The sequence below is a fragment of the Acinonyx jubatus genome, chromosome D3, assembly GCF_027475565.1.
Source record: "Acinonyx jubatus isolate Ajub_Pintada_27869175 chromosome D3, VMU_Ajub_asm_v1.0, whole genome shotgun sequence".
Lineage (NCBI taxonomy): Eukaryota > Metazoa > Chordata > Mammalia > Carnivora > Felidae > Acinonyx > Acinonyx jubatus.
The window spans coordinates 63,265,723-63,842,438 of record NC_069392.1 but is presented as its reverse complement, the minus strand read 5'-3'; the positions used below and the strand labels follow the sequence as shown (position 1 = coordinate 63,842,438).

The following is a 576,716-nucleotide window of genomic DNA, read 5'->3' as shown; positions in this document are numbered from 1 at the left end:
CTGTTGGTAACTTCCTTAAATATTATCTTTTGTTAAGACATTTAGCATTTTCTAATTAATTTCACACATTCATTAACTGAAAATACTGAGTTAATTAGGACTGGTATTATTCCTATTTTGTAAATGAGTAAACTAAGTCCCAGAGAGGTAAATTATGTGTTTAAGCTCAAAACTGCTAAGCATCAGAAGATACTGTCTCCTGAAACTTAGTTCACAATTTAGATATGCTTATGGAAAACTATTGTGTGAAATGATTTCTGGAAAATAAAATCAGTTGGCCCAGGGGAAACTCGCTATTTAAAAGAGACCCATTGTGAGTCATTTTGTAAAGCAAATATTCTCTAATGCATCTATTTTACAAATCTGGATTTGTAAACAACATATACTTGCTGAAAGTGGGGTAGGTGTGAGCCTGAACATTTCAGGGTACTGAATCTTACTTGGAGTTTCTCCTGGCAAGAGGTAGTACACAGGCTGGCAGAGTCCATAATGTGAGTAAAAGGCAGCATCAGAAGGGGCAAATCCCCTACAGACACTTGAGCAAATCTAGCCCCTGAATTTGACCATTGGTTAGCTACTTCCCATTTTCTGTCTGGAAAACTGCTCTTACCAGGACTGAAGTATCGAACATCTAGGCCCAAGTCTGCACCTTGCTTTTGTCCATTACCTCTTTGCCTCAACCTGTCTCACCGTTCTCTGTCTCCTGACCTCCCGTGCCCCATGTTCAGCCCAAGTTGCAAATTTTGCTATTGATACAGCTCCTTGGTCATACCTTTGCCTCTGCTTTGTCTTACCCTTTCGCCCAACTTTCTTCCTCCTGGTCTTGCTACTTGAAAGGTCCTCAGCTCAGATAGATTAGGGATTCTGAGTCCTGGATGTATATGAGAATAACCTGGAGAACTTTAAAATTTCTTCTAATGCCTTGGCTCACCATCAAAATTCTTACTTAATTGGGCTGCTATAGGGGCTGAAGGTAGAGTGTGTGTGTGTGTGTGTGTGTGTGTGTGCGCGCGCGTGCGCGTGTGTGTGTGTGTGTATATGTTTTACATCACCTAAATGATGTAATAAAACAGAGAAACCCTTGATCTACTCCATGGCCTGATGTTAACCTGTGACCCCGGGTTACTGGATGGTCTTTGTTGTGGGCTTAATCATATCCCCCCAAATTCATATGCTGAGGTTTTAACTTCCAGTCCTTATTTAGAGATAAGGTCTTTACAGAGATAATCAAGTTAAAATGAGGTTATTAGAGTAGAACCTAACCAAATAGAATTGGTGTCCTTATAAAAAAAGGGGAAATTTGGAGATAAACACATATACAGGGAGGATACCATGTGAATGTGAGGATGGTCATCTATTAGCCAAGGAGAGAGGCCTGGAGCAGATGTGAAGGCCTAGCACCTTCAGAGGGAGAAAACACCTTGATTTCAGATTCCTAGCTGCCAGAACCGTGAAACAACAAATTTCTGTTGTTTAAGTCTCTCAGTTTGTGGTACTTCGTATGGGAGCCCCAGGAAACTAACATAGCCCTCAAGACGGCACTGCAATTGCCCTGATCCTGGAGCATAGCTAGAGTGACCAACGTGCTCCAATTTGCCCAGGATTTTCCCAGATTTACCACTGAAAATCAACATAATGGTTAAGTGCATAGGCTCCAGATCCAGAAAACCTAGGTTTAAAACCCATCTCTGCTTTTTCTTGGCTATGTTGCTTTGAACCTCAGCATCTTCAGCTGCAAAAAGACCTATCTCATAGTACTATTGTGTGGATGATGTGGGCTAAAATGGGTAAAAACATCTAGAACTTCTCCTGGTACAGTGAGTTCTCAATAAATATTAACTAAATCTATATTGTCATACACCATTAAAGTCAGAAAGTAGTCATGTACAAATACCTGCTTTCAAGACAATGAGATAGTTAAGGGGCTTGCTTCAAAAGATGAATGCAGTCAAAGTCCTTTGCCTGCCATTCATTCACTACAATCCTAGTTTTTCTTCCTACTGACTATGAAATGGCCTTGACACTTCTCAACATTTCTGCTATACAATGCACATTTACATCAATTGAAACAAAAATATACTGTTTTAAGCATTGTGTGTTTCTGTCCCATCTGCTTGCAAAACCATGAAGAAGGCAACCCCCAGGAAACAAGTAAAAATCAAGACATGGTTCAATGGTGAACCCTGTAACAAGTCATAACCAAAAGCGTTCATTCAAAAAGGCAGACAGACTTGTAAATGAGGAGGTGTAGTTCTCTGAAGACAGGTGAAGTGGGGAAAAGACTGCAAGAAGGACTGACACTGAAGTTGGGTCTTAAATGAGGCAAAGGCACTGGTGGGTTAGGATTAGTTCAAACAGAGGGGGGCACACCAGTAAAAGCAAGAAGATGTGAAACTGCCTGGCATGTTAGGAAACTAGAATCATTTGGTTATCTCCAGAGTGTAGGAGCATGTGGAGGTTTATTAAGAGAAGAATTCAACCCATCCTGATTTCTTCTGACTTTAGAATAATCAATATGAATGAGTTTTGCCTTTGAAGCCAGATTTTAAGTTCAATGACGAATTTAATTACAGTACAGTGGTTTTTACCTCTTGGTATCCTAGTAAATTCTGCCATAAAATTTTGCCAGCTAGTAAAATTTTGCCATAAGTTATTTACTAATAAAAGTAGCTAATTGTGCCAAGAGTACTTTGTAGGATGGATGGATGTTGTATACACATGTACATATATGCATTAATTCTTTTTTTTAATTAATTTATTTATTTTGAGAGAGACAGAGACAGCATGAGTGGGGGAGGGACAGACAGAAAGGGAGACAGAGAATCCCAAGCAGGCTCCGCACTGTCAGTCACTCTCACGAAACCCTGAGATCATGACCTGAGCTAAAACCGAGAGTCAGATGCTTAACCAACTGATCCACCCAGGTGCCCCTATACATGCATTAATTCTTAAATTTATTTTTTTGGAATCTATATGTCACCTTATAGAACTTATTCTGACAACCCCATCCTTTCACCCCTCCCACCCTTGGGCTTGCTTGGAATCAGAATCTGTCTAAATCTACTATCTAGCAACAACCTCAGTGAGCCCTGGTTCCACCAAATGTGGCATATAAACCAAGTTCATACCCATGTTCCCATTTACAGCCATTCATATCAGCCTCCTCATTATAGCTGCTCTTGTATTGCTTGATTTTGGATTTAGTTTTCTTTCCTGGTAACTTCTTTTCCTGGTAACTATGCCAACTTACTTTCCTGGTAACACCTTTGCTTTCTCTCTTCTGGACCCATTTGCTCTGCTCCAGTTTATGGATCCTCTGATCTGAAATCATGGCTCTCCTGGATGTGTAGTCATGCATAATCCTCTCTATGTAAAAGGTATGAGGGTTTCTCAAGCCTGGCTGTGCATGAGAATCACATGTAAATCACATGTGAAGTCAGGTGCATAGCCTCTGCCCTGGTTATTTTGATTTAGCAGAAATAGAAGGAGCGCAGTTTCCCGTATATGTATAGAGATTATCCTATAGATCATTCTCATGCACAGGCAGGGATAAGAAGCATTTAATTGGACATTAAGTCATGGTTTCCTTAGGCTTTCCCTTTCCCATTGCTGCATAAGTCCAAAATCCTATTTGCCCATTATAGTGTAGCAAAGACAAAAACAGAGGAAACTATATGTTCTCAGGTGCAAGTTAATGGGGCCACTGCAATGACGCTAGTCTTTGCAAGTTTAGTGACAAGGCAACATCCATAGGAAGAGAGGACACAGACATCTAATGTTTCCATCTAGCCCCACTGGTTATACTCTCGATAATCATTAGGAGATTTGGAGTAGGAGCCAAAACCCAACCCTAATAATAACTGGAAACCTGTTTGGAAATCCAGCTATAATATTCTCCTGTGAGCTGTTGTGCAGGTCATTGAACATGAACATTCTTTGAAGTCAGGGGCTTTCAATGAAATCTTGAGATACAAGTGTGTAGGCTTTTAGGAAGGAAAAACCAGAGGGTGTTATGGTTATCTTGGTGCCTGCAGTGGGGAACATGGTCCAACCACGGGAGACCATCCTGCTTCAACTGATGTCTCCAGGAAGCACAGCTAATCTCTTCTGCTGCCACATCCCTTTGGTGTTAGTCTTTAATCTCTGAAATGTGCTGACATTGTTCATTATCCCAGATACCAACAAGATTCAATTAGTTTCTACAGGGATGTCCATTTTACGAAGCTGAATGTGAATGAAAGACCTTGGTGTAAGTGGTGCACTTATCAAACCAAGATTTTACCATGTTATTCATTAGGCAAATAAATTAATGTCAGGCCTCCTTATCTACCAGGCCATCAAGGGACAGGCCAGCTCCTTGACAGAATTCTTTTATGAACAGTCATTTGTGTGAGAAAGGAAATCTTGGTGAAAGCCCTAATGGAAATGCCAATGAATAAGGGTATTTTCTGCAAAGCAGATGCAGCATGTTCAGGGAAGGGGAGCTATGGGACCTAAAATTTTGTTAAGACCTAAAATTTCATGTGCTGCCTTGGTATATTTGGGCCCCATGAAGCCAAAAAAGCCCAACTGTGAGTTCTTTTTCTCTCTCCAAATATACTCCCCCATCTGATAGCAAAGCGGCCACCCAGCTAGCTTCCCTATTAGCTGGACCAACTACACCATCTTCAGCCCTTAACCTAGTGGATTCACCTCCCTCACAGATTGAAGACTTATTCAAAGGAGCCAAGCATATCCTCCTTTGGGAATCAGAGGTCACCTCACCCTCTTGTTACAACAAGTCTTGCTTCCCTGTGCCTCTGCTTATTCACTCTATCCTAGGCACCACTCCCATGTGGCCCCACATTGTGTGCAATGTCCTCTCCCCTCTCTCCAATCCCAGATTGTGAGTGTATATTACAAACTAACTTCTATCAACCTCATTTGTCCAGTGTCAAAGTGTCAGGTGCTCAAACATCTTGTACTATTTAGGGAGGAGGATCCCCCCTCACCAGAGGTGGTCAGAACAGAGGCTCAGCCCTCTCCATCTATGGCAGAACTTTGGCCATGGTGATCACAGAATGGACAGTCAGGGCCCTAGATTCCAATCCTAGCATTTCCAATCAGACATGCTACTTAACCCCACTTAGACTCAGTTTCTCTATCTGGAAAATAGCTATAATAACATTGGTCTCCACCTGCTTCATAGGTTTTTATGACATCTAATAATAATGTTTTAGAATACTGAAGAAATTAAAAATCTGTGGGGTTGTGCTATAATTACTGAATCCTATTTTTAGAATAGTTTTTTTTTCACTTTGTCTAAGATAAATGGGGTCACTAGTGATAGCTAAACAGTTCCTTCTGAGTAACTTGGAAGAGTTCCCCTTCATCCTTTCTACTAGTTCCCCTGAGATGCTACCTAAAAGAAGAGGAGGAGGGAGAAGAAAAAGGAGAGAGACGACAATGGAATCATTTGATCACAGAAATGACAGAGTAGCAATTTTTCTTTGCAATATTCTAAGACAAATATGCCAAATTGTGCCACCACATTTCTTCATCTAAAGCCCTGTTTGGGCATGATGTGTGGGGACAGGGAGAGAGCAAGAGTCAAGAATTAGAAATACCTGAGCTCTGCCTATAAGGAATAATAATATAATGTAGATAACAGACACCTTTAAGTGCCTTATAAAATAATATACAAACACGTAAAAATTGATATATCTTTTTTTCTCCCTTTTTTCCAAACCCCCTTATCCTTCAAATCCCTACTTCTACATAAACAGTCTTCCCTGAAGCTTCATTCCTCAGTGATTGCATAGAATGATAGAATCTTGGGATTGGCACAGACTTAAAGGTCAGTTGCACCAGCCCCAATCTCTGCCTCCCCGTTCCCATGATGTGGAAATGCTACAATGAAGGTTTGTCTGGGTGAGAATAAAGCACTTACAACTGGGGGCATGGAAGTGGAGGGGAAGTTTACATGATGGGTATCTAGGAGGGATTTGCCATATTAAGAAAGGGGGAAACAGAGCTTTAGGTAGAGGGAAGATCACTCTCAAAGTAAAGGAAGAAGCAGAGAGCACAGAACATCTATCTAATGGCAAATAAGTCAGGAGGTCTAGAATGTTAAGTCCACATGAAAGTGAGTTTGGAGGTAAGGTAAAAGGATGGTTGATCCTGGGATAGCATATTCCCTATTTTATTTTTATTTTTTAATTTATTTACTTTTCAGAGAGAGAGACAGACAGACAGACAGACATAGCATGAGCAGGGGAGGGCAGAAAGAGACAGAGACACAGAATCTGAAGCAGGCTCCAGGCTCTGAGCTGTTAGAACAGAGCCTGATGTGGGCTTGAACTCACAAGCTGTGATATCGTGACCTGAGCCAAAGTTGACAATCAACTGACTGAGCCACCCAGGCACCCCACATATTCCCTATTTTGAAGAAACTTTAATTTTATATTGAAGGTAATGGAAAAGATTAAAGGAATAAATAGTGTGTTTATATGTATGCATGTGTATTATACACAGATCCATACTTCAAAAAGCTTCCAGTGGACATAAGTAGAATGAAGTTGCACAGGTAAATTGCAAGCTAGGAGGAACTAGTGTTAAGACTTCAGATGAGAAATGAGAAGGGGTCAATATATAGCTGTGACAGCGATTAAGGAGAAAAGTGGATTTGCTTTAAGCTCTCTCCATGGAAAAGTAAAATTCGGTGTATGGAGTGTAAAGAGCCAATGGGCTCTTACACCAACCCTTCTACTTTGTAGCTGGGTGACCTGAGGCAAGTCCCTCTCTCTATCTAGGACTCCTTTTTTTTTTTTTTTCTTCATCTGTGAAATGAGAGGGTTGAACTAGATGTGTTACTATCCCTTCCAGCTCTAACACTCTCTAATACTATGATTCTGGTCCAATTTGAATGGCATCCAAGGAAATTTGGTTAGTGAAATTCCCAAAAGACCTCATTATAAAGTGCTCCCATAGATTAGAGCCCCAGGACAGCTATGGCAAGACTTTAGAAGACTATTATTAAAGATAATAATAGTGTTTTGTTTTTACACAACACTTTCACACCTATAATCACCTATAATCTATGTTAATCTTCATCATAGCATTGTGAGGCAAAGAGATATAATGATCGTTATCCACATTTTAAAGATGAGGAATCAGTCCTTGAAAGCTCAAAAGACTTGCCTGAGGTCCCAAACAAGTCCTGGTGGAGTCTGGACTAGCATCCTTGTCTCTGAACTTACCCTGCAGAGTTCTTTACATTACCTTGGGCTGCTTCTGGTATGATCAGAACCTTTTAGATGCAAGCATAATTAGGACCTCACCCAGTCCACTCCAGTGCACTCTGAGATTAATGGCCACCAGGATCAACTTCCACTTGGCTTGTTAGATTGGCAGGAATGGACTTGAGTATTTGTGACCTACTCATACTAGAGAAGTATTACTGGGAAGAGGTTCCAAGTAGCTTGATTTTGACAGTAAGGGAACCCTCAGTTTGGTTTCATGCAAACAGAATCTGAGATTCCCTCATTTGCTATGTGAATTATAAGTCAAAAATGCAACTTTTAGGGTGTCTAGGCCTAGGAAATGAGATATTGTAGGAGAGCAATTATAGAAATATTTAAGATCAAAGATCTTTCCTTGCCCTATCTGCTGCTCCTCTACTGTATTGTAAGGAGGACCCATCAGGATTTGTGATGAAAGAAGATATTAAATTCCTCACAGAATTCTCACCCTGTAACAGATGGGCAAGATCATGGTAAATTGTTTTCTTGCCCTGCTGACTCTGGATCCAGCCAAATCTACTATTTATTCCACCTCCTCAATCCCCTGTCACATGTTCCATACTGGGTGGTTGGAGATTGAGTGATTTTTATGGAATGAAGAAAGGAAAGGAGAGAGGGATGAGGGAGGGAGGAGAGATGTTTATGTATTTATAATATTTAAAGAGTACCTGCTAGGTGCCAGGCACTTACTTTATATATATATTATCTTTCTTATCCTTATAATAATCCTATTAAATAAATTGCATATTACCATTTTTGAGATGAAATCAAGAAAGTAAAGTAGCTTATTTAAGATTACATGGGCAAATAAACCTAGAATTTGAATCCTGGAATGTATGACTCCAAATTATTTTCACCTCACTATGGTACTTTCCAATTCCATTGGTCAGTTTGCTGCTGACCTTGAAAGTTTATCCAAAAGGACAACCTCAATTTTGCACAGAATGGCTAAAATCTGGGAATCATAAAGGGTAGTAAGACAAGAAATGGGTGGGTGTTAAATAAGAATTTAACTAATAATTACATAGACTTTTACATGTTCTTCACATTATTTTATCTATATTTTCCATTTGTTATTTCTGATGAGAAAACTGAGGCCAGTAAAAGTTATATGCAACACAACCAGTTCATTTCAGAGCCAGGATTCAAACCCAGATTTCCTGGTCCATATTTCGGGGTCAGTTCCACTCCACACCATGCTCTCATATAGAACCCTTCATCCATGGTAAAGAGACAATGATGGCAAATGAAAGCTTCTTCAACATTTTAATGATTCTGGTGATACTGACATTCTTGTTTTGCTAAGATCTCTATAAATGCTGTCCTTAAAATTCCCCATGATAAAGGTAATGACGTCACAGACAAAGCTGGAGAAGTACATTCATTGGCACCTTTACCAGTTTCTTTCTTTTTCCAGAACTGTTCAGATATTATAAGATTAAGAAATGTGTTTTTAGGGTGATTTGGTCCAGAAAGTTCCAAAAGGAAATGACAAAAAATGATTTCCACACTTTAAAATTAAAAATACTCATCTTACTCACTTTAAAAGGAAGTGAGGAGGTGGCAAGAGAAGCTGTAACAGACTCTTCACAAAAAAGACTCAATCCCTTGTAATTAATGGGAAACTCTAAAATCAGAAGGCAAGGCCATTAATCATTCAGCCAACTCTCCATGAGGTTGGCATCACCCACTCACCCACACACCTTTAATGACTCAATTCACAACGGGCAAACTTGAACTGCAGGGATGGTCCTCAGAGCAGCATTTTAAAACTACTGCCAGTGAAATGTGAATGCTGTCACTAAATCAATGAGTTTGCTCTCTTTCTAGACCATATATGTGGCTTTTTTTTAAGACTAGGCTGGGAGGTGTTGAAATTGCTTCTAGGATTAGAATTGCTAGGCAGGAAGGTTTTTGTTTTTGTTTTTGTTTTTGTTTTTTCACTATATATTAGGAATTCTTAACAATTAGATCTGAGAAGAGGAAGATGCTTCTTGTTAGACAGCAAGCTTAATATGCTGACAATTGTCCAAGGGAGGCTGAAGGTGCAGGAGAAAGGATATTTCCACTGGGTGGGAGGTTGGCTCCCGTTTCCTTTTAATTCAAAAGTATTTGTGTTCTTTTCTCCGTTATTTCTTGGAGTGACGTAATTAGTCAAGAAGACATATAATGGAGCAAACTCTTCCAGGAAACTCCCAGATGGATTGTAAGAGCACAGGGACTCTCCCAAGACTGCCAGGAATAGTGGCCGTTTCCAACTAGATGATTCCCCAAGAATTGCGTGCAGGGATCACCACCAATCTTCTGGTGAAGAGAAAAATGTTTTCTATGTATTTCATCCAAATTCTCCTACGGTTTTGTTAAATCTTAATAAGCTAAAGTTCATCTAACTAGAATATTTAACTACTGGATCTCATGACATTGACTGAACACTTTAATTTTATCAGAAAGTGGAAGAAAAACATTATAGATGAAGAAATTTTTTTTAAGTATAGGTTGTCTGGAAGTCAACACAGACTCAGCCTCCTCTGCTTCCAACAGATATTTCTGGGCATGGGCAATGAAATGGGATTTGTGCCAGGCAGTTTCCACAGGCATTGCCTCAGAAAACAGCATCATAAAGAAGTTATGATATTTCTATTTTATAGTGGAGGACATGGGGATTCAAAGAAGTTCAATGACAATTCCAAGATGACTCTCTAACCTTCTCTATTATTTTAGAAGAAATATTTACTCCCAGACTCTGACGCCTCCTCATTAGTGGGGAAAAACAAGTACTGATACACAACAGACTTCAGTTATAAGGAAATAATGCGGTAAGACCACTGGGAATTTCTACTTGTCCTCCAAGTACACAAAGAATTAAATTTAACAGAACTCCTAGCCTCCTAGTATATGAGGAATTGACTATATTTTTTTTTCAATTCTATAGACGTTATCTGTTATGCGCTGCATTATGTTCCTTCAAAATTCATTTGTTGAAGCTCTGACCCCAGTACTGTATATAACTATATTTGGAGATGGGGCCATTAAATAGGTGCTTAAGTGAAAATGAAGCTGTTAGTGTGGCCCCTAATTCAATATGATTGGTGTCCTCATAAGAAGAGGCAATTTGGACATAGAGACAGCACGGATGTGCACACGTAGAGAAAAGACCAGGTGAAGAGGCCATCTGCAAGTCAAGGAGAGAGGCCTCAGAAGAAACCAACCCTGCCAGCACCTTAATCTTGGATTTCTAGCTCCAAGAACTGTGAGAAAATATATGTCTGTGATTTAAGCCACCCAGTCTGTTATTTTGTTCTGGAAGCCCTAGAACACTAACACATTATCTTTATGGAAGATGGAAGCAGTTTTATTATTCAGACAAAAATGGTTACAAGATGTAGTTGTTGTTTCTCCTGAAAGATGGAATATATAGGTCTTTTACATTACTGTGATCAATCCTGATTCCTTATCTATAAGGACAGGGAGGTACAAGCCATAGACAGCAATAGAGTTGGGACCACTCCAGTTGGAATTCTACCAGTGAGGAACTTACAGCCTATTCATATGGATAAGTTTTTAGCTAAAGGATCTAAATAAATATATTCAGTATATTAAAGAACTATATTCTTGGTGCTTTGCTAGTCATACTCAATATCATTCAGCAAAGAAACTCAACGTTATATGTGAAATCACACAACCACATAAATATAAATACATATATTTGTAAAGACAAATTCTGTTTATATCCCTGGAACCTCAATGATTTAAATCAATATGCTGTCTAAAAGAAATTTCTGTGATGATGAAAATGTTCTATATTTGTGCTGTACTATATGGTAACCACTATCCACATATGGCTACTGAGGACTTGAAATGTGGCTAGTGCTGAGAAACAGAATTTTTAGTTTTTTATTCATTTTAATTAAGTTAAATTTAAATAGCCACATGTACTTAGTGGCTATCATATTGGATGGTACAGTTCTAGATCATATGAAAAAATTAAACATGGCTTTAGTTTTGTTTGGAAATAAACAGAAGTAAAGTGAAAACACAAAGAAACAAAAATTCAGTGTCTTGTAATATTTTACTACAGATTCTGTTTTGCTTGGCAAACACTGACTTGACCTTTTTAAGAAATGAAAAACAAAGACTTAAAACCTATACAATGTTTTTCAATATACAATTATATACCAAAGGGAAGTTAAAGAATTATAGAATTTCAGACCTATAAGAGACCTGAGAAACAGGCAGTTCTGGATTTCTGATTTTAAGAAAGTGGACTGGGCACTTTATAAATATATATACTTCTTGTACCAAATCATCACATGTATAAAAATAAATAAATTACTGCAAAACCAAATTCAAGAACAAGAAACACATCTATAAAAGAGAAACACAGAATGACAGGAAAAGTCACTGCCATGGTGATAATGAGGACAGATACCTGCTACTTTGCCATCCCACAAAGAGAGTCTCATGGATAATGCAAATTTGTGTGGGATAGTCATGTGGAAAAATTTTCTTAATGATAAGCATTTAATCAACAGCCACCAATTATTAGAGGAAAGCTAACACTATAAAAGAAATCAGAGAAACAGAGTAATCTGAAAACCTCTTAAAATATTTAAATTTTTCTCAGGAAGATGATCATATTCCCCCAAAAAGCTATGAAACCAAAACAGGAGATTATGAAACAAGAGTAAGTGACTATGTCAAGGAACCGGATTTTTAAAATGAAAAATATAATGGCAAGAAAAAAAAAAGACAGATGAAGGTCTAACCAAACAGCTAATATAAAGTTGAATTCACACAGACAGATGGCAAGGAGATAGAAAAATGTAAGACAAATATTAAGTGATAGGAAAACTTGATCCAGAAATCCCAAATCCATCTGAGTTCCAGAAACTGCAATCAGAAAAAAAAAAAAAAAAGATGGGGAAAAGAGAATATTTACAGAAATAATGCAGAAAAATGTCCCCAAACTAAGAGGAAGGGGAGACGTGAGTCTTGGTTTGTACGGACCTGAAAACCTGGGGAAAACTGCCAACGACAACATACCTGGACACATAGCTGTAACATTTCGGAAACTCAAGGGAAGAATAATATCTAAAAGCTGCCAGAGAGGAAAGGCAGACTCCCTACAAGAGATGGGAATGGAGTGACATCAGTCATCTCATTAGGAAATCATGCAGCACGTTTGCACCGGAAGTGTCATTTCTTCTGGAGGAATAGACATTAGCCTCAGAACTTCAGGGGTCATTTGGACGTCTCGCTTCTCTGCAATGTGGAGACACGATGGTAACGCCCACCACCTGCACAATCTCTGTAGCGACAGTGACCCTCTCATAACTGGTTTTCATACCTAAATACGCCCGGAATACTCACGCCCTGTTCATGGCTCTCCTAACAAGAAGTTTCTACTCCAAGAAAGGGAACTTGCTCACTTGCTCTCTCACACAGGCTACACCTACCCTGGCCTTGAAGAAGCCCCGCCTGCCACGTGTTCTTTCAGTGTTGGTTGCAAACTGCATCCCCGCACTTGGAAGGAGGGCGAGGAGGGCTTAGAGAGAGGACGAGCCCGCAGCCAAGGAGCCTGTGGCGGGTTCTGGAGCCCGGAACTCACCCAGGAGACTCGCTCCTCCAGGCACCGCCGGACACGCACCTCCCCACCGCAAGGTCTAGGCGCTCACACGAGGCAGGACTGGGTAACTGCGCGCATGCGTCCAGAGGATCTGAGCACCACGCGCTCGCTCCCTGTGCGCTGGAAATGGCTCCGCGGAGGGCCGGCGGGCAGAACGTACATTCCGACCTCCGGGAGAGGGTGAGGAGGTGAGGAGCCTCTGCTTGCAAGGGTCCAGATCCCGGGTCAGCCAGTCGCGTCCCCTCCGGGACCTCCTCCAGCCCTCCAGCCCCCGTGACCCTCTCGTAGTCCAATCACGCCCCGCTCCTCATGCCCGGGGCTGAGCAAGATTCCCCTCGGATGGAGGTGGTTCCTTCTGCTGCTACACAGCTGCACCTGAGGCGTCCGCCAGGGCAGCAATCGAGGCTCACGCAGGAGAAAACGGGATCCAGAGAATGATTCCCAAAGTAAGTAACAGTTTTCTTCACCAAGAGCCTCATGATTAAAACCACTGACTCATTAAGCCTCCTGGGCTGGGGTCAGATCACTCAGGTGTTCACTCGAATCCCTATGGGATTTAATGAAGACGGCACATTAGCCAAATCCTAGGGTGTGAACACAGTGTCCTGCTGCCAGTGGCACAGGTGCCTCCTTGTGAGGCAGTGATAGAGTCCAAGGCCATCCCATTTTTGAGGACAGCTTTCTCTGTTAGAGACATCTCAGTATTTGGTGAAGACAGGTTTTGTCAGCTGTCACTGAAGGTTTGCTAGGTGAAATATGTCCTCCAGGCCCGTGGAGGGAAGGAAGACAGGGGCCAAAATGATTGATCAGTAGAAAACTGAATGTGCCCACCTGGCCTTGACAAGAGGGAGGTTGGCAGCTTTAGGAACCTGAGAAGGTTGTGCCCCCCATACCTGTTGGTGGGGTTCCACACTTAATGGCTACACTATGCCATCTTTTATTTAAAAGATGAACTAATGAGGCCTAGGAAAACCAGTGGTTTTTTTTGAAGTTGACAGAGCTAGTAGAACCTGAGCTGACATTTCAGACATTCCATTGCTTTTTCTGCCACCCTACTTGGGTTGCATTCCACTTAGATTTTATTATACACTATGCATCATTGTTCTCTGAATACTTCTTGTGTCTGTATCATATACCCACAGTAAACTGTGAACTGCTTCAGAGCAAGGACCATTTCTTCTAGTTATTCTTGTAACATATACCATATGCTCAGGCATACAGAAGATTCCAGCACATGTTTCTTACTTTGAATGGAATAAGTTGCCCCATGACCCTGCAAGTACCTCTACAATAGCACTTGGTTTTGAGAAAACACCCATCTGTACTCATCCTGCTGGGAGTAATATGCCAGTAGCATTCTGCCAAGGAGTAATTCTGTCCTACTTTGGGTCTTTACTGATATCACTGGCTTCTAAATAGAAGCAACCCTATTTTGAAGGCATTCTTGGGAAATTTCCTTTATCTCTTTTTTTTCCCCCATACCAATTCCCTTCTAAAGCAGTATAAAAAGATTTAAAGAATGACTGTGGAATCAGCCTCAGAGATTCCAAGAATAATAATTCACATATGTCTTGAAAGGTTTAGGTGTAAGATGAACAACATAAGCTCCAGGCATATTTATGGAGTCAAAAAAAAGCAATATTATTTTACATAAATATATATTTTATAAAAGAATAAATGGAGGCTCCTAACAAGTCTCATGCCTGAGGTGCCTTAGGTTATGCTTCTGATAAGTGAAGGATCAGAGAATGGATTCCTGGTCTTTCTAACTCTCAGTCTGGTGATCCTTCCTCTCATTACAGCTGCTGTACCCTGGAGGGTGAGGGGAAATGCCATCAAAGGTTACTGCTAGAACATTCCTTCAGACATATATGAAGGCTAAACCAGATGGACTCCAGGAAGTATGCAACAGGTAAGGCATCTTGGAGAGTTAAAAATAAATTCTCCTGATCATTCTTGAGAAAGTTAGAGGGAGAGATCATATCATAGCCAGGTGAAAGTTCAATAAAATCTTCCCACCAGCTAAGGAAGATGATCAAGAAATTCAGTTCTGACCCCGCTCACGGGCAATTGCAGGCATTCTCAAAAAGCTCCTGTCTTCCCAAAATAAATGTCTGTTCCACTTGAGTTAAAATTAGACACACATTAATTCTGGCTGTTGACATGAGGCCTCTGGCAAGCTGGGTGGAATCCAGAATCCTCTACAGAAATGACCAGGCTCTGTAGACATCTCCCAAGGCACCCAGCTAAAGGATTAAATTGTCTCACCATTTCTCCATCACCAGTGCCCTCTGTCCCTGCCTCACAACTAACCATGTTCCAGCAAATGCCAGGACATGAGCAAAAACTGCCTCTCTCTTTGTGGCTGAAGTTCCAAATGGAATGGCACAAATGTAGGTGGTTTTATTTTTTATAATGTCAATTCCTTGCCCTGACCTTATACTATTGAGTATATAATTTATCCATTCTTTGGACAAATATTTATTGATCATCTACATTGTGCTTAGTGTCAGGGCGTATGACTAGGTCCCTGCCCTCAGTGGCCCCATGACTAAGGTATAGAAATTATTATTGTTTTATGTTCTGCCTTTAATGAATAAGGAAATAGACACAGAAATGTTAAGTGACTTCCCAACACTAGTGTTGGAGTACGAAAAAGTCCAGTTTTTTCAGTGTCTCAGAGATGTGACTTCCCTTTTATCCTTATTTCCTTCAAAACAGACAAACCTCATAGCAGCTTTTAGTACTGCCTTATTAATGCTGTTTTTATAGTTTTCCCCAAAAGATATTAAAGATATGTGAATACATGTAAGAGCATTCATGTTTAGATTGGTGAAAGTAATTTTTTATGCGTGTATAAGGAAAGGAAGAAATATAGTTTAACCAAAACTTCCTCTCAAACTGTTTTTTATCTCCATGATCTATATGGATGTAAAGAATTACCTACTGAGACAACTGTTTTACTTTTGTGTTTGTTTACTATGATTCTGGCCCTCATTGTTTCAGGCCTGCATTCTTGCAATAAATATTCCTAGAAAAGTTTTCTATTTAACTCAGTTTTTCAAGGGACTTAATTGTTTTTTCTGTAGAACAAAGTCTTCCTGTGGGATGGAGTTAAAACTCCTTTGGACTATCCAGTGATCAGACCCAATATTCCTATTAATTCAATTCACTACTTTGAGTATTTAGACTTGGGATACAACAGTGTAAAATTCTGAGCCTTGTACCCAAGGAACTCCTCATCTGGCAATGGAGGCGACCAGTAAGCAAATAGTCACAATCTATGGGGAAATCCCTTGTAGGAGCCTATGGCAAGCAGAGAGACAGCTCCTTGGAGAAGTAACTGGCTCAGTTGGAAGATGTGTGGTCAAGAAAAGCCTCTTGGAAGAAGAGATGTGTGAAAGTTTCTGCAACAAAAGTCCTCCTTTTCAGCCAGGCCAGTCTCCTCACTGTTGTTTGTGCCAGCCATGTGCATTTCTGCCTCCTACCGTCTCTAATTCAATGACTCCTACTGGTCAAGCATTAACTATGTCCTAGATATACGTCACGGATACAAAATCTTACCACACTTGCTCTCAAGGAACTTAGAGTTATTGGGAGAACTTATTTCCTGTGTCTGCCATGCATTTGCTTGATACATTTAGAAGACTTCAAATATGTACAGGATATTGATTTCCAACATCATCATTTACTTTATCCAAATATCCATCTTCAAGAACATGTCTTCCATGAATTCATTCTATAATCTCCCAAGACTCAGAAATACTCCTACATGCCTGGGATTCCCATTATATACTTTTTGTTCCCTTATGGTATTACATATATAGATTGTACTTTCATATAGTGTCATCGGTCAATGCTGAAGGGATCCATGAGAAAAGTCTCCAAGGATTATGTACTGTGTCACCACCCATCACTTTTGAAAAAGTGCTGTTTATTTTTTTACCAAGAGTCTTCTTCATGGTGCTCCATGAGAGACATTCCTAGCTGGTGTTAGTATTAGGAGAGTTCTGGGTCTCCCTAACAGTCCATCTAATTTTACTTGATATGACACTATATAATTTGTGTAATTCATCAGATTTTCCTTTTTAAGGGAGACTAAATGTTTAATAACCAAATTGGTGGCCAACTCATAGGAAGCATCTGTGGGGTGTTTGGATCCATTTACTTCTTTCCTTCTCTCTTCTCACCTAATTTCTCTTTATTTCTCACCATTTTGCATAATTTGGTAAGCTACCTAAGTCTCTTCTAGACTGAACAACCCCTTCTGATTAAATAAGAATCATATTTACACTACTTTTTTATCATCTAAGCCTGTAGCCCAGGGTTAGCATGAGGCTAGGGTTACATTACAGCTTTCAGGGGTGAATTTCCTGAGAACTATTTGCCTGTTTTGCTGCTATACAAGTAGGCAGAGTCCCCTGAAGGAATACAAGAGAAAAATCTCTTCTTTTGTTTCATGATCTTAACAAATTGAAACAAAGCCAAGATGTGAATTTCAAAGACCAATACTGGAGTCTTCAAGTCTGAGCAACAAAAATATAATTTCAGGCCTTGAAGTTCTCATCTACTAGAAGGTAGGAAATGGGGAAAGCTGACCCTTATTTATGTTCCTGATTTGCCAAGCTGTAATGATATTCTTTTCCTTAAATTTTATCGATTTTGATAAACTCTGAACTCTGTCTTGCTTTAGGGAAAGCTATAGAGCTATAGATTTTTATGTCAAAAAAAATTTGTAAGATCAACATTTGTTCTTTGCTGAAGGCCTGTGGAGAATATGGAGAGTATGCTTAGTGAAAAAAAGGCTTCAGTAACCAGCATGCAGAAAAGCCCAGGAAACCACTGATTGGCTCCAGGAAGCTGGACTCAGGCCAAGTCTCAATGACCTTTTCTATAGAATGCATTCCAGCCAATTGAAACTCCCAGCCTAGTCCCCAAAGTGATAATGCTGTCCCTAGCCCAGGTTTCTACCCTCCATTTCTTAGACCACTTAGCAAGTTGTTGATCCAGCATCGAGCTGTCTTCTGTCTATAGCCTACATTGCAGGAATTGGTCTTCTGGGCCAGCTGTTACTTGTCTGTGTAAGAGAGATGGTTAATATCACAGACTGGAGGGTCCCTTGTAAGAGACCCTTTTTGTCTCCCAGTCTTCCACAGACTATTTCCTTTAATAATATGCAGTGAGGGTATGATATTTTATCATAAAAAATTTATTCTTTGGATACAAGTGTCTCATATTCCTGTGTCTTGATGTGTCAGTATGAATGAGACTTTCTGGAGTGTTTGATCCTGACAGCTTACCTTCCTAAAGCTGGGGGATAATTGCCTTGTTATCAAGGAGAACCAGAGAAAAGAGGGGAAATGAATGAGAGACAGAAAGGAGAGAGAATCAGTTCAATCCCAAGTCAATTTTAGTACTTAAAAAGTAGTAAAATAAATATGAACTTTTTCTGGAGGAAAATATCTTCATCCTACAAATAAATTTTCAAGGAAAATGACCAGCCCACAGTCAGTATAAACAAGAACACAAACAAACGAATATGTTTGCAAACTGGCAGAAACAACAGACAATAAAAATATAGTTACAAAGATGTCATGTTTTATAAATATTGCACAAATACTATCAAATAACTGTGTTTACTATATCTATATCTAAAAATATTAAAAGCTCTTGAAAATATCTTCAGGGAACAGACCATAAAAAGTAGGTTAGCAAACTAGACAACAATAAAAATAAATAGTTGGCATCTGTGTAGGATGTAGAAAGCTCAAAAAAAATCATTCTCACCTTTAGAACAAGAAAAGCTGAGTAAACTATGAAAATAAAATTTTTCTTGAAGCCATTAGAGAGCTAAGGTTTCAGGGCTAGCATAGCCTGAAACCCATGGAAAGGAGAAGTATCCAAGAAGAGCAGGGCACCAGCACTTATGCATCTGGGGCAGGTGCTGAGCATCATACAAACTGGTAGGAAGTACTCAGCTAACATCTGCAACTCTTGCAAAAGGCTAAGTATGGCATAGCATGAGAATATGGAAACACCAGAAGCCTCAGACACAAAGAAAATGAGTACTTGTTTTCAGGCTTTTTTTTTAATGCTTATTTAGTTTTGAGAGAAAGAGGGGGAGAGGGGCAGAGAGAGGGAGGGAGACACAGAATCTGAAACAGGCTCCAGGCTCTGAGCTGTCAGCACAAAGCCTGACACGGGGCTCAAACTTGGGAAGGGCGAAATCATGACCTAGGCCAAAGTCAGATGCTTAACTCACAAGAAAGATGGGAGAAAAAAAGATGGTAAGAGAGTAGAGGAAGCCCCCTTCCCCCCCCCCACATCCCCCCCCCCCCCCCCCACTGATGTGGTGCAGGCCTGGAAGGGAGAGCAGCACCAACTGCAGGAAAGGCAAAAAGTCCCACCTAGATTTGGCTCCTGTGTCTTTCCTACAGGACAAAAGGCTTAAGCTGCCAGGAGAATAGCGTAAGACCCTGTAACTCTCAAGGTACAAGTGAACATGCATCATGGCTAGGGGAAGAAAACAGAAAAAGAAAAACCCTCTATTTCTGGGGAAGAGAGGGGGGACAAGAAAACATGTTTCCAGAACACTAGAGATTCCACACCACTGAGAGAGAGGCAGAGTCGTGGAGAAAGCCCCACACATGAGACCCAGGGACAAAGCATCTGCCTAATACTGAGGCTGGTCCAGGACAACAGAGAATTCCTACCTGCTCCTCCTGCTTCCAACCAGGCTAGCAAGAACTGAGTAACAAATAACAGTAGTTTATGAGGAGGGGGCAGGATAAGAATATCCAGAATGACCCTCTCTCTGTGAGTCTCAGACACAAAGAGAAGACTCAGTGCTAATGGTGAATCAGACATGGAGAAAATAAGTCTGGCAAAACCAGTTCCTCTCCCATGCATAAGGTAATAAATGAATCTACAATTAAAGCTAGAGAGTTTAATACTTCTCTCTCCGTATCAACTAGAACAAGCAGGCCAAAAATCAGTAAGGATATAGAAGACATGAACGACATTATCAACCAACTTGATATAACTGAATTTTATAGAATACTTGACCCAATGATGACATATCTCTATCCATTAAAGAGATTGAATTTGTTGTTTAAAAACTGTCAGACAGTGGAAACTCCAGGCTCATCTCCCTTCACTGACAAAAACTTCGTAGGCTACACCAAAAAGATGATTTGCTGTATTTCAGGCCAGAAGAAAATTACCCCTGATGGAAGGGATGAAATGCAAGAAAAGACTGATGAATACAGAGGGGAACATATGGGCGTAAAGCTAAAAAAAAAACTATTAACTTTATAATATAATTAACATATCTACTTGGAGGGAAAACTGGCTAAAACTAAGATGCTGGACAACAATGAAACAATGGAATATTAGTTCAGGAAGGTTGATCATATTTAAAATATTCTGAGACCCTTGTATTATTTAGGAAGTGGGCAAACATTTTAGTCATCAGACTTCGTTACAAATGCATGTTCAAATAGTTACTGTAAGCACATGTGTACACTCATACACATGCATACACACCAGAAAAATAGTTTATAAATATAATGAAAAAATGACCTAATAAAGGGGAAAAGGGGAAAAAATCAACAGAAAGCAAGAAAGAAGGAAAAACTGAAGAAAAGGCAAGGCAAATAGAAGCCATGATCAGATGATATAAGTAAGCCCAGATTTATCAGTAATCACAGTAAATTTAGGTACACTAAATTCTCAAAAGGCAAGGATTGGGGTGCCTGAATGGCTCAGTTGGTTAAGCATCTGACTCTTGGTCTCAGCTCAGGTCTTGATCTCAGGGTCATGAGTTTAAGCCCTGGATTGGGCTTTGTGCTGTGCAGGAAGCCTACTTCAACAACAGCAAAAAAATGCAAGGACTGCCAGACAGCATTTTTTTTATAAACACTAAATCTAGTTATTGACTATTTTCAAAAGATACACCTTAATAAGGATATAGAAAGTTTGAAAGATGATATAAGGGGGAAAAGAGGGATGTGTCCAGAAGTTACTAACCAAAAGAAAGCTGATGTAGCAATATTGATACAATATTGAAGTCAACAGACTTCAAGACAAAGATTATTAGAAATAAAGTTGGTCACAATTCAATGATAAAAGATTCAAAAATATTTAATTCACCAGGAAGATATATAACAATTCTAAATTCACACATGTTCTCTAAAAGAGCCTAAAAAGATCTGAAGCAAAAATTTTATAATTCTCGAGAAATTGACAGATACATCATTAGAGGTGTGGGAAATTTCAATACATTTCTCTCAGAAATTATAAAATATTAGCAAAGATATTTATATTGCCATTATTTCCTTTGGTCTAATGGATACATATTGAGTATCAAACCCAAAGTGTGGAGGCTACACGTTTGTTGTACGTGTTCTGGGTTTATTTTCCAGGTTTGATTATGTTTTCTTATTCCAGCTTTATTGAGATACAGTTGACACATAACGTGTAAATATAACGTGTACTATGTGGTGATTAGATAGATAGATAATAGATATGATTGATAGATATCAAAATGTTTATCACAATAAGTGTAGTTACCACATCCCTCACCTTACATAATTGACATTTTGTTATTGTTGCCACTATGGTGAGAATATTAAGGCTCTACTGTCATAGAAACTTCCAAGTATATAATAAAATATTGATTATAGTCCCCATGCTGTACATTAGAACCTCCTGGAAATTATTCATCTTGTAACTGAAAATTTATACCCTTGACCAATGTGTCCCCAATTCCCCAACCCTTCAGCCCCTAGCAACAACCATTCTATTCTGTTTCTTCGAGTTCAGTGTTTTTAGATTCCACATACAAATGAAATCATACAGTATTTTCTTTCTTTGTCTTAATTCAATTAGCATAATGCCCTTAAGTTCCATCCATGTCTCATAAATGGAAAGGTTTCTGTATTTTTATAGCTGAATAATATTCCTTTGTGTATATATACCACATTTTCTTTATCCATTCACTCATCAATGGACACTTAGATTGCTTTCATGTCTTGACTATTGTAAATAATTCTTCAGTGAACATGGGAGTGCAGATTATCTTTTCGAGATAGCTATTTCATCACTAGATTAGAAAGAAAATATGGCACTAGACGGCAAATGGCAGCTTACTCTGGTGTTCTAGTATTAACATTTTTAGCTTGTCACACCTTAGCATGGCATTGGCACTTATACTCTTCTTTCTAGACCCCCACTTTCCTAGTGTCAGCTCTGAAGTCTAGCTTCGTATATAAAAAGCTCTAAAGCCTTCTAGGCACCTGCTTCTGCCTTTGCCCATTTAACCGTCTCTGTCTCTAAATGCTGAGGCTGATTATTCACTCTGCCTATTTTATCCTGTAACTCTTAGGGACCCCATTTCTGTTGTCCTGATGCTCACACATTACCTGATATCCTCTCTGGGAGCCAAGCCTTTCCCCACACACTCTCAACTTTGATTTCCTGCCTGCGCATCTTCCTCCATATTTTGCCAGCATTTTGAACATGACTTTTTTGGTCCTTTCTGGCTCATGTCACCATTATACTACAGTAACCCAGTCCTGACAGTTTGAATCCTAAACCACAAAATACTCTAAGGAGACCAACAAAGGGTTAGGGGAAGCACAGCATCCCAAAAACTTTTAATTATGATGAGATTATAGAAAAGTATAACATGGGCGGACAGTAATTTTGCCATTCAATTTTGCCAGGCCGCCTTTGCAGCAGTCAGTGAAGCATGTTTTATATTTATAATTGGTATGTGCTGCTGCTCAGGGGTGGGCGGTTGCATTCCCACAATACATCACAGTGTAAGTTGCTGACATGCCCTTCCCTCTGGCTTCTCTGGACTAGAAGAAACCCATTTATTATTATTATTATTATTATTATTATTATTATTATTATATTGATATTGTTTGTGTCTGCCTTTGCTTTTAAGTTTTTCATTGGCATTAATTAAAGGGTCCTTGGGCTTGCAAAGCAGGCAGACATCCCAGTCAAAAGGAGGGTTTTATGCAGGCCTTACTCCCTCTGACAGCACAAAAGCAGTTCAAATGAGGAAACATCAAACATCATCATTTTAATTTATAAGGACATGGGGTACTTTGTAATTGGATAGTTCCTGATGACAGGGAAGTCACTTGAAGACTAATCAGGACTGGTGGCAAAACAAGGCTCAGGCCAGATCAGGATGCTTGTCTGCCATGTCAAGGCAGCTGGCAATATAACTATCAGAGAAAGTAAGGTCTTCAAGCTCAGATGAGCAGAGACTAGAATGTGGGGAGATTCCTGTGTTTTAGAGAAATAAATGAGTGAGAATAAGACCCAGAGGAGAGGAAAGGTTTTAAAAAGGGTACACAGAGATTAAGAAATGAGACTAACTACTCAGAAAACAGGCCAGAATATATAATCAGTATTATCCTTCATAGGAGATACCTTAGGGTCTTGAAGAGGTAGAAAGAATATTTTTCTAGGGGTGAGTTCACCAGGGTTCTAATCCACACCACATGCCTATCTAATTGTGTGTCATGGAGCAATCCATTTCTTCCTGTCTTTGGGTTGCAGTTTCTTCATGTGTAAAATTAAGAGGTAGTACCACACAGTTTCTTAGCCCTCCCTACCCTCTCACATCCTACCATGCTAGTCGACTGACTGTCAAAACAGTTCTAGAATATCTCTCTTTCCATTGCCTTTAGAGCTGATTTGCATCCACAGCCACATGCATGGACACACATACATATACACATATACAAGCACACATGTGCACACAGACACATTCCACAGATGAGGCAATCATTTCAGCGATACCTCTTGTGAATTTATAACCCAAATGATGTATTTAAGTCTGACTATTTACCTTATTTCTATTTTGGCATCAATTGGCTTTTAATTTTCTTTAAAAATTAAATCACATATGGAATCAAAGAGCTTCTGTTGAAATACTTACTATATGCCAACATTTTGCCAGGAAGATTCATTTATGTCCTCTTTGATCATTCATATATTATCAAAGATATATAAAGCTAACAATATTATTCCCATTTAATAGTGGAGGAAAACAAGGCTCAATAATCTGCCAGAATTAGACAACTACAAAGGGTAAGCATATTTTAAATAATACTTTCTAGCTACAGTTTAAAGGATAAAGACTTGATCATTGGTATTTATCAAAATCTTAGCAATATTTTCATCCCCATCTGAAATTCTGTCTCCAGCATGATATTCTTCCTATCTATTCCAACCTCTCCCTCCTCAGAAATGATCATTCCACTCACTGGGAATTTCAGAGTCTTCTACTATCTCCTCATGAGGTGCATGATTCTTACTTAAACATGAGCTCTTTGACAGCAGAAACCATGTCTTATTTTGTCCTGGAGCCTTCAGTGGAAATCATTAGACTAAGAAAATAGTAAGTACCCAATAAAAGAAGAAATAAATAACAATAACTATTTGAGTGGCCTAGTTGAATTCTATTTTTCCCATGTGTTCCTAGCATCTTTCTGTTAAAGATGTAAAAGAAGATAGAAGTCCCAGTGTATTCATTGCAAATACTTGAGGGAAGGTATCAAAGGCAAAGATTCTGATTGCCTCTTTCTCTCCATTAATGGGGTGGTGAAGGACAGAGCACAACATACTGTACTTAATGCAGATTCTGCTCAGTGAAACAATGATTACAATCAATTTGACTACTAATGTGACTTATCTTGTAAATTGCTGGGTCATTAACTTCAACAACATCAATGTGCTGTCACTATCCAATTCCACCAAATTAGTGTCCGAGGTAATAGGAGAACGAATGTATTAGTGCGTTATTGGTGGCTAATAGAGACAGCAAGTCTTTAATGTGCTACAGAGAGCAGCTGAGGCACCAGAGACTGAGACAACAAGACCAGGGGAATTGGATGAAGAGTCAGGATCCACAACACGGTGGCGCATTAGGGCTGCTGCAGGCACTTGGTGCCTTTGAAGGTGAAAGAGCTGGGTACTAAGGAGATCTTAACCTGTGGCAGGGAAAAGTGTACATTCATTGACATTTGGGGCAAAAGTAACAAAAGTGTAGCATTTGGATTATCAAAGGATGAAGGGCCTATCTTAAGGTCAGGTGCTTAAAGCAGGGACTTTTGCTGCTAGCCCTGAATTCACAAATGCAAAGGAACATTTATTCCGCACAGAAATGAGGACAATCCTTATAACCTGAATCTAACATTGGATCAATCTCAAGACCTATCCTAGAAATTACTTAGCAAATTGCATTCATATTCAATTTAAAAATTCCTTTGATTTCTAGGGGGAAAAAACCTGAAATATTTATGTCCATGTTCTATAGATACCCTTTACACTCTCACTTCCCATCCTTTCTAGTTGAGAAGCTGCTACTCCCATAGCCCCATGGGAGCAGCATTCAAACCACATGACCCCGCCCTTTTCACCATTCATTGAAGAAGAGATGAATACCTGAATGAGGTGGGTCAGACATACTCAGATTCTCAGGAGAATGGAGATTGAACCAGTCAGAGATTGTTAGGCACCTAACTGTAACTCCTTTAAGTTGGAGTGGGTGCCAGAATGCCAAAGCCACATTCAAGCCCACATTATGGGGGAGCAGAATCTAAGAGCCTTGTGAAAGATGTTCTAATGCAGAAAGGAGAATGAAAGATTAAAGTGTAGAGAGAAGCTGTCTCAGAGAGATGGAGAAAGAATGGCTGCCTGTCTGCTTTCCAGGTCCTGGGCATAAAACCCACTGCATATCTGACAATTGGATTTTATGCATGTTTCCTGTATCTTTTTGCTAACCTGGATTTAGTAGATTTCTGTTTCATACACTCAAGAAACCTATAAGATACTCTAGTTTCTTCATGATTGTCAACAAACATTTATTGATCACTTGCTGTATGTAGCACACTAAATCCTGCCAGAGACACTCAAAACTGAAAGAAGGGGTTATTGCTTCTTAGGGAGTTATAACTTGAGTTGGAAAGATTTTTCTAAGTATTGGATAGAGTTGCATCCTTCTTTATTGAAAGCGGAACTTGTCGGAGCTCAGGGTCAGCAATCTGTATGGACCTTCAGGACTGGAAGCCAAGGTGGGAAACGTAAAGAGTACATGAGAGGCATCCTGTGTCAAGTTGGGATTTGACAATTCTACAGCCATCATTGCCACCACTACCATAGCCCGTCATTGACTGTAGGCCCCTATAAATGTGACTCTGGGCCTCCATACTTTTCATGGCTATACCATAAGGTAATTCTATGAATATGCCTTTTAAAGGAGGGAAACATGGCACAGCTAACAAGCAACAGAGCTTGAATTTAAACCCCAAGACTATTTCCAGATCCTGCTGGGAGCCATTTTTTCCATCTCCTTTCTGTGTCAGTCTTTCTTCAGAGGCCATGTTTCTGTTCTCTTTTCAGGTGATCGTTGACCTTCCGAATCAAACCTATAATTATTAAAGTGCCTTATACCAGTAACCTAAGTCTTAAGAGAAATTTAAGTCATCATTTATCCACCCCTACCCCTGGGTGGATGTGGGGGTGCTTGCAGAACATCTGATTCCTGCATCTGAAAGAAAAAGCATTGTGCCTTTTCTATGAAAGTTTAGGCATCTAGAGGAGCCGGGTGGTGTGGGGGAGCGTAGGTAAAAACATCTTTAGGACAACCCTGAAACCACACCTTATAAGCCTGCAAATGAAGATTGCTCTAATTTTACATATGGAATGAAACTCCAGGAGACTTCAGAATTTTCTTGAATTCATATATATTCATATGAAGTGATATCTTTTATCATGATATTGGTCAGAGAAGCATCTTTGTTGATACGAGGCTTCAGTTGGTTTATTTTAGAATGTGCTATATTATATTCCCTTCTCTAAAGAAAAGATGCATTAATATGTTGAGATTGGACATATGGTATATATCACTCAATATAATCAATGTGCATGCAAAAAAATGAACCTGGACCACTTTCTTACGCCATACACAGAAATAAACTCAAAATGGATGAAAGACCTCAATAGGAAGCCATCAAAGTCCTAGAGGAGAAAGCAGGCAAAAACCTCTTTGGCCTCAACCACAGCAGCTTCTTCCTCAACATGTCTCTGGAGGCAAGGGAAACAAAAGCAAAAATGAACTATTGGGACTTCATCAAGATAAAAAGCTTGTGCACAGTGAAGGAAACAGTCAGCAAAACTAAAAGTCAACCTACAGAATGGGAGAAGATATTTGCAAATGACATATCAGATAAAGGGTTAGTATCCAAAATCTATAAAGAACTTATCAAACTCAACACCCAAAACACAAATAATCTCACAAATGCTCAACATCACTCATCATCAGAGAAATACAAATTAAAACCACAATGAGACGCCACCTCACACCAGTCAGAGTAGCTAAAATTAACAACTCAGGCAACAACAGTTGTTGGTGAGGATGTGGAGAAAGAGGATCTCTTTTGCACTTCTGGTGGGAATGCAAACTGGTGCAGCCACTCTGGAAAACAGTATGGAGTTTCCTCAAAAAGTTAAAACTAGAACTACCCTACAACCCAGCAATTACACTACTAGTTATATATCCAAGGATACAGGTGTACTGTTTTGAAGGGGAACATGCACCACAATGTTTATAGCAGCACTATCAACAGTAGCCAAAGTATGGAAAGAGCCCCAAATGTCCATTGACGGATGAATGGATAAAGAATGGAGAATCACTCAGCAATCAAAAAAAATGAAATTTTACCATTTGCAACAATGTGGATGGCACTAGAGGGTATTATGCTAAGTGAAATAAGTCAATCAGAGAAAGACAAGTATCATATGACTTCACTCACATGTGGAACTTAAGATACAAAACAGATGAACATAAGGGAAGGGAAGCAAAAATAATATAAAAACAGGGAGGGGGACAAAACATAAGAGACTCTTAAATACAGAGAACAAACCGAGGGTTGCTGGAGAAGTTGTGGGGGGAGATGGGTAAGGAAGACTTGTTGGGATAAGCACTAGGTGTTATACATAGGAGATGAATCACTGGAATCTACTGAAATAATTATTGCACTATATGCTAACTTGGATGTGTGTGTGTGTGTGTGTGTGTGTGTGTGTACACACACACACACACACACATATGTATAAAATTTATTGTTAATATATACATTGATTATGTATATGTATTGATTATGTATTCATCATGTATGATTATATATATATAATCAATGTGCATTTCCCATGAACAATTCTATCTTGCCATGATCCATGCTATACAAGATATGCAGGGAATTGTGAAGCCAACCATCATAGAACCTGTCACTTTGTCAATGGTAACAGATGTACCCATGACATGTATTATGGCTTTGAACTATTGAATACTGAATAGATTTTCCACATCCTAGCAAAGAATTACCCACACAGAGCTACTACCAGGTGACAGAGATCATTGAGCATTGACACTTGGCACAATGGGTTGGACATATCAAAATTATAACACGTGCATAGAGTTTTAAGAAACTTTTTATTTTGAAATAACTATATTCACAGGAATCTGCAAGGAAATGTGCAGGGAAGTGTAGTGCACCATTCTGTCATGCTCCCTCAGTGTTAACATCTTACACAACTCTACTACGTAATTAAAACCAGGAATTTGACATTAGCATAATCCACTGAGTTTATTAAAATTGTACCAATTATAGATACAATAATTTATTTAGGTGTGTGTTTAAAGTTCTATGGAATATTATCACATTGTAGCCTTGCATAACTGTCACCACAATCAGTATACTCAGCTGTACCATTATGACCAAAGATTTCTCTGATGCTATCCCTTTAGAGCCATACTTTCCATGCCCTCCTCAATACCCCTAATCCCTGGAAACCACTAATCTGTTCTCCATCTCTGTAATTATGTTTTTGCATGAGTGTTACATAAATGGAATCATGTTATACTTCCTTTTGAGATTTTTTTAATTCAGAATAATTTTCTTGAGCTTCTTCTACATTTTGTATATACCAATAGTTTGTTCATTGTTATTGCTAAATAGTATTCTATGGTATGGATTACCACAGTTTATTTAACCATGCACCCATTAAAGGATACATGGGTAGTTTCCATGTTTCCAGTCAGGAAGTATCTCAAATATGCTCTAAACATTTGCATAACATTGTTGCATGAAGATAAGTCTTCCTTTCTCTGAAGTAAATACTCAAGACTGAAATTTCTGGGTTAGATGTTTAGTAGATTTTTTTAGTTTTGAAAGAAACCATTTTCTAACGTAGCTGTATCATTCTACATTCCCACCAGCAGTGATCCAGTTTCTCTGCATCCTCACCACCATTGTTCATTTTAGCCATTCTGATAGGAGTGTAGTGATATCTCACTGCATTTGAAATTTGCATTTCTCTAATAGCTGATGATGTTGAACATCTTTTCATGTGTTTATTTGCCATCTGTATATCCTCTTCATTGAAATGTCTGTGCATGTTTTTGCCCATTTTGTAGTTGGATTTTTTATTAATGTTGAGTTTTAAGACACACAAGACTTTTTCATGTAACAAGCATTACTTCAAGCCTTCTACTTGGAGGACAATTTCTACTTTATATATATACTTTATATATATCTATATCTATATCTATATATATATCTACTTTATATATATGCTTTATATATATATATAAAGTAGACAATTTCTTTATATATGTATATATATATATATAAAGTAGACAATTTCTACTATATATACTTTATATATATATAGTAGAAATTGTATATATGTGTGTGTGTGTATATATATATATAGTAGAAATTGTATATATGTGTGTGTGTGTATATATATATATACACATATACACATATGTGTGTGTGTGTATATATATATATACACACATACATATATATATATATATATATATATATATACACACTTTACATTCTAGGCAAGATTTACTCTTAACCGGGTTATTCTGCTAAAGTGATGCACAGTAGCAGGCACTTCACTGCTTTCCTTTGCATTCATTTAGTATATACCTAATAAGTACCCTGCTTACTTTTATAAATTAATGTCATGTTTTCTAAATATATTTCAAGCATCTAATTAGTATACTCCTATACAATCTACACCATCCTCCTTCTCCTTCATCTTTTACTATTCTGCCCATTGAATCCTATGCACTCAGCCCCAACTTCCAAATCCTCCTCAAATAGCCCATATTCTTCTTGACTCTCTGCCTTTGTACATGATGTTTCCTCAGACTAGAATATCCCTTGCCTCCTCCTTCATGTAGAAAACTCCTACTCGAGCCTCAAAATCCAGTTCTAATACCATCACCTCCATGAAGCTGTCTCTAACTTCCCCAGCCAGTTAGACATTTCTATGCCCTTATTTCATTGTGCTGGACTTTCAATTATAGTACCTACTATCCTAAGAATTCTCCCAGCTTTTCAAATAATTAATTTGTCACATTAACGTGTTTTCCTTCTCCTATACAACAACAGATAGGGTACATTGAATGTGCGAGGCTGGCACTGTACTACCTAGTGCATTCTCATACTTTAGTTCCTACCAGCCTTCAAATGGCACACTTCCCAAAAAACGACCATGTTCCTTTCCGAATTTGTTTATGACAATCAAACTTTTCATTGTAATTATGTAATTTAATCATATATTATTTAAACTGATGAGATATGAGTGTGAAATACAAGGAGATATTGTTTCTATGAAAATCAAGTTAATTGGTTTAGAAAGAATTGATAAAAGCAAGTCAAATTAGGGATGGGTGAAAAATTATGAGTAAGAGCAAAAACATAAAATTCCAGAGGTGCTCAAAATTCAGATAGTTTTGATGTATTTTTAACTTTTCCTTTCTTTAAAACAAAAGAAAAATAAAATTGGAAACTGTATATAATGCACTATGGATATGATTTGTGTAAGGAAGACCATATGAAACTCCAATTAGTGAACCCATAAAAAAAGTCCTTGGACTTACATTAAAACTAGTTAATTACATTTTAAGCAAAATGGATAGCATTTGTAGCATTAGTATTTTTTTATAGTTCTTCTCTTTAACTTTCCAAACATACAAAATACAGGTTTGAGTTGCATTAGCCAAGAAGGCTTTTATTATGTTTTCTATTGAACCTTATCATTCAAAAAACCTTTTTGTTTACATGCTTTCTGACTAGATTGAGAGCTTCTTAATGTCAGGAACCTGGCATTTTGCCTGACACATCATGAGTACTCAATAAATTATTGTGGAATGAATGAAAAGAAATCTGTAAAGCAAATTTATAAAAATCAAAAGGAAATTGTATCTTATGATCTTCATGCAATTATTTAATCCAATTCATTCAAAGAAGTTATCAGTCTTAAATATCAATAGTCAGTTTAGAGGAGTTCATTCTCTCTCCTTACACAACTACACATGCCCAACAGAATTTGAACCTTTTTAATGGTGTTGGTTAGTCTATAAATGTATGTATGTGTGTATATATATGTATATGTATATGTACATCTATGTCTATACATGTGTCTCTGCATGTATATAAAATATGGTCCTATAAATTTACCTAGATTTCATTGTAATAAAAAATCAGCCTTTCAGCATGGAGATGTTCTATCTGTCTTAACTATTATTATTTTCCTGCATAGTTTTTGTAATATGGTCATGATATAGTCTACCACAACCTAGATAGCTAAAATGGAACATTTAAAAGGGTAAGCCCAAGTTTAACCCCAGGAATTTCATCCAGAATACAGTATATTACTCATAAACCAAGTTTTTAATCTAGACATTTTCTCTGAGTAGCATCCATGTGAAATCTAACATGCAAGGTAAGGTGCTTTGCACCAGCTTTTGCCAAGTGTCTGAAAGACCTTAAAGGTCAGAGGGGTCCTCTTAGCATGATCCTTAGTCCACTTAACACAGAATGGACAACTGAGAGGGCTATTCATAGCTCTACTTCTGCAGTTAAGTGATTTGACTGGTCAGTTATTTTTAGGGCTTCATCAGCAATTATGAAAAGAATCAGTTTCTGTATTGCTGATTACCTTTGGCTTAGCTCTCGTCCTTCCTTTGTCACTTTGGAGAACAGGTGACACAATCCATCTTGGTGCAAGTGTCAACCGTCTTGTCTCTCAACTGGGAAGCTAGAAGTGACAGCTTGGTGTATTAAGAGGTCTCTGCCTGAATAAATTGATGTCAAGTTTTATTACACATAGACCAAGCAAGGAGGCACAAGACAACCACTCAACAACTATGCATTGAACAAACAAATGGTATACAGCAGTATTACCATTTCTTGAAATAAAGATAGAGGCAGGAAAAGTCTGTGTTCTTTAGAATGCTAAAGTCCACCAAAGAAGACATATGATACACACAAACCAAGATATTGGTAAGGTCCTTATGGTGCTGAATGAAAGCACTTCCCTGTCCTTCTAAGCTGGAGCTTGTCCCATGGCTGGAGCTGAGGTTCTCCAAACAAATGCTTCTTGGAAGCACCAAGACTTCTGAAAACTTAAAGAAACAGAGAACTGGAATGGAGTAAGTAGCCTCAGGGAAGTGGCTCACACTCATAACTTAGTTTAAAAGAGAGAGAAATGGGTTAGGGAAAGATTTTTAAGTAAAAACCATTCCCTAGAAGTAAAACAAAAAGATATAAATCAATACCACTAGCATTTTTAATACTTATGTGAGTAACTCTGTGCTAGATTTTGGAAGAGTACTTTTGAAGGTAAGAGTTGCAATCCAGTAGAGAATTGCAAGATCAGGATTTAAAAAAATATATGAATAGAATAGAATAGAATAGAATAGAATAGAATAGAATAGAATAGAATAGAATAGAATAGAAAATACGAGAATACCTCATATACTAAAGGTAGATATATATTTGTTTCAGTTATGGGTGTGTAGAATATTGAGTCACAGTGTAACAATGTATTGCTTACTATTCATAGCAGTATAAGACTAAAATATTGCTCTAGAAAGTTCTTTCCAAACTTGGCTAACAATCAAAACCATCTAGGAGCTGTAAAAACATACAAGTTTCCAGATCCTATCCTAAAAGGAGGAATTCAGGAGCCTGTGGAAGCTGCCTCCGAAAAAGCTATGGTCCATGAATCACTAACTCTATTTAAAATGAGCATATGAAAAACAGAAAATTAACAAAAGTGAGAGAGTATTGTACAACCTGAGCATTCGGACCCACAAGCAGACATAAGGAATGATGAATATAGAAGTTTATCTTAGAAGACTGTTAGGGAAGATACATGGAGCATCTATTCTGAGCAGGATATAAAGGTACCCAAGGCATTGCATTTTGAGGAGGAAGAGATAAAACCCTTACATACAAAAAGCTTGATGCCTCCAGGCCCTGTTTCTGACATAAGTACCAATAAGTGAGGAAAAATGATATCTGAGGATAGAGTCCACCAGTGAAAGACTCATGAATGAGGTGAGGCTTGCCTTGGCTGAGCCCTGGAGAATAATTCAACCAAAGACTTCTGGAAGGAAGAGTGTTTTACTTGTGTTGGGCACCAATTGCTAAGAACATGATAATTGTGAATGAGTAGACAAAGTTAGTGGAGGGAAAATAAAAAGATAAGCCAAAAAGGTAGGTCTGGATGGTATGTTGTCATGTAACATTAGCTCCTGCCCTATATATTGAGAAATGTAAGACAGGTAGAATCAGGGGGAAAAATAAACCCTGACAGGACAATTAAGTTTTCCCATCCCTTCTCTTAGTCTCTGCAGCAAAGTTATACAGAGATGTAAAAAGAAAGCATCCAAAGATACCCTCTAAAATACTTGGCCATGGGGCCCTGGGTGGCTCCGTCAGTTAAGGGTCCGACTTCAGCTCAGGTCATGATCTCACGGTCTGTGAGTTCGAGCCCCACGTCGGGCTCTGTGCTGACAGTTCAGACCCTGGAGCCTGCTTCAGATTCTGTGTCTCCCTCTCTCTCTGCCCTCCCCCACTCACACTCTGTCTCTGTCTCTCTCAAAAATAAATAAAACGTTAAAAAAAATTTTTTTTAATAATAAAATGAGATAAAATAAAATACTTGACCATGTTCTTCTGGCTATAAGAGGCTGGATGCTCAGGTTTAAAAAACAGATTTAGAAAAGCATTTTTGTTTTAAGACCATAAGGAAAAACACACAGTACTAATTTTAACTTCCTCCATTGCAGCTATGGTTCTTGACCCATTGCTGCACATTAGAATAATCTGGGAGATTTCAAAATTCTCAATGCTCGGGCTCCTCCCTCGGGAGATCAAAGCAGAGTTTCCAGGGGTGGATCCAGAGCATTTGTGCCTTTGAATAGTGCCCCAGGTAACAGGCCTGAGAACCATTGAAATGTGAATCCTAAAATCCAGACTGCTAAAGCAGAGCAGAGTTTACGCTCTCTTTTTTTGCTTTTCAACAAAAGAAATCAGACTGGTATCTATTTTTTTTCCAACCTTGCCTCAGGCTGTAGCTGCAATAGAACCATGGACAGCAAGGATTCTTTTTCTTAACTCAATAGGCAAAACCAAAGATGAGCTTTTAGGCTGAAGCTCCTGACAGCTGCTCCTGCTCAGTGTCAATTATACTAACCTAGACATCCTCTCCTTCCAGGCACATCTCCCCAGTGGCACACCATTGTTAGACTTTCATGTTTAAAAATTTTCAGTGGTCCTCATTTCTTTAATGTCAAAGCCCAAACTCTTCATCTAGGCATTCCTGGCCCTTCCCGATCTGGCTCTAAATACTTACTCAGGGTGGGGTCTCAGTATTCTGGCTGCACAGATTGCTACACTATTCTGTACTGAATGGAAATGCCACATTCTTGTTTCTACCCTTCTCTTTTACCACATCTGCAATGACAACAGTTCTGTTCTTACTCTCACTTTATCCATTTGTTGCTACTCAATGTCAAAGTCCAGTTTAAGTGTCTACTTGACTATCAATAATCTAACACCCTACAACTTCTATGAAGCTTCTTCCCAGTACTCCAACATTCAGAAATATGTCAGATTTAATGGCACAAAAACAATTTCAAGATGTTCAGTGAAGAAGTTTCATTGTATTTACATCATTATTCAGTTTAATGATTATGCCATCCAGCTGCCTGGGACTGAATCCTACTTTAACCAATTTATCATTTGATCTCTCTAAGCTTCGTTTTTTTCACATGTAAAATGGGGGAAATAATTCACAGATCAAATCAGATAATGCAATAAAATTCTTTAGCACAGGGCTTGGTCCCTAGTGAATATTCAATGAATTCTAGGTATTTTTGCTTGTTTGTCTGTTTGTTCATATATTCTTGTCTCTCCAGCAAAACTGCAAGATCATCTAAGGATCAGTTCTATTTCTTAACTTTACTGCCTGGAATATAATACTATACTAAAAACAATATGCAGTTTGAAATCAAAGCATCTTGTATGACTTTGGCATACAGTTTGACCTGTTTGAACTTCAGTTCTCTGGTGTCTAAAATGGGAATAATAATAATAATAGTATTTCTTGCACTATAGGGATTAAAGAAAATAATATACCAGCAAGTTCTTTGTAATCTTCCAGGTACTATTAAAAAAAGGGTAGTTGTAGTTATCATAGTGAACCTGTACATTTATTGAATGTGACATCTAAATTTGAGAACATCAATAAATATATTTACTTACTGAAAATATAGGTTCTTTGTGTATTTATTCATTTAAAATAAAAAAGTAGATGCAAAATCCATGTCTTAATTTCTTCATCTGTAATATAACATTAAACAAGGAGATCATTAATGTGTTGTCTGACTCTAAGTTCTAGATTTTTGACAAATGCCTATGCTTTTATATAAGCTTAAAAAATATAAGCAGGAGATTGTGTGTGTATGTATAAAGTACATATATATGTATATATGTGTATATGTATATATGTATATATGGACTTTTTAAATGCATTTACTGTACATAAGAAAGTAAATAGAAAAATACATAGGCATATGTTATTAGCGATTATCTCTAGAAGGTAGAATTATGGGTGATTTAAACATATTCTGCTATATATTTTTTGTGTGTGATTTCAGATTTTGTACAATGAAGTTGCAGCAACATTAGATTTAAAAAAATTATTGTTGGGGTGCCTGGGTGACTCAGTCAGTTAAGCACCTGACTTTTGATTTTGGCTCAGGTCATGATCTTGCAGTTCGTGAATTCGAGCCCCACATTGGGCTTTGTGCTGATAGCGTGGAACCTGTGTGGGATTCCTTTTCTCCTTCTCTCTCTGTCCCTCCCCTCTCTGTCCATCCCCTGCTCTCTCTCAAAAATAAATAAATAAGTAAACATTTTAAAGGAATTATATAAAGATAAATAAAAAAATTGTTTAAAAATAATAGTCCTTGAGACATAAAAGTCTGTTCCCAAAATGCACGTATATATGTGTGTGTGTGTATCTTTTGGGATGTGTGACTGGTGACATCCTATGACTGCTTCTTGCCAAACATACATTTTTGCTCATTGCTCATCATATTTAGGAAAATGAAAGGGCAGAATAAGTAGAGTGGAGGCATACCCCTGAAGCCTTATTTAAGCTTTAAAATAAAATTATTACAATCACATTAAAAAATTTGAAAACACAAAAAATACAAAATTTAAGAGATTTTCCCAGAGAAACCTAGCATGTTCCAGCAGCACTTACTGGCCTGATGTAGTACAGTAACCAAGTTCCCTCAGATATTACGAGAGGCTAGGTGACTTTATAACTGTGTGTCAAGGAGGCCCAAAGGAGATCAAGGACAAAGAGCTTAGGTTGCCTTTTGAAAGTACTGAAAAAATAGAAATTTATGTCGAAAGTAATTACTATGCTTTTATAGATAGAAAAATATTTAACATGTTTCCCTAAATAGGAACAGATCTCCCACTTTCAAATGCAAACTATAGAAAACAGGATTTTCTCCATAGATATGAACTGTATAGGCATAACTGTTGAAAGTGTATATCGGTTACAGGAAATAATCACTGTATATTGTTGTTCTGCTTTAATTTGGGGAACTTTGAAGTTCATTTTAACCCTTTCATGTGGGCTGTGAGTTACTGAAGGAGCAGCATACTCAGATGGACATAAGATAATATGAGTTAGAGATTCTCAAACACTGTATTAGACAGGCTCTAAGGGGTTATATCCTATAACTTAAGGTAAAAATTTTCCATAGAAAGAAACTACAGTTTCCATCCTTTTTCCAAGGAGTCTGTGACCCCAAAGGGTATCCAGGACAGTCCTGGCTTATGCCTGTTTCTCTGACATAATTTTTATTAGAATCCCCTTTCACTCTCAAAGTTGTCCCAACTCAGATGATGAATTATTTGGTCACTCTTTTTAAGGTCCACGGGTCAAGGCATTGCTTTTTCTCTTTTTGTGGAATGCCCCTTGTCAGGAGGAGCAGCTTTGAGAGAAGTTTCATGAAATTCTCTGAATATAAATAATACAGTTCTTGATTTAAACTCCCTCATTGTATATTCTGCTTAAATTTAGAAACACAGCAGCCGAATATCTGCCCAGTGGTTCACCCACCACTCCAAAATGTTTCTGTCCATCTTTTTCTTATTTGCATTACATCTGGGTAAACACTAGAAATGGCAGGTAAAGAAAACATTTGTTTTTTATTTTGTGCATTCATTCAAGTAGCATTAGTAAATACCCCATTTAATAATAGTTCTGTAGTACTGGAGAGGAAAAAAAAGTAACATATGGTCTAATTTGTCCCTTAGCTTATAATTTGTTGGAGGAAATAAGACTCACACTTATTAAAAAACAAGATAATAAAAAGATACTACCATATACCTACTAGAATAGCCAAAAGCAGGAACACTGATAACACCAAATGCTGGCAAGAATATGGAGCAACAGGAACTCTCATTTATTGCTGGTGGAAATGCAAAATGGAAGATAATTTGGTGGTTTTTTACAAAACTAAACATATCCATCAATTGTGTCCCTCAGTATTTACCCATAGGAATTGAAAACACATCCATACAAATATCAGCATACTGGTGTTTATAGCAGCTTGATTGATAATTACCAAGACTTAGAAGCAACCAAGATGTCTATCAGTAGGCAAATAAATAAACTGGTACATCCAGGGAATGGAGTAGTATTCACTGCTAAGAAAGAAATGAGCTACCAATACATGAAAGGACATGGAAGAAACATAAATGTATATTATTAAATGATGGAAGCCAATATGAAAAGGTTACATACTGTATAGTTCCAATTATATGACATTCTAAAACTATGGAGACAGTGAAAAGATCAGTGGTTGCTAGGGGTTGGGCGGGGGGAGGGATGAATAGGTTCTGCACAGAGTATTTTTAGGGCAGTGAAGATACTCTGTATGTTACTATAATGATGAATACTATCATTATACATTTGTCCAAACCAATAGAATATATAATACCAAGAGTGAGACATAATGTGAACTGTGGATTTTGGCTGATTATGACGTGTCAATGTAGGTTCATCAGTTGTAACAAATGTACCCTCAGGCAGGGGATGTTGATGATGGGGGAAGCTATGCATATTTGGGAGTAGGGGATATATGGAAAATCTGTGTACCTTCCTCCCAATTTTGCCATGAACCTAAAACTGCTCTAAAACAATAAAGTCTTAATAATTTTAAATTTTTTTTAATGTTTACTTTTTGAGAGAGAGAGAAACAGAGCTTGAGCAGGGGAGGGGCAGAGAGAGAGAGAGAAAGAGAGACAGAATCTGAAGCAGGCTCCAGGCTCTGCACTATCAGCACAGAGACTGACGTGAGGCTCAAACCCACAAACTGTGAGATCGTGACCTGAGCTGAAGTCGGACCCTTAACCGACTGAGCCACCCAGGCGCCCCAAGTCTTAATAATTTTTTAAAGACAACTAATGAATGCGAGGTAGATAATTAGTGGTCTAAGACTTTGTAGGGACAGCTCACTGTAAGTTAGAATAGTTAAAAGGACTGATTGTGATGAGTTTTTGAAAAACCTTGAATGCCAGCCAGGGCTATGGGGAGAGATTATCCTCTAAACAATGGAACGCCTTTGGACATTCTTAAACAAAAGCTAGAATGTAATAATGTAACTTGAGAAAAGACTCTAAGGCATGACTTCCTGAAAATAAATTAATTCCTTAGTTTTCCCAAAGACAGTCACAATAATTTTCAGGCATTATAGATCTTCCTAGCCCCATAGCACCTGTCTGATTGCTTAATCTTTCCATTTTGGCTTTCTGTAGGCAGTTATTTAAGTATATCTTGAATCCACATGGACTTGTTAGTGGTTCTGTTATCTTTCTAGAGAAACTCTTCAAGTCCAGGGACAATGTCTAATTCTATTGTGCTTCTCTGAATAATATTTCTGTTTCTCTGTCTCTCTCTCTCTCTCTTTCTCTCTCTCTCTCTCTCTCTCTCTCTCACACACACACACACACACACACACACACACACACACACACACACTTCATCTCAAATAGAAGCTAGTCCTGAGTCTTGATGCAAGTGGTGGATGAAGATTTGGTTTCATTTTAGTGGTCATTTTTCATATTCAAATTAGCAAGAAAGGCTATTGGTGGGAATCATAATTGTATGTGAGAGAGAAAAAGTCACCTGTGTCACAATGGAAACTCTAAGTAAAATCCCTCATCCTGTTGGATTTTCCAGCAGTATTTGACAGAGCTTATCATTCTCTTATCATCCTGATCTTTAAATATTACAGAACTCTAAGGCTCAGTTCTTGATTATCTTCTCTATTTTCTTTTACCTAGTGAACTCCTTCAGTCCCATGGCTTTAAATACCATTTACATTGATTATGCCCAAATTTATATCTTTACTTCTGACCTCTCTTTCTGATCCCCAAACACATGTCTTTAACTACCTACTTCTCATTCCTACTTGGATATTGATAGGCAACTCAAGCTTTACGTGTTTGAAATGAAACTCTTGATTCAGAGCCTTCCACCAAAGTCCTTATGCTCTCACTCTATTCCTTGTCTCACACATGGCAACTCCATTCTAACAGTTAGCTACTCAGACCAGAAAAACTTAGAGTCATCCTGGTTATGAGTCATCTTTGACATCTGTCTTTCTCTGGTGCCACAAATCCAATCCATCAGCAACTCCTGTAAGCTCAACCTTGGAAATATATTTAGATTCCAGACCACTTCTCTCCATTTCCATTACTGCTTCCCTATTCTAACAGTCATCCATTTCCTCCTGAATTATTTAAATTGCCTCGAACTGGTCTCCCTGCTTCCATCCTTGCGTTTGCACAGTCTGCTCAACACAAAACAGCAGAGTAATCCTTCTAAAATGTAAGTCAGATTACAACACTCCTCCACTCAAAGCCCTATAATGGCTCCCCTCTCAGAGTAAAAGGTCAAGACCTATCTTCCTATGATAAGACACTATTCTGTCTGGCCCCACTACTGCTTTGGCCTCATTTCCTACCACTCTCCTCAATGTTCTCTTGGCCCTAGCCACTAGTTGCTTAGTTGTTCCTTAAACATCCCAGGTACATTGAAAATAGCACCTTCCCCATTCCTGACTGTATATCCTTATCCCACTTTGTTACTTTCTCAGATTATTAACCCTGCCCCACATATTATGTATTTCTTTGTTTGTGTGTTATCCGCCACTACTAGAATATTGGACTATAACTTCATGGGGGGCAGGATTTCTTATTTATTTGTATACAGCTGTATCCCCAGTGCCTAAAAGATTGCCTAGAACATGTTAGATATTCAATAAATATTTGTTGAAGAAGTTAATATGTGAATGAATGAATGAATGAATGTACAGGCAAATAAACACATAAATAAACTTCCTGTCTTGCTCATCCACAGAGATGCTACCTTTGTTAGACTTCAAAAGTTGTTGTACCAGAAACCTAATTCTAACACATAAGTAACTACCCAGGTTTTTTGGTTTGTTTTCAAGAAAAATTGTAAGAGTTCGCATGCCTCCTTGACTGCTCCATACCCTCTTAGGACTATCTGTGATCTTTTCTACTGCAAATCGTCAAATAGTAGAACAATAAGGGTCACGAGACCATCTGGTCCAAATGAGCATTTCAGAAGAGCAGAAGCTGAGGCTCAGGCTCATGAAATAACTTCCTCAAGGTTACAGAGCTGGTTAAAAGCAGATAATTATAATCTTTATGCCCACTGCTTTTTTTCCTACCAGCACAAGGATAAGGAATCTCTCTATTCCGTTCTCTCATTGTCCTTGCTACCACTTTTCTGATGAAAATCCAAAAGCAGTAGTCTTTAAAGAGAGAGTTTCAAGTGCATTTGAGGCTCAGTGATGACTTTCTCAGAGAGCAAGAGGCTGTTGACAGGGTCCCTTTACTTTCATAGAACAGAAGAGGCAGAGATTCATCTGTGGGCATTGGCAGAGCTGATGCTTACTGACAAGGCCCCAGAATGGAAATATCCTGCTTGTCCTTTTAACAGGATTTCAGCCAGAGATTTCAGGGAAAAGTACTGCAGCCTAGTGGGCTGTGAATATGAGTGGAAATGTCAGAGCTATGAATCAGTTAACACATTTTTATTTAGCATCTTCCTGTGAAAGAGGATGAGAAGACATGGCTCCTGCACTCAGATTTCTTACCATTTCAGAGCGGAGTCAAGAACAGAACAAGAACCTGTTAGATCTTAGAGGTTCTAGCACTTTAGACTTGGAAAGCATGACCTGGGTATCAAGAATGGGGATAGTTTTCATGGAGGACAAAACGCTTAATTTTGTCATGAAGGGTAACTTGGATTTAAGTAGTTGAAGAGGATTGTGGTGCAATGCTTTCTTCTGTTCTCTTTGGATTTGAGAAGTACGTTCATATCCTTCAGCTCATGGGACCCTGAAACTCTTTTTCCCAGAGAAATTGAGACTCCAACCTGTGAAGTAACCCGCATTCTCAAATCAGGTTAGAGCCAGAGTCCCCACATCTCCCTCCCAGGACACTTTCTAATAGAATGCTCTACTGGAAGACTGCTCCTCTGATTCTTTTTCTGTATTCTCAAGATGCAGGTACTGACTTAGTCTTGGAAATTCTCAAGGAGATCAAACTTGGCGCCTGTCCTAAGTTCCAAGACATAATTAAAAAAAAGAAAGTTTAAGGCATCCCAAGGCGTCAGTTTCCTCTTTGCTGTTCATAACCCAAATGTTTTAATAGCCCTGAGGTGCCCTCCACCTATGGGGCCCTAACTCTTTGAGGCCTATCTATGGAGGGTGCACAGTTGACCTGGCCCTGCTGATGAGAAAAGCACAGATGTCTACCATCTGGTCAGGGGTCCTTGTGCAAGTGCCAATTTCCTGTCACTGACAGCCAGCCCTTGATTGATGGAATTTGGTACTCCACCTTTTTTTTTTTCCCTTAGTACAATATAACCTCATGAATTCAGATGGCACTTAGCCAAAATGAGAGAATTTGAACTTGGGCAGGGGTAAAGTTTACCATCAATGAAATGGGGGTCTGTTAAATAAATTACCAATGTAAACAGGATTGTAAAAAGGACAATTTAATCTACTTACAAGAATAAATTGTTTTCAAGCACTTAAATTGCATAAATTTACATACAGTGTGCTAATTACAAATGATTGATAGCCAGTCATTCAAACACATCTGGTTAGGAACCCTGTTCTGTAATACATTGCTAGACACTAGACTGCATTACTTAAAGTACTTGAAAATAGTACAAATATATTTTATATATGTATATAGGTATTCACACACACTCATATAAGACAGTCCTTGTTTTTCATCAAACCATATTCCTGGAAACCACACCAGAAAGGATTATCAAACACAGATCACTGAGAGCCAAATTATATTTTCAGATAGGAACAATGTTATGATTGGAACTGGTATGCCAGACCCAGAGATCACACTAAGTAAATCATGTATTCAATCAGCATTTGGTCATAACAACCTAAAGGCTACGGCATCCGCAACTAGAAAAGGCAACTCCTATTTATTGAGCAGCTGCTACATCTGAGTGCCTTACATGTATAATCTCAGTTATCAGTACATGACCATGATGGAGTTACTGCCTCCATTTTCTGGAAACAACACTGAAACTCTAAGAGAATAATTAAGTTACACGCAATCCCATAGTTGTAATCAGTACAGTTAGAAATTAAATCTAGGTCTGGGGCGCCTGGGTGGCTCAGTTGGTTAAGCTTCTGACTTCGGCTCAGGTCATGATCTCACGGTTTGTGGGTTTGAGCCACACGTCGGGCTGTGTGCTGACAGCTCAGAGCCTGGAGCCTGTTTCAGATTCTGTGTCTCCCTCTCTCTCTGCCCTTCCCTCGATCTCTCTCTCTCTCAAAAATAAACATTAAAAAAAAAAAGAAATTAAATCTAGGTCTGATTCCAAATCTCAGTGCGTCCTTTCAAAATGTAATATCTATACTCCATTAAATTGTTAAGTTGTATGTAGGTATGCAAAGTCTATATAACCTATAAAATGTCAATAAATATAATTGCTATTTTCTATGGCCTGGATGAAAGTCCAGTCCTCCAGAAAGATGCACTGTTAAACCAAATCTGCCTCCTTTTAGGCAAATATATTTGCCAAACTGTAAAACTTATTCAAATGTAAGATACTAATTTAAAGACATTTGTAGTATCTTCAACATGTGTTATTTTATACATTTTTTCAATTATTTGGTGTACATGTCTTGTTGTCCCTAAGAGATATTAAGCTCATTAAGAGTAGAAACTAATATCACTAATATCTTTGCACCTACCACCATTATTTATTTTACTCCCTAGAATAAGATTTTGGCCAGTAAGGGCTTAGATGTGTTCGTGGCATGAATTAGTAAATGAATTAATTCTTTTTATTATATGTTATAATATACCATAAATTTAAAATCAATATGTGGCTATAATAAATATTTGAGTGCAGTTTTTAAGTTTACTTTAAATATTAGAAAGTTATTGATGGTGGTAGGGGGGAGAGGGAGGACTAGGGAATGATTTGGATCTCTAAGGAATTTGGAAAACAGACTTCTCTTGAAAAAGATTTCCTGTAGCTAGCAAATCAATCAAAATTAATCCCTTGACTTCAAAAGTTATTATTATTTAAGTTACATAATAATAACAACAGTAGCTTTATTATAGTAAGACATACATAAAAGTGACTTTTTTAGCCATTTGTAAGTGTACAGTTCAGTGGCATTAAAAACATTCACAATGATGTGCAACTATCACCATCTATCTCCAGAACATTTTCATCTCAAACAGGAAAAATAATTCCCCATTCCCTCTCCCCTAGCCCCTGCAACCTCTATTATATTTTGTGTTTTGAAGAATTTGCCTGTCCTCACGTAAATGGAATCATGCAATATTTGTTTAATACAACATTTACTTCATCTAAATATTTGAAATCCTCATTATCAACTTCAAGATTGATAAATTAGAGGTCAGAGACATCTTGACCCTAGTCCTCTTATTTTTAATATTTGTTTTCTTCTCTCCTTGTATTTGGTAATATAAAAGGCAGGCTGACTGGTACGAATTCAGGAAAGGGAACCAGAACGAGGTCTAGATGTACAAACAGGAACAGTTGCCTTCATGCTTGAACAAGGGCAATGTTCATATTCATCAATTGATTGCATGTGCACGAGGATCCGTTTAATAGCCTCCTTTTTCCCTCTCCCACTCCCCACGCCCACCTCTTGTCTTTTCCTTCCCTTATTTAATTATCACTGAGAAGATTCAAGTAAGTAGATAAAATATCAAAATGGTGAGTATTCATTATGCCAGTGTTAAATAAAAAAAAAAAAGAAAACAGCAACAGTGGGTGTCAACATGCCAGGGAATCATCAACATTTTTACTTATTCTGACTATTCTTTTTACTAGTTCACTCAGACCAATTTAAAAGGTGCTGAATGAACCATTAAAATCACTCAGTGTACTATGAGCAGGTCACTAGCCACAGGAACTTAAAATGGAACTAGCCATCAGCTCTTGCTATCAAGTGCCATCTTGTTTTTAACTGCTAAATCAAGGAGTCTCCATTTTCAGTGGAGCCTTTGCATTACCTGTTCTCCCTACTGAAAAAATGCTCTCTTTGTTAATGTCATGCCATTACTCCTCATCACCTTTCCTTGTACTGGGTTGAATAATTCCTTTGCCTCCTTAGAAGTTAAACACTTCAAATATTTATAGGCTGTAACTTGAAAAGTTTTGGGCTAATGGATCATGTTTCTACCTGAGGGACTCCTTCATTTTCCAAAATTACTGTAGGCGCATAATCTTTAATCCTCCATTATTTCTGATTTCTCCAGGTTAAGCATCTGTGGGCGGCAGCGAATTTAACTGACACCTCCAAGCTGCCTTTTTAAGATAAAGACTTTTCTTCCCTACGTTTAGTATTTGAGCTTTCAAGAGAACAAATGGGCTCTGTAGTTTCTGGCATAGGAAATCAGGTTTGGCCAAACAAAACATTAAGACTGAGGAGATTCTTGCACTGGAATACAGGTAGATTTTATTACAAAATACTTCTAAAGTTTTATATTATTCAGTGAATAAGCAGCTGTGAATCATCAAATGAGAGATTATCCATGAAAGGGGTTTGAAAAATAAAAAAAAATATTGTCAAAATAAAAGTTGTATTAGCATTGATATGAATTGTGCCAGATTGTTTGGATATTTGAAGTTTTATTTACTTTATGCTAAAACTTAAAAAGAGTAATAGTGTTGGATATATTCATAAAATTTATTGCACAGAATTTATTCTTTTATTTATAACATAAGGCCATCACACTGAACATTATTACTATAATAAGGGTAGCTCACATTTATTGAAGGTTTATTCCATGTCAGTATATAGAGCTAAGTATTTTACAAAGATTATATCCATGCCTACTATATCTCTCTGAAGGAGACTTTATTTCCCAAATGTTCAAGTGAGAAATATGGAGCTTACAAGGTTGTTACCTCAGGTCATTCTACTGGACTTGAACCCTGTCAGTTCAATGGCAGTGCCTGGGTTCTTATCAGAGCTTTTTTCTTCTGTGATATTATGAAGCCCTGCAGGTGCTGAAATGCATCCACAACTTTTTGTTTACCTAAATGGGTGCAGCTTCCAAGTTTTGAGTTTCCACATGTGATCTAGGGAGTTTTGTCTTCCTCTTCTACTGTCAAACTATGAGATGTCCTGTCTTTCTCCTCTCTCTGTGACAGTCCCCTCCCTTCTCTTCTGATTTGATTCTGCAGGTCTCCTAAGGACTTAGAATCCATATGAACATGTGAAAATTGTGTAGTAAAAAAAAAGTCAATCTGCACTGAGTGAGGTACTAGGAAGACTGTCCTGAGTGAAATGAGCTACTGCATAAAGTTGTCTTATACACATGTAGCTTCAAGAATGCTGTAGGTGGTGTGGGAGCTGCATTAAGTAGAAATTGGACTAGAGGCTTTCTGTGGGCTTCTCAGTTTAGACATTTTATGAATCTATATGTGAAATTCTTATAAGCATACCAGAGTAAACTACTTGTTCATTGATTCATTAATTCCTTTTTCAGTACCTTATTGAACACCTGCTCTAAGCCAGTCACTATTCTGGAAGTCAAACATATAGTGCGTATATGGTGAGCAAAACAAAAATGGTCACTGTCCTCAAAAAGGACATTTTCATGGGACAGGAGGGCTCAGGCCACAAACACATAAATAAGCAAGATCATTGCTGAAGAAAAGTACAGCCCGGGAATGTAACAGAATGTGGTAGGTCTTGGAAGTGTCTCCCAGGAGGTGGCATTAGAAGTGAGTCTTGAATGACAAGAAGGAACAAATACATGAGGGAATATCTATTTAGGCACTGAAAACAAAAAGTAAAAAATTCCCAAGGCAGGAATAAGCTGCGCTTCTTTATGAAACAGAAGGTCAGTGTGGCTGGAACTTACAGAAGGAGAACGCAGAGGCCAGATCACAGAGGGACTGATAGCTCAGTCTCCACACAATAAGAAACACTAGAGGGTTTTAAGCTGCAAGAAGGCATGACATGATTTACATTTTTAAGATATAGTTTGACTGCTATATGGAGGATAGATTTTGTTGCCATGTACAGCTTCCTAGGATCTATAAACAGCTTTCTTTAAACTTTGATTAGGACACTCATCTTATCTGCTTGAAAAAAAAAAAAAAAACTCAAAAGAGTGAGTTTCATCTTATGTCACTTAACAAAGTCCTTCATCACCTCACTCTGGGTGTAGTAATATGCTCATCTCCAAGATACCTGGAGGCACTGAGGGCAGAAGCTTAGGATTTTAGCCATCTTGTATTCTTGGTCCCTCAGGCATCTAATTTAGGAGTACACAAGGACTTTTCTGCCTCACTCCCAAGTCCTGGCCCAATCCTTCCCACTTTACTCTCTGAGGCTGGAAACACTACCTTTTACTTCATTAATGTAAGATTAAGACTCCCTAGTTAAACACGTGTCTCTAAGGGGAGTAACTTGGAGCTTATCGTCTTTGGTCACTATCATCTCAACTAGAGAATTAGAAATTGAGGGCCAGAGAAGTCAATGGGATATACATTGAGGACCTCTGGATCTACAAAGATGGGGCAAGACCAGATGTAGATGAGAGGAGACATCAAAATGAAAAGCCCCTGAACAGACAAGTTGCCTACAACTGCCATTCACTTTTGCTTTGTTCTACCCTTTTCTTCTGTCTGAATGTTAGTTCTCTTTTTCTTCACCCTGCTTGAGTGAGCAACAGTCTCTTTTGTTTATGGAAAGAATTAAAAGAAAGATTTCTGAAACTCTGTGCCTAAAACCAAAACAGAAAGATAAAGTTGAGTCTCCAGAGAGCCACTCAAGAACCTCTCAATTAGTAGCCAATACTCAATGCAGCAAGAAATCATGTACCTAGTGGAATGAAGAATACCAGGAAAAGACTAATGCCTTTTAAAAATAGATAGTTTGATATAGTGGAAAGAGAACTGGGTGAAACACTGGAGACCTGATCAGGAATGCCAGGTCTAGCATTTACCCATGTGGGACTTTACCAGAAGGAGAGCTTATTTCAAGGAATTTACAGTAAATGAATCAGTGGCCAATGAATTAGCCCTCATAAAAATTCTCAATTTACCAAATAAATCTCCAGTAGACTATCTGGCAGTAAGAAGGCAAACCTGTCATCACCCAAAGCTAACTCCGATGCATAAATTAAACCTCATTCATGTATGTGTGTGTGTATGTATGCATAGTTATAGTCATATATGTGAATATGCACAAGCAAACTTATATGCATGTGACATATAGATATAAATATACACGTTCACATGTGTACATATCTACACACATAAGCAAGCCTATATGCATGTATGTATCTGTGTATGAACATTTGAGTGTGAGTATACAAGTAAACTCATATGTTATGAGTGTGTATATATGAGTTTGAACTTCTCTTTAGTAGGGAGACTCCAGCCATGATAGAGTAACTGGTACTTGACTCACCTGCCCACCAAATAACTATAAAACCAGAATAGATCATATAAAATAATTATTTGAATATTTTTAGGAACAATCAAATGAAATGTTATGCTCTTTAAGAGAATGAAGACGGAGAAAAGGATACCCACATTCACTCAGACTTTCTCCCTGAGGATGTTTTCTAGGCTCTAATGAAGGAAAGAGAAACCCAAATAATGAATAGTGATCTTTATAGGCAAAAGAAGAAAATTCAGAGTCTGGATCTACTACCATAACTGGAATTTTGGAGTAGGGTGTCAGAAAAAGGTAAACAATAGGAAGAGCATTTCAAAAATATATGTGGAAATAGGCCCCAGGTCCTGAGCCAATCTCCAGTCTTTGCAGATACAACCTGAGACTATAGGAAGGCTGGGTGATAGCAGATGCTGGGGAGTTGAGAGTTCATCAGAGATCACAGAGACCCCGCAGAAGAGTGGGGGTACTTTGGGAAAGACCTTGGACAATTAGAGATCCTAAAAAAACCCTACTATGTAAGGCCCATGCCTTGACAATAAGGGGGAAAAACTGAAAAAGATCTGCTTTAGCAGAGCTTTTACCAGGCTCTGAACAGAATCAAGGAGATTCAACCAATAATTTAATCACCTACCAGAATAAAATGCAACTCCCTTTAACAGAAGATAACATAATTCAAAACCTCTGTAAAACATTATTTAAAATGTCCAGCATATCATCAAAATTTACTAGACATAAAATGAAACAGAAAAAAGTGACTGACAATAGAGAGATGAGACAAGGAACAGAAGTTAATTCCAGATATTGGAATTAACAGACAAGGACATCAAAAAACTATGTTAAATTTAAAAACTAGAGTGGAAAATGGATGGAATGGATAAAAACAAAAAATATTTCCACAGAATCTATTTTTAAAAAATAATTACATCAACACTCAAGAAGTACAAAATACAGTATCTGAAATCGGATGGGTTTAACAGTAGCCTGGACACAATAGAAGATAGGATAATTGGAGAGGTTGTTAGAATATACCCAAACTGAAGCACAAGAAGAAAAAAAAAAACAGTAAGAAAGAGTGGAAAGAAATGTGTAAGATGAAATAAACTATCTGACATATATGTGATTGCGATCATAGGAGAAGAAAGGAGAAGGAATAAGAAAAAAATGATATTTGGAGAAAAATGGCCAAAAACGTTCTAATACTGATGAAAGATACCAACCCACAGGTTTAACAGCTCAGTGAGGCATAAGTGGGAAAATACAAAAACATCATATGTAAGTACCATATAGTTAAACTTTCAGAAACAAAATGAAAGAGAACATTTCAGTAGAGATAGACACTGGAGTAGAGAAGGGAGCTTAATTTCTTTAAATAACCTTTGTATGCCACATTGCTGAGAACCTTTGGCTAATTCTTTGACAATTCTTTAACTGTCTGTTCAGATAAAATAGGAGATTGGACTAAATGCTCCTTTGGAAGTTACTTAAGAGCTGCCTCAATTTTACTTCTTTCATAAAGTCTTAAACCTAACCATTTCAGCTCCCCTGATTACTGGAACAGAACCAGGAAGTATCTCTTTCTTCTTGTTCTCTCAGTGATCATGCTTCCTCATTCCACTGCTCAGGTCCTTAAGGATGCATGAACATTTCACATAGCTCCTTAGGAATTCTATATCTCCTTAAGGATGCACAAACATTTCATATAACTCCTTTAAAGCTTAGCAATACTAGAATAAATTATACTCTCTATGAAGTTTTGTTACATTGAATTAATTAAATGTATTAGTCCTCATAACAAAAAAAGAATGTTAAGTTTGCAGATATGTTTTCACTCATATAATCCACATATTCTTTCTATCAATATTTATTATGCTCCTTCTATATGTGAAGCACTTGTATCTAAAAAACAATGAACCATTGTTCCATAAATTTTCAAAATGTACATAAAATAGGCCAAATAAATGCCAAATTCAGTATCCTGTTAAACATTATTATCCATTTACAATATCTATTACCCTTTTAAAATTTCAATACCTAAGTCTTCTATAATCAATTGCAATTGCATGAATACACAATAACTTTTTTATTAAATCTGAGTTTAAATATTTGTTGTAGAGCCTTAATTTAAAATCTGACCCTCTTTCAAATGGAATGCCTTTATGAAATTTAATAAAACATGAAGGTCATAAAATGTATTAAACTGTTGTACTTTCCATTTTTAATTCTGAACAGGCAAGATTAAAGAGAGTAGCTTGCTTTCTTATAGCAAGGCAAGGCAAATTGGAAGAAAGGATAATTTCTCTTTTTCTGGGCCCTCACCCTCAGGAAGAGTCCTATCAACTAGTGTGGGAAAGACTGAGTACAAAAAGACAGGGGAACATACCAGATGACCTCCCCAGTATCTTCAAGCCTGAAGATTCCATAACACATTCTCTTATTGAGCAAAATGTGTCCAGAGAAATTTTAACAAATAGCAAGATCCCAGCTGCTTATAGTTAAAAGATCATCAAAAACCATATGAAAGGTCTGTAAGAAACAAATATTCCAACTAGAGCAAGACGACCTCCTCAGAGCAGGACTGACCTGTTTATGAGACACTGGATTTTTGGGAGGGGATTTGAGAAAAAAAATCATAAGAGGTGTTAGCCTTTAAACTATGTTTATTCATTCCTTAATGTCCTCTCTAGCTGATTGTTATGGTATAAGGGCACTTGATAGACAGTTAATAAGTACCTATTGAAGGAACAGATATGCAGACCTCCTTTGCCACATTTTTCTCGTGAATATGATTCAAATCTGAAATGCTTCTGACAACAATTTTGGTTGCTTGAAAAACAGTGGGTTTTGTTTTATTTTTTTCAACATCTTGTAAAGAAGTTCACTGAATAGCTTGGTTCTCAAACGTTGGTTATGACCCAAATTAAAGTTGCTGATGCTCTACAAAATGGCTTGGAAACCTCCCCAGAAAAAGAAACAGTCCACCCTCCCTGTTCCCAGCCTCCAGGGCAACTGCAAAAGAGCAAGGAACATGGAGTCTTTTATAAGAGGGAATCCTCTAGAATGTTCTCCACTCATACCACCTGAACTCTGATGAGGGGTGGGGAAAGACATAACACTTTTCTCTTATTAGATAATCACCAGCTGTCCCCAGTTGACTGGCAATGCCATTCTCACTTTTGGCCTGAGGTTTTGAGGATAGAAGGATGGAGAGGAAAGAAAGAAAAAAGTATTAATACATTTTTTATTGATCATTTATGATATGGCAGGCATTGTTCAGTGGAATATGAAGACAAGTAAGACACTGCTGTCATTGATTTGGAGGAGTTACCAATTCTCTAGCAGAGAACTGTGCTGGTTAGCTTTCATTTACCCATCCTGACTCACCACCCACCCTCTTCAGTGTCCCAGAAGACTGAGCAGTATGGACCATATCAAGTTCTCTTGCCCTCTGTCTTCTGATTGGTTCCGTTTATGCAGACGCAGTGGACTGGGAGTGAGAGAACTTGGGGAATATTTATTCCCCCAGCTCCCTCCTTGCTTGGTCACCTATGCTGGCTGCATTTCTCAACTTAAAGCCATAGCTCCTGTTAGCATTGCTCCCAACATTCTCTCTCCTTAGGCATCTTGTAACCACAACCTTTCCCCTTACTCCTTTAGGGCTGACAGGTGGTAGTACAGCCCCTATCACTAGACCAGGGTGTTGCACTATTCACTGTAGTTCACTGCACCTTGCCCACACCTTTGACAATAGTTGTTTTATTATACCATCCTCAAATGCCCAATTTTATTGTGCCATCTGTGACTGATACAAGGACTTTTGTTTATTTGCTCTGTGATTTTGGCCAAGTTATCTGCCCTGTCTGTATCTCATATTCTGGACATAATAACATATATGTTATATAACTATTTTGAGGATTTGAGAAGTATACAAAGCATCCAATACACAGTAACAACCAGCTGCTTTACTCAGGCATTGGAATTACTCAAATTCAAATATATGTGTTTAGCCAAAATAGTGAGGAAGGTAGAGGGAAGAAGAGAATGGGAGAGGGGAGAACAAGCTATAAAATTTGGTGATTCTGTACTCATTTCCCTTAATGAGTGTCTGCCTCAAGCTGGTCTTAGTTCTCACGTGACCCTTATTCTGTGAGAATCTTCCCATGTTGACTGGGATTTTGCTGTTTGAAGAGTTGTATTTCGTATTCCACATGACCCCTAAACAAAAGCCAACCACTTCTCTGGTGCCCAGCCAAGGAACAGTTCTCTGGTGGAAAAACTGGCTGATTTGAATACATTGAGAAGTTGTAAATTGCTGTTTTCTTTGGGATTTCAAGATAATTTTTATTTTGAATCATGTTTTTAGGCTTTAGAAACCACTCTTCAAATAGGATGGCTCTCCAACGTGTTCAGCCACAAGGAAGCTGTCACTCTATCTTTACTGTTTACATGTTGGACTCCACCACCAGATTCCTGTCCTTTGTCCTTGTAGATCTAATCCAAATAGATACTCCATACAAATTTACTGAACAATTGAATAAAAACATAAAAGAGTAGAGTCAGACCACAAAATGTTTTACAAAATCATCAATCCCTAGGAAATATTTATTTTCTTTTCTCCCCCTAATGGAGAACTGGAATGCATAGTGGATCCAGAGAAGTCAGTGGCTTACTTGGATGTTCACTTAAGGTCAAAATATGGGTGTTTCAGTTCATTACACCTCAAGGATGTGAGTTAGAGGTTTGGAGATTCACAGATGTGAATGAGGGGTTCTTCTGTGGCTGCTCTACTATATAAACTAATCATATTTCCTAAAACTAAACTTTTGGCCTCTCCAAGTCTTGATTTATTATTTTTAAATGGAATACATAATGCTTGCTTGCATATATCTTATTTCTTGCTTTATTGTTAGTTTCCTCTAAGAAGGTTGAGAGTGGATATTAAAGTGTTGGTACAACTAAGGTGATATGAAAGGCTAACAATGTAGCTCTTGGTCTGTCTGCATTTCCTCTATCTTCTTGACAGTAGACCTCTAGTTTCTTGAGGTGTTCACAGCTCTATGTCCACATGCCAGGGGTATTTTTCTTGGAATAGAGCAGTCTGAATACCAACTCCTACCCTGGAGCAAAGTACACATTTTCTCAATATCCCTTTTAATTCTTTCTGGGCCCCTGGTGTAATCTCCTAGTATGGCAAGAAGTTCTAAAGAGCCTGCAGTTTGTAAACAATGCTAACAAGAAAACCATGACAGAAGAAAATTTTAATTCACTTTCTTAACTTATTTATAGATTTCTCCTCCTACCTGCATTTGTAGCTAGCTGACTAATATATGTTAGCCAAGGAAGTCTGAATAAGCCATCAGTGTTAAGTGACAATGACAAAAGAGAATGTTCTACTCTGAAATTGGATAATTGGATCAATCCACTGGTCTCTCAGTGACCTCAAGACTTTGGGACATAAGTGTTTGAGTAAGTCAAACTTTTGGCCCTTAATAAATTTATGTAATCTTGATCTGTCTAGAAAATCAATTCACTTTATCTAGGAAATTAAACCTCATTTAATATTTAAATTACCTTTAGTTAAATTTCTGGCTGTCATGTGTCATTCATTTAATCATTCATGTATTCATTTATTCAACAAATATTAATTGAATTCTGCTGCATAGTACTGTTCTACATACTGGGGATACAGTCATGAATAAAACAAACACAAAAGCAAGTAGAAGTCCTTGCCCTCATAGAGTTTATATGCTAGGGGAACATATGAAAAATGGACAGCATACATAAATAACCATGTAGTATATTCAAAAATAGGAAGTTCTGTGGTGAACAATAAAGGGGGAGGGGGATAAGGATGGCTTGGGTAGAAGCTTCCGGTTAAAAAGGCAACATGGGCAAATTGCCCAAGGTGGAGTGTGCCTGGAGTTTTTGTTGTACCAGGAGGCCATTGTGCTATAAGGACCAAGGCAGAGAAAGCAGTTTTAGAGGTGATGTCTGAGAGGGGAGGGCTCAGATATGTAGGGCCTTGTGGATCTCTATGAAGTAATTTTGGCTTTTACCCTGAATAAAATGAGAAGGCACTGGAGGGTTTTGAGCAAATGAGTGACATGATTTGACTGATATTTTAACAGATGCATTCTGTGAAGGTTAGGATGAAGGGTCTAAGGTTAGAAGTTAGGGAAGTTTGGAGAGGCCTACTATGATCTGAGCAAAATATGAAGACATAATAGTGGTTTTGATCAGGAGGAAGAGGTACAGGTAGTAGGAAGTGGTCATTTGAGCCAACAATTTGATGATGGATAGGATTGGGGTGAGAGAAAGTGAGGGGTCAATGATGACACTGATGTGTTCTGCCTGCACAATCACCAGGATGTTCGTATCACTGTGAGGGAGACAAGTGCAGAGGAGTCAGTTTGGGGAGAAGGGTCAGAAGTTCAGGTTTTGACATATCAGGATCTTCCCAGTGGGTCCAGTGTTGGGCTGAGAAGGGAATATTGGGAGGACCACACCCAAGGAGTCCAAACCCTGAATGGGTAGTCATTCAATCCATCAACCAATATTTTTGAATGACTAGCATGTGCCAGGCAGGGTTCTAGTCTCTGGGTCTGCAGCAGTGACTAAGATAAATCTTCCTTTATTTCTTTTATTCTTTTTAAGTTTATTTATTTTGAGAGAGACAGAGAAAGTACAAATGGGGGAGGGGCAGAGAGAGAGAGACAGAGAATCCCAAACAGGCTCTGCACTGCCAGAGCAGAGCCTGACACGGGGCTCAAACTCACAAAACTGCTAGATCATGATCTGAGCCGAAACCAAGAGTTGGACGCTTAACCAACTGAGCCACCCAGGAATCCCTAAATCCTCTTTCTTTAAGGGCCTTCGTTATTTTGGGGGTATACAGAGGTGATGGATGGTTGGATGGATAGATGAATGGGCAGATGGACTGATTGATATATATGTGTGAAATAAATTCCGAAAAGTGATAAGTCCTTTGAATAAAAATAAAAGTGTTTAAAAAGAAATAGAGAGGTCCATTGCAGCATTGCAGAAACTTTTTTTAGCTAAAGTGACCAGAAGGAAATGCCTCTCTGAGAAAATGACACATATACTGAGTAGTTCTGAATGATGAGAAAGAGCCAGCCATAGCAAGACGTGGGAGAAGACATTCCAAGCAGAAAAGTCATTAAATGAAGATCCTGAGCTTATGGCAACCCTGAAGTGTTCAAGGGACAGGAGGAAGGCCAATGAGGCTGAAGGGTTGTGTGTATGGGATAGAATGGTGGAGGGAGTTGGGAAGAAAAGTGTGGGAAAGATAGGCAAGCCCCAGGTCAGGTAGGACCTTGCAGGCTACAGAAGTTTAGATTTCATTCCACATTTAAATACAAACACAGGAGGGTTCTGAACAGGAGTCTAAATCTGATTTGTGTTTTTAAATATCTCTCCAGCAGCTCTTCAAGTGACCTTATGGAGAGGTAAGAGAAGAAGCATGGGATCTGTTGGTAGCTATTAGAGTGGGTTGTAACATGAAGACAGCAAAGTGTTGGGATGTGGGAATATATTCTCAACCTACTCTATCCAATACAGTAGCTGATAGAGTGTCACATTTGACTATTTACATTTATGTTTAAATTCATTAAAATTAAATACAATGAAAAATTCAGTTCCTTAATCACACTAGCCATATTCCAAGTGCTCAACAGTCACATGTGGCTTGTGGCTTCCTTATTGTACAGCACAGCTATAGAACATTCCAATAATCACAGGAATTTCTGTTGGACAGTGCTGCTATAAAAATAAAGTCACAAGACTTGATACTGACAAGCTGATATAGCTATAGATGAAGGCAATACAATGATTTGATGCCAAATAGGTCCTCAGGGAAGCAGGAATGGACTAAATGCATTAGATTCAAATAGTCCAGGAAAAGTGGGGCAAAAACTGCAGTGAATGTGATAGTTTTCCCTGTTTTATTTGGAATATTGGATTTTCACAGACTAATGCATCCTGACCTCCACATACCATGTTCCTTCTATAAAATAGCCTTTTATCTCAACATATTCCTAATAAGGATCTAGACCTTTATTTTCCCTATATTAGTCAGTTATCCTTTCGTTACAAGTATTAGAAGTCCACACAAAGTAGTTTAAATTTTAGAAAGTGAGTTATAAAGGGGTAAATGTATAACTCAGAACTCAATAGCTACCATAATAGCATGGCGTCCTAGGACCTAGAGGGTTGTGAGGTAGAGTTTCTTATTGCTGCTCCATTTTTCTCTACCACAGATGAACTTCTCTATTCATGTATCCATCATGTAAACCAGAGCAGTCCCCAAATGGCCACAACCCCAAGGTTACATAGCCTTCTAGTTGAAGCATTGAGCACTGATTTTTTGATGTATTTAATCTGTGAGTTATTTTTTATATCCTGAGAGACACAACCTGTGGCCAGATTTATGGAACCACTGATACTGGGACTGAGTCTTAAAGAGGAGACTCTCTAGGAGATGGGCATGAATGAGGAGAAAATGACAGGTGGAGGAGTGACTGGCATTTCTGCTAGTGTCTCCTGTTACTACTCTGTACTCATGTTAATACCAGAAGATTATACCAGAGCTATAACAAGCCAGAGAGCCATCTATTAATTATACATTTATTTAGCAATAAGTGTGGCATTCTAGAAGACATGATTCCTATGCTGCAGGTGTTTACCAAATGCTAGGCATTACTGAAACAGAATCCGTGGCTTGAGAGACAGGATCAACAGGAATGAATCAGGTAAGCAGCCTCTGGCCAGTGTTATTTACATAAAAAGAGAGGGCCCAACAAAATTGTAACCTCACAAGAGTCGTGATGGAAATAGCTGTTCTTGTATCCATCATCAATCAGACCTCTGTCTCACTGATAATTCCTTGCACTGAGTTCGGGTGGCCTCCTGTCATTCCTGGAGAACCTGGGGTAGTTGCTCATTTCTTGATGTTTAAAGACAGAGACCATGATTTCTTCATCCTTCACTCTGTGGCACAATTTTTGGCATATAGTAGCTATTCCATACATGTTAAATGACTGAGTGGATGGGTGTATGGATGGGTGCATGAATGTATGGGAGGATGGATGGTTGATGATACAGGGCTCAGTTGAAAAGTTTAGCATCACTATGAGCTCTGCCTCGTCTCCTGGAGAGGCCGGATCCTCCTCTTACTGCATGAAAAATCCTCTTTTACCAGTCTCTTTCAAAAGCCAAGGACATGTACTGGTATTACATGAGACTTTGACATTTGTATTAAGTGGTATCAGCAAAAGGCAAACAAAGAGACCATGCCCACATTGGCCTGAGGAGCCAAACAATTCTCAGTATTTAAGGCTAAATAAAATGTCTTCTTCTGGAGGTATAAGTACACCTTTAATATCAAAAATATACCTTTCATGAAAGGTAGAGGAATTAAATTGTTTATAACAAAAGGCAGGGATTCCTGGTTTGGGTTTCTGTTCAGTAATGGCTATTACGTAGGTTTAGACCTGTGTTGGACTGTTGCTGAGCAGTAAGCATATCTTACCAAAGGCCAGGAAGCTGCTAACACATTTGCCATTCATTCAGCAAGTGTTGTTTAAGTGCTCCTTGTGAGCATGTGAGTATACTTGAGCTAAACAGCTCATAGCCTAGGTATAACAGTAGCTCCACAGAAAGCCAGTGTGCCACCACCCACACTCTGAGCAAATTTTCTAGGAAACAACTCTAAACTGGCCAAGTAGCTTTTAGTTACAGTGATTCCCTCCGACCCTAGTCCTTTTGGAGTTACCGACACTGAGCTTAAAACTTGTTCAGTTCATCCTGTGCAGTGCACCATGTGTACCTTCAGCAGCTAAGCTGACATTTGTTAACGTAACCTAAGACTGAAGCAAATAGGTGGGAAACACGCACTTCGGGTCATTGAATCCAAACCATGCTCTCACTTCAGCCTGTTTTCTGCACAGCAGGCCTTGGCTCTAATGACTCTGTTTCTCATTGAACTCCTAGAATAGCAGCAGTCTCCATTTCCTTTAGTGTGTTGCCCATCCCTCCTTGGGGGAAAATCAGCTCCTTGTGCTTTTCTCATTCTAATGAGCTTCTAGGAGTTGGGAACAAATGCTTCTTAGAGACATGAAGAGGACAGAATGCAGCTACCTACATGGGAGGAGGCACAAAAGTGTACAAGTGGTGCTTAATGTAATTAGATTCAGTTCCATGAGCATTTATGGAGTGCCTAGGCTTGGGACAAGGGAGAATTGGGGGTATTAAAATTCTTTGAGAGCTTACTATATCTCAGGCACCAGGACAGGAGCATTACATGAGCCAGATGATTTTATTCTCCCCACTCAGTGAGGATACATTACAGCCTGCATTTTAGAGACAAGAAAGGAGAAGTTAAGCAGCTTGCCCAAGTCACACAGCTAGAAATGGCCTCAAAGCCAAAATCTTCTGTCTACATCAAAGCCTAATCTCACTCCACTTTTCTGTCTCTTGGTGCTGACAAGGCAGAGGAAAGATGCAAAAAGATGCAAGTCAAACCTACAAGTAATGACAGCACTATGGAGTGTAACAGGAAATAAGGAGCAGAGAGCATCCCAGGGAACGGAAGGAGGCATGGGATAGAAGGGGCCTGGGTTCAAAGCCCAGTTCTGCCACTTTGTTGTCCTCTTACAAAGCCAGGCAAAGATGGTACTGAGCACTCTGCCGGCTGTCCCTCCACTCATGGTTCCCACCACACGAGGCCAACTCTTCGGTGCACTAAAGGTTTTGCAGACTATCTGCCCCTCTCCCCTCAGAAGCTCCACCAATTTTTGTATTTTTCACTGAATTCAGCAAGCATTTATTAAATGCCTACTATGTACATACTATGCATGCCTCCTGCTTAAAAAAATTTGCAGCTATTCAGTGTCAAGGATTTATTTGCATGTGTGAAATCAAATGTATATCTGATTATTCACTGCAGCATTATATGAATACCAAACTAGAAAAGTGGATAAATAAACTATAGTGCCTCCATACAGATGACTTTTCTGTAGCTGTCTTTAAAACTGAGGGAAAAACCCCTCCAAACTATATCGTTAAATAAAAGAGCAAGTGGCAGAATATTTGGCATGCTACCATTTGTGTGTCACACATGTACATGTATGTTTGTGAACTGTGCAAGGACACACAAGAGACCAATAACTTTGTTTCCTCCAGGAGGGAGCTGGATGGCTGAGGAATTGGAATAGGAGGAAGCCTTTACTATATAGCAGTGCTTTTCAAACTACCTGTGGCAGGAAGGGAGCCTCAATATTTTCCATCACATTCATCACAGCCCAGGAGGTAGTCTTGTTGTGCATGTTTGCATACAGCTTGCTCTGCATGTTGCTTACCACATGAATCTGATGACATCTAACTAGTCTCTGCCCTTTTCCTGGACTGGAGTCCATTGGTTTTGCACTTGGTTGACAATGTCACATTGCTATAAAAGTTTCTAACTCTCTAATTCTTACTCTGAATTTCTCTGATGCACCAGAAGCAAACAGTTCACAGACCAGCACTGCCATGTATCTTTCTAAACTTTGACTTTGGATATATTATCTATCCCAAGCAATCTGCTTTTTAAAAAAATGCTAATGACCTTCCATTAGCACAGCAACCTTGCAAGGAATGAGAAATAGATTTGGTGATCTTGGATTCCTTTGGATTCTCTCTTCCAGCATCAGCTCTCCGCAAAACTGTGAGGTTGATCTAGGGTATAGTTGGCTCTTTCAATACTCTCTGACAGGTGAGTTTGGTAGCCACTCCCCTTCCCCTTAAGGGAACTGCCGTAAAGTCCCTCCCTATCCCCTTCCTGACCCTTCCTGTGGCTATCAACTCACACTTACACAGATGTGCAGCCCTAATACAAACATAAAGATTTCCTTTCCCATGTAAACAGAGGAATTGAAAATACAGTTTTCCATACAAGGAAGAAAGGCATCCAGATTGGATGACAGATATCATTCTTGAGTATTTTTAGCTGGCCACCACTTGCCACTGGTCAGCCCCCAGGAAGAGTACACGAGTAGACAGAAAAAACCTAGGGAGCTGGGGAGCTGAGAGTGGGAAACAGGGGTTCTACAGACTGTTCATGGCACGAACAGTGTGTGACATGGAGCTGACAGGGAGGAGACTAAAATGGAAGATTAAGGGAAATGAGACTATCCATTGTAGATTCACATAATCAATAAATTGGTGATTAAAAGAACTAAACTGGGCAGAGTCATCTTAAAAAGCCAAATAGTCACCAGGTCAAAAGAAATCAAGCTGAATATTTTAACCTCTCTAAAGGGAGAATGCATCTATCAGAAGCATACCCTGGAGTCCTGAGGCAGATGTTAGCAGTGTCCATGCAGGCCGTAACCACAGGAGAGACAGCTAGACTCAAGAACATAAACTTCTAGGTCCTTCTGATGTCAGAAGTGTCCCTACTGCAGAGATGGTAGCCTCATCCTTGACCTACCACTTGCCACCAAAGAGCTCATCCCCCTTGAACTCATGACATATGGATAAGCAATCTGTCAATACAGTTTGCATTGCCATGTGTTTTTGCCCAGAGGGAGAGAATGTGTCACCTTTTCTGTTGTATGCCTCATTATAAATCAGTAAGCTGGCTCTGTGCTCTGTATTCCAGGCTCATAAACCCATATAATGTGAGTCTACTCTGGGGATGCAGATCCATGTTTGGTCAAGAGGAAGAGTCAAGAGTATGAGCTCATAAGGCTGAAGAAGTAGCCATGAACTGTGGTTTTATCAATGTGGTGTACACAGAGTAATTGTGGGAGCCAGAGAGCTAAAGGCTGAGGAATCAGGATCACAATGACTCTCAAATTTTTCAGGTTCTTTTGGTCAAAGCAGAAGCTGTGGACATAATCCTCATCAGGCTTCTGTACCAGTTTTGATTTGCCATGGCTCAATAATGGAATGGAGTGTATCTGACATGCAATTACACAGTTACAAAAGCTGTATATTTAAGGCCATGTTAAAATACCTCATGTTAAAACAGCCAAGATGAAAAGTCATATATTTGTTAAGACCTATTTTAAATTTAAAGAAATTTAAGGGCTAATCTATGTACATGTTTAAAATATTAAAATGTATTTTTAAATTACAGGCAGAAGTCTCCTACCCTTGCTATATTTGCCCAGTTTTCATTTCTCCCAAAAAGTAACTCCTGTGACTAATTTGCCATTCATTCTTATAAATATTTTGGCATGTGTAAGTCAATGAGCTATATATTTTTTTCCTTTCCTTTTTACACAAAGTAGCATACTCTAGGTTTTTTTTCTGTGTATCATTTTTTTAAGTAGGCTTCATACCCAGCATGGAACCCAATGTGGAACTTGAACTCACGACCGTGAGATGAAGACCTGATCTGAAATCAAGAATCAGACACTTAACTGACTGAGCCACCCAGGTGCCCCATTTTCTGTATATCTTATCTTTTTATCAGTATACCTTGCTGGTTTTTCCATATCAGTATAAAGTTTTCTCTTTCAGGAAGACACATTGTTCTCAGAGTAGATGAGATAGGAACACAGGATTTGGCATCAGATAGACCCAGCTTCATAACTTTCTATCCATGTGCCTTGGGTGGGTTTCTTAACTTTCATAAACTTTGAGTTTCTAAATCTATAAAATAAGGGCAAAAAATATTCAGTTTACAAAATTTTTATCAAGACCAAATATATGTGTGGACATCACATATCCTGATTTCAAACTATGTTATAAAGCTATCGTAATCAAAATACCATATTATTGGCATAAAAATGAATGCATAGATCAATGAAAGAGAACAAAGAGCCCCAAAAAAACCACAAACATGGTGAATTATGGCCAAGGAGCCAGGAATATACTCTAGTGAAAGGACAGTTTCTTCAACAAATAGTGCTGGGAAAACTGTACAGCTACATGTCAGAGAATGAAACTGGACCACTCTCTTATGTCACACATAGAAATCAATTCAAAGTGGATTAAAGACTTGAACATAAGACTTGAAACCATAAAACTCCTAGAAGAGAAAACAGGGGGTAAGCTTTGACATTGGTGTTGGCAATGATTTTTTGGATTGGAGATCAAAAGCAAAGGCAACAAAAGCAAAATAAACAAGAGGAATTCTATCAAGCTAAAAACCTTCTTCACAGCAAAGGAAGCCATGAACACAACAAAAAAGCAACCTGTGGAATGACAGAAAATATTTGCAAGCTGTATATCTGATAAGGGGTTAATATCCAAAATATATAAAGAACTCATACAACTCAATAGCAAACAAACAAGCAAATTATCTGCCTAAAAAATGGACAAAGGACTGAATACTCTTTTTTCCCAAAGAAGAAATACAAATGGTCAACAGGTATATGAAAAGGTGCTCAAAAAGAAAATGTAAATCGAAACTACAATGAGATACCACTCACATGTGGTAGAATGGCTATTATTGAAAAGATAAGAAATAACAAGTGTTGGCAAGAATATGAAGAAAAAGGAAATCCTCATATACTGTTAGTGGAATGTAAATTGGTGCAGCCACTGTGGGAAACAATATGGAAGTTCCTCAGAAAAGTAAAAATAAAACTAACATATGATCCTGCAATCCCACTTTTGGGTATATACCAGGAAGTGGAAATAGGGTATCAAAGAGATCTCTGCATTCTCATGTTCACTGCAGCATTATTCACAATAGCCAAGGTATGGAAATAACAGAAGTATCCATCAGTGGATGAATGAATAAAGAAAATGTGGTACACACACACACACACACACACACACACACACACACCCCTACATACACAATGGAATATTATTTAGCCATGAGAAAGAAGGAAACTCTACCATTTGCAACAGCATTGATATACCTTGAGGACATTATACTAAATGAAATGAGCCAGACAGAGAAAGACAAATACCACCATATATATGTGTGTGGTGGGAGTAAAACTTAAAGAAAGAGTAGAAAAGTGGTTGCAAAGGCTGGGGGTAGGGGGAAATAAGGATAGGTTAGTAAAGGGTACAAACTTTCAAAAATCAGATAGATGATAGGTAGGTAGGTAGGTATATAGGTAGGTAGGTAGATAGATACGATAGATAGAGTGGAGCCTTAATTACAACATTAGGGACATGAACATTGAGAGGGAAGAGAGAAAGGAAGAAAAAAAGTAGAAGGAAAGGGAGAGGATGAAGGAAAAATATCCCATATTAGCCTAATTTCCAGGTTCCTGCAATTTAGCCAACTGGGCACTAGACAGGTCAGTTCCCTCCAGTGGACTCCAGTTTTCTCATTAGTGGATGGTTTACAAAGTTTTGTTTGTACAATTAAGTTAGAATTTGGTACTATGAAAGAATTCATTAAACTTCCCAATTTTTAAATATTTATTTAACGTGTTTTATTGTGAGCCTACTTTGTACAAAGGGATTAGGAAAACAAACGTAAGACATGTTAGACATGTTTCTTTTCCTCAGAATAATCTACAGGCTAGATATGGACAGAGAAAATACAAAGAAGGGAGCCAAGAAGAGGAGAGAGAATGCAAGTTTTCCCTCAATTCTTTATCTGAAGGAAGCATACAGAAAGAAGGTTCCACTAGGAACAATGAGGTTGGCCATGAAACTTGTGCTAATGGTATGGCCAATGTCAGTTAATCACCATAGCTAGTATGTGCAGCTGGCAGTAAAGAAGGCCTAGTGAATGCGATTTTAATTTTTATCTTAGTGACATGTTGGGTAGGAGGGATCATCTTGGATCTAAAGCAGTGCAAATAGTAACACATACTCTGAGAAAATCTGGCTCAGTTCATCCTTGAACTAACAATTCAGTTCAATCCCATGGTTTCACATGCATGAGGCATTGGCACATACAAGCTGTGTAAAACTTGGTTAAGTTGCTTAGTTTCTTTTTTTTTAATGTTTATTTTCTTGAGAGAGAGACAGAGCGGGAGCAGCGGAGGAGCAGAGAGAGAGAAAGGGAGACACAGAATCCAAAGCAGGCTCCAGGCTCTGAGCTGTCAGCCCAGAGTCAGACACAGGGCTTGAACTCACTAACTGTGAAATCATGACCTGAGCCAGAGTTGGACACTTAACCAACTGAGCCACCCAGGTGCCACTAAGTTGCTTAGTTTCTTAATGCCTCAATTCCCTTATCTGCAAAATGGGAACACTAATAGAAGCCTACTTCCTAGGACTGTCCATAAGATTAAATTAGCTACTATGTGCAAAGTACTTAGAATAGCACCCAGCACATAGTAAGTCTTGTAAAAATACCTACCATCACCATAGCTATTGTTACTTAAAGCCAGAAACTGTGCTAATTGCTAGAGGTTATATGAAGATCTAGAAGGTAGCATCCTTGCTCTCAGAGAGAACGACCTATACAAAGGCTGAAGCCGCTGTCCTTTAGACTTAACATTTATTATGTAGGCCTGGGGTCCACTTATGTTCTCTTAGATAAAGTACTTTTGAATTTTTCCAGGCAACAAGTGCTCCCAGGTGATTTGGCTCTCTATATCCTTCCTGACTTTAGACTAACTTAAATCTTTTATATTGTATGTCAATCAGCTACTGTCCACGGGAGGTAGAGAAAGCTGATCAGCACTTTCTAAACTGACTGAAGAACCCCTAGACAAAATGATTAGATGTTCCTTGGTTTGATGCCAAAATGCTATTATTGCATCTTCACTTGGGAATCCAGGAAGATGAAACATTCAGTACATTCTTTCCAGGATGATACAATCCATACCAAGATGGGCACTGGCACACTTCTGTAGTTTTGAGTCATTTATAAATACCACCCCACAAAATTGAAAAGGGTAGTGACTATTCTCCTCAGGCAAACATTTTTTTAAGACTACTTTTTATGGCAATATTAGATTCACAGCAGAATTAAGAGGAAGGTATAGAGATTTCCCATATATTTCCACACATGCATAGCCTACCATGTGATCAACATCCCCCCCCCCCCAAATCCCATCAGAGTGGTACATTTGTTACAACTAATGAACTTAAATTGACAGATTATAATCACCCAAAGTCCATAGTTGATATTTGGGTCACTCTTGGTGTTAGACATTCTATGGGTTTGGACAAATGTATAATGACATGTATCCATTATTACACATGTATCTGTATATTCATGTACCTATTTTCACTGCCCTAAAAAGCCTCTTACTCTGTTGGGCAAATTCTTGATGGGTCCTTTCTTGTAGATGAAATAAAATCACTTTTTGACCAACTCTAAGACAAATTGCCAATATCCCAACTCATAAATTTTTGTTCCTTCCTTTCTTACTGTCTTCAGACATTTTTCCTAAAAATAAACAACAAGAAAAATGGACAGTTCTACATGTTATACATTCTAGAGCCCCTTTCAACTTCCACCTTCCCCCAAAACCATTAGAAACACAAAAATGATCAGGAGTCAACGAGAGGAAAACCAGCTGAAAGTGGTTGATTTGCAGTTGGGTTTTGGGGACCAATTGCTATGATAAATGTCCTTTTAAGTAGCCAGTTCTGCAAAGGATATAGACTGTTTACATATGATTAATTAAGAAATAATTATCTTTGACTGGGGGAATATGAGACAATAAATGGACCATAAAAACTAAATAAATACTCAGGCTGCTGCCTTTAGTTTCAATTGGTGCCAGGAATATTTATGACTTTTATAAAAGACATGATAAACTCTCCCCCCATCCACCCATCATTTCCAAAATCCAAAGGCATTGTGAAATCACTTTTGATAATTCTGTTTTTCCCATGTTCTCTGCCTGTGGATGTGTCACATCAAGAGAGTGTATTGTTGCACAATCATTATAATGCTTCCACTTTTTTTCTCTTGGTGAATGTTGTTGACTTAGGGGTCATCACCAATGATCTCCTCCACCTTATCTTTATCTCTTACTGGCATATAGAAATGGCCCAGTAAAGTTTCCTCAGTGCCTAGCTCTCCCCATTACAACCCTTCTTATACATTGCTGTCAGTTGAATCTGCCTTGGGCATGGCATTCTCATGCTCAAAAATAAGCAAATGCCCCCAGAAGTTCAGTCTTTTTCCTTTTTCTTTTTTCTCTAGGGAATAAGATCCAGACTGTTTAGTCTGGCCTTCAAATTGCTATCTTTCATGAATTCAAGCATTTATCATTGAATCCTCACATATGAGAAGCACTGTCTTAAGAATGTAAATACAAGTAATATGTGTTCCTTGGTCCATGGACCTTATTGTTCCAGTAGAGTGGGGAAGGACATGTAAATAAACAAATGAGTGCAGCAATGTTGGGTTCAACCAAAGAAATATGTACTGAGCATGGTGGATGCACACACACAAAAGAGCATGTAGCTGCATTGTTTTTGAAAGAATAGAAAAGTTTCCACCAGGAGGTTGAAACTTTCAATGAGAATGTTAAGCTGAAGCATATTGAATGGTGGTGGGTGATTCTCCAGAACACAAGGCAGGAAGGGGGACCCCAAGTGGAGGGTATAATGTGAAATAAGAAAATAACTTTGGGAGTGGCCCAAAGCTTAATGTGTGGAGTAGATGGGATAAGACAAGAAAATAAGTTGGAGACAAAAGCAGATCACAAAGGAGACTATCTAAAGAGGTGTGAATTACTCTAGCGTAGCAAAGGCAATCCAAAGACAAGTTTTAAGCCAGGAAGTAACATGATTGAATTTTCATTTTATATACATTCTCTGACTACAGGTGTGAGAGAGGGATTAGCAGAGGACAAGGAGGATTGTAGGAAGACTGGTTAGAGAAACTTTTCAAGGGGCACCTGGGTGGTTCAGTAGGTTGAGTGTCTGACTTTTGGTTTCAGGTCAGGTCATGATCCCAGGGTCGTGGGATCAAGCCTGACATCGGGTTCCATGCTGACGGTGTAGCCTGCTTGAGGTTCTCTGTTCCCCTCTGCCCTTCTCCCCAGTTCTCTCTCTCTAAAATATAAAAAGAAAAGAAAAGAAAAAAACTTTTCAAGAGTCCATATGAAGAATGCTAAGAGCTCAAACAGTAAATTGCAACAGTGCATTTGAAAGAATATTGATTTAGGGACTCGATGGACCTGAGATACTACTTAGAAACTATGTGACCCATGCCAAGTTATTTAGCCTAGTCATGCCTTAAGTATCCTCAGCTATAAAACAGAAATAAGGTTGTCTACCTCCTAAGATTTTGTGAAAATAAACTGAAATAATTTTCAAAAGATGTTTAATACAATGTCTCACATACAAAGGGACTGAATAAAACATAGCCATTATAAATGCATAGCAATGAGGATGAAAGGTGTAAGGATGTGTATAAGCACTAAAGAAGCAGAATCTACTGGATAGGTCTTGGTCCCTGATTTCATGTTGAGAGTTAAAGAAAGAGGAATCAAGAATTATATTTCTCTTTTTACAAAAATTGATAGGTAGATAACAAAGGGAAAGGGGAGATTTTGGGGAAAAGTGATTAATTCAAGTGGAAATATCCAAGAGGTGGCTTGATATAAGCCTATGGAATTCACTTTCAAAGCATGAATTTATAGTAAATATTTGACAACCCAGAGTATACTGATGGCAATGGAAATTTCAGAATTGGGTGAGATTGCCTAAGGAGACAATATAAAGTGAAGGGAGAAGATGACCTCAGAAGAAACTCTTAAGAACTCCAGCATTTAAAGAATTGAGTGGGCTAGAGAGCCCAAGAGTGGCTAGAGGGATGGGAGAAATCTGGAAATAGGGAGGACATCAAACTAGGAGATGAGAGCATTTGAGGAAGAAGGGCATCATGGATAACATCAAATGTAAAAAAAAAAAAAAAGAGAGAGAGAGATTACATAAGAAAATCATGGATTTGCATTCATTTGGGTCAGAAAGCTAGGAAGACATTAATGACACATGGTGGAGAAGTTTCCTTTGGCTGTTGTGGGCCAAAGTTTCCTTTGGCTGTTGTTATGGTGATTGAGATGTGAGCAGATGAAGGAATAATAGAGACAAGTACAGAATATTATTTGGAGGAGAATGTGAAAAAAGATAAAGAGATAAAGCATTGAGAAAGGATTTCAAAAGATGGGGGTAATAGAAAATTCATATAAGCTTAAGGAATGAACTATGAGGAAACAGCTTAAGAATACATGCTAAAGAGAAAATAACTGATGAATGAAGGCAGGAGAGGAAGAATCCAGATCACACACAGGTGAAGGGATGAGCGCTGAGCAGGTGGTGGAATAGTTCTTCATGTTGAAAAAAATATGCCTGTATGCATGCTAGCTGTGGCAGTCAGAATAATCTCCCCACAGAGGTCCAGGCCCTAATCTCCAGAACATGTATGTCATGGTACCTGGCAAAAGGGACTTTGCAGATGCAGTTAAGGTTACAGACCTTCAGATAGAGAGACTATCTTGATTATCCAGGTGAATACAATATAATCACATGAGCCCTTGAAAGCCGAGAACTTTCTCCGGCTGAAGTGAGAGATATGGAAGTAAAAGAAGTTGGGGAAATTTGAAGCATGAGAGAGGCAACACGGAAAGCATAAGAAGAAATGCAGGCAGCCTTTAGGAGGAAAGACCAGCTCGTGGATGACAACCAGCAGGAAACAGTGACCTCAGCCCCCAAGTCACAAGGAACTGAATTTGGCCAGGGTTTCAGGAAGGAACACAACCTTGCCAATACTTTAATTTCAGCCTAGTGAGACTACCCAGAGGACCCAAATAAGCCATGCTGTACCCAGGCTGTAACATACCGAACTAACTGCTGAGTTTGTGATAATTTGTTAAGGCAGCAATAGGAAACTAATACATCAGCTGATAGTCTACAAAGGAAAGAGGGAGGGCGGAGGTGGCAATGAATGCCCAAAGATAAACATTCCCTTGCACCTGCTTTTCAGTTATTCAACCAGTGAGACTTTTGACCTGCCCTGGTCATCTGGGTTCTTGTTGCAGATTTATACCACAAAGGTTCAGGCAGTCATTGCCCAAAGTTATGCTAACGTAGGGAGAGCAAGAGCAGAATATAACCTTTCCCTCCAATTTTATCCCTCACTGCCCTCTGTAGCTGAGCACCTCCCAATACATCAGTCTCCTGAGGATTCCTCACTTGTGATTGTTATTAGTTCCTAGAATTCATGTTAGCTTCTTGTTTCTACAGCTTTTCAAGAGTTGGTCAGTGGGAGGGAGCCAAGGACTGTCCTATTTCCCTATCCTTGCAGAATGGAATCCTTGGATCTGTTCTATGTGCCTGGATATTCTGATCTCATTTAATCAGATACAAACTTCACACGATAAGCGTTTTACTGCTGTTTAACACACAAGCAAACTAAATCATAATATGTAAGTAATTGCCCGAGGGCCAACAGCTAGTGCATAACACAGACAGTTGGTCCTGGGCTTTCCTGAATATGAAACCTGTTTTCTTAGAGTAGCATGCTGCCACAGAAATATTTGCATTTCAAGTCTTCTCATTTAATAAAGACAGAGATGTTGACCCCGGGTGAAGGTATTTCAAGTGTTGGAGATTCTCTGGAGGACTGACTGAGACGGTCCATCTTGTTAAACAGCTTCCTATTCTGCCAACTCATGGTGCTGGCCCAATGTGTGCAGAGGAAACACTGACAGTTATGTTAGGAAAGCCAAAGGTGACTACCTCTAGAACTTTCTCAAGCCCAGGGTAAAGAGTAATTCATTGTTGCCTGTAATAGTAACCCTGGATGACTATGGGTAAAAGTTCAAGACAGCTCTCTACTTAGGTTGAAGCCCCGGGTTTGAGCCTTTTGGCCACCACCTGTCAGCTGCATGATCATGACTAACTTGAATTTCTGTGCCTTAGTTTCCTCATCAGGAAATTGGGGATCATAATGATTCTTGGTTTTTGTTTTTGTTTTTTTGTGGGAGATGTCTAAAAAAGGTGATCCTTTGGGGTCCCTCTAGCCCTAAAATATGGAATTCTCTGAATCCCAGTTGATCTTTACCAAGGGTCTGGAACTGTGCCACAGAAGATCTTCCCAGCTGGAAATTAAGCTAACCTGCTTGCATTTTGCATTTGAGTAAATCTCATGTCTTAAACATTTCCCTTTACTTAATGCAGTTTGACAAGCAGCAGTGAACTCCCAAGTTACCTCCCTGTGAATAATGTTCTCTTGCCTATCTGTGTTGTTGTTGCATGTCGCAGAGGAACTCCATAAAGCTAACATATGACCCAGGTGTCAAAACACCATTTCAGGAAATAACTTGGAAATGAATTTTGATCACCAGGACACAGTCCATCCATTCAGCCCAGGGAGCCTTCGCGCTTCCTGTGGCTCACTCCAATCTGAAAATAGCATCCTAAAGCAAATGTGGAGGAAGTAATTAATTGTGTAAAATAACACAGAGATTTTACCCTGAACTGCAGAATCGCCTGTATTCCAACCCTGCCGGGACTTTCTTAAGAGCTATCTTTTCCCATAGTGAGGAAATCTAAGCCGGCCATGAAAATGACCACTGGCCAAACTGCTCCTGGCCTAGGGAAGTGGAGCAGGCAGGTCCTAATGAGACATTAAATATCATCTTTCTTTCTTCTTTTCTTCTCCCAGAGCTTCTAAGTCTAGGAAAATGTTCTCTTTTTCCTCTGTCTTGGCCTCTCTCTTTCCTTCCTTTTACTTTTTTTCTTCTCTAGGTTTAGGATCCTTGTTCTACTACTTTTACCATCAGGTTTTATTGACTGAGATCAGATCATTCCCTAAAAGCAGGTTTGGATGGGGGAGAATATGGAAGAGGATAGGAAGACATTAGTTTTACTTCAGTGAATGCCCTAGAGAAAACAGAATGGAAGAAGCATATAAAATAGTAATTATGATAATGAAGTTAATAGGTAATACAGTATTATATTTGGTGAGAAATTGGTCTTTTCTGACTCCAAGACTCTGGGATTCTATAAAGACCACTGCTGCTCAGGTCACTACTGCTGCTACTACCAATACAAATACTATTATTGCTACTAACAGTAATAATGAAAACCCATCTGAATTACTGTAACATTACATTTGTCACAGTGCCTTTCTATTTTTGTTTTATTTGACCCTCACAAGTATATAAGGCAGGTAGGGAAACTATGGAATTATTATCCCTCACTTTATTGACACTGGAAGCAGCTGGGCCTCAAAGAAGGCAAATGGTGCCACTCAAATGCACAATGGAAGACTCAGAACTGAACCCTAGCCTCTTAAATCACTGTTTGGGCTCATTGAATTATACATTACTCTAAGGCCTAATTAATGATAATAGGATCTTTCATGCAAACAAATTTTGAGGGCCCACAGGAGAGAGAACAATGGTTAAAGAGGTAGAGGAGGGAAAAGGCACACAGGGAAAATCTGTAACTGTATTGCAGTTGAACTTTCCCCACCAAAGGCTGCTTCTGCCGGGAGATACTTGTGGAGAGGTTTGGGGAAGACAACAGGCGAAACTTTGTAACCATTTCTCCTGGCTCAGCATTCCTTCTGTGTGCTGTCAGCAAAAAAGGAACAGACAGAGGTGATGTTTTCATTGAAAATCAATTTGCCCAATGTGCACAAGATCGCCACAACATGGCACCCAAATGGGCCAATTCTCTGTGATTTTCCGCAGAATTACCCTCCATTCGTCTTCACGGTCAACTAAGCTTATCTCTTGGAGAGAACAGAGTCCAGGGTGGCTGAGTTACACTCTGATGCCAACTCTAAAATTTCCTGTTGTCCTGACAGCTTGTGAGACATACAGGAAAATGCAGCATGTGCTGGTTATGCTAACAAGAGCGTCTGACATCAAAGCATCTGAAATCTAGTGCCAGGTAAAGAAAAGGATGTGTGTGCCAGGCCTGTATCAGGCCAACTATCAGTTTACCAGGAAAAAGTTAAAGACTTTGGGGAGAGAAATAAAACAAAACTGACCAAAAAACAAAATTCAGTTCTTCCTTAGAAAGAAATTGCACACTTTTTGGTTGGTGCTGGCTGCAAACCTAGATGTTCTCCTGTCAGAATTTAAAAAGTCCTGATGTCTGAATAGTGCTTAAAGTCTACATAGTACTTCCTCCTTGGGTTCTACAATATCCCTAGGAGCAAGTTATAAGACACTTTATCACTATCTTCTTTGTGAGTAAACTAAATCAGAGTCTAGAAGGTTTTTCCAAAGCCACAAATGAGTTGGTTATGGAGTTAGTCCTTGAACCAGGCCTCCTGACAGCTGTCCATTGGCTTCCTTTTCCTCCCATGCCCTGGATGTTTTGTGTCATGCAAGCTGGTTCTTTATGTGATCTCTGTAATGTATGTAGTTCAGTGACTTCTCAAAGGGCACTGGACTAGGCACTGGCAGGAAGTCACAATTCTTGGTTTTCAGGCATCCACTGCCAGACTACAGTGCAGGGAACATGGCACTGTTTTAAGAATGCATTCTGAAGGAAGTAAGGCCAGGGGCCATGAAGCATAAATCCTGACCATCCAGGGGCAACTCACTCTTATGTGTTCCAGGCCCATATTTACCAGTCCCAGGTCTATTCTCAGGGCTGCATGCCCTCCTCTGTTTTGGATGTGGGCATACTCTTGCATTCTTGAATCTTGAACTTGTACCCTTTATAGCACTGTTTTCTCTCCTCACAGTCTAGAACCTCTCGACCAGTTTGATTTTTCTAGCCTCCCTGTCACTACTTTTAATATTCTATGGTTACTTCTCTGACTTTTGATTATTTGACTGTCCAAATGCTTTCCCTGGACCATTATTTTTGGCTCTACCTTAGACCTACCACACAGTTTCTCTACCCCTGTTCTCTCTAGTTCTTAGTAAATGCCTGACTTTTAACTAGTTAGACCCAGGGACTCTAATTCATTCAACAAATCCTCATGGGACACCTACCAGGAATAGCTGCACAAGCCTGTGCTGTCTCAGCAATGTTTGTAGGGACTAGTGTCTTCTTGGTCTAGTGAAGAGAGAAGATACTGATGCATTTTATCTTAACATCTTGTCCCTATTTCAGCATTTCCAAGGCAGAATAAATGGAGCTGGATAGCATTCCCCACTTGGAAGGATGTTAGTATGACTGCTTAATAGATTTGGAAGGAGGGCTCTGTTGCAATTCTTCATTTCCTTTGTCTATTATTGCAGGTTTTCATTAACCTTTGAGGTTTCTTCATTTTGTGGTTTGCATTTTAAGCATTTTCTGGTTTTGAAACTGCCTAGCAAATAATTCCTTTTGATCCAACTGCTTCCCTCAATTACTATTATATTTAACTCTTTTGTAAAATAGCAAACTCCACACCCCCTGGATATCTCAAACTACCATCCCACCCATCTGTAGCCCTTATGGTTCAGGGTTTCATTTAAGAACTGAGCTTCATGCACTTGAGGAAATGGTCCACGAATGCTACATTCTGCTCCTCTCCCCAGCTGTTCAGTCCTCTTGCCTCTCTAATCCTGCCTGAAAAGAAGAAGAAGAAACAAGGAAGGAAGGAAGGAAGGAAGGAAGGAAGGAAGGAAGGGGGAGAGAGGGTGGGAAAGAGGATAGATGAATGAATAGATACTTTGGATATTTGCCATGTGGTTTCATAAACATGATGGCATACATCTCAGTGGTATACATCCTCCCCTCTACAAATCCTGCCTCACATGAGATTTCTGCATTTACTGTCCAATTCAGGATGATCTTTGATTCCCTCAGTCATTCAAATACTAGCACTTTATAAATTTTACTCAAAGACAACCCTGGACAAAAATATAAATGAGGCAATTTTGTATTGTAGTATTGGTAAAGTAATTACTAACATTGATGGAGTACTGTGTCTTAGCAATTACAAAAAATCACTCATTATCTCATTTAATTTTTACCACAAGAGTATGCGGTAAGCCTGTTATGTCCATCTTGCAGAAGAGGAAGCTGTGGTTTTGAGAGATGATGTAAGTTGCCTTCTCAAGGTGGCAGCATCAGGAAATGGCAGAATGAGACTGAATCCAGGAGTCTCTGATTCCAGGGTCTGTGGTTTCTCAGTACACTAATGAAAATGGTACTCAACTCCTGTGAGCTACTTCCTTAACTTTGTAAATACTTCAGGAGCCCTAAGTAACCCCTGACAATCAGACAAAAGGACTGGATAAGGACCCTCTGTTGATCTGTACATTGCTACTATCTAAAGATTAATTTTCCTGTTTTTTAGAGAAATATATTCATGGAAGTTATAGTATTTCCTTCCCAGGGTCCTGGTCCTTTAAAGACCATGGTCTCAGCAACAGGGAGCCACTGAAGGTTAATCAACGAGTGGCAGGCTGTGAAGAAGGAGACTGTCATGGAGGTTTCATTCACAGGAGGGATAAGAGGGTTTATAGTGGGGAGGGCAGAAGGCTGTTGCAGCTGTTTAGATAAGATGTGGAGAGTCAGAGGTGATATGGAGGGAGAAGGAGATGGCCAGATGAGATTTTTGGAGGGTGAAATTTAGAACTGCTGGCTGCTTGAATGCAGGCAGTACTGTGTACTCCTGTCAGGAATATTTGCATTTTAAGAGAGGCTGCCTGGGGGAATTGCAGGCTACCTCCAGGGCAAGAGGAGATGTGTTTTAGGCAGGGGAGAGTTACATCATCCTGTCTGCTGTCACCCCTGCCTGGGTGCAAGAACCTTGCTGCTCACCTTGCAGAAGCTCCAAGAGGTCTTGGAAGCTTATAAGTCCAGCTCCCAGGATAGCCAGATCCTGAAATTCACTGGGAAAGTACAGCCAATTCTCAGCCAAGGAATGCTGCTCAGTTAGGGAAAGGATTCACAGGGATTTAGAGGCTCCTTCCATGACCATTCTCTACTTCCAGAGCTAGGCTGAAGGGAGAATCTACATGCAAGTCAAAAACAGATTGATTGTCCCCTTCTGTCCTCTTAATTGCACACCTGTGAAATCATAGTATTCTAGAAGACTCAGAATGATGGAAGCAATAAGAAATGACAGCCATGGCATAGCATCCAACCTCTACCCAATGCTCTGCTCTAATCTAATCTAATCTAATCTAGTCTAGTCTAATCTAAGAGAGCACCTAAAGCACTGCCTGCCCTTCAGTGGGCCATCCAGAGAGATTGTTGCATAAGTAACGGTCTTTCCATAGAGATGTTCATTTCTTTGCACCTCAACATTTCCAAAGACAATGCCTTCACCATGTCCCAAGGTGGTATTTTGCATTGTTTGACAATTATATTAAGAGTAAATTCTTCTTGTCCTTTAATAAAATATTTCTCCTCGTAATTCTCCATTGTCTTGAGTTTTCACTGGAGGCACTCAGAACAAGGTTACCTCCCTTTCTACATGGCAAAGCTTCAGATCCTTGAAGACAGTTATTTTCCCACTGAGATTCCTGTTTGTGCCAACTCCAGCTGGTTTATTCAACTGTTCCTCTCAGGTATGATGTGGTTTCCAGATTCTTTACCCTTGTTATCCAGCCCTTCGATGAAAATCACTGGTAGTATTAGCAAGACAAGAAGTCATTGTGGTAGCAAGTTTAACAGTAGCAGCTTACATAATATTGCCAGGCATACTAATAATGTTTTCCACTTGTATTGTGGTTAATGAAAGATTTTCACAGCTATTGTCTTATTTTACTCTCATGGTAACACTGAGAGATCGATACTACAGTCTCTCATTTTACAGAAGAGGGAACTGACTATATTGCTTGCCCAAGTTCTCATATCTAGCACTCTGCCTTCAAGCCAGTATATAATACTCTGTCTGCTACATGTCTTTTTTAATGTGTAGCCAAACATTAAATGCTCCAGATGTGGCCAGGAACACCACAAATCTTGATGGCAAAAGAAGCAGAAGAGAAGGCAGAACCAAAACCAAAGAGCTGCCTGGTGTCGGGCGTGGGTAGTGTGTGAAGGAGTGTTGAGCAAGACTGATGCTGATGGCTGATGGTGTGTGCACATGTGTATGCATGTGTGTGCGTGTGTGTGAATGAGACAGATGGCGGGGGTGGGGGAGGAGAACAAGAACCCCAGGGAGTTTTCACTTAACTCCTCCCTTCACCCTCCCTCCACCTCCAGGCTGTGCACCAGACTTTCTTCCCCTTGGCAGCCAGGGGAGAGCCCTCAAAGCAGCCAGCTGGAGAGGTGCTCACCTAGGGCCCACTACAGATTCTTCAGGTTTGACCTGGGCCCTCCCTGGGCACTCGGTCTTCCCCACTTGCTCTCTTGAGTCACCAGTTTATGTTAGCCCCTGGGAAACACTTTCCTGGGTTTTCTCCCGGAAAATTTAACTTAATAAATTCATAATACATACTTCAGTTCACCAAACATACCACTGAACAGTGTTGGGCCATTGAATTTTTCTGCAGATTTCCAAAAGGCCAGAGCTTAGGAAGCATAAAGCACATATGACTTAACCGGCCGGCCCAGCCTACCTGCACTGGGGGAAATCAGCCCACAGTGGGCCTGGATGTGCAGAAACACAATGTTCCCTTTTGATGGGGGTTTCAAAGTGTTTGTTTCCTGGAATGGGGGCCAGCGGCCCAAGTGCTGTGGCTGGAAAAGGCCCTCAGGATTTATGAGCCTGCAGAAACTCTGTGTGCTGCTCATGTAATAAGAGGGAGACAGAACGTTCTGTCACCACGTCAGGTTCTCATGCACCAGGCCTTCTGGAAATGTTTCCCCAGTCTGAGAATTGAAGGCAGATGGAGGCGAGTGAGTTCTTTGGTTCACGTGCACCATCTTCTCTCCTTCTCAAATGCTATTCAAATCCAGCAAACCCAGAACTCCTCCAAGGAGAAAAAGCACAAAACAAACATCGCCCAAAGTAAAGTGTTCATACAAAGGCTTTTCTGATCCCTCTGTTACCCCAGGCTGACACCTCAATGGCTCAACTGCTCAGTCAATCGGTCAGTTAGTCAATCAACAAATACATATTGATCATCTCCAAAGGGGCTGTGACTAGCATTTGATAGAAGGGATAGAACAAAATCCTCAACAGAGGCTGTTGCTTCTAAGGAGGTGTTTACCTTAGGCATGAGTACTTACCACAAGAGTGGAAATAATAAGAGACAGTTAATTATTAATCAGAACTAGATTACCTGGCTTTAGTGCCTAAAGGCTCCACAAGGGCAGAGAGGTGCCTGCTATCATCTGGTAGAACACAGGAAGGAATTCCGGAGGCCAGGAGGCTTTAACTGGACTGGAAACCTAGACACAATGGAAGTATCAAAGGGCCAGTAAGAACTCTCCAAATATAGTTATCTCTTGCTTTTCAAAAGTTTGTGTTATACCACTTCACTTTTATGAAAGACCTACATTAGTGCCTGTTTTTGCTAGCCAAAAGAAATTCGAAGAGGATATTTGCTTTTCTTAAAAAAAAAAAAAAAAGGAGAAATGCAAACAAGCATTCACTGTTTGTTCTGCAGCCAGCAGTTATGGTTCCAGAGGCAGCGCAAACCCTGAGCAGTGCAAGCCACCCCAGGAACCACAGTCAGCATCTTGGCATCAACCTCCAGAGCTTCACACTGTGCCCAAATGTTTTATCTCAATGGATTTTTGTGCATCCATTAGCAAGATGTGTCCTAAGGTATCAGAAAACCCTAAGAGAGGTTATTTTTGGGGTCTGGGAATGCTCAAACATTTTTCCATATAAATTAATGGTAGCAACTTCTTCACTTTATGCCATTTTGGCTTATGAAAGGTTTGAAAGGAACGTGCTGCTTTCAGATAGTGGGAAACCTGTACATACAGCCTAATCTAGGAACTAGAAGCCCCAGTGATTGAGGGCCCCTGAAGCATGGGATGAAAGTGACTGGGGTAGGAAGTTATAAAAATGAGATGAGATTATTGTTCCCTCTCTGGAGCTGAGTAAAATGCTACGAGGCAACGTTCCTAATGAGCTGAATCACGTGCAGACAATCTGTTTTAACTTCCTGGTGACCAATTGTTAGGTTAGCATGCCAGAGGCCAGCACGCGTTTTCTTATAGGGTCAGGCAGTAAACATCGGAGGCTTTGTGGGCTGTATATTCTGTGTTGTAACTACTCAGCTCTGTGGTAGTGGGAATGCAGCCACAGACAATATGTTAATGAATGAGTGGAGCTCAGTTTAAATAAAACTTTATAGATAGACACTAAAATTTAAATTCCATGTAATTTTCATGGGACATGGGATATTATTCTTCTTTTGAATTTTTTTCCCAACATTTGAAAATGTAAAAACCATTCTTAGCTTGTAGGTCATACAAAAACAGGCAGCAGGCAGGATTTGGCCATGGGCTGTAGTTTGCCACCTCCTGGTCTAGGAGAAGCAGCATTGTACTTGTGGTAGAAAAGGAAGGAAGGAAAGGAAGATGGAGAAAAATAGCACTTTTTAAGTACTGACATCTACCTCTATGTGAGTTTAAAGTCATTTGCTCCTTGCTTTCTTCACATAAGTAAGTCCTTGAAAATGATGTTCTTGAAAAGAACATCTCTTAAAAATATTAAAAAGGAGAGTATTGTTTTATTTTGTTTTGTTTTAATTGAGGGATGGTAATTCATAGCCACACTGGTTTGTGAATAGTTTATCTCAATTATGTTAGCCATCATTGGATATACTTTCCTTGAGGGCCAGCACCTGTGTTATGGCCACTGTATTTATATTGGCTCCCACAGACTTTTTTATGGAGTGGGCCTATGGTAATTTATTATTGTGTTGAATCAGCAAATTTGAGAGTATTCTATGTGCATAGTACTAAGCATTAAAGGGAGCACATAATGAAAATATAAGACTTGGACCATAAACCATAAACCAATCTCTCTGGCATTTTGAATCCTGGTTTATTGTTTTTAAAATGTATCATAAATGCTCAGCAATTTCAGCCCCAATTTTCTTTCTTTTTAACATTATGATGCTTTCCTATTTATTCACTTCTATTCCCCACTGATCCTTTCTTCCTTTTCTGTGATGCCTTCCCCCACCATCCAGTTTGATCTCTCTGTTCTATGATCATAGCATATACATAACCTGCAGCATGTTTGCTTATATTTTCTTCCTCCTGTTTATGACACATGCCAGGGGATGCCTCTTTGCCCTTTCCAGAAGCCTACATCCTCACTTTAGGGTCAGGCTGGGGTCTTCTTTTCACTGAGATACATTCTTTTTCTCTTTTTAACTCCTCAAATACTGGTATCCTAGACCAATCATTTTCTTTCATTTTGCATATCAGATCCATAGACAAAGGTGGAGACTACCTTAACTTGTGAGCACAGATGGCCTGTAGGCCCCTTAAATTCTAGCCAGTAGTTAGCATGTGGCCACCGAGAATACACTTGTAAATATACTCATGCCAAATCCTTGTGTCATTTAAAATGACATTAGAGGGGTGCCTGGCTGGCTCAGTTGGTAGAGCATGCAACTTTTGATCTTGGGGTTGTAAGTTTGAGCCCCACCTTGGGTATAGAGATTACTTTAAAAAAATTTTACAATACATATGCAATACAATATATGCAGGTGTTATATGTAAGTGATGAATTACTGGGCTCTACTCCTGAAGCTAAGACAATACTCTATGTTAGCTAAGTTGAGGAAAAAAAGAGAGAGAGAGAAAACATGTATAAATAAAAAATAAAACGACACTAGAGAAGATAGGGATAATAAAGAGGATGGAGAAAGAAGGTTCAGAGAAGAGTGGGTGAGGGAAATGGGCAGAATATCGTAGAACATGAACCAACACTATTAACATGATAGGGAAACAGAAGATAGAGTGATATGGAATTAGAAAAACTGTCCTCACCCTCCTCTCTTTCTCTTTCTAAAAGTTTAGGAAAACTAATTTGAAATAAAAATTAGAAACAGAAAAGTATCAACTTTTAAATCCTTTAAAATCTGTTAAAGTAAAAAGAGAATTAAGAGGTAGAATAAAATATACTTCAGCCTACCATTTCAAAATAAACTAAAAGATATGAAGTAAATGTTAAAACACACAAAAGAAGAATAGCATGAATTAGAAAATCTCAGAAATGAAGTGACAGGGACAGATTTGAAATCAATGAAAATATGTCACAAGTGAAAATGAAAGCAAAAGGAATACCAGAGTGAATAAACACAAAACAAAAATACTTGCAGAGAAATTGAAGGTTAAGTGGAGGAAACAAATTTTAGATAAAAAAGAAGTAAAATCAAGAGAGAAAAAGGGTATGTGATATTGTGACTAAAATTGGAGCTACACAAAGAAAATCCTGGAAGGTAACAGGAGTCCCTGAAGAAGAAAAACAAAGAAACAGAATAAATACTAAAAAATATGATTCAGAAAAATTTTAAAAATTTAAGTCACATAAAAAAAAATTTGTCACATATTTAAAGAAAATATTGACAAACACCAAAACATATTCTAGAAAAACGATTGGATTTTAAGGACAAAGAAAAAGCAAGTGACTTACAAGGAAAGAACATTAGATCATAATTTTCAAAAACAGCATTTCATTCCAGAGGAGATCCATTTCAAAGACAGAAAGAAGATTTGAGACAAGGATTTTGTAAACAACCAAGGGACTTGCAAGTGTAAAGGGCATCGATCCATTTACCTGCAAGAACTGAGGAAATTATACTCCCAAAAACCTTTTCTTAGGAATTTACTTGATTTTGAGCTTCAGACACCAAAATGACTAGAGATATTGACTGAGTTCTGGTGGTAAGTACTAAATAGTCAGCTACTTTTTAGAACTAAGATTAAATGTATGTCAAAAGGGAGCAAGTATATGTGCTCCTTATGTTCTAATAATGTGGACATAGAACAGCTATAAAGATGAGAGGAGGAAAGCTCATGTTATTTTTCCCCCACCTTTTAGAAATCATATTGATGATGGTTTTAGGTTATTCCACTGACCTTGTTGTATACATGATGTGGAGTAGAAAAAAATGAATAATTACGGTTATTCTATTTCATTTGCCTTTAATGTCCTTAAGATTCTTGATATGAAGGAAAAACATGGACATAAGTTTTAATAAAATCTCTTCCACTTCACATTTAGGAATTTGAAATGAATTTGATTTAGAAGCATCAGTATGAACATACACCACACACACACACACACACACACACACACACACACCACATGCCAAGACCAAGTTCATACTGATATTTTCAGTTCAAATTTATTTCAGATTATCTATCTATCCCTAGCACTCAGATTTTGGTCTTGAAATACCGTTTCCCACTTAAAAATGAAACCAGACAAAACAAGAGATCCTAGAGAAATGGCCCATTTAAGGCCTGAACAGAAAAAATTACAAGATAAGCTTAGAACATCTTGTCACATCAGATAGCCAAGAAGCTATCAAAGCCTACTAGGTTATATGAAACTGCTGGGGTTATACAAAAAAGGATTCAGGAGCCAACTTGAAGAGACTCCAACTGGCCACAGATGGGCTAATTTGAGCTTTAATAATGATAATAATTGGAATGGAATGAAACCCTTCAAATAAGTTTAAGTCCCTGAGTTCAAAATAATATTAAAAAAAGATTAGTTGGTCACTTTTGGAGGGTGGTAGAGAACTAATTCATTTTCCTTAAAATAAAAGGAAGAATCAAATATTTATTTTTTATTTTCTTGTATAAACTGTACCATGAGGTAACGGAAAAGGAGACAAGGGAAAGCACCTCTTTATAAAACCATGCCAACTAATCAGTGAAAAGTAATGACAGTATTAAAATGTCACCACTCTTCAATCCCTAAAATTTAAACTCCAGGCATCAAGCATCAGTAGCTGTTAACATTACAGAGAGATAACCAGACAGTATGTGCCTCTTGATAAATGGATACATTTCCACCTACAATCTGTCCTAAGGGATCAGACCTGAATCCACCTATTTCTGGAATCAGCTCTGGGATCTAGTTGCCAATTTGCAGGGGACTCTGAAGACAGAGGAACATGTTGAAGTACACCTGGAGTGTGCAGCATCCACACCATGGGCATCTCTGCAGGACAAATAGCCAAAATTCTTCAACATGAACATGTAAAGAAGAGTAGGGGATGAAGGGGAGACATGTGGATTCCAAGAGACCTAAAAGACATACCAAATTAAAAAAAAATGGGTAAGACTAACTGTTCGTGTCCAGGGATATACACTTGGATGATAAACCATAAAGAAGTGCACTGAAGTGATTTCTGTAAAAGTCCGGAGAATTTTGGAGGAAGAATTGGCTGAGTTGGGATGAGGAACATGGAAGCACTTCTGGGGTAACCTAATAGTTTCTATTTTTTGACCTGGGTGGTGCTTATAGAGGATTTATCTTACAATGATTCAAGAAACCATATTTTGTGTGGTTTCTGTATTGGTGTTGTATTTTACAATACAAAGTTTTTTAAAAAATGAAATGTCTCCAGGGACCCAGAGTGTTTAGAAAGCCTTTGGGGTTTTCATGGTTATTTCAAATCATGTACATTTCCTTGGTCACCAAGATCACAATGTGTAACTGACACTCTCCTAAGCCAAAGGCTCTAACTCTGGCAGAAAGAGAAACAGAGCCTCTTTCCTAGCTATTTGGGTCATCACTACTCCACCCCAGCCTACATTAAGATGTGTGTGTGTGCCTACAGGGTGCCTGGGTGGCTCAGTTGGTTAAGCATCCAACTTTGGCTCAGGTCATGATCTCGTGGTTTGTGAGTTCGAGCTCTATGTCGGGCTCTGTGATGACAGCTCAGAGCCTGGAGCCTGCTCTGGATTCTCTGTCCCCCTCTCTCTCTGTCCCTGGCCTGCTCACATTCTGTCTCTGTTGCTCTCTCAAAAGTAAATAAACATTAACAAAATCTTTTTAAAAAGATGGGTGTGAGAGGGTAGAGGGTGGTGATAGAGCAACAGAATGTATATACATAAACTGCTGCACTGAGGAAAATTTACTTATTTAAGAAAAATATATTTTAGTATTTTGAATCAAGAGAACAATAAACTATTAGGCACAAACAGCCTCTTTTAAGATTGTCACAGATATTGCAGGGAAATAAATATCTATTTGGGGATGCAGTGATAACATTCACAGGCCCCATCAGTCCCCTTGCATTCTCATAGGTGAAGCTTCCAAGGCTTCCCATGTGCCCACATCACTGCCTTTGGTGCCATTCATTTTCTAGGACACTTCTCCACTTTCCCTCACCCATCCCAGGTGAAGAGCTCCTTTCTGAGCTCTCAGGTCATTTGTTTTCCCTCCCCCTAAGCTCTTAAGATGTGAACATAACAATGGAGAGACTTGAGGAGTACCAAGGGAAGGTATGGTAGGACAGGGAAAAGATCAGACTGGGAGTCCAAGTCCTGGGCTCTAGGCTGGGTTCCATTATTAATTAGTAAACATGTGACTACATCTGATTCATTTCATCTCCCTGTGCTCAGTTTTATCATTTGTAAATGGCAGGACTTGAGCTATAATCTTTCTCAGGTTTCTTTCAAAGTAACAGTCTATTATTAATTGAAAGAGTCTTTGGCATGAAGAAAGGGAAACACATTACCAAGTGTGACATCACCAAGATTATGGTCTATTATAGAAAAGTACTTGGCTAAGAGTTAGCATGTACAAGTTCTAATCCCAGCTATGCCCTTAATAACTCTGTATTTAAAAAACAAGTCCTTTGTCTTGTTGAGCCTGTTTCCTCATGCTAAAATGTGAATAGCACTCATGTTTTAAGACTTTAAATATAAGTGAAAAGACAAATTACAGACTAGGAAAAAAATATTTGCAAGTCACATACTCAATAAAGCCTTATATTTAGAATATATAAAACATTCCCAAAACTCAGCATTAAAACAAATCTAATTAGAAAAGGGGAAAAATTTGTGCATAGACATTTCACTAAAGAGGATATACAGATGGCAAACACATGAAAAGACATTCAGCATTTTTCGCCATTATAGAAATTCAATTTAAACCACAGTGAGTTATTACCATGTACCTGTCAGAATGGCTAAAATGGAAGGTAGTGATAACAAGCATCGAATGCCTATGAGGATGCAGAGAAACTGGGTCATTCATACATGCTGGTGGGAATGTAAAATGGTATAACCACTCTAGAAAACAATGTATCTGTTCCATTCAAAACTAAAAATGGAGGGTACCTGGGTGGCTCAGTCAGTTAAGCATCCGACTTGATTTTTTGGCCCAGGTCATAATCCCATGGTTCCTGAGTTCTAGTCCTGCATCAGCATAGAGTCTGCCTGGGATTCTCTCTCATTCTTTCTCTGCCCCTCAGCTGCTTGCATGTATTTTTTTTTCCTCTCTCTCTCTCCAATAAATAAATAAAGTTAAAAATTAAAAAAAAACCCTAAAAATGGATTTACCACATATCCAGCAATTGATGCTTGGGGCAATTTTCCCAGATAAATTAAAGTGTATTTTCACCTAGTTATTTATATATCAATGTTCATAGCAAATTTATTTATAATAGATACAAATTAGAAACTACCCAAACACCCTTCAATGGGTGAATAGTTGAAAAACCCGGTATATCCATGCAATAGAATACTACTCAGCAATGAGATGAAACCCACTACTGAAACACACAACTTGGACAAATCTCAAAAAAATTATGCTATGTGAAAGACAAAAAGCCAATTTTAAAGGATAGGTGTAAGTCAACCACTTTGATACTGGTGTCCTGGAGTTAAACAGAAGAGTAAATGAATGGCACATAACATGAACCAGGTTTTTCACTGTTGGAGTAGAAGGGTAGAGATGAACAAGGGAAGAAAACTAGAATGCTCCTGCGGTGACATATTAGACTTAGAGACACCACTTAGAGACACCGGTTTAGACTCATGTTTTGCTTAATGCAGATGGTTGCATATAAAAATATTTATACATAGTCTACATATACTGGTTGGTATACACATATAGATTTCTTTGTTTTGCCAGATAAGAGGCCCAAGAAGTTATGACACACCAATAGCAATATGCAAACCTAGTGCCGATATCTTGGCTTCTAATACCATTCTTTAATAAAAGGAGCTTAGATCCTTAGAGAAAAGATTAATTCTAGGACTGGCATAGGAAATACACAAGATGAGCCTGGAGCATCTTATAATGCCAGAAGATAAAATAGTGCTGCCAACCCCCACCAAAAAAAAAAAAAAAATTGTGCACACGTAATGATGGGGATAATTCAAAGGAATATAGGAGCCAATTGAAAGAACTCCCAATGGTTATGATTCTAATAATGTAAGCAACAACAACAACAACAAAAAGGTGGTATTAGAATATAACCCAGAATGTAAAGTCAATATCCATGAGTCCATATCAATAGAAATAAATCATTGAGTAAATGAATAAATGGGTATAAAAATTGCTAATAATGTAAGCAACAACAACAACAAAAAGGTGGTATTAGAATATAACCCAGAATGTAAAGTCAATATCCATGAGTCCATATCAGCAGAAATAAATCATTGAGTAAATGAATAAATGGGTATAAAAGACAAATTCGGTATGGTTCCACCTATAAGAGATATCTAGAGTAGTCAGACGCAGAGAAACAGAAGGTAGAAGGGTGGTTGTCACGGGCTGGGGGGTAGGGAGAATGGAGAATTGTTGTTTAATGGGTACAGAGTTTCATTTTTGCAAGATGAAAAAAGTTTTGGAGATTATTTGCACAACAGTGTGAATATATGTAACACTACTGAAGTGTGCAGTGAAAAATGGTTGAGGGGCACCTGGGTAGCTCAATCTGTTAAGTGTCCGACTTCAGCTCAGGTCACGATCTCCTGGTTTGTGAGCTCAAGCCCCGTGTCCCGAGTCGGGCTCTGTGCTAACAGCTCAGAGCCTGGAGACTGCTTCAGATTATGTGTCTCCCTCTCTCTCTGCTGCTGCTGCTCTCTCTCTCTCTCTCAAAAATAAATAAACATTAAAAAATTATTTTAAAAAATGGTTAAGATGATAAATGTTATGTGTATTTTACCACAATTAAAATTTTTTAAAAGATTTTAAAGGACATTTTTGGAAAAACTGATGAAATCTCAAGTCTATTTCAGCTAATAATACTATTTAAAAGTTAATTTCTTAATTTTGATAATTATACTATGGCTATGTAAGATATTAACATTAGGAGAAGCTGGGTGGAGGCATTAAATAGAATCCTGTACTGTTTTAGCAACTTTTCTGTAAGCCTGAATTATTTCTTTTTATTTTTTATTTTGTTAATGTTTATTCATTTTTGAAAGAGAGAGGCAGAGTGCGAGAGGGGTAGGGGCAGAGAGAGAGGGAGACATAGAATCCAAGGCAGGCTCCAGGCTTTGAGTTGTCAGCACAGAGCCCGACATGGGGCTCGAACCCACAAACTGAGAGATCATGACCTGAGCAGAAGTTGGACACTCAACCAACCGAGCCACCTGTGTGCCCAGGACTAAAATTATTTCAGAATAAAAAGTATAAAAAACTCACTCCTCTGTGCATAAGAATTTCAAATAATATATGTAGATACCCAGCCCTGAAGGAGAGAAGCATAATTCTTCATTTCTTTTTTTTTTTCATCCTTTTTAAAGTAGGCTCCACACCCAATGTAGGGCTTCAACTCATTACCCTGAGATCAGGAGTCACATGTTCTACCAACTAAACCAGCCAAAAGCCCCCATAACTCTCTGTATCTTAAATGTGGGTTCTGTGTAGTGAATTCCTTCCAAAGAACAAAGTGAAAAAGGGTGGGGGGTGGAAACAACTTAATAGTGGGGAAACTGGACCAACACTTCCTCAGCCAGGTGGTCAAGGTTAAACTCAGCAGGGATAAGTCTTGATAGTATGTACACTTTATGTCTGTGATCATCTTGTCAAAAACTTATGATCCCAGTCTAATGAGAAATTACATCAGACAAACCCAACTGAGGGACATACATGGCCAATACTCCTGAAAATGGTCAAGGTTATTAAAAACAAGGAAAGTCTGAGAAACTGTCCCAGCTAAGAGGAGCCTAAAGAGACATGACTAAATGTGATGTGGTATTCTGGAAGGGATTCCAGAACATAAAAATGGACATTAGCTAAAATCTAAAGACATCTGAATAATACATAGTCAATAATAGTGTAATAATTTGTTTTATTAACTGTGACATAGATGCCATACCATAATGTAAGATATTAATAATAAGGAAATTGGCCTTGTTACAGGGTTTATGGGAACTCTCTGTACTATCTTCACAACTTTTTGTAAATCTAAAGCTGTTCTAAAAATAGATTTTATTTTAAAAAGGCCACATATTGCACGATTCCATTTATGTAACATTCTTGAAAGAAGAAAATTATCAAGATGGAGCACACATTAGTGGTTGCCAGGGATTAGGATGGTGAGGGAGGGAGTGGTTAGCAGAGGGAAATCTTTGTGGTGATGGTGCTACTGACTGAATGTGGGGGTGGTTACGCAGGGCTGTACATGTGATAACACTGCAGAGATCTGTGCGTGCACACAAGCACACACGAGTTCGTGCATAATTGGTGACATCTGAATGAGCTCTGCTAATTGTGCCAATGTTAGTTTCTTGGCTTTGTTATTGAACTGGGGCTACATGGCATGTTCATGTGGGGTGGGGGGTGGGTTGCACCGGACGTATTTCTGAGCATCCTCCCCTGAATCTAAAATTCTTTCCAAATAAAAGTTCCAAAAGTCTTTGGCATGTTAGAAACCTTCTGAGACATCAGACGTCTACTAGTTTAGCAAATTATATTCATGGGGATATGACTCGGAAACCACCTGACATGTTTGCACAAAGCTGTTGTCTGGTATATTAGTCAGGGTTCTGCACAGGAGGAATAGAACCAATAGGAGATTATATTTATATATAGACACAGGGAAAGAGAGAGAAATTGATTTATTATAGGAATTGGCTTACATGGTAATGGAGGCAAGGGAGTCCCACAGTCTGTTGTCTGCAAGGTGGAGGCCCAGGAGAGCCAGTGGTATAATGCAGTCCACATTCGAAGGCCTGAGAACCAGAGCAGCTGATGGTGTACATCCCCATCCTCTGACCGCAGAAGATATGCACTGAGGTGTTCATCTCGGCAGTGAGTCAGGAAAAAAAGAGGTGAATTCCCCCTTCCTCCTCCTCCTCTTGTTCTATTCAGGCCCTGGAGGCACCGGATGAGGCCCACCCACACCTGGGAGGGCCATCCACTTAACTCAGTCGACTGATTCAAACACTAATCTCACCTGGAAACACCCTCATAGACACACTCGAAAGCAATGTTTCATCTAGGCCAGTCAAGCTGACACATAAAATTAACCATCACATCTGGTTTCACTGTTTTCTTCCAATTGTTTAGTTTGGGGATGGATTTAGGGTCTTCTGGAGTACAGGGGGAAATCGTGGGAGACTGGTCTTGGGGGTCTCAGGGGCAAGGGTAGCATAGATGGTCTAAGAAGGAGCAACAGAGATCATGTCTACCTTCCAGAGATATACAGAGCTCGAATTTCTTTTTAAGTTTTTGTTTTCACAAAATCACTTTTGTGAGAATGAGAAGGAGATGTCAATCTGGGGTGCAGATGCCACACCGAGGGTGCACAGCTTGACAAGGAATGTGCAGGATGGATTTCAGCCCCCACTTCCTTTCTCAGCCAGGTCTGCTTGTGCAGGGAACAACCTGCCCAACCTGACATGGCAGCCCTGGCTGAGGATTATACTCTGTCACATTCGATATTATTAAGAACAGTAACCCAAAGAGTGGTTTTACAGTTTGTGGGTTGTGGCCATGAGACTTCCCAGAGGAGGTGTGGTTTCAATTGAACTTTAAAAGACAAGGAAAGAGATGAATCACTGGGTTCTACTCCTGAAGCCAAGACTACACCGTATGTTAACTAACTTGAATTTAAATTAGAAAGGAATAAAAATAAATAAAAAGTCAAGAAGTTGGACAGGCAGAGAATGGGAGCAGGAAGTTCACCATCAGGATTTGCTTAAATAAAGCTCAGCGAGACCTTGTCTTCCTTGCTCATCCTTACATTTTTGATGCTTGGCACTGTGTATAGGGAAGGAATTACGGAAGAAAGGAAGAAAAAAACGTGATTATATGTCCTCATGATTCTACTTTTTTTTTCCACTAATTTCTTTGATACCTCATGCCCTTCAATCAGATTAGCCTAGAATAGACTATGTTGAGGTGATGACCCCGACATATGACCATTACACAATGGTGGGGGTAAAAATGGAAAATAAAGGTGGGAGCTGTTTGGAAGGCACAAAATGACAGCATTGGAGACTTTAGACTTGGAAGGCACTGCAGATGTCCTTGATAGTTTAACCTCCCATTTGAGAGTAAGCAAGTGAAATGCCAATAAGTTTTGCACCTGGGCATAAAATTCCTTAGTGACCAAGCAGAAATACGTCCCAGGTCTCTTGACTCTTATGTTACTGCTCTATTCACTAAAAGCAGAATTACATTTTAAAATATCAAGCTTAATAATGAAAAGAATATGTGTGATTTCTAACTCTTTTGAGGTTTTACTATTTCTAATTTGTTACTTTCCAATTTTAGCATATATAAATGTCAATTACACTTTGAACTAGTCTTCTCTTTAATTAATTCTGTAAACAAAAGCCCTTGTGACACTTTAGGGAAGTGTACCACCACCACCGCCTAACAATTAAAACCCCAGATACGGGCTTTTCCCATAAAAGTGAAAGCATTAGTAGTAACAATGGAGGTGCACACCACTGTCTGCCTCCTTCTCAATCCCTTTCACACCCAGTCATTATCTCATATGACCTATAAAGAGCTTTCTATGACCTTGGGCAAATCCTTTAGCTTTTCATATCCTATTGTCCTCACTCCCGATCACGTGTGTGACAGGTTAAATTTTTTGAAGTCGTAACTGATTTCCAATATCCTCGCTCTGCTACTGGTGTCCTCCCCCCATACAGGCAACTAGGCTGGTTTGTGCTCATTCCCTCAGGGCATGTATCTGACAGCAGAAAGCAAAGGGGAGACCAAAATTAAAAAGACTTTTTTTCCCTGGCTTTTCAGTTTCAAATGCCTGGAAACTAGGAAAATAGAAAGAACTTGGGGCACAGAGAAACAATTTGGAAGGAAGTTGGAGCAAGGTTTTCATAGTGACCGTTCCTTTCTTTCCCTCTAGGTTAGAAGAGGGACCCTTAGGTCTGTAACTAAGGTTCTGCTCTGCTGGTGGAATGGGGGCTTAAAAATTAATAATGTTGAGCTGCAGAGAAATTTAAAAATGTAAAAATGTATATTCCTTCCACCCATCTATTTGTAGACTGAGGTTCATACCAGCCCCATGTGTGAACACATCTGACTTTCCCAAGAATCATTGTCAGCACATTGCTATTCTGTGGGCTGATTAAAACCCCCAAAGATGGGCCAATCCATTCCAAGGCAACTGCTTTGTCCCTGCTGGCGGGAAGAGATTAGGGGCACTCTGGGAAGTCATTGCTGATTTCAGAAATACCACCAGCCTAATGAACCCGAGTTAGAAAGAGGACTATATAATGCTTTAAATTTTCCTGGTTCAGTGCAAGATAGTTGGCAGAGAGGGAAAAGAGGGCAAATTCTACTTTGTTAGAAGTGCTGACTAAATTCTCTGAGTATCAGGAGGCTACCCAAAGCACTAGTGCTCTGACCACCCTGAGGCTTCCCTAATAATCTACTCCCGAAGACTTCCATTCATTCCACCAGACTTCCGTTATTCCACTGTGGGTGCTCCACATACCGAAAGTCCTAATAAATGTCACAGCGGGACGGATTGATAGGGATGAGAGCTGCTCCTGACACTTCCTACATACCTTGTTGGATTTTGAAAGAAGTGCTCTGGAAGACTGCATAAAGAAAGAGAGTGAAAAATACATAAATATATGTATGTTTACATATTCTCAATGTACAATGTGCAAATTATACTTTAAAAGGGCTTTATAAACCAACTTGACTCTAAAAGCAAAATTGGAACAGAGTGGGAAGAGAAGAAAGTGCCAGCGTGGGGGCTCCTCGCTTTTTCGGAGGCCCCATCACTCTTACCACTTGCCACATTCAGAAATGCTAGCTCATTTTTCAAACACAGGCCTTGTACATTCCTCCAGAGCAAGGACTTCTTACTCCTGGCCCTTGTCCTCAGGGTCTTGTTCAGACTGGTAGACTTTGGCTAGGTGATCCATAACTGTCTACGGTTGATTAAGTGCCCTTTCCTATCACTCCAAACTTTAAATCCAGCCGGGGATCTATCCTTGAGATATCTGACATCATGGGATATTTAGTAAGAAAGCTTAATCCCCATCCATAATGTAAAAATTTAGGTAAGGATGGGTCTCCAACATTATCCAACATACTTTGATTGCTTTCAGCAGAGGTCTGACTGGTTCTTTGAATCTAGCCCTTGGCTTTACATCCAGGTGTAATATATTCTGAACAGTAACCCAGTAAATCAGACTCAAATCTTGCCCAAGATGTACTTCCCAGATTTCTACAAAAGGCAGAAGTTTGGTTAGAATTTTCTCAATGATTCTATATCCAGTTGGTGTGAGCAAAGACCCCCCAAATACTATTAAACTCCTTAGTGATGTGAACCAGATGGAAAATAAAACAAAAGAATTCACAACTCATGTTAGACTGAATTGAATGTCTTTAATTTCACACAATGAATAACATATGAATAGGATTAACTTTTTTTTTTTTTAATAGTTAAGTGCTCTATACTGTGCTAACCTGATCTGGTAGCGAAAAAGACTGAGCTTTCTTTTAGAAAAAATGTTTAAAACCCAACATCTAAGACCATGGAGGAGCATGACAGTAAAGCATGCCAGATGTATCTACGCCTCAAATAACAGCAAGTCCGTGTTCATTTTAAATGTACAAAAATGCTTTATGAATAAAAACTGTTACAAAAAGAACATTTCAAACAATGTACAATTTTCTTGCCTCTATATTCAATAAAATACAAATACATTTTTTGTTCTAAAATATGTTTACATACAATCAAAGTAGAACATGCAAATTACACTTTAAAAAAGGCTTTTAAAAACCACTTATGAATACAAACTAAAAATTAGCCAGCACGACTTGTAAGACAATCTTGTGCCCCATTTTTTCTTTTGAAATATATATATACATATTTAACACATCATGTGCATTTATTATTATTTAAGAAATAGATTTTTTAAAAAAGGAAGAAAAAGAAAGACACCAACCTAGGTTGGAACTGCCCTTCTGTGTTGACCAGTGGCAGCTCTTTTCAATTTTTCCCCCCTTTAGTGTTTATTATACCTGGGGAAGTGGGCAATAGATATCCAGGAAGTTTCTTCCTTGGTTGATATGTGCTTCTAAGACTGTTCCCCAAATGACTGAGTCCCACCAGAAGGAAGACTCATTAGTGGGGCAAACTCTCCAAGAAACAAGAGGCAGAGGGAGCCTTGTATTGTGGAAAGAAACTTTAAAAAACACCAAGAAAATGCTACGGTATATTACAGTTCGAGTTTCTAGGCACTGTGATGACATTATCTGTAAGCTCTGGCATTTGGACCATTGTGATACTATAGGGTAGTGTTGAGAATAATGTCTATATTTATCTACTTTTACATAATGAGAAGACTGAAAATCCTGCAATGTAACACTTAAATGGCTTTTGAGGCATTTCGGCTTCTGCCACCCCGTCTCTCTCCATGCTACAGTTGGCATTTAAAGGCTTTGGAAATATATGTATAGACTTTAGACAGTTCCCAGGTAAATCTTCCTAGTGGTAGGGAAAAAATATTCTCCAAAAACTCATTATCTGAATATTGTTGGGTAATAAGCTGTAGGAGTGGGATTTTCTACTAAAGTACTAAAACCAAATCCTTTATGATGTGCATGTAGTACATCACCTTATACTATAATTCTGTCACCACTTGCTTATCATATTTATAGAGCCAGCACTGTGCAGAACACAAATTCCGACTGCCATCCAACATGGCCTCCCACTCCGAACAGCAGCCAAGTTAACATGCTAATCCTCTGTCAGCCCTTAGTCACCTACTCTGGGCTGTCAGTGGCTGTTGAGTCCTGGTCCTGCCAAGTCACAAACCAGCTCCTGACATGCTCTCCTTTCTTTTGACCTGTCTTCCTTGGGTTGTAGCCAGAGCCATGCTATTAGAGGAAGTTAAACTTCTCTTTCACATGAGATGAGGGGTTGAAAAGCAAGTGGCTCCTCAGCCACTTAGGAAGTGGATCAGAGACCCATCATCACCTTCAAGGAGGCTTTTACATCTCGATTCCATCCTTTGCTCACCTCTAATCAGATTCCCTGTAAGTGGGTTCATGCCTGCTTGCTGAAGGAAAGTATTCCATAAAAACAAAAACAAAGAACCAAGAGATTTCTTTATGAAATAATTGCTGGAGGTGTTTATGGAGTCCCATGCATACCAAATGACATCTTTTCTAAATAAAAATGCAGCCTCCAGAAGGCAGTGTTGGCTGGCTAGAGACTCCTCAGTCCGGGTCAAGATTGCTGAGTTCTCATCCTGGTTCTGCATCCAATGAGGTGAAACTAGGCTGGCCCAGTGTTGAGCCAGGACAGGAGAGGAGAGACTAATGGAAAGGGGTTACTTAGAAAATAAGAAAATGGTCGTACCAATGAGATGAGTTAATGGTAAGTATAAGAAAAAAAAAAAGTAACATGATACTGAGTGGGGAGCTGGGCAGGGGAGAGAGGAAGCTGTACCGTGCCTGGACTAGCTTCCACCTTCCAATGGCTATTTAGCATGTCTCAGTTTGGGTCCTCTGTGGTTTTCTAATCTATTCTTAGGGTCATAAATGTAGAGGATTTGCATTTAAGTCACATGGCAACTGTAGAACTGAATTTATGTAGTTACAACCCTGCTATATCCCTCCTGGAATACCTTACGCTGGTTTGGAAATTCTAATGTATCCTTAAGTTATTTGACATTTCTCTCCAACTAGAAGTTAATGTCAATTAGAGTTTGGGTCCTTCTTTAAGAAGCTCAGAGAGTGCCAGCTCATTCTCTTCTGCGGGAAGACTGAGTCTACTCACAGACCTGTTTGGGTAAATGGTACAACACCAGAAGGAAGAAGGGCAAAAGAAAGAATGAAGGAAATGATTTTCAAAGTCTGGCAGGAGAGAAACCCCTTTATGATTTAACTGGAATGAAAATGGTTGCTCTTTCATAGCCATGGTGGGGTGAACGGGGCTAATTTAAATCTTCCTCTCCGGTGACTTTGGAACCACTCAGACATGGCTTGGGAATGACAGATTGAAAGTGGCTGGTTTGATTTTGCTGTTCAACTTCTGTGAAATGCCAAAGGTCCACCTAGGTCACAAACGGAGTAGCTATGATATAAGCTTTAAAGTACAGGAGGATGCATTCCTTTAAACTTACATATTGCTAGGATTAAATGTGACTGACCTAGTGGGTAGCAAATGATGTTAAGTCCAAGGTGACAGTGCAGAATAGGATGACTCTGTGGGTAATTTCAACCATTGTTGGTGCCATGACAGAGCAGTGATGTTGGCAAGCATATTAACTTGGGATTTTTAAATTTACTCCCATAGATACCCCATCCCTTATTCTCCTGTGTTCCCAGCAAAAATCCATCTCTCTCTAAGGAAACAGTGTTGTGTTTTGAAGTGATAATACAATTTCCAGCCAGTCCCAACTTCCTGTAAAGAAACTTAATTTGGAGGTAAACCAGATATTCTAATTCCCATTAGAAAATTGAATTCTGTCTCTCAGTGTCTCTCTTTTTATAATCTACCATGCCAGGTGTTTGATGTCTTGGGGAAGGTAAGGGGAGGAGGAAGGGAGAAAATTGAAAATACTTATTTATTTGAAATTTCCACATCTGACTTTTAGAAAACATCTACGGCAATGGAATAACTTCATATTCATTCTGAGTCTTCTTAACATGTTTTACTTGAGCTGTGGAAATGGGTGATAGAGATGGAATATTTGTCCACGCTAAACCAATGGCTAGAGTACAACTTGGATGAGAAATGTACAGTTGAAATTGACCATTTAAAAGACGATTTGTCACACACAGTTTGCATCCATGCAGACTGATAGATTTATAATTACATTATGTACAAAAATGTTTTAGTTTATTAAGGCAACCACAATTTGGATACTTTGTCCAAGGTGGCTTGATACAATTGGAGTGGTGATACCCTTTGAGCATTTTCTTTTGTTTCTTTTTTTTTTTTTTTCAGATAAGAACACTTACTCCCATTTGCTTTTAAGAAATAATTATCAAGAGATAATGGACTTATTCTATTGTCTTTTTGTTTCTTTTTTTTTTTTTCCAACAATCTATGATAGCTACTTGTATGAAGGTTCACATACCAAGGCATTGCCAGACATTTGTCTTTCTGGTGGGTCTGGGGTTTCAATTTTTGGTGATTTGTCAGTTATTCCATTTGCTGTGGGTTATTAAAACCGTTCTGTTCTGCCTATTCTCTGCTGATATGTTTTAAGTATAAAAATAACCTGATTGACACCCCGGCCAACATATCCTTGGCTGCTCTAAATCACTTATTAAAAAGGCTCTATCAATACTGAGTATCTGTTTCACAATGATTGGGATTCGAAGCCAAGTTCCTTGGGACAGCATGCCAAGGGTGAACATTACAACACACATAAAGTTTACATTATTTAGGTGTGTACCAAGGAAAAGAAGGCAGCAAGTAAGTTAATGAAAAGGTATATGGAAGTACAATGGGCAAAGGAAAGGTAGGAACAGACTACGCTAAGTATCAGTGTGTGATATAGCAGAGGCATACAGAAGAATATGAATCCATGTCTAAGGTTGCCTATCACTAGAATTCCACCTTCTGATGACGAATCCATCTGAGAAACTGTATGGTTAATGGAAAGATTCAGGTCACCTGAAGATGATGTTGGTGCCCCAAAGCCTAGCCAAGCTTGGAAAAACCAAAATAAAAGTAAAAACCAATTAAATGGAAATGGGTTACAACAAAGCCAGTTGAGAAATTTGCAGCTTTTCTCCCCTTGGAATGTTTCCTAATTGAGGGTGCTTCCCTTTCAATTTTCCTGGCCAGCAAATGCAATGGAATCAAAGGCGCACCTTGGATGCAGGAGGCCCGGTGGCTGTCAAAGAGCACCACCACCGGCTTTCTCCTCCTCGATGGGTCTTCTCGCCTGCAAAGGATCTAGCCATACTGAAGTGCCGCTTGGTTTGGAACCGCTGTAAAGCACAGACCAGCTTCTGTTGAAGGCGTCCCCCTGCTTTGCTTTCCCAAGAGCTACGGATGGCTCAACCCCGTCCTCGGGCGCGATTCTGCCTGCCCAGCTTCTGGAGAGAAGGGCATCGGTGTCCCTGCAGCGTGGGATTCCGCCCCCACCCCGGCTCACTGCACTTCCAAGTGTCAGTTCCCCCAGCCCCAGGTTCAGACGCCCAGACCCACCCTAGGGAAGGCCATCGCTCTCACTCCCTCGGGATTTCCTCTGCCTTTTGGCCTTCACCTCCTCTTCCTGGGGCAGGGGCTGCTGCGGGGGCGGCTGCTGCGGGGGCTGGGCAGGAGGCTGAGGTTTGTGTTTCCTCTTCCCTCCTCCTCTGGGGGTCTTGGGCAGGGGCGGGGGCGGCGGCGGCGGCGGCGGGGGCGGGAGGGGCGGCGGCGGGGGCGGGGGCAGGGGCGGCGCCTCCCGGGCCATGTGGATGACCGCCTCGATGGTGGCCATGATGGTGTCTTGGGTGGCGGCCGGCTCCAAGACGAGCGGGCTCAGGCTCGGCTTCTGCCCCCTCTTGCTGGGAAGGTCGATGCATTTTTCCAGCACCGGCATTTGGTCTCTGGAGTCCTCATCGAACTGGGTGGGCTGCTTTCGGGGACGCCCTCTCCTCTTCTTGACGAAGTTGTTGCCTGTCTTTGATTGTCTCTGCAGCCGCTTGGCCTTCAGGATCTTGTTCACGTGGTCCAGGTTCTTCTTGGTGGACAGGATCTTCGTGTAGTTGCACATCTTGCGCACCTCGCACTGGATGGCCTCGATCTCCCGCCGCTTGAATCGCCTCTTCAGGGAGGAGCTGGCTGCAGGAGGGGAAGAGAGAAGATTGAGCACCAGAGTCAAGCTGCCCTAAACCCAGCTATCGCACTGACAACTGGCATTATATTTGACCAGGAAGATTCTGGAGGAGCGATGTTATGGATGTGACCCAGTATCTAGTCTTCCTTTTCCTTGATGGAAACTGAAAATAGTACAAGTCAACATTGGTTGGCTATCTTCTGTGCACACAGCAATTCTATTTATACTATTTCTTGTTTACAACAATTCTGTGGAATGCTCTTGTTCCCCATGTCCAGGATTTAGAAACAGGCTTACTCCATGTAGGAAGATCTACCCTGGGAGTGAATGTCAGAATCAATATTCCCACTACCTGTTCCTATTATCTTTTATTTTTTATTTAGCCCTTTGACATTTGATGTGATTCAATTTAGGATTAGGTTATGCTTTTTCTTTTTGTAGAAGATGTTGAATGAAAAAAAATGACAGTCCTTTATAACAAGCAATCTGGATCGTTCACATGTACTATCAACCTCAAAAAAGAGATGCCTTGACCTCACGGGGAGCATGTATGTAAGTGTGCCTATTTATTTCTAACCCTCCTCTACTGACAGGAGGGAGGATTATTTTCTGGGACACCATCTCTCTGATTCCCACCCCCCTGCTCCCACTCCACCAATGTTCTAGACTTGTCTAGTTGCCTGATAGTGTCCAGTTGACCAAGTCCTTCTTAACCAATTCATCCTCCGAAAACCTCAAGGGAAACCAGCCGGGTGTTTCTGAATCACTCCCACTATTCCACTACTTGGCTGTGTTGTTTGTAAAGAGCTCCTTTCAGATTCTGGTGGCCAGATGGACCTGTACTGTATGAGTCAAACCTCTAATCTCCAGAAGTCAGGTACTGCTACCGCTAAATAGCCTTCAGAACTGCTTTGTTTTGATGTTCGGACACTGTAAAGTGTGAATGGCTTCAAGACGTAGCAGACCTTTCCTCCTTTAGGTTATTCTTTCTCCTTGTGCTGTTCATGAGCAGGCATGCATGTACGTCCATGTGTACACACACACACACACACACACACTCAGGCACTCACACATACTCTTCTGCCCCATCTTCACACCATCCCCTCCTTTTTTATGAACGTAAGAAGTGTGTCCTCACTTAGTTTTTTGCTGCTGTGATATACCCTAGATGCTCAACCCCAAAGATGCCTATGGAGAAGATGCTGACCCTACTAAACATTACAGGACCATGTATTATGGTTTTAGCATCATAGTTTCTTGTGTTATCCCATGTTTTTTCAACTATGTCCTAAGGAAATAAGGAGAGGGGGCACCTGGGTGGCTCAGTTGGTTGAGCATCTGACTCTTGATTTTGGCTCAGGTCACAATCCAAAGATCGTAGGATTGAGCCCCTGCATTGGGCTCTGTGCCAAGCATGGAGCCTGCTTAAGATTCTCTCTCCCTCTCCTTTTGCCCCTCTTCCCTGCTCACATGTACTCTCTCTCTCTCTCTCTAAAAAAATAATTAAGGGAAATGAGGGAAAAATACTGAAAACATGGATACCATTCTCACTTATTCTTGGGCACTCCCACTTTATTCCTTTCCCTGCTTCACCCCATTTCTCTTTCATGCTGTGGCTGGCACTGAACTCCAGGAGGGTATTATTTGAAGTTATTTACGCCACTAGCTTTATGGAGTGGGAATCTCTGAGTTCCATAGGACAGGTCAAAATGTTACTGCTTTTGGCCCAAGGTCATTGTAAGACTTACTGAGCAATGAATAACTACTGAACAATCTTTAAAATAAGTTATAAAGATCAAAATAGAACAAAGCCAGAGTGAGCTTCTGAGTACAAAAATAAAATGTTTGTAGTTAGTGTTGTGAAAGAAAAGCGTTGCTCAATTGTAAGTTCTCAGGTGCAGGGATCAATTCTTGTCCATCTTTGTGTCCCTCACAGAGCATAGCGTGGTGCCTTGTCCGTGGACAGGATTTAAAAATTGTTTTTGGACTGATGAATCACACTAATCATTGTGCCTTGTAGTCAGAGTCTTCTCTAAAGGAGTTCAAGTTTGGATTTCTAAAGCATCCGCTACAAAAATAGGGACAGTAGGAGCTAGCAGGTCTCCATGTCCGAGCCAGGTGATCTATCTTGTCCACAAAGTTCATGAGTATTGAGAAAACGTCAGAAAGACTCCACAAAACCTTTGGCATTATTCCAAGTACACGTTTCATGTGAAGTTAACCCTTTCTTTGTATCATCTGTGGGGGAAAGAAAACTCTGTGTAGTACATAATACAGCATATATAGGTAGAAAGTAAAACATTTAGGAAATTAGTTGTCAACATCTGACTGACTAAAGATTGACTGGAAAACTCCATGAACGGCAGGTCATTTGGGAGAAATACAAGCATTGGTTTTGTTTCTCTCAGTGTTTTCTTTTTAGCATGAAGTGACAAAAAACAAACAAACAAAAGGAACCTGGTAGATAATACCGTATTCAGTAATTCATTGTATGCTGCATAATATGTTATTAAGCCCTTGTACTGAAAAAATGATTATGAAATAAGTTAATTCTCAGTCATGTAAACATACCTTTACTAAAAATATCATAACCAATTCCTTTGCACCCACTGTTCACATTTAATAAATGTTAACTTTTGCCATATATATTTTAATGTTTATTTATTTTTGAGAAAGAGGGAGACAGAGTGCGAGCAGGGAGAGGCAGAGAGAGAGGGAGACACAGAATCTGAAGGAGGCTTCAGGCTCTGAGCTGTCAGCACAGAGCCCAACATGGGGTTTGAACTCACGAACCTTGAGATCATGACATGAGCTGAAGCTGGACACTTAACTGACTAAGCCACCCAGGTGCCCCTATACATTATTATATTTTTTTAACAGTTTATTTGTTTTTGAGAAACTGAGAGAGCACAAGTGGGGGAGGGGCAGAGAGAGAGGGAGACACAGAATCTGAAGCAGGCTCCAGGCTCTGAGCTGTCAGCACAGAACCTGACGTGGGTCTCGAACCCATGAACCATGAGATCATGACCTGAGCCAAAGTCAGATGCTGAGCCACCCAGGCGCTCCCTATACATTATTTTTTTAAAGAAAGAAAATATTATAGATTCAGCTAAGTCAGACTCCCCTCTCAATTTCATTCCAGTCCTTTCCTTTTCCATGCTTTTATTTATATTTTTACTGCATATGCATGAACCCATATTAGTAAAAATTACAGAGCTGAAACTACCTAATGTTGGTGGTACTGTAAGTAAGTGGGGGTCCTTGTACACTGTTGGTAGGAGTGTAAACTCAACTAATCATATTGGTGAGCAGCTGGGCATTGACCACTAGCACTGAAGATGGGCTTGCTCAATGCCCCAGAGAACCTGTGTCCAGGCTGGCTCCTTTACTTATCTGTAGTGGGAGGCTAAAGATGTGCAAGGTTGTTCCCTGAAGCCCAGAAGACTGAAAACAGTCTAAATGTTAAGGAGATAATCCGTTACAATAGATAGACTTAATCTATTGGTTTAATCCGTAAACAATAGAATATTATAGATCTGTTGAAAGGAATAAGCAAGATATATCAACATGGTTAAATCTAAAAACAAAACAAAGTTGGTAACAAAAGTGAATACAAGTACTTGCAAATATACCATTTAAAAAAGTGTAAAAACACTTTTCAAGTCCCTTGAATTCAAGATCCCTTGATTTTTTTAAAATTTTTTTTTAATGTTTATTTATTTTTGAGACAGAGAGACAGAGCATGAATGGGGGAGGGTCAGAGAGAGGGAGACACAGAATCTGAAACAGGCTCCAGGCTCTGAGCGGTCAGCACAGAGCCCAATGCGGGGCTCGAACTCATGGACGGCGAGATCATGACTTGAGCCGAAGTCGGCCGCTTAACCGACTGAGCCACCCAGGCGCCCCAGATCCCTTGAATTTTTATTTCATTTTCAGTGTGCAAATGTGGAGGTTTAAAGTGACAACAATGTGGAAGCTCAATTGTGAGCTAAGGATTAGGTGGATGAGATTTCACTCTCCTCTCCAAAGCTACCTCATACTGCATAAGCTTCTAGAGGAGTACCGTCCAGTAGGGTTTTCTGCCATGGTGGAAATGTTCTATATCTGTGCTGTCCCATTTGGTAGTCCTTAGACACATGTGGCTACTAAGCGCTTGAAATGTGGCTAGCGTGACTGAGAAACTACATTTTTAATTTGACTTAAATTTAAATAGCTCCATGTGGCTGGTGGCTACTGTACTAGGCAGCTCAGTTCTAGTCCTAACCACCATGAAATACACTGGGTTCATTCAGTAAAATACAGACTGTGGGAAACTTGACAAATAAGATGCAAGTAGAGAAAGGCAGGGGAGGTGGCGGGACTGTAAATTAAAAAAGACGTAAGAGATAAAATGACCATATTTTGCTGCCAGTTTAAACAAACTGTCAAAAGAGATCTTATTTCATGAATTCATGGACATTTGAATAGTGTCTGGGCATTGCATGATATTATTTAATTCCTGTTTACTTACTTAGGTGTGACAACTGCATTATGACAATGTTTTAAAGTACTAAGCTTTTAGAAATACTTGCTATTTCTTTTTTAAAGTAGGCTTCACGTCCAGCATGGAACCCAATGTGGGCTTGAATTCATGACCCTGAGATTCAAGACTTCAGCTGAGATCAAGGGTAGGATGCCCAACCAACTGGGCCACCCAGGTGCCCCTAAAATATTTATAGATGAAGTCACATGATATCCTCTGGAATTGGCTTCAAAATAATGAGGAATAGAGGAGATAAGTAGAAGTACTGATGAAATAGGATTTCTCTTGAGTTAATATTACTCTTGAGTTAATATTACTGAAGCTGGGTGATGGGTACACAGCGGTTTATTATGCTATTCTGCCTACTTTGGTATATACTTGATAATTCCATAATACCTGGTTGAAAACATATACATGGCAAGTGGCAATAAAACATCTTTCTTTACATCTTAGGACTGTAGGGTGCTCTGGTTTTTCACCCTTTTGGGCTCTGTCACCAAAATAATTTTTGAAAGATAAGAAATGTCCTCAGCAAAAGGCATGTATCATCACCCTAGAAAATTCCTGCTGGTAGCTACCCTCCTGGCTTAATGGGCTGGGAGAATGATTAAGTGCTCTGGCTTTTATGCTGTGACCAAATGAATAAACATATCAGGGCCCAATCTCCATTGATGCCATCAGGGGCTAAGACTTAATATGCCTCTTTCTTTTTTACATTGTAAACTTTGGAGGTGGGGGGGAGGTATCCACATCTACTGAACATCTGAATTGTATTTTGCCCGTATATGTATAATCCAAATATTTCAGTTCAGGTTTGTTACCCCTGCATGAGAACTGCAGCAGAGGGCAGGGCAGTGGGAAGGACTCTGCAGGGGCAGCTAGAAACAAATCTGAACTCGGATGAACATCTTAGCCTCTCTGGATCTCTCCTCATCTATTACATTGGGCAGTTATACTAGATACTCTCAAAATTCCCTTCTAGATTTAAAGATTGCTGTAATTCTTTCCTATTCTCATTATCAGTTGGCTTCCCAAATGTGAGGTGGAATAATTTCAAATTATTTTGAAATTCTAGTGGTGGTGGAGGGGGGGGTGAGGACTTTGGTCTTGGCAGGATTCGATATTCACAAATCTTTCTCCTTATTGCTTATGATTTCATTGTCCCTCTAAATGTTTTCAGATTTTTCTCTCTTCAAATTGTTTCATTATTAGACAGTAATTTCTGGGCTCTTGCAGCAAAGATTGATTCCATATTTGCTCTCCTTCTTATAATGGGCCCATATCTTGCCTGCTCTTTGTTAGTTTTAAAAATAATTATGAGTGGCCAAGGCAAAATGAAAATTCATGTCTTCATAACTGCAAAGCAAATCATCTTCTAGACCTTTCTCTGTATTTAAAATTGTCATGCAAATGGTTGACTTGGTTTTGGGCCCAGACGTAGCTTTTCTGTCTTTTAGTTCCCATTATCAGAGGATTGGCTCATCAGCATTTGTTGATTTGGTCACGTCTTTTATGATAATCAAAGACTGGACTTAGCACTGTGTTTTGCACACTGACTTTGCAGATGTAGGATAGGCACTGTGAGCAAGAGAGAGGCTAACAAGGCTTAGTTATATGTAAAGTTCCTCCAAAATAGGTGCTAATGATTTGGAGACTATACTTTGTCCATGTGCAAGACACATCTTAATTTGAGAAGAAAGTTCTGGGTGTGTCAGAAAGGGAAGCAAATTCATCTCTAGATTCGTTAGAATATTTCTTGCTGTTTAAATATCCCTGCAGGGAGGGAGGTAATACTGGGAGGACTGTTGAACTGCCTGGAGTTGCCTTCCAGGGTGGAAAGGGCTGGAACACTCTTTCCCTCAATCAAGGCAGACAGCTGCAGTATGAATTACATTGTATGGTGATCCAAGTTAAGATCCTTCGAAGGCAGAAGCCATGTCATTTCTTCGTACTCCCAGGATCCCCAGTCCAGGCTCATTCACACAGTAGCACATGGAACTGGCATATAGCAACACATGGTCAGCAAATACAAGCTCAAGGGAATTCACTTGTTTAATGTTCTCCCATGAAATTGTGCATTTTTTTTTTTTTGGTACTTTGTACTTAACTCAGTAATGATCTCTTGTTTTCCTAATGCAGCCTTTTATTTTTTAATGGGATGTATGAAGCAACTTGCCTTGGCATGCAAACGTTCTTCCTTTTTCCCTAGAATTTAAATTAACCTTATACAATCCTGGCCTTAAAGGCTCTTTTTAAAAAAGGTGGCAAGTTGCCTCTGTTGGTGAGGCTTCTGCAAGGCAGGGCACATCTGAGTTGCTGTTGGTCATCAGCATAAGTGCCGTAGTACTGCTTTACAGTTTCAAAGCTGTAATTTAGAATTAAGGGTTAGCAGATGTGGGAGATTTGTCATGATATAAAGGTGTCTCCATTCTATTTTTAAAGGCATAATACAGTTTGGGGTTTCTTTGAAAATGTGACTGGCTTGTGTGAAGCACACAGTACCTGCTTGATTCTTCCAGGGCAGCTCCCACTTAGGGGTTTAAGGTAAAGCAACATCCTATCTTGGCTGCAGTGCCTTGGTGGTTGGGGGGAGCGGGGGGAAGGTGGGGATCCTGGTTTTGTTTTGCTCTTATTTCTCATTCTCCCTGGGACAAGTGAGGGTTGGAGGCAAAGTGGGCCTTTTGGCTGATGGAGAAAATGAAGCAGCGGGATGTACATGTTCACAAGGAGAGCTCTGAAGAAGCAAGGGCCACCAGGGTGCCTCCCCTACATTTTCTGGGAGACATTATGGCATTAGGGATCCAGGAACTTGTCTCACATTGTCCTGCTGCCTCTGCAGCTCTGCCCACATCACTCATAGCCTCTGTGCCTCTCCAGCTCTGATCACCTCTTAATTTAGCCACTTTCTTAGTGGGGTGCATGTTCCCATGGAGGAAGCAGGACTATCTACCTGGCTACAAGAAAAACATATTAATAGTTTTTATTTATATTACTTATATTTGATCTAAAAGTAAGAACTGAGCTAAGCATTCTAATGCTTAATGTTTGGGGTAACTGTGATGCCCTTATTTGGGCTGTACATCAGATGTGTCACCTGTCACCGCTGGGCAGGAGGTACCTAGGAGAAGGGGGAGAGGTCACGTTCATTTAAGGGGGTTGGCGGGCATATCCATCAGTTTCTTACTTTTGGGAAGGGCACGTCCTATATTCAAAACGCTATAATAGGTCAGCCCTCATGGTTCTTTTTAGGAAATTAAGATCTTTGAAAAGAAAAAAAATCAAACTACTTAGTCATAAGATCAGGAATATCCATGAAATATGTCACATGCCGTGCAGTTTTTATTGGTTTCTCTTAGCAAACTATATAAGAGTTGCCATTTTCAAAGACGAATTTTGGCAGTTTCTTGTATAAAAAGACAAGGGTTCTAAATGTTCTCACCTTTGCTGTGCTGTTCATGGGCTGTCAGTGAAAAATACAAACAACTTAATGTCTCTTTAGGGTAAAATGGGAATTAATTTAACCGCTTTTAGGAAGAAACTCATACTTGAGACAGCATTTTTGACAACTGATTGAAAATGTTTCCATTGGCAATTTTGTTACTGAAAATGATATATTATAAACTATAAGATTCCTTAGATCTGCAAATTAAAAAATCTTGTAAACAGAGTTAACCTCCAAATGAAGAGTTTCAGAGATTTGAACTCATGAAACAATGCAATGCCTTTTGATATGCAAGACCATCTGATTGTCAAGGAAGTTGGTTAGACCAATTTCAACCACCTTTGCTTAACTGATGGATGGGACTGAAAAAAACAGTACATAAAACCTTGCATTGCAAGTAAGTAACTTGTTTTGGGAGTGTTCCACAAGACAAGCAAACACTTCTAATACATTTTAACTTGATAAACAAGCTATGTCTTGCAGTAGGAGTAGTACAATGTGAGGGTGAATGTCATGAGCCCATGGTTCTTTAAATTAGCTTTGATACACAAGTGCTTTGGATTACAAGCATGTTTCTGGTACAAATTATGCTCACAAACCAAGGTTTGTAATGCTCATAAAAACAAGGTTTTACCATATTCTGATTTAAGCAAAATGCTGCACTTTGTCCTCTTGGATATATGTTTATGTGAAATACCCTTTCAATCTACAACATCTACTAATGAGTATTGAAACAAACTAAATTTGGAATCAGAGCTTCAAATTGGTTTATCACAAGTGTTAAAAAAAAACACAAGGTTTTCAAAAAGAAATATTCAAACTCATTTAGTTGGCCCTCCCAAAACATTTTTAGAAAGAAATATTAAAATGAGTGTAAAATTTTGACAACAGTGAAAATATTTTTGTTTCCTTAATACAAAGTTAAATGAAATTTAAAATTATTTTAACAATATGATTACAGATTTAGCTCAACATTTCAAAGTTTATATTTAAAATTTTTTTTTAATGTTTACTTACTTTTGAGAGGGAGAGAGAAACAGAGAGTGAGCAGGGAAGGGGTGCAGAGAGAGGGACACACAGAATCCGAAGCAGGCTCCAGGCTCTAAGCTGGCAACACAGAGCCCAACACGGGGCTCCAACTCACCAACGGTGAGATCATGACCTGAGCCGCAAGTTGGACACTTAACTGACTGAGCCACCCAGAAGCCCCCAAAGTTCATATTTTAAAATATGAGTGTGTATATTCTGAATAGTGTTTACATGGAATTAACTGTTCAAAAGTATGTTAGTGATATCACCACATGATCAAAAATTTGGGCTGCTTTAAAGTTGCCCTTTCTGATTCTAAACCTCTGAAGAGTTTATTCACTCAGTATTTAATTCTAGAAGATCTTAACTTTCCATGTGCACAGCGTAAGAAGCATTAAAGCTTCTCAAAGACAGACCACACGTGTTCTTCATACACCTTGTGACAAAGAGCGTGGTGTCTTTTTCACAGTAGATTCTTCTTAATATATCTTGCTGGATTATTTCACATCATAAGCTCCTAGAGACTAAAGTCTGGGTATCAATAATCTTTATATTCCCTGGAGCAGTTTTAATTGCATCGCATGTAATTCCATGGCAGTTGGAACAGTGTCCTATCCATGGAGAGCTTCTACAGTAAGGTTGGAGGCAGACCTGGATGCCTCTTGGTTAGTCATTTCTGAGCTCCTGCTCCCTAGGTTTTCAGCATCCTTGACTTCTCTGACCACAGGGAAATAACACCAGTCATTTCATGAGGTGAGCTTTGGGAGAACCACTTGTGGCTTTGGACAGATAAAGGCAGTGGTAACTCATCTCCAGAGAGAAAGTGCACAGAGGAAGAATGCAGCTAGGTCCCTCAGGGAGCCTCTAGGGGAGGTAACCAGGACATGGTCAGGCCTAAGAAAGCTTAGGTGAAGGGAGAGAGCTCAGAGATCAGGAGATGAACAACAGAGGTGATTTTCTCTGTCTCTAAGGCACACTGGGCATATTCGTTAGTAGGAACTGCCCCGGAAGGGGTCACAGAAGAGTTTCAAAGCTGGGAGTCTTTCTGGGCATGATGCTTATTAGGGCCACAGTGGCTTCCCAGGCTTTTGGCGAGGAATGAACTGTAAGTGGTGGCACTCTTAAACTGGGAAATATGAGGGCCATTTAGGCTTACTCTGTTTCTTTCAATTAACTTTGGCTTTTGTCTGTTGCATGTGGCTCAAGCCCCAGCAGACTGAGTAGACAACTTGAGAGGCTGGATAGAAATGCAGTTAACGCCAAAAAGTTTGACGCTACATCTGCTGAGTCTCACAGCATGCCAGGTGGTCACACGGCGGGGGTGGTCACACCCTCTCAAAGGCCTCTTTATATTTCTTTTTCCCTTCCTCTCCAACGTGGCATAACTGTATCCTTAACCATAAATACCATCCCTTATATAATACACCAATTATTGTAGCTGTGTGTTCATACTTGATTGTGAGAGATTTTCTCGTTTAAATTTTGAAAAAAAAACAAAGAAAAGAAAAACAGGGAACAAAGAATAATGTGGCAAATATGATTTCATGAAAACATTTACATTTTTAATATTTAGGCTCAGATAAAATAAATCCTGTTGACCATGCTAGAGCTTTAGGAATTCTGTCAAATAGTAGGTATCCGTGCTTTATTTTTCTTCCTAGTTTTAATAATTGCATTTGTTTACTTAAATCCTCAGGCTTGTTATTTATGATCTGATAGAAAACACCGCCTGGGATGTTGTAAGAATAAGGCTCTAGTCTAGACTTTGCACTCCTCAGTTCTGTGTTTCTAGACAAATTCTTGACTCCTTGGCAGGACCCTTACTTGTAAAAAAAAATTAAAAAGTCATATACCTCCAAGTCTTCTCTGTTCCAGGTAAGACATCCTTACTTCCTTCATCTGTGTTTCATATGAAATGAATTCTAGACTATGTTCCATTTTGATCCTGTTCCTCTGGAGATTTTAGTGTCTGTCAAATCTCATCTTAAATTTTGGTGCCTGGGATTGAACTGATTTTCCAAGTATGAAATGATTATGCAGAAAGATTGGGTTGATTAATTTCTGTGATCAAGGCACTACTACACTTCCGTTAATGAGAACTACATAAAAAATAAATAAATAAAACCTGCAAAGTTGTTTTTTTCCCCCCAGCAACATCACACTGTTGGCTCATATTAAATAGAAGCTCAATTAACTCCCTTAAATGCTTCCATATAAACTGCTACCAAACCTGGCCATTGCTGTGTGGAATGGGTTTTTGAGCTTAAATACAAGCTTTCTATTTAAATCTGCAAAGTTTTATTTTATTGGTTTTCGTCCAGTGTTCTAGTCTGTTATGAAAGTTTTGAATCTTAATTTTGTTTTCTCAGAGACTGCCCAGATTTGTAAAATTTACAGAGGGTTTGAATACCCTCAGAGTTAATAACTGTCCCTTTATCTCCTTCTGGGCATGATTCGTGTGACCCAAATATACGCTATTGCTTTTCTCTTTATTTAAGTTTTTCAAGAAAAAAATGGTAATTTACACACACATTCACACACACACACACACACACATCCCTGTATTCATCATAAAAACAACAAGGAATTTATACCCATTGCTTTAGACTTTCACGTATTTTTGTGTCTGTCTGGTCAGTAGATGATGGATGTGCTACAGAAAGAATGAATTTGCATTGCCTACAGGTGTGTGCCCAACTCTATTATTTCTGAGAGAGAGGATATTGCATCTGATGTTGGATTGGGTGGGGAGGGGGAGTCTTACATTTTTCTTTTATCCACAGGCAATTCTCCTGCCCTAGTGAGAAAAGAAAAGAAAGGAAAAGAAAAAAGAAGAAACAAAACAATAGTCAGTATGCATCCAGTGCCTTCTAATTTCTGCTGGAATGCAGTTTAATTGGATATTCCTCTAAAAGCCACCGAGGACTCTCATTTCAATATTAATCTTTTTGGTCCCCCCTACATTGCTTGTATCTCTCTGACAGCATTTCATATAGTCTGTCCTGTGTTAAGATTATGGGATCAATCTGCATTTCTCTCTCCTTTTAAATTATGTTTTCTTAAGGAACAAGGACCATGCCTTACCCATTCTCATTCATTCTTGGAAGAAGCATTGACTAAGCCCACTCTGTGCCAGGCTCTGTGTTAGACACGCCATTCCATGGCTTCCTCCCCCATGTGACCAGTACAGAGTTCAGCTGACTTACTTGAATTGAAATCAATCTATGTGACTTGACCTAAACCAACACTTACTGTCTGTTTTGTAAAGGCTGTGCGTGAAATATGAAAGGATTTATTGAAGGGGATCCAAATCACTGTAAATTAAATTAGATCTTCACATATTTCAGCTGTTCCCTACTCTCCTCAGAACACCATTAACTGTCTGAAGGATCTAAGCTATGACCATAGCACTGAAGTACTGTGAAATATACACTGATATCCAAACCACTCCATAGACATGCAGATTCAATGACAAAAATAAGTTTGGAATTTATTAAGTGCCTTTAAGAAAAGCAAGTTGAACATTTAAGCCCACAGATTGATTAAAATGATGGGGCTCCTGAAAAAGGGAGACATTTTTACGTATTATATTTTACTTAGCTACCATCAAAAATAGGAGCCAGAGACAGAGAGGAACAGAGAGACAAGAGAGACAGAGAGACAGGAAGAGAGAGGATGAATGGTCTTTTCATTGCTGAACATTTGGATCAGAATTAAATGGTATATTGTGGGGGAGTGGTCATATGCTGTCTTGGCAAATACCTATACATTCAAGTTCTAAGTACTATGCCAGTAGTGTGTTTTGTTTTTTTTTTTTAATTTTTGCATTACCTTTTTTTTTTTTTTCCAAATATAAGCTTGGACAGACTCAAGACAGCAAATACTTCTTCCTCAGTTTAAGATTTGACAATTTAAGAGGAAAAGGCTCATTCATCATCTTTCCCTTTTAGAGACCATAAATTATTGGCTCATATACCATGTGGCTTGGATTCTAGGAAAAGTTAGTGTAAACAAACCCAAGTTACAATGCGCGGAGTAAGAGAGTGAGTCATAAACAGAACACAGACATATGCTCTCATATAAATAAGGGCTTGGATCATCAGCTTCCCAAAGTCTGCTTCTCATTAATTACACAACAAAATGAACTTTCCATATGTAAAGCCCAAATCACTTAACTCTGGCAACACGCATGAGACAAAGACCAGGATTGTGGCTTAATATTTAGGCACTAACAAACCTGGATTTTCAAAATAAGAAAAGTCCTCTCAAAATATCTTCAGGTATTGGAAGGCAAGAAAATTCCTTGGAGGAGTGTTTTTGAACATTGAAACTATACCTCGCAACCCAGGAACACTGCATGAGGCTGGCCTGCATCCCCCGCTGAATTTAAAGGTAATATCAGGCTTACTCTCTTTTGTTCTCAGCTCTCTCATCTTTATGGGGCAAGCCCTGGGTCCAGGCCACACAGGGTGTTCAGACATTGCTGGGATCATTGAACAGTTGAAATTCCCTCCATTAGTACCTTCTCTCTGTCTTTTGAAACTGCACATGGCGTGTTTCCTCATTATTGTGAGAAGGCTATCTGGTCTCTCTTAGTTGAAAGCGTTATCAAGGAAACATGTAACAATTGCTGGGGAAGAGGATTCAACAGGTGGAAGCCACTGAGTTCTCTCCTTGTGTTCCTTTCAAAAGCAGACATCATAAAAAAAAAAAAAAAACACTAACAGAGTTAGTTACAAAGGACATTTAAGTAACAGATGTCACATTGTAGGAGCCCTGGGTGGGGGAGGGGAGGGGAGAACAAGGACTTTCATTCTTTGCTGGGGAGGTGTGCAGCGTCTTTGATTATTCATTTACTCAACATTTACTTTGGTAACAACAACTTTGTATCATACCATGGAGTTTACAGGTAAGATGATACAAGGTAACATTCCTGCTATCATGTGAAAGAGAAAGGGGAAGAAATGAACATTTTGGGGGAACCTACAGTGCAGTTTGCAGTATCTCACATGCATCCTCATTTAATTGTGGTCGCAACCACATGAGAACATTACTGCCTCTGCTGTACAGAGATGAAAACTGGGACCTCAGAGGTTAAATCGTTTTCCCAAGGGCACACATCTTAGAAGTGATGGACTGAAGGATGCAAGCAAGGGCTGCCCTATTTCAAAGCCAGTTTCAAACCATATTTCTTTAAGAAAGTGAAGAAGACAGGGAGCTAGATAGAGTGAGAAAGCCTGGGTTTCCCTGTTACTTTTCTACTATTGACTGCATCAGAGTGCCAAATTTCTCTCAATTTCACAATCTCAAAGGCCTCCTCCAACCTCCAAATTCCATAGTTAAATAACACAAGATGTTACTACAGACTATTCCTGCTACTTCTGCTAGATTAGGAGTTCCTGCACATTGTTTTGATCCTGTGACTTTGTCCAGTCCAAATGCCTTTGATGGCTCCCTGTAGGGGGCCAGGCTGCCAGTATAATGAGTGAAGTTGGTCGGGACCCTGAAGGAAGATCGGGGGAAGTGTGGGGTGGGCCGGGGGAATAAGAAATGAAAGAGAATATAGCCCATCTAACAGGGCTGAGGTTATTTTGTATCAATCAGTTGTTGCCAGGTAGGAACCTGAGCCCAAAGTTAACCAGATAGTCTGAATTTCAAAAAGCCAAAACTCTTGATTATTAGGTAAATCCATTGTTCACAAACTGAGTTTTTAAAAATGTATAACCCCCTGTAAGCCAATCAGAGTACAACTGCAGATAGCTATTGGCCCATGGCTGCTATTTTGCTATCACTGCCTCTCAGAAGGGTTACTGTGCCTCATTCTAGAATTTCAGGTTCTCCATATTCTGACCCCAAATCTCTCTTCCAGCCTCACTGGTCATTATTTCCACACATACTCCTATCTCAGAGACATTGTAAACCTGTCCCTCTGCTCCCATCTGCTTATTTAATTCAATCCATCCCCAGAAAGCTCTTTCAGTCCTTCTCTTCCCAGATTATTTTACCATATCCCCCAATCTCCTCTAGTACCATTTGGTTGGAAATTCATAACTTATCCGTTGCTCAGTGATATCTCTGTTAGGATCTGAGATTGTTATTCAGCCTCTTCACTTGTTAATATTTTTTGGTCATCTCATGTTTTAGAGTCTGGCCTTCCCAAATAGCATGAAAGTTCCCTAGGGCAGGGGTTAATCGTCTATGTATCAGTGTGGCAGATACTTAAAAAAATATTTGACAATTGTAACAAAGCCTTACAAAAGTTCCAGTAAGATGAACTTGATATAGCATTTAACACCCTCATGGGTAGGGAGGCTTTGACTGTGCCCTGAGATATAAAGGTATTTGGAGCAGTGAGTGAGGAAAAAAATTCTAAAGATAGTTAATGGATGTTATGATTTGAATCATAACATGACTAAATTATGACTTAATATGCTTAAATCATTACAGGGCATGACTTCATTCTTGACATGAGAGGGGTCAAGATATAGTGATATATTGTTTTGAATATGTGATTGGTGTTTTCATCTGCTATTTCATTTGTTTTGCACCACGGCCTAAAGGTCAGAAATCACTTTTCCCATTTCACTGATGGGGAAACTGAGACTCCCAAGTCTCAGAAGACTCAGCGACTTAACTAAGAGAATTAGTAAGTTCTGAAAAGCTGTATGATAACCCTGGTCCTTGAATTCCAAATCCACTTTCCACTACATATGCATGTGGTGGCCAGGAGTCCAGGTTTCCTAATTCCTACTCAGGCCAGATTTGTAGTTCAGTTCACCTCTCTGGGTTCAATTTTCTTATCTCTGCCATGAAGGGATTAGTGGAAAGCCCTTCCATGCGGTCTAACCCAGTCTTGTTTGGTCGGACTCCAGTTTATGCAACAAGAGAAGGAGATTCCCTGGGAGGATGCTGCGGCATTATTCTAGTTGCTCCCAAAGGTGGAATGGAGGGGGCTGACCGGCGAGGGATAGTGCGGTCAGCCTGTCTGTCTGTCTGCCACGTCTGTTTTACAATCCTTACTCTCTTTTCCCTCACTGCCTCCTTTCTCCCTATCCCTCTTTCTCTGTCTCTTCTCTGCTGTAGACAGACGATAGCCTGCCTGGACCACTAAAGATCATTCTTAATGACAGTCATTACACAGTTCTTCTACGTTGCCTGAGGCCATTTCCACAGCAATGAGCAGGAAAGACCTCGCCTCCGTTCTCAACAGCTGGGCACAGTCTGCCAACTTCACTGGAACCAAGAAGTTTTTCAAAAACTCTCCATTAATTACAGGAAACCCAAAGCACTGTCCCCCCCTTCTCATTAACACAGTTGCTCTCAGTGGCCACTAAATTATCTCGCCACCATTAAACCAACAATCTAATTAGACCTGTGGAAATGGAAAGAGCCCGTGAATGAGGCAGGCACACCACTTTCATCTCAAAACTGATCATAAAATATTTGTGCCCTTTCGTTCTTGGCCACATAAAATCTCCCCCTAGAAGAGTCTCTTTTCACTCTCTTCGATTTATAAAGAGGAGCTTGAATATTTGATATAAAATGAGTATCTTAATAGAAATCGCTTCATGTATGGGAGGTTTTCTTTCCCGCATTTCGCTGAGCACGGTGTCCTCATTACAATAATCGCACCTGACTCCCCCTGCGTGTGATGCCTCACAGCCAAACCTCCCACTGGGCTTCAATGGAGGTGTGAATGATACCATCACTGGGAAGAAGATAAAATGTATTATTATCATTACTCTATTTTTAAGAGGGTCTGACTGTGGCAAGAGGTGGTTGGGAAGCATAATCTGTACGAAGCATTCAGAGAAGATAAATTGAGTTAAGTTCCTCACAGACACAGCACTTTCAAACCTGTTATTACACCTTCAGTCTTTCCTAAAATCTCAACTCTGGAGGGGGGAAAAAATAGTTAAATCAAGTCCAGGCATGTTTATTGAGTATTTACGATGTACCCAGCACCTTGCAAGGTTCTTGACACCCAAGTATGATTACAAGTTGCTCAACAGCCTGGCTTTTGCTTCTCTTATTTTCATCCCATATAACAACACAAGGTTCTGGGGATTTATGAGATACTTGATACTCACCGAAGGGGGCAAACCTGAAATAGGAGATATGATTATTGCTCTTGGGAAGCCAACACTGTGGGCACAATGCAAGACTATTATATATAAAATAATTAAATTACAGCCTAGCTTTCCATTGAGTGGCTCATCCCCCAAATATCATAGAAGAACGGAGTGAAGGGAGACACGTGTACAAGTCCCTCCTTCTCCTCTCGGAATAAAAACACACTCATGTATTATGTATACTGTGCCATATAGGCTGACTCTTTAACTTGAAAATAATCTTGCCTTGTGAATATCCTGGTGGATTATCCAGGACCTGGTCTGCCATTACTGAACAAAAGATTCTGGAGGCCCTGGAGGTCCCTTTCAGGTAGCTGCTTCTGCTGACCATTCTTTGGATGGTTTGCTGTTTCTGGTACTAATGGAAAATAAAGGCAAATCATTGTCTCTCAACTTGAATGAATATAATTCTGAGGTATGTATTTTCATGCACCAGATGGTTTTATGCAGGAAAAAGTTGTTGTTCTGTTCATTTTGACTAATATTTAATGATTATCTATTGTTTGCCCACCTGGGTGCTAGGTACTGGGATTTTAAAGTTGAGTAGGATCTGACAATAGGGGAAGGGACAGTCCAGCATGGGGCACAGGCATGAGCACAGACACCATATTAAATACAGGAGTCAATTATCAATGGGCTTATAACAGGGGGTCATGGAATACAGAAAATGTGGAAGGATTCGTAGAGTTGAAGTCACCATGCTCTGTATTGAAGAATGGTAATGAATTAGCCATCTATATGGCTTGAAGGGTGGGTGAAGGGAGAGGGGAACATCCCGCATGGAAAACAGATAATCACTTAATGGCAATGACAATAGCAACCACAGAAGTGGCAACAGTGCTCATTTGCTAAACTCTTGTTATGTGCCAGGCACTCTGCTAAGATTTTCACAAGGGCTATCTCATTTATTCCTCACCACAATCCTCTTACACTAGGTAGTATGCTTTCCTCCATTTTACAGATGTGAGCATTGAGGATCAAGATCAGCCAGCTGTTAAGTGTAGCACTGAGATCTCAGTGTAGATGATCTGAAGCAAGGATATATGCATTCAAGTAGAGCAGTGCATGGCCCATGTGTGGTCTGAAGAAAAATGGGCCAAACGTAGAAACAAGGCAAATGGAAGGGTACATGTCTTTCTGGATTCCTAGAGTACCATTTTACAGGCCTGCCCCCATGATTAATTACCTAGGGAAATGTAGCTTTGTTGCATTTGCTACCCATTACTGATTACAGGCCCAGACTCTGCCAGGAAATATGTTAACTTGAAGATTTTTGCTCAAAAAATATGCAAATGATTTCTGACTGGTAGCAAAGATAAGCCCAGAGGTTATGGTTTTATTGCCCATTAGGACATTAACTGAGCCATCTCGCTTGATGTTCTTTCTTCAGTGCTTACATTCCTATAATGTCCTGTCCCTCTAATTCTTCTCTGGATCAGCTTTATCACCATGTTGGTTTCCTCATTAAAGAGTTGAGTGAATTTTTGACCTGAGTTTTTAGTTTTTTGAAAATCACACTCTTACTGTAGGATTCCCAAGGAGTTTGGTGCTGGCTAACATTTCTAAGGAGATGTGGTTGGAGCAGAAGAGGCAGAGGGTAGATTCTGGAGTGTTTGGTGCTTCTCTAGGACGCTTGTAGCTTTGGCCATGGGGACAGCTCAGCTGCTCTAGAGGTCTGTATCAAATCAGAAAAGGGCTTGTTTCTTCCTTATGGGGCAAAAATAAAAATAATTTTTGGACGTTTTTTGGAAGGCCTTTGGTGTGATGGGATCTTCAAGGAAGCGCAGAAGTTTCCATAGGTCTCTTCATGGCCCAGAGCCAAGGGGAGGGGGCTTTTCATGAGCCTCACATTCAGTAGAGGTCTCCAGGCAAACAGACTCATTCTGTGCTGCTTCAACATGGGCCCATGGGCAGCACTTTTCAGGCAATTTGAAGAATTCATTTTTTAATGACATTTAAATGTTTAAATGTCATTTAATTAATTTTTATGTTTATTTTTGACAGAGAGAGAGCGCGCGCGTGCACAAGCATGAGTGGGGGAGGGGCAGAGAGAGAGGGAGACAGAATCCCAAGCAGATTCCACACTGAGAGCACAGAGCCCGATGCTGGGCTCAAACTCATGAACTGCGAGATCAAGACCTGAGCCGAGGTCAGGAATCAAACGCTTAAACTGACTGCACCACCCAGGTGCCCCCGAACAATTGATTTTTAAAAATAAAGCTTTATTTTCTCTACATCTTTTCTGAAGTTTTTCTACTGTATATTTTAAGTGATTAATCTGGCCTTATAGGAATTTATTTTACAATTTGAAGACTTTTCCAGTTTGTATACTTATAGCCCTTAGATGTTCCAAATCCTATTAACTTGCATATTTATTTGCTCTATTTTGGTTGTTTGAAAGACAAGGCTTTTGGCTGAGTTGATTCGCTATTTTGGCTAGGAGCGTCAGAGGATGATTCCACGTAGGTTCAAAGCACATAAAAGAAATAATTTTACAATTCTTGCAAAGGAATTTGTTGCTTTTTGCATCTGAATATTATTTCATTACTCTGGGACCCTCTCCACTGATAGCAGTTGGTTAACTGCAAAGTCAGAAATGCTAGAATTTGGTGGTCAGAAGCAATTTTCATGATTATTTTGCTCCAGCCACTAGAATACTGGATTTCTTTCTAATTCCATTAGAATTAAGAATGTATTCTTTTATTTGTGAACGTAACTTTTCTTTTTTTTTTTTTTTAAGGTCTATTTATTTATTTAGTTTGAGAGAGAGAGAAAGAGGGAGTGTGAGCAAGATAGGGGCAGAGACAGAGGGAGAGAGAGAGAATACCAAACAGGCTCCATACTACCAGCACAGAGCTCAACGCGGGGCTCAGTCTCAAGAACTGCCAGATCATGACCTAAGCCAAAATCAAGAGTCAGATGCTTAGCCGACTGAGACACCCAGGTGCCCCTATGAAGGTAACTTTTCAGTCTTAAGGTTTTGCATCTTGATTACAGGTATCTGTCAGTTCTGATGGGGCTGATAGTTGGTTAAACGGCTTGCCTAATATCAGGCTTTGCCTTCAGAAGCAATATGTCTAAGCATTTAATACACTTGTGAAATTTATTTATTTTTTTGTCTTTTACAGGTAGTTTGTTTATTTTTTAATTTCGTAATTATTATTAAAGTTTTTGTTTAAATTCCAGTTAGATAACAGTGTAATATTAGTTTCAAGTGTACAATATAGTGATTCAACACTTCCATACAACACCTGGTGCTCATCATGGCAATCGTACTCCTCTTTAATCCCCCTCACCTATTTTACCCGTCCTCCCACCTGATATTTCTGCTTAGGTTTTGGTAGGTTTTTTTTTTTTCTTAATTTTTAAAGGCTTATTCATTTTTCAGAGACAGAGACAGACAGAGCATGAGTGGGGGAGGGGCAGAGAGAGAGGGAGACACAGAACCTGAAGCAGGTTCCAGGCTCTGAGCTGTCAGCACAGAGCCCAATGCAGGGCTGGAACCCATGAAGTCGGATGCTTAACTGACTGAGCCACCCAGGTGCCCCTAGGTTTTGGTACTTTTAAACAAAGATCACACAGTTTTAGAAAATAATGGATTAGCCTTGATAGGAAACAGATACAAACCAGGAGCTTTGCTCCTCTGCTTTCTCCTGTTACCTCTAGCCCAGCCACACCTTGAACAGTTAAGATTTGATGATAACAACCGTGATAACAACACATCTTTTTTTTCTCCTGGGATTTAAGATGAGAGGCTATCTAGTGTGAATCAGTGTGTGTGTGTGTGTGTGTGAAAGAGAAAGAGAGAGAAGGGCACAATGGATATGCTTGCGCATTTTTCCACCATTATGACTAGTCTTTCAGGTGCAGGACTACAGAGAATTTATTGGTGTTTTACTGAGTTTATAAATAGAGTTTATAAATAGATTATAATCTATTTAATAGTATAGTCTCATGTTAAATACAAAGGTAGGGGGGTGTGTTTCAGTAGTGAAATCACACATTTTCTACACGTTGCATGACCTTCCTGAGAAGTTAGTTCAATATGTAGGGAAACAGAAAAATTAGCCTGACTTATTGAGGTATGGATTATCTGATATGGTTATTAAATCATGATTGGGACAGCGCAATAGAAGTTATTTCAAATTATGCATCACTTTGAACAAACTTTATTGAAGCCTTTACTGCATTAGCCCTAATTACTCACAATAATGACACAGTGCTCCCTTGAATCAGACCCTTCACTGTGGCAGGGGACTGTGGCTGATCGATAGCTATTGAGCAGTTTGATCACGAAGGCTGACCTGCCGGAGCACCGGTGGCAGCCACGGCCATCCCTCCTTCCTGGTAGCTCACAAACTGACATGTTCTCAGTCTGGCCTCCCTCTCCCGCAGCTCGTCTTCTGCCTCTTCCTCCAAATCAATAACTTCATAATCAGCATGCTTCCCAGACTCCGAGAAGCTAAAAATTGCCTTAAACAAAACACACCCTCCCCCTTAACCCCCACCCCCATCCACCCACACACACACTTGAGCTAGAAAAGACATGTTTTTTAACTTCTGACCATATGCATTTCTCCCACATTATAATGTTGATAAAATAAGGTGAGAAATGCCCCCCCCCTTTTTTTTAACAAAGATCACCTATTTGAAAAAATACTGTTAGGACTATAGACTGATTAATTATTTGGCAAGTATTTACCAAGAGCCTACCACATGTCCGTCAAATGTTTTCCATTTGGTTGTTAACTTCCAAGATGGAGCATGTTTTTCTCAGATGTCTCCCACCATGTTTAGTGCTACGTAAGTACACAGCTACCGTCTCACAATGATTCATTTCACTCAGTGATTACTTATTCAGTGTCTACTATGTGTCAGGGGCCTGTACTAGATAGGTTAGCATTTATTGTTATTATTTTTATTTCAGAGAGAGGCAGAGGGGGAGGGGGAGAGAGAGAGAGAGAGAGAGAGAGAGAGAGAGAGAGAGAATCCCAAGCAGGCTCTATGCTCAGTGCAGAGCCTGATGTGGGCTCAATCCCACTACCTTGGGATCAGGACCTGAGTTGAAAGCAAGAGTTGGATGCTTTACTGACCCAGCCAAGTACCCTGTAGCATTCATTATTTTAAAAGGAAAGAAATTTCTAATTAATTGAATTCTTTCAGTATATATATTTTTTATCTCAATACAGGATTTCCCAAATTAGTTTTTTTTTTTCTACGACACTTAGTTTTATTCTCCTTTCCTTTCTCCTCCCTCAGCCCTTGTCTGGATCTTCAAAACCATTCTGTGAAAAGGATGACCTTTTGAAAATGGGCCAGAAGTATGTCTAAATTCCCTTGCTTATGGCCAAAGATAAAAAAGGGACTCTAAAGAAAACAAAAATGAATTGTTTCATCACAAATATATATGACTAATGCAGAAGCATACAACTAAATGAAATCAAACCAAGATACTGTTTACTGCCTTTCTACTGTGTGCTTTCCCATAGTTAAAACATCAAATGATGAGTTTTTCCTCACTATTCCCTAAAAGAAGTAGGGGCCCATAATTAGGGAGAAAGAAATCTGCCTTTTCTAATGTTGAGCCTGTTATAGAAGTGAGATTCCACTGGAAATCAGGCAGTAAATCAAGAAGTTTGGGTTCTAATCCAATTGCATGACCTCAGGCAGATCTCTGAATCTCGGGAGCAATCATGTGTGAATCACATGTGAAACAGGGTATTGGACATGAGCCCAGGCTGTGTGACCCTAACTCTCTCAGGTTTGTGGGAATCCATTTATCTGTGGGGAGTGGAATCTCAGGAAGGTCTGGCCTCCAGCACCTGGGGAAATCTCTGGCTGGTTTTCTCCCCAAAGTTCTGCCTCACAGCCTGAGACCCGGAAATGGACCAAATCTGTGAAATTCTCACGAGGGTCTCATTTTAGCGCTGCCAAAAATAAACAGCCCATTCCCGCATCCTGAAACACGAGAGCTTTGGCTCAGCTCTGATTACCAGAGAGGCAGGTTTAAAAGTTTAATACCCACCTGGTTTCTACACCTTTTTGGCATATTTGTAAACAACTGAATGCAAACAGAGGAGGCAAGCCCGTGGAAGCAGGAGGTCCCAAGAACACATTCTCTCACTCTGGATGGAAAGAGCGGAGGGGAGAAAAATGGCGGACCACCTGTCTTTTGCCCCTGGGAAATATCTGTGCTTGGCAAGCAAAGGCGGAAACATACAGGCTAATTTCTAAATCCATGAAGGGAGGTCTCCAGAGCTTAGCCAACAAGGTTGCATAAGTAATTATCTGCGTGGATAGTGCAGACCCCAACCCAAATCTTTCACTCCAGCCAAGTGATCCCTTCTCAGAGTTCCATGCTTGACACCAGCTCCCGTGTCCTGGACTATGTCCACATCACTCCCTCTGCCTGGACGCTTTCCTGCAAAGGTAGCACCATCTGTCAAGTCTCAGATAACTTCTTCCTCATTCACCTACAACTTTCCCGCTGACCTCTTCCTGTTTCACTGCAGCCATCATTTACCTGGCATTTCCACCAAGAACTTTTCACTTCACACCTAGCGTGTGAAAGGTGGGTAGATTCATGATCACACTTAAGAGACTATCCCATTCCTTCTAAGCGATATTTCTCAAACGGCTGAGGAGAACAGCTCTTCCAAGAGATATTAAGAGCTCTTGCCAGAAAAATGGGTTTTGTGGTCAGACAAGATTGTGAAATTTGGTGTCTCTCCCTCCTGGAACCTCAGAGTACACACTGATCAATTAAAGGATCTGAAAAGCCCTATGGAAGAGAAGCAGGTATAAAGCAGCATTCCCTATATTCGCTTAACTATAAAAATAGCTTTTACCGCAAAACACCTACTAATACTTTGCAGAACTCAATTTGGGAAATGTCACTCCAAATATTTTCTACTGCTATTTCAACTGGGTGCATTTTCTAATTACCAATAATTTCCATGAAGGAGGTAGGTATGAAGACAAGTTGAGTTCTCTGTTCAAAGCAACCTGGTCACTTAGAAGATGAGTTTAGAATGAATATCACTAAAGAGTCTCCTTTTGGGCTTCTAAGTATAATAGGCATTTCTAAATACTATGATATGCTTAACATTTACCAATGCATTAATTCCACAATGTGCCATCATTCTGTGTGCCACGAAGATAGCAAGAACCTAAATCATGGCTTCTACCTCTGAGGTATGTACAATTTCATTGTGAGGGAGAAGAAGTTAATGGAAGACAGTTCTGCAGTCTCTGAGTAGGTAGCAAATGCCTGGTGCAGACACTGGGTGCTGTGTGCATTCAGAGGAGGCTGGGCTTTGAAGTTCTGTGGGATGGGGAGATGGGGATGGGAGTTGAGGAAGCCTGTCCTCAAAAAAAGGTGTTAAGCCAAGTCCAAGGCCTGCCTTCTTGGAACAGGGAGGTGCTGCCAGGAGATTATGTGGGGAGCAGAGGAAGGCAGAGCATCTGGGATGCCTGAATAAAGATTTTATATTTTATCAACTGCTAGTGAGGAGTCTGGTGGCTAATGAGGAATTCATGACATCACGGGGTAGGATGAATCAAGGCCTTGGGGAAACTCTGGTTGCCATCTCTCAACCCCAGTGAGCCAGGGAGCAAATAAAATGCAGTGGTGAAGAGCATGGCTACTAGACCGAAGTTGGAATCCTAACTGCCCACAGGTGTCTGGGGGCAAGTTTCTTGACTCTTAGCTTCCTCTTCTGAAATGAGGACATAGGTATTTATTTCACAGACTTATTTCATGAGTTACATGAGATAACATATGTAAAGCCCTTGATGTGGAGATTAGGAATTACTAAGGCTGGATAAAAAATAATTAATACTGCTATCATTCAGTTGCCACTCACAGGCCTCTGCCCCCAGGTCCTGAGCTCATCTCCTTCCTTTCCTTCCACTTGAAATCCAGTGCTGAAGCATTCTCAGTGTCTGTGGGAGGTTGACTACACAGAGAACCTATATGCAACAGCACACGCCCAGTGGGCCTTCCTTCTCCATGCCCACCGTCACGGGGATGAACCGAAAGCATTTGAGAAGTGCTCACCTGCATCGGACGTTGCTGCAGAAGCAGCAAGGAGAGATAACACTGGGGTTGGTGGGATTGCAACACTGTCAACTGCGGCTGGCTTCTTCCTGGTCATCATGGTGGACGCGGAGCCCTCGTTCTTACTATGTGGTGCCGTTTGGTCCACTTTTAGGTGGGGACTTGGCATTCCTAAAAGATAATAACCCCAAAGCTTTCAGTTACTTGAAAGGAACAGGAAAACAGACCACAGAAAACCTGAAAGTGAGTTGAGGAAATGGTTAAATCATCTGATCTCCTTCTGGTCCAACAAGAATGAAATTTTAGAACGTGTAAAAAAAAATGTTAGCAGCATGGCTGGTTTTGGTTTTGTGGCTGAGATTAGTGGTGACAACATTCCAGTTTGGCTGCCTGGAAGTGGGGGCACAGGTCCAACGAAGCAGTAGGATTTAGCAGGTACCCTTTGTCTTCCATGGGTCAAGGATCGCGTCTTCACAGAGGCTGTGCTGTGTGCGGGGTGTGAAGGGGAGAAGCAGGCCCCACCCTAGCTTCTCATCGCACCTGGCGGGGGAGGCCAGACTAAAGGAGAAGGAAAAATTGGGTAACGCATAAAGACAGGCTTGTGCGTTGTTCATCCTTGGTGCTTGGGGAGTGCTAAGGGGTTAGGGATTAGTGTGGGGAGAAGTTCCAGAGCTCACGCTAACGCACAAGGAAGAGGGAATGGCTTTCTCAGTGCCGAGAAGAGCATATGCTAAGTTATGGCTGGGGAGGAAGTTGACTCAGATGGGAGGTCAGTCTGCTACAGCAGAAGATGCCCTATGGGGTCTGGTGTGTGACGACAGTCACCAGGCTGAGTGAAAGTTGATTTGGGGGCTTTTCGGGGTCTCTGGTCCTAATAAGCATCATAAGTCATGTCTTTGTGATGCGGAAAAGAACCCCTGTGGGGTGCCTCTGTAAAAGGGCCTGGACATTTACTCTATAACAAACTGTAAGAGCTATTCTGGAACCTTGCTTCCTGGGATCGGATCCAGGCTCTCTTATTTCTTAGCTGTGCGATCACAAGCGAGTTACTTAACCTCTCTAAGCTTTAAGGTTCCTTACCTGTACAAACAGGGCAGAACAGTATAACCTCACTGGGTGGTTGAGAGCATCCCTGAGTCAATTAATGTAGAGTGCTTACCACAGTGCCTGGCACACAGTCCATGACATAGAAGTGCTTCCTGCTACTATTTATTATTCCTATAATTACTACGGCCAGTACTGTAGCCTGCTGCTTCCTCAGGGCAACTGAAATCAGCTGGCAAATCTGCTCTCTTCTCTGACTTGACCAAGGATCTCTGGGCTCCTTCAACAGCGCTGGCTGCAGAAAGGTGACTCTCCAACTCATCCAAGCCTAAGTCCAGAGGCTAGGGGTATCTGATCCAATGGTCATCTACACAGAGTTTCTTCATTTCTAGGCTACCCGCCACCCACAGCACCAGCAACAAATGAGGCTTTATCACAAGAGTTCTTGACCCTTTGGTTCCAACCCAACCAGCTTGAGTTGTTCAGTCCCTCTCCCAGAGAAACATTCTGTCACCACCACAGTAAGGCCAGCTCAGGTAGGCCTGATGGCAGCCCAGTGAAGTGTGTAGCACGGAAGTTACTATTTGCTTAATTTGGCAGGTGAGGAAAACACATTTCTGAGTGCTTAAGAGAAAACTGAATAAACGCACACAGCCCTAATGTCAGAGCTGGGATTTTGCAAGCAGCAGATGCTAAATCCTGGACCCATGGATCATCCTGGCCCAGCTGGTCGTCTTCTAACACCTGTCCACCACACCACCCTAGTCTGCCGACAGCATAGTTCACACTGAGGGTGCACAGGCCCTAGTATCACACCTGGAAAAAGCACCCACCTGTAACCATCTGAGGAAGAAAGTCATGATGACATTTTCATTTACCCTACTACTACCGTCCTCCTATTCTCCATCCCGCCCTCTGAAACTCCCCCTCTTGTGCTGCAAATAACAATACCATTTATGCTTCCTTGGATTTTATATTTCATAGCATTTTGACAGTGGAGGTAGACAGACATCAAATCCTATGACAGGAAGATTGCAAGGCATGACCATCAAGAAATCAGGAAGGGCAGCAAACGTGTATAGTATGCCCATCTGAGAGAAATGCAGGCGTGTCAGGGATAAGTTAGACACACACATATAACCCAGGTAAAATACATACAGAGTCACCCACAAGGGGATATACGCAAACAGTTAACAGTGGTTATTCTCAGGAAGGAGGGCACAGGCAAGATTGGTGAGGAAGAAGAAGGAGTTTTTACTTTTACTCCCTAGCCTTCTTTATTGTTAATGTTTTTTAAACCACAAACATCTTTTTTTTAATATTTAAAAAAAATTTTAAGGTTTATTTTTGAGAGAGAGAGAGACAGAGCATGAGCAGGGGAGGGGCAGAGAGAGAGGGAGACACTGAATCTGAAGCAGGCTCCAGACTCTGAGCTGGCAGCACAGAGCCCAACGTGGGGCTCAAAATCACAAACAGTGAAATCACAACCTGAGCCAAAGTCAGACGTTTAATGGCCCCTAAACCACACACAACTTAAATTCTTTTTCCTTTGAGAAAATAAAAAGACTTCGGGCGAAAATCTAGAAATCTACCAGAGCATGGGCTTTGGGGTAGAATGATATGCTTGACCAACTGGCAGCTAACAATCTGAACTGGGGACAGCACACCGGGTCTGATGGGGATCCCCCATTTCGGTGCTCTCTACCACCAATGTCATGCTCCCATTCAACAGATGCAGGTGTGCCTTTCCATAGCACGCCTCTGGAATGCTGAGCCATCAGAGGTCTGTTGGATAACAGGTCCTTTGGAAAAACCCACTGATATGTCGTCTTTGTACCTGTGGACACAGGGTGGGCAGGTAATTCTTTGCTCAAATTATGACATGCTCAGGGAACAAGCCATAAACAGGATTAGCAAGTGGATATTTAACTATCACTTGGGAACAAACTGATTTCAAGTCATTTTCGTTGTACCCATTTTCATGCAAATGTTCACAATCCAAATTAGTCTCAGTCCACATCACTTCATTAAAGTTCATTCGATCATACCTCTATTGGGCATACTTTGCTACTCAAGTGTTTATGTTAAAAGTAATAAAATGACACTTAGAAACTCTGTAATTCAAATTGTCACTATTTAGCTGTCTTGAAAACCCTAGATAATTTAGGATTTTCTAGATTATAGTACTGTTTGTTAGTTGCCATCCAATGAATTTGAAAACCAATTAGGAAAAAAAAAAAGAAAGAAAAAGAAAAAAGAGCCATGACGTTTTCTCAGACATTTTTGGGTTTTGAGAGGATTATGGAAACAATCCCAGAAATAGCATACATGAGCAAGTATATTAGATAAGCTTTCAACAAAGACTGATCGAGCAGCATTTGTAATCCACAAAACCTGCCTGAGAGCACAGGGCTTCGGAGACTGGAATGGGTGACCCCTCATGGGAGAGAGCATTGGGCAGGCGGGCCACCCCACATCTTTGTTTCCCTTCATTCCAGGTGGCAGCTGATGCCCCATGGAGAGGTGCCTAAATGTCCAGACAGGTGTTAAATAGTTCAGAACCAAGTTCTCAGAGATATGGGGTGAGGGCAGAGTGCTGGGGCATTTGGAAAGCTTCTTTTCAGCATGGGCTGGCTTCCTTCTCTCCATGGGAGGGAGATGTCTGAAGCTGGAGGTTCACCATTAAGGAAACGCAGATATTTGCACTGTGCTGACTGAGCCATTGAGACATGTCACTGTGACTTACCCTGGGACCTGAGTAAAGGTGGGCATGGCTTTGATCTGGGGAGGGATTGCTTTTCAATCCTGGACAGCAGACTGTATAGAGAGCACACGTGGTGGATATGTGTTCAGAACCTCCCTAAACCCCAACACGGGACAAACTGTACTGAGGCTTGCACATTTGGAGGCCAGTACGTTTTTAAAGGAGGAAGTAACAATGCTAATAACTGTGGATCCAACATCTGTTCATAATTAAAAGACAGAGCCAAGAGGAAATTTTTTTAAAAAGTTAAACCTATAGGAAAACATTCTGCTAATAACCTGTTGACCTCTATTGATGCATTTTTTAAAAAGTCTTTGAAACTGTGCTGTAGTGTATCGAGGGACAGTCACTCATTTTCAAAGGTAATTTCTCATAGACTACTTATCCCCTCAAACCTCTACCTGCACACCGTGTTTGCATTAGGGACTTGATTTATGGATTCCCACTCCTCCGATGCAGAAGCTGACTTCCTGTTGCCTTGGTTACTTGGAGCTTAGTTCAAGGTTAAAGTACTCCCGAATCAGAATCAGTGGCAGGCGCTGCATCTAGCGGCCAGGTTATTGACTGCCCCAGGATGCGAAAAGGTCAGAGACCAAAGCACTGTTTACTGCCTTAAGGGTGAGTCAATAGCTTCAATATTTTGATTCTGTTTCCTCCAAAGTAGTAGTTGCTGTTCAATTACCTCTTCCCCAGGTTGTTCAAGGTCACTGGGGTCATGGACGAAAAGCAGGGTCTATGGTGGCTGACTTTCCCAGGATCCCTTTAATGAGCTCTGTGACCTTGGATAATAAAAACCAGCTTCACCTTAGAGTAATTTGTATGTTGCTCTAGGTTTATAAAGCTACTTTATCTTATTTTCTTTTGGGGAAAACAAACAAACAAACAAACAAACAGACATAAATCTTAGTAGGATGAGTACAGTACAGTCCCCTTTTCTAGATGAGAAAATGGAGGTTTAGAGAGGTTGCGTCACTTCCCTAAAATCACACAGCCAGTAAGAAGTGTTAAGAACTAGATTCTGACTTCTAGAAAGGTTCTCATCTCACAATTTCTTTAAAATAAAGGGGCTAATGGAATTATCACCTAGGGATTATATGTAATTCATTTTGTAACATCCACTGCAGACAGCAGTAGATCTAGAAAATGCTATGTGATTAATATGGTCTTGTTGAACACCTTCATTCATTTTTTTAATTATCTGATTTGCAGATGCAGATGTTTCTTGGCAACAAAGCTTAGCCTGGAAGAGCAGGAAAGCCTGACACCACTGAGATGGTGGTTGGATTCTTCAGTCACCTCCCTGGCCCCTTCATGCTGCAGAATGCAGCTCTTGGCATGCAGTGGGAGGTATACGATATTGAGCAGTCATCGGCTTTTCTTCTTACAAAGAGCTTTGACATAGATAATGCTAGTTGCCCCCTGAAGCATCTCTGCAGATGACAAAAGGCAGGTGGTAAAACCCCAAACACACAAATATGGAAACTGAGCCACAGAGGACCAGATGATTTGCCCAAATGCACATATCACGTGTGCAGGCATGCACACAAGGCATGTGTGCAGAAGTGGAAAATCTTGCCTCTTGACTCAGTTCAATGTTCTTTTCTTTCCCTTTTGGGTAAACCAGTAAATAATGCATTTTTTCATAAGACAAAACTCTTGAAAACTTGGTAATAATTCCCATTCTCATAACTCGTTGTTGGATTGTTCCATTGCTCTTTTTTCTTGCTTACAAATGGACTTTACTCATGGTGCAAAGAGGGATATATGTTACAGAAGAAAATGAACCAAACACTACTTAATACCTGGAGCACCTGGGTGGCTCAGTCAGTTAAGTGTCCAACTTTGGCTCAGATCATGACCTCACAGTGAGTTCAAGCCCTACATTGGTCTCTGAGCTGACAGCATAAAGTCTGCTTTGGATCCTCTGTCTCCCTCTCTTTCTGCCCATTCCCCCCTCATGCATGAGGGCTCTTTCTCACTGTCTTTCATAAATAAATAAAAATAAGAAACAAAATTAAATAAAAACCACTACATGATACCTTTAGTATTGGGGGAAATATTTTTCTGTGCCAAAGTCAATAAAAATGTTATTTTCCTATTTGCATTATCATATTCATTAATTCAGCAAGTATTTATTGCATGTTTACCGTACCAGGGACACAGCACTGGTCAAAACAGTTGAAATCCCTGTTTTCTAAGAATTACATTCTAATAACCTTGGCATAGCATAAGGGTAATTGTTACTTTTTATAAGGACACAGAAAGATCTTAAGGTGTTTTGTTTTGTTTTGTTTTGTTTTAATCATCAAAAGGCAGTGCTCTACTACTCACTCATACAGTATCTTTGGGATAGAGTTCTAATGACACAAATCTCAGCAAAGAGAGGGCAACACTGTGAACATTAGAAACAGACATGGCTTCCTGTGCACACATGCATCTTTATTGCTTAAGGTTTGGAGGCAGAAGCATGGGCTGGATTTCAGCCCTCCCCTCCCCTTGAGCCAGTGCACTGGACAGTGAACAGCCTGTTCAGTCATAGTGACTCTATCAACATGTGTTTTATGTCAAATGAGTTTTACATTGTTCTAGGACCTTGTGAGGTGAAATTCAGGCAAGGTCACTCTTAAATGGAATGCTATTCAGTGAGTCTAGACTTAATAGTTTTAAAATTCACAATTATTTGAGTGCCTACTAGCACAACTTGGAAGATGTGAACCCTGTATTTGCAGAGAAAGTTTAGAAGTGGAGAGTGACATAGGACAGAAAGACTTATGAAACTGAAAACCAAACAAGACAGGAAACCAAATGAGTCCCTCAGGAATTAGGAGGAAGGTGAGATCTTGGTGGGATCTGAGGTGGTCTTGTGTTCATCCATTTATTTATTCAATATTCATTAAGGACCTGTGTGGGCCAGGCACCATTAAGCACGGGGAACATGAACACTCATCCACTCAGGAAGACAGACACAGATACAACAACCCAAGTGTTGAGGGTCAGAATCCATCATTTGAAGTGGAGGGAGGCTCTGCCAGGGCTGGGAAATGACAAGAGTGGAAGCAGGAATAATAAGCCGATATAAGAATGGTTGGGGATGTGTCATAAAAACCAAATACTGGGAGATATGTTTGGAAAGGCAGTTGGGAAAAATGAAACCCACAGCTCGTTGTTGGGTAGAGTTGGTGCCTCTCTCCTCTATGTCTTATCATGCTGGACAGACTTCTGGCTTCTCGTATCATTATTTGTTCATTTTTCTGACAATCTTGTAGGCAATTGCAACATTGCCTAGAGGTCAGGAACCATATCTTTGTTTTAATTCCCCAGCAGTTAGCTTGATAGATACTAGATACTCAACAGTGTAGGATGGATGAATGAACAGAGAAAAAACACCTCTATCCTTCTAGTCCCAAAGCTTCAGTCCACACATAGCCTTCTTTTCTGAATCTCCTACTTCTGTGTAGTAGAGGGTTGACACGAAGGATATGTTTTGTGCAAATAAGACTACCTGCTTCGCTAGCTGTGTGATTCAGGGGAACTTATATCAACTCTCTGTGGCTCAGTTTTCTCGTCTGTTAAATGAAGCTCTTCTGAGGATTGAATGAGATTACACATTGTGGTAGACCCAAAATAGTGCCTCAACTCCCCAAAGATGTCCATATCCAAATTCCTAGAACCTGTGAATGTGTTATGCAACATGGCAAAGGAGAACTGAAGTTGAAGATGGAATTAATGTTGCCAATCAGCTGCCCTAACAGAGGGAGAGTATCCTTGATTACCAAATGGTCAAAATGTAATAATAATAATAAAAAGTCCTTTAAAGTGGAAGAGGGAGGTGGAAGAGAAGAGTTCCAGAAAAAGATGTGGTGTTGGAAGCACTGGAGACGTTACATTGGTGGCCTTGAAGATGGAGGAGGAAGGTTATATATTAAGGAATGCACATGGTCTCTAGAAGCTGGAAAAAGCAAGGAAATGGACTCTACCCTACAGTTTCCAGAAAGGAATGCAGCCCTGTTGATACTTTGACTTTAGTCCAGTGAGGCCCATTTTGCACTTCTGAGCTCCAAGTGTAAAGTAATATATTTGTGTTGTGTAAGCCACTAAGTTTGTGGAAATTTGGTACAGTAGTGATAGAAACTAACACACATATAAAAGACCTTACTAAGGAGCCTAGCTGTATAAGCACTCACCTGTATTAACTATTATCATTATTTCTAAGCACTGTATTGTCTTAGCACTAATTTGCTCATTATAAACTTATTTCATATGTTCAAGTTATGTGTGTCCTTGTAAGATTTAAATTCTTTAGGAAGCAGAGACTTTACATTCTTTTCTTGTATTTTCCTAGTATACATCTGATACAAAGAAACTGTTCAATAAATACAGTCAATAAATTATATCAGGGACAAATAATTTGTTGATATAAAAGTTAAGAGACAAAAGTTTTGAGACCCTGAACTGTTGCAGGATCTACCCCACACTCGCTGCATGAACTTGAACAAGACTTGGAATCTCACTGAACTTTGTTTTCCTCCTGGCCGGAATCTCTTCTGGCTCCACTATTCTGCTTCTAAGCTTTACAGATTCAGAGACACTGCTAAACAATTGGATTCGTTCTTGCTTCTCTTAATTCAAGGGTGTAGAAATGGGCTGAGAGGATGATATTTTGTCCACTGGAACCTCACAGAGATTTATAACTTCACAGAGCCTTTATGCAGTAAATTCTAATGCTGCATAAGTCAGTCTCTCCTGATCCTATATGTGAAAAGTTCATGCCAGATGAAAGGTGTTTTCTAGAAGCACCCAATGACATCATCCAGAATGGAAATATATCAGATATCAAAATTGCAAAGAGGAGACATACTGAGTAAGAGGTTTTTAACCTTCCTGCATTTATCTCAGACACCAAAACCTCTTCTTAGGGGGAAAAAAAGTACATATATACACAAACATACACAGAGAGAACACATTTTGTAAACAGCTTCATAGGTACTTATAAGCTCAGGTTAGAGCCTTACCTGCCTAAGTTGATTCCTACACACACACACACACACACACACACGTGCGCACACCATAGAAGGACAAAGGGCAGACAGACAGAACCAAACAGAATGCTGATGTAACTGTTCCCATGCTTTAAAAAATGCAGAGACAATAGAGTAGTAGCTGTTCTCTGACAAATATAACAAAGGGACTTTCAAGATGTATTAACTAGGGAAAAAGCAATGCATACATGTAATTAAAACCAACTTAATGCTCTGATGCACCAAGTATGCTCTTGTTACATCCTTGGAGATCAGGTAGTTTAAGAATTTGCTACTGTAATGTACATAAGCATGTCTCAGGTTTCATCAACAGATAAACAAAATGAAGCTTCAGTACAGTAAAATCAAGGCAGTTCCGAGTTAGTCTGGTTCTTCCAGGGCAACTCATCCCAGACAGCAATGAGATTTGCCTTTGTCTAGTGTTGCACAGAGAGAATGACAAAGCCGTGACTCTGAGCCTGGCCTTATTCTTGACCTGTCTCAGGCTGGCATGTTGGCATTGAGCTGCCAGGGTTCCATTCTGAGACTTTCCAGAAGCCATCTTCTTGCTCTTCTGGTGCATGCCTGTTATTCTGCACTCACAGGGCAGCTTAAAAACAGATCACGCCAAAAACCAGAGATTTGATCCAAGCTATAAGACCATCAACCCTGGGAGTGTCTTCCCTAGATTCTCCCTAATAGCAAGGGCTTAGTAGTCAAGGCTGGTTAATCTAAGCATCTTTTGTAGTGTCTTCCTTTTTACCGTAATAGTGCAGAGTCGCAGAGCACATCTGCATGGTAATACAGATCTCGATGCTAACTGGGTCACCTTATTTGCATTTTGATTACTGCTTATTTAGAAGCCACACTGAGAAAAGAGCTTGATATCAGGAGCTTAAGTGCATGTGTGTCTATAAATATATGTATAAATAGATAAATGCATAGTTACTGGTTTGTGAAAGATCAGTCCAATATGTACTCGTTTCTCATGGACATATCTGTAGGAGTCTGACCATGTGTGGATGTTAGGATTATAATGTAGTTATAGAATCAAATTATTCTCCTCAATGCAGTATCACCCACTGTATAGACACACTGTGTCAGCTAGAGAAGTCAGTTTCGCATATACCCCTTTTTAAGTAGTGATTGCTTTATGTATGGCAAAGTTGTATTGTTTCAAGACAATTGGGTGTCTTCCTCAAACCACCTACTTTGTCCACTATTTAAATCCATCCTATAGAATGCAAATGCACTGAGATTGTGTGCAGGCATACACATATGGACACAAAATGTGTGCTGGAAAAGCTCTCTTCTTTGCAATAGAAGAAAAAAATCACAGAAACTCAGACCCATCATTAGATAGATCTCCTAATCTTTATCTCTAGTAGTTCAGTCAGACGAGCTAATACCATGATGATGGCTTTGAAATCTCTTAGGAATTGGATGAGGAGAAGTGATAGTGATGAACTCCCAGCTAATAAACACAGAGTGCTTATTTCGGCAGAATGATCAATTTCTAGATGTCCTGAGGCTTGTCTGATACAGTTGATTTACTCATCCTCGCTTACCTCACTAATAAAGCCAAAGTCTGCCATCAGATTACAGAGGTGCCGAGGATTTCTTAAAGGGGCAGAAGAGAGAGCTAAGGTAGCATTCATCACATCCCTATAAACATCCCTCCCGCCCACAGTCCTTGAAACTTCAACTGCTTCCTCACTGATACTCTGCACTCAATAGACTTTGGGCTAGTACAGTAATACAGACAATTAATTTGTTACCTTGTTAGTGGAAATTTAATGCAATGATCTAAAAGGATTCTTACATATTGTGATAAACTTTAGTGCCTCCGGGCGGCTCCCCTCGCATTGGGCTCATTTCACATCTCATCCATTATGTAAATGAGATTTGGAAATAGTTGAGTTTCACTAATGTAGCTCAATTCTGATGGATTGGAGAGAGTCAGTCCTACTGAAACTAATGAGGTTAAATGCACCTCAACATTTCTTTCTACTTGGTTGATTATGCAAGCCTCTGTTTAAGAGATGGGATGCACTGTACTTTTTTCAACCATCCTCTAAGGAAATTTCACTGTTGCCAGACTCCAAAGTGGCTCAGAATATGTCTGGTTTGGGTAATGCCTGTGTTGGCACCAGTGTGTGGTGCATATACAGAACTAATGGACATGCCATTACATGCAGCAAGACTGATAATATGATTTAAAATCAAAGAGGGGTATTTGGGGGCGCCTGGGTGGCTCTGTCGGTTGAGCATCCGACTTCGGCTCAAGTCATGACCTCACGGCTCGTGAGTTTGAGCCCTACGTCAGGGCTGTGCTGACAGCTCAGAGCCTGGAGCATACTTTGGATTCTGTGTCTCCCTCTCTCTCTGCCCCTCCCTCACTCGTGCTCTGTCTCTCTCTGTCTCTCTCTGTCTCTCAAAAATAAATAAACATTAAAAAAAAATCAAAGAGGGGTATTTTAACAGTGTATCCGAGGAGGTCTCTTGGTCATCCAAAGAAGAGTGGGGGGAAATTTACAGAAGTGGACAATGGGGATGAAGAGCCCTGGGTGGGGCTTGAGATCAGAGAAGGAAAGTTAGTCATTGGGGAGGTTTGGAACTGGCTAAGAGACTACTGCTTTTGATTCAAAGACTCACAGGCAGTCAATCAAGTTACTGAGGACTAGTGTTTAGATGGAGATAAAGAATAAGGGCTTCTGCATTGTGCATTTCATTTGGAGGGCCAAGAAATGAGAGTTGCAAAGACTGAAAACTGCAGGATGCTATTAAAAAATCAAATAAAATAATAAGGAACCTGCATTTCTGAAGAAGCTGCCTCACATTATCCAGGGTCATGGAATCAGGAAGGTGAGGATGGACATGCTAGTTCAGAACCAAAAACATCTGTGGACTTTTTTTAGCTTTTATTTAAAAAGGGGGAGATGCTGAATTAGGAAGGTAAAATAAAGACATGGAGGCAGAAACATTCTATATAAGAGGGAATCAGAATCCAAATGTAAAAGCCAGTAATCGTGCAATATATTACTTTCAAGGAAAAGAGTTTTAAGCTAATGAATAAGGCTGTGACCTTGGAGTCAGAAGACCCTTGGTTTAAATCCCAGCTTTGTTGCTTAACTAGGTATTTGACCTTGTTCAAGTTACTTAACCTCTCAAAGTTTCAATTACCTTATTAAAAAAATAGTTTAATGAACCACCTACCTCAGAGGGCTATCATGGGGATTAAATGAGATAACATGTGTAAGATGCTTAGTACAGTGGCTGACACTGAGAATGTGCTCCCAACAAGCCAGCCAGGAACAAGAACAGAAAACATGGGACATGTACAAGGTGATTAGGAAGGAGGCTACCAGACACCTGAGCGAATGACTAGCGATTTGGAGAAGATGTCGCTGGTCAAGTCATTGCTCCATTTCCACCATCCCAACTAACTCCCAACTCTCTCTCTTAAAGCTGGGATCCCAGTGAGAAAGCTTATCAACTCAAATATTCCACCCAATGACACATTCTCAATATGTTGGTGGTGGCTGGCAGAAAGGAAGCAGTTTTGTTCCTGTGTTAATTAGTTCAGCAGAAGTTTCAGTGCCTACTGTGAGCACAGCAACTCCAGATCCTTTGGGGGACCCTTAAAATATAAAAAAACAGTCCAGTCTTTGGGTAGTCAAATAGTTAGTTAAAAAAAACACCAAGACACAGGAATAAGAAATTTAAATAAAAATAACAATCTCCCCTGAGCTGAAAAGACCACCTATATTATCTTCTATTGTACCTGGGGCCATACTAGAGATTTATTGGGGATATTTTAACTAGCATATATTCTAGAACGATAGTTTAAGATGGAATGTATTACTTGTATAGTTCATATACAAATGTAAATAATTGATCAGGTTGATTAATAATAATAATTTACATTAATATAGACACCATAGTAAAAGTAACAAGGTAATCAGCATGATCATTTTTATGGAAAAAAAGGGCAAGCTATGAGCCCATATTTCCTGTGCTCAAATCATAGTTCTACAAGCTACTGGTTGTCGGAAACTGGGCAACTTAGTTAACCTTTTCTGTGCTTTGGTTTTCTCATCAATAACAGAATTAATAAGAGTAGCTATCCCTCCATCCCTCCCCCCCAAGGTTTAATGTGAGGAGACAAAGACAATCTCCATTCTCAGAGAGCTGGAGGCAAACATGTAAATATTAATTTTTAACATTCTGTGATAAGAACAATAGGATCAGGTAGAAGAGCCATGACTAAGCAGGGGAATGAGTGACTTCCCTGCTGGGTCAGAAGGGACTTCACTGAGGAGGTTAACATTTGATTTGGGTCTTTAATAGTTTGGAAGTATTGGCTGAAAGGGGATGAAAAGAATCCCAGGAAGGAAGAGCAGCAGGTGCAAAGGCTCAAAGCATAAGATTGAATGGCATGTTTGGGGAAGGGCAAGAGTTCTCACGTGGCTACAGTGTAGTGTCTAGGGTGGGCGGGGAAAGTATAATAGAAGAGACGGGCCTGGGTCAGGCTGGGAATGGTGCCAGGAGTCTGGATTTCACCTGAAGGTAGAAGAGGGTCATGAAGAAGACTTCATGTAGACACACAACACCCAACCATGGAGAAGAGGTGGCTTGTTCTCTACCACAGCTTGGATTAGAGCAAAAGAAGCTGCTCCCAGGGAGTTTCTGAGCAGATCGCCAACAGAAGATAAGATATTTTAAAATCAAGGGTGGAAATTGAAGCTTTGATACAGAATAGTTAACCAGTGTGCTCTACTGTATACAATTCCTGCTTGCCCTCCCTCTGTTTCTTTTTCCCTTCCTCAACCTTTATTGGGAAAATTCTTCATTAGACATTCCTTTCAAGGCACTATGGGGGAAAGAGACACTGATAAGCAGGCCATGAAGACAGCCAAAGCCATGTTTAAATCATATTTTTGTAAATAAAATCTTGCTTTGTTCATTTGGACAGCTGGAGGTGAGGGCTTTTAGAAAGTTATAAAATGTTTTCCAGAAGCTAAGTCCCCACCTAATGGATGTGTTCTGCAAGTGTGGATTTTTCTACACCTGCACTGAAGTTTCACTTTTTCTTCCAGTCTTCATGGGCTGGGTATTCAATATTCATTTATGTTTTTTGAGAGAGAGAGTGCATGTGCACACGCATGAGCAGGAGGAGATGGGTAGAGGGAGACTGAGAGAGAATCTTAAGCAGGCTCCATGCTCCACAGAGACTGACACACAGCTGGATCTCACGACCCTGGGATCATGACTTGGGTCAAAATCAAGAGTGGGACGCTCAACTGACTGAGCCACCTAGGTGCCCCTGATACGCTTTTTGAAGGATTTTATTCCCAATACAAAAATCTCCTACTGATACTCAGATCTCAGACCAGTAAAGAAGCTTTGAACATGGGAAAGAAAATGGGAGGTTGGGAGAGAGAAGAGGAAATAACAGGAAGGACTAAGAGTGGACAGTTCATCAGCACAAGAAGACAGGAAAGCTGTTAGTTTAACCAGGAGAGCAGAGATGGCCAGGCAAAAGCACAAAACCCTGCTGGGTGACTGGTGTCAGTTCCTGAAGAAGCAGGTATATTACAGCTTTAAACCATGGCATCCTAACAACTTGTTAAACCACAGTCAAGATAGTTATTAGTTGGCATAGAGACCTCTAAAAATTCTTTTACTAAATTCAAATTTCATGGCTTGTTTAATTTGTAAACTGAAGTCAGTCTAGCAAGTTATAAATACCACTGGATTGATATGTGCTGGGAATATTCATGTATTTATTCATTTACCCATTTGTTCATTCAAAAAAAAAAAAAACCACAAAAACTATTGAGCCTCTACAATAAAGAAGGAACTTTGCCAGACTTTGGCAAAAATGCCAGCACTGTACAGCATAAAGATGGGCAAGAATTAGTACAATAATTGAGAAAGGGCAGTGACAATTATCACCCTAACTGAAGGCAAGCCATACAAGTTGAAACTCTGAGCATAAAGACACAGGAATAGTGAGCAGTGGGGGTGAGTTTAACATGGAAACAGCCCACATTTGTGGGCGCACATGCAATAGATAATGTGCCATGTTATTGTCTGGAACATTTTGCACACTGGCTCAGCGATTCATTTAGAACCATGCTGGGTGGGAGGTCTCCATATATGTGCTCACTTAAAGGATTCTGGTCACAAAGGAAATCTGGAGGGTGTGGAGGGGGAAGGCCACAGAAGCTCCGAGGTGGGATTCCCAGGGCATGCCACTTCTTTTGGTCCTGAGTTTCTTTATGGTCTCTAAGTCCCTCCGATTCTGCATCTTGGGTAGATAGAAGGGTTTCCTGTGCCTGCCTGCCTTCCTTCCTTCCTTCCTTCCTTCCTTCCTTTTCAAATTTTTAAGTTTATTTATTTATTTTGAGAGAAAGAGAGACAGCATGAGTGGGGGAGAGGCAGAGAGACAGAGAGGGAGAGAATCCCAAGCAGGCTCTGTGCTGTCAGCATAGAACCTGATGTGGGGCTTGAACTCCCAAAACTGTGAGATCATGACCTGAGCTGAAACCAACAGTCAGACGCTTAACCGACTGAGCAACCCAGGTGTTCCTCCTGTGATTTTCAACAGGAGGGAAATCATTTGGCCATTGTAAGGAAAGATCTAAGAGCCAACAGTGGGAATCATTTCCATTTTTGAGAAGACAACAGAGATCTCATTTCCATCGGATAAACTAAATAAAATTCAATAGTAACTGGACATGAAAAGGCCTGGGAAACAGTCAGGACCAGGCTCATCTGGGTGTTTGTGTCGTGGGCTGTGGGTGCCCCAAGGTAACAGTAACTCTGGAGGGCCTACCTTAGAGCCACCTTGCAGGGAAGCTGCTTTTTAATGAAGTCCTTTTGGTTACTTCAGAACTGACTAACTGCCCTTAGCTGAAGATTAATTACATGTGTCACTTCTAACCTAAACCTCCCCATAACCCTATGAAGTAAATACTATTAACCTCATTTTATATGCAAGGAAAATGAAGCCCAGAGATGTTAAATGACACATCCAGGGTCTCACAACAATTAATGTTAGCAGGAATTTGAACTCTCTGTCAAGGGCTTTTCCTTAAACAGCCTGCCTTTCCCATGGCTATTAGGAATACAGATTGACACTTCAGTGTCTGGGCTCCCCAAAGTGACAGAAACAGTGAGAAGTTTTCTTTAGGCAAAGACTGAAGAAAAGAACTCTTGTTAGCAAATGGTTCCTTCTTAATTTTGTCTAGCTAGCCCTGGGTACAAGCAGATAATGGCCCAATGTGGGATTAAGAAGTCACAGAACCTGTTGGAAAAAAAAATCCGGAATGAATGTGCAATGAGGCTACACCTGTGAAAAATATCCATGAACTCAGAGCTAAAAAATAGACATAAACATGAGAATTAAGCTTCCCTAAGAAGAGACAGGAGGCTAAAATCAGGATTCAGGGAGCAAATGGAGCCAAGAAGGGCCAACGAAGCAAATGCAAGGCTTTTAACAAAAGTTAAAAAAAAATTCCCAGACTGTATTTCTCAAACTTGGAAATTATTACATTTCCCAACTAATAAAACTGACAGTAAAACATTATTTTTCCAGCCTTGGTTATATAATAAGTGGAATGTGTTTGTTTTTATAAGCACCGTTTTTAAAATAATCAAAGTTATCTGGGGGCAGGTCTTTGTCAAGCCAGGAATTTGCTTGAAGGACATCCAGCATAAAAAGTGAGTGGGGTCCAGGCTTGGGCAGGTGGAGGCTGTCTCTTTCCAACAGTCTCATCATAAGCTTGCCCGTTGTTTAAGAGGATGGCAGGTAGCAAAGCAGGGCTCCTTTTAACATCTACGAAGGGCCCATATTCTCCTTCTCACCTCTGGACAGATGCCTTCTCCCCAGAGCCCAGGGTTAGCTCCTGCTTATAACTTTCAGTAAGAAGTCAAGTGGCAGGGGGGCACCTGGGTGGCTCAGTTGGTTAAGAGTCTGACTTCGGCTCAGGTCATGATCTCACAGTCAGTGAGTTCGAGTCCCACATCGGACTCTGTGCTGACAGCTGAGTCTGGAGCCTGCTTTGGATTCTGTGTCTCTCTCTCTCTCTCTGCCCCTCCCCCATTCATGCTTGCTCTTGCTCTCTCTCTCTCTCTCTCTCTCCCCCCTTCAAAAAGAAATAAACATTAAAAATATTAAAAAAATAAAAAATAAGTCAAGTGGCAGGTAACCTTCCTTACTCAGAACTTCCACATCCCTAATCTAGCAGGGGGCACTCCACCTATACCACGGTTCTGTCGACCTTGCTTACATTCAGTTTGACACATAGTTATAGGACTTCTGGAACGCATAGAACCAGTCAGGTACATCTTCAATCACTGCTCAGTTTTGGGCAAATGAATTAATTGAATCCTTACAGTCCTTGTGGGTAAAATGGAAATAAAAGTAAGATACCTTATGAAAATTACTGAGGCTTCAGGGAAGTCAAGTTCCATCAAGTATCTAGAAGGCTGCCTGGCTCCCAACAGGCATACTGTTGTTAACATTGTTATTATTATTATTATTATGCACAGTAATCCTGACCTCCCAATAAGATAATTAGTAAGCTGAGAAAAGAGTCTGTGTCCTATATTTCTCATATGTTTCTAACAGTGCTTACCCAGCAAAGGGCTAGTAAGAGATCATGTGATCAATGAATCTGTGTTTAATGGAGCTGCATCCGTGCTTGTTAAGGGCATGAAAGAGACACACACAGGACCACACCACTAATACTACTACTTGAAGTAGAAACAAGATTTTTTTTTTCTGGTCTACATAAGAAGACCTATAATTCTTTGAATATTATAAATAAGAGGATGCAATTTTTATGATTTGAAGAATCACAGCAGAAATAAGAGCTATTATTGCATTTCCAGAAAGTGAAACACAGAGAAGGAGGTGTTTAACTGTAAGTGTCTTTAATTCTTAAATACGGTGAGGGTAAAGGATGTTAAGGGGAAACCACTCAAAGTCTGCAATCCGGAAGACAGAGTCACAGAATATCGGGGCTGGAAAGATCACTTAATGGATTCTATCATTGCTTTGATGAGGAAATGGAGGCTCCCAGAACTCATGCTGTGTGCTCTTGGTGATGCTCTTCCAGCCTGGACCTCTGGACCCTGGTCTTCATCCCGGGTCAGTAAGGGCAGCCAGGCATTTCATGCTATTGACTTCCAAGCTTCTTTGCTTCTTTTGCCTAATGACTGTGAAGGTCCCATCAGGGAATGTGATGAAGTGAGATGAGGATGGAGTGAGGTGGGCAGACTCTCATACAACAATCTGTAATTTGCTTTTGACAGTAACTTCAAGAGAGTAAAAGCAAACGTGGGCTGCTGACACCAGTGAAAGTCACTGGTATTAACAGATCAGACTATGGTTGATTCTTTGAAAGGAGAAATAGGTGGTGGTGTTCTTAGCAACGAGGCAGCATCTGGCCACCACATTAACAGACGATGGCTTTGGAGTCACCTGTTTGTCTCTGTCACTAGTGGGAAACCATGACCCAGAGCCTAAAATCACCCCTCCCTACAATAGGCCCCCCCTTCTGAGGGGGTTCCTGGATTCCTACCCATAAAGGCCCTAGGTGTTCATTTTGACATCACACTTTGGAGTTTCAGGTTTTCGAAGCTGGAGGAGGTCCTGGTGGTCATCTGCCTGTAGAGAGAGGAGGCTGTGGTCCCCAAGTGGGGCCCATTTTGCAGATTCCTCAGTTTTACCCTCGATTGCCCATATTTCCTGGCAGGTGGGGTCTGGGAGATGTGTGACTCATGTCTGCTCATTCTCTTCCCCTTCATTCTGAAAAAGGGTGCCCTGCCTGGGACTACTTTTGTGGGTGTCCCTCTTCCTGTTTCCTCCCATCTCTCAAAAGCATGATGCACAGACAGGTTGTGTTGAAAATCAATTCAGAGTCCTTTTGTCTCCACTTAATTAAGCCCCCATATCCAAGCTCTTTGAAATGGAAGCCCTCCCAGGCTGGACCTGGTCTAGTGACCATTTGCAAAGAAACAAAGGAAAAGAGACAAGGCTCATGATGGCAGCTTTTGGTGGTGGGTACAGCAATTTCAACAGAGGGGAAAAAATTAAAAGATGGCATTTCCATGCAGCCATGAAAGGAGATGAAGGAATCTTTCTTCTCCTTGAACAATAAAGGCTCCTGCTAATTTTAACCAGAGTCGGCTCTGAAAAACCTGTAGTTGACTGTGAGTCACTGGCCCTCCAGGGAACAGGAGGTGGGGACGTGTGTGTGTGCACGAGAGTGCACGAGCACGCACACCAGTGTGTATAATCTCACAGTGCCCAGAGCCCTGGAGATCCTGGAACACTTCAGTAGCACAGGCCAGATTCATTAAAAACCCTGGCTACAGGCCAGCAGTTAAAATTGAAGCAGCATATTTATTGCATTTTGTTCAAATAAATCTGAAAACGTGTGAATCATATTCCTTGGAGAGATTGGGAGAAGAAGTAAACAACATCAGGCTAATACTTACAAGCCGTGGCGGAGAGAGAACAAAGGTACAGAAGGCTCCGCCGCTCCAGGAACTCTGCTAGATGCTCTGTGAGATGTGGGGGGGGGGGGGGGGGGGACGGGGTGCTGGGGAGGGCCACACTCTCCCGCCACTTTCTGCACCGGCTCCATGCTGCCTTTGGTACCACTTTAGGGCAGGTGGCTCTGCTCTCTGCCCTGGGATTCTCAGTTGCACCCGGCATTTTCCACCCTGCTCTGTGGGCTTCTGTTGTCCCCCAGATGCTGCTGCTGCCCGTCCTGCTTTCGAACGACAGCTGCAGAAATTAGATTCAATTTTGGGCTTTCCTAAAATAGTATATGTAAGGGAAAATCTCCCCCATCCCCACCAGCCCAGTTCAGAGGAAGCTCGGCAAGAGCTCAAGCTAATTATTTGCCTCCACAAAGCAAAATAAGTAGCTGGTCAGCTTTATCACGCCTGGGCTGTATTTTCTTTTGTTGTTTGATATCTTCTGGTAATGCTCTGAGGCATTACTAAACCTGTCTGTTTTAGGGAGGAACTTCCTAGTGGGTGGACGCTGTGGGTTGGGCTGTGGGCTCCTTAAGTGTAAGTGATAATAATTCCTTTTCTATGGTAATTAGGAAAACTGAATGAAAAATGCCTTATAAAGACATCTAACTCAAGGATATAATATTCCTGGGACCAAATGTCAAATCTCTTTACTTTCTCTCTGTTAAAGAGATGATTTATGGGCATAAGTATGTATATGTATACCGATCTATTGTTCTCCGTTCAATCCAAGATTGTTTCTATAGCATAATTTGGCAAACCAACTCCCTCCCTCATTGCCTTTCATTATACATGTACTCACTGGTGGGAAACATTGATAAATGTAGAGGGACACGTGTCAGTGTTGTCTAATACTCCTCCTTTACTTCACACAAACATGACTGTTAATATATCTTCAAAAGCCCTCTGAGCCTTCTGATAATTCTAGACATTTCTGAAGGCCTGGAGCATGGATGGGTTGGTTGGAGGCATGCTGTGATCACCCAGAGAAAATAAGGTATGTGTCTGTTATAGTTTAAGGCCTTGGGAAAGGCAAGAGTGCTTCTTAACACCATGTAAGGGTAGATTCTTAGGTAAAGGTTTCATGGTGATCGTGGTGAGGGCAGATCAAAACCCAGGCATCAGTTTCTAGTATGTACAGCTGGGAGAGGGGGCAGGCTTCTGAATTGGGGCCAAAATGTCAGACGACCTGATATACCCACTTAAACATCCTATCTGGCTCAAACCCTCGAGACAGTGGAAATGACTTTTGAGAAGTTCATCTTATTCAAGCACTTGAATGCCTGCTCCATCGTAGTGCTGGGGCTCACATCGCTCCTTCTCTTTTGGTCTGGCCAGATTCTGAGCCATTCCTTTCCATTCACTCTCTGTATCCTGAACCCTGCAAAACCTGCAGGGAGGTTTACCTTCCAGAAGCTTCCTCTTCATGTCCTAGAATGCTCGGGTACTGATCAGGGAACCCTTGAAGCCAAGGCAGAGAGGCCAGAGAAGGCTTGCCCCTAGTTGTTTGAGGCACACATTTCAGTTTCTGAAACTCTTTTCTCACAACTGTGCTATAATAGTAATAGCAAATACTTAAATTGAACATGCACTTTACTAGAACACTCTCCAAGACCTTTACATGTATTAATTCATCTCACATTTACAACAAACCTATGTGGAAGAGATGTTATATTTATTCCCATTTTACAGAGGAGGAAACTGAGACAGAGAGGGTGAGCAATTCGCCTTCTGTTATTACCACAACTAACAGGTGGGTAGGGTCAGAATTTGAAAGCATGCAAGCTGGCTTCAAAGACTTAACCACTAAACAATGCCACACAATCCTGGTTTCTTGGATACTTGGATACTTGACCCTCTTAAGAACTAGACAACTGGATTCCCTTTATATTTTGCTTTCCTGCGTGTGTGCAAGGAGAAAATTCAGCCACTAGGTACTAGGCCAGATAGTAACAGGAAGCTAGACCAACTTTGCCAGTTCAATAAGAGCGTTATTTATTAATTTATTCCTAAGTATATGAACTATGCCTTTGCCTGGGTGGGCTTAAATTGAAATGTGCTGCCCTGACCCAGCAGCAGGAAGAACTACCCTGAATTACTTGCACTGTGATGTGGCGGATACGCCCTGGCTCATCAGCACGCCGCCTCCTTTGCTCTTTCGCACAGAACGGCGGTTAGTGTGAGGTGATGACAATGGCCAGTGAAGCTGACCAGAACTAACAGGGTGACATGGGAATGAAACCAATTTCTTTGAGCCTTTAAACCTCCAACTCCCTGCCCTGGACTGTATGAAGTCCAGTGGTTGCTTAATAGATGGATAACAGGCTATCTTTACTAACTCCCTCAGCCTACATTCTTCCTGCTTATTGTACAGCAGACATTGGCTCTGCATGCCCCTCCCACTTTGGAGAATTTGAGTCTCAAAGCTCAGTGATTCATTTTGCTGTGCTGCCTGGGAATTCAGGAAAAAAAAAAAAATCTGCCAAACATCATTTGCTTGTTGAATGAAAGGATGAATGGATTATTGAATTAAGGCAGAACCTGAGAAGAAACCAAGTTGTTTAAACACATCTGTGTATTCCCAAGTGTTTTGGACACCACATGCCTTTTTCTTAAGGCAAATTTAAAAACAGAGCAGGGAGAAACCTAGTGGGTGAGTGTCTGTCAACTACAACCATTATAGCTTCAGACTACACCAGGGATGCCTAGTGACTAGCACAAGGGCAAGGGTATCCAGGGGCTGCTACTCCTAATCAGATACTGTCCTAATGAGGTGTGTCAGTGGATCCAGATCCAGAAACACATCTCTCAAAACACTCATTGGGCTGAGGCAACCAGATTTTCATAGGACTGTCATGAAATGAGTTATCTAAGGTAAAACAGGTAGGGAAGGTTGAAGGCCAAAGGGGTGAGCTCTTGGGTCTCCCCAAGCCATCTTGACCACTGGAGATGGTAGTAGGGTCAGGGCACCATGGCTAACACCAACCAAGCATCCTACTCCCTACTATGGAAATACCATGGTATTCCTTAATCTAGAAGCTGAGTTGGCTGTGAGCTTGACAAAAGCCATCATCATGCCTTAAATACCAACCCTATTGTTACTATCCAGGATCGCAGTGCCACTTGTAATAGTCATGTTTTTATTTTCCTTATTTTGTTTTTATATTTTGAAACGTTTACTTATTTATTTTGAGAGAGAGTGTACACTGGGTGGGGGGCGGGGGCAGGTGGGCAGAAAGGGAGAGAGAGAATCCCAGGCAGGATCTGTGCCGTCAGTGCAGAGCCCAGATGTGGAGCTCAAACTCAGAAACCGTGAGATCCTGATCTGAGCTGAAGTCAAGATGCTTAACTGACTGAGCCACCCAGGTACCCCTATTTTCCCTATTTTATGATGCTTTGACATTTGGCCTTACTGACCCTGCAAGGCTGCCTCTCCAGGGCTAGCTAATTCTTAGAGTAGCAAATGACTTCCTGGACAGCATGGCTTTCATGTGCAAATCTGCCATCAGAAGCTGGTCTCCTCCAATTGCATCCTTTATGGAGCTTCCACAGGTTGAGCCACCCTCCCCCTGCCCTAATAGTACCCCTGAACTAGGTACCAGACAACTAGGGGCAATTTCTACACCTCAAAGTCTGCTGAAATCATTCAAAGTAGCCAATACCAAATCTGCTTACCCTGCCTTGACTGTTCCTTCCCATGAAGACACAGTAAAGGCTTTTGCTCTTTTGTTTCATGACACGTGGCCCTGCATGCCACAGGCATGGCATGATGTACCTCCTGTTTCTAGAGATAGTGAATATAAACTTCTTCCTTCATGACATTTTCCTGTCTCTGTGTCTTACCAAACCCAATGAAAACAAATCTTGCGTGCATTTTCATACACTAAGATTCATGCGTATCCCTAAACCTCTCAACTCCCCTGGATTAAGCTGGGGAATTAAAAAGAAGTCACTCTCTTACCATTCCTGGATCCCTTAATATAAGCTGGGAGCTTTATTTTATTTAAATTTTTTTAAAATTTATTTATTTTTGAGAGAGACAGAGATGGAGTGCGAATGGGGGAGGGGCAGAGAGAGAAGACACAGAATGTGAAGCAGGCTCCAGGCTCTGAGCTGTCAGCAGGGAACTCGGCAAGGGGCTGGTATCCATGGACCGCGAAATCATGACCTGAGCCGCAGTCGGACGCTTAACCAACTGAGCCACCCAAGCGCCCCTGGTATCTTTATCTTTTATTGTGTGCTAAGATATTTATTTTACTGGGAGCTTATTTTTTTTTACTTTATTTATTTATTTATTTATTTAGAGCATCAGAAAGGAAGGGGCAGACAGAGAGGGGGAGAGAATCCCAAGCTGGCTCTGCGCTGTCAGCACAGAGCCTGACGTGGGTCCCAACCCCACGAACCACGAGATCGCCACCTGAGCCGAAATCAAGAGTGGAACACTTTACCAACCAAGACACCCAGGTGCCCCTGGGAGCTTAATTTTTTTTTTTTTAAAGTTTACAAGTGTTTCTAACCACATTATCTGAAGCCGCAGCAACAAGAACTAACAGGTATAAAGCATTACTATGTGTTAGGAATTTTCCATGGATTACTTTTTTTAATTCATTCGATCTCCATCTGTGGTCTCTGGAGAATAACTGACTGCCCAAGATGACACAGCTGGAGCTGGACAGAGGTGGCATGCAGAACTCAGCACTCTGACTCCTGAGGCCACACACCAGGCCAGTGCATACTGAGCGGCACCGTGCCCGGGGAAGCAGCGTTTCGGGAAAGCACTGGGACCTCAAACGTAGGGCTCTAGAATGGAGCTGAGCAAAGAATGGTCTGCAAACCAGCTGTTGGTCACTAGGCTATTTGTCACCTGGCTCCTGAGAGAGAAAGAGATTGTCATGTGTATATAAATCAAGTATGACACTGAACATACTGTTTAGTTCAGCCTGTGTTTTTCTTTTTTCCACGTAAGACTTTGTGGACGAAGGCAGCCACTTTGTGGTGATTTCCTTGTCTTGCTGCTGTGCGGTGGCACTGTGAATGCAGTCCCCGCCAGAAAATGGAATGTGTGCCCCCCCGTCTGAGGCACTGGGGTTGCAGCTGTGAGTATTCCTGCACTAGAGAGATTCGTCTATATGGTCTTGCTGGTATATAACTTAACCATTGACCAAATCTTTATCAGGTACTGACATCATGGCGCATGGTAGGGTCACAACATACGTTCCTCTTCTACACTGGAACTCCGTGTCTCTAACAACACAGCCCTGTTCTAACCAAGCGAGAATCCTCACTTGTGATTTATGTTTCCATGTGTGCATATCTTACCACCAGTAGACCACAGAGCCTCTAATCCTAGGACTGGGCTGCACATTTCTGTGGCATCCCCAGATGCCACAACATTCGTGTCAGTAGAGTGTTTGACTTGACTTGGTCACGTGAATTAAGTTTTCTTATTGGGGATATGTACTTCTTTAGCCTCGAGTTCTAAAATTAACATTTTCTTTTAAAATTATAGCCCTGTCAACACTACTGTATTGTATACCTAAAATTTTCAAAGAAGGGTAAACCTTATGTTAAGCATTCTTATAACAACAACAAAATAATGGCAAAGGGGGAAGGAGGAATTTGGGGAGCTGGTGTATAAGTCTGTGGCCTTGATGATCACAGTGGTTTCACTGGTACACACTTATCTCCAAACACAGTGAGTTGTATACATTGAATTTGTATGTTTTTTTTTTTTTGCATGTATACATTATACCTGAATAAAGTAGTAAAAACAAATAAATGAACAACAACTTGCTGTGAAGCTAAAAAACAAAACAAAACAAAACAACTAGAGCTTTGCCTTCCTTCAGATCCTAGCCTGAGTCCCCACCAGCTAGGTCACACATGAGTTTTCATTTGTGAAAGTTAGTGGCAACCAAATCTAGGGGGTTGCTGTGAGGAAGAAATAAGTCATACACGCATTGGATTTAGCACAATGTCTCGCACATGGCAAATGCTCACCTAGTATTTGCTGGCATTATTGCTCTTGTTATTTTCAGTAGTTCATTGGGAACTAAGGTAGAGGGGACGAGTCCCAGGAACTGCTTTGCTTGGTAACGCCCATGAGAACCATCAGGGATGCCTGCCATCTTGGGTCTGTGTTTCGATAAGCTTCTGGGCTGCTTTCGTGTGTACTTAGTTATATGTTTAAGGAATGACAACACATTTGAACTTCTGCCTAAGGCAAAAAATGTCCTGACACATATCACTGTCAAGTTCCTAAAGGTTACAGAAAAAAGTTACAGGAAGTGCACGTGCATGTGTGTATGTGTGTGTACATATGTAATTTGGGGATTATCAGCTTTTATGGATTTCTCAGGCTCAGGCTTTATCCTATATTGAGAAGAATTAGGAGTGAGCAGTCCACTAGAATGTGATTTTACCAACATGGTGGGGAACCAGATGATCTTTTTTTTTTTTTAATTTTTTTAATGTTTATCGTTGAGAGAAAGAGAGACAGAGTGTGAGTGGGGGAGGGGAAGAGAGAGAGGGAGACACAGAATCTGAAGCAGGCTCCAGGCTCCGAGCTGTCAGCACAGAGCCCGATGCAGGGCTCGAACCCACGAACCTCCGGGTCATGACCTGAGCCAAAGTTGGACACTCAACCGACTATGCCACCCAGGCGCCTCAGCACCAGACGACCTTTAGCCAAAGTGTTTTGGGGCCCAGGTTACTCCTCCCTGGATGCCCCACTTAGCTTGAATCTCCAAGAGGTACGGCAGGCAGCTCATGACCAAACAAGTGGCTACAAGCAGGGCGATGGGGGCCTGCGTGCAAGGAGAGAAGCCCACAGAGAAGGTGAGTGTGGTGAAGGGGACAGGATGCTTTTATAACTCGGGATTTTTCCTTTCCTCTTCCTCCCGCCGTGCTCAGTAACAGAGCCTCAGAGGCAGGCGACTGTGGTTAGCAAGCATTGATCTGTGTACCAAAGGAAAGACCACAACCGATCGGAGGAAAAGACATGTGATTAAACAGTTCACTAGCAACTGGAAACAGAAACACAGGGGCCAGCAGGAGGCCGGAATAGCGGGCTGGCTGCAAAGGATGTGGCACGCAACTCAGAAGACCTGAATGGGGGTCCCAGCTCCGTGACATGTGGTATATAACCGGGAGAGTCACTCTCTGGGCCTTGGTTCCCACACCAAACAGACCAGGTTAGCAATCCCTAATCTATCTCACTCATGATTTCCTAGACAGCCCCAAATAAGATCCTGGATGTGAACATTTCTGAAAAGCATACAGCAACTTGAATTATCATGTGGCTGGAAGCAAGCCCTCCTGGAGTCATAAACATATTAGCCAAGGGCCTGAGCAAATCCGTGAATGATAATGAACGGGGCTGAATAACGACAACAGAAACAAACAAACAAAATCCCTCAAACAAGAAACAGCAACAAGCGTGTTGCAATCTTCCATACCCTCTAAAAACCACTGCTACCACTGAGCCACCCACCGAGGTGATATTATGCCCCATAAAAACCAGCACCATCATTATCTTCCCACCGTGGGGGGACACAGCTCCAGTCCGTGCTCCGGGCCACATGCATCCGAGATGGAGGCCATTTCTCCGAGGCAGAGCTGCTAACCTGGCAGACACCTGGGTTGCCACGGGGAACCTGGCAGCAGGCACCTGCTGCTGCAGCTGCAGACCGAGCCTCCCCGTTGGCAAACACCAAAAAGCATTTTGTGAGGTTGGCTGCGGGGCCCAGTGTGCAGAGCTAAACTCCTTCTGGTGCCCTGTGGGCACGGTTGGCAGCTGTGAGGAAACACTGTTCTTCCTGCGTCCTCCCTTCTGAGAACATGACTTCTGAGGAGCCCTCATTAAAAGGAGTGTTGCCACCACAGCGCAAGGTGGCAATCGCTTCCCCCGTCTCCTCCAGTTTTGCATCTGTGGAAGCGGATTCTGGAGCGAGGCGTCACATCCTGCCCCAAAGCCAAGGAGACACTGGCTGTTCTGCTGCCTCGCCTTTGCTGCTCTGCTATCAGAGACGCTGCGAACACGCGTGACGCATGAGCTGCAAACCCAACCTGGACAGTGAAGGGGGAAGCGCGCCTGGCCGCCTCCTCCACGCCTGGCTGACCAGCAAGCCTCCTCAAGGGTCGGGGTCTGCGATTTGTAGCTTAGAGGACAGTCAGAACCTTGCCTTCAGCTGGGAGGAGGAGAACCGGGGAGTCAGGGCGTCTGTTTCTGTTTCCCTTTTCGTATCTTCAGGTGTTCATTATTTTTCCCATTTCTCTGAAGGGGAAATTTGAGGCTTAGCTCTTTCAAATATTCTGCCTGGGGTCAGGGCTAGTAAACAGTTGGAGCCCAAGCCTGATTTATCAAACTCCAAAGTCTTTGCTCTTTGAACAAAATCTTTGCTCCTCAAGCTGGGCTTTTGGGAAAGAAACAGGATGTGATTGATCTTTAGCATCGTCACTTCCCTGACAACAGATTCTGAGCGGTCCTTCTGGGAAGTACATCTGGATTTAATCCTGACAGGTGGATGGGGGTGGGAAGGAGAGAGGCAAACAATGATGAAAAATGTCCATTTGACCCCTAATGAGCATACCTGGCCCATGATCAAGGATACACATCATTTTCAGAGCAGGCTTTAGGCTAGACTCGTCCCCATCTCTGTGAGATATCACTGAATCTTTATACATATATATATATATACAGATATATATATATATACATATATATATATACAGATATATATATACAGATATATATATATATATATATCTGTATATATCTATACAACTGTCAAATTAATTAAACAATGAAGCCATAAGACTCAGGTGGCTTTAATGCCTTAGAAGCCTATGTAAGCAAACAGAAACCTAACCCTAAAATGCCTTGGGGCACCTGGGGGGCTCATTCAGTCCAGCCTCCAACTTTGGTTCAGGTCCCGGTATATGGGTTCGAGTGCCATGTTGGGCTCTGTGCTGACAGCACAGAGCTTGCTTCAGATTCTGTGTGTGTGTGTGTCTCTCTCTCTGCCCCTCCCCCATTCTCTCTCTCTCTCTCTCTCAAAAATAAATAAATAAATAAATAAATAAATAAATAAGTTTAAAAAATGCCTCAAGATGAAGAAGAAATCAAAACCTAAGGACAACCAACTGCCAACAGCCAACTAGGCTTTCCCAAATAAGGAAACCACTTAAACTAGAACCAATCTTGCTTTCTTTGCTTCTGTTTCTTCTCTATAAAAGTCGTTCCCAAGGTCCTGTTGGTGGAGTGTCCCTAACCACTTCCGGTTTGGTACTACTCAATTAGAATTGATTTTTGCTCAAATAAACACTTAAAAATTCAATAAGCCTCAGTTTATCTTTTCACCCACTCAACACCCAAGAGGTCGATGAAGAAAACTAGAGATGAGATATAATTTGGTTTATGTTGCTCAAACCGTAAGAAAAAGGGGGAAAAACACAACACAATCAAATACTGATGCCCAGAGAGCTACCCTGATCTCTCTCTGAGCCTTCCTTCTTGCTTGCACAAATGAGGAACTGTGGGTTTCTCACAAATTCGTAGGGAGATTCAAGGTCCAGTTGCTGGGATAATGTGGAGTTTTGATAACTTAGGAGCTCTAAAAGAGCCCTTGACATCCCCTCAGGAAGGTGTGGAGAGATTGCTGGATCCTTTCTAGAGAAAATCTGGGCAAACATTTGCCTTTCAGGACTTATGAACTCTGAATTGACAGATTCGCTCTGATCTTAGGAGGTCCAGCCATGGTTCAACCTGGATGCCTTCTGAATCCTCAGAATAGTTTCAGACTGTACTGGATCATGTTGGATTCAAGCAACAGCTTGGCCTTAATAAAGAGTTCATGGCCAGCCAACTTAATTTAGAAGACGGAATTCCTCATTTTTTAGTGTCTTTAATGATCAATATCTCCAAGCTAAATATATGAATAAATCCTAATAATGGCAGGAAAAATGGCAAAAAAAACATCATACCTGTGATGTGGGAAAGACTGGATGGGAGAGATCAGGAGACCATGTCCTGATGCAAAAAATGTATGTAAGGACATAAGGCAAGATGGCTGACAAGGAGTGCAGAAACATCATCTTGATGTTCAAGCTAAGGAACGTAGGCTTTGTCTGGTAGGCTCTCTGAAGTCGATAAACAGGAGAAAAATAATCAAAGTGGGATTTTAAGCATTAGTGGACATCTTTTCTTCCTTCTCATCAATAAGCCCCCAAAATGGGTATTGTTTTCTAGTAAGCATATTTAGAGGAAGGCAGAAGAAGACAAATGGAAAGGAACAGTCATCTACTATAGTTTACACTATATAGGGTAAATCGAAGAGATAACAACAACTGTATAAAACGAGTGTGATCCATTGACTGGGATCAGCTGGAACTAGAAATAGATTCGAGAAAAGATAATGTGGAGCAGGATAGCTGTATGCTCGGGAATGGGTTGACTGGGATGGAACGCTAACTCTTCTACTAACAGCATGGTTAAGTCACAGAGTTTTCTCAACTTTGCACTTTATAAGCGTGGAGATACATAACTGGTGGAAGTAGGACATGTTTTGGTGAAACTTTTTAAATGACTTCTTCCCACAAAGCACCCTCCACCAATCCTCCAGAGACCAGACCCTGGACAGACCATGTATTCATGACTCAGAGACTGCATCTCTGATCAACCAAAAAATTGGCTCTGTGCTGCACAGTTAGCCTGGTGTAATAGAGCCACATGAATATGACAATTCCTGTCTTCAAGACCTTAAGGTTTAGTTGCTATTGTGGGCTGAATTGTGTCCCCCACCCCCCAGAAAAAGACATGTTGGAGTCCTAACTAACCCCAGCGCCTCAGAATGTAACCTTATTTGCAGATAGTCTATATCAAGTTAAAATAAGGTCATTAGGGTGGACTGTAATCTAGTATGACTGAAGTCCTTATAAAAAGGGGAAATTTGGACACAGATACGAACACAGGGAGAACTCCGTATGAATATGAAGGCAGATATCAGGGCAAAAGGAGTACAGAAGTTTGCCAGAAAACCACTGGAAGCGAGGAGAGGCACGGGACAGATTTCTCCCTCATTGTCCTCAGAAGGAACCAATCCTGCCAACATGTTGGTCTTGGACTTATATTCTCCAGGACCATGAGACAGTACATTCCTCTAGTTTAAGCCATCCAGCTGACGGCACTCTGTTACTCTGTTACATTTGTTGCCCCAGCAAACTAATGCAGCAGCAGAGACTGAACAAACCTACAAAAAAAAAAAAAAACCAGCTGAAAGGCACAGTAGCAGAAACAGATATATATTAACTAGGGGTGCTGAGTAGAAGGGGGAATATTCTGGTTAACAAAGTTTTTAAAACTTCATGGAGTAGGGAGGGCTTGAGTCAGGGTGCAAACAGTTTTAAAGCTTATTCCCTGATTTGGTGAGTCTCCAAGTGGTTTTGTATTTTGTCCCCTCAGGGCCATGTTTATGGTACTTACATCCCTTTCCCTCAGTTTTATTTCACACTCTTCTTTTACCTACCTTAGCCCAGATCCAGTGTACATTTACTGGGAGCTGGTCTGAATGGTCTAGAAGTTCTTTCTCAATTTTAAGACTCTATTGGCCCTATAACCAGAACTCTATTAGGGGCCTCCTCTTAAAACAGGCCCATCTGCTGGCAGGTGTGCTGGAGATTCTTCTGCTCAGTCTTCCCACCATCAGAAATACCACTATTATGCTTCCTTTCACTTACTTGATGGTGAGCCTAAGAATGTTTTGACAAGCACCTTAATTTGGGGGATTTTTAAAGGGTTGACCGGGGCGCCTGGGTGGCTCAGTCGGCTAAGTGTCCAACTTCGGCTCAGGTCATGATCTCAGTTTGTGAGTTTGAGCCCCACATCGGGCTCTGTGCTGACAGCTCAGAGCCTGGAGCCTGCTTCAAATTCTATGTCTCCCTCTCTCTCTGCTCCTCCCCTGCTCACGCTCGGTCTCTCTCTCCTTCAAAAATAAATAAAAACATTTAAAAAAAATAAAAAATAAAGGGTTGACCATCAAGACTTTAGTTTTAGCAAATTTCAAAGACAAAATGTAATTAATTAATATCCTGAGGTTGTGCACTCTTATTATAATTTTTTTGTTTTCTTTAAAACATTTTTTTAATGTTTGGTTATATATTTATACATATATTTATTTACTTAGAGAGAGAGTACAAGTGGGGGAGGGGCGGGGGGGTGGACAGAGGATCTAAAGCAGGCTCCAGGCTCTGAGCTGTCAGCACAGAGCCTGTTGCAGTGCTAGAACTCACAAACTGGGAGACCGTGACCTGAGCTGAAGTCGGACGCTTAACCAACTGAGCCACCCAGGTGTCGCCAAATTTTTCTTTGTATAGTGATAATGGTTGGCGTCTGTCTTGTCAACATCAGGTTTCATTCCTTTGCTGAGATTTTGTGGCAAAACCCTTACAGTACTTTGCAGATGACAGGTCTTCTACTGATTTACCTTTAAATTTTTTTTAATGTTTATTTACTTTTGAGAGAGAGAGAAAGAGAGAGAGAGTGAGAGAGTGGGCAAGGGGCAGAGAGAGAGGGAGACACAGAATCTGAAGCAGCTCCAGACTCTAAGCTGTGAGCACAGAGCCCCACGCGGGGCTCGAACTCACGAACTGTGAGATCATAACCTGAGCCAAAGTCGGATGCTTAACCAACTGAGCCACCCAGAAGCCCCAACTTATTTACCTGTAAAATAGCAATCACAACCTGCGAAATTCCTCTGTCTCATATCCGTTATATTCCTGATTTGTTCTCTGGTTATAATGATGGAGAAGCTTATCAGGATTGTTCCCACTATCAATTAGTGATGTTTTAAACATGACATGGGGAGTGAGCTGAAGAAAGAGAACTATTCTCTAAATCTCAGCAGAAAAGTCAGAGAATTGAACTTTACAGTTCAGAGACTCTGCAGGGTCCAGCGGCAGGGAGAAATATGTTCTCACCCTTGAGTGGAGTCCCTGATTTCACTGCCCGGACATGTAAAGAAATCTGTTACAAGCTGGGTACAATTGACCTGGGGCTGCCGCTCTTTATGCCTACAAGAAGGAAGTGCGGTAAAAAATAAGGTGGTGAGAAACCCCAGGTTGGATCTCAGGAGACCCAATTCTCATCTTGGCTCAGTTTCTATCTACCAGAAGAATTGGCTGAATTCTCGAGATTTCTGTTTCCTCACAGGTAAGAAAACCAGAAGATATTTTTCAGTCCAAATATTCTTTGATTCTATAACAGGCATCTGGTTACACGACAGAAGATGGAGTGGAACAAAAGCATGGGTGGCAGAGATGTCCCGTGCCTTCTGCACAGTCCATGGAACAGGATGTGCCGTGGCAGGGTAAAATGAGGGTCTTGTTCACACCAGACACGGGGACAGAAAAGATGAATTCAGAACGCCGAGAGCAACATCTATTTGGAACAGTCTGATTTTCATGGCATGAATGGAAAAGAACCGTTGTAAGCCCCTCTACTGAATCTTGCTCAAAGAAGAAGACAGCATACATGGTATTTTGCCAGGGCTATGTTCATGCTTATGTCATGTGCTGCTTGATTCACTAGGTGAAACTATTCCAGTGCAGGGTTCCTCAACTTCAGAACTCTTGATGTTTTTGAGTCAAGTGTGTGTGTGTGTGTGTGTGTGTGAAGGGAGATGGGTGTCCTGTGCCTTGCAGGGTATTTAGCAGTGTCCCTGGCCTCTACTCTTTAGATGTCAGCAGAAACCCTTCCCCATAGTATGACAATAAAAAATGTTTCCACACATTGCCAAATGTCTTCTGGGGGACAAAATCATGCCAAGGTGAGAACCATTTCTCTAGTAGGATATAATCTTTCCCAAAGATTATCCACACCCAAATCATAGAACACAACTTTAAGAAAGGTCACCTCTCCTGATTTTTCAAGGAGAGCCACAGCATTAAACTCTTCTTGTCAATAGACATTGGAGTCCCTGTAACTAAGTGCTGTGTTAAGATTTAAAAAGTGTGACTTTCAGATTATTGCTATTTTATTTTTCATGACATTGCTTATTCCTCAGGCATCTAATGTGGATGAGGAGGCAGGATCTTTGGCGAACTCAGGTGAGGATGCTTTGATGGTGAGAATGTGGGTGGTCCCTGTTTACAGGGAGAAGCACTTGTTCTGAAGCTGTGCTCAAGGCAGACATTGCCGGGGTATTGGACTCATGATGGAGCTGGAAGTCTTTGGATTGCCATGCTCCTTGAATAGGGCAACAGCTCGCTGAGGAGGCCTTGACTCATACATAGATGGCTTGTGATGGAAGGGAATCATCACGGAAGGCAAATAATACATCCCAACAATACTGCCATTGTTCAAATGTTGCTCAGAGTTTGGAACCATTCGAATTAGATTGTGAGGCAACCAACAAAATCAGTCTCAGGATCCTGTGATAATCATGAATTGGGAACTAAAAACATATACTGATTCACTAGTGCTGTGGACAGAGGATGAAGGTTTTCCCTGATTCAGTATATGTAAAAGAAAATGCACCAAAGTCTCTAGAAGCAAGTCCAGGAATATTCCAAAAATTCTTTGAGGAATGGCAGCTTTATGGTATGGATATATCCTCTTAAGACAAAGACCTTTTCATTTGACTTGGTACATAAACTTATATTTCTTAAATGGTTTAATCTAATTACTTAATACTGATCCCTCATATATACCAAAGTAGGCATCCCACCTCACCCCTAAAACCCAAGTCCTTAACTACCAATCAATGTCCAAAGAAGTAGTGAGAATTAAGGCCCCACAGCTCTGGTCTTCAGCCAAGTTTCTATGGTCCCCTGAGGATCACATTTCCAACTGACCCCTGACAACTGGCCTGAAAAGGTGAAAAGAAACAAAAGAAGGAAAAGAAAAGGAGAGAAGCTCGGTACTATCTTCTCAAGTGGGGTCCTTGCTGAGGTCTGAGCACTCTGGAGAAAGAACCACAACATACCAGCAAAAACTGGAGCCTACAGGTACAAGGGTAAAACCACCCACACAACGTAGTAACAAGCAGCACTTAAAATTTGGCAGTGTCCTTGGAAACGTTTACAGGCTTACAAACATAATTATAAAAGAGAGAGGGTGTGGAGGGAGAGATGAGGGAAAAGAGGGGATGAATAAAAGAGCTGTTCCATTCCTGGCCACCATTAATAGCACCGAATTATAATAAATCCCAAGGGATAGGAAGAACAGTATTGAGACAAACACTAAATTCCAGGGGAGACCAGACCTGTGTTTTAAAAACAGGGCCATGTGCTTCGGAAGGAATGTTGTGTGCTTAGTCTTGTTTATAACATGGCAGAGGATTCAAGAATGTAATCTGTTTCTCTTGACAAAAAAAAGAAAAAAAAATCCTCTCAACCCTCACCCTCCACCACCCTTTCCACCCCTTACCACGCTCCGATCCCAGATCTGACAGATGGGATTCTATAGTGAATTTCTGGAATGCTTGGTTTGGGCCTGTCTTTCATCAGTGTAGCTAGGTGATGGAGTGGCTTTGTTTTTTCAGAAAGAGATCAACGTGCGGAAGTGAGGATTTTCTGAGGGAGTTTTTCAGACTTGCTGGATCTGAGGTATTTTTAGGCAAGGTTTTTGTTTTGTTTTGTTTTGGTTTGGTTTGGTTTTTGGAGGCAGGGGCTTTGGCCGATGCACCAGATCTAGAGACGGAAGGAGGGGCATCACCCTCGAACTCTGTGGGGACAAAATCCCGCTCTGACTTCATTCTCTTACAAGTTTCCTGAGGATTCTCAGAACGAGTTAACTCAGAGTGAGTGTAGTACAGTCAAAGAGCATGGACCTGGGGTCTAATGTCTTTTCTAACTCTCCTTGGTTGCACCATCTTGGGCATGTTACTAGGCCCTTCTAAACCTCAATTTCCCTAATGCAAAAGGAGAGTAGCAAGATCTTCATTGCAGAGAGTTTGTGAGGCTCAAATCAGAACATAACTGTAAAGCAACTAGCAGTGGGCCAGCACACAGGGTGCAATCTGAAATGTTACTTCCTGTCCCACTGAGGTTCCCTTGGAGCATGATGGGATGGAGAGGGCAGAGTTGGAAGAGGCTGTAAAGCACATCTGTCCCAGCCTCCTCCTCAGACAGGGATCCCTTCTACCACATCCCCAACAGATGGGAAATCCACGCTCTGCTTGCCAGGGATGAATGCAGCAGGCAGGGATGAAATGAGAGGCCCAGCACCTCCCGAGGGGTCCATCCTGTGTGGACGGGCTCTCACTGTTGGGAAGCTCTTCCTGTGAGTCAGCATTTGCTTCCCTCCACTTTCTACTCACTTAGAATACTGACATTTAAAAGCAACAACAAGACCACTAACAGTTCTTGTGCACCTACTTCACATCATGCACTGGCCTAGGGGCTTTTCAGGCATTACTGGATTTGATCCTCACAGTTCCCAATGAAGCAGAAATTAATATTGCCCTCCTAATGCAGACGAGGAAACCAAGGCTTTGAGAGGCGATGCAACCTTCCGGAAATGTCTTCCATAGCAAGTGGAAGAGCTGAGACTTGAACCCAAGTCAGTCTGACTCCAGATTCATGCAGTGATCTTTAGACTACATGGCTGCCCTCGGCAACTTGAGCATGTAGTGTTGTGTTAGATTCAGAGGAAGTGCTCAGCAAATGCAGAATGAGTGAATGAATGAACAAATGAACATGTGCTAAAGAAGCATCCTATTGCATGGGGCGCCTGGGTGGCTCAGTGGGTTAAGTGTCCGACTTCGGCTCAGGTCATGATCTCGGGGTCCGTGAGTTCGAGCCCCGCGTCGGGCTCTGTGTTGACCACTCAGAGCCTGGAGCCTGTTTCAGATTCTGTATCTCCCTCTCTCTCTGACCCTCCACCATTCATGCTCTGTCTCTGTCTCAAAAATAAATAAACGTTAAAAAAAAATTAAAAAAAAAAGAAGCATCCTATTGCAAAGTAGTCAGGAGCTGCAGTGCTACAAACTATGTTCTGTTGGGTCCTTCGGTACCTACTGGCTCATGCTGTCTTTGGAATTTAGCATCATGTTTAAGCAGACACAAATATAAAGTATGCACTCTGTCTAGTGTAACGTTTGCTAGGGGTGTGTGTGTGTGTGTGTGTGTGAGTGTGTGTGTATGTGCACGCGCATTTTCAGTGGTGCACCCTGGATCTAGTTGTATAGATTTTTAGCAGCATATTAGTTACTGTTTAAGGTCCTTTATTATATTCCTAAAAACTACTCTGCTTTATCTTTTTTTTCAGTGAGAAAATCATAAAATGGAAAAGATATAGAAATCTGAGAGATTTGCTTATCATGTCTAAAACATACATGTATATTTTTAATTTTAAAATTGCATTTAATAAGATTTAGATACATTTTGAATTTTTTTAAATGTTTATTCTTTTTTGAGAGAGAGAGGGAGAGTGCGAGCAGGGAAGGGCAGAGACAGAGAGGGAGACACAGAATCTGAAGCAGGCTCCAGGCTCTGAGCTGTCAGCACAGAGCCTGATGCAGGGCTCGAACTCACGAACCACGAGATCATGACCTGAGCTGACCTTGGAAGCTTAACAGACTGAGCCACCCAGGTGCCCCTAGACAGATACATTTTGAACAGATTTTGTGTCAGGTGGGGGAAGCTTTGTAATGATACACAGGGCTCTACCCAGTCTCCAACCCTATTCCATATCTTCTCTCCCCACCTCCCCAAACCCCTACTGTTTTCAGTCAGGAGCATGTACAGAAAACCTCTGGATGACACATAGGCTGCCCAGCATCCTGGCTGCCCACTGCAGCCCCTGCTTTGCCCCTGGGCCTGGTTCTCATTTCTGGCTCCTGCTTTTCCTTTGTGACTGTGGACTCTGCCTTGTGACTTGATTCTACTGATCCAAGTGTGCACTTCTCTGTCCAAGTCCAGTGTCTGCACTGGTTCCCTAATGACCAAGACCAGCCTCCTGTTTCATCCTCTACTAGGGATGGGAGTTTTGTCTCAGAAGCCCAGTGTAGGCGTCCTTATGCCAAATCAGATCCCTGTTGTGTAAACACCATCTGAGGCCCATTGTTGGCCTTTGCGAGGAAGTCAGAATCCAATGCTAGTAGGGGAGGCAGGCATGCAAACATAGCATTGTGATATAACATAACATCGGACTATGGACAAAGGAATGGTGGCAACTATAATCTTTGGTTAAGTAAAGAAGGACTAACAATCCTTTTGTGTTTTGCTTTTTTTCTCTCTCTTGGTTAAACATTGTAACTCAGCTATATTTAATTTCACTGTGATCAGTCACAAACGCTTGATAAGAAAACTTGCAGACTGTAAGCGACTAGTGGCAGGGAGTAACTATTATCTTATTAGTTTCATTGTCAATTATTCAGCATTTCATGATGTGCAATTATGTCCTCAAAATTACTTGTGTGTCATGTTGAGGGCTGAGCATACATAGACAATTTGAATCAACCACCATGAAATGGATTAACCAGGTCAGCTAATTTTAGCAATGCAAGAAAACTCATAGCTATTATATTCCCCTTTACTATGGAGCATTGGTAAGAGGGTTTGTCACGAGTTAGGTTGTTCTAAGTCTCTATCCCATTGTGTATAAGTATAGACAAAGCCCTACGTTCATAACCCATTAATGTCAGATAAAATATGCAAGTCATATAGATACACACTGAACATATCCCAGAGTTCTTTCCAGCTATCATTTAGCAGATAATATCAAGACTACAGACTTCTCACATTCCCACCCACTCATAATACAAATTAAAATAGTGAGAATATAAGAATAATGAAAATTTTATTTTTGGACTTTTAAAGTGTCATTGTTATGCTGTGTTCTGGATGGTCTTTAAAAAAAAAAGTTTGTTTACTGGGGGGGGGGGGGGTGGGTGGGAGGGGCGGAGAGAGAGGGAGAGAGAATCCCAAGCAGGCTCCACACCATCAGTGCAGAGCCTGATGTGGGGCTTGATCTCATGAGCTGTGAGATCATGACCTGAGCCGAAATCCAGAATTGGATGCCTAACTGACTGAGCCTCCCAGTCAACCCTGGATGCTCTTTTAAATTTTTACATAATCAGTGAATCAGAGCTTATTGGAAACTTTTGGTTCTCAGCCTGAGTTAGCCCCTATAGGGCTCAAAAGTAGGATGGCACCTGAGGACTTTTCTGCTCTTGTATAATCAAGAGTCTGGTTAGGGAGACCAAACTTGCCTGGAGGATTCTCCTCAAACAACTTGCAACCATGCATAAGTAGGTCTCATTGATAATCAGAGCTATAGGAGTTAAAAAAAAAAGAAATTATTTTTATGAACTAGAATAAATAGGAGGAGCTCCTTTATTTAGGAGTAAGACCTTAGTGGAGGCTAGATGGATGCTCAGGATAATTGACTGTTTATTACATAAGAACCAGAAGATTCTATCCCCAAATATATAAGGTTGATGTTAATAGCTTACGGCATCATTAGCTCTGTTTCAGCTGGAACTGTCCTGTCCTGTCTTTTTTCTCATCAAGCCATCAAGCTTGAGAAGTCCCAGTTGTCAATTAACAAGTGTTTTCTGTTAGGATTATTTTAGAACTACTTCTCACAAAACAGCAATAAATAATATTGTTACGGCATTCTGGTACTGTAGGTGGGCACACCATAAACCAACGTGCCATGTCCAGCCCTCCCACCATTATCCCCACTGCTTGACTTTAGATTGCTCACAGCATGGAGAGGAGGGTGAGAGATACATTGGGGGGTGAGTGTATTTCTCAGCATCTTTCCAATGAGGCCTCGAGAGCTATCTACAGATCTAGCTGTATATGGAAAAGGAACGGCAGCCGTTTAGATCAGCGCTGGAAGCTGTGAATACAGTCAATATGTCTACCGAATGGTACATATGTTTGACTAGAAACAGACACATGGGTTTATGTGTATACAATTTCAGTCTGTGCAGGGCAAGTGAATTCTCTGGGGTCCTTGATGCTCACCACTCAACCTTGAAGAGAAAAGCTCTAAAACTGGCCCAAAATAAGGGAGAGGTAGCCATAGATTAGTGAAGACCGGGGCGAGTTCCTAGAGTAACTAGACTCCCCTGTAAGTGGGCCACCAACCCCACTCACATGTTTTCCTTATATGCGGGTGCTGCTGGAAATGCCCCAGTGAAGGCACAGCACAGCCTCGGATTCCATGTCCCCTCTCTGCCCCTGAAATACCACACACACTTGCTCACCACGGTGCCCACCCATTACTGGCCTGGCTTCTTCAAAGCCCTGAAGAACTGTAAAGATCCCAATCTCCCTTCCCTTTAACTAGAGCAGGGGCTGCTAAACGGCCTCTTGCTGCCTTTTGCGTGTGGTGCTAATTAACACGATCCAAGTTACAATATGTGTTAAAGATTCCAGTTTTGTTACTTATTTAATGAGCTTTGTGGGATTTGAACATGAGGCTCGAAGTAGCAGGGGAAACCTCATAATTAGTTTCAATTACAAGAAGTTCCTACGCATTAAGACTATTTGATGAACTGCAGAGGGAAGGAACTACCGACCAGATACAAATCACTAATTTTGTTGCATTTATTATTATACTTATTTTCTTCCTAATTAGTACTGATTGGCTTATGATCCTAATTAATGCAAAGGAATTTGGAATGGTATACAATGGTATGGATTAGAAGACGCCAGCATGCACAACTGCTACATTATTGCTAATTGTTATTTACACGAGGCCTGGAAGACTAAGTAATGCAATGCCTAATTAGCATTAAAGATATGGTATCCATTTCCAATTTACACTAAAGCAATGGAGATCAAATTGTTAGTTTAAAAAGCTCAATCTTTAGATTCCAAGAATTGCACCATGGCATAGTGACCTCCACCTGAGGGGAGACTGTTTTTTCTTGTCTTCAACTGCATCTTGCCAGGGCTTGGCTAGAACTTTGCAAAAAAAAAGTTACACTGGAATACTCAGCATCACACTGGCAATGGGCTGTGGTGCTTAAGGATTAGAGCTGGGAGCCAACTGGCAAAGAGGCCAAGCATAAGGCCTCTGTTTACTGCAAGTGGAGGTGTGTGTGCTTGCTGGAGAGTGGGGTCTTGTGATGGTAGGCTTCTGGGAAGACCTCAGCCCATCGTGACGTCATGGTGACTGTGAGTGATGCCCATGGAATACTAGGGATGCCTGTTCTGGGGAGCCAGATGATCAGCCAGGATCAGAGGGGGCAGATGCGGCCTGCCTGATGCAGCTTGCTGAGAACAAAGAGAAGGCCTTGGAACAGACAGACTTAAATTTCAACTCTCACCCAAACACCCTCACGCAGCCCTGTTCATCTCTGATTACACCACTTTTCTTATGGCAAATGCTGGCCCCCAATCTAATCATCTGCACTCCCCTGGTGAGTGACAGGGCTCAAAGTAAACATGCCAGGTATATACCCTTTGGCTGGGACCTGCCCCTACTTCCTGTCACTGCTTCTGCATGGAAGTTTCTATCTACTTTGCCAGTTCCCTCTGCCCCTTTCTTCAATCAGCCCCTAATCTTTCCCCCTTTTCTGTCTGTCTTCTCCTTTGCTTCTGCCTTAACCAATCCCCTTTGGGATGAAAAGGAAGGATATTGAAGGAGCCAGGAGACCTGCCTGACTTGACCTTACAAGAGTCATTTCCCATCTCAGGATTTGAGGTTCTCTGTTGTATGAGGCAGAAATGCTAACATCTGCTGTTCTGTCCCTTCCTGACTGCAGTGCCTAGAACCTCGAACGGATAACACAGGTGAAAGCCCTTTAGAAGTTATAAAGTTGTAGATATGTGGGAAGGATTCTTAGAATCAGTTCAACCATTTTATCTTCACTGGGAGAGCTATCAGTGCCCCACGGAGTGAAGGTTAAGGCGAGAAGGTTAAGGCCACGGTGCTTCCCTTTCTCACTGTGGTGCTGACACAGCAAAGAGGCACTTCCCAAAGGTGACCTTAGAGCTGAACCGAGTCAAGGAGGGAAGGAGAAGACCCTTAACTCCACACGGAAGTTCCTTTTCTCCACAGGTTCTGAGTGTGTTATACACTGATGGTCCCATGACACTGAAAATCTGGGCCAGTGTGAGCAGACTCTAGTTTATGTAATTCTCTGAGGGATTGTTTCAAGAAGACTTTTCATATTCCAGGTAAACATCCTTCCTGGCCATTAGGCTTTATTTAAAGATGCTATCCTCTGGAGCCTTGTCAGTATTTCACATAACATAAGCTCGGTATTGGGTTTTGGGGATCGCCTCATTCAAAGTTCACAATGGTCCTGTTGAGTTTTGATTTCTTAAATTTGGGAAAAGACATTTTCCTGACAATGATCAAAAAAATTCATTTGCCAAAGTTACATGCCTGATATAAGTATATAATATAAAATATATACCATTTCCCCCCAAGACAAATAGTTATGGCCATAGGAAATTCATTATTTACTCCATTTTTAATTAGTTAATAAAATAACCATGTTAAGAAAACTTAATGTCACACACTTTACACCAATTTTTGAAATTGTATGATATGTCACACCTCATACATACTAAGCATATACACATACAGTATGCATGTATTCTATACATGTATACAAATTTGGACTGCAGACATTATATATAATTATCCATGTATGTTGTATATATTTGTATGTATATGTACATTTAAAAATGTGCTCTTCACATGTTTGCTTACAAAATATAAACAACATGGCCAGTTATGTATTTACTACCATGTAGCTTAAGACACAGGATATTGCCAATACCTGTGACCCTCCCATGTATGTTACCTTCACTCCCGACACAGTACCTCTGACTAAACTTGAAAAAGGTGACCCCCTTCCTTCGAGTTGAGATGCATTGTTCACACTAGGGTAAAAAGCTTGGGAGTAGCTTTCAAAGGTCTAGATTTTAGCTTCAATCACTCTCTTGGCTGGATATCCTTGTGTGATGTACAGAAATCCATAGGCAACCCTGCCCAACCTCCCTTTCCTTGTAGTTTTATCATATATACGCAGACACATGGACCATGAATGCCATATTGCTTCTTTTTTTATACTTTTGAACCTGATAGAAATAGTCATATGTTCTTCTTGGTCAACATCCTATTTCTGAGATTCATCCAGGCTAATACATGTAGTTGTGGCTGGGTTGCTAATTTTCTTTGCTAATAGCATTCATTTGTGTAAATAACCTACAATTTACTGATCCATTTACCTGTCAGTGGACACCCAAGTTGTGCCCAGTATTTTGTTAATGTTTTTTTTTTAAATGTTTTTTAAAATTTATTTCTGAGGGGGAGGGGCAGAGAGGGAAACACAGAATCTGAAGCAGGCTCCAGGTTCTGAGCTGTCAGCACAAGCCCGATGCTGGGCTCAAACCCATGAACCATGAAATCATGACCTGAGCTGAAGTCAGACACTTAACTGACTGAGCCACCCAGGTGCCCCCAGTATTTTGTTATTAAAAAAAAATATGAGTGTTTGGCATATCTTTCCTCATGCATGTGTGCACGAATTCCTCTACAGGAGATACTTAGGAATGGAGCAGCTGCGATTTTACCAAATGATGTCAAATTGTTCTTCAAAATGATTGTAGCAACTGATACTCTCAATGGCAGTATTGCTGTATAACCTCTCCAACCCTGGGTCTTATCAGATTTTAATTGTTGCCAATGTGGTGGACATGGCTTTCATTTGCATTTTCCTGATTACAAATGAAGCTGACAATGTTTCTGGTGTCCTCTTATGTGAAATGCCCTTGCATGTCTTTCATCCAGGTTGTTTTGTTTGTTTGTTTTTGTTTTGTTTTTTGTTACCAGGTTGCTTGCCTTTTCTTAGTAAACTGTAGGAATGCTGTAAATATTCAGAATCCTTCACCTTTGTTGGTTATATGCAAAGCAAATACTTTCCCAGTTGGTAGTTTATCTTTACAATGTCTTTTGATAAACACTTTTTATTAAGAGAGATTTATCAATTCTTTATAGTTTTCACTTTTTTTTTTGCCTTAAGAAATACTTTCTCATCCTGAGGTCATAAAGTGTTTTCTAAAATTTTAAAGTTTCAGCTATCTCATTTAATTATGCACCTGAAAATGTATTTTAATACATGGTGTTTTGTGTATTTGGATACATGGTGGGGTAAGTCTCTCCATCTTTTTTTCTTTAGGAGGACGTTACTTATTTATGAATCTGCCATTTATGCCCTTCATATGAGTTTTAGATTTATCTTATAAAGTTAAAAAAAATCTTCTTGTTGAAATTTTGACTGGAATTCCATCAAACCTATAGGTCAGTTGGAGAGAATTGATACCTTTATGATAATGAGTCTATCCATCAATAAATAGCTTCCCAATCTCATTTTTTGTGTACTTCAGTAAGTCTCAATTTTAAAAATGAAATCATGCACATATTCTTTTTATCTGTTTGTAGGTAACTTATTTTTGTTATTATGAATCTGCATTTCTAAATACCAGCAATAAATAGAAATATACACCAAAAAGGCTTTTCCGTATTTATTTAGTAATTTTATCTTACTATTACTTTTATCAATTTTGATAACTTGTACATGTATTGTTTCTGGATTTAAATGTAATCATTTCATAAGCTATTCTCTTTTTACTTTTCCAAACCTTATACCATTTATTTCTTTGACTCTCCTTATCTTGCTGGCTGAGACCTTTAATGCAACTTTGAATACAAGTGTTTACAGAGGGCATCCTTGCCTTCTTCTGATATTAAAGGGGAGGCTTCTAATGTTTCACTGTTAGATATGAGGCCTACTGGAGGCTTTTCTCTTGATATCCTTTACCAGGATAAGGAAGTTTCTTTCTTAGATTGCAGAAAGCTTTTGTCACAAATGAATGTTGACTTTTATCGGATGACTTCTGTATCAATTGAGATAATCATCTGGCTTTTTCCTTTTGTTCTGTTAATATGGGGAATCACATTAATATATTTTCTAATGTCAAATCAAAATTGTATTCCCGAGTTAAATCAAATTTTCTCAGAATGTATCCTTTAAAATTCATGGCTACATTAGTTTTTCCATTATTTTGTTTGGAATGTTTACATCTATGTTTATGTGTGGGATTGACCGTCTATTTGTTTGTTTTTCTTATTCTGTGTTCATCTGATAGTGATCTAGACTGCATCTTGGGGAGAGTTCCCTCTTCTCTGCTATGGGCAAGTTTGTGCAATAATGGAATTCTTGGTAAAGCTAAATACAATTCTTTTGGACTGGGTTTTACTGAGAAGATTTTAAACTATTGACTTTATTTAACGATTAAAGGTAAATTTGGTTTTTTGATTTCTTCTTAAATCAATTTTGGTAAGTTATATTCTTCTCTAAAACTGTGCCTGTTTCATCTATGTTTTCAAATATGTTGGCATCTAGTTGTTCATAACGGATTAGTCTCTTCATCTTAAATGCTTTTGCAGCTGTACACCCTCCATAACTGGTTTTCATCTTTCCTTCTTTCTCTATCACATATATTTTTGCCTTCTGTCCTTCCCTACCTCCCTCAATTTTCTTGTCATACATTCATTAGTTTTAGCAGTCTTTTCAAACAAATGTCTGCCTTTGTTGACCTTCTCTGTTATATCTGTGTTTTGTATGTTATTGATTTCTGCTTTTATTTTTCTGATTTCCTTTCTTCTACTTTCTTTGGGTGTATTCATTTAAAAATAATTTCTAATTTCTCAAGTTGCATAGTAAGCTTTTCTTGTTCTAGTCTTTCATCGAGCCTTTTTTATTTTCTAAAATAAATCATTAAACTTCTAAAATTTTTCTCTAAGAACCAAGCTAGCCGCACTCTACAAGTTTTGATATGCTGTATTTCCGCTAATATTTAATTCTAAATATTTTGACCCGTGAGTTAATTAGAAGTGTGTTTTCTAATTTCCAGCAATTTGAGGTTTTTAAAATTGCCTTTTCATTATTGGGTTTTAATCTAATTGCCTTTTGTTAGAGAATATGAACTCTGACATGATTCTGTGAAATTTGTTAGCTGTGCTCTATAGTGTGTCATCAATTTTCATTATTGTTCTATGTGTGCTTTGTTGTATTTTCTATTAGTTGGAGGTGGCATTTATGTATATTTATTAAAATTAGATTTGCAAGTTGTTTTTCTGCAATTTCCTATATCCTTTCTCAATGTGTTTTTGTTTGCTTGATCCATTACCGGGAACGATTGGTTGAAATGTTCCATTCTGAGATTGTCTGTCAATTTCTTTCTGTCTTCTTTGCTTTATATAGTCTTTATCTATGTTATTATATACATACAAGTTAGAGATTTTATTATTTTGGAATTTTTATTTATTTATTTATCTTATATAATTTATTGTCAAGTTAGTTAACATACAGTGTATACAGTGTCCTCTTGGCTTTGGGGGTAGATTCCTGTGATACATGACTTACACACAATACCCAGTTCTCATCCCAGCCAGTGCCCTCCTCAACACTGATCACCCATTTTCCCTGCCACCATCAACCCTCAGTTTGTTCTCTGTATTTAAGAGTCTCTTATGGTTTGCCTCCTTCTGTTTGTAACTATTTTTTTTACTTCCCCTCCCCCATGGTCCTCTGTCAAATTCATGTCAGAGATTTTAAATCCTCTTGGTTTTAACTGAACAATAAATCATCAAGGTTGTGTTATGATCCTTTTGACCACCAAAAACTTTTTATAGGCAAAAGTCATTAAAGGCTATTGTGGCTTTTATTAAAGGCTATTATTATATCAGTATATCAGCTTTCTATTACTATTTATGTGGTATATTTTTCCTATACCTTTATTCTCAGTCATATGTTTTCATGTATTTTAGGTGTATGTCTTATAACCAGCATATTTCTGGATTATGAATTTGAGGATCCAATCTGATCTTTTTTTTTTCTTTTTAAAATTTGTTAATGTTTACTTATTTTTGAGAGAGAGAGAGAGTGAGCAGGGGAGGAGTAGATAGAGAGGGAGACATAGAGAGAGAGAGGGAGATACAAAGCAGGCTCCAGGCTCTGAGCTGTCAACACAGAGTCCAACGTGGGGCTCAAACCCTCGAACTGTGAAATCATGACCTGAGCTGAATTCGGATGCCCAACCGACTGATCCACCTGGCACTCTGGAACCTGATCTTTAAAAAAACTTTATGTTTGCTGTGATTATTAATATATTTGGATTTGTTCTTTATATTGTAGAATTTTCAGTTTCTTATGTTTCTTCCTTTTTTGACTTATTTATTTTTTGCCATTCATTCTCCCTCCCCTGACCCTCCTTTACTGGTTTGTAAATTATACCTTTAATTCTACCTGTTTATGGCTACCCTAGACATTCTGAAATCCATATTTAATAATGTTGAAAACTAGTTATTATTAGCCTTTTCCAAAACAATAAACTTCGAGTATTTTAATCTTATTACTCCTAGGCATTTATACTATAATTATTTAGTATTTTCACTTCTATCTTTTTCTTAACATTAAAACTAGACATTATTTTTATTGTTTTGTATAGTCAATATTTGTATATTTAAATTTATCCACCTTTTCCCCCATTCTCTTTGTTCACTATATTTTCTCACAACTCAGATCTTCTTTCTGGGAATATGTAATATCTAATATATTTTTATTTTATTTATTTATTTTGAAGTACATACTCTGGAAATCTCTTTAGGGAGAGTCTATCAGTAGTAAACATTCTCAGTTTTGTCAGACTTAAAATACCTTTATTTTTGTTTTTGGAAGATTGTATTGCTGTTAACATTTTTCCAGCCTGACAATTTATTTTTCTCTCAGCATTTGGAAGGTAGTTTGCAACTGTCTACTGGATTTCATTATTCCTGTAGAGAAGTCAGCCAAAAAGCCTAATGGTTGTTTTTTTGAAGGTCATTTATTTTTTCCTCCTGGCTGCTTTCTGATTATAGTGTATCTACCTGGAGAATTTTTTTTTACACATATCCTGTTAAATTTCTTGGGCTTTCTAATTTTGGGGGTCCTTGCCTTTAATCAATCCTGTACATTCTTAAGAATAATTCTTTTCCCTATTCCTTCTATGATGTCTTTTTTTGGACCTTCAATAACATATGTGAAAAATGTGCTCTTTAGCCTATGATTCTCTAAACCTTTGTTTATTACTTTCCACTGTTTCCATGTTACACATATTTTCTTTGGACCTGTCTTCCAGTTCAACAATTCTCTCTTCAGTTATGACTAATTTGTTATATCATCTGCCACTGCATTTCTAATTTAAATTACTACACATTTCATTTTTAGAATTATATTTGGGTAGATTTTAAATATATTTGTCCTATTTCACAGTCCATTGTACAGATTTTAAATATATTTGTCCTATTTCACTGTACATTGGATTTATTCTTCTCTTGATGCCCTCCTTTATGGTATCAAACATATCAAGCTTGCTTAGTTTATATTTGAGAGTGATTCACATTTTGTAGACTCGGTGGGTCTAATTGTACACTTTCTTGTTTCTGCTATTATAAAAGCTTGGTCCTTCATTCATTTTGGATATTTTATTATCATTCATGTTTTGAGCATTTTATGTGTGAGAATTCTTTGAGTCCATGGTTTCTACCAAGACAGGAGCATTTTATTTTTATTTACTTATTTACTTATTTATTTATTTATTCATTCATTTATTTAAAAGTTTATTTATATATTTTGAGAGAGAGAGAGCACAAGCGGGGAAGAGGTGGGGGGGAGAGAGAGAGAGAGAGAGAGAGAGAGAGAGAGAGAGAGAGAGAATCCCAAGAAGGCTCCACACCACCAGCACAGAGCCCAATGTAGGGCTTGAACCCATGAACCATGAGATTATGACCTGAGTCAAAGTTGGATGCTTAACCAACTGAGCCACTTAGGCATCCCAAGACAAGAGCATTTTAAACTAAAATTTGGCACAATTATTTTCACATCACACACAAAAATGTTTTTATTTTGGCTCTTATTCATGTGAGAAATGTCTTGTGGTTAAGATTTCTCAGAGGTGACTGGTCCCTCCAACCAGAGCAGGGGCAGACAAGATTCCTTTCTCTCTTTGTGAGGTCAGTTATATTAGTTATTGTTTCACTGAGAGTTTTACGTGTAAACTCTAGTCTTTATGAAGGGGTTTTTGGCCCATACCTCCTGTATTGCGTGGGTGCTACATTTGTCTTCTATTCCCTACATGCAGCCTGATAAACCAAAAAGTTTGCACATCGAGGCATAAGCTGATGCCCCTTAAAATCCGTCAACTTTAAGATTACTTACCTCTTTGTATTAGTGTTTTTTAATCAGTTTTAGCTTCTCAGACCACCCCTTCCCCCAACAAACATATAAACCTAGGCATGTATTTAAAAAGATGCCTTGTGGGGACGCCTGGGTGGCTCAGTCAGTTAAGCGTCCGACTTCAGCTCAGGTCATGATCTCACAGTCCATGAGTTCGAGCCCTGCGTCAGGCTCTGTGCTGACAGCTCAGAGCCTGGAGCCTGCTTCGGATTCTGTGTCTCCCTCTCTCTCTGCCCCTCCCCCGCTCATGCTCTGTCTCTCTCTGTCTCAAAAATAAATAAACATTAAAAAATAATAAAAATTAAAAAATAAAAAGATGCCTTTTGCACTTTATCCAGTTTTTAAAGATTTTTCTATCAAAAGATTTTTAAAGAATGTCTTGTCCACTCTATCTTGAAAATAGAAACGTGTTTGTGATTTTAATTTCAAATGTTGATACAAAGTGACCTACTAACTTCTCTCCTTAATATCATAACTAATGTTTTTGACTTTATTTCTTTATTAAAAGAGAGAGAGCATGGGAGGGGCAGAGAGAGAATCCCAAGCAGGCTCTGCACTGTCAGTGTGGAGCCCCATGCGGGGCTCAAACTTATGAACCACTGAGATCATGACTAAACTGAAATCAAGAGCTGGGTGCTTAAGTGACTGAGCCACCTGGGCGCCCTTTATCACTACTATTGATTATTTTTTTTCTTAGCCTTATTCAGACAATCTGCAATTCAGTTAATTAAGTGAAGATGCTATACAATAAATAAATTGCAGCTTCCTTTTGAAAGTAATGTTTGACTTGTTCATATAACTATATTCTATGATGCGGAATTTTAAGCCATTTTTCTTTCCAAATCCTAAAACAAAACTTGGGAATGTGGCATCCACATCTCCTCCTTCCCAAATCTCCTGAATGTGTGTACATTTCTATTTTTTTCTACAAAAGGGTCTATAACTTTTAGCAGAACCTAAAATAAGTATATAAACTTAAAAAAAGGTTAAGAATTGCTTATCTTAGAGGAATATCAACAATGAAAAAGGTTCACATTTATAGGAGAATTCTGGAAACTATGTCTGGGAAAAGGGAATAAAAAATATCCCATGAGAAACAGCATATATAGCTATATCTATCTGTACATGTTTGTTTGTCTAACTAGAGACTGATTTGCCTATTTACACAGAATCAACACCATGCCCACACTATATATGCCTGTACGTGCTACTCTGCTAAAATGAAACAGTAAATTGGAATAACGAATGGAGTTACTGATAATAAATTTACTTTAATTATGTATGTTTTTCTACCACAAGCTTAAGGATAGTAAAGATTTTCACTGAGAGAACCAAATCAGTCATTGCTGGGAAAACCTGGACAGGACTTTCAACTAAAATGGGTAATTCTAGACTAACATTACCCATCTTGACCTCCCCGCCAGGCTTGGCACCAAGTGACGGCTGTTTCCATAAATCACATCTTCCTCCCAAAGACGAAGATATTTCAGATATTCAAAAGAATGTGGCGGGGCTTTGAAAGCATTTCGAAGAGAGCTCCAAAACATTTTGAGCAGAGGCAGCTGCACGAGAAGCTGTGTCGTCTAGTCACTGCCGGGCAGGCAATAATCCTCGTGCAAGGGTTTGGCTGCCAGTGGCTCCGTGAGTCTCGTTATTCCCGTATATCTCCAACATCATACATGACTAGAGAATGGTCCACAAAATAATTCAGAAGGCTGTTATGCAGAAGGATCTTTAAATATGTTAGTCTATGATTATGTCTCTGGGATAAGGTGACACATTGCCATCTCAAGGGGCAATGCCCACGGGGATGGAGATGTCTGCTAATGACACTAGTAGAAGCAATATCACTTTACAATTGGTCCTAGGCTACGCTGTGCTTAATGTGTGTGTTTCTTCCTCACATTAAAACCAAAATCCTAGAAATTGCCTGTTCCTTTCCTCCGGCAATAAGACTCTACTGGAGTATTATATACTCTAGTTTTCTGTTTCAAATATTGTTTTTTTAAAACAGAAAGTCTTCTGTAGTTTCCCCTGCAGGATCTTTGTGCCCATCATTGTAAATCTGGGAGGGAATCATGGTACTTTGAAAATGCATCTGGTTAAAGGTTGAACCCTGAAAGGAACACTGAAAATGAACAGTAGTCCTATAAGCTGATTAAATGTAACCCTGAGGATACAAAATGGTGGATTATGGAGTGATTACTGAACAACTCATAGGGCAACTACACACTATAAAAACAGAACAGTAGTAATGTAGATTTAAATTAAGGCCATTTAGAGAAGATGAGGAAGAATCATCACACAAGTCACTGTGGCCTTGGGTGAGGTTCATACAAAATAAATATGACTATGCTTCTTGATGGATTCCACGGCTTGATCAACATTAATCAATGCATGAGTCCAGAATTATTATTATTATTACTATTATAGTGTTAAATGCAGGGTTGTCTGGGCCACTTACAAGACAGGAACAGCAAACACAGCTCTAGAGAAGCAAAATCTGGCCCATGTGAGACTCTAATGAAGTTAGAAGTTATTTGAAAGTGAAAGCAATGGTACCTGATGCTTATCTCAGAGTCGGTGAACATTCTCTGCAAACTGAGCATGGACTTTTGAGCCTCCTACGTAAACTTTAAATCACCACAGGCTACATTAGTAATGACAACAATTAATAACGTAATAACCAACATGTGCCCGGTATGTGTCAGGCACTGTTAGAGCAAAGTACTTTAGATGTAGGACCTCCTAAATCTACTCCACACCTTTATGGTGTATAACCATAATCATAGCCATGACCACAACACCGCCTTATCATTGTACGCCATTTTGTAGTTATATCATATATGGTCTTGTGGTTCCACACCTCTTATAAGACAGGCAGGCAGGAAACAATCATCTTTTGATAAATGACAAAGCCTAAAATCAGAAAAGATGGGTCCCCTGAGCAAAGATGGACAGGAAACAGGGATTTACTGTTGTGGTTCTTCCCGTGGTTTCATACCATCACAATCCATTGGCAAAGGGTAAACAGTAAGGGGTTACTTAACCAGGCTGACAGCTTACAGCTGTCACTAAGCCCAGAAGAAGCCACTCAAGCTGGCTTGGGTGGATGGCTGTTTCTGGTGTTACTTGGCAAGAGGAACAAGGGCTGCTGTTGCAGCAGGAAGGATTGAAATTACATGTGCCAACCTGCTCCAACCGGAAGGGCCATGGGACGGTGTCTGTGAAGAGCACGGACTCTGGAGTCGGGCTGGCTTAGGGCAAATCTTTGTTCTACTCCCTGTGAGCTCTATGTCCTTAAAAGTCTACCTCACTTCTCTGGGTCTCAGTTCCCTGATCTGTGTAATGGGGATAACAGTAATATCTATTTCTTAGGGCTGCTCAGAGGAAAGATGAAGTTATACATATAAAACACTTAGAATAGCACCTAACACTTAATAAGCCCTTAATGGTTACTTATTATTTAAAAAATTATTTCATACCTTTTAAATTCTCTAATCTTGCTTTGATATGTACAAAAAAAATACAATCCTATTATTCTAAAAACTAAAATGACTTTATTCACATACTCCCTCTCCTCATTTTACTGTGTTCCTAATCGGGATTTATTCACTAAGCCTGACTCCCACCCAATAAGTTCCTTTTTTATTGTATTTTTTTAAAATTTTTTTTTTAACGTTTATTTATTTTTGAGACAGAGAGAGACAGAGCATGAACGGGGGAGGGGCACAGAGAGAGGGAGACACAGAATCGGAAGCATGCTCCAGGCTCTGAGCCATCAGCCCAGAGCCCGACGCGGGGCTCAAACTCACGGACCGTGAGATAGTGACCTGAGCCGAAGTCGGACGCCCAACCAACTGGGCCACCCAGGCGCCCCATCTTTTTTTTTTTAATGTTTATTTATTTTTGAGAGAGACAGAGACAGAACATGAGTGGGTTAGGGGCAGAGAGAGAGGGAGACACAGAAGCAGAAGCAGGCTCCAGGTTCTGAGCTGTCAGCACAGAGCCCGACGCGGGGCTCGAACTCACGAGCTGTGAGATCATGACCTGAGCCGAAGTCAGACACTCAACCGACTGAACCACCCAGGTGCCCCCCCAATAAGTTCTTCATGAGGCTTGGGAGTTTAAAGGCTGAGTGTCCACAGGAAATATTTGACACGGGTTTTCAGTAACCCCTCAGAGAGCACACATACTGTCACTGCAACTATATAGTTGGCTGAAGTGAAGCCATCCTGTGACCTTGGACAAGTCTCTCAATTGCTCTAGAACTTGGTGTTGCCATCTATAACATCAGGTGCAGAAACAAAAAAGGTGTCCTTAGCGTGTGGACTGGGTTTGCAGAGGACACTGCTACAGGAGCCCCTGACTCCTCACTAAGACTTGGATGCCCTCTGCCCACCTCACCCTTGTCCTACCAACGATGCCACACTCACTTCAAAGCCTTTAAAAGTGGAGGTCACAAAAGTCTTTCAAAGTAGCCTTCATAAGCCTGCAGGGAATTAAATGACACACTGGGAACAGGAATAAAATAAGAGGAAGAGGCAAATATTCAGCTAGAGGGGAAATACATAACACATAGCACTTTCAGTCTCTATAATTATCTATACAGAGAATAATTTACCTTTTGCTCAGGAAACTTGATATTTTACTGGTATGGATACAACCAAAAAGTTGCATTGTTACTTGGTTAAATAGGCTTTTCAACAACTCATGCAAACTCAGAAGAGTTGGTGGGGGGTGTGGGGGGGGGGTGGGTAAAGCCAGAGCTGCAAATAAAGAAAAAAAGACTCTAGGCAGGGAATACCCTAAATGATCTAATAATCACAGAATCATCTAAATTAGATGTGGAGGGATGGAGCTTGTGCACCAGCCCCCTGAGAGGACTGCTCTAGAAAGCCAAGGTATGTGGATCCTCCAGCCCAAGTCCCCTGCCTCCCCAGGCCGGCTCCCTGCCATATGCTTGCTTCCCAGGCTTTCTGCTTTTATGCATTTCAATGATGCTACCATTTTCCTCACCCGATTTGTGTATTTTACACCTGTATAGGAGAATGTTATTGCAAGTGTCATTTATTCCAGAGCCGTGAAGCCACAAATGGCGATTCACTCCAACAGGAACTTCAATTCACACAATCAAGCAATTGAGGGGCTTTTACTACCTTTAACTCCACCCCACCTTCCTCAAACTTCCGCTTTATGGGGAGCTCTTTTTATGCTTCCTACAATAAGCCCGCTCTGAATATAAATGCACATTTCCGACGTATATGGCACTTTCGAACAGCGTGAATAGAAAATCTTGGAAAGATGCTACAGTGAAGCAGCCGCAAACGTAATACCCTGTTGTTTTTATTGCTAATTAGAAACAAAACACAAGTTCGACCTTATTGCAGGCTAATCAGCTATTAAAACTAAGCGCTTCTTTAAAAAACAAAAATCAAACTTGGTTGCCTCCTTTAGATGCATGAAAAGAAAAAAAAAAGCATCTCTGCGCTGATGCAAATTCACTAGTTCCTGTGTACAGTGTGAAACGTGGGCAAGGCAGTCAGTAATCTCCGGGCAAAGACACGGCTGCCGTCATAACCCCTAGATGCTCGTCTCTTGGAAAGTCCTGCTATTGTCAGAAAGATGAATTCTAAAACAACTCTATATTGTGCCATCTGCAGATTTTATTGACAAAGGTGTCAAGTCCTGCAGAACTGAAAGTTGTTTCCCTTGTCATGAGATAAATAAGCAGGTTTGCTCGAGCTCTCAGCTTTATTCAATTTGCTTAGATACAAGGTGACTGTAAGCATTGATTCCATGTAAGACCGGATATAGATTTTTTAAGGGAGGTACATGTCCTGAGAGTTAGATTCACCTCTTGAAGCCGATGGCTTTGCAGCTTGGCTCACAGACCAAGGAGAGAGAGAGCAAAGCCACTGGAACCTGAGAGATTATGATGAGACCCAGCAAACCGGGTTGACCAGCTTTCATTGCTGGGCCTTGGGGATTCACAGCCTGCTGCAGCTGGAATTGAGAGGCTTAAAGATCATCCAGGACAGTGGTTCTCTAACTTGAGCATGTGTTAGAATCTGGGGGGCTTGTTGGATCACAGGTTCCCAGTACCAGAGGTCCTAATTCAGCCCTTTGGGGCTGAGGCCTGAGAATCTGCATTCCAAACAAGTTCTTAACTGAGGCTACTGCTTTCTGTCAGGGGGCCTGGTCTAACACAATGCTCTTGCTTTACAGGTGAATGAATACACCGAGGTCCTGAGAAAAAAAATACAGATTTGTAGAGGTTGCACCCACACAGGCCTAGAAACCCAGTGTTCCCTGCCTTCATATTCAGGGTCCTTGGCATTTCCCTAAACCATGCTTGCAGCCCTTCTGCCCACTACACACAAACATAACCTCCATCTAGAGATGAAGAAGCAGTTTCTGAAGCTGGAGGCGGGAGTGGAGTGCTTTCTTCCTGCCAGAGACGTCTATGCGTTCATTCAAGGTAACAGCCTCCATGCTTGAGAAAAAAGGAAAAGGCCTTTGGAAATTCCTCTCTATACTCCTACTGGTCAGAGGAGAGGAGGAGCCAGGGAGGCGTGGGGCTTTTCAGAAATGGGACTTGGTTGTCTTACACAGTAATGAGTTTCCAAAGACTAGAATTCTTTCCTTAGCAGAGGAATGTGGCAGAAGGTATTTGTGAATCAGAAAAGCTATTTGGGGTTGGGTGACCTCTCAGGTACCTTCTCACTCTGAGATTCTATGATCTATGAAATTGTCTTGTTTAATACACATTGTAGTAAAACGTCCTCATTTCTACCTTACTAAACCATAGTTTGCAACGAGATGCAAGCTGTAATCGAATAATGCTGACCCCTGAACACTGTTAACTGTGCAAACTACTATTTCCTGAGTCTTATTTTGGCAATTTAGAAAATACGTGTCCTGACACTTGTATTAAAACACACCCAGTCACTGTACATCCGCTTAACTACTTTATTGTCTTCTCAGCTTTTCTCGATATCTGAGATTATATTATAGACTTAATGCCTTGTTTATTGTCTGGGCCCATGGAGACCAGAATACAAGCTCTGTGAGAACAAAACTTCATGTCTCTTGGCCACTGCTCTAAACCCAGTGCTCACCTGTGTTCAGTGCCGGGCACACAGTGACACTGGATCAGTATCAGCTCAGGGAATGAAGTCTGAAGGTTGCTTATGTCTAAATTAGCCTCTACAGAGGTTTCCAGCAACGTTGAGTTTAGTAACCAGGAAGGAACTCCTATATTTACAAATGTATTAAATAAAGAACATGAATGGAGAAACAAGATGGTTTCCTATGTCTTCCCTGCCAGTTGGTATACATATGTATACGTACAGTAGGTGGTGTTAAGAAAAATAACGAATATTCGATTGTCTCAACTGTGTTTTCTCGAAACCTAGACCATGTTTTGTTCCTCTTAAAGCCTCTCCATGTAAGAGCCCCGTCATCAGCTCTATCAGTATGGCTCAAAGTTTCAGATTTGGTCAACACATATACAAGGAATCACCCCATATCACCTATATGTAGTGGCATCGTGTAGCTTTGTAATCACTGCCATGGACCAAACTTTACTAAGTTGTTTTTGAAATCATGGAAGATAACGGCATTGAGAAATTTTCACTGATTTCCATTTTGTTTCAAGACTGTGCACTGAGCCTCAGGCTGAGTCAAAGTTCTAATAGTCATGCCAATAGTATGCTGAATTTGATGAAACTAAGGCAACTTCTTTGAAGTCGTCCTAGAACAAAGGGTCAAACAAATATGAAAGGCTTATGGATAAAGTTAAAAACAGGCAGTTTCCAGGAATACAGTTCCAAACAGAAAAATACTGAACAGACCGGAGTTGACTTCTTGGATTGCTAAGGGAGGCAAATGCAGATTTGGGTTGGGTCTGTAAGGTCAGTTTCATGGAGTTGTCCAGGTAGCATTCACCAGATGGGAGCGCAGCCCTGCTCTGTGCTCACCTTCTAGCCCAGGAGACCACAGGTGAGAGAAAAAGCCCACCTCGGGGGGCCTCACAGGCAACTCCAGTCAAAAATTGTAGAACAAGTGAGTTGTTCAAATCAGCACCTTGGCAGGTAAAGAAAAGCACTAACTCTGAAGTCAAACAGATTTGGGTTCAGCCACTTATTATATACATGACATTAGACAAATTATTCATTTCTCGAGGATCATCGTCCTCAACTATAAAACTGGGGTAGTTCTGGGGGAGGTAACACACAGCACGGTGACTATAGTTAACAACACTCTATTGCATATTTGAAAGTTGCTAAGAGAGTAGATTTTAAAACTTCTCATCATAAGAAAAAAAAATTGTAGCCATGTGAGATAATGGATGTTAACTAAACTTCTTGTGCTAACCATTTTGCAATACATACATACATCAAATCATTGTGTTGTATACCTTAAACTAATACAAAGTTGTACATCAATAAAACTGGAAAATATTGGCATAATAGTACTTATTATCAAGAGATCTGGGATAATTAAGGATATTTTATGAAAAATGTCAAATGGCATAGCATCCTAAAGCTTAAACAAATGTCAACCAACAGCTCTAATTCAGTGAGTGCCATCACGGGCGGGCACATGGGACTGAACGAGGCTTGGTAAACATGGATTGCCATATCCACCTACAAAGATTCATGATGCTTGCTTTTGTTCACTTTGTACAGTTTTCTATTTTGACATCCAATAACGGTCCTCCTTTGAAATTTTGTCTCCTCATCTGTTAAATGGGACTAATCATAGTTAGCCCTACCCACATCAGGGAAACATTTTCAAGATCATAGCAGATAAAGGAGATGAAGGGCACTGTAAATACTGAGTGGTATGAGGCTGCTAAGATTAGATTTCCTAATGCTCATCCTTTTGGGCTTTAGTATTTGGGGGCTTTATGATTATTATCACTACAATATGTAAGATAAAATGACATTGTTTCCTCTGCAGAGACAGACACCTTATTACAAAGCCGAGCTTCTGGTTTCTCTCTTGCCCCCTTCTGCAGTGGGAACGGAAAAGAAGCTGGCTTGCGATAAACGTTGATACGATGCCTCTAGAAATCGGGACCTCTGAGGGTGAAGTTTGTATTGACACTCTTAAAATATGAGCCTGTCTCAGTGTTTTATGTCATCAATTGTGACTGTCAGTTTCCTTTGCAAGGGAAGGAATAATGGAGCTATTTTGTCCCTTGCTCTTTTCAAACTAGTGTTGGCCCACGGGCTGAGTGCAGCCTGGCTGTGGTGGGGGGTGGGAGGAGGGATGTGTTTTAGGGGTATGGAAGGTTTTTTGCTGCTGTGTCCTTAATCCCAGACTCAAGAATAGGGAGAGTGAGAGCATATGGCCCTTACACTGAAAGGTGTCCCATGCCACTGAGCTTTTTGGTATCTGAAGACTGTCCTCTAGAAGCTGGGGAAGATTTTTACCAGCTCACCGACACTTTTCGTTTGCAGTGGCAATATGTGGCTCGCTGGGACAGCCTCCTATTAGCTGGGCAGGCACTGGCCTGAAGCTTCAGTAACTAGTGTTTTCAGGCCGGAGTGGCCCCTGTGAATTGAGCCTGGCTGCCGTTAAGATCTGCCCCAGGTTACAGGATCTTTCTGGGAAGCCAGGTTTAAACTTCTATGAGGGAGACGTAAAAAAACACAGCTATCTACTAATAAATCAGAAGACAATTAAAGTTAAAAAGTCAATGTTCAGGAAACATCAAGGATCTGAATTAAATCAACATATCAGGGTAATTCAAAGGCTGGTGCCTGGAAGGCAGCATTTTATTCACAATCCAATTCATCTATCAAGCAGCATTTCCCCACTTGTGGGGCCTCCTTCTACAGAATGATTTGGGACATTTGCCAGCTACAGCCAGTTTTTCTGGCTGGTGCTCATTCCTGATTGAACACTGGCCAGAGTTTCTAACCAAACTCAGATTAAGCTTATCTGCTGTCCCTCCCTTCTTTGCTCCTTTTTCCCCTCCCTTTCTCTTTCCCCAGAATATCAGTCATGTACATACACTTCCTCTATTTCTTTTCCTATATCCAACCAAAACAGACCAGAACACGTCCAAAAGATATTTCTGCAGGCTCTTTCTATCTGGGATCTGAAAGAACATGACAGGCACCTTCTTTTCTTGAAGGAAACAATTTTAGAACCATTTCACTTGATGATTACAGGACATTTTCAATGTCCTGAGTTGGCCCCACAGTGAAAGCGAAGGAATCATTTCAGGTTTTGAGATAGGAGAAGTCTCAGAGATAATAAAAGTTGCCTGTAGTAGTGATTTACTACAGATTAGAAACCCTCATTCATTCTGTAAACATATCAGCCCTTTTAATCCTGACAGGAAGTTCTCGCATAAACACTATTTACCCCCATTTTACAGACAAAAAAACTGAGGCTCGGAGAGGTTAAATTTTATGGTAGCTATCAGAGGTAGTTAAGTTAGAGAGCTGGGAGTCAATTCTGTAAATTGAGGCTGCAGATATGTCTGAATCCAAAGGCCATATTTTCTATTTCAACCTCAGAGTCCACGAGCTCCAGAATAAAACAGCAACAACAAATACAGAGGTACTTTTTGAGCACCTGCTAGGTGGTAGGCTCTGTTTTAAGCATCTTACACGAGGTCACTCCCTTCACCCTCATAGTACATCTCTGATGCACTGTATCATTATCCACATACTGCAGATGTAAGAGACAGACAGGACATGAACTACAGAGGAGTGTGCAATCGCCTGGACTACTCAGCTGGTAAGCGACAGAGCTGGGGCCCCTGACATCTACTTATCATAATGGTGATGGATCATTTCCCTACTTATCCTGAACAGTACACCTTAGCCCTGAGGACATGTACCTCTCTCACCATCCTTCGTACACACACACACACACACACACACACACACACACACACACACGTGATGGCTCACTAGTGTTCTGGATGCATTCTGGTGCCCAGATGAGGCATAGAGGGGCAGGTAAAGGCCAGATTGCTTCTCTGCCGTCTGGCTTTCTGGAGTTTACACCAGATCACTAACATTTTTTTCAATACTGGCTTTTGTGTGTGTGTGGTTTAATTATTTACTCACTCAGGTTCATTTGCTTTGGAGCTTCTTGAATGTCAGAGCTTCAGATCTCAAATGCGAGCCAAGCTTTGGCCTTTGCAACAACCCAAGGTTAATGCAGACTGCAAACAAGGGACCTCCCAACCCACTGTGGTGTGGTCTGCTGTTCCCTGCACCTGCTTCCTGCTCCAGTGCACTTCCTGGGTTTGTGTGAAAGGAGCCTTGATGCTCCCAGGAGCTGTGGTGTATATGCATGTGTGAATATATATACATAACGCCTGCTCTTCCCCTAAAGCTGGACTCACTGCTGACTGGTACGCACACCCAGTCTACTGAAGGTGGCAGCAGGGACTTGGGCAAATAATTCCTCAAGGTAGTGGGAAAGTGGAAAAAGCTCGGACTTGGCATCAGTAGACCTGTGTTCCAGTCCCAGCTTGGTCACTACTGCTTGACCTCAGCCAGGACCCTTGACCCTCTGAGCCTTGGTTCTGCATTTTTAATTTTAGGGGATTAAACTAGATTCATATTTTCCAAACTATTTCTTCAGAATGTTAGTATCCCTTGATATATGAGTGTGTGGATTTGGAAAAATAGGAGTTGTACCATCAGATACGATGGGAAAAAGCGACTTTTCTTCTATGGATGGATTCACATTGCCCACAAGTATGTTAAAAGTGATGAGATGTTATGTTGTAGATAATTATATGTTTTTGTCTATTTTGAAATTTAATAAACGTATTTGATAATCAAACTTTTTTTTTACAGAATACTTATGGCTATTTCTTGGGGTGCTGGCCAATGCCAAGAACTAGTTTTAGGACATCAAGCAGTCTCAAGCACATATTCCACATGCAAACTTTAGTAACAATAAATAGTTAATCCATTTGTCAAATGATTGGATAGCTAACAAGAGGAAAAACTGTAAATGGTATTTAAAAGTGAATTTATTTTTGTGCAAGGCAATCAATGGCAAGATAGAACTGAATCTAAAATCCATCTCTATGGTAAATGGTAAATGAATGGTCCCCACAGGTGAAGTGGTGACAGGTTCTTTATGATAGATTTATTTTTAGTACAGGAGGTCTCTCAGGCTCAGAGAAATTCTAATGTTTGAAAGGAAGAGAGCTTCTTTCTTTGGATCTGAAGACTTCCAATCCTATTTATGTACCCCTTACTGATTTTAATACACCTTATGACACTGATAACAGAGCTACACACACTGACATTAATAAATAGGTATTGGTCAAATCAGATTTCCACAAGTGCATTCGTGAGGTATATGTGCTCACGAGGGGCAAAAAGAATGTAATTTTTAAGGACAGCCCCTCACAGGCTAATTTAGCCTTTTGACTTAGGTATCTTTTATTGCTTTCTTTTTTCTCCACATAGCATAGTTTATATTTAAATGAAAAATGAAATTTATAAAAGGTCTGTGTTATTTAGATGAAACTGATCTACTCTTGACTCATCTTGCTCCTACTTGTGATGGTTTTGATTTTACATTTTATTTTATTTTAAAAAGATAAGGTACTACCCTTCTCCTTTTCTATGTATTTGTTGTTTGGTTGTGTTTTGTTTAACCAGACTTTGGTAGATCTAATCACTTCACCTGAGCTGGGCTCACGAGGTCACATCAGTCACTCGGAGCAGTGTACCAGATCTGAATCAGTGGAGAATCTCTCTGGGTCTTATTTTAAAACCTTAAAGCCTTTTATGTAGTGAAAGCACCATAGTATGCAAGGTGAAGAAATCTAGACACCTCTTTCTTCCTCCCTTTCTCTCTACACTTCTGGAGTCCTATAGTCCTTGACCACAGATAGGTTGAAAAGCCTGTTCTAAAGTATGACTCTGAGAATATCAATCACCTCACCCTCTACCCCCTGCCAATTTAAAACCTTTGGTGGTACCCTAAAGTGCAGGGCCAACAGTCCAAAGCCCTCTGCCTGGTGGAGCGGCGCCTCCTCTTTGTCTGCCTCTCCATATCACTCCTGGCCCTCCCTCACCTCTCACCCCAGCAGCCTCCTGTCCCTAACAAGGCAGGCTGTGTGACGAGTCCAGTCTTTATCTCACTGTTGCCAGCGCTTGGATCTGCTCTTCCTCTCTCTCCAGCCACCAGACCCTCAACGCTTCATTCAAATGCCACCTTTTCTGCCCTCCAGGGAGTACCGGCGACTGTCTTCATTTGCCCCCACTGAACCCTGGGCACAAACTATCTCAGCACCAAAAATATCCCAATACCCTTCTCAGTCTCATTGCGCATCTCTCTCTTGGGATAGAGACCCCTGAGGAGCAGTGACTGGGTCATATGAGTCTTTGTGTATTAAGAGTCTCTGAAACAAAGTAGGTAGATGCTTAATACACTTGTTTAAAAACAATCACATTTATTTGGAATTACAGCAACAGTATATAATCTATGATTGAAAACCAACTGGAATCATTGTATACAAAATATGAAATAAAGGTCGATACACCATAAGTGCCTAATACATGCTTAATAATAACAATAATTATAACCACCAATATTTATTGCATTTTTTCTATGAGTCAGACACTATGGTACAACTTTATAAGTAGACATACCCTATGAGGTGGAATCTATTATTATCCCTGTTTGAACTTGAGAAATCAGAGGCAGAGTTCTCTCTTTGGCCAGCCTCTTTCTTTTCCCAATTCCTTCCAATGATTGCTCATTGCTCTAAATCAGAAGGTGCCTGTCACTTTCTGGCCTGAGTTCCTAAGCAAATCTGCTGGGCCTGTTCCCTGAGGACATAATATGAGTTCTTAGCATATGGGGCTGTGATGATCAGGGAAAGGGCACAAATGTACTTTGCAAACTGTGAGTCACTGTTCCAAGGTGCAAAATAACCAGATGTGGAAAATTAGGATTCTCTGACTCAAGGCATCAGCATATTCAGGGCATCTGCCCGCCTATCTGAACCCAAATGGACACTATTTGGGACTCCTCCAGGTACAGCTACCCCCGAGGCCACACACATCTGCCTGCTGCAATGATGAGGAAGGGAGCATTGTGTAGGCAGAATCGGGAGGCCTGCTGTAAACAGAAGATGAGGACGTGCAAGGTGGCGATGGGGTTACCTTCAGAGCAATTTCATTTTCTAAACAATCAGGAGGATGTTATGAGGGGTTGGGTAAGACTTCCTCTGGGCACAGAGCTATTAAATCACAGCTTCCCAGAGTAGGGACTTGGTGTAGGAGGGACAAATGGGATTTCACAAGTGAAGTCAAACGAGCTAAGTATGCCTGCTTTTCTTGGGACCGTCTCTCCAGCAGGTAGCCAGCAGAAACGATGCCAAGGGGCCCAACCTAAAGTCCATACTTTATTTGAATAAAAGAGTCTCTACATGCTGAGATTTATAACTTCACAGGAAAGGTTTGGGAGGCGGGAAAAGCTTAAAAGAACATTCTGTGTGTGTAGCATTCTGATACTGCCAACAGTTTGCGGGTTGGACAGGGCCCTGCGTTCCTAAAGATTAGACATAACTGAGGGTTTCTTCTTCTCATTTAATAGCAAGGAAATACAAATCCTCCCCTCATGTCAGAGTCTCAAATCTTCAGACTTTTTGTACAATTTTCCCCATTCAGGAGTAACATTTAGCTGAAGGGAAATCAGAAAAACTGTAGCTTTTTTTTTTCTCTTGAAACCAAAAGAATTTAAAGATATCGAGTTTAGCTTTCTAATTTAATTTCTGAACTTTTTTTTTTTTTTTTTAATGAGAGAAAGAATTTTAGTGGATATAAGGAGAAAGCACACGTTTTTGTGATTACTAGAATTTTGGTGGTTGGTATTTTATGAAAATGCCACAGAGCTGTACTATGAGGAACAGTAAGCATTCATAACAACCCCCCCACACACACACACATACACTCCTGACCTCCGCCAAAGAGAAATGTCAGCAAGAAATCCAAGCAAGAGAGTTATTTTCCTTTTCACATGGAATAAAACACAGATTCTGAACTGTGAAAAGAAATTAAGAGTGAGAAATAGTTTGATTTAATACATGTTCTGAGCTACCTCCTCCTAGCGGGCAAGCTATGCCTGGATTACAAACTGAGGTTTTGGTTGCTGGTTAGCCCACCAAGGCACCCTCAAAGTGCAAGTCATTATAACTCAATCGTTCAGGCAGGGATTAGCGGGAGAGCCATTGTTGCCTGCTTATGAAGAAAGGGTTTGTTAAGCTATTCAGACATATCACAGAATTGCAAGATGGCCTGGAACTACTTAAGTGATCAAGGTCAGTCATATCATGGCCAGACTAATCTGCAGAAGACACAGTGATTGCCATGACATTTCTTTGATCCTGGACATCCCCTCTTGCTGGTGGCACCTAATTGAAAACTAGCACAAGACAAGAAGCTCTCTGATAAGACCACACCTACCCAGGCAGGCCTCTTCCCTAGCCCTCCACAAGGACGAGCAATCAAATCAAGCTGACTGTGCCCCATTGGTCATGTTTGTTCTCTCTAAATGATCACATTATTCTTTAACTATTTTATTTCTTTTTTTTCTCTTCCACATCAACCAGTTGACTACAAACTTTACAAATACAGGAGCCTTGTGGCACCTGAGTGGCTCGGTCCATTGACTCTTGATTTCAGCTAAAGTCATGGGACCCAGCCCTATATCGGGCTCCATTCTGAACATGGAGCCCACTTGGGATTCTCCACCCCCCCCCCCCGTCCCTCTCCCTTGTTCACATGCTCAATCTCTCTCTCAAATTAAAAAACAAAGAAATACAGGAACCTTATCTTATTCATTCTTATATTCTCAAAAGTTTTAAAATATATATGTAATGACTGAATGCAATATTTTTTTTTGAAGAATACTACATATGTATTTGTATTTCCCCCTAAGCTGTTCCTCTCTGTTCCCCATCTATCTAAATCCAGCCAATTCCTTCAGGCCTCAGTATGACAACACCTCTTTCATGAAGCATTGCATGTGCTACTCCAGACTAAAAATGAATGGTCTCCCTTCTGAGTTCTTTACCATTCAGTTTAGCAATATGAGGTTTGATAACTGACTTTATAAAAATCGTGTTTCCAAATTTATCCATGAGATAAACTTTTATCAGATCATAAGGAGAAATATACAAAGAACACAAGTAGTCAGTCATGAAGCAAATGTCAGTATCTTCCCCTCTGAAGGGTGTCCTGGGAGAAAGAAAAAGCATGTGAAGTCAGAAGGCATGGAAGCATGTGGTACCTGTGTCTAGGGAAAGGCAGGAGGGCATAAGGGGAGAGCCATGTCCAGGCATCAGAGAGATGAGGAGGAAGAGAAAGTCAGAGATATTGGACCCTCTGCTGATGGACAAGCCACATAAAAAGCATAAGGGAGGTGGGTAGCTTCCAGAAGCAAAGATCAGCCCCTGGAACAGCCAGCAGGGGCCATAGTCCTAAAAGCACAAGGAACTGAATGGATCAGCAACCTGAATGAGATGGCAGTTGGTCCTACTCCAGAACCTTCAGTAAGGAACAGAGCCCTGCCCACACCTTGATTTCAGCTCAGTAAGACTCTAAGCAGAGGACCCAGCTGAGTCCCTGGACCAACAGCCTACAGAAACTGTGAAATAATAAATCTGTGTTGTTTCGAGCTGCTCAATTTGTGATAAATTGTTACAGCAACAATAGAAGACGAATACAAATCTCACTCTCTCTCACTGCATTTTTATGTCTGGGCTTAGTAGATAAATTGGTCTACAAAACAGGTGCTACTGAATGGCACTAACAAACTCTCACTGTGACAGACCAAATGCCAGAGGATTGAAATTGCCACCCCTTTCAAGAGAACTTTGGGTGAAATGTGTATTTTGTTACTTATTCACCATAACTGTATAATCCTGACACCTTATCTTTGTCATCAAATACAACTGTCGTCCAGCTGATGTCTGCCCCTCTGTGTGTGTATGTGTATTCGGAGAGGGATTTAACTGATCCCAGTAAGAGCATAATTGGGAGGGAAAGCCTGCTGTTTAAAGAAGACTTCTATAGCAATCTGCTGGCTTGTATTTTCTGTGCTTGAATATATTATCCAAAGTGGAAGTGAAAGGAAATGAACATTATTAACAATCATGTAGTAAGCAGTGTGCTGGATGCTCCTGTGTATATTCTGCTTTTATTTAGTTCTCAAAAAACTCTGCCAGGTAGGTATTAATAGCCTCATTTTTCAGATGAGGAAAAGGAAGATCAAAAACGCTAAGTTGCCCAAGGTCACACTACCAGTAAGTGGGGGATTTAGCATCCAAATCTACATCTGAGAGCCTTTAACTCCTGAGAGTTGTTTCCTTTTTTTTTTTTTTTTTTTTTGGCTCTACTAGGCTGCCTTAGAAGCTGCTGCATTCATTCTTAAGCTGGTGCTCCTCAAAGCGTGTGCCAGGAGCCTGTGGAGGTCTGCAAGATCAAGCTAGCCAATTGGTCCCTTAGTAAGATCTATGTATGCTCAGTACCATCTGAATGTCGTATAAGCTACAAACAGAGAAGATGGCATGATCCTGATCCCTGGCCCCCAACTCAAATTTTCTTTGGGTGAGTCAAGACATCCTTACCTAAATTAAAGGTAAATAACACAAGGCCATATATAAATAAGAGAAATGAAACTGAAGACTTTAGGATTGGTTATATTAGAGAAGAAGGAGATGCCAGAATGGCTAAGAAAATGACTCAGTAAGATCAGAAGCCAGAGAGAAAAGAAGAGGATGTTCTGTGGAAAGGACACAACGTGGTGGTTGGAGACTCAGATGAAGGGCTAATTATGGTATTTTCTGTAGGATAAAGGAGGAGATTTAGCAGAACTCACAGCAAGGGAATAAGCTGAAAATGATCAGGAGTCAAGGCGAGGCTGGGACAGTAGATAATGGAGGCTCTTTAAAGCCAGATAAAGAATTCTGGATTTCATGCAATAAGATTTTATGTTTCTACATCTGGCATCAATTATTCATTTACCTATGGTTGCCTTCCCAGATATTTCATGAGAAACTATTCCTTTCTTCTTTTTCTATTTCAATAATTAATATATTTACTTAGAGCTGTAAGGGGAGGATAGATGAAATTAGAGTTTTTCTCTGAGTTGATTATTGCCAAAAGGGTCAACAAAATGAAAAATGAAGTAGAGGAAAAGTGCTAGAGACCAAGATGGTGCAAATGGCCAGAGGCCAGTGGAAAGCCAGCCCCTATGAGTGAAGCATTTCTGGGGTCTGAGTGACTTCCCTGTGCAGGTGGCACAGACGTGCTATGCTGGTGGACTTCCTGGAAGGAGTCAAGGCTTAGAGTCCTCACCAGAAGAAGATGAAGAAGAAACCCAGAAACAAGATTATCCTCTCTAAGACCACTGGGACAGTTTCCACTATTATAATTATTATCAACTGGATAATAATTGTGTCCTATAATTAATCGCTGGCTCCTTCCCATTAAATCTCAGTATAAGTGACAGCAACACTGACCAATAAGAGCAGCTCTAGTTGGAGTTGTTCTGTGTGTGTCTGTGTGTAAAGTGGGCATGGTATTTGTAACCCACCCCGACTGGTAGCAGTCCTCGTTGTGGTGTGGAGTCCCGGACCTCAAGCTTTGGAAAAGTTACTGCACCCCTCCCTCTTGTCAGATTCCAATCTGAGAAGAAACACTCAAAACTCAGTGATTCTTAGGAAAACATTTTGGCAAGCATCTTCAGCCATGACTAATGTGTCCCTTCCTGGTTGTTGTCCTAGCACTTGGATTCTTGTGGAGATATTAAATAGGATAGTGTGGAAATATGGATGGTTTTCATGCCCAATTGCTGCTGCATTTATTTAAAAAAAAAAAAAAAATATATATATATATATATATATATATATATATATATATATAGTCTTTGGGCAATGATGTAGAATGCAGAAGGAAAAGTTATCGTGATCAATTCTGGGAAAGGTACTTGAGAGAAAGTTGAAACAATCAGGCAACCAAAGTGGTGGTGGGGACAATGGAGAAAAAGGAGGGACACTGGGGGAGGGGAGTATGGGTTGGCTTTCTCTGGCTTCTCCTGAGGAGAGATGGAAAGGGAGGGGGGCAGAAAGGAAAGACCCTAGCTGGCACCTGTGCATTTACATTATCATAATGCTTATTTAGTGAGATTATAAGTGACTTTTTTCATACATGGTTTCCTAAATTTTTGAAATTTTCCACACTAATAGGTATTTGTTTTTAGTTAATGAAAGACACAATAAATGTTTCTCCAAAAGCTCATTTGCTTTATGCTATGGGTGGGGAATCCATTTTTATCGTTGTTGTTGTTGGGGTCTCAGAGAGAAAAATAACATCCAGTGTTAAAAGGGTTTGTTGTTTGTAGAAGTCATACTGACACAGAATCCTAGGACTATGACACCTCCACTGAAGGATGACAAGGTGTCCCCTACATACTTACAGTCATAACATCACCCAGTACTATGTCTTATACATTTTAGCTACTTGATACTTTTCAATGGTGTAATTAGAGTAGATAAGTTAAGTATAAACATAACTAACAGTACAAAAAGTATATCCTATACAAGAACACTTCTGGCCTCCTGGTCTTGCTTGGAATATAAGACATGACAAATTGTTTTGGAACAATGTTTCTTTCAGCCCACACCCCAAGTTCTCATGGACATTCAAAAGGGGATGATTAGTCTCCTAACTTAACAATTCTCCAAATTTTTGAGATACAGTCCAATCCCACTGTTTCCTTAAGGCCTTGTTCCACTCTGTTTTCATTTTTAGCATATCACTCTCAAGGTGAAAGTTTCTGTGTGTTTGCTAGGAGATGTATAAAGTCCCTCAAACTGTGTAACACTTTTCCTTAAAACCACAAAGTTTTAATATTAGTTTTAGTGTTTTATAGTTTAGTGAATAATCACAAAACACTCCTTTGTGATTTTCAGGATATTCATGCTCCATTTGGGGAATCTATACCCCAGTCTCTACACAGAGAATCAGCCTTACACCGTTTGCCTGGCTGAACCTGTCTCCAAAGAGCTTCTTCTATATAAAAAACTAATTTTAACCAACACCAAATCGCTAGTGCTTTATTCTGCGCTCCACCATTTAACCCACTGGCAACGGTTCTTTAAGGATAACTTAGAAGCTGAGTCATATTATTGACCTTGTCAACGACATAGAAAATCTAGTGGAAAAGGGAGTTGATGAGAAAAATCAGGAAACCTGGGAGCCAGCACTTTTTCTGTGCAAAACTGGTTCGGTGACTTTGGACAAAGACTTTTAACCCTCTGGGTTTTGATTTCCTTGCCTGTCAAGTGAGAGAGCAACATCTATCTGCAAACCTCAGTGGATTCTGGAGATCAAATAAAAGTAAGGAAATGCACTTTGAAGAGCATAGCACCCTGTTCAGATGTAAGGATGACTGGGATGCAGCCTCAGGGAAAGCTTTTCATCTCTGTGTGTCCTTAGATCCTCCATCAACGAGGGGAGCCCCATCTCCACATGGACTTACTCCCCACCTTCCCAGGCTCCCTAACCCCTTCACAGAAGAGTGCAAACACCACAGCAGAGGCTGCCTGAGGGATGTGCTACCGATCCTCTCTTAATACCTCTGACTTGCTCTGAATCCTTATGCAATGGGGCAAACACCAATACCAACTTGCTTTTACAACATGCAGGTTATTACTCTGAAAGTTATTTTATGGGTCCTTTCTTCCTGTAGAATGGGTTTTTATTTCTAGTCATTAAACATATGGACTCTCACTATTGTGTCTAATTGCTTTGCATATGTGTATATATCCATCTCTTGTCTCCTGATAGCTTTACAAAGTCTTTGAGGATAGGCGCGTTTCCTGGCACTTGATCACTTTACCTGGCACCTAGCACCAAGCTAGCACCAAGCTCAAAACCCTTCATGCCCAGCACCCTTTAATGTCAGTGTGTCCTTCTCAGTGCATCCTCCAGGATGCAGTTTCACATCCTCTGCATGGCAGTTTTGCCTCTTAAAAACCTTTCCCACCCAACTGCAGACTTCAGTCAGCCAGGTGCCTTCCTGTACCCCCCACATATGCCCAACTGCACGTCTTTACCGCATGTGGCCACACTCATCCACTACACTTCCACTCTCCAAGGCTTGGCTCTAGGATTTTGTCTTTTGAATACTATTATCTTTCCTGATCCTGGATCCCTATGGCCCCCACTGTTGGCCACTGAGCATGGATTAAATGGTCTGCATTTATTCCCTGGTTGCTTTATGTACGCTAACTTAGCCTCCCTTCAGTATAGTATAAGGAACTCGAAGTAGGAGCCCTTCCTTGCTTTTTTTTCTTCTGGTCTCTCTAACTGCCCCTGGCACTGTGATATATATTAAGTAACTAAAGAGCTCCTGATCATTTTTGTGAATATAGGGTCTTTATGAGCCAGCATATATACTTCATTCGGCAAAGTAGTGAAGACCTCTGGAAGAGCAACGATTGGGCTTTAGTCTATAATACTTTGCATATAGTAAATGTTCAATAAAAGATGCATTTGTCAGAACTTGTGACAGCCAGGACTGATCTTCCATATGTTCTCAGGATCACAGCCAACACCCACGGTACCACAGAGAGGAGTTTTCAAATAGATATTACCATGATCAAAAATTAAGTGCTCAAGTGTCTGTGGGGCAGGGAAGGGGGAGCTGGCCTAGACTCTTACCTCTTTTCAAATACTATAACCTTTATCTTTTCTATACATGGACTTCATGGGAAGGCAGAATGGCACAGCATAAAAGGTTCTCGCATTGTTTTTATGCCCCCAGATGTGGGGACATTAGGCTTCAGACATACTAAGATTGGGTGCATCACCTCCCATCAAAGGCTGATAAGAAATAAAATCTCCTTAGAAGCTGGAGCATGGCTAGAACCACTTTCACTGTCTGTACCTACAGCCCCCATTTTCTCATTGTCCACTTGATTCTTTAACTTCTTATCACTTGTATTTGGTACATGGCCCACCAAGCCGTAACCATATGAGGCACTGATTACATAATATTTAAAATTTCTGTTGCTTCAGGACCACTGATATGTTCATACATATTCATACATATTCTCATCTCCCATGAACTCTCTGAAGCTTCTGGTCCTAAGGGCCACCCCATTCTTCTTAAATGCATTCTTCTTTGACTCCTTGGTTTCCCTCCAACATTTCCAGCATTTCTTCTCTGCATCTTTCCTGATTCCCTTTTATTCTGCTTCTCTCTTTAAGGTGAGCCACAGGGTCCTCTCTTCCACCCTCTTTTCTTTATTCTCTATAATTCTCTCTCTTGCTCTGCACAGCGCTATTGACTTCTGCCTTAGCAACTCAATTTCTTGCACACCAACCAGATTCTTTCTTTGATTTCTGTAATTCTGTTCATATGCTACCACTCTTCCAGTTGTCTGGGGCCAACATATTGGAATCATCTTTGACTTTAGCTAGAGAGGAAAAGAGATGAATTAAGAATGACTCACCTGAGTAATGATATTTTTATGCTACTTATAATGTGGGTGCTAGGGTAGGGAAGGAAAGCAGGGTGGTGGGCACAACCCAAATAAGACATGGATAATTAGCATATCGTATGGAAAGACCAAAGATGGAGCAGGTTGGCTCAACCCAGACTAGTGGGAAAGAGTGTTCAGGAAAGAAAGATAAAGTATAATTTGGTCATTTCATGACTTTTGCCTATTTAAAAAATGACTGCCTACTTCATTAAGCACAAGCCTCACAGTGTAGGGAAAAAAACCCCTAACTCATGAGGACAACAGTCTTTTCTGGCCTTATCTGTCATGATCCCCAACTGCAGATCCTATCCTCAACAAAACTGGAGAAAACACCATTTCTCAAATGTTTCTTGGGTACTTCCACCTAAATACCTTTGTTTACATGGCTTCCTTTCCACATTGTGCTTGCTTCCCCACCTCACCTCCACCTCCCTTCAGTCCTCTACCATTTCCACTCTCCAAAGCTTCTTCCATCCATCAAGACCCATCTTAAATAGCAACTACTGCAAAGAAGCATTTCTGATTCCACTGCTGTACTTGTACTGAAAACATGGAGGTGGCTTACCCTCATTTGGGCAGCCCCAGCACTTCCTCTGTGGCTTCTGATGGCGCTTATAGCCTGTCTTGTAAGATCAGCTTCATCCAGTTTCCTCCTCTGCATTAACAGGAGAGACTTCTGGACTGTAATTTCTTTGAGGGCATAAGCATCCAGTTTATTAATCCTTGAATTCCTCCCCCAGGACTGCACCAAACGTGTGTATGTATGTGTGTGTGTGTGTGTGTGTGTGTGTGTGTGTGTACCAGCCACCAAAGAAATCCTTTTTTACATTTTCGCTTGTCGTTACCACCCCCTTGAATTCAGCCAATTTGTACTAAGTGTTATCCTGACACGAGCCTATGCCACAATCCAAGCAAGTATTCAGTCTCATTACCTTTTCGTTTATAGAGTGAAAGAGATGGGTTTCTGGAAAGTCTTTCTGAAGGCACCATCCTCATCTCTGCCCCAGTGACACACCAGTCTTTGGCAAGCATGCTTTATTGATTTCTCTAGCCAAGAAAGGCTCCATGTTGTATCAAAGCCAAGTCTGTTGAAACTGTAAGCTCTCTGCACCCACACCTGAATCTGCATAATTCTCCAAAGCCACAAGGTATAAATAAAAACTTCCAACAGGACAGGGGAGCGTTTGCCAACTGTGGGAAGATAAATGGCCTGGGGACTTCTTGCTCCAAAGGCAGAATGGCTTGATTTCTGATTTTAATGTGGAAAAAGAGATGCTGGGAATCTAAGATTTTTTTCTTTCATTGCCAGAAAGTTATGGGTCACAACATTTAATTTGATTAATTCCTGGTTTCCAAGAGAAAACCTTAGGAGGAACCTTGGGAGGCCCAATAAAATAAGTATGTGCAATTGTTAAGACAGGAAAGGAAAAAAAATGACTTCCATCAGAGCCCACAAAGATTGTTTCCAGTCCCAAACATGGGTCCCCCGAGACAGCCTGGAAACCAAATTATTGTCAAATAGATGCTTACCTTTTACAACAGCTCACAGCAAAAGAAAACATATAGCTTAACATCACTCCCACAACTCACCTTTCTAGTTTTTTTTCTTTTATTCCCTCTCCCTCTCCTTCCTCTCCCTCTCCCTCTCCTTCCTCTCCCTCTCCCTCTCCCTCTCCCTCTCCCTCTCCCTCTCCCTCTCCCTCTCCCTCTCCCTCTCCCTCTCCCTCTCCCTCTCCCTCTCCCTCTCCCTCTCCCTCTCCCTCTCCCTCTCCCTCTCCCTCTCCCTCTCCCTCTCCCTCTCCCTCTCCCTCTCCCTCTCCCTCTCCCTCTCCCTCTCCCTCTCCCTCTCCCTCTCCCTCTCCCTCTCCCTCTCCCTCTCCCTCTCCCTCTCCCTCTCCCTCTCCCTCTCCCTGATGTTAAGCTTCTGGGTTTGAGCTCTTCTGCCAATTAGGTACTTATCACTGGGTGAGTCACTTGACCTTATTAAGCCTCAATGTACTCATCAGCAAAATGAGGTGTTTATACTACATTGTTAAGATTCTTTTACTTCTGAGTCTAAATACAAATGCAAACGTGCTCTGTCTGTTCCCGGGCAATGGGTCACACAAGTGCTCTAATCTTTTTTCAAAGGTGATGACTGTGGGTTCAGCACAGAAAAGGAATGAGCTAACTTGTTGGTGGGGGGTCAGGTATGGAGAGTTCCACCTTTTTTGAAAAGTTAAATCAAATGGCTAGAGGAAGTGGCTGGAGCCAAAGATGAATGGTGGTGAGTCATATAATTTAATACATAGACCAGAGGGATCTGTTTGGAAATTTCATTGCACAGCTAGTTAATTGGCCAAGTTGGCCAATAATTTGAGCACTTTCTTCCTAACTATCCAATCTGTATGTTTGTGCACATGCATGTGCGTATATGTTTGCATTCAAACTGCACTGTATAAATTTGAGACTTTTACAATCTGAGACTATGAGATCTGGTCAGAACTTTTCCTACCACAGTCCCACTTGGGAAAACAGAGTGAAAAAGATGAAGAGGCCTTTCAGCTGAATAGTGGAGGAGACAAGACTGGGCCAGGTGCTCATAATCCTGTTAAACCACACAGCAGCCATTAGCTAATTAATCTTTCATTTCTTCCCACAGGATGACCCAGCATTCAACCTGGATTAAGATTAAACAGACTGCACTTCATCATCTTTTTATTTTTCACTTTCTTTTTTCCTGGTCTTAACTTTTTCTCCCATGAGACCTCTTCTTCCTTCTATTCTATTTGTAGAAAACATTCCTCACACATAGTTCTTTTATATAGTTTTCATGACATTTCATCAATGTGGCTAATTTCCTCATCTGGATGCCTGATTGGAGGAGGGTTTTGTATTATTCTTGGCTTGGGCATCTATTTCCTGACTATGAGTGACAACAGAGACTGCCTCCCACAATGCCCCATGGCGCTGAGAAGAGGAGCTGGCAAAGGGCAAAGCAGAAGCCACAAGGAGAGGTGGAATTGTCCAGGCTCAAGGGAATCTACCTACCTACACGGCAAGATTCTGACATCTGAGAGGAGAGCCAGGGATTCATTCTCAGCATCCATTCATTGTGAGGAAAGTACTTGACATCTGTGGACTCAGGATGGCTACCTTGACTAATTAATGGCATTGGATGAAGAGGTAACATAGGTAAATTGACTCTTTTCACTGTTTCTCCAACATCAGATGGGAGCCTGGATAGCAGGGCTCAAGATGTCTGAAGTTCCCAGCATAATATTAGGTCAAAATATGCAAAAATTGTTTCTAAGTGGTATGAATGGGGAGAACATCACTCACACTACAGACCTCTTCCACCACCTAAGGAGAAGTTGGCTTTGAGAGCATGTGGCATCCTTCTGACTATGTGTTATCAAACTTGGACAGGATTGCTCTTCTAGAAATCTGCAGCATGTCAGTACACTAAAGATGGTGATGCCTGGTGGGAGAAAGGTGCACATGAGGGCCCATCAGGCTCCTTCCAGCTTTGGGTATCTGTGGATGGCACCTTCCCACTGCTTATCCATTATTTGGTCCCAGACAAGCATTTTTATAAATGGAGATTTAGCAGATGGTATCCATTTAGAAAACAGATCAAAAGATCCACTGCCTTCTGAAACAAACAAACAAACAAACAAACACACAAAGCAGAAGGAGTAAAATAGAGAAAAATGGTAAAGAGTCCATGTGACTTCTAAGCTCTAGGTGTGTTGTAAGGGGGCTAACAAGACAATGCATCCATCTGCTGGGCCAAGGGGGTTGGAGAAAGAATGATTTTCCAAGCAGGAAAGAGGAAATGGAGTGTGCAACTATTGCTATTGCTAAATGAAGTCTCTAATTTCTGTCTCCATAATGGTAATGACTTCCATTTATATGGTGTCTTCCATCAGCTCTGATCTCAGGGAATGCTCAAAGTCCTCTCTTGACTTAGCTCCTAAATCTGGTCCTCAACAGGCTAAAGAATGGCATCTATATTTATGTCATATCTATTTTAGAAAAGACTAGCTCATGTGAAATAGGACATTGGGATGCTAAGGGAATGAATCCAGAGTGGAGAAAGAAAAGGTAGAGGGAGAGAAATTGTGAGGAATACTGATACTTTTTTCCAAGCAGGACCCTCAGTATCATCCACAGAAGAGACACCTCGGCTCAGGTAAAGTCTCTTAAAGGTTTTAATGCCTCCAGTAACCTCAGTCTCACTCCACCTGCCTTCCACCTTTTAATGGGACTTGGTGTTCCTTCAAGTGTGTCACATTAAGGTGAGCACTCTTCAGGGAGTCTTGACAAACTCTGACATTGAATTCCAAGTGCTGCTAAAGGCATTTTGTCCCTGATGCTTTTGGGGTTCAGAAATAGAGGGGACATTTGGAATACAGGTGAGATGAGGCCAAGGTTTGGAAGGGAGGGGAGTGATAGAGAATCTGATCTCCTCCAGTAACATATTCAACAAAATGTGTAGGGACAACAGACAACTCATATAGATATAGAAACCACCAACAACTATGATTCATTAAAAAGCTGAAGAAGAAAAAAAATATAACACAGAGTAAGCACAAAGCAGTAGCAAAAATAACTCCGAGAACTGGATTGCAGTAGGAGCAGAGGTGGAAGCCTGTCCAGGTAGACATTTCCAGGCTAATGTCTAGAAAAGGTTGGGCCATTAGGGGTCCTTTTTCATTGGTTGGGAATTGAATACAGGGATGTGGTCTTTCCTTAATTACTCTCTTCTGTAATTATCACATAATCGCTGTGAAGATGCCTTAGGGAAAGGCATGTCATTGGGGGATGGATGGATATCTGAGAAGCAGGGCCATAGAGGAATACATGAGTACTGAGCTGAGGACCAGGACCTGTGTTCTAGACTTGGCTTAACTATTGGTGGCATGTGTTCAAGCTGCAATGCGATGGCCAAAGCCCTGGGCTTAAAATCATAAATAATGGCTTTCTAAACCCGAGCAGGTCACTTGATCTCTGAACCCCAATGTATTTGTAAAATAGAAATGAAAATACCTCTCTTCTAAGACTGCAGGGTGTCATCAAGAAATGCATGTGAAATGGCTTTAAGAACTGAAACATACTATATGAAAGAGGTCTGGCCCAACCCTGTCAGATACAGATGAGTAGACACTAACCCAAAGAAACAGAATGCCATGCCTAAGGTCCTACATCACAGAGTACCCAATTAATACCCAATTAGGTTGAACCCAGCTTTCTTTTATGACACTTGTCATAATGCTGGTTTCTTTTCACCTGATGTGGCAGAGTAAAGAATGAATAAGAAGATAGGGAGAGGAAGGGGAATTTTGAAGAAAGTAATGCCATCATGTGAATGCAAACCCAGATAGAACTGTATGGCTAAGAGGGTGGGCACCTTCAGAGACACACAGGGATCAGAGATGGATCTCTATCTGGGAACCTTCATGAAGTCAACCAACACCCGGAAATGTAGTCCAACCAGAGAAAAATCTTGGTATGACTGCTGAGAAATCTAATGAGCAATGATGGATAGAGATTTTAGCTTCTAAGATCTTGCTTCTCAGGTCTGTTAAGTTAGGATCCTGCTTGTGGCTTCTTAGTAATAACATGGCAACATTACTGTTTTGCTAAATAATGCCAAGAAAATACAAAAATGAAGAAAACCCTCTGTCCATGGCTGGTGTTGGACCTGTGGATCAATTTCACCATATTGAAAGAGAGCAATAGTTTTTCTCATGTAAAAGTTTAATCTAGCAACTCCGTCCAGGTGGGCTTAATTTGAGCTTTGTGTAGAAAAAAACAAATACTTTCAACAAAGTCTGATGATGAGAAACAGAGAAACTTAGATGAGAACATCCACTTTGGGCAATTTATCCACTTTGGGCAATTATGAAGTGTGGGCCATTTATCACCTTCAGTAGGAGACATGACTGCTAATTGGTCTCTTCATTAACCAAGGAGAACATCCACCACTACAGCAACTCACAAGCTAGTGGTAATTTGAGGCAATCTTTAAGTGGTTTCCAACTCATAATCATATTTCTTCTGAAGTCTGCTGGCCTAGAAAAATGACTCTAATTCCTCATGAATACACTGCCCTCACCTTCACTCATGATGGACTACCCAGGAGGGAAGAGGTACACATCACAGAGGAGAAACACTACACCCAAACCTGAAATAAAGATGACTAGACTTTTAAAAGCAGACTGTGGCCAGAGTGCTTGTACTATCTGGGGGTAGAGGGAGCATGAGAAATCCTTTTAGCTTCTGTAGCTCCTAGAAAAGGAGCTTCTGCTGTTTTCCTCATAAACAACTGTTCTGTTCTACAAGAGTCTTATCACTTTCCTGATGTCTGGACAGGGACAAAGGGATACTTACGCCGAAGTATCAAGCTTCTGTGGCAAGGAAGGTCTGTGTGGGTGGGAACGTTAGCAAGGAAATTCTGCCAGCAACTGACAAGGAATGAGCTCTTTCTAATAGCAACCAGTACTTTAAGTTTAGCAATCAGTGGGCAAAATCCCACTCCCAGCAGACATGCCAAGAGATGCAGCAGTAAGTTCCCGTAGGGGCAGGAGGCTTGCAACACCTTTCAGCCAGGCTCCCTCCCCTTCATGCGGGGAAATGATGAGTGGGGTCTCCTCAGGGAAGCTTATCAAATGCCCATGGACAAAATGAGGACAAGATAGCCTGGAGCTATGGCTCCCTCATTAGGTACACTTGAGGATGCACAGATGGGCAGCTTCCAATGGCTCTGCTGTAGACTTCTCACCTAGGATGTGGGACTTCTGGAGGCAGCATGCCAGATGAACTAGATATCGCTTCCATCCAGCATTGACATTCTTGGGATCTTACTGGCATTCTTAGTGAGTTTTAGAGGGTTTATGCCACTAACAAACTGCACCATCAGATTGGATGAGGGCTTAAGCATAGCATCTCTAATAGAAAGCATGCACATAGTGGGTGTGGTTGTAGTCTAGGTAGCTACTGAGGCTGTCTCTAGGCCCATGGATCCCAAGGCAATGACTCTGAGAGGAAAGGCAGTAAATACCAAGTAACCCGTGTATAAATAGTGCTGCAAAGTCACATGTGAAGAACTCCCATTTCCACCTGGTCCCTACCTCTCTGCAAACTAGTGAATACAATGTGTCAATGATGGCAGACTCCTGACGTGCAAAGCCCAGCAATGAAATAATAGGACGGCCCAGGTCTGAGGAGAAACACGGCCTTACCTGGAGACAGGGAGGAGTCGTAAGAACTTCTCTCCTTGCGGCTCATCTTGAAGGCTTGGATGTCCTTTTCCCTGTATGTCCCAAAGCCCTCATAGCTCCTCCTTTTACTCCCGCTCATGTCACTGTCCCACTTGTCATTTGAAGGGGTCATGTCACTGAACACGTCCAGGCTCTCGGGTCGGGTGCTGCCACCATCCCCACCACTGCCAGAGTACCTCTTTGTGCACGAGTCTGTAGGCTCACTGCTCAAGTCACCTTTGTCCTTGGCCTGTGTCCAATGCTGGGCATCAGAAAGTGACAGTGTAGACAGGGTGTCCACCTCAAAGTTGTTCTTAGAAGCTTTGTGGCCGGCTTCACTGTGCTGGTGCTTCTGCTTCTCCTTATGCTTATTCTTCTCACTCACTAGTGGGAGCTCCTTGTCCGCACTACTCAGCCGCTCACTCAGGATGTGGCTGGGGAAGCCTGTGGCTTTGCCTGCAAAGAGACCACTCAGGTTGTCATGGGTCCCCAGGATCCGGTCTTCCTTGTGCTTATGCTTGTGTTTGTGTTTTCTCTTGTGGAGCCGACCGCTGGACAGACCGGCACTGCCCGCCTTGGGAGGATTCAGGGATGGCTGCATGTCGCCAAGGCCCATGCCGACAGGTCCCTGCAGGTGCACTCCATGCTTTGCTTTATGCTTAGCTGTACCAGACATCTTCACGTGGGAGCTTGTGTGGAACTGAGGTGGTGGCACTGTTGGCCTCATGAATGGGGAAGCTGCTCCAAGTGTGTGCGACAGGTACAAAGGAGCTGGGTACTGACTGTAATAACCAAGGTTCATCATAGGCATTGATGTGTAAGGCATTCCATAGGGTGCATAGTAACTTCCACTGGGAATAGGGTAGCTGAACCCTTGTAAAAAAGGCACCTTTGTCATGGTGTCATTGGTTTTTGCAGGCCTACCACGCTTCTTCTTTGACTTCAAGTCTGAAGTCCTGCGAAGATAGAGCAACGGGTCATACTGGATATATGGCACCGGGTAATAGTGATCGAAATTAATCCGAAAAATGCTGGGATACGGATTCTCGTGGTAGAAGGTGTAACTCCGGTGGGAGATCCTGAACACCTGGAACTTGGTGATGAGCTCTTCCAGGTCTGCCAGAAACTGAAGGTCATCACGATTTTGCAGGCTTTTCCGTTTCCTCTTGTGCTTTGGCTTCTTGAGGCTTTCATGGGCCAGGAAGTTGTCCACCATGAGATGCTTCTGCCGGTGGCCATGCCGGTTCTTTGTGCTGGTGTCAGACGGAATGGTCTCCGGGTTGTCCAGGGAGCAGAAGTCAAAAGAGTACCTCCGTCGGGATTCTGAACTCTTCTCTGCTTGGTCAGACGTGCTGTTGTTGTCCGTCCCAATGCCGCTGTCGCTTGGGATCGTCTCCTCACTGTGCGACTCGCTCACGGGGGACAGCGTTATTTCCTTGAGTGACCCAATCTCGCAAAGGTGGGAAGGTGAGTTGGCCATCAGCCTGGGGGGAGACAGCTTCCAGGCTCCACTGTGTATTCCCTTTTGGGTTTTGGTTGGAAGAGCACTGATAGGCTGGAGATTTGGCATAGTTTTCAACTCTGAAAAATTGGTTTCAGTGCTGGCGGGGCTCAGGTTGCCATTTGACCCACCTAACTGTGTTGAAAGTGGGTGCATAGCTGCTGGTGAAGACGCCACAAGTGACTGAAAGTTGGAAGGCACGGCTGGAACATCCGGCTGGCTAGAAACAGGCCTTGGGTGCTTGATGGCTGTTTTGGGTTCCTCAGATGGGGGTGGCAGCTCTGCTCTTGGCTTCCTGCCCCTCTTCTTGCCAATGTAGATGGTTCCCCTCTTGCTGACATTAATCTGCTTGCCCAATTTGCTCTCGATGGCTGCTGCCCCAGGGCTGGTCTCTGGGGGAGCTTTAGCCTTCAGAGCAATGTTGCTGGAGCAGGACAAGATCTGGTTCAAGATATTTTTTCTCTTGAGTGTTTTCATCTTATTGATAGTTTTGATGGTCTTCTTATCCAACACCCCAAGCTTTCCAACTTTTTTGTGAAATTTCATCTCGCTCATGGGCTTGTCCTCTCCTGGCACTAGTTGGGCCAACTTAGCTAAACTGCGTCGTCTCTTTCTTTTCTTCGTGCCAGGGAACTCCCGGCTGATGGGACTGACCGGGCTGGTAGAAGTCCCCTCGTGAATCGTCTCAACCGTGAGCAAAGGCTGCTTCTTCGGCCGCCCCCGCTTCTTCTTGACTGGCGTGATCACAGTAAGACTGTCTGTGTTGGTGTACAGAGGGCTGGATGGGGTGATGGGATAGGCAGATGGCGGTTCCACCATCAGTTTATCGGAGGTGGCCATGACTGCCTCCCGAAGCATACTGGTGGGCTTTGGTTTGCTGCATGTCCACCTCCGTTTTGCAGCAAATTTGGGATGCTGGATTTCTGGCAGCTTTCTCGATGGAGAGTGGTCTGTGCACGCTGGAGGCGTCACGATCATGGGTGGCTTCCGCTGCTTAGACAGACCTCCTGGAACGACTTTCTCGGCATTTCCACTTGTTTCAAGGCCAACTGAGGGGGACTCGTTCTCTATCATTTTACTCAACTTAGGGACACGGGGATCTTTCTTATTTCCCTCAGGGTTGGAGAGTATCCTATTAACCACTTCACTGCTCATAGTGATTCCAGAAGCCAGGGCTTTCTCTGGCATGATCTTTTCCACCACTGCTTTGATGGACTGTCTCTTTTTCCTCTTATGGCTGGTTGGATCTAGACAGGGTGCCTTGATAGGGATAGTAATCCGGACATGACTTGAGTCATTTTCAGGATTACTGACAGAACTCGTGTTCTGCCTGGCTGGTGATGCCTCTTGGGCATTATCTGCAGAGTAGCCTTCCCTTTTCCCTTCTGTATTGTCAAATGCTTTCTGGGCATTCTTGACCCAGTCCAGGTCCGGGTTTGATATGGTTTGACTTATCACATCTTTTTTACTGGACTTTTTCTTGCTGCCTATAGTAGGTGGTTCTGGGGGCTCCTTTGCAACTCCGCCATCTTGATCTACCAAGGGCTGAAGCCCATTGCACTCGACAGAGCTGCTGGGTGGGGCTGGTGAGCTGTGGCTGCCTGGGGATGGGACCACGCCTCCCAAGAGCAGATCTTTGCTGCTGTTGGACAATTGACTCCATGTGCTCCCTGCACTGCTTTTCTTACCCTGGGCCTTTGCAAAGGAAGCCACGGGCTCAAGAGCAGGGATCTTGCTGGTGCTTGCAGTTTCTCTGCCAGACTCTGGACTGATGAAGCAATTCTGAGTGGCAGGTCCACTGTCAGAGTTGGTGGACCAGTCCATGTGGTTCTGGCTGCTGCTTTTTTGCTGGTGCTTTGGTTTTAAGGTGTCACTGGTGACGTCCTGTGGGAGGCCTGGGTCATAGTGGAGAGCTGAGTGTTTCTGTGGCCGCTCGTAAGCCTAAAGGTGGGGCAGGTGGAGAAGGAGAGAGAGAGAAACAAAGATGAGCATGTTGGAGATATTTAAAATTCAATGTCAAAAGGCTTTATTATTTGAAAGTTGGTAATGGCCACCTTTAATTCCAGAATGGTTTTGAAGGTTTTCTCATTTGCAGAAGTAAAAACATGTGGCACAGATTTGGAACATTAATAAGGATGCTTTGATCACCATCTTTATCCCCCTTAACAATAGGAACTTTTACCGATCTTTTGGTTGAATGCAATCTCAGCCTAGAGGACAGGCCCTGCAGGTCACTTAGCTTAGCCCGACTTGTATGCATGAAAAAGCTGAAACTTTTCTAATGGTGAGTCCTGCCTATGGTGGCAGAGCCCAGGAGAGAATGTGAACTTTCCAACTCCCCGGTCCCTTTGCCTAACTCAAGCTGCCTCTTACTTCTGTCCCAGCTTCCCCTTCAACTCATGTCCTTCCTTTGCTTCCTCCTACTGAAGTTCATTTCTGTTTGCACTTCACCTGGGAATTTAGCATCTCTGTGCTCAAACAAGTAGTTCACTGGCAACCACTGCAACAAGGAAAAACAGCACAAACTGAGGAACTAAGGGGGGAATGTGAAGACTGTGTGAAGACAAGGGAGCCAGTCAAGGACATGGAGAAGAAGAAATGGAGTAGGAAAGAAACTCAAAAGACCTTCCACCCTTCTGACTTTTAGGAGCGGTGTGGTGTTGGGAGTTAGTATGCTGAGGCATCCTGAAACCCAAGTTAGGCACTGACAGCTTTCTTGAGAAAACTCCTGGACAATCTCAAAAGGAACCTTGAGTCTCGTGGACATAAATGGGTCAAAAAAAAATGCACAGTCACTCAAGATCACTGCTCCCAACTCTGTCAGCTGTGCTTCTCCCAGCATGAATTCTACAGGAAAGTCTCCAGACTTTGGCACCTTCCTGAGGACTGACCCTTCAGTCCGGAAAGGCAGAACCTGTGCTAGAGGCCAGACATAACCAGTGCCTACAAAGTCACAGAGGGAGTAGTTAATGAATGTATTTTTGAGATATTAAAAGGTTTTTTAAGGTTGGTTTATTTTTAATAGAGAGCACAAGCTGGGAAGGGACAGAGAGAGATTGGGACAGAAGATCGGAGGCAGGCTATGTGCTGACAGCAGCGAGTCCAATGAGGGACTTGAACTCATGAACCGTGAGATCATGACCTGAGCTGAAGGTGGATGCTCAACTGGTTAAGCCACCCAGCTTGCCCAAGACATTAACCCAATTTTTTTTAATGTAGATACACTAACATTACTGCAGATAGATTTTAAGCCATGCCACCAGTGTAAAGAAGCATTCTTCAAAGTTTATCGTAAGTACTGTTTTATAAACACAAGCAGTAAACATACAGGATGCATTATCCTAAGATGTGTTAAAGAATGGAAAATACTAGTAAATTGAAGAAAGCTTTGGATAATATCTCCACTGAGAAGTAAATGATGGCTGGCTTAGTGGACTTAGGAAGTTTTAACCTGTATTATGTATCTGTCTTTATCTATGTATCTACCCATGTTTCTATCATCTATCTGTGCCTATTTGCCATTGATGTTCTAGCATTTACGCTTCATTAGAAAACACTGCTTATAGTCCCTATTAAGAATCAAAACACAGGTGTCAGAAAGCATTATGGGTAAAATTCAATGCAGTAAAGCAAGTACGGTTTTTTTCACAGTGGTTCCTGGAATCCCTAGAGTTATTTTCTGCCTCCCTGATTTTGTGAAATCCTGTTTATACTTCCAGTATTGGACTCTGTTTTTTAAGTATCATGAGACAGTCTCCCCAGGCTAAGCCTATAAGTGCCTAGGAGAAAATTAAGACAAAAATTTACTTTTTTGTATTTACTTTTTCTTCATCTTGCAATGTTTTAGGGGACATCACTAATCATCAACATCTAGACTAATCCTGCACTTGGCTTTGCTAGAAATTACTGCTGTGGACATAGCTGCTGTCCCATTTTTTAAAAAATACAGGAATCTTATTCATGGCATAAAATGTTGAATGCCACTTATCTTTTATGAATCAGGGCTCTGCTAATTTGTCATTTGTACTTCAGATTTTAGTTGGCACTGTGTGTGTACTCACAGGATGACAGGTCTACAAAAGGGCTTGGAAACAAAATTTCTCACTCTTTAGTGCAATAGTATAAGCGGTAACTCATACTAGAACACTTCTGAGAGTTAGTGCTGGCACTTCTTAAACATTACAGTGCAAAAAAAAAGAAAAATCTGAGTTCCTAGTTTGGACTCCGGCAAAGCAGGACTTACAGTCACCCGTTTCCCCTGCCCCCTCTCCCAACTTTCTTGCCACACCTCCCCACACTTTTCTAGATCTGGTCACTGAAGTCCACACTGGGACTTCATAGTGAAACTGGAATTTTTGGTCTCTGATCCCCCCCAGTTTCCCTCGATTGCTCCGTCTTTTTCTTCTTGGAACCTAGCAGAATCCTTAATTATTACTCTTCACGTTTGAATCTCAGCTCAATTGTAGGGAGGCCCCCTACCTTAGAGAAGTACTCCTGTTAGAAGTTTTCATGAAACCAGGTATGTCATCTTTGTTGTACTTTTATTTTAGTTTTAATTTTACATTTGATTTGTGCATTAATTGAATTAAAGCCCGTTTCCCTTTCTAGCCTGTACACACCATCACACGAGTACCAAGCACAGTACCTGGCAAGTAGTAGGCACTTTTACTGAACATTTATTGAACAAATGAAGGAACATACATTTTGCTATGGGGATATTTTATTTTTTATCAATAGTGAGATTAATGGCCTGTATATTACAACATATTGTCTCAAACACAGTTACCCCCTGCAGCCTAATTCCTTATGCCATTCCCTTCTGCAAACACCATTGTCTCTCATAAAGACATCGATCACAATCCCCATAATGCTTTGTGTCATTTATTTGTGTACTTTTCTGTCTCCCTCTCCTAGACTGTAAGTACTTTGAGGTCAGAGACTCATTTATCTTCTTATCCCCTATGCCTACTACAAAGCAAACCACCCAGAAAGTTCCCAATAAATGTTTGTTGAGTGAATAAGCAAAATCATGTTTGAGATGCCTATTGCCATGATAAAATATGTGGCTGCACACAGAAGATAATAAACTGCCAATCATTCATTTGATAATGCTTATAAGGAAATTGGAGCGCTCAAATGCATTAGGTGTTGAACAACAACAAAAAAATCTTTCCCAAATACTTAAGGACTAAAGGCATTTGCAAGGTAACTCCCCTCCAATGCAATTTTTATTTAGTTCTCTCTCATCTCCTGTTAATTATTTCACTTTCCAATTAACTCTGCCTTTGGGGAAGGCCATGTGACTGTCAGGAGGGTGGATTTCACTCCGGCAGTTGAAAGGTGGGGCCTGCTCACTTATACCCAGGGCAGACCAGCTGAAAGTAATGCAGTTAAGTGTGCCTGGTTCCCAGTGCCTCCATCTGGACACTGCCTGATCTCATTGTTTCTACCATTTCAGCTGCAATTTGCCCTGCTGGGAGAGCTGCACAATCAAAGGGCAGGGTGGACAAAAGGGAAGCACAACAAAGGATCAGGACTAATGGGGGGAAATGGTGCTTTAAACCCTGCACTGAGATGGGTTGCAGTGAAGGGGCAAAGAGAACTGAGGAGTGTTCTCTAAGGGGTCCAGGAGAACACGGCTTTTCTCCAGCCTTGGCTGATGGCTATATCCCATTGCATTTCACGGAATCCCATTTCTTCATCTGTCAGCCATGACATATTATATACACAATGGTAAGGCTGTCAGTTCCAATATGTCCTTCACTGTGAATTGAGTACTTACTCCATTGAGACAGAGATGGACGTGGCAAAACAGGCCCCTAGCTCAATGCTGGCTGGGGCAAGCTAGGGGCTCCCCCTCCCACCCTTCCAGCAGTCAGTCTCCCCAGGGGGGTCTTTGACTGAGGGCTTTATTGACCTACTTAGCACATGTTTCCATCTCCCCCTTAGATTCTACATTTTTCTGGGAGTAAGACCTGAATCTTTTAAAGCCTCTTTGCTACCTTTCATCCATGGCAGGGGTGTTGCCTAAAATGGTTACCAAATAAGGCAAGTCCTGATGGAATTCTACATTGGGCTGATTATTTTGTGGAAAACTTTTAGTACCAACTAAGCCCAGCATTTCTCTTGGCTGTTCCCCCGCCCCCGTGAACTGTTTGAAAACATACAGTCACTTTGAAGGTGTGGCTTACTTTTATAAGAAAAATGCTTTCCGGGCCCCTTCAGCCTAGATGCCAAATGCTCATCACTGAACCACCATTCTGAAAACTACACAGATATCTCTTCTAAAGGATGTGTTTATGGAAGCAAGTTCTTCTGCAATGTGAAGAATTATTTTGTGAAGTGGATAACTTCACAATGTATAATAGATCATATTCATTTAAATTTTGCGTAAGTTAGATTACCTTGTAAAAAGCACTTGATTTTTGTCTACTTTTAAGAACAAGCATGAGATCACTGCATAAAAACTTGAAAAATCCATAAAAATGGGAAGAAAATGAGTCACCCAGTCTTATCTATGGCTTATCTAAAGTAAGGGTTGTCACAATGAGAGAAGAGGGCTATTTGGGTCTGAGAAAAATCATATAACTCATCAAAAATCAAGCATGACTTTGTGGGAGATAAACTACTCTTTTGGGTTAGCTGTGTTTGTGCTACTTTCTGCTGACACTGATAATTTAAATTTACTGTTTGTAAGATATTTTGCTTTACAAGAGTAGGAAAATATGCCTGGGTATGAAGGAATGAGGGGAACTTTTGCTCTTAATTTGGCAATTGATGCTTCTCAAGATGAGATCCTGGGCCACTGTACCAGAATTACCTAAGGTACTGGTTGTTAATACAGATCCCTGGGCCCCACTGCAGATCTACTGATTGCAATCTTCTAGAGTGGGACCAAGGAATGTGCGTTTTAACATGCTCTCCAGATAATTCTGAAGCACAATCAAGTTTTAAAAGCACTGATCTAATGTTTCAATACTATAATTCCTCTGGGGTGGGGCTCTTCTGTGGTTGCCATGACATCTGTAGCACATTTTGGTGGTAAATGTGCAGAACAAATCACCATAGGCCTGTTAGGATATGCAATCTGGCACCAGTGAGCATTCTTGTTTTGCTCTCTGAACTCTTTATAACTTACATAGTAAGACACTCTAACATTGTACCCTGTTCAGATATTCCAAGTACACTGCAAGGTGAGGTTGGCAGAAAAGTCAATGATGTGGGTGGATGAGTATGTTGTCCTCCCAGAAAGACTTTGGAATGCAGATGTTCATGACCTCCCACCCTGGGATTTCTATTTCCCCAACTCATGCAGGCCAATACTCAGAGCCCTGGGGTATCCTGGCATTTATCTCTGAGGCTCAAAGCAAGTGCTCGAGCCTGAGCAAGAACTGAGTGTGGGAGACAAGGAATGTAACCAGAAACTGTCTGATGAAAGCTTCTCAACCCTGGCTGTACGTTAGAATCATCAGGAAGCTTCATAAAGAATACCATGCCTGGGATCTGACCTGGACCAATTAAATCTGCATTCTAGAAGTGGGGTCTGAACAGTAGTACTTTGTTCAAAGCTCTTGGTTATCCCAATGGGCAGACAAAGTTGAGAATCACTGGATTATATCAAAGACAGGGGTCTGGGTTAGGGACTAGGGAGGCTCGGATATTATCAGGATATGTTCTAGTTCAGTGGTTTTCAAATGTGTTCCATAGAGTCCTAGGATTTTGTAAAGACATTTCTGAACTATAGCCAGTGGATGGGGCAAGAGAGATGCTCCACATCATTCTTTTAACCCTCAAATAAACATAATAGCCCTGCAAAGGATTTCATTTATGAGTGTAGGGGTTGGGGAGAGATGGTTCTATCACTTAAAGAAAGACTTTGAGAATGACCCGTTAGGCTCATGAAGAGGAAAAATGTATATATCAGCTTCCATTGAACTTGACCCCAGAGGATCTCTCCTCAACCCAGTTCATTCCTGCACTTGCTAACAGTAGGTATAGAAGAATGCCACTGAGTACCTTATTTGAACCATGGTCTTATGATCCTCTGATTCCATGGGTATGATGGACTGAATGTTTATGGCCCTCCAAAATTCATGTGTTGAAATCCTAAGCCCTAATATGATGGTTTTAGGGAATGTGGTCTTTGGGAACACAGTGTGATTAGGTAATGAGGGCAGAGCTTTCATGAATGGGATTAATGCTCCACCCCAAAGAGACACCCCAAGGAACTCTCTTCTCCTTCTCCATGTGAGGCAAGAGACATATGAGAGCCATCTCTGAACCAAGAAGCAGGTTGTCACCAGACAGTGAATCTGCCAACACCTTGATCTTGGACTTCCTAGCCATCAGAACTATGATAAATAAATTTCTGTTGTTTATAAGCCACCCATCCATGGTATTTCATTATAGCAGCCTGAACAGAAACACTACTCAGCTACTAAACGAACATAAAGTTTTCAATTATGTATATAAAGTGAAAGTGTCCTCATTTCCTGTCACATGAATTGCCCTGGGAAGTCACCTTGATTTAGTTCCCATAGGAACTATTCCTGATATGCTGTTTGGGGGCTGTGAGCGATACTAACACACTCCTTTTCCTGGGGGTGATAACAGCTGGTGCAAAGACAGAGGCCCCTAACATATGTTTCCTTGAGTACAGGGCAATTCTGAATAATTTAAAATGATAATTGACTTCATTCCAGCCACAATGTTGTATAGGTATTAGACTTACCCTTTCCCTGGAAACAAATATAAAACTGAACACAATATATGAAGCAACTGTTTTCAGGCACTGGACAAGAGATAATATGGGCTGTGATTCTAGAGATAAGGAAACTCATGAAGCCTCCATATCCCTATTTTTTTTGGCTGGGAGCACTTTCTGAACATGGACCCAGAAAAGTAGAAGCCAGAAATCTGTGATCTCACTGCATGGAAGAAACAGAGATCAGAGTATGGGGCTGAGGGAACTGGAATATGAGAGACAGGGTAATTGAGAAGAGGAAGCCATGTAGAAAAGAAATCCTAGAAACCTTTATAGTGATCTTCTTATGTCTTTGGCCAATTTTTAATCTGCACTTGAGGGCAAGACTCCATGAACCAGCAGAGTGCAGCTACTAGGGGTCTATAAGCTGAACACAGAGTTCTGAGATCACTAATACCTGGCAGTGTTGGATATCTGCTTAGCCAGAGTGGGGTAACTTAAGTAAATATTCCAGATTTAGTTGATATTACAGAAATGGTACTCCTTAAGTGTAGGATTACACTAGCCCCAGAATAGAAACTATGTTAATCCCTCTCTAACAAAGTTTAAAAAGAATCCTCAGTAGAATAAAGCTAATCTGCCAGTAAATTAACTACCTATCATAACAAAGTCAAACTCTTTAAAGGAAAACAACAAAACCCAGAATCTACACAATATAATATCTACAATATCCAGGACAATAAAAGATGTATCAGACAAGCGACAAAATAGGCAAATATGACCCAAAACCAAGAGAGTAGATACAGATCCAAGGCCCCCAAAACAACCATTATGAAAATGTTCAAGTGTTGAAAGGAAAAGATGAACATAATCGATGACTATATGGGGAATCTCAGCAGAGAGACAACTCTACCAAAATAACCAAATAAAAATTCTAAATTGGAAAAATATAATATCTGAAATGAAAAATTCAAAGGATGTATTTAACAGCTTATAGGACAATGCAGAAGAGAAGTTCAGTGAACATGAGGGGGAGACAGTAGAAATGATCCAAATTGAAAGAAGGGAGAAAGATGTAAACAAAAAACAAACAAAAATAAACAAACAAAAAACCAAGGCTTCAGTGCCCCGTGGAAAAGTATCAATAAGTCTAACATATATAGTTAGCTTCCCAGAAGTAGAGGAGAATAGTACATATGGATTCACATAGCTAAGATGCTCAATAGACAGAATAAACACACACATAAACCACATATAGGCACATTGTAAACACACTGATGGAAACCAAAGGTAAAAGTTGTTTTTTTAAAAAATGTTTATTTGTTTTTGAGAGAGAGAGAGTGTATGCTCACACATGAACAGGGGAGAGGCAGAGAGAAAAGAAGACAGAGAAGCTCAAGCAGACTTCATGATGTCAGTGCAGAGCCTGACATGGGGCTTGAACTCACAGGCTGTGAGTTTGTGACCTAAGCTGAAATCAAGAGTCGGACACTTAACCAACTGAGCCACCCAGGCACCCCCCAAAGATAAAAGTTTTAGAAGCAGCCAGAGAATTAGACACATCATCATAGGGAAACAATGACAAAAATAACATCTGACTTCTCATCAGTAAAAATCAATCCAGAAGATAATGAAATAACATCTTCATGTTAATAAAATAAAAACAGAACAGTCAACTTAAATTTCTATAACCAGTGAAAATATCCTTCAAAAATGAAGATAAAATATTTTTAGATAAATAAAAACTAAAGGAATCAATTGCTGACAGACCAAAATTATAAGAAATGTAAAAGGAAGTTCTCTAGGGTAAAGGGAAATAATACCAAATGTAAACCCAGATCTACATGAACAAATGAAGACTATGGAAATGGAAAATATGTGGGCACACATACAATTTAAAAGGCAAATGATTGCTTAAAGCATAAATAATAACAATAAATCATAGAATTTATGACTTTTATAGAAATAAAATGTAAAACAATAAAACAAGAAACAAGAGAGTTGTATATGGAAGTATACTTGACCCTCAAAAAACATGGGTTTGAACTACATGGGTTTACTTACATGCAAATTTGTTTCAATAAATACGATACACTACTGTAAATGTATTTTCTTTGCTTTATGATTTTCTCAATAACGCTTTCTTTTTTCTAGCTTACTTTATTGTGATTATACAGTAAACATACAAAATATGTGTTAATAAACTGTTTATGTTATCAGTAAGGCTTCCAATTAATGGTGAGCTATCAGTAGAGTTAAGTTTGGGGAGAGTCACAAGTTATACACAGATTTTCGACCATACAGGGCTCAATGCTCCTAACCCCTTTGTTGTTCAAGGTCCACTGTATATGTTTTTAAAGTTCTTATATTTGAAGGGATGTAATAATAGTTCACAGTAGCTTGGTACTTGGTGCACATTGTAATCTCTAGAGCAACCTCTAAAAATAAAACAAAGTCATGTATCTAAAGCGACAATAGAAGGAAACTTATGGAATACTAAAGAAAGCTTAATTAGTCCAAAAGAGGGCAGAAAAGGAGGAAAAAGAATGAAAAGAGGACAAAGAGAAAACATAACATTGTAGATAAACTGAACACTACTGGTAATTACATTGACTTGAAATGTATTAACAACTCCAAAACAACAACAACAACACACAGGATAGATCGTCAGACTGAACAAAAATGTAAGACCCAATTGTAGGCTGTTTACAAGAAATACTTTTAAATGTAAGAATGCAGACAGCTTAAAAGTAAAAGGATGGAAAGAGATAAAATACAAAAAACATTAAGAATACTGGAGACAATTAATGCAATGCAAAATAGACACCAGGACAAAAGGTATTCTGATAATTAGGGGCATTTCAAAATGATAAAAAAAAAGTCAATTCATCAAGAAAGGATAATACTACTAAATTTGCTTGCAACTCAAAAACTTCAAATACTTGAGACAAAAACTAAGAGAATTAAAGAAAGAGACAATTCCACAATAAAAGAATTTTAAGGGGAACCTGGGTGGCTCAGTCGGTTCAGCATCTGGCACAGAGCCTGCTTGGGATTCTCTCTCCCTCTCTCTCTGCCGTTCCCCCACTCATGTTCACTCCCTTTCAAAATAAATAAAATTAAAAAAATAAAAGAATGTTGACACTTTTCCTGCTGGAACAAACTGACCAAAGAAATTGGAAAAAAACTGTATGGAAGACTGGATCAACATTCAGTCAACTGAACATTACCTACCAGCAAAACACATTTGCCCAAATATTCTGGGCCAAAAGAAGTAGCAATGATCAGTGAGCACCTGCTGATGTCCTGAAAAATCATTTGTCATCAGGGAAATGCCAATTTAAACAACAAGATGCTACTATGTACTTAATAGGATGGCTAATATTAAAAAGATTGACAAGTGTTAACAAAGATATGGAGCAACTAAAACTCTCATCCATTGCTGGAGCAGGTGTAAAATGGTACAACCACATTGGAATTTGATTTGGCCACACCTTTTAAAGCTAAATATACTCTGTGACTCAGCAATTCCACTCCTACAGATTTACCCAAGAGAGAAGAAATTATTCATCCACAATCAGACTTTCATAGAACCTTCATAGCAACTTAATTCTGAGTAGAAAGCACTTGGAAACAGCCCAGGTGTTGATCAACAGGGGGATATAAAATTCATCAATAAAAATAAAAGTGTAGATATAGTCAACAACATACATAAATCACACACACACAACAATGCTGAGCTAAAGAAGCCAGACTCTCAAAAAGTATATACTGTACAAATCCATTTATATAAAGTTCTAGAATAGGTGGTGGGGTTGTAAAGGGTCAGGAGGGAGGTTTCTGGGGATAATGGACATACTTTAAATCACGAGAGGATTTCAAATTACATTTGTCAAAATACATTGCCAAACTGCTTAAATGTATGCTTCAGATCTGTACATTTCAGTATATGTAAATTTTACCTCAATTACATGAGAGAGAGAGAGACTATGTCAAACAATGATTAAGAACTCCTTATATCCGACACTCACGTACATGCACCCATACACCCCAAAGCCACTCTGCAGAACATAGGGACTTTTTTCTCCAATGAACACCTGAGGCAGCCATTTACTCACTGTTTCCCCTTCCCAGAGTCTTCCCTCTCCCCTTTGCACAAGGACAGCTGATGGAGTTGATCCCTAAACAATGGAGCCTGAATCAAGGAGGCAGGTGCTTGTGGCTTCTGCAGGCCCCATTCTTGGCAACATCCCTGCCCTGGGCCAAAAGGTAGAAAGGTGAAGACTGCCTCCCTCCCAGCCACAAATCCACCTTGTTTGAGGTAAGGAAGGAAGCCTGACAAAAACCTGCTCACAAATCAAAGTTAGCGCTGCCCCGCCTCCTCTGTAAATCATACGAGATCCATCTGGGTAATGACTCCTCCAGTGTAATTCCCTATTAAGAGGCTTTATCTGGAGAGATAAGCAGCTGGTTTCCGTGTCACTAATTGCTGTCTGCTGTGATTTTAAAACATCTGCACCATTGTGCTCTTCATTTTCATATTCTAATCACCCTGAAACTTGAAAAAGGTACATCATTGATTGTTTCTATGGGTTAATTAGTACACAGTCTCCTTGTAGAGACAATTTAGAGGCAGCCAGAACCTCAATCAGGAAGTTTGTTTTAAAAATTAATAACATCGGCTGTGGCTGGAGGGACTGTCACGTTCAGGGACTAATCTGGACTCTCCTGGTGGGGGAGCCACCTTTTGTTATGCTCCACAGAGAAGGGAAGCAGACAGTGAAGGGAGTGGGGAGTGGGCGAGTGTAGAGTGGTGGTAGGCAGGACCCAGGGACCCAGGATAGGACTTGGTCCCAAGGGGACCGGACCGTTGGTCTCTGCTGCTTCCCTCCCTTCCAACTAGCCTGAGTCCCTTTCCCAGTCAGTAAAAATCAGGACTTTAATGAGGACTGACCAAAATATCTGGAGGTGAGAGCAATTTATCAAAGCAATAAGAGTACGGACATTACTTTAGATTTTAGAGTCTGTTCATTGTTCCCTCTACCTCCCCATCTCAACTATGGGAGGGAGATTAAGGGACAGGGCAGTCAGAGATGAAAAGAACCAGAGCAAACAGGTGAGTGACATTGGAATTCAGAACTTCTCAAATTTAAATTGAACAGGATTCACCTGGGTATCCTGTGCAAATGCAGATTCTGATTCAGGAGGTCTGGGGTGGACTGAGATTCTGCATTTCTACCAAGCTACAAGGTGATGCCCAAGGCCAACCATTTGAGATGTGGTCTAGTAGACCCTCTATTCCCAGGCCCTTGACCAGAATCACTATTCCTGAGATCCAAAGGACAGCTAAGAGGTGGCAGTGTAGTGAAGGAGCTTGGGCTCTATGCTGGACTCTTTTTCACAGCCCCACAATTAACAGGGCAAGTCAACGGCCTATTGTATCTTGTCTTCCTCATCTAGCAACTAACAGCAGTGCCTTTTTCCCTCTTAAAAACATACTCAATTTTTTAAATCTATAAGAAACAACAACAACAACAACAACAACAACCAACAGTGCAACTATTTCTACCCCCACTGCTTTTTGAAAGCGCAAGTCAGGGATGGGTAGAGAGAAGGACCGAGAGAGAATCCTAAGCAGGCTCCACACTGTCAGGGCATAGCCGGACATGGGGCTCAAACCCATGATCTGTGATATCATGACCTGAGTCGAAGTCAGACACTTAACCAACTGAGCCACCCAGGCACCTCACTTCTTGCAATCCTGCAACTAATGTGTTCTCTGTATCTAGGAGATTGTTTTGTTTTGTTTTCCTTTAAGATCCCATATATAGGATATCCTACGGTATTTGTCTGTCTGATTTACTCACTTAGCATAATGTCCTCCAGGTCCATCCATGTTATTGTAAATGGCAAGATTTCATTCCTTTTTGTGGCTAAATAATATTGCACTACAGGGGCGCGTGGGTGGCTCGGTCGGTTAAGCATCCGACTTTGGCTCAGGTCATGATCTCACGGTCCGTGAGTTCGAGCCCCGCGTCAGGCTCTGTGCTGACAGCTCAGAGCCTGGAGCCTGTTTCAGATTCTGTGTCTCCCTCTCTCTGACCCTCCCCCGTTCATGCTCTGTCTCTCTGTCTCAAAAATAAATAAACGTTAAAAAAATTTAAAAAAATAATATTGCACTACATATATATACATAAATGTATACATATACCACATCTTCTTTATCCATTTATCCATCAATGGACACTTATATTGCTTCCATATCTTGGCTTTTGCAAATAATGCCACAATGAGCATGGGAGTACATACATCTTTTCTAATTAGGGTTTTTGTTTTCTTTGCATAAATATCCAGAGGTAAAATTGCTGGATCGTATGGTCATTCTATTTTTTGATTTTTCAGAGTTAACTTCCATACTGCTTTCCATGGTGGCTGCCCCAATGTACATTCCCACCAATGGTACGTAAGGAAGGGTTCCCTTTTCTCCACATCATAGGTATGAGATGATAACTCGCTGTGGTTTTGATTTGCCCTCCCCTGATGATTACTGATGTTGAGGATCTTTCATGCACCTGTTGGCCATCTGTATGTGTTCTTTGGAGAAAATGTCTATTCAGATATTTTGTTCATTTTAAAATTGGATTATGTTTTTTTTCTGCTTTTTGTTTTTTGTTTTTGCTATGGAATTGTGTGTGTGTGTGTGTGTGTGTGTGTGTGTGTGTGTGTGTATTTAAAATTTTTTAAGTTTATTCATTTTGAGAGAGACAGAACAAGTGAGGGAGGGGCAGAGAGACGGGGAGAGATAGAATCCCAAGCAGGCTCCACACTGCCAACACGGAGCCCAGTGTGGGGCTTGAACACATGAACCATGAGATCATGACCTGAGCCAAAACCAAGAGTCAGGAACTTAACTCATCCAGGTGCCCCTATATATTTTTTATATATTTTGTTCTTTATATATTTTGGATATTAGCCCCTTATCAGATACATGATTTGCAAATATTTTTCTCCCATTTGGTAGGTTGTCTTTTCATTTTGTTGGTTTCTTTTGCTGTGAAGGTACTTTTTAGTTTGATGTAGTCCCACTTGTTTATTTTTGCTCTTGTTGCTTCTGGTGTCAGATTGAAAAAATCATCATCAAGACCTATGTCAAGAAGCTTTACTACTTATTTTCTTCTAGGAGTTTAGTGGTTTCAGGTCTTACGCTCAAGTCTGCAATCTGTTTTGAGTTAGTTTTGTGTACGGTGTAAATCTCATTCTTTTGCATGTGGCTGTACAGTTTTCTCAGCACCATTTATTGTCCTTTTCCCATCGTATGTTCCTGGTTCCTTTGTTGTAAATTAGTTGACCATATATACATGTGTTTATTTCTGGGCTGTATTCTGTTCCATTGATCTATGTGTCTGTTTTTAGTCAATGCCATACGTTTTGATTACTATGATTTTGTAGTATAGTTTGAAATCAGGGATTGTGAGGCCTCCAGCTTTGTTCTTCTTTTTCAAGATTGCTTTGGCTATTTGGGATCTTTTGTAGTCTCATACAAATTTTAGGATTGTTTGTTAGCAGTGCCTATCTCAAAGGGGGGGGGGGTGGAAGGATTAAAAGTTGGTGTCAAATATTTAATCTAGTGCCTGGCCAACAGGGGGTATTATATAAATGTGGCTATCATAATTATGTGTTTTTCAGTAAACTGCTTTTCTGAAAAGCAACATCTGGCAGAAATGGAGATTGTGGTGAAGACATTAACCAAGGAGAGCTCATTTAAATTGAGATGGTGCCTTCTTGCAATCACCCATTATAGAGACCCTCTTGGCTAAGTCTATTGCCACTCCTACTCAAACTAAGCCAATGTTCAGAATTCAAGGTCTTTCTTCATGGCCTCCCTGGGAGCTACTCGACAATATGCAGTTATGGGGAGCTCACTTCTGCACAAAATACATTATTCTCTTAGGCAGTGCTTTCCTATTCTGAGCTGAAGTCTTAGATAGTTCTGGCAAGTCAAGGAGACAAGCATTGCTTCATGCATTGGCCTAGATCTGAAGACCAGGTCCCTGCAACTGAGAGTAAATGTGCCCCTGGAAGGGAGCTCTTGGCGGCCCACTCCCACAACTCCCAGACTTTAAGGGGCTTCCTCTGTGGGTCTGGAAATGTGTTACTAGTACAGGGAAAAATGACAAAAACTGGGATTTCAATTATGTGGCCCACAAAAAACCAGCCTCTCACCAGAGAAATGTAAGTTGACTTAGAAAATTTAGAGAAATGGAGAAAACAGTATGGAGCTACAGGGCAGCCCCTTCAAAGGCAGTCATGGAACATCCCCAAAGGCAAGGGAATTAAAAGCAAAAATGAACTGGGACCTTACGGAGATAAAAAGCTTCTGCACAGCAAAGGAAACAACCAACAAAACTAAAAGGCAACCAACGGAATGGGAAAAGATATTTGCAAATGACATATCGGACAAAGGGCTAGTATCCAAAATCTATAAAGAGCTCACCAAACTCCACACCCGAAAAACAAATATCCCAGTGAAGAAATGGGCAGAAAACATGAATAGACACTTCTCTAAACAAGACATCCGGATGGCCAACAGGCACATTAAAAGATGCTCAATGTCGCTCCTCATCAGGGAAATACAAATCAAAACCACACTCAGATATCACCTCACGCCAGTCAGAGTGGCCAAAATGAACAAATCAGGAGACTATAGATGCTGGAGAGGATGTGGAGAAACGGGAACCCTCTTGCACTGTTGGTGGGAATGCAAATTGGGGCAGCCACTCTGGAAAACAGTGTGGAGGTTCCTGAAAAAATTAAAAATAGACGTATCCTATGACCCAGCAGTAGCACTGCCAGGAATTTACCCAAGGGATTATGGGAGTGCTGATGCACAGGGGCACTTGTACCCCAATGTTTATAGCGGCACTTTCAACAATAGCCAAATTATGGAAAGAGCCTAAATGTCCACCAACTGATGAATGGATAAAGAAATTGTGGTTTATATACACAATGGAGTACTATGTGGCAATGAGAAAGAATGAAATATGGCCCTTTGTAGCAACATGGATGGAACGGGAGAGTGTTATGCTAAGTGAAATAAGCCATACAGAGAAAGACAGATACCATATGTTTTCACTCTTAGGTGGATCCTGAGAAACTTAACAGAAACCCATGGGGGAGGGGAAGGAAAAAAAAGGAGGTTAGAGTGGGAGAGAGCCAAAGCATAAGAGACTCTTAAAAACTGAGAACAAACTGAGGGTTGATGGGGGGTGGGAGGGAGGGGAGGGTGGGTGATGGGTATTGAGGAGGGCACCTTTTGGGATGAGCACTGAGTGTTATATGGAAACCAATTTGACAATAAACTTCACATATTGAAAAAAAACCAAAAAAACAAAAAACAAAAAAACAAAAAAAACAAAAGGCAGTCATGGAGCAGGCCTGGCAGGACTAATGGGAGAGTATCAAGGTGGCTACATCCTTCCAGAGGGTCCCAGAAGCCTTCTGACTGTGTCATTCAGATGCTGGGGATCTGCTGAGCTAGAATCCTGCTACCAGCTCCAAGATCTGCCTTGGTCCAGCAGCAGGCTCTGCCCTCCCTGCCCCTGCCTCTCTACACCACCAGCTGGGTTCTGGGAGCCCTGGACTGGGCACCCCGTGCAGAAATCAGGGCTCAGTGCTGGCCTTGGACACATTCTGCAGTGAAGGCACTGAGCAACAATTACAGATGGCCCTAAAGAAGAAGTTATGCAGCAACAGTGAGGTTTTAAAAATTTGTTAGCTATCCTCCCTTGCGGCTTTGCTCTTCATTCCACTCCTTCAAAGGAGGAGGGAGAAGAGTATGTTTTTGCCTCTTCCTTGAAGATTGGTAGCATGTGATTAAGTGGCAGAATTAGCAGGGTGAAGTATTAAGGTCTAAATGCCATATGTATAAGAGAGTAACAACATTTTAAGTGCAATCCAGAGGCAAAGCCAGAATGGCAAAGGAAGAAAGTGCAAGAAAATTAAATGCAAAAGGGAATTAGGTAGTTAACCTGCCCCTCACTCCCTCAAAAGGCATTTCCCAAAGCCCGGTGGATAAGATTCACCAGTGGCCTATGTTAAATACACAGCTTGCCAAGCCTCTCTCTTGCAAGTTCAGAGTCATGGTTCTGGGCTGGGACCCAGAGATCCTTACTTCAGCCCAGGCTGGTAAACACGGTGACCTAAGGGTTTCTACAAGGAAGGGGAGTTTAGAATTGCTCATTCTGTTCCAGGGTGGGGAGCAGCAGAGAGACTGATGTGAGGTTGTTAATGCCAGCAAGAGCAAGACAGGGCTCAAAGATGAAGCCCAAAGATGATATCTAGTTTTGCTTCTTGGGTGAGGGGGAGGGGAGGGGAGAAGAGGGGAGGATGGGGGAGTGTGGAGAAAAGGAGAAAAAGAAGTATTTTTTTTCCTCTTTACCTCATGTTTCCTTTTTTCCTTTTCATAAATGCTTTTTACTGCAAAACTGGTGCTTTTTGCCATTAGAGCTAAAATAACTGTTGATTATAAATTGAGTCTAAAATGTCATGAAGATGCTGAATTTGCCTGAAAATTCAGCTTTTAAAGATTCCCATTCACACTGCAAACTGCGGGCATTCCGCACATCATTCATCTAGCATGAGTCTGGAAAGATGACAAGGCCTTTCAAAGGCCAGCTAGGGAGAGCGAGGATGGGGGAGCTGGCCTCATGGGTAGGGGCTGACTTGGATTCACTCTTTCCCCTGTCATGCTGCAGGAACAAGCTCATATCCTGGGTGGACAAGTATGGACACAATGATGGTCGTGGTGTGAAAGTCACATGGGTCCCCATGTCAACGCATGTTGACTGCCCTTGGAATGTCCTATTCAAACTGTGCTCTTGAACTTTCTCTAGGAGGCTTCTTGCTGAGGGTAACATGGCATCTATCACTTGTGGATTGTCTTCTATCTATTTTCTGAGAGGCAGTGGAACAGAACTGTCTAGCACTTAGAACAGAATCTTGAGCTAAGACAACTGGGTTTGAATCTCAGCTGAGTACAAGTCTTACTAGCTGTGTATCCTTGGGCAAATGGATTAACCTCTGTGCCCCAGTTTCTTACCTATAAAATGGGGATAATAATATACTTAATACATAAAGTCAAAAGGTAAATTGATTATATCAATCTATGTAGAGCGCATCAAACAGTGCCTGGATCATGGTCAGGGCTATCTCAGTGTTTACTATGCAGTGGAGGATCCTGAGGGCACACTCAGGCTCAGGAATCAGAAGGATCTAAGTTCAAGTGCCAGCCTCACCTCCTACTACCTCTGTGACCTGAGACAAAGGGCTAAAATGGGGGAAAATGGGGGAAGTGACACAGCATACCTAATAACATTGTTTTAAGAATTAAACAAGATGTTGGTAAACATGTTATCACAGAACACATTGTAAGTATTCAACAAATGCCAGTTATTACTAACATTATGATGTCATTATTAATTATTGCTGTTACCACCTATCAGAAACATGGTTCTCTGGTAAGAGGGGTCAGGGGTCACTGCACCCTTTACCCCTCATTATCCCCATGGCCTTTTTGATAAGAGTTTTAGCTAAAATTCCTGGGGTGTGGTGCCAGGTCCGGGAGGAGATCTCTGATAACCACAGTGACACTAACTAATTTGAAGGAGAATCCAGTCCAAGCAAACTCACTGGTCATGATTCTGTGGGGTTATCCTGGGCCAAATGGTTTGGTTTGGCCCTGATCTCTCTAGTTGTACCTGATGCTTTCATGGAATAAAAATATCTCAGAGTGTTAGTCAATTGTCTAGACATTGTAAATTGGACACACATTCGCCCACTTGTCTTTGACTGTCATGATTAACTTAATAGGGGTTTTAAGCTCTTTCTACACCAAGAGAGAGAAAGCTAGACATTGTATGGAGTCCTCATCAGGGTACTCTGGGGTGGGGGTGCCGTCATGCTATAAAGTTATGGGGCAAGATGTACCACATATCACCTATGGGTACTGGTGCCTGTCTGTGAGCAGTTGGCATCATTGAATGGTGACAGGGAAGTTTGGACATGGGCTGAAAATCTACATTTGCCTCTAATAGGTAATGGTCAAATGCATCTGACTCAATTCATCCTAGAATTATTCATTAAGCAAGCATATATTTGGTCTCACTATAGATGAGAATATGGTGCTCTCACAAAGTTATAGAATCTTAGAGTAGGAGGGATGTTGGAGACCCTCTTGTCCTTTTGCAGATGAAGATACTGAGTCTTCAAAGACAAATGGATTATTTAATTTCACATAGATAATCAGGGCCAGGGTTGTTCCACAGTTTCTGGACTTTTTCTATTTCCCTTATGAGAACCTCTTCCACAGGGAGACGAGGTGCAAGGCACTGTAATGAAACCCTTTGGTCTAACATTATGCTCTGGGTCTCCTGCAAGCCCATGCACTTTGCTGACCCTTTTTGCACCTGCTGGACCTTCTCCCAAAGTTCTGGATTCTTGAACCTGTCTCCAAGGTGATGCCCAGCTGGAGCTTCTGCCCCAGCCTGGTTGCTGCACTATCTCTTTCAGACTTTGTGCCTGCCTTTTTGTCAGCTCCTTGTCAACCCTGGTTAGAGAGCTTGGCCTTGATCATTTCACTTGCTTCTTAAGTGGGGACTCCTGTCTCACCAATAACTGTTCTAACAGCAACACCCCAAGGACTTCCTTCCTTGGCCCATTGGCTTCACCATGCCTCAGGCCAGGTAATTCCAGGCTGGTTTTCAGTAATTCCTTGCATCCAAGAAGAGATGGGGGCTGAGGGAGCCAGGGCTGCCCCTTAGAGACCATGCTGCTATTCAGTGAGGCCACTGAATCTCAGAGAGGGCAAGCACCTTGCCCCAGTGCTTCCTGATGATGTGGCATTAACTATCAGATAAAAATCTTATGGTGAAAAGCTTTCTTCTATGGCCTCACGGGTGTTTAGGCATGTTAGGTCATTTTCTCCCTGCCTTTGCTGATTTGCATCAAGACACAAGGCTTTTAAAGTGCAAGGCACATCCCACTGGCATCTGCAGGTCAACAGAAATTCACCTTCTATAACATCTACATTCACACTAATGTCTTAGCCCTACCTAGCCCTCATTTCACTACCCTGACAAATCTCCACCTACCAGGTAAGGATTTTATTTCCCTTTTATTTAACCAATCTGGGTTTTGGTTTTTGTTCAACTCTTAACTAGTGGTGTGACCTTGGGCAAGTAACTTAACCCTTTGAGCATCAATCTTTCTTTTTCTAATAGAGAAACGATCACCCCCGGCCTGCTTGTCTCTCCAGGATGCCCTGAGGATCTAATGAAAGTGAAAACATTTTGGAAATCATAAAGCACTATATAAATGCAAGTTACTTCCATTGCGTGGGTGAGAACTCTTCTAATGATTTTGGAAAGTCAAGAACGCTGAATGTAATCCCTGTAATATCAGCCTGAGATGCAGGGATAAGTTAGGATAAGTTTCAGTATCTTTAAAAATCATATTCTTCCTATACACTTACTAAGGACTCCTAAAACCTCACCATCCCTGTCTTAGCTAAAAGGGAAGGAGGGGAGATGAAAGGAGGGAAACAGAAAACAAAAACAACAGCCCTCCCCACTCTGGCAATAAACTTCCAGCTCCAAAGCAGGTTTTATTTAGTGTGCTATAAAAACAGTCGTTTCTCCCATCATAAAAGGATCCTGACTACCCAGCCTCATTTCTTTGCAGTGAGTGTACAACTTGAGTGGGTCCCAGTTCTGGAGCAGGCTATAGCTTGCCCTCTTCTCCTCACCCCTACTCTCCTCCCTCACAGCTCTGCATAGATTGGGAAATGAAAAGCATTTTTAAATATTTTATTATGTGTGAATTTACAGGGGTGGGGGAGGTATACATTCTGGAGATGGAACTAAGATTTAATTGTCCCTCTCTTTTATGGTTGCTGCCTCATGGGTATGTACCAGACAGCTTGGGCACTGTGGTTTTGAAAATAAAAAAATCCAGGCAAGATTGTAGCAACTTTCTCAGCCATTAAATGGGCCCTGGAAAGTTTAGGTCATTCTGGTGAAATTAAAAAAAAAAAGAAAGAAAAGAAAAAGAAAACCTCACACAGTCTCAAGAAGGAAAAGGAGCTAAGCTGCGCCCACCTTTCCTTGAAGTTCTGTTGCTCTCTTCTCTCATGGTTCTTGAGAGCATACTGTGCTCTTCTGAGCCACCTGGGAAAACATTTGATGCCATACATGAGGTGATTTACTAAATGGGTGCTAGATGAATCGACTCTCCTCAAGTGGCAGGAGCAATGTATTTTGGGAGTCTGTTTCTCACCAAATGAGCAGAGGAGTTGGCACTGAGACATCCCTGGGATGTGGTGTGTTTGCAGGTTTCTTCTGAATGACCCATGTCCTACTCAGCTGGTGAAGCTGGCTGCTCGCATGCAAGGGAAGTCCGAGCATAGTGGGCATAAAGCATTAGGGTGAGTGTCGGGAACCCTGATTTCCAGTGCATGCACTGCCCTTCTGGGCGTCAGCCTCTACATCCAAACAACAAAATGGATAGTGTGATATAAGATGTTTGAGGTTCATCTGGGCTCTACCATTGTAAACTCTAAAATGAAATTATTCTTTAATGTTTATTTATTTTTGAGAGAGAGAAAGAGAATGCACATGAGCAGGGGAGGTACAGAGAGAGGGGGTCAGAGGATCCGAAGCAGTCTTTGCACTGACAGCAGAGAGCCCAATATGGGTTTGAACTCATGATCTGAGATCATGACCTGAGCTGAAGTCGGATGCTTAACCAACTGAGCCATCCACGTGCCCCTAAAATGCAGTTAGTCTTAATTTAGGATTAAATCCTAAAGATTCTTGAAAGCCCTAAAAACAGCTGACGTGATTTTTCTCTCTCTAGCCTTTTCTTATAGGGTTTGTCTGAGCTGATTCTACAAAAACACCCTAGGCTGTGGATGACATTTGACTCCCTGATCCCAAAACCTGTTTATCAGTGGGAAGGACAGAATGACAAGAGCCTGGGGAACTGGGAGCTCAGAGGTGCCTAACCTCCAACCTGTCATCATTTATTAACTAGATGGCAGTCGCCCTCTTAGCACAGTAGAAAGGAGGCCACAGTCTCAAGGGTCCCACATATATGACTGGGTCATTTTGAAGTTTTCCTGTTTGTGTCTATCTACAACCAAATAAAAAGTAGGCTTATAGGGGTTTCCTGAAAAGCAGAAAAATTGGCAGGAGATGGAAAAAAAATGTCTAGAGAGTGGGTCTCTTTGGCAGGTATAGAGCTTCTATAAACACAACCCAATACCTTAGTTTCTTAACCCTCAAACCATCACCACACTGGCTTATTTCCTTAATGGTATCAAAGATACTTCCTTGTATCTTCTGGATTGCATTAGCTCTTCCAGGAGGCATTACAGCATGGTGGAGAGGCAGTATGGGTTTTAACTTACTTGGTATCTCATCTTCAGTAACAACAAATTCTTGAAATTCTGGCTAATAAGAAGGGGGAGGCTAAGGATTCAATCACGACCATAGAAGAGAAGCAAAGTGGATAACTACTTACTTACTGTTCAATGCTTAGGACTCCATGTTCAATAGTGTGTCAACCAGTTAACTTTACTCAATTCTGCCTCCCAGTGTCAGCTAGCTCACAAATGCATACTCTTGGCCATAAGGATGATTAATTTTAAAGGGTATGATTGGCTCAGGACAAGTGTATCCCAAGTAAATGGCCAAATGATTGTGAGTCAATGCCATGCAAAAACTCAACTGCACCAGGGACGCCTGGGTGGCTCAGTTGGTTGAGTGTCCTGCTTTGGCTCAGGTCATGATCTCACAGTTTGTGGGTTTGAGCCCCGCATCGGGCTCTGTGCTGACAACTTAGAGGCTGGAGCCTGCTTCGAATTCTGTGTCTCCCTCTCTCTCTCTGCTCTCCCCTGCTCATGCTCTGTCTCTCTCTCTCTCTCCTTCAAAAATAAATAAGAACATTAAAAAAAAAACCCAGCTCAACTGCACCAGGACATCTCCCTGGTGCAGACTGCAAGCCTAACCCTTTGGTGAGATGGGCATACATATTTCTGAGTTCAGTTGGTTTGCCAGTTAAATAGGAATACTGTCCTTGCCTATTGAGTGCTCAGCCATATTGTGCAGGAGTAAAGGAGTTAATGCCACACAAATAGTACCGAGCTTAAATCTATACTTTTAGGGGAAGTTACATGTCCTCCAGATGCTCATGGTGTCATAACCTTTGACCTTCAGTGACTCACTTCACTTTCCTGTGTGTCCTCCAATATAAAATCATTTGGTGAGATGAATCGATCTCTAAAGTTCTTCCCAGCATCCTAGAAATCTGCAGCATCATGACACCACAGTTCTTGCTACACACTAACCAACATGGCAGCTGGCTTATGGCAATTAGAAAAGTGGCTCTTTTCAAGGCTGAGATAATCCATGGTTTGATGATCAACCTGTGGAGTCTCTGAGCTCTGGGTCAATTACCCTCCAGAGGGATCCCAACACTCTTCTCAATACTCAGAGGACACTATCATCTCTGGTAAGTGCCTTCTCTAATGCTTCTGCTCCTCCAACATTTTATAACTGGCAGTATCTTAAGATAGAACATGTGCCATGTAATTAGACTTCCTTCTTTATGGATACTGTGCCCCTTCAGCTCGAGAGAAGAGAGACACTTTACCTAGTGGTGAGAGCTAAGCAATGCTGTTTGTCTGCTCACAGGGGCTCACTTCAGCTAGGCAAGGAAAACACTGTCATTAAAACAAGGCCTTTGTCCTTTCAATAGCTGTTCCAAAGAACTGGAGAAAAGAGATTTTTAACTGGGCCACACAAAGCTAAGATTCTAGCCCCGGTGGCTTGGGGAGGGGAAAAAGAGATCATTACTCTAACTCTTTATAAAAGTAATTTTTGCAACTTCAACACCTTACATTCCAACAATGGCTGTAGTTCACATGGTAACACTTGACAGAGCAGAAAAAATTTCTCTTCCTAGGATTTTGGTGGGGGTTCATAGACATGGCCAAGTATGTCTTTACTAAAAGACCATCAGTTTTGTGATTCTGCAGGTTCAAGTCCTTGTTTCAGCTCTATAATTAGTATGTGAGGGATTCTGGGCAAGCCACTTACCAGAGTCTCTATTTCTCTATTTGCACATATGGATACAATGGACATGAGAATGCCTTATACAAAGTTATAGTGAGGAAGAAATAAGATAAGATTGCTTATGTTTTCTTTTTTTTCAACTCTTCATATGTATGTGCTCCTTACTATAATAAACTATAAGTTCTTGGAAAACAAGGTTACTTTAAGCTTCTTTCATATAGCAAAGTAACTCCTTATGCTTATAAGTCTTTTCTGGTTACTCTTTGACTCATGAATAGAGTTCAAATTCCTCTGCCAGGCCAATCAGTCCTTCCAAACTGACATCCTGAAACATACGCACCACGGCAGACCCCATCATAAAAGATCCTCCATGTGTGATGCTGGTCACATAGTTCCTTCCACCCTGGAAAGCCATTCTCTGTTCCCCTTGCATGCCTGGTTTCCATCTGGCAAAAGTCAACTCTAATGCCACCTCCCTCATAAAGCCTCACACTGCCATTTATCCCTCTGTCTGCTAGGCTCCCATGATATTTGCTCTACATATTCTATAGGACTTAGCACAGCTAGCCTTATGGTGTAGTTGCTTGTTACTATTCTCCCTCCTCGACTGTAAATCCTTTGAGGGGATCCCTTACAACATTTAGCACCTGCATTGACTATGACGATAAAAAAAAATTGTAGTGACATATCAGAAGTTGTAAAGCACTGTTGAAAGCAAAGCATTTTTGTTCTTTTGATTGCAGGCTTCCCCTAGTGCACAAACCTTAGTTTGGAAGGGCTCAATGTGTGCCTTCTGCTTTTCCTTTAGCCCCTCTAACACAGCTGCTCCAAGACCTGCTGCCACTGGAACCCCTACTCTGTCCCATCAGATATGTCCAGCCCCCTGCTCAAGGCTCACAAGGCCATACTCAGAAGAATTTAGCCCTTGATGCCCACCAGCCAGTGATGCTGGGGACCAGCAGTAGGGCAGTCAACTACCTCAACCTTCAAATAGCCTGTGCAAATTTTGCTACTAGCTTGGGAACTTACCCATCATTTATTACATTTTAGGTAGTCTTCACAATGGGCCTGATGGTAGTGTTTAGAAATTGCCTTTGTTTATAAGTCAAGGTTTTACTTTAGAATTTGAGGCTTAGTTTGAGAATTAAAGTATCTTAAAATTGTTGTAGCCCAATAACCTCCCTTTAGGAGTAAGGAAACTGAAAACTAGAAAGGTCACCCAGTTAGTTAATGATAGAGCAAGGACTGAAACATAGACCTCAGACTCATCAGTTCAGCTCAGTCTCCACCAGACCTTCTCCCTGTTATTAGCAATGTTCTAGTAGATATATTTTAGTATTTATGAGAACAAAGGGGAAAGTTGAAGAACAATGGGTAAGCAAGCAAGTCATCTGCAAAAAGTTAAGGTGACTCTCTCAATGCTGGGAGCTACTTTCTAGCTAATCTATTATTATATTCTCAAGACCTAAGTTCTAGAGAAGCCTGAGTGGAGGAGTTTTTCAGACTCCCAGTAAGTGGCTGCTGTCCTTGAGGGCCCCAACACATGTGGCAGGGACCTTCACGGATGGTCTTGGCAGAAGCTGCAAACCACATTGGACAACCGCTGACAGCTGTCCGCCACCCACATGATAATAAATAAACACAGATATTATTTTTAAATCACTGGGATCTTGCTATGCTTCTTTTCAATAACCTGCTTTTGATCTTGCCGCCCCTCATGTACACGATTCTCCCTCTCCTGGGGGCTTAGTAAAATTGTAATCAGTTTTTAAGACTCAATCCAAGTCCATCTTGTCTTTTAAACATTCATTTACTCATCCATCCATCCATCCATCCATCCATTCATTCAAGAGACATTTTTTGAGCAACTACTAGATGCCAGATCCTATTCTAGGATGTAGGGATGAAGCTTGTACTCTAGTGGGGAGAAGGGAGAAGAGAAACTAACCGAAAACTATACAGACATCTATATGTGTTTATACCTACATATACATACACATACATATATCTGATATACACATACACATGTATATTTCCATCCAAGCTCATGTAGTATATACACATACATGTATATTAATTAATCGATGACATTAATTATTAAGAAAAAATAAAACAAGATACGAAGACAATGTTTAAAGACAGGAGGATTTGACTGAGACAGGCTGGTCTCTTCTGAGGAAGTGACATGAAAGCAGAGACCTAGCTGAACTGAACACTTTTCTAAATAACTAGTACACGTAGAGTGAAACCCCTACTTCTTCATTCTCCTAGTGTATTTTATTTTTATTCAATCAGTGTTTACCTGGCACTAACTCCATGCAAGACTTTGTGGGCTAGATGATGGGTACACAGTGGGGAATGAAGTCGGCATGGCTCTGCTCACGTGGAGGGCAGGGTCTAGTGCAGGGACAGGTGTCATTACACACATGGACACAACAAGGGGTGCTGGTTCCAGCTATGCTGCCTCTGCTGCTTCTTTATCTCGGACAAAATCCAAAGTAGGGCTGGAAGGTATCAGGCCCTAGGGGAAGAGTCCAGTGCTAGCTGCCATAATCTCAGCTAATTGATCCAGAAAAAGTGGAGTTTCTGCTAAGACAGAGATGAAGCCATTTGTGGGGTCCTGGCCAGTGGCAATGCACCTCAGATATGAACTTGGGTTTAAAGCTGATAGCTAGAGCACAACCTCACACATTCCCATGCCATGTGACAGTAGTCAGGTATTTTTCTATACATCATTTTGTTTATTCTAACAATTCTGTGGATTAGGTAGAGTTGAACAAAATATCCAGAATGGGAGATGTTCAGTTGGAAAGAACTTTTGAGGCTACTTGGTCCAACCATTTGACTACTGCTGGGTTCCTTTCCTCAGCAATTCTGAGCAGTGGCCAACCATCTCTGCTTCAACATTGCCAATAACAAAGCACCCATGACTCACAGCATCTCTTCCATTTTTTGGCAGCCCAGTGGCTTGTTAGTGGTCAGACGGGTTAAATTCCATTTCTCCTGACTCCCAGTCAAGTGCTCTTTCCACTGGGACCCTCTCACACCAGAATTCACCTCAGGCCAGGGCTGAGAAAGCCTTCCATGGAGGAGCCCTGGCCTAGGGGAAACTGAGCCCCAGGCCATTCCAGCAAAGCCTGGGCCCCTATTCCTTAGGCAGAGGCTTTCACTCCACCCTGGTGTTCCCTACCCATAAGTGCATGCCCCCAGGAAGCACAACCAGAGCACAATGACCAGATTCAAATGCAAACACACATTATGCAGAGATACATGGTGTCCCGTGGATTATTATTTTGAAATAGATTGTGTGTGGGGGTTCACTTAATCAAATTCTGACAACTGTTTATTGAGAAGAAAATATGGATGGCTCGGCAGCACTGGGAAGGATTTTTGGCTTTCAAACATCTCATCTACTTTACTAAGCTCTCCAAAAATACAAACCTAGGGCAGAATGTTTCAGGCAGGCCATGGTGAACAAGTCCATGTAAGGGCACGTGAGCAACATGAGGCTTTCTAGGCGAGATGCAAGCCCACAGCAGCAGGGGCTGACATTCAGAACTGCCTTTCCTTTCCTACTTCCTTCTCTACACCTGGCTCCTGGGAGTCCCAAAAGTCATGCTGACTGCTGCAATCATCCTCTGGAAGCACAACACCCCAGAGCCCTCATGTGCACTGGTTTTGAATGCACACAGAGAGAACAAGGAGATCCAGGGCACCTCACAACCTCTGTTGCAGGAGTCAGATGCTAGCAGCCTTGGGAACAAGCAGGAGAGGGTAGGGGGTGTGCTGGGGGACTCAAATCCCTGAAACTAGGAGTCAGAGTCCCAACCCTCCTGCTGGGAGTGGCTGGGGAAAAGTCAGAGCATTGAACCCCTTGCACTTACTGATGGTTAGGGGAAGGGGATCGAAGATAATTCACTCATTAACTGGATTACAGAGCCAGAGTGTTATTAAGGCATTTAAATATCACCTCACTCTATGGTTAAATTTTTGTGTTTTGTTTTGTTTTGTTTTGTTTTGTAATTCTTGGTTTATGTGAAATCTCAGCTAGAACATAAACAAATAAAGAAGATAAGACCTGAGCCACCCTGGGATCAGAGGGATGGAAATGCTCCCAATTATCCTGCTCTAAACCACCTCTCTCCAGGCAATGGCCCTGAAGTAGATGCTACAGACCCCTTGGAAAGCACCATTCAAGATCACCAAATCAGTTAATCATCCTTCATTTTACAAATAAGAAAACTGAGGCCTAAAGAGAAAGAGCAGGTGCGAAGCCACCTGCCAGATGAACTGGCTTACAGGTATCTTGGTCCAAGTGCTTTCTACCCCACACAGCATCATGAGAAGGGTGTCCTTCTCCTGTTGTCCGCTCAGAGGGACATTCAGGAAGTTCTCTGGACAATGGGGCTACCTCCAAGCCATTACTATCTATTAGTTTCTTCCTTTGATAGGGTTCCCTAGAGTCAATTAATAGAGCATGGTGTAGTCAATGAGTTGGCAAGTTGGCCAGTAGCCATGTGTTGATGAAGTCTGGGAACAAGGAAAGCAGCTCATTTGGGAAGTAAGTGTCACTGGGCCCAGGGTGGTCTATACTTTCTGAAACAGTTTTTACCCATACATTATTTCTCATGCCTCCTAACATCCTTGTAAAGTTCAAAAGGGAAGGAAGGAATTCTGAGTCCCATTTTATACTTGAAGCAAGTGCAGCATAAAGGGCTCAAACAACTTCTCTGAGGTAGAGGGAATTCATAGAAAAGTTGAGAGTTAAATATAGATTTCTTGACATAGTTTAGTACTCATTCAACCTCATTATACTGCCTGCTCTGAAAATATGCTCTCTACATCTGGGTTGTTTCTTGGGCACTTTATCCCACATTCCCCAAATAGGGCAACACCGATTCATGCTTCATCTTCAGACATGAGGTAGAGTCTCAGTATCAGATTCCCTTGTGACCTGAACTGGAACCATATTTACATGTACATCCAAATTATATTTAGGAAATTTGAATGTTTGAAAAGAACTTAATAAATATTTGTGCAATGAAAAAAGGAGAGAGAGAGGAAGAAAGAGAGGAGAGAGAGAAGTAAGGAAAGAAACATCTGGGGGCAGTAGGCAGTGGATTTTTCTTCATGAGAAAACTCTGAGGAATGTTTCATCATGGAATCAGGATTCCTGGTTGCACAATCTTCAGTCAGTCTGGAAATGGGAAATCAGGGGGAAAAAAACAGGTTTTGTTTGCACTGAGAATAGTACTGATGGGATGACTGGAAGGGGGAAAGAGCATGGCTAGGGGAAACTTCTTGGAGTCGTCTAGGCATAGGTTGGAATCTTAACTCTTACATCCTAGTGGGATGATGTGGAACAAGCATCTAGTCTTTTTGCCCATTTCCCCATCTGTAAAATGAGGATCATAATAGCTACCTCATGGGCTTATTATGAGGACAGAAGGAGAGGAGACGAGTGAAGTGCCTTGCCCAGGGTGCTCAGTAAATTGAGCAGGTGCTGGTGCATGACTTTCCCCAAGCTTCCCCTTCCTCTGATATAACCACATCCCATTGAAGTAAAACCCAGCTCTGGTGTCTGCCAGAAGCTTACCCTGGATTCTTGTTCAACTATATCTTATCTCATATGTCTAACATGTGATTACTACTATTATTCAGTACTGAACGTTTGAGCCCTCTGATGGTGAATTTTATGTGTCATCATGACTAGGCTAAGGGATGCCCAGGGAGGTGGTGAAACACTATTTCTGAGTGTGTCTATGAGGATATTTCTAGAAGATATTAGCATTTGAATCCTTAGACTGAGTAAAAATCGCCCTCACCAATGCGAATGGGCCTCATCCAATCTGTTGGGGGCCCCACTAGAACAAAAAGGCAGAGAAAGGGTGGATTTGCTCTCCGCTTGACCTAGAACATTCATCTTCTCCTGACCTCAGACATCAACACTCCTTGTACTTGCATGTTTGGACTTGTACTCAAACGTACACCATTGGCTTCCCTGGTTCTTGGCCCTTGGGTTTGTACTACAACTCCACCACCAGCTTTCTTAGGTGTCCAGCTTGCAGACGGCAGATTGTGGGACATCTCAGTCTCCACAATCCACATGAGACAATTCCACAGAATACATCTCCTTCTGTATACGATGTATACCTTATTGGTTCTGTTTTTCTGGAAAACCCTGACTAATGCAAACCCTTAATAATCTGTTATTATATTTATGGGTTTATATCTTGTTTTCTTCTAAACAAAGCTCTGAGCCCCTTGAGGTCTGGGGTCATATTCACTCTTAAATTCCCACGGTGTTTAGCATAGGGCTCAGCCCACTATTAAGTACCTGTGTATACTTATTAAATGACTCACTGGTTAGTTAAGTGTCTTGTATCCTCCACGTGATACTGTCCTTTTGACTGGAAAAAAAAGTCGTTTTATAATGCTTCCCTGAGTCACCAAATGAAACCCATACATCCTTCAGGGATTGGTCCTTGAGTATATTTCTGAAATTGAGAGAGCTGCTTGGACAGCAGTCATTTGGTGATTAATGGAATGATGGGGGAAAAAAAGCGGGCAAATGTTTCTTGCAAGCTCCTCTGCAGACGCCCCATATATCAAGGATCTTTGGTTGCCAACTTGAGGGTGCAGTAGACAGTATTTCTTCATCATGTGTTTCCACAATTATATTCAAATCAATTTAATGCACACATTTACAACGCAGTAATGATATCAGTCACAACCTGAGCAATTTACTTAGTAAACTTTAATATTTTTTTAATGGACTCCTTCACTGTCTATGATCCGTGAAGGAATTAAAATAGGTCTTGATTTCGAAAATCAGAGGCTCATTCCATGAGCCAGGTGCTAAGGCATCTATTCTCAGAATGTGTGGCTGGGTAGTCTTGGCATAATAGTGCTCAGAGAAAGCTTACTGTCAAGATCACTAGTCTGGGAATTGAATCCCAGTTTCTAGTCCTGTTTCTGTCACTAAATACGTTGTCTGTAACATTAAGGGATTGGTCATGATGAAATTTTAGTCTCCTTCCAGATTTCATGTTCTAAAAACAAAACAAAACAAAACAAAAAAACCTCACCTCAGAAGGTAAACCTCAGTCCTAACTCTGGTCTAATCAATAACATCTGATAGCATCCATTCTTATCTTTCCCTATCACTGCTACCATCATCTGATTACACAGACTCTTAGGGAAAAAAAATGTCTCTCCTTCTGTTTGAGTCTAGAAGGTGATAGTCATTCAAAGAGCAAAGACAATACCAAATCCATTCATTTACTGCCAACCTTTGCCTGCCATATAGAGAAACTGTGACCTTGATCCTGCCCAGGAAAAACAAACTGAACCAAACTAAAAATCAAACTTCAAGCCTGAGTGTTCAAAAGGCAAAACAAAATATGATGCATGATTTCCCCAGTCACTCAAGTATACTCTGTGTTGCCTAGGAGCAGAATATTTCCTAGAGGGCAGGGCCTTGCTTCATTAGTCAAATTCCTGTTCTAGTCTAATGTTTTCATAATTAGCAGCTAATAGTGATGGTCAAGTTTTGAATGACAAATATTCTCATCTCAGGTAACTCATGACACTGCAATTTACTTTGAATTGACATCTGTGTAAAGCATTTACAAGTAGCCAAAGGAAACTATACACAAAGAACATGAAAGAAAGGCATGTCTTGGGCTGGGGTAGGGGAGATGAGAATGGCTTCTGCAGCTCCAGACACTCTATAATGAGCCTACGGTCTGTTCCCCATCTAAGGACAAAAGCTATAGACACCAAAAGGACAGGTCTGGGAACCCGTCCTAAGCCCTGTATTGTTTTGTTAAGCTCACCAAAATGGCATGCAAGTCCTGTATTGCAAAGGTTGAAAAAGGAGCAGAGGGAGGGTGTAAACAGAAAATAAACCAATGGAAACCAAGACTCCTTCCTTAGTAGCTAAAAATGGAATAGGTCTGGCCATAGTGTTATGTCACCTCGACTTTTACATGACCACCTGTGGTTACCATGGGCCATTCAAGGATTTCTGAGAGAGCACACTGGAAACAACATACAGTTCTCGGTTGACCACGGCAGAGACACACATTCCACTTACTATTCCAGCGGCACTATGAGGCTCTAATTTAGATAGGTAGGGGCAGCCAGGGCAAGTTCATGGTCTAGCTCTGACCTTGCTGGAGTGCAGAAAAACACTTTCTTTCCTGCCCTACTCCTTTCCAAGAGCATTCTTCTCTGCTCTCCAGACCCTTCCTTCTCTACATGTTCCAATCACACACACCACCCTCCAGTCCTAACCTACCTCCATCCTTGGTCTTCCATGAAGTTGATACTGCATACTCCCTCCACTTCTCTCTTTTCTCAGAACACCCACAGTGCCAATGGTTTGAATTAGGGAGTTTACACTTGAATCTAACCCTGACACAGCCTTGAGGGCAGGAGTCTCAAGAAGCTCAAGGCAGGAGCCTTGAGACTTGCCTATAAATCTTTGCCTTGTCCATGGCGTCTGTCCCAGTACCTGGCATGTAGTTAGGCACTGGTGAATATTGGTTCATTGTCAATTACAGAAGAGATATGGGAAGCTGAACCGTGTTTTACAGGCCTTTTATGATGAAGAATTTCACTGGAGAGCTCAGACTCATAGTAAAGTCTGGCTGTGCTGGTAGAATTTAAACAGGTGAAGGAGAGCCAGGAGAGCATTACCCCCTAATGGAGGGAGGCCTACAGGGTGGCATCATTTCCACATCTTTAATGAGATGCTGTTCAACTTCTCCAAATCAAACAATGCAATTGCTTTGCTTTAACATTGGGGAGATAAAACTCTTTGTTTCTGAGCCCACTCACAGAAAGGGGCTGAGGGGAAGCTAGCTTTCAGGAAGGAGCCATTGTCAGCCTGAATGAAGGTCTCCTGATCTGTTAAGAATCAAAACTAAACTTGCACGTGCTCTGAAAGCAGTTGGCTGGTAGGCAGCAGAAACATCTTTTGGGTTCTAGCCTGGATTCTGTTGAGAGTCTTTGAAAGTCACTTTAATTTTCCTCATTGGAGAACATCATTTGTAGGGCAATAGGGCAGAGCAATGGATCTCTAAAGGACTTTCAGCTCTCAATTCTCTGCCTGCTCTACACTCTAACACAGGTCCCACTTAAGGAGCTGGGGGTATTTCGGTAATTGCAGCCACAGTGAGATAAAGATACATGAAAGAAAACAGGGGTGATTGTATTAGACCTAATTGCCTCTTGTCACAGTTGCTAAGTTTCCCTCACCCTCACCTCAAATTCAGGGCCAGGCCCAATGGTGCCTTGGTTTTATGGAAACTCTCTTTTTTCTTCTCTTTTCAAAAGAAATCACACCTTTGGATAGACTTGTGTTACAAAGCATTAACACAGGTACACACTCAGGGAAGTGGGGAAACCTAAGTGCCTCATCAATAACCCAACTTGCCCGGACGTCACCTTCCCCATAACTTCAAAGAATGACAAAGGCCAATCGTGCTGAGTGGGTAGGAAGGGGGAAGGGGTGGGGGGAAGAAACCCTGAGGCCTGTAAACTGAAAAAACGCATAGGATTCAGAGGCTAGAATTCTCTGTGAAGAGGCACTAGATGGGATCTAAATGGAGAAATAACCCCTTCTGGCTACCAACAACATCAAATCAAACCATGAGCTCTTGTGTATACTTACAGAACAAAACAAACAAAAACCCTGCCAGTTTTCATTCAGCAAGAGATTTCATTTCCTTTGAGAGAAGAGGGTTGCCAATAAGGACAGGAAGGCTTTGACACTGACCTTGGCAGGACACCTGCCTGTATCACTGATATCTGGGCATTGCGCTTTAATTAACAAACATGGGGCAAAATTTCAATTCAGTTTGGTTCACTTAGGGAGGAAATCAGTCAAGAGGCATGTGCTTTGGATCATCCATGAAACAGCTTCTTTCATCTTCTTGACTCCATCAAAGACACAAAGGTTTGGGAAAAGCAGGTTTGGCCTGAATGAAGCTACAAAGGGAGGAAAAGTGCCCCAAGGGCATCTCCCCTTCCCTGGCCTTCCCTTCCTCTCCTCAACTCATTGCTGTCTCTTGAATCAGCCCTTCACCATTAGTCACCATGGTGGGTGTCCTGTGATTCTAGAATAGTAATGGTGTTGATGGCAGGTTACATCATGAAGGCCATAGAATGAAGTCTGCTCATCTTTATTGAGAGCCTACTGCTCAACATAGTAAACATTCTTGGAGAAGACGAGGCATTGTCAGCAACCAGAAAGCAGGTGGGTCATAGTCTCCAGACAAACTCGTTCAATGGTTATAAAATCAGTGCTAACCTGCTAGGAATTTACCCAAGGGATACAGGAGTACTGATGCATAGGGGCACTTGTACCCCAATGTTTATAGCAGCACTCTCAACAATAGCCAAATTATGAAAGAGCCTAAATATCCATCAATTGATGAATGGATAAAGAAATTGTGGTTTATATACACAATGGAGTACTACGTGGCAATGAGAAAGAATGAAATATGGCCCTTTGTAGCAACATGGATGGAACTGGAGAGTGTTATGCTAAGTGAAATAAGCCATACAGAGAAAGACAGATACCATATGGTTTCACTCTTAGGTGGATCCTGAGAAATTTAACAGAAACCCATGGGGGAGGGGAAGGGGGGGGAAAGAGGTTAGAGTGGGAGAGAGCCAAAGCATAAGAGACTCTTAAAAACTGAGAACAAACTGAGGGTTGATGGGGGGTGGGAGGGAGGGGAGGGTGGGTGATGGGTATTGAGGAGGGCACCTTTTGGGATGAGCACTTGGTGTTGTATGGAAACCAATTTGACAATAAACTTCATATATTGAAAAAAAACTAAAATCAGTGCTAACTTTTTATAAATACAACAGGAATTTAGAGAAAGGAGAGCATAGTGTGGTCTGGAGGAGAATTGGAACATGCTTCTTTGGAGCAATGGGATTTCTTTTCTTTTCTTTTTTCTTTCTTTTTTTTTATAATTGAAGTACAATATACTATGTTATGTTAGTTTCGGGCACACAACATAATGACTCAAAAATTCTATCCATTACTCACTGCTCATCATGGTAAGTACTTGATCCTCTTCACCTATATTACCCCACTCATCTCCCCACTGGTAACCACTAGCTTATTCTCTTTGAGTGTTTTTTGTTTTTCTTTCTTTTTTTTTATTCATTCATGTTGTTTCTTCAACTCTGCATATGAGTGGAATCATATGCTATTTCTAATGTATTTCACTTAGCACTATATCTTCTAGGTCCATCCATGTTGTTACAAATGGCAAGATTTAATTCTTTTTTATGGTTGTGTAGTATACCGTGTGTGTGTGTGTGTGTGTGTGTGTGTGTGTGTGTGCCCATTTACCTATGCATGGACACTTGGGTTGCTTCTCTATCTTGGCTATTGTAAGTAATGCTGCAATACACACAGGGGTGCATATATCTGTGTGAATTAGTGTTTTCATTTTCTTTGGGTAATACCCACTAGTGGAATTACTGGATCATATGGTAATTCTCTGAAGGAGCACATTTTTCAAGTGCTAAATTGAAATATCTGTCAATCCAGTGAAAATATATTTTTAAATATAATTTATTGTCAAATTGGCTAACATACAGTGTGTAAAGTGTGCTCTTGGTTTTTGGGGTAGATTCCCGTGGTTCATTGCTTACATACAATACCCAGGGAGCAATGGGATTTCGACCTTGAGAGTCTTGTAATTTCTGAGAGCTGAAAGTTGACTCTGATCACCATATATAGATAAACTGATAAAATTTCATTTGAACCAAAAGAGACATGAAAAAGAAGAATTCCTGGCAGACTATAACATAGTGTCTTTCATATCAATCCCAGACATGCCTCCTTTAAATCTCTATAATGTTGACATAAGATATAACCTGGCTGTGCCTTAGTTTTGTCATCTGTAAAATGGGGATAATAATAACTGTGCTGACTTTATAGAGCTGTGGTCATAATTAAACAGTATATTGCATACAAAACACATAGCATAATGTCTTACCTTCAATAAACTTCATTAATATAACTGTAATGGTAACATTAGTGACTCTAAATAGTAGACAGGGGAAAGGAGAATGAAGAGCTGTTGGGATTGCTGTCTGCTTCAGGCCACTCTGAGCCCAGCCCCAAAGCAGGAAGGCTATGCTACTCCATCCCAAGTTCAGAAGGGCAGTCTGCATGAGAAAACCTCATGGCTGCAGACTTTGACCAAGATGGTCTCCCTTGTCTCATTGCTCTGGGTTGCATTTAGGAGCCCACAATTAAAATGAAAGGCAGCCAAGCACATGCACACACAAACTGGATCCCTGGATTTGGATCAACTCCAATAATGGGCTTTCCCACCAGAGGTGGGGTGGAGTCTGCAGGGAGTAGAGAAATACTCTGTCCTCAGACCTGCCCTCCAGATACTAACCTCTCAAGAGACAGACCACTTGTGGTCTAATTCTCTATGCACTGCCAGCAGCCAAAGAATCTCTCCATTTCTTTTTATTTTTCTTTCCCTCCAATTGCTTCTCCCTTGTCTCTTCTGAAAGTAACCCTATCCCACCTTCAGATAGGTGAGGCCATTTCCCTTTATGGACTCAGAATTTTGTGATTCTAACACAGGGACCCAGCAGCATCCTGGCCCCTGTGTAAACTCGAAAGCCTCATTGTTTCCATGGAGTCCAGAAGCAGGACAATGATAATACTAGTCATGACTTAGCAAAGCTAGGATAACAAAAAGGGCAAAAGAAGATGAGGATTTAAATTAGTTTAGTGTTTTTTTAATTAGTTAATTTTTTTAAGTTTGTTTATTTTGAGAGAAAGAGTGCACACGTAGGCATGAGCAGGGGAGGGGCAGAGAGAGAGAGAGAGGGAGAGAGAGAATCCCAAGCAGGCTCCATGCTCTTAGTGGGGAGCCCAATGTGGGGCTCAATCTTATAAACTGTGAGATCATGACCTGAGCTGAAATCACAAGTTGGACGCTTAACTGGCTGAGCCACCCAGTCACACCTAATAGTTTAGTTTTTATTTTTTTTAATTTTTATTTTTTTTTTAACATTTAAAGCAAGTTTATGTCCTTCATGGCTACACAAAAACTCCACAGTGCACAGATCATCAATCTTTTTAAACAGATGAGAAAACAGAGGCCTAAAAGATGTAGGACGGCCCTTTTCTTGCAGATGTTGACAAGCTGATCCTAAAATTCCTGGCAAAACGCCAGGGACCCAGCATAGCTAAAGCAATCTTGAAAAATAACAAAGTTGGAAGTCTCATACTTCCTGCTTTCAAAATTTACTACAACTACAGAAATCAAGAAAGAGTGGTATTGACATAAAGACAGACTCATAGATCAAAAGAACAGAATTGACTGTCCAGAAATAAACCCTTACATTTATTGCACATTGACTTTACATAAGCGGCTAAGATAACACATTGGGGAAGAAAAGTCTTTTCAGTGAATGGTGCTGGACAACTGTATATACTGTCTACAGAGGAGAAGTAGTAGGATCCCTACTTCACACCATATACAAAAGTTAACTCAAAATGGAGCATAGACCTAAATGTAACAGCAAAATTGTAAATCTCTTAGAAGAAAGCATAGCAGTACATTTTCCTGATCTTTGGTTAGGCAAAGCCTTCTTAGGCATAGCGCTAAAACACAAGCAAGAAGAGAAAAAGGAAATAAATTGGGCTTCATCAAAATTAAAAATTTTGGTGTTTCAAAGGTTACCATCAAGAGAATAAAAGGATGACCCACAGTGACAGAAAATATTTGCAACTCATATATCTGACAAGGGACTTGTATTCAGAATGTTTAAATAATTCCCACAAAATAGTAAAAAGACAAGTAACTGAATTTAAAAATGGGCAAAAATTTGGGATGCCTGGGTGACGCAGTAGGTTGAGCTCTGGTCACGATCTTCCATTCGTGAGCTCAAGTGCCGCATTGGGCCCACTACTGTCAGTGCTGTCCTCTATCCCCCTCTTTCTCTGCCCCTCCCAACTTGTACTCTCTGTCTCTCAAAAATGAATAAAAACACTTTAAAAAATGGGTAAAAATTTGAATAGGCATTCCTCTCCCTAAAATATGCACACAGCTAAAAGCAAATGAAAGGATGCTCAACATCATTAGCAATTAGGAAAATGCGTATCAAAATCACAACAAAATGCTACATAATATCTATTAGGGTGGTTATAATAAAGAAGATGAACAACAGCAAATGTCGGCGAGGATATGGAGAAAATGAAATCCTCATACATTAATATTGAGACCGTGCAATGCTACATCCACTTTAGAAAATAATTTGGAGCTTCTTTAAAAGCTACACAGTTAGCATACGACCTAGCAGTTCCACTTCAAGGAACATATCTAAGAAAGCTGAACACACATGTTCACATAAAAACTTGTACATAAATGCTTACAGCAGCATTTTAAATAAAAGCCCAAAGTGAAAACAACCAAATGTCCATCAGCTGATGAATGAATAAAATGTGGAGCATCCACATGATGGAATATTATTCGGTCATAAAAAAGAATGAGATACCAATACATACAACAGCACACACACACAAAAAACGTTGAAAACATAATGCTAAGTGAAAGAAACCAGACACAAAAGGCCACATACTGTGTGCTTCCATTCATGTGAATTGTCCAGAATAGGCTAACTTAGAAACAGAAAGTAGGTTAGTAGTAGCTGTGAGGGACTGGAGACAGTAGATAAGGAAGAGTAATGGGTTTTATGAATATAGGATTTGGGGGCGGGGGAAATTATAAAAATGTTCTGGAATTAGTGGTGTTGACTGCACAAATCTGCAAATATACTAACAATCACTGAATTGTACACTTCAAAAGGGTGAATGTTATGGTGTGTAATTATACTTCATTAAATCTGTTATTAAAAGCAAAATAAGAGCTTAAGAGAATTACCAAGGTCACAGAATCGTTGACCTGACAACCCAAACAGGATTAGATTAGTCTAGTCACTTAAATTAATTGATGTCCCCATTTTCCTTTTCCTTTTCTGTGTCTTTTCATTTTTCCTACCTTGTTAAGTTTTGCCTGTCATCGAAACCATTTACAATCAAGTCTAGAATAAAAACAGCTGTAAATAAACATATAAAACTAACCAAATTTTACTTTCAAACACAACATGGGACATTTATTATATTGCGTTTCTTCATTCTTATAAAAAAAAGGAGGCCGTTTCTTTCTGTGCTCTGGCAGTTTCTCTCTTGATGCAAGTGAGATCTGAAGAGTAGTTTGTCTAAAATTGTATCTTTGTGGAAGTATTTTCTCCCTTCAAATCTGTAAAAAAGTCACTAAGAACACGAAGAATACTAAGATAAGACAGAGTGGATGCCAGTCACTTCAGTTATTGCTGAGGCCATTATTGGAAGAGGGAGAAGGTGGCTCCTCGCCACTTCCCTGGAGCCTTCTTAAGAGTACAATTCTGGTGATCCAGGCTCTGTTTTGTTCCATGGATCACAACCAATCTCCAGACTCAGCTGGAAAGGCAAAGATTTCTAGTGTCTCCTGGAATCTTGGTGCTAGTGACCCCATCTACACAAAGCCTGGCTATTTCCTAAGTAGGATTCAGAGGTTTCATCATGCAGTGACTGACCTTTCTGGTCCACAAGATTGCAGCAAAGGCACGTGAAAAGGAAAGGGTGGCCAACTGCAGATTCTGACCACTGGCTGTGAGTGTTCCTATGGTGAAGCAAAAGTCTGTACTTTCCTAAAACTACTGCCTCTCTTACATATTTCTGCTCTAATATTTCTGCTCATGGGGCTTACATTTTCCTTTTATCCTTTTCATTTCGAAGTCACCTAAAACAGTGTCAAAGATTGCTAGCTCTTCATTAAAAATCCATCTCTTTCTTGGGCATGCTGCTAGATTATATTTTCCAGATTCCTCTTAGTTAGATTAACGACCAGAATGAATTCTAGCAAGTGGCATATGAGTGGAAGACATGTGTACCATTTCACAAACAAGTCCTTGGTGAAATCATGCCCTCTGCCACACCCCTTTTCCTGTCTTTCTAATTTGAATCAAGGAGACAAGACTCTAGCAAATTGCAGAGCCACAGATGGGGAGAGCTTGGGCCCCTGAATCACTATATGGAGAGGTACTAATCACTGACCAGAAACATTTGGCCTTGAACTAGCACAGACTTGTTAAGTCCATTTAGCCTATTCTAACTAATATAACCAGGTCTTCTTTCAGATTCACAGTCATCAAGTCAGACCCATTCCAACCTGTGCTTCTGCACCTAGCTTATTTCAAATAATTATAAGATTTTGCATTCCTAAGTTTGTACAAATGAGTTTAAATTTGGGGAAGATTTTTTGTAATATAAACGTCATTTATAATTCAATATTGGCATCTTTGAACATGATGAAAATGCTTTAAGGAGGGCATTTAAACCAACAGCATTGCACCTGCAAGAGTCAGGTATTCAAGGCAAAATGAATAGAAGCTACAAATGCCTGGACAAGAAGAGGTAAGCGCTGACCCCCCAGGCATGGAACAACAGGTAGCTTTGTGTTTATGTTGTGTTTTGTGTACACGTTGTCAGAAGTCCAGAAATCTTATGCATGAACAAAAAATTAGTCACAGAGGGGCTATTCATTATACCCTTATCTTTTAAAAAGAGATAGTATCATAGATTTCATAGCATGGATCCACACTAAACCCAGTCTCTAAAGTAATTATATTTCCTGTTGGTAAAATTCAATTCTGCTTAATTCATTCATTTATTCATCCATCCATTCATCCATTCTGTAAATGTGTAAGGATAGTCTGCTGTAGACTTAGCACTGTAGCAGGTTTTATGTAGGGTAATAAGAATTAGAAGATATGGCTCCTGGCCCAACAGACCTTATAATTTAATGTGGAGGCAAGCTATATATAAGGAAAAATAAATGAAATGTCAAGGATTAAATAACAACTTCAGACCATCAAATGAGAAGTACAGGTATTAAGTGTCAAACAGTTTTCAGAAAGGAGATTGATAAATCAATTCAATTAAACTAATATATTCATTGGGCATCTAACAGGTGACATTAGATGAATTTGTTCTGATGGCTATTTTAAGATTTTAATTTTAATAAGCATTTATTTTGTTTCTAGTTTGTGCTAAGCACTGAGGATAAGGATGATGCAGGAAGCTGACTGAAGAGAAAAAGAAAGGGCATGAGGTGTTATGATAATCATGGCAATGATATTTGTCCACTTCAAAAGCCAGGCCTATTTCATAAAGTCTTTGAGGGCAAGTGTTGCTCCTTACATTTCTTCATTTCGCCCTCTCATTACCTGAGTTATCTCCCTCAAGCCTCCCCTTGGGCTGGCTCCCTGTCGCTTGGTTTATAAGCTCTCTCACAGGATGGCCAGTAAGTGAAGGGGATCCGCGTTGCTGGCAACATCAGATAGTGATGTATTTATTCACCTTCTCCTTGACATCTAGGGGCAACCAAGGGAAGAGAAAATCCTCTGGTCTCCTTGAGTGAGACAGCAGGTGTATACATATCAGATAGGCACTGCCCAGAGCAGAAGGGAAACAAAATCCTCATTGTGCACCCAAAATTCATTTCTCACTTGGGAAAGAATGGATACAATGGAAGTATTTACTGTGTGTAAATGTTTAACTGATGCGGAATTAGTGTTCATTTTGTGTGTGTGGTGATGGTAACATGGTTATATATGGGAATGCCCTTCCTATTCAGAGATGCATGCCGAAGTAGGGTAGCAGTAATTGGGCATGCTGCCTGCAATCTACTTTTCAAACAGGTCATCGAATTTGATAAATTTTGATGGTAAACAATATATAAATGTTCATTGTATTATTCTTTCAAATTTTCTGTATTTTCCAACATTTTCCAAGGAAAACATTGGTTAGAAAATGCCCGTCTATCATGTGTGATTTGGGGCAACTCCAAGGCCGGGTTGAATGCTCCCCACCTCCCTCTGCCTACTTCTAGTCCACTCTGCCTCTGCCTACGCTTTCTCTGGCTCCAACCCAATTTAGCTGAAGGGTTTTATTCATATTAAAATGCACACATAGCAAACAGTGTTAGTAATTAGTCAGACTATATTATGTACAAATGAATATCTAATACACACGCTGGTTAGAGGTGAAGGGAGGAAAGAACATGAGAGTTTACATGGGATTCCTGAGAGAGAGAGAGAGAGAGAGAGAGAGAGAGAGAGAGAGAGGATGGTAGAGGTAAAAACACAGCAAGAGGGAGACGGATGGGGGTGAGGGCACTGCTGTTCAATAGAACTTTCCACAGTGATATAAATATTATGCATCTACACTATCCAATGTGGTAGCCATTAGCCACATCTAACTACTGGGTACTTTAAATGTGTCTGGTGTGACTAAAGAACTGAACCATAGCTGACCCTTGAACAGCACAAGTTTTAACTGCATGGGTTCACTTATGCACATATTTTTTTTTGCAATAAATACAGTACATTACTGTAAATGTATTTTTATTCCTTTTGATTTTCTTAACGTTTTCTTTTCTCTATCTTTATTGTAAGAATACAGAACATAATACATATAACATACAAAATATGTGTTAATTGTCTTTATGTTATCTGTAAGACTTCTGGTCAACAGTAGGCTATTTGTTGTTAAGTTTTGGGAAGTCAAAGACTATATGTGGATTTCTGACCATGTGGGGATTAAGTACCCTTAACCCCTTGTTGTTCAAGGTCAACTGAAATTTTATTTAATTTTGATTAATTCAAATTTAAATGGCCACATGTGGCTAGTGGCCACCGTAGTGAACTATTGAGCTCCAGAGGGACATGAGCCCATGAAAGGGATGAGAGTCAGGATAACTGGCTTTTACGAGTGAGTTGGTAACTGGAGAATGAACATTTCCTAAGAGAATTAAAAAGATATGTTAATGGGGTGCCTGGGTGGCGCAGTCGGTTAAGCGTCCGACTTCAACCAGGTCACGATCTCGCGATCCGTGAGTTCGAGCCCCGCGTCGGGCTCTGGGCTGATGGCTCAGAGCCTGGAGCCTGTTTCCGATTCTGTGTCTCCCTCTCTCTCTGCCCCTCCCCCGTTCATGCTCTGTCTCTCTCTGTCCCAAAAATAAATAAACGTTGAAAAAAAATTTTTAAAAAGATATGTTAAGATATATAATCAGTGGGGAAAGATTGAAAGTGGAAAAGTGGTGATTCTTAATGTATTTACTATTAGGAATGCTTGTCCTTGGGTACTATTTTTAACTGGTCAAGTCACAATTATTGCAGAACAGATCCGCCCAGTATGAAATCGCTCCATATTGTTTATACACACAGTATGTTTATGCATCAAGTATAGTAAATGATAGGGTATTATGACAGGAAAGGTGGATTCTAGGAGGTGGGCTACATCAAATCCCCAGGATCTTTCTAGGCCCATTGAGTGGGTTAAATGCCATGGCAAGGGGTCATGTCACCCACTTCTCTACCTTCCTTACTCCCATCTCCACCAAAAGCTTCAGCCAAGAGGAAAAGGCTGCTTCCCACATAAAGGTGAGCTAAAGTGCTGCCCCTCCTGGGCACAGAAGTCACTCCCCTGCAGCAAAGATGATGCTAGAAACACAAAGAACCAGGAAAAGACTCAATTCATGAGACGGGGCTGTTTGGCCTCGAAAGCTAGAATATCTGAAGATTATCTCCCGTAGACTTTATGTACTAATTTTTTTCAGCTTTGCAATGTCATGGCTTCTGCCTGAACAAAGGACGAAGGTCCAGTCTCATCCCAGCACAGACAGAAGAGCACAGAACAGTCAGTGCTGCAACAGACCCAGGGATGATTCCTCATGCTGGGAGGGCGAAGGAGGGGACCTATCAAAGAGAGAGGCAGCTAATTCCCCCAAAAGAAAGAGAATTAAACTAAAATAACGTTATTAGCTCAAGTGAATTAGAGGAATCTTCTCAGGGTGTCAGATGTAACAGTTTTACTCGGTTTTATATATTTAAGACCCATGTGCAGTTTATGGCCTTTGTGGAGTTAAGTAGATTCATATGTTAAATTAGAAGGTGGGGGCGGAGGGGGGATTTTGTTTGTTTCTAGTATTACTTGGCAGAGTACAAGGGGCCCTGGACTCACAATGGGAAGGCCTGGCCTCAAGTCCACACCCTTCCTAGTACTGTCCAAGTGCCTGGAGCAGCCACTGGGTGGTTGTGGCTGCCCTTTGTAAGCAGGGTTGGGAATTAAGCCTTAATGTGATAACCTAGTGGCTCTCCAACTTGAGTGTGCTCAGAATCACCTGAAGGGTCAGTTACAACTCCCACAGTGGGCCTGGAGTGGAACCCAAGGATGTGCATTTCTAACAAGTTCCCAGGTTACTGCTCGTCTGGGGACCACTCTTTGAAAGCAAATGCTCCATGGCATTCATTGTATGTACTATATTAATTTTTCTCCTAAGCTGTGTAATATCTTTGGGAGAATGGAGAAAAATCAAATCATTTTCTGTAAGACTTTATTCTCATTCTCTTTATTCTCTTATGAATCCCAGGCTGGTTGTGATATTGGAGTTGTGTTCAACACCATAGTGCAGCATCAGGATACATGCCTTTGTGATAATCAATAATCTGTTGCTGGGGTCTTCTTACATTTGTTCTTTGCTGTATATTTGGACTATTGGATTTCTTTATTTTAGGAGAAGTGGTTCTCAAACATGAGCCATGCATCAATATCAACTGTAATATTTGTTAAACACAAATTTCTGGATTCCTGGGCCCCATTCCCACATACAGCATCTGGGGTAAGACCCAAGAACGGGCATTTCTAACAGGTGGTAGTGATGCTTCATGTCCTGGGACCACACTCTGAAAGGCCTGGTCTATTCGTCTCGGCTTTCTTTGTCTTCTACTTCCCTAGCCTCTAGTACAGAGGTCAGCAAATTATGACCATCTGTTTTACTAAATAAAGTCTTATTGCAACACAGCTGCTCCCATTCATTTATGTATTGTCTGTGGCTGCTTTCAAACTACAATGGCAGAGTTGAGCACTTGCAACAGAGACAGAATAGCCTGCAAAGCCTAAAATATTTACTATCTAGCCTGTTATAGAAAAAGCTGGCCATCTCCAGTTCTAGTCTTCTTTCTTTCCCTTGCACATAACATTTATTAATCATCTTCCATAAACAAGGCACTTAATATACATTTTTGTATTTTACCTTCACAATCATATAGATGGATTCTGGGTCCCTTCTAGATCACAGGGTCGAGTAATTTCCCCAAAAGCACACAGAATCTGAATCAAGACCAGCTATGTGGTTCATGGAGCTTAATGCATAACGAAATTATGCAGCTTCTTAAATACTTGTGACAAATTTCAGGATGATGAGAGCAGAGCATCCAACCAAGTGTGGGGCTTTCTCAGTGCGGAGCCCCGTGTGACCACATATGCCACATGCCTATGACTTGAGCAAGTGTCCAGTCCTGACCTGGCCAGCTCTGAGGTTTGGAACTGTCTCCCACATGGCTGATCCACCAGGCTCATACACCATGGCCAACATGCACTGCCACAGCCAAGTACTGAAGTTATCCTTTGGAGATGGAATCTTCTTTCTTGAAAAACCACACCAAGTCTATTTCCAACATCCCTATACTATGTTGTCCCTTAGACCCCATTATATTCTTTTTTTTAAAAAATAATGTTTTATTTTATTTTTTGAGAGATGGAGTGTGAGCAGGGGAGGGACAGAGAGAGGGAGACACAGAATCCAAAGCAGGCTCCAAGTTCTGAGCTTTCAGCACAGAGCCCGATGTGGGCTTGAACCCACAAATGTGAGATCATGACCTGAGCCGAAGTCAGACACTTAACCAACTGAGCCACCCGGGTGCCCCAGTCCCCATTGCCTTCTTGAGGGTGAAATGCATTTCTGTATTCCCAAAAAACTTGGCATATGGAAGCCACTCAATAAATGTGATTATTTATATAAAAACATTGCTCCTCTTGTCCTAGAAAGGCTTTAAAATAGTTTTTCAACAAATTATTGTTGAATTAGTGGATATCAATAAAGGCTAAAAGGAAGCCAAACATTGCAGGGATTACTGTTGTAATTCTACCAAGGAGAAAACAGAGCAAAGAGACAATATGCCTTAATTTGCCACAGCCCAAAATTTAGTGGAGGACCCCAAACTAGAACCCAGTGTCTCCCAGCATGAAACCTGGGGCTGTTTCCCCAAATTTGCAGCAGAGAGCATTTCCTTTCGGGCATTCATTCCCTCAGTATTGAGGAGTGACAGCAGTTCAACAACACGTGCAAAGCCAAGCCAGTGATCATTTTAAAGAATGCAGCATCTCATGTTATTTGATCACTATATTCTCTGAGCGTTTAATCCTTTCAAATATTTTGCAATCACTTCCTCTAATTACAGAGAAAACACATTGGAGTGATGTGCGTGCTCGGGAGCATCCCCTCCTGTTTCCTTCTCTCTGTTTAATCAAGAATTTGAATCACCTTTCAGCTTCCTAATCCTATAATCCTAAAAGGAATTTACTCTGCTCCAAACTCTGCTCAGCAAGATTCTGTACAGTAGAACCTGGAGCATTTTCACAGACTGTGAGAAGGGGAGATGAATCCCAGAGGCAGGTTTCCTTCCAGAAACTCAGGAAACTGGAGCCCCTGGAGACAGCCCTCTTCTAGCTAATATTCTGAAGATGTGGACCTTGGAGCCCTGCAGCAGATTTACCTGGAGGGCTCATTAAAATCCTAACTTTCTGAGTCTCACTCCAGCCATAGTAAATTGGAGTTTGGAGACATGGAATCAATCTATCATCTACCTATATTTTCCCAAGTGATTCTCATGTGTACCAAAAGTGAGAATCAAGTCGCTAGCTAGCCACATCCTTAATGTATGTTCATTGTATTTCTCTGTTACTTCTAGAAAACTCACCAGTAGTTAGTCCTATACCCCACTTTAAAGATTATGATTTATAAATATATAAACTCAATTAATGGTGTGGCTGAAAAGGCCTTTGATCACTATGGGTTATTGCTGTTGGACCCAGAAAGAATGTGAAGGGACAATAAAATGGGCATCTCTAGACTTCTAGCCATGCTAGGGAACAGGCAAAGGTGCCTTGAATTAGTAGCTCATCTGAATTTACAGTCAGGATGTCCACTCCTCAGAAGTCTGGGCACTCTGACTAGGGTTTATCCACTAGCTTTCCTACAACAGCCTGTACTTCCAATGTTCTCACTATCTCCAAATACCACTGGCAGATACTAAAAATCTCAATGTTTTAATATCCAAATTATACTAATTCACCACATCCTTTCTCAGGCCATGGGTCTGTGTTTCTTGTTCAGTGAATATGGTCACCACAACTCAGAGGAAAAGCTCACAGCTCAGGACTAGATTGTCTTCCTGCATTACCTCCGTCTAAAAAGATGACCTTGTTTTACTACCGCACATCTGCTCTTGTTCATCTGCTGCCAGTTACACGTCTGCTCACTCTCTTCTATTTACCTATTCTCTGAGAGCAGGAACAGTGTTTCCTCTTTTTCTCCCTCTCACAGATGCACCTGCAGTGTTTCTCACACAACTCAATTAATGCCATAAACTGGTAAGAGATGATGGCCCCTGCTTGATTCGAGGAACTCATCAGTAAAATGAGTCAATGTGTCCCAGACCACATGCTGGGAGGAATACGGATTTGTAACACACCTTCTCATCAGCCCCGGGTCGCTAAATAGGGCAGACTTTTTTTCTCGGAGCCTCCATATGTTCCACTCACATGGATCAATAGAAACACCATATTGTCTCCACAAAAGCTTTAGATCTTCACCCTTTCTAATATACAAAAAGTCCCAGATTGTTTTTTCTCAGATGCAGTGATGCCCTGAAGCTTCAGCTTACATTTTGGGAGCGGGAAGCAGCCCACAGTGAGGTTCATGGCCACAGACTGGGATATAACTCAACAATTTGGGTTTCAAATAGCCCCAAATGGACTTTGTAGAACTTAAAAGTAGAGAAATGCAGCAACTCTGGAGCTCAAACACAATCTCAACCTCTGCAGCTCTCTTCTGCAAAAGGCAGAAAATCAGAAGTTAGGAGTGCACAGCTGCCCAGGCAGAAGTGAAGCAGAGTCCCAACAGGAGTGAGCCAACACGCTCTGAGCGACAGCTGGTTAAACATTTCTGATAAAGCCTCACAGTTTTGATAGAACCTTGTGTGTGTGCGTGTGTGTGTGTGTGTGTGTGTGTGTGCGCGCACGTGCGCGTGTGTGGTGATACATTCAGGTGGATTGATAGCTGCTTAAATATCTGTAACCAAAAGAGTGTTGAGTAAGGACACTGACAAACCAGATAAGAGGAGGAGACGTACAAATAGGGATGGTGATGGAAGTGGTACGATGCAACAGGAGGAAGAACATGGATATTCAGCCTGGAGAATCAAAGTTTGGATGTAGAGTGGGGACAATGGAGGATGACAGTTCTCTTCACATATATCAAAGACCAAGGCGTGGAAGGATTGGACTTACCCTGTTTGTTTCAGTGGGCAGAAAGAAGTCAATAGGTGAAAGGTACCAGGAGGCAGATTTCAGCTAAACATGAAGTGTTTTTTTTTTTTTTCCTGAAAATCAGAATGGTTCAGAAATGGAAGAAGCTACTGGAAATTTTAGAAGAGGCAGACTGTCCTTTTGTCACAGGGAGTTCTTCATTAGATGGAAAGTCGGAACAGGGGATCTCCCAGATACCTTTCAACTCTGATTCAAAGATTCCATGTGCTGAGAGCCTGCTCCCATCATCTCTCCCACACCACCCTGTTCATCCCACCTGCCAGGAGTGGTCAGTGAAGTACAATAAGCCATGGTAAGAGGATCAAATGTTCCAGGAATGTGGTATCCACAATATTAAGTACCACACCAAATCTCTTTAAAAAGGTCTTTGAATTTGCCACTTGATATTAATAAATAGCTTATAATGCATCTCGAATGTTTTTTTTTTCTCATTGGCTGAAATAAATAAAACTAAATATTTTAGTTTCCCTGGAGAGAAGTCATTTGGTCCTCAAATGATATGGTAAACACTACGTTGTTAAGTTTAGAAGTCATCCTAAAATTCTTAGCCACTTGTCCAGTTGGAATAAAAAATGGCGATTAATGGAGTGATTACATCCTAACACCACTGCCACCTTCCCACTTGGAGGCAGCATGGGGTTGTGGAAAGAGCACTCATGTGTGAGTCCAAATACCTTCTCCAACAACTTGCTGTGACACCTCGGGCAGCCATTTCACTTCTGTCAAAGGTTATTGCCATTTCGTACCCTAACCATAATCAGAGAAGACTGAACACCACTTGAATAATACCTAATTATATTTGAGGACCAAACTCAGAGAGGGAGTATAGATTCAAAATTCATGATACTTTCTTCAGGTCTTAATTTTTCAAAATTCTCCATGACTCGGTTAAAGACTTCTATCTACAGTGTTTGTTGTGAAATCATAATTATTCACTTATGTTTTCAATGGTGAATTGGGTCTAAATGATCTGTTCTCAGTAGCTGAAATCCATTTAGATTCTCTTGATGGCCCTTTGTTGATTCATGGAGATTTGAATACTGCACTTGCTTCATTCCTACACATTATTTAATTGAATGAAATGGGAGAATGTGTTTTTTCAAATGCCTAAGATGACTCTGGAAACAACCATGGAGAGTTAATACATTTAAGTCTACAATCTACATATCACTGTGGACATAGCTGACAGAAATTCTATGTGCCTATAATTAATCAACATAATAATTTTCTTTTCCTCCTTATGATTCGTAACTGAGCATCAAGGGGGTCTTTTACGCATACAAATGAAACTTCATGACAATCCAACAAGCTCAGTATTACTACCTCAATTAAGGACAGTGCTATACAGAGAGGTAAAAAAGAAAAAAAAAAAAGAAAAAGCGATCCAAGTAAAGTCACCAGGGATATGAGGAGTCTAGGCATCCCCTGCTTGCTAGGGAGGGAAACTGCAAGTCTCCTCTGGGAGGAATATGTAAAATACATTTATATTTACAATTGCTTCCTGCATGGCTGGATAAATTAATGTCATTTTGCCAAGCTTCACAAAGGAAAAGAATAGCATTTCCTGAATTCTCTGGCTGGTTCTGGCAAACAGCTTGTGGAGAGAAGTGACTTACTTGAGGTGATGAGTTAGGAATGTATGTGGCTACTGAATGGAAACTCAATTGTCATTAGAACAACTTTTTATTTTTAATTTCAGTCCCCAATCACCTCTTTACTCTCCAAGGTTCTTTGCTTAAACTTTCAGCTTAGTTGCAACTTTACGTTCTCACTGGCTGCAGATCTAAAACTTAGGTGTGCCCTATTGTCTGCTTGACCTTGGAATAAAGAAATGGGCAGTCTGGCATATATAATACATAGGCGGCACCTCCCTAACTGCTTTGACCATAGGAAACAATAAAAACTACATTTTTTATTGTGACTCTATATACACATAGCAGTGTATATTTGTGTGTGTTTCATGTACAATAAAATTTTTATGAAACAAAATTTTCTTAGTATGATGCATTTTGATATCTCCCATCCCCCACCTTTCTCCATCCCCCTCTCCTTCTCTTTCTCTCTTTCTCCCTTTCTCTTTCTTTCCTTTCTTTTCCTTCCTTCCTTCCTTCCTTCCTCTCTTCCCTCCTTTCACAACTAGTAACCCACTAAGTTGAATTCACTATCTGCTAATGGATCACGAGTCTCCATTTGGAAAAAAAAAAATCTAGTATAAGGAACAAAAGTGAGAGTCTTTTGCCACTACAGGAAGGCGACTTTGGGGTGAGGAAAGAACATAGCTCTAGTAGCCAGGAGACTGAGGGTCTATTTCCATTGACCACCAAATGTGCACCAACGAGAGACAGGATGAAGGCTCTAGGCCAGTCTGTTTGAATCTCACCTCCCCTAGTCAGAGGTTGTATGAACTCGGGCAAATTACTGAACCTCTCCATGCTTTAGTCTCCACATCTTTCAAATAGAGCCTTCACAGTACCTACTCTCAGGGGTTATTTTGAGGATTTGGTGAGTTAATATAGGAAAAGTTCTTAGAATAGTACCAATGCCTAGGTTTAGTAAGCAGTCAGTAAGGTTATCTAATCCTTCCAAAATCGAAGTGATAGCATCTGTTCTAACTACCAAATTGTTCAGTGAGGTGTTTTTTTATTTGTTTTTAAGAAGATGGAAGGAATTGAATGGGGAGAAATGACTCCAAGTTGTTCTGGGAACAAGACTGGTGATGTCATTTGACCACAAGCTCTTTCTGAGTTAGCAATGGTTCCTGAAATAGTCATGATAATCCTAGATGGCAGAAGTTTTAAGTAGAAAATTTCAGTGGATACTGCTAACAATCACATAACATTGGCCAGAGTCCATTTAAAATAATGTGCCAAATTCTGAGGACCTTGTTTTAGAGTCACAGAGACACCAGAAGAGTCTATTCTAGGGAAAGGTGAACTGGACTGAGGAGGAGATGGAGACTGTATCATTTAAGGCTTGCCTGAAAAAAACAAGAGGTATTTAGCTTGAAGATGGGAAGATTTAGGGGAACCTTGATAACTGCTTTCAAATGGCTGAAAAATTATTGTGTGGCTGAAGAAGACAAATTAGTGGGTAGGAGTTACGATAGAACAGTAGATAGAAGTTCCAATGAAATAGACTTGAACTCTATATAGAGACTAATTTCCAAACAATAAAAGCTGTCTAGCCACAAAACAAGTTGCCTGGCCCAACAGGAAGTTCTTCATCACTGGAAACAGTCAAGCAGAGATGAGATGACCTAGTAGGTGTGCCTAGTTGAATTCCTGAATTAGTAGAAAGATCAAATCAGATAGAGCCTCTTAGAGCTAAAATTCTATTATGATGCCACAGATAAATGGGCTTTAAAAGAACCAAAGGTGCACACATATGCAAAGTGACGTTATTTCAATGCTGCCTGCACCTGTCTACACAACCCAGAAAGTCTGTGTAGGTGTCCAGAAGACATTTTGCTTCCCATCCTTAATTCCTATACATGGCCATTCCTAAAGCTCCCCACAAAATCAAAACTTGGGCAGCCATATAACTCTTCACTGACAAAACAGCTTGGTCTTTGTGCAGTAGAACTTCTTCTTGTCTACAGCGAAGAGACAGGGGAGTTTTGTTTTGCTTCATTTTGTTTTAGCTATTTAATAGTAAACAAACAATTTGGAGATAATTTGGGCTCCATGTAAACTGCTCACTCCCTCTCATGCCTAAAAACTGTCAAAATGTTTGAATGTAAAAGGATTATTCAGGACTCATTTTATGAGACATTTGAGCTTAATTTCTGCTGTTTTTTTTCTCGCACTGGAGTACCCAGGGTTTCCCCCTCCCCTCAGCTTTGAGTCTGGGTTTCTCATCTCGTAGGTGGGTTTGATTAATATGTCTTTGTCGATCATGTGCAAACTCCTTTGAGAAAATGAAAAGCAATGTTCAAATGTTCAAAAATAATGTCTTTTACAGTTCCCAACTCATGATGTCTAAGACAAAAATTGCTGTGAAAAGACATGTGACCTAAAGAAGAAAAAAATGCCTCCATTATACAGAACCAAGATCTTTTGGCATTTCTGAAGTAGGACTCTTAATCGGTCAGGTAAACAGGGGAAAACAAAACAAAACAGAAGCCTAAGCAGTAGCCCATGAAATCTGATAAATACTTACAGTCAATTGGGATCACAGAGGCTTCAGACATATAATTTGGTCTCAGGAATAGGACATTCATAGCTTGTGTTAACTGCACAGTTATAGGAACCTTGGCTCACTTAGGTAGAATAGACCCACTCAGGACAAGTCAGGAAACTGCAGTTGGAACAAAACCCCACTATATGACTTCCTCTCAGGCCGAGGTTGGGTTATGTTATAATGATACCCTATCCCACTCCTGCCTTATGCTCACAGGTATCTGGATAGGAGGAGGAAGACAGGTGGGAAGAGGGGATTATGAGGAAAAGGATCAGGAAGTGCTTGGCAAGAAGTAGTGCAATGAACACTACATTTATACTTGCGTGTTTCATGTCTGTCTCTGACCCCAGTATTAATGTCTGTTCTGCTCTGGGAGGCCAGGCATCACATTAGAATATTAAAAGTCCGCCATAGTGTCCAGACCAGAGAAGATACAACATGTATTTGTTATAAATCTCTCCTCCTCATCTCACTCTCCCTTTCCATTAAAATCCTGCTCTATCTTCAAGATCCAACTCATCCTGCTTTGCTTCTGCACACCTTTGCTCTGACCTGGCAGACACAAGGGCATTGCCTATAGTGTAGGGTTGTGTCCACATCTGTAAAGAGAATAGGATATATAAATGAGCATTTCTACCTGCAACTAAGTCTACGGAAAGAAAACAAATAAATCAGGACTCCATTCAACTGAAGGTCTATTTCTCGAACCAGTTTCCTTGAATGCCTCACAAACAGCAGGCACTTAATAGAATTTGCTGACTGAATATGTGTGATAAAGTGTAGATCAAACACAGATGACCAAATGAATGAGTACATACAGTGCTTTTGTTTTATTTCATTTGCATTGATGTGCTTCTCCTTCTTTTCAACATGTTGGCATTTTGTGTTTGCCAAGAACTCTAGCCTTGGAATCAGAAGACCCATGTAAATTCCAAGCTAGTAGGGTTGCTAACCAATACTGGAAGCTCAGGAGAATCTTTTAATCTCTTGATTTTCAGTTCCTCAGTGTTAAAATTTGGGTAAATAATTACCCTAACTAGGCTGTGGGTTTGATGTGAAAACTAAATGCAACAATCATTAGGAAAGTGGCTTTTTTAAGTTTTTTAATGTTTATTTATTTTAGAGAGAGAGACAGACAGAGCTCCAGAGGGGAAGGGCCAGAGGGAGAGGGAGACACAGAATCTGAAGTAGGCTCCAGGCTCTGAGCTGTCAGCACAGAGCCCGATGTGGGGCTCGAACCCACAAACCACGAGTTCATGACCTGAGCTGAAGTCGGACACTTAACCAACTGAGCCACCCAGGCGCCCCGGAAAGTGTTTTTTTAAGCAACAAAGAACTATCAAATGTAAGATAGGATGGATAAGTTACAGTCTAAAGGTCACCCCTTCACTTTTCTTTTCCTAGCTTCAGGTTTAGGTTACTTTGGGGAATTCCCTAAACTAAAGAACAGAGAAAAATGGGCAAATGTGTCCTAATAACAACTTGTTAATGTATCATTTTTAACAGGATCTACACAAACATCTCAGAGTGCTCTAAGATTCCTGTGGAAGTAGTTTCCCCATCTTGCTAAAATTTCCTCACTGGGCAGAGAGTAACAGAATAATCTCTTAGATGGAGCAAAATCCAGAAAGAAGAAGAATCTGGTAACATATAGAAGTAATAACCATTCTATGTTTTACAAAAGTGTTCTCCTCCTGCTTTCCACATAAAAAACTACTGGAATAAGAACACATAAAACAACAAATCCTCTATTAAATGCTGGGGGAAATTATACTACTCAATAAAGAGGGAGAAGATTTTCAAAGAAATTGGAATTTTAGAAGAGTTTCTAATGACCAGTTATTTGTCAAAATTGTGGAATAAGGCTTCTCTACATAGACAGCAATGAATTATTGACACCTATCTGTCCCTTCTATGTGTACCTAGACACACACACACACACACACAGATTTCATTTATATATGAAATCTGTCATGTGTCCCGGATTAATTGTATACCACAAGGCCCCACTTCAACAGTTTAAAGTAGCAATCTGCTAAGATCTTCACAGCAGAATGTAACAAATGAGGACCTCAGTTTCATCTCCTTCAAGTGAAGAGTCAGTGCTTTCGTATCTTGGGGTCACTCTTGCCACCCCTTAGTGATGCTTGGTGGTCTCTGGGACAGACAATGACTTGAGCATCTATAGACAGCGTTTCTTAGGTACACTCACCACATGACTGGGGCCAAACTGAGCTCTGCAGAGAACCAAAACAGTCTAAGTTAACTGATCAAGTCATTTTTTGGTTGTTTACTGGTTTTCAGGGCAAGCATGAGTAGGGGTGATAAATTAGGCTTTTAATGACAGCTCTTAAACTTTTAGAGGAAGAACGAACATCTCTGTACAAAGTTAACTTCCTCTTTTGATTCTTTTCCTCCTAGTTTGGCAAGAAAATGGAACATTTTTAAAGCCTTTAGAGACCTATTGTTGTCCCTGGAGATTAATGAAAGAATCAGAGAAATCCTAAAAGCATCACCAGAATTGTTTATCTCTGTTTTGAAATGCTAAAGGGAAAAAAGGTGGGAAAGATGCAGCTTTACAATAATAGGAAAAAAATCAGAAGTTTGTTAGGGAAGATATTGAACTTTCAAGTCAATTAAGACCTACAGGCAAATGAAATCAGCTGGCTGTTCTACTTCTAGAATAAAAAAAGTACGAGAGAGAAAAGCTTCCACTGGTTGACAAGTGGCCACGGGTGTTATTTGGGACTCCTTACACATTGGGAGAGAATGGGTGGGCATCACTTGGGACATGGATCAAGCCATCTCCCTAGTCCCCAAGGAGAAAGTTTCGAAACTAAAGCAGTCAGCTGATTTGACTCCCAGGAAGGATTGGTTGTCAACTATTTCCAAACCCTCTTTCTTTGTATCTGTTTCTTGGACCTCCAATTTACTATCAATCAGTTTCTATGCTACAAACCCCTGGGCAAGCTGTCAGTGGCATTGATGTTATTAATCTTCAGTGGCCATGTCAATGACAGTCACTGCTTGTATAAGTCAACATGAGGGATAAACATAATAGAGGGGCATTAGGCCTTGAGTAGACAAGTTAAGTCTGAGGAAATGAACAGGCTGATTGTCACCGTTTTAATAAAAGCACAAAGCTCCTTTATCTGCTCTATAACTTTTTATTTTGCACCAATGGGAAGCCTATTCCTTTTGGTATGAATTCAATTCATAAAGCTTTAGGGAAGATAAATCTTTAGCTAAAGAACAGAGAGAACTGTATCAGCTTCGAAACACTATTTCAGGGGGATCCAGTATCAGCTTCGAAACACTATTTCAGGGGGATCCAGTAAAAATATCCCTCCAAGCACTGGCCCGAACCAAACAAAACCCCTGAGTGTGTTCTAAAAGTGGCCAATATGTGACATTTGAAGAGCTGCTAAGAACACACCTTCACGCAGGCAGAGCTAACTCGCTCACAAGGGGATGAAATCCTTGGTTTGGGTTTCATTAGCTCTACTTCTCATCAACTGAAGTGCATGGCTGCAGCGTCAACCTATACAACTCAACTCCCTGGGAGCTTGGTGTAGAAACTAATCATTTTCCCTGGCAGAGAATATGACCAGTACTCTGGACTACTCCATGAACGAAGAGGCTAGGGCTGCCTGTCATCTAGAATGGAGACCAGATGTCCCTTTAGTGTGTAAGTTCCTTATTAAGCCCAGAAAATGATTTTATTTGTTGGTTAAGATATATTCTAGTTTGGCTTTCCTATCTTGCACCCAAGAAACCTACCTTCTTCCTACTGAGCCCTTATATTTCTTGGAGCCTATGTTCTTGATATTTGCAATTGGATGTCCTGCTGCCATTACTCTATGTGATCTATGTTTGACCACCTTGGATTAGGCCTTTGACGTCCACCTATTTTTCCCAAACTTGGTTAAGTCCTGGACATCCTGGAGAGGGTTGGCTACTGGCTCATTGTATTTTTTGCCTATGACTCCTCTTGTAGTTAGCAGTCCAATAATTTTACCCACCCTGGGTGTTCACCCTAGAATAAATGATCCTAGCCAGTACTTGCTACTGTCTTCTTATCCTGGAGACCTGACACAGCCCTTGGCCTCAGTCTTTGCACACTCCACCTTGCTTTCCCATACTTGAGCCCTAGGTGAGAACAGAGAAAAGTCCTCTGTTCTGTCATCTTATGGGAGCTGCTTTTACTGCCCTAAAAGTAGGAGTCTCTAGTCTTTTCAAGAAGGGAAACCCCAGGTAATCTTTTTCATGCTTAGGATAGACAGAGAGCTATAAACACATGGTTGGTTTGACTGATGTGCCAATCAGGAGACTGGGGACTTCCCCAACTGAGAATAGCATCCCAGTTGATGAAGGAGGTGTGACTTCTGTATGCCGATGACTCATGGCCTCAGATGAATGGTGCTAGGCTCTCTTCAGTCATCAAACACTTCCTAAAGGCTCACTGGGTGCCAAGCACGCACTGCATGAGGTAGGAGAGTTTAAAAAGCCTTCTTTAAATGGCATCTCCCTTGTATCAGGCAGTTTACATTGGTTGTTTCTAATCCTTCTAGTAACACTCAAAGGGAGTTCATGTCCCCACTTGACAAAGAAGCAAACCAAAGTTAAGTCATTTTCTCAAGATCATACACCTACTAAAAGGAAGAACAAAGTTCAGACCCAATTGTATCTCATACCAACTCCAAATTCTTCCCAAATACCACATCTTGACACTACTCACTCATTCTCCAGTTTATTTATTTATTTATTTATTTATTTATTTATTCATTCATTCATTCATTCATTCATTCATTCATTCAGCAAATGTTCCTGAGAGTCTACTCCAAACCAAGGGTCTTTGCTAAGTTCAGTGTGGAAAATCTTTCACCAGGAATTAGAGGGTCACTTTGGAGGTGCTTAATGGGAACTCTTTGGGAGTTTTAGAAAGCTGTCACTTATATGTGGCATTAAACAGAATAGCTGGCATCCTTTGAATTAACAACAGTAGTAAAATGTACAGTCCAGTATTTTCAAAAGGAGAAGAGGTTGTCAAGCTAATGAAACTCCCAAAGATGAGGTTTTCTCCATATTTGGAAAGGACGTTTCAAGCTTAAGAGGAATCAAATACACCTGAAAAGTGATAGGACTCTTCCCACAAAAGGCATCTATGCAGACCCAAGGGCTACAGATTCTAATTTTAAATTGAAACCACGTCTACATATGAATATAAAAGTTCATTTAAAAAAAGTACTGGGAAAAAGATGCAGGCATCAAAAAGTAAACAGGAAAGGTTTTGATCCATGTGGGTCAAGGGACATCTTGCACAGAGGAAATAAAAATATAAGTAGTCAGTGCTCCCAAGCAGTGAGCTATAGAAGAGCTATACTTATTCTTAAAAACGTTCATTTATACTCTTTATAGTCTCTGGAAGTCTGACCTCTTAAAGGCTGGGCTGGGATGGGAAGGGATAGAATGCAATGAGATAGAATGGAAAAGGGTAAAATAATAGAGCTGGAGGGAAGACTTCTAAAGCATCACACTCTTTCATTTGGCAAGGAAACTGAGACGTGGCCTAACAGCTGGAGTGGAAGCTGTATCTGTGGCTGCTGGGGGTGCAGATGAAGAGGTGAAGGTTGATTTGATTCCACCTGTGCTCAGTTGTCATCTGGAGGCTACAAAGAAACTGAGACACAACATACTAAGAGGCAATGAACTCACAACATACTAAGAGACTCAGATTACCCACATCATGTATTTTTGTAAAGACTTCTTCAAGATGCCAGCAGGGTCTAGCATAATGGACTGGAAGAAATTTTATTTGAACAACAGTATCTCCACTAACACATTTTCCATGTATCATCCTTTGGCACACATATAAACTATTTTCTTAATGGTACACTTTGAATTACTCAGAATTTCTGGAGATTCCAGTTCCATTTTCCAATGACCTTCTGGTTTCTGAGTCTAAAGTGAATTTAAAAAGGTTCTGAGCCCGGATCTAGGAGTGGGGCCTGTGGCCCATAGGCTCTCAATGCTGCCACTGGAAGGACCTCCCAGCGCTGATGTTCCTCACCTTGCAGTGCGTGTTTTCTTGGAAAGGGTGGCAGGGAAAGAGACACATAGGATGCAATGACTTGGGGAAATTCCAAGCTGGAGAGGTCTCATAATCACATGTATTGAAAAAATACTTTATCCCAAAGCGCTAGGTCCCTTACATGTGTACTTAAACATTCTTAAAGCCAGGTAGGTGAGCATTACTCCCACCATTGTACACATAAACAAACAAACAAACAAACAACTGAGGCTCAGAGAGGTCAGCTAAGATCACAAAGCTAGGAGGTGATGAAGCTGAGATTCAGTCTCAGGTCTCAAACTTGGATCTGGACATGTAGAACCCCCCTGCTACACTGCCTTCCTTTCAGATGTCACTCAAAAGCATCTGGAGATGAGGCACTAACTGGGCACAATGGGTTAAGTTCCTTTCCTTGCTGGGAAATTCTTCCTAAGTAAACCAGAAATATGCCTCTTTCAACAAACTCCCATTGGGTTCTAGGTTTTCTGTTGGGAAACAATTAGTTTAGCAGAAATTCTAAATATCTTCTTTATATAAAACAGAAATGCATAGAAATGCACTTACAGGTAAACAATACCAGCTGCCCTGCCATCTTATGTCTGTGGACAAGAGGGCAAAGAACAAAAGGGGAAAGGGGGTTTCAGAATCTGAAGGTCTTGGTAAATCCTTGCTGTCCCTTTACCACTAAACAACTGAAGACTTTCAGCAAATCTCTTCACCTGCCTCAGCCTCTACTTTTTTCTTCTGTAAAGTGGAGTTCGTTATCCTTGCCTGTTTCACAGGATTCTGGCACTCAAGAAGGTCTATAGAATGTCAACATACATAAATACAAGCTTTTTTTTTTATTGTTTCATATCCTATATATGGGTTTAGAACCTAACTCCCTTAATTTCACAAGAGTGAGGAATTAAATATCTTTTTAAAAAGTCTCTCTGGCCACAGCTTTTGGTAAGATGGTCCTGTACCTAGTGAGGATGAGTTCAAACATCAACAGACATCCTGATGAGCTAATCTAGACAGATTCAGGTTTAAGCAAAAGTAGAATCACTAAGACTGGCACAAGAGCCAAGTTCTTTACCACGCTGGATTGTTTATGGCATTGAAAAAACAAAGATATTCTAGAGGAAGATGGGAGATGATTATTTGCTGCAAGAGGAGAGTTTAGTTTCTTGGCTGAGCTATGTTAGTGACTCTGAGACTAGCTCAGGCTCAAGGGGGCAGACATACAATCACACCCCCACTGAGATAACTTTTGATGAAGTACGTCTTGGAGCACCCTGCCCATGGGGGAGGCTGTGTCACCAAGCCAGAGCTGTCCTCTGAGTTCCCTTGTGAATAAACAATCTCCCCAAAGACAAACAGATTCCTGAATACTTTCCAAGTTGTGCTGATGAGGAGGCCGGACATGGCAGCTTTCTTTGCCATCGGGTTGTAGTGTAGCTGAGGCTGCGTACGCATGGCATGATTTGATGCCCTCACCTCCATTTAATGCTTTGTATGTTATCTCCTAATTTCCAAGGGCCATTGCCATCCCCAGGGGGTTGCGGGAGACAAGCTCTGTCTCTTATCTGAGAGCCAGGGACGTTATCTAAATAGCTGCCACCTGCAGAAAGGCTGGTGTCAAACCAAATGCACTGGTTCAAGTACTGTTTTTAGGGGAAACAAACATGTGTACACACATGTGTCCATGTGTGTACATGCATACACACACGCACGCTCTCTCTCTCTTTCTCCTGGAATGAATTATCTGCAAGGCTGCCGAAGCCCATAGCATAAGCCATGCCATGCAAACCTGACATCCTACGGACCCATCCCCTGTCCCCGCCTGATCCCATGTCTGCCTTCCTATCTGAAATAGGACCTACCCCAATGCTGGTATTGTGGGCAGGGAGCCTTCAGCAGCAGCTGGGAGAGGGAGGGTTTGGTGAGCTCAGAATCACTCTCTTGGAGTCAATGGCAGCAGTCTTTGAATTCAGGAGAATCCTTACTTCCCCAGGCAAGGGAACCTTTATCATAGTTAGGAAGGAGGAAGAGGCAGGTTTAAAAAAAAAAAAACAAAACAAAAAACACCAAGATGACACAAAGGTTGCTTGTCACAAAGCAGAGGGAAGAGAAGAGCTTCCCATTCTCCTCCAGGCTCTGGCCTCAGATGACAGCTGAGCACAAGTGGAATCAAATCAGCCTTTAGCTCTTCGTCTGCACCCCCAGCAGCCACAGATACAGCTTCCACTCCAGCTGCCAGTCAGGCCAAAGCGCTCAGTAAATGCCCATGATTAGCGCCTTCCTCAATTGGGAGTGTAAATGGAGAATCACAGCTCACTCCCCACAGTAGCTGGAGCCACACACCCATTAATTTCTATGGAGCCAAATGTAAATAGAAAATCAATGTCCCTGTACACTCTCCAAATTTTATTTCCCTTGCTAAAATGCTGCAGGGAGGAGGGATATCTTCCTCTCTGACGATCTCTTCTCATATTTGAAATGATCTGTATGTTTGACATCCAACCAAATGATTCTCAAAGGGAGACAATGAAAGCCCCCGCACCCCCATTTGTCAGTATTTAAGGCTTAATGAACTCTTGGCGAGTTCTCTCCTCCCAGAGCTTCACGTTTGTTATTACTGTTTAATGGTGATCTGTCCAACATTCCAACATGCCAAGAAGCCTCGCTTGTAATCAGAAAAAATTTATTTATTTACTGGTTTCATAATCTAAACAGGTTTTCTGGAGATTGCCATGCCACACTCACTAAGAATTACCACACCCAGCTGTGCTCTTTGTATTTAAATCCAGGCATTTTCCGGTGAGAGGGGCACTGGGTCCAGCCTGACCAGCCTGCTCCTGCCTCCATCTCAGAGATAATCTCCCTCAGCTGTGTATGAATCTGACCGAGAGGAGTAAGTACATTCAGAGCTCGAAGCCTTTGGGTGCACAAGATTCGCTACAAATGCACATTCACAGTAAACAAAACCCATCAGGCTCCTGCAAGAGTCCGACGCCTGATTGCACTAAACACATCACGGTGGAATCTGCAATTGGCAAAGTAATTGGCGTTATTACAGCTGATGGGGAATTTCTGATGCTGCCCGAGCTCTCCTTTGAAATAATACTCAGCCATTTAATTTGTCCAGCTCTCGTTTGGCTGATTGCTCTTTTCTGCTGGAGTTTATCAAGAATGAAACGCGCTGTCTCTCCAGACGCCTGCAGGCTGAGATTTTACAGGCATTTCTTTTTTCTACACTGTCCCACTTCTCTCATGGGCCCCCGGCCTTAGTCTCTTGTCACAAGACACCAGTATTGCAGGAGGTTGGAGGTGGAGCGGGATCAAACTTCGCTTTAATTCAAAGCTGCGTACTTCTGGTCCCAATTCCAGAGGTGCCTGAACACTCCTGTTAGACCATAAAGCAACGGTGAAAGAAGAGCAAACCTCCAACGATTTGGTTGTACTAAAGAAGGCTCATGAAATCTGTTAGCTCCAAAAATCAAATAATAGAAGACATCTTCACTATAACCACAAAGTTAGATGGCTTTAGAGGAATATACAAATTTGGATGCATGAATTTTTGTTTGAGTGATCTCTTTACACCCCTGGGGTGCACACATGCATACCTAGAGTGGGTTCTACAGATACTTACTGAGCGCGGAATTTTTTGTTAGAAGCATGTGGATTCTTTGCTTTACACAATACTCATCCCCCACCCCAGTCCTCACTTTGGCATTTCTGCTGCTATCCAGAAGAAGGGCAGGAAAGGCAAATTTAGCCAGCTGTGTTTTCTCACAGTACAGACAAGGCTGGCGTCTGGGCACAGACCTCTCATTTCCATCAGCAAGCTACTTGCCCTGTCAGCGATAGACTGCTTACCGGAGACAGGAGTCCTGTGGCCAGGGTGGCTCTCTTCTGTAGGTGCTGTGTCAGTCTGAAGGCCCACAAGATCTAGAACCCACATGCTGCTTGAATCACCCCATGACACACTTTTAATATAGAAACAATGGAATTTATAGGTATGAAAGGCTACACATAAAATCCTCCCAAATCCCCAAGCCCTAACACAGTCTCTCTGAACAGCCCCCATCCAAATGCCTTTTGGTACAGTTCCTCACTGCCTTTTCCAGGCAATAAGTCACTGTGTCTATGATTCTTCTACAGGGTGAGAGCCAAAGTGGACATCCAGAATTGTGCTGAGGATCACTAAACCCAAGGGAGTGGGTTCAGATGAGGCAATACTCTGGTGGCTGAAAAACCTCTTGAGACATTTGTTTAAGATCATTTTAATAATTTCTGGCTGGCTATTACTTCAACAGGGGGAAGAGAGAAAATGTTAATTCAGAAAGTGTCATGGGTGGTAAGAGAAGGAAGCAATCAATGAAGGCACTTCTGGGTGTTCTCATCTCCTAGCAATGGTCCCTCGCCATCCCTTGTCCATTCCTGTCCATCTCTATCCTCCTCCCTCCCCTGTGAGGGTCACTCATTCAGGGCCAGAGTGCCTACCATTGCTCACTTGGATTGGCAAGCATCATGAACAAATTAGTGAAAAGATTAAGAGAGATCCAGATTTTTTGTTTTTGTTTTTGTTGTTGTTGTTGATGTTTTTTGATTCTTTGGTAATCCCAAATTGTAGCCTACAGCTGCAATTTGTGCTCGAACCTGACTTCAGAAGTCCAGGTTCCATTCCAAGTATGTAACTTACGAGAGTAATAAGTACTATAGCACACACTGATGAAGTGCTTACCAGATGCCAGACATGGTCCTTTGGGTCTATCTATTCAGTCCTCCCCAAAATGCTATTGGATAGGTACCCTTCTTTCACTAGTGAGGAATCTGGGCCACACAAAAGTAACATAACTTGTGGAGGTCACCCAGCTAGTAGACGGCAGACCCGTGATTCTACCTTAATCAGTTTGGGCCCAGCATTGGTGCTCTTAACTATTTTTTTTTTCAACGTTTTTTATTTATTTTTGGGACAGAGAGAGACAGAGCATGAACGGGGGAGGGGCAGAGAGAGAGGGAGACACAGAATCGGAAACAGGCTCCAGGCTCCGAGCCATCAGCCCAGAGCCCGACGCGGGGCTCGAACTCACGGACCTCGAGATCGTGACCTGGCTGAAGTCGGACGCTTAACCGACTGCGCCACCCAGGCGCCCCGGTGCTCTTAACTATTAAATGATAAACTGATAGGAAATATTCTCTGTGTTAGATATTGGATACAGAAGGGGAGGTTTACGTTCTGTTTTTAAATAAGCACCCCTTTTTATTATTTATAATAATAAAGATTATAGCAACATCATATCAGGTTTTTCTGTCACATGCATCATTGGCCTGGGATACCTATTGGTGGTTTTCCCAGAGGTTCTGATAAATATTTCCAGGAAGGTGGAAGATGCGGAAGGAAGCTCATGTGCAGAGCTAAAGTGGGGGAAGGAGACGGTCATTATCAGGGAAATATCAGAAAACTGTGGTGGAGGTTGTTTGCAGGCTTAATACAGCCTCCAAACACAAGCCAGCAGATGGCTGGAAGGCGCCGCTTGAGGACTGCAAGCTGTTCCACTAGGAGGGGCCCTTCTCCTGCAGGGTAGGGGGAGTCTCCCCAAGCCTCTCAGTGGATCCCTTTTGTTCGGAACAAGGTGGTAGGAAAGGGGTTGGGTAGATGGGTGACAGGACAAGAGGGTTGAAATGTGAGCCACGCAGTATGGTTGGAAAGCATTTAAAAAAGGAGTTGGAGGGCTGGGCCTTCTTTCTCGTGAGCCCGGCTTGAAAATATCCTGCTAAAGTAAATATGAAGAGGACATCTTCTTTCAAGTTCTAAGGTGGTCTGTGAATTTGCATTTCCTGCATGTGAGTCATTTCTAGACCTAAAAATATAAAGAACAAAATGATGCATCATTTTAAAATCTAGACTCAGGGAAATCTGTTGCTGTGACTCAATCCACTAATAAACACAGATATTTAAGATACATCGTCAAACATCAATGAACCCCCGGCCTTAAGTGATTAGAGCTACAGGGCAATTTTTAAGAAGCTCACATTGAGGCCCCATAGCCAAAGGACTGGAGAGAAAAAAAAAATTGAAAACCAGAAACATGAAGACAGTGGAAAAAGTCACAGAGTGATTAATGGCTTCAGTCTCAAGGGAGGATAGAAATCATCCAATCCTACACCTTTGTTGCGAAGTTTTTTGTTTTGTTTTGTTTTGTTTTTAGATGAGAAGACTACAATTGAAAGAGAAGAGAGTCATTTTCAAAGTTAATCCCCACCGGTTGGCTTCACTTTGTTTATATTTCTATTCTGAAAAGTTGAGCTTAAATCAGATTTTGAAAGGCTCAATCATTTTTTAATATACTAGCAGGGATAACTTATGTTGATTCCTCTAACAAAATGGGAAAACTTGCTGCATATGAATAACCCCTCCTTTCCCAACACCCACCTGCCATCTATCAATTTCCTGGTGTGAACTTCTGCATATTAGGTTTGTTTTAAGTTCAGCCCACCTGTGTGAGGCCTTCAGATGGTCAGAGCATCTCGGGAGAAACAAAATATTCACTAAAGAGATTTAGTATCCCAAGAGAACTTATTAAGACTTCAGAATATTCCACTGAAATGCCAGACACTCTGGAAACACCTGGAGAATTTCCCTGTCCAGGACCAAATGCCAATGCTGGTTTTTGTTTGTTTGTTTGTTTGTTTGTTTGTTTTTTAACGAAACAAAGACAGTGCAAAAAAGGTATACCTATAGTATGAAGCTGCTGATTTCATGTAAGAAAGTTTTAACAGTGTCAGCTGAGTACAGTGTAGGCATATGCACGTGAGCAAAAACTGTTAAAAATGCTCTCTTATTGTCATAGATATCCATGGCTAGTAATATAAATAATTAAGTGCGTTGTCTTAGGAATTATGGGAAAAGATCCATGTTTTGTGTAAGTATCCTACAAACAGAAAGACAGCTTTACAGGCAAAGCCATTTTGCGGGGAGGATAGGGAAACATTACTCATAATATAAATATATTCACGTGAGCTCACAGAAAAAGGCAAAGAAAAAAAGAGTCTTAGATCGTACACTTTTGATAAAATTAGAAACTGCATAATTAGAACAGAGCTTCTCAAACATTTATTGATTAATGACCAGATGTTTTTACCCTGACCCATATTTTTGTACGGTTACTTTGGTAAAATATTGTGAAGATAAATTAGTAGGCAAATGATCACATGCTTGGATACCATGGAACCATCAAGTGGCTATAAAAGTTTCTAAATATTCTGTTTCTAGATGTATCTCATGGTGTGCCAGTAACACACACTGGCCAGCACTATTCTGTAGCCCATGCTCTGAATAGTACTGAACCAAGGAGAAAAGGTCCACAGCAGCTGACAGGAGGCAAGCCAGAAGAAAGGCCTTGAGAAAAAGGCATCCATTTATCAAACAAGCACCTGAGCAATGAGGACTTGTGGTGTCAGCCTCACTGCTGATGCCAAGGGATGTGGTGTGCTGGTCACCTAAATGCATTCTCTCCTGGGGTAGTGTTGTAGAGCCAGATCTGTTTAGATATCTTTTTTGAGTTCAGAAAGAATGTCCAGGTAGCAGAGGAGACCATAAACCCAACACTATAACTAACTAGTTTAAAATACTGGTCAAATCTCAACTATTGAATGGAAATAGCAGAGGATGAGCAAAGGCATAGGCTTTACAGAACCCACAGTTAGCTCTACTTCCTCTGCCTGGGCCTTGGTTTCTTCCTGGTTAAAGGGGAAGAATGAGATGGCTGATAAGGGCCTGATGTGGAGATTAGGTGCCAGGGGCCAAGTGAAGCACATGGCACCTTTCTGACACAGGGGAAACACTATTGGAATTTGGGGCCTTTACCTTCTCTACTCTTCAAGACTTCCTCTGTGATGCAGCCTTGTCTAGAAAATGAGGAAGTTGATTTGGATCCTGGTGGGCTTCTGAAAGCACCAATATCTAGACTCCACCCAGACTAACTGACGGGGTGAGGCCTGGCTCCTGTAGTTCTTACAAGCGCCACCCCCGCCCCCCCATTACTCCCACCTGCAGTCAAGATTGAGAGCCCCTCCTCTAGGGGCTCACTAGTGTGTCTTTCAGTTTTGCAATGGAGGGAGGGAGTCAGCACCACTTGTGGGACTTCCTTATGTATCGTCTTGCTTTGAAAGGACTCTTCCGCAAATGGCAGAGCAGATACTACGTGGTGAACTCAAAACAAGCCAACCTGTTTTCCCATTGCTGTGTGTCTGTGATGAGAGAGTACACTGTCTCCTTCTGCCTCAAATCAGTTTCCATCTCTGTAAAAGGGGCAACAGCCACCACAATTCTGCACTTGGGAGTTTGTGAAGGATGTGGATGAGAACAACAGAATTCTTTGCCTAGATGGAAGGGTTCACAATGCTCTGTAGCGATTCCCTCTACTACTCTGAGATGTGTAAATTTTTTTTTTCCTGGAACCTGGTGAAGTATAAGAAAACTCAACACAATGTACCAAAAGTAAAGATGAGGCTGCTTATCCTTGTATTATCAGTGGTCAGTCTGGGTTTGACCTACCTTAACAGCATGGATAAGCTCTGATTCAAGGTGGCATAGCAGAAGTGGTTTAGGACTACTGATCTAGACTGCTTGGGTTCAAATCCCAATTCTGCCACGTATGGGCTTTGTGACTTTACCTTCTCTATGCTTGTTTGTAAAGTGAGGATGTTATTACTAATTTCACAAAGATATTGTAAAGATTAAATGAAATAATACATGTAAAGTTCAAAGGACACTTTCTGGCATATAGTATACTCTTACTAAGTCCTCATCATATGTACACTTAACCAAAGGCAGTGTGAACATGTATTAACACCAACTCCTGTTGAGTCAAACATGAGCTGGATGCTCTGGATTTTCCAAAGCTTCCATTTTAATCTTTAGAACTGTTGGTGCTGAACTTGTAGGCAGCGGGTATTCATTGGAATAGAGTCAGGTCATTGTGATTCTGTTGCGAAACACATAATCACATGAAACAACAAGCAACTTAGGAACTCAGTAATTTCATGCCAACAAGAAAGTACCTGGGAGGAAGGTCTAACTCTCCAACCTGCCCTGCTACTTCTCAGTGTGGGGCACCCATTCATAACAATCAAAAACATGGAACATCATGGAGCCATAGACTACTGTCATGGCTCCTTCTCTGGAGAGATGCACAGCTAGGATATCTATCTACTCAGAAACTCCATAACCACACCTTCCTAGAAAGCAGCTTTTCCTCACAAAATATTTGGGGTTCTTGCATTAAAAACTTCTGAAGCCCAGGATGTTATGCAGATGATTCTACATCCCTTGATGATGTATGAGCAGAAATGACTATGGGGCCCGAGGAAAATGGAGTAAAGTTTATTTAAGGATGAAAAAGCTCTTCTCTTTTGAATACTGGGCCATACTTATTCTCAATCCAGGGATGAACATGGCAGCTTCTCAGCCTGCACTTCCTTCTCGGCCCCCATTTTGCTTAATGGTACTGCTATTTCTCTAATCACCCAACTATTTGCCAGGTCCACTGATTGTGCCTCCATAATTTCTTTGGAATTCAATCCCTCAGCAACAGTCCCACTAACCCCAGTCCAGCTGCATTCCCTGTGTCTCAAATGGACCCATGGCACAGGCTCATTACTGGATCCCTTCTTCACTTCATCCCACCTACTACCTATGTCAGCATCATCTCTGCCACAGCACCAGCTCCTCCCCATCCTCAAACCTTCAATGGCTCCACCTTCAGGTGGATTTTAAGATCTAAACTCTGGATCCCGACTCAAACAAATCAACTGTAAGACAACATGTTAGGGTAATCAGAGAAATCGGAATATGGACTTGGTATCAGAAAATACAAAGGAATTACTGTTACTTTTGGTAGGTGTGATAATGGCATTGTGACTGTATTTTTTTTTAAAAAAACTATTTGTTTCTTCTTACTGAAGAATTTATGAGTGAAATAACATAACTGGGAGTTTTAAAAAAATACTCCCCCCCAAAAATTAAAATTAAAATTATAGTTATATACATATAAAATCTATATGCATATATAAAATTGCATATATATGTGTACATATTTATATATATTTATATATATCCATAGATATCTATATACATATCTATATCTTGCAGTATAAAGTAAGATTGGCAAATAGTAATTATTATTGAAGCTGGCCCAGCAGTGTGCTGGGAACCAATCATATCAGCTTCAGAAAGCTGACTGTCAAGGACTTTGCAAAGAGTTTGTTAAACCATTGGCAGCTTAGAATTGGTCATGATGGGGATATTTAAACCACAGAAATTAGCAAATGCTACAAACCAGGGCTTTGGTGGAAACAAACCACTGAAGTTGGATAATAGATAATAACAGTTGGGTAATATATGGAGGTTTATTATACTTTTATGCCTACTTTTGTATGAGTTTGAAAACTTCAATAACTGCTCATTAAAAAAAAATCCAACTATTTCCCCAGATATTTAAGATGTTCTTGCAATTTGGTTCCAACCTAATTTGCAACTATTATCTTCACTCCAAGTCTCCAGAACATTCCCAAGCATCTCCACCCTTCTTTTGGTCTTCATCTGGGCTTCCCCTGACCTGGAATAAGTTCACTACTTCACTATCACTCATTTGGCCCAGGTACAATGACACCTCCACTTGGAAGACTTCCCAGCTTACTCTATATAGATAAATTTTCTCCTTCTCCTGAATTCTTAAATAACTTAACCAGTAGTTCTCTAATGGAAGAAAAAAATTTAATTCACTAGGCTGGCAGTCATCACAGTAGGCTGCTTTCACAACATTGTATCATTTGATCCTTACAACTATCTGTGAGATTAGCTACACAACTTTTGTTCTTTAATAAGGAAAATGAGGACTAAAGACATTAGGCAACTTTCCCAGGGTTGCAAAGTTGGTATCAGTGGCAGAACATTACAGAACTGAGGAATTCTGGGAAAGACTTTGCACAGCAGGGAGTGCCACATAAAGGTCCCCATGGGTGCCTTTGCATAAAATGGCAACTTGATGACAGAAAGCCCTGTTTTCTTGACACTGAAAAATGTCTTCCTATATGTTCTTGACTTACTTCCTTCTTGCCTTTCACTACATTGTACCCTTAACCATAATAGCAATGGACCTTTTAGAAGTTCCTTACAAATGGCTACCCCTGATAGGACAGCTATTACATCTGCCCCACAAAATTCTGTCATGAGGCACACTTGAAGTAAAACTCCATTTTTTCTACAGGAAGTATCCTCCTCTCCTCTAAGACCATGGGGGAGTGTATAAAATAGGTGAGGAACAAGCCCTTTAGTGGGCTCTTTCCTCTGGAAAGAATGGGTTTTTTCAAGGTCACTTTCCCAGCATAGACACTGGGCATGCGAAGCCCTGCATCTGAGTCTGGACCCTATACTATGGTTATTTCTTTACCACATCCCCCACCCCTTGTAAGTGTGCACACAAATGCCCATGGGCACATTCACATGGACACCTCGCTGGAAAGTTTAACAAGTCTTCACATCCCTGCAGGAACTGAGAAACAAAAAAACTAAATGCCAAGTAGCCTTGGACGCTAGATTGAGGGCAGTGGAGTTAGCACTTGCATTTGCTCCTGGAGATCTCAGTCTACAAAAGTACTGTGATGTCTAGCAAGGGGGAGGTGGTAAATATATGATGGGCCCAGCAACTAGATCAAAAGAGCCAGCTGCTAGAAGATTCTTCAGTGACATGGAAAGCATGCAAAGAAGGTAACAAAAAGCATATAAAATATGGTATCACATTTTTAAAAATCCAACAGATGCATATTTATTGACATAACAACAAAGACTGTAAGACTATCTCCCAAAATGTCATTATCTATATTTCTGGGGTGGAGTTAGAGGAGTTTTTTTCTGTTTTTTTCTGTACTTTCGAGATTTATTTTTTAAGTTATATATTTTTTCAAGGGTTTTGTTTTTTTAATTTTGAGAGAGAGAATCCCAGGTAGGCTCCACTCTGCAGTGTGGAGCCCGACACGGGGCTCGAACCCAGGAACCATGAGATCACAATCTGAGCCAAAATCGAGTCAGACGCTCAACTGACTGCGGCACCCAGGAACCAAACTATATTTTTTAACAGTTAATGCCCATCACTGCACAGGTTACAAATATTTTTCTCGTGGTAAGAACTTTTAAGACCTAGTATCTTAGCAACTTTCAAATATACCGTATTATTAATTATAGTCACCATGCTGTACATTATATCCCTAAGACTTATTTATTTTATAACTGGAAGTTTGTACCTTTTGACATCCTTCACACATTCAAAAGTTTCTACAGTGAATACTTATACCTTTTATATGGGGGGTGGGGTGGGGAGAATAGAAAGAAAATCAGAGAAGAAAGCATTTGATTGGTGGATTTTGCTAAAGGGAATGAGATGCCTGCTTTTATTCTCATGGAGGGTGGAGAGGTATAGTCTGGCAGAAGGGAATGAGGGTCCCCATTTCCAACTATCCAAAGACAAGAAGAAAAGGAAACTGAGTGCATCTGTTTCTTCAAAAAAGCAAAAGAACAAGATAATGGAAAATAAAAATGCTTGGGGCTGGAACCAAATGGAAGGGAAGGGTCTGGGGGGGCTTCAAGTGTGGATTTCAGAAGCTTTTCTGAAAAACCCATGCCTTTAAAACTAGCTAAGAATGGCAGCCACCTGTCAGCCCAGGCCTGACTCTAGGAGACAGTTCCATCCTGTGCAGTCCAGAGGCCAAGTACACCAGTCCAGGAAGAACACTCATCATTATCCTCCCAGACTTAGAACCTTAGCATCCATCATCAGGCTCGTCCTTGGAAGTAATGTGTTTGTTTCCAGGAATGAGTATGGTGTCTTTACAAACCAATAATTGTGGGGAGAAAGACAGTCACTTCCTTACCCTCCTTTATCTGGATGCAGAAAGGACAGAGACAAAGAGACAGAACAGTTTAGTTCAATACAGTTGCTGCCCCACACTTTCAACACTGAGAGCCATCAAAGATTACGGAGGGAATTGTGGCTATTTTCCTTACACAGTTGCAGCAGGAACAGGCACCAAGGAGAAGAAAACCCTTTATATGCATGTGATAAGTGTGAATCCTGTGAAAGCTGACAGCCTGTCAATGCAACTGGGGGGGGGGGGTCCTAGATGTCTTAGTGAGGTCCCCTCCTGAAAGTCCCCCACAGTTCCTGCAAGGGAACGTGTCTGTGAATTATTGCAGACATCAGGATGCATGGGGCTCAGTTTCATCTGAAACGAAAAGAGGAAAATAACAACAGAAACCGACAATTTGGTGCAGTGGGGCTGGGAGAAGGCAGCCTAAAGCACGTGGGCAGCATTTGGTTTCTGTTCGGAAGAGCACCCAAAAGGTGGTGTTGACTTGAGACACATCCGGGCCTTTTTGATTTAGGAATAACACTGGAGAATTAACTTTGATCTGGGCATTACACTCTGCCCACAAGATTCCCAGGGCTTCCTGGCCTCAGGAACACACATCCTGAGGAGTGAAAAATATGCATTTATGTCTCCAGCCTCAGGGGATGTCACACAAATGGAATAATGTGGAAAGGTCAGACAGAACCAGGAGAGTGAGCCATCTGCACCAGCTAGTGTGGGGTTATCTGTGGGAGCACAGAAGCAGCCTTTCTAGAATCACAGCCTCAAATATTATGGACATACCCCAGATATATCTAACCTTTCCTTTCCTTAATAGTTCACTTTAAATCTAATATCTAGAAATGTAGCTCAAAAAACGTGGCAAGAATATGACCACCTCAGAAAGAATCAGTGCCAAAATCATAGAGGCAAGCATATACACACACCCCTTCCGTAAACTCAGTCTCTACTACATGCCTTTCCAAGCCATGAAACATCACAGAGGCCTTTTTTACCCTGTTTATTTCTATAAATTTTCAGATAAAAATGAACCTTTAACTGGGATGCCACTGCGTGTGAGTGTAGCCATGGATGGGGTAAGGGTAAATGTTGATTTTCTTTCGTCTCTGTTTCACATCCCTTAGCTCACCTGGAAGTTTGTATGAATATGTGAATGAGTGATTATCAGTTTTCAGTAGTTGTCAAAAGGTTTGCTGGTAATCTACTTTTAAGACTTCATGCATCAACAATGGATAACAAGGATCAACAGAAGGGCACCAAATCCCAAACCAGTGCAAGGATTCATCTTTGACTCTCACCCATGGAGCTCTTCGTTTTGTTCCATCTCCTTCTCAAGCCTCTCATTTTCTACTCTTTGCTCTTGTCCCCAGCTCTCTGTGTGATCTGGGGCCATTTCTTATCAAGACCCCCATCCTTGGTTCCCTTGCAGGATGAGGGGACATAGGATGTACCACATGTAGAAGTATAGTGAGGGCATGGTGAGCTCTTGGATATGAAACAGATTTAAAGAAGAAAACATTACCAAATATATGGAATTCTTGCTACTAGAAAATTACTTGCTCTGTCCCAGATGTTCTCTTCTGTGAGCTACGGTGTCTCCCCACAGAGGTACAGAACAATGGGGATCTTAGGAAGGGCATTGGTTGGGTAGTGACAAAAAGGTTTATATTAAAAGAGGGATGGGGCAGGGATGGAGGACCACAGCTGTCACTCTTGGGTTTACCTCTCTTTGTATACATGTTGCATCTCCACTGGGGTCTGTGGAGGAACAAAAGGATCTCAGCGTGTCTGCTCTGTATATGTGTGTATGTGTGTTGATGCTTATGTGTTCCTGTGGTACCAGTAATACTCTTCCAGGGACAGGGAGGGTGATTTTCCATCTTTACCGCTGCCAAGGGGGGTTTCAGAGAGCCCTTGCCTGCTCCCTTGTGTGTTCTGCCTGTGATGACCTCCAAACAGCACTCTGGCCAGAGAGAATGGTGGCCTATTTCCTGCCCATGGTCAGCAAAATGCAACCATCTCTCTGTGCACGAGTCTGAGATGACCTGGCCACCAGCCCATGACTCCAAGTCATATTCGCACAACGTTTTCAGAAATGTGAGTATCGTGTCCCCAAAAAGGGAAATCCATGGGAGAAAGCCAGCCCCACCCCATCCTCTACCTCCCTGGTTTTAGCCTTTTCCTGTGCTAGACTGTGCACCACCAAGCATTACTGCCATCTTGGCCTATTTTTTTTCCCTGCTATAAAATATTAAGAAAGATAGCAGAAAAAGATACTTTTGTTTGCAATGACATCAAGCAGGAGCTCATTGTCAAGGGTGACAGAGTCAGTCTGATGGAGAAAATGTAAATCCAAGATGGGGGTTTCTGCCCTGGCCCCAACTTCATGTGGTCATGACCAAACTAGAACACTTCACTTTCCTGAGCTTCATAAAAGGATTGGTAGACTCACCTGTGGCTGAAATCCTTTGAGGTCACTGGCTGCAAGGTCACTGGCTGTGAGGAGCTGGAAAAGAACAGAGGGGTTTTCTGAGTTTGCACAAGTTTGCACACACTGTCCTCAGGACAACTTATCAGCGATGGACTTACCACTATCTAGATCTGGAGCTAAATGTGGTATTTCTGGGCCAGGAACCTGGACCCAACAACCTTCTCACCTGGTGTCCACCACAGCTCTGACTTCTTCAACTCCCTCTGCAGCCCCCTGTCCAAGCACCTCCAATTCTACAAAGGGTCTTACATTACAGATGGGATTATGTATGCCCTTCAGCAGGTCCACAGCCTCCTGAAATTGTCAGTACAATCATGTGTGAATTTATAGATGTAGAACACTTCCTTAGGGAGAGGGTCCCTGTCTTCCTACTATCAAAGTAGTCTGTGATATCATAAGCTAAAGAGACAGTTAAAGACTGTCTCCTCCGGGAGGGCTGCTTCTTCCTCTTCCTCTTCCTCTTCCTCTTCCTCTTCCTCTTCTTCTTCCTCTTCCTTTCCCCCTCCTTCTCCCTTCCCCCTTCTTCTCTTTCTTCCTCTTCTACTTCTTCTCCTTCAGTTAGACCAGTAAAAAATAACCCTCCCTTTACCCACCTACATGTGACTCAGTTTCCCTTTATCATATATTACCTTTGATCTTATATACTATGTAGGTATTCACAGCTTATGCCTCAAACTGCCATGCACAGTATTAGAAGATAAGAGTCAGGTTTATATAGTTTCTGTGTTTAATCAATATTAAAGGGTCAAGTTCATGTTTTGATATTTTTGCATCCTCTCCAGAAAGCACCAAATAAAAGCGTACGATTAATTGCTAAAATAATCACATTCTTTATTGTTGCACAAAAATGCTGGGAAATTGTAGGATAAAGAGAAAAAGGGCAGATGCTTATTTTGATTCAAGGAGTGTGACTGCTAGCTTTGTTAGGCCTGGAGAGCATCTGTGAAAAAGAGGAAAGATTTCATGTTTGCTGTAACAATATTTTGTTCGGTTCAAGAAAGAGAGGGAGTCATGCTGGGCTCCAATGCCTCTAGCCTTCAGGAAAGCTAAACTGGGCTGCTTAGCTTCTCTAAATCACTTTGCCAAAAATGATACATAAAGTGGTGTTAACTCCAGAATAGAGCAGAAAGGAGGTAGACAGCGTACACACTGTACCTTTCTCCCCACACCCAGTCCTGAGGGCTAGATTCCTCATGCTGAAGGTGCCTGGAGAAGGTGGCATCAGTCCTGACAGACAGACAGTCTGGCCCCTCTGTTTGTTATGAAACAACCAAGCAACAAGCCATTAGGGTACCTGATTAGACACCGAGGGCCAAACCTAATCATAAGACTTGTTAGTCCCTGCCTTTAAGGAACCTACAGATTGGTCAAAGGATGAGATATGTTTATGTCAGTGCAAGCAGAGGGTAGTAGAGTGTAAGCATCAAACTGTGTGCATAAAGCAAGAAAGGTCAAGGCAGGGTTGCTTTAGGAAGATGGAGATGGAACTGAGCCTTGCAAACGCAAAGGTGGCAGAGCAAGGGGCTTTGGATGGGCAGGTGGAAGAAGAAAGACATGGATGAGGATGTGCCAGTCCCAGCCCAGCTCCCTTTGCATCTGCTCATTGCCAGCCACGGTGTACAATAAGGAGAAAGGAGGGAATTAGGAGACACCGAGGGTAGAGAATAGCCTAGGTAGCCAGCAGTGTGGTCCCTGCCTTACATACTTTATTAAGCTTCATGACTGTCACGTGAGATCAAAAGTATCTCCACTTTATGAATGGGAAAACCGAGACTCAACGGAGGTTAAATAACATTTTCTAGGTCACGCAGGTAGTACGTGTATGTATCCACAACTATATTTTCCCAAAGCTCGTCCTCTCCCTTCTATGCTATGATGCCTCCGGATTATAGCACATTGGTGATAATTTGTGGAGGTGGAGTAGGAGAAAAAAAAAACGAGTGTTACTTTATTAGTCAATGAGCCACAGGCAGTAACATAAAGCATATCCCTATGAATGACCCTTCACTGACCCTTCTTCCAGACATTCTTTCATTTAATTGGTAATGACCATCTACTCTTCAGAGCTTATCAGTGCAGTCTAAGCCTTTAACTTTAGCTGAGCAAAGGTTAGGGTAGAATTGGGGAGGAGTGACAGAAAGTCTGGAGTGAGGTATGGGCATGGGAGTGACCTTTGCAAGGACAGAGCCACCAACATGTGTTAACACGTAGGATCAAACCTCGAATTCTCTAGGCCTTGGGAATCCAACAGGCAGGGATCTTTCTTTCCCTCTTTTAACAGGGTTCGCCAGAGAGAAAGCATGAGACAAAACATCTACTTCCTCCTATCATGAAATGCTTCATCTAGAGTCAACCACAAGGGTGTTTACAGCATCAAAACATATGCACTATTCCCTCGTGTCAATGGTTTTGGGATTGAGAAGTTACCAGATCCATTTGTTTGGTTGGATATAGAGATAATGGCATCTTTGGTTATTACTTGTTATGTCCCTAGCTCAACAAAATTAGGATCTATCCCACCTTCCTGGAAGCCTTAATATCTTCCTTCCTTCTCTTCAAAGGAAATCAGATGCATGTAACTTAGTTCTTAATTATTTAAGGCTCTGTTTTGTGTTGTCGTGTGTATTTTTTGTTTTATTTTTTCACTTAACGAGACCAGGCCCAACAAGACATGATTTATATCTTATGTAACTTCTGCATTCCTCAAAGTGATGAGAAGAGTCTAAACAGGTGATTAGTCAATAAATACCTGTTGGCCAAATGACTTAAAAGGAAAGTGGTGAATATTGTCAACCTAGAGGTGAAGACTAGAACGGCTAAGTTGCTGAGCCTGGAGAAAAGAAGTGTGAGAGACAGCTTATGACACCCTTCAAGTCGACAAGAGGAAAGGGCACTCAACATCTAGAGCATTTCCTGCATGAAGTAGGCACTCAGATATTTGAATGAATTAATTAACTTACATGATGAGAGCAAGCTCTTCTCTCCTTGCTGTAGGTTTTATGAGTGAACACTTCAGTGTAGGAGTCAAAGTTAAATTGAAGGAAAGCCGGTATGAAAGAGAAAGTGGTTGAAAAGTGAATGAACCCACTACCAGAAAGAGAAGGCAAGCTCCCTTGCCTGTGGATGAAACAACACAGTGAGCCCATGGCCATTCAGATGTGGTCGTTTATCTGAGCTGGGTTTGGGGGAGACAGGAGGTGTCGGGTATGGTTACCAAGTACTTCCAGAACTTCTGAATGTTTTACCTTTGAAATTCTGAACTATTTCCATCACAATCTAGCACAGAGATAATCTAGGTGTTATCTGACATGGAAACAGCCAAAGGCAAGCTTTGAGACTTCCTCCCTCAATGGTTCCAGAATGAACAGTGTGCAGAAGTCTGCTTTTCCCAAAACATCCAGCTAGGAATCCCTGCCTGCCTGGCTCCTGGATTCTACCCTTGCTCTAACCCAAATACATGAACTCTTTGGCAAAACACAGACCCTACTCCTTGGCCACTCCCATTTACAAAGCTGATTATTTCCTAAATGTCTACACATTCCACACGCAGGAAAGGAGAAAGGACTGGTCCCCAGCACTGAAGCCTGTGCTCAGATGTAGATTAGAAATACAGGATAGGAAGTCCTCCTGCATTCTGAAATTGCAGCCCACCCAGATCTGTACCCCAAAAGAGTTCCAGTCTTAAAGACTATCAGAACCTGAAGGAGACAGCTGAAGCTCTCTGGGTGGATAAGAAAAATCACCATGTCTACAGTGGGGTCAGGAGCCACTTCTGTTAGGGAACTGGAGCAAGGGAAGGTAGTATAATCAGAGAGCTCCTACTGTGTCCACCTCTCCCTCCCTTCAACCAGAGTGGTTCTGTTTTTCTTTCTTTCATGTACACAAATTAATTTAGAGTCAAATGTTCTGCCACTGAAATGAATTTCAACCTTCCAGACTAAGTCCTTATTTTGCAGAAGAAGTTGATAAGTGACTTCTTTAAAAAAATTTTTTTTAATGTTTATTTATTTTTGAGACAGAGGGAGACAGAGCGTGAGTGGGGGAGGGGCAGAGAGAGAGGGAGACACAGAATCTGAAACAGGTTCCAGGCTCTGAGCTGTCAGAGCAGAGCTCGATGCGGGGCTTGAACCCACGAACTGTGAGATCATGACCTGAGCCGAAGTCGGACGCTTCACTGACTGGGCCACCCAGGTGCCCCAATAAGTGACTTCTTCAAGATCACATGGCTGGTTAACAAGAAGCCCTGGTGAGTCCTGTAATCCCCAGTCCCTCTGCAGAAACCCCCACTAGTGACCATCTCAGTCCAGTCCAACCCTAAGTCCAGACACAGCTGGCTGCCTGCTCTGTGCTGAAAGAGAGGTGCATATGCTCAGAACACAGGAGAAACTGAGGCCTGGGCAAGAAGACATTCAGGTGTCCCTCCACAAAGCCAAAGCCACTGCCCTGAAAAGCATTGATCTAGACCCTCTCCAGACCATCCCCCTACTCAGAGACTGGCCTCATTCTGTCCCACTGGAAAACCGTTCACTGCCCAGAGCAGCCTGGCTGTGCGGGGAGGCATCCAAGACAGGCAGGCAGAGAGGGAGGAAAATGCAATCTGCTATGGCTCTGGGGACTTCAATCAGGCTGAAGTTAATGAAAAGGATCCTGCCTTTTCCCAGGACTGCTAAATGTCTGCACTGCTCCCAGTGAGAGGGTTGAGCGGGTGTTGGGGGAGAAGGGCAGACAGAATTACATTTAAAAGGCAAAGGAAGGAGAAAATTCTTTCATCTTCCTGGTGGAGTGGGCAGTGTTCCTGGGGCCCTGTCTCAGACCATTCTCATTCCTGACACGTCTTGCTGTTCTCTGGAACAGTCCACATTCAAAATATTAGGATGATGACCCTGCTTTCCATTTTTGAGGAGCTGCAATTTCTCTCCTGGCACAAGTTCTTTTTTTTTTTTTGTCTCTCCAAGCCTGAGGGGTGGGTTAGGGAGCAGGTAGGAGGGTAAAGGAAGCTGTGAAGCTCTGAGGGGGCGAGAGAGGAGTCTCTTCACCTTCGGGTGCAGAGGCATTCTGCTCTCTGCGCTCCTGCCACCCAGCTCTCTGCATGGGGGTCTCCCTCTGCTTCCCTCACCAAAGTCACCTCCATCCAGCTGCAGCCAGCCTCACCTTGTGCCCTCTAGGACTGTCCCTCAAGCAGCTGCCCTCCCACCCACTAACTTCCACAGTGTCTAAAGCTTCCCTCAGAAGATGACAGGAGGCTACTCCCTCTTCCTCCCTGTACCCTCCTTCCCCAGAAACAGTATTTCCTTTCTGCTGGCCCTTTACCAAAAGGACACACCTCATTTGGGAAGAGTGGGGCCTAATATATCCCCACTGATCCCCCAGGGGATCATGACCTGGGGTACATGTACCTGGGAAGGGAGTCACTGACACAAAAGGGAGGGATGTGGGTCACCCTGGACATCTATCCAGAAGGATCTCAACCTTACAGACATGCAGCCGGACACACTGAAGCCTCATTGTACTGAGGACCTTCTAGGTCATTTTCTCTTTACAGATATTTCTTCCCTTGTGGGCCTGGGAAGTAAATGATGGCATGGGAGATGGATGGATGGATGGATGGATGGATGGATGGATGGATGGATGAGTAGGCTGATAGATAAAAGAACAGAGCAAAGATGGTTTTGGGGTAATAAATGCTCCAGTTTGAAATTGTCCTTAAATATACCATCCTTTCATTAAATAAAACTTCTAATTAACCCCCTTCATACACACACACACACACACACACACACACAACTTTTCAATCTGTTCCCCTTTTCTCTTTCCTATTTTGTAGGAAATGGATCAGTTTCTCCCTCTTTACTTTGTATAGTGTCATTTGCTTCTTCCTTTGGCTACAGGATGGAACCTGAAACCCATCCCAATCCAGGCCCTCAATCCACAAAGTTCAGGACAGCCTTTATGGAAGGTAATGTCCCAGCAAGCCAAGACAAAAACAAAATCAAATGTGTGACTGGGGTTGTTGAAAACTGACTAGGCCCACTCTTTAACTTGGCAGAAAGGTAACAGACTCAGAAAGATTGTGAGTCACCCAATGGATAATCTGGAACAAAGCCAACCATATGTATGCAACTGAAAGAAAGTTTTAGATGCCCTAACACAGAGGACTGGGAGATTCTGAAAGGGCCGGGGAGAGGTGCAAGGTAAGTCAGGGGTTAAGACAAAGAAAAAGGAAGAAGCTGAAGGTGATTTCCACCAAGCAGCAGGCTCTGGAAGCACCCACCATAAGTGAGCTCACTACTTCACCAGGACCACAAAAGACAATGTGGAAATTGGAATAGGGAGGTGAAATGGTACCATTAGGTTCCTGCTCCTAACAGGGCTGGTCAATGGCCATTGCTATACAAAAGGGCATTAGTTAGACTTGGAGGGAGAAAACTCATGTCCTAGCCCTGGTTCCAGCTCAACTCACTATAGGATCTGTCACCAGCTCACTTCACCGGTCCAGGTCTTCTTTTACCGCCTATAGAATGACTTCTACGCTCTCTCTGGCCGTACACTTCTAGCACCCTAACGTGTCCTTCTCACCTCAGGGACCAAAAAGAGACGGAGCAGACTCTTTCTAGTTTTCTCCCCTCTTCTCTTTTCCAGCAACTCTCCTCCCAAATACATACCTTTAAGAGACTGTCTACACTATCTGGAAGTATCCCTAATCAGAAAGACAAAAAGGAGGGCAGTGGGATGGTCTTGTACTGGTGTCTCCATTACTGGACTGGTGTGCAATCAGGAACTTAGACAGATGGTCACTCAGATTGCTACATGGGTTCATCATCCCAGTAAGCCTGCAGTCACATCCACATCTGAGCTCAAGGTAAAAAACCTTACAATTCCAAAAGCATTAGTCTAGCTGCCAAGACATTTGGAGTGTGTGGTATAGAAGCCAAGCACCTGGCTTCTCACCAGCCAAAGAAGCAAGTTACACACTTAAAGCTGCCATTCTGGTTGGGCTGAGTGTCCTTTTGCTAAATCCTTTCAGCCTTCATGGAATTTTAAAGGTTGAATCTGAAACCACTGACAACTCCAGTCTTAGCTATGGAATCCATTCCAAAGAGCAACAAGGATGACTAATAACTGAATATAACTGCAAGCAAGCTTGGTCTTGCAGTAATATATATATACGTGTATATATATACATATATATGTATATATATATACGTGTGCACATATATACATACGCATATATATGTATATATATGTTTATATGTGTATATATACATACACACACACATACATACACATACATATATATATATATATTATTTTAATGAAGGGGTTCTAATATTTACAGGTGAGATTTCTAACGAAATGCCCTAGGTATGCAGCCAAAAGAGCTCTACTTTTTTTTTTTTAAGCTTCCATGTGTAACCTTGCACATACAACCTATGTTCTAATGGTGGTATTCATATTTGTTGCCCAAATCACAACTGTTTCAACTTTTGAGTGGAAATGTCTTTAATCCTTCTTCTTGTAGATTAGAGCTATTACTACAGAGACCTAATGACAGAAAAGGACTCTTATGCCTTAATCTGGAACTCACTGAGACAATGAGTTTTGTTTTATGTTACTTCAAATTGGTGAACTTATAGAAGCTTGTCCCACCCTTTTTGAAATACCCATTAGAATTATTTTTAAATTCCTTGTTCCTTAGACCAAAAAAAATGGATTTCACGGACAGCATCTTGTGTGGTATTGGGTGGGAAGTTAACAAAGGTACACCTGGTATACACGGGGACGTGGATGTTCACATCCCCATTTATTAAGTATTTCGGTAAAAAGTAGCTCAAGTAGGTTAAGTCATTTCTGAAGGTATACAACAAGTGAGTGGTAGAATGGCATCAGAGCTTCGTTTGGCTGACTCATGTTCTTTTTTCACTACATCATGATATTCGATGAGCCATGCTATTTTTGGAATATGCATGATCAGGTTCTAGCACATCCTCTTATGATGCTTCTGACACCTCGGAATGAACCATGCATAACAAACTTAGAGAACAGTGGTTTTCAAACTGTGCCCTATGGAGCCCAGATTCCACAGAAGGGTCCTGGCGACTGTGAGTAGATGAGAGGAGGGAGCTGAGTTCCAACCCCAACCCCCTTTATTCAGGGCAGCACAACTTCTATTGTTATTTCATATTGGACTTCTCTGTGAAGATGATTTAAAGCTTTACAAAATAGAAATTTTGGAAATTCATACCTTAAAAGAGAAGACCCTTAGACAGGTGAACATGCCATTCACAGTGCTAACTGAATATACCTGGGGAAAGGAGAATTAACCTTTACAACTCATTTTAGGAACACATTAGACCTCGTTTTAGGAACACAGCCTTTAATACTTGCTATGAGTTACTCATCAGGAAAATCCTTTCTCTTCCTTTCTTTACACTCTCTGTAGGCAGTGATGTCTGCTCTCTTCTCCTGAAGTTCAGCAAGCTACACGCTTAAGGAAGCATAACTAATTTACCAGGAAAGGAAGGAGCTAAAGATACGTTGCTTCTCAGGAGCACAATCTGGGCTGTAGGTCCTTTCCTTTGAACAAAACAAAGAAATCACATTGCAAGCATCTGTGGGCTGTTTCCAAAGTCCGTAAAAGGCCAATAAAGGAGGTTCCCCTCATTGAACATATGCCAAGCAAGGCTGGATGCTGAGGGGAGGGAAGGAACCCATTCTTATCTCTCTCTTCTCATCATTTTCTGAGTTTCTGCTTAGAACTGACCAGATGATCGGCTCACTTGCTCTACAAATCATATTAAAGCTTTTAAATGCATCCCCTTGGTGAACCCCAGAAAATTGATTCGCACCCTTAGGGTCACTCTCAGCAGAAAATGGAAAAGTCAGAAGGTACTTGCTTCAGAGAGGGTCTGAGCACTGGAGTCAAAAGCTCTGCTCCTCACCTCAGTGAAACCAGTTTGGCTGGTAATCTGGGTCCCCTAGGCTAAATCTGGAGCAATTAATCACAATTACAGGTGAATATCTAAAAGGGATAAAGTCAAGTTGGACCTTGCAGGTGCCAGCAGCCATAGCTTTTCTAAGCCTCAGGTAAAATAGAAGGATCTCCTCCAGGAAGCCTACCCTAAACTCTTGGAAATTATAATATGAAAAACAGTTTATTTTTCAGGAGCCACCTTTTGCTTGTCATTGTACCAGGTAGATGCTTTAACTTCATTATCCCTCTTCATGCTCACATTACCAATGCAGGGTAGTATTATTTTCAACAATTTATAGTTGAGCAATCTGAGGCTCCAAATGGTTGAATAATTCAGGGTTATGGAGGCAAAAAGTGACAGAACTGGGATGTGACCATGACTCTGAATCACGACAAGTCCAGACCTCTGTCTAAGCCATCCATGACCCCCTCAGTCATCCCTAAATGGATTGGTGCTTTCTCCCTTCTTACGGTGCCAGGGAGTCAGGCCTGGCTCCAGGGACATTTTTATCACTGCCAGCTGTGCCCCAAATGACTTGCCATGCAGGTAGGAGCCAGGCTTCTCATCAGCCCCAGGTGGCCTCACAGTGCAGGTATCTAAGGTAATGCCCACTCTCTTGATCTTCTCCTCAAATTTCTCTGAACTCGAGATAACTTTTTCCCAAGGAACTTTGTTCATGAATTCTAGCTGACCAAGGACTCACTAAAGTCTGCACTGTACATTTACATGGCCATAAACTTCCTAACCAAGTTTATACTCTCTCCCCACCTCCCACCTTTCTCTCCTCCATTCCTTTTTCCTTCCCAGCTAATCAGGGCATGCTAAGTTCCAGGCATGTCACAGATGCTGGGAGTCCCCATGAACCACTAAATGCTTTCCAGGGATCAGCTCATATCATTACATTTTCTCAAGAACCTCGTGAAGCAGTACCATGAGTACACCCATCCTACAAATGAGAAAGCAGAAACTTAGCTACAGGAAATTATTTATTCAAAGTTGCAAGACAGCAATTGACAGATCCAGAGAATATGCTCAATTCCACCTGAAACCATGGCCTATGTTCATTCTTAACTACTCCATATGTGTGGGGCTGGCAGGCAATCTAAATGCTGTCACAGGTCATCTCATCCCGGTTAGAAAAGATCTCTGCCTTTTAGAGATGCTAACTAAGACACAATGAGGAAGGCATTTAGTTAAAAAAAATAAATAAAAGGTAACCAACAATGGGAAGTGGGTAGTTGCATCCCAAGAAGGAATAATATCATTATGACCATAAAAGTGGGCACTTTAGATAACACACAAAAATGGGAAATCCCAAGTACTCCATCTCTGTTACAACAGGCATGAAACATGGTTTATGTCCTCCTTGAATTCAACATAGGATGAGGACTAGGAGGAATAAGTAGTAAAGACAGTTTTGCACCTGACGGAGTGATGAAAATGGACAGCAGTAGGTACAATCTTCAGGAGAGACAGGCAACCATCTTTATCAAAGATAAGAGATATGAAACTGGAGTTCTTCTCATTTGCAAGAAACAGCCTTCACAAACTAAAATTTGAAAGATAGCCTTTGTTTACCCAATACCTCTGCTTGCAGTTTTCATCAGAAAGATTAGTTGAGTATTTTTAAGGAAGTAAGATCTGGTTATTTGCTTATTCATTTTATTTAATTAACCAAGTAGGACTTGCCTGTTCATATGCTTTGCTTTCAGTTGAAATGAAAATCTCTTTGAACTGCTGTTTGAAAACTGCACAACCAGTGTTCAGTCTCTTTCACAAATGGCCCTGCTTTTGCATTCGTGTTACAGGCCTTGCAAAAGTGCTGAGTACTCGCTTGGTCCTGCCACTCCCTGGGATGGGAGTTCTCTGAAGACCAAGACATCTGGCTGTTTCCAGAGTGGTTCTTCACCATTGAAGATATTCTACAGGGTCTACCACAGCTTGTAAAGATGTCCCCCAATATATTAAGGGAGTAAAACACCTTCAGAAAATAGGACTAGACTCTAGCATGACAACTCTGAAGGATGCATGGTTCCTTGACATATACACACACACCTGGGTACTGTGTTAAAAATCTGTCCCTCTTATATTTTATACAGGATTTCTGGAAACAGTTGATTCAGCTGTTCGCTGGGGTGTGCATATACCTGTTTTGTGTTTCAGGCAGTCCTTACTTGACTACAGTTTGCTAAAAAAAAAAAATGTTCTCTTATGATTTCACTCTAAAGAACAAGATCATCTCACAGGAGCATCTCAAAAATGGAGGTTTCCTATTTATCAAAATGGCTCAGTCAAATGTTGATTATATCTCCCTGGACCTCTTCTCCAAATAAAGTGTCCTTTAATTGTTCTCCCTGAAATCTCCTGTATGCCTGACTCACAGTCCACCCATTTTTGGACACACTTGCCCATGATTTCTGGCTGGCTCAGTTGGAGATGCCTCTGTATATACTGCCCACTGAGACTGAACAAAATGAATGAACAACACAGATGCTACATCAGCAGGACTGGATGTAGCTGCTAACTAAGTCTGAGACCCCTTTAGTAATCATATGCCCAAGCCATTTATTTATAGCACAAATACAAAGGGCCCACCACAGGGACTGGTGATGTTCACTTTTGCAGCCATATTTGGCAATTCATTGGTAGTGTGACCTCTCACAAGTAACATCTCTACCTGGCTCTTCGGTAGTTCCCCACCTCTGACGTGAGGAACTCTGCAAGATCACCTCATGATCAGACAGCCTGTGAATCTGGGAAAGGCTATGCATAGCCCCACCACCCACCTGGGCATTATCAGGCTTCATACAAACTATTACTAAAGGTACTCAGGGGTGGGATATCATAGAAAATGACGGAGTGGTAGGGTGATAAGGAGAAGCAGGGCCCTTGGCACAACTGAGGAGTTAGTGAAACCTAAGTTGGTCTTCAGAATAATCCATGCCCTCCATCTCTCACTCACCGTGTAACTATTCTCAGGATAGCTGTCTGCTGTGTTTCACTTCTAACCAGAGAAGAAAAAATCAGAGCCTCCATGTCTTTTGGTAGAAACAAATTCCATATCTAAGGAATTGTAGTTAAGAACAGAGATGAGAGAGGCCCGTAATTTGGGGGGCAAAGGACCCATTGCTACATGGCTATGTGAAAAAAGCCTGACTCTGGGTTAGAAGAGGGGCAAGAGGGCAGGGAGGCCACAGCTAGCTGTGCCCAGCTGCTCACCTTTGCTGTAGCTATGGGAGAGGCATGTCATGTCAACAGCAGGGCCTGATCTCTCCAGTCACCCTATGGCTTTCCTTGACCTCATGCGATATTAACAATAATCTCAATTCTGAGACACACAGCTTATTTCCACAAAGAATTTAAGAGTTTGACAATAGTGCTGTCTTTTAATTATTCACTCTATAATTGACTAGATGAAAAATGGTGGGTATTCTTCATAGCCAAGTCATAGGGAATGTTATCCTATTTCAAGATATAAAGTGTTTCTATTATAACAAGAAGGAAGTAGGAGATGACAAAATACCTTTACTCCCTAGACCTAAAAAATTTCAAATGATGATCTCACTTAATCATCCCGACAGCAGCACAAAACAGAAAGGGGCAGAGACTATCCTGCGTGTTTGACAGATGGAGGAAATGAGGCAAAAAAATCGGTCAGTGACTTGCCCAGGGACATGTTCTTGGCTGTAGAAGACTTAGTGTGGAAGGGATCTTGGGGGGTGATTATCCAGATCAGCCTCCCTCCAATGCAGGAATCCCCTTCTCTAACTTCTCTGACAGATGGACACCCGGCTTGAACACTTTGGAGGAAGTGGCACTTGCTATTTTAGGGCCACAGCAGTAGTCTTTAGCAAGTTCTACCCTTATGCAGTTGAAATGTGCCTCACTGAAACTCATCCCCTGAGTCCTGAGAACAGAAACTAACTGCTTGCTTTTTTAAACCATCATTATCTTCCTATTAAATAGGGAATGGGAACCCCATTTTACAGATGAGGAAACAGATGGACTAATCAACCCACTGCAGACCCCGTATCTCAAGTTAGAGCCATACCCCAAACCCAAAGGATTTTAGACTCCTCTCTTCCCCTATGCATTCTCCAGCTCTGCCCATGTGCACAGACTACGTTAAGCTTAGTCCTCCTGCCACGGGCCTCCCTTGGTACTTTCGGTTACAGGTATCAGATCTGTACATCTCCAGATGGGATATCCCAGTGCTTTCAATTCGTCTTCGCTGTATATGGTTCCCAATGTCATCACCAGGTAGCTTATATTAGTTTTTCTTTTTTTTTTTTTGTTTATTTATTTTTGAGAGTGAGAGAGACAGAGAGTGAGTGGGGGAGGGGCAGAGAGAGAGGGAGACACAGAATCTGAGGCAGGCTCCAGGCTCTGAGCTGTCAGCACAGAGCCCGACATGGGGCTCGAACCCATGGACCATGAGATCATGACCTGAGCTGAAGTTGGACGCTTAACTCACTGAGCCACCCAGGTGCCCCATCACTATGTAGCTTATAAATGCCTCTCTCTTACTGGCTTTCAGATCCTAGCACACTGTATCAGTGGGAAGAGAAATTGTTACCAGTCTTGTGCTGACTAGTACCTTTAATACTAGTGCTTTAATACCTGACTCTTGGAGGCAGGGTAGCAAAGCCCCATTGTAAGGCATTTGGCAATTAATTCCCATAAGCACTCCTGCTGTTTCAAGCTACCAAGTTGAAGATGCTGATTGCAGAGTTGGGAATAGATGTGCCTAGCTGACTCATGCTACCATAATCTGGCTCCATCCAGCACACTGCTGGTGTGCCCATGAACCCATCTACTAAAGACCACTGGCAGCTGGACTGGACCTCAGGCCAGGCAACTGGTATGGCATGGCACATTCCAATAAGCTCAGGAGTTAATATGTCCTCTGTGCAAATCTCAGTGTGCAGTAAACCAGGCTAATGAATGGAGTAAATGTGAAGGGTGCCAAAACTCATCTAATGATTTCAGGCAATAAATATTTATTTTTCTAGGAACTGAGGATATAATAATGACAATATAAAACAAGTCCTTATTTTCACTGAGGCAGACAATACAGTAAAATGATAACAATAAGAATATTAATAATGATGTAACCTGCTGATTGTAATAAAAGACAAAACTAAAAAAAAAGGAAGGGGATGGGGAATGAAAGACTAGGGATGTACTGCTTTAAATAAGCTGGTCAGAGAAGTTTTCTCTGACCAGAGGATATTTGAGTAGAGACCCAAATTAAGTAAGAAAGTGAGCCATGGGGTATTCAGGAGAATTCCAAACAGAGGAAACATGATGGGCACAGCTACGGACATGAGCGTGTGCTCACTGTGTTGGTGGAACAGCAAGGGGACCAGTACAGCTAGAGCAGAGTAAGCCAGGGGGACAGTAGCTAGAGGTTAGTGTGGAGTCAGGCCATGTCACATAAAGCCATTAAATATTAGTCTCGAGGTTTAGGCCACAGTAGATTGCTGTGTGGAGAACAGCCGATAGTATTTGCTGATGGGTTAGCCATGGGGTGAGAGGGAAAGACACAAGTAAAGGATGATGCCAAGGGTTTTGGCCTAAGAAGTTGGAAGAATGGAGCTATCATTCGTGAAGACTGGAATGCATGGTGTGGGTGATGGTGTAGGTGTGTTCAGTAGCCCAGGAACATCTTGGTGTGGCTGGGAACTGAGAGCTTCAATGCAGAACAGGAGGCACACGGTGGATTTGTGGGCTAATGTGCAGCTGGTCCTGCAACACTAGGTATGCTGGGGGAGTTCTGGGCAAGGAGATTTGAGAGCACTTTGGGGTTTATCCACGTGTAGGCCATGTTGAGAAATCTCCACTATGCAGAACTCCAGATGTACCTGAGGAAATCCTAGATAAATGCAGTAAACCTACTTGCTAACGACTGAATACTCGTGTGCACCAAAATTCATATGCTAATTCCTAACCCACAATGGGACAGTATTTGAAGATGGGCCTTTGGAAGGTGATTAGGCCATAAGGGTGCAGCCGTCATGCACGGGATGAGTGCCCTTATCAAAGAGACCCCAGAATACTCCCTCAACCCTTCCTCCACGAGAGGACACAGTAAGAAGACAGCCGTCTATAAACCAGGTAGCAGACTGTCACCAGACACTGAGCTAGCCAGTGCCTTGACCTTGGGCTTTTCAGCCTCCAGGATTATGAGAAATAAATTTGTGTTGTTTATAAACCACCTAGTTTATGATATTTTGTTATAGCAGCTCAACAGACAAGGCAGTGTTGAACCTGGACTTATTTCATCTCTTAATTTTGTTAGGTGTGAATTTGTTCAGACCAGTAGACTTCTTGTCTTCTCATTCTACTCATGTCTAAATTTTAATTTTGTCTTATTGAGCCCACGTGAATGCTAAATACCCTGCATTCTACAGATACTGTAATGAACAAATAAGATAAAGTCCCTGCCTTCACGGAACTTGAGAGTCTAACTGGGGAAGGCAGCACTACTGCTGAACAACAAAAATAAATGTAATTTAGAGTCATGATACATTCAAGGAAAAATAAATATGAGAGAAAAGCATGGGTATGACAAGAGAGTCAATGGAGACCTGATTTACAAGATGGAGCTAGTCAAGGAAGGCTTTCCAGAGGAGGCAACTGTAAGCTGAGCCCTGAAGGATGAGCAGACATTGCTAAACAGACACCTATAAAAATGGCACTTTAGGGAGACAGAAACATCAGATTCAAAGGCCTCAAGCAGGAAAATGGCTTGCAAGTCAGAATGGCCCCTACAATCTATAATGTGAAAAGAAAGACTGAGATTAGGACTCCTGAATTCGAAGCCGAAGCCTGGCATTACTTAGCGCTAGGAGCTTGTTCCAGTCATACATCATCCCTAGAGCTGAGTTACTCATCTGTGAAGTGGGAATGTAGATGAGGCAATGACTGCTGCAAAGTAACACATGCCTAATGGTCAGCCAGGGTCAAGTTCAGCTATTAATTCTTCCATGCAGCTTACTCCTGAGCCTCTGTTTTCTTACCCATAAAAAGTGGATAACATTAGCCACCTCCCAGGGATGTTTAGATGATGAAATAAATGCCTGTCAGGAGCACAGGAAGGCAATGCTTCATAAAGATGAGTTGCCTCCCTCTTCCTTAGATCTTTCAGAGGCATGGTGAGGCTAAACTTGGGCCACTCAAGTGGGAGAATGGGGAGAGTATCCTGTGCCACATCAACAGACGGGATAGCTGGCATGGCATTAAACTTTGAACCCCTCTTCTCCCTTCCCTGCCCTCAAGACTATGATCCTCCAAAATTCTCTCACATGAGAGGGTTGTGGGCACTGTGGAGGGATTTGGCCGTGGCTCTGCTGTGGCCAGGTTTTAAGTAGACACCTCAGCATGAGACTGACACTGTGCCTTCCTGGGCTGAGGGCAAGGGTGGGTGAGAGGTGGTTAGAAATGCTGCCTCTTCTCTGGAAGCTTTTATTAGAAACCGGGGATTCCCCATTCCTATTTCAAACTCTTTTGGCCAAACATGAAATGCCCCAAGGTCAAATTTATTAGTGCATCTTATAGCCCTGAGAACTTTTGGCTTCGGTGCCGAATCCCTCTTATCTCCCTTCCCTCCCTGGAGCCTCGTAATTTAGCCAAAGCAGCTGCTCATACCCCACCAACCCCAGAGTGGTTCAATCTGTATACAAAAATAGACACACAGGCGGTCACTGCTGTCATGGGGCCATGATCAGAAACTAGATATACCCAGGACATTCTCCAGTGAGGGGAAAGAGGAGCTGGTAGATGATTACATGGCAAAATGACAGAGCTTGGGCTGGTCCCCAAAGATCCAGAACGGGTACACGAAGGCACCTGAGAAAAGGTCTGAATTTTACCTGTCTGAAATTTCGCTTCCTTATTTCTGAAAGAGGTCCAAAAACTCCTGGCCAGCTCACAGGATTTGTGGGAAAATAAAATAGGATGGGGGGCTATGAATGTCTACCTCCGTCCTTCCTGTTCTACATGTGAAGGGTACTACCGAGGACATTATTATTTATGATAGTAGAAACGATACTCTGTCTTTCATTCAGCTCTCAGCAGACACTTGTTATGGGTCTCTATCTGAGGGCTGTGCTGGTCCCCGATATACCAGTGGCCACATAAGGGACATACTTAGGGGCAGGGGAGGAGTCACTGGACCCTTTGTGGATCTGGCTGTTCCTGAATTGGACTTGGGCTTCTCAGTAGAGCGGCTGCTGTGTAACCTGTGGTTCCATACCTTGCCCGGTGGGAATGCAGAGGGAACAGGCTGGGCTTCCTGCAGGTGAGGAACATGGCTGAACAAGTGGCAAGGAGCACAGCCTGCAGGGAGGCTACAAGGATAGCTTGAATGAAGCTGAGGGCACCACTGAGGCTAGTGGAATTGCCTTTGTTTCCCCTGTGTCTGTGAACAGTGCCCCCTGCCCAGAGGTGGCCCTGAAGGATGCGGAATGGGGGTTGGGCAGGACCCGTGGCTACAGCCTCCTAGCCTGTGCCTATGCATCTCATTATTGAGCAGGCCTGAATCAAAGCAGCTCTGTGCAGCTGCTGTCCTGTTTAATCCATTTGTAATCAAAAGTGATTAGCATGGATGCCTCAGTGCTGAGGTTATTGTGTGTGTGATCAAAGCCATGGCTCCTGCCTGCTTCCCAGAGCTGCCTGCACCTGGGAGGGCATGGCAGGCCATGAGCCTGGGCCACGGGGCAGGCAGCCCCTGGCAGTCTGAAGGAGGGTGGGTACTCTGAGTAGAACCAGGGGCAGCAAGTGCAGCCTCGCCTATGTGAGGCTCAGCAGCCTTGGGGAAGGCTGGCATTCCCAGTCCAGAGGCTTGGGGGAGCAGGTGGACCCAGGGGTGGACCGAGGACAAGCAGAGCTCATTCAGCATTAGTTACACTCCTAAAAAATTCTTAAACTCTGTCACTTTATAGGAAAGGACACTGAGGCCCAGAACAAGGAACGCATAACATGCCTGGCAGGCACTTGCATGTGTGTGTGGAGGGAAGGAATGAGACTGGGAAGAGGGAAGGGGCCAGGAGAGAGGATGAGACAAAGGAGGTTTGCCTCAAGTGATGCACAGCTGGGAAGGAGACACAGATGCCAACAGAAGAAAGAATGCAACTGCTAAAGAGGCAAAGTGGGAACAGCTAAGGAGTCAAGATGTTCTGGGTCTTTCATAGTTTATGTATTCCTTGCCACATGTCAGCTCCAGTAACTTCCTGAGCCACATCTCCCTAAAAACAGTGAAATCCCAGACCCACCCTTCCCTCTATTTATAAATTCTGCCTGAGTAAAGCTTGATATCCACTTCTCTCTGGTAGTCCAGATTATGAACATCATTAAGATCCAAATGGAGACTCAACTCCTTCAAGAAGCTTTTCCAGAACCCCCTACCCTAAAGTCTTCTACCACGTTCTCTGTACCACTCATGTGACACGTAGCATGCGTTGTCCTGATAGCTCCTGGGTTGACAGGGGACATAGTTCCTTTGAGTATTGGGAGAGGATGAGTATATGAGTCCTGCTCCATCATCCAGATTGAAGCTCCCAAGGGCATCTATTGTGTGGTACACTCGAGGACACCCCTCCACACCTGCTTGGGTGGAACAGTCCCTGAATCTTTGACAGGAGACTGGGGAGCTCCATGAAGTCAGAGTTGGACCGTCAGACTTTGCATCTGCCTCCAGACCAAGTACAGTCCTTGGACAGAGACCTGTAGCAAATGCCTGCTGAAGGCTGAATGAAAGACACAGTGAGTGTTGCATAAACATGTGTTTCATTTTGACCTGGTCAGTGAGACTGCCTCTATTTCCACCTAAACTTGAGCACCATTCTCAAGGGGCAGAAGAGAGGAAAAGACCTGGGGTTGGTGGGGAGGGGGAGTGGACAAAGTGAGGAGAACAGGCCAAGAAGCTGCTTTTTCACAAAAAAAGTTTTTCCTAGAGAATCTGAGGGCTCCTCACTTCTGTTGGGGATACAAGGACTTAATGGTTCTAATTAATGGTTTGCACATATGACCATTTGCACAGTAATGCTGGATGGGACTGGCCCCTTGAGTTAGGGCAGATTCTAATCTCCCAGCATGGAGAAAAGTCTTTGGGAGTTTCATGCATTTTTAAAGATCGCAATGGGTGCCCAGGATACAAATTCCATGGTATGTCTTGAGCTAATGCCACAGTTTTGGGGAATAAAGGAACACTCCAGATCCAACTTATGTACACTATTGTGGGGTCCTTCACACCAAGAATGATCAAGTTTGGGAGGGGAACGCTAAGTGGGAAGATCCAGAGGCAATTTGGAAACGTTTACAACAGACCCAAATACTAGGAGAATGGATCTTTCTATTGCTGAGTTCTTCATCACTGTGGGAAGATAACCTCATTCTTCAAAAGGATGAGTAATCAATAATTACCCAGTACAGAATAGGTGACCGATGGTAACAGTCAGCCTTTCTGTGATAGGCTCTCGTGTGTTCTGGGTGCTCCATACAAATCTCATTTGTTTCTCAACAACTTTCCTGAAGAGGCATCAGTTATCCCATGTTGAAGATAAGGAATCTGAGGTTAAGTCATTTGCCCGAGACCACACCTTGGAAAGTGGCTGAACTGAGGGCTGACTTCCCTCTCAATTCCACTCTCTCTGCCTCCGAGCCTGTGCACTCTTCTCTGTGGCCTTCTGCATGGCTGGCTCAGCCCCACTCCGGAGAGGCCATAGCTGAGGTCCTGCAGCTGTGCAACAGGCAGAACCAAGGCACCACCGCACCCTCCTCACCTCTTTGCCCACTCACACTTCAGTGCCTCGCCAGATAGGCAAACCATCCCAGATTCATGCCATCGGGAGATTCAAATAGAATCCTCTCATTTTACAGATTAGTGAGTTGAAGCTCTAAAAGGTTAATCACCTGCTCAACACCACAATGCTAGCTTGTGATAGGCCCAGGCTTAAAAACCAGCTCTCTGACTCCCAGTTCAGTGCCATTTTAGTTGAATTGCAGTATCTGAGAAGAGAACGATGGCTGGGGAATGGGGGCATGGGGACACAGGGTGGCTGTCTTTTTGGCACTGGTGTTGCAAGGGGACAAAGCTCTACTTAAAATGCTCAGAGGTATTTTACTAATATGTTGCCAACAGGGACACATGGGCCCCATGCCAATCTCCCCGCCCAACAGCAGATCAGGGTGGCTCTGGCACAGGCAACCAATCAGGTCACAGTGTGTTGCATCCATGGGGCCTTTACAAACTGCAGAGGCCTCAATGAATGCAGGAGACTGGGGAGAGCAGGTGGAGATTTTCTTCCCTGATTTTTGAGAATCCACAATTTCAGCTTAATTTGTAATAGATAGTGAGCGTAAAGAAAGTGACAACAGGGCCATCAGCTATTCTGTGAGCAACACTTGAGGCCATGGTGCTTCAATATGACTGGAGCCAGCTGTCCAATGCACAGAATGACCTTTGGCCCCATCCTTGGAGAAATGTAATTCTCTTCATGTCTCTTTCTGTCCGTGGGGAGTTAGGAACCAGAGCTGCCAGAATAATCAGAAGGCTTCCTAATGACAACGCTCAAACAAGCAGAGATTACGCATTGTCAGAAATGTAATCTGCAACTCTTCTCAACTTGTTTCATTGTATTTGCATTTTTTAAACCACCTCTTCAGGAAGAAATGAGACAGTTGGAGGCCCTCCTTGTTTGTGCACCTAGAGATGTATTTATCTTCTTCATCTTATGTGCCAGGGGAAAAATTAGAATGTGGTGAGTTCAGAGGCCTTCTAGTTTTGAGACTACTAGCCTATAATGTGGGTAATACATGTCTTTTCTAGACATATAACCAAACGTGGATTAACTGTGTGTACAGTCTCTGTGAGCAAAGCCAGCTTCTCTGTGTGCTACTTCCCAGCCTTTGGTGAGAACTCCACACAGAGAACACTTGTCCCATGTGTGCTGATCTGCCAAGAGCAGGCGTGATGTTCACTGTTCCCTCTGCTCCAACACTGTCTGGTGGCTTTCCATTGCTTGTGATAACACCTACAATCCTTACCATGGCCTCAAGGCTCCTCACGAACTGGCTGAGCTCTGCCTACCTCTTCACATAAACCCCCAACCCCTACACTGTTGGCTCACTCAGCTCTAAGCCACAATGGCTTCTGACACTCCTTTTATACAGTGGTTCACAATTCCAATTGTACTACAGAATCACCTGGTGCATTTTACACACACATACACACACACGTTAGAGATTTTAATTTAATCTCTCCAGGGTAAGGTATGACTCTAGAGAATATTTTAGAGTTGCCAGAGTGATCATGTTGAGCCATGGTTGAGGACTGAGGCTTTAGTGCTCATTCTTTGCTATTCTTAGAATTCTCTTTCCTCAAATGCCTGCCTGCTATCCCTCTAACTTCATGCAGGTCATGATGTGCATCAGAAGCCTTCTCTGGCTCGTCTCTCTGCATCAGCACCTCCTTCTTTCCTCTGTCACTCTCCATCCTCTGGGCCTGTTATCTTTCTTTGTGCATTTATCTCTGACATTTTATTATGCACATTAACTGGTTTATTATCTATCTTCTCCCACCCCCTATCCCATCCTCCTTCACTGTAAACCCCCAAAGTGCAGAGACTGGTCTTGTTTTAGTCACTGCTTTATCCCAACTTTGCCTGGCACACTGTAGGAAGTCAACAAGAATCTGCTGAACAAAGCACTGCATGGATCTCTCTCTGTGCCACTACTAGAAGGGCTCTGCTTTATGTTCCCAGCACTGGAGATGGGTTTGCAGTAAATCATCCCCACTTTGTCACACAACTACAGGCCAAATTTGGACTTTCAGCCAATGGCCCTGTGTACCCACTGAGAGGGTAACCCTGGACTACTTAGCTCAGTGCTGTCATCCCAGAAAGCACAGAGCTGAGCATGCAGATGCTGAGTGATAAATGACCTTACAGGCACCATAACAGAACTGAGTAAGGCACTATGCAAACAGAAGTGGCCTGAGTGGCCTCTGGCTACGGCAGGCTCCTTTGGAAAACAGGACTTGGAAGTAGGGAAGCAGGACTCAGATTGCTCAATAGTCCCCACAAACATCATCTAGACTGGGACCCTAACTGGGTTGTAACCACAGTGGTGTCACGTCTGTTCTTTTCTTTTATTTTTTTTTTAACATTTATTTATTTTTGAGACAGAGAGAGACAGAGCATGAACAGAGGAGGGTCAGAGAGAGAGGAAGACACAGAATCTGAGCTCAGGCTCCAGGCTCTGAGCTGTCAGCACAGAGCCCAACACAGGGCTCAAACTCACAAACGGCGAGATCATGACCTAAGCTGAAGTCAGATGCTTAACTGACTGAGCCACCCAGGGGCCCCTCACGTCTGTTCTTAACTTCCCTCCCCACAGTGCTGCCAACTTGGTACCTGTTATAGGCTGTGTCTCATCTCCTCTGTGTAATATCCATCTAGCTTTCTTCTGAGGCATTCATGAGAACCTAGGATGGCCATTTCAGTTAAGTTCTTCTGAGTGACCAGGACTACCCTGTTAGAGTTCTCTGGAAAGGACAGCACCTCTCATAAGCTCCCAGCCACAGCCCCAGGAAGGAAAGTTCTACACAAGTTGGGGAGATGGTAACAGTCATTGAGACCTATTCAACTTATTGATTTGGGTAAGTAGAGATGAGAGTGGATTCCGGCTGAGATTTCCAAGCAGTAATGATGGAACTGTTAACTGCAGAAGTTAGGACTAACCAGTGACTTTGGGGAAAGACATCCTAATCACACTGGTTTGTGAGAGATTCCTCTAGAATGTGGGGGCTTGGTCATTCAACAACCATTTCCAAAGCAGTTACTATTAGAGCCAGTGGGGTGCTCTTGGTCAGGGCACTTAACCATTTCTTGGCCAGGGTCCTCAACCCTGGCTGTGCCTCATCATCTGAGGTTTTTTGTTTGTTTGTTTTTCTTTTTTTACAGATAATGCTCACATATTTCCATTCATAAGGTTCAGAATGAGGTGGGGCACATACTATATTCCATTTATAAGAAATGTTTGGAATAGGTAAGTCCATAGAGACAGAAAATCATCTCTAGTGCTACGCCTGGTGGTGATGATTAGTGGGTAGAGAGTGACTGCTAATAGGTATGAGTTTCTTTTTGGGAGTGACGAAAATATTTTGGGATTTGATAATGGTGATGGTTGCACAATTCTGTAATATACTGAAAAATCACTGAACTGTTCACTTTAAAAGGGTGAATTTGGGGCGCCTGGTTGGCTCAGTTGGTTAAGCGTCTGACTCTTGGTTTCGGCTCAGGTCATGATCTCATGGTTTGTGAGTTTGAGCCCTGTGTCAGGCTCTGCGCTGACAGTGTGGAACCTGCTTAGGATTCTCTGTCTCTCCTTCTCTCTCTGCCCCTCCCTTGTACTCTCTCTCTCTTTCAAAAATAAATCTAAAAAAATAAAAATAAAACAGTGAATTTTAAAGTATATGAATTATATCTCAATTATTTAAAAGATGCAATGGGAACATTATATTTTAGAATATGAAGGAATAGGACTGGGCATCTGAATTCCACAAGCCACTGGGAAGCACAGGTAGGGTTGAGAATCACTGACTCACTCCCTGATCCATCTCAAAAGACACTGCAGCGAACTAAGAGTTAAGCTCTCCCCGGGTCACAGGCAAGACTCTTTCTGTAAATCCTGAACCTGCCCCTGAGTTTCTAGGAGGAGGCTCAGAGAGGCTCATGCTCTCAGGCACCTCCAGGAGATCCCTCTGCTAGGCACTGGGACACAAGGAAAGCCAAATTCAGATGCAGCTTTGAACAAAGCTAGATGCTGTCTTCTCATTTAGCCTGGGAAGAAGTATTGCTGCCAACAGCAGGCTGTGCTAGCTGAAGATCTTGATTGAATTTCTACATGTATCCCCCTACCCTCCCCCAAGCCGGCTTCCCTCTTGAGTGTAGAGGGTAGATGGTAATTAATTAGAGCTGGGTTCCCTGGTGAATATAGATAAATGAGAAAGCAGCGGCTGGGGGGCTGGCCTTGCCTGGAACGAGCCTAAGAGGGAGCAATGAGCCAGCTGCTGCGGGGAAGGTCCCCAGAGGTCCACACAGTGCTGGGTGTGTGAAATGGGCCATTCCTAAGGGGGCCTATGGTCCTGGAGACCCCCAGCTACAGTCTTCCTCCTCCATATTCAGCGCACTGTGCAAACTAACAGGGGAATTAATCACCCAGAGACCAGAGCCTATCTGCTGAAGAACATCAGAACATCTTGGGGCCTTGAATGGGAATTCAGCTCACGGGTGCCCATGTAGGTTAATGAGATGAAGTGTGAAGCCTCCTGCTTCTTGGAAAGTTCTGTGTGTGTAAATGACTGCAATCAGGCAGCTCTGAGGGGCCAAGGGTAATGAGGAGAGTAAAAGAGGTTGGATGGCTGCCTGAGACTCCTGGAGGTGTCCCAGGCCTCTGAAAAACCATGGTCCAGAGAGGCTATTTAACTGTGGGTGGGAAAACCAACACAGTTAGAAGCAGCATCATGTAGTACAATAACCACACTCAATCAAACGTCCTCAGTTCTGGGTTTTAAAGAGAATGGGGTATTTGTCTCTTTTCTAATCACTACAGCTGAACTTTCTGGCAATTGCCCTATAGTAAAAGAAAACAGCCAGGTATAACTCTTTTCTACCAGTCAGAGAAAACTCTCCCTCACGTGATCAGATCTTATCCATCACAGATTCATATCAAGACTCTTCTTCCCACAATGCCAACCTCCTTCCTGGCCCTACACATAACTGTGACTGTTACATAATGGTAGAAAGCAAACTTTTCCTAGGCCATATCCATCAGCCCTTCTGACAACCTTAGCCCTCCACATAACCATCCTGATTGTCTGGTTCTGGGAGCTTCCATGTGCCTTGTAAGGCTTCCCCCGCCATCAAGACCCTTCAGCAACTGCCCCTTCTGAACATCTAAACTCCCATTACTGAGCAGCCTTATGGAAATACTCAGTGTCTGTGCCTTGTTGAGTTGGTTAACTGAGTCATATTTTTACCTGCCCCTCCAGCTGGATGATAAGAGCCTACAGGACAAAGCCCATGGTTTCTCTCCCCTTGCTGTGTGATGAGTGGAACAGATCTACCTGGCTTCAAATCTCAGTTCTGGACTTATTAACTGTGCACACTTGAGCAAGTAGGAAAACTTCTGCCAGTTTACCCTCTCCCACACAGACTGAGGTTCCACACATCTCATGGCTGCCAGAAGCAGAGGCCACCGTGTAAGAAAGTAAGAAGCAGAAAATGTGTCCCTCTAACTGAAGTCACAGCAATGCAGCAGCAGCTTAACAGTTTTCAGTGTGTGCGTGTGCGTGTGTGTGTGTGTGTACGTGTGTGTGTGTGTGTGTGTGCATGTGAGAGAGAGAAAGAGAGAAGGAAGGAGAGGGACACAGAGAGAGTAAGGGGAAGGACAAATCCACCAAAGAGAGGGAGAGAACTATATTTGGATGGGGGAGGCTGATGTTCCTGACAGAACTTAGACAAACTATAAATCAAACAGCACATAACTGCTGATATCAAATATACTCTCTTTCTGTACTACATCAAAAAGCTTTAATTAGCAACTCATTTATTTCAGTGAGAAATTCCCTTATCACAAATAAGTGTATTATAAGTCAAAGAATAGAATCACACACACACGTAGGGAAAAAAAAAGGAGTGAAAATTGAACCTTTGGAAAGAGAATACAGAAGAATCTGGATCAAAGACGAAAAGTGTTTGTGGACTTTGGAGGTCAGCAGGGCCAAAATGGAGACTTAATCTGTGGAAAATAACATCCTATCTCTGTCTGCTATGGGGACACTCTAATGGAGGTGCTTGTGAAGATGAATTGTTCCTGAATTTATGAATGACCGTCAATGAGGATTCACTGAGCCTCTCGATGTACAAATTTGCTGCTCATTTCTGAAGTCCCACTGTGTGCCCAGACTCACATGAAGCACCATGATGGATAAACAATCAATCCTCCTCCTTGTCCCCACGACAATACCTTTGAAAGGCTTGCCCTCTGGCAGCAGAGATATGTGACCTTTGGCAAAGTACCAAGGAGAGACACATGCCATAGAAGTGTGTGGACGCTGAGGACTGTGGCTGGCTCCAGTAGGCAGGGTTTTCAAGCAGGATCTTGAAAAATGGCTATCAGGAGAATTCTGCTCTGGTCCCTGCTTTGCCACTAACTTCGTTTGTGCCTTCATGGATGAGACTCAGTTTTCCCATGTGTAAAATGGGAGAGGCTACAAATTCAAACAAGTCATGTGAGTGTAGTGGGTCATCTGAGGAGCGAGGAGTGAACCCGAGTACCAAAGCCGGGACTACTTTACAGCAGAAGCCCAAATTCTCACATTGATGTGGTATGTGTGGATATGCATGTTTGTGCATGTGAGAATGTGGTATGTGTGGATCTAACATGCATCTAACATTGATGCATGTATGTGCATGTGAGAAATGTCCTTACTTTCAAATGTTGGCCAATTTTGGTCAACATTTGACCCAAATATTTGGATCAAAAAAGATGTCTGTGGGATGAATCTGTCCTGTCCCCCACCCCCACCCCATCTCCCCCCATTGTGTGAAGCCTCTGGGCAAAATGTTATCAGAAGCCCCTTCCATTTCTCACATCATGTGACTGCCTAGTGAGATGCTCTCCTACCTCTCTCCTTCTCAAATTCCTGATACAGATATACCACTTCTGAATAAGAGAAGTGAACCAGCGAATGAAGGGTGGGCTCACCAGGGCTCCCTTGCGTTTGGAAACAGCTCTGGCCTGAGTGACCTGGCTGCTGTCAGTCTCCTTGGTAAACCAGTTGGTGGACCCTGGGTCCTCAGGTATAGAATGAAGGGGCTGTCCTAGGAGGCCTCCAGGGTCCCTACCAGCTCAAAGGTCATGGCTGATGACTTCAGCATCTTCAGGTGGTTTTGAATAAACAGCCAATGGGAATCCACATGAGAGATCAGGGCCTACCCTATCTATACTGGTTCCCTGATTCAGATGGGAAATGAGGACAACAGATGAGCAGAGCAGCCAGACCAAAGCACACTCATAGAATGGGGAAATGTTTATTTTGTGGTCTTTCCTTCCAGCTTCTTTCTCTACCCATCCTGTCTCTGCTACCCAGAAGGCATCCTCACCATTAGAGGCCTAACCTCCACAATCCATGTGATAACTTGGTAAACTGAAGACAACTTCCTTTTGGGAATTCATAGTCTGTGCAGTCTTCCAAATCAAATAAGTTGGCTCTTAAATGATATTTCAGGCACCCTGAGGGTGACTGTGAGATATTGTTAAGGGAGGGCCCCATGCTGGTGCCCTTCAGATCCTATGACTGAGGTAGTCACCTGCTCCACCTGGTAGTAAACCTGTCCCCAGAGAGCAGTGTTGTGAGGAGTGAAGCTATAGGGCTTTCCTGTTCCAATAAAAATCGACAATTTACTGTAATTTGGTTGTGATTTAACAATGCTTTTAAAAGAGGAAGTAAATGGCTCATAAAGTCTGGTGACCTATTCACTCTTGTGTGCTTCATCAGGCCCTCCCTCTGAGCTGGTGCCCTTCATACCCCAGCCCTCCCAGGGAAAGAACAGGGATGAGTGAGCTCCAAGTGCAGGGAGCCTGATTTCCACAGTCCAGGTGGCGACCTGCGACATTCTTCATCCCTCCCTCTGTCTTTCTGTCCCTCTCTTTCTTTCCTTTCCTTTCTCCCACTCCCTTGCTCTTTTCTTTCCTTTTCTTTTTTCTGAACAATGAAAGTTGAATGGCAATGCAAATCTCAGTCTCTCCTTAAAAACCCCGGCCAGGGAGGCAGCGTGTCACCCATATTTATGAGCTTTAAATGGCTTTTATCAAAGTGAGGTCGCACTAAATCACGCCCGAGCTGTCATAAATACAAATGAGTCGACATAGGCTGCAACAAGCCTTCGGGGAAAATTATATGATGTGCTGTTGCAGTTATGGTATATCACACAGGGAGCTCATATATTTCCACTGGCAAGGTAATCCGATCCTCCAGAGGACTCTAATGGGTGAAAAGAGGCAGCAAGTGGGAGTGAATCTCACAAGGGATGGGACGGTCGCATGCCTGATGAGTGAGAGACCTTTCTCTGGATGCTGATATTTTAAAGAACCAGCCTGTTCACAGGAAGGAGGTAATGGATGGAATCTTAAATATTTTATGGGAATTTCCTTATTTAGAATCAACCAATTAATTATAAGACTAGTGGAGGGGGGCCATGGACTAGCAGTCAAGAGACTTGTAGCTCTGGCACTAAACGTAGTTACCTCACTTTGGCCATGGGTGGTTTTAAAATACACCCGTGAATTCTTTGATACTCTTCCTTTCAAAAGATGAAACCTAATCCCACTTTTCTTCAGGGTGGGCTGGTTTTAATGACTCATTCTTAATGAACAGACTGTAGCAGAAGCGAGGTGTGTGACTGCCAAGGCTAGGCCGTAGAAGGTATTGTGTCTTCCTCCTTGAATCACTTACTCTAAGAAAAGCCAGCTGCCATGTTGTGAGGACACTCAAGCAGCTCAATGGAGAGTCCACATGGTGAAGAACTGAGGCCTCCTGCCAAGAGCCAGTGCTAGCTTGCCAAGCATGTAAATGAGCCTTGGAAGGGGATCCAACAGCCCCATCAAGCCATCAGATGACTATGGTCATGGCTAACATCTTTCTTGACAGCAACCTCATGAAACTGAGCCGGAATGATGTAGCTAGGCTGCTTCTAGAGTCTTGACCCACAGAAAATCTGAGAGGTAATAAATTTTTATTGTTTTAAGCTATTAAGTATCGGGGTAATTTTTATACAACAATTGATAACTAACACAAGGGAATAAACTAAAACTCTCTAGGTATCAAGTTCCCTATTTTTATGTAAACGATGGACTAAATCAGAGGTTCTAAACCCTGGCTACATATCATCTGTTTAAAAAGCATTTGATGCTCAGGTTCTATACAGACCAACTGGAACTAAGTCCCTCGGCCTGGTGAGGCCCCAGCGTTGGCATTTTATAAAGCTCTCCAGGTGATTCTAAATGTACTGCCAGGATTGAGTTCCACTGAACTAGATGCATTTTATGTTCTAAAATACTTTTTACAATTTTACAAAATCTCTTGGCAGGTCTGGGAACTGGGAATGTGAGAGTTGGTCTATTTCTTCATTCCCAACTCCCTCCCATTACTCCAGATGCCTGGACACTGTCCAGGAGAGCCAAAGACAATTCCCTTACTCCAGCTGGTGAAGCCTGGCCTGAGACAAAGAAGTATATTTTAAGATGTAAAATATCATTACGATAAGAATGAATCCTGGGGAACAGGGTGCATCCTGGGGAATATGAAACAGCCCACATTTGAGGAGAGCAGGCATTGATCAATTCCCTCAGCCCACTGCATGAAGAGAGGCAAAGGTGGGCCATGCTTGGCTTAGCAGAGTCCTTCTGAAAGAGAGGAGTGCTGTAAAGCATGAATCCCTCTTGGTGGAGTACCATGTCACTGCTGGTCTAGCAAGGGTGCCTGTGGTGCTGAGAAGCAGTAACACACTGGAATTTGAGCCAAAAGACTTACTGCTCATTGGCTGCAAGACCTTGGATGGGTCAGTTCATGTCTGTGACTCAGGGTCTGCATCTGTAAAAATGGAAATTATATACCTGCCATACGGACCTTGTCCTATGGAGTAATGAGACAATAGAGGTGAAAAGCCTTCTAGATAGTAGTGTACAGGTGTCAGAGTGCTATATTCCTGAATCATGGAAATCCATGGGCAGAATTCCACTACCAGCCCAGGTCTCCTTCTCTGAGGAAAAATAAACACTAAATCCATTAATAAATAACAATATGGATCCAGAGGATAATTTGCCCTCAAATGGCCAGAGACCTTCTCATAGTCTACTAATAGTCACATGTTATCATGATTGTTCTTCACCTGTTCTTCCTAAGGATGCTTCAACACAATCTTCTATGCCATTCCTGGGTATCTAGCAAAATGTCAAGTCTGAGTCCCTCCTTCATTCCTCCATCTGTTCATTTAGTAAGTGTTTACAGGTACCTTAAAAGCCATATGGGCAAAGAATGCTCATCACATCTACTTTTATCTCGCATCTCCACTAATCTGGATGCTCCACTTTGGTCCTCAACCCCTTGCTATGGCCTCAGACAGCCCGGCCATGATACTGCACATTTGCCTCAGCCTTGGTGTTATTTCTAGTGGTGGAGACTCATTTTGGAAACTTAGGGCTGGGCTCCCATGAGAATGGATGATGCTTACGGGCAGGACCACCCCCCACATTCTCTTTATCACCGATAACAGTAGCTGGGAGCTGGTAGGTGCTCAAAAAGCCAGTGTAGGCTGATAGGCAGTGCCACAGTGGCAGTGCCAGGTTAGCCAGGTATCTGAATCAATCTCCTCCTTCCATATCTGCACAGCAGCCTGCCCATCCCCTGAGGAGAGAGGGGATTAGACTTGCTGGCTGAGTGGAATGTCTCCCACCTTGCTGGTAGCCTCTTTACCCTGGCTTCCCATTTCTGGAGCACAATTGCTGTGGCTCATTCGCATGCCTGAAGATGCTGCCAGATGAGTATTCCAGGCTCCCCAGAAGTCCTTCCCAGGTCTATCATCTGTCTACTCTGTAATACTTAATTCTTTGGAAAGAAGCAAAAATAAGGCTGGTTTTTTTTTAAGATATTAAGAAAATCATTCATTGCTGGGAAGTCACATCAGGGTCTCATCCTTCAAACCGACAGTTGAGTGTGTATCAGCCTGAGAGAGAGCCTGATTATTAGTTTTAAAGAGCTTATTTCATTCTCTTAAAAATGGGATCAGTTCATCTTCGTCACATCTGCCTGTGCGTGGCTCCTGCATGCCACAACAACTGTCAGCTCCAGGCATTATGTTATTAAGGTGTTAGGGGGGTGGGGTCTGCCTGGGTATGTGTGTATGTGTGTTTTCCAAAGGAGCAAACAATGAGACTTAGAGTAGGAGTAATTAATGGGGTTGGTTTGCTCATTTGCATTCAGGAAGGGGCTGGAAAGACAATCGCCATCCAGCCCACTCCATACCCCAGGGGCCAAAGATAGAAGAGGAACCATAGAAGACAGCTAGGGCTTACTTATCTAAGCAGCAAGAGTAAGGCCTTGTAGTAAATCACATTATGAAGGGATGTGGCAAAGGCAGTGCAACTGTTGCAAGCGTGCGTTTCCCTCACACCCCAAGGGCCACCTAATTTCAGCCAGGTGACCCATCACAACTGCAGGAACGGTTCCAGATATCCCCAACACCTGTTCAAAACTTTTTGTGGTGCCCAGACTCCTTCCCATTTTGTTAGAAATGAAGGCAAGAGCTAAGTGAAAACATCAGAAGAAAGAAAGAGTAGATTCTTCTAGTGTTTTGCTCTATATTGAAGTCTACCATTCTTATCAATGGGAAGAAACTGCACAGTGTCTGCAGTGAGGGTAGCATAGTCCTAAATGTCAGTACAAGAGGAAGAGATAAGTAGGGAGAGACTTGTATGTTGAAATACGTGGTGGCTAACATGGGGCAGATAATGAAATGCCAAACTGAATGCAGCTGCGTGTTAAACATGGCTCACAAAATATGTTTCACGGATGACTAAGAGCCGAAGGGCACAGCCAGGCACGGGACGCTTCTAGCAGAGGAGACCTGAAAGAACCCTCCAGACTGAGAGCATCTTCATTATAGAAGGGAGAAAGGAGGGCCCACCAGGCACAAGCCAGCAAGAGGAAACAAGTACAGGCAGCAAAGAGACTTGAGGATTCTGGAAACGTGAGGCACACAACCTATAACAGGGAATGGTGAGCAATTCAGCGGAACAGATACTAACTGGGTGTGCCTAGAGAAAGACGTGTGTTTGCATATGTCTCTGTGCACTCTGAGGACTCTAGGGCAGATAATCTGAAATGACAGATAATCAAAACATCATTTAGCATGTATCTATGTCCTGGAGTTGATATGGATGTGTGAGGAGATACAGGGCTTGCAACACTTTCCATGAAACAATAAAATGCCTCAAAAGATGTGGGTCTGCTATCTACTAGTCCTATGAATGCATCTGTTTCTCTTAGTTCCAGCCTCCAGCAAACAGACAGCATCACCTTTCAGGCTGAGGCAAAACATCCATCTGCACTGTCCAGTGTGCTTGAGGCCAGGCCTTTCCTCTGCGTCCCCATCTTAAGGCAAGGAAGCCAGTTAAGTGATGATTATGTACAAAAGGCACATTCTCTTAAGTTTCTGCAGAACTGAATATATAATAACCCCATAGTTATTATCAAGTAAAAGATAGGCTATACTGAATAAAATATATACTGTGTTAATAAGTGACTAACAATGAAATAAACCTGCTGTGGATCACAATGCTGATAATTTACCTGCAGATAATTGAGTTCCCATGCAGGGGGAAGGCCTGTCTCCTCCAAGAAGCCTGGCTGACACTTTTTGAGCAAGAATGAAGCACTGCTGCTCTCTCCTCAGATCATAATTTCTAGTTCTCTTGTGCAGTCAGTGTTGGTTGAAGGAAGAAGTGCATATCAAAGACCACCCTAGTTTAACAGGGACCTATATCCAGGGCACTTACACAGTGACCTGCTAGTACTGCTGGTTTCCAAGACATCAAACAAGGTTCTTAGCCTGTGGAGGAGAGCTTGTCATGCCCTCTGGCAATCCTTTGCGGGGGCTGGGGGTTGGAGAGTACAAGCAACTCAAAAATTAATATGGAGAGATCCTTAAAGGAGAAATGGAAATGGACAGTGAGAAAATCCTGGCCACATATAGTTACTGGAAAATAGGGATATAAGTGACAGGGCCAAACAACTGCAAGTGGCTCGTTATATATAGGGACACAACAAGAATTCCATGGTCCTCACAGGCTGGGTGTGACTAGAAAACCTTCCAGAGACAGATCACAGTGAAAACTAAACTGGGCAGGAGTTGGAAGAGCCAAGGACAGTGGGATCTGTCACATACTGCCCTTCCCTTGGGAAGTTCATAAACCTGGTCTTTCTTTTTCTCATCTGCCAAACTGACAATTATAAATCTGTACTAGCCCAGAACTACCCAGACTAATATTGAGAAGCAAAAAAAAAATATGACAAAGAAACAGAGGGCAAGCCATGGCTATCAAAGCATTGTTTTAAAACAGGAAAGAGGGACTATAAGAATCCTAAAAAGAGAATGGGGTAGAGTGGACAGGGGAGGACTAGAGTGGAGTACAATGAAGTGGAGTGGAGTGGAGTGGAGTGGAATGGAGTGGAATGGAGTGGAATGGAATGGGGTGGGGTGGGGTGGAATACAGTGGAATGGAATGGAGTGGAAGAAAAGTGGAGTAGAATGGAATGGAGTGGAATGAAATCGGGTAGAGTGGAACGGAGTGGAGTGGAGTGAAGTGGAGTGGAGTGGGGTCAGGTAGAGTGGGGTGGAATGAAGTGGAGTGGAATGGAATGGAATGGAGTAGGATGGAGTGGAGTAGAAAGAAATGGAGTAGAGTGGAGTGGAATGGAATGGAATGGAATGAAATGGAGTGGAGTGGGGTGGGGTGGAATGCAGTGGAATGGAATGGAGTGGGGAAAAAGTAGAGTAGAATGGAGTAGAGTGGAATGGAGTGGAGTGGAGTGGAATGGAGTTGAATAGAGTAGAATGGAGTAGAATTGAGTGGGGTCAGGTAGAGTGGGGTGGAATGGAGTAGAGTGGAGTGGGATGGAATAGAGTAGGATGGGATGGAGCGGAACGAAGTAGAGTAAAGTGGAATGCAGTAGAATGGAGTGGAGTGGAGTGGAATGGGGTGGAGTGGAGTGGAGTGGTATCAAGTAGAGTGGAGTGTAATGGAGTGGAGTGGAAGTGGAATGGAATACAGCAGAATGGAGTGGAGTGAGGTGGATTGAAGTGGAATGGAGTAGAGTAGAATGGAGTGAGTGGAATGGAGTGGAATGGATTAGAATGGAGTGGAGTAGAGTGGAATGGAGTAGAACAGAATGGAGTGGAATGGAATGGAGCTGAGTGAAATGGAGTGGAGTGGAGTAGAATGCAGTGGAGAGGAGAGGAGAGGAGAGGAGAGGAGTGGAGTGGAGCGGAGTGGAGTGGAGAGGAGTGGAATGGAGAGGATGGGAATGGAATGGAGTAGCATGGAGCAGAGTGGAGTGAACTGGAGTGGAATAGAATGGAGTAAAATGAAGTGGAGTGGAGAGGAGGAGAATGGAATGGAGTGGAGGGAGTGGAGTGGGATGGAGTAGAAGGGAGTGGGGTGGAGTGGAGTAGAATGGAATGGAGTAGAATGGAGTGGAGTAGAGTAGAATGGAATGGGGTGGAATGGAGTAAAGTGGAGTAGAATAGAAGGGAGTGGAGTAGAGTGGAGTGGAGTGGAGTGGAGTTGAACGGAATGGAGTAGAGTGGAGTGGAGTGGGATCACAAACAGTGAGGTGGGGCGGAATGAAGCAGAGTGGAATGGAGTGTGGTGGAGAAGCCTGTGGACTCCACACCTGTGAGCTCCATCATTAACATGACCTGGTTGGGCCTAAGTACACTTCCAGCTCTCCCATTTCCTGAATTTGACAATCCAACACCCTTTCTTCGATAGCAGAAATACCAAAGCTGAAGTGTGCTGTTAAACAAGACCAAACCAAGGAGAAGCTATGGCATTCTTAAAAAATGAAGCTGGGTGGGGGTTGGCAGGGGGAGGAAAAGAATGAAAATTTGACTGCAGTGTGTTTATAAAAAGCTGATATGTAATTCAGTGTTTGTGGAAACTTTTCTGGTTTGTTTGGTGGCAGAAACAAATTTGGAAACATGTAAAGTACATAAATATCATTTACAATTAAAAAAAAAAAACTTGTAAAGATTAAGCAAAATGATGCCTGTGATTGTGCTCTGAAAAGTGTGGGGTATTATTCCAATAGAAGGGATTGTTGTCCATGGCCAAATACTTCACATGGTTATTTGTTGGATCAGAGGCCAGAAGGGCTCCACATGGGCTCCCCTGACTACCAGAGCAGACAGTGAGAGGCACTCACTGAATTCCAAGAAGGAACCAGGACCAGAATGCCTTCCCACACATCTATTGTTTAAGACCTGCATTTACATTCTTAAAGATTCACACTCTTGGAGTTTTTGCCCTAGGCCTTCTTTTAAAATGCAAATACCTCTGGGAAGGCTGACACTTTTAACTAATTAATTCCTAGGTGTGGAGAAGAGGTTGTGAAGTGGACAGCTGGCTGGTCTGAAGTCACAATTTGGGGGAGCCTAAGGGTGGTATGAACTTGGCAAATAAGCCACTTGACCTTTTAGGCCCTCAGCACCTTCATAGGAGAAAGGGACACAGGGCAGGTAAATAAGATGGACCCCTCTAAACCCTAAAATGAAATTACGTGATGTACGAGATGCAGCGTTGCCAGATAAAAGGGCAAGCAGTTACATTTGAATTTTGGACACAAGACAAATACTTTTTAGTGTAAGTATGTCCCATGTATACTTATACTAAAAAAGATATTTGTGGGAGTCCTATATTTTTATCTGCTAAATCTGGCAACTTTAATTAGATAGGCTTTTCTTTCCAGGGGGGAGAATTTGAGAGACAGCAGGGCAGTGAATGGAAAGGCAGGGAACAAGGAGACAGGGGAAGTAGGGAAGCAGTTCCAAGCATAATGCTGTCCCCCTCACGATTCTTTGAGGGCTGACCTAGCATGATGACATTCACAAAATGATCCTCACCCATGGGCTTCAGTGAGATGCTGGGACTGTCATCCCTTGGAAGGCAGTGGGCCCCAGGGAGAGCTGTCCTGAGCAATGAGTGACCAGTTCTCTGCCTGTGCCCTGAGCCTCCACTGCTCCTTCCAACACAATGACCTTCCTAAAACACAATTTTTCTCACCTCCCTCCTCCATTGATACTCTTCCATGGCTCCTTTTAGTTGATCAGTGAAATCCAAGCTCCCTAGAAGCTCCCAGATGGTCCCCATCTGACCTGCTATAGATTGTCCCCCAGCCCCAACCCAGGCTGTTCTCTGGTCTCTCTGCCTTCTACTTTCTAAGCCAGCCATACCCCTTCCTCCATCACCTGCCTGCAAAAATGTTTGTCTCTCCAGAGACTGTACCCTTTCCAAAGAACTGGCCCTGGCTCCCAGCTCTCTCCTTTGGATTTAGCTCATCACCTTCCACTCTCCAGTCTGCAGGGGCGGGGGGGGGGGGGGGGGGCACTCTGGTAAGCAGGGAACTGCATGGTATTCCCACTGTGTGCTCCCACTGTGGGTCACTTCCTACACAACTCCTTGAAGGCAAGCACTGCTGTCTTATTTCATCTCTGAAACTCTTGTCCCTGCCACAGCACCTGGCATTTGATGAGTAGAGTAATTATTTGATAGATTATTACATTAGGACAGTTGCTGAAGAAATGATAAGTCCCTTTCTCTCCACCTCTGTGCCTCTCCTCTAACTCCTGGGGGGTCACAAATCATCTCTGGAACTAGCCACTTTCTACCCATCCCCATATTCCCCACCTGCACTCTGGTGAGAGCACTGAGCAAGTCTCCCTTTGAATTCACAGTTTTGAGCTAGCGTTTACCATTTTATAACCTATGCTCTCAGTCTAGCTTGTATTTATGTAGCAATTAACCATCAATCTCCTTGTGCCACTTCTTGAACTATTTTCTGTATTGCCATTCCCATCAACAATTATGTCCTCAGAGCTGTCTCTAAGCAAGGCCTAGTATCATGTTCTTGGTGAGGAAGGAAGCCAGAAAATGAGGTCCCAGCCTTCTGGGAGCTTCTATGTATATGGTAAAATGCAAGGTGACCCACAGGTCAGCTGAATCATCCTAGAAGACCTGTAGACAATGGGTGCAGTCCCATTACTTTATGTTAAATGAGAAGTCTGATACCTGCCTCAAGTTTCTACAGATTCTTGGAGTCCAATCTGTATTCCTGTTTTTCATTTTCTATTGTGATATGAATCAAGATCTTCCCCCCCACCCCCACCCCGCCCCCTGCGGCCCAGCCCTGCACATACCTGTTTTTCCACTTCCTACTCTGGTCTCTTTACACATTTTCTTTTCTCTTTTCTTTTCTTCTCTTTTTTTCTTTTTCTTTTTCTTTTCTTTCTTTCTTTTTTTTTTTTTTTTTTTTTTGGCAGAACAGTTTCCTTTCATGCCAAGCCTTGGAGGCCTCACCTTTCATACCCCAAACCAAATTATTTGTTAACAAAAAACCCATGCACTGTCTCAGAGACAGAATCAAAGGCAAATCTCATAATTTGAAAGATTCGTCTTTCCCATTTTCTAACTATAGTAAGTAATACACAGAGTGTAAGCTATACTCCAGGAGAGCTTGGAGTAAAAAGTGACCATTTTCGATAGAGAAAATGTAACCTTGGTTAAACCACGCTCTCGGGATTGAACGAGACTAACCCATGCGTGCATGTCACCCTGGTGGGCAGGAACACAGGGCTCACTATCCCTCCTTCCTGGGAGCTGCCCTGTGACCTGTTACTGACTGGGCTCTGAGTGCTCGGTCCTATTTTCGTGCCACTGCCCATCCAGTTCCAAGGCGGACCTGACCCAGGCAGACCATGGCACATGTGGGCTCTGGTGCCCACACCTGCTCTCCTGGTCTTCCAGACTCTTGTCTAGCTTATTCATCACCCTCCCAGCTCTCTGGCCACAGCAAACTGCCATGCTTTCATTTCTTAGAACACTGGAGGAAAACTAACCTCTGCTAGGCTCTCAGCAAGTTTTCCTCTCTCCAGAAAGATATGCCTAGCCCAACTCAATTGCTGCTTAACTTCAAAGACTCTAGAAGCAAAGGTTCTCAAACTGGAATATGTATCAGAAACATCTAGGTTGCTGAGCCCCATGTTCTGAGCTGAGGCCCAAGATTTTGTATTTCTCATAAGCTCCCAGGTGCTGGTGGTGCCTAAGTATTGGCCCAGACCCTGACTTCCAGCATTCCCAGCTTGAGTGCCCTTAGACATAAGGCCCAGCATCATGGGCCCCTGATCAGAGCCAACGCTTCCCTTCCACCCTGAGGGCCCCCAGGAACACATGGCAGTGATGAGTTGGGAAGGAGACTGCTCTAAGGGGCGGCCCTAGCCTGCTGCAGCCATTTGTCCGATGTGATTAAAAAACAAATATGACATGCTTCAGAGGCCAGAGAACTGGGAGAGCTGGGACCTGGCTTGCAGAACAGCGTGTATTTTGTGCAACCAGCCTAAACAGAGTGGGGGAGGGGCGGGGCAGACAGCTGTTTCTCATTCAGGGACCAGCAGGGCCCAGGGAGTGGAAAGCCTAGCACAGCACGGCCCCACCAGGCCCCTGTAATCAGAACCCAGAGGGCACATGAGCAGTTCCTCAGAGGGGCAGGGTGAGGGGAGGGAGCCCTGGGAGGACAACCCAGGGGACAGTGAGTTTGCAGACATAGGCTAAATCCAGCAAATGTCCTGATGTTTAAGGGAATGGGTGACGACTGCTATCTAGTTGTCATGACTCATTTGCATCCTGGGATTCTGAGGAAATTCAGCCTTACCAGAGAAAGGGCTGGAGGGGGCTCTGTGATGGGGCTTTTTCTCTGATGAGGTGTTTTTCAGAGAGCGGTCAGAAAACGGGGGTGGGGGGCATTAGGATCTCCTGAGCACTTAGGGAATGTCTAGATTCCCAGACACTCTGAGATTTGCAGAGTCAGCATCCCTGGGGGTAGACCCAGATCTGGCCTGGGCATCTGCATGCTACACAACCTCCCCAGTAACTGTTGTGTTCGCATGTGTTCCAGCAGAACAAGAACAGCTTGGGCTGCAAGTGCACCGGAAGCTGAGGGCCTCTCCAGTTCTTTGTCATCAAATCCATAAAGGGTGTCCAACTTCACCTAAAAGCTCTGGCAGTCAGGGAGCCCCTGGACCGGAAGGAGGGCTCCCTTCTATACACTGTCCCCCAAAGACCACATTTCTCCAGAGCCAAGGGGAGCACTTTGTTTCTAGTTCTCAGCATTTTCTAATCTATTTAGTAATCAATAAATACTTATTAAATACCAATTTTGTTCTTATTACCCCACCAGGGAAATACAAAGAAGTATGAGCCACAGTCCCTGACAGCCTGAGAGGAAGTGCAGACAGATCAAAACGGCAACTCAGCTCCAACCGACACCCTCAGGAGGCAGAAAGCACAGCACAGTGACTGGAAGAGATGGGGGGTGGGGGGAGGTGGTGGTTATTTTAAAATCTGTTACAACCAGTATCACAATCACCTAGATGTTATTAGTTTTAATTCAGAAAATCCCTATGCCTGTATAATCTAAAACCAAAAATAACAAAACCCTCCATTTATGGAATACCTACATAGTACCAGGCACAGTGCAAACTTAATCCTCTCTGAAACCTGATGAGGGAGGTACAATTATTTTTCAATTATAAATGAGGATTCTGAGCCTTGTGGTTATTAGCTACTTGCCCAAGTTCACATAGCTAGCAAGAAGTGGAGTTAGAATGTAGGGTCAGGTCTGCCTGGCTCTAACAACCTGTGTCAGCCTCTGGCATATCCATTGTGAATAATCTAGATATAAGGTAACTAAGTGTCAGAAATGGACAGGATAATTAAAAGACATAATGACACTCAAAGAAAGAAAAGGTCAGAGAAGTTGGTAAAAGGAGTAAACTTCATGGAAGAGACAGACCTTTGGAAGGGAGAATCTGAAACTTTGTGAACCGAGAGATCTCCCCTGATCACATGCTTTTCTACAGAAAGGAGAGAGTCAGTAAAGCCTTGGGCATCCCTGCAGGACAGGTTAGGTCTAAGATGATCCACCAAAACAGGTGAAACTGAGCTGGCTTTCCTCTGTGTGTGATCCTGCACCAGGTGAGGCCAGGATCAGAGAAGCACATCTCTGACAATGTTCACAAACAGCCCTCTGCTGCATTCAGAAAATGGGCAACTAGCCTTGCTCTTCATTTTCTTTATTTTTCTTTTCTTTTTTTCTCTTTTTTTTTAAGGAGGTTTGGGAATAAAAACAAAAAAGGAAAGACGACTCTATACAAGGCCTTACCAAATAAGCACTCTGGAAAGTCACTGAGCAGAAAATTGAATTTAAGTTACCCCAAACGATACATATTCCCTATCCTCCCAATGCTTTGTGGAATGATCCACTCCCTCTATAAGAGACTCATGAAACCAAGGAAACATTTCAAACTGGAAAAAACACAATGTACTGTTTTGTGAATCCAGACTTTTGGAATCAATTCAAATTCTCCATGTATAAGGTTTCTTCCCCTCTCCTCCCTCAAAAGTACACAGTAACCCCAATCTTTTTGCAACAGTATGTTTTAAAATTTGTGCGTGGTTTTCCTGTATTCACTGCTTACAGAGGGATGGGAATAAAACTGTAGTAGGGTCAGTAAAGCAGAGGAGTAGTCCTAGTAACTGTTCTCTGACCACTGCTCTGCCCAGGGCCCATCTGATCACATCCCCAAAGTTGGCAACACACCGATGATAAGCAGAAACACCCTCCTTTGTATAAGCAAAATGGAGGTGGGGAACTTCAGTGTGATTGGAGAAGAGCAAAACATCTTTACACGACTTCCCTTCATCTGAAATTCTCCCCTTAGAGATGCCTCTAAGGTTTTTTTGTTTTTTTATAATAAGAGAGGTATAAAATTGCAATCTGGGGAAAGCCTTTGCATCAGCTAGGCCAGTCCCCAAATTTTACAGTGGGGTAAAAGAGTACCTACATAAGGTTACTGCCTTGCATAAGAATTCAAGTTTTAGGGGCCACGGGGTGGCTCAGTCGGTTAAATGTCCGACTTCGGCTCAGGTCATGATCTCGCAGTTTGTGGGTACAAGTCTCGCATCATCAGGCTCTGTGCTGATGAATCAGAGCCTGAAGCCTGATTAATTCTGTGTCTCCCTCTCTCTCTGCTTTCCCCCGCTCATGCTCTGTCTCTCTCTCTCTCTCTCTCTCTCTCTCTCTCTCTCTCTCTCAAAAATAAACGTTAAAAAAAAAAAAGGATTCAGGTTTTAAATTGCAGAAGCATTTCCCAAATGTGAATTTGTTTTGTATAATGTTGATCCATTCTGACCTTGGGTCAAAATAAATGTCCCATGGTCAAATCAGTTTGGGAAATGCTACACATATTACATCACCTCCTCTGTCCTCCCTTCTGTAGATTCGCAATGTGGACTTAAGTGCTGTATTAAAGATTCCAAGAGGTTCTACCATTAAGCACCCAGCTGTTTTCCCCCCAAAACTGATTGAGCTATCTAAAATTTTTACCATATGATTTCTACTAACGTGCAGGCAAATGAGTGTCCCGGTGTGAGCCATATGGGGAATACTGCATGATTTCATAGTATGTTCTCTTCTTTAAAAGGAAAATAACTCAGAGGTAATATTTCATAATAATTTATATTCAGTTATTTAGGGCATATCCAGTCTCAATTCCCTTTTGAGAAGATGGGCTAAGCAGCAGTAAGAATTTGGACACACAGAAGGACCTGAGATATTCTAAACTTTGACCAAAAAAATGACATTGGGCATGTCCAAATTTTACAGGGGGGACTGTGTCAGGCCAAAGGGATCAAAGCCAAGGACAAAACCAACTGGCCACCTTACTCTTCTGCCATAGAAATTCACTCTAGTTTAATCTTTAGGACTCTTGTTTGCTCAAGACAACTACTTTCTACTACAAGACAATGTTCCCACAATTCTGGAACTCACTTGTCATAACAATGGCAGACACACAGTAGGCATCTTAATGATGGTGTGAAATCTAAAATGGCATGTTGCCAAAACAGAAATCTGATGGTGGTGATTCTTCTTTCAGCAGAATGGAAATTGGGGTATGAATAGCTGCAGAATTTCACTTTACTAATTATTTCTCCTATGCAGTTAAAAGAAAAGCTAAAATATTTTCACTTGTTTGATTGACTTAACAAGTTAAATAAACTCAGTGTAGATCCATTTTATCAGCAGAATCCAGTCTGATCAGTAGAATTATACCTGACCAAAAAGGGAAAAAAAATCATTAAGAGGTGCCAGTGCAATAGAGCAAATCAGTAACATTTGTAAGACATGCTGAATTGGCGATCACGAGCAATGAGAAGGTGCACTGGCAACCAAGTTTGTAATAACACCTTAATGTCTCATCCACAGCTTCAAAAATCCCAAATGGATCCAAACAGGGCCTTGTAGTGGGAGCCATTTCCATTCATTCTCTAGGTTAAATTAAATGAAGATTCAGCCTTCTTCAAGAAGTTAGGAAAGAAACTTCCACTATTGTTCATTATTTTTTTTCACTTATCATAGATGTCACTGGATATAGGGTTTGTCAGCCCAGTCAGCTCCAGCTGCCATACAAGATACCAAACACTGGGTGACTAAAATGGCAGACATTTCCTTTCCCATAGTGCTGGAGACCCCAAAGTCAAACATCCAGATTCTAAGAGAGTTCTGCTTCTGGTTCAAGTTCCCTTCCTGACTTGCACATGGGCACCTTCTCAAGGTGACTTCACATGATGGAGAGAGCGAGCCAGCAAGCTCTCTGGTGTCTCTTCATAGAAGGGAACTAATCCTATTGGCTCAGGGACTCAAACTTGTGACCATTTTTCAACCTTATATAGTTTCTTTCTCCAAATATAGTTACATCGTGGGCTAGGGTTTTAATATACAAATTATGAGGGGACACAATTCAATCCATAGCAGGTCTGAAAATGCAAAGCATAAGTTTGTGGAGGCCTCCTTTCTTTCTCTCATCATCTTCTCTCTCTTTCTATCCACCTCCTTTCTGTCAAACTCTTCCAATTACACAGACTAGGAAAAACAGTCAATGCTCAAGAAATAATTTTCAAAGTGACTGAAAACAAATCAGAATGAATCAAAAACACCTCATCTCCTCAGCTGCTGCTGGAATCCCCATACGCAAGGATGTACCCAGTTCAGTGGTATCTGAGGGCTCATCCACTACATTGATGATGACTTATGATTCAAGAGCCAGGATCGGCAAGTCAGGACTTGCGGTAGCTCACAGACATTGAGCCCCCTGTTTTCACTGCCATGTTACAAGGCCATGCTCCACCACATTTCAGCATAATGGAACTTCCTAAGTATAGATCCCTTGGGCCCTGTTGGGAAAAGTCAGCTATGTAAGTTACAAACTGCTGCGATGATCTCTTTTTTTTAAAACCAGTGACTTGAAGACAACAAAGAGATATTTCAAACGTATTGTGAACAATGACAATATTTAGTGCATAGCCTCTTTAGAAGAATACTTTGAGAGGTGACTACACTTACTTGGAAGTATAATAAGGCCCAGTTTGTGTTTTGAAAAGTTACTCTCTTACTGTTTCATGCTCTGGATGGCAGCATGCCCATCCTCCTTCATTTGGGGCCATTGATAAAAAGTGCTAAGCTTAACTAGGGCTGAATTTGCACTGCTTTGTCGAATTTCCACTATTCTTCCTGCTCTCCATCTCCCTCCTATTAAACCTCAGAGAAAGTGGGCACACTCATGGAGGAGCCAATTGAGGCTCACAAATATAGCACACAGGGCATGTAATGCTCAACTCAAGGATGTGCCATTCACATGAACTATATTGTAATGATAATGTTTGGTTCCCCCAAGGCCTCTATTAACTGTGCGGTTACTCTTTGTGGTATGAACATATGATCTTAGTTGCCCAGGAGACAAATAGTTCGTTATGTCCTGTTGAAAATGCTGGTCATCTATGGATTGATAGGCTAGGCTAAGACCCAAGATACCTGTATCTTCCCAAACCCTTGCATGGGGCTGGGCCACAAGGGGACTTTAGTGGAGAGTTGAGATATATATGCTGCAATGAAGAAATGTGTGAATGAGCTATCATTGAGATCTCTGGCTGCTCAGCCCTCACTGATTTATCTATTCCAAAGTCTGATTTGATCAATTATTTAATTATAAATTCCTTGATTTCCTACCATAGAATCCAGGCAAGATTTTCACAAATTTCTTCTCTACAAAAACAAAACAAAACAAAACAAACCCAGAAATTTGTCACCAAACAGAAGATGCCACCACCACTGGTTAGCCCCATGCTTAGGTCATCATACTATTGTATTATGAACTGTAGCTTATCAATAAGTATCTCCAGGGCCAATGAAGTAAGAGGGAGAAGCTGTCCCAAAAGCATTCTCAGCCTGCAGTGGATATAAAAAAGAAAGCTCAAGAAATTGTAGTTTCCTTCCTTGGCCCTTTTGTGAGTCCAAAGCAGCTATTAGGGAGCATTGGTGTTCCTGGATTCTGTGCTAAACAAACCAATATTTGAGCCCCAGAAGGGCCAGGCTAGGGCTGGGCTCCTCTACAGGGGCCTCCTTTGTCTGGGGTTTGGAATCATTCCTTGGTTCCTTTTCACTAGTCCTCCCCACCCCCAGCTCCTGCCCCTCTCCCAATTCACTCTTTAAGAATTTATCCTGCTGCTTCTTTAACTCAGCATGTGTCTGGGCAGATGTCCAAGAACGCTGGCTTCAACAACGACAACAACAGGACCAGGAAAAAAAAAATCCTCTACTTCAATTCAGTCCTCCCTGCTCTCCTAGCCCTCCCGCTCTCTCCTGGTTTTTCACAGCTCATGATTGATAATGTCCTCCTCTCTCTCACCCTGGGACTCCACATGCCTTTCTATTGGACAACACGGCCTCTGTGAGGCGACCTGGGAGTCCAGCCACTGGGCCCTGGGACCCCCTTGGGGTCTTTTGAGAGAGGAAAAAAGAAAGGCCAAAAGGGCCCCTGGATGGGGGCAGGCCCAACAGGTACAAAGCAACTGGAGAGCTGAATGCAGTGAACCTTTGTGCCAGGGCCAGGGCCTGGCAGCTCAGAGAGAGGGTGGCAAGGGGGTACCTCCTTGTCATCCTTTTCTTTGCCCTGTAAGAAAGGCAACAACACTGAGGTTCCAAAGGACCAAGTATATTTTGAACCAGTGAAAATCCCTCTACCAGAACTTTCCTTTTGGACTCTTATTGGCTTCCCTTGAAATTCCTTAAGAGAAGATATCACATATTTGATTGTATTTTGATACAACAAGTTTCAACTAACAATTATTGAGCACCTATGAAATTCCAGGTACTATGCTAGTTGTTTGTTTATGTGTAATTCCATTTAATCCTTGAAACAAGGTAATAGTGATTCCTTATTAACAGGTGAAGAAACGAGGCACAAAGAGATTAACTCCCTTGTCCTGGGTCACACACCTAATATGTAGCAGTATTGTAAGTTAGGCTCAGGTCCTGTGATCCCAAGGGCCATACTATTTCTATTCTATTCTGCTGTTCTAGTAACCTTTGAGAAATGAAAGAATGACTGAATATGACTGAATAAAAAGTTCCTAGAAAAGGTGGGGACATTATTATTATTTCTATTATTATTATTATTATTATTATTATTATTATTATTATTATTTGCATCATCCAGTAAATCTGCATCAGGAAATCTGCAGCAGCCAGGGAATTATTTTATTCCTTATGACTGTCTTGGGATAAATGGGTCAGATGAGGGTTACCCCAAAGTTGATGAACCATATCATCTTATTCTACTTTGGAAATGTTTTCCTGGATTTCCAATTTAACTTTATATCCTCTACATTTCAAGGAGGTCAGTTTGAAAGCCAGCTTGCTTGATTAGTGTTTATCTTTTCTAAAACTGGACCTGAAAATACTGTCTACTACATAAGAAACAATTCTTGTTTAAAGATACTTTGGGAAATATTCTGCAGGTAAATGTGTGCGTTTTGTTAAATGGAAGTGGTCATATAAAATATTTCCCTTTTCCTTGTAGCTTCCAGCAAACCTACAGCCCAAGTCAGTCACCCAAGGTAGATGATCAGAACTTTGAAGGAACCAGATAGCTATCACTCTGTTCAGATGATTTCTGCTTTGCCCTTCCCAGAGTAGCTGGATTTTGTATTATGCTTGTAAACCTCTGAAATTCCTTTAGAAACAGACAAGGTATAACTTCTTGATAAGTAAACAACCGATATGCATTCCTATCCCAGGCTATCACCATAATATGAAAAAATCTTACCTAATGTCCACACCTAGAAATCAAGCAGAGTAAGACAGAGCAAGTTTCTGAATAAAAGATAAAAAATAACTCTATGACTGGGTAAGCAATGTCCTGGAGAGGCTGTGCCCCTCTCCTGGGAGAAGAGCTGAGAAGCCACTAACCAAGTCCAAGTTAGAACAGAGGAACAGTGTCCATGCAGAAGAGTGCAGTCCCCATGTCTCCAGCAAGACCAAGACTCTTCTTTGCTCCTTTTTCTCCTAGCACTGGGGCCAGGACCCTTTACCTACTGTCCATAGTGATCCATCCCATTCTCCATTGGATTCCTAGCCACTATGTCCCTTTCTCATTGCCCCCTCCTCCTTCTTCTCTCCCCTCTTCTTTTTATGAATTGCCTCAAAATGGCAATGCTCTTGGGGGAAAAAAAGGAGGAGAGATAGGAGATAGCCCAAAGCTGTAACTTCTCATTTAGAAAAATATTTTGCTAGTGTTAAATATTTAGTGGGTTCTTTAGAATAAAAGCTAAGGGCATACCCATGGAAATGTTTTGTGAAACCTTCAGAAATATAGAAGAGCAATCAAGAAATCCATCAACAAATACCTACAGAGCACTGACTTTAGGCAGGCACTGGGTCAGTAGGGTATGACAATAAAAAACAAATGTGAATGGAGAAACCTCCCTTAGAAAGGATATAATCTAGTGTACCTGCCACATTAAAAAGCCATACAAGTGAATCACACAAATCATACAAAACCCTTTACATGATGTTGTATGAAGCGAATGACCAGGTATTAGGCAGAGTGTACCAGAGATGAGACGTGTACTGGCTCTTAGAGACAGGATGCTCTGTGAGGGACCCAGCAGAGGCGAGGCTTGAGACGAACACTGAAGGATGGGTGGACTGTAAGAGCAGCCAAAAGGCAGGGGGGCTGCCATCTTAAGATCCATACTCTCCTCCCCTATCCCCCACCCCCCACCTTCCAAGGCACCACAACTAGTCTCAGGATTTGTGCAGGGGTGTAGAGATGGGACCTGGGTGGAGTTTGGGATGACAGAGACATTGTCAGGACACTGGAGAGTCATCCCCTCAGCCACTTGGAATTATTGCCATGGTTGTTCTTTTTTTTTTTTTAATTTTTTTTAATGTTTTATTTATTTTTGAGACAGAGAGAGAGACAGAGCATGAAGCATGAGCAGGGGAGAGGCCGAGAGAGAGGGAGACACAGAATCGGAAGCAGGCTCCAGGCTCTGAGCTGTCAGTACACAGCCCGATGAGGGGCTCGAACTCATGAACTGTGAGATCATGACCTGAGCCGAAGTCTGATGCTCAACCAACTGAGACACCCAGGTGCCCGAGCCATGGTTGCTCTTAAGCCAAAGTGCTTTTGCACTGAAGATTCATCAAGTATTGTTCTCTTTTGCATTCAACTAATCCCATTGCTCACCTCAAGAACATGTAACAACTAAGCAGTATGATGAAGAGAAAAGTCAATTGCTTCTTACTTGTGAATCAAGGGCACTGGCCTCCAAGATCGTTTTGGTTCTCATACTTAACATTATCTGCATTTCTACTTCTTTGGCACTTGGCTAATAAAGATCATTCCTATTTCCCTTTTGCACAAAAGCCCCCATTTGAAAAGCAATGAATCTGTGTTTTTGCAAGGTTTTAACTTCCTTGACCTAAGAGTGACCTCTTAGGCCCTTCTGTATTGCTGTTGCATGTTCTAGAATGCCTTCCTGTCGGTATTTGGTACTGACACCTCCAACTCATAAGCCTCAGTGGATGCAAGTCCTGATCACAAAGCAAATGTTTTCAGCACCAAATAATAAGGCTAGGCATAAAAAAAAAATGCCATCTATGTCCTGCTAAATAAAAGATGTGTTCTTCAGTTATTCATTTTCTTAAAATAGAACCACAATTACTAGAACAGGGAGGGAGAACCTAGCATTGGTTTTTGTTTTGTTAGGTATTCTCCCCCAGATGGATGGAAGCATGTATCTTTTTCATTAATATCACCTGCAAGAAAACAAAGCCAGGAATGTTTATTTCTTTTTAGGCTATTAAATGCTAACAGCTTTCAGGTAACCAATATCTACTCTAGGATTTAGAGTCTGCTTGATATTTTGTGTAGGCAGCCATATATTCTAATGAATAACTCATAAGGAGCTAAGCAAAGGTAAAGTCTTTTTTATTTCTATACTCAAACTGGAAACAATTGCATAGTTGGTGACTCTGGGCCATAGCCATGCATGTACCTGTGAGGAAGAGCATTGGGGGACATCTCATTCAGAGACCTAGGTTTTCAATGATAGACCAGCCATTGTCATGCACCGCCTCTGTCACAGTAGAGAGTGAGCTAGAGTCCAGTTTTCCAGACTGACACCTGTAATATCTTCAGTGGGGGCAGCTGGAGAGTGAGGCTGGTTGGACAGGAGGGTTATTAGTAAAGGAGGTTGCAAAGAATTGCAGTCTCGCAGCCTAAATGTAACCTAGTCACTTTTTTCCACAGCAGGTGGTGGATTCTACAAGGAATTAGGGAATCAATACCTAAAGAATTGAAACACCTATGACATTTTGATTGGAATTTGTTTGCTAATCAGTGGTTTAGTATCAACTGTCAATTATTTTAGGATGCAAATTGAAATTGGTAAGTATTCATATTAAAGACACTGCAAGAAGCTATGAAAACATGCTAGAAGATAAAAAAGGGAGTACAACATGATTGTTTTTCTTAAGAAGCTATAATTTTCCAGATTATAATTCATCACCTGGACTGCCTGGTGATGAAGAAGTTGGGGATAGGTAGCCCTGAACTTAAATAACTCTTCTCACACTCCCTATAAGAAAAAAAGGGATGCTAGGTCAAACTAAAGGTCCACAAAAGCAAATTTTCTCCCCAAATCAGTCATGCTTCAACCTGGATCACTCCACTCTGCAGAGCCTAAGTCACTGTCATACCGATAAATGCAGTTACTCAACCGGCAAACAATGACTGAACAGTTACAAGGAAATCAAAGAAATAAAAGGAGGGATAGTGGGTTTTAATCAGTAGAGGTATATCCTTTGTATAGTGGTTCCAGAGAACCACAGCCCATTCTGCCTTTCTGCTCTAGACAGAGCCACACCAGAATGAGCTGTGCATCCACAGATGTGGGGTACAGCTCCCCAAGGCAGGTGTCCCTAGCGAGGAACAACACACAAATCCCCAGATATGCCAATGGGATCCATATCCTTGATGATCAGCCCTGATTCTGAGGACATTCTTTTGAACGCTCAACTGAAATATGCTTCTTTTTACTTCCACCCATGGTTCTTCCCCACCCACTGCTGTGAAAGACCAGGAGCCAGTCTATTCCAATATATTCAACAATACTACAAGCACTTACTTAACACAGCCATGTGTCAGGAACAGAGGAGTAGGAGGGGAGTCCAAAGCCTTTAAGAAACCAAAGGAGAAGAAAGACAGGTGCATAAACAGGAAAAGGGAAACAGGAAAAATGAATTCTTTATTAGAAGGATGGCTGAAGGAGCATGGGAGCAGCTATAGGTGAGGATGCAAATCTTCTTCTGGAGAAAGCAGGGACAGCTGAGCTTGGAAAGTCTCTGAATAGGTCAATTCTAGACAGAGGGAGCACTGCATACAAATGCACAGGGGTAGAGAAAGATAAAGAATGTCTGAGGAAATTCAGGACAATGCCAGGTGCAAAGGAAAGAGAGGTAAGATTGTAAAGAGCTTGGATTCTGCTTTACAGAGTTGGGATTTTATTCTGTAGGTGTTGTGGAGCCAGTAGGGGTTTTTAAGCAACACCTTTCTGGGAGGTGGGAAAAGAAGGAATAAATGTCCTGATTTTACATATGAAAACAATTGCAGCACATAGAGATTATGTCTGAGGGCAGTCAGCCAGTGAGGTTTGGAACATAGGTCTCCCTACTCCTAACCCAGACTGCTTTCCACCAACACAGGCTGTTCCCAGAGTCAATGTATCTTTGTGGGAAGCAATATATCTCTCTGGACATCCTGTGGGAAGCAGAATCCTTACCTGCCAATAAGAAATTGTAATCCTCTTACTTCTATGAAAGGAAATGTTACTTTGATGGCTCCCAAGCTACCAGGTATACATTTCTCTCAAGTCACTTACCAGAATGTCACTGTGACGATACATCCATCTGTCTTACTGTACTAAATCGTGAGCTCCTTGAAATCGGAGACTGTGTCTTCAGTCAGTCTCTGAGACAAGTGTTAACTGAGCAATCACCATGTCCCAGGCACTGTGCTAGACACGCAGTATTTCCCTCTAAGTGAACTAGACATGGCTTCTGTCCACCAGAGCCATTTCATCCCCGTATTTCCAGTGCTTGGGCATGGGGGTCGACATTCTGAAAAAGGTGTGTGAATGATGGAGTGGGTAGAGCAGGGAGTGCTATTTTTTCCCTCAACATCACAGAGGTTTCCTGAAGTTGTGCCCCGTGTGTGCACAGCTTGCAGAGGACAAAAAGCCTGAGTGTAAACCCCTGCCCACATCCCCGCCCCCGCCCCTGCCTCCCCCACCATTCAGAAACGCTGGGCTGAGGATGGAGGCACACACCAGGCTAGACTTCACAGGCCCAGGCCAGATAGAGGATAAGCAGGTGCCAGAACTCCTTCTGTCTGGTGGCCAGGAAAACACCGCATCAGAAGCTCCAAGACTTAGGAAAGTAAGGAGTGGATGCCTTCACTGCCTTCTAGTGTCTTCCCCTGGTCCATTTATGATTCTTACCTACCTTGCGTGACCGAGGAAGAAACTAAAGCCCTGAAACAGGGAAACCACTGGGCTGTAGGTTGAGCACTGGGCTCCAGAACCCAAGCTCCAGTCATGTTACTGCCCACCTGCCACGTGGCGTTCAGCTGGGTGGCTCTAAGCCCAGCTGGGGCTGGCCTGGTGAGGAATGTTCTCCTGCTGAGCAAGCCAGAAAGAGCCGCCAGCAACTGCTGCCACTCCCCCACGAACCAGCCAGCCTCCTTAAGCCCCATGGACTAGCAGGCCTGGTACAGCTTCCAGCTGCCAGTCCATTCCACCACCAGCAGTGACTGGCAAGTACCACAGGGCACCCCTTTTTGTGAAAGAGTGAGCCTGCCTGCCCAGATCTGGCCATGGTCTTCACCTTTTGCTGTTGCTTGGGATCAGTTCAATTTTCCTTGTCCTCAGGGTGTACACGTGGGATACATGCAAACCTACTTCATTCTGGAACAATCTTTCTCAGTGGAAATTCTTAGTATCCACTTCCTACCTGCTGGCTGTATTTTAACCCGAGTGCAGCATGATCACCTGAGCCAAGGCAGATCCAGGCAGTTTCCACTTCCTTTTTCTTTTTTTGTATCCATATGAGATGATGGATGTTAACTAAACTCACTGTGAAAATCATTTCACAATACACACAAGTCAAATCATTACACTGTACACCTTAAATTTAAACAGTGCTTATATCCTAATTATATCTCAGTAAAACTAGGGAAATAAAAGAAAAAACTGGATCCCCAGTACAAGGTTCTGACTGTGAGTCTCACTTCTGCAGCCTGCTCAGTACCTTGAGTAGGCTATTAACCTCTGGACTATAGTGTCCTACTACAATACAGGGGTGCCCTCTGTTACCACTCAGGAGGCTGTAAAGATTGAGAGAAAGGGCTTCCATTTCTGTTTGCACCTCCACCTACTTCCAAAAATGTTTGTGTGACTGTCTGAAAAGAAGGAAACATAAGCTAGTAAGACTTACTATAAAAAGAAAAGCTCCACTGCTATGCAGAGGAAGGATGAGAAGGGAAAATTATACCCACACTCTCAGATGACGGAGTGGTGGGTAAGTGTTCCTCAGTTCTCATGGGAGAGGGCATGAGCTCTGGCCGTATCTGGTGCTTGATCTTGGTGATCAAAGGAAACCAGGTGATCGCCCACCCCCAACTAAAGGTGACATTTTGATTCATCTTTGGAAAACTAACATGACACAGATATCAAGAGGTAAAAGGGACGTCTATTTCTCATTCTCAAGTATCTGTCCTAATGAAACAATCCCAGAGAATAAAAAGCTACCTACAAAATTATTTGCCTGCTTTCAAAAGTCCAATAATAGCAGACTATTAAAACAAATGTGGGGCATGTGTGTGTGTATGTGTATGTGTGTGCTCAGTGAAATATTATCTACTCACTAAAATCACTAACAACAAATGGAGAAGTATTTGTGATAATATTTTTAAAATTTTTTTTATGTTTTTATTTTATTTTTGAGAGAGAGAGAGAGAGAGAGAGAGAGAGAGAGAGAGAGAAGTTGGGGGGGGGGGGCTGAGAGAGACACACAGAATCCAAAGTAGGCTCTAGACTCTGAGCTGTCAGCACAGAGCCTGATGCAGGGCTCGAACTCACTGACTATGAGATCATGACCTGAGCTGAAGTGGGACGCCCAACCGACTGAGGCACCCAGGTGCCCTGTACTTGTGACAATATTAAGTGAAAGCAAATTCACAGGGATAGAAACAATGACTGGAGCACTGTAGCATGTTTTCACAGACAGAGATGGTTAGAAGGGCACTGTAACAACTGAACATAATCCCATTAAATGTGTGAGTGTGTGTGTGTGTGTGTATTTCTTATCTTTTCATGAAAAGAACTCTCAGAATGTTCTTATAAATGCTTTTGTGAAAATAACAAACATCAAAGAAATAATCCTTCATGTCCCCTGGGTCTCTGTGTCGGCCACCTTTAACTTTGCAAGAGGTAGGCAGGTATGATTTCAATCTTCTCAAAAGTGATTCACATCAGTGGAATGGGGGCAGGAGTTAAGACACTAAATGAAACCCACTAAGGACACTTGTCACCTTGGCAACCTTTGGTCACTACCCCAATGGCCATGGACACCAGCTGTAAACCAAAGGAGTCCGTGCATCAGAGTGGAAAGCACGCTGTTCTGAGGGTCTTGGGCTCACTACTGCCTGACCTTGGCCAAAGTCATTTCATAGTTCTAGCCTCATTTCCTCATCTGCAAAAGAAGGAGGCTGAGATCAACAAAGTCCAAAGTCCTTCTTTTTTTTAAGGTTCAGTGATTTTATGATCCTCTGCATTGCCACTGGAATAAATTTCTTTTTTATATATGAAACAGTTTGTAATGAAATATCTCTATAATTAAAAAAACAAACACCTGCCTCTCAAAAGACAACACAGACTAACAAAAGAGTGTGTAACATGGTGTTAGACAAGGTTTCAAATCCAGGCTTGCCACTTCCTGTTTAGGAGATCACTTAACACTGGGGTGAAAGAGGATTAAATGTGATAATTTACAAAACTCAACATGGATGCAGAGTGATGGAGACACCTGCTTGAAACAGGCAAGTCTGCAACAAATAAACAGCAAGATATAGAAGTCCTATGCAATAATCCACCTATTCTTGGAAGATCTGAAGATGCTCTGAAAGGTTGTAGATTTCCCAGAACCATAAAGGTTATAGATTTCCAAGAACCAGAAGAAAGGTCATAGATTTTTCAACACAGTTCGGATTTCTCAGTTCACATAATCTGATGGCTCACTGTCCCCAGGACACACATGTCCCAGGTTTTGTTCGGAAGTGTGGCTGCCCACAGTGCACCTCCTGGCTCCGCAGAGATCCACAATCATCCCAGACCAAGATGACTGATTTTAAAGTGGTTATAGTCACCACACACTTTCCCCACGCAGGTATAACGCTCAAGTGCAATGCTCATTATTTGGCCAGATTCTTGCCTGGGTTCTGCGTTAGGGTGGTCAAATGGACAATGACAGAGACTGGACATTATATTTTTGAGTCCCCAGTATTTAACCATGTGACCCTAGGAAAGTCACTTGCCCAGTCTGGGCTGTGGTTGCCTGGTGAGGAGGCTGGTCTGCAACATATTTAAGCCTCCAGCTTTCAAATGCAATGTTTCTTTCTTACCAGCCTGCACTCCTAGCAAAGTCTCTTGGCTCTCCCCTTACCCCTACACTAAGTCATTTGGATCCATGGCCTCTTGGTTTTACCCTCAAGGATGCAGCTGGGCTGGTGCTGTGTGCAGATTTGCTACTTGTCAATTGAGGGAATGCACAAAATGAGCCCGAAGATTCCTAAATGCTGTCTGGATTTAATCCAGGGCAATATTATTATCTGACCCCAAACAGAACAAGCCCTGGAAGATGGTCAATTTCCTTAAGTCGGTGGCTGGATCTATGTTTAATGCGTTCTTGTCAGCTCAAAGCAAGACACACAGTATTCTGGGTCAGGAAGAGGTGAAAGGACCCATTGGGGAAGAAGGGAGTGTGGAGAGTAATCAATTTAAAAGATATTTTGTAAAAAATCCTAAGTGCTTTTTTGTTAAAATTCAGTCTAGAAGAATAAAAACTTAAAGGGGAGGGGGACAACGTGGGTGATGAGCTGAGGGGCCCTATTGCACTGAACACAGGCCTCTGACAGATTGTAAAAGCAGGCAGCTGAGGACTCATTCAGAGAAAGGCTGTACTTCTCTCTGCAACGCCCTGGTGTCCGCAGAGGGGCTGTGTCTTGTCTTGATAACTGGACATCGATGGGAAAATTCCCTTCCAGTAAAGGTAGGCAGAGAGGTATCACTGAAGTACAAAACTCACCACTGGCCTTTTCTAGAATTTGGCCAGCCCCTCCCCAGAGGGCTCCCTCCTTCCTCCTTCTGCACCTTCTCCCCTCAGCCAGCTGCAGACCTCTCTCCACATTTTCCCAAGATAATGTTCTCACAACTGCCCCTGCAGTCTGGCCCCTGGGTCCTTCCCAAGTATTTGCAATATAACCTTGGCCTGCACCTGCTACACAGCCCCTCTCCTTCTCTCCCCCTTCAGGGGTCTGCCCTAACCCCTCTCCCCCGACCCCTATCCCCACCCCCACCCCCCATTAGCGGTTCCCAGGCAAGTGACACCACAGAATGAAAAAGGCCAGTGAAGGCTGCAATCTCCTTGGCCTGCCTGCCCTGCCTGCCCCTGCCTGCCCTGCTCTGGCTTTTGCAGGAAGCTCCCTGGGAGCCCCTCCCACTTCTCCCCTCTCTAGGCCAGGCCTTCTCTCATCTGTTGTCCCTCGGTTCCCAGGCTCTCTCTCTACTGTTTCTCTAATTTGTTTATTGATTTGGGGAATCAAATCACTTTTGTTCAGCCAAAGAAACAGCCTGGTGTTACAGAGAGTGCATTCACTTGGAATCAGGGAAGCTGTATTAGACACAGACTCAGGCCACTGGGCTGGAGGGTCCTCCCAGATCATGTCTTTCAAGCCTGTCACTTCACAGATGAAGAAACAGAAGGCCCAGAGAGGCTACAGCCCCGTCACTAAGCATGTGTGTGTCCTGAGGCTGTCATTTTGCCTGTCTGGGTCTCAGGGTCCTCACCTTCCTGGCAACAGAAACATATGTTTCAGCTTCAAAGAAAATCTGGAAGATTGCAATCATATCGGTTGACCAAAGCGGTAAATGTGTAATCCTGGCTCCACCTTCATTCTTTCCAGTAGGGTTCTATCTGTCACCCTGCTGACTCCACAAGCTTGTAAGACAGGGATACAAGAGACAGACACAGACTAGAAGCTACCAGACACCCATATCACACAGGGATATTAAACATGGGTATTAGTAGCAAAAGGCAGTGTCAACCATAACATCAGCAACCAAAAAATGGTGCTTATGGGAGGTAAGTATGTGTTAACTAATCTTATCATGCTAAACATTTCAGAATATGTATGTGCAGCAAATTATCACATTGTACACCTTAAATGACACAATGTGTATGCATCAACGGTATCTCAATAAAATGGGGGGGGTGCTATCAGAAAACCTCAAATTTCTGGAACCCCAGCCCCAAGAAAATGACCCAAGTAAACAGTGGCAGTAAGTCTTAATTGGATAATCTGAATTTCTATTGCCCACGTCTGCCTTCTTTGACCCTAGGAAGCAGGTGTGGACCCATCCTTACAGCACTCCCTCAAATCTGACTCACAGTGTCAAGTTCAATTCAAACCCCTGCTAACAGCTCCCATCTCTGAATTTTGAAGCCTCGATGACTTTTACCACACACCTGAGTGTCAGATTGTGCGGTCTAATTTTTGTGTCTTCATCCAGACAGAGATGCGTCCTTAAGGACCGGAATTACATACTCCCCTATCATACCTCAGTACCCGACACTGGGCACATGGTAAAATCTTAGCAAGTATCAGCTGACTGATTTCCAAACTGAGGAGAGAACAGGAATCCAAATATACACTGAGCTCCTGGCACTTTCCATGTCAAGCCCAAGGGCTCCGCATCTTTCCACCCAGTCCTCCCTGGCCAAAAAGATACTTCCGATGCCAGCAGCAGAACACATAGCCCAATTTACAAGATTTCAATTCACATTAAGTGCTAAACAGGATTCGACGTCCCTGAATTCCATAGGTTTCTTGTTCGTAAGCCACCCTCACACACCTGTATTCCTGCTATATCACCAATCAGGTGAACCTTTTCTACAAATATGATTGTCAAATGCAATCCAATTTAAAAAATTCTGCTCATATTTTGACCTCCTGGAATACTATGCACAGCTGCACAAGTTGTACACTGCACAATATCAGGGGCAATAGTTCACAGTGCAGCAAGCTTGCATCTGTCTCCTCCCTGAAGCTTCAAGTACTTCTGCTCAGAGGGTCTGACTCTAAAGGACTTAGCATTGGGTCCACTAATCAAACATCCAGTTAAATAGGAAGGAAATTTTATTTAATCTCTGCTTGCCACTGGATGCTCCTACTTCCTAGGCCGCCTAAAATTTGCCATCATTTAAGCTAATAGATAATATTTCTGCTTTGCCAATTCTGAGTGTGTAAGAAGCCACAGAGAACTCTTACCCTCTTTATTGTAATAAATTAACCTTTACGGAACCAGAGGCATTTGACTTCACCCTTGGGCTGGGATTTTTATTAAATTTCTTCTGATTCCTTTGAGCCAAAGGTCCTCACAACTGTACACAGCAACCTCCACTTCCACTTGCACTACCTTGAGCCTGAAGAGAAAGGAAATCTTAGCCTCTTCTCCATCCTCTGCCTCCTGTGCTCCCTATCTCAACTCAGCAGGAGAGCAAATGCAAGACTTATGGCTGAATAAAGAACGAGAAGCCTTGGGGCACCTGGTGGCTCAGTCCATTAAGTATCTGACTCTTGCTTTCGGCTCAGGTCATGATCCCACAATTCATAGGTTCGAGCCCCACATCAGGCTCCATGCTGACAGTGAGAAGCCTGCTCGGAATTCTCTCTCCCTCCATCTCTGCCCCTCCTTTGCTCATGCCAATGCACACATGTTCTCTCTCTCTTTCACTCTCAAAATAAATAAACATTAGAAGAAGAAGAAGAAGAAGAAGAAGAAGAAGAAGAAGAAGAAGAAGAAGAAACAGCAGCAGCTTTACAACTGGTGTGTCAGTGGAACCCCTTCTAGAACTCAGACACAGAAGGAGTGTTGAATCCGGACCCTCACTGATGAGGGTGAGCAAAGTGTGCTGAAGAAGCGAGGGGGAAGGAAGAGAGGACAAAGCTTGGGGTGGCCTTCATAACCAGGGAAAGGCCCTAGCTCCAGAGAGGGATCAGTCTACCTTAAGTCGAGCATATCGTCCGGAAAAACATTCACCCATGTTCTGAGGATGAAGGACTGACTCTTGGTGTGTGGAATCCAACCATCATCTAACCTGGAGACAGAGCCACTCCAATGAGCCCCTCCACCTCCACATCACTAGAACTCAAGTCTCATACCAACTTCAAGAGGCAAGAGTGCCCTCCCTTACTTTACATGTAAGGAAATGGAAGTTTGAAGACTTTCTGTTCTCAGCTAGAGACCTCAGAACAGAACTAAACTCAAGTCTCAGTGGCTCTAAAGTCATTTCCTTTTACCTCATTCTGTGGTCAAATGCTTTATTTTCCTGACCATCTGAAGAATCTGCTATCAAAGTCATCACTTTTCTCTTTGACTACCCTTCACTCTTGTGCATGTCTCCATTTTGGACGAAGAACCTGCCTCTCCAACGAAAGGGCATGAGTCCCGAGGGCAGAAAACAGGTCACTACATGCTATGGGGCCAGTCTGATCTCTGAAGCTGATCTCCTCTCCCCACACAGAAACCTCTATTTCCACAAGAACTATCTTGCATCTGGTGCAGGTTTAACATGAGGCAGATTCTGGACGTATTTTTATAGAACTCTGCCCAAACCAAATAAGGCAGAGGTAGCTTCTGGAAGATGCTATCCTCTCCTTTTGGGTGAGGTTCTCTGTTCCCACTTTCCCCACTACCCCTATACTTGCATGGGGTTAGGTGCCCCTTCTTTGCTCCTTCAGGCTTTGCCTCAGGCCACCTTCTGCCTCGATCTCCTGCAAGGCAGAGGGTTCCTGGTCAAGGAACCTTGACCTTACTCATCATTGTACTTCTAGCCTATGGGACTTGGAAAATTTAGCACCTGATCAGGGGTGTTTCTAAACTCCATAAGGGAACCTGACCAAAAGGACTTCCGGATCTGACTGGCAGAGAAGGCCACCAGCACTATTCTAACACCCCAGCAGATCTTGGGGGCCCAGGTTAACCTGTGAGCTGAAAACCCATTAGCATCCCCATGTCCAGAAACAGATGCAGACTATTTGGGTGTAAGCTCTCAGATGACCCTGAGGTTATGACTAAAATCTTAAAATCCACAGATCCCAGAACAGAGTGTCTGGCGCACTGTAGAATTACTATGTGTTTATGGAACAAATTAATTACTAAATACAAGTTGGATCGATCCCCACGTACTCTCTCTTTCCTCAGAAGGCAAAGCTGTGTAGTTTCCCTTTTTTAATGATTGGCAACATTGTAGACATGTAGAGCCTGATAGAGCTGGGGGCTGATTCCAGTTTCTCATCTACAGATGGGACCACTGAGGTCCAAGATCTCACAGAAGGCTTTCTGCTCTCCGTCTAGTACACTGTCAGTGAGGCCACACTGTCATGCTCTGTAGGAAATCCGAGAGCCTGTGAGGCCTGTGGCTGAGACACGAAGCTCTTGGCTTCTTTCCTTGCATCTCCATCCAGCACTTGTCTCTGGATAGAGAAGGAGAGCTTCCTCTAGGAAAGAGAAGAAAAGGCTTTCCCCCGCCCAGGCAGCAGCCAGAACTTTTTACATACTCTGACATTCTAGGAGAGAAGCCATCTTCATAGGGTATCTTCCAATGGTAACGCCTCAATTTCAAAGACAGTCTGAAAGGACACAGCGACAGAATGGACTGTTCAAGTTGAGTTTTGTTTGACTGTAGGGAACATCAGTGGGAAAGGATTCTCAGAGAAGCAGTTTAGTGCCTTCCTCCCCTTTTACAGCATGTCCCCTCTCTGTTCTCTGGGTATCTGATGCTCGAAATGAACACATCATTGACATGGGCCCAAAGAGACCTCCTGGAGTCACCCACTGTTAATGCCACAGAAGTGACAGTCTGAGCACCACCCCTGGCCAGTGGGATTTTCACATTAAAGAAAACAGTCTCAAAACAAGGGAAAGCCTAGGCCTGCTGAGTGTGGCATCCCCACACGCTAAGGCTCTCCTCCAGCTATAAATGTTTAGAAACACTGCCCCATGACTCGTCATTTTCCAGCTCACATGTTGGATTCATTGCAACTCACCTCTAGAAACTTGGTTTTCAAGGTGTTGGCAAGAGGCAATTCAAAGTGCGGTTGGGGACAAGCACCAATGTTGCCAAGGAAGAGGCAACTGTCCTGAGTCCAAGAAAAGGTGCTCAACCAGGCACCAGCAGATCCCTCTGGGCACCATGCCAAGCTGATGTGAAAAGCCAAATACAATGATTGGGAGAATAAAAAGTACTGCTCATTTAATGAAACAATTCACCCCACAGGGGCGTTACAGACCATTTCTTCTTGCTCACCTGTTTTCTAGAGGAACCAAGGACTAAAAATCAATCAGAATTCTAACCAAATCATAGATGTCCAATGGGATCCTGTGTATCAATACAAAATGATTGAATCTGGGGGGAAAAAAAAACGAACTTATTCAAGTATTTTTAGGAATGAGACCAGTATCACTGTGGTACAAGGCACAACCTCTGCAGGTGTGTGTGTGTGTGTGTGTGTGTGTGTGTGTGTGTCTCCGTCTGTGTGTTTGTATGTTGGGGAAGGAGGAGTTTGAGAATCGAGGCAAAGAGTGATGTCGGCAAAGGCTCACATAGAGGCTTCCTCTCAGGATCCTCATGACAACACTGCCCTCCATTCTGTGCCTCCCACAGTCCTTAACCCTACAAGCCCTGGGTGCATTGATGGGGCACCTGTCAGGCTATCCAGTTAGGTATTCCTGGGCCTCCTAGAGCTCATTTCTATGGGGAACAAGACCAAGCTGTTATTCTCTGCTGAGCTAGCCGGTCATCCTGCTCAGAAAAGTCACCACACCAGCCTTAAGGAGCATGAGAAATGAATGACGTTTATGTGTGTCAGCTCTTGGACCAGCCATCCCAAGAATGCCCATCCCTGTTGGGACCCCCACCGACAGACAGTAACTGAAGGTCTCTTGCATACTGCAAGCCATGATAGGTTTGCACCACCGTATGGGGGCATGAGTTTCCGTGCTGCTTTAATCCTCCTCATGGCAGAAGGAAGAAAGACAAAGGCTGATATTCGGTGTCAATGCAAGGTTTAACTGCAGCTGTAAATAAAATTACTTTCTGTCCCCATCCTCCTTAGATCTGTTGGTTTCTTCAGCAGTCATGATAAATGTTACATTTCAAAAATACAAACTCTACTTGGTAAGGTATGCTCCAAACACAGTGGGTAGAAGTTAGTATCACAGTCACATGACCGCACTGCAGAGGGAGGGTACAAAATGATCAGGCTGACCGGAAAACTGTAACCTTTTTTTTGTTAGCCAGTTAAAAAAACGCACCATTTTCACTGGTGTCTCCCTCTTTCCACAAAGCATGTGAGCCACTGCCACAGGGACATACGTGGAATAACACATGTGCATGTCCACACATGTGAATGTGTACATGCATGTATTTATTTAAACATCTGTCTGGATGAGTGTCCAGAGAGACATGGGCTAGATGGGTGGATGAGTTAAGAGTTGCAGCCCGGAAAATCTCTTGCTAGATGGGTTTTTTCTCTTCATAAGTAAATGCAGTATGCTACCTTTTCAAAGAATTTAAAATTTAAGGCCTGGTCTAAAATGCTGATAGCAAGTTGTCTGCAACAGACCCAAACAAAATAAGCAGAAAGTAGAAATCTATGTTTAAGCCCTGGCTCTGAGATAGACCATGAGCTATCGGGCACTTCCCCTTGGGGTCTCAGCTTTCTAACCTATAAAATGAGAAAGGTAGAAATTTGCTGGGGCAAGGACCCCTGCTCACAATTTTTTTTTTAATTTCATATGTCTCTCTTCAGAAAATACATATATTCACATTTGAATACAATTCTGTACAACATTCCAAGAGATTTATCACTTGAAGCCTCTCCCTGAATTAGGTGATACCCAGGATCCCTTCCGGCTTTAAAAAATTATTCTTTATATTTCTGAGCAAAAAAAAGGGGGGGGGGAGGAGGGGCCTACAGGCTTCCATTCAAATGTTTCTTTTCTTCAATCCCTCAACGCAGTGATCTACATGCAAAGTTTCATCAAATGTTCTAAAGTTCTATAAAACTGCTTCCCAAATCCAATGGACATGACATGTTAGGAAGCAAAAGATATTACAGTTAAGGTTTCCAATCCCTAAATCAAACCTTATTCACTCAGCTGTGAAAGTGATGGTCTGTAAAGCCTTGGGAACTGGCATCTCCTATTCGACTCAGTTGCGGGGGGGGGGGGGGGGGGGTCTCCTAACTGAAGTGCTGCTTGAATCTGATTGTGAATGGACACCAGGAAACCATGAAGACAGGGGCACATTTCTTTCAGCCCGATATTATAAAGTTAGTCTCCCTCTATCTTTGTAAAGGGGTTCTAGTATACTTTTCATTTCCAACCTTTACATAATTTTAGAATTTGGAAGGCACCTTGTACATTATCTAGTTCTGTATCTCCCTTGCAGCTGAATGCTCAGAAAGGAGGACACTCACCAGATAGGGCTGGGACTCAAACTCAGTTCTATTGACTCTCAAATCTTTATTTTTTCCTTCCCTCGTCCCTTGCTGCCTATTTCAGAGGCCTCACACAGGAAAATAAAGCAGGTTGAATATGTGTTGGGAGGAGAGGAAAGGTGGAGATATTTTGTGAAATGAAGAAAAGGGTACCCAGGATAAGAGCTCTCCCGCTGTTTTCCTTTCCAACAAATGCAGTGATAAAATCCATTAAATCCATGGGGACCTGTACAAATGGGGGAGAAAATAACCCTTGCAGGGAGGCTCTAAGGGCAATTTCCCTTTTGCACAGCAGATGGGAGCCTGGAGGACTGTGTCAGTCCCAACACTGGCTGTTCTAACAGAGCATAGGGACTCTTGCTTTCTGCATTAGATTCTTTCCTGAAAAGGGTTATTCTGAGTGTTTCTATTTTATAACCTGCTTATTATCCCCTGACCCACAGGCTCCAGAGATTCTCTTGTCCATTTTGGCCAGATCTTTCATGAATCATGCCTCCTAACACTTGGGTTTGAGTTTCCTCCACTCCGCCCACCCCTCAGCTTTCCCCCCAACTTTTGGACACCAGGGTAATGAGCTGTGGCCAATGAGAGACAAAGCTCTTGTTTAAAGGAACAATATTATCTGTATGTGAGACTTCATTAAGGACAAATTGCCTGACGGAGCCTCTTCCCTAGATCCAGCAAAATGCTGGAGGCCATGGGTAACCCCTTGACCCATTTTTATGGGCCGGTTCCCTTTATATCCATTTCCCTCATAGAGCCAAGGAGTCTTTCAGGATGGCAGATTAATTGTCCTTTTAAAGTCTGAGATTAGGAACCACACACACACACATTACTCTTCCCTGAAACATGTTAATTCCAGACTGGGACACAAAGGTAATGTGTATTTATGGGATTCATATTTTGAACTTCTGGTTTTTCCTGGAGCTGCCTTTGTAGGAGAATGAAGAGAAGTCTCATGTTTCTAGGGTCATCTAATTGCAGTTTTGAAAGTCAGATTATCCAGCGTCATCCAAACATTTCTTGCACACTCCTTCAGTCTGGTTCTCCAAACTCCTGCTACAACCTCCTGAATGTCCCCATCTGAACCTTCCAGTGCCTCAAAAGAAAAGCACAATATTCTCACTGGGGCAAGTGGAAACCTTCATGCCAAAAACTGTCTTTCAGGATTCTGCTGCCAGCAATTAAAACAGAGAAGCAACCGGCCCCACAGTTATATACCACCACAGGGCACCTAATCCTACTTGGCCTAGGATTTGCATCCTACTGGTGTTTAGGATGGGGAAATAAAGGATTTGTATGGATTCACAGTCACTCACAAAAAGCTGGTTAATGACAATTTATTAATTTATTTATTTTTTAAGGTTTCTTCTGTGGTCAGTTTCTGAAACTTCTTTCCCAGTCTTAATGCAGCAAATGATCAGGGGTCAGCAAAATCATGTTAAGATTTGCTGGGGTCAAATGTAATTAGAAAGGGAAATAACTTGGGAAAGGAAACAGGGTTTTTCAAATGTACTTCCTGCTGATTCTCCACACAGCCCACCAGTGCGTTCTAGGAAAGTCGATCTCCTCTGTGGTCCCCGTAAGGATCTTTCCTGCTTTCCTGTTAATACATGTGCTCATGTTCTTCTTAGAACTGCCCTCAGTTTCTCTCCATATATCCCAAACAGCAGATCCATCCCCATTGGTTCACTTCAAGTCTCCCCTTTGAAAGCTTCCCTGAGCTAACCTGTTTGACCCTGACCTTTTCTGCCTCTGAAATCCTTGTTTCAAACAAAACTTAGTTAGCAAATGACATATTTCAGTCGAAACGGTGAAAACTTCAAAATGAATGACGCATGGCTGCCCTCTGCATTTCAGATGCTCACAGGCCAGTGGGGAGATAAACATAGATACAAGCAATTATAAGGAAGTGTGAAGAAGGGTGTATCAGCCAGAGTCTTCATAGGAAACAGATGGTGTACCCAAACCGGGGCAGTTAAGGGGAATTAATTTACAATGATGTAGATGGATGCAAGAGGAGCACAAACAGTGATTAATGGAGAAGCTGTTACTACCTCTAAACTTAAGGTACAGTAAGGGAATGACTTTACTGGAACCACAAAAACTTCCAGAGGGTTGGGGGGTTTTCAATGTCTTCTACCTCTGATCTAGTCTCCATTCTGTCACTGGAAAGGAACGTAATTTCTTTTTTTTTTTTCTAACGTTTATTTATTTTTGAGACAGAGAGAGACAGAGCATGAACGGGGGAGGGTCAGAGAGAGAGAGGAAGACACAGAATCTGAAACAGGCTCCAGGCTCTGAGCTGTTAGCACAGAACCCGACGCGGGGCTCGAACTCACGGACCGCGAGATCATGACCTGAGCCGAAGTCGGCCGCTTAAACGACTGAGCCACCCAGGCGCCCCAGGAACGTAATTTCTAAGGGGCAGATCCGAAGATCCAACTGCCTTATTTCTAAGCTCTGATGGCTTCTGTTTGCCCTGAGGGTAAAGTCCAAACTCCTTGCTTCTCTAGGCTATTCGGCATCAAGACCCAGCCACCATTATGCAGCTCACCACTTCCCCACTCCAGAGCTGTCATCCTCCATAGTGCCAGGCCCCAACTGGAATGCCATCTCCAACTAGCCAAGGGCTACTTGTCCCTCTTCCCCTTACACCTTGCCTAACCCTCCTGAGTGAAATTGCTGATTTCTTCAGCCTCCAAGTCATGATCCCCTGTATCTCTGAACAGTGCCAAAACAGTGAATGCCAAAGAAGTTCTGAGTTTAGGCAGAGACAGAGGGACAGGGCCAACTAGACATGTATTCTGTCTTAATCTTGGACGTCTTCCACATTACCATGTGGTCACATCCCAAAGGACCCATTTCTTCTTTTTGTGATCAGAAGGTCAAGATAATTCAGGAAAGATTCAGAAATAACATTTGTTGCTTCCAAAATTGGTTATAACCATACACAAAAAATTTGGAAAGCAACTTAACTATCACGAGGCTAGCTCAATGAGAAGAAATAATTATAATAATGAAAATGACTTCAAGTCCTCTTCTGAGGGGCTGCCCTGACCTCATGCCCTTTTGAACCAGGAGCCCCTGTGGATCCAGAGAGTGCTAAGTTCCAGCAGGTACAGAACACCCTAAATCAGCAATATAAACCTTTTAGAAAGGAGTGATGCCATTAGTTCCCCAACATCAGGAATCATTGGAAAATTAATCAAGACGGTATAAAGGGCTTTCGGCAAATAAATTCACAATGATAAAATGTTGACTCGCCCAGGGGATTCTGGATGTTATTACCATTTGGGGGTTTTTTGGCTTTCAAAGTAAAAGTGAAACTGCCAAGTACTCTTGGCTTGAAGTGTCTCAAAGGAAAAAAAAAAAGCCACCAAATATGAATGGAAATGTCTCTATGATGGTGCATGGATAATTTAAGATAGGATGGAAAAGGTTCCATGATTCTAAATTGAGTAAAACAAATTTAAAATGCTTCTTGGTAGAGTAACTACTAAGATCTTAACAGAAAACAACAAAAAATAAACTCGTAAGATGGAAAGATGAAATCCGTGGACATAAACTTAAGATCTACAACATAAGTATGCAATCAAGAAACAAACTCTATGTAGAAGCTTAAAATGTGGTTTTAATATATACTTTTCCCTGTGTCGTGAGCCTTAATCAGTCTCAGCTCACATTATACTGCCAAGACCATGCTATGCAAAGTTGTTGTCACAGAAAACATACAAGATTCCTATCCTTGCCTTGCAGAGCACACAGTGTAATCAGGGGGTAAAAACTAACACACTTGCAATGGTTTTGTGCCCAGTTCTGCATTGGCTGCAGAGAGCCTACTGGAAGTGATAGTGGAATCCCCAGATGGAAGCTGTCAGTTTGGATGGGTAAAGCTTCAGGTAGGAGTTAAGATATAAAAAGATGGGATGCCACTGCCAAGGTGGCAAGGAGGAGGGAAACTGAGTCCTTCCACTGTAAGGTCCCTGCATTAAAGCACCACTACCAGAAAGGAAAGCTTCCTGTCATGAACATGGTACAAGCACAAAACTTACTAGAAAGATGTAGGCTTGTTTTCAGCATGTTTAGAATTTAGGTGTTACTACTAGTCACATAGGTGGCAAAACCCAAGCAAACTGGGATATCAATACGTTTAGATAGATATACAGAGATCATTGTGATATCAGAGAGAAACACCCTTGACACGCAGACACACACACACACACACACACACACACACACACACATGCACATACAGAACTCAGAAATAACTTTTCCCCAAAAGGGAGCAGAAGAAGACAGTATTGCATGGAGACTCAGACATGATGCAAGGGACAAGCTTTTGTGATCATTTCTGCTGCTAGAAGACAGATTTGCAGTTTAAAAAAGTACCATTTGAAAGGTATCCATAAGGAAAACAATTTTAAAAAATTAATGAAGCTCTCTTGCTTTTCTCACAGGTACATCAGTATTCCTTCCACATTTTTATTTTTCTTCGGCTCCCTAATGTGGCATCTTTCTCATTCGACATTCTGCATGCATTTATGTGTGGAAAGATATGACACTTCAGAATAACGGAGATATCTACAAGTATGTAACCGGGCAAAGAAAAAAGGAAAGTTTGAGGCATTATTTCAAGACTGCCCACTACATTCTTCAGACAAGCATGGAGGACCTGCCAGCCTTCTGCTTGGATATCTGGTTCAGACACTTGTATTTGAGTATAGAGGGATAAGACTAGGTGAGCTGGTTCTCTTCCCAGCCCTATCATTGCTTCATCTGGTTGACCTTGGCAAGTGGAGTAAATGTTCAGCAACTTATTTGTTGAATGAATAAGTTGGGCCAGTCAATGTCTTTTTGGATTCCCAAATGCAAGATGTTCTAACCCTACAATCTCAGAGCTGAGCTCAGGGTCTTGCTGAAGCTGTGGGGAAACCCAAAAGAAGGACAACTCATACCTTCAAGCAGCAAGCAGTCTTGCTCTCCAACATGAAGAAGAAAAGTAAATGCCCAACATGAAGTCAGAACAGTTCAACAGAGCATGCAAATGCATAAAGGGTAATAAGGACAACAGAACAGCATGAAAGAAGTGCCTCCACCCTGTCCAGGGTGATTAAGAAGACCATGATGGAGTAGGCTAATATGACTTTAGGAAGGGGGGTGGATTTGACTAAGAAACTGAAGAACTGGTAGGCTGTGAAATACTGAAGGAAGAGGAGTATGCACACACACATGCACACACATGCTCTTATACATATGCACACACATGGACCCACAATCAACCCCACAGGTGCCTGGCAGCTGTTATATACACAAAGCCTCAGGTACACAGCTGATAGGTAAAGATCAGGTTTTCCATCTAAGTTTCCAGTACCAACTTATAGTATCCTGAAAATGCTTCTATTGCTCTTAATCTATTATTTCATTCCTCAAGGGCTTGAGGGATGTTGATGTTCAAATTATTCTATACATTAAAATCCCTGGAGAGAGGAAATGTCCTATATTAGTTGTCCCCAAACTTTAGTTCTTTTTTTAAAAATTTTTTTTAACATTTATTCATTTATGAGAGACAGAGAGCACAAGCAGGGTAGGGGCAGAGAGAAAGAGGGAGACACAGAATTGAAGCAGGCTCCAGGCTCCGAGTGTCAGCACAGAGCCCGACACGGGGCTCAAACTCACAAACTGTGAGATCATGACCTGAGCCGAAGTCGGACACTTAACCGACTGAGCCACCTAGGCGCCCTAAAACTTTAGTTCTGTGGGTCTTGAGGGAATACTATGTCCAAGAGTCAAAGTACATACAGCATGACCTCCAGGGAAGACCAGGATTCCAGAGCAGCCTTGTGTCAAATGCCTACCAAAGGGATATCCAGTCTTTAATTATGTCTCACTCTATTTTCCTAGGAAAAGCAAGTCATGCAAACCAGTAAGTAACAAGGTCTGGAGAGGCTCAGACTGGGCCACATAAGAACATCCCATAATAGGACTCTAATGAGGGTAGAGTGGATGAGGCTCACTAAGTCAGAGACCACTGTTCCACATTCAGGTCAGTTTCTTCACTTACAAGGAAGGTTGAATTTCAAGGTCCCCACGGTCCTTTCTATACTCAAGTTCTGTGTCTATATGTTTGGGGCAAGTTGAATCATAATTGTGGGCTTTTGCTTTCCTCACAATGGATAGAACTGAAGATTCTCTCACAGACCATGAGAGTTACAAAAATACTTGGAGATCCATTAGCAAAAACATTGAGTTTTTTTAAGGTAACCATTAAAAGGGGAAAAGATATCAGACACAAAAACCAGTCCTTATAAAATAAGTTCGCCACAGGATTGCTTTTAAGCAGCTGTCTTACCCCATTTTACATGTAATGGTCTTCCACAATGTTCTTCCTCAGGCTCTCCACTGACTCTGTAGTTCAATTAACAAAAATGCACTTTATGTATCTCTTCAGGAAAATATCTGCTGCTTGAAATGAGGTACACCAGATTTTGAAGCATAGTACAATATCCCATGATGAGGAACCTAGAATATATTGGTTTGTATCATCCACTGGTCCAAGCCAACTTATTTATTCTTTTCTTTCTTACCCACAACACGCTGCTTCTTAGACTCACACAAACATGTGCACAGTACATCCCTCACTTTAAGGCATATGAGGTTTAGCCCTTGAATTCTATACCAGCTTGGTCCATTTGCTTGCTTCAAGTGTCTCTATTCCTTCAAAATCATGCATATCTGTGCAACTTGTTCCCCAAGAGATACAAATAGCAGAAGGCAATCTACCTATCCCAGATTTTGTCTCTTTTCTTTTCCAGAATAAGTTATTAGTCAAAAGAGTGGTGCATGGAAAAGGAAAAGGAAAAAAAAATTGTTCCAATAACACGACATCATTTTCCCACATTCTTCTCTGTCATCTTCCAAAAATCATGAGAAGATATCATGACTTAAGGAAACAATGAATAATTGTCTAAATCTGTGAAGAGTTTTCTCTCTGAAAACAGTAAATCATATCTAGGATATAAGGAGGCTTCATTTAATGAATTACCCTGTTTAGACATGGATAAGATGAAGGAGTTCTGGAGAAAAATACAGGAATGTAAAGAATGAGAACAAGTAGAGGGCAAAAGAGGTGAAGAAGAAAGACTAAGTAAGCAGAAGGGGAATTTAAGAAGGTTAGGAAAGAGTTGTCCAACTCCTTGTTTTCACTGTGGAGGAAAGTGAGACCTAAAGGGAAAGGCAGGAATTGGAAAGTCACAAGAGGAAAGAGGGAAAGAAAGAGAAGAGATGGAGGAGGGGAGGGAGCATCTGAATCTGAAAGCAGCCCCTGTGGAGACATGGTCTAAGAAGTCCACAGCCCTGAGGAGCACATTCCTGTCTGCCTGTCACATGTGATCTTGTGTACATGACAGCACCTGCTATTTTTAGTTCCAGTGTAACTCAAGTCACTAGTGTTCCATTGGGGTAGTTGCCACGCAGTCCTGAAGAGATGTTTTACTACTTACTCCGGAATAGCCGTGCCAAGGGCCTGGGCCTTCACAGCTACAGAACTCCGCTGTGTTTATTTACAAAAGAGCAGCATTTTGAACATAACCAATATGACTATTAACACAGTTCAATGGTCTGCTGTATAACAAAACACCATTTTCAGAAGACCAAAGTCATTAATTCTGGTTCCTAATGATGCCCCTTACCCCTGACCCCTGCAAGAAAATTGTGTCCTTTATCTTTTTTTTTTTAATTTTTTTTTGTTTTTTTTTTTAATTTATTTTTGAGACAGAGAGAGACAGAACATGAATGGGGGAGGGTCAGAGAGAGAGGGAGACACAGAATCGGAAGCAGGCTCCAGGCTCTGAGCCATCAGCCCAGAGCCCGACGCGGGGCTCGAACCCACGGACCGCGAGATCGTGACCTGAGCCGAAGTTGGACGCTTAACCAACTGTCCTTTATCTTTTATGGTGTGTTCTCTCCTGAGAATTTCCCTTATTTTCTAGTCTTTAACTCCTCATAGGGCTCTGTGCTTTGGAAGAATACCTCTGGTATCTACTTAAGCATGACCAGGCCTACCTGACCCATCAAAAACCTATAGATTTCCTCCAATGCCAGGGGAACAAGGCTCACTTCTACTGGAAGAAAAAAAAGTTTGGCTCTTCTTTCTTACTGAAAGAAAAAAAAGTCTGGCTCTTAGAGTTATACCAACCTGTATACCTTATGGCCAAGAAATGAACACCCTGACACTACACAAGAGAAGTGCTAAGTCTGGGAATAGTTTAGAAAGTCAACGGAGCTTGACCTGAATATTAAGTAATTATGAATCATTGTTCTGGGTAGGGCATCCTGGTTAGATTGTATGGGACAAAAATCACACATAGCTATTCCCTTCCCTCTCAAGGAGATTCAGTTTGATTTGTGCATACCACCAATCACACAAAGTAATACGGGGAGGAGAGGAACAGGTTCGAGATAAATCCTGAGGGAAGAAGAGGAAGTTGGAATCTGGGAAGCCCAGGAAGAGTTTTCAGAGGAGGAGACACTTCTCCTGAAGAATGACTGGCATATTGATACGCACAGAAGACAGAGGAAAGAACTCCAGTCGGGAGAGAAAAAATCAGCAAAGATGCCCCTTATTCTTCAGTTGTGCATAGTCTGACACCATTGCAAAACTAAAGCTCCCAAGCCTGCACCTTGACAAATATCAGTAAATTCTCCATAATTAATTCCTGGAACAAAAGACATGTACACAAAGGTATCTGCCAAGAAGCAACTTCCTTATCTACAAACTGGAAGTTAGATGCCTTTCTTCCATGAAACATGATTAAGAAAGGTAAGCAGAAACTAGCTTAGAGAAAGTCTGGGTCCTTGGAAGAATGATGGTCTCTGCTGCAAAAGTAAATTCAGGCCCAGTGACATTGATGGGGAAAAATGATGGAAGTGCCTGCCTCGGTCTGAGCCTTGAAAAGAAGAAACCCTGGAGGGTGGTGCACTCCAGTCATTCCTGCCTGACCAAGCAGCGGGAGTGAGGAGGCAAGTGCCAGGTGGGTGAAGGAGCTCACTTCAGCCAGAATCCACCTACTAGCAGTCTAGTTCCTTTAACCTGGACTCGACTGAAGGGCCGAGAGAAGGGTATGAAATGGATCATCTCCATCTCTTTAGGGTATGAAATGGATCATTTCCAGTGGCCAGATGGTTCCCATAAATACATTAATGACTTTATATGCATGTCTGCCTGGAAAGGCAACAGTTTAACAACCACACTGTGGGAAATGCTCCTTTTGGGTTCTGTGTAAACTGAATAAGAGACCAAAGAACTATAAAAAAGTATGTGTTAAATTGTCCCCTTTCTACACCTCATTCTTTTTAGATGTCAAGCTCAATAAATAATCCCAATATTTGGTTTAAAAAAAAAAAAAAAGAATACATCCAAACCTTCAGGACATTCAAATATGGATGGTCTCAATGTTGGGAAACTCTGGTATACATGTGCGTGTACATGCACACATGTGCGCACGCACACTCTCTCTCTCTCTCTCTCTCTTTCCTGAGTGGTAACAAAATCAAGATTCCTGCAGAGCATGGCTATGCAGTGACAGGGCTCATGACATACTTCAACTGGATAAACCCCCAAATGCAGTCATATATCTTCAAGAAGTCCTTTTCTTCCTCCTCCAAAACAGCTTCCAAACACATGTGATACTTTCTATCTAATCTCCCATCCCCATCCCTCACCCAAACTACCACAAGAGCCTTATAATTCGTTTCTGGTTTCCCTTCTATCCCTTCTCCATAGAGCTTCCAGAAAGACCCCTGGCACAAGCAACAGCAAGGTGCCAGGTGCCCCCTCCCTTTCCAGTCTCATCTCCTCCTACTGGCTATCGTTAGCTTACATTATCACGTCATCGTGGTGTGATATGATATCACGTCCTGTGCTCTGCACAGCTACATGATGTTGACCTTCCAGCTCAGCAGCACTGCCCAAGCCACCTTCACTTCTTCTCAGGGTCTTGACACAGAACCTTCCCCTTGCCTTCCAGGCCTTCATGGCACCTTTGTTTCATAGTCCTTATCAGGATTGAAATTGTTTGTTTACATTTTGAAGGTCTGATCAATGCCTATCACCACTAGGGTTGTCATAAAGATCCAATCAGAGATGGAAATCCGTGAAGAATTGTAAGCAGGATCCCCATGGAAATCACTGCTTTTCCATAGCTACCTTTAAAGAACACCCTGCCCTCAAAACAAAATGTAAATGAAAGAGCAGTGTATCACTTTCCCCAAATATCAAAAGGAAATGACTTCCAAAGCAGGTTCTTTTTTTTTTTTTTTTTTTTATGTTGGACCAAGACAGTAGCAGGCAGGACGTGGTGAATGATTAACCTTGGGATCTCCTGGCATCAAATAAAAACCCACTTCCCTCAGGCTAAGGGAGTTGCTGACAACAGCCAGCCAGAGTCTTGACCATCTCCCTAGTGCTGGAGCATGCCCCTGGACCCAACACACCTGGTTCCTATGGTGCCAGTGGCCAAAGGAGAGTAAATATTAACTGTGGTAGGGAATGATTACTCAGTTGTGGACAGCTTTCCATGGTTTCAAAGGTGCTGACCTGAACAGGAGCTGAGAGGAAAGAAGACTGGGGTAACTTGCCTGCAGAGCCAGCCATCTTCCACATGCCTCTCCAGGCCTGCTCCACATCTACTCTAACCTTGCTTTTTCCTGGGGATACTGACCTCTACGGAGTCATTTTCCTTTACCCTCTGGCCTCAGCCAAGGAGGAGCCACCAGCAGGAGATGCAGGTGGGAAGGTGAAGAAAGTTGGGAGTATTATTTTCCTGGCTTCCTCCCTGCTGGATCATCCCCAGACCAGCCGTGCCCCTTGACCCAAAGGCTCTGGTCAAGTATTCCCCCAGCACAGGCTGCTTATCTAGCTTACTTCCCTTCCCCAATAACCCTACATTCTCAGAATGGTCCTTCCTGTTTCAAGTCCAGAGTGATCCTAGTTCCCCTGAGCTATTACTACTCCTGGGAGACTGCAGACATCATTGGTGGTTTCCCTACACCCGGCTCACATCTGGAGGCACAGACACACCACTGCAATGAATGTCAGAGCACAACCACGTAGAGTCTAAGGAACTCAGGGGTGTGTTTTTTATGAGCGCCTGCATTTCTGTGATCTGAGGTGGCTGAGGGACAACAGTCAGGAAAGGCTTCCCTGGGAAACATGCTTAAGCTGACATCGCATCTAAGCAAGTTTGGGTGGGATGTGGGCAGGAGGTTAGTGGTAGGAGCAAGGGAATCCCAGGAAGTGGGAACCACCTGTGCAAAGGCCCTGTCACACATTGTTTCCCTCACACCAACTGACTCTCACACAGTCTTAAGCCTTTTTTCCACATTTGATTATTTAAGCATTTGTGGGGAACACAGTTTGCCATTTTAATGGCTACACAGATATAAGATGTTAATGGTAATAATAATCATGTTCATAAAAATCCTGGAGTGTCAGATGTCAGTTTTACTTCTCGAATTAATCAGTGCTTACCAGCCAAGACTTTGTCCACAGTGCCCAGCACAATGGCAACTATATATTTGAAGTCCAATAAGCATAATGCAATGGGCTAAATAAATGATGGCATTCATTGCCAATTCATACGTGAAATTCCTAACCCACAATGTGATGGTGCTCAGAGGTGGGGCTTCTGGAAGGTGATTCAGTCACAAGGGTGGAGCCCTCATGAATGTGATTAGTGCCCTGCTAAAAGAGACCTCAGAGAGGTCTCTTGACCCTCCCACCACGCAAGGACAGGGCGAGAAGGCAGAGGTCTGACACCCAGAAGAGGGCCTTCTCAGACTCAGACTCAGATGTCAGACCTCCAGACTCCAGAATTGAGAAATACATTTCTGCTGTTTTACACTACCCTCTCTATGGTGTTTTATTGTAGCAGCCCAAACTAAGACACATATGCAACTGATGGACTGAGGAGGGCAAAGCCTGGCAGCGGCTGGGCCCTGCCTCAGAGGGACCTCCCTTGTACTCCGAGGAGGGTGTTTACAGTGTGCAGGTGAGCTGACTTCCAGCTAAGTCTGAGGTTGACCTTGGGCAGATTACACTTATCTGCAGATAATGTTGCTCAGGTCTCAGGCCCCAGGATAGGAGATAAGCGAGAGTTATTTTGGTCTCCTGACGCCTGGAGAAGAGCTGGGACATATGTGGGGACCTCTGTTTCCAGGGTGACAGGTTAAATTCAGCCTGGCTATTGGGTTTCATGCTGCCCAGTCCCCACGAATATGCAACTTGTCAAAGAAGACCGGAGGTACCTTTGTTTAAAGCTTCTGATGCTTGATAAAATACGCCTTTTCTCTGAAAGATGAAGTGATAGTTTAGATTAGACTCTTTTTTTTTTTTTTTAATGTCTTTTCACCTCAGGCTGTATGTTAAATTCCTGGCTACCTCCCTATACCTCAGAGTGATAAAGAATCCAAAAAGGAGTCAAAAAGTCAACTTTCACTTTACTGGAAGGTATTTTATTGTGCCAGTAGAAAAAGTGAACTTTGGGACAGAAACCCCAATTCAGTCCCATTTCTGTAACAAACCGCAACGTGGTCCCAGGGAGACACCATCCCTCTCTCGGGCTCGATTTTCTCATCTGTAAAATGAATAGCTTATATTAAATGATCTATGAGATCCTTGGACTTTATGATTTTGAGCTACATTTTTTTTTTCTAGAAAATGTGTCTTAAAAGTCAGTATGTTCTCAATGTTGTTACTTCTTGGGGGACAACATGCCATCTATCCCCCCAGAGGGTTCTTATTGTGTGGTTAATGGGCCTCCTAAGAGGGTCAATGAATCTCTTGATAAAGCACACACCATTTTGTGCCTATGTATATCTTTCCTGGAAAAAAGGTCCATGGCTTTTAGGCCCCATATATGGATCCTATGTGCTTCCAGCAGAAAAACACAGGAGTGAATGCTCAGATGTTACGGGAAGTATTCAAGGGAGACCAATCCCAGGAGCTGCCACACCCATCTAACCACTGTGTGCTATGGATTCAGACGAAGAAAAGCCCTTGGGACCTCACAGTTGGGAAGATTTCAGGAAAAGGATGCGTACTGATTTGGGATGGGATCAGGGGACGGGGAACACGGAAGGGAGACAGAGTTTGGGAACCGGGTGCAAGAGTATAATTGTACATAAAAAAAAAAAAATTTACGTACAAATGCTGCGTTCTTAATTAAAACAACCAACCAACACTGGCTGCTGTGCTAATTTAGCTCTCTCTCTCAATCACAGGAGAGCAACACATTTTTTCCCACCTGCCTTCCATTAGCACCAGCCCCTAGAGTTCTGGGTTTGAGGGAGGAACAAGGCTTGGTTTTGCAGGTGGGAGTTGGCCCCCGATACTGCTGCTCCTCCTGCCAGGAGAACACTGGGAGATCCCAAGTCTGTATCAGCAATTCAGCCTGGATGGGGAGGCCCCACACGAGGCTGTACAGTGGGTAGGGACAAGGGAATGTCGGAGGCGTTTCCTCAGGGTAACGGAATAAGCCACCATAACTTGGAGATTACGTGAGAGGGATCTCACTCATTGATTTCAAGGAAAGTTTGAAACATAACGGAAGAGTGGAAGTCACGCCATATACAGTTAGTAACACACGCACGTGAGAAAACATAAGCATGGTCATGTATGCGGAAATTGAGGCTTTGGACTTACAAATTATAGAATATACGCTATTATTCGAAAGTTTAAACATATGTGAGACAACTCATAGCAAATATGCTGGCATATGGCCTTGAAACAATATGTCAACACTTATAAGAAAACATCTATAAAAATAAAGTCAACCACATCCCTCTTTACATTTAGGCCACAAAGAAGACCACTGCTGAGCCTCTCTGGTTAAGCATTAACGCACACCAGGAGTTGCCTGTAACCTGTTTGTTAAGGTGCACTGCACCAGCTAATTAATACATCACTGGCAGATCAAGTTCAGGGAACAGTATTGAGCAAGTGCATTCCTGAGGCCGTATTTACCCTCTTTCAGGGGGGAGGAAGTCCAAAAGAAAAGAGCAGAGAAGGAGAAAGAGAGGAAATGAAAGAGGTGATCATTTTGCCATTGCAGAACATCCCACAGTTTATCGAAGTGGAGTGTGTGTGTGTGTGTTTGTGGAGTGCGTGTGCATATGTGTTGGCCAAATCCTGAAACCAAGCCACTTGAGGAACAGTTGAAGGAGTGAGAGCTGTTTCCACAAGACTGCATGTAAAGAAGCTACCAGAACAGCACTCTGCCATTTGTAGGCCTGTTGGCTGACTGTGAGCAGAGACAATGCTGTCTTGCCTGCCACTCCACTCCCTGGGATTTATATTCTTCATCTGTAACAGGAGATGCCTGGCTCTCAACTCCTGCTGCGACTGGAATCACAGGAAGAGTTTTAACAAATACAGATCCTGGGACTCACCCCAGATAAGAATCTCTCCAGGTGGGAAACAAGCAATGGGGCTTTAGTAGCTCCTGGTCATCCTAATGCACACTCAGAGGCTGGATAAGCCTTCCCCTTGGTTATCGCCAGGTCTCCTCCGGCGTGACATTCATGAACTCTTCCAGCTCTGAAACTGTGCTTAACTCAGTCGTATGTAATGATCGTCCAGGTCCTCTGTGGCCCTGGGAGGAATCACAATCCTGAGGGAAACTCAATCCATAAAATATCGATGTTCGCTTTTCAAATACTCAATAAGTGAGTTCACCGAAGCCGACTAAATAAGAAAACCTGTGGAAGGTAAGTTCCACAGTAGAGGAGCTGCTCAGGTCTTGGATCAGAACGTATTTGCTCTTTTGGTACATTTTTTACCAGTTTGGCTATGTTGTTTTCCATTGACGGCGAATCGGAAGCACAAATTGGAAGGTGGGTTTGGTGAAAAAAACTGCTTATGTTTATTAACAGTGGAAAAGGGAAGGACCAGCATCCAGACAGGGAGACAGAAAGCTAAAACACTTTAAACCACAGCACAGGGCTCACTGAAAATCACAGACTGGGGACATCTGCTGTGGAGGCAAATGTTCCACTTATCTTAAAAGACCCTGGTGATCTCTCCTGCATTACTAACAATTCGGCAGACAATTGTTCAGAGTTCAGAGAACTCTATTTAATAGGGCAAGGGCTTGTGTATGTGTGTGTGTGTGTGTGTGTGTGCATGTGTGTATTTGGTGGTTTTCTAAACAATGATTTCAATCTTTCAAAATGTGCGGGTCAGCACAGAGCGTGGTGTATTTGTCTCAGGCATTTCATTTTATTGATTTTTTAAATTTTATTTATTTAGAGCAAAAGAGTGCAAGTGAGGGGGATAGGGGCAGAGAGAAGGAGAGAGAGAATCCCAAGCAGACTCCCTGCTGTCAGCACAGAGCCCGATGCGGGGCTCCACCTCACAAAGTATGAGATCATGACCTGAGCAGAAATCAAGCGTTGGACGCTCAACCAACCGAGCCACCCAGGCGCCCCCAGGCAGGTCTAAAATAGACCTGCTATCCATAGCCTACTCCACTTCAAAATAGCTCCTCAGGGTCTCATCAGGTTGTGTCATCCCTGGATGTGACCAATAAACAACTTCAGAAAAGCCCAGAGTTTGCAGGTGGGCAGACTGAGCCACAGAAAGGGGAAAAAAATTCCCCCCGCCCCTGGGAGTCTGCAACACTCTATTCCTAATAAAATCTGTAGTGAATAAAAGGAACCCAGGCCAGGCCATGAGGAAGACCTGGTTTTAAGTGTGCTTGAGGAGCAACGCATGAACAACAGGACTTTAGGGACCACTGACATTGTGGGCCTCAAAGAAGAACCTGAGGCTGACTAACCAAGAGACCGTACATGGTCTTTTAATAATCACGGTTAGTGATGGTGCTTTCATAAGCCATGGCATTCCAAGAAGGGAAAGAGAGTGGGTGGGAAAACAGCAATGGGACTGTGAGAAGATTCACTGGTATATCAGTAAAACGCCATGGCAAGCAGTGACGTTATTCACAGTAACATCTCCTGATAAGACCACTCTCTTACTCTAGATGTATTGCACTTAAGTAAGAGTGACTTGCTTTTCTGCAGCAGGGGAATCATGTATAGTTTTTGAAATCAGAGGGTAGGACCTCTGCTAAATCTGGGAAAGCCATGATCCTCCATGGGAGTTGAGCTCTGCCTATCATTTCAGTTAGAAGATCTTGTGTCCATCTACATTTCTTTGTTTTACAATCCAAGGAATTTATGACACATAAATCTTGGACCCTGAGAAACATTTTGTCTCCCATGGTACATCCCTAAAAAGCTGAATCAGGATCCCAAGACACATCCTTCCTCAACATTGTCTACTTAACACAGCCTGAGGTGGATGTGAAGATAAGGGGATCAGCAAATCCTCTATTTTGGTGACTTTAAAAAATAATGTGGAGTGCCAGATGGAAGGAGCACTGGATAAGAATGGCCTCGCAAGGACTGGGATCTGTTTCGGCACCTGTCACCTTCAGCAGGTGATTTTCCCCCATCCGGGCTCCCATCTCCCTTTCCATAAGATGAGCAATTTACTGGAAAGTCTCTAAGGCTCCTTCCCTTCGCCCTGTTAGCCTGTCGGTCACTCTGTTAGCCTCCAGGATCCTCCCCAATTGTGTGAAAGTTCAAACCGTCCCAGAAGCCCGCTTATTCTTTCTAACCCCTAATACTTCAGCCTGGGTGTTAGGAAGCCGAGGTCCTAATCCTAGATCTGCCTCTTGTTGCTGAGTGCTGTGAGCAAGTTCCTCGTTAATCTAGAGGACAATCAGATAAAGCTGCTTCTTAAGACATCTCAAATTCAGCCCTAAAACTCACTCCAGACCCTGCTGAAGAACATCTTTTTTTTGAAAACTATTGTAACCGCTACTGAGAGTGGGTTTTACAAGACACAGTACGATGACGGCAATCGTAGATATTTTTGCAGAAAAGCTCAAAGGAATCACAGCTGTGTCCTGAGAGAAAGGTGCTGTGCATTGGCCACTTTCCCTCCTGTTCACTGCTCCCCTCTTCACACTGTGCAGGCTGTCCTGTGATCTTGATACTCACCTGCCAACCAACTTCAACACAAACCACTTGGTCACAGTGGTTGCAGAAACCAATAAACGGGCCAATAATTCCCAAATAGATCACCCCTTGCTACATGCCTAAGAATTAAAGAATAATTTCTCTTTACAACGGACATATCCTGCCTTGCAGGTACCCCATGAGCTAAAAATAACATTTTTCTCCACAATCCTGTGGCTCACAGGATTTAGAAGCTAAATCCAGAGACAGAGAGAGAGAGACAGAGAAAGGAACAGAGAACAGAGAGAGGGAAACATGCCATGAATCCTAAACATTTTCCTAATTGGATAATTAAAGAAGCTCTGGATGGTAGTTGAAAGCAGAGATTCTAGTAAATACTCCACCACCTATTTTGCAAGCTGTGTGGCCTTGGCTTGATCTCGCACCCTATCTAGACTGTTTATAGGATTATAGATCTTAAAACCTAGTAAGAGCCCTTAAAAAGTTACCCAATCTACCGCTTCTTCAAACTTTTTCATGCATAAGAACTACCTGGAAAATCTGACAGAACACATTGCTGGTCCCAACCATTAGTCTCTAATTCCATAGGTGGGGGGTTGGGGTCCAAGAATATGCATTTCAAATGAGCTCCCAGATGCTGCTGCTGCTCTTGGGGCCACACTTTGAGAAGCACTTGACAGTGATTGTCAACCATAGCTAGAAATGTGAATTACCTGAGGAGGAGCACTGAGAACACGCCAAGGTCCAATGGGCACCAACCAGACCTTGTAAATCAGAATCTTTGGTCACACGGCAGTGGTGCGTATATTCTTTTTTTTAATTTTTTTTTTTTTTTTTTTTTTTTGAGACAGAGAGAGACAGAGTATGAACGGGGGAGGTCCAGAGAGAGAGGGAGACACAGAATCCGAAGCAGGCTCCAGGCTCCGAGCTGTCAGCACAGAGCCTGATGCGGGGCTCGAACTCATGGACTGTGAGATCATGACCTGAGCCGAAGTCGGATGCTCAACCAACTGAGCCACCCAGGCGCCCCAGTGGTGCGTATATTCTTAACAAGCTCCACAAATGATCTCAACGTGCAGTGAAGGTTCAGAGCATTAAGTCCAGTCCCCTCATTTTACAGATAACAAAACAGGTCCAGAGGATCAAGCGGTATGTGCTTTGACACATGCCTCTGCAGAAAGGGAAGCATTGGACACTAAACAATTTGGAGATCCCAGCCTTTAATTTTAGGTTCCTAACAGTATAGAGCTGCTGGTCTCCTCATCTCCAATCCTATCGCACTCAAATAATGATGGCCAGACAGACACTGTAGGCTAAGGGGGACTTTCTTTGTCTGGCCGCTTCAAGTAAGCAGAAGGACTCAAAGAGGACCACTCATTGTTGGAAAGGCTCTGAGCATTCTTCAAGCTGGCCTCTGCGTAGTTTCTAAATATAACAGGCAGTCAGACACTCTGAATAACTCTTGGCTGACTTGGCTTCCCTGGGATAAACTTTTTTTTTTTTTTCCTCCTTAGATTATGCTACACCAGGAATAGAGCCCTAAGGGGAGAAATTCCTCTTCAAAGTCAGAGCAAGATAACACCGTGTGTGGTATTCAGGTTGTTCTCCTTTGGAAGGAGAAAAAAAAAGATGGGAGGCAAATTTCTCACATCAGCCAACATCAAACACTGGCATTCATACTTGATACGTGTGGTGTCGGTGGAGGGGAGGCAGCGCATGAGGGGGAAGTGGTCAGGCAAAGACAATTAACACATCCTGGTGCCAGGTTGGCAGGGGGGGGACGAACGCGGGCCGCAGGTTCAGGTGCTCCAGGTAGCTGTGGGCAACACGAAAGTCCATGTGCCAGCAGGCACTGGCAGCTGTCCCTGTGTCAGCTCGGCCGGGACACAGAGCGCACGTCGGGTGCACAGCATGCTCCCTGGGAGGTGGCTCAGGTACAGCTCTGGCCATTTCTCAGCCAGACCGCAGGCACTGTACCTTGTCCTCCTGCTCTTGCCGCTTCTGCTCGTTGGGGAGGAGGAGATAGGATTCGATGTGACCTAAAAATTGCGTGGAACACATGCAGACATTCATATCTTCGCTTTCACACAAATATAAAACATTTCCTCCTTATTTCAGTGCAAGCCAAGCCTATTTTACAACATGGCAATATATTTGAGTATTGGAGTTGGATGGATACTGGTATTACCCAGTTCTGTCCTCTCCCTTTACAGATAATAACACTGTAAAAACTACCGTTTATTAAGCACCTCCTATGTATCAGGCACATTATATACATTAAATCTAATGCTCCCCAAATGAACAGCACCTTGCAGAAGACGGAACAGAGTCAGAGATGAAGTGATTCACCCCAAACTGCAGGGCTAAGGGTGTCAGAGCTAGGATTCATATGCAGGTTTCTGGCTCCAAATGGATGCCCTGTCCACAGTTAGGGAGAGGAGGAAGAAGCAATAGCTAATGGTTTCCTGTCTCCCCACCCATCACATTAGAGCAACTGACCCACCCGCCTCAGCTGACATCACCCTGTGCTTTTAAAGACTGGAGTCAAAACTTTATTTAGAAGTTCTAAATTTCTCAGTGTCCAGGGAAGAGTTTGTTAGCTATCAATTGCCCCCAGAGGGAAAAAAAAAAAAAAAAAAAGAACACAATGTTTAAGTTTCAACCCTAACCAGGGCAGAGGCCCAGGTGCTGGTAAAACAGAGCAGAAAAACATATGGGCAACCAAAGGGCACTTCTCCACCAGAATTTCTCCAGTGTGGTGAAAGCACAAGGAAACAATGTGCTTTAGGGAAGGCATGGAGACCCTAACTATGGCCCCACCCCTGGAAGATGCAAGTCTCCCCCAGGGCTGGTGGGGGGCCCACAAAGCAAAACACTGATGTGCATGTGCACAACTATGCACAGAGATGTGTGGGAGGGGGGAGAGGAATACCCACAGGATGTCTTTTTCCCATCTTTCTCCCTTATCTCCAAAACAGGGTTTCTCAACCACTGCAATTGTGACATTTGGGACTGAATCATTCTGTGCACTATAAGATCCTTAGGAGCATCCCTGGCCTCTACCCAACCAGTCATGACAATCCAGAACGTCTGCAGACATTGCTGAAATATCTCCTACTGGGCAGGGGCAAAACCACCCCGAGAACCACTGTTCTAGAATGTCTTAAGCTGCCAATAGACATTAATAGGAAAAAAATTTCACTCAAAGGGGTGTGTCCGAGGTCCTATTTGAAGGAGCTAAAGACTCATAATCTTTATATTCTCATCAGAATTCATGTATTTTCTATTGTGAAACATAAAAAAGCAAAGTCACATACTCAGCACCTCAGTGGTCTGATGTCTGATGGCCGAGTCTCCTATCTGGTTTGTAGTGCCAGGAAAGGGCCCCTCTCTACCCTGTTTTTCTCCACCAATCCCACCAAGCCTGCTTCCAGGGCAACCAGTTCCTCAGAATCTCTGGAACCCACTGGCAACCTTGAACTCCACAACAGGCAGATTCCTCACTAGCTCTGCTCCCTTGGTGCCCTACACATCTGCAGCGGTGCTTGGCACATACTAGGTGTTCAGTCAATCTTTCTGAAAAAATACATTACTGAATAAGTAAATATTATGCTTGAGGAAACAAATACTCTTACAGCTTGTCTAGGCCATACACTTCTTCAGAGTACTTACTCTCTTTCAAGGGATGTTCATTTTATCTCACCCAAGAAATTGTAAATTTCTCGGAGGCAAGAAGTTCTAGACAAGCGATACTTAACATGGACTGCATACATCTTGAAAACCTCAGTGTCCAGCTAGCACCTCCATATCAACTAAACAGACCCTGGGGGAGTCAGATCCAGGCATCCTAGGTCTTAAGAGTGCCTCCCTCCAGGTGATTCTGCTAAGCAGCCAATGTGGAGAGCCTACTCTACTGCTCTGTGAACGAATCGTGGGAATCAACTTCAAAAAGCACAGAGGAGGCTTACACGTACTGGGGATGATGCTGCCCATGTTAACTAAAACAGCAAAGTTCTCAGCTTGTATATGGCTTTATAGTGTCTTATATGATTACACTGGTTATTATGGATCAGAAATTCTGGTTGGCTTTGATGAATCAAAATGAAAAAATTACTGAATGATTATCTAATAAATACGTTCTGCTCAGAAAAAAACTGTAAACATGAGTTCATGTGGGACTAATAAGTTGGATGCTATAGTATTTAGACTTGCCTTTTATCTTTCCAAGTGCCTGGTAAAGGGAAAGAACTGAATAACACTTGCTGATGAGCACAATGGTTCGGTTGAGGATTCGTTATTATTACTTTCGTTGTGTTGTTGTTTAGGTTGAGCCCCAAGTACCCAAATTCCCCTTTCTGGAGCAAAAATAATCCCAAGAGAAAAATGACAGGATATGTGGCTATTTCTTCCACAGAAAACACAGGCTGTTCTTCTTGCAGGGATCCTAGAACCATAATCCAGGCAGCAGCTACCAGGACTCAAAGGAGAAGGGAGAAAAATATCCTAATGGGTGGAGATTTGGTTTGAAGAATAGATCTGGGTAAATTACATCATTCCTGGGTTTGTCCAGTGAATTGGATCACACAGCTTGCCACACAATAACTTCTGACTCTCCCGGGGCCAGCAAAGCAGCCCCAGGCAGGCCTTATCAGGAGGAATCAGTGTGGAAAAGTACTTTCTGAAATAAAACTAACATAAACCAGGCGTGTCAGAGTTGGTTTTGCTAAATTTCAGGAATGTGGGAGGAGTTAGTTTACTATGCATACAGGTTGGGACAGACTGGGGCTGCTAAAAGCCCACTGTCCATCTTCCTTCCTTCTCCGTTAACAGATAACAACAGAGGATCACCAAAAAAATCAAATCTTCTGTTTGTTTCTGAAGAAGACAAGAAGAGAAAAGCAGGAGCAAGAGAGCAAGGAGGTGACGGGCTGCTGCCCGAACATGAGTCTCAGGGTGAATGGAGAGAGTGAAATGGACACAGTCCACCGCAAACAGACTCTGCTCAGCGGCCCCCCACTTACTTTCTGGACCAACACTTAGATCATGTCCTTTTCTCCCTACATCTTCCAAAAAACTGAATGAAGTCAGACTCAAGACAGCATGCTTGTACTTGCTGAAACACAGGAAGGAAACATCATTTCAAGAACTGGATTTGACGGCAGCTTTACATTTTTGAGCCTTAGAAACACTGAGCTGGAAAACGTTCCTATGATCATTTTGTCCTTCATTTTACAGAGGGAAAATGAAGCAATGGGGTGTTAAATGATTCCTTTCAGGTCCCAGGGCTGTTTTTGGTAAAGCAGGGACAAACCCCATGTTTCCTTTTCTCCTCTTAGCCACGGTCACTATATATGAATGAATGATCACTTTAAAGCCAATGGATAGAAGACTTGCTTAGCCAGTGATTGGCTTTAAACCACAAGGAAAAATAAGTTTCTTGAGTGTCGTTCATATGTTTAAATGATCATTTTTATGAATGATAATTTTCCTAATTAAATTAGTGTGGGGTGCTTGTCTTTTCCATAAACAATTCCACTCCCTTCTTAGTAGTGTTTCTAGCAGAACTAATAACAACATAAGGGAGACAACATACTAAAAAGATAAGGTCTTAAATCTCTGCAGAATATTGTGGCTTCCGGGCACCTGTTCCCTTCACTCTGCTAATGGCTCAGCCATCTAAAGTCATACCTTGAGACCTTCCATAGGATCCTCATCCAGAAGAAACAGAGGCTCGACTTGAGTCGCTCTGCCAGTGAACACGCCAGCTTCTATACAGTGACATCATAACTCGAAAATGCATCGAAAATTATATGCTGTCCCCTAAAGTCACTGGGTAAGTCCCCAAGTATATATTTTTCCCCCACCTCTACCTTCTGCTGCTGGGGGAAGGCATTGTGAAAGGAGGCAGATTCCCTCCCCTTTGCTAAAGAGGAGGGATACCCTTTCCACCAACACGACTGGCTTTTCCAGGAACCAACCAGAAACTAAGATTCTACACTCCTGAGGGTGAACTTCTTTCAGTAGCTGGAGGGTTTTTTTCTACCCAACATCATCTGGGAAATTACCCTCTGGGGCTGCATTTTGCCATTGATCTTTAAAGCATAACTTAGTTCCTGTCTTAAAAACAAACTAAACAAACAAACAAAACCTTAATGTATACAAGTTCAAATAAGTGAAACAGACAAATCAGAAGGTCTTTATTCACATTACAAGAAATGTTTGTTTCTTTTTCTTTCCATTCTTTTCTTAAGGATTTTCCTGCACTACCTTTAAATGGCCAATACCTAAAGTGTTAGTATTTAGTTTTGAAGAACTGACTTCCAAAAAACCTCAATTTCTACATATATTTTCATTAATTCACCTGTTTCATAAAAAGAGGGGTACCCATTCCCAGGTTGTCTACCACAATGGGCCACTCAGTTACATATTTTGTTGGAGGTTCTGGAGCTGGTCTCAGTTCCATCTTCAACTCAATGGCTTTTTTTTTTTTTTTTTTTTTTTTTTGAGAAGGAAATCAGTGCCTGTTTGTGGAGATTCTGAAAGCACTTCAGGCTGACAGGTGCTATATAAATGAAATATCCTTCCAATTATTGCTACTGTACTATATCGAATTAAGCTATATCACCATAACTAAGGAAACAAGCCTGCCTACACAGCAGTGCCCTTTCTCGTCCTGGCACTATTCATGCTCATCTCCTCATAAATAAAATCATTCCTAAAGAGAAATCTAAATTACCTTCAAAAGCATTATTGTTCCTTGTACATTACTACACACCATCATGATTAAATTGACAGGCCTTCAAAGTCTGTAGACGGATTCCCAGGTAACAGCTCAAAATGCTCTCCCTTCTTGGTATCCAAAGTACCTTTCATCTGTTCTGCTAGCGGATAGACAGCAAATTTGAGAGAAGAATCAAAAACTGAAAGCTATTGACAGCATGACAGGAGCATCTCAGCATGACAGCTGATGGAGAAGATCACATTTCCCCAGACGAACTCAATTGCTTGAGTAAATCAAGTGAAAGTCAATACATCTCCTCACTCCTCTGGTCCCATGTGGTCCTCCAGCTCTGTGCCACTGAACTTCTCATTGGCAGGAGAGGGAAAAGAAGGAAGCCCCACATCTTCAAGGGACACTTGACTGATGACAAAGGAAGCTTGCTGTCTCTCATAGATAGCTTCTCTTTGCCAAACGGAGTTGATGTTGCCTTAGAGCTAGAAACACATGCTCTCCTCCCCGTAGGTCCTAGGTGGGGTCTTACCCTGCCTTCTTCCTTTGGTCTTTACCATGAAAGCTTATTTGTCCAAAACTCTGATTTCTAAGTTCCACACGATATATCTGCCTTTTTGCTTTGGCCAATGACTTCTGCTTATAACTGTATAAATGGCACAGTAATGCCATAAATAAGTGGTATGGAAAAGCATGTAATTCTATGGGGAAAAAAGTCAAAAAGCCCTAAAATCACATGTTTGCATTTCTACGTGTGCTAGAATGTAGGTCTAAATCTGGGCTGATATCAATACTAACCCAAAAGTCTGGGAGGCACATTTTCTTTATGAGCCAATAAGCACATATACAGGGAAAATCAAGAATGTCAACTCTGTAGCTTTCAAAATCTTTGGAAGAGACATCAACCAGGAACTACTCAAATACTGCATTTCCAAGGAAAAGGAGGTACTCTGTCAAAGATGGGAAGATAGCTTACAGACCAGAAATAAAGGGTGGGATGAATGGGCATATCTCTGCAAGCTTCATCAGTGAAAAATCCATAGTGGGGCTGATAGACAGCAATGATCCAGGGGAATAAGTACCCCATGAAATATAGAACTATACAAGGTCATTTATAAAAAGAGGGGAAAACTCTAGGAAGAGGGGATGAGAAAAAAGAAAGAACTAAAAAGTGTTTAGCTTGCACACAGATAGGTAATACTTTGATTTAGGGTGAGTTACTGGACAATACTTAAAGGAAAATGACAACGTTCTTTCAGTTAGGAGTAGGTCACACTCACAAAATCCAAGGTGGCAAAACTCTGGCAGGTCACTAAAGACATAAGAGAAAATGGCAATGCTGACTTGTCCTTTTACAAAATCATACTTGGCCTAAACTAGAAATGCTGTCTGCTGTTGGGGACATTCTATCTCAATAAAGAGATAACAAAAGGGAAAAACCACAACTAAAATCAACAAGGAGAGGGGACAATGGTCTTAAAATGATGGAATAGTAACATTTATTCTCTAAAGGGAAGTAGAAGGCTGAGTGAAGATTCAAGAAAGTCCAGAGACTGGGAAATCAATAAACATGGCCTTGCTCACCAACTCTCAAAAATTTTCATCCTTAGGGAATTTCCTTAATGCCCAAAAAGAGGAAACATAGGGCAAACAAAAGGCCATTTGCTTCCCACAGCAGTAAATAAACTATACAATTAAGAGGTAACCTAGGTGGTACTCAACTCTGCCTGATCCCCAAAACAAGTTCCAACAAACTGACAGATTCATAGTGGATGACTGAGGAAAACTAGACCATCAAGGAAAGATGTGTAGGGGTGACTGGGTGGCTCAGTCTGTTGAGCATCCCACTCTTGATTTCTGCTCAGGTCACAGTCTCAGTCATGGGATCAAGTCCCATGTCTGGCTCCACGTTATGCGGATGCTTGGGATTCTCTCTCTCTCTCTCTCTCTCTCTCTCTCTCCCTCTCTCTCTCTCTCTCTCTGCCCCTCTCCCACTTGCTCTCTCTCTCTCTCTCTAAATAAATAAATAATTAAACTAAAAAAAAAAAAAAAAAGGAAATACATGTACTGTAACCTCTGAGTCTGATTTTAGAGGGAACGGCCATGTCCTGGCAACTTCATGTGTTTGATGTCTTACACTTAAAGCCCTCTGAGATTCTGTCAGAGAGAAAATCTCTGCAGTTTGACCGGGAATCTAACCCATACGTCACTGTTTATGTTCTCTCGTGAGTGTGTGTGCGTGATGGTGTGTATATATTTTAAAATCCAAGCGTCATCAATAAAAACTATTGAAAGTGCTCCTAAAATAAGCTTCCTTTTAAAATGAGTTAAAACAAATATGGGATGATTGATGTTGAATATACAAAGCACACAGATTATAAAGTTCCGTTATCATAAGCTAAAAGGTAGAAGCCTCAGGGATTTCCTCATTTCCCTTAAGAAATGCATTCGGTTTCACATAAATGCCTCACCATCATTCTAAATTTTATCGGTAGTCATCAGGAACTCCTAGGTATAAATATGCATATATCTTGGCTGCATAATATCAAGTGGAAAGAACTGTACAGGAGTAGAGAGATGGAATTCTGATCCTAGCTCATTCACACCTTGACTATGTAATCTTGAACAAGTTGCTGAATTTCCCATAAGATGTTTATTTCAGCCAACAAAGATTAAGCTCCTATCATGTGCTAATAAGCACTGTTCTATAATACAGACCAGGAAAACAGCTCTACTGAAACTGAAATTCCAGCATGGAGAGACAGGTAATGTAAAGAAATAACCTTCACAATTCAGGGGGCAATAAATACTCTGAAGGAAATAAAGCAGGTCAGTGTGATAAGGAATAACTGGGCCATAGGGACTTTGAGTGGGAGAATATGCAAAGGCCCCTTTGAAGAAGTGGCATGTGAGCCCAACTCCAATGACAAGAAGGAGCAGGTCAAGTAATGGCAGAGAACAGTATTCCAAACAGAGATAATAACAAGTACAAGGATCCTGATGAAGGTCTAGGCTAGGTCTATTTAAGGAACAGAAAGGCAAGAATGGTCAGAAGAAGTCATAAAAATCATTCATTGGCCAACCTCTCTAAAGAAAATTGTGAGAATGAATGAAACAGGATGAGTAAGCCCTTGAAAAATTTAAAGCACTCTACCAAATAAAATGAATTATTAGAACCAGCATACTATGAAGAATAACTCCTATCCTCCATATTATATCTTTAGGAAAGGTTAGAATTATAGTTCCTTTCATCCATGTCTCTCAAAACATAGTATTTAGAGCCAGAGGGAAGAGTCCAACCCATTCATCTTCCAGATCAGAGAACAAAGACACTAACTTAGCCAAGACCATGTCAGTGGCTTTCTAGGATGCAGCCCATCAGGTCAGGGTGCCCCACCCCTCACCCCTACATTGGGCTGCTTGAACAAAACTGCCCACTTCTTTTCTAGGGCTGACTAATTTCACTACAAGAAATCTGCAATATAGGCAAAATAAACCAATTGTCCAAGGCTTCATGTACACAACTGGTGGCATTAGCATCATGGAGATAAGAATTTGAAGTCTCAACAAGACTTGACTCTAGACTCACCACTTACAGGTTTTACGACCTTGGATAAGTTATTTTAAACTCTCCAAGGCTTTAGGTTCTGTATTTCAAGTTGGAGGATAATAGAGATGTCTTTCTTCCCTATATTATGGAATTCTGAAAGGATCAAATATTCTACTATACATGAAAGTCTAAAGAAACTTTAAAGCACAATAGAATATCATTACCCTTGTCATTTCTTTTCTTTCCTTTCTTTTTTTTTTTTTTGGATATAATATCTCCTTGGGTCCCTGACCAGGCACTGTCACTGACATTCTACCATGTGGCACAATCACCACTACCTTGGATCGGCCTTGGGAATAACTTTCTATTTTGTGGGTTTAAAAAAATGCATCCGAGGAGCTCCGTGAACACTTGATGGTTTATGAAATCTGCCTCATGGTTATACTTCTCACTGATTTCCTCTTTGTTTGAATCCCACCGTGAGAGAAACAATCACAGGTGACATTGGAAATACCCCTTCCTGGATGAAGATCCAGGATTCTGCTGAAGACAAGCCACAAGACCCTGGGCAAGTCTCTGGCCTTTAGGTTGCCATTAACATCGTGTGTTTTCATTCCTGGAATGTGCAGAACACTTATTACCTGCCCATCACAATGTGCAGGGTATCTCCTATTTGTTGAGTTTCCCACCGTGTAAGGAACAATTTCAAATCCATTATTTTATTTGATCCTTTTAATAATCCTGGGAAGAGTGAGAACAGAGATGAGGAAAGCAAATTTACAGAGCAGAAAATGGAGGTTTTTGTGGTTATGTGACTCGTGGAAAATCCCAGAAGTCTGACTAGCCTAACTCTAAGTCTAGCGCTCTTTCAAGTTTACTGAGACTCTTTCAGGTAAGGATCTAGCGAAGATGAGATCAGGTCATGTATATGAAAGCCGTTAGGGCTTCCCAGATATAATGATCCTAAGGACAAGGTGGTCATGACATGCCACCTTCCTTTGTCTGTCATGGTGTCTGCCTACCTAGAGTACAACCGAGTGGAAGAGGAGGGACTGGTTCAGGGCATTTCTGCTCCCCCACGACATCTGGAAGAGCACACAGTATGCCTCTATCCATCCCTGTGGATTCACTGCCTGAGCTTAGCCCAAAAGATTATCTAGCTTTCTGCACTGGAACCATACCAGTCTTTTAAGAAAGGAGCCCCCTCTCGAGTCCCAACAGGAGGAAAAACAACACACCCAAACTAGGCAATTTCCATACAGTCATGAAACATTATTTGAGTTAGCACTCTTGACAGAACTTCTTTTCTGTTTCTTCCTGAATTTTCTCTCCTTCCCCTATGAGGTAAATAAATATTTTAAAAAGAAAGAAAGTTGTGTGCTCTTTTGTTCTGTCTGATCTACATATTGGAACCAAAAGGCTGTATTTCTTTTCCTCCCAAAGTAGTCATGTTGGCCAAGGAGCAAAAATGCATTTCTCTAAAAAAAATAAAAGTTTATTTTACATGTTGTAAATACCAGGAAATTCTTATCAGGATGTGAAAGTTCAGGTCTTGTTTTTCTTTTATCCCCTTTCTTTCTCTTTAAGGGAGAGAAAGAAGAAAACAAATCTCTCTATAATGGAATCCCTTCTTTCTGCCTATGCCCTGCTGGAAGCAGCCTGACTCTCTAAGTGGCTTCTAATGTTCTGGTTGAGGTCATCCTGCATTCCTAAAAGCTACTTCATTTTCCTTAATCCTTTAGACCAGAAGGAAATAATGCAATACCCCATGATAAAGTGGTCCTGGTTTTCTGACATCCCTCTAGCAAAGGACATTTTATGACAAACTCAAAATGCTGAGGGTTGTCAATAATAAGGGTTGTGTTTGATTTAAACAGTATTACAGTGCCTTAAGTTATAGAATTACCCAAACTAGGTGATTAATAGACTTTCTCCAGTCCAACTCCTTCATTTTACACTTGGAGAACCAGAGTATCAAGAAGCTGCAGTGTGGCCCCACTTGCTCACTTCTCAGAGGCAGAGGTGGGGTGAGAACCCAGGCTCTCAGTTCAGTTTTCTGCATTCCTTCCTTCTCCCTTGCATTCTGTCATGTACCTCATTTGGATATCAAGGGAAACAATAGTGAGAAAATTCTTTCAAAAGGGTGTCTAATGAGGGATTACGCATTTCCTCATTCATTCATCAATTTGGCAAACATTCACTGGGCACCTTTTATTGCTAGGCAATGGGGGATGCGTAAGTGAAAATGATGTGGACCCTTCCTGCAGTGTGTGTGGGTGTGTGCGTGTGTGTGTACACATGTGCAATTGTCTCAAGAAGTACACCTGAACACTGTGGCTTTAGTGATTTAAAAAGGGGGCACATTAAAAAATATCAGAGTGGGAGTGGTGCCAATCAGAACAATGTGGGCCAATTCCTTTGTGTCTCTAAGAATTTCAGGTAGGTAAGCATATCTTCCATAGCCACCCTTATTAGCTACAACCCATTCTCCACAGAACAGACAGAGCAATCATTGAAATAATTAACTAAAGTCATGTTGTTTCCATGCTTAAAATCTTGAGTGATTGTCCATTGTCCCCGGGAGGAAGTCCAGGAAGACCTCTACCATGAGACCCCCTTCATCTCCCCACCCCACCCTCTAGAACTCCCTCACTAGCCCTTCTGGCTGCATATTTGCCTTACTTGGCCAGGCTTGCCATACTGGCACTTATCACTTCCTCCAAACCACCAGATGTATTCCTGCCTCAGGTCATTTGAACAAACTGCCACTCCTTCTCTTGACCCAGCCAGACTTGTCACCATCTCACCCAGTCCACCATTCATCTAGCTGACTCCTTAGTCTTCAGCTCTCACCTTGGACACCACTTCTTTAGGGAGACTTCTGTGACCCTCAGTACTAGGTGAGAGCCCTTTCTGGGCTGCCATAGCACATTGCTTCCTCGGCCTTACATTCAACAGCTTTATCATGTTTCCTTATTAAAGTCTCTCTTCTCTGGCAGACTCTAACTCTAAGATGAGGCCCAGTATTATGCTTGTCTTGTTCACAGTGAGGCCAAGGTCTAGAGCAGTGCTTGACACATAGCCAGTTTTATATAAATATCCATTGTTTAGATAGAAGGATGGATGAATGGACGAGTAGATGAATGAATGGATAAATGTATATATGAAGGTGTGAATATGGACATTTCAAATGACAAACACCACAAAATCACGACTGGGATGAAAAGTTCCAGCGTGGACTTAATCAGTTAATTCTGGAACTTAAGAACAAGTGGATATGTCCTAAAATATAAAAAAGGGAACTTTGGAAAAAAACAGACACTTGAGATTCATGATCCTTAAAAGTGATAGGGATAATTTAAAATCGTAAGTACCCAAAGGATGAAAGGAAGAGAGAAATGACAGCTCTAAAATGGGAAACACAATTCAGAGGGGCAAGGATGGGACTAGTCATCAGGGACCTGAGGCCCCTCACCCCTGAACTATGCATCTTCTTCCTCTGTAGGAGATTAGGAGGGTAACTGAAGGAAGGAGGAGGAACAGGAGCCTGTTTTCTGGAGCCTTTTGAAGCACAACATCATGGAGTACAACTGGGTCTCCTGCAACACGTGTCTTCCTGGGAGAGTTGGAGCCCAGCTCACCTGAGTGTTTCATGTTTCTGAATAACAAGATGACTGCACACTGGGGCACAGGTCATGCCAGGAGTAGACAGGCTGTGAGTCCTTGACTCTCAAGCAAGGAAGGAGCTCTCTCCTGTAGTCCCAAAGTGGTGGTAGGAAAGGGTGGTGTTGCACGCAAGCATGTCTGTGTGTGACAGACGGTGGTGCTTGGTAGAATCTGTAGATGCTATGATTTAAATTTTACTCTGTTAGACTATTGGACAAGGAGAGAAGAAAACATAACCACAGAGAAAAATAAAAGGCAGCAGGAGGGCAATGTAGTAACTTAGGAGCCGATGCAGAAGAGTGGAAAGGTGAGGTGTTAGTAAAGGCAGGTAATTAGGTGACCACCCTTAGAGAGGGTTGGATAAGCTCACACACAGACTCCAAGCGTGTTTTCAGATTTTTCCTCAAAGCCTGTCTCTTTACAAAGTCTCCCTGCAGTTAGCAGTGGGCAGCCTGGACAAGCGATCTTTCTCTCTCTCTCCCTCCCTCCTTTTCTCTCTCCCTCCCTTTCCCTGTCTGTCCTCTCCTGCCAACTTTGTCCCCAAAGTAACCACTGGCAGGCCATTATTGTTGTGAAAGAAGAAAGGAACTGCAAGACTCACCTCAGTCACCAATTGAAACTAATACACACCTAGGCAGTTTATGTATTTTGACATCTGAAATGCATGAGGTGTTTCTAGAACTCCAGGAACTGATACTCTTGGTTTCGGGGGTGTGCTATGCTATGCTCCATCTGAGGCAAGCTTTTCCAGCTCGAAGCACTTTGTGGGAGCTCCACACATGCCCTTAATCCTTTCAACATCCCCACCAAGCGCGAGGCTCTGATGACGATGACACTGTGCACATTTCCAGAGAACAGAAGCTTTACACCCGCTCCCACCCTCCCTACTCTGACAGGGCTGTGCTTTTCTCCTGGTGGAATTCTGGAAACCCAGCCTCTTCTAACTTGTCTAGCGACCCTCTGAAGTCACAAAAGCAACATTGTCCAGCCCTGTCTTAAGGAAGATTAAACTGCATTTAACAATCCAGGAAAGGTAATGATCTCACTACAAAATCAACACACGGTGATGGCCAGGAGGCTGCTCCAGCCACTGTGCAGTGGCCACCCAACACCTCACGCCTCAACCAGCCATTCATCCTTCTTCTTCCACTCTGCTGCCCAGCTCCAAGGCTCTGACCCAGTGACATCACCCCACACTGAACAGGATTAAACTCTCTGGGGCTAAGTAAATAGACCTCAGCAGGCAGCTCAGTCCCTGCAGGGGCTCCAGTGGAGAGATCCCAGGTCTGCCCCAGGCTCTGGGCAGGAATGACAAATTCTACCATTCCGCCCTCCGTGAGAGCCCTCCACGGGCTCCCAGCCCTTCTCACGGCACCCAGATAGCAATGGTGGGCAGTGAGCACAAAAACCACACTAGACCTTTGGAGAGCAAAAGCAAAGGAGTCACTTAACGGAAAGTACACTGTCTCACCACTGGATTTGCTAACTTCAAATAATTACATTTTTGACCTCAGAAAAAATAAAACATAGGCTTTTTTAGGGGGTTGCATTCTTAATGAACTTCATGCAATGAGGTCAAGAAAATCGAGTGATAACAATAATGAATATTTAGGATTCAGTACCTAAGAGTTCTGTACAGATATGCCAAACAGTGACACCAAATTCTCACTGGTAAGCTTCTAATGAACTTTTCAACACTGAGCCCATTTACAAAATGCCCAGAATAAAACTCGAGGCAGGAGATGGTGAGTGATTAGGGGCCCCCTGCCAGCTTGAACAGTTTGCTGAGCAGGTCTTCAGATCTTGGGGTATCAGCACCCTGCAGGCTGAATGACAGAGGGATGGAAAGGAGGGAGGCCTCTCTGTCCTCCAGAGGCTATTACACTTTCCAGTTTCAGACCAAAAGAATCAGCAAGTGGATTTCATACAAGGCCAGCTCAGTATCAATGCCTCTAAACCCAGCCAAACTAAACAGCTCAAATCTTGGCACTGTCTCCTTCAGGGAGAAGGGAAGGAGGGGCTCCAGCAGATAAAGACAAAATGCCAGCTTGCCCCTCAGCCCATGCACACACAAGGAACTTGATTTCCGTGCCCCAGGGAATCTGTCGGTGAAATTCCAGAAATTTGCTTAGAGATTGTAAATATAACAGTCAAATTCAGAAATGGGAAGGCTGTTCCCCAACTTCTATTTTTCCATGGAAAGTACTAATCAGTGCCATTCTGATCCAGCAGACAAATAAAGTGCTTGAGAAATCAGATTTTTTACCACTGGCCCCAAAATGTACCTATTACAGCTTGTCACAAGCTCCTGCTCTCTTCCTGACTGGTGTCCAGAAGTCCTCAGTTTACCTGCTCAGAAGCCTGGGGGGAAAGGAGGGTGGTGCCTGCTCTGAGGGAGAGAGTAGACCTACAGGAGGCAAATAGGTAGAACACTCCCCGCTTGACAAGAACATACTAGATGGTACCAGTGCAGAGAGGAAAGTCAGGTTCACAAGGAAACGCAGCATAACCACGAGGATGACACTAAGTCACAACATAATGGTCCATGCTGATGCGATGACTATTTAGCGCCAGGCACTGAGCTGAGTGCGTAAACCAGTTCTGCTACTTACGAGTGGGGGGATATTGGGCAAGTTATTTCACATTTTGATCCCTGGTTTCTCCTCCTGTATTTGGGAGGAAAGGAAAGACAGTGCTCCCTGTAAAAGAACACCAAGTCACACTCCAGGGTCATGCTGGCACTGAGGAGACACCAACTTCTATCTGACCTTCATTGCCCAACTTTGACCGCTAAAGCACTCCCTCCCAACTTATCTAATATTTATCCTCTGGGTATCCTGGGAGACAGCCTAAGGAGAAACTTTTCTCCCCACTTCACAAGTGGAAACTGAGGCACAAGCAGACAAAGTGTAAACAGAATGTTCAGGGCTAGCCCCCAAGCCCTGCTGATCCCATATCGAGTATTCTCCTCTACAAAACAGACCAGCAGCAGAGATGAGCATCTGTGCGTACATTCATGCAGGTAAGGACATCTGAGTGCTAAATGCCCCCCCACCCCCAGGATATTATCTCTCTGTGGCATTATTTAAGGTATTTTATATTTCTTTACAATTTTTTTCCCCTGGCTAACAGATTAAAAGGCAGGACTTCTTTAGGCATAAAGGATAAACCCAAATGGCACAGCTCAAGTGATGAATACGGGGAATTAAAGGGAAAGAGGAAAGCTTCTTAACACGTACTTTCCAATTGCCCTGGAGTCCAGGAGCTTAAATATTTACCATGAAATTTCCTGTCCCTCTGGCTTTGGGAGTTTCTAACTTGCTAGATAGAGTCTTATCCTGACAGTTCCACCTCACAGTGCTGCTAAATAAAATGAGAGTAGATTCTGTCTGGTTTGGAAATCATATTTTCTTTGGCCTTTTAGGAAAAATCAATGGAGGCTGGGTCTGAATGGCCATCCTCATGAAAAGCACGGGCTGTGCTGTAGAGTGAATCAGGAATAGCTAAATGTGAGCACTGGCTGGGTGAACAACTGAGCCGTGGAAAGAGATGGGGGAGAGGGCAAGGAAAAAACGCCAGTGGCAAAAGTGCCCTAAAAAAAGTGCTTAACTTAATGTCCAGGCCTGGACTGTCGGTCCACACAACACCCTCAGGAGGGGATGACTGTTCACAATTACCACCTCCTAACCCGCCAGGGCCGCTCCACATAGATGACCATACATTACCACCTCACAAGAGATAAAAGAGAGATACAAGTAAATACCAATTAAGTTAAAATGTCCTTGTTCCTTGAATGTTGAAAGGCTATAAAGAGGCAGAAGCAGGATGGGGTCATCCTGGGGTGATGTGAACTGAGCAGTGTAGGCAGAGATCAAAGCCCAAGGAAAGAGGTCTGAGCCGAGATCTGCCCAAGCCTACCAGGCTGGGCGACTGAGACAGACATTGCTCTAACTGGGCTACAGGTGGAAGAGGGACAACATGCAGGCAGTCGGTGAGATGACTCTTAAAGTCCCTTCCAAATCAGGTCATCTTTATTCCCATCATTCTAAACCCAGTCTTTGCCACTTGCTATTTTTTAGTCTAAGATAATGAAAGAAATGACCAAAAATGGTGCTTTCCAAGCCTGGGAATTCCTAAACTGAGTTAAACTTGAAAATTATGCTCCATCTTAATTACTTGGATTGAGTGAAGGAATTATGAGGTAAAATAAAAGTACAGGCATACCTCAGAGATATTGTGAATTCAGCTCCAGACCACTGCAAAAAACCAATGCTGCAATAAAGTGAGCCAAGTAAATTTGTTGGTTTCCCAATGCATTTGAAAGTTAGGTTTACCCTACATAGCAGTCTATTTTTTTTAAGTTTTTATGTATTTATTTTGAGAGAGAGAGAGAGAGCAAGCAGGCAAAGAGAGAATCCCAAGCAGGCTCCGTGCCATCAGTGCAGAGCCCAACATGAAGCTCAATCTCACAAATCATGAGATCATGACCTAAGCCAAAATCAAGATTTGGATGCTCAACCGACTGAGCCACACAGGCGCCCTTATACTGCAATCTATTAAGTGTGCAATAGCTTTAGGTCTAAAAACCAATAACAGTGTATGTACCTTAATTAAAAAATACTTTATTGCTAAAAAACGCCAACCATCATCTGAACTTCCAGAGAGCCACAATCACTGATCACAGATCACCATAACAAACATAATAATAATGAAGAAGTTTGAAATACTGTGAGAATTACTAAAATGTGATACAGAGACATGAAGTGAGCAAATGCTTTTCGGAAAATGTGCCGACTTGCTCAATGCAGGGTTGCCACAAACCTGAATTTGTAAAACAAAACAAAACAAAACAAAACAAAACACAATCTCTGCAAAGCGCAAGTTAAGTGCAACACAATAAAATAAGGTATGCCTCTACCAGGAAAAAAGAGGTCAGAAACTAGGAGGGACAAAAGTTATAGTTAATTCATTTGTTGGAAACCAGACTATGGGAGGAAGTCATGGCAGAAAAAAAAAATGTAAGCAAAACTTAAGCACTGAATTCTTGCAGGAGCACAGTGAGAAAAAGAGAGGAGTCCAGACATCCTAACCTTATATTACCTCTTCTGGAAACCTTCCTGACTTCCCCAGCTATGTTACCATAGCACCTTCTGCATCCTGCTAACGGCATCTGTCACACAGAAATATCCACATGTTGATCTAGTTGTCTGTGTCTCCTAGAAGAGGATGAGTTCTTTGAGGATAGGGAGAGCATCGTACTCAAACATGTATGTGTCAGATCTTGTACAGAGCCTTTATAAAATAATGGTCAAAAAACATATTGAATGAATAAACATTGAACATTTTTCCTCCCAATAGCAGTTAAAAGAAAAACAAGAAAAAGAAGATTCAGGCCAATGGCTAAAGGTTTTCCTTTCTGGTGAGAAGGCTTGGGAACTGATTTGAAAGTATCAGCATTCTTAAGACTTTCATTAGCATTTTCAGGAAAGTTTAAAAAAAAAAATCTAAATTTACCTCCAGGGACCTTGTCATTATCCTTTCTGCAAAGCATTATACCAACTTTGAAGTGATTTGACTTAGAATAAAATCCAACTAAAAATGTAGAATCCCATGAATCTATTGTTAAGTATCTAGAGACTCCTGACTCACTCAAATCGCGACGTTACTGTCATTTGTCTGCATGCCTAAGTGTCAAGGGTGTGTGCTCTGGGATCAGATGACACAGGTTCAAATTCTGGCTTCCAGACTGCATGACATTTTCAAGCTGGGTGAAGAGTATCTTCCAGAATGTCCGTAAAAGGGTTAGGCTAGATGACCCTCGATTTACCCTCAACTCAAAGTTCCCATAACCCTAGGTATTCACACCCCCTCCTCAAATAAGCTACTGCCAAGTGACATTCTGTATGACAGCTCCCGCTAATCTCTGACACACATCACAGCTAGTGACAATCATTGGTAACAGGGTTGTCTAATTCCCAGTTTGGTATGGGGTGAAGAGCAGGGCATACACATACACACATACTCTTGAAGGACACTTCAATAGATATAGGTCAGGAATGTATGTGTTTTTTTAATGTTTTATTTATTTTTGAGAAAGACAGAGTGGGGGAGGGGGCAGAGAGAGAAGCACAGAATCCGAAACCGGCTCCAGGCTCTGAGCTGTCAGCACAGAGCCCAATGCAGGGCTCGAACCCACAAACTTTGAGATCATGACCTAAGCTGAAATCAGACGTTTAACCAACTGGGCCACCCAGGCACCCCAGGAATGTATGTTTCAATGAAGTTCTACAGATAGAACAATTTCCCATGCCCTCACCGCCGCTTTAGTTGAGACTGACCCCACCTGACTATGCAGAGGCCCATGCCTACATCTAAAGAGGCAGTAAAGACTATCATCCTTTTAAGAAAAACATCTTCAAAACCATAGCAAACCAGGAATTAGCACAAGAATCTTGGGCCTTCCTTCCTCCTTCTCACATTACCCTGCAATAACTATGATCTACCTTTGGCTCGAACTTCTGTTTTTAATCTGATTCGATGGCAATGTTGTCCCTAGATACTCTAAGTGTTTGTGGCAGGAGAAAGGAAGTATGTTAACATGTCACCTAGGAACTACATGCTGCCATGCCAGGCTATGCCAAGAAAGAAATGAATACACCCCTAAGAGAAGGGGGAGTGGGGAGCAGGGGAGAAAGAGAGAGATTAGTACTGTACTTGGAATCTGACCACATGCTCTTTGGCTGAGCTGAGATACTCCACAGAGCCCTAATAGTTGGATTGGGTATTTGTTTACTTGTTTATTTGTTTAGGTTTTGGCTTTGGTTTCCATTAATCGGGAATAAGCACTTACAGAGTGAGGTTCCAAACATCCGAACTACGACTTCTCTACATTCTAGGATCAAGAAGGCGGCAAATTTCTGTTGGCATAGCAAAGATGTACTCAGGCAAAACCTCAATGTGCTGCCTGCCATGCAGGAGTGGGCAGGTGACCTGCAGACCCCAGTCCTGCCAAGTCGGCCCTGCAGCGTCTGCCAGAGTTCCTCCTTACTCCTGTCTTTGTGCCTGGCTGTGAGCTGACCTTGCCATGAAGTCTTTGGGGGCATATCTGCAACTAAGACTCACTGCTTAGAATCACAGTCATTGAGGATCCTTTCCATGGACATCCTCTCTCTAAAATGTAGTGGTGAAGGGAGGTTGCTCACAGCACACATAACACCTGCAGGGAAAAGCTTTGCATGTCTACACCATGGATGGGAGGTCTAGAGGCACCCTTAGTGAGCATGCTTCCTCTACAGACAAACTCGACATTTATTTTTTATAATTCGCCATAGGTCATAGCTAGATAATTATGGGCTCTTATTCATTAGGAGTAGGTATGGAAGGAAGATGAGGGACAGTAACAATCCATTCCATGGACGTGAATAAAGAAAATGTCCTGGTCTTTAACATATACCAAGAAAGTAAAAGGAACAAAGAACAAATGAACCTCTCCTAGATATTTCCACACAGAAGGGCACAGTTCACCTTCAAAAGTCCAGTTTCTGAAAATACTATGGAATAAAGATTCTTTCAGATAGGAGATACTTAAGAAGTCGTAACATCCTAAGGTATAACATCTTTTGGGTATCTATTTAATGCCGGGTATTATTCTAGGCATTTTTATACGTTCCATCATACTTAATTCTCAATATGAGAATTAATTAATTCTCATTAACTTAATTCTCAATGATTCCCCATAAACTCCAATCATTAAACAGATGAGAAAACTGAGGTGAAGAAACATGAAGTTACCTAAGGTTGTCCAGTGGTATTCCACAGAGCTGGCTTCAAACCCAGTCTGAGGGCAGAGCCTGAAAACTTAAGTACAACACTTAGCAGCTGGGGAGGATGACCAAGAACAGAAACACCAGGCTGCCCAGGAGTGGAATTTTCCTTTAGTCCTGGGGTTACACTCTCGTGAAAATACCCCCAGGACCTGAAGAAGCTTCGGAGCCAAGAATGTTCCTTTCCCTGACAAGCACCAGTATTCCCAGGGATGGGCTCCCCATCCCCGCTGGGCCGGAGGCAGGACTCTAGAGGAGGGGCAGGCCTTCTCCAGCCAATGCAAGAGGCCCAGCCCTGCACTCCCCAGGCAGATGTGGATCCGGAGGTGTTTTCTTTTCATTTTCTTATTTAAAGAAAAAACAAAACTCTCCACACTCCCCACACGTAAAATGCCTCTCGTGCTGCTGCCAGACAATAATTTTACAGTCGCACAATGACCCTTGCACAGAAAAAAGAGGAAAAGGCTGCACCCCACCCAATCCAAGCCTGGGAGAGTCAACCTCTGGAAAAGCCCAGGTCGCAGAAGATCAAACTCACTCACTGAGGAACAACAGGAGGTGGGGAGGCAGGCGGGGGTGGGGGGAAAGGATGGCGAAGGAGGAAGCATAAAGTTTAAAGGTCAAAACAAATGTCAACCTAACACCAGTACTGTATGAACAGCACACAGCCTCACTGCTAGACAAATAAATGTTGCCGGGGAGGCAAGGTATCAAGAGGTTTTATTAACTCTCTTCCTGGAATCGTACACATAGGAAGTCTGTTCCATCATATAAGCTGCAAAGCACAATATTTATCCCTTGGGGGGGAAATCACAGAGCTGATATTGAATCCACAATACAGAGTTTCTCCCCCATTCCCTTCCCAGCCGGCCTCTGTGCTTACTGCACCTCCAGGGGCCTGTCAGCAGGAAATACCCACGCAGATTTTGATAAGACTGGAAAGGGTCACATGCTGATGAAAACACAGGGCACAACCCTGCCTCCGCCTTCTGCTGCCTTTCCTGGGCATGACTTGGTTCCACTGGGCCCAAGTGAGGCCTGAGATGGATGGTGTCCCCTGCATCTGCAGCACTGTGGGGGTCTCTGTGCCATCCCTGTGCCAGTCCTGTGAGGATCCCACCTCTCTCGGGGACTCCACCATGAAAAACGTGCCTTCACAGAGCCCAAGGCAGTAAAGGAGATGGCTGGACTTGGTTTGGTTCACTTGTGCACAGTAAGCTCTCTGTCTATTCCGTCTGTGCTTCCCATGTGGACTGCTCACCTGGGTCACCTGGGGAACTTAAAAATGTGTGAGTGTGAGCTCGTCCATGTGCCTGTGTCTGTTCCCCAGGCCCACGCTCAGAAGTTCTGATTCAGTTGGTCTGGAGTGGATCCTGAAAATCTGTATGCTTAAAAAGCTCCCAGGTAATTCTGATGCAGTTGGTGACCCCCAAAGCAGCGTGCAAGTAAGTGTTAGAGGAAATGAGAAGTCACGGTGTCGCCGTCCTTGCAAGTGGTCCAGGACAGGCAGGCAGTGCAGTTTGTAGTGGACCACTGTGATACTCACTGTGAGCACAACTGACTCAGAATCCCTCTTCAACATGCCATGCAATTCTCTTCATTGCGTTCAAGTGACAGTTGTGCATCTGGAGGCACACCTGCATCCTTCCCCGATTGCCGGGAATACCTTCTACCATCCATCTTTACCCTTCACCACTCTCCTGTGATATGAAATACGTGACTATTTTCTGTTCTATAATGCCTCCCTTACCTTCTGATAAGATTTGGTTTACTGAGCTCCCTGACATCTGTATAGTTATCATCTGTAACGTATCACTGAAATCTTTTGAAGGAATGACTCAAAGTATTTTTTCCTTGAGCTGTTCGTGAACAATTGAGGCTGGGGAATGTTTTGTTCTGGCAAGTGCTAAAAAACAAAAGCAAAAATAGTAAGCTACTTTGCATGTATCATCCAAGCATAAAAGATAAAATGATGAATCCACTGGCAATCCCAAGGACACAGCAAAAAATACCAAATTCTAGGATAAAAGGATAAGCCAAGGCAAGTACCAGATGAAAAATAGGTAAATGCAAACAAATTAAACAAAATAGGTAAACTCAGAACACGCTGGATGCCAAGCTGATCAAGAGTCAAGGGAAGTGAGGTTGTTACTTCACCATCTCATGGCCAGGCTCAGGCAAATCAAGGAGATGCTGTGTTTTCCAGACTCTTGGCCTTCACTCAGCATCCCTTACTTCTGGTTCTGTGCTGTCTCTTACCTAAACATGCTGGACAGCAGGCCTTCCTACTCTCTTCTTCCTCAATTATTTCTATAGAAACTCTTCTCATGGACTCATCAGTCACCAGTCACTGACACCTCAGTTTGAATACAAACCAGTGGTCTCTCTCCCATAGAATTTGCATTTTATTTCTTCAGTGGGCTGAGGGTAGGGGAAAGATGAAGTGGGAAGAACACTTTCCTTTTTAAAAAAAAAAAGTCTTCTGAAAAAATTTCCAGATCCACTAGCAGTAAGGAACAGTCTAGGGCTTCCTTTCAATGGTGTAGTTGAGAGTGAAAAATCTGAAATGTCTGCAATTAAGTGCCCATAGTGAGCCACAGAGAAGATGGTGTGCCTTCACCTACACTGCCTAGAAGGTATACGGGCACATAGGTGGTGTCAGGTCCCACTGCTGAAAGAGGATCCTCACAGCTGCTGCATATAGATACGCGTGTCTAAAAGGCTGCCAGGCAGCCCTCAGCTGTTTTCCATTCCACGACAACAGAAAAATGGCCCTCTCTGAACTTCTGTGACATAACGGGGGGAGGGAAATTGGTTTCTTTTGGGGTTGCTTGTACTAGATTTCTTTATAAGAATAATCATGAGGAAGAATAAAAATTTTAAGTTTTACTCCCCATTTTCGCTTTTTTCCCAACACCTACTTCCAGACACGGATTTCTACATAAGGTAGAAAAAAAGGAGGAAGCATTTAGAAAATTAGAGTCTCCAGAATAACTTGATTTGAGCCAAGGTCATCTAGGTGGGTCTCTTCCAATTAACACCAGTCTAAGAAATCTCCACCCATTAAGAACAGAGATAAAGAACACACTTTAAAAAGACCTTCTTATATAGTTTGAAGAACATATCAGGACTTCTTTCTTTTTTGTGCCCAAGGGACTTGTGGTTTTTAGAAACTGTACCAAATAGTAAAGATCAGTTTCAGGGTAAGCGAAAATTGTCTAGGGTTGAGCTACCATGGAAAGAAAGACAAAAATGGTAAAGACACACACACACACACACACACACACACACAGAAATAGAGAGAGAGAGAGAGAGAGAGAGAGAGAGAGAGAGAGAGAGAAAGGGGGTTGGGTTGGGGATGTGTTAAGTGGAAGGGATCTATCCACATTCCCATGGGAAGTGTCCAACTGTAGGGCCCCTGAACTCTTCATGGATAAGAATTCCTTTTCTGGACCAGCCCCCCCTCACCAAATCCTAGGCCCAGCACCCTCAGGCTTGCTGGCACAGTTCTGACTGTTCACCTGACCTTCCAGCTTGTTTCTTCTCCTTTTCCCCATTCCTCATGAACCTCCTTCTTCTGTCACTTACAGAAAGAAAGTCAGCAGCAGGTATATTATACCCTACAGGTCACACAGCCCATCTCTCTTCATACAACCCTTTGGAGACAAAAAAGAGTCTATCAGCCTACCACTGTATCACCCTTGTGGGTATAGGGAATGACTACAGAGATGAGGGATTTATTAAACAACCAGGAGTAACTGTCAAAGTAACAGTCTTTGGTAAAATATACTTCTCTATATACTTGATAGGGTTTGGAACAATTTGGAAACTATAGGTTTCTTGTGTAATTCATTGTCCAATATGGTTAAGCTGTGATCACTATAATCCACTAATGGGAAGTTCCAATCTCTTTAGAAGGAAAAGAACAAAACACTTGGTAGTCACCAAAAACTTGGTAAATATGAACAAAATCCTTAGCTAGTTTTGACAGACCCCTAATGGAACAACTTGCATTGTAAGCAGCCCAATTCCTTCAAACTAGAGAAGCATTTAATAGAGAGTTAAAGTGAGTAAAGAAACTTGAAAACATTATACCTTATCCCAAGCTCTGCAACATACACCACACTACATAGACATATACCATGAAAGCATTTGCTAATGTTTTAAGTATTTGCTCATGTGTGTTTTTCAGAATATTCTTAGAGAAAACTTGCAAAACAGATAAAGAGCAAAGCTTCTATGGTTAGGTTTATTGTCCTCTTTGTCCCCAACATTGGCCCCCCAGTGCATTAAGAGCTCCTGAAATCACATCTTAAAGACCACTATCCCAGTTACAAACAACAGGTATGGGTTCTCTTTGTACGGGATGATTACAGACTTTCACCATTCATTCTGAGGTTCATTTACTAAATACCCACTGTACTTATATACAGAGATACCGTGGTAAAAGAGACATGAATTCTAATCTCAAGGAGCTCAGAGAAATCATCTGAATATTCCAAAACATTAAGGTAAATAATATGATAAAGGTAGTGACAGTATGCTATGAAATTCCAGTTTAATTTTACCAAAAGTTTTCAGGGCACTGAGCCTGTTTCAGAATAAACTGACTCTTGACTTTAATTATCAACTCATTAATTCTGGGACAAAAGACTGGCTAGCTCAAGAAATGAGTATATTAAAGGCTTAGTTGAGACAGACTTTATGCAAGGAAGTTATTTCATAGTATTCCCAAGAATTACATAAAAAGCACCTGTTATCAACCCTGTAAGTAAGTGATGATGATGCCAAAATTTAAAAGATATAAGAATAACAAAATTTTTGCACTGTGTAAAAAAGCATACTTCTAGCTGAGAATTATGATGCTGTGGCTGATATGGTGTCCTCTGTTGGCACTAATCACAAAGATTAATGTTATAAGCATGTATAACACTGAACACAATTTAGTAGCTAATTAAATCTTTTTCCTACAGGCATTTAGCATGGCCATTTTAAGGAGGTAAAGTGTTCCTAAGCTTAAATCCACTTCGGTGAGTTGAGTTTGCCGATTTCCTTCCCTTTGGTGAACTGGAAACCCTTAAGTTTGAGGTCCAAGTCACAGTTGGTGACTCCTCCGAGAACAAAACAGTTTCTTACAAGCGGATTTGATCTGTCTCTAGATAATTCAATTTACTCCCACGGAACCTGTGGAGTCCTTAATAACTCCAGGGTTATTTTTCTCTTTTGTAGTAATAGATGCCGTTATTTAGGGGAATGAAAGGAAACACTCATGCCAGTGACAAGAGGAAGAAGAAAGCTACAGAATGTGGGAAAGGAAAACAATGTAGAGTTATGTCATCCAGCATCCCACGAGAGTATGAAGGACTCTGCACATGACCATGGCATTTGCTCAGACACCCCCATGAGAGAGAGCTGACTACTTCCTGGGGAAGCTCATCTCTCTTACACGGGCTTTTTATTTATTTTTAAAAGAAAAATTTCCCTACATTAATATGAATTTCTGCCTCCCTATCACTCCTACTTATTGGATCTAAATCTGCTCTGCGGAAGCATATGCAACTAACTCCCTCTCGTAGACAGGCCTGCAAATACACATCCTGGTGGAAGTGTGGGGCTCATTTCCAAATCTGTTGGGACCCTGTAGATTGGCCTCCGATGCTTTCTTCACTTTACGCACTCCTCACCACTCTGAAGAGACATAATAGATAATAAACTCAAAAACATAATTTTCAGAGAGGATTATTATTCCATTTCTAATCTTTAAAAAATTTCTTGGCAAAATACACATAATAGAAAACTTAGCTTCTTAACCATTTTCAAGTGTGGCATTAAGTACACACAGTACACCACTATCACCACCATCCATCCACAGAACTCCTCATCTTGTAAAACTGTACCCACTGAACACTGATTCCCTAGTCCCTCCTGCCCACTTCCTGGCAACCACCATTTCACCTTTTATCTCTGTGGATCTGACCACTCTAGGTACCTCATATGAGTGGAATCCCATAGCATCTGTCCTTCTACGAGTGGTTTATTCCACTTAGAATAACGTCTGCAAGGTTCATGTATGTTGTAACATGTGTCAGAACTTCCTCCCTTTTTATGGTTAAACAATGTTCTGTATTATTATTCCATTTTACAGATGCAAAAGTAAAGGCTCCGGGAGGTTAAGAGCTTTCCTAAGGTTTCACAACCGGAACTGAAGCCAGATCCCCTGACTCCCTGTCCACTGCCTGCCTACTGTGTCCTTCCCTATTCTCCAAATGTTCTATGTTTCCATTTGGACTGAAGCTGAAGAGGAGGCTTCTTTATCAACATTCCCAGCCAATGAACTTGCCTTCTTGGAAGTCAATACACACACACACACACCGCAGACAGGGAAGTGCTTTTCAGATGGTAAGCAGCTTAGAGGTTTAGCAACTGCCAGCCCCAAGATGCAAACGCTGGCCAAGGTACCAGGATAGGAAACCTGTGGATTTAGTCCCACTATAATGAACACTACTTCCTTAAGACTTATTATAATTACTATTACATTTATTAATTGTGTTCCCCTTACAGGGTGGGGGGAGCATACTGCAAAGACTGTTTTCCTTTTAATATTGCAAGTTAAATTCCTCTGGTGGGCAGTAGTAGCAGGGAGAGAGACACCTCATGGGAATTTGTTTGTTTGTTTGTTTGTTTGTTTGTTTGTTTTAATCTGGATAGGATTAAATCCGGATTTAATCTCTCTTGCCAAGATATGGGGAAAGCCCCATACACTCAGTGTAACCAGAGTGGGGCTCAGAAATCCCTCACAGCTATTCCTTCTTAATAAAGAGGAGCCTTTCTGCAAGGGATGAGGTTACTGTCAGAGAAGGCATGGCTAATCATGATTAATTTGATCTGTGCCAACATAAACTGGATCCACCACTCACTAAATAATTATTCTGTAGCCTGGATACCATTTCCACAGGGTTCAGGGAAGTTGCTGGCCATTTATCACATTAAAACAAAACAAAACAAAAACCCTACATAAACAAGAGGATAAAATAAGAAACCATCCCCCAAATAAAACCAAATGTCTTCACATCCACCCACAAAATGCCTGCTTGAAACTAGAAACAACAACAATAACAACAAAAACCCCTACATTGCTTTCTTGTGCCAAAGGAAGACAAACAGAATTGACTGGACACGTACCCTTCTCCAAGAAAACAAGAGGAGCCAAGTCTGATTGCTTTTTCGGGGCAGGTAAATGGCAGAAGTACATCCATGCCCTCAACTGATCTTTACTCCTATCCTGTTGGTAAGATATCAGCACCGATTCAACATAGGAGGAAATTGTGGCCTGGTAGATTTATTCCCAAACTGCCGAAAACCAGAGAGCATGTTTGCAGCAAAACCTGGTCTCAATCCAAGACTTCCACCATGAGGACTATCCTTGGCTGTGACCTTTGACCAAGTTCATCCTGGGCCAGATCCTAACCCAGACTGTCTCTTCTGAGTTCTCTACCTAGAGGAGATGATTTCATGAATCATTTTACAAGTATTTATTGAACACCCCCTTATGTACCAAATACTGTTTTAGGCACAAGGACACACAGTGAGCAGAGCAAAGTCTCTGACCTTAAGGTGTTTTCATTCTGCCAGCTAATGAAAGGCAGCTAATGAACAAATAAGCAAGAAAATACATAACACATCAGGTAAAGATAAGTGTGAGGTATGAAAATGAAGTAGGTTAGGAGAAAGAGGGAAAGCAGGAAGGGATGGAGTGTGTTATTTTATAGAGAGTGGCCAGGAAAGGCATCATGGATAACTGATATTTAAGCAGAGAGATCAAGAGCAAGTACTACAGATACATGGGGGAAGAAACAGCAAAAACCAAGTACCTGAAGTTGACTGGTGCTTAGAGAATTCTGTAAGGTGGATGGAGCACAGTGAGATGAGGCCAGGCGGGTAACAGGGCCCAGCTCACTCACAACTCTGCAAGCCATTGCAAAGAGTTGATTTTTGCACAGAATGAAATGGTGAGCCATTGCAGATTTGGGGCAGAGGAGAGTCTATGGTGGAAAACAGAATGGATATTCGAGTTTGGAGTTTCAGCTGGTACGTCCAGGCTAGAGAGAAATATTTGAGTGTCTTATGTGTATAGATGATAATCAATGTCCTGTGAGCATATAACAGAGAGAAGAGAATGGAAGGCTGAGTCATGGGGCACTCCAACATTTAGAGGTCAGGGAGATGACAAGGATCAGCAAAAGATTCAGAAAAGAAACAGGCAGAACTGAGAGGAAAACAGAGAGTGCGGTCCCAGAAGCCAAGGGAAAAGTGGTTCAAGGAGGAGAGGATCAAATGTGACAAATGTGGCCAGGAGAGTAGATAGTAATTAATGTTATCAGAAGCTTAGGAGCATCTCTCCAAAGATTATTTAAATTCTGGCTTCCAGCATGCATCAGAAGAAAACTGGAGAAAGGCTATGTCACTTACCAACCCTCTTGGGTTTGCAAATTCTTCACAGAGAGAGCTCAGAGAGTCAATATAATAACTCTCTGCCTCAATAACCAAGCTCCATGCTGTATGTAGCCGGTGGTGTTTGCTTCCAGCTAAAGGATGCAGATGCCTCGATGCCAGTTCACTCCCTGTTCCTCACCACAAGCAGGGGGCTGAGAGGGAGCAGTCTGTTTACCTGGCCTCATTTTAGATGGGAAGACACCGGAACATTAATTTGGATGCTATGCCACAGTAAAATGTCCCTTCGGTCCAGGAAAGTTTAATTTCCATGACCTGGCGTTCAACGTCCTCTACAACTAACTGTTTCATAACCCCAACTATTTACTCCAACCCATGTAGCTACTCACTGTTCCCGCAACACCCGGAATACTTCCCTACTTTTGGACCAGGATGCTTCCCTCCCTACCTCTGCCTATTCCCTACCTACCTCTGGGTAGTTTTTAGGCCCAGTTAAATTCATCAGTGAATATTTCTGTAAATGAGGCCACTTGCAGGTCTAGAATAATTTCTCCCTTCTCTTTGTCCGACTCATAAGCACTTATTATATACATGTTAGCATTTCTACCTGCTAACTTCATATATTTTTGGTGACAGGCACCATATCTTCATTATCTCTGTTTGTGTATCACTTAACATTTGTGCCTTGTCCCAAATAGGTACTCAACAGTTAGAGACTGAGTGAATGACTCTTAACAAGGAAAGATGGGGCTTAAGAGCAAAAAGCATTTCAATGGTTGAGTTCAATTCAAGATCTTTAAATTCTGACACCCAGATCCATTCTTCAGAAACATTGGTTCCTGGTTCTGCCCACGCCAATTGTCGACGGTGACAGAATTGTTCAATATGCTCTGAAGGTCTTGGCTCAGCCACTCCAGAAATGGGCTTGCATATTCTTTCCTTCTCTGGGGACCACTCCCACACTCCCAGACTCAATGGGAAATACTTGATCCGTTCTGACTTTAAAAATAATTACTTCTTTCCTTTCTTTTTCACAGAATACCCTGGCAGCCATTGAGATAGTACTATATACTACACCAGAGAAAAGCGAATGGTCAGTGTGTATCTGTTAAGGTCCACTAGGTCCACGAAGCCACACTTAAGAACTGCTACCCCCACGTCCATCCCTGTACTTAGCATATAGAAAAGAATACATGGAGGCACCTGGGTGGTGAAGGTGGTTAAGTGTCTGACTATTGATCTTGGCTCAGGGAGTGATGTCATGGCTCGTAAGTTGGAACCACACATTGGGCTCTGGCGCTGATGGCGTGGAGCCTGCTTGGGATTCTGTCTCTTCTCTCTGCCCCTCCCCCACATGTGCATGTGTGCTGTCTCTCAAAATAAATAAAGTTAAAAAAAATTTTTTTTAAAGAATAGACAAAAATATCTCTAGCTTTACGTATATTTGAGGATCTGAACGAAACTCAGACCTCTATGTGCTAAGTGCTAAGTGAGTTGCACTGTCTGGATAGCAACATCTTAGGAACTCAGGGCCTGGGGAGATACCAAGAACTGGCTGTAATCATAGAAGAGATCCTGGGGGGGGGGGTGTTCTGGAACTGAAAGGTTTATCAGAGGGTGACAGGACAGGAGAGCATGTCAAGAGTGAGAAAAGAAGTTAGCTGACCTTGAAGCAGGAAAAAAGAGTGTTTAGAAACCTGGTACAGGGGCACCTGGATAGCTCAGTCGGTGAAGCGTCTGACTCTTGATTTCGGCTCAGGTCATGATCTCACAGTCATTAAGATCCAATTCCAAGTCAGGCTCTGTGCTGGGTGTGGAGTCTTGAGATTCTCTCTTTCTCCTTCTCCCTCTGCCCCTCCCCTGCTTTGCTTTCTCCCCCTCTCTCGCTCTCTCTCTCTCAAAAAAAAAAAAAAAAAGAAAATTAAAATTAAAAAAAGTAAAAGAAATAGAAAATTATTTAAAAAGAAGCAGCAGCAGCAACAGATTGGTAGAACTGTGAATTGGCCAGGGTGAGAGATGAAGCTGGAAAGACCAGTCTGGCTAGGCAGTCCAGTTTGTCACCTAATGGTCCTAACATAGCTGCTCTGCGTCTTTGACGACCTGCTCAGCCAGGGCACAACAATGAGGCCAGGCTGTGGACAAAGATCTACCATTAGTCACAAGTGATGGAAAGAGCACTGTACACTTCTGACTGTACCAGGAGTCAGAAGGACCGCGTCCCAGCCCCAGCTCTGACACTGAAGAAGCTTCTAAATATAAACAAGGCAATCAATTTCTCCTTGCTTTGGTCTTCTTCCTTAGAGGAACAAAAGGGTAAAGCAATGGCACTGTCCACCTCATATCATTATCATGTGGCTCATATGCAATAAGGATTATCAAAGCTCTATTCAAAATCAATATGCATAGGACATAAATCTCTAACAAAATATGGTGGGTTGTCTTAAGATTTGTATCGGTAGAATTTAACACAGGCTCAAGGATAGCACTGTAACCCATCACTGCCCCTCATTCAAAGAGTATTCTCTTGAGGAGGGACCATATCACCAGTTCTTCAGAATCAGAGGCATGCTGGGAGAACACTAAGATCAAGACCAACTTGGACTGATTCCTGGCTCTCTTATTTGCTATCTTGTGTGACCTTGGGCAAGTTTTGTAAACTTGCTAAGCCTCGGTTTTTGTTTTGTTTTATTTATCAGTAAAATTAAAACAACATCGCCTATTTGTGGTAAAGATTAGAGATGATTCCGTGTGAAGTTTCTAAGTCGGTTCCTGGCACACTGCAGATACAAATGTTGTGGCCATTTTCATAATTAGTTTCAATATCAAAGACCTCATGCACAACAGATATCATATCAAATTCATCAGCCATTTGCAAAGGATTGAAATGTTTCTAATACCATAAACATGATTTAAATCTTGTTTGAGACTCCATGCTTCTTTTTGCATGTCCTTTATTTGTGAAACTGAAAATGATATGGTGGAAATCAGCATATGATGTTTTTTAAATACACTGTGTATTAGAAGATGTTCTAAAGACTTCTCCCTATCTCCTCACTCACCTTCAAAAACAAAAGCAAAAACAAAAACAAAAAAAGCTCACATCTACTGACTGCAAAACAACTGACAAATAAATTGTTATCGCATACCACACTTATAATTTGGATTAGATTCTGTGCTTCTCTCACACTTGGGTAGGCAAGGGACTGGAGAGGATGAAGAGAAGGGAAAGAGGAGGTGTGTAAACCAGAATGGCTCAGAATAAGCATTTAGGCATTGAAAGTTAATGAAATTCACTGGGTTTCAGTCAGAGCCTTGCTCCATTCTTAGATGTTAGAAATGAGGTCAGTTGACTGAGATTTAGAATTTAGCTTTGCGGGCCATTACTATGTTGCCAACTTGGGTTACCAAGGAGAGGCAGGCTTCTGGACCCGCCCTGGGTGATCACTCAGAGGCTGTGCTGAGCCTCCTGGAGCACAGACACAGAGTCAGCGCTCTGCAGAGACCCCCCCCCCCCCCCCCCACACACACACACCAGCTTACTTCCCTCCCATCCTGGGAGAGCTCTATGAGGCCTGATAAGGGAGAGCCTCCCTTCCTCTATCGCAACAAGGAAGTAGTAAGAAGATAAAGGTGAAATGTTCTGGATGATCACCTTTAAAACAAATACTACTTTAGTAACAGTATTTACCAATCTAGGAAAGGGGATTGTCAAGAGACACATTACACCTGTTCTGTTGCTGCTGCTATGACAAAGGTGCCACTAGCATGATAATCCTGACAAGTGCTCAGCTAGGAAGGCACCAAGATCCTCAGCAAGCATCCAGGCCTGTGGTTCCCACCCTGGCTGAGCATCCACATCACCTAGGAAACCTGACATGCCAGTGCGTGGAAGGCATTTCTAGATTTTCTAGTTAACTGGTATGGGATAAAGCACAGACATCACGGTGTTTTCTTTCTTACAAAAATTATCAGTGATTCCAACATGCGGCCAGAGTTAAGAACCACGGGAACCAAGATCTACTTCAATACCATCAGGCATAGATGAGTAATAGGAAGGTCAAAGATTTCCAAGAGCGATTTGTTCTTAAATCAAATTGCTTTCCACTTATTGTCCAATATTTTGGTCATATTTCAGGGATGTCTCCTTATTTTAGACTTAATTATGAAGCCCACCACCCCCCTTGCCACCCAGGGTGCACTCTATATGGGGAAATGAAACTCTACAAGGCTGAGGTGGAAGAAGGGAACCGAAAGGTGAAACTGACTTTAAATAGGAACGAAACTGACAAGAGTCAGCTCAAAGGCCAAGAGCAGAGAAACAAAGCAAATGAAAACAAACCACCTCACTGAGAAAAGCTAGTTAAACCCTGAAAGTTCTTTCAGTTTGGATAATTTAAGGTTTTAGTGAGGGATTATGTTCTACATGCTGAAAGTATTCCCCCCACGCGGTACAGCTTAGCAGACACGGCATTTCTCGGGGGCAGCTACAGAGCTGTAAACAGTCTGCTGATTGAAAACAGTACCCTGAGATAAAACAGGAGAAGGCAGTGATCACTACCCATGGACCACCACAGATAAGACCAAAGGGCTGCCACCTTCCCATGCCCTATGAACAGCACCCTTGTGCCTAATCCCATCATGGGTTCCATTTGATAATTAAAATAAATATCACCTCCCTTCCGTATCACAAAAGAGCCCAAAAGGACTTAATTCACCAATTATAAACTAAATGGAAGAAAGATGTTCTCCATCTTTGGAGATGACTAAGTTTAGATTTCTGATGGAGGTTGTTACTTTGAGAACCTGGTTATAAAGGGAGTTTGAGTTTGGACCATGAACCGACATCACACAAATACAGCATCTATGATGGTCCCTGTAGGCATCTCAGGAACCCACAGGGTGCCTTCCATCAGTGGACAATGGAAGAAAGGCCTCTTAGTCCAAGCCTATATTTTCTTACATGGAAACATAGATGGGAGCTCAGGTCCATAGTTTCCCAAAAGACATGATAATGATCAAATCAGAGACAGGACAGAGGCAATTAGAAAGACTGGGCTGTCAAAGATATGCAATGGATCATTGATGCAAGTTATTAAATAAACAGCAAGATCTTTAAAAATATCTATTTTAACCTTACTACTTTTAGAGTCTCAAGATTTAGGGCCTGAGATCTATTCTCAGCTACTGCTTGCTTTTTAGCCCCAAGGAAAGTGCTGGTAAGGCAAGCGAATGATCTGAGGACTGACCTATTTGATCATCCCCTTAACCTGGCTGAAGCTCAGGAGTGTGTTCTGTACTGTCCCTGTGCTCTGTGGTGTCCTGACAGTATCCTCTACTTCAGTAGTCTTTGTCCTCAGACTATACTCCCCTGGCTCAGAGACCAAATTCAAACAGGACTCTCAGTGGGTGACAGATGGGAGAGGAGGGGGTCTGGAACTTCCCAGTTCTTTCTCAATAAAGTGGAGAGTCACACACAAGTTCCTCTACTCCTCAATCTTAGGTTCCTCATAGACCATCTCCAACCAGAAATGGGGTGGTGAGAAATGCATTCCCCTAGCAAACATCAGTGATGTGGTTGTGGTGCCTTGGGACTTTGATTCTCCTCATTATCCTTTGGCACATTTTGAATTGTGAGAGCGTTAGCAGCCATAGAAATGGTCCCTGATCTGCAGAGCACTTTATGATTTATGAATTGCTTCCCTTACTTTATAACAGAGTGGAAAGCTTGGACTCTGGAGTCAGGGTTTAAATCCCAGTGGCATGGCCTCAGACACCCTGTTTAACCTCTCTAAGTCTCCATTCCATCATCTGCTAAATGTTTCCTTCAGAATTGTAGGGAAAACTAAATGAGGTAGAGCAGATGAAGCACATAGTAGAGAGAAGCACAAAGTAAATGTTGAATAGACATTAGCTGTTATTATTAGCAGAATGTTATTTAAACCTCCTAACAACAGCCCATCAACTACAGTGGAGCCTCGCAGGGGATATAGAGCATGCAGACTCATGTATCGCTGGGTGCATGTGTGCATGCATGTGCCCATGGCAGGTTGGGGGTGGGCAGTGAGGATATGTCTAGATAACTGGCAGTAGCAGTAAAGCAAGCTCCAGATAATGCCATGCTTGACGTGTTCCAGCAGGATTACAGCTGTACTGTGGGACACAGATAGTTGAAAAACTACTAGCAGAGACTAAAGGTATTTAACTCAGATCATACTTCCTTGACGGAAATAATCAGAGACCAAGTTTCTTATCCAGGATCACCCAACTTGCTGGCAAGTGGCAGGACTGAGATGTCAACCCAAACTATCCAGCCCTGAAGCCAAACTCACTGCAGATGGAAGGGGGCCGTGGATTTCAGAAATGAACCCAAGTCCTCTCCCCAGCTGCCCTATATCAACTGGTACTTCTGAACAAAGTCAAAGGGGCCTATCCTAATAACTGTTTCTTACCTCAGATGGTTCAGGACTCAGATGTGTGACTCCCCCCCAAAAATGAATTTTACAAAATGTGACGTCTGCCTTTTGTCAAATGGATTTAGCACTGAATCGATCTTCAGGGCACCAGAAGGTCACACTTGTGCACCAGTAAAGTCATTCTGAAGATTCAAGAAATCCACCAAACTTTCCCCTCGTGCTCTCCTAAGCATGTCCCCATACCAGAAATAGAAGAGCCATGAGTGAAATCTCTCCTCCTAGAAGGCACTGAGAGTGGCCAATTTTCAGGACCTAGGTTTATATGGAAAAAGGATATTGCATCATTAAAGAGGTTAATGAGCTTCACAAGGCAGATGCCCTGAGTGCTGGGGAGGGGACAGCAGAAGGAGGGGAGGGCATGGTGGGAGAGACACGTACAGGGAATTGCTCCATTCTTCAATGTCAGGCATGGTCAGGAGGTGCCCTCCTCATGGTAATAACTGCAACAGAAGGACAAGCTCTCCGGTGGGCACTGGAGCCTGGCTGATGGCTGGGCAGTGACCTGCCCTTCACATCCAGCCCTGGGCTCTCTGAGTGAAGAATGCACTTGTCAGCACAGAGATCCCTAAAGATTCTGCCAAAGCTAGCTAGTTCACTGTTTTTCAAAAGGGTTACCCACAGAATATCTGTCCCAACTGAAAGTGTTCCATGATCAAATAGTGTTTGGGGGAAACTGCATATGAAGCGTCATTCTTGGAGCTTCATAAGACACACGGACATGTGAAAGGTTCTGAGAGATGCTTTATAAAGAAACTTGTTTAATTTGTTAACAAGCTTTTAGAAAACTTACTTAATCACTAAAGTTTCCATATATCCTCATTTTTTAGCCTAACACCTAGTAACATTTTGGAAAACATTCTCAGAAAAGCTGTTCTAGTCCAAGATCCCTCATTTTACAAAATATGAAACCGGTACACGGAGATTGTAGTGACCTACTAAGGGTCACAAACAAGTTAGTGGTTCTTCTTTCTCCTAGTGAGCTAAGGTCATGTGACATTTTGTGAATAGATCCAAGAAAATCAGCAAAGATGCCAGAAAGAATATTGATCAACAGATCAATATCACTCTATTGAGCACATTCTCCAATCAACAGTAGGCTGAAGGAGTCTTTTACTCTTTTTGATGAGGTTTGAGATGTCACACACCAGAATCATACCCGAAGGATGACTGTGAGTTCGAACAGGAAAAACTTATCTGAAATTGGTCATGAAGGCCAGTGATTGCTGTGTGAAGTTGACATGCAGGATCCAACATGAAATGGGAGAGCCAAGTAGAACCACAATGACAAAGTTAGCACTAGTGTGGCTGACTGGGTCTAGATAAATTCTTGAGATGGAGTTCTATGTCCTGGGCTGGTTATTTATATGTTCTAATTACTGTGAGTATGTTACTCATTTTAAAAGATCAAGACTACAGGGGTGCCTGGGTGGGTCAGTCAGTTAAACATCCGACTTTGGCTCAGATCATGATCTAAGAGGGTTCATGGGTTCCAGCCCTGCCTGAGGCTCTGTGCTGACAGCTCGGAGCCTGGAGCCTACTTCCGATTCTGTGTCTCCCTCTCTCTCTGCCCCTCCTCTACTCACATTCTGTCTCTCTCAAAAATCAACATTAAAAAAAAAAAAAGTCAAGACCACAGACATAAAGGGACTTCTCTATGCCCAGACTTCTTTTTATTTTTAATTTTTTTTTAACATTTACTTATTATTGAGAGACAGAGAGACACAGAGCAAGAGTAGGGGATGGGTAGAGAAAGGGAAAGACACAGAATCTGAAGCAGGCTCCAGGCTCTGAGCTGTCGGCACAGAGCCCAACGCAGGGCTTGAACTCAAACTGCAAGATCATGACCTGAGCCAAAGTCGGTCGCCTAACCAACTGAGCCAACCAGGCACCCCTCTATGCCCAGACTTCTTAGCTAAACCTTATTCTATTCTCTATCCACTTAAATAAAGTCATAGAACTTTTTTTTTTAAGTCAACTCCACTGAGGACATAAAATGGAAAAGAATAACCAAAGTAATGGACAACAGAGAACACATTGAAATCATCTTCATAGATGATTTGGACACTGATCCAAAATTGACTTAGCATTGATTAAGCTAGTTAGGTTTACATTACAGGCACAGCATAAGGAGTCAAGGTGGTTACGAAAGTACCTTCACAAATCCCACTGTGCTCTGCACTCATCAGACTACATCTGGAGGAATGGATTCCACTTTATTCATACTTGAATTATATTTAACTAAAGCATTCATGGAGGGAATGTTTCCCACTCAAGAAGCATTACAAAGAATGACCTACAGAGTGAGCAGAAACTGGAGAAACTAAGGTTGTTTAACATCTAGAAGACTAGAGCTATGCATGACCAGTCTTCTGTGGAAGAAAGGAAAGACCTGGTTTATAGGGGTTTTAAGAAACTGCACAGTGGCAATATATAAGGAATGCAAGAAGACAATATTTCAGTGTAATATGAGCACTAACTTTGTAAAAGTTTGAGCTGCCCGTGAATGGTGGGTAGCTGGATACCTAGCACCCTTCAAACAGCCACCTCTAACCAGACTTCATCTGTCATAACTAAGTGGGAAGGCCTCAAATTGCTCCCAGAGTTTGGCCATGCTTCTTCACCCTGTTTCCCCCAAAGCCCTGACTTCCTTCTCATTCATGACTACTATTTGGCTCTCTTCTCTTCCTCCCTCACCTCCCTGGTCCACCACACACCATCCTCAGTGTTCCACTACTCTTTCCCAGACACTTGACCCTGACTTCCACACGGGACGTGTGCCTCACCATACTACATGCCTTGCCTCCAAGAAAAAGCTCACGTGCAGCTAAAGCATCACTGCCATGGTCACGCCAGTCACTGCGTAGCAAGCCAATGCCCTTGTATTGAGGAAAAGATTTCCTTGTATTGAGGAAAAGAGCCTGAAGCAATTAGCACTAGTTCTAATACACAAGATGCTCGTAGGCTAGGCAAAGGCATTTCTATGACTTTAGATAAGTCAGGCTAAGTTTCTATTCCCTATACTTAGGTCCTCAACCTTGGGTGTAAGGCTCCTTAAAACAATGTTCACCAAGGGTGGAGGAACATTTTCACACCTGCTTTCTAAGATCTGTCCAGATCATCCTTCCAGGGTTCTGTGATCCATTGCACAAAATCCCTATTCTGTGGTGAGCTCGTGGTGGGTTTGCATTGGTTCTAATACAACAGTTGCCTTGGTGGATTAGAGGCCCTGGCAGGAAATCAATCTCTAATCTCTTTTTAGTGGCTCATCCTTCTCAGTAGGATTCTGAAAATAATCCACAAGCAAAGGTGACTTCTTGAACTGTCAGGGAAGAATAGTGGAGAGAAGGCTTTGCTGTTAGACTAAAAGTCTGCATAATTGTCCCAGCTCTGATGGACCCTAAGAAAGTCAGTAACCCTCTTTAAGCCTTGGTTTCCTCATCTGTAGACCTGAGGAGTTTGAATCTGCAGTAGCTCCTAACATTTCTGGGTCACAGATGGTCTTAAGAATCTGATGAAAGCTGTAGATTCCTTTCCCATAAAATGCTTACATTCATATACAGACAAATCTGTGCATCCAATTCCAGAAGGTTAAGAGAAAACATCAAAACCACTTACAGGACTCTATAGCAACCTTGGACCCTAGATTCAAAACTCTGTGGACCAGTCATAATATTCACTGATGCTTCTCTTTCTAGCTTTCCATCACACCTTCCCTGTAAATATTAATTTTATTAAGTACATTTCTGCTTTGGGGTGCCTGGGTGGTTCAGTCAGTTAAGCATTTGACTCTTGATTCCAGCTCAGGTCATCATCTCATGGTTCATGAATTCGAGCCCCATGTTGGGCTCCGTGCTGACAGCGCAGAACTTGCTTAGGATTCTCTCTCTCCACCCCCTCCCTGCCCCTCCCCCTCTCACTCTCTAGGTTTCTCTCTCAAAATAAATAACTTTTGAAAAAGTATTAAAAAATTTAAAAAGTATATTTCTGCTTTTTAGCCCCCAGTTACACAGAGTTCTCTTGACCCATATAAGCCTTAAGGTAATATACAAAACGTGTCATGTGTACTCATTTTAACAGACAGCATAGAAACAGCAACAAATAACCAGTGAAGTCTGCAGTTGTCACTACTGGAGTACAATCTCTATTCAACTAAAAACTGAAGTACCCACCAACACTCCATTTAGATCATTCCCCGAGAATTGCCACATTTTTCAGAAGCCTGTCTGTAGCTTGTCTATGTCTCTCACCATGACATGCACTTTGCATCTTATGATTCCAGAGACAGTTATCCAGGCTCTTTGTCCATGAAAAAGATGGTGGGCCCACTTAAGCACTGACCACCAGCCCACATTGCAATGATCCAGGCATTCAAATGCCACTGGGGTCCTGAAGTGTCTCATAATGTGACTGGTAAATCAGCCGGATTGGGAGTGTAACTCATCAGATAAATACAAGCCACATAAAGAGACGTGGATTGTATATATATCTTTACTTTTTTTCTTTTATTTAAAAACTGCATCCTATCTATTTCCCCAAAGTATTGAAGTCAATATTATTGAGTATTTACTAAGAAGAAGAAAACATAGCCCAACACTTTCAGAAATACAAAAAGGCAGTTTCTGCTTTCAAGGACCTGGCATTGTAATTGGAGAGAGAAGAAATGAATCAAATAACAATAAATTTTTAAAAAGCAAGGAAGAGATAAGTCAACAATACAACCTGTAAATAACTATAAACCGCAATAAAACAGAGGCCACAGTCCTATAAGGTGAATTGCCAAATAATGGAAGAGAGGAGGAAAGGGCATAGAAAGCAAAGAATGGGCACTAATCCAAGTATGAATGCCCTGCCCTTTCCATTCTGATAGGCTCTCTCATTTATTGTCTCTCCTCCAGCTCTCTGTTCCTTTCTTTGAAACTCTCTCAAAATCTTGCTGCTGGGTAAGCAGGAAAGTTTTTCCAGCTTGACAGTGGAAGCTGCGAACCTCCCTCTGTCTCTCTCTCCATAGACTGTGGGGAACAGCAAGGCTGATGTGGAAGGTGCTTTCCCTTATCTTCCTGGCCCTCCCCTTCCCCTTCTAGTCCTTTCATTGGCTATACCCTGGACAAATAAACACAATCAACAACAAACTGCCTTGCCATGTCCAGCATGAAATAGGTAAATACTGGATGATGCTCATATGGCTAAAGACCCCCAAATATCTGACTCCTCCACATTCTCATATATTTACCCATGCCCTTCTCCACTCCACCAGCCCCACTCCATAAGCCCTGCCACCTTCAAGGCCCAGCACAAACCCACCTGCCCCAGAAAACCCTGTCTTACTTAACTAGCCCACAGTGATCTCCTATCTGTTCGCAATTTATAACAGCTTGTCAGTACCCCTCACACCTTCCATCTTACCTGGACTTATTCTTAAAGTCTTTCATAACTTTAAATTTTGCATGCCCTAAATTTTATAGCTAAGCCTCCTGAGAACAGAGGTCATGTGTTCCCTTCACCTTACATCCTCCACAGAGCAGAACTCTGTGACAGCTGTATGGAACAGAGATGTAAAACCCAGAAGAATCCCAGTGGCATTTGGTTTGATTAAAGCAGATGTCCACAGTTCCTCAAAACATAGACCTGATAATGCTACTTTACTCAAGCTCTCAAAATTCGTAGGTTAAAGCCCTAACTTCTGGGGCACCTGGGGGGCTCAGTCAGTTAAGCGTCCTACTCTTGATTTTAGCTCAGGTCATGATCTCATGGTTCATGGGTTCGGGACCCGCATTGTGCACTGGGCTGATGGTGCACAGCCAGCTTGGGATTTTCTCTCTCTCCGTCTCTCTGCTTCTTCCCAGTGTATGCACACTCTCTCTTTCTCTCAAAATAAAATAAAATAAAATAGCCTTAACCCCAACGTGAAGGTATTTGGAGATGGGGCCTATGGGAGTTAGTTAGGTCCAGTGGAGATCACAGAGTACCCATGATGGGATTAGTGCCCTTATAAGAAGAGGAAGAGACACCAGAGAGTCTCTCTTTGTCACATGAGGACATAGTGAGAAGAGAAGCATCTGCAACCCATGAAGAAGTTTCTTACCAGGAGCCAAACCTGCCAACACCTTGATCTTAGACTGCTCATCCTCCAAAACTGTAGGATATAAATGCCTACTGCCTAAGCCAGCCAGTCTGTGGAATTTCGCCATAGCAGCTTGAGCTAAGACACAATACTTTAATGCACCTATGACTAAATTAGTGTCTCCATGATATTCTTTGGCAATTCACTCCCCAGAGTTGAACATCCCCCACCACATCTTCTTCCTCTCCACTCATTCGGAATCTCCCCTGTTCTTCAAGGCCTCATCCAGTGTCACATCTTCCGCAAGTCCTTCCTTTAGTACTGAGCCCTACTGATGTCCCAGGCAGCCTTCCTCACTGAGAACTCACAGCAATGACTATCTGTACCCTTCCTCGGCTACTTCCTCATGCACTGGTGTATCAGCAAGAAACAACTGGTAAGTGAACACATATGGACTCTAGATAATCAACTTTTATTTTCATTTACCTTTCGTATTACTACCATATCCCATTGATTTGGGGATGCATGATTTTTTTCATTCTAATGGCTCTGAAGTTGTCTTACTGTCTGTGGCATCTTAGACTTAATGATATATGGTATTTCAGTTTTCATATGTATGTCCTTATTCCTCAACAGACTGCAAGCTCTTTTAAGAAAGGGCTCACACATTATGTATCCGTTTTCCTTCACTTGCCCAGCAAAGACACTGTGAACAGCAGAGATCCTCCATGTTTTCTTCCTAAAGGAAGGAAGCTACTTCCCTGAAATCCAATAAGAAGCTCAGCCTCCTGAAGTCCGGATTCTCCAATTATTCCTTCTATCCTGAAAAAGGATAAAAGCAACCAGAAATATGGCTATGTTGGGTGGTGAAGGGGCTTAGTCATTTCTTCCCCACAACAGTACAGAATTTTGGAATTGGGAGCACACTCTGACTCCACTGTGATTTCCCTCTCTGAATCCCAGAGTAACACTTGTTTCTTTGTGCCTCATTTTCGCTTTTGCAAAATGGGTCCAATTACACTTACCTCCTCAGAAAGGGGTAATGACTGAAACATAACTAAATGATCATATCTACTGCAGAGGAGGTCATGAATATTATTAGATGCCTGCTCTGGGGACCTGCTGCTTCCAAGGATGGAAAGGGGGAAAGATACTTGGTAATCCCAAGGTTGTTGCTCTGTATATACACAACATATTACCACGAGAACTCTCTGTAAGCTTGCCGCCTTTCTCTCCATAATATCTACCCCAGGAAATACTCTGCTGATGAATAGAAAAGACTCAGTAGTCATGGAAAGAATGAGGAGATACGGATGGTGAAAAGAGCTGGCAGAGGGTTCCATACCAGCTCTTGGGAGACACTTGCTCACCATCTTTCTTCATCAGTCTGTGTCTACTTGTGTGTCCTCCCACATGCCCAGGCAGCAAGTGCAAATATATCTTGTTACGTGATCCATCCTGTGTTGCCCAATAAATAACAGACACAATCTAAGTTGCCAAAAGCAGCTTATCAGAGGCTGATCTTTAGGTCTGGGTGCAAGGTCCTGGAATACCAACCCAATTAGGTGGAAGCTAAATGTGCTCTGGACACAATTCCCTTTACCCACGTTGCTCCTTCGAGGTGCATGCATGAACATGCATACGATGCCAGCACACAGACAATCTTCCTTCTGAGAGGCATGCTATCAATCGACATTTGGCAAAGCCATGGACTCTTCAGCTACTTGAGGTATGACCAAGACCAGGAACCATCCTGATGTTTCCTTAATAAAAGAAATGAGGCCAAAGTTGCTAAAACTAGCATGCTCTGATATCCCCCTTGTTCTTTCCTCCTCTGGAAATGTAAACCAAGGTTCTTGTTTGTTCCCTCTTCCCCTTTGCTTTTTCAGGCCTACATTTCTAAACTGTGTTCTCCCTGAAAAGACAAAGAAATCATCTTTTGTTCTAATTCAGAGAAAGGCATCCATGGCCCTCTTCTTCAGGTTAGTTGTCTGGCCCTCCCTTCCTTGTTTCCTTCCTCTCTCTTTTGGTGATGGGGGCCAGAGGTGGGGATGATAGTGACAATTAATGGAATTGGTGTTCCACAAAGCTTCTTTCTCCAGAATCTTTTCCGTGTGTCTCCCAAACCCATCTAGCCTCCCAAGGCAGAAAAATTAGTGTGACATCTTTACAAAGACCCACTGACCCAAAGATCTATGCCTCTCTGCCAAGAAGCCTGTCTCTACACAAGAATCAAAGTTGGGAGTGGTCCAGGGATAAGTGGTCTAGTAGGCATCAGTTTGTGACCTAATGAGTTTGTGAAACACCATAAACTCAACCACACTTGGGGATCCATGATGCTCACTAACACATTAAAGGCTTTGAGGCATCCTACTGCAAAGACATCTGCTTATATAGCTTCCTTCCTTCAGCCAGGTGTTTCGCAATCTTTTTTTGCTCATGGAATCTTTGTCAGCCTCTAATACCTCTTTATGTTCCGAATACGTGTGTTCCACAGTCTATACGCTGTAAAGTGCTGACCTAGTCCAATAGCTTATTTTTCTCATGGGAATAGTAAGAAAGAGAGAGGGGCGTTAACTTACTTAATCTCACACACGAATAGCAATATGAAGCAGTACATAAAAGGTAGAGCACATTCGGAAGTGGGAGGTCAGGATGTCTGTGTGGAATCCTCCCCGGCCATCCCCTGGCTATGTGGATTGGGCCGGCACCTCTCCTTCCTAGAGTTACTTTTGTTGTCAGTAAAAGGAGGATAATTTTTTCCTTCCAAGGATTTCTAAGGCTCTTTTCAGTTCCCTTTTCTGGGATACTGAGAGAGTCTAGTACTTGCTATAACACCTTCTGGAGCAGGTCCCAGAAGTGTGAGCCTATAGTTGTTCTAAATTTAAACTTTAAAAAGCTCATGAGGATGTCAAGCCACATGAAGGAGAAACCAACAGCAAACCCCCCTGTGGGTCATGAAGGTACTTCTGAAAACAAGCATGGGGGAGATGCAGGCCTTTGGTGTACAAGCCATGACCTATGTGTGAAGGCGGCCACAGTTAATATGGTTGATGCTGGAATCCTCGGGAACTGGGAAGCCCCACCCACCTGCTGCTTCTCTCAGCACTAGGAGTGCAGCTTTAGACAGTGGCCATGCCTGGGGCTGGCTTGTGACAAGCCCGCTTGCCAAGATCTGGCTCTGACCACTGAGCACTAGACAAAAGCATGGGGTATTTCAGCATAACTTAGATGCCTCCTGCATCCTGTCCCCCACCCCTACTCCAAGGTAACGCCTAGACAGCCAGGGACAATGTTGATAGTCCTCTCCAGTCACATGAGCATGTAGCTTTTTGGTCATCCTTATAGCCACTTTAGACTACAATCTCCGTGTTGGTACATACCCACCTGGTTCTTCCTCACTGTGTCCGTAATGCATGACACTTACTGGTGCTCTTCAGTATCTGCAGAGCAAATGATTATCTCTAAGCTGATAGTTCCTGATTGTTAAGACTCAGGATATACGTTATTCTATAAATTCATCAAACAGCCTTAATGTGCCTTGCATATTGTGAGCACTAAGCTACCCATTTTGAGGGAACCAAGAGGTAATTCCAACCCAGACTCTGTACCCCCCTCCAAAATTACATCCAATAACACCCATGAAGGCTTAACTATGCCCCAAACTTATCATCCCAGTCATCCAACTACTCCCATCCAACCCCCCCAAATCTGTTTCTTTTTCAAAATATATTCCCCATTCAGGGACATGGCCTGGAAGCAACCACTCACTCAGCCACCTGAAAAAGCAATAATAATCATCATCATTAGAGATGACATTTATTGAGTGTTTATTATGTGCCAGGCTAGCAGTGCTATGAGCTTTGTATTGTTATTTGCCCTAGTTTACAGAGATGTGGGTACCATTGCGGACCCATGCTTTTCTCTCCAACCCTGGACATCTAATCAGTCTTGAGGTCAGTGTACATCATAAATGTCTCCTCCCCCTGCCTTGGTCATCACTCCTGTTATGAGCCAAACCTTAACTGCTATTTTGCTTGAACTATTAGAATAGTTCACCTTCTAAATAGTCTTCTGGCTGACTGACAACCTACCCACCCTCAAATCGCCCAAAACAGAAATGGCAGAGCAACCTCTCTACCCTGCACAACTGATCATGTCTCCCACTCCATTCAAACACTCTCCAGGTTCCTTGGTGCTTGGGAGCCTCTGAGATCAGGGAAAGCTGCCCAGAAAGGGATGGCCACTGAGGCTTCACAGGATAACTTTCTCAGCCCCTTCTCATACAGACTACCTTGAACTTCAAAATAATCCTGCATCACCTCCTCCAGGAGCCTTCCCTGAGCACCACCTATCATCAAAAGCTTCCTCTTGTGTCCCCCTTTGATGTCCAGTTAGCACCTCCAACAGAACATGGCCTTAGTCATGAGAGGGCCATGTCATGAGAGTCTGAGATCTCAGGGCAGCGGAGTCTGGATGCTGCCTCCTCAAGCACCTGGCATGTCACCTGGCAAGGTTGAGAGACTTTGGTCGTTTAGTAAAATTCCCTGCTCCCATTGCCTGGTGGTTTTTCTTTTCACTGAATAATGCTTTACAAAAATGTCAGAGTCATAGTACAACCTCCTTTCTTTTTCCCCATGGCTTTAAAATACATTAATATTCCAAGAAGTATATCCATACTTTCTTCCTGCCGAAAAGAACGTTCTCATTTTTTTTCTGATTAAGAAACCGAGGCTCTGACAGATCAAGTGACTTGCCCAAGGTCACACAGCTAATGAGGGGCAGAGCTCCCAGTCTGGCAGCTTTCTCACTGCCTGAGCCTCCAGTCCCCGATTAAAAAACAAACCCAAAAAGGAATGTTACGTATCTATGCGCATACACATATGTATTTATGCACATAACACAAATCTGTAATATGAATAGATACACACATAGAATGTGAATATAGCCTAAGTGTTTAAAGAAAGGGGTGGGGGCTCTGAGAGCTTCAGAAGGGGATGCGGTCCCCCAGGAGGGGGCCGGCAGAGGCAGCCGCACAACAGACAGCTGGTGTTTGGGTGGTAGTAAATCACCCTGAAATGAGCCTCTTCCGTGGACTCAATGAGGCCCCCACAACAAAGGGAGGCCCAGCTTGCAGCCGGACAGCCTGCCCGCCAGCCCCAGACGCATATAACAGCTTCATTCAGGAGCCCCACGTCCACACAAAGGCCCCGAAATCAATCCGACATCCCGCCACCCTGGACAATGCCCCGAATCTTCTGAGAATCGAAGGCTCAAATGAGGGGACAGCATTCAGGGGAGATCAAACTGCCGGCCTGCCACTAAAAGCAAGCACGACAGAGACCTTTTTTAAGAGGAGGCCTGGGGGAGGCAGGAGGGTGCCCGCTTGTGCTCTGGCTCACACGGCCGGGCACACTCAGGCAAAGGCTGCATCTGGCTCAGCTCTGAGCAGCCGTGGCACCCGTGCTGCTTCGAGGGTCCGAGTGTGCGACATTCGCCAGCGAGGGCCACTGCGCGGCTTGGCCCCGGAGCTTTGTGCAGCAGTGGCCCGTGTGAACCTCCACCGCAGGCATTTCCCACTGGCAGCAGCGTGTAGAGTAGGGCACACACATGCAAATGCCCCGCCAGCGGCAGCAGCTCAGGGTGTTGACAGTGGCAGCGCCACGCCAGGCCAGGGAGCCCCTGCTCCCAGGCAGGGCCCCTCGGGGTGCTCATCTCCCCATTCTGCTGCCTAATCCGGTTATCAGCTGCTGCACGAATGGGCTGCCTGCTGGAGCTGGGGAGGCTCCTGCAGGGAAGGGGGCAGGCTGATGAGCCTGGATTGTAGTCTTCTTTCTTTCCTAAGGTCATTGTTAAGGCTCCTAGGTCTCTCCCAGTTCCTGAGATCCCTGCTTCCCTGGATGGTAGGGCTCAATCTGCTACTGTGAGAAAGATCGTCCAGCAATGGCAGAGTGGAGCTAGGCTAAGCCACAGAGTAATTCAGGAACACGTGCCCTGGGGGGACCAAGGAATGGGCCAGAATCTCTCCAAAAAACTCCCAGTAAAGGAGTAAAGGCTGACATTCTAGGCAGCCACCATGAAGGTTAAATAAATTCTGATGAAAAACAAAGGATGTCTGCCGAAGGGCCATTTGTTGTGGTCCCTATACCCTGTTCTCCGAGAGCCTGACTGGACTTTTCCATGCAGGTACAGGGAGTGGACAAGGTCCACAGGATGAGGTGTGGTTCTGTGGGCAGCTACCCATGAAGAGCTGAATCAAAATGAGAAGGCACATTAAACCAGGCAAGAAGGCTCAGAGCAAAGGAAGGACCAGGTTAACTGGGGGCCAGTCTTGCCTCAATCCCTACTGTAGGCAAGGACACCTTTATTTTCTTCTGTCCCTGAAATGCTGGCCAGACTTCTGCCTGGAATTGACATACAAACAGCCATTTACCATGTCACATAAGAAATCCTGCCCAGTGCCCACTGCCCCCCACAGAGCAGCCCCCCAGAGCTGGAGCCCTGGGGAAGAGGGAGAGGGGGTGCAAGGGGTGCTAACTGGAGGAGGGGACTGAACCTAGGAGAGGCACAAAGGGTACTTTCTGCCTTAGATTCACTTCATTCTCAACTGGCTTCACTAGCCAACAATAGTAAATTAAATCCAATTTCCCCCCTTGGAAGGGTCAGTTGTTGTGGTGGTGGTTTCTTGTTTTTTTTCTTTTTTCTTTTTTTTTTTTTTTTTTACCCTCTCCTTTCCATTTTCTGCTTTTTAGCTCACCTCCTCCAATCTACTTCCCTACAGGAGCCGAAATTAAACAAGCTCCCCATATGCCATGCCTCACTTGTTGTCTGTTCCCCTCACCGCCATCTGGCCTATTTGCTCAGCCAAAAAGAGAAAGAGAGAGAGAGAGAGAGAGAGAGAGATGGGGAGAGAGAGAGGGAGAGAGAGCAAGAGAGAGCAAATAGAGGGAGGAGGAAGGGAAGAGGGGAAGGGAAAGCAGGGAATGGGGGAGGGGAGGGAAGGGAGAGGAGGGAGAAAAATAAGGGAGGGAGGGAGACAGAGAGAGAGGGAGAGAGAGAAGGAGGGAGAGCCAGACACAATGAGGAGGCAGGGGTGAGGATGCAGCCTCTCCCATCTGCTCCTTGGCCAGAGTCCCGGATGGAGCAGTAATGGAGAGCAACAGAACCAGTGATAATTAACCCAAACACAGACCTGTTTATTTAACCTGCTCAGATAGATCAACTCTGAGGCGGTGCTCAAGCAGAGGGCCCTGGGACACACTTAGGGAGACACCCTGGAGGCTGCTAAGGACACAGAGGCAGCCCTGCCCTCCCCACAGACATCCTGGAGGCTGAGTGTGAGTCGGGTGAGCAGGAAAGAAGAGGAGAAGGGGGCTGCTGAAAGAATCAATCACACCCACTCAAATCTTCTGGTAAGAAATCCTTTTGTCATCTTGCCTCTACCTCTGCCCATTATCCTATTTCATGGCAGTAGCTGCTTCTGGATGGCCAAATGTTGCCAAACAAAGCTAGCCAATAAGATACACTCATTTCCTGCATCTTCCTGCCCCACGGTTACCTCTGGACCACTCCCCATGTTGGCATAAGGACACGGGGCTAGGAGACAAAAAGTTAACTAGAGGACACGGAGGCTGGATGGAGTATAATCACCTGAACCTCAGACTAAGATAGTCAGTAGCCAAGGACAAAAGCCAGTGGCATTGACGGAGGCATAGGGGGAAAGGAGCCTGAGGTTCAAGGCCTAGAACAGCCACTTTTGCTCCATCAATGTATCTGATGACTTTCTTCTCCCTGGGCTTCAGTTTACCTATTTTTAATGGGGGCAACGAAGCTGACCTCTTAAGATGTTTCAGTCTTCAAAAATTAAAATGGAAAAAAGGTCATTGTCATCGGTGCCTGTTTTCTTCCCCAAGTTAGGGAGGAGGGTACAAGCTTTGAACAAGACCAGCAGGGACTATGACTTGCTTGCCATGGACGATGAGCAGTGCCCAGAGAAGGGGGTGCACAGGCACACTCCTGTGTGCTGCAACCCCCTCCAGCTTCACTCTTGCAGGCCCCAGAAATCAAGGGCAAGAACATTTCCAGGGCTGAATAGCAGCAGACAGGAGTTGTGAGTCTGGGAACTGGAACCCCAGGAAGCTCTTGGCTGAGCATTGAGGGTTAGTGAAAGAGTGCACTAGCTGGGTTGAAAATAGGAAGCGTCAGGGGTGGGTGAGGAGTTGGCAGGCACCGGATTCCAAGTGGCTTCACGCTCCTCAGTGGAAGAAATGCAGAGATAATTTGAACATGGCTATTTTCAAGCTCCACAGCTGAGCTCCCTTGCTCTCCCACCCCACACCTCCCACCCAGCCCTGCAATTTGGCAAACCCTTTCTGCTGGCTGCTCTTATACCCAATATGTTGGGTTGCCTTAGCAACTAAGGCAATTATCTCCTTGGAGCAGTTAAAACAATGACCGTCATAAATAATAACAATAAGAAGGATGATGGCAAAAAATAGATCTTAGGCTTCCAGGGTCAGAGGTTGGCAAAGAACTGAGAAGGAAAAGAGGTCCTGATGGGGCAGGCAGTGAAAACTAGTCCCTCATGGACCCAGTCTTATTTATCTAGAGAAAGAGATGGGAAATACTTAGCCTTTCCTTACCGTCCCACCCCCACCCCCAGGCAATCTTCGAGACAGGTCCTATTTGTTGTTGGTTTATCCTGCATAGCCTCCTATCAGCCAGACCCAGCACAAGCACTGAACACTAATTGTTTAATGCCCAGCTCCTCTCTGGACCAAGGACTCCTTACAGACAGGCACGGAGTCTGTCATCTTGGTGCATTTAGCACTTAGCTCAAGGCCTGGCACAGAACAGGTACTCAAAAACATTCATTGATTGAATGAAAATATTATAGTGAAAAAATGCCCAACTTTTGCCATAATGTTTTTTTTTTCTCTTTTAAAAACCCTCTGAGCCAGATCATTTAGAAGCCACCTTTATTTCTAACATTTCATGCTCCTAGCATCTACTGGCCTCTAGTCCACGTTCACAAGAATATAGAGAAATCAGGATGGAAGGTTAGTTATCCAAGTACTGGCTTCTGTTTCCTAGAGAGACATCCAATAATGTTTTGTGAATGTAGAGCGTCATTTCAGACAAAACACTAAAATAAAAACAATTAAAGCTGAGAAATAAACTGATAATGGATCCCACAGCTTGTGCTCACCCACCCCCAAACATATATGCCTTCCATTTAACACTCCACGAACTCCATCCCATGAATGATGTTCCACTAATTAATGAAACATCAATTAAAGTGCAGGGTTTGTGACTCAAAACAAAAGACAACCTACCTTCTCCCATTGTCCATGGAGATGTGGTTAAAAAATAACAACAACAAAACAATGCAGCATCACAGAATCGAATTGGATAGTCTTACCTCTTAACTTCCCTTTCTGTTCCAGTGTCTTTTGAAGTGTTGGAAACTCAATACTTGACAATTTGAAAGTACATCCACATCATATGTAGTCTTTATAATAATTCTTGAGATAGATTGGGCAGGAATGATTATTTCCATACCAAACATGAGGGAATGAAGTAATTGATCACAAGTGTGAAAGAGTGGCAGTCCTCAGCTCTCCTTACTAGCTTTCTTGCTATTTCCTTTCCTGGTGTAATGGCCACAGTGTGTAATATGTAATGTGGCCATTAGTATAAAGGTGAAATGTAAAATCTTTCTAAGCTGTCAGCAAAACACTAAGCATATGCCTATTCTCACTTCAAAATGCCAGAAGGAGTTGATGTAAATTTACCATCGAGTCCTTGGAGCCCCATCATCCAGAGCCCCCTCTCTAGAATAATAACCAAAACTTCAGCACCTCCATACTCAAGACCAGCAAAACCCGTAAATGCTTAACCTTGGCAAGTTTCTTGGGAGGGTTCCCTGCCAGGGACTGGGGAGACAAAGTCCAGGGAATTGTGACGACTCTCAACAGATAGGAATACCCTATCCTCTGGCATATTCCAGAGCAACTCCAGACAGACTTTCTGTTTTTCTAACCAAAATCTATTCTTCAGACTCCCTATTCTTTGGATCATCATGGAAGATCACCAGGCCACTCCTTCACTCCCCATGTGTGCACCTACAACTCCATGACAGTAAAGTCTTTTCCTAGTACCCAGAATTGCTCCTATCTGGGCTTCAGACACCTGGTAAGATGTGGCAGGCACTCGCTGGACTATAATCTAGTATGTTGCTTTTGTGAATTTAATAAACACGCTGCCAATCTCTTCTATATCCTTTGTCCATTTGATTAAAGTAGTACAGCCAAATTATCCTTTTCAGAGTACTTCAAATGTGAAGGACCTGAATCCAAATTCAGATATCACTAACAGTGAAATGCAGATTTTCCAGAAACTCTGATGAATGGAAATATTTAGTCAGACTCTTTTACAAATATATAAATCTCTTATTATTAAAATATATCTTAAAGGTGTTACGATGCCAGTAGTTCTACAAATTATAGCAAATTTGACTAAACAAAAAGCAATTATCTTCATTTCCAAGTATAAAGGATTGTGCTTGGGGAAGTACTTGCAGATTACAGAGTTAAAGGCAAGTTATCTGTTTTTTAATGTTTTCTTAATCCAAATTATCATAACTGCTAAAATAAAGTGTGGTAAGCAGAATAAGGAATGGATGTCCCATGTCCTAATCCCTGGAGCCTGTGAATACATTATGGTGCATTGCAAAGGGCAATTAACATTGAAGATGGAATTCAGGTTGCTATTCAGCTGACCTTCAAATAGGGAGAGTGTCCTGCATTAGGCAGGTGGCCTCAATGGATTCACAAATCTCCTTAACAGTGGAAGAGAAAGCAGAAAAGGTAGAACCAGAGAAACAGAAGTATAAGGAAGATTCAGCATAAGTCCCTAGCTTTAAGATAGAAGAATGGAACCATTAGCCAAAGAATGTGGGCAGCTTCTGGAAGCTGGAAAAGAAAAGGAAACAGAGTCTCCCCTAGACCTTTAGAAGGAATACAACTCTAAAATCACGTTGATTTTAGTCCAGTGAGACCCATTTCAGATCTCTGACCTCCAGAACTAAAAGATCATAAATTTAGGTTGTTTTAAGCCACCAAGTTTCTGGCAATTTGTTACAGACGCAACAGGAGGCTAATACAGAAGTTGTGACTCTGTGTGTGTGTGTGTATGCGTATGCCCTCCACAAAACACAGTTATAAAAAATGTGAAAACATGTCCTCTTATGGCTTCAGGAAAATGACATCAGGTAAAATGGAGGTGACATAATTCTCCTCTCAGGACTGTGAAGCTTCAGAAGCATTTTGATGTGGATAAAGATCTCTAGCAGCATAGACACTGGGAGGACTGCACAGAGTGAGTGGAGACAGTGACAACAGGACACACATGACTGGGGAGAGTGGAAGTCATTCTCCAAACAACGGCAATTAGACCATTAGGGGCTGCAGAGCCTCCTGCAGAGAGGACATGGCCAGCACAGGGCACCCTGATCCCCCGGCTACAATAGCAGCTTCTATGGCAAGTCCTAAGGGACTCCAGGTGCCAGCTTCTCAAAGGAAGAAGAGAAAGGGCATGAGCCTGTGAGCAGATGCCCAACAAATAACAGGCCTGAACAAAGAGGATTCAAAATGGTGAGCAATGAGGATAACTTTGTTACCATCAAAATAGCCATGGCGAGTAATTAATTCACTTGTGGCTTGCACACAAAGAGTGTAATCCCTCTCTCTCCTCTGATGTCAGTTTGGCTCATGCTGATGTGATTTCAAATCAGCTGAAAGTTGCCCCATCAGAGTCTCAGGCTGGAAAGACACTCATGGTCATCTAACAAAGCCACACCTCCAAGGCACAGAATTCCTGCTATGGAACACTTATTGCCATAAAGGCAACTCACTCTACCTCTGAGAAGTCCTAGTTTTGGACTCCAAGATAATGAAGTTCAATGCACGCATCCTACAGACAGAAGTTGGGAATGGTGAAGTGGCTTTTCTAAGGTTACACACTCAGGGAAGACCAGAGTTAGAAGCAGAATCTGTGTTATCCAATTTCAGATACGGTGGATTTTACACTGCACCATGTGGCCTCTCACAAACAAGCACAATGTACTCCCAAGGCAAATCAGTAGTGTGTGTGTGTGTGTGTGTGTGTGTGTGAGTCTACATATCATGGGGAAACCATGCTACCAGTGTTTCCTCTCATAGAGCAGGTAACCGAGTACTGACCATTTGTGTCCAAGTAGGCTATATTTACCCACCTCAGCCACCAGCCAGCTCACACTTCTAGAGACTAACACTTCATTTTGCTCACAGTAAGCCAAGACAGGTGGGCCCTATAGTGTAATGAAAGCTGTTCCTGCTGGGTCACAAAAGTGACCTAGAAGGCCTGACCCAAACAAATTCAGTGCAGGATTCCAGCAAGCCAGGCCTGCTGGCCAATACCCACCAAACAACTTGACAGACTTGCAACTGCATTTTTCTCCCTTCTCACCTTGATCTATCACATCTGAGCTCCCAGAGCTCAATACTCAGTCATTACTTCACTAAGCATTCATTCATTTACAAGGACGTATTAAGTGTCTACTGTGTGCTAGGCCCTACCTCCTGAACTGGACATATAATTAGGGAGGCAAACACCTGCAGGAGGGCAACCACGGGTGTAGGGAGTACAGAGAATACAGTGGCCACATCTGCCTCGGGCACAGTGGAAGTCAGAGAGGCTTTGCAAGACAGTTCCAGATAAACTTCTCAGTCCCACGAGGCCTGTCTGCCCCAGTAATGTCACTCCCTTAGAAGAACTGCAATCCATGCAAACTCCATGAGAAACAAAATGATGGTGGCAATGAATCAATCAAGAAACAAATTCCTGGTCAGCACTTGTGTGTCTGCATCTTATACATGTGGTATGGGTTATAAGAGGAAAAGAAGTCAAGACTTCTGCTTTGATACATTTCCAGAGTTACTGAAGTGATAAAAATGTGTACATAACCTTGCCTATAATTAAAATACATGCTGATGTGAAAGAAGCATGAACATAGAAAAAGTGAGATATGATAGAATCTGTATTACCAATGATAAAATATAGGCAATATGGAATCAGAAAAGGGAAATATGCAATGACTTGTTATCAGGGAAGGTTTCCAAGACAAGATGGTAGTATACCCCCAACTTAGGGTAACGACACCCTCAGGTATGTAAGCCTGGTCTTTCCAACAGTAGTGTCAATTCTGGGCTATTGAGGACCACATCTTGTGTTCTTTTGTACAGTTTATAGGGCCTACGCAAACACAAGGGAGACAATTTATACTCAAGAAGAAGTTGTTCCTGACTCTCTTAAGGAATATGGCATTTTCTTTACTGTCCCAAAAGACCAGTAGAGTGATCTGCCTTTGGAGGTAAAAACGTTCTTCTTTATTCCAAGGCAGCACCAGCTGACAGCTACTAAAATGGAATCCAAGAAATACGATCTTTCCTCCCAGCCAAAGTGTCTGAGGATGGCAGTGTACATTCCTCAGACTGAATCCAGCCCAGATGTTTTATGGGAAAGGGCCCCACGAAGAGCCAACCGTAACATCTCTCTAGAGGCTCCTTGAACCCAAGAGCAGCAGTCATGGAATACCTCATAGCTCTCTGTTCTCTATGGAGCTTGGGTACATGGGTGAGGTTTTGATGAGAAAGGAAGGACCATGCTACCTTACAGTTTTCATCTAGAATCTCTTCTAAAGGTGTTCACAATCCTTCTGTTCTCATCCCAGAAAAATGGCACCACTCCGGTATTTGACCTTCACTGTGCCCATTACAACCTATCATGGCATGTCTATCTCAGCCATTGTCGATCTGCCTTCTTTCAGATATTTGGCACCGGTTTCTGCAATGTCAGTTCAGTTGAGTTTTTATTTGCTAAAATGTATCGTGTGACGGCAAGCAAGGTTAATCTTATTAAATAATGGAATCAAAGAATTTAGATATATAAAGGAAATTTAATAGATTTTAATATAGGTTTTGACCTCTAACCTCAGGCAGTTAATAGAACCTTAATTGTAAGGAAGGAGCAAGTGAGCTAGGAAATAACGTGACTTGCCCGAGGCTGAGCTGCCAGCAGATGGAAGAGGAGGAACTGGAATTCAAGTCTCCTCCCTCCTAACTCAGAGCCTCTTCTCTACATCCTGGCCATGCATCAATGCATCATTCAGATTCAGCTGATCCCTGTTACAAAATGGTCCATAACTCCCTATTTCAGAGATATTTCAGAAATAGGTTAAAGTGTATATTATCTCCAAATGAAAACTTACATTCAGCAAACCCCAGATTGTGCCCCTACAACAAATATTATTAATCCGGTTCTCTGGTTCAAGTCTTGGTAAAGAGTTTGATGCTATTAAATACGGAGGGGTAAAACACTTTTAAAGGCCTTTAAATCTATCCCCCTGCTGCTAGGAAGCCATCCACCTGAACCCATATAAAAGACAGTCATGTCATCTTAGCTCATAGCCTGATATGCAACATGCAATTCTGATCCCACCAAGACCATGCTTGTGCTTTGGTTGGCACTGATGACTTCACCAGGCTTCCTTGCCCCTCCTGGTTCTCTGCAGCCTGTCCCAATACCTTCCAGTTAGCTGTTGAAATCATTTTTTTCTTCTAGTGGGAAATTGGTGTGTCTGAGAGTTGTCGCCCATTGGGTCATGTTCCTGAATTTCAACATTTCCTTTTTCCAATCAATTAAATGCTTCCTTTTCTATAAGGGAACATGTTCTCCTAGGGAAACTGCAGAATGCTTGGGGAAGGCATTGTTGAATTCAACTCCTCAGTAAATCTGATCACCTTGATGGCCAATTTCAACCTGTAATCTCTCTTGAGTGCTCACAACCACAGGTGAATCTACAGGTACGTTTTCAACAGGATTCAGAAACGTGTACTAAATCCTTTGCCCTCATGCCAAATTTCCCTTCTCTGGTGCTCTTCTCTAATGACTATTGAGAAATTTAGCTTGGGTGTCCCAACTCTAAAATGTTTAACTAAAGAAGATCTCTGTGTGGGATTTCTATATAGACTTACCGGTAACCCCATCTCCTCTCACTTAATGGATAGCAAAATACCTCTGGAGAGCGGAAATAGCATAGAAGATATTCATATATTGTCCAGAGATTAATCATATAAAGTCAATTAGTATTTATTGAGTACTTGTTATGTGCAAGGAGCACAGTGCTATGGGGAATGCCAATAAATTAAATCCTTTATATCCAAAAGAGATTTCATAATCTAAATGGGAGAGAATGCAAAAAGCAAACAAATAAATAAAATTTAAGTCCAAAAGAAGAAATGTGACAATGGGGACATATTTGCTACTAGTAACTGGTGATAGAAGATTAGGGGAGACCAGAAAGGGAGGGGATTGTTAATGGACAGGTGACTATTGGCTAAATGAAGGACAGGGAGGAAGGCATTTAAGGTCACAGCAATGTGAACAGAAGAAAGGAAGTGGGAAAATGGAAGCCTGGTCAGGCAGTGAACAGGCCACTCAGAAAGTCGTGAGAGATGAGTCTTTAAATAGCAGTTTGGGTGAAATTGGAAGCACATTTCACTGTCTTTTTATGTCTCGTAAGAGCCTTGGCATTTACAGGGCCTAAGTCAATCCATATACACTCCCAAAGTATATAAGAGAGTTCACATAGCAGACACCTAGTAGGATATACATGGAGTCTTGGGCAAGACCAGGGAGGAAGCTAAAACTAGCACAGAGTAGGTATTTAATTAGCTTATAAATGACACATCTAGATGCACAAAAGGGGAAAGAAACTCTCTCAAGAAATAAGCATCACATCTTGTCCTCACATCACGTTTACAGTTTTAAATTTCTTACACAGCTTGTGTCCAATTTTGTTTGTTTACTCTTTCTAGAAATGTCTCAACTTAGTGTGCTAGAAAGCCCCCTAGAATAGGCTTCAAGAGGTCCTCTGGTTTTCAGTCCCAGCTTTTGTCCTCATTTGCTGCAATCTGGGATTTGCAGCCCCAACATCACTCACTCCTGCCTCCAGCTCCAGGGAGTCCTGGGGTTGTGGTGGGGGGTGAGGGAACTCTCTGACCCAGCTGGTCCTGCGGTGGATGCCTTGAGGGCCTCTCAGCCACACATCTGTGGATTCGCAAAGCATTCAGAGACCAATCAATTTCCTCATCTACACATGAAGTTGGCAGCGATGTCGGAAGGAACAGAAGTGGAGACCAGTCATTCCCCAGTGGACAGGGGCAGGGGCTATCCCAGCCACTCCATCCAAAAGCCGATTAATCTTTAAAATTTCCAAGGACACCATGTAATTCAAAGGCCACAGTCCCGTTGATGAGGCACTGAAAGAGGGTTTTGTTTTCCACAAAAAGGGAAATTGAGGTTTTTGCGGTGAAAGAGAAGGATGTAGAATCAGCCACGTAATGGTTTATTCACGGCCTGACCCCTCCCCAAACCCACAGAGATATTGGAACCGAGACTCATCTCTCTCATGAGTCATGCAGACTTGCATGGGCCTGGTGGACTTAGGAAAGAAAACACCAGTCTGCCCAGTGTGCACAAGCATTTGGGGACAAAGATGTGATTCAAAGATGGACAGATATAGTTCCTTGACTTTAATGCAGAGAGACAGGCCGGAAGACAAGGCTGTCCTGGTCTAATAGAACCAGCAGGTCTTCTCTCAGAAGGCCAGAGAGTGGCTATCACATTTGGGACTTGTTATTTGAGCCCGTCACAGCTGACTTTTCCACTGACATCCCCAACTTCCAAATTAATTATTTACTGACCCGAGTTTCAGCTTGGCTATGTCAGACAGAAATAGTAGGGGGTGTTGTGTAGCTCATGTGGGCTGGCATCGAAATGGTGAGAGAGGACGCTGTTCGGCCCACATGCCCATCTCTGGGAGAGAGGGAAGCTCCTTGTGAGTCCTAAATGTCTCTGCGACCCCTACATCTTTTCTTCTCATCTAGGTCTGGAAACAGAAACAGAGGGATGTGCTGATCCTAGGACCTCCCCTGGGAGTTGTTTTTCTAATTAAATATTTTCTTGGCCTAAAATCAGAATCCTGGGGGGATGTGTATTCTCTGGTTCTGGTTTGTCAGGATTTGAAATCATAGGTTAAAGGGTGCAGAGCCACTGCAGGGCTGGGGCAGGAGGGGGCTCAGCCATCACTGTGAGCTCTGTTTGCAGGCAGAAGGACAGGTGTTAAGTTACATGCTTGGGGAATGTGAGCGCCAGGGAGGGACCTGGTGGGTGCCGGCCAAAGTAGCCAGGTCAATACCTCCTTCTGTCCCAGCTCTTCCTGGAGACCAAAAAAACAAACCATCCCTTGGCTTCAGGTTCCTGAAAAGACCTGAACTGTTCTTGTTTACTGTTCTGAGAGGCTGCACAGCACTTCTTTTTAAAGTAATTTATTTCATTGAATTAAAGACCTCAGAAAAAGCAGCAGTATATGCAGTGAGGGCTAAATAGGGCATGTTTGCAGAGCACTTACCCTTAGCAGTAAGGGTCTAAATAAATGCAACATACAATATGCTTGCTCCTGTCAAAAGCGCAAGGGTGAGAAATAGCACTCTATGCATTTTGACAAACATCTTTACTTATTTATCCTTTGGGACACAGGCTTTGGGTTTCCTCCTTCACTGGATGCCTGCTCAGGGCTCCAAGTTCCTGCAGCTAGGAGTTTGTGATTGTACATGCAGAAGACAGCAGGGGCTTCAGGGCAGGCAGCCCCCGCGGTCAAGTTGCAGCACGTTAAGAAAAATAGAATCTCACAGCCCTGTTCATCTTGAGAGTGGTAAGATAAACTCCTAGAATATCATATTTAGATATAAATTTCAGCCAATTCAAGACTCACAATGAGGATATGTGATCATCTACTTGAGTGGTAATTAAGTTCCTTAGGTCAGCTTTGATTGTAAATCCTTCATGCAGAGTCCAACACAGTGGTACATTTGCATGGCACATCTTTCATCAAATAAGTCTAGACAGCCCCGACACAAAACCTGAGAACCCACACCAAACCACACACACACACACACACACACACACACACACACACACACACACACTGGTATTTCGTAATGAAGAGTCCAGCCAGGCGTTATGGGAATTCTGACTCTTATCAGTGCAACTAATCATAATGATTATGATGATTCTTATGGAGAATCTACTCTAAACAGAAACGGAATGTATTATTTCATATTAGCTACACACTGGCCAGGTAGTAACTAATATTGTCCCCATTGGACAGATAAAGAAAACGAGGTTGAAAGATCATGTGTCTGTTTATTAAGTGGCAGAAACAGGAACTGACCAACGTCTGTGTGAGTAGTCAGTCATTCAACCCTTTGCCCAGTTTATAGAGAATATAAGAATTTGTGTATGCCTGGCGTGTGTGTGCTTGGCGCATGTGTCTGCCTGGTGTGTAAATGCGCTTGGTGTGTGTGTGTGTGTGCATGTGAGAGAGAGACAGAAGGAGAGGGGGAAAGGGAGAGAAAGAGAGAGAGAGAACTATTCGCTAACTTCTACACTCAATCTCACTCCATGTAGTCCAGGGTCTTGGTCTAATAGTGTAAAATATAAAATCAATACGACCAGTATCTTAATTCACAAGTCAAAGGTATTCTAGTGTTGGTTAGATGGAGATGAAGCCAGAACTAGAACCCATGACTCTCGGCTCCTAATTCAGGGCTCTTTAAACTACTGTACAAACACCTTCTCAACACAGATTGTGACACTCTTACAAACTTCTCCGTGGACACCGGTTTACTGTCAGGAGCACATCGTTTAAACAAGTGGTGCCTTTCTCTCCTATGGCCATATAGAAAAAGCAGGGCTTATATAGAGTCTAACAATCTGGACTGGCCTTAGTGACCTGCTTGACCAATAGAATGTGGAAGAAAGTGATGTTTGGAAATTTTGAGGCAGGAACAGAAGCCACACAGCTCTCACCTGATTCTTTTGGAAGGATATCATGGAAGAAGTCCAACTACCCTGAGACTGCCATGCTGTGAAGAAACTCAAGTCAGCCATGTTGAGAGGCTGTGTGGAGAGAGGGACACCTAGGCAGCCCCAGCTTTTCTAACTACCCCAGGCCCCAGACGTGCACAGCAGACACAACATGAAAAACAGTGAAGAGACCCCACCAACAGCTAGGGCTAAGGTCCTGGTCACATTTCCAGCAAATTCATGCTGTCCCAGCCACTCCAACTGAGTTCCTGGTCCTCAAGGAATGGAGATGAGCCATCCCCACTGCGCTCATCCACAAATTTGACAGCATAATAAAATGGCTGTAGTTTTAATGCCACTAAGTTTGGGGTACTTTGTTATATGGCAGTAACTAATTAGAACAATGTCTGCCTCCTTGGTAAAGGGCTGCCAACATGATCCAATCATACAACTCCTCTGTCTCCCACTCTCACCCACAGCTTTTCTCACAGTTTCCCTTAATATCCACTGGGATATCTTGTACCACTGGGAAATTCTGAAATTAAGAAAGATCTGGGGGCACCTGGGTGGCCTAGTCGGTTGAGCATCCAACTTTGGATCCGGTCATGATCTTCCAGTTTGTGAGTTCAAGCCCCACATTGGTTTTGCTGCTGTCAGTGCAGATCCTGCTTCAGATCCTCTGTCCCCCTCTCTTTGCCCCTACCCCACTTGAACTCTCTTAAAAATAAATAAAACATTAAAAAAAAAAGATCTGTTGAGGAACTAAGAAAAGTACAAGCGTAACAGGTAGCAGATGTCAAAATGCATCCCCCTTAGTAGGCAGAAGTGACATGAGAGAGCCTCTTGGATGGAGAGACCATGCAACACAGGTTTTGAGCACATGGGAAGTTCCTGAAAGAGGAGTCCGGACAAAGGCATACACAGTTAAGCAGACTACTGGAGAAAAGAAAAGCCTTATATCTGAGAGGCATAGCTGGGCTCCTGCCTGCCTCCCTCCCCGCCTACACATGCCATTCCCATGCATCTCTGCGTCAAAGCTCACGCCATGTTCCCTGATCCTTCCTGGCTCTATCCTTTAGGATAGAGTTCACTCCTGTATCCCCAAGGACTCCAGAAAACTCTGATCTCTCCCTTCTGTGATAGCCTATTGATTGGCAGCTTAGCAAGTTTTTTCTCTTACTTCCCTATGTTTGTCTTAGCCCTACAGCAAGAATAAAAATTATTTGAGGGCAGAACTTACACCATATAATTTTCCTTCATATTCCATCATATCGGGCCCACACCTGGACACAATAAAACAAGTCCTATTCAATATGTGTTTAAGGGTGGAAATTCAGTACTACATACACCAAGGGCAGAGTGTCCCAGCCTCTCTATTCCAGGTATCTTCAAATGTTCCATGATGTATGTTTAAGAAGTTGACTCACATTGGTTCAGGGCTATGTTTCACTCAAAGGCAAGCTTCTGGGAGGATTGTTCTATACTATATTTTCTTCCACCCCTTCTTCACTGACTTCTGATCTCACCACAATTCCACTGAAAACACTCTCCAAAAATCACAGCGACCAGTCTTGCCAAAGCCTATGCTATGTAAACCATACACTCCTGGGAACTTCTTGGGGTTTCTCCTGCTCTGGCAAGACCAGCCTTTGAAAACATTTTCATTTCTCCCTTCACTTATCATTTAAATGCCTGTGATTCCCCAAGGCTCTCTCCATAGTCCTCAGCCGCTACATGTTACACCAGGCAAATTAAGCCACACCCATGCTTTCAACTATTAACAGATGCCAAGCCCACAACATTTTGCAGAACTCAAATATTTTCGGCTGCCTATTGGGCTTGCTACATGGGTATCCCATGGGCCCTTGAAACAACAGGAATCACACTGAATTGCTTTAGCATCCATTCTCCAAGCCTTCCTTTCTTTGTGAATGGTGGTATCCATTTACCTAAGGGATAACTTAAATTCCACCTTCTCACTCAACAACCACATCCCATTAGCCACTGAGTCCTGCAGATCCTACCTGCTTATGTCTTTTGAATCAATTCGCTTCTGATGATGTCTCCTGTCACCAGTGTGTTTCAGGTTTTTATCACTTCTCACCTAGATTATGTCAAAGGCCTCCAACTGGCCTCCTTTCCTCCAGCCTTTCTTCCCTATGATCTTCTGTCCACATGGCTCTCCATGCAGCCTTTCCAGAATGTAATTCTGTCCATGTCATTCCTAGGTCTAAAATAAACCCAAGTTGTTCAGATAATGTCCAATCTCCTCATACACAAGGCCCAAAGAACAGTGATTCAGAGTGAACTTTAGAGCTAGTCTTCAAGGGTTCAATTCCAAACTCCACCTCTTTTTATCTCAGTGACAAATGAGTTCATATTTCTGTGCCTCAGTTCCCTCATTTGTATTGTGGGGAGAATAATGTGAGCTATCTCCTAGTGTTTTATGGGGACTGGATGATATATACATGTGAAGGGCTTAGAATTCTCTCTGGCACATTAGCAAAGATCCAATAAATACCAATTAGTTCTTATCTGCATTCTTCCCATAGCTTGCCCTCATCTGTGCTCCCAACACACTCTCTGCATCACTAATTTGAACAGAACTACTTGTGTTTCCTATAATCCAATTGATCTATTACTCTATCACCCATTCCTCTACATAGGCCATTCCTACTTTCTGGAATGATCATTCTCCTTCTTGCTGCAGCTGATTCCTCTTGCTCCTGAAAACTTTCAAGAGTTACCTCACCTCCATCCCTGCAGCTTTCTCTCCCCACCCCAGTGTGATTTAGAGGAGCATCCCTTCCGTTCACTGCATTTAATACATTATTTTATAATTTCCACTTTGTTTGCCTATCTCACTCAAGTTTGCATGATTCTTCAAGGAAGACGACATGTCCTATTTGATTTTATATTCTTAAAATGAAATACAATGACTACCTCAGAATACAAACTCATCAAATGTTACTGGAACAAATAAATGATCACTATGGGACATTAATAACAGGTACCCAGATGTACCTTAAATTTGATAGCTTCCACTTGAAGCAAAACATCAACTTTTTCCCCAAACATGCATGCTTTCTGTGATTTTTAATAGACTGTAAATAATGTAGTAGAGAGATGTGATGATACCCAGGGAGATGGCCAGTTCTGAGAACCACCAGTTTCTAATAGTGCACAGTCACTAAACACCATGAGGGCTTCTACTTCTCCCTATTTCCTGTCTGCCCTGCTATCTGGAATAAATAGACAGTACAACACAGGAATTTGGATAAAGTAGCCAAGCTGTGGTAAAGTGATCACCATAGAGAAGAAGTACATTATTCACTCTCTCAGAATTAGAATATTTCTAAGTAATGAGTCTTAAATGAGGGAAGACTTTGCTTTTTCTTCCTGAGAGACCCTTCATTAATTCTTTAGAGTGAACCTAATAAGTGACAGCAGAACAAACAAGGGGATGCATGAATGGTACTTGTAAGGACTTCCCCTCAAATCAAGTCTCTTTTTTATGATGCAATCTGGGTTTTACTTTGGGGTCTTAGAAAACTGTTACCAACTCTCTCGCATAGCTTCTGTGTTCTAGGGTTGGATAAGACTAAAAGGTAGGGTTACAAAGAGGATTACTTTGACCCAATAAAGAAAGCAGCATCTAAGCCCAGAACTCTCCAACAATGGAAAGGTCACTCACAAACTACAGATGAGGCTGGCTAAGTGTCTGCTGAGAATACCAGCATGGGTCCCTTTCACAGGAAGAATCTAATTTTATGAAAGTGTTTGAGATTTCACATTTAAGGCATTTGGGGAGCTTGGTGAAGACACAATAGAGGTTGCTTCAATGACACCTGTTCTTGTCGAGGTTGGAGAGAACATTCTGGATACCTCAAATCACCCCACTGAAAACCTCCAACAGTACTCACACAAAGAGAGTGTCTCTCTGCTTCCTACTCTCCTGGACTGCAAGGTGATGCTGGCCATTCGGCACAGGCTGCCTCTAGAACAGCAAGCTTACAATCACATTTGAATGCATCTTCAGGAACCACATAAGGTATCTGGCAACAAATCCTTAAAATGCTTTCAAATGAAAAGAAAAGGATGTGAAGGTCTTGAAAACAGAAATCTCCACAGATATCACTTATCATAATCTCTTACCCCAAAGTGGGTGAGAGGAATAAGGACACTGACAGTAAAACCAGAAAATATGGTTCTGTTTGGGTGTCAAAATATGCACACACAAACGCACACATTCCTACGCACATCCTGACCAAATATTTGAGTCAAACATATATAACTGTTCCTAAGAACCAGAACACTGAGCTACCCAAACATTCCAACTAAACTAGGCTTCATTCTAGTTACCCAAGTGAACGTTCTGGAAAGGGATCTAAAAGAGAACAATCTGGAAAGTGAGACTGAAGTTTGTTTAGAGTGTTAAACAAAAAATAAAATAAAATAAAAGCTGTTAACATATTCTCTTCTGGCATTTGGATAACACTTTAAACTTCCCAAAATCCTCTGGTGGCCATCATCTCCACAGTCCTCCCTCCTGCCCACTGAGACCCACGGCAAAGGGATTTGTCTTCCTGTTGATCCCAGAATGTGAAAGGAACAGCCAGAGTGAGAATATAGCTGATACAAAACAATTCAGCCAGGTTCTTTCATCTTGGGCTCTTCTCTACCTATTATTTTAAAAACAAATAATGTAACAGAATACACAGTTTGTGACTTAAGGCATTTGTTAAAACAGGGTCTTCATGAAGTCTTTGTGTGCCTTACAAATTTAATAAACTTTAATAAGTACACGCCATTTGGACTCAAACACTTAATGAAATTTAAAAGCTATATTATTACAGTGTGTGACCTCCAAACTGCAAATGGGAGGTCTTATATAGCTTCGTGATTAAGAGTATGAATGTTAAAATCATATTGACCTGACTTCAAGTACTAACTCTCATATGCACTTGCTATATGCTAGCTGAGTCCCCGGGGCCACAGTTTACTCATCAGCAAAATAAGAATAACATGACTAACCTCTTAGGGTTGTTGTATACGTTTGTATGTAAAGGGCTTGTCTTGGAGCCTAATATACAAAATGTTAGAGATAGCAATTATTATTAGATTATTAATAATTTCTTTAAGTGATTTCCAACTTCAGCCCTGCAACAAAGCGAAGTTTCTACCTTCTTGGGAAAGAAAGAAATATGTACCTAGGACTACTGGAACTAAAATCCAGGAGCCTGGAATGTCACTTATAAATTATTTGTAACTGCTCACATGAGTTAGTTGTGAAAGTTTAAAACTTACATTAGAATTTTATTTAGTTTTAGGAATGGGCCTTGAATTGGCAGGTGGGGAAGACTCCCTTCTGAACTTAAAAGCCAAAGGACTTCAGAGTGGAAGGGCTCTTTCAGAGACCAACTCAAGGTTCCATGAAGGTTCTGATTTCCTCTAGGTTACCTGACAATCAGGAAAACCCATCCCCTCCGAAGCTTATGCCTGCTTCCCCCAGCCACCATCACCCCTCACTAACCATAGATTTCTAAGTAAAAAAGGAAATTGCCTAAAATTGAAACTGTTTTTGGCCTATTATTGGCTTTGGTGGCTGTGGGAAGAAAATGGAGGGGGGTTGGGGTGAGAGATGTTGATGAAAAAAATCTGAGTCATCACTTCCTGAAAGAGTCAGTAGTGTACCCAGAGCCGGCTGGGGAGTCAGGGGGCTGAGGGCAGGGTCCTGGCTCTGCCACAATCTCACAAGGCACGGTGGTGACCTCACTTAACTCCTGTGGGCTCCACTCGGCAAGGGATCCTTCCCAGCCTTTCCAACCCTATGCTCTTGCAATTCATAAATATCTGAGTGAAGAGACCACCGGTGCTTCTGACCACCAGCAGGGAAACTCAAACACACTCGCTCTCCGGAACACCGCAGCCATTTCTTACAAGAAAGAGCAGGCAGGACAGAGAAAGAGGGGGAGCAGCTGGCTCTGGTTGAGTCAAGAAACAACTGCTTTACTTCCTAACTACTTCTCCACACCCAGACTCCCCCATCCACACAGACTGCGGCCCTGCTACCCAATCCCTTGGGCTGTGCAGGCAACCCCACTAAGCATCAACTCCCTTTATATCATCTCTCAGATGCAAGATTATCTCAGATTATTCACTAAACTGCGCATAGACCCAGGTGATATAAAATTTAGGTTTTAAAGAAAACAATAGTAACAACAGCATCGAATCAAGGGTCACAGATTGTGTTGGAATTGCGTGCTTACATACCTGCCTAGCCTTGAAAGGGGGGACTGGCCTCTATTTTGTTTATCTGATTCTAACACCTATGGGCAGCCACCAACCCCTCCATCTAAAGGAGGGCCTCTGTGACCATGTGCTAAACAACTGGGTAAAGAAATGAAGGCTGAGCTGGCCAATGAGGAGCCAAGGGAGGATGGCACATTTGCACAACTCCTTGAACTCTGTAGTCACTTCGGTCTTCTGTGGTAATTTAGTAATATTCTCTCTCATTCATATTCTCTCTCTCCATCTCTAGCCCCCACCCCCACTCATTATGCAGTCTGACTGAATACCACTCAAAATATTTTCTCAATTAGAAGAGAAAATAGGAATTTGCCACTTGTCTGACTCTATTCTGTTGCCTGTCAGCCTTCAGCAAATATTTCAATCCTGGGTCTTCGCCTGCTGCTAACCTTTCTCCCTTAACCTTTGGCCTTGCCCTCTTCAAACCCTGCAGACTTTACCTTCTCATCTTCCCAGCTCCACACTCCATTCCAGAGCCAACTTCTCTGACCACTATGTTTAACTGAGGGGAGATATGGTGACACCCCCAATGCAATTAAGTCAGAGGAAGGCTGTAGGGATTTGCTTCTAGATTAAAAGATGATTCGAAAACTGCCCGTCATGGTGGACAGGACACTTCCTATAACTGGCCACCATTCTCATGGGCTTCTCTACCTTCTGAGCCTTCTTTCTACTCTAGCTCCCCACCCCACTCCCCATCCTAACTACCACAAGTGGGCATGCCATTGAGGGTAGAGGTCCCCATGGACTATCAGATGTACACACAGGATGGAAATCATGTCCACCAGAGCAGTGGAAACATAGAGCTCCTGGTTGACTTTTCATGTTCAGTCAAATCATAAGACAATTCCCTTCCAAATCCCTGGCCCTGTCCCCCATCACTGCAACCTCTCTAGTTCCAGGTGATCACCCATCCTGCTTACATCCTATACCCGGACCACTTGCCCTCATCATTTCCCCATGCTTGCCTATGTCCACCAATATGTGAGCTGTGCTATTTCTGTGTGTTTCTGACAGTTTTTGAGGAAGGTAGGGAATATTTAAGGACCTTTTCTTTTGCAACAACTAGCTTGCTGTCTGATAGCGTTCCTTCCCATGTAATTAATTGTGCTGTCTCTTGGCTCGTTAGAAACGAGACCCCCAGGTCCCAGCCAGTATAATGCAGGGTAAATCATGTTTAAGTAACCGCATAACTAGTGGGTCAGTTTTATCTTTTGTCTTGGTGGTGGCCATTATTTAGCTGGGTTCTCAAAGTGCCCGTCAGTGAGGCTTTCATGTCAGGCCAGTATTGAAAGACAAATGTTTTCTTCCCCACCCCACTCCCACTGCCAGGCCCTCTTCTCTGAATGCTGCAAGCACATGGAAACTAGGAAATAAAAGGCTCCTTTATCTGATTCTCCTGGGCAAAGCCATGGTGTGTTCAGGAGGGTTCAAGAGAGAAGGGCCAACCTGTCATAAGATGGGCCATGCAAATAGGCAGGGAAGAATTCCATGCAGTGGCAATAAATGGCCACAGCAATCAAGTATCCAGTCTCATTTTTAGCCCCAAGCATAATGATAACTGGACAGACTAGTTTTTTTTCAGATCATCACTGACTGACCATATGATCCTGGACAAATATGAAACATCACTGATCTGGGCTGTTTCCTCATCTGCAAAGGGGAGAGTGCTCTGATGATCTTCAAGGCTTCCTTCATCTTTACTATTCTTTGTGTGTAGCCATCAAGCAATGGGAGGCAGTGTGACCGTCTTAGATAGCTATGAAGAATGCCACCCTAAAAGGCAGAAGTATAAAAAGAGGTCTTCCACAGAGATGAAAGTGCCAACTTTCTTTTTTGTCAGAGTTTGCCTAGTATAAAGGGAAGTGAGAAGAAGGAAAGAGCATGATACCCTTTATTCAAGGGAGACATTAGGGTGCAGTGTGGCCAAGTAAGCTGCTATCAAGATGGGGAGAATAAATTGCTGGTGCTGCTAGAAACAAATACTGAAGAACTCCGACTCTTATCCCAGATTCTTCTCCTATTATATCATCCTTCCCATTGGATGATGGGATGATAAGCAGAAGGAACATTTTTGTTTAACTTTCGCAGATTTGCATTTGCCAATTTTTTTGGCCAGCCGGGGCATCTTAGGAGTCTAGAATGACCACCCTCCTGACCATGCACCCTACACGATCATCTGTCTTGCACAGGCCCTTAAATGCAAAGCGTTCAGTGGCCACTGGACCACAATGACCAATCCCTCCACTCATGACCTCCAGAACTGTGTTCATCCCATCCACAGAGCATGAGCTGCTTATCACGCATCACTTTTACCCCATAGAAACTCTCCAAAGACAGGGGTAATAAAGGTCATGCAGCCATTAGCCCCCTAGAGCATCTGGAATACCACTCGTCTACAGGAGATCCACTGTAAAACACGTCTAGAATGAGTGGAGATAAAACAGCAGTATCTTTGACACAGAATGATTTGGTCACGCTGGTGGCATACACTACCCTAAGACATCTCTCTTAGCTTATAACTCAGACAGTAAGCTGCCCTAAACATGTTCTGCTTCTTACAGAACACACACCACTAATTAAGAACCCAGAAATTAAGGCAAATATGGGAGAGGAATCAGGACAACAAGGGACTCAGGAGAGGAGTGAGGGATGGAAGCACGTGAAGGCAGTTGAAGATGTTGACTAGTAATGTCTAAAAATAATACTAATAGGACCCCCAAGGCTCCTTCCTCTCCTCCTAAGCCCAGAACTCAGTCAAAGCCAGCCACCTCCCCCCCACCCCCAGGCATCTATTTCAACAGCAGCATACCAACAGTGGGTTCTTTTCAGCACACATATACATGTCCACACAGATGCCCCCTCATATACACATGTCCAGACACCCTCCAGTTGGCAAACAAGTGACAGTATGCAAATTATCAGAAGCCACAAAGATTTGCTTCGGTGGGGAGGCTGAACAAACAAGGAACAATTTTGCAAGTGGCCACAGATGGCTTAGCTTCTCTGCTTACAATGGACACTAACGAGATTTGCCATAACTAATTCATTCTTTCACACCATTGCCCTGTTCCCCCATCTTCTGAGGGTGGGGGAAATTCCCCATCACAGCCATATGCATTTTCACTCCTTTCTAACACAGAAAAAGTGCAATTTGTTCTTCCACATTGTGTATGGGTGGGTCGCATTTAAAGTTTGGTTAAAAAGGGGTTGGAGAAGAGATGATAGTGGAAGCAAACATATGCTGGCTTTTCCCCCCATTTCCCTGAAAGCTTCGTGGGAAAGAAGAGATTTACTGAGCCCCGAGCCAAGCTGGGGAACTCTGCAGTAGCAGACGAATGAGTGGCAAGGCAGAGCAGAAAACAGAACAGACCAGAAACAGTGAACCTTCCATATGAAATCTAAACTCCCCACACCATGAGCGATGACCCTGAAGTACAGGAAACCTTGTGTTTGTAAAGGGACAAGAAGATAGATCTGATGAATGCCTTCCTTTTAGCATTCCTGCACTGGGCATTGCTAGTGGAAACAAAACCCCAGGATAAGAAGGCAACATCTGAAGCCTGTGCTCATGCCTTAAGCTCTTCTCTCAAGGCACTTTCCAATCAACTCTTCGTAAGTGTCAGTAAGACACTTAGAAATTCTTCAGAAAATGAATCAATGAATTGTTAAGAAAATGACCAAGCTTCTTAAAGTCCCAGGAATGAAAATATTAGAGGCGGCACCTTTTCACCTGCCTGATGGCTCTCTAGGCCTCTTCAGTGTAATACCAAGGGTCCTTCCTCACCTCATTGGGTGCTACAGTTCACTTCTATTTCTTTTCTGCCTTTGGGCTTGCTTCTCTCCAATGCAGGCTGTAGTATGACTTCCTAAAGCAGCCCCCATCCCTGCACACTCTGCCATCCTCTTTTCCCCAGTGCCAGAGTGGGCAACTCTATTTCTTTCTTGTTGCCCTCAGGAAAAAGTCAGATCTCCCTAATCTGGCCTTCCAAGACTTCTCTGCATTCCAGATTTTCCAGGTAAACCCTGCCAGCCAGCCAATCAGCCTGAGGTGCACCAGGAGCACTCTGCCCTCCATCAATGACTCAAGAAAGGCCATGGGTTACTTTTCCCTCCTGCCTCGGTCCTTTGCTTTCTTCAAGGTTCATTCGAGCATCCCATCTTCTTCCATCCTTCCCTGGGCTCTGCACATACCTCAGCATCTGGGAGAACATGGGCATCACACTCGGATCTCCCCAACAAGATACGAAGCTCAGAGGTCTCTCTGGAGGCCAGACAAGTCCATATAAATTAGGAATAATGGCTCTGTACCCTTTCACTTGCCTGGAGGCTCATGTGACTTCCCTCCTTTTTAATTCCTGGTCATCTTTCACATTAGGTGTGGCTGAATATGTCCACTTTTTCTCAAATAAATATGTATTTGATACTTATAGACAGTTATTTAAAAAAAAAACTGTGCACATCATTATACTGCTGATGAAGGAAAATCCTGTCTATATATTAATATGCCTCCTAGTTACATGTGTAAATGCCCAGTTATATGAATCAGTGTTTATATGGGTATTTCTTGGAATATCAGAGCTGAGAAAGACTTTGAGGTCTTCTGCTTAATTACCTTCATTTCACGATGGGCCCCTGAGGAACAAGAGGCACATGAGGAAACACAGGTTTAGGGTTTAGGTTAAGTTCACAGACCTAATTTCTTGCTTCTTGGGCCACGGCTCTATCACATCATGTGCAACATCTATCTTCCCAGAAGCTGTACACACACACACACACACACACACACACACACACACACACAAACACACACACACGTATATTCACCTACCACTAAATTCTCTCTAGTAGACACCAGACCTCACTACTTTCTCAGACACAGCTTGTCAGAGAAATATGATGACAGAAGGATATCTGTGCCTATGGGTCCCTCTCTGATGTGTATTGATTTGACCTGGCCCATCACCTTGAATATCTGTCCTCTCTTCGAGCCCTGCCTCCAGTGCCTGCAGACTGAAGCCCCATAGCTGAGCTGTCCTCTTTCTGAGAAAGAGAAGCTGTAAGGATGGACAATTATCTTCCTGCATTAAATGAGATGAGCCGCAGCAGCCACAGGCCCTCCACAGTCAGGCCCAGACAGAGAAGAATCGGCTAAAAGCCTAAAATTGGGAGCAAAGGTCAGCTGTCATTCAGCAATGAGGCCAGAAGGAAAGCCAGGCATCCAGAGGTTCAGCACCTGCTCCTCCCCGGAGGCAGAGGGGCACAGCTGGCCTGGCCCTCAGCCGCCTCTCTCCAGACCCAACTGTACTGCTGCCCCTTGAAGGCTATCATCACTGGCTTCCATGCCAGTACCAACCTGCCAGTACCTGGGGTGAAGCATTAAACAATTTTGAGAAGGTCCAGGACCACAAGCCAGGCTTCTCCAGGAGTACCCAGTGTCTCCACTGCTCCATCCCTCCTCTGCAAAGGTCACCTGGACCAATAGAGCCTTTCAGAGACAGCCCCTTCCCCCAGACCTTAAAATGCCAACACGGCCCATACGCACATGTGATTTCCTACCCTTCATCCCCTTGCATACCTCTTCTCCCAGATGTTGTCCTTCCCGTCCTCCCCTGGGAGTGGCCAGCTCTCTGGTGGCTTCTACCCTTGCACCAGATTGGCCCCAATACACCAGCCTTTTCCACTTCTATCCCCACACCCCCATTATTTTTCCTGGATTCTGTCCCTTGTACCAAAACACGTGACATGTGATTTTTCAGAACCAACCTTGCCATTCTTTTCTCCTCTTTCTCTGCTGACAATCCCAAGGACATCCCATAGATTAAATACGTCAATACCATAAAGCCACATGTGTCTACCAGAATGGACACCTTCAACTCACATCTCATCTCACGAGGTGCTTCTTGTGAACCTTTTTAATTTGCCACAGACTGTTCCTAACAATCAAAGAACCAGTCAAGTACAAGGTATTTTCTGAGAATTTTGGCATCCTTCTTCCTAGCGGCAATACTATGGAGAATGTTTTCTGTCTCATTTTCTACGTAGACACAGAGCTTGCAAGTAAGGGAGACACATTACCCCACTTTGGACATTTGAGAAATAATGCCCAGTTACAACAGTGCTTGGCATGCAATAAATAGTTATTGAAGAAAATATCTTTGATTAAATGAATGCATACAGTAGTGAATGGCTCAGTGATGCAGAAAAAAGAGAGTACATTAAGTGGGATGGTCCCCATTAACAGAGGCACCCAAGTTCTGCTCATCTTCACTCTGTGTCTCTTTGTTAGGGTATCTTGCTCACGTCCAGCAGAGCACACTGTTCTGAAGTCAACATTTTCCGTTTCCTACTCCTCTCTGCCTCTCCTGCTCTCACAACTATGGGATCTGCAGCCTTGGGTGAAACCAGGCTAGAAAGGGACCCTGGTTAACCCAGCATGCAGCCCATGTCAGCTGACAGAACTGAGCAAGAGGACAATTCCTCTTGACCCCAGGCCCACTGTTTGCCCAGTCTGTGGGCTTACAACCTCCCTCACCTGGTCTTATGTCTCTCTCTAATTCCTTCAGGTGAGATTTGTGCTCACGTCTGGACTGTACTGGAAAGTAAAGGAGAGAACATTTACTAAAATTACCTCATTTCATAGAGTAAGATGCTGAGCAAGAGTCTATTAGTTTCCGGAGACCAGATGAGTATATTGCTCCGTTAACTTGCTACATTTCTTATAATCTACATTAATAGGAACCTACAATATATTTTACGATATTAAAATCAATACAGACACATGCACATATTTTAAGTATCTAGGAAAATTCTATGTCCTCAGAAGAAAGCAAAAGAGAAAATATTAACCTTTCTCCCTCCCTCCCTCTCTCTCTCTCTCTCTCTCTCTCTCTCTCTCTCTCTCTCTCTCACACACACACACACACACACACACACACTTGTTTTATTTTATATTCCATGCTAAGGGAAGCCAGAGCCCCCCCGCCCCCCACTCTAACTCCTGGGTTCTGGGTCATAGCCCCGGCCCAACAGTGAGAAGAGGGAGGAGATGGCATGTTTCAAAGCTGCTTTATGTATTCTATGGATTTTCACCAATTTATGGAATTCATCATGTGTTCACTTGCTGACCCCTCTTCTTATCACCATAAAGGAGCAAAACACTCTTTTGTTTGTAAAGGGCCAACATCTAGCAAAGGCCTTTGGCTAAAGATGGGAGCGTGTACAGGGAGGGCAGTCCCCAAAGTTGCAGGTAACTTGAGAGGATGTGTCAAAGCATGTCCTAAATCTGCTGAGAGAAGTTTTACCCATTTTGTGGAATGTGATAGAAAAAGAGGATAAAGGCAAACTCTAGCTTCAGAGATTGATGCACTTACAAAGCTTTCACAAGACTTGCCCAACTCTCTCTGGGTTCCCTGGCATCTAGCTATTGTGGTTCCAGTTTTACAGGCAGAGAAATGGAAGCATTGAGAAAGCACCTCACCCACAGGTGTTCTAGAAGGCAAGCTCTGAAGGTGAGGACCTCTGACGTCCACGCTAAGTTCAGTCCGCCTGAGCACCTTGTTAGCTGCCATGGGCCTTGGAGCTCAGAGGGTGGACATGCTGGGATCACAGCTTCCTGACTCTGAGACCTGAGGCAAGTAACTGGAGGTGTCTGAGCCTCATCTTATACATCTGGAAAATGGGGATAATAACAGCTCCACTGTGATTGTGGGGAGGATTTAGTAAACAATATGTGTCAAACACTTGGCAAAGTTCCCAACTACTCTAAGCACCAAAACAGTAGACGTTGTTATGACCAAGAAAGCAGCCTGCACAGCCTTTCTCTGTGATTCAGGTTTTCCATGAAAAATGGTTCTCCTATGCCTCTAATGGGCAGTTCATATTCTTCAGCAAGAAATCAGAAAACATAAGAGGCTAGACACCAAAGACACTTCAAGAAAACCTTAGAGCCAGCAAGTTCTTGTGAGATTAAGCAACTAGTAGGATCTTGTGTGACTTAGGGGATGAAACAGGAACAGGAAGAAAGACTTTTGTTAGCGTTGGTTTTAATGTTTTTCTCTGTTTTGTTACTGTTTTTTTGTTTTTTTTTTTCCTCCCCCTGCCAAAGGATTAACGTGTAGGTTCTTAAACAAGGGGGTTCCCTATTTACAGCTGACAGCAGCAGCTGCAACCCCTGATTCTCCTGCAGAATGGCAGGGAATCGAATCAAAAAGAAAAGCAAGTGGACAACCTTTCCTCCGGGAGCACGAAACACAATACCAGCCTTTCGCCAAACCCAGCAGACCCCAGCTCTGATTGGAGGTTGCCTCGGAACAAAGGGAAATTGGTATTTAAAAAAAAAAATCTTCTGAAAGCCAACTCAGCAGATGGTTTTTTCCTGGGCTCCAGGAGAAGGGGGGTGGAGGAGGGGGGTAGGGGAAGGATACTGGGATAACACAACTGCCACCAGGATACAGATGACTGAGAAGTGACAAAGATGGGCAAAGAGGGCTGACCTCTCACCCCGGAATTTCACAAAGGGCAATTACACCATGTGGCGGGTATCTGGACTAGGCTGCTGACCGCTTCCAACCCGCAGCTGCTGTTCATCACAGCCACGTCTGGGGGCTTTATTCAAAGCAGGGGAAGAAAGAGGCCAGGCGCTGAGGGGATACTGGAGGAAGCCATGGAAAAAGTTTAATTAGAGACTATAGTTTGTTAGAAATCGACTGCGGGGCAGTTGCACAGAAGAGCACCTCATATTTCCACTGCACTTTTAACATTTCAGAACCATTTGTTCAGATTATCTTCAAAGTGATGTGGAAGGAAGAGAGACAGTACTAATCCCTTTTAAGTATGAGGAAACAAGGAATCATTCATTAAGGGCGGAACGGGGGTTCGGACCCAGAATCCCTGGTGTGGGGTAGCCACCCTCCCTTCATTTCTCAGACCAGACAGAGCTCCTGGAGTCCTGTTTTGGAGGGGCTCTTTGTGAATCCCACATTTTCGGTCTAAACCGGGACACTTTAGAGTACACTGTCAATAGCTTCTAGATTAAGTCACAGCGAGCCTATTATCCCACAGCCCTGTGCTGTGTTGCCAGCCATCACTGTCTACCACACCTCACTGCTGGGGTGCCCTGCTGAGTGTCTTTCAGTGGGGAGATGACTGTGGGCAGTCGAGAAAGGGGCTGTGAGTCTCTGGGAAGATGCCACAATGCCCAGGTTCCCCCACAGGCTAGTCCACGGGTGTGCAGCAGGAGCAAGCAGGTGGATAGCACAAGACTCAGTGATTCTCTCCTGGAGGATGTCTCAGCAGGACCCGCTAGAGTGCATCTTTCAATGATCGCTTCTCGCTGCTGGAAACCATGAGACCTGAGGGTCTGAGGAGGGTGTGAGGCCCCCCACCCCATAATTACCTGTAATTTCAGGGCAAGCCATTTAAAAGCTTTCCAAGTCCCTTCCTAAGTCTCCAAAACACGGAAGAACAACAGCTACTTCAGTGAACTAGCCTAAGGAACAAACTGGAAAGAGGCAACAGTTGGGCAGATGTGAACACTGTGTAAAGGTGCTGGTCAGGTGTGATGGTTGCTACCAATTTTTCACACTAGGCACTATCTGGAACACGTATTTGGACAGTTGGTTATGCATACTGCACTGGGTTTTTCCCTAAATGCCCTGAGATCGATTCTTTCTAATAAAGGTCTTTCTATACCCCACACAGCACTTATGCTGAGCACACCATACAATTCTGTAGATTCGTGTAGAATTTAGATGTCTCAGCTCTGCTACAGTGTATCTGGATGAGTGCACAAAAAAAGGCGGCATGATGAAAGATTTAAGATATTTCTAAGGAACCAATGCAAAATACACAGGGCTAACTAGGGAGAAGGTGTTTTGATAGAAAAGAGTGTCTTCCATAGAATTACCTTCATTGGCACACAGTGAACATGAACTTGTTTAACATCCAGGCTGGGGAAATAAAATAAGTGAATATTATATTAACAGATATAACACCTGTCCTCAGAGAGCTTACACAGTAACTGAGTAGAAAATAACCTGCTTCTGACAGCACACTTTTAACAACCCTTTCCGTTAGAACCAAGAAGGCCATTATGTAAATGAGAAAGCATGTTCGCAGTTGGTGGACCCATCTAGAGATATCCCACCAGAGAAAGCAGGAAAGAGGGATTCTGAGTGAGATGGCCATCTACATTTCAAAGCCACCTTATTTCTGTGCCTTCTGTGTAGTCCACAGACCCAGACGAGACTGTCTGACTAGCAGTTGATTCACATCTCTGCCTAGAACTCTGCACAAAGAGATGAGAATAAGGATAATGCAAACACCTGAATTGTGGTCCAAAATATCCACTGAATGTAGGATGTGATCATTTAGACCAGCAAGAGTAGCATAAGACAAAATTAAATTGGAGAGTTTCCTTCACCTTGAGTTCAGTGCATACCAACAATTCTGAAGCTACCAAAAAGTTGGGACAGCCCAGAGTCCTGTTAATAAAGGTGGTGTGCTTAGAGCAGGGGAGGTCACAATCCCCTGGTGCTGTGTAAGGCCAGACCACCTTCCAGGCCTGGGCCTGTACTCTGTTCTGTGAGTACCCACCTCCTCATCTTTGCCTTTTAGGAGAAACAATGACAAACCAGCATCCGTAGCATAGGAACCAAGGTGGTTCGGCACCAGGAAATCACGAACTCCAAGGAACAGTTTCAGGAACTGGAAATATTTGAGCTTTAAAAGGATGACTTCAGCGCAACGTAAAAAAAAAGAGTTCTCCTAAATCCAGGGCTGCCTCAGGAGGTACCAAGTCTCTTCCCTGAGGGCCACTGATCAGCTGCCAAATGACAGATAACTGTCCACAAGGGATTTTGGAAGGTATCTTTTGTCTGTTTAGTAGGGGTGCTAAATGAAAATACTCACTCTCAGTGAATTCCATGATTCTGGAAGTGTGACCCAACTGTGGACCCTTCTTTTCTTCTGACCTACAACTGCTGTGGTCAGCCTTCCCCTGTTCCCTGAGCAGCTGCCAAATGTCAGCAATGTCATTCAATGTCAGCAATCCAGTGGGCAGACAGGGACTTTAGGAGCCTGATGGTACAGGGAAGAGCCACACACCCAAATTCATTGGTTTTTACCTCCTTGCTCCCCAAAAAAGACAGGGATGGAAAAATGGAAATTCCCATCATAGGTCAAAAATAGATTCCCTTTGGCTGTACTGCTATAAGAAGCCATAAGAAGAAGCAACTCCCTTAGGGTGGTTCTCTGGGGGTCCAGTCTGTCAGGCAAAACACTGCAACTCCTGAGCTGTGTTCTCATTCACAACACTAAGCCAATGAACCAACTGGCCTAGCATAAAAAGCTGCCCACGCTCTTGGGCACATTCATATTTGCAAATGAATACTTCTTAATGGCAAGGCATGTGGCACACCTTGAGGTCAGTCTGTCTGACTGCTGTCAGTTTGTCTCCCTTCAAGAATTTTCTCCTCCTTCCCTACTTCTGATCCCCCACTGTGAGGCTGGCTAGAAACTTGTGGGAGGCAGAGAAGAAGGTCTGGGGAAAAACACAATAAACAAGGTCTAGAAAATACACCGAAGTGACCTGCATTTGATACTAATGATGATTATCAAATGGCCTCACAGGCCAGGTAGCAAGATGGGAACTGCTTGGACATTTCAGAGTAAATAAAGGCCTCCATTGTTTCCCCTGGTGAGGTCACAGGCTGGTGGGGAGGTGAGAGAAGTTGGCCCAGGGAGGGAGGGGTAGGCAGAGAGGAAAAAAAATAGATAAATAAAAACCTGGGACTCCAGAGAGAAATGCACATTCAAAGTATACAGGGAGGCCCCTTGCCTTCATAGGGCAAGATCCCCTGGAATACCATGGAAAGCTAGAAGGAGCCCTCGAAGTTCTGTACTCCAAACCTGCCCACAACGCAGAGCTCTGACTGCCACATTCTGACATGCTCAGACAGCAGCCTCAGCTTGCACAGAGGGCTCGCTGCTTCACCAGCCAGGACATATAATTCAGACTCTTGCACATGCTGGGTGCAACTGTGAATCCATGTGGGTGTTTGCATGCTATGTCTGTCTGTATGCCTCCCGGAGAACTGGCTCCACTGAATTTTTGCCCTCCCCACTGGCAGCCTATCCCTCTGGCCACTGGTTCCTCTTTGGGGGAGGGGGGGTGGTTCCCAGAGTCTCCATGGCCACCTTCCAATTGAGGTTACCCTGAAGACCATCCAAGTTGAAACCCCTTCTTCAAAGCAATTAGGCCGTATGCAAATTACAACATTGAATTTTTAGCTTACTGTCAATAAACAACCCTCCCACCCCACAACACAAGACTTCATTGGCTTGTGCTGTTTTCTATATATAATGCAGTCAGGAGCCTGAACCAAGGCCTGGGACCCAGGCTCTGAAAACCTCCCTGCCACATCCCTTTGCTCTCGGCCTATGCCCTCATCCAGGCCCAATGACTTCCTGACCAAAGCCACTCGTGTCTCATGCACAAGCAAGGCAGGCGGGGGTCATCCTGAGATGCCTGGGACATCCTGCATGGGAGTGCTTTGAAGGCAGGACGTTTGAACTTAAAGTTGCAGGAATCAGAAGAATCAAAGGAGGGGGTAGAGCAGAGCAAAAAGGGATTGTTTCTCTCACCTTTTATTAAAAATAAAAAAGGCCATGTCATCGAAGATCAACCAGAAATGCAGCTCTGAGAGAACTTTTTGAGGATGTGAAATTGCAATGATGGAGAAGAGGGAGATTCTGCAAATGCTGACAACGTGGCCAGGGGAGAAGGCAGCGCCCACTGAACCCCAACTGGTCGTTCTTATGACACGGCTTTAACACTTTCATTTTGAGTCAAGCTTTGAGCTCAGCAGCAATCCTGGTTTGGCAGATAAATGACCACAGAGATAAAAGACCTTTGAACCATCTCTAAATAAACCCCCAGAGCAATCCTCACCACCGCCAAATAAATAAATAAATAAATAAATAAATAAATAAATAAATAAATAAATAAGAAACCAACCCACCAGTGATACTAGTTGATGCTTGTGCAGCATCAGAAATGAGACAGCAGCACTGCCGTCCACGAACACAATTCAACACAGCCTGTAGCAATATGAAAGCAGAAGCAGCCTAGAGAAACAGAGGCTTCTGAGACAACCCACACCCCCAGGAGCCCAGCACCACTGCAAGTCACTGTGGGTCAGCTGTGCCTGCACAGAGGATGGTCCTGTGGGTGGCCCAAATGTGCTGGATGCTAGCACAGTAATCAGAATAATGCACACTGAGTAAGGGGTTGTGCTAAGTGCCCATAGGCCCTTCCATCGCCTCAAGACACTAACAAGAAGGTGCTGGTATCATCCCTGATTTTCACACAATCAGGACACAGTCTCAAGAGGTTAAGTAATGTGCCTGAGGGGATACAGAGCCCAAGGTCTCTTCCTCCAAAGACAGTGAGAACCCAGTCCAGAACACAGGGGATCTGACTTCCAATTCACTCTCAGGGCATGGACTCTTGCTAACAGATCCCTTATTCCTCACTTCAGGGAATGAAGGGCTCTCCACTGGAACAGAACACAGTTTCTCTGCTTCATTACTCTGCCAGGTTATCTTCAATAGTATGGAGTTCACCAAAGAATATTCCTTGGAGAAGTCCAAAGTCAAACTGACTACCAAGGGAATATCAAAACCAAGAGGAAAAGAGCCAGCATGGTGCTTAAAACCCCTAGAGAATCCCAAATACAGAAGAAAAAAAAATACAAGAAAGGGAAGAAAGAACCAAACTTTCCCAGAATATCGTCATGGAACACAAGTTTGATAAATCTCACCACTTTTTAAACTCAACTCTGACGCTTGCTCCCACAATTGTGGGCCTTTTGACATTGGGGCAGAAAGGAAATAATCTGATGATGGAACAGTGGGTCCAAAGAGAGGTCAAAAATTTTGTTTATAGTAACTAGTTTTGTTAAAGAGAAAGACTTGCCCCATCTAGCAGAATGGTTCTTAAAGTTTCCAGTTTTTAGAACAGACATAAGGCTGCAGAGGTCAAAAGCTGTTTTTAGTTCATCCTTTTTTTTTTTTTAAACATGCAGAAACTGAGACCCAGGAAGGTGAAGCAATCTTGCTGAAATTAGTCTCTGTTAGTGACAGAGACAGAGCTAGTGCCCAGGGCTCCCATCCCCAAGTCCAGTGTTCTGTCCAGCACACCTTCAGCTCCAGATGTCAAACATTACTTGTTGCCCCATGAAGACAAATACTTTCTGGAGAAGGTCATTTACCACCTTTCAGGCAGCTGTAGCTATAAAATAACAAGGGAGAAAGAAACCTATCAGGAAACAAAATTTTCAAGCACACTGATGAATAAATAGGAATGTGCTGCTTTAAAAAAAATCTATAGCGAGAAAACATAAAACTAAACAAGAGGGAAATTCAGCCTCTTGCAAAGAAAAGCTGGTGAGACCTGCTCTCTTATCAGGTTGAGGGTGCTGTGGGGGAAGAAGCTCATACTCTCAGGAGTTGAAAACACCACATTCTCACCCCCCAGAAGGGAGGGCAAACCCAGGGATGCATGTAGGAGTGACCGGAGAGGCTGCTGGGCAAAATGATGGGAAGGGAAGGACACCTGAGCCACAAGGAAGGTGGAAGGCTCTCTGCTGGATGCCCAGGGCCACCACCACCATGGAGGAGATGATGGATACAGCAGCCAGACATCAGGCATTCTGAGCTAACTTTTTCTCCTGCCCAGCACCCCCTCCCAACTATCTGATGTGCCAAACTGCTACAACCACAGAGAGTCAAGAGAGAAATGTGCCCCTTAACACCCTATGGAAAAATGGAGAACCCTAGTACAGGCCTCATCACTGACAGCTGTATTACCTAAAGACTCCCCTTTTAAGGTTCTTTGCTCTGCATCACTTTCATTATATTCCCTGGGCCCCCAAACCTTCCCTTTCCCCAGTTCAAAGCCCACTGAGCATTCCCATTGCTTACAGAATTAAATACAAACCCATTTATTTATTTGACATTCATCATTCCTTGCAATCTGATGCTAACCTCGCTTCCCATCTACATCCACACTTTGTGCGTTTGGCACAAAGAAGGTGCTATTTAAAGAATGGGCAAATGAGTGCATGACCCGTTGAACTTCCTAAGAGAGGGTTAGCAGTGTTCAGAGAAGAATGCTGAAGTTTTTCCATAGACACATGAAGATGGTATAGGTGGGATTGTCCAGGACAAATCCCAAGCATGGTTCCAGGACCACGGCAGGCACGTGACAAATGTGAGGTTGAAGTTCTTGCTATTGGAAGAAACAGGTTCTCTTGATGAAGCTGGGAAAAGGGAAAACTAAATCCAAAGAAATGAAATAGAAGTTGCATTTTGGTTAAAGGCAAATAAAAATCTGTAAGCACAACAAAGGAAAAGAACAAGACTTTAACTCATGAGGATTTGAATTTTCCTTCAAACAACCTGGAACACTTAGAATTAAGGGCAATATACCAGGTTATGATCTCGTCACCCTAACTAATGTTGGAAGGTGTAGAGGAAATGTCCCAGTGCTTAGAATCTTTACCTTCCAGCAGTCTTTTAGAGTGTGGCCACTTCAGGACTGGAATACAACATTAGCTTTGGAGTACAGAAGAACTGGCTTCAAAGACCAACCCTGCCCATTTCTGTTCCTGCTCTTTTGAAGCAAATGAGCCTCAATTTCCTCATCTGTGAAGAAGTAGTATCTGCCTGGCAGGACTGTTATGAGGACTAATAGTGAAGGTAAATACGTGTAAAACAGCTAGCACAGGACTTGCCACAAATCCAAACTGGTTATCATGATGTGTGCTCTGTAAGTTACCCATTTTTCCTAAAATCTTCCATTGAGTTATACAATGTGGAAATTATCATCTCTATCTGGCAGATAAAGAAACTGGGGCTTCAGCAAGGTTATACTCCACATCCAAAGCCACCGAGCCAGTTGGTACAGATTGCCACCCACATCTCCTAGCCTGGGTCACTGAATGGAGCTTGGGTAAAAGTCCCCTGTCCTTCTCATCCTGTTGAACCCGGAGAGGAGTTCCTGATTCTCACAAAAAGTTCTCAGGAAAGAGGAGAGCTGCTAAGCTCTGCCCAGCTGCGAGCCTTTCAAAGACTTGTCACTGTTGGAACATTCTACACTCATGTGCTATACTTGAATTTGCTTCTAGAAACTCTGTCTCATGTTCTCTATTGTTTTCACTGAGTGACCTAGAAGGGAACTACATGAAGTTTATGTTATTTCATCACTTGCCTGAGTAAGTCTAATATGCAACAATGCCGGTACCATGGTAAAGAGCAAGTTGCCTTTCTTTAATGAGATCATCTGCAAAGGAGGTCCATCCACAGCACAGTTCTGAGGCCCTGAAATATGTTCAGAATTCTCTTCTCAGCCTCTACTTCTCACCAAATGCTACTCTTACACCTCACATAAATTCATTCATCAGAAACCCACTGCCATATAGCACTTCAGTTGCCATCTCAATTTCATATGGAAGACAGGTGACCTGTCCCCTGGTTAGAAAGAGTCCATGCAAACTTGAGCCAGTGAGGGAGTATCTTCATGGGTCCCTCCTACCATCCTACCACTTTAGAGGCCATGTTGCCTCAACATCTATAATGCCTCTCTGGTTTGGAGGGTTGGTGTCAGGTTTCAGTCTTGGAATAAAGCCCTTGAGGATGCCACACATACACGTCTTCACACCAAAGTAGTAGAACATACTGAAATACAATTAGCCTAGCAAAAACCTAGCTCTGTTATGTAAGGAACGCTATCATTATCCTAAGGAGTATTCTTTTTACAAAAACCAATGAAAAAGAAAATCATTTGGGATCCAATATAAGCTGTCTTTGCCTAAGGCTGTCAAACAATGACTTGAACAAAATTAATTGGTCTACAAAAAAAGAAAAAAAAAGAAGTCAGCACATAATGATGTAACACCCAATTTCCCCCAGCCTCCAAGTTTGGAGGCTGAATCCTTAATAACAAAACGAAACAAAATCCCTGTTATCCTGAAACTCTATGTCCTTTCCCTAAAAAAAGGCTCGTCAAATAATAGTAATAATAATAGTGTATATATATACATATATACACACATATATATGTATATACACATAATTTTTTCCCTTTTGGAAAGGGCCAGATAGTACACAGTTTAAGCATTGTGGGACATACAGTCTCTGTCACAACCACTCCACTCTGCCGTCTTCATGCAAAAGCAGTCATAGACAAAATGTAAACAAATGGATGTGGCTCTGTTCCAATAAAACTGTATTTATGGACACTGAAATTTGAATTTCAAACAATTTTCACATGTTACAAAATATTATTCTTTGTTTGATTTTTTTCCAACCATTCTTTGCTTGTGGGCTGTATAAAAACAGGGAAGGAGCAAGATTTGGCCCAAGACTACAGTTTGCCGACCCCTGCTCTAAGCCAACACGTATATTCAGGTGACCCCCAAGTACGCATCTCTACCAACTCAAGGATCAGGTCAACTGAGCCTCCCTCCTGGCTCCCAGTCTAGGACCTGAGTCCCAGGGGCCACTCCATGCACACTTCTCCAATGAGTGGCTTGCCTCATTAAAAAAAAAAAAAAAAAGTGGTGGCAGGGCACCTGGCTGGTCAGTCAAGTAGAGCTTGCGACTCTTGATCTCAGGGTTGTGAGTTTGAACCCCACATTGAGGGTAGAGTTTGCTTTTTAAAAAAAGACCCAGAAGACTGGATTTTGGAGTCAGACTCTGATCCGTTGCTTACCAAATGCCATCCTCATCCTTTCCCCCGTCCGAAGTTACTGATCACATGTTTCACATTCCTACAAATAAGTAAATTCTGCAAGTTCATGGCCCTGAAACAGCAAGCAAGGTTTCTACCTCTCCACCTCAACTTCAGCTTTTACTAACTCCCTCTTTTCCAAACAACAGGAACTCTGGAGAGTAAGAGAGTTAACATTCTAATCCAATAGAGATCAGAGAACGTTTCCATCATCTATCAAGTGATTAAGACTCAGTACTGATAACTTTATTCATTCATTTCTGGGAAGTAACCGCTCTAGGCATAAATAAATTTAGGATGGATGGAGAAGCAGAGTATGAAGCAAGCCCCTAACAATTTAAAATTTTTGTAGATACTCCCATTACAGTGTCAGCATAACCAGCATAACACAACACTGTGAGCTGAATTTTAGTCCTTCCCCTCCCTTTGCCTCCCTTCCAATTTCTGAGACTTAGAAACACTCACTTGGGGTGTCACACATTGGGAGAAGTGATGTCACCTCTCTTTCCGATAAAGCACAAAAAGGGCATCCAGCTTTTTGGTTAATGATGACCAGCCTGAGAATTTCAGAAATGAGAATGGAGGTCCACTGCACACTGCAGCTTCTAAATCATCCCCATGTCACAAATTCCAGAGTTTTATTCTGGGGCATTTCAAGAGGCAGAGGACTATCTTTGGGAATACTCCTGTGGCTTTATGGAAGGTCATAACTGATCAGGACAACGTAGTTCTTTCTAGGGTAATGAACTTGGGTTTGCACACCCCAAACTGTGGGCTGTTGCTCAAACCCTGGCAGTGATGGGGATGGAGGGAAAACAGTTACCACAGTTCTTGAGACTGCCCACCCACATAAAAATCCAACAATGCACAAAGAACTGGCCATCTCAATGGCCACAGACAAAGATACTCATTTTCAAATCTGAAGAGACCCAACTCCAAAGCAAAGCCTCACTTTCCAAGTGGAGCCTAATGTGAACTGTTCCATTTTCTGGCAAGAATTTCAAAAGTTTCCAAAGGCACTTAGGTAATCTTTTATGACAGAAACCCCAGAAATCACTGCAACTTGTAATGGGGACAGGGGAAGGAAAGCTCAACCTCTGTGCTCTGTGAAAACAAGCTGATTTCTAAAAATTATTTTATATTCCAAAGGTTAAACTAAGATGACCAACTGTCCTGGCTTGCCCAAGACTGAAGGGGTACCTGGTTTCAGGGCTTTTGGTTTTAAAACTGGGATAGTCTGAGCAAACCAGAAGGCACTGGTCACCCAGAAAAACCTCCCCTCATCCGGGTCTTTGGATTTGAAATTCAATATATCAGCCCAAACACTTAGCGTGAGGGAGGACACAAGGCTTACACCAATGAAAAAACATGAGTTCTAGCAGTTCTACTGAAAATGATTACAGAAAAGCTCAAAAACCACTAGTAAAAAAAATGCTACAGATTATCTCTGAGCCATAATGGAGAGAGGGTCATTCATTTGTGCTATTTTTAGCTAATCCGTCATGTCTAGAGCCCAAGTAAATAAGATGTGGGGGAAAGTTACAAAGACTCTGATGAACTCCTACCACCCTGAACCCAAAACCTCTGTCAACAAGGGGGCTCCGTTCAGAGGCATTTACAAGCCCCAGAGAGTTTTGGAACACTTTCAAGACTAGGGCAGTCCTCTGCTATTATAGCTGAGTGCCATACCCCACCCAAGAAGGGAAGTCACTGTAACCTCCTGTGATATAATTACAATGAAACCTGGTCCCATTCATTCCCAACCAAATACCACCACCAATCACTTAGAGGGCTGCTTTCCACCAGTTAGGCCTGTAGGAGGAAAGTGACAACCAACCAAGTTCAGTCAATACCCAATCTCAAAACACCTGTGATGTGTTAGACAAAGATTCAGGTCAGTTATCCGCCCCTTCTTCTTTCTCCAGTTTGAGCTCCAGGGCTCACCACTGGCTTTCAGAGCAATGATCTCTCACCTTCTACTGGACTAAATTACTATGAAGGTGACTTCCTTAGTCCAGTGATTAACTTGCCTATTTTAGACAGGCTTAACAATGGTGGTTGAAACCAAAAGAAGGTTATAAAGGTTCTTGACTCTTCTGATTGACCAAAACTCTCCATATCCCACGCTTAACTATAACAGATGCAAATATTAAAGCCAAAAAAGAAAAAAACCCTCTAATTTTGTCACAGTTTAGCCAGGTCTGACCTACCCAAGAGGCTGCTACACAATAAATAGAAATGTTCCAGAATTATAATTCTAGTAGCTGTTGATTTTCATGTGGGTAGAAGACATAATAATAAATTAGACACTGTACCAAGATATCAGAGGCATTTCTTCTGGAGGGTGTTAAGTATTCCATCAAAGAGATTGATAATTCCAAAATAAATAAGTAATAATCAAACAGACCTTTAATAGCTGGGGGGGGGGGTGGTGTGTGGCAAAAATGAATTAACAAAAAACCCTACAAAACGGGGCTCCCTACCTTCTTTTTGGAGTGGCTTCTTTCCTCCTCCTTCGTGGCTTTGCTATTTTTCCCAGCACGGGACACCTTCTGGTCGCCAGACTGCTTAATGGTGATCTTGATCTCAGGGGGGCATATATAGTTCTCCAGATTCTTTGGGGGTTTCTTAGCCCGCTTGGTGGTCTGAATCTTCAGCTTCAGACTCCCCTCTGTAAAGTTTGCCTCCTTGATAGAAAATTCCTGTTCTTCCAGGCCATCTCCTGCAACCCATTTCTCACTGTCTGCATTTGAGTTGGAATCCACATCCTGCCCTGAGCCCAGTTCATCCTCCTCCTCTGGCTCCATGCGTTCTCCGCCCACTGGGATCCCCTTCCCAGGTCCTGGAGCAGAGAGCAAAGATTCTCCTGCACAGCCGGGAGCAGTCGGTGGCTTGGCTGAGGAGACAGGCAGGAATTCCGACTCGTCCCCCCTTTGCCGGGAGGTGCTTAAGATTTCCCTGGACTCCATGACAATCCTACAGTCTTCAGGAGTTCTCAGGAGGTGGGAGAGAAGAGGGGGAAAGGGAAAGGTGAGAAGCGAGGACACCCGAAATCCCAAGGACAAAGTGGTCCAGCTGCTGGGTTCAGAGTCCCAGGAATGGAGACACGGCCAAGTGTTCAGAAGAGGTCAGATCTGCAACTGAGAAGCAGAGAGATAATTAGTCATGGCAGGAAGGAAAATGACCTCAAAAGTAACTCAAGTTCTAGAAGCCCCTTCCCCCTAATCTATGGCATCAGGGGGAAAAAAAAAAGATGGGGAAAAAAAACAAACCAGAACATGCACATCCCCAAATTGGATTATATTGGATTATATTACGCAGACACACACACACACACACACACACACACACACACACACACAGCCCTTCACTGAATGGTTAATTTTTCTGGCTATGGGCCCAAGAATAAAGATAGGAGCAGCCAGTCCTCCAGTTCAATACAAAGTTACAAGTTTCTTATACTGAAGCCACAGCTAGCTGAGTCACCATCAAAACCAACCATGACGAAAGGGAAGTCTAAAGTGTTGAGGCAGGTCTGTGGGAACCACGTTTGGCTGGCTTCTTGCACCACTTCCCTCTGACATGTGAAGAACAGTTTGCAAAGCTGAACACAACCCCCGAGCCGCCCTCCGCTGTCTGGTTGGAAGGACATTTAGCTAACCTCCTGACCATTCTTTCTTTATCATCTTCCATGGTAAATTATTTCAATTACACAAAATTAGCTTTATTTCTTAAAACAAATGCAAAGCTTAGATGCAGGCTTGAAAGAGGAAAACATAAAGAGTTCAGTGGAAAATCACTTCTAATGCTGTGATTAATACAAAACAATCACTAAAAATGTTTCTGTCCACACAAAAGATATTTAATCATTATCAATTATTTAGATAAAAATAGCCATTCGAGACAGCTTTAATTCCCTTTCTGGTCCTTAAATAAAGTGGCATTCTGTCTACATGACAACAAAAAAGGGAAAAAGAGAGAAGGAGCATTTCACAGGCCTTTGGAGGTATCAAGAATGACTCTCCCCACCCCCCACCCCCAGGGTCTTTGAGTCTGCCTTCCTTCCAGAGGAAACCAGAAACATCAGTCAGGTTCTCTTCAGACCATCATAGGACCAGCTAAACTATCCCTCACCCTTATTCACTGTATGTCCCATTATTCCCAGTTTCAGACTCGTCATTTTCAAGACCCCAAAGGAAATGCAGTGCTTATCCTCAAGAGAAAACAGAGAGCCCGAGGGCTACACAAAATTTCAAGACACTATCTTCTTCCATCCCTAGGCTGTAGGTGAGATCACACTCAAGCCTTAAATAGCTCAATGGGCTGGGGTTTCCCGGCAGAAGACATTACTGCACACCTTCTACCTTGGAGCCCAGCAATTCAAGGTAGTAACCAGCAAATGTGCCCGCCAGAAAATGCCTAAGAACTGCAAAGACACATTGAGAACAGCCAAAAATGAAGCCTGGAGACCGGGCATGTCTTTTCTCCCTCTGGAATCAGTACATTTTCAGCTGACATGGTGTGAGGAAGCTGGCCAGCAAGGCAGCCATTCTCTGCTCCCCAGAGAAGCCCAGGAGCATACTCGGCTCCTGGAAACTGCTCAGCCCTGCAGAAAGACACATTTACAACTGCTTCCTCTAAGGGGAAAACCCAAGGAACACAGCATTTCTGGAAGAGAAGAGGCTGCCCTAGTGAGAGCAAGAGCATCTTCACTGAATCTGTCACAAGAAGACTGGGCAGCCACCTGTGCCCCAGGCTACAGAAGGGACAAAGTCCCCACTTAGGGGCAGGGGAGGGCAGTTAGACCAGGTGACACTTGAAGTTTCTTTTACTTGTAAGATTATTTGTGTCATCCAGACTGATCTACCTTCCTAAAACTTTATGTAATTTTTAAAAAGTCATATTCAAGTCAACATTCATTGAGGCCCCTCTTACTGGTTGTCGGGTACCACACTAGCTGTTGAGGAGACATCAAGATGCCTTAGAATGTGTCCCTGTGTGTCAAGCACCAATTGTCCAGTAGATCTTTCTCAGCTCGTACCCCGGATCCATCCAAACTGCAAGCCATGTTTTCACAAGGCAGTAGTATTCAGTGGTTTGCTTCCTCTGGCAGAAATCTTCAATGTGACATTTAATTCCCTGGTACGTACTTATGAAGTTATTCTTGTGTCAGGGCAAAAAAGTGAGCCATGTTCTCCATTAAACGTTCCTAACCTAAACTAAATCCACCTGGACCTTTGAACGTCTATTGCAAGTTCTGTGCTGTGATAAAATAAGATGAAATCTAACTTTAGAGGAATGGATAGTAGTGTGAAATGGTATATTATTAAGAAAATCTCTCCCATTAAAAAAAAATTCCCTTCAGAGTTCCTTATATTGAATGGTATAAATCATGAATTAATTGATGTTGAAGACAACATTTTGAAACTTAAAACTCAAGTTGTGAGAGGTCCACAAAAAAATGAAAATTCAACAATTTATTTTTCAGTGCTCCTCCAGTCAAGATCCTAAGATAACAAGTGAAATACAGTCCCTTTCTTCAAAGAGTTCGCATTCTTGAAGAGAGATTTGGAAAACAACTACAACAAAGTAGATATTTATATGTCCTATAGTAAAGAAGAGAAACAAGGGAAGAGAAAATGTTTCCCGCTTCAGTGAGGTACAGAGAAACAGATGGGAAACTACACAGGAAGGCTTCAAGGAGAGCACAGAATATGGCTTTGACCTTCAGGGGCTTCAACAGGTGGAGTGGGAAGAAGGAAAACATGGCAGACAGAGGGAACAGCATGCAGGGAGGCCTGAAGCAGGAGCCTGCAGGAGGGTCATGCTCAGGAAAGAGAAAGTTGACGCTTGGCCAGATGTGGCACAAAATGGGGACTGGTGAGAGTTAAAGCTGGAGATAAAAGGTTACAACCAGATCACAGGACACCCTTGAATGCTATGCTAATGAGCTAGATTTTATCTTACAGGTAATGGAAAGCCATTTAAGGGATGTTAGTAGGAAAGAGGCACTATCAAAGCTGCGCGTTAGGAAGATAATTCTGGCATGTAGTGTAAGGGGTGAATTAATGGAACCTGATATTAGAAGCAGGGGGACCATAAGGAGGCTCAACTGAAATTCAATTCTTGTGGCATGAGGACCCGAACCAGGGCAGTCTGAGTATGACATGGTAAATAACAGAGATCAAACAGTAACACAGTTTCGAATCATCCCAATGTTCACGAACACATCACTTCCAGATTTTCTGTACTGGTCTCACTTTAAGAATCTAGTTTTAGGGCTCATTAGTCACCAACCTACATTGCCTTTTCAAGCCAAACCAGTCTCCACTGTGGCATTACAAACACAGAATTCTCTCCACCTTGGTATTTTTATAGAATCTTTTCTTATATCCCCTTCTACCGACCCATGCAATGACTGGCATACAACTGGTCCTCTCCAAATGTTTGTCGCGCGAAGGAATGAACAAGCAAACACACAGATCCCAAACCTTTCCATAGTTCAAGGTCATGCCCAAGCCTTCACTTCTTCATGGCAACATTTTATAAACTCTGGACCATAGCATTCACTCCCTGGCCTGACTTACACTGCACCCAGCTGTATAGTTTGCCACTAAATACTAGTCTTGCATCGTCTTCTTGCTGTTTTGAGCACACAAATCTTATTTTCCTTACTCAGTCGCAATTCAGTCTCAGGCTAAGACCGACTGTGGTTGTACAACCCTTACATTTGCTTCAACACCGAGTGCAGCATTGGGTACTTGAAGGGCTTCAAGTTCTTTCTGAATGAAAATGAATTAGCCCCCTGACAGCTATTCAAAGTCCTGTGGTTCCAACTACTTTGACTGCAGCTCTGCCAGCCCAAGCGCCCTCTGTGAAATTCACTGCCTATGCTGAGGATTATAATCTAGCCCCCCATGTCCACATGCACCCCTCACCTTAAAAAAATAAAGAAGCTTTCAAAAGTGAAGAGCAAAGAAACCTAACCTGTCTGTTTACTTCCCCAGCACACAAAGCTGTTGTTCTCCTTTTCCCTTCTCCCAGCACATACCTGCCACCCCAAATTCACCGTTCACTTTTTTGGTGAGTCTGGGAGACAACTGAGAGTTCTCTTGTGGTGTACCCCTGCCAACATGTGAGCGTGAGCACACGCACCCACTTGTGCACTCACAGAGGAGAGGAGCCAACGCAAGGTGAAAACCTTTTGCCTTGTCACATTCCAGCAGTCAGCGACTCCTCCAGAGGGGGCGGGTGCACAATGGACACTCTGTACTTGGCTCAGGCTCCTAGTCCAAATAAAGTTAACTCTTTGGTGGCTTCCTGTAGGACCTGGTGTCAGGGCACAGGAGTAATAAAACTTGCTTAGGAAATAACTGCCCAGCACGTCCCCCGGAAACAGAGGGGCAAGAAGGGTGGTGATGTACTTGGAAAGAACACTGGGGGAGAAGTCCAGGAACCTGCCCTCTACCCATGGCTCTCCCTTTTACAGTGACTATTTGAGAGGCTGCTTTGAGTCCTTTACTCCACACTTAACTCAGCAATGAATAGAACAAGGTCTCTTCCAGACACAAGACTCTAATTTTACCCTGCACAGCCACAGACCTATGAGGACACTCCACATTAGATAGTGTGGACCTTCAGAATTATTTCTCTGAGGGACTTGGGGAATCCTGGCTGGCTAGATGTGTCTCAGAACCCAAGAGTCCCAAGGAACGCATCCTCTCTACCGTTCAAATCTGCAAGATGGAAGAAGTTTTCCTAATCCTGAAGCCTTGGGAAACTCTTACTAATCCCAGAGTATAGCAGCATAAATGCAAATTTTTGAGCCCCACTTATTGAATCAGGGCTCCCAGGGTGGGGTCCAGCCCTCTGGCTTTTCCCAAGCCTTCCAGATGATTCTGATGGGCTTAGGCTTTGCCTAATGTATGTACTTACCCCTACCTCCTGCCTTGACTAATGAACACGATTACTCTGTGTTTAAAGGTATTTCTCCCTTACATCACTATTCTGAGTCTCTGAATATACAAAGGTTGCATTTTTATTCATGCATGCAGTCCCAATGCCTAGCACTGTGCCCAACACATAATGGACACTCAAGAAATGCTGGTTGACTGAATTAATAAATGAACAACCCAACACGGCCTGGGTTTCCCAACATCATCCACCTCTCCCATCTGCTCTGCTCCCACGGCACCACCCACATGCAGGCCATCATCAGCTGGACTGTTGCCTTCCAAAGAGACAATATGGTGGAGCTGGCAGAGCCCTTGGCATATTTAACAGGAGTCAAACATGTGGATTCCGTACCTAGTTCTGTCAAGTAGGAGCCCTCAAAAGTCTTCTTTCAGCCTCAATGTCTCATCAGCAAGATGGAACAAATGCCTTCCTGGTCTACCTTATTAGGTTATGACTATTATCTTTTTTTTTAATAGAACTACACATGCTCTTTATTAAAAAAAAATTAAAAACATGCACCCCATACGGTCTTAAAGGCAAACAATCTACAAATATACAAGAGTCCCCTGCCTCATTCCTGACCTTCCCTCTCTCACAGAACTCTTCTGTGCCCTACCCCCAGCCCCACCTCAGCTCTGTGTCCTGCAAATCCCCATAAGTCATTTCTTCCATCTTTACCTGTAAAAGCATAATCCTCAGACCAGAAACATTTCCCCCTCAAAACTCTGTAGACTGTCTTCTAACATTTGAAATAACAGAAGAGAAAATGCAGGCCAGCCTGGTTTGTTTCCTTTGTAGGCAACTTGTTTTACGCTGTTATAGTTGAAGATCTTTCCTCCATTGTATTAGAATTTTATGAATGACAAAATGAGTACAGTGCAGATCCCTCTCCTTTTATTTTTCCTACAACACGATGAGCCTTTTGTATCTATAGAGGCAGGAATATCCCCTGCGATCATACCTCTTTAACTATTTCTTCTACTCAATGGTTCTGGCTTCTCTCTCAGTTTTTCCTGTAATCCTCACTTTAGCATTCCCATCTATGTCTTCCATTTCCCTCATTTTCTCTCTTACTGTTTTTATTTCTTGATTTTGCATTGTGGGAGAGCAAACCCCAAACTACCCTCCATGATACCAACTTAATTCTATTTTCCGTGTTCCCTTTGTCTCTATTGCAGATTTTTAATTCTGCTATTACACAGTTTGGCTCCCTGCAGGCTTTCTTTACTTCATGCATCTTCCTTTCAGCTGATTCTGATGTTTTTCATCTCTGCACACTCCCTCCCTGTGACTCTGTGCTCCTATCCCACCGGCGGTCATACTTCTTCCTGTTGCAGATGTCTGGCAGCTTCCCGAAATTCTTATTTTGCAGTTGTAGTAAAGAATTTTCATGATACTGTTCCTTTTACCTTATTTGGGTGTTTTTCCCTCTAAGGCCTCCTGTTGGTTCTTGCTCTTTGCTCATGCTGTAAAGGAGAAGAGAGTCATACCAGGTAGTGTTCATCTACAGAAAAAGCACCGGGCAGCTTTTGACTCTACCTTCAGTCCACCTGGAAGGCAATCAAATCCTCATCTCAGCGCTACTGCTGTTATCAATGATCTCATCATCTAAGTTTCTCTTGAACAGTAATGGCGGTGTGCTGACAGCAGCCTCAAGGGGATCCTGAGAGCCTATCCTGTGTCTCTCTTCCCAACTCCACATTCAATGGGGTCAGGCTGGTAGTTTGAAAATTGGCTATGGTAAGAGTGTTTACACCACCGGAATTAGCAAACTTCACAAATAATGGCTTCAAAACAAATCTGCAGAACAGGGTGTTAAGCATTTACTAGAACACCATTGACAGTAGACATCTACCTACTACTGTTTTGCTGGACGATGAGGGCTTCTTCTGCCAGATTCTTTGAAATTCTGAAGAGCTGAAATCCCCAATATGCACTGTGACGAGGGCTCTTTGTGTCCACCTCAGAGCTGAACTTGAGGAGCCATCTCTGCCCAGAAGTCAATGCCCTGCTTCCACCCCTCTCAAACCTCCCTCCTTCAGACTTTTCCATTTGGTTTCTGAAAGCCATAGACTTTGAGGATATGTATATAATGATGGTAGGGAGGAAACTATCTTCAGTTGTCTTATTAAAGTTGCCCATGCAGTAGACCAGATGACTACCTATTTTTCTAGTTGACAGAAATTAGGAGTTTCTGATCTTAGAAGGCAAAGGGTGTAAAAGGATGGAATGTGATCCCACCTAACTACAGATAGGGAAGCTAATGTATGTTAACCTAGGTTCACTGGCCTAATGCTATAAGAACCCCTACTCAAATTCTTTTAAGAGAATTTAAACCAGTCACGATCTGACTGGTTTTGGAGGTGATTCAGTGTTCATCTTTCTTTATGTCACCTAAGGTATTTAGGTGGGGAGTCAGAAATGGCCTTTCCCATTTGAAAGACTTGGCATGAACCTAGGGTCCTCCTCCAGCCCCCTTGAGTTAATAATGCCTCTTCATTACTCAGGCCCAGGTCTAAAGGCACTTCCCCAAGCTTCACAACCAGATCAGGACTCCCTATTTTGTGCCTTAACAGCACAGAGGTTTTCTTCACTAGCATTTATTATATTTTATAAATGCATGTGCCACTCATGGGTGCAACTCTGCACCCCGCCTCCTCCTGCACTAGACAGTATGCCCCTGAGGGTAAAAGCTAGTCTATTTGGCTCACCATGGAGTCCCCAGAGCCTGGCACAGCTCCTGATCCATGGAGCAATACTCCAAATCATTCACTGAGGAAATGCTGAATAAGAGAATGTGTCAAAGGCCACCAAGCACCATTTGACTCAGGTGCCCATGACTCTGAGTGATCTGCCCCTGAAATCCTTCCTGCTGCAGAAATACCCAGAGTAAATGCACCATAAACTCTGATAAATTGATCAAGTGACCCAACCCTTACCCAGCTCTCAATCAGTGAGGGCAACATAACTCTGCTACCATGGCTCTCTCTAACCCTGCAAACACACCAGTGGTCTACAGTGAAAAATGAAGGTCAGACTCAGTGGCTTTTTTATACCACATATCTGGATGGTACCTTCCTATCCACAGATCACCTCCTCCAAGCATTGCTCCTGAGTTCTGCACCCACCAATTTCCCCAACAGTGTCTGCTGAGCTGTGGCTTCCCCAAAGTCCCCTGATTTGCATTGATTCATGGGATTCCCTACTAATTCCTCCAGCTGACCTTTCTCCTCTCTCTACACTGTAACCTCTAAGTCATTCTTCAGGATTTGCCTCAAGTTTCACATTCTTCATGAAGGCCGGCTGAAACTTCCTTTTCTATTCCTTTCCCCTTGTATGTATACACACACACACACACGCGCGCGCACGCACACGCACACACACACTTACACTCACAGATGGTCTTGCTCTCACTTCCCTGAGCATTCTGCTACAGAGCATTTGGCAAACTACTGCAATGTTCCATGTACTTATTTCTCTCTCCCACCAGACCAGGAACTCCACAAGGGTCGGAGCTGGGTTTTACATGGATCTCTGACACAGTTCAGAGCACAATGAGCATACACAGTAAGGATCCAACAGCAAGTGTCCAAGCTATGTTTCCGCTTGAAAAGAAGAATGGAAGCAGCACCAATCTGATGTCACATATTTAGATTACTTAGCCTCTCTCCCACTTAGTAACTGTTCCTAGAAAATATGTTTACACTGTTCAAGTCTCATTTGGAAATTGGGTTATAATCCTACCTCAAGGGTTGTTTTGAGAAGTAATTGAAGATTAAATAAGATAATTATGAAAGAACATGTTGGGATCACCATAGTGGACACTCAAATATTTTGTTAAATTTGATTTACTTCCATAGCCTGTGTCATTTAAGCTAGTGTTTGGCTAATTGCTGCCTCTCTTCACAGATCCCAAGTAAAGCCTGAGGGGACAGGGGTTGGAGGCCAACCTCCCCAATCTCCCTATACAATGGGAAGCACATACAAATAGTTTAATTTGCACCTGGTAACATAAGTGTTTGCTGTTGTTTTGACTATTGCTTTTCTTCTTCTTCCCAGTTTGTCTTATGGAGGAAACTGACTTGGTTTAGTCACAAATTACAGGCTCAATTCCCTGCTCTGCCATCTGGTGCTAGGTGGCCTTGGACAAGTTCCTTTTTTTCCCTGGGTCTCCCCATCCCCGTCTTCAGAATGAAGGGGTGCAATAACGTAAACTGTGGCTCCTTCAGCTCTGACATTCTCAGCTGCTAAGGCTTATCTCCTGAACTTGACAACCAGAGTCCTTCAAAGTCTGGGCTGGTTCTTTCAACTTCCTTCTAGATCCTGCTGGTTCTATGGCTCCATCTGACTGAACCTCATGCAAAACTAAGGATCAGTCCCTGTGTTCAGGGATCTCCATGATAGGGAGAGAAGCAGAATCAAACTTCTGAGGCCTAAGGCTGGCACATTTTCCATTAACCAACAGTTCCAGCTCTAGCTTCAAAAATAGTGCCTCCTCTGGGAACCAATAACACAACACAACAGCATGAGCCTTAGAGCCTCTGGAGAGAGATCTGTATAGCTCTGGCTGGGCCAATCCCCAAGTTCGTAGGGCAAGTTCTACCTCTGGCATATCATCTGTTGCCTGTGTTTCTCCATGCAGTCGAGGAAAGCACACACTCACCGTGAGAGAGGTGGTAAATATAACCAATGATCTCAACAGGTATTATGAGTTTAATCAAGACAGCAGCCCTGCAATACAGAAGACCTATTTTCATTTTACAGATGTAGAAATAATGGCCCAGAGAGGGTAATACTTTGCCCAAGGGCCCATATTACCTACACCAGATCCACAATCAAATCCAGGGTTTATAAGATTCCAAAGCCTGTACTCTTACATTTACATGACAATGTCTCTAAAACACAAAGTGATACCGCTAGCTACTTCTACAGATATGAGCTCCAAGACCAGTCTGCCACCTGACTTTTCATTTTACTTCCAAATCCTGAGTATCAGTTTTCTCACCCGCCCTCCAAGTCTTTTCACCAAACTTTACAAAGACAACAGTAAATAGCATATGCAGAATAGCACCTAAAAGGTGAAATACGGCAAAATGTAAGAAGTAACTGTAGTCATAGTATTTCCTGTCCAAATAGAGTAGAGAGAGCCACCTGGCAAAGAAAATGATCCTACGTTTTAACATGCATCTAGTTAGTATATAACGAGTGCTTTAAGTTTTTTATTTAACCCTGAGATGTGCCCATTTTAAAGAAAAGAAAACTGGAGTTGAGAAATTAATTAAAGTCACTGAGATGGTGCTCTTTGACTCCAAATGTCATTTGCTTTCCACTCACTCATCATGCCACCCGTCTTCAAATACCCAGAGTTAGCAGCCACTTAAACTCTGGTCCTCCACCGTGCCATTTGTAAACTGGGGATGAAAATGATAGACTTACGTGAAGGCAACGGAGATAAACTAAACAATCCAACAAATAATAAACTCGACAGTTTTTCTCTCAAGGGTCTCTAATTCTGACCCCACTACCTGTTCAGTCCTAATTCAAATTCCTCGACTTCTCAACCATCTGATTCCACAATCACTTTGCTTACTGTCATTTGAACATAAAGTATAATTTGACACCTACATGCTTGTGCTTCTTCCACAAAGGAGATGTTAGGCATACCAGAGCTAAACAAATATTAGCTCCATTCCCTTCCTTTATGATATTTCTCCTTCAGGAATCTTGAACTGCCATTTAATACTGCATTGTTACCAAAACTTGTATGTCTTTCCTCCAATTATACATTAAACTCCTGTTGATAAATGCCAGTATCAGAGCATTTTTATTCTCCAGAGTGGCTGATTCCCATTCTAAATGCTCGTACATAGTTTTATTTTTTGTTCTGAAAATACCTCTTTTGAATACCAGACTGAAGAGTTGGTAGCTAACAATACCAATGGTAGATGGGACAGTCAGATGTCAGGGTTCTGTCCTGTGTGTTATGTGTGAAAGTTCTCTGACTGGCACATCCTTCTGCTCCTCACATCTATTCCCCTGGCATTCTGAAAACTCTGGTCATGGCTCCCATCTCAACATGCAGCCTTGGCCTTTTTCTCACAGGACCCCCATTTCATCTGTCTGGCCATCTGACATTCCATAGAACCCTGGTCTCTGAGAAGTGATCTTCCTTCTGCCTCTATAGTCTCAAGTTGAGCTTCTTCTCTGCAGATCTGAACCTATGCAAGACTGTCCCATTCATTGTTCAGGACTCAGCCCAAGCCCCACCTAGTCCCTGAAGCTTTCTGGGATCTGTCCAATGCCAGTGGTTCTGGCCTTCCCTGCACTCCCAATATAGTTCAGTTAGCCTTAGATAGCTGCCTTTCATGAGTTCTTATGAAGTCTTCCACCAGACTGAGGGCAGAGACAATGTCCTCTCCATCCCTTTGTGTCCTTGCCTCCCCACCCCCAGCACCCATCAGAGTCTCATCACATTCATATTTAAATGTCAAGGAGTGTACAAAGTCGGTTGAATCAGAGGGCTGAAAATGAGTTTGAATGAAAACTATGGACAGCTAGATTGGGTCCAACTTAGAGACCTTGTCCTTCCCACTGAGAAGTCCTCAGACCATCAAGATGCCTCCTATGGGTGATCAGCCCCTCAATATCAACCAGTTGGACCTTGTCATCAGGGGCACCCTGCTCCTGCCAGTTGCAGTACTTGTTCATGATTAGCATCCATTTGTGTGTGTGTGTGTGTGTGTGTGTGTGGCAATTCCAAACTTACATTTGAACTTTGTCCCACCTCTGCTCCTGTGCCAAAGCTATTTTATCCACTAAGAATATCCCCTTATTCCAATGCTACTGTCAAACCCAACACCACATCCTTCTCAAAGCCTTCCCCGACTGCTCCTGATCACACAAATAGCATAATTCCATTAGATCATACTCCTACTTTGGCTGCAGACTGAAGCTTTCCTTTTGAGCTATGCATGTCTCTACAGATATACTATCCACTCTCCAAGGGCAAAAGCCATGTCTCATGGACCTTTTCCACTGAAAAGTGTCAGGAACAATGGCTCACACAGCAGCAATGTTGAGATTTTAATAGATATTTGTGGATCAAAAAACTCACTGTAAGTGAGCTCTTGAGAACAAAGTGATGAGCAGAAAGAAAGCCCACATGGCTCTGACATCATATTATTGTTTTTAGCCACCATTATTAACCAAATTAAGTATTAATTTAATACTTAAAAAAATCAAGGTCTCATAGCTCAAATAACAATAGGTCACAGAAAGAGCCACTAACCACTGCAAGGAACTTGCCATCCAGATTTCATTATTCTGCTACAAACACAACAATGGTGCCCCACGGCTTCTGATGAGCATTCTCAGGCTACTATGTTGGATCCATCAAGTTCAGCATCTCCAGTCTTCCCATCTCTCCAGCTCCAACCCCAATTTCAAACCCAAGCAGTTTTTTCTACTGACAGAATTGCAAATCTTTGGCAGACAGAAGGAAAAATGAAGAAATTGTTCTTCACCAAGTTAGGCTAATAGTGTTGCCTGGTTTTCCCCCTATCCCAAGTAAATCCTAGAATAAAAGTAACTGCCACGTCTTGGTAGCTTATAGAACCTCCCTCTTCCTAAATATCCAACCAGGTGTTCCTTGGTGAGTAGGTAAGAATTCCCACTGAACTTTCAGAGGGCTTCAGATCAAAGCACAATTTTCCTGATCCCACCCCACCCCAAATCACAGAGGCTTCTGGCTTCGGACAAACTGGGGATCGTTCCCTTTGACCTCAAAACGCACAGAAACCAATCACCAGTTGTTATGGAACCCTGGCCAATGCAGGACAAACTCTGCTGTGGGGATGGAGAGGACATCCCAGAAGCACAGGCATAGCCTGTGCCCAGCCTACATGCCCAAAAATAACACCCAGCCCCCCAGATCCATGAGGGCTGTGGAGTAGCCACAGCAGAGATTCCAGATGCTTACTTAGCACAGGAGGCAGTAGCAGAGCCCAGATAGGGAATATTACACTCCAGGTTTTCTAAACTGTCTGCATCAGCTCCCTCTACTCCACTCAGTTATCTCACCAAAGGGGGCCAGTATTCAAAAAAGATGTAGAGAATCAATCTTTTTCTTCCTTCCACATGATTCTTTATCTTATTCTTTATGATATTTCTTCACACTTAGCTCACCATCCATCTCAGCCTCTCCCTGTCCCTGTCCTCCAAGTCTGGCTCTCTGGTTCTAACTGGGGAACTTCTGCTGACCCTATTTCCATTTCTAGAGCTCTTCTACCACAGCAAGCACTTAGCAAAAGGCACAACTCCTCAGTGGGATTGGTTTGGATGGTTGCTGGGCTGCCATTAAATGGGTCTGAGAAGCTCTGAGCTTTAAAAAAAAAAAAAAAGCTTCAAAACTCCTAGGACACTTCTAGCTATAGAATCACAAAATTTCAGAATGCTCCCCTCCATCCATAGCAACCAAACTCATTCACTTCGAGGTGCCCCAAGCTAAGAAGGTGTCCCCCATCATACGCTAACGGGTCGCCAGCCCAGCATGCAGTCTGCCTCTCAGGAGCCCTTCCCGGAACTGAGCACATTTCTCTGCTCTGGCTTCCTTTCCAGTTCGGCCAGCCTCACTGTCACCGAGGAGCAGGGAAGCACTGGGATTAAAGTAACAAAGAAGATTGCACGGTTAAGTACCAAAAGTAGTGTGGTGGACAAAAATGCAACCGGAATTTTCAGAGAAAGTCAAGAGCTATGTGTGCTAGTGTGGCAATGAGCCTCTAGTAGGCACTTAATAAATATTTGATGATTGAATGAATGAGTGAATCAGTGACTGTTAGGATGTGCACGTGGTAAAACATCATTATCTCTTAGGCTTCGAGGGAGAAACAGAGTGGGTGACTGCCCCTGAAAGATGGCCAAAAGTATAAAAAGCCATTAACATAAGTGGTTATTATTCACTTTGTTTAAGAGGCCCTCATTGTGTTGCTTGACAGTGCAGAGCTTTGGTATACCTTAAACAACATTTACTTTTAATATCCTATCTTTGCATAAATTCTGTGATTCATGCATGCAACAGAAATCACTCCTAAGTAGGGACAGGGCTTTGTGGGCAAACCTGGCTCCTTTCTTTAAGGATTCACACAGCCTAGGGCGGTAGTGACAACAAACAGCAAAGCAGCATGAGCTGGTTGCCAAGCAAGTGCTTTATACCTGAAGTGCTCTAGAGACCAGGGTGCAGAGCTGAGAGCTGGTCTGATATCCTAAGAGGTAAATGCTCTGACTAAAAGGGACCAATCAAGACACCTTCCAGAGAGTAGGCAGAAACAAAGAGTGAACTCAGGTGCAGAGGTGGACTCCTGTACAGAGGGCCCAAGGTGAGTGAAGAAACCAGTCTGATGGGAGCAGAAGCCAGCAAGTGTTGTGTAAAATGGGGTTCACTGGAGAACACTACCAGGTGCTTAGTGCAGGTTGCTGGACAGGACAAGCCGGGAATCATGAGAGAGAGAAAGAGAAGCAATCTAAAGGAGGAAGGGAGCAAATGGACTGTGAAAAGCTTTCCTGATTCTAGACAACCTACATGGTTCTCTGGGACAGAGGCAATCTTGCTATGAGCTCTTTTCTTGAGAGAGGCTAAACACTGTCCTGAATGTCACTGCTCAGCCACTAGGGCTCCCTATGGAGAACCTCCCCCTCACTCTCTCCAGCTTGCCCTAACTCTCTGTGCACCTCCGTATCTTTTTTCTTTTCTTCTTCTCATTCCTAATGCTAAGAGCATTTCCTGAGTGCCTATACACCTGCGAGTCCAAATTGCATCTTATCTGAGACTTTGAGTCTTAGATATGCATGACATATACAAGGCCTCCAATAATTCAACTGATTTATACACACACACACACACACACACACACACACACACACACACATTTTTCTTGTGAGTCAACTCAAGAACAGAAAACAAGTATTCCTTGACTGTCTTAGAACACAAGGGCCCCTGTTGGCATTTCTGGTTACACCAAAGGGTTATTAATCTCTGGGCTATGGTGACAATAATCCCAGGCACCAGTTTCCAGGAGGCAGCATGGAAATCCTCTCAGAGTTCAATTACAGAAATTAGCTGGTATTATTTAATCCTTACAATGCCTGTGAAGTAGGCAAGCTAAGCATCTTTATCCCTATTTTCCTGATTAGGTTACTGAGGCTCAAAGAAGTTAAATAACTTGCCAGGGGCCATTTAACTGGGAAGTAGCAAGGACAGAATCCAAAGCAGATCTTGTCACTTCAGGTGTAATGCTCTTCACACTTTAACACAGCCATCCGGTCCCAGGTGGGCCACCACCTTGTGTCATTTCAGCAAGTCACTATGTCAATTGCCTCATCTTCTGAGTGGGGATAAACTCCTTATCTGGCCTCCCCCCTTAGAAGAATCAAGGGGGCTGATGTGATATGAAGCTATCTTGAAAAGAACAAAGACCTATGCATATGAAAAGGAGTACTTTTGATGGGAGAAGTTGGGTAAGGGAAACATTTCTCCAAGTTGGCAAAGTTCTGCACCTGTTATCTGCTTACCATTCATCCTTATCCCTCCCCAACACTTGGAAGGGTAGAAGCCTCAGCTTGCCTGGGGTCAGTTCAGCTGGCTTTACCTACGATTATTTCTCATGGGTGTGCTGATCACAATCCATCATCAGTTCCTGGGAGGGCTGCCTGCTTCCTCCCCAGGTGTTCTGTGGACTTCAGGGCTGTTCACACTCTCTGCTTCACCCTGGCATCATTCGCTCTGAACCAGATAGGAAGTCAACTGGGAGTTTCTAAGCCAAAGGCCACTGGAAAAAAAAAATGTTCCTTCAACTTTGGAGGGTATCCTCTATGGATAAGGAAAAGAAAAAAAAAAAAAAAACCACTCTGAAAGGGACTCCGCTCTGACCAGAAACTTTGAAAGATGGTTGGAACTTGCATTTGAGAACTCTAAGGGCCCACTAACTTGCACTCAGCCATCTAAGGTTACCAGTTCCCCCCCAAACTTCATATTGCCCCAACTTGGTATGTCTAAGTGGGCATCAGAATCTAGTTGAAGGGGAAAATGGAAATGAAAACCTGCAGCAAAACAAAACTTTAGGTTGGCATCTATCCCCCAAATTCATGAAGTAGTACATTCTGTGGACACCTTGCTATTTCCTTTTCTGCATTTATCAAGTGTTAGGTTGATGAAAGTGACTGAAGCTTGATGAAAATTTGGTGAAATACCAGGGTTGCCTTTAGAAACAGTTCTAGACGAATCTTAAACCTATGTCTATATGTACGACGGTAATCCTGGCCTCAACCATTTTGAGAAGCTCACCAGGTTTCATAATAGACCACAGAACAGGAGTGAAGTTGGATACCTGTTCCTTTCATTGCAAGAACCCGAGGACCAAGCACAGTGGTATGCAGCAAGGATTCTGTGAGGCTTCCTTTTTTCCAGGGAAGGGCTGTCCCACTTCAGGGCAAGAGCAGCCCCCGTCCTGCCCCCCACCGGCCCCCCACCCATAGACCTCTCCCACACAGTGGGTCCCTGAATAAACTCAATAACATCATCCCATTTTTTAAGGCACTGCTACTCCTGACAATGCTAATGTGTTAATAATAATTTACCCCATTCTTCTGGCAAGGGCAGAACTGAAGCAACTTGAAATGCCATCAGCAAAAAATTATTTATTTCCCATTCCTGAGCAGAGAGAAAACAAGGTTTCATTGGCTGGGTCTGCCTTCAATAGCTTTCTGGTTTCAATTAAAACTTCAAGTCTCCAAGGGAAAAACTGGCATTCTGGGAGGCTGAGGCCCAGCCAAGTTTCAGTGTCTCTGCAAGAATCAAGAAAGGACATCCCATCCATCTAGCCACTTCTCATCTTCCTCCTTTTGCATATTACAGAGAAGCCTCGAAGCAGAGATTGAAGTACAACTAAAAATAATGACTGGCTTGAGAGAACGCTCCTAGAGGTATATTTTTGTGCCAGAGAAGTATTGATTCGGCCCCTAATGGAATTGAAAGTCAAGATAACAGCAGAAAGGGAATCAGGGATCCAGGGGAAATGCCTACCTATTTATTTCTTCTTCGGCAAACTCCTGCCTCCTGCCTCTCCCACCTACCTTTCTCAACAAAATTCTACAAAGATTCCACGCACTGTTTTCTGTCTCCCAACCCTCACTGAGGTTAGGTGATTTACAAAGTAGCTTGCTGTGAATAATGTGAGTACATGACCAGAAGCCCTGATGGCACCAAAGAGGCTCCTAGGTTCACTCAGGGATACCCCTAGGATTCCCCCATGTGAAGTCCAGAACTGGGCCTGCCCAGCAGCGCCTTGCTATGTAACATTATGATGTTCACGTACAAAAGATCGGATTACAGCCCTTCACTTGCTTAGCCCATTTATGAACATATAAGGCAGTTGATATTTTCTCCGAAGCCAGAAGTGGCCCTCTCCTACCATACCGCTGCTTCTCAGCCACTCCCCCTTATGTTCACTACAAGCCCTCCCCTCCCCCACCTCCAGTTTGTTTATTCCAGTGACACGTCTATTTTCCCAACTCCGGGAGACGAGTCCGTTTCCCTCCTCTGGCTCCCGATCACATTCCCTCACCACCTCCTCCCCCAGCCCAGCTCAGGTTACTAGAGTGGCTAGCAGCGCCCACAGCCCAGCTTTTGCACCAATTCTACTTCCCAAGACAAGGAATTTTTTTTCTTACTGGGGGAGGGGAGATCTAGTGCAAAGCAGCACTTTCAGAGTACCTGGTCTCCCTATCTTCTTAGACCACCTTCCCTAAATTTACAAATACTCTGTGCTTAACCACACTCCTCGGATCTGTCCTAACACCCATCTCTGGTAGGAGGCAATCCCATTAAGCACAGAGGAAAGCAGAACATCTTCAGCTACACTCTGAAGCCTTGGACAACCGTGTCAGGGCAGGAGATCAAGCCTCCCCGCGGGAGTCTTGGGAGTCTGGGATGGTGGAAGCCACAGAAAGGAGGAGAAAGGGGAGGGAATGACCAGGGATTGTAAACTGGCTACATTTTAAAGAGCTACAAACTTTCTCCTCCCTCACACGCCCCTGGCCAGTTTGGCCCCGCCTCCCCATCCCAGCCAGACAACATCTAACTGGGGTGAGCAAAGGAAACTCTCCCAGAGGGTCCAGGTCTGGCCCCAGTGTTGCAGATGTGGCCTGCACAGAACAACACCCTTCCTCTCTATGTCCCTCTTCTCTACTACACTCCTGTCTCCACCTCCCAAGACACACACACATTTGCAAACGAAGATGAGTTTGAATGGGGGTAAATCAGATTTACCTGAGTGAACTACTAGAGGGTAAGAGGTGGGGCCCCAACAGCAAGATAGTTTTAGTACAGCTACTTTATAAAACTAGTTTTTTGTATGAATCTACAGGAAAAGAAGAAAAACAGGAAACAGAGTAAAGGAATGAAAAGGAAGAGAACAAAAAAAAATAATAATGTTATTGAAAAACAAGTAGTATTAGATTTCCTTAAAGACCACGGACTCCAACCAAACTTTAGGGGGAAAGGTGTGGATAGTGGAGGGTAGGGGGTGAGGGCGTGGAAAGAAAAGTAGCTGTTGTAGAATTCCAGAATAAACTGCCCTTTTGGAAGAGTTTCTGAGGCGATAAAGAGACACACAAATTGGCCTTTTAGTATTAGACGCCAACCATGAGATTATCAGGACAGTTTATTTGAAGCGGAAACGAATCGGAAATCCTTCCCTCAACAGTCCTTTCAGATGGATATACACACCCTCAGAACCCACACAGACACACAAAAAGAATAAATGCAGCATCAGGGGGCAATAAGAACCCCCTCCCCACAACTCCCCCAGTACCTCTAGCCTCATCTTCTACTTCCAATTGCACAACTTTCCGATCTCCAAAGAAAATATTCCCAGTTGGATCCGATTTCAGAATTGTTGTAAGCGTGTGGGTCAAGGGAGGAGGGGTGTTTGCAGCGTGTAGGGGAGGGGGACTGGAAGACAGCATTTAGGCAGTCACTTATTTTTTTAGAAGCAGCATGCTCTACCGATCAGAAATTGCTATTACCCAGCAAGGCTTCCATCACAAACAGACACCCCAAACAGCATCACCGTTATCACCATCTTGCTAAAGATCTGCCCAGTCCAGTTTACCTGACTTTGTCTCTGTGGAACTTCTCAGACAGTATTTTAGCCAAAGAGATAATGGTTTGAAAGACAAAAACAATAAATCGATACTGAAGGGCTCCCTTTCCGGAGTGATTTCCCACTGGAAACCACCGAACGGGGAAGCCTGCCGTTAATTCTCAAGCCCAGGGCTCCTCTAGAAACACACACAATGCGTGCTTTCAAAAAAAAAAAAAAAAAAAAAAGGCATTCGTCTGCTTTTAAGGGAATTCCTGTCTTTTCAGAGTCCCAAAACCGGAGAGCACGAGACAGAGACTCAGATCCATTGATTAAGATTTTAAGAGAAAGACTAACACACAGCCACAACACAAGCACACACCAACCTTCGCCGGCTGGACCACTTCTTCCCTGTTCTTCTTTCTATTAACGACACGTTAGATTCTGATACATGCCCCCCCCCCCCAATATCCAACTAGGTTACAATGTAGCTCTCTAGCTCCACTTAACCTGCAAGTTACAAAGAGACCCCCCAAAATAATACATATGTCTACCTATCCTGCTGCCTTCCCACCTCTTTCCCTACCCCCTCCCCCTCTCGAGTCCACTCCACCAACGCCAAACCCGCCAGCCCAGGCAGCCGGCGGCAGGACCGAGGGAGGGTGCAAAAGGCGGGGTGGGGGGGTGGGGGGGAATCAGATTAGGCGAAACTCAATAAGCGACCAGCCCTCCAGCCCGACGCTTCCACTATCGCCGCCGCCAACGGGCCACTCCAAATGAGCCAGCATCGCTGCCCACCCGCGGGCGGGCCGGAATCGCGCCCATCCTCCGCAGCCTGGCGGGGACCGGCATCCCGCCCCCTCGGCCCCGTCTCCCCCTTCCCGCCCGGTGCAAAGTCAAAGCCCCGGCGAGGCGACGTTAACTTTTGCATACAGGGCACACACACCGCCCCCGGCCCCGGGCGTGCGGGGGCCCGGGGCGCCGCGGGAGGCTGGGCGCCGTGCTCCCGGGCCAAGGTCGCCGCGCGTGCTCACCCATGTCCCGGCGGCTCCGGATCCGCTGGCCCCGGTGCTCGCTCAGATCCCGGCTCCCGTCGCTTGCCCGAGCCCCCAAAGGTGCTGCTGCGGCAACTCCATGGCGATGAGCATCTGTCAAACCGCGAGCCGCGGGCGGGCCGCCCTCGCTCGGGGGGCGCCGGGGCCCCCGGGCGCGCGGAGGCGGCGGCGAGCGGCGGGCGCCCCGGCCGGCCCCGCGCTTCCCGCCCGGCGCGGCCGCCTCCGCCGCGCCACCGATTTATGGAGAGAGATATCAAGGGGGAAAATGGCGTCTCCGGAGCCCGAGGAGTCCTGGAGTAATCACATTCACACACACACACGCCCGCACGCACACACACTCGCACACACTCGCACACAGGCGCGCGGCGAGCCCGGCTAATTTTAGCAGGAGCCAAAAAAAAAAAAAAAATTATATATATATATATATATATATATATATATATATATATATATATATCTCAGTCTCTCCGATCAATGCTATTTTTCCCCCCCTTTCTTCAAAGGATGGATTGGAGCTTTAAAAAATGTTGCCGGGTTTGGGCTCGCAGGAGGCGGCGCGCGGAGGGCGAGGGCGCTTTTGCTGAGCTGTGCAGTTCGGTCCGCGGCGCCGGGCGGCCCTGCCCGCCCGCTCGTCCGCCCGCGGTCGCTAGTGCTGCCGCCGCCGCCGCCGCCGCCGCTCCATGGCCGCGCCCGCCCCGCGCCCCCGCCGCGTCCCCTCGCCGCCCGCCCGCGTCCCCGGCGAGCGCTGGAGTGGGGTCGGGCCCGTGTGCCTGCCTCCCGCGCCCTCTCCCGAGTCCCGGAGTCCTAGTGAAAGGAAGGGGGAGGGCGCGGGCGGGGGAGGGGGGAGGATCGGAGCGGCAGCGCGGCGAGCCGAGCGGGGACCGCCACCCCGCGATCTGCCTCGGAGGGGGCGCGGGCGCCCACACAGCTCGCCCCACGGATCGGGGGCCGCTTCCCCGGCTCGAGCCGGGGGAGGCGCAGCCAGTAACCAGCGAGCGACCTCTCCCTACACCCTCCCTCTCTCGGTGAATTTCGGTGAATTTCGATCAATTGCAGGGAGTGGGATCTTGCTGGGGGAGGAGGAAAACAGTTCGTGGAGGCCGACCGGTGACCCCTCGCCGCCCCTCGCGCCCCTCCCGCTCCCCAGCGCCCTCGCGGCCCAGTGGCTCCTGCGCGCCGGAGACAGACGCGGGGACTGGGCGGCCGCGGGGACCACCGCGGGCTCGGAGCGGGTTCCCGGGCTCAACACTGCCACTATCTGACACAACAGGAGCAGTGTTGGGGGGGAGCAGCGCGACGAGGCGCGAGATGTGATAGGCTCTGGAAACTGGGTGCATTTTTTTTAACCTGGCAATTACATTTCACTTTCAGGGGGTTATTTTTTTATTTTATTTTATTTTACTTTACTTTAATTTACTTTTATTTTATTTTATTTTACCTTATTTTATTTTATTATTTTACTTTATTATTTTGTTAAGCAACGCATATGCACTCAGTTGCTTATGTGCATATTTTTATTATTCACAAAAATTGGACACTTGATGAAGGGAAAGACACGGAGAGATGACACATGAACGTTGGCATGCAAGTTCCATCTTTAGGGTGGTGGAAAGAATAAGATGAAATATCTTCAGTTCATACAAAATATGGTGGCATTTTAATCCCTTTGAATGTTTGTATTTGGGCTGCAAAAAAGGGAGCTTTTCCAGCAACTCACTTGCAACTGAGGAATGGAACTCCTCAGGGACATTTGTATTATAGCACAATATAGGACACAGGATTCAAGATTTGAGGAAGGTTTTTCTTAAAGACCTCTGGGTAGAGTGTACTCAGAACTCAGATTCTGGGAGGACTATGACGACTCCCTTCTATACAGGCGTTTTTGAACATTTGGATTGAGGAATTGATTTGGTAATGACTGGGGATGTCCCCCTGCCCTCCACATCAGCCACTGACTACCCTGGTCGACTGCTGGTTTGCATTTTACCACAGAGGGTCTTCATTCTCATCACTCTGGTCACAGTACTGCTGCAGTGAAGGGGGACAAGGGAGACTGCGTCTTGGTGGGAGGATGCCCCTAACTCCTCTCCTGGTTCACGTCCCTGGATGAGCTTCAGTCTGGTTCTGAAAAGATAGTTCACCTGCCTCTGACCCAAGTGTCCTTGCTGTCTTCTTTGTTTCAGAGGAAGGTTCTGATTGGCCCCAGACTTGTCCTCTGTTACTCATCACTGCAAGACCTCTGTTGTGACAGCATTTCAATAGGTCTTCAGCTACCCTTTATATTGGAATATTGTTATTGGTGGGCAAGTAATGCTTAATTAGAAAAAAAAAATCAGCAGGGCAGAATGAGCTGTTGATAGAAGTAGAGATCAAGGCAGAAAATACAATGTCAAAACAACCGTTCTCTGTAATCAGATGACCTTTGCCCATTTCCTTGTGCACACAGATTTCTGAAATCCTATACCAAAGCCCACAGAGGACTAAGATAGCATGTGGGCCATTTCCAACACTTTCCAAATGGAGAAAATGAGCCCCAGAAATCAGAAGGGTTTGCCCATGAGCATATGGCTGGCTGGTATCCTCGGATCCAGAACTAAAGCTTGTTGCTCAAGTCCCTGCCCTTCTCCAACCCAGGCATATTTACAGGGTCTTCCTTCCTTTATTGTGTGTGTGTTTTTGTTTTGTTTTGTTTTTTGAAGAGCAGCTCAAAGAAGCATATGCCTTATTAAAAATTCACTATAATAGCTGCTAAGTAAGTCTACAGAATTATAGTGCAGGAAAAGTTCACCTGAGAAGTTCTTACCTGGGAATTCACCTGGGAGATCACGTAGTCAAACCTCATTATCTTAAAGCTGAGAAAACAGGGATAGAGATGCAATGGACTGTCTAAGAGTCACTAAGTAAAGGCAAAGCCATGAATAGACTCTCGGTCCCTTGACTTCTTGTCCAATGTTCCTTCCTTGCATGTAGCTCATCTTTTCAATCCTATGAGGTTACAGGAAGGGGAGGGAAAGGGAACCCTCTTTGTTTTATATATTAATATATAAAATACACATACATATACACATGTATACATGCATGTATATATACACCTACACATAATATATATTACATATATTTGGATATACTTTTAATTTTTAATATATAATAATATTTAGTATATAATAACAAAGTATTGCTAAAAACTAAAGACCCATGCCTGAATGATATGTTTATTGATATAAAAGGACCTGTATTCAAATCCTGGCTAAACATCACAGCAATTCCTTCTTTCCCTAGTAGGGCAGTTTTTGGTTATCTGAGAACTGGACCCTAAAACACAAAAAAATCTGAAGCTGGTAAAGAAGTCAGTCTGAAAATTACTACTATGTAATTTTAGGAAACCTATTCCCAGGCCCCCAGGATCCTGGAGAAAATAATGGGACACCCTGACAGCTGATGGGCATGCATACAACACATATCTCTTAGTTCTAAACTGTCTCCAACGATAACATCTTTCAGTCGTTCAGCAAATAATTATGTAGCATGGACTATGCAGGACACAATGGTAGTACAACTAGAGATTCCAACTCAGAATTCACAACCTAGTGGGGAAAATTGGTATGCAGACTTCTAACTACATCTAATACAGGGAAATACCAAAAAGGAGACACTTACAAAGTTCATGGAGCACAGATGCAGATACTAGGGTGAGGTCAGAAACCATATCCTCTTTAGAATTACTGCATATTTATTGTCTAATATATATATATATAATATACAATATATACAAATATTATATATATATATATATATATATATATATATATATATATATATATGTATGTATTTCCTTCTCCCCTTTGCACACATACACTTTTTTTTTTTCAGTAACCTGTTTTTCCAACCTAAGATAAAACTGTTGAGAATTGAGCTGTGTCTTGCATGGACAATGTCCACAAGTGTGGATAAGAAGAAATGTTCCTCTGATATCACCAAATAGCTGACGTTGTTGCTTTGTGCTCTAGACATCCATATACCTGGCCTGTAAATTAGCCGTCATGAAACCCCCATTTCCGTGCCGTAGGCCCCACATCAGAGATACTGCAAAGATCTGCAAGATGATCCTACATGACTTGAGAACCAGATAAAGGGCATGTATGCAAGTAAGGTATGGCTCAAAGTACAAGGATAGGTTATGTCATTTTCACCACTCTGAAGCTAATGGTAGAAAGAAGGGTCAAACCCATCCATTCTTCCTTTATAAGAAGTTGAGATCAGAATGTATAATCACATGCTCAGAGCCAGTCACCTCCACTTTTGGGGTTCATATAGAATATTGAGTCTCACCTTTTTTGGAAAATGAGCTAATGTTATCTAACGTTGTGCTTCTCAACACTTATTGTGAATCAGAATTACTTAAGAGAATTACTGATGCTTGGGACACGTGTTGATTTAACTGTTCTTGATAATAAATACACCAGATACTTCTAATATGCAACCAACTTCGAGAATCACCAATCTAATTGAAAGGTCATGCCCCAAAATATGATCAGGATACTTAGAAAGCTCCTAACCTCTTAAGTTAGGTACATGAATAGAAGGTGCGCCTAACCAAAGGAGGTGACAGTCACGATGAACTGCAGAGTGATTGGGCCATGTTTGGAGTTTGGGGGCAATTCTGGAAATGTAGAGGTTGGAAGTATGTTTGAGGATCGAGCACAATATATAATTTTCTCCATATTTGATTCCCAGACATAAGAGAGTCCCAGCAGGACAGTGAGAACATATTGGAAGCAATTGAAGTAGAACATGAAAGCTGCCCTTAAATGTAAGGAAGGTTCAGGAAAAATAGGAATTAGTTTGCTTGACTCTGCTCTGGAGGATATAACAGTCCCAATCAGTTCATGTAATGAGGAGGCAGATCTCAGGTCTATATAATGGAAAACTCTGTGATTGGATCTGAGATGAAAACAGATGGTCTTAAATAGTAATGAACTCCCTGTCATGAGAAGTATTCTAGAAGACATTCTGTGCGTTTATTTTTCACTTCCCTCCAGCCACAATCTGTGAACTCTTTGAGGTGAAGGGCTTTGCAATACTCTTCTTTATCTTCACTGTATACATTTGTTCTTGGAGCCCACTGTATGTTTGGTAAGGGTTAGTGGAATGCCAAAAATACTAAACTAAACAATTGATATGACATAGGGCTAATTGGTCAGAATGAACACAGACACGTGACCTTATTTATTCAGGTGGTATCTCTTTAGTTTTTGGATCATATGGAGGTTCAGGAGAAACAGGGTGATAGAGTGAAGGGCATGGGTGAGTTTGGAACAATGATTAAAAATTCTAATATTTTAATATCATCATGCCGATCTATGCATATTTGAAGAATAACAGTCCTATATCATTCATTCATTCATTCATTCACCCATTCATTCATTCTTGAATCAATCAATCACCCAGTCAATAAAAGCTACAGTTGGGAGATAGAAAATGATAGATTTGGATTCCAGTCCTGCTCTACCATTAACTGGATAGGTGAAATTGAGCACATTATTTCAGCACCCTCTACCTGAGTTTCTTCATGCATAAGCTGAGAACTATAATCCTGTCCTAAGGTATCAATCATCATGAGCCGTACAGGAAATATCAGATATGAAGTTACATTGCCAAGTTAGATAATTCTGTTCAAATATTGGCTTTGATTACTCAATACGATGTGGATATTTAAATGACTGTTTCCAGATGCAGCCTAATTCACCCCCTCTGAAGTCCACATCATATCTTTCTCTCTTTAGGAAATGAGAAGTTAATTTCCACTCGTGATTACTCCCAACCCAGCCCCACTTTGGAAAGGGATCTCTCCAGTGGCTTCCCTGATGGTACTCCAGTTGCTAAGCAACAAGGAGCTAAGCAGGAGCAAAATGTAATTGTCCCAGGAAGGGAATTCCAGGTCTGACAACAACTGGATTGTAGCTTAGGAAACTTTGCCTTTCTGGCTTCAATAAATTCAGTAAAAGAAGCATTCTTGGCATGTGGTTCCTTGTGGATGCTCCAAGAGAGCAGTTTTCACTACTTGTAAGGCAACAAGGTAGGGGGAGGGGCATTCTTCTGAGTTTTCATTTTCTGGCTTCTTGGCAGATTTTTTGTCACTGTGACTTCAGAGTGCCCCAAATCTGCAACAAGATTTGGAATGTCCCCAATTCTAGCTAAGCCTTAGGAGCCCAGCTATAAAGACTTTATGTTTATATCAGTGTGCATGACACAGGAGCCAAAAGGAGATCCCAGAGAAATATCATGGGAAGGTACTGGTTCTTCATTCCCCTCCCCAAGAATCTACCTCCTTGGGCTATAACAGGTAGAAGTATGCACAGAAATGTGTTATAGAGACATTTTGTTTAAATTGAGGGGAATTTATGGAAAGGTTACAGGGGAACCTCATGGAAAGCAGATATATGAAGTATAGCTAGGCCTCCTGGGAACGGGGAAGTTGCCAGGCAGCTCCTCTCTCTCTCCTTCTCCAGGGTCACATTGACTCTTTCCTGTATCTATCTATTCTGTCCTTACAGGCACAAATTTTCTCTGTAAGATGCTTGGCTTTGCTCCTTCACAACTTTGGCATATATCTGTGTTTAGTTTCTTTTATACTCCACGATAGCACTCAACTGCAAACTTGTGTGTGTGTGTGTGTGTGTGTGTGTGTGTGTGTGTGATTCCAGTTTATCATAGAAAAATACCTGATCACCTCCCATGAATCTGAGGTGCATTCCTGGTACCTACAACTGAGGCCAAGGGGCTGGCACACACACGACTCTCCAGCCTTAAGCATTTCTTCAGGAGGACCACAGGAAATGTGGCTACAATGGGGAATGGGCTGGGCTGGCACTCCAGGTGTGTTTAGAATTAAGAGCTAAAACTCCCAGGAAATGTACGTATTTCCAACACTAAGGTCATCTTGTCACATGGGAAGAACTTGAGCTTTGAAGTCAGGCAGGCCTGGGTTTAACTCATCCTGAGAAAAATCTCTCTGAGCTTCAGCTTCTTCATCTGAAAAATAGACCTACTGATAGTAACTTTACCTCTTCAGAGCATTAGTGAAGATTAAGTGCAGTTAAATGAAATAATGTATGATAAGCACCTATATAGCCAAGATTACGTAGATGCTGTAGGAGTACAGGAGACATATGCATACTTATCAGTAAACTTTCATTGAGAACCTACCATATTCAACCTGTACTTAGTATTATGCATATAGAAACCATTAAGAATGTTCTTTACCTTGGCAACTTTCAGACTGGTGAAAGAGATCCATGCAATGTTAGAATCAGGATGGTAATTCTCCTTTTCTTTCCTAGTGGTTGAACCTGAGGAAAAGAGACATTATGAGTTATTCTTTTTTTTTAATTTTTTTTAAATTTACATCCAAATTAGTTAGCATATAGTGCACCAATGATTTCAGGAGTAGATTCCTTAGTGCCCCTTACCCATTTAGCCCATCCCCCCTCCCACAACCCCTCCCGTAACCCTCAGTTTGTTCTCCATATTTATGAGACTCTTCTGTTTTGTCCTTCTCCCTGTTTTTATCTTATTTTTGTTTCCCTTCCCTTATGTTCATCTGTTTTGTCTCTTAAAGTCCTCATATGAGTGAAGTCATATGATTTTTATCTTTCTCTGACTGACTAGTTTCACTTCACATAGACCCTTCAGTTCCATCCACGTAGTTGCAAATGGCAAGATTTCATTCTTTTTGATTGCTGAGTAATACTCCATTGTATATATATACACCACATCTTCTTTATCCATTCATCCATCGATGGACATTTGGGCTCTTTCCATACCTTGGCTATTGTTGATAGCACAGCTATAAACATCGGAGTGCATGTGTCCCTTCGAAACAGCACACCTGTATTGCGTGGATAAATGCCTAGTAGTGCAATTTCTGGGTCGTAGGGTAGTTCTATTTTTAGTTTTTTGAGGAACCTCCATACTGTTTTCCAGAGTGGCTGCCCCAGCTTGCATTCCCACCAACAATGCAAAAGAGATCCTCTTTCTCCACATCCTCACCAACATCTGTTGTTGCCTGAGTTGTTCATGTTAGCCATTCTGACAGGTGTAAGGTGGTATCTCATTGTGGTTTTGATTTGTATTTCCCTTATGATGAGTGATGTTGAGCATTTTTTCATGTGTCGGTTGGCCATCTGTATGTCTTCTTTGGACAAGTGTCTATTCATGTCTTTTGGCCATTTCTTCACTGGATTATTCGTTCTTTGGGTGTTGAGTTTGGTAAGTTCTTTGTAGATTTTGGATACTAACCCTTTATCTGATATACCATTTGCAAATATCTTCTCCCATTCTGTTGGTTGCCTTTTAGTTTTGCTGATTGTTTCCTTCACTGTGCCGAAGCTTTTGATTTTGATGAGGTCCCAGTAGTTCATTTTTGCTATTGTTTCCCTTGCCTATGGAGACATGTTGAGTAAGAAGTTGCTGCAACCAAGATCAAAGAGGTTTTTGCCTACTTTCTCCTTGAGGATTTTGATGGCTTCCTGTCTTACATTGAAGTCTTTCATCCATTTTGAGTTTATTTTTGTGTATGGTGTAAGAAAATGGTCCAGGTTCATTCTTTTGCATGTCGCTGTCCAGATTTCCCAGCACCACTTGCTGAAGAGACTGTCCTTATTCCATTGGATACTCTTTCCTACTTTGTCAAAGATTAGTTGCCCATACGTTTGTGGGTCCATTTCTGGGTTCTCTATTCTGATCCATTGATCTGAGTGTCTGTTCTTGTGCCAGTACCGTACTGTCTGGATGATTACAGCTTTGTAGTATAGCTTGAAGTCTGGGATTGTGATGCCTCCTGCTTTGGTTTTCTTTTTCAAGATCGCTTTGGCTATTGGGGGTCTTTTCTGTTTCCAAACAAATTTTAGGATTATTTGTTCTAGCTCTGTGAAGAATGCTGGTGTTATTTTGATAGGGATTGCATTGAATATGTAGATTGCTTTGGGTAGTATCAACATTTTACCAATATTTGTTCTTCGTATCCAGAAGCATGGAATCTTTTTCCATTTTTTTTTTGTGTCTTCTTCAATTTCTTTCATAAGTTTTCTATAGTTTTCAGTGTATAGATTTTTCACCTCTTTGGTTAGACTTATTCCTAGGTATTTTATGGTTTTTGGTGCAACTGTAAATGGGATCAATTCCTTGATTTCTCTTTCTGTCGCTTCATTGTTGGTGTATAGGAATGCAACCGATTTCTTTGCGTTGATTTTATATCCTGCAACTGTGCTGAATTCATGAATCAATTCTAACAGTTTTTTTGGTGGAATCTTTTGGGTTTTCCATATACAGTATGTCATCTGCAAAGAGTGAAAGTTTGACCTCCTCCTGGCCAATTTGGATACCTTTTATTTCTTTGTGTTTGATTGCAGAGACTAAGACTTCCAATACTATGTTGAATAACAGTGGCAAGAGTGGACATCCCTGTCTCGTTCCTGACCTTAGGGGAAAAGCTCTCAGTTTTTCCCCATTGAGGATGATATTAGCGTTGGGTCATTCATATATGGCTTTTATGATCTCGAGGTATGCTCCTTCTATCCCTACTTTCTTGAGGGTTTTTATCAACAAAGGATGCTGTATTTTGTCAAATGCATTCTCTGCATGTATTGAGAGGATCATATGGTTCTCATCCTTTCTTTTATTGATGTGATGAATCATGTTAGTTATTTTGCAGATATTGAACCAGCCCTGCATCCCAGGTATAAATCCCACTTGGTCGTGGTGAATAATTTTTTTAATGTATTGTTGGAGCCCGTTGGCTAATATCTTGTTAAGGATTTTTGCATCATGTTCATCAGGGAAATTGGTCTATAGTTCTCCTTTTTAGTGAGGTCTCTGTCTGGTTTTGGAATCAGGGTAATCCTGGCTTCATAGAAAGAGTTTGGAAGTTTTCCTTCCATTTCTATTTTTTGGAACACTTTCAAGAGAATAGGTGTTAACTCTTCCTTAAATGTTTGGTAGAATTCCCCTGGAAAGCCATCTAGCCCTGGACTGTTGTTTTTTGGCAGATTTTTTATTACTAATTCGATTTCCTTACTGGCTATGGGTCTGTTCAAATTTTCTATTTCTTCCTGTTTCAGTTTTGGTAGTGGATATGTTTCTAGGAATTTGTCCATTTCTTCCAGATTGCCCATTTTATTGGCATATAATTGCTCTTAATATTCTCTTATTATTGTTTTTATTTCTGTTGTGTTGGTTGTGATCTCTTCCCTTTCATTCTTGATTTTATTTATTTGGGTGTTTTCCTTTTTGTTTTTGATCAAACTGGCTAGTGGTTTATTAATTTTATTAATTCTTTCAAAGAACCAGCTTCTGCTTTCATTGATCTGTTCTTCTGTTTTTTGTTTTTTGTTTTTTGTTTTTTTTTTGGTGTCGATAGCATTAATTTTTGCTCTAATCTTTGTTATTTCCTGTCTTCTGCTGGTTTTCGGTTTTATTTGCTGTTCTTTTCCAGCTCTTTAAGACATAAGTTTAGGTTGTGTATCTGAGGTCTTTTTTCCTTCTTCAGGAAGGCCTGAATTTCAATATACTTTCCTCTTATGACTGCCTTTGCTGTGTCCCAGAGGTTTTGGGTTGTGGTGTTATCATTTTCAGTGACTTCCATATACTTCTTAATTTCCTCTTAAACTGCTTAGTTAACACATTCATTCTTTAGTAGGATGTTCTTCAGTCTCCAAGTATTTGTTACATTTCCAATTTTTTTCTTGTAGTTGATTTTGAGTTTCATAGTATTGTGGTCTCAAAATATGCACGGTATGATCTTGATCTTTTTGTACTTACTTAGGGCTGATTTGTGTCCCAGTATATGGTCTATTCTGGAGAACATTCCATGTGCACTGGAGAAGAATGTATATTCTGCTGCTTTAGGATGAAATGTTCTGAATATATCTGTTAAGTCCATCTGGTCCAGTGTGTCATTCAAAGCCATTGTTTCCTTGTTGATTTTTTGATTAGATGATCTGTCCATTGCTGTGAGTGGGGTGTTGAAGTCTCCTACTATTATGGTATTACTATCGATGAGTTTATGTTTGTGATGAACTGATTTATATATTTGGGTGCTTTCACATTTGGTGCATAAATGTTTACAATTGTTAGGTCTCTTGGTCTATAGACCCCTTGATTATGATATAATGCCCTTCTGCATCTCTTGATACAGTCTTTATTTTAAAGTCTAGATTGTCTGATGTAAGTATGGCTACTCCATCTTTCTTTTGTTGACCATTAGCATGATAGATGGTTCTCCATCCCCTTATTTGCAATCTGAAGGTGTCTTTAGGTCTAAAGTGGGTCTCTTGTAAACAGCATATCGATGGATGTTGTTTTCTTATCCATTCTGTTACCCTATGTCTTTTGATTGGAGCATTGAGTCCATTGATGTTTAGAATGAGTACTGAAAGAAATGAATTTATTGCCATTATGATGCTTGTAGAGTTGGAGTTTCTGGTGTTCTCTGGTCCTTTCTAATCATTGTTGCTTTTGAAATATATATATTTTCATCTTTTCTCCCCTCAGAGAGTCCCCCTTAAAATTTCTTGTAGGGCTGGTTTAGTGGTCACAAACTCCTTTAATTTTTGTTTGTCTGGGAAACTTTTTATCTCTCCTTCTATTTTGAATGACAGCCTTGCTGGGTAAAGAATTCTTGGCTGCATATTTTTCTGATTCAGCACACTGAATATATCCTGCCACTGCTTTCTGGCCTGCCAGGTTTCTGTGGATAGGTCTGCTGCAAACCTGATCTGTCTTCCCTTGTAGGTTAGGGACTTTTTCTCCCTTGCTGCTTTCATGATGCTCTCCTTGACTGAGTATTTTGTGAATTTAACTATGTTATGCCTTGTTGATGGCCGGTTTTTGTTGAATCTAATGGGGGTCCTCTGTGCTTCCTGGATTTTGATGTCTGTGTCTTTCCCCAGCTTAGGGAAGTTTTCCCCTATGAGTTGCTCACATAACCCCTCTACCCCTATTTCTCTCTCTTCCTCTTCTGGGACCCCTATGATTCTGATGTTGTTCCTTTTTGATGAGTCACTGATTTCTCTAATTCTTAAATCTTGCTCTTTTGCCTTAATCCTCTCTTTTTTTTTCTGCTTTGTTATTCTCTATAAGTTTGTCCTGTATATCGCTGATTCTCTGTTCTGCCTCATCCATCCTTGCTGCCGCTGCATCCATCCATGTTTGCAGCTCAGTTATAGGATTTTTAATTTCATTCTGGCTATTTTTTTACTTCTTTTATCTCTGCAGAAAGGGATTCTAATCTATTTTCAACTCCAGCTAGTATTCTTATTATCGTGATTCTAAATTCTGGTTCAGACATCTTGCTTGTATCTGTGTTGGTTAAATCCCTGGCTGTCATTTCTTCATGCTCTTCCTTTTGGGGTGAATTCCTTCATTTTGTCATTTTGAAGGGAGAAAAGGAATTATTGAAGTAGAAAAATTAAAAAAATTTAAAATTAAAAAAATATTGAAATTAAAAAATTAAACACATACACATACACACAAAAATAGAATAAATGATGCTAGATTCTAGGTGTGTTTTGTCTGGGTGTCGAAAGTGGTTTGACAGATTAGAGAAATAAAGGGGGAGGGAAGAAAAAAAATTAAAAAATTTTAAAAAAAGGAAATAATTTGAGAATTTGAAAAATGAATACACTGAAGTAGACTAAAATGAGATGATGGGAGTAAAATAGAATTTGAAAAAATATACACAAAAGTAAAGAATAAAGTAGAAAAAATTAAAGAAAATTAATAAAAATTAAAATAAATATGAATCGTTTCTTTTTCTGTATTCAAGAAAAAGAAAAATGATAAAGAAAAAAAGATTTAAAAAAATAAAGAAAAGAAAGGAAATTGTTTGAAAATTTGAAAAAGTGAATACACTGCAGTAGACTAAAATAAAATGATGGAAGTGAATAGAATTTGAAAAAAATTACATAAAAGTAAAAATATAGTAATAAAAATTAAAGTGAAATATTTTTAATAAAAATCGAAATTAAAATGAGTTTTTTCTCTTTCTGTATTCAAGAAAAAGCAGTGTAAAAGAGAAAAAAAAGAGAAAGAAAACTGAATAGAGGGGCCTGTTAATAGATTGAAGTAGGACTGAAGTTATTTCATTTTCCTCTAGAATCAGTCAATGTAGCGCTTTATAGTCCATAAACTAAGCCAGCAGCGAGACTTGTATTCTTGAGAGTGAAGCTGGCCCAGTTGGGCGGGGCTCAGTGTAATGGTTCCGTTCTCCACTAGATGGCGCTGCTAGCCTACTGGGGTGGATTGTTGCGGTGCTCATCGGTGCGTATGCGCATGCACGGGACCGGTAAAAATGGCGCCACGCAGCTACCCACTCTCTTCTGGATCAGCAATCGCAGACCCGTCCTCTGTCTTCAACTTTCATCCACTCCCCACTCTTTCACTCTCCGTGACCAGACCCCAGGCAATACTTCTCTCAAGTTTTGTCTCAGATGTGGCTGTTTTCCCTGGCCCCTTACTTCTGAAGGACTGTGGCTTTAACCTGCTCCGCCTCTCTGTGGGAGGGTCCCACCGAGCAATGGCCAAATGAGCAATAGCCGAATGTCTGCTGCACCCAGGAACACTTGCTGGACCCTGCTGCTGCTGGTGCCCCAAGACTACAGCCAGATGCCAGCCCGCCCCAGAAAATGTTCGCGAGACAGTGTACCAGCTGCATTTCAGGGATTATGGAAAATCACAACACACATCTGGCACCTGGCTTCACCCTTAACGACCTTGCCCCAGCACCAGCGAATGTGGCTGCCTTCCGGGGTCTGCTGGGACCAGGTGGCTTCAACAGTCTCTACCAAATGTCCTTCCAGCAGTGGAACTGCTTTTCCCCGTGTGGCCCGAGAACCTCCCGGACCCCACTCTGTTCCTGGGGATTCGCCCTTCCCACCAGAGCACCGCCAGGTATCGAGCTGCGGAGTTGCAGCATTTGCACTCCCCTTGTTTACAGTCTTAATGGAATTTAAACTCTCTCCTTTCTCCTTTTTTCTTTCTCGCTTTTTAGTTTAGTCCCTGCAGCTGTTTCCAATTTTCTACTTTCTCTCCAGCTGCTTTTGGGGAGGGGTGCTTTTCCTGTATTCTCCACTCCCCCCACCCCACCTCCGTCCTGTCTCCACTCACAAAAACACCTGCCTTCCTGCACCTTCTTGCTCCCCAAGTTCACTTCTCTGTGCCGCCTACCTGCTGAATTCTGTGGTTCAGGTTGTGCAGATTATTGTGTTAATCCTCCAGTCAGTTTCCCAGGTGTGTAGGATGGTTTAGTGTTGGTCTGGCTGTATTTCATGGACGCGAGACACACAAAAAACTTCCATGCTGTTCCACCATCTTGGCTCGTCCCCCATTATGGCTTACTCTTAACCTCTTACTGAAGACCAGCTGTAGCTCTTAATAGCAGAAGAGTCCTCTATACACAGCTTTGTCCTACCCTCACGCACTTGCAATCAATTTTGACAGACAACAGTATATGTGAACCAGTAAATTCAAAATAGATAATGCAAACTGTACCTGCTACTCACAAATATGAAGATGTGGAAAGGATTCCCTCAAGTGAAAGAGATTAAGTGAAATGATCTTGAATGTGCTGTATGTCCATACAATGCTATGAAACTAAGAGTTGAGAAGAGAAATCCAAGTAAGCTACAGTTAAAACAGAAGCTTTTATGGTCAGTTTAAACTCCCCAAAAAGAAATATAGGACATAGAAAGTTGGGGCATCCAACCTGAGTAGCTCAATTTTACCACGGAGTATTTTATGAACATCTGGAATTGTCAGCCCATTATTGCTGACTGGAGTTGGGTCTTGGCTTGACCATTGTCATATGAGCATTAGAAAGACCTAATGGTCACAGGGGGAGGACAGATTTTAGAATGGTAGGAGAATGGCCATGAGCAAACATTAATTTGAGCCCTGCCTCTTGGCTAATGGGCTTATTCCAGACTCTGGGATTGGAATCCACAGAGTCACTCTTGATCTCTTGATAGTTAAGCTATTCCTAGCAAAATAAAGTACTATGGATATGGAAACTAGATAGATATTCAAAAATGGTTTTATATCAGACCCAGTTGCAAATGAGTACAAACGAGGGCCGTGAAACTCAACCAGCTGAGGAAGCTGAGACAAACTGCTTAAAGTTACAAAGCTTTGAAGTTTACAGAGCTTTGAAGCCCAGTAGTCTGACTCCAAATCCTGCCCTCCTATCCATGGTTCCATACAAACTGTTCTATTACAGTATTGCCTAGCTAGTATACAGCACAGAGACACCTGGATGATCCTTATATCACTCACCTCTTTAGAATGTACTCAATGAACTTGTTGATTTCAGTCAAAACTAAATGAATCACAGTAACATTGAAACTTCAAATTATAGAGCTGGCAGGTTCGTTAGAAATAATTTGGACCAAGCAATTCATTTTAAAGATGAAAGAAAACTGAGAACCAGAAAGATAAACTGACTTTCCCAAATTTTCATGCAGGTGACAAAGCCAGGTTTAGAAACATTTTGGACTCCAATTCGAGAGCCTTTCTCATTATACACAGCTGCCAGGGCTTGGTTGTGCCCTCTACAGACCAACTCAGATTAAAAAAAAGAGAACCAAGAACTAGGAGGTTCAGCAAGTGAGCACCCTTATAACCTTCAAAACAGGGAAACGGGGATGTTCTGTTTGAGAAAACAACTTGACCCACATTTTTGTGATTGCTCATTTTTATCCTGAATTGTGGCCCAAAGGAAAGAAAATAAGGTTCAGTGCTTCACAATTAGACCAATATTCTCTCAGCAATTACTCTAATTTTTATCTTGTAATAACTAGTGGTAAGAAGACATACTGGAAGAAAAAGTAAAAGAAAAAAAACATCCTGAGAGGTTAGGAATACATTTTAAATATGAACTTGTATATGGGGTATTTCGAAAATAGTTGATAAATTTTTTTGTAAAGCAAAATCAATTATTGTAATGTCATATATTCATAATGAAAGATGTAGGACTGATTTATCCATCCATCCATCCATCCATCCATCCATCTATCTTACAAGCCACTTGGTATAAGGTGTAATGATAGGCACTATGAGAAGTGTAAAGAAGGGTAAGATATTATCCGAGCCTGGGAGACACTCTTATTCCAGACAAGTGCTCATAACTTTTAGTTTCAGGTCTGCAAAGAAGTCAAATGAAGATCATTCTAAGTTCAGTCAGAAATGATGACATAGGACAAGTTGCAGGTTTGCTTATGCAGACCCTTAGTTAATTTTACCAAGGTCACGGACTTCTGGACATATCACATAGTATTATAAGTAAATGAAATCCCTTATCTACAATATTTTGGGTATCCAATTGTTGATTATATTGTTTGTAATCAATCTGTATCATCTGCACTTAAAATTAGGGAAACTGATATGCATAAAGGATGTCCACCAGGCCCTGAAACTTTCCTCAGTTAAACTATGTGCATATATATGTATTTCCCTCCTTGTCCTCAGTTTCTCAACAGTCAATTCCTTCTCTCAATGAGATGGTGTGTGTAAGACAATGAACACAGCGGTTGATACATAGGATGGTGTAGAAAAAGCTTCCAAATTATCTTACCCACTTAGATTTTCTTTTTCTCTCTTCTGTAGGAACTATCATTTCTTCAGGTCACTCAAAATTCTGCTCATGGTGACATGTCATCATTTGGAGATTATTACTATCTATGCCCAATGCTTTAACCACTGGAGCAACCTGTATATGGTTGCAGAATTGTGATACATAATGCAATTATCTCAAGCCAATATACCCAAGTTTCAAAGAACAAAGGAGAAAAGAAATGAACAAATTAATAAAATTTAATTTTGTTTAACCTTTGTGCATACGATAAAACACTAGTTTGTTTACCTAATACTATTCTTTAAATAAGACTGCCTCCCTATGAAAGTGGTGACTAAATCTTTTCACTCATGTGAAACATAAAACTGATAAAAGGCAATTATATTTCTTATCTAAAGATTTATATATTTATTAGTTGTGCCGGGGTAGGTGTGAAGAGGGTCAGAGCTTAGTGCTATATTTGTCCTGAAGGTATGGCAGAGTGGGAAAAGCACCCTAAAAGCAATGGACCAGCCACATAAGGGAGGGTAAGCTTCCAACAGTGATATCAATATTTAGTCACCATTTCAATAAAGGGTCAAAGGTAATTAGGCAGAGAATGGTGATAGTGAAGCCAGGGTAGCAAAACTCTGCAGGTAGCATCTGCAAGATCTATTCACGGACTGGGAGAAAGAGGGGATTGTTGGAGTAAGACAGAAACCCAGATCTGGGAAAGGGATACAATGCAAGTCAGGCCACTAGAAATGGTGGTCATAACAGAAGTTGAGCAAATGTGGAATCTTTTGAACTCCTTAAAGAGTGGTGATGTGCAAGAAGGTCTGAAACTCAAGTGGAATGGCACTGGTGGTCAGAATGGAGCCCTGGTCAGGCAGTGAGTCATGTCCAATGATCAGTAAAAGAAATAAAATATTTAGCAGAAGGGCATGTTAAGCTGCTTTAACATTACTTACACAATGACCAGGCTCTAAGAATCACCCTACTGGCTCAAGGGGAGAATAAAGAGACTACTTAAATCCGTCCTTAAATCAGATTGCTTTGATGCCTGGAGCAGGATTGAATTTTTATGTGGAAATCAATGTGCCTTTTGTGGAAAGGTGAGGAAGACGCCAACAGAAGAATTGAGGTGGCAGGACGAGGGGAGTTGTTTAAAAAGTCGTTATACATTATAAAGACAGTTTCATTTGTGTTAGGAAATAGCTTCTACTTAAGGCCCAGCTTTTAGTTGGTTTAAAGATAAATACTGGAAAATTGGTTCACTTAAAAAAGTCAGAATTATTATGTCACTTGTGTGAATACAAGTGTTCCTTGCCCAGTGGATTTTAAGTGAATCAGGAAAAGAAGCACTTTGCTTCAGAAATTTCAAACTATTTGTTGGATACCAACAACTGCTAGAGATTTTTCTTACCATATATTTCTCTCTTGCTACAACTCTTCCCTAGCAAATGATACCTCCTGCAAACTTCTGTTTAAACTATTTTCTGTATTTTTCACCAATTCCTTCTACAGTACCTAGATAAGATACTTGTCTGCCTAGCTCTTACCACCCTAAAGAAGGGCTTCCAGAAACGTGGGGTCCTACCTAGCCTCACACACTAAGAGTCAGGATACTCTGCCATTGGTGAAAAGGAGAAGCTAAGAAAAAGGTATCAGGCCAATCTAGGACATTCAAAAGTTTTGGCCAGGGGGAGCAACAGCTGGTTTACTCATTGTCTATAGTGGTAGATATCAGATTATTTGCAACCTACAGCCAGGTGCTTCCCCACCTGTATCCCTGTCTACTTAGTTATTGATATTCCCAAGCTCTCTCTACCCTTCTACATGTCTAATGACTAAACAGAATTTAAGGTTAATATTTAGGATGCCTTACAGTAGGCTTTCAGTTACATGGCAGGATAAATAGACTTCCACTTCTGGCTGTAATGAAGTGGCTTGTATCATACCTACCTACCCACTAAAAACAAAGAACATTTGTTTGAAGGCATTTAAAAGCAACCAAGGAAGCCAAAACATGAAGTGCCAGCATCCCCCAAAGAAGGAAAATGCATTGAGGCAAGACTGATATTTTCTATTGTTTTCTCCCTCAAGACATTTGCTGATTCAGAAGCCCTGCAGAGAGCAAGAGTCTGAGAAACCAAGTAGAAAGTAGTACCTAAAAAGTAGAAAAGTTGAGTAGGGTCTGAAGACATCATGGGCTGGGAAAACAAAAAATGTAGTGTAGGACTTCCAAGACAGCTGGGACTTGAATGGCCAGAATCACAAAGAGAAGTACAACAGAGCAATAACTCTTATACTACTTTTCCTCTTAAGAAATGTGATGATCCTTAGGCAGTATGTAGCAAGAGGTTGAGAGGTCAAGAAGAAAACACACTAAGAGGCTAAGAAGCTGAACAGAGCTTTCTGAAGCCAAACTTATGAGAAAAAAATATTATGGTTCAGGCTCTACCAAGAATGAAGGGTCTGGTAAATATTCCCAGGCTTTCATTTGGAATCCTTGAAAGCCCTCATCTTAGGAGGAGTCAGGGTAAATTAAAAACAGACGAGGCCTTACAATAATAGAAGCCCAACTCCAAATGAATTCACTATCTGATTAAATAAAGGTGAATTGCATATAAGAATCAAAAGTACATTCTACCTAAAGAAAAGTAACATCAATCAGAAATTCTGTAGTTTGGGGTTCCTGGTTGGCTCAGTTGGTTGAGCCTCTAACTCTTGATTTTGGCTCAGATCATGATCTCACAGTTCATGAGATCAAGCTCTGAGTTGGGCTCTGCACTGATAGCACAGAGCCTGCTTGGGATTCTCTCTCTCCTCTCTCTCTACCCCTTCCCTGCTCAAATACTTTCTCTCTCTTTCTCAAAATAAATAAATAAATAAACATTAAAAAATAACTTCTGTAGTTTTTATATACAATGTCTGGCATTCAATCAAAAGTTACTATGTATCTGAGGAGGTAAATAAAAGAAAAAAGAAACAATAAAGACTGAGTAAAATTTGATCCAGATTTTGGAGTTGTCAGGCATGGCCTATAAAATAATTGGAATTAACATGTTTAAGAAAAGAAAAGTGGCAGAATTTTACCAGATCAATACTTTTCATTTAAAAAAGAAAGAAAGAAAGAAAGAAAGAAAGAAAGAAAGAAAGAAAGAAATAGAAATTCTAGAAGGAAGAAAGCTCAGTGACAGAGAGGTAGATCTCTATAAATAGGTTTAATGGCAGATTAGATACAATTGAAGAAAGAATTGGTAAACTGGAAGTGAGGTCAATAAAAGACATCCAGACTAAAGCATAAATCAATAATAAATACAGAAAATATATGCATGTAACATAAACTATATAGCATTATTTAACATAGTTCAAAAGGTTAAAACATTTTAAAGGTCAGAAAATGATCTATGACAAAATGGAATTAAGTTGAAATTTATAACAAAAGAGATAACTAGAAATAACATATAATACCCAATGTTGAAAATTAAGCAATATACTTCTAAATAACTCATGAGTCAAAAAAGAAACCACAATGATAGATTAGAGCTAAGTAATAACTAAAATACAATATATTGAAACTTTCGGAATGCAGCTAACGTCAAACTTAGAGTCAAATTTATAGTCCTAATTGTATGTAATAGAGAAGAATAGAACCTGAAAGATTATTGATCTCATCATTCATCTATAGAAAGTTAGGAAAAAGAACAGCAGAATAAACCTATATAAGTAGAATGAAGGAAGGAAATAATAAAGAAAAATCATGGCAGAAATTAAAAAGATAGCAAATATACAGTAAATTAACAGGCCCAAAGATGGTGTTTTGAAAAAGGGTGAGTAGCCTCTCATGCACTCACATGAAGGCTCATGATTCATAAATTTGAAATAATTCTACCAGGTAAAATATACTAGGTCTTCTTACCATTGACCTGCATGCATACATGCATTTCTGAGATGCTTTGAGTCATTGTTTAAATGAGGAAACAGGGGCACCTGGGTGGCTCAGTCGGTTAAGCATCCGACTTCAGCTCAGGTCATGATCTCACAGTCTGTGAGTTCGACCCCCACATTGGGCTCTGTGCTGACAGCTCAGAGCCTGGAGCCTGCTTCAGATTCTGTGTCTCACTCTCTCTCTGCCCTTCCCCTGCTCATGTTCTGTCCCTCTCTGTCTCAAAAATAAATAATAAAAAAAAATTTAAATGAGGAAACAGGTGCCTGGGTGGCTCAGTTGGTTAGGCATCTGACTCTTGATTTCAGCTCAGGTCATGATTTCACAGATCATGAGTTTGAGTCCTGCATGGGGCTCCGCACTGACATTTCAGGGCCTGCTTGAGATTCTTTCCCTCTCTCTACCTCTCTCTCTCTCTAAAAAATAAATAAACTTTAAAAAAATGGGGAAAAAGCACTGGTTTTTACAACATAATTTTGTTGATGAACTTATTTTTAATTATGTATGTTGGGTTTGTATATATGTGTGCTACATAAATAATATTATTAAATGTATACCTACATATTAGTGAATAAAATTTCAATTCAATTCAACAAATATTTTTTGCATTTTCAATGTGTTGAGCACTGGAAGTAGAGCAGCAAGGAATATAGATACAAATCTGGATTCTCTCAAATTTATAGTCTAATAGTCATGCTTATGTGGAGAAAAACAAAAAAGAAGGAACAAACTAAGGGAGGGAGGAAGGCAAGAAAGATATTGTTTTTCATATTTTAGAGACAAAGGCAAGAGGGAATAATTATCTAATTTAATCAGACTTTTATTATTTGTTTTTAACCTCATAACCCTTTTCTCTTTCCTGATTAATTCAGATTAATTACCAAGTTTGATTTTGTTTGGACTATACTTCTCAACTATTTCCTATCTTTATTTTAATTTTATAACCTAAACATTTTATTATTTTATATATTCCCTTAACATCCTCATTTGAATAGTTTCATGATTCTCAGAAGAAGGGTTCTGAATTGAGTCATGCCTTTTAACATGGTATTAGGTGCAGATTGAGCATTAAATAAACATTTGAAATAAGTGAATATTTGATAATTTTGTATCACCTTATATGCTACACAAAGTACAGAAAACACCTTAGGAGTTAAAATAAAAATTTTTAACATAAATAAATAAATAAATAAATAAATAAATGAATGAATGAATGAATGAATGAATGAATGAATGAAAAGACAGGAAGTGAAAATGGAAAATGCTTATCCTGCACAGCATAGTAGGGATATTGGAACCTGACTAGACCTACCCTCCCTTCTATGCCATTGTTTACCTTATGTTGTTTCCAATGGGATCTCTTGCTTCCCATGTCTTTTCCCACTCTTCTCTGCCTACCTATGAATGTCAGTATTCTTTTGGGTCTTGCTCAAATCTCATCTCTTCCCAGAAGCCTACCACTGAAGCCATAATCTTCTGAAGCAAAACCATTGTACTTCCCATTTTATCATTTAATGGCTCTTCTAATTTCCTACCTGTTTCTCTCTGTATCTTTCTTCACATATATGTCTTGTCTATAACTGAAAGCCCCTTCAGTGAAGAAGCACGTATATGAGATGCATACCCTCCCACCCACCCACATACACACATGAAACTCTGATGGCTTCTAATCCAGTATTGCCTAATTCTTAATAGGACTTGTGACAGATACTGCTAGTTGTGTCCTGATACCAATTCACTCATTAGTCCTGAACATAATAGTATCTTCACATTTTTTATGAATACTGGGAATAAAGATGGTACTTCCAGCCTCCTTTGCAGCCACATGTGGTCAGGTGATTGTAGCCAATGAACGGTGGAATAAGAAATTTCAGGAAATGTCTTTACTAACATTCCCTTTCTCTATTCTAATACCTAGAATGCAGATGCTGACATCTTGGACTATGAGGTTGAGACTACCCACTGTAAAGCAATAAGGTAGAAGGAGTCTGACACTTTGGAATACTATATCAGTACAGAATCATCTACTGGGATTTTACATGAGAAACTACTGTCTTGAAGTTTCCGTTTGTTCAGGGTTTCCTTTACTCACTGCTTAGCCTACTCCTAACTAATCAGCGCTCTTCAGAATGTCATGCTATTATTTCTGCACCTCAATAAGCTCATATGACTTCTTAGTATTTTAATGACGACATTAGATGGAGGTAAAATTTTTTTGTGCTTGAATTCCAAAGTCAGTATACATCTCTTACTTTTGATCTGTTCTTTAACGAGGAAGAATTTATATTATTAAAGGGTCCTTCCTAGCCCAAATTATGTTCCTCATCAAATGAAATGACTATCCATAGGCTGATTTAATTGTGTTAAGATACTGTCACCAGAGGTTTCTTGTTAAAATATTAGTTTGTGCCTGAATGAATATCTAACACTTACACATTAGGTTAATGTCCCAGAGGATCTAAAATTGCCAAATAGGGAATATCACTTTTGGTTTTACTTCTAGAATAGTTTTAGTTCTAGAGTAAATATATCCAATAGTTAGCTAAATACATCTCTTATGACAAAGTTTTATGGTGCAAATCATGAGTTATTCTCTAGGGTTTTTCCAAGAATCGAAAATAAGATTTTTAAGCAACATGAGACCCACTCCATACCCACTCCCAGCCTCTTTCTTTAGTTATTATTTTCCCACTTTCTTTTATGTTCCCCAAATTCAAAGTTTTTCAAGAAAAAACTGGTAATTGTGTTAATTCATTTTATACTGTTAATGACTGCCCTTTGATTCACATGATGGTGTTCATTCCCTCCTCTTATTGCATACCTCTTACAGTTGGAGTGATAGCACCATCTGGCCCTACTGTGGTTTAGTAGGGAATCGTTAAGAGTTTTCTTGGAACGGTCTCTGGGTTCCCAATTCAGAGCACTTCTCTTGTATCTTGATAGCATTCTTTTTAGGGACACTCCTTGGGAAAACTAACATTGGGAGGGGAAGGGAAGGGGCAAAACTGGGGTCAGATAAAACCAAAGCATCTGGCCTTGCTGTTCAGGAAACACATTGATTTTCATCAACGGTAGGAAGGGAAACAATAATTGGAAGTGATCCAGCCTTAGTTCTGAATAGGGTAAAAAAGGCCTCTGGAGCCGCCTGGCTGACATGGGTTTGTCATTTAATGAAAAACTCAAAAGTCTTGGGTGGAGGCTAAATAGTTATTGAAAGTGATGGGGAACTGGAAGTTTGTGCTAAACCACCTTTAACATTTATGCTTTATGCTTTTAACTCGCAGATGTTTTAAAGAGTGAATAAAATAAAAGGTAGGAGAAATTCTGGAAGCGAATTGAAGAATTGAAGGCAATGATGAATTGCCATTCCATCCATATGTTGTCTTCATGCTTTGGGTGAATATCATATTGCATAATATGATCTTTATAGAGACTGACCTAAAGAAAAATGTCTCTGAATTTCCCGGATTCATTTGCATCAGTGATAACTGAGTGTAATAGAAAGTTCTTCAGGGCTGTGTAGGTCCAAATTTCAACTTTGTTTCTGACCCTTTAGTAGTTGCATGACCACAAGCCTATTATTTAACATTTTTGAGATTTGGTTTCCTTTTCTATAAATAATATCTGCCTTCATCATACTTGTGAAATTTATATAATAAAGTACAGGCAAAACATGTCTAGTACATTCTTCATTTCTAACCCTGTTAAAATGTCTGATTCTCAACCAGAAGCCATTTAGAGCAGGTGTAGAGCTATCCCGTTATTCTATCAACAACTCACCAGCCAGGAACATGCAGAAGCACCAGTGATGATGTCAGGAGTTTTCACCACGGTTCTGAGGCTGGAACATCCAAGGCCATCATCTTTAAACCTAGCATTGTGGGAAAGGCAGACGTCTCTCTGGGCACATCTAAGACTTGGGTTGGCAAGGGATGGAATAGATGGTCTCATGAGGTTTCATGTGTCCTATAATTCTTTACACAGCAAGCTTTTGCTTTTGTTATTTTGTTCAAGCCACTGCAGCAGATCTGACCCAATTTAGCTGTTACCATTTCCTTCTTGCAAAAAAATGAAGCTTAGAGAAGGCCAGGGCTGTTGTGTTCCATAACTTGCTTAATGTTTGCCTGCCTTCTCCCAGCTCCTAAGAACCTTAGACCCAGGCCTACCCAGGCCCTCTCCATAAGTAGTTTGGCTGGATCTTAGAGCTCTTTAATCTCCTCGCTGTCTGACAAACTGATTTAATGTTACTTGCAACAAGTGATTGCCTATTCTGTGTGAAATGTAGGTCCTGCCCCTCACCCTGAGAGTTCTCTTCTGACCTCTACAGTGACCTATATTCCCTTTCAAGTCAAGTTTCAGAGCTTGCAGAAAGCGTATCACAACTGAGGTGTACAGATCACACAGACTAAAGGGTGGGGCCGTTTGGACAGTAGCATCCATTAATCAACACATTAATTGTCAAAATGGGCTATCAGATCAGCTGTCTGTATCTTTGGAAATCTGAATGTCAAAGATAGAGGGGAAGGAGCAGAACACAAGGCTGGCATGGTTAGATAATGGAGAGATGGAAGAAAGACATATGGATTTTGAAATTCAGTCCCAGGTGAGTCTCTGCAGAGGGACATGTAGAAAGAACCAAGATCAGCATAAGCCAGCTGGTTTCTAGAGGAAAGGACCATAAATATATCATGTTAGTGATTAATTATGGGTGATAGGCATATGGAAAAATGCTCCATTCTTCTTTGTATTTTTCTTTTTTTTTTAAGTTTATTTATTTATTTTTGAGGCAGAGAAAGAGAGAGGGAGGGCAAGCAAGTGAAACAGGAGAAGAGGAGAGAGGAAAAGAATCCCAAGCAGGCTTTGTGCTGTCAGCACAGAGCTCAACATGGGGCTTGATTTCACTAACCATGAAATCATGACTTGAGACGAAATCAAGAGCCAGACGTTTAATCTGAGCTACCCACGTGCCCCTCTTCTTTGTACTTTTCAAATTCTCAAAATATATAATGTGAGAAATACCATAAGAAAGATAATAACTACACCCTGTAGGAGTTTTAAAGGTTGAATTTCTATGATTCCATGCTTGACCTTTTGTGTTGAGAGGAAGAACAGAGTGACTGTCGCAGATATGGTCACAGCCTATGTAGGCTTTACTGCCTTCTTCCTGGTTTCTGTATACTAGAGTCACCTTTATTTGTTTGCCTTTATGATACATGTATGTCTATCATTACACTTTCACCCCTTGAACCCACTTTTTACTCCTTGAGATGTCCCCACTGTAGCATGACACCTTCATTTCACCTTCTATAGCATCATTCTGAATACAATCATGATTATTTAATTAAAAGGCTATTTGTAGAACATTCCTTTTTCTTGGAAGAATATCCCTACATCCACGGATTGAAGTATAGCCTTAGCCAAGTTTTAGTGATTCAATGCAGGTACAACCCTCAGCCAGAAAGTATAGTTAACTGATTCAGTTCCTCACTATCTTTTGGCTCTATAGAGACACACATTGCCTGAACAACCTTGATCAGATAATTCTGATAATAAATACACATGATCAAACGTGACTAGTGTAACTATCCACTTGGATCCAAAGCTCTTTGTCCTTTCTACAGCAATTGCCTGAAGCCATGAGTTTCTGACTGGCAGTGGTTGAGTAAACCATGCTATTTCAATCAGCTTCAGGCTGAATCTAGGCAGCTGAAGCCAAAATAATCAATTACCAGGAGGCCCAAGACATGAGCTGGAGTTCTACCTTGGATGCCAAATGTCTAGACCTCTCCTATCCACAGTTACCAAAAAGTTGAGTATGAACGTAAGTACCTACTATTAAGTACCCACTTAATTACTCAACTTACTGTCAGGATCAAATTAGGCTGTGAATGTTGCAGTTCTCTGAAATTTAAAGTGTGGTATATGTGGATAAGGCAATTATCAACAGATTGTCCATTTCATAGTCTCATCAGATCAGTTAATATCAATCAGATCAACCAAGCCTCAGAAGGAGAGAGCTGGTTACCATGTAAAAACAGTCTGCCTAAGGGCCATCCCTGGTGTCCAATTTACCACTTTTCCCCATTTTTACTCCTGTTTAGCCTTGGAAACATTGCAAGTGATTTCCATCTGATTTAGGAAAGTAATGGAGCAAAGAGACTATCTGTAAACATAAAGAATACAATGGGAAACATTATGTGTGTATATAAAGAAAGAGAAATAAAACCAGGCGAAAAAACTTTACAGCTTGTCTCAAAAGAATTATAAAATTAGTGGATGAAGGGTATGTTGTTACATTTTTATATTTGCATTTTGCCAATGGAAGGCCTCATAATATTTTTACTGTACTTGTAGATTTGGCTCTTCTGCCTGTCACATGGATTGAAAGCTGAGTCTCCAGAACTGGGGGCTGCTGGGAGGTGAGCCGATTCAAGGGATGGGAGAAAGTCTGAAGTGGTGATGGGCCAGCCTCCTTCAGCATCTTTGCCTGGTGCAGAGCTGAGCAGGTGCATGGCATCAGGTCTGATGATGCTGTTCATGGCAAAGCTTTAATCAGACTCTCTTAAAGATGCTTTTCTTTGGAACACAGTCTCACTCTCTATTCTACTCATTTGCACACCATCTCAAGAAACAAAACAAACCCAAAACGAAGCAAAAGTTAATTAAGATGGGGCTTTATGATTCCAAGCTTGATGCTTATTCTTTATTGCTCTGATTTGCCATTCTAATTCTTTTGAATGATTTATTTCTCAATGTGTGGTTTATATTTGAAGAAATTTTGTTTCTGCATTGCAAAGTCTGCTAATCTCTTTATTTGGTTTGCTATGGACTGGGTTGTTTACCCCCAGTTTTCATACATTGAAGCCCTAACCCCCAATGGGACTATTTTTTGGAGATAGGGCTTCTAGGAGGTAACTAAGGTTAAATGAGGTAATAAATGCAGGGCCCTAATCTTATCAAATTGGAGCTCTATAAGAAGGGGAAGAGATCTCTCTCTCTCTCTCTCTCTCTCTCTCTCTCTCTCTCTCCCCCTCCCTCCCTCCCTGTCCTCTCTTTTCCATATGAGGACACAGTAAGAAGGTAGCTGTCTTTAAGCTAAGAAGAGAGCTGTCATCTCGATCTTGGACTTTCAACCTCCAGAACTGTGAGAAAATAAATTTCTGTTATTTAAGCCATCCAGTCTATGGTACTTTGTTGTGGCAACCAAAGCTGACTGACACACAGTTAAATTGCTTAGGCTTATTTGTTCTTAATCAATTAACAAGAATCAACTTGGTTATTCAACTATGAAGCCCCTTCTGTTTCTCAAATAAGCTGCTTATACCTTCAGAAAACAAGAGGGTAGTTTTTAGTTGATTCTGTAGCTTTGTACCCTAAGGGGTTGTATAGCTTGACAATGTTTGCCCAGTGATGAATATCAAGGTAGGCCTAGTGCCTGAACCTTCTGAATCTTATTCTAGTGTGCTTCACTCTATACCACAAACTCAGACATCATCAAATCCAGAGCCTGGTCTAAAGTGCCAAAATAATCCATCTAACTTATGATGCAAAATCCAGAAAACATGCAGAAAGGATTGATAATTTTTTAACATGTTAGAAAAAAGGGGAAAAATGATTTATACACACCAAAAAAAAAAAGCATAACACAACTCTACCATAGGCAAAGTCATAAAACAAATGGGAGACCAGAAAAAAGCACTGAGCGACTCGTCATAGATCAATAACTTGATAGGAAAATGGTTAAATCAAATAAGAAGACAGTTCATAGTTAAAGAAATGTAAAAGTCTTTTACATATATGAAAATATTTACAAATATGAAAATATTTTCTCAAAATAAGAGAAATGTAAATATAAATGTCACTGAGATGTTATTTTTCACCTATCAGATTGGCAAAAATCCAAAAATTTAACATTATATTCTATTGCAATACTATGGAGAAACAGACAATCTCATTCATGGTGGGAAGGCAAATGAGCCACAAGCCTTTTGGAGAGCAAGTGAAAAATATCTAAAATGACATGTGTATGTCCTTTTTTGATCCAGATTTTCATATCTGAGAATGGATCCTATAACTTGCAGAAGTGCAAAATGACATTTGTCCAAATTTATTCATTTCAGCATTATTTATAAGAATAAACAAATGGAAAAAACCTTAAAGGTCCATCAATGGGAGACTGCTTGAATGAATTGTGATGTAATCATACAATAGAATACACTGAAAGTAGAGAAGAATGAGGGTCCTCTCCATGTAGTGATATGGAAAGATCTCCAGGGTGTACAATTAGCTGAAAAAAACCAAACAAACAAAGAATGAATATTATGCTAACTTTAAAATATGAAATACTTCTATAGAGCTAAATGAAAACTAGAAGATTTATAAGCTTGTCAATGGCCTATTGGGATGGGTGGAGATGGGACCAGAGAAGGATAAGTAAGGTAGCGAGACATTTGATTCTATGTATTTTCTTAAGATAATTTTTGTTTTTTGAACCATGTGAATTCATTACCTACCCATAATTAAATTTAAAAATAAATAAAACAATAAAAAGAGAGAGAGAGAGAGAGATTGAGGGGGGGGGGAATCTATGAGGAGAATTGCAAATTCCTCTCTGTAACCTGCAACATTTTGTTCTATTTCCTGATGTGAAGGAATTCTTTATAATGGGTACTTTCAGTACTTTCTGAGTAATAACTTTATTTGGCAGTTAAAAAAAATACATAGAATGGTTAGTCACCACAAGTTATTAAAGTATAATATTAAAAAAAAAAACTTTAGCAAAGAGACAGGGAAATACAAACTCCGTATAATCTTGCCACAGTTTAAAATGTTTTCAATTACTGACTGTGGCAAGGTCACTGGAAATAACTCAGGCCTTAGAGACAAGTCACATTTAGGTTCAAATATCATTTCTGCAACTAACAAGCTCTGTGTTGTTGGAAGAATACCTTCACTTCTAAAACTTCACTTACTTCTCTTAAGGTTGTCATAGTAACATTCTTAGTTGTAGTAGTGAGAATCCAGTGGGATCATTCAGTTTAAAGATCTAGCATTGGTGGATGTGTCATAGATGGTAGGTATTATTAGATGATTTCTGTCTTGTCATTGTGGAAACTCCACAAAGCCAGTAGATATTTGCAAAATAAAGATAGTCTAGAGAGGTCAGTAACATCTCACCTATCTGGGATTTTACTACCTTTAATCTCACTCACCATCAGAACACAGAACACAGAAACAGAAAGAAGCAAACAATGGCTCTCAGTAGCAACACAGATTCCACAAATATCTATATGTACATTTGAACATTTACCTTTTAGAAGAGTCCCTTTGAAGGTCCCCTGTAGAGCCAATTTGGCTTGGATTTCATGGCAGTGGTAAGAATAGAAATAGACAAGGGACTGTCATAGTTGAATATGCTGCCCAGTGAAAGTGACAGATCATGGCCTGAGATAAGAGCTGTATAAACCAAACCAAGCACAAGAATCTCAGAGCACAACAGTTGAGAGCTTTTAATCTGGGAACACATCTACATAACCCCAATAAGTTGTGAAGACCCTGTTTTCTCACATCAGGTCTGTAGCAGGTATTTGTATGATTGGTTTGAAAGGATTGGAAAGAATACTTTCATTAAAAATGGTTAACATAAGAATGAACGTTGATGCTTAAATACCTACTTGTGTAGATAACTCTCTTGAATTATTTGTTTCCTGCATTTATTTTTTTTTACAAATAGCTAAGATTTCACTTCTTTCAGTACCTAAAGGCTCATTAGAAATAGAAACTCTGGGACATCTGGGTGTCTCAGTTGGTTAAGCATCCGACTTTGGCTCAGGTCATGATCTCACAGTCCATGAGTTCGAGCCCTGCATCAGCTCTGTGCTGACAGCTTAGAGCCTGGAGCCTGGTTCAGATTCTGTGTCTTTCTCTCTCTCTGCCCTTCCCCCTCTTGCACTCTGTCTCTCTCCCTCTCTCAAAAATAAATAAACATTAAAAAAATTTAAAAAAAGAAATAGAAACTCTGATGAAAAAGTCTGGGCTGAGATGAATAAAAACATTTAAATATAACTTGAAACAAGAAAGCTGTACAATAAATGGGATATTGTTCTTATGCGCTCATGGAAACCCCAGTAAACAAACAGAACCAAGTTACCTGTCCTGCCTTTGATTTAAGGCTTATGCATGCATAGAGTGTAGCCTGTAATATTTTCCACCAGGCTCTCTACTGGAGTTATTCCTACTTGTTTAGATTTGGGGAAATCCAAGAGCTGAACAATAACTTTTGCAAGTTGCAAATTGCTTTAAGGGGAAACACTTCAGCTGTTGTGTGTGTAGCTTGGAAAATGATACCCTCTTTTAGAGCCATGAAACAGAGATCTTAATTCCTTTTGAGCTTTTGTTTATAGAGACACAAGCATGATGGGGAGGCGTGCCCCCAAAACTTTGCTGACACCCACTTGGGATAACTACAACTCTCCTCAGCAACAGAACCACAAGAAATCCTGCCACATTTTCCAAACAAGTAGCAATCAAACTGCCAGTGGGCCCTCTGCATCACATATTTTGTGGATGACATATGTGGCTATGTTCTTTGGGTCAACATTCCTCCTTTATTATGTGGAGTCCCCCAGTCACTCTGCAGTCATGCCAACTGCTGTGGCTACTAACCAGAGAAATTATAGGACCATATCCAAAGTGTGTGTTGATAACGGAAAGTGGCAAGTCACTTTTATTATTTTATCATCATCATATGAACAAAATAATAACAAAGAATCAATTTATGCTTGTTAATTGAATTCTACTTCAGAAATAGAGTACTGATCATATTGTCTGGGTTCCTTGGATCAATAGTAGGAGTTGTGTGTGTGTGTGTGTGTGTGTGTGTGTGTGTGTGTGTGTGTATGGAGGGTTTATAGGGGGTGGGCAGGGGAGATGCACCAGAATTATCTGAGACTTATTCCAAATCTTATTGTGCATCTTTATGCCTGTTCTCTTCTTCCCCAATTTGTTTGAATACGTGTTTGAAAGGATGTTTTGTGAAATTAGGGGAAAAATAGCTTCCCACATGATTCTGATATAATAATAATAATAATAATAATAATAATAATAATAATGGAGCACAGTGTCAATATCATAGCCAATGAAGTTTATCTGAGGCATGATTATTGCTAATAATAATAAATAGGTATAATAATAATACATATCATATAATAGCAAATATTTATTGAATTCATTCTATGTGCTGGACATTCTCCTAAACTCTATCTTTTCCCATGATTGAGACCTTTTCTCTGTGATTAACACACTGAGTTGCTATTACAGTTTGAAAATTAACCATGTGAGGTCATCCACATTCTTTTCCTTATCCCCTTTTTTTAATATTTTCATGAGAAAATAAAGGTGTGCTAAAAGAACACTTTCGTGTGTGCTGTAAGTGGCTTTAGATAGGTAAACAACCTGAATCTTATTTGCAGCACATGGGGATAATAAAAGATTCTTTGTACTGATACATAATAATAGTTATTTTAGTGAGATGATTAATTAGATTCAGAGTGTGGTTAAGAAAGCGGGAAATTTAAGACTCCCACCAGAAATCAAATTTTTATATGCCAAGAGGTTTTAGCTATACCTAATCTAAATTGAATACCATGAAGTACAAAGAAATGTAAAATACGTCTTTTCTTCTATAGGTTTTCAGGGATAAACTACGTGAAACAATCAGTCAAAAGTACACGTTTATATACTAATGTAGTGCAAAATTTCTGGGTCAAAGATTCAAGAATAGAGTATGCTAGAACAATAGGAGCCCAAAGTGTTAAAGACAGCAGAAAGTGACATGCACTAGATCCATGAAAGAGGTTTGATTGAGTCAGATCTAGAGGGCAGCCAGGTAAAGAGGAAAGGATACATTTTCAGGAACAGCTCTCGTGGAGGTAGCAGGGTGAACTAGTAGTCCTAAGTGATCCTTATGCTACAACTCCAAGAGTGAACCCTTTATACAAAAATAGAGAAAATAAATTCATAGCTACATTATGCAGTGAATATCTTTGTGCAAGTTTACAGTGTCAGTCAAGTATATGCTTCTGTAGAATGTGTGTCTCCAGAGAATTACCTGAGGGGAAGGATGAGTGTTCTGTATTATAATTCCTGTGTCCTTATAACATCCAACATCATTCCTGGTACATTGTGAAGAACTCAGTTCACATTTACAGGTGGATTGGACACATAAAGAACTTTGATAGGCTTGGCAGGTGAGATAAGGTGATAGACCAAAAACTCCAGGCTTTGCTGGTACTGGCCAGAGGCAGAACTATGGGTCAAAGCATAGGAGGAACAGAGCTGTGGGGAAGGAAGTGGGGATCATCACAGAAAATCAGTGCTGCTAACCCATCTTCCCAAAGCATGGCCCCACCATGGTTGCATTACCATGAACTACCCACCTTAAAATGTGGGAAGTCTACATGTTTCCCACCCACCCCTCCCCCAACCCCAAATGTCTCTCCTTAAAAGTAGACAAAAGTTGAGGCTGGGGTGTTGTGATTAATGCCAATCTGTCTAGAGTGTACCTCCATCAACCCACGGTCTTCCCATTTTTCTTAGATGCTGAGAAAATGCTTTTCACAGCTATGATGACACAGCCAGAAATATCACCTTTTGAAGACATCATAACTGTGAGATATGACACTCTTTCGGCCGTTAGAAGGTTATTTGCTGTAGCCATTAAATACAGCCCTGTCACTCCCACTCACCTGAGCCATATTTCCTCCCTCAATAGATTATCCATAAATATAGGCTCAGGTACAAATAGAAATAATGAACATTCACAGCTAAAGAAGACATGCACAGTCAAATCCTGACAAAGGGTAAGGTTTTCCCCTAGGAAGGCAGCAATCCTTCCCTACAGCAGGCTCAGCAGAGCCCAGAGGCCAGGTCTCTTGGAGGGCTCTCTGAGGTTCAGGTCAATGTGACTTCTCCAATATCCCAGTAATGCAAAGCCTGACCTCCTAAATGCCAAAGATGCACCTGACTGCTGACTTGGTGGCCCAACCTACTTTGTTAACATTTGGCAATTAGAATGAGTTATTAGTAGTAGCTTGTGTAGTTTGTCTAGTACTTAACTCGATTTAATATTAATATGGGTAACAATGCATTGCACTTGTATAGATTCCACAATTTCCAAAGTACATCATAGGCAGGTAGCATATCCATTTAATCAAATACATATATTAATATATTTAATCTTAGTATATAATGTTTATAATCTAACATTAATATTAATATATGTAATCTAATATTATATCTTAATATATGTAATATTAATATATGTAATCTAAAATATGTATATATTTGTTTTTGCTATTGTTTTTCTAATCCAGATGCTTTATTATCTTATATGTAATTAGCACTTTACTAGTAACCTTTTACTAGCACTTTACTAGGAACCTGGTAAAATACAGAAAAGATGTAGAAAATACTTAACAATTTTGCATCAAATTAGTGTCAAAACTTTTACCCTATGCAAGAGAGAACAATATTGTATAATTAAATGTGAGATTGCATAGCAGAAGTGACTAATTTGGAGGCATTAGAGAGAAGGATGACCAACAGTCCCCTAGGGTTGGTAGGATTTTAGCTTGGCTCAGAATAGGAGGCCTGCAAAATGCCTTTATCTGGATTTTGAAATATAGGATCCCTGCAGAGAATTCAGCTGGTCATCCCAAGGAATGAGTAGAAAATTGATAAGGTAGGAATATTCTCAACATATATGGGAGTTTGTGCTGCAAGAAAGTATAACATCTGAATTGCTCATGAGATTTTCCACATTCAAGGAAATAACCCTGAAGAATTAGGCCTTAGAAATAATTTGTAGGGGCGCTTGGCTAGTTCAGTTGGGAGAGCATGTGACTCACAGTTACGAGTTTGAGCCCCACATCAGGTATAGAGATTACTTAAATAAATAACACTTAAAAAAATAAAGAATTTGTATATTTGTGTCAGAGTGATTTAAATGTAATAGATTTGTGATGTAGTGATTCTCAAGAATAATCTGCAAATCCAGAAAGTTTCCTTGTTTACAAGGGCTTGTGTCCCACATCCTGAAATATATACTTGCCCACGTAAGGTAAAACACAAGGGAAAAGCCTTGAGTGACCCAAGACTTAGTGTCACTTCATGGCTCAAGATAGATCTGCCTGCTACAAAGAAAAAAAATATTAGCCTATCTATGAGTTGTGTTTTTGTCTGCATGCCTGTTCACAAAGTTGATGTTTAGCCAAAAGGACACATCTCATATGGAGGCTCTTAGTCAATAAAAGAAAATTGTCTTTCACAAATGTGCTAATTTTGCAAGTTCATACCTTTCATTGGTCAAATATTTTCATGTAGCAAATAGCTCTGTTTGTAGAACAAAATGTTATTAAATTCCTTTTAACACTAGAAGTACATGAAACCACATATGTAGGCTAAATATTTTATACACTTCATTAGCTTCCAGATTTTTAGTGTATTATCTATTGAAACTATAATATATGACTATCAATATGCTTGTGAGTGTCTCTCTCTCTCTCACAAAAGAGAGAGAGAGAGATAGATTTGTTTATATACATATACAAGCAAGCAATTTTATCTTGAGATCTGGCCATTAGCATGTCAGTATTGGAAAAGAAATACATACAGCAGTGTGTGAAGAGATTTGGTCTTGCTCAATTCAGACCGTCAAAAGTCTATTCACCACACAGTGGACAGGAAGATCCTTTTGAAAGGTAAAGCAGTTCTTGTCAATTCCCTGCTCAGAGACTTCCAGTGAATTCCCACCATAGCTAAAGTAAGATGCAAAGTCCTCACCACAGCCTTGAGGACCCTTCCTGATTGGGCCTTTCTCCTCTTATTTAATTTCTATCATTTTTGTTCATCCCACCTACCTTGTCCTTTCACTGTTCTTTAAGGATGACTAGCACATGTCTGGCTCAGAAATTTCCCCTTGATGCTTTTTCTGCCTGGAGCATGCTTCCCTCAGACCCTCACATGGCTTGCTCCCTCATGTTATTCAGGTCTTTCCTTAATGGCCACCTCTTTAGGGAGGCCTTTCCTGATCACCCCACCTGAGATTGAGCCCTTATCCCTCTCTGGCCCACTGTCTTGCTTTATTTTGCTTCATAAGAGCACAACTGACGTGTAACACATCTGTTTTGTTTTGTTTATTTTCCTCTGGCACATAGCAGAAATCCATTAAATGCTTGCTGAATGAATGAATAAAAATCATAGGATGGTATTAGTAATAGGCTTATTTATTTGCTTATTTAATTATTAACTGAATGGTGATTACCACTGTAGATCTATTATCCAACCTGATAACTAGAACATTATCAGAAACTCTCATCTGCCTACTGGCCCCTCCCTCCCTTGCACACATTGTCCTCCCACCTGAGGTAATGGGTATCCTGAATTGTGTGTTATAATTTCCTTCCTTTGGAAATATAGTTTTACTATATATATGTGTGTATCTAAAATTGCATATTGTTTAGAATATATTGTTACATTTCATCTGAAACTGAATATCATTTTAAAAAAGTATTCTGAAATGGGAAAAAAGTATCATTCTACATATAAGCTCTTGGACTTTCTTTTTCACTCAACTTTATATTGTTTATATTGTTTAGGTTCATCAGTATGATTTTCTTTTGATTTAATATTTTATTTATATCTGATTTATATTATTTTGATAGATGTCTGTGGTTCATTCATTTTCACAGTTTTATAACAGTATTCCATTCTTTGAGTATATCACAATTTATTTTCACATTGTCCTCTAATGAGTCTTTCTTGTACTATCTTCTTCCTCAACATTGAGGAGATTTGGAACAGTGCTTATGCAGTTTGTATAAAGCCACTGAAATAGTGAGGATCTGGGCTCAGACTCTCTATTAAGGGTCCTTTCCAATGCATAGAGACATTGGGTGTGATGAGATCTTGAGTGTGATGCCCTCTATTCAGTTGCAAACAGTGTGTTCTGCCATCTTTTGCCTGTTTTCCCCTGAGGCTGCCTCTGGCTCTTAAGAGCTGGGCTCGCACCTGCTTTTTCACTTGTAGGCTCAGTTCTAGTTAGGTTTCCAAAGTAAATATGGTAGAAGAAACTATACTAATGACTTAAGTTGATATTTTAAATGAAGTCTTCTCAGGACCCAGTGGAAGAGTTTTTGTTGCTAGATAGATGTAGAAGTTAGTGCCCCACTCCCTAGTTCCAGCAGTGCTATCTATTGCCAGCTTCCCTTTCTCCCATATTGGCCTGAATCCATAGTAATCGTTCTTTCTTTGAGTGCTACTGTCCTCCTGCCCAGGTTTCTTTCTTTCTTTTTTTTTTTTCCTCTAGAAATAGTCCTCTTTTATAAAATGCAGCCCAATCTTGTAGCCTTGCCTTAACCTTCCCTATCTTGTGTCCAAAATGCAGGGAGACAAGACAATCTTCCCCCAATATGAATGATAAGACCTGACAGTATTTGTATTGATTACTATGGAGCCTTGTTTGCTTGGTCAAAACTCTAATGCAGATCATTCTTGGAATTATGACAGAAATCATTGTATTTACAGACACGTAACTTTCATTTAAGCTGTACATCAGGAATTCATCTATATAGCCAGAACAGATTTGCTTAATTTGTGGGAAAAAAAAAGACTGAAAATAAAGGTGGGATCTGTGACCAAAGACCAAAGAAGCTATAAGGTGTTCATGGGTTTTGGCCCTATACAGTCACTTCTGGAAACATATGCTGGGAAGATAATTTTAAACATAGAAAAATTTCATGCACAAAGATGTTCACAGCAGCATTACATAGCTACCAAAAGAAAGGTAACAAACAAAATGTCCATTAGGATAATAATTAAATTAGTTAAATTATAATAACTATTATTTAAATTAGAAGAATAGCATAAATCTTAAACCTTCTATGCTAACTGAAAAATATTAACATTATAATATTATAATGTTATATGAAAAATTAAAATCATATATAATCACAAGTGTACAAAACAATCCTTTACCCCCACCAACTATGTTAGGAAATAAGACTAGTGGAAATGCTCCAAAAGACTGAAAGTAGTAGAATGATAGCTGTCTTTTAGTTTTCTAGGTTTTCTGTATCTTCCTTAGAAATATGTATCACTTTTATAGGGAGAAAAAATAACCAAACTAAAATAAACACAACACCTTGTCAATTATGAACACAAATAAAAGATACACAGTAGAGAGTGAAAAAAAAAGTAGCCTGAAAGAGCTTTAAACTGTATCCTTCCCTGGATAGATCTCTCACCCTGTTGAGATCAGAGGAGGTAAACCCTTTCTAGCTGCCTGTGTAACATCTGCTTTAGAGATCAAATTCCAGAGAAGAAATAGACCCAAGACATAAAATAATTTACTTGATGGTAAAAATAGGCTTTCAAATTAGACAGAATCAGAGGAATCAGTTAATGTATGTAAGTCTTTAGAACAATATCTGGTACATTGTAGATACTGGGGAAAAAGGTAAGCTATTATTATTATTGTCATTATTTAGTACATGACATTGAAAATGTTGATAAAACTTTAAACATTAAATTTTATATAAAAATAATTTTCAGGTAAACTAGAAATTCAAATGCTAAAAAAATGAATCAATTAGCAAACTAAAAGAAAATTCAAGATAAGTTTTTTCTCAGTGTAACACCAAATGGAGAGCCAATTGGAGATTAGAAGAAAAATTAGTCTAACCATTAGCAATGAAATTTTTTTGTATGTGGGAGTAGAAGTTAAGGGAAATAACAATCTGAGGTAAATATTTATAAAATAATCTGTTTTATTCAGTTACAGTTTTTAAGATATGCTTATTTTTATTTTTTCTCATTACAAAGGAGTTAAATTTATTATGAAAAAGCTCTTTCAAATCTATAAGAAAAGAAGCAGTTACTTCAATAAAGAAAATAGAGCAAAGGCCCCCATGAATTAGCAACATGGCTGAATAAGGTGCCCCTCATGTGCAGCCATCCCTCAACAGCAATAATTTGGCATCCATCCATGGACAAAAGTGTCTTCCTGGGAACTTTGGGATCCAGGAAGGAGATTGTGAAATTCCAGTGTAGTCCAAGACTAAGGAGAGCTGTTTTTAGAAGGCAGGCTTGCAACCAGGCAGCTGATTCATTGACTGTGGTCTTGGCTACAGACACAGAAACAGCTCTGTATCCCTGAGGATTTAGTTACAGCCCTGTTTGGCTTTGAGTCTAAAGTAGATACACAAAATATAAAGAAAAAGGAATTAAAGCATGCTATCACAAAAATAAATCACAAAAGAAGACAATAAGGAAGAAATGACAAACTTAAAAAAGTCAGAAAACAATGAATGCAATAATAGTAAGTCCTTACCTATCAATAATTGCTTTAAATGTAAATGGACAAAATTCTCTAATCAAAAGGCACAGTAGCTTAATGTATAAAAAAGCAAGATGTAACAATATGTTGTCTACGAGAGACTGACTCTAGCTTAAGGAAACATATAGGTTGAAAGTGAAGAGATAGGAAAAGATATTTTATGCAAATGGTAACCTAAAGACAGTAGGAGTGGTTATATGCATACCAGATAAAATAGACTTTTAGTCAAAATTAGTCACAAGAAATAAGGAAGGTCACTTTACAGTGATCAAGGGGTCAATTCATCTAAAGGATATAACAATTATATATGCACCCAACACTGGAGCAGGTAAACATTTAAAGCAAATATTAACAGAACTGAAGGGAAAAATAAACAGCAATAAAATAATAGTTGGGAACTTCAATACTTCATTTAAACATTGGATAGTTCATCCATACAGAAAATTCATAAAGAAACAGCAGACTTGAATAACACCATAAACCAAATGGACCTAACATATACAGAATATTCCATCCAATAGCAGCAGAATACATGTTCTTTGTTTTTAATTTTTAATTTTTTATTTGAGAGAGAGAGAGAGAGCGAGGAATGCAGGGAAGGATGAAGTTTGAAGTTCTTTAAGGCTACTGTTTTTCACTCTCTATTGTGTATAATTTATTTGTGTTCATAATTTTACACATGCATGTAAATGCAGGAGGGGCAGAGGGGAGAAAGAGAGAGAGAGAGAGAAAGAGAGAGAGAGAGAGAGAGAGAGAGAGATTATTTCAAGCAAGCTCCATGTTCAGCGTGGAGCCTGACTGGGATTGTGACGTGAGCCAAAATCAAGAGTTGGCCACTCAACTGACTGAGCCGCCCAGGCATCCCTGGAATACACATTCCTCTTAAGCACACACATGAAGGAGTCTTCAGGATAGGTCATAAGTTTGGCCACAAAGCAAACCTTAACAAATTTAAGAAGACTGAAATAATATCTGATATATTTTAATGCCATGATGGTGTAAAACTAGAAATCAATAGAATCAACTGAAAAATTCACAGTAGAGAAACATAGGTGGAAATTAAATTGGTCACTCCCAAACAACCAATGAGTCAAAGATGAAATCAAAAGGGAAATCAAAAAGTATCTTGAGAGAAATGAAAGCAAAACCACAATATACCAAAACTTAATGGGAGGCAGCAAAAGTAATTTTAAGGTGGAAGTTTATAGTGATAAATGCCTACATTAAGAAAAAAAAAAGCTTTCAATAAAAAACCTAACTTTACACTTTAAGGAATTAGAAAAAGAAGAGCAAACTAAGTAAGCCCAAAGTTAGCAAAAGGATGGAAATTATAATAGTTTATAGCAGAAATATGGGAAATTGAGACTAGAAAGACAACAACAAAAATCAATGAAACTAAGTTAGTTTTTTGAAAAGGTAAACAAAATAGAGACATCTTTAGCTAGACTAACAAAGAAAAAAGAGAGAAGAATCAAATTAACAAAATTATAAATGAAAGAGGAGATATTATAACTGATACAATAGAAATACAAAGGATCCTAAGAGTCTACTATTAACAATAATATGCCAACAAATTGGATAACTTAGAATAAATGGATAATTTATTAGAAACATACAACCTACTAAGACTGAATCATAAAAAAATAGAAAATCTTAACAGACCACTAATGACCAAAGAATTTGAATCAGTAATCAAAAAATTCCCAACAAAGAAAAGCCCAGGACCAGATGGTTTCATCTGGTGAATTCTACCAAACATTTAAAGAGTTAATACCAATCCTTCTCAAACTACCCCCACCCCCAAATAGAAGAGGGGGTACACTCCCAAACTCATTTTATGAGGCCAGTATTACCTTGATACCAAAGCCAGATAATGACACTACAAGAAAACTACAGACCAATACTCCTGATAAATATAGATGCAAAAATTCTCAAGAAAACTCTAGCAAACTGAATTAAAAAGCACATTAAAAGGATTATACACTATGATCATGTGGGATTTGTCTCTGGGATGCAAGGATGATTCAACATATGCAAATCAACAAATGTGATACACCATAGTAATAGAATAAAGCATAAAAAATCATCTGAACTTCTTAATAGATACAGAGAAAGCATTTGACAATATTCAACACCTTTTCATAATAAAAGTTCTCAACAAATCAGATGTAGAAGAAACATACCTCAACATAATAAAGGCCATATGTGACAAGGCCCACAGCTAACATCCATACTCAATAGTGAAAAGCCAAAAGCTTTTCCTCTAAAATTAGGAACAAAAAAAGGGTGTTCACTTTCACCACCCCTATCCAACACAGTACTGTAAGTCCTCGTCAGAACAGTGAGAAAAGAAAAAGAAATAAAAGTCACTAAAATAGAAAGGAAGAATAAACTTGACTCTGTTTGCAGATGACATGATCATGTATAGAGAAAACCATAAAGACTCTATCCAAAATTGTTAGAACTAGCAAACAAATTTAGTGAAGATGCAGGGCACAAAATTAACATGCAAAAATAAGTTGCATTTCTATACACTAACAACAAAATAACTGAAAGAGAAATAAAGAAGGTAATTCTGTTCACAATAGCATCAAAAATAATAAAATACCTAGGAATAAATTTAATTGAAGAGATAAAAGATTTGTACACTTATAACTATAACACATTGATGAAAGAGACTGAAGACACAATTAAACAGAAAGATATTCTGTGTTCATGAATAGGAAGAAATAATATTGTTAAAATATCCATAATACCCAAAGCCATCTATAAAGTCAATTCAGTCTCTATCAAAATTCCAGAGTCATTTTTAAATAGAAATAGAAAAAAATAATCCATACAATTTTTTTGGAGCCTGAATAGCCAATGCAAATTTGAGAAAAAAGAACAAAGCTGAAGGCATCATACTTCCTGATTTCAAACTATACTGCAAAGCTATAGTACTTAAAAGAGTATGGTACTGGCATAAAAACAGACACATATACCAATGAAATAGACAGTCCAGAAATAAATCCATGAATACATGGTCAACTATATTTTATAAGAGAGCCAAAAATACTCAGTGGGAAAAGGTAGTCTTTTTAATAAATGGTATTGGGAAACCTACATGCAAAATAGTGAAATCAGGCCCCTGTTTATACTAGTCACAAAATTGACTCAAAGTGGATTAAAGGCTTATATATGAGACCTAAAATTGTAAAACTCCTAGAAGAAAACTTAGGGGAAAAAACCCTTGATGTTGGTCTTGGCAGTAAGTTTTTGGATATGACACCAAAAATACAAAGAACAAAAGCAAACATAAATGAGACTACATCAAACTAAAAAGCTTTTGCACAGGAAAAGAAACAAATAGAAAAAATAAAAAGACAAATTAAGAATGGGAGAAAATATTTGCAAACCATGTATTAGATAATTAGTTAATATCTAATATATATAAGGAGTTCATACAGTTCAAAAACAAAAATAATCTATTAAAATAAAAACCTAAAAAAATAAAAAGTAATAAATAATCCAGTTAAAAATGGGCCTTGGACCCAAACTGATCCTCAACATCATTAACCATCAGGGACATGCGAATGAAAAGCGCAGTGAGATATCACATCACACCAAAAAGACAAGAAATAACAAGTGATGGTGAGGATGTGGAAAAAAGGGAACATTACTGCACTGCTGGTGGAAATTGGTGCAACCACTATGGAAAATAGTAGGGAAGTTCCTCAAAATATTAAAAATAGAGTTATTATATGAACCTGTAATTCCACTTCTAGGTATATACCTGAAGGAAATGCAATCATTATCCTAGAGAGGTATTTCTACCTTTATCATCACTGCAGTATTATTTACAATAGCCAAGACATGGAAATTACCTAAGTGTCCATTGACTTATGAATGGTGAAAGAAAATGTGGAAACATTCATTGATTTATGAATGGATAAAAGAAGTTTACATATGAGTATATATATGCATATATAATGGAATTCTATTCAGCCATAAAAAGGAAGGTAATCCTGCAATTGTAAAAATATGGATTGACCTTCAGGGTATTATGGTAAGTGGAATAAGGCAGACAGAGAAAGTTTAAAAACTGTATGATAATACTTACATATGGGAATATAAAAAGAAAAAAAATAGCCCAAACTCATAGAAACAGAGTACAATGGAAGTTGCCAGGGGCTGGTGATGGGGGGATGTTGGTTGAAGGGTACAAACTTCCAGTTGTAAGGTAAGTTCTGGGTATATAATATTCAGCATGGTGACTACAGTTTACAATGTTATATACTTAAAGTTGTTAAGAGAGTAGATCTTAAATAATCTCACCACACATGTAAAAAATTGTAATTATTTGAAGAAATGGAGTTGTTAACTAATCGTATTGTGTCAATTGTTTCACAAATGTATATCAAATGATCATGTTATACACCTTAACCCTACGCAATGTTGCATGTCAATTATCTCTCAGTAAATTTGGTGAGGGGGAATGGAACATAAGATAAAACAATAAAACAAAGTGTGTGTGTGTGTGTGTGTGTGTGTGTGTGTATTTACACATATATCTACATATGTTTTAATTTTATTAATAATTAGAGAAATATGAATTAAAACAATATGAAATACCAGGTATGTTTTTTTCCCTCAAAGGATTGGCAAAAATAAAAACAAAGGTGATGCTGTTATTTTCGAGATCAGAGTTTGTTAATTGTGTGGAGTTTAATAGATTACTCTTCTGGAAAATTTTTGTTATTGCTAAGAATTATGGAAACCACTATGGCCTACCTCATGCCTATGAGAAATGTATTATTTCTTTTATAAAAGGATACAGGGAACCAGAACGTGGATTCTAATGAGAAAATGGTGCACAGTTTTTTGTTGGGTAATATTTTTGTTTTATTTTATAAGAAAAATGATTCTTTGAAAATAGTTTATATTTTAGAATGTTCATATTCATAAATCACCATAGAATCTTTCAATTAATTAAATATTACTAAATTGATAGGTTCTAAAAGTTAAGCATCAACTAAAATGAAAATTAAATAATTAATAGAAACATTTTGGTACACTCCAGAATCAATCTCTCTTTCTCTCTCCCTCCCTTCCTCCAAAAGCTCATCAGGGTATTGCCCTGGATTAAAGAGAAACACACTGTCATAGCAATGTAAATTAGTAAAAGCTTGTGGCAGAATTTGGCAATATGTAAAGTACTTGAAATTATAAACATGGTTTAACCAAGAAGTCTCATTTTTAGAATTTATCCTGAAGAAATAATCAGACAAATGTTCAAAGTTGTTTGTACAAGGATGTTCACTGAAGTGTTGTTAATAGTATTGAGAAATTGGAAATAAACAAAATATTCAACAGTGGAATTAGTTTAAAATTTACACTATGTGAAGTAGAATATGCTATGTAAACTTTAAGTATTTGAATTTATAAATATATTCATTGAGTTTCCTGAAAAATAATATGTTTGTAATATATTAAGTGAGAAATCAGCTAAAATCTAGCATGCGTAGTATGATTCTTTTTGTGTAAAATGTATACATACACACGTACCAACATATCCAAGCAGACTCAACTGCTAGTAATAATATGTATCAAAAGGCTAACAATATTTACTTCTAAATGTGAAATTACAGATAACTTTTTCTCTTTGTCTTTTATTCTTCTACAACACATTCAACTTCAAACTTCAAAATAGTCTGACAGCTTCTCATCTGAACTACCACCCTCCTGTCACCTTTTGCACTTGGATCCCCCCAGAAAGTAGTGTTGGAAGAAATGGAGGGAAAGTAACTAGGTTTGGAAATGATTTAGGAAGCAGAAAGGCCAGAAAGAAGAAAAAGCAGTAAAGTGTGTGTTAGCAAACTGTGTGCAAATGGGGCTCAATCGCATGGTGGTCTGTGTGAATGAGCCTCAGAGCTGTCCCACAGAAGGACAGAAAACCCAGGCATCCATCCATCAAGTTACATCTCTCCTTGATAGAGGGTTGCCCCAGGGTGTCAAATTTCTGGTCACTGGTACTTTTAAGCAGCCCGGTGTATGAGTTGAACATACTTCCCTAGCTCCAGAGGGAAAATCCTCAGGCAGAGAAATGGAGCTGAATGTATTTCGTCCTAAGTAAAATAGCAACTCTTGGATTCTATTGACCTCTATTCTTATTTTATTTTTCTCCATTTTCTCTGACAAACCACACATTTTTCTTTACTTTTAAAAAATTTATCTCTGCTTGTCTCGCCCACTAACAGTGGACTGTAAGCTCTGTTAGGACAGAGCTGTGCCTGTGTTTTTGTTTTGTTTTTATTGCTATTTCCCCAGTGTCTGGACTATTACAGGCACATAACTGGTGCTTAATATTGAATAATGAATTAATGAATGGATGAATGAACAAGTCAAGGACTATTCAGCTTCCAGAGGAAGGACAGAACCAGGTAGAGAACATTTCTCCAATATCAGATTGCTTCTTTGGTATTTTCTGCTTTTGTAGGGTCACTTTTGCTAACCTTCCATGACCTGGACAATTCTGCTAGTCCTACTGGTTGCTTTGGAGCTGACATTCTGAAATGCAGCCTTCTGCTTGCCCAAGTATGTAATGTCTGCCAGTGTTCACCTGGTTAATCAGATCCTCAGTTCTCCAGGCTGTCTGCTCCCAGGACTGTCCACACCCTGGGCTTTCAGGTGAACTCCCATCTTGATGACCTGCCCTGGGCAATCGGTTCCAGACGACAGAGTCAGTGTTCTCAGTGCATTCCTGGAGCAAGTTTTGATCAACTCTGTGCTTGTCTCCTTGTTAGGCCAAGAGAAAGAACCTGGAATGCTGGCACTTAGCCTTGGAGCCCAGACTTTCTTGACAACACACCCTCACATAAGCCAAGGCAGAATCATCTCTCTATCACCACCTTTCCCAGCCTTGCTGGTCCTGGATCCCTGCCTGACTTCCACCCTGAATCCCTGCTGTGGCTGCTCAAGAAACATGAGGCCCACCCACAACTCTCTTCTCCCATGATTCACTGAATTAATAACAAGGCTCTACACTGAGAAGTGATAATATCTTCTCTCCAAAGAATGTGGAGTGTTTGGAAATGTGCCTGGACTACCCATGCCCAACATCTAGAGACACCTAAGATCATTCATTTACCCAGGAGAACAAAATGAGGTTGCTTTTGAAAATTCCCATTGTCTCTCATTATAGAGAGCTGCAGAATTGAAATTGTTGCTTAAGTCAGTAACATTTAAATCCTTTTGATCCTATTTAGATCTGTTCTATTGCATCTCATCCCATTCCACAGGTAATAAATGTCACATGTAAGTATAAATAGCATTTTCTGATTTATTGTAATATACTTTTATTTTGAAGTCTTGAGACTGACTTGAGATGGGTGTTGAGATGCCTTCCTAATACTCCCAAGTCGGAAATGTTCAATGGATATCTACATAGGTTTATCCTCCAATAACTCGAGATTTGAATGGAGTCGTTCCGTGTATTTTTATTCTATCTTGGACCTTACAGAGATTTAATTACAGCAATATTCTGACCTTTTGCAATTTTATGCTCAGTTTTTGATAATTAACAATAAAATTAGCAGTAAACATTTTCTTAATGTTGATTCAAAACCACAACACTATATTTCACAGAAATAATAAATCAACAGCATTATTTATTAGCATTATCTACATTCTCACTTTTGTATTTCTTTTTAATAGAATTCAAATAATTTCTCTTCCTTGTCCTTTCCATAGAAGGGAATTCACCGTTACCTACAGCTCTCTGTGTAAGATTGTGCTTGAGCCAAAAAAAAAAAAAAAAAAAAAAAAAAAGATTGTGCTTGAGCCTTTGGAATAACACAACATGAATGAGATGCAGGATTTAATTTCAGGAGAACAACTGCCCCTCTGTTCTCAGAGACATGGTTTGTTGTATCTAAGAAACCACTTTATGTGGCGTTCACAGCTTATAATGGAACAGCGTACTAAGTGCTCATTTTGTGCTCAGCATTGTGCTAAGTACTTTTCATCTATCATATAATTTCATTCTCAGAACATCCCTATGAAGGAGATATTAACCCCCTTGAGCAGATGAAACAACTAAGGAGTCTTCCCTGTTTGATTTGATTGGGGGAATCCCCATCCTATCCTTCAACATTCTAATGTAGCTGTCTTCACTCATGTCTTTGGGTATTTATTGAAAACATATTTTTTTGTCCATCTCCTGCTTTGTGCTGAAGCTGCATCAGGAACTGTGCCAGGAGCTGCAGGAAACAGAAGAATAAAATTCAAACCGTTTCCCCAGCATTCAAAATAAAGTTTTATGTATTATTAGGTGTCACAAAGTTCCAAACAGTGACATCCTAAAATCTTCATGGCTTAACACAATAGAAGCTAATTTATTCTCACCCCAATGTTTAGTGGGCTGCCTTCCACATGATGATTTTAGGATCCAGATTCCTTTCATCTGGTAGTTTTACCATTTTTTGTGCTTTAGAATTTTTAAATTCTGGCTGGCAGGTTGCGGGGGGTGGGGGGAGGTGGGCAGGGAAGATGGGCTAAGCCAGGTCATGATATACATCATTCTGTTCTATTGACCAGAACTCAAAGCATGGCCCTGTGCCATTTCAAGTGTGGCTGGAATAGGTAGTCTCACTATGTGCACAGAAGGCAAAGGAATGGACAGTGGTGAGCATGGAACACTCTGTCAATCAGCCCACTCTTCTGGGTTTCAAATATCCCTACAGTTCTCCAGAAAACACCTGTCCCTGCCTCATGGAAGTCAGCCCAAAAGATCCATCCATTTAGTGCATCAAACTCAACATGCAGGAACTCTGGATCGTGCATGTCCTACCCATGAGGTCCCTGTGTGACTCCCTATGATCTGGTGACTTATGCACTCTAAGGACAAGTTTTCTGCCCTCCCAACCCCACTGACACACCAACCCAACCCTCCATCTCCAATATACGTTGTAAAGGAGGAACAGGATAATGACTATAGTAAGTCCCATCTACAAAGTTCCCCAAGAACTACGAAGTCTTGCTGGGCAGTCCTTGTAAAGGGAAAGTTTTGGATCAGACCTTAATTACGCATCTGGGAGAAATTCCTTTGTGCACTGTTTTTGGTGGCTCCCTTTTGAACACTTTCTCTGAACATATGTGAAGTCGGTGTTGGGGAGTTTGCCCTCCTTGAGGGCTGCCCATCATTTATTGTTTATGGTGCCAGTTTGAGAACTCAACGTTTGCTTTAAGTCTGAAGTAGTCAGTTTTATTTCACAATACATTTTCCTCAAAAACATGGTAATCTTCAGGTCTATTTGCTTCTAGTCACTTCCATGTGTTAGTAGCCAACCCTCAATCTCTTTTCTAGTGATGAGTCTCAAACCCAAATTCTTTCTTCCTCCTCTCATGACTTTCTTTGTAAAGTAAATGGACAGTAAGCTTTAGGGTAAGGTGGGAGAGAGGACCTACATCCTTAATGTGATCTTTAGGAGTTGTCTGAGATTCTTTGAGTTACAAATAGAAAGACACATTGGGCCTTGCTGATCAGCAAGCTTTCCTTTAAAAAACAAAACACAGGGGCACTTGGGTGGCTCAGTCGATTAAGCATCCAACTTCAGCTCAGATCATGATCTCCTGGTTTGTGAGTTTGAGCCCTGCCTTGGGCTTTGTGCTTACAGCTCAGAGCCTGGAGCCTGCTTCAATTTCTGTGTTTCCCTCTCTCTGCTCCTCCCCTGCTTGCACTCAGCCTTGCTCTCAAAAATGAGCATCAAAAAAATTAAAAAACTAAAACAAAAACAAAAACACAGCAGATCAGAACAAAACTCAGACCAACAACAACAAAAAAGAGACACTGGCAAAGTTTAGAACAGGGTCATCCTCTAGTGCATGAAGTGACTGCTATTGAGCCAGTGTCTCTCACCTGCAGTGGGAAGGATAAGACCCACCTTGTCTTAGTTAAAAAAAAAAAAAGCCATGTGAAATAAATGAACTTGTGGAAAACAGGAAGACATTAACTGAATAATTTTGGAAGCCATTCATTCTCATTCATTATCATCTTGCAGCATCTTATAAGCCTGTAAGTAAAAAGTTACCTAGTCGTCTTTGCAGGAAAGAGTGAGTGTACTAATTCTTACTGAAAGCTTCTGGAATATCCATTCCTTTCGGTTAGTAACTCACAAATGGAGCCTACCATTCCTCAGTCTTGCCTTCGTGTACCTTAAATTGCTCTCCCTGCTAAATTCCCTAAGTTCTGCCATATTTTTATATAATTTTGCATTTTGGCATACAACAGACTTTTGAAAGATAGCACTTGAAGACACTGTCATCTAAAAATGCATTACAAAAGAAAAAGGATTTTACCAGATAACCTCTAAATCACATACACACGCATTGGAAGTGAATGTGGTTGAGTTCATGGGCTGCATATTACCAGTTGCTTACTGGGTTTGCTTTGGGCCCTGTTCATAAATCTGGGAAAGTCTGGGTGGGTGGTCGTATGAGGGCTCAAGGAAGTATAGACAGAAGTGATGGAGGTGATGGAGAATTTTACATTTCTCTGGAAATCATCCCAGAGATGACTCTCCTATTTTTGGAAAACTATACAGCGCAATAGAAGCAACACTGATTTCAAAGTTTGTAGGTTTCGTTTGAAGACCAGATCTGCTATTTATGAGCTATATAATCCTGAGCAGGTTACCTAACCTCCCTCCAGCTCATTTCCCTCATCTGTAAAATGTGGGATAATGATGATACATTCTTCAGAGCATTATTAGAAGGAACAAATGGACTAATGGATGGGAAAGTGCTTTTCAAATGGCAAAACATTTTCAAATACGAGTAGTTATTATAATTGGCCCTCAATAAATGCTCTTTGAAAATAATGGTCACTTTCTAATCCCATTATTCCTTGAGGGATTGTGGATAAAGAGCATTAATCCTACAGGAACGGGGCTTGTTGGCACCTTCTCCTACTCAGCTCAGAAGAGTTGTGGAGAAGTGGGAGCAGGACTCACCTTAACCTGGCACTCTTTCTCCAAGTACTATGTTACCAGGTTAGAACTGATACAGAATACAGTATCAGTATGATGAAGTGCAAAGAGCATTGGGCTGAGAGCTCCAACACATGCTTTCATTTCTTAATTATTTCTTTCATTCATAGATTAATTCGTCTAATATTATTGAGGGTCTATGATTTATCAGGCACTGTACTAATTTGCCCTAACTGTGTAGCTGAGTATTTTAGCCCCCTTTCATATTTATAGGAACTTGGGAGTCATTAAACTATTCATGTATTGGTTAACTCAGCTGCCCATAGTGATCAGCCCTGCCCTGTCTTTCTCATATAGTTTTTATGAGAGTAGCTTGGAGACTGCTTTGCAGAAATAAAAAGACTAGACAGTTATGAGGTGTTAGTGTCTTACTGGCATTTTTTGGATAGCCATTGGCATATAGCCTAGCTACTGTGCTTAGGTAGGACAGCCACAAAAGAAAGCTGATCATAAAGAAAGAAGGAACCTGGTTACGGTTTAATGACATTTTGTGGAATGCTGATGACTGGACCAAACATCTCTTCATAATTGAATATGGTGTGAAGCTAAGGCTGTGAAAAAAAAGATGAAAAAGTGAATTCAAGGAGAGCAGGAATGGGTGTGGGAAAATGGATGTGGTGATGAGTTAGTTTTTAACATGCTGCTTCACAGAAGTGGACAGGCAGGGAAGGCATGTCTGATCAATACTGTGAGAACGTTGACATGGCATAACAACATGAAGCTGGCTTTGGTAGTTATATTAGTGAGCGTTTATACCACATTTTTTCAAGGTACTTTACAACACTCAGTTGGGTAATTCCATCCCCACAAATTAGGTCAGCATTGCTATTTCTCTCTTCTCCCCCCAATCCCCTCCTTTTCTTAACTAGCTGAGGCTCTTAGTCACCAGGTCAAACATTCAGCCCTCAGTTATATGTGTCCCCATGAAATAATACATTGGCCTTAAAGGACAGACATAAGGAATGAGCTTATGCTCATTCATCTGATGAATGCTCTAACATCTTTTCAATGCTCTAACATTGTGCTGTGATGCTCTAACATCTTTTCAATGTTAGATGCCGTCTTACTTATTAAAACTTAGCCTATGGAGAAATAGTTATAATACCTTTAAAGAGTCACTTTCATGCCTCTTCTTGGCTTCTAAAAAGAAGTAAACCAGTTATCTTCATACTACATGGACTACTAGAAAAACGCTTGGATGTGTGACCCAGACAGTATGTTTTGGTGTGGGTCCTGCCACATATTAGTTTACTAGAAGTGATCATTTCAACAAGTTACCTGCAATTCAACACACTTTGAAGACTTCTAAGCTTCAGAGTTCACCTTTGTAAAATGTGAATAATAATATCTGGACTGCTTTCCTCCCTGGTGACTTTTGAGAATGACATAAAATCATAATTTAGAGAAAACTGTATGGACAAATGTGCTAACTTTTATTGGTTGGCAAGGTTTTCATAACTAGTCAAAAATATGGCAACCGTATAGTGTTACCATCTCTCCTCCTGGCTTGTGGTCTGACATTACTAATTGATCATGTTACTTTCTCCCCCCTGAGCTAGGCCTTAACCTCAGAATCCTTTTTAACACAGCTTTCTTAGCTACCACTACTGACTAATTGAATTGGTACAGACAAGAAAAACATTGGCTGAACCCAAATCTAAATCTCTTCTGCTATTTGTATTTATTTTATGTTATTTTTAACAGGTTATATATCCATATGATTCTAAAAGTATTTTTTAAAAAGTGAGCAATCTTCCCTAGTCTTCTTGGTTTCTTTTATTTCTAAAATAAAAATTTCATTCTTTGGCTTATTTATATGCTCTGATAAATATTATCTCAGGAAAAAGAGAAAAATACAGTTAGATAGATCAGGAGGTGTAAAGTTATGAGTCAAGACAATTCATTTCATTGTAATTCTTGGTAACACCTTGCCTGGGAAATCTAATCTGTTAAAATCTAATTGTTTAGCCTATATCCCATACTAGGTAAACTCTATGTAAATAAAAAATGCCCTTGAGTACAGTTAAATTGAATCTAGGTTCTCATGTGACTCGGCCATGTTCCAAATATTAGCTTCTGTTTTCAGCTTCTGAATGTCTTTCTAGCTTGAAATGAACAAAGAAAATTCATAGAAATAGTATTAACATCACTAACACCTGGGATGACTAAAACACTTAAAACTTTTTTTTTTTTTTTTACAGATTTTTAACAGACTTTTTTGCAAGGCTGGACTGGAAAGGCAGGTAGGCAAGGTGAGTGGCTGAGAAAAATTCCCATGTTCAATGGGGATGCTTTGGTAAGATTTAGACCGATGAAGCAGAGTCAGTGAAAATTCTAGCATACAGAGATCCATTTTCTAACTCCTGATTTAAAGGTATATCATGTGAAAGTGATAGACTACTGTGTCAGGCTGCCTATGGCAAACTTGGTATTATTGCTATCCCCTTTTATGGTGTCTTCTTCATTGTTGAGAGGAAGTGAGAGACTTGTCTGTGGTTTCAAGTTAGAGTTTGTCAATGAGAGATGTTCACATGTTATTTGGTAACAAGAAAATAATGGGATGTCACTATTCTTTGGAGGTTGTTACAGCCAGATTCAGGGGCAGATGAATTACTGAAGGTTAGGTCTTGGTGAGGTGTAGAGAAGTCACTTGGTTTACTTCTGAGAACTGAGAGATTTGGGACAAAATTCTGAGGGATTTTTGAGAATTGAAACAGTTCTCCAGAAAGTTCTTGAAACTCTCTGCGTTGGTGCTTCAGGTAAGATCTTTAGGGTCAGCTTACCCAAACTGTGCTTCTAAGTTCTTCTGATAAGCCCCTATTTCCTGATATATTCTTTATACATGGAATAGAGTGGCTTGTATTTTTTGAATGAATTCTAACTAGTAGATTTTTTTTTCAAATTGGTTCTGGGATAATTAAACATTAAGGATGAAACTGTCATATTGATTCTCCCATAGGATTATAATTGGAGGCAGTAACAACTTCAGTGCAGGTGGAAGATGGGTCATAGATAGTCCATAATATGCAGTAGCAAAACACTTATTTACATTATCACTTCTAATTTCCTGGAGTTATGTATCCTCAGGAGGCAAGACTTTGGTAGGCTATGTAGCAATAGTAGTAATAGTAATAAAACTTCATGGTGGAAATAAATAGTATAAGAAATGTGGAATAGAGCCAGCTTCTTTTGAGTGCAATGTAAAGCTTGGAAAAAGAAACTCAATATCATGGTTTTAAATTAGTTATTCAAGGAATGGGATAAGAAACAAAGACTATGACTTTAGTTACAGTCTTGAGGAATTCTTTATCTTGTAGCCACTGGCCAATATTTCTGAAACCCAATAAAAAAATATAATCCTGTGAGTGGGTAATTTGAAATTCAAAGTGAATGTGTAGACTTATCAGGTCTCTTATATTAAAGTTACAGCATTTACCAAGAAGGAATGGAAACTTGAAAATCATGAGGAGAAATCTGGGCAGATTTCAATGAATTTAAGTATCAACACCCCAAACCTGCTGGGCCTCCCTTGCCAGCAGAAGCATCGCTATTTTTTTTCCTACGTGACCACACCATAGTGATTTTAATTCAGGCACTCACCTTGCAAGAAATGCAGACTCTCTTTTAGACCCATGGACTACGTTTCTTTACTTCCAGAACCATAATTAGACTTAAATCCTAGTAAAACCTAGGAGGATAAGAATAAAACATAACTTATGATTAGAAAGTTCCATATACCCAAGAAGAATTTCAATATGTTGTCAATTTATAGTGGTTTGTATGTAGAAATAGATTATAGGTGTTAGACCAGGGAATAAAGAGTTTAAGGTTGAATTGGCATAATCACAGTAGAAAGTCATAGCCCCTGACCCAATTCTCAGACTCAACTCCACAGATCCTGTGATTCTTAAGTAAAGGAAAATTTGTGATCATAGTGAAGAAGGACTCTGCTCCAACATTTATATCATGTATCCTCCTCCTGCTCTTCCTCAGATTGAGTTGTGGTCATTAATAAATGTGATGATGCACTGAGGAATACCTAGAATTCTGAGTGATTTCTTGACATCTAAATTAATGCCAATTCTAGAGGATTCAAAATGTCTTTTTAGTCTACAGATGTAAAAAGCAGAAGTTTATAAAGGTAAGATAATGGACTTTTGGCTTAGGTTCTATTTCAAAATAGGTTCAGTGATACCCCAAACATCACTAGTTATGTTCCTAACTTCTGAATGAGTAGTTGGAATAAGCACACTTAGAAAGTGGCAAAATCATCCATGTTGGCTTCCTGACCTCTGGAAAGATAGGTACAATGATAAGAACCAAATGGTAGTTTGGTAGAAAACCATAATCAATATAACACACTAGGAAAAATTTCAGAGATTAGTGACATGTTCAGAGATTTGGAATATACATTCCTGCCTTGCCCAAAAGAGATAGAATTTGGAGAATAAACGTCAATTTTTGCAAACTTAACCAAGTGGCTTCATCAGACGTAACTGCTCTTTCAGTTGTAGTTTTTGTTATTATTGTTTTGCACTTGAACAAGCCAATTAAATCCCTGATGTCTGGCATTCTGCTATTGCTGCTTTGGTGATTATTTTTATCTTCTATACCTGTTAGCAAAAAAAAAAAAATTCTATAAACAGTTTGCTTTTGCTTGGCATGGATAACAGTATAGCTTCTCTGTCTTACCTCAAATGATACCAACTCTTTGTCACAATTTAGCATGCAGGGACCTTGATTCTCTCACCATTACACAGGGAATGATGCTAATCTGTAACATGAATGATATTATGGTGCTTAGAAATGGTGATCACAATGCAGCAAATACCCTAGATAGATGTCTTAGTAAATCATATGGAAGCCACAAAGGTGGAAAATAATGGCCATAAAAATTCAGATATCTTCCATTTTGAGGAAGTTTTTAGGTGTTTAGTGGTCTGGGGCATATTGAGATTTCCCTGCAAGGTGAAGAAAAAATTCCTGCACCTTGTACCTATCACCTCTAAGAAAGGGGCACAGCATCTCTGGGCCTCTGAATTCTAGAAATAACAGATACACATGAGTGCATGCTAATCTGACCCATTTATCTGTTATCAGTATTGAGTTGGGCCCAGATAAACAAACATAAATCTTTCTAGAAGGCAGGAGGTGCTCTGCTTCTTGAGTTATAGGACCAAGTAGATCCAGTAGTGCTCCAAGTGTCTTTAAGAGATAGGGGATACTATGTAATATCAACAGGAGAATCATGCCCAAATCTTTAGGAAACTGGACAAAGTTATGCTGGGATTTTTTTTGGGGGGGGGGAACGGGGGCACATACTATGATTCTTTTGGAAAGCAACTTCTGTTTTCTACAGGGCTCTGGCAGAGATAGACACTTAATCATGGGATACTAAATTGCTGTGTGACATGATCTACTTTTAATTAGTTACTATGTGACTTTCAAAGTCATTAATCAGGGCATACTCAGAAACATGGAAATAAAACATACATGTTCAGGCTTGATAAGACTCTGAATACATAATTGAGGTATATGAGTATATGACCAAGACTCTCAGTTAATTTATTTTTTATTTTTTTAAATGTTTATTTATTTTTGAGAAAGAGAGGTGGGGGGAGGGGCAGAGAGAGGCGGAGACACAGAATCTGAAGTAGGTTCCAGGCTCTGAGCTGTCAGCACAGAACCCAATGTAGGGCTCGAACCCACGAGCTATGAAATCATGACCTGAGCTGAAGTTGGACGCTTAAGACCGAGCCACCCAGACGTCTCTATCTCAGTTAATTTTGCTTCATAGCAAGGAACCTCCAAATTTAACAGTTTAAGGGGTGCCTGGGTGGTTCATTCGGTTGAGCGTCCGACTTCAGCTCAGGTCATGATCTCACGGTCCGTGAGTTTGAGTCCTGCATCGGGCTCTGTGCTGACAGCTCAGAGCCTGGAGCCTGTTTCAGATTCTGTGTCTCCCTCTCTCTCTTCCCCTCCCCTGCTCATGCTCTGTCTCTCTCTGTCTCAAAAATAAATAAAAGCATTAAAAAAACTAAAAAAAACCGCTCAAATTTAACAGTGTAAGATGCAACCATTTATTTATCTTACATCTCTAACGATCTGTAGATCACTTAAGTCTTTTTATCTGTGGGCCAGCTTCACTGATCTTTCTGCTGGGTTTGCTCATATGTCTTCTTCTGTCACCTGGCAGCTGAATGATCTAGGTTGGCCTCAGTCACCCGTGTAGCTGTTCACAGGTCATCAGCTGGAACATTTGAGGTGACTTTATTATATATCTCTTATTCAGGCCAGCCCAGGATTTTTCACATGGAGATTACAGAATTCCAAGAAATACAAGTAGAAGCTGTGAGATTTCTGGAGGCCTATTTTCAGAACCAAAACAAAGTTATTTCTGCCACATTCTATTTGATAGCAAGGATATTAAGTTATCCCAGATTCAAGAGATGGGAAAATAGATTCCACCTCTTAATATTAGGAGCTTCAATGTGTCATTGCAATTTTAACAATGTACCTAGACTTTCATGGCACTTCTTTTTGCCACATTAATAACTCTTCCTCAATCAACATGTATGGCTTCATGGGAAGTTCTCTACTTCCAGCCAATTAAGGAAGAATAAAATAGACCTGCTTTATAAATAATTCTGCACAGTATGGTAGCACCACCCAAAAAATGGGTGAGTGAGTACAGTGGCCAGTCTCAGGAGAGTAGTTGAGGATAGTGGTGAAGAGAAATTCTACAAGTGGGCAGAAGTTTGAGTATTTCACTTCTTTGTTCACTTTTTCTATAGGAAAGATGATCAAGGATACACATTTATTCAGGCATGATTAAGCTAGGTGGTCATGGACTCAGTAGGAAGAAGATCAGAATGTTGGTAATAACAAAGTCTGTGGGAGAAGTTGGTGGAAAGGTCTCACAGAATGCACAGAAAATATGGCGATATTTATGTCCCAATAAATGCTCACCAGATAGTAACTCCTGGTAAGAGGTTCCCCAGGTTCAGGTGGCTGAGAAGACCTACGCTGCTGTGTCAGTTAGCCTCCTTCCTGATACCTCAGTGTTGCTCAATGATTTCATGAACAATGGGCCCATAGTGGCAGGGGTGGAGTTATATATGATGTCAACAATATGGCCTTTATTCATTAAGCCTGATCTGTCTGCTACATAGCTGAATGCCAAACCTGCCTATAGAAAAATCAACAACGAAACCCTTATGTGGTTTCAAACAGGTGATTAGATTGAACCTCTTCCCCACCAAGAGTAACAAGGTATCTCTACTAAAATAGATGTAGCCTAGGTTTGTATTTGATTCCCCTGCCCTCAGTGGAATTTCTCTAACCATCATTTTTTTTTTTTGACAACCAGTCATAGAGTACCCTGCCAGGTAAAGATTCATCAAAAGCTGAGGTGCTGAATGAGGACAAAGGAAACATGGAATGTATGGTGTAAGAAGGAAATTATTAAGTCAACCCTGGATATGTGATCAGCATCAGAAAGGAGAACTTTGGAGTTATGCATATTTTCTTCCTTGCTTTTATGTATTTTACATGTTTACCTATCCTTTCCTCTCACTTTCCCAATCCGCGATTTCTAATATATGTTAATTGTAGGTTAACCTATAATTCAGGGCTTAAATTACAAGATACTAATGGAAATTTTGTCTGAGTCTTAAAATGAAGGGCATTATTGAAAGATGAAAGGACATATAGGGTTTTGTGTCTACTTTTTGGGCAAAGAGTGAGCAAAAGTTGATGATTGTATGATATATAACTGCACTGTGACAGGTCAAAATGATGCTAATACTTTATTTGAAGGTTAAAGTGGGCAAAATAGGCATGTAGGAATGGGTGCTGGGTTGACAAATGGTGTCATCTGTCTGTAGTACTGGACTGTCTATTGTCAACTTGGTACCAATATCACACCCTTCTAAGGTCTCTTTTGCAGAGGAAAATCCAATGTCTGCATTTCCCAGGATCTTTTTTCATATATAATTTTAGTTTAGCATTTTCCACTTACATAGATTTGGGAGACAAAAGAGAAGGAGAAGTCACTATTCTCTGGAGATCATTGCTACCAGATCTGTGAATAAATGTGAGATCTGCAGGAGTTTTCCAGTGAGTTCTTCAGAACTACTGTTTACTGCTGCAGATTGAGATTGTTGGTGGGAGCTTCAAGGAGACTCTTGTGGATTTAATGGAGTTTCTGGCAAGCTCTTATAAATTGTATTTTGGGGATTCAGGCTGAAATCTTCAGCTTTGGCTTCAAGGAACTTTGTTCTCCAAGCTCTTACAAAAGCTGTATAAGCTCATAATTCTTATATAAAACTCTATATTTCCAGAATGGCTTCTATTTTCTTCCCTGAAACAATTGGAAGGATCTATAGTGACTCTTCAGACTGATGATTACCAGTATTGATGAAAAGGAGTCTGTTAGTATAGTTTGTATCCTATAAGGGAGAACATGCATAACAGCAAATACTCTACATTTAGTAAGGTTTTCTTAAAATGAATTTGTATTTAATAAATAGTAATAGAATCTCTACACATTAAAATACATTGTTGAGATGCTACTCATTCAGTTTACTGGGAAATGAATCCTTGTATTTGATCCTTGTCTCTCTTAGCTGCCCATGTAACACCCCATCCCAGGGAAGAGAAATAGAAGATTGTGTATTTGAAAACTAATGTTGTAGCTCAATATCGTCACCTTTTTGATAAGAAGTTTGAAATTTAGGGAAAGTGATAGCCTTTGATTATTCAGCTAGGACCAAAACAAGGGCATTCTCAGTTATAATAGAAGACAGTTTCCAATAAAAAGTATCTCTAGCCAAAAAAGTCATAAGTCTACAATTCTTTACGACTATTTTTCCCATCTCTGAAGATTTCTTTTGGGATAAAAAATATTTTTGAAAATGCAGACACCTTGTGAAATAGAGTAGAAGTATGTTAGTTACACATGCTTCTATGTAATGATTTTCTCTCCAAAACTTGACTTAGCTGAGCCAATGCAAATGGTGGACCTCACTGGGCTGAAAGGCAGTGATCTCTCATTCAAAGTGATACTTTGTAGGATAAGGCCAGCCTCATGCAGGGAATGAGTTTATGTAGCCAGGTTTAATTCCAGGAATATAGATACTGGGCTGTTAAGAAAAGGGTACAGAAAGGAAACTTGGGAGAAACTTCCCAATGGTATATTCAGCCTAAATTGGAGGTTTGTCCACGATTGGCTTTGAAAAGAGATAGGAACCATTATAAATTATCAAATCAAAGGAACTGTAAACATTGAATAGTAAAACTACATCCTCATGTTACTACCTTCATATACAACAAATGTTCATTTGCTGTCTATCACATTTCAGGAAGTGTTTTATGTGCTAAAAGAAGCCTAAGAAGACCATGCAGTGAATAAAACAGCCAGCCCCTTGTCTAATGGAGTTTACATTCCAGTTGCTATGCTGGATGTATGAGAAGCAAAAGATAGGGTGTCCATATTCAAGAGGCTTATAATTTTCAGGGGAGACAAAGATAATATGACCAAAAGAAAATACAAGATTAGGTTCAATGATTCTGATGATATGAGAAAGACAAGGGATAATTTTTCCATAAAGAAGGCTGTGGAATAGTCCAGAAGAAAAACCTGCATGAGTACATGAAGCAGTTGTACAACTGCTATGAATACCTTGGTTTTCATATTTGCCATAGCAGCCCTCAATATATTGGGGCAAATGGTTTCAAAGTGGAAATTTAAGTACCTTGTCCATGAAATAAGTATACTGTCAGTTCATTCTATATAGATGCTCAAAATAAGTTATTTCTCTGAGGCATTGGTGGCACCTTGGAGGCTCTGCTTAGGTATAGAGACCATGCCTAGAGTCTAACTTGGCAGTCTGGTCAACGTCTGGCAGGTAAGAGTTGCTTCCAGAGGAAACTGGGAAAGTTGAGGATTCTCTCCACACTCCATGGGCTAACAGAGGAGAGAGGTGAAGCTTAATGTGAACAGTAAAGACAATAGAGGCCAAGAAGGTATCATCTGGCTATCCAGGTCAGATCTAGAGTCCAGGAGGTCAGAGAATTGATGAGAATGAATTCTCCAGAATGCAAGAGATATTGAAACTGGGTTGGTATCCTTGGCTGACTTTCTTTCATTTATTCATTTGTTCTTCCAGCTATTCAAAATGCACTGGGCACTGTGCATACTACTGCACCATCTGTTGGGGGAAACTGAAGAGGAACAGATACATTGCCCTACACCTTGATAAGCACCTGCAACACGTGCATGTGCGGGCTGCTGGAGGAGTGCACTGAAGGAGCTTTCATTCTTACCACTTTGTGGGTGGGCGAGGAAGAACAGGTGTGAGCATTTGCCAACAGAGGCACCCATAGAGCCCCCAGGTGTTCATGCTCTTGCTTAATGTCAGGGCCAAGGAGAGGCCTTTTGGGATTTTCTTTTGGTAAGTAATTAATATACGTTTCAAGTTAAATGCCAAGAGCATGAAAAGACCTCGCAGGTGCTAAGTGTTATTATAACATATTAAAATAATGAAAGCCTTACTCATCTTGCTTTGCCTAGCTTAGTGGTTATTCTCAACACCGCCTGCAGGTTAGAATCACCTAGGGAACTTTGAAAAAAATGCCAATGCCCAGGCTTCATCTCTAGATATTGGATTTAATGGATTTTTGGTGATGTCTGAGCAAGGGGGAGGGGAGGGAAGTGAAGAAACTTCCCAGGTAATTCTAATGCACAGAGTTGTGATCCAGTGCAAGCAACTCAAAGTATTCTTTTCATTTTCTCCTTTTCCTAATAGTTTTCTGAGACTCAGCTTAATTCTCATCTCCTCTGTGAAGTCTTCCCTGATTTGTTCATCTCTTTGTAAACTACTGAACTTCATCATCTGTAATACTCAAGAACTTTCTGACCAATATACTGAGCTACTTAAAAGATCAGGGGCTATAACTTTTATTGCTCTTGAATCCTAGAAATTTGACTCTTAGATTTGGTTAAATTATCCAGACTGTGGGTCAGAAGTATAATTGTTTTTAATGTCTGTTGATGCTTTACACAGAAATTGGAACATTTCATAGAATATTAGTGCTGCAAGGGAACTTAACGAGCCCCAATCAGATCCTTCTCATTCTATAAATGAAAATATTCAAGGGCAAATCATTTCTCTAAGTTCATAGCATTGCTGTGTCCCTAGTCATAAATTCTCCGAGCACATTCTTTCTGATGCCTCAGAGGTTCTCAGGTCACACTTTGTGGCATAAGAAGAAGACTGGCACAATATTATACTTTTCCTAGAGTCCTAATGATGATAAAAAACAGAACAGAAATCAGGCTATCTAAAGCTCAAGATTTAAGTTGAATGAGTACTTGAGTCTCTAGAAATGCAAGTAAAATGAAGAAGCTGGATGTTTAGGTTAAATAGTTCATAACCACGGGCAGTTTCATCCCCAGAGCAGCATTTGGCAACGTGTACAGACATTTTTTGTTCTCACAACTGGAATGGGTCCTATCTGCATCCAGTGAATAAAGGTCAGAGAGCCTGCTAAATATTCTGCAATATGTAGGATAGCCACCCACAACAAAGAATTGTCCATCCGTGAATGTTAATACTGCCAAGGTTGAGAAACCCTGCAATAGATATTTTTGCCGCCTTAGGAGAGAGGGCAAGGCCAAGGACAAAGAAGAGAGAGCCACTGTTAACTCCAAACAGAATGGCCTGCAAGTATGATAAGCTGGGGTGAGGCCTGAGAGAAGCATTCTGTGATAAGATGGAGGTCTTGACGGATGCAGTGATATATGCATCATGTTAATAAGAATTCTTACAAGGAGGCTCTGAGTCTGTCATTCAGAAGAACCCATTGTCTTATGCCCAAAGTCCTCTGCAGATAACTTGTGATTCTTTTGCATCTGAAAGCCATCCACCTGTTCTGGAGCTCCAGCATTAAGCTCAGTATTATGGACTGAATGTTTGGATCTCTCCCAAATTCATATGTTGAAGCCCTAACCTTCAATGTGACTGCATTTGGAGAAGAGGCTTTAACAGAAGTAATAAAGGTTAAATGAGGTCATAAGGATGGGGCCCTGATCCATAGAATTAGTGTTCTTATAAGAAGAGACACTGGAGAGGCAGCAGGGTGGCGCAGTCAGTTAAGCATCTGACTTTGGCTCAGGTCATGATCTCATAGCTTGTGAGTTCAAACCCCATGTTGGGCTCTGTGCTGACAGCTCGGAGCCTGGAGCCTGCTTCGGATTCTGTGTCTCCCTCTCTCTCAGCCTCTCCCTTGCCCCTCCCTGGCCCCTCCCCTGCTTGCAGTCTGTCTCTGATTCTTAAAAATAAATAAACATTAAAAAAATTAAAAAAAAGAAGAGACAATGGAGCTCCATCCCTCTTTGTGCACTCAGAGGAAAGGCCATGTGAAGATTGCTGTATAAAAGCCAGGAAGAGAAGCTTCATTAGAAGCAGAACCCTTCCAGATCCAGATCTGGGACTTGCAGCCTCCAGGACTTTGAAGAATGAATTTCTGTTGTTTAAACCTCTCTCCACCCTCCTGTGTGTGTGGTATTTGGTTACAGCAGCCTGAGCAAACTAAGATATTCAGGAAGCCTGGACAATTAGAAAAAGAACAGAGCATTATTATCATCTCTAAAGTTGCAGAAAATGTCTTATGGGGGAAACAGCAAGAGAATGAAGTCCTGGCCTTTTCCCAATGAATACTATTAGTGTGAGACCTCTACCCCAACCCCTTCACCCAGCTCTATCTCCTAACGACCGCTTTCCAGTAACACCCATTTCCAAATGACTGTGGTCTTATGCTAGTCCTCTTAGATGCTCAAGCCTATTTTCAACAGAAGCACAACATATTGAATAATGCAATTAGGAGATATTTAAATAAAAGAAGGGTAAACTACTTTCATGGCCTAAGGATAAGGTATCAGGAACCAACCATTAATAATATTAATTTGTTTTCTTAAAGCCTTTAGTGCAGTGTTTTTAAAAACTGGGTTTATGTAAGAATTATTTAGAATGTATGTTAGAGATTCAGATTTGTGGATCCATCCATCACCTGGTCCTGGTTTAGTGGATTTGAAACAGGGGCCCAGAATTTGTTAATAAAATCATGGGGATTTCAAAACAGGGGATCCACCAATCACACTAAGAAACACTGTATTCATATTTCACAAGGGATTTTTCAAGGGCTGTGGATTTTGGAAATGGAGAAGAAAAAAAAATAGGAGGTGGAAGAAAAGGAAAGGGACTGGGAAAGACTGGGAAATAAAAAGGAAAGTGAGATATAGTTCTGATATAAATAAAGAGTGAGGGCACCCATGGGGAAGAATTGCATTTTAGGGCAAGTCACAGTGAGAAGGGATGAAAGCTACTGGGACTTTGTAGCAAGAAGGTCCAGTTTATTTGGTCTTATAACTTGCTCCTGAATCCTGGCCTTGGCATTTGCAATTGTTGGCAGGGACAGCTATTATTTCATTCTGTCTCTCAGTTTAAAACTTAGAACCAGCAAAGAGCCCTCTATAGATCCTCTCTTTGGTTTACTAGGAGTATTCAGGAGAAAAATTTCAGGAAATGTAAGTGCAAGTGAGAGGATGGGAATCAGGCCAGATGAAGATATGTTGGCAGACATATTCCATAGACATATCCCATAGACATATTCCATAGGATATCCTATGGGCATATCCCACAGACATCTGCAACCAGACTGTGCCAAGAGAATGAAACTCTCAAGGAAAACTATACTATGTATCCACACATTCTGTGTTCCTTAATGTTTGTTGAACCTAGGTGAAATCAGGTTTAAACAAATGTCAATCACTAAAGGGAGGTGGTTGTGTTTAAATCTGGGAGAGCTGTGGATGTCTGGGGGAAACCCACTTCCTACCTCAGTGATGGTGGTGATGGGACAGTGGAGAGGGACTACAGAGTAGATACAAGTATACTGGATTTCTATTGCCAATTTTGTTACACCAGAAACTAGATTTCCCAGAATCTCGGGGAATGTCTAAGGTTTTCTGGGTTGGGTTCAAAAGTGAAGTTGCATGAGATTTGGGAGGTGGATATGAAACAGAAAATGAAGGTTGTCAGTGAGAAGTGATGAAAGATAGACACAGAGGTGCACGTGGGTTTCAATTTATTCTTGATCTCAACTGGTGGACTTGCTGACCAATAGCATCCATGGTCTGCCATCTTACCCTTTCCTGCAAACTCACAGAGGTAGTACTTACACAGAGCCAAATGCCTTCTGCAGACATCTACAGCCTTCTTCACAGTTGGACTCCAGCATCTAGACACTCCTAACCTCCAGATGTTCCTGTAAGCTCCAATTCATTCAGGCATACCATGCTAGTTAAGGACCTTTCTCTCTGACCCTTCAACTCTAAACCTTTACTTTTCCAGTGACTCCCTCAATCACATAGGGTCTAATCCTTTTTTGGAAATTCCTTATTCCATGACAATTGTGATGATACTATTTCCTTCACTAAACCCCGATTAATACAACCTCATATCACTCCCCTCCACTAACCCTCCCAACATGCACAAGCCTCATGGGCCTTCAAAGCACAGAGACCATTGGGGAAGGGACAATTTCCAAATATCCTAAAGAGAGCTCTTCCTGTAAGTAAGAGTGTCTGCATCTGAGAACCATCTCTTAGTCAGTGCTAGAGAAAGGTAGGCTGAGTAGAGCTATTACTTTGTAACAATATGAAATTAGAGACATCCCTCAGTTTATAAAGAACTTGGATTGAGACACACAGCCTTCAGAGATAATTGTAAAAGCTGCTGAGCCCACATAACTGTCAGTGACCCTAACCCTGAATATAAGCTTGGAACACTAGGTGAAGAAGCCTAGTGACAGACAGGTGGATGTGCTCTGTCTGGACAAGCCACCCAGACAGAGAAAATTGCTTTAGAGGAATGATTGTAAATGCAGGTGTCAAAGAGACTATCAGAGGGTGTGAAAGTGGCAACTTAAAAGATAATCCAAGGGGCATCTGGGTGGCTCAGTCTGTTAAGCATCTGACTTCCACTCAGGTCATGATCTTGCGGTCTGTGTGTTTGAGCCCCATATCAGGCTCTGTGCTGACAGCTCAGAACCTGGAGCCTGCTTTGGATTCTGTGTCTCCCTCTCTCTCTCTGCTCCTCCCCTGCCTTCACGCATGTGCTCTCTCTCTTTCAAAAATAAATAAACATTAAAAAAATTAAAAAAGAAAAGGTAATTTAAGATGCTCCAAAGACAAAGAGAGACCTTCTACAGGGCAGATAACACATTACTTTCCCTTTTCAAGGGACTGGAGATTTCAATTGCAGCATGCTCACAGCCAAAGGAGACTATGGAGAATTCTCATTTTGGGTCAGTAATACCAGAGGTTGGGGGTACTGTGTCCCATCATTCTCATGGGGTCAGTGCTAACCAAACTCTGCTTTGGATTGGTAGTCTGCGGGACTTGGGACGTTTCAGTATCCTTCCCAGGCAGAAGTAGATGAGCAAAGAGAGTAGGGATAGCCACAGCTATGACTGAACTTTAAGTTAGTAAGCAAAATCCATCCTTATTTTGTTGACAGAGCTGTTTCTATTCTTTGCCTTTTCCATTTGTTTTATAGAAAATGCTCTATGTGAGGATTTTGAATTGTACTGAGGCCAGGCTGATGAGAAAGTATATTTTTCCAGCTGCAGACCAATGGGTAGACAAGGATCTGGATCTTTCCTGAAGTTCTGTGGCAATAGCATCATTTGCCCTTCCCATAATTGGTGGGCATCATGACTGCACTACATGTACATAGAGGGATGAATATTCAAACTCAACAAAGGGCAGCTGAGAGTTCCTTCTCCTTCTCACCTGGTGAGAACCTCACAGTTTTTCTTTCTCCTCTCTCCTTTGGAAGCTCTCATAGGAAAATTCTCTCTCCTCTTCTTCCAGCAAGAGAAAAAAAATCACTCAGTTCAAAGGATCTGAAGGATTAGCCTGAGGTCCAAACCTGTGTGCTGGCCCTGCCTTTAAGTGCAATTATCTCCCACCTGCTGCCTCACTCAATTATCAACAAACCTAAAAATGTCTTCCACCTTCATCCCAAATGTGACAGTCCTCCAAGCAGCTGGCTAGCTGAGGGCAACAGCTGGATGAGCCTAGGAGGTGCTCTGGAGGGATAATGTTATCCTGTGATTATCACACCTTCTTCTTCCAGGGGCACAGCAACTTGTAACTATTGTCCTTCTTTCTGCTTTACATGTAAATAAAGGGAGGGGAATGCCTTGATTCCCTTAAGCTGACACTTGAAATCATGTTCCAACTGGGAGATTGAAGCTTCCAGGTATCCTTAAAATGCTAGTGAGCTCTGAGATGTTCATTGTCAGGGGCTTCCAGGGGAGTTCTGCTGGTGCCCAGGGTTGCTGTGGATGGTAGAGAGCTCTGTCCCTATGTTCCTGTGTCTTCCTCTTTAGCTCTTTCAATTTACCTGAAGATTGGAATTGTTTCTCTTTATCCTAGATTCTGGTGCCACCACCAGACCAGTCCTCTAGCCCTCCAGCTCCCTTAGATAATCCTGTACAATATATGGTGGCGTGAAAATTTTGAGGCAAGCAAAGCTGATCTTGAGTTCATTCCCATCTGGGCTCGTGGAGGCAAGACCTTTATAGGGGATGGGACTAGCAAAGACAAAAGTAGAAAGTGGAAAACACTGAATGGTGGAACCTGGGAAAGAAGCTAAACTTTAGCTCACAAAGAAAAAGCAGGAGTGGGAACTCAGTCAGGGTCAGACCCTGCTTCACACAATAGAAGACCCTGATTCCAATGAAGACTGGCATTTCTGAGATCACTAGGGCCAGAAGTAGACTGGAGCTGATGAGAAGAAAGTCATGGGATCTAGTGCTGGTGACCTTCTGAAACTGTCATACGGACAACTTTTCCCAAGAGCAGGGCTTCTCTGGAGGGCCTGAGTTCTCTTTTACCTCAAGGAAGCATCTCTATCAATCTTAAAAGCCTAGTACTCAGAATTCTCACAATTTTCCTCTCACAGACTTTTTGTTTTTGTTGTCCACTACCCTGATTGTTTTCTCACCCAAAACCTGCAGTACTAAGACTAGAGTACTAAGACTGGATGCTAAGCTTCTGCTTGGCTTCATACAGACCTGCTCTTCTTTGGAGATGATTTTCACACTTTCTCTCCCTTTTCAACAGTAATAACCTTGGGTGGTCATTTAGTGCTGGGTGTACTTGCTAACCCAAGAGCTGACTGACTCACTAAAAGAGGTTAAGAGCTTTTTGCATTATTATTGCATTTGCATTTAATAGAGAATTCCCCTTCCTCAAAACCTGCCCATGTGCCCCCTCTCCAATCTTATCCAATGGGTGTTATTTATTTCATCTACTAGCTCAAAGACAATACTGAAGTGCAGAACAGAGCAGCACTTAGCTAAAGAAATTTCCCAGGCCAGTGGAATCAGGCAGTTGGCAATTCCCAAATCTGTTTGCAGACAGTGCTGAAAGTTGAGATTAGCCTAGCTGCAGGATTGGATACAGCTTTTGGATTGCTTTGCCAAATATGGGGTAAAATGACTTTGGCTGCTGTAAACTCCAGCTTCAATGGAGACAGAAGAAGTCTCTCTTTCTCACATCTTTTCGGAGCTCCTGGGGCCTAACAGTCAGTGTTTGGCTTAGAAAGGGATTCAGTATTTTTTTTTTTTATTATAGTTTTGATGTCAACCCCACTGCCACATGGGAAGGCTTCTTATGTTCAAGGGGCAGCCACAAGCAAGGAAGAGCAATCTGTGTTTTTCTTTTTCTTTTTTTTTTTTTGGTCCCTGAGATAATTTTGAAGGAGACAATGTTTGTGTTTCCAACTTACCCCTCCACTCTTCAACTTCCATATCTCCTGTGTAAGTGCCCATATATCATTCTCATGGACTTGGGATCTTAGGATGTCCTTGTAAAGGAAAGCAATCTGAGAATCACCTACCTACATTAAGTAGTCAGAACTGAGTATATTATTCCTTTGAAGGCTATCTAGATTTTTTTTAATTTTTAAAAAATGTTTATTTATTATTAAATAAATGTTTATTTATTATTGAGAGACATCAGTTCACTGAAGCTCCAATTCACACTGTTGGAATTACTGATAAAGTAATGGCTTCTGTAGATTATTAATTATTATTATTTGATAATACAGAGGATCATAGAATTTTTGTGGGAAGTTAGGATAGGAAGAGAAAAAGGGAAGAGCAATGAAGCAGAACAATGGGAGGCCCAGAAGATGGACATACAGGTGTTTATATGGTCATTGGTTAACACTGCTGAGTAGCGTTAAGATGTGATCTTCTTTGATTTCCACTAACACCTTGAAGTCAATATTTACGCATCAATGCTGTTTAAAAGATAAACTCACAAAGATAACTACCATGACACTTTATAAAGTATAATAATTTTGTTGGATGATTAATAGTAGTGTGGACATTTGAAACACAATCATAGAATAGAATAGTTTTAGCTGTTTGTAGAATGGAACATTGATGGGATGCACATGGACCCCAGATGAAATATATCCTGTGCTCAATGTTAAAAAGCAAAAATATTTCCACTGCAAACATTTATTACTGGCACATATAATTCTGTTGAGAAAATGTTTTCTGTCAATAACACATATCATAATGGTGGTTGATGTTTTGAGCTGGAAGACAGAACCCCAAGGATGTGTGCAGCATGAGAGATAAACACACAAATACTATGAATACTGCTTTTTTGCTCAATTGGCATTAGAAAAACTTGATTCATACATCTATAAATATTTAGATTTTTTAGGTGATTGTGTGTGAAAGCATCAAAGTTGTAATAATATCTCGTGTTAAAATGAATCATTTAAAAATGCAAATTGACTTATTTACCAATCAATGTTCTTTTTTTGAACTTTGCCTGTTTAGCTGTAGCAGTTCAGGTGACTGTTAATAATTCACACTTTCACTTTCAGTCTGTATGAGAGTTCCAGTCATCATCATTCATTTTAGCCATTCTGTGTTGAATCTTATTCTGGTTTTATTTATTTATTTTTTTCAGTTTATTTATTTATTTTGAGAGAGAGAGAGAGAGAGAGAGTGCGCAGGGGAGGGGCAGAGAGAGATGGAGAAACAGAATCCCAAGCAGGCTCTACGCTGTCAGCACAGAGCCTGATGCGGGGCTTGAACCCACCAATGGTGACACCTGAGCCAAAATCAAGAGTCAGACGTTCAACTGACTGAGCCACCCAGGTGCTCCTTATTTTGGTTTTAATTTCCAATACCCAGATTTCTAATAAACTTGAGCACCTTTTCATATGTCAATTTGTCATTTCAACATTTGGATTTTAAGAAGTTCCTCTTGAAATCTTTTGCTCATTTTCCTGCTGTCTTTCTTATTGATTCAAAGAAATTCTTTATGTACGCTGGGCATGAATCTTTTTTAGATTGATGTATTACAAATATCTTCTCACTCTGTGGCTTTCCTTTTAAATCTTATTGGTTTCTTTTTATAGGCAGAAAATTTAAATGTAATAAAGTCTGATTTATCAGTACTCTTTTGATTTTAGCTCTTTTGTTTCATTTTTGCCTACTTCAAAGTATTAAATATATACCCCTATGATTTCCTCTAAAATAATTGCTGGTTTTATGTTCACGTTAAGATATACAGTCCATCTGGTATTGATATTTTATATATGATATATTTTTGTCCACAAACATCATTTATTGAAAAGTCTCTTTCCTAAGGTACTATAATGCTATCTTTGTCATAAATTAGATGATTTTTTAAGATATGGGTCAGTTTCTACATTCTCCGTTCTGTTCTACTCCTTTTTGTCTGTTTTACTACATTTTTGCCAAAAGTGCACTTTCACAAGATAATATTATAATATGTTTTGCCATCTGGAAGTACAAATCCTGCAGCTGAAGACCAAGAAGAGGATTTATACACCTTCAAGATTACCAGAGTTATTCTTATCCCTTCCATGACCATAAAGAATTAGAACAAACTTGTCAATTTACATACAAACACACATGTGTTGTGATTTATTTTTGGATTAATGTGAATCTCTAGACAATTTGGGAGAATTAATATCTATAATATTGGTTCTCCCAATCCATGATCATGGTATATTCTTTGATTTATATAGTTTTTCTTTTATTTCTTAGTAATGTAGTTGTCAGTGTTCATATCTTACACAAGTTTTGTTAGGTTTATTATTATGTATTTTATATTTTTGATACCATTATAATTTTAAATATTTAATTTTTAAAATTTGTTTGCTATAGAAGTACAGTGGAAATTCCTTCAAATATTGTTTTGCCCATTATTTTACTCTTTTTCTTCTGAGTATCCAATTATATTTTTCTTACTATGTTCACATGCTTGATTGCACTTTTCTGTATATTCCATTCTTGTTTTCTGTATTTCAGTTTGATAATATCTATATTTTAATCTTTATCCATATCTATATCTATATCGAATCTATCTGTTCCAGTCTGTGTCTTACTGATTTTTTAACTTATCTCTTGGATTCTTATTTTCAGGTATTTTTATGTATTTATTTTTTTGATGAAAATTTAATGGCAAATAGCTTTATTTCATATGAACCATGTTTTACACTTAAAGGGAAAATACAGTGCAGAAATTACAAAAGGCGATTTATTAGGAAGCAGGTAAAAAGGAATAAACATAAAGCTGTACTAAAAGGCAATCAGCTGGCAATACCATTATGAGTAGCCACTAAGAGTGGGCAAAACCAGACAGCTTACCAACAAAATGATATGGAGGCTACTGAATAGGACCCAGATGAAAATTTGTGACAGGACCTTCCCCAGGCCTGCTGGACCCTGCTGCCCTGCCAGACCTCTCTGGGGCAGAGTGAACCATCCCCCCATCCTCAAGGACAGGCCTTATAGCTCTAGACGCCCAGCTTCACAGGCTGGCAGGGCCCAGGCTGCCTGGAGAGAACAGGGCCCTCCCGCACAGGATCACAGCTCCTGGACATCCTCAGGTACTTTATTTTCAAGTTCTGGAATTTCTATTGATTCTTTTTTTTAAACTATAAGTTCTTGAAAATTTTTTTCTACTTTTAATCCATTTTATGCATATCTTTGACTACTTAAAAAACATTTATCATTTTAACATCAATTCTTTTATTCTTCTGAAGGCATTGCTAGATCACCTGTCAGTTTATTCTCGTGTGTTTTTTTCTCAATTTTTCACAAATTCTTGTGTGTTTTGTCCTCAATGATATCATTCTGTCATTATTATGTTATTAATTTTTAATAGTTTTTGAAAAATGTTAATGAACTTTAAAATTGCATTTATTAATTCACTCAACAAATAGTTATTGAAAATCTATTACATAACAGGCCCTGGGGAAATAGCTATAAACAAAATAGATAAAGCCTTTGCCCTCATAGGGCTTGCATTCTAATTAGGAGAAATACACGATAAACAAAAATGATAAATATATATCGCATGGTATTGAGTATTATGGAGAAAATGGAGTATAAGTTGGCCAGAGATGGATACTCTGCTGCAGTAACATTTGAGCAGAGACCCTGAAGAAGTGAGTCCCAGGAATATCTTTAATAAGAGCATTCCAAGCAAGGGCAACAAGATGTATAAAGGCACTGAGGCAAGAATGGGCTTGTATCTTTGAGAGAGAGAGTGTAAGCAGGGGTAGGGCAGATAGAGACACAGAGAGAGGAAGATCTGAAGCAGGCTCTGTGCTGATAGCAGAGCCCCAGTGCTGACTTGAACCCTCCAGTCATGAGATCATGACCTGAGCTGAAATCAGATGCTTAGCCAACTGAACCACCAGGCACTCCACATATTTAGTAATTTAAAAAAAAATTTTTTTTTTCAACGTTTTTTAATTTATTTTTGGGACAGAGAGAGAGACAGAGCATGAACGGGGGAGGGGCAGAGAGAGAGGGAGACACAGAATTGGAAACAGGCTCCAGGCTCTGAGCCATCAGCCCAGAGCCTGACGCGGGGCTCGAACTCACGGACACGCGAGATCGTGACCTGGCTGAAGTCGGACGCTTAACCGACTGCGCCACCCAGGCGCCCCCGGTAATTTTTTATTGAATGCCTGATATTGTGTATAAAAATTGTTAGTAACTTCATATGATATCTTCTTTCTGAGAGGATTCAACCTTTCCTCTGCTAGTCTGGTTCAGTCAGTGGTAGCTGATCATCTTTACTCCAATCAGGGACAGGCTTCAACTGAGGGTGGGTTGCAGTTTTTAGAAAACACAGTCTGCCTTGTTTCACTCCTCTCCTGGGGTGTATCCTTGAAGAACTTTCAGTCGAACTCTAATCTTTCTCTCTTTAGGACAGACAAAAACTACCCTAGTACCAAGAGTTCTGCTCTGCTTTTCAGAGGCTCCCGATTATCTTCTAACTTCCCACCCTGTGTTACCTCAGAATTTAGCAAATATCAGGGCGCCTGGGTGGCTCAAGTTGGTTATGTGTCTGACTTCGGCTCAGGTCATGGTCTCATAGTTTGTGAGTTCAAGCCCCACATCAGGCTCTGTGATAACAGCTCGGAGCCTGGATCCTGCTTTGGGTTCTGTGTCTCCCTTTCTCTCTGTCCCTCCCCAGCTCATGTTCTGTCTCTCTCTCTCTCTTTCAAAAATAAAGCTTAAATAAATTAAAAAAAAGACTTTAGCAAATATCTTGAGGGAGAAGTCAGATATGTATGAATTTTCTCAAATCTCTAAGATGGTCTCTTCAATCCTGTGAGATCACCAAATCAGGTAGTAATCTAGTTCTCTGTAGTGGTCTTCTGACCAGGTGAAGCCTGGCCTGACTCTTCTTCCTCTTTTCCTGTCTCCAGAATCAGCCAGTGTTAGTAGGGAAAGAGTGGCTACAGATCACCAGCCAATTTCTCTGTAGTTCTCACTCTGCAATCTTGATTAGTCTAATTATTATTGAATCAGCAACTTCCTGATAGCTTTAAATATATGCTTTTAGAGTTTATAAGGCTTTTCTATTTATTCTTTGGGAAATCCCACAAGCTACTCCATCCTTCTTGGAAGAAGTCCCTCCATTCATTCTTAAATGAATATGTTTATTGGTATTGCTCACTCAGCAAGTATGACTTTGACCTTCTTTCATTCCTTATCTCCCTCTTCTAATAGCATATAACCCATGTTTCAAGATATGCAGATCACAGTCTATTTCATGATTTTCCTTGGAGTATCCTAGCCGTCCGTGTGGGTTACTCTCATAAGCCTTTTCTGAACTTTATATGTATATGTACATGTGCGTGTGTGTGTGTAATCTCACTCTTGATTTTCCTTACCTATTCTTCAAATTATGAATTAATTCATGAGAGAAGATTCCTGAATGTCAGAATATGCTGGACACATTTATGATGCAGTTTGTAGTATTTCACATTGATCATGTCTCTAATAAGCAGTGCATCCTTGTTCATACATAAAAATAAAAACAGAACAAAACAAAAAACTTTTGCAGTTGTATAATCTTTCAGGTCTGATTCTCTTTCCTTCTTCTGAAAGTGGAAAAGTGGTTAATGATTATAAATATTCTCCCTTAAAGGAGTGAATTTAGAATAAAAGATAGGATAAGTGCAAGGGAATCTGAATAGTGTGTGTGTGTGTGTGTGTGTGTGTGTAATAAATGTAAAGAGGTTGTTTATTATTTATGACTTCTATGATTTTATGTCCTATTTGTTCTGTTCCTATTGAGCTCATAATGCCCTCTTTGCTTATCTTTGGACTATCGTAGCAGTTTTTCTCTAAAATGAAATACAAGCTCAGGAAAGGGCCCTATAGACAATCTAGTATAGTTTACCATTCAATTTACAGATAATGAAACTTAATCAGCAAATGTTACTTTCTCGAGGAACATAGTATATTAATAGCAGTTGGGGTAAAATGCACTATTTTTACACATTGTTTTAAAATTTTAATGTTTATTTTTGAGAGAGAGAGAGAGAGAGAGAGCGAGCAGGGGAGGGGCAGGGAGAGAGGGAGACACAAAATCTGAAGCAGTCTCCAGGCTCTGAGCTGTCAGCACAGAAACTGATGCAGGGCTCAAACTCATAAATCTCTAGATCATGACCTAAACTGAAGTCAGATGCTCAACCAGCTGAGCCACCCAGGCAGCCCTACACATTTCTCTTGTATTTTAGTGTTTTCAAAGTGAGAATTCTTGGTTTTATTTGAAGTGTTTCCCCAAATCTGACAGGTGAAACTTAGTAGTGATGCAGAAGTACAAACTTTAATTTTGCACATATACCTGTGTTGGGGGTGAAATTATCCCACTATAATAAATTGTTTCTCAGAGAATATCCCTTGTTTTTGCTTATTCATTAGTTATTTTTAGGTATATAAATGTGTGTGTGTGTGTGTGTGTTTGTGTGTGTGTGTGTGTGTGTGTGTGTGTGTGTGTGTGTGTAAGATCTCTGCATGGTAGTAATTTTGCTAATATATTAGAAAGGAAGAGAAAGCTATCCAATAACATACTGATTTTTAGACAAGAGTAATTTGAATAAATTTAAGAATGGAATGTGGAGCCATGATTGGAAGGGTATAATTTGAAATTCTCAGTTATAGTTTCCAACATATTAAAGGGGAAACTATGTGCTATTCTGGCATTCTAGAACTTAGGGGTTTCATATTCCTTTTGATTGTAAATGGTCCTCACTACTAATTAACTTTTGTTACTTTTCTGGATGTTCTGTTTATCCCAAAAGATTGCTATCTCTTAGAGAGCAAATATAATATTGTATTCTCCTCCAACCCCCCTGCCTTTGGGGTTAAGTTTATGTTCATGATATGACATTTGTTCATCTTTGCTGATTGAAGGAATTCTTAGTGATGTTCACACTGTTTCTTTCTGCCTTTGAGACCATGTGAAAATTAAACTTACTGGCCCTTTCATGGTTGGATGGGGTCATGTGACTAATTCTGGCCAATGAGTTGTAGGAAGACTTGTATGCCTCTTGCAGGACTCTTTCACCAGAGCACTCTCTCCCAATGCCACAGTGGCTGTCAACATCCAGGTGATGGTTATTGTGTCAGCCTGGGGTCTGAAGCGGACATGTAGTGGAGCAGAGCTCTCAGACCATCCAAGATGGACATGTAGTATGAGCAAGAAATGAAACTTTGTTGCTCTCAGACACTGAGGTTTTTGGAGGATGTTTGTTATCACAGCACTATTAATCCATTATGACTGATACACTAATAGACATTACTTTTAAGGTTTCAGTTGCCAAATGGTTCTAAGAAACACACATGTGGGGATAACCACATCACTGGTTTATTTTCCTGGCTCTGGCAGACCAGGTAGAATGGACATGGTCTCTTACTCTCGAGGAAGTGTGGTTCTATCAACATGTGGTAAATAGATGTGGAACCATGAACTCATAGAAAATAAGAATCTCTTATTAGCGTCTCCAAGATTGTGTACCTTAAGATACTTGAGTATCTTTACCATGGACTTAGAGGCATATATTATTAATGATGTAACACCTGAGATCATACAGTCTTATATTTTAATGCATTCCCTAGGCATCAGTTTGCTTCCCAGAGGCTATCTATAAGTTCATATTTCTCTATTGCATTCTAAAAATACTTTTCCTAAATTCACTTTATGCTCTCAAATCACACGGAATGAGTATATTTTACAGGAAAGAAACTATCAATTTTCAGGCAGGATATCCTGATGTTAAATGTCTTGATCACTTCCTTTTGCTATTTCTTCTCCTGTGTTTAACATTCATGCATTTGGCAATGTCTTCACCTTTTCAGTTACTCTCAGCTTGGCACCAGTATGTCTCTAGGGCTCTGATCAAGCCCAAAGATTTCCTGGTTTTTATGCCTTTTTAGATTGAGGCCATGCAGAGAGGCACAGTAGGAGGTTTTCCACATGGAAGTGCTGGTGATGGGTATGTGCAGGTCTAAGAGGTCTCCTCTAGAGTCATTCCTGGGAGTTCCCTGATGATTAAAACTATGTTGGTGGAATACAGGCAACTCCAGAGGGAAGACAGACAACATAGGCAACTAAAAATTACATAGGAGAGAAGGGAACATGTCATTTTCAGATTCCTGTTATCAATTGTCATTTTTCTTGGTTAAAGTCATGAAAATTTGAGGCCAACCAAAGAAAAAAATATGCATTGGCTGCTTGGCAGATATTTTTTTTTGCATGTGTGATTATTCCATATTTATTGAGGAGCAAAAAAACATTAACAGTATTATAAGGCATTGTAGAGAAGACATACAAATTAGGAACAATCTTAATATTGTGGGCTTACATTATGTTTAAAGAAATTCACACTTCTAAAACAATTTTGATATAATAGGCAAAACGCATCACTCAGTCATTCAACTATTTCTTCATTTAACCATTAAGCAAATAAATATGGAGAATAACATATGGTGTTCGAAGTTTTTGGAAAACAGAAAATTTATAGTAATAATGATAATAATTCCTAATGCTAACATTTATTAGGTACTTTTATGTGAAAGATAGCTCTGTAAAAGGTATTTTATAAGAAGTGGCTCATTGAATTCTCAGTGCCTCAGTTTCCTTTTCATTCCACCAGCAAGGAGAGGCCAGAAAGACCTTGTTGATTGCCCAAGGGCAACACAGCAGGTCAGTGGTAGCATTGTGAGGTGATCCAGGCCATCTGGCCCTTAATCCTGTGTTGCAAACCTCTACACTCTACTGTTTTCCCTTGTTCTATATGGAATTATCAGAAAATGAGAAGATCCATGTAATGGGTCCATGCCTGGAAAGAAATCGGGGCTTTGAGGATATTGATGGAGGAAGTAAGAGTCTGCCTTCTTCTAAACTTTCCACTTCCATTTGTGTCTCAGATGCTGTCATGTGGAGCTTGGAAGACAGCATCTTCCCCACATGTTTGAATCCACAAAACTACAAAGAAGCAGCTAAGACCCTTGGTAGAAAGGAATTGGGAGTCTTACTACTTCCCTTTGAGTTCACTGTTACTAGAATATGTCTGATGGTCTAGGGTAGTCTTGATCATAGAGGAAAGGCAAGAATATACAAGGTCCTAAGAGATGAAATTTGTCAGGGCTAAGGAAGTGATGGTGGCAAGAGACTGGATGTTTGACATGATGAAGAGCAGGATTAATCACTGGACAAAAGTTATGGTTCTAGGTTTTCTTTTTTTTTAAAATGTATTGATTTAAATTCAAGTTAGTTAACATACAGTGTGGCATTGACTTCAGGAATAGAACTCAGTGATTCATCACTTATGAGCCTCTCCTCCAGAAGACCAACACAGCCACCACCCCCATGTACCAAATGCCCTGAAAATGGAAGGCTTCAAAACAACACAGACAGCTCTTTTTTCTTTTCTTTTTTTTCTTTCTTCTTCTTTCTTTTTTTCTTTTGTAATTAGGCCATTTTCTTTATTTTTTCCTTTCTTTTTTTTCTTTTTTGCTCCTTTCTTTTTCCTTTTCTTCTTCTTTGTTTTTTTTTTTTTCCTTCCTTTTTCTTTGGAATCAGCTTTATAGTTTTTTGACTTTCTGTTTCTTTTTCTCTTTCCTTTTCTCTTTTTTTTTGGGGGGGGATCAGGTTCCCTCCTCCCTTTTTCCAGGGTTACTTCAACAAACAAACCAAAGCACGCCTAGTTAAATGTCCAAACACTCCACCACTGCAAGCAAGGAGGAACTCTGCAGAGGACTGAGTAGTGGGAAAGAGCAGCCAAAATGCAACAGCAGAGTGCACACAGCATTCACAAGACATACTGCCTGAACTGCCATGGCCTGGGCAATGTATGACCCCTTTTTAATATAGCAGTATTCTCAGATGCAGGAAATGTAACAAACTTTTAAAACATTCAAAAGACAGAAACTTAGCCAAATAACAAGATGGAGGAATGTCACCCCAAAAGAAAGGTCAAGAAGAAATCACAGCCAGGGAGTTGCTCAAAATGGATGTAAGCAATATATCTGAACAAGAATTTAGAATGACAGTCATAAGACTACTAGCTGGGCTCAAAAAAAGCATAGAAGACACCAGAGAAACCCTTGCTGCAGAGATCAAAGACTTAAGAACTAGTCAGGATGAAATAAAAAGTGCTATAACTGAGATGCAAAATAAACTGGATACTGTGACAATGAGGATTGAAGAAGCAGAAGAGAGCATAGGTGAAATAGAAGATAAAATGATGGAAAATAATGAAGCTGAAAAAAAGGAAAGGAAATTATTAGATCACGAGGGGAGACTTAAAGAACTAAGTGATTCCATGAAATGGTTCTAGGTTTTCTTGATGTTGTCTGACCTTGCTGCTCTAGGGTCATGTAGAAAAATTATGGATGTCAACAACTCAGTGAATTAAATTGTTACAGTGCTGTAGCATCTGAGGCCTGGCCTATTTCCTATAGGATGTTTGTGGCTGAGATCTGCAGCAGTGGTCGTGTTGATGTTAAGCGCTAGATTTGACTCTGTAGTGTTGGAGTGCCCAATCAACTTGCATCTCTGTGGGACACTAGGGATTTGGTACTACCATCATCACTAGTACCTCTCCACCAATGCACTATCTAGAAGCCCTTGTATGAGAATTAGGTCTCCAGGGCAGTGGTCTCCAAATTACATAATTGTATATCTCTATTCATAAAAAGAAACAAAAAAGCAACCGTATATATGAATATTCACTTATAAGTTATAAAAGACACTATAGTATTGATAGATCATGAACATTAGATCATAAAATATAATTTTTAAATGATGTATGTATATATTATAGTGTCCCCCCAAATATGATGACATCATAACTACAATAGCTGTATCTCATGGATCTATACATACTAGCATGGGGTTAAAAGTCTATATTGCCATGAGTCTAATTATATAACTCATTTTTTTCTCATAAAATTCCTGATAAAGAGCTTATTCTACACATAGATATTTCAGCTTTGCCATTTTCTTATTATTTGTGTTTGTATTACTGTTTTTAACTTATTTCTTTCAAATAAGTTTGAAAGAAATATTTTAAGCTAGTTTGCTTCATTGTGAAGGTAATACAGCTAATAATAGACAACCTTACCCATAAATCCACTTGATTAAGCACAAGTGAACTGCAACACCTGGCCTTAATTGGAAAGCAAAGGGAAGAATGAGGTCCCCACTGTCTATCCTTTTAATTCAAGAAATTTTTGCTGTTTTCTGAGAAATCCTGTGCATTGCATGAGACATGAGACCTTTTCACACAAGTTTTAATGCAGGCAACTTGTATGTCAGATATAGATAAAATTAATTTCCCAATTAATAGATTAATTCCCAATTAATAGATAGATTCCCATTTAAGATAGATTTAAATAGAAAATTTAATGTTTTTCCCCCTGTATCTCACGAGTTCACCTTGCACAACTCACTTTAGAGATAACTCTCCTTAAACACTTTTTTCATTTATAAAACTGAAGCACAGTTATTTCAAAAAAGGCGTTTCTATTGACATTACACAGATCACTGGTTTTAGATACTTGGGTAACAATTAGAATTACAATAGGTTTTAGAAGTTCAAAAGTGATTGAGATCAATTTTAGTTGAAGAGATCATGAGTCTGCATCAAAATGATGGGATTCAAGCCAATCATTGAAAAATGGAAAGGGTATTGATAGAAATGGAGGTATTCCAGGTAAATGAGTACAGCAAGTACTGTTAGAGGACCTAAGGAAAGAGAGTTTTGGGGACACAATCATGAATTTAATTTTAAATTAAATGAGGTTGCATTAGTGGTTAGATACGCAGTTTCTCAATCAGATGACTTTTAGGGATAATGTTTGGGAACAGTCTTGGGACTAAAGGAATTGATTTAGGAATCATCTTCATAAGGATATTTTCTAAAATCATGGAAGTGATTCATCTAGTGAGAACGGTGAGAAAATGAGGACCACTTTTATGCATAATGAATATATTGAATACCCTGTGGAAAGTCTTTTTCATCTACTTTTTGGGTTCTCTTCTCTTTCTGGAAAGTTGAGGTTGTCAGAAGAGTAACTACCAGATTTGTAACTCTTTAGAGCAAAATGAGTTAAAATTCCAGTGCTGGGTATAGACACCACAGGTGTTCCTTCTTCTCATTGGGAGGAACAGGCTGCTCATGTGGATGGTAGAGCTAGAACTGGATTGGAACTTGAATTTGAGAAGATGGATTGAGTGAGGAATCATTTGAGCCATGCAATCATGAGAGGAATGGCTTATATATTAATATCAAAGTATGAGATCAAGAGGACATGCCTTGAAGCATTAAGGAAGTAATTTTAAAAATTAAAGCAAGTCCAACTTAATTGACAAATCATATACTGACATTCCCAATTTCAGTTAGAGTAATAAGTGATGATGACAGTTCCTTCCCTAGAAGATGCTATTTGTAGAGAAAGAAGAGGTGGAATCGTTCTCAGTAAAATAACAAATATGGGATTGAATAATTAATTGTCTTTGTGATGGTGGGGACAATGATGGCTACAGGTATTTTTGGAATGATTTGTTCTCAAATGTGATTTTTAATGTGTTGGGGAAGAATGTAAGCTGAACCTTGATGAATTCTATTTTCTGTATCAAGTTAAGTGTATATTATTTCATAATAACACTTTAATATCCATGCACAAGGTATCTTTATTGTTCAGTTTTAATAGTTAGAGTATTGAAATATATACTATTGGGTTTTCTTCATTCCATTTTTGAAAAATGCCCCTCATGAAACTTAAAAAATGTGTATGTGATGTAGAAATAACATGCACAGATAAATTCTTAGAGAAACAGCTTTATGATACACTAGAGTGAGTATGAACTTCGAATCAAACTTTTATTTATGTCCCTTTCTACTCTTTGAACAAGTAGCCTAACATCTTGGAAAAGAATCTTCATCTTCAAAGTAGAGATCCTAATATCTGCCCTGACTACAGCTCAAAGTTTTTAACAAGATCCAGCGAGATCCAGCATATGCTACTATGAAAACTGAAAAATGCTCAACCAACACCAGGCAAGACATCAATTTATATACATCTTCCCTTGCATATAAGCTTTTATGCATATTTTTTCTCTTAAGAATTTTTTTATTAAACTAAATATTGTTTCTACCAAGAAAAGCCTTTCAAGTAAGGTTGATATTATTATTCCTTACAAGTTTCATCTTGATTCATAAACATTTTATGCCAAGAATAATGCTGTTTTAAAGACAATAAGTGCCTGGTTTTGCCTGGGGCCACTGGAAGCCCTGCAAAAGAGGCAGGAGGAATTAAAGGCCCTTAATCATATTTCCCCATTTTTAACTGTTAGTTTTTACACTCTTGAGCCATTTCTCTCCTCTTGCTGGGCCCTACCGAGGCCCATAAATCTTAATTAAAGATGCAATTTTTTTTCTTATGAAATCTGAACTGCAAGAAACCATTCTTATTTTTTATTTTTAAGACTAGCTCCATGTGTCGGCTCATAAAACAAGTAAGACTTTTGCACTCAAAGGATTTTGAAAGCTGTTATTGCTGCTGTCATGTGGCACTGGTCCCGTAATTACTATTATTGTTATTTTATTTTTTTTTTTTACACATGAGCTTCTGCTTTTCTTGCATAGAGCATGATGTAAAAAAATAACTTACAACAGGCTGCTTTTGTTTTAGGAAGCAGGGGTTATGGTTCATAAAACAGGAAAGAAACATGAATCCAAATTTCCAATGAGGAAAAGAACTCTCTCTGAATGCTACTGGCTATAGATACTTCCTGGTGGGGTTCCCATCAAGGAACCATTATTTAAAGGGAATATTCTCTTGATCAGAATCTGATAGGTAAGATAAACAGGATATCTGCAACTGCATTTCTTATTCCCTTAGATTAGGGAAATGGGCTTAACATCTTTAGACATCTAGAACTAATATACTGATGATGGACCCCAAAGGAGTTTAATCACAGATAGCAGAGGTAGCCTGAAAAGACCTAAACCTACTTTAGATGATAACATTTCTAAAGAATAAAAATGATTCTGATAACATCATAAAAACACCTAATGAGGCATGAGGCAGTGCCAGGCACTATGACCAGAGATCAGATTAATTATCTATCAACTTGTCTGTCTTCTGCCATTCCTTCAGAACATCAATGGTATCCCCTTGTCCACAAGATTACATTAAAGCTTTCAAGACCACTAACGTGGCCTCAACTTATCTTTTGAACCACATCTCGAACTGTCATACCTCACTAACAGTACTTCTATTTATACAGAGAAAGCAAAGACAGTACTTTTCAAGACCTATTCTTCTGTGACTCTGTGGCTTTGCATGTGTTGAGAGATATGGTGGGAAAGGAGAAATTGCACAATGGATTTAGGGTAGATTTTGAAATTAGGAGGTTTTAAACTTGAGGGCCAAGTGAACTATAGTAAACTATAGGCAAATTGCTTAGCCTCTCTGAGACTCTTTTTCCTCATCTGTAAAATGGGGGTAATAATTACTTTCTGGTGGTGGTGTGCAGTTTATAGGAGAGGCATACTATGCACCTAGCACAGTATCTGTACCCAAAGAAGTGCTTCACCAAATAGATGCTTTCTGTACTTCCTTATGCTTGGAGTTCAATGGCCCTATGAGTTTCTACTCATCTCCTAAAACTGCCAAATTATACCCCATTTACAAAGCCTTTTATAAGATCCCCCAGGCACATTTGGGTGAATTAGGATGAATAATCTGGCAATGAATGCAAGATTTTTGGGAGGAAGGAGGGACCTAGAATAAGCAGGCCAGCCAAAATCTTTCACTTCTTGTTGCCAAAGTACATTTTTTTTCCACAGAAGGGGCTTCCTGGCCGCTTGCCTGGTTGTGTCTCCTCAGGCAACTCAAATTTCTTTGAAGATTTGCTCACCTTCATCTCTTTCTCCCCCACTCCTCACCCTAGTCCCTTTACCAAATCTATCCATCTCATCTAAGCTTCCTTTCCATGCTTTAATCCACTGTTTGGCAAGTCTTTCAACCTCTGGTTCACACTTTGACAAATTAACCCTTGTACCACCTTAGATTTCCCATGCCATTTTTGTTTCTTTATTGGATTTTGTGTGATTTTGTTCTTTGACATTATTGGGCCAAAGACCACAAGGCTCCTTTGCATCATAGACTCATAAGATTGTAAAGATCAGTCTACTACATCTTCATCATCTTTATTCTGTACATGAAGAATAGGAATCTCAGAAAGACTTTATTGAGTCAATGCCTAGATGTGATTAAGCTTCTGACCCATGTCTCCCTCATCCTGTCCAGTGTTCATCTGCCGTACCACACTGACTCCTCTGATCATATGGCACCTTGAAATCTCACAGATATCCAGCTGGGAATTAGAATGACAAAATAATGTGCTATAGCTGTGTGGGGTCCAGCCCAAAGCCAAAGGATTCCTTTCATATAATGATAAGCCACAGGGTCTTTTAATCAAACAAGTAAAATGATGTATGCCAAGGGCACCCATAACTAGGTGGATGGAAGGAGGTGAATATTTTGAGATAGGTTGCCCTTGGAGAGATCTGCAGATGTAGCAAGTTGTCTTATGGAGTTGGGGCAGGACAGAATTCAGAGAAATACTGGAACTTCCTAGCAGACTGTCTCACCTCACTGAATTTACTACCCAACATGGTTTCTCAACTTTACATCTTTGGAGTTACAGATGAATACTGATTGTGGTTTTTTTGAGATTAATCTTCAAAGGGGCTATGACAGTGTGACTGGGGCTTCCTGGAAATAATAAAAGGAGGAGAAAAGAATAAATATTTATTAAGCACTTATACAAGTCCTGGTAATTTCACATACCTTAATGAAGTTGCAAGAAATTTTCCTATTGTATAGATGAGGAAACTAAGATTTAGGAGTGGTGGCTTATTTGACCAGGTTACTCAGGAAGTTGAAGCCAGACTCAAATTTTAACTCATTTGACTTAAAGAAGACGAGGAGTGTAAAGACCTCTACTGAAATTCTGTAGAACTGATTTCTAGACTCCAAGTTTCTGTTTATGCTGATTTCACCAAGCCTTGTGACTCCTGCCTGTTGTTCTTTTCTTTCATTTTAAAACCTGGTGTTAATCCTGTTTTACTTTTTTATAGGGATATTGGAAAGTCCAGGCAAAACAATGGATTTGACAGCCTTTGAAAATTACGAAGTGTTATGCAAATACAAGTCATTAGTATCATTGCATTACAAAGTAAATATTGAGTAGAGGAAGAAAACCTAAGGAGTGTACAAATTTCTACATTGTTTTCCAAATTATTATGGAAGCAAACCAAAACCCAGAAGGTCTCTTGCAATGTATTCTATTCCTCTAGATTCCTTTAATCTATGCAGATTAAGTACATACCCCAATGTCATTAACTGTTTCAACTATGAATTAGAATGACATTGCTAAATCCAAAGCTCTATTACTTATCTTAGTATTCAAAATAATCTGACCTCTTAATATTCTATACTTAATGATTTGTATGAGTTGAATGAAATTCTAACATTTTTCTGACAATTGCTTTATGTATATTTTTATATTACATTAATAGTGACTGACATCAAATCTTTTCTTTCAGACATTGAAAAATAAAACTAACAGCATCAGTAGTGTCAATCTGGCAACTGATCATTTATGGGTTAAAATCCCATAATGTTGTAGATAAAGGTAATAATTTTCTGTTCATGAAGATGGAAATAAACAACACACTCAACAACAAATAAACTTGGGAGAAAAACTTTCCATTCTAAAAAAATTTTTTAACGTTTATTTATTTTTTGAGAGACAGAGCATGAACTGGGAAAGGAACAGAGAGAGAAGGGAAGTCACAGATTCTGAAGCAGGCTCCAGGCTCTGAGCTGTCAGCACAGAGCCGGATGCGGGGCTTGAACCCATGAACCATGAGATCATGACCTCAGCCAAAGTCAGCCTTCTAACAAACTGAGCCAACCAGGCACCCCAAAAACTTTCCATTCTGACTTTTGTTTCTCCATGGATAATGATTTCTTCTTCAGCATATGGGGACTAAGTGATATTCTTAAACATTGGTACATACATAAATAAGTATGCATTATTTTTCTTGAGAATAAAAATATGAAGAACAATTAAGAAATAAAAGCAATATTTATGAGTAATTTACAGAAAGTCCTATTATTGTGCAACTAGTTTATATCTGTTTTTTGTTGTTGTGTAAGTATGCAATGGAGTATTTACCACGTTATCTTGACTGCACCCATGCTAGGGCTTAGGTGCAGTCAAGGTAGTGATCCTATGTGGTCCTTTGCATGAACAAGTGGACAGATGGATTGAAGAAACTTCTGAGAAAAAGTCTCTGGAAATGGAAGTTCTGAATACAGCTGAAGCTAAAAGTTGATCTGACCCAGCTCCTCTGGGAAAAGGTGACTGGTTGTGTGTGTAAGTTGAGAGTTGTATCAGTAAAGGTGTTTACTCTTTTGGGTTCATGACTCTTTTGTACCTATTCCTTCCCAGCCATCAACTCCAGAAGTAGGAAGGGTCATCTTCTGTCAGAGGAGGTGCCACATGGGTTTCTGGCTAAAAGGTATAGCAACTCTGTACTAGGTCCAGAAGCATCAGGGTTGGTTGCATTCTCATTTCTTCTGGTAGCATCTGGCATAGAAGCCTAATCAAGCCAAGAGCAGCTACTCTGAGGAGCTACTGGGGACTAGAAGCTGTAGATGATCCTGATTTGGTGGACTGATTCTTGATATATAAGCCTCTCCAGTGATTCTAAGAACTACTTGAGGGAGGGAAATCTGGGAAAAGTTGGGCTTCTAGCCACCATGATTTAGTTATCATTGTCAGTTGTGCCACACTGTGTTTGCTGGTTAAAAAAGCTGCTCAGATTACCAGTAAATAATTAAAAATTCACAAACAAGCAGATATAGAAGTAAATGCACATTTATTTCTACAAACCACTTATACATTGGGAAAATTTCAAAACCACATTCTACAATTTTTTTTTTAATGCAGCCAGATTATACAATTGATTTGAATACTACTTTTACTGCCAGGTGCCATTGATTAACCTGGGGGAGCTAGAGGAACAAGGGAAATGGAGACAAAGATATTGATTATAATATGAGTGAAGGAGAGGGTGGGGAGAGTGAAGTTAGGGGTGAGTATGACTACAGCATCAAGGTGACACATGGCAATCAATATTAGTGTTGGTGTGTGGTTGCTTTTTAGTTCCTCTCAATATCAGGTACAACTTGGTAAACTTACCCAGATCTGGAGACATAAAAGAGAGACAAAGAAACCATATTGGAAATGATGTTATGTTGGCATAGTTGAAGCTAGAAAGTCTGTTCAGTTACACTCCATAGCTCATAGTTGTCCTTAGTCCTGGTGAGCCAATGCTATACCAAAAGCTCAGTCGGTTTCTCCCAATGGGAAGGAGAAAGTTTCTGCACTACTGGACTCCATGGATACCTTGGACAACTGCCTGTGGTAGTTTACTCATCTGTCCTTCTGGGAATTATAGACCAAAAGAAAGAAGTTAGGTTTCAAAGTATTTGGGCTTTGGTAGGAGGGAAACTACCAGATTAATCAAACCCCAAATAAAAATATTCAAAATAAAGGTTGTGATGGTGGAAGAATTTTAAAGCACCACTGGGGAAATGTAGGACCCTGTGTTGATACTGATTACTAGATTCTTCCCAGCAAAAAGTGTAATGGGGTCCCTAATGGGCTCCTGAAACCTGCACCCCATCTTTTGTATGTATGGACATACTTGCACTGTTCTGTGAGGAAGGGAAAGGTCTTTCTTTTATCATGTTTTCAAAGGAATCTGTATTGGTCAACTTTTCTGCTGCTGTAACAAACAATTCTAAAAATGTTTGTGTCTTAAATATTTGTTTCTTACTTATGGTCAGTTCAGCTCAGTTGGGAAGCTTGGGAAAGTATGTTCTGTTCTACATGAATAATTAATGACTTTTTTTAGTGGGGTTATGAGTATTTGGGAGACAGATTATAGAGGTAAAGTACCACTTTCATTACATGATATTAAGGATATTTTCATCAAAATGACTTACCATTGTCAGTGATCGCTTTAATCACTTGGTTGAAGTAATTTATGTTGTGATTCTCCACTGTAAAGTTACTATTCCCTTGTCAATCCCCTTCCCATGCTACTGTGCTCTTTGAAAGAAAGTTACTAAGTGCAGCAGAAACACTTCTTTTGAGGATGTAGTATCTATGTAAATTATTTGTAATTCTTCTGCAAGGGATATTTGTCTTTTTATCCCCATTTATTAATATATTCATAGTCCTTTCACTGTGCTTTTTTTTCAGCACCTCCCTACTGGTTCTATGAAACACTCCAGGTTCCTATTGTATATTTCCTCCCCAGTCCTAGACACAACCACTTCTCCAAGAGACTCTGGGCCTTCTACTGGACAATGATAATAGAAAATAACAACTGGGTGCTGGGTATGCTGTTGTTACAGGATCATCTGACAGAGAAAAGAAATGTATGTATATATACATAAACATATGACTTTTTCTTTATGTCACCATCTACATCTATATTAAAATAAACATAAGTTCTTACTGATGTCTTCAACAGTAATCCATTACCACATGCATCAGTCTAGTCTCTTGTTTATTTGTAATCTCCCACTTCAACATGAGAAACCTGGCTTCCCCAACTGCCATTCATTTTCTTAATTGTGCCATTATGGATAGTGGTTTCAGAATTTGTGTGTGTGTGTGTGTGTGTGTGTGTGTGTGTGTGTGTGTGTGTGTATCCCCAGGGAAGACGACTTTATTAGCAAAAGTTCATTACTTACATCAGTTTTCTTTTACCTTGGTCTTGCAGGTTCTACTCATTTGCAGTTATTTAGATCAGTACCTTTTGTCCCTGTCCCTTTCTGTTGTTTCAGACATTTGTAACACAGTTAGTTTAGTTTGCCACATCCCACATTCTATCAGTCCAATAACATCAAATAGTTTCAATGCCACAGAATATCCCTGGAGCTTCACTTATTCAAAACTGTATCCTTCCATCACCACTGATCTTTCTACCATTCCACCAATTCTGTATTTCCAAAATGTGGTACAATTGGAACCATTGAGTAAGCAGTGCCCCAACACCCCCACTGATTTCTTTCACCTAGAAACGTGCATCCAAGACTAACACATGTCTCTTATGGTTCCATAGATCACATCTTTTTTCTAGTCACCAAGTAACATTCCATTATATGAATGCATCATAGTTTACTCATCCATTCACCTGTTGGAGAATTTCCCAGCTGCCTCTAGTTTTTGGTGATTATGAATACATCTGCTATAAACTTTCATGTGCAAGTTCTAGTGTGAACATCCATTTTCAGTTAGGTAAATACCTAGGAGTACAATTATTGAATCATATGGTAAAATTAGGTTTGGCTTCTTTAGAAGCTGCCAAAATGACTTCCAAAGTAGCTGTAATAACCAACAATGAGTGAGAGTTTCTGTTGTTTTACATGTGTTGTTTACAATTGGTATTCTCCATTTGTTTTTATTATATATTTTTTATGTGTACAGAGGCTTTCTTCCTAACTGCCCAAATATAGAAGCAACTGAGATATCCTTCAATAAGCAAAACAAAACAAAACAAAAAAACATAAAATAGGGTATATCCAGGCAACGGAATGCCATTCAGTGACAGAAAGAAACAAGCTACTGAGTCACAAGAAGACATGTAAGGATCCTCAAATGTATATTACCAACTGAAATAAGCCACCCAATAAGGTCCTGCAACATGTGACACCAACCATATAGGACATTATGGAGAAGACAGAACTATGAACATGGCAAAAGATCAGTGTGTTCCCAGGAGTCCAGGTGGAGAGATGGAAGAATCCAGGTGTTTCTTATCCTAGGATTCCCCTGCTGGCCCTCATGAGATCCATGAGAGCTGGCTTCTTCTGAGAAAAGTAGTTTTAGCAGCAGCATCTTAGGCCTGATTTTACCATTTCTGAGCCATCCCTGAATCTCTGCAAGTTTTTTGGATTTTAACCAAAAATCCAAACAATTTCCTAATTTCTAGCTATTAGAAAATGGCTTTGCAGAAGCATTTCTTTTTTTTATCTTAATTCACGATTATCTAATGACCAATGATTTTAAGGATATTTTTATATATTTATTTGCCATCTTTGGTGAGGTATCTGTCCAGATCCTCTGTCCTATTTTTTAGTTGGGCTGCTTATTTCCCTATTATTGATTTTAAGGGTTCTTTGTCTATTTGAATATTAGTCCTTTATCAGATATGTATCTTGTAAGAGTTTTCTCCCAGCCTGTGGCTTGTTTGTTTCATTCTCTTGACAGTGACTTTTGTAGAACTGGAGTTCTTAATTTTAATCAAGTCCAACTTATCATTTCTCCTTTCATGAGTTATGACTAAGTTTCTTTTCTTTAGTGTTCTGCTCATTTCCATGGTCTTTTTAAAGTTTTCCACTGGATACTTTGCATCTGGTCAGATAATGATAAGAGGTAAATAGTAAGGATGATTCTAGGACTCTTTAGGGCCTGGTCTGGAAGCAGCTTACATCACTTCTTTGCACATTCTATTGGACAGAACTTGTTGCATAGCTCCATTTAGATTTTAAAAAGTTGAGAAATGTAGTATTCCTGATGTCCGAAAGGAAGGCAGAATATTTTGGTGATCATTCAGTTTACGACTCATAAATGATTAGGAAACTTAGCCTTGGACATTCATTAGTGAAAAGTTATGTTTTTCAGGGTATCATGATTTAGGTTGCCAGGCTTGCTTGGTCATAGGGAAATTGTTAGAATGGAGTCAGGGTGGTAGTATATTTCTCCAAAGTAGTCTCGAAAGATTCTGGTGTCTGAGGGTATCTGCAGAGATCTGTGGGGCTTACCTCACTATTTTCCCTGTCTTAGTCTACCTAGAGTACTATAACAAAAATACCATAGATTATGTGGCTTAAACAACAAAGATTTCTCACAGTCTTGGAGGCTGGGAAGTGCAGGATTAGGAAACTGGCAGATTTGGGGTCTGATGAGAGCCTGCTTCCTGTTCATGGATGGCTATCTTCCCACTGTGTCCTCACATGGAGGAAGAGGCAAGGAAGTTCTCTGGAATCTCTTTTAAGGGCACTGATCCCATTCATGAGGACTGTATCCTCACGATCTAATAGGTTTTCAAAGGCCCCACCTCCTTTTATCATCACATTGGGGGTTGGGTTTCAACATATGAATTTGTGGGAAAATCACATTCAGTCTGTAACCTTTCATCACTAAACCTCCAAGGGAGGAAACAGAACTGAAAATGGGGGGAAAAATTCTCTGAAAGATTCCCATATATCTGTCAATCCCTAGAAGTGATTAACTACCCTGAGGAGCATGGAGAAGACATCTTTCACTTTTGGAGGGGAGGCCATGCATCTAGAATCATCTCAGACTTGAAAGTGAGAATTGAATCATGCTTATGACAGCATTTCCTGAAGTTAGTGAGGTGTAACTTGGTTACCTGGCACTTGGTATTTGTCTCTGTTTGTACCATGAAAATTTATGAAAATATTGACTAAGATTTGGTCTACTGCTATAAAGGAAGGGTGTCATGGTCTTTGCTGGATTTGAGTTTACTTTTGCATCAGTTCTTTGGAATGTTTCCTTTGAATGTTGGTAGCATATTACACCCATTTTCTATACAGTGACTGTAATAAATATTAATTAGGTTTTATAAAGAATTAGAGAGTACATATTTAGGCAACTGAACTAATTTCAAATTCATACTGAAAACAGTAAAATGACAACATTAGTTTATATGTGGGCATATCTTTTCTATTTTATTTTTATGGATAATGGTGAAGATTTTGATATAGTAACTTTTGAACACCTGCTAATCTCAGAATGTTTATAAACCATTGATTTTAAAACCTGTGTGATTACATGTCTTATAAAAATTATGATCACAGACCCCCAAATACATGTACATTCACTAAGAAACTCTGTACATGTGCAACTGCAGTAATATATTATGAACACAAAATACCCACTTTAAATGTAAAAGTCAAAGAAGAGATTGTGCTAATGCAGAATTTGAGATTCTAATAGTTTATCTCTACATTCCAATGGATGGTCTTGCCCACATTCTGGGTCACGCTCAAAGGGTTTAACATAAGTAAGACACTTCATGTAGTATACTTCAAATTAGAGTTAGTTGTCGCTGTAAAACTTTATTTTACAAGAATTGCATCTACATTTTTAGGATACTGAATGCCACGCAGTCATGCTATTGAAATGGCAAGTTGCCAAATAGGTTGCTTTCAGATTCTGGAAGAAAAAAAATCTAGCTTTCTTGAAAGGCTTTGTCTTTGACTCAGCTGTTGTCAATTCATCACATTGCCAAGTCTCTACGATGCAGAGAGAGATTAGGACCAACAATTTCCACGCCACCAAGGATGATTTAGAGAATCATGAAAACAGATTTCCCTGTAATCACCTGAAGCAGTGAAAGAATCTGAAACAAAAAGATGCAAGTGGCTGGATAGAATCCAGAAAAAACAAAAACAAAAACACAAGTAGACTAATGAAAATTATAGGAATAAGAGTAATAAGAACTCACACTTATTGAATACTTACTATGTGCCAGGAATTGTCCTTGCTAAGTGCTTCATACACATTATCTACTTTCATCATTATAAAAACCTAGGGAATATGTTAATTATTATATTTTATACAATGAGTAAACTGGCTCCTGAGATGAAAGATTAATGGGAAAGCATTTGTGTCTGGAAAATAAAAAGTGTTTAAGTGATTGCCAATTTACCTCTACCCTCTGTCAGACAGGTTTCCTTCAGTATGTAGAAAGTTGGAATTGTTTACTTTTAGACCCTTTCCAGCACTATATTTCCATAAATATGTTTGAACTTGTGCTTAGCATTATTCTAGATGTTTACCAAGTATATAATCTTGAGGAAGTCACTTATCTGCAGTGGATATCAGTTTAACCATCTGTAAATTGGGGCTGTCCTCACTGGCCTTTCTGAAGTTCTCATAAAAATCCAACATTAGTATGTTTTGAGAACTCTATGATGTTCTATCTGCTTAAGGCATCCTTATCATGATTATGAAAATGTGATATAATCTGTGTTGTCAGAGTTTTTTAGTTCATGAAGAAATCTTACTTATAAAAGCATGTTCATAACCAGGAACAGATGATTTTTTTTCTTATTTGATCATAGGCTTTCGGGAAGCATGCATTGATGAGAGGAAGTAGTCCTAATTCTTTCACGGTGGTGATACTTTAATAATCCGTTGTATTCACAGGACACTTTAAGCTTTCAAAATACTCATACACTAATGGTCTCACCTGGTCCTCCCAAGACTTTCAGATGAGGATGCTGAAGCCTATGTATTGTCTAGCCCTGCATTAGGCAGTTACTGTGTGATGGGGTCAAAAGGAGACCAAAGTCCTTTTGATTCTCCATTCCAGGATTGGTTTTTCCTCCAACTGTATTGACCCTTCAGACACTGGATTCTACTATTAGTACTGCTTTTGGGGACTTTGGTCACAGCTTGGTTGCACCATTTGATTCCCTCAGTCAATACCTGGCTCATTTTCATCAGAAGAGTCACCTATGCCTCCTTCCCTCCATAAGCATTTAAGAAGTTAATGGTATTTCCTATGCTAGACACTACAGATTGATAATTAGATACTCTCAAAGAGTCTCATCAAGCAGGTAAATAAGAAAAGAAGCGGTTACAATATGCTGTGGAGGTGATATAATAGTGGAAAGTGAGCAAAATTTTGAGGAATGTCAGGATAGGGCCCAATAGAAAGAAGGGGGCCAGGAAGTTTCCTGGAGGAGACATATCCTAGGATAAGTACTAGCTGGTCCAGCATAGATCACAGGGATAGTCAGAGGGGACAGTATGAGCAATGCCCTCAAAACCTGCTCCCTAGATGCTCTTGATTTGACTGAGGGTGAAAGAGCACAGTGCTCTTTTTAAAAATTTTTTTTAATGTTTATTTATTTTTGAGAGAGAGAGAGAGAGAGACAGAGCTCAAGAGGGGAAGGGCCAGAGAGAGAAGGAGACACTGAATCTGAAGCAGGCTCCAGGCTCCGAGCTAGCAGCACAGAGCCTGATGCGGGGCTCGAACTCACAAACCGTGAGATCATAACCTGAGCCAAAGTCAGACACTTAACCGACTGAGCCACCCAGGAGCCCAAGAGTGCAGTGGTCTTAAGGTAGAATGTTCCTGACACTAAAATTAGGGATTTTTTTTTTTTTAGAGTTTTAGCCTGAAAAGTCAAGGCTTAGTTTTTGTGAATGCTTAGTGACTGACACTCTGAGCTCTCTAGACCACCTTTCTTCAGGCAGACCTGGGGTGCTGATTGAGCCACTGGCCATCTCTACATCTCAGGGTTTGCCAGTGATTAAGGGCATTTTTGTCTGAGTGCCTAAGTACTGGGGCAAACTGCCCAGCTTAAATGAATCGATGGACTAAAAATTGTCTTCCCAGCAGGCTCTGCCAAGCAGTCTCCAGCCAACGTTCCAGGTAACTGAGAAAAGATCCATTGAGCTCAGCTGGAGCTCTGTTTCAGCTGACTCAGCATCCTGGAAGTACTTCTCCAGTCATTTATATGTCTACTTTTCTTCTCTGACCTCTGCTCTGGATCTCTACTCTTGATGAGGTCTGTGCCAAGGTGGGAGATGCTGAGGTTTCAAATGACGGCACCTTATCAACATCTCTGTGTGCTTCTGACATGCCCATAAAATAGACCCAGCTCAATAGTCCATTTTTATTCTCTATTAGTTTAATTCACATTTGGGTTAGGCCCAAGTAATAAAGGTTTTAGTTCAAGAGAAACATTTTAAAACATGATGAATGAGATTAATCTTGCAAAGATCATGGAAAATAAAATATTTCCATTTGAATCTGGAGAGTTTAAGAAACTTATAAAAGGTCATACAACTGGCTTGTGGAGGAAGTAGCCCTAGAACCCATGACTTTTGGCTAATTCCAATGTTCTAAAAATAACTGTTTTCCTTATTTTTAGAGAACATTAAAAAATAGTATTCCATTCTATTGTAAGTAAAATGAAGTAAGTAGGGCACATGCCATTATTATAGCTGTATAGATGAGGGAAATTGGACAGACTTGTCGAAAGTCATCCACCCAAAGATAAGCAATAGACCTGGGAATGGAATTATTCCTCTTTTAGGACTTTTCCTAGCATGCAATGTCCTAGTTCCATAAATCCCAAAGTAGGAGATGGGGTGGGGAGAATTCTAAGTTGGGGCCATTACTGCCTCTAGCAAGCCATGGGTTTTGAGCAATTGTCTTTTCTTCTGTTATCCTAGGCTCCAGGATATTCTTCATTCTTAAAATGTGCAGATTGCACTTTAGCAGGGTTGCAAACCAGGATATCTATAAGAGCCAAGCCAGGGGTACCAATGAGTAATCAGGCAAGGTTGGCCCTTCTTCAGAGGGGGCAACTACGATTCATCTGCAGCTGACTGCTGCCATGTTGGTATGCTGGTCCACAACAGAGGCACCTTCTGATTGTTTAAAAGGAGTTAAAAACAAAGATTTAATGTGAAATCTCTTTATTTTTAATTATTGGTGGAAGGATCAAAATAACAACAATAACAAAAAAACAATGTTGTACTAAAGAACAACACCCGTGGCCTAGAAATAGCTTATAAGCGATCAGTTTGCAATGTTTGGATGACAAAATCTTTGGAGAACTGGTGAGTGTTGACATTCCATCATTCCATAAACCTTCTTATAACTCGATTGTATAAATGTATGATAAGTTTCCATAGACTTCCACATCATCAAAATACCTATTTTAAACACATTGTAAATAGCTTCAAAGAAGCTTAAGTAATAGGCTTTAAAGGAATGTAAAAATAATAGAATACTTAAATTCCACCTTTTTGTTCATCTTTGCTGTTGGCCCCTATGAATAGATGCTTTGCCTTAAAGATGATATTGCTCCTGAATTACTCTTAAATTTTTTTGTGGCTATGTTCTATCTTCAATGAGATGATAGCTTTTTTTAGTCCACAAATTATATTTCTCTATATTTTCCTTTTCTCCTTGGCCACCATGATATATGAATACAGTTTGATACTTCAATCCTTTCCTTCCTTTGGTTTCTATGATCCTGAACTATAGGGGAGTTTTTTCTAGGTGACTGGTTTTCTGTCTCTTCTGATGGGGTCACTATTTCTCATGCTGCTATATGTATTCTCTTAAGTTCTCTTCTTGACCTTCTCTTTTGCTGCCTCAAATATCACTTATATGGAGATGACACCCATAACTTCCTCCTTTATTCCACTCCTATAACTACCTATATGCCCTTTGGAAAAGCCATTATTTTGCTTGGCTAAATTAGCACCGCAGCTTTACTTCAGCTAGCTATATCACCACGTAAAGGAGGGAGGAGATGATGAGTGAGAGATTGTTCAGATAAAACGTATAGGATTTGGAGCCTGAAGTAATGGTGGAGAGTAAGACAGAGGAAGGAGGCAAAAATAATTCTAAATTTCAAGTCTAGGTGACTTGGAACTGTGGGGAAATAAGTTCTACTTACATAAATGGGTTAGAAAAAAGCTTAGGGCAGAAAGTCACCACCATGGGGCGAAAGTGCCTGAGGTTAGCTAGGAAGATAGTGTAACAGAATCAGGAGTAACTTGTTATATCACCTGCAGGAAATCACTTTCCAACTGATGCCAATATACTATTATACTTTGATCACAAATTCCACTTGCCCCCAGAACTTTTTCTTCTCACACACACAAGTTAATGATTACTATCTGATTGTTTTCTTCACGTTCACCACGTGTAAGATCTTGAGTGCTCAATAAATACGGAGACTGAAGCCCTGTTTCGGGCTCTTGTCTTCTCTCTGACGTTAGCGTCTCTCATATTCAATTCTGTGTCCCCTCTTGCTGGGTGAGCGAGAACTCCAGACTCATAGCCTGCGACAGAAACAAGGTAATACCATCAATAGAAATGAATAATACATCAAAGTGTAGGTATATGAGAACTAATGAGTTTGAATCTAAGTTATTTGTATTTAGGATAAAACTAAAAACACTTTTAAACTTGGACTAAATTGTAAATTGAGGTTAGGTCTGGGAAGATTTCCATTGGAACTACAATGGGTTATTTTTAATGATCCCTCTAGTACTCCTTGGTGTTGTATTTTTAGCATCTTCTTCTTGAGTCAGGAGTAAATTTATTATGCTTTATTCTAAAATTTTTAATAAGAGGAATCTCTTCATATCCTAATCCCAATCCAATATGTCTACCATACCTGTGGATTCTATCCATTTGTCCCCAGCTCCTCAACCTTTTCTCCAAATAAATGACTATGGGTATGTGCAAAGTGTTAAGTAAATAAGAAGCTGCTTTGTTGAATTTCAGATGGGGGTCCTCAAGGTCCCCCATCCCAATTCCCAAAGACTCTGAAGAGGCACCATTGCAACTATAGATTACCCTTCTGACTGACTGGAGAATGAGGCAAAAGTTCCCAAATCTTTTTGTTTTTTTGTATTCTGTGTCTCAGCCATCCACCCCCCCCCCCCCCGCCCCCAACAGTTCCTTGGCCAAAGGAAATAGCTAAATCTTCTGTTTATTAAGTAGTTATGTCTAAGCAACTTAATACAATTTATGTCCTAACAATTTAATAGCCATTTGAGAAACTAATATATATATACATATATATGTAATTTTTAATTTCAATCTTAAATAACTATAATCACTCGATGATGGCATATGTATGCTTGTTGGGCCCTGCAAAATTCTCAAACCTTGGAATTAGATTGGATGCTGTCACCTTTATTTCCTGTTTCACTATGACTGTGTGGTACTTGCTGTTAGTCACAGGAAGAAATGAAAATCCAGCTTCACTAAGATATAATGCCATCAAAAGTAAAATACATGAAAAGTGTGAACTACCTTGAGCCTAGTAGTTTGTGTGGTTTCTGACAGATGTCAACTATTGCTGTTTCCCTTAAGAATTGGAAATGTCTGACAGCAACACTGTGAGGTCACTATGGCACTTTGAATCCTCTCAACTAATACAGTCAGAGAATCATGTGAGCAGGGCCAAGAGTCAATGAAGAGTCATGGTCCAAGTTCAGTTAACTAGCTTTGTGACGTTGGGCAAGTCACTTAAGCACTCTCCACCACAGTTCCCTTGTTGTAATCAATGAGGATGTCTGGATTTGTTGATCTCTCATGGTTCCTTCTAGTTTTCAATGCCTATAATCGAATGCATTCTTATTTTACAACTGCTGCTAAGGAAGCTTGGAAAGAATTTGCTACCTTAAATAGCAAGTAGTCACTTTTTCCTGCATCCTTGTTTTGAAAATGAGGACAAAATAAGTCTTAAATTCAGCCATCTCTCTCCTGCCAACACACTCCCAACCTCTGTCAGTTTTGCAAGCTCAGAATTCTTTCAGAGGAACTATCTGAGGAATTCTGTGCATGCTTAGTATCAGGCCTGAGACAGAAGAGGAAGAAATGAGTTTATATGTTTTGATGCTTTGAAACAAGTAAAATATCTCCATGGACACATTCTTGCTTAATATATCAGAAAAATCTCCAAGACTCCCTTTTCCCTTTTGGGGCTACTAGTTGGGTTAGACTGGAAAGATAAGGTGTTTCCAGTCACTATCTTTAAACCCATGGAGAGCTTAGAGAAAATGAAGGGTGATTTGTTCATTAATTTTGAACAGAAAGGGTGAATGCATATTCTTTGTATTTTGGAGTAGGTCAAGTGAAAAGAAGCAATAACAATTTCTTGTAACCCAATTGGTAAATTCAAAATGTGCTTTGTCACTCAAGGTTTTCATTGAACAGAATTTCTTAATTTTTTATATATCCTCACATTTGTTGGTCTTACATTTCTATTTTTGAGGTTTTCTTTAATTTTTAAAAAAATGTTTATTTTTGAGAGAGAGAGAGGGAGGTGGGGGGAGGGACAGAGAGAGGGACACAGAATCTGAAGCAGGCTCCAGGCTCAGAGCTGTAAGCAAAGAGCCTGACACGGGGCCCAAAATTATGAACCATGAGATCATGACCTGAGCTATGTTGGACACTTAACTGAGCCACCCAAGGGACCCCGAGGTTTTCTTTTAAAAGGGTTTCCCTAAATTATAAAATTATTCACATTTCTGTATTATAAGTTTATAGTTTTAACCTTTCACAACTAGGACTTTAATCCTTCTACAGTTCATCTTGAGTGTAGCATTAAATACCTAGTTATTTCTACATCTATAGTAAGCAAGGTTTCCCACCATTACCTATTAAACCATCTCCCTTTACCCCAATTTTACGGTGTGCTCCTTAAGTTATAGTCCCCATCTCTATATATGTAGGCATTTGTCTCTTGGCTTTCTATTGATCTATTGGTCTTGTTCTTATTATTATGGCTTTGTAGTGTCTCTTAATATATGATAGAGCAAATTACCATTCTTTAGTTTTCTTTTCAAAGATCGATTCAGTCATTTCTGGACTTAGGGGGTAGCATAGAATATTTGAGATATAAGAACTGGTAGAAGCAATAGATTACATGCATACAAAATATCCTAAATGGATCTTAAAAATACAGCAAGGAAAACAAGCAGAGTGAGATATGTAATTTAATAACTTTTATAGAAAATCTAAAGTGCATATACTTAGATAAAATATACCTAATTTTAAGAACATAAAAACTAAAAAGTTTATTAAACACATTAGAATAGTTACCCTTGTTGGGAGTATTGGTTGTGGATTTTGAGAATAGTATAAAAGATTGCATAAAATAAAAATGTATTTATATGGAATAAGTCACATTTGAGATAATAGTGTAATAATTTTTGAAAAAAAAAAGCCATCAATTATCTAACTCTTCAAATTAGAATCAGGGACAAAGCTGGTTGTTCCTATATATAGCATGTTTTTCTGGTAGGTGTTGAAAACAAAAACTGAGGTCAGATGTGGGTTCAGTTCTGCAAGTCAATTTCCTTAAATCAGCACATGGGAGGAAAAGTTAGAAATCCTCACCAGAAGGAGGTAGAACCATTTGATCTTACCCTTTATGAGTTATTGATATTATTTGAAATTAGTTGGTAGGGAAATCTGTCCCAGAAAGCTCCTGTCCTTGACTCTGGTAGGCCCTAAGTGTAAACATGCACAGATCACTGCCTGAGTCACTCAGCACTCCACCCTGCCTCAAAGAAAAGAGCACTTTGTCCAGGAGCGCAGTGCCCTGACCAAGAGCTAAAAGCGTCCTCTTTTCTAATTGTCAATTATGTCTACACTCCAAGATAAACAATTCTCTTTTAACATCAGACCGGCCTGGAAGGTTCATTTAGGACAGAGCTATTTGAAGGGCTGGGGGGGGGGGGGGGCAGGGAGTAGAGGAGGGCAGAGAAAGCAAGGAGACAAAGTTTGAAAACAAGACATACAGTCTGCTTTTTCTGATACATTCGTGCATATGCCGAATTAGAGAATGGTCATGCATTATTAGCCTGAGGCTTTAGGGAGGAAGGAGGTGGATGGCACAAGGAAGTTAAGTCTTCACTTTCAACCACAGCTGTGGGGAATTTTTTTTCTCTAACAAAGTCCCTTTTTATTTGTTGGGGACTGGAGGCATTTCATATCTCTCTATATTCATGTGTATATGTATATATACCTATAGACGTGTATATACATAGGTGAATTATATGTGTATGTATGCATATATATGTATATACATATTACATATGTGTGTGTGTATATATACACCTATGTATAGTTTAAAAATATGGTAGTGTTCTATTATTTGCTAGGAGTGGAAAACTTAGCTCCAAAACTTTCTAAAGATCTATTTTTTCTAGTTCATTTATATAATAGATAGGATTGCAATTGACTGCAGTTGATAGTAAGGCCAGAGATAATTTAATTCGGTACCTATCCAAACCTGTTGTGTTTCCATGAGCCAGAAGAAGAGGAAAAGAGGATCTAATAAGAAAGAATGAGAATATTTATTCCTGTGTAACAGATAAGTAAGGATAATAGTGAAGGATTTTCCCTGAAGCTAATCCTCCCTTGGGTATCTGCTTTGGAGAATAAAATAACGTCACTCAAATTCCTTTTGCCCATGCTCCTTCTCTTCTCTTTTCTCTCCTGAGTGACCCTTTTCTCTCCCTTCTCTCCCCAATTTATATCATCCTATGCCTGGCATACTTAAAACCCCAGAAATCTATGTGCTAATTAGTGTGGTTATGATTTGCAACCTGTCCAACGATGCCAGGAAGTGAGACGCAACCTTTTCAAGTTCAGTAGCAACCATCTAATGTGAGTCAAAACAGGGAGATGTGTTCAGCTAATTTGGGGGGAGGGGATGGTTGGGATTTGTATATTCAAAGTTCAATGATGACAGGTCACATTGGAGGGGGACAGCCTCTGTTAAAATGCACCAATGAAGTCAGAAACTTTCTAGGCCAAGCAGAGAGAAGGGAGATTGTTGTTTTGGAATGAGCTGTTAAACGTGGAAGCCCAAGAGAATCAGGAAACCTGTTTCCAATCAGACACAAAGATTATTTCTATTTCTTTCCAGCTCTAGCAATGAGACCTTTAAAACGAGTTTGGGGAAGTAGTGAATACTTGGTTGTTCAATTATTAGCCTAGATAGACTGTTTGTTTTGGGACAGTTTTTTTTGTTGGTAAAGGAAGAAAGAAAATGTGTGGATTTTTGTTCTTGGAGCCACTGGGTGAATTTTGTCTCCACTGCTTCAGTACTTTTGGCGTGAGCCTTTGCCCACCAATGCCCAGCTAGCATTTCATATGACTTCTTGCAGTTTGGACTGTCATTTTACCCAACACGTGGGTGTAAATAAGGGGAAAGTTCTTTGCTTATTCTGGCTTAGTGAAGAGGGAAGAATGGATTCACGTGGCTGGCAAGAACTAATTCTAGGGTTAACACCCAAATGGCAATGGCACTTCAAGAATCAGAATCTTTGACCTTAAAAACTCAAGATACCATTAAGTTTCTGGGCTATCACAGAGAAACTCATCAAGCTTAATGATTCTTAATGAAATAGTCCTTTGACTATTTAAACTATGATTATTCACTAGAAAGCAATGTTTAGAAATATCTTCTGTATAACATGTTTCTGTATAGTCAATCTATTAATAAAGAGGTAGTCTAGCTTTCTTGATATTAGCTTTGAATATGGATAAGTCGTTGAATCTGTGTGATATCCACAATGCAGGGTTGTTAGGAAGATTAAATAAGTTGTCATGTGTAATTCAAGTAGCAGAGTGTGTGTCCTTAATTACCATTCTTTTTAGGTTTCTTTATAGATTGTAAGTTATTCAAAGGGATGGACTATGTCTTAATAGATTTTTATCAATTTATCATAACATCTGGGGCTCACAAAATATTTGTGGAATTTGCCATATAACTGCAGGCTTTGAGTTCAGATTTTTTTGATGGGTTTTCAATCACTTGAATGCCTCATTCAGTTTTTGTGTTTTCTGTTGTTTTACCTGGTGCACACCCAACTTTCTTTTTTTTTTTTCATGGGCTTTGTTTCTATTCATGCTCTCTGTTAAACTAACAATCAACCTTGGAACCAGCCTTGATTTAGTCTTTATTAACTCTCCTTTGTTCTGAGGGTCCATAATGACTACATCTTCTGGTGTTGACTTAACAGGGCAATGACCATTGGTCAACTGCCAATGTGATATTGATATAATAATAGCAGAAGGCTAAAGGTTCCTTTACTTTGTCTACAACTTAAGAACAGCCTTCTGTAGGCAGTTCACTGTTCAATCCTGCTGTGGCTCCATTGTTGAGAGGTCTAGCTCATGCCAGTCAGCAAAGAAAGTGAGGCAGGTAAAAATTTTTGAATACTTTTCTTTCCTCTGCCCTCAATATTCAAATATGCACACAAACACGCATGCACACACGTAGAGCTGATCTTCACTGCCAAGTATGGCATAGTTTTGGTCTGGTGGAACAAAAAATGCCAGCCAGGTGAGTCATATTCTGATTTATTGCATAAACATTTTCCATGTGAGAAGTAGAAAAATGAAACTATTGCCTGTTAAAGCTGGAAAAGGCTAGTGTTTCCCTGACACTGGGCTGCAGTTATGGGCTGGGCTGGCTGCTGCAGGATCACCTGGGGAACTTTATAAGGAAAGAAACTAACTTCTAGGTCCACTCTTGGAGTTTTTCAGCCAAAGCTCTCTTGATGATGCTTGAGTTTGATCAGTTTTGGGAACTACTGATTTCTCTGAATCCTTTAATTTTACAGTAGACAGCATGAAGGCCCTGGAAGAAGTGATTTTGTCTAGGTTTCTCCAGGAGGTAAGAGAAAGAGCTGAGAGGGAAAGGGAAGAAATGAATATTTAGTGAATGTGAGAGTTTGGGGGTTGTATGCAGGGTTTTATACATGTGGTCTCATGGCCTTTGGAAAGAGGCATTAACTTCTCCATTACAAAAGAGGGAATTCAGGTGCAGAGAGGCTAAGAAATTTTCCCAAGCTCCCATAGAAAGTGGTAGAGATAAGCAATGGATCTAAATTTGCCTGACTCCAAAGCCTCCTAGTTTGGGTCTTGTCTCCTGATTCCTAGTCCATGATAACACAATAGGAACTTACTTATTGTAAGATAACCGAACAGCTCAAATCCTGTAGGTTCTTATGTTGACATGCCACTGTTCAGTCTTCTGAGCCTGAGTTCTGTTTTGTTTAGAACTTATGCTGGTTCTGCTGGATTCCATGAGTCAATGCTCTAAATCTTCAACCTGAATGATAGTACCAACCCAGCCCCCTGCAACTGGATTCACTTCAAAATATTTCAACATACATTTACTAAGCAACTACTATGTACAAGATGCTATGTTAGGAACTTAAAGGTGAATGTGAAGGACAATGCTTTGATATTTATAGAGCCCACAGTCTCGAGGGAGCGACGAGAAAAGAAGTTATGCCAATAAAATGCATTGGGAATTATACCGGAGGAAGTGGAAGATGCTTTGGGGATATGTAGCAGTGATCTTTAACACATGTTTAATACCAAGGTAGGCCATCCTGAAGCTGACAGCTGAAAGATGAGCAGGTGTTAGTTAAGGGGAAGGTGTGGACCAAGAGCATGGGGTAGAGTGAGAGATATTTCAGATGAGGAACAATGTGTGTGAATTCCAGGAGTCTAGACATTGTGTGAAGAGTTTGCATTTGGCCAGTTCAAGGAACTGAAAGAAGCTTATTTCTGGAAAGAGAGGGATGCTAGATGTTAGAAGGGGAAGTAGGAAGCCTCCAGATGGAGAAAAGCCATGAAAACCCAACTAAGGCCTTTGGATTTTATTATTAAGTGTAGCTAAGCCACTGAAGTTTCCCAACCCTGTAAAAATCATCTTGGTATTAAAAATGGTATAATATAAACAGGCTTATAGTTTGGAGGATATTTTGATGGTAGTGTTAGTGATAGATTGGGTGGATTGAACTTGGAGGCAAGGAGACCAGATAGGGGGCTGTTTCATTCATAGACCAAAACTGTTTTATTTATGTTATAGTTTCAACATGTAGCACACTGCCACATACCTAATATGCATCAAGTAAATATTACTTGAATGAATAGTTGTGAAAATGTTTGTAAAGGACAATACTCCCCTCTCCCCCAGCCCCTCTCCAATATTTCTTGTTTATTTTGGCTTCTTTGTCTAAGATTCCCCCCCCCCCAGGTATGTATGTATTTTTTCTATGTGAACAAATATTTTAGGTTCACCTTAAGACCAGCTGCCTCTTGAAGTCTTCCTTGACTATTCTTAGTTTCATTGATTTTCTTTTTATCCTCTCAATTCAAATATTACTTAGTCTGTTTAAAGCTGTATGGCATTTTGCCATGATTGTTCCATGTGGATGAATCTTCAACTACTTCTAAATTTAGTTTAAGTTTATATATATATATATATATATATATATATATATATATATATATACACACACACATATATATGTGTATATATATATATAGAGAGAGAGATTGATTTTATATCAACTATATATCTATATCTATAGTTATATCTATCTATCTATCTATCTATCTATATCTATCTATCTGCTGGCCTACCTATCACTGAGCCTAGATGGTTATGAAGAGCTAGCCTCTTTCACACAGTTGTAGAAGTATAAAATTCCTTCCTGAAAAATAAATATGGAAATTATATATATTGTTGTAAAATACTCATACTGTGTGACTCAAAATTTTTTTTACTAGAAATCTATATTAAGCAAATAGGCAGAAATTACAATAAAGATTTATGTTCAAATAGATTTCTCTGCCTTTTGTGATTTTTAAGAAATTAGAAGCAATCTACTCATTCAAGCATGGGGAGCAGAGGACAAATGTTATAATCTTAGGTAAGGTATTATTTAGAAAAATATTTGGGGAAATATAACATGGAATGGCATTTTAAAAAGTGAGGTTACAAGTCAAGAATACAAATATTTTTATGTATTCTAGATTTCTTCACAATGATAGTATGGTTAAACTGACAATATAAATACTATGTTGAAGCCCTGTAAAATTGTTTCCTGCTGAAATTCTTTCCTATTGCAAAATACCCAAGTTGGCCAGTGGGGCTACCATTCAGCAGTCAGAGAACCCCTCACATACCTTTTGGGCAGCAATGGAGAGGGAGAAGCAAGGTTCCAAGCTGGGCCTTTCAGAAGGAGGGGCCATGGCTCTCCTTCCTTCTCTTCCTGCCCAAGCCAGCCTTTGGTAGGTTGCCATAATTACATTTGCATGAACCCAGTCTGCAACTCACCTGTCCAATTTGGACTTCTCACTTCTAGTTTGCCTCCTATGGATGTTCTGAGAAATGAAATACTGACAGGCTGTGGCCACAGAGCTGGATGACACAGCAACCTGGGAGTATCTCCTAGCAGGATTCCAGAGCCCAGACCTGCCACATAGCCCATCTTTTCCATCCCATGATTACTTATGCTCTTAAAAACTTATCACAGGCCATACCCACATCCTCTCTTCTCTAGAGAATTATACTGGGTTCTTGTCCTGTTTAGCAGTGGCAGGCCATTCCGATAAAGCTTTACCCAGAGATGACATAGCATGTGTTGGTGAGGAACAGATGCTAGAAGAATGGTCATCATATCCCACAATGTCCCAGATGAAAGGCCTTGACACGTAAAATATGTCCGGTTATCTCTTGAGTGAGAAAAAACTCTCCAATGCACAATGGAGCAGCACAATAGCCAGGCAGCAAGAATCTCGGTCAGGAACCAGTTCCCTTATCTTAGTGGGAGATGATAGCTGATTCATGATAGACCTCTTGACATATTAAGAGCTGCAATGTTTTATGTTGGCTTATTTTTTAATGTTTATTTATTTAGAGTGAGACCAAGAAAAAAAGAGCAAGCAGGAGAGGGGCAGATAGAGAAGGAGACCGACAACTTCGAGCAGGCTCTGCCCTGTCAGCGCAAAGCCCCACACAGAGCTTGATCTCACCAACCTGAGATTATGACCTGAGCTGAAACCAGGAGTAAGACACTTAACCAACTGAACCACTCAGTCTCCCCAATGTTGGCTTTTGTGACTTTCACCAGCAACATTCTTTAGGTCCTGGGTATACATTCTGGCTGGCCCCCTGCAGTGAAAATAGCCTGCATGTGCTGAGCTAGCACTGTGTGCTGGGCAGTGTTTTAAGATCTAGGCATGTGCTACTTGCTTTAAGTTCCACAGCAACCTTGCGAGGTAGATACGATTATGATCATCATGTCATATATGTAACCACTGAGGCACAGAGAGGTTGCCTGTCCAAGGTCACATGGGTAGTAATTAAAAAGCAAGGACCTGAGTTCTGGCAGTTTGACCCAGGCATCCATATGAACCACCATGCTATACTAAACACATGCAAAATGCTTACAGCAATGCAAGGCACACTGAAAGTACAAAGTAAGTATCAACTACTATCAATTCTTTTTAGTACTTCTGGGCAGTGATCAATTTTCTGTTTCAACTTCATATCTGTGGGGAATTGAACAAATTCCAACAATCCAGAAAGAAATGCTTGTTAAGCATCTTTGGTCTGAAATCTTGTGGTCTATATAACAAAAGGAAGTTGACACAGCCCTGGATTTCAGACAGTGGGTATGTGAGATATGGCAAAGTGGGGTCACTATCCTCTACTCCATATTTTAGTGAACCTTAAAATGCATTTGGTTTGTCTCAAGTCAAGGAGGTTATAGACAGGCAAGGATGAGGTGGCTGATGGTGAATGAATAAATGGTGAGTAGTCTTTGAGGCTCTAAGCCTTCTCACACCCACACATACTTAATTCTTAGGCTGCAAACTTTTTTACTTATATTTTTATGAGATTACCTTTCTTTCAACAATTTCATTGGTATTAATTTAATCAATTTAATCAATTAAATATTTAATCTGGATAAATATATTGGGGTTGATTGGGACTGAGGGAGAAGCACAGACAGCAATACTTTTTCCACTCTGAGACGTACTAGGGTATTCACATTGAAGAGTTTATGTGAAGGATAGTTATGCACATTTATAGCTTAACAATGTGGGGCAATCTGTCGATTTACATGCCAAATGAGTACAAATAATTATACATGTTCTTGTAATTCTACGGAGTGGCTAGTTAATATGCCACTGATATTCATTGAGAAGCATTTTTCCTTGGCAGAAGTAGAGAGTGCAGAGTACATAATAAAATAGTTTAGTTAAAAAAAAATAACCTTGTAAAGGATTTTATTTAAGTTTATTCTTGAAAAAGGACAGTGTATTGCTTAGGAAAGATCACAACACAGCACAATCTCAAAATCTTAGTGGCTTAAGAGAACTAATGTTGAGTTCTCACTCACTCTGCTGGAACATCTGCTTGATCTTCCCTCACTCTGGGACCCAGAATGCTGGAACAACCACTATCTGGAGTATAACAAGTTGCAGTACAAAGAGAAAGCCAGACTTTCAGAAGGTCCAAAATAGGCAATGAATGCTCTGTTCTGTAACTGACACAAGTAACTTGCATTTAAGTGTTAGAACAATACACATGATCCTCAGAAAAGCAATTCTGTATCACATTGGAGGAGTAGAGAAGGAGTTTATGGTAATACCACTAATGACTACCACAGATGGACAGCATTTAGGTAAGATACATAAGAGGCCAAGGTGGAAAGACCTAAGATCTAATGAGAGTATTAATGAGAAAACTCGAAGAGAAATAAAATGAGTTATAATTGTACAGTTGTGTGGGGCTAGACTGGGAGAATCTTAAATGCCAGGCTAAGGAGTGTTGTCTTTACATATGAGCCATTGATTCCCAAATTTGTGTTTGCCAGTAGATAAAAATTTAAAACAAACTCCTATAGATCCCAACACATAAAATAGAAGAAAAAAATCGTGTCTGGTGTAAGAAGGGATGAGGGAGTCCTGAAGCCTTTCCCCTTGGTCTCCCACTCTGTCTCTTTCTAAAGCACTACAGGTAAGTACATTTAATTACTAGGGAAATGGGAAGTTCAATATATTTAATTATTAGGGAAATGGGAAGTCCAGTATACTTAAGTATTAAGGAAATGTGAAATCTGTCAAAACCATGGTTGGCAACTATAGATTAAAAAGATTAAAGAAAATGTGGGGGAAAACAGAGTGGGGAGTTCCATAAAAAGGCATAAAATAATATCTCTGAATTGGTGTTGACAAAAGTGGATGTGTCTCAAAGAAATATTTGACAAACAGATGACTGACTGGATTTGAGGGTTCGTGGAAAGGGCAGAGTCAAAGAAAGTAACTTGCACGAGGCTTGTGAACCGAGGAAATGATGAAGCAATAAATGTTAATATCAAGATAAACAGTTTTATGGATGCAGCCAACAAGTATTTATATAGTGTCTATTGTAAGGTATGAAGTGATCTGAAAAATAAAATGTAGTATTAAATGTATCAGTTTTGGGTTACAACAGATTATCCTCAATGGCTTAATGCACAATTGGAATAGGAGATTGACACTCAAGGGAACCCAAAGCTGCAGATGCAATTTAGGAGACATTCACATAGAAATGAAGTGTGGTTCATTGGAGTTGATCATTGTAAGCATAGGCTCACACATGTCTAATTTACAAAGAAATGCAATGAATGGTGTGAATCTTATCTTTAGAGTCATAGAAACAGATACTAATCTCTGTAAAGCTTGATATTAGTGAGGATAGTGAGAGAGACTTCATTAACTCCCGGAGCAAGTTATACTGAAAAACAGTATTTTTATCTTTGGGTGATTTAGATTGTAAGTTCATCTTTGTGGTGTTGTATAAGTAATTCAGAATTCAAATAGCTTAACTTTCCTTTCTGTTTGAGACCCAAGATATTCCTATCTTGAAGCTTAAGACAGAGGAGAGGTCCTCATTACATAGAGTCAATATAGTTCTAGGACTTCCATGGGATAATAAATTGGCAAATAACTGGGGCCAAAGAACTCACCTGTTCCAAGGTATTAAACAATGAAGTTTGTTAGGACATTGAACCTCTCCCTCCTCTAAGAATGGAATTGTTCTCTTTTCTCTGCCTGCCTAGCTCTTCAGCTTGGCTCAGAGCATAGAGTTCTTGACACTTCAGTCATCTGGTCCCATGAAGATAGAAGGGACAGGTGCCCAACTTCCCCATGCATCCCTCCCACTTAAAATTTCATATTCTTTGGACATTTACCTGGTGGGCCATAACCAAAATGACATTTCCCAACCCATCTCTTCTATCCCAATGAAAACAAATTCACAGGAAAAAAAATTTCTTGTTAAATTTCATATTTTTTAGATTCTAACTCAAGAACTCCTATTGACTCATCCAAGGTCTTGGATTAACTGATCCATTGCTGTGTGCCCTGTGTGCATGAGATGGAGTGCACAGAGCTATCTTTACATGGTTCTATCATTCCATGATCATGAGCCTGATGGGTCTAGAGAATAAAAACCTTCATTATTAATTCCAGAAAAGATAATGCGAATAGATAAATATGAAAAAGAACTCATCCAAAGTTGTACTGAATGGCCAGTGTTTGTCTATAGGAAGTAAAGGAAAGCCTAAGCTAGAACGCACACATTTGATCTTAAGGGTCATATGATGAAACAGGTTAAGATCCAGATCATAGGGTCTCGGAGAATTAGAACTTACTCTTCACAGAAATCTTATTTTATAGAGTGGTGGCACAGTTTGGGAATTTGTCCCTTTAGGGAAAGAATAAGCTGTTGGAATAGATCCATAGGAAAATAAGGGATATTTAAGATGTGTAAATAACTCCAATATATGTGAGCATGGTGCCAAAAAAAGAACAGTGGACTAAAATTAGAAGACTTATGGTCCTGTCTGAGACTCCTTAGCTATATTATTCTTTTAAATTTATTTTTTATTGAGGTGTAATTGACATATTAGTTCCAAGTGTACAATATAATTCAAAGTTTGTATACGTTGCAAAATGATCACAATATGTCTAGTTAATATTCCTTACCTTACATAGTTACACATTTTTGTATGAGAACTTCTAAGATCTACTCTTTTAGCAACTTTCAAATATGCAATCTAGTATTAGCTGTAGTCCCCATGTTATATATCTCATAATGTATTTATTTGGTAACTGAAAGTTGTACCTCCTGATGCCCTTCATTCATTTTGCTCACCCTTCAACACCGCCCTCCCACCTCTTGGCAGGCACCAATCTGTTCTCTGTATATATGAGCATGGTTTTGTGGGGGTTTTGTTGTTTTTTGATTCCACATAGGAGAATATACAGTGTTTGTCTTTCTCTGTCTGACACATTTCATTTAGTATAATGTCCTTGAGTTCCATACATGTAATTGCAAATGGCAAGATCTCATTCTTTTTTATGGTTGAGTAATATTCAATTGCATATATATATATATATATATATATATATATCCCATTGCACATATATATATTTCCCATTGTGCATATATATATATTCCATTGCATATACATATATACCATTGCATATACATATACCATTGCATATACATATATACCATTGCATATACATGTATACCATTGCATATGTATATATTCCATTGCATATATATATATATATATATTCGATTACATATATATATATTCCATTACATATATATATCTCTTCCATTGCGCACATATATATACATATATCTTCTATTGCGCATATATTATCTTCCATTGCACATATATATCTCTTCCA

At 41.5% G+C, this 576,716-nt stretch overlaps 1 protein-coding gene and 1 long non-coding RNA gene across 6 annotated transcripts; one reads left to right on the top strand and one right to left on the bottom strand.

Annotated features, from left to right (window-relative positions):
* Window positions 1-91,848: 91,848 nt before the first annotated feature.
* Window positions 91,849-466,791, bottom strand: SETBP1 (SET binding protein 1). 5 transcript variants are annotated; one of them, XM_053205508.1, is made up of 6 exons: window positions 466,535-466,791; window positions 445,893-446,549; window positions 278,392-278,445; window positions 200,871-204,330; window positions 122,455-122,625; window positions 91,849-97,275 (listed from the first exon to the last, which is right to left on the bottom strand). In XM_053205508.1, the coding sequence occupies exons 2-6, from the start codon at window positions 446,376-446,378 to the stop codon at window positions 96,659-96,661; spliced, it is 4,788 nt and encodes a 1,595-aa protein (XP_053061483.1). In that variant the 5' UTR covers window positions 446,379-446,549; window positions 466,535-466,791; the 3' UTR covers window positions 91,849-96,658. The 5 variants fall into 5 exon arrangements, with proteins under 5 accessions (XP_053061483.1, XP_053061487.1, XP_053061485.1 ...); XM_053205512.1 differs by lacking the exon at window positions 466,535-466,791 and adding an exon at window positions 465,887-466,354; XM_053205510.1 differs by lacking the exon at window positions 466,535-466,791 and adding an exon at window positions 465,231-465,728.
* An 84,429-nt stretch (window positions 466,792-551,220) lies between these two features.
* LOC128312309 (uncharacterized) lies at window positions 551,221-554,063 on the top strand. The gene is made up of 3 exons (XR_008291396.1): window positions 551,221-551,910; window positions 552,002-552,071; window positions 553,823-554,063. It is a non-coding gene; the product is annotated as an uncharacterized LOC128312309 (long non-coding RNA).
* Window positions 554,064-576,716: the final 22,653 nt, after the last annotated feature.

Excerpts from the sequence above, each read along its gene's own strand:
- SETBP1 (XM_053205508.1), bottom strand. The coding sequence starts at position 446,378 with ATGGAGTCCAGGGAAATCTTAAGCACCTCCCGGCAAAGGGGGGACGAG. Across the intron at positions 204,331-278,391 it reads TCAAAGGATTTCAGCCACAG|GCTTACGAGCGGCCACAGAA; the intron begins GTGAGTCTACCA and ends CCCCACCTTTAG. Across the intron at positions 97,276-122,454 it reads TGCAGCAACGTCCGATGCAG|CCAGCTCCTCCCTGAAGAGG; the intron begins GTGAGCACTTCT and ends CCCCTCCTGCAG.